Source organism: Antennarius striatus, chromosome 18 (assembly GCF_040054535.1).
Source record: "Antennarius striatus isolate MH-2024 chromosome 18, ASM4005453v1, whole genome shotgun sequence".
NCBI classification, from domain to species: Eukaryota; Metazoa; Chordata; class Actinopteri; order Lophiiformes; family Antennariidae; genus Antennarius; species Antennarius striatus.
In genome coordinates this window covers 17,598,693-18,175,408 of record NC_090793.1, presented here as the reverse complement: position 1 = coordinate 18,175,408, position 576,716 = coordinate 17,598,693, and the positions used below count along the sequence as shown (strand labels likewise).

The 576,716-nt window shown below is 40.2% G+C and overlaps 31 protein-coding genes, 3 long non-coding RNA genes and 2 other non-coding genes across 73 annotated transcripts in view; 21 read left to right on the top strand and 15 right to left on the bottom strand.

Annotated features, from left to right (window-relative positions):
- The window catches only part of ctnnd2b (catenin (cadherin-associated protein), delta 2b), a 119,744-nt gene extending 22,317 nt beyond the window's left edge, over positions 1-97,427 (bottom strand). For 2 of the 10 annotated variants that reach the window (XM_068341162.1, XM_068341164.1), the window contains exons 1-14: positions 97,236-97,427; positions 72,339-72,475; positions 54,893-55,005; positions 36,414-36,448; positions 34,505-34,621; positions 27,312-27,463; positions 26,784-26,957; positions 25,527-25,672; positions 24,401-24,648; positions 23,797-23,928; positions 21,405-21,717; positions 19,018-19,074; positions 10,836-10,968; positions 8,737-8,950 (exon numbers count right to left, since the gene is read on the bottom strand). In XM_068341162.1, the coding sequence (XP_068197263.1) occupies positions 8,737-8,950; positions 10,836-10,968; positions 19,018-19,074; positions 21,405-21,717; positions 23,797-23,928; positions 24,401-24,648; positions 25,527-25,672; positions 26,784-26,957; positions 27,312-27,463; positions 34,505-34,621; positions 36,414-36,448; positions 54,893-55,005; positions 72,339-72,470 (1,966 nt within the window). In that variant the 5' untranslated portion in view covers positions 72,471-72,475; positions 97,236-97,427. Of the gene's footprint in view, positions 1-8,736; positions 8,951-10,835; positions 10,969-19,017; positions 19,075-21,404; positions 21,718-23,796; positions 23,929-24,400; positions 24,649-25,526; positions 25,673-26,783; positions 26,958-27,311; positions 27,464-34,504; positions 34,622-36,413; positions 36,449-54,892; positions 55,006-58,885; positions 59,018-72,338; positions 72,476-97,235 lie in introns of those variants that run through there. The other 8 variants (XM_068341169.1, XM_068341171.1, XM_068341166.1 and 5 more) reach the window with 6 other exon arrangements.
- A 7,069-nt stretch (positions 97,428-104,496) lies between these two features.
- pkia (cAMP-dependent protein kinase inhibitor alpha) lies at positions 104,497-107,909 on the top strand. The gene is made up of 3 exons (XM_068341231.1): positions 104,497-104,752; positions 105,129-105,319; positions 106,168-107,909. Exons 2-3 carry the CDS (start codon positions 105,157-105,159, stop codon positions 106,242-106,244), a joined length of 240 nt encoding a protein of 79 aa, XP_068197332.1. The 5' UTR covers positions 104,497-104,752; positions 105,129-105,156; the 3' UTR covers positions 106,245-107,909.
- Positions 107,910-108,403: 494 nt separating this feature from the next.
- lyn (LYN proto-oncogene, Src family tyrosine kinase) lies at positions 108,404-117,334 on the top strand. Of its 3 annotated transcripts, none has more exons than XM_068340048.1 (13): positions 108,404-108,542; positions 110,407-110,483; positions 111,140-111,182; positions 111,432-111,537; positions 111,770-111,868; positions 112,061-112,164; positions 112,274-112,423; positions 113,621-113,773; positions 114,094-114,276; positions 114,445-114,521; positions 115,243-115,396; positions 115,550-115,681; positions 116,451-117,334. In XM_068340048.1, the coding sequence occupies exons 2-13, from the start codon at positions 110,412-110,414 to the stop codon at positions 116,651-116,653; spliced, it is 1,476 nt and encodes a 491-aa protein (XP_068196149.1). In that variant the 5' UTR covers positions 108,404-108,542; positions 110,407-110,411; the 3' UTR covers positions 116,654-117,334. The 3 variants fall into 3 exon arrangements, with proteins under 3 accessions (XP_068196149.1, XP_068196148.1, XP_068196151.1); XM_068340047.1 differs by having other exon boundaries at positions 110,407-110,543; XM_068340050.1 differs by lacking the exons at positions 108,404-108,542; positions 110,407-110,483 and having other exon boundaries at positions 111,140-111,191.
- On the bottom strand, positions 113,642-118,293 carry LOC137611897 (uncharacterized). 2 transcript variants are annotated; one of them, XR_011038800.1, is made up of 3 exons: positions 118,227-118,293; positions 115,883-116,176; positions 113,642-113,765 (listed from the first exon to the last, which is right to left on the bottom strand). It is a non-coding gene; the product is annotated as an uncharacterized lncRNA (long non-coding RNA). The 2 variants fall into 2 exon arrangements; XR_011038801.1 differs by lacking the exon at positions 118,227-118,293 and adding an exon at positions 116,424-116,556.
- On the top strand, positions 117,543-123,266 carry urod (uroporphyrinogen decarboxylase). Its single transcript, XM_068340051.1, has 10 exons — positions 117,543-117,700; positions 118,656-118,768; positions 118,887-118,966; positions 119,226-119,288; positions 119,579-119,776; positions 119,869-120,030; positions 121,190-121,324; positions 121,761-121,861; positions 122,181-122,247; positions 122,875-123,266. The coding sequence occupies exons 1-10, from the start codon at positions 117,678-117,680 to the stop codon at positions 123,037-123,039; spliced, it is 1,107 nt and encodes a 368-aa protein (XP_068196152.1). The 5' UTR covers positions 117,543-117,677; the 3' UTR covers positions 123,040-123,266.
- A 5,966-nt stretch (positions 123,267-129,232) lies between these two features.
- zswim5 (zinc finger, SWIM-type containing 5) lies at positions 129,233-183,473 on the bottom strand. The gene is made up of 16 exons (XM_068340954.1): positions 182,650-183,473; positions 146,734-146,921; positions 145,943-146,111; positions 144,472-144,620; positions 143,418-143,568; positions 142,171-142,347; positions 141,873-142,049; positions 140,720-140,866; positions 140,504-140,641; positions 137,585-137,736; positions 136,657-136,759; positions 136,345-136,480; positions 135,590-135,747; positions 135,338-135,501; positions 134,671-134,752; positions 129,233-133,785 (listed from the first exon to the last, which is right to left on the bottom strand). Exons 1-16 carry the CDS (start codon positions 183,173-183,175, stop codon positions 132,923-132,925), a joined length of 3,480 nt encoding a protein of 1,159 aa, XP_068197055.1. The 5' UTR covers positions 183,176-183,473; the 3' UTR covers positions 129,233-132,922.
- Positions 183,474-204,789: 21,316 nt separating this feature from the next.
- Positions 204,790-206,442, bottom strand: fabp6 (fatty acid binding protein 6, ileal (gastrotropin)). The gene is made up of 4 exons (XM_068341417.1): positions 206,358-206,442; positions 206,075-206,250; positions 205,880-205,969; positions 204,790-204,911 (listed from the first exon to the last, which is right to left on the bottom strand). The coding sequence occupies exons 1-4, from the start codon at positions 206,422-206,424 to the stop codon at positions 204,861-204,863; spliced, it is 384 nt and encodes a 127-aa protein (XP_068197518.1). The 5' UTR covers positions 206,425-206,442; the 3' UTR covers positions 204,790-204,860.
- A 6,517-nt stretch (positions 206,443-212,959) lies between these two features.
- elovl8a (ELOVL fatty acid elongase 8a) lies at positions 212,960-221,218 on the bottom strand. The gene is made up of 9 exons (XM_068340521.1): positions 221,114-221,218; positions 219,170-219,236; positions 218,877-219,064; positions 218,188-218,268; positions 218,000-218,056; positions 217,805-217,919; positions 217,598-217,725; positions 216,322-216,519; positions 212,960-213,306 (listed from the first exon to the last, which is right to left on the bottom strand). The coding sequence occupies exons 1-8, from the start codon at positions 221,117-221,119 to the stop codon at positions 216,349-216,351; spliced, it is 813 nt and encodes a 270-aa protein (XP_068196622.1). The 5' UTR covers positions 221,120-221,218; the 3' UTR covers positions 212,960-213,306; positions 216,322-216,348.
- A 3,070-nt stretch (positions 221,219-224,288) lies between these two features.
- On the bottom strand, positions 224,289-239,505 carry dennd6aa (DENN/MADD domain containing 6Aa). The gene is made up of 19 exons (XM_068341646.1): positions 239,121-239,505; positions 237,986-238,024; positions 237,736-237,778; positions 236,588-236,700; positions 236,385-236,465; positions 235,598-235,703; positions 233,308-233,387; positions 232,379-232,438; positions 232,211-232,266; positions 231,888-232,010; positions 231,662-231,757; positions 230,404-230,498; positions 230,212-230,277; positions 230,042-230,106; positions 229,468-229,557; positions 229,140-229,303; positions 228,944-229,046; positions 228,771-228,845; positions 224,289-228,333 (listed from the first exon to the last, which is right to left on the bottom strand). Exons 1-19 carry the CDS (start codon positions 239,349-239,351, stop codon positions 228,202-228,204), a joined length of 1,818 nt encoding a protein of 605 aa, XP_068197747.1. The 5' UTR covers positions 239,352-239,505; the 3' UTR covers positions 224,289-228,201.
- slmapa (sarcolemma associated protein a) lies at positions 239,298-277,710 on the top strand. Of its 8 annotated transcripts, XM_068341640.1 has the most exons (27): positions 239,300-239,408; positions 242,387-244,167; positions 254,644-254,791; positions 256,286-256,358; positions 257,687-257,723; positions 259,019-259,081; positions 259,538-259,633; positions 260,158-260,229; positions 260,313-260,453; positions 260,549-260,686; positions 260,920-261,088; positions 261,222-261,272; positions 262,609-262,725; positions 264,491-264,553; positions 266,597-266,656; positions 266,903-266,974; positions 267,898-267,978; positions 268,154-268,213; positions 268,430-268,555; positions 269,160-269,234; positions 269,317-269,417; positions 269,641-269,839; positions 270,240-270,357; positions 270,457-270,628; positions 271,132-271,266; positions 272,175-272,262; positions 275,806-277,710. In XM_068341640.1, exons 2-26 carry the CDS (start codon positions 243,970-243,972, stop codon positions 272,256-272,258), a joined length of 2,649 nt encoding a protein of 882 aa, XP_068197741.1. In that variant the 5' UTR covers positions 239,300-239,408; positions 242,387-243,969; the 3' UTR covers positions 272,259-272,262; positions 275,806-277,710. The 8 variants fall into 8 exon arrangements, with proteins under 8 accessions (XP_068197740.1, XP_068197739.1, XP_068197742.1 ...); XM_068341639.1 differs by lacking the exon at positions 272,175-272,262 and having other exon boundaries at positions 239,298-239,408; positions 262,612-262,725; XM_068341638.1 differs by lacking the exon at positions 272,175-272,262 and having other exon boundaries at positions 239,299-239,408.
- Positions 277,711-278,787: 1,077 nt separating this feature from the next.
- pck1 (phosphoenolpyruvate carboxykinase 1 (soluble)) lies at positions 278,788-283,109 on the bottom strand. Its single transcript, XM_068340672.1, has 10 exons — positions 283,051-283,109; positions 282,533-282,814; positions 281,925-282,109; positions 281,368-281,571; positions 281,058-281,245; positions 280,692-280,854; positions 280,385-280,609; positions 279,991-280,122; positions 279,770-279,865; positions 278,788-279,657 (listed from the first exon to the last, which is right to left on the bottom strand). The coding sequence occupies exons 2-10, from the start codon at positions 282,754-282,756 to the stop codon at positions 279,200-279,202; spliced, it is 1,875 nt and encodes a 624-aa protein (XP_068196773.1). The 5' UTR covers positions 282,757-282,814; positions 283,051-283,109; the 3' UTR covers positions 278,788-279,199.
- Positions 283,110-287,163: 4,054 nt separating this feature from the next.
- Positions 287,164-293,209, top strand: c18h5orf22 (chromosome 18 C5orf22 homolog). 2 transcript variants are annotated; one of them, XM_068341340.1, is made up of 10 exons: positions 287,164-287,369; positions 287,777-287,922; positions 288,587-288,736; positions 288,884-289,017; positions 289,516-289,799; positions 290,441-290,503; positions 290,988-291,109; positions 291,304-291,370; positions 291,829-291,968; positions 292,109-293,209. In XM_068341340.1, the coding sequence occupies exons 1-10, from the start codon at positions 287,301-287,303 to the stop codon at positions 292,263-292,265; spliced, it is 1,332 nt and encodes a 443-aa protein (XP_068197441.1). In that variant the 5' UTR covers positions 287,164-287,300; the 3' UTR covers positions 292,266-293,209. The 2 variants fall into 2 exon arrangements, with proteins under 2 accessions (XP_068197441.1, XP_068197442.1); XM_068341341.1 differs by lacking the exon at positions 288,884-289,017 and having other exon boundaries at positions 288,587-288,687.
- A 134-nt stretch (positions 293,210-293,343) lies between these two features.
- LOC137612688 (uncharacterized) lies at positions 293,344-296,899 on the top strand. The gene is made up of 7 exons (XM_068341342.1): positions 293,344-293,517; positions 294,060-294,204; positions 294,373-294,468; positions 295,373-295,517; positions 295,613-295,758; positions 296,095-296,234; positions 296,389-296,899. The coding sequence occupies exons 1-7, from the start codon at positions 293,418-293,420 to the stop codon at positions 296,535-296,537; spliced, it is 921 nt and encodes a 306-aa protein (XP_068197443.1). The 5' UTR covers positions 293,344-293,417; the 3' UTR covers positions 296,538-296,899.
- A 146-nt stretch (positions 296,900-297,045) lies between these two features.
- On the bottom strand, positions 297,046-300,893 carry LOC137612689 (putative ferric-chelate reductase 1). The gene is made up of 5 exons (XM_068341344.1): positions 300,795-300,893; positions 299,586-299,812; positions 299,225-299,367; positions 298,540-298,634; positions 297,046-297,954 (listed from the first exon to the last, which is right to left on the bottom strand). The coding sequence occupies exons 2-5, from the start codon at positions 299,788-299,790 to the stop codon at positions 297,840-297,842; spliced, it is 558 nt and encodes a 185-aa protein (XP_068197445.1). The 5' UTR covers positions 299,791-299,812; positions 300,795-300,893; the 3' UTR covers positions 297,046-297,839.
- An 8,790-nt stretch (positions 300,894-309,683) lies between these two features.
- LOC137612740 (uncharacterized) lies at positions 309,684-311,362 on the top strand. The gene is made up of 3 exons (XR_011038868.1): positions 309,684-309,831; positions 310,343-310,494; positions 310,843-311,362. It is a non-coding gene; the product is annotated as an uncharacterized lncRNA (long non-coding RNA).
- LOC137612741 (uncharacterized) lies at positions 311,031-313,011 on the bottom strand. Its single transcript, XR_011038869.1, has 3 exons — positions 312,740-313,011; positions 311,699-311,804; positions 311,031-311,165 (listed from the first exon to the last, which is right to left on the bottom strand). It is a non-coding gene; the product is annotated as an uncharacterized lncRNA (long non-coding RNA).
- A 1,015-nt stretch (positions 313,012-314,026) lies between these two features.
- Positions 314,027-324,671, bottom strand: rnf2 (ring finger protein 2). Its single transcript, XM_068340401.1, has 9 exons — positions 324,613-324,671; positions 322,518-322,614; positions 321,234-321,394; positions 320,311-320,393; positions 320,096-320,228; positions 319,901-320,000; positions 319,135-319,307; positions 318,560-318,749; positions 314,027-317,083 (listed from the first exon to the last, which is right to left on the bottom strand). Exons 2-9 carry the CDS (start codon positions 322,602-322,604, stop codon positions 316,982-316,984), a joined length of 1,029 nt encoding a protein of 342 aa, XP_068196502.1. The 5' UTR covers positions 322,605-322,614; positions 324,613-324,671; the 3' UTR covers positions 314,027-316,981.
- A 3,198-nt stretch (positions 324,672-327,869) lies between these two features.
- Positions 327,870-340,583, top strand: si:ch211-267e7.3 (ADAMTS-like protein 2). 7 transcript variants are annotated; one of them, XM_068341587.1, is made up of 21 exons: positions 327,870-328,009; positions 330,703-330,789; positions 331,009-331,112; positions 333,188-333,263; positions 333,413-333,515; positions 333,672-333,817; positions 333,950-334,073; positions 334,662-334,742; positions 334,956-335,131; positions 335,250-335,384; positions 335,463-335,652; positions 336,458-336,526; positions 336,958-337,309; positions 337,800-337,900; positions 338,020-338,146; positions 338,438-338,651; positions 338,740-338,895; positions 338,973-339,143; positions 339,288-339,464; positions 339,614-339,767; positions 339,880-340,583. In XM_068341587.1, the coding sequence occupies exons 1-21, from the start codon at positions 327,917-327,919 to the stop codon at positions 340,026-340,028; spliced, it is 2,985 nt and encodes a 994-aa protein (XP_068197688.1). In that variant the 5' UTR covers positions 327,870-327,916; the 3' UTR covers positions 340,029-340,583. The 7 variants fall into 7 exon arrangements, 6 of the variants coding, with proteins under 6 accessions (XP_068197688.1, XP_068197686.1, XP_068197687.1 ...); XM_068341585.1 differs by having other exon boundaries at positions 331,012-331,112; positions 335,250-335,652; XM_068341586.1 differs by having other exon boundaries at positions 335,250-335,652; positions 339,883-340,583.
- Positions 340,584-340,720: 137 nt separating this feature from the next.
- LOC137612851 (putative ferric-chelate reductase 1) lies at positions 340,721-346,745 on the top strand. Its single transcript, XM_068341591.1, has 8 exons — positions 340,721-342,995; positions 343,082-343,108; positions 344,064-344,268; positions 344,814-344,891; positions 345,083-345,159; positions 346,080-346,177; positions 346,432-346,522; positions 346,605-346,745. The coding sequence occupies exons 1-8, from the start codon at positions 342,933-342,935 to the stop codon at positions 346,656-346,658; spliced, it is 693 nt and encodes a 230-aa protein (XP_068197692.1). The 5' UTR covers positions 340,721-342,932; the 3' UTR covers positions 346,659-346,745.
- Positions 346,746-346,950: 205 nt separating this feature from the next.
- On the bottom strand, positions 346,951-368,318 carry agla (amylo-alpha-1, 6-glucosidase, 4-alpha-glucanotransferase a). 3 transcript variants are annotated; one of them, XM_068340626.1, is made up of 37 exons: positions 368,206-368,318; positions 367,682-367,814; positions 365,941-366,037; positions 364,484-364,611; positions 363,812-364,022; positions 363,140-363,309; positions 362,770-362,973; positions 362,281-362,462; positions 361,619-361,730; positions 361,004-361,130; positions 360,678-360,780; positions 359,599-359,696; positions 359,249-359,388; positions 358,721-358,908; positions 357,344-357,467; positions 356,975-357,138; positions 356,775-356,876; positions 356,514-356,669; positions 356,058-356,208; positions 355,797-355,921; positions 355,590-355,702; positions 355,301-355,435; positions 354,898-355,028; positions 354,464-354,600; positions 353,771-353,904; positions 353,508-353,683; positions 353,318-353,420; positions 353,090-353,213; positions 352,129-352,230; positions 351,633-351,744; positions 351,339-351,474; positions 350,550-350,662; positions 350,247-350,458; positions 350,032-350,129; positions 349,842-349,929; positions 348,996-349,129; positions 346,951-348,608 (listed from the first exon to the last, which is right to left on the bottom strand). In XM_068340626.1, exons 4-37 carry the CDS (start codon positions 364,569-364,571, stop codon positions 348,491-348,493), a joined length of 4,611 nt encoding a protein of 1,536 aa, XP_068196727.1. In that variant the 5' UTR covers positions 364,572-364,611; positions 365,941-366,037; positions 367,682-367,814; positions 368,206-368,318; the 3' UTR covers positions 346,951-348,490. The 3 variants fall into 3 exon arrangements, with proteins under 3 accessions (XP_068196727.1, XP_068196728.1, XP_068196726.1); XM_068340627.1 differs by lacking the exons at positions 357,344-357,467; positions 365,941-366,037 and adding an exon at positions 357,686-357,809; XM_068340625.1 differs by lacking the exon at positions 365,941-366,037 and having other exon boundaries at positions 368,206-368,317.
- A 533-nt stretch (positions 368,319-368,851) lies between these two features.
- Positions 368,852-368,924, bottom strand: trnav-uac (transfer RNA valine (anticodon UAC)). The gene has a single exon. It is a non-coding gene; the product is annotated as a tRNA-Val (tRNA).
- A 6,180-nt stretch (positions 368,925-375,104) lies between these two features.
- LOC137612233 (xenotropic and polytropic retrovirus receptor 1 homolog) lies at positions 375,105-402,414 on the top strand. Of its 2 annotated transcripts, none has more exons than XM_068340659.1 (16): positions 375,105-376,202; positions 387,169-387,220; positions 391,307-391,408; positions 391,553-391,776; positions 391,979-392,128; positions 392,282-392,365; positions 393,187-393,268; positions 393,930-394,019; positions 394,264-394,361; positions 394,461-394,640; positions 395,370-395,535; positions 395,655-395,849; positions 396,181-396,344; positions 396,443-396,582; positions 397,252-397,473; positions 397,795-402,414. In XM_068340659.1, exons 1-16 carry the CDS (start codon positions 376,134-376,136, stop codon positions 397,847-397,849), a joined length of 2,073 nt encoding a protein of 690 aa, XP_068196760.1. In that variant the 5' UTR covers positions 375,105-376,133; the 3' UTR covers positions 397,850-402,414. The 2 variants fall into 2 exon arrangements, with proteins under 2 accessions (XP_068196760.1, XP_068196759.1); XM_068340658.1 differs by having other exon boundaries at positions 396,178-396,344.
- Positions 402,415-404,335: 1,921 nt separating this feature from the next.
- ttpa (tocopherol (alpha) transfer protein) lies at positions 404,336-409,957 on the top strand. Its single transcript, XM_068340553.1, has 5 exons — positions 404,336-404,654; positions 406,140-406,293; positions 406,380-406,573; positions 407,368-407,478; positions 407,619-409,957. The coding sequence occupies exons 1-5, from the start codon at positions 404,475-404,477 to the stop codon at positions 407,829-407,831; spliced, it is 852 nt and encodes a 283-aa protein (XP_068196654.1). The 5' UTR covers positions 404,336-404,474; the 3' UTR covers positions 407,832-409,957.
- Positions 409,958-414,149: 4,192 nt separating this feature from the next.
- Positions 414,150-434,975, top strand: asph (aspartate beta-hydroxylase). 4 transcript variants are annotated; one of them, XM_068340163.1, is made up of 10 exons: positions 418,469-418,840; positions 418,939-419,027; positions 420,209-420,367; positions 420,944-420,988; positions 422,067-422,135; positions 429,022-429,105; positions 429,994-430,190; positions 430,429-430,491; positions 430,722-431,547; positions 432,926-434,975. In XM_068340163.1, the coding sequence occupies exons 2-10, from the start codon at positions 418,949-418,951 to the stop codon at positions 432,931-432,933; spliced, it is 1,530 nt and encodes a 509-aa protein (XP_068196264.1). In that variant the 5' UTR covers positions 418,469-418,840; positions 418,939-418,948; the 3' UTR covers positions 432,934-434,975. The 4 variants fall into 4 exon arrangements, with proteins under 4 accessions (XP_068196265.1, XP_068196267.1, XP_068196264.1 ...); XM_068340164.1 differs by lacking the exons at positions 418,469-418,840; positions 418,939-419,027 and adding an exon at positions 414,150-414,289; XM_068340166.1 differs by lacking the exons at positions 418,469-418,840; positions 418,939-419,027 and adding an exon at positions 417,642-417,898.
- Positions 434,976-447,210: 12,235 nt separating this feature from the next.
- Positions 447,211-462,102, bottom strand: plppr4a (phospholipid phosphatase related 4a). The gene is made up of 11 exons (XM_068341278.1): positions 462,019-462,102; positions 457,561-457,746; positions 456,760-456,889; positions 456,379-456,574; positions 454,643-454,700; positions 453,923-454,096; positions 453,413-453,548; positions 452,602-452,830; positions 450,436-451,051; positions 448,872-449,028; positions 447,211-448,094 (listed from the first exon to the last, which is right to left on the bottom strand). Exons 1-11 carry the CDS (start codon positions 462,100-462,102, stop codon positions 447,211-447,213), a joined length of 2,850 nt encoding a protein of 949 aa, XP_068197379.1.
- Positions 462,103-463,127: 1,025 nt separating this feature from the next.
- On the top strand, positions 463,128-465,909 carry tyw3 (tRNA-yW synthesizing protein 3 homolog (S. cerevisiae)). Its single transcript, XM_068341019.1, has 6 exons — positions 463,128-463,419; positions 463,835-463,915; positions 463,991-464,089; positions 464,233-464,304; positions 464,465-464,598; positions 464,704-465,909. The coding sequence occupies exons 1-6, from the start codon at positions 463,252-463,254 to the stop codon at positions 464,930-464,932; spliced, it is 783 nt and encodes a 260-aa protein (XP_068197120.1). The 5' UTR covers positions 463,128-463,251; the 3' UTR covers positions 464,933-465,909.
- Positions 465,910-466,682: 773 nt separating this feature from the next.
- LOC137612347 (phospholipid phosphatase-related protein type 5-like) lies at positions 466,683-471,479 on the top strand. The gene is made up of 6 exons (XM_068340841.1): positions 466,683-467,266; positions 467,776-467,908; positions 468,560-468,810; positions 468,881-469,057; positions 469,340-469,477; positions 469,763-471,479. The coding sequence occupies exons 1-6, from the start codon at positions 467,063-467,065 to the stop codon at positions 469,790-469,792; spliced, it is 933 nt and encodes a 310-aa protein (XP_068196942.1). The 5' UTR covers positions 466,683-467,062; the 3' UTR covers positions 469,793-471,479.
- Positions 471,480-471,990: 511 nt separating this feature from the next.
- palmda (palmdelphin a) lies at positions 471,991-479,338 on the top strand. 5 transcript variants are annotated; one of them, XM_068340946.1, is made up of 9 exons: positions 471,991-472,010; positions 473,832-473,880; positions 474,078-474,158; positions 474,432-474,559; positions 474,693-474,807; positions 474,942-474,966; positions 475,037-475,153; positions 475,457-475,563; positions 476,891-479,338. In XM_068340946.1, the coding sequence occupies exons 2-9, from the start codon at positions 473,836-473,838 to the stop codon at positions 477,887-477,889; spliced, it is 1,617 nt and encodes a 538-aa protein (XP_068197047.1). In that variant the 5' UTR covers positions 471,991-472,010; positions 473,832-473,835; the 3' UTR covers positions 477,890-479,338. The 5 variants fall into 5 exon arrangements, with proteins under 5 accessions (XP_068197047.1, XP_068197045.1, XP_068197046.1 ...); XM_068340944.1 differs by having other exon boundaries at positions 475,034-475,153; XM_068340945.1 differs by having other exon boundaries at positions 471,997-472,010; positions 473,835-473,880; positions 475,034-475,153.
- A 1,352-nt stretch (positions 479,339-480,690) lies between these two features.
- si:ch211-153l6.6 (midasin) lies at positions 480,691-490,506 on the bottom strand. The gene is made up of 7 exons (XM_068339869.1): positions 490,375-490,506; positions 486,246-487,316; positions 484,793-485,007; positions 484,245-484,454; positions 483,112-483,674; positions 482,842-482,933; positions 480,691-482,254 (listed from the first exon to the last, which is right to left on the bottom strand). Exons 1-7 carry the CDS (start codon positions 490,504-490,506, stop codon positions 482,162-482,164), a joined length of 2,376 nt encoding a protein of 791 aa, XP_068195970.1. The 3' UTR covers positions 480,691-482,161.
- Positions 490,507-501,154: 10,648 nt separating this feature from the next.
- LOC137612321 (protein-glutamine gamma-glutamyltransferase E-like) lies at positions 501,155-517,830 on the top strand. The gene is made up of 15 exons (XM_068340795.1): positions 501,155-501,256; positions 505,527-505,694; positions 506,335-506,589; positions 507,351-507,469; positions 507,678-507,806; positions 509,768-509,945; positions 510,544-510,679; positions 510,972-511,081; positions 511,522-511,637; positions 511,817-511,943; positions 512,034-512,212; positions 513,466-513,640; positions 513,798-513,961; positions 515,300-515,433; positions 516,878-517,830. Exons 1-15 carry the CDS (start codon positions 501,229-501,231, stop codon positions 517,023-517,025), a joined length of 2,166 nt encoding a protein of 721 aa, XP_068196896.1. The 5' UTR covers positions 501,155-501,228; the 3' UTR covers positions 517,026-517,830.
- Positions 517,831-524,848: 7,018 nt separating this feature from the next.
- ahcy (adenosylhomocysteinase) lies at positions 524,849-532,070 on the top strand. The gene is made up of 11 exons (XM_068340348.1): positions 524,849-524,989; positions 526,186-526,376; positions 527,599-527,674; positions 528,622-528,774; positions 529,244-529,356; positions 529,478-529,685; positions 530,161-530,248; positions 530,390-530,507; positions 530,591-530,713; positions 530,808-530,879; positions 531,220-532,070. The coding sequence occupies exons 1-11, from the start codon at positions 524,962-524,964 to the stop codon at positions 531,349-531,351; spliced, it is 1,302 nt and encodes a 433-aa protein (XP_068196449.1). The 5' UTR covers positions 524,849-524,961; the 3' UTR covers positions 531,352-532,070.
- On the top strand, positions 528,988-529,120 carry LOC137612904 (small nucleolar RNA SNORA17). Its single transcript, XR_011038886.1, has one exon. It is a non-coding gene; the product is annotated as a small nucleolar RNA SNORA17 (small nucleolar RNA).
- Positions 532,071-534,080: 2,010 nt separating the features above from the next.
- cyc1 (cytochrome c-1) lies at positions 534,081-540,721 on the top strand. Its single transcript, XM_068340729.1, has 7 exons — positions 534,081-534,194; positions 535,867-536,057; positions 536,644-536,770; positions 537,429-537,586; positions 537,677-537,837; positions 538,759-538,859; positions 540,095-540,721. The coding sequence occupies exons 1-7, from the start codon at positions 534,114-534,116 to the stop codon at positions 540,197-540,199; spliced, it is 924 nt and encodes a 307-aa protein (XP_068196830.1). The 5' UTR covers positions 534,081-534,113; the 3' UTR covers positions 540,200-540,721.
- Positions 540,722-542,818: 2,097 nt separating this feature from the next.
- Positions 542,819-553,765, top strand: ergic3 (ERGIC and golgi 3). 2 transcript variants are annotated; one of them, XM_068340415.1, is made up of 14 exons: positions 542,819-542,970; positions 544,423-544,493; positions 545,164-545,251; positions 545,336-545,455; positions 546,144-546,240; positions 546,332-546,497; positions 546,863-546,920; positions 549,209-549,223; positions 549,948-549,979; positions 550,208-550,304; positions 552,265-552,329; positions 552,518-552,654; positions 552,999-553,054; positions 553,146-553,765. In XM_068340415.1, exons 1-14 carry the CDS (start codon positions 542,883-542,885, stop codon positions 553,223-553,225), a joined length of 1,170 nt encoding a protein of 389 aa, XP_068196516.1. In that variant the 5' UTR covers positions 542,819-542,882; the 3' UTR covers positions 553,226-553,765. The 2 variants fall into 2 exon arrangements, with proteins under 2 accessions (XP_068196516.1, XP_068196517.1); XM_068340416.1 differs by lacking the exon at positions 549,209-549,223.
- romo1 (reactive oxygen species modulator 1) lies at positions 550,481-552,046 on the bottom strand. The gene is made up of 3 exons (XM_068340417.1): positions 551,888-552,046; positions 551,229-551,359; positions 550,481-550,894 (listed from the first exon to the last, which is right to left on the bottom strand). Exons 2-3 carry the CDS (start codon positions 551,357-551,359, stop codon positions 550,786-550,788), a joined length of 240 nt encoding a protein of 79 aa, XP_068196518.1. The 5' UTR covers positions 551,888-552,046; the 3' UTR covers positions 550,481-550,785.
- Positions 553,766-571,539: 17,774 nt separating the features above from the next.
- Positions 571,540-575,442, top strand: mych (myelocytomatosis oncogene homolog). The gene is made up of 3 exons (XM_068340370.1): positions 571,540-571,914; positions 572,692-573,240; positions 573,619-575,442. Exons 2-3 carry the CDS (start codon positions 572,703-572,705, stop codon positions 574,167-574,169), a joined length of 1,089 nt encoding a protein of 362 aa, XP_068196471.1. The 5' UTR covers positions 571,540-571,914; positions 572,692-572,702; the 3' UTR covers positions 574,170-575,442.
- The last annotated feature ends 1,274 nt before the right edge of the window (positions 575,443-576,716 follow it).

The window sequence follows — 576,716 nt, the reverse complement described above, 5'->3', positions numbered from 1 at the left end:
ACAACTAATAACTGCTTGTCTGTGGGGATACTGTGAGTCATACTGGATGCTGCATCGGTTGATATCTGTCATTAATATGCTTGGCCTCTATTCTTATTCCTATGGGTCTGGTTATTACAGAGTTGGCATTTAGTTTGAAGCAAACATCACCATAGAGCATTGTGCTTATTACATATTGATGCTCCCAGACTGCAAAAAAAAGTGAGTGTTCAACAGTGAAAACTGGTTGAACAACTGTGCATAACCAAAGATTATTCATAAAAATGGAGAGGGATAATAAATCTGGTAAATAATAATATTATTTTTATTCCATATTTTGTGTAGGCAAAGGGCATTAATCAGGTAACCCCAATTTAAATAGTCCTAATCATGTGCAGCAAAACGTCAAACATTTTAATGCAGACGTTTACCAAATACTGAAGAAAATCTGACTTACAAATTTTAACAAACCCGTAAAAGTTGACGATCCATTTCTTGTGTTAGTCTATTTTATAAAACCTAGTCTTGTAATATCTATAACTGTAACATTTCATTTATTGTCACCACGGTGTTGCTGTAATTAATAAAGAGCAACTTCAGAAAGTACTGAAGACAGTAAATTATTTCCACAAAATTCAACTGCTGCCTTGTCCCGCTCTTAATCCTCACCTGAATTCAGTGATCAACCAACCAAGAAAGTGAAAGCGTTTTCTCTTGCCTACCAATTACTGTTCACTGTTTTTGTCAGTCGTCACACACACACACACACACACACACACACACACACACACACACACACACACACACACACACACACACACACACACACACACACACACACACACACACACACACACACACACACAAGTACAGACTGAGTGGCCATTCAACAGACAAAAGCTCTCCTCTCCAGAGACTCACTCTACCAATCACACACACATACACACACACACACACACACACACGCACACACACGTACAGCCTTTCAAGAAAAGGACAGAGAGGTCAAGAGGCAAATCATGCCGTTTTGCTGCAAAACACTTTGATTTGCTGAGTGGTCCGCCCACACAAACACACACCTTGGGACGTGCACATCATAATTCTGACTGATTGTTTTTTTTGTTGTTTTTTTTAAAGTAACTATGTCCTAATCAATGTGCTCATATAATCATAGTTGGATCCCCTCTTCATATCTGCTTTTATCCTTTATGGCTGTAATTATAGCTGTAATAGTAATACAACATGCTATCCTCAGATCTGCCTGAATGTGTTTGGATGAAGCCATCATCTCTTTAGCATGGTGTTGTTCACTCAGCCGAACAGTGTGACTGTAATTATGGTTTCTGTTATCTCTCTTTGTGCATTTGCGTCGACACGCCCTTGACAACACACGCTCAACAAATCAGCGTGAACTCCATCGGCCTTGTGGACCTTTCACGTTTATGCGGAGAGTTAATGCACCGGTGACCGAGGTTAGACGAAACGTCGGCAAGATGGGCATCTATCTTCTTGATTTTAATAAGCTGTGACTCACACATTAGCAAAGATGTGTTCTCTATGTCATCTTAGGAAAGGTCAGTTTTACCGCTCTTTGTTTCCTCCTCAGAAGATTTAGCTTAAATAGTAGCAGAGTGTTTAGATAACATGTATTAATATAATGATAATGAACTATATTGATAATATACTTTCTAATAACTCTAAAAACATCAATATATATTTACCATTATTATGAACGGGCAGGCAATCTGTTATGTTCACAGTTACAAAAGTAAAGAGAATTGGTGAGCGTAGCCTCTCAGATAACTTGTTGGCCATTTGATAGTTCTTATCTATAAGGTAATAGCTGCAAATATAAAACACCTTGTTTTATATTTATAAGAGCTCCTGTCTAGCGTTCTGTAAAAGGAAACGGATAGTTCAAAGTATTTTAAAGGACCTCCATCTTGTAATCTTACAATACTACACTAAGGTGTAGTTGAATCTATATAAATACAAATACAGATGCAAAATCTTCTAAAACCTCTAAAAAGCAATATTTACATGCAAGACCTATAATGCTGCAAATTCATGATTCACTATAATTATTTTCTGTCCCAAACTAATGCTACATACACAAAATACATCATGAAAGCGTTATGATTTGTGGCATTAGTCATAAATATAATATGGGTTTTCCTTCTATAGATTAGTCATTACAAAATGTTTTGGTTTGGTTAGATGCTAAGAAGAATCCATGTAAAATAAAATAGAATGAAATAAAAAAAATCAGATGTCAAAACCCATTATTAACAATATGCCAGGTCAATTCCCTATTTCTATTTCCGCACAGTAACACATCAACACAGTAGAACTGAATTAATTTTTCTGTCATAGAATACATTATCCATTATGTTTTGTAACTAACTGGCAATTTAAATACTGTAATTGGAAAACATATGGCTATCCTGTCCTTAGGAAAAATATTAAAGAACAATAACTTCAAGAATAGCTCCCATCGCAGAGAATATGAGGATTTCCTGTTTTCTAATTTTCTAGGTTTCTAAAATGTGGCAAATTATTTTTAATAAAATTTTCATATATTCCGAAATGAAACGACACATGATGTCATACTGCAGCTGCAAGAAAAAAAAAAGGTGAGTAAAATGGTGAGTAAAGTCAGCTGTTTGCCAGTATCACTTCCTGCTGTGCAGGGAATGACATCATCTCCCTGAGGTGAAAGGCAGCGGGATTTTTATCTTTGATCTGTGCACGTGCGCACACACACACAGACACACACACACACACACAGTGTATGACAGATGAAAGACGTTAATTGCCTCAGTCTTACATCATGAGTGGCAGCAGGAGGTTATGAATGTGATGCTATATAGAGTGTGGGGAAATGAATATGTTGACTATCTCTCTTTATGTCTGAAGCCATTTCCCATCTCTCATTTGCATTTTTATTCCCCTGTCATATTTTTTTTTCTCTTTTGCAACATTGCCACAAATATCTTTGTTCACCGCTGCATTTCACCTCCCTCATGCTTTCCAATTTCATCTGATGTATTGATGACTTTTTTTTTCTTTTCAAAATCCAATCATTATGTGGCACAATATGTGTGTTGAGTGAGATATTTTTATATTTTATTTTACTGTTGAATTTCATCCCTCCAATTATATGGGGTTAAATTATCATAAGTATCATAAGGGTTGACATTTAATAACATAAATGTGAGTAGGGCGAGGCTCAGGGTTAGCTCTACCATGTTTGTGTGCACAGAATTAACAAGTAAAAATGATCAATTCTAGTCCAATCTGATCAACAAGTGATGAGTGACGTCAGGAAATTCAGGAGCAGCTCACACTTAACTAGCTAAAAGTGTTTGACCTTGATTACAGCGTTGTGCCCTTGCCGTAAGAGAAGAACCCTTTTCCAATCATCGCTGTGTGCACCAGGAGCCAGTTTTATAGGTCTGCAGAAGGCTGATGAGTCCTTTCAAAAATGCATTGGATGAGTCTGAATTTTATTGCTGTAATCCTTTTTGCATCCTCAAGATCATCCTCAAAACTGTCTCTATTTCATAGCACCGACATGAAATTTTATTACTTTAGTAAGAAACAACAGGGACTTTATTTTAAATACCCCCCATTCGACATTTTTCCGTGGTTTAAGGATAGAATTTATGCCTCCTGATTTCGTCTAGCAGATTTTTTGTTTCTTTCAATAAAAATCTGCTAGATTAAATCTATTTTTTTCATAATAGGACCCCTTTAATCACATCACGGGGGCAGCAGCAGCTCAGTCCACTGGGGCTGGGGGACCGGAAGGTGGTGGGTTCCAGACCCTGTGGACAAAACAGATTGGAGTGTAAACTGGCAATGGGAGGTGCCAGTTCACACTCAAATATGTGTGTGATGTAACTAGAGTATTATTTGATGATTATTATTATCATGTATTTTGGTAGCCATCACATTTATAGTTAACTATCCACTAACCAGAATTCTCAGTGTGAGTGCTACTCCTTATTTTCATCATGAGTCATACATTGTTCATCACATTTCATCACTATATCTTTGTGTTAATGAGCCTTGACCATAGTGTGAAATCATGTTTACTTATTCTGGTTCCATTAGTGCCTCATTAAAAACTGGAACAGTTGTAACTCGGCTCATGATCGTGTCAAGGTCGACCCCGGTGTCTTTGTGAAAACAAGGAATCTGTGAACTGCTCCTTCATCGATGTGATATTCAGTAATAGATGACCAGGTATGTATTTCTAACGCAATGACTTTCAGTCTTGTGTTAAAACATTTATTTAGCAGCAACAGTGAAGCAGCTTGAGCCAGAAAAGCTGCATTAAAATCTTGTTAAAATGGACTGAAAATAAGTTAATGAGCGCAGCATAACCACAGGGAACACAGCTGCTGTTTGTTTTTGTAATTAAGTTTGCTTATGTGGCTTCTCAGTTTTGTATGTTCATTTTTTTAAGGTGCAATCCGTTGGTTTTTTGTTTGTTTATATGTTGGCTTCCTCAATTTCAACTTCTTAAAGTATAGTATTTTTTAAAAATTATATATGTATAATTAATTATATTTTTATATATAATACACACACACACACACACACACACACACACACACACACACACAGGGTGTGATTTGTTTCGGATGGGAGTGGACGGGGTCATCTGGAATTTAGGCTCATAGAATCTAACATTAACCTAAAGAAGAACTAGACCTATTGATCGCCCCCCTCTCCCCCCTATTTTTTGACAAATCCCACCCTTTGTATAAATGTGCTTTAATTTGACTATAATCAACTACATGTATGCACTTCCCTCTTTAAATATAACTCGTCAGTCTCCATATCTTCACTCTGCCTGTACTGGATGAGTGCTGCGATTGCACCCCATACTGTGGAGAGCCCCCCCCTTTCAGTATGAGCCTGACAACATTCATATCTGCTGCTGAAGAGCGACAGCAAAGTGAGCAATCCAGACCTGTCACTTGTACTGATGCATGCTGTTGTAACTGCATGAAAAAGTTGCTTTGTAATGACAAGTGGAACCATATCATCTGACAGCACACTGATTTTAAAAGGGAGCAAAAGACATACAAGAAAAAGTATGGTACGAGTCAGGAGGGGTGCTTATGTGTCTCTATGGCTCATTTAACCTCTTCATCTAGAATGGATTGGATTCACGTGTCAATTCATCAGGACAAAATGTATGGCCTCGTCACAAAACTTAAAGATCCCCAGCAAAATTAGTCTGTATTTTTAGTTTCTAAGGAAAGAATTACACATCAATATTTTCAGTTTCCTAATGGAATAAACAAATGAAAATATATTTACCTCACCAGGATCAACATAATCAAAAACTGTTTGACACACAGCGTCACAGTCCCCTTCAAATAGAGAAGCAGATGCAGCCTGACCTTCATGCGTGTCGATCTTTTCCTTCCTCTTGATTCTATTACAGAAATGTACTTTTTCACGTCTCTCAGAAAACACTTTGAACAGCAGTAAAATCATTTGCAATAGTGCAGCACAAACTAAAGCTGAATTGATGGCAGCCAGCGTGCCAAAACACTTCGGCACATTTTGATTCAGATCCCAACATGCATTTTGTACTTCTGTCAACTTGACCAATGACAGTCAACAGAAGACTGACCACAGATATGCATGAAGATATCGATAGAACTCTGCCATTTGGCGCCTCTCATCTGCAGAGTCAAAGTTAATATCTTCTCATTCAAACCAGCTTTATTAGCTCTGATAATATTCAGTTCAAAGCATGAAAGAGAAAAATCGCTCGAGGAGCAGAGACCTGTTTGTGACTTTGCACCATCAAGTAAACTGTACGTGTTACCGAGAGAACGTTAGCAGCAAACAAGCCTGTGTGTGTGTGTGTGTGTGTGTGTGTGTGTGTGTGTGTGTGTGTGTGTGTGTGTGTGTGTGTGTGTGTGTGTGTGTGTGTGTGTGTGTGTGTGTGTGTGTGTTGCTGATTCTGAGTCTAGCAATGCAGACGGCTTGACTTCCCACTGTGATCCTGATTCAAAATGCTTACCAGAGAGAGAAAAAAAAGCTGAGAATATGTTCAATGTGGAGAAAGAATGAAAAACAGCGAGGCAAAGACGATGGGGAGGGATGGGAAAAGAGGAAAGAGATGAAGCAAGACGGGATGAGAAACCTATTTCCACTGGGTATTTAAGCAAGAGAGGAGAGCATGGTCTGTCTGCGTCCGGTCGGTCGTTCAGCTGATTAATTTGTGACAGGAGGGATTTCTGTGCTGCGTGCCTTGAATTACTGCTCTAATTTATATGGTAATCTTCTTTAAGACTCTAGCAGGATACAAAAAAAACCCTTTTATTTCTATCTAAGCTAAGCTTAAACCCTTTTCTATACTCACTAAATACATATAGATATACATAACTGAGTCGGTAACATGTGGGCCGTACTCTTCACATAATTGTATTCTATGGAGAAATGCGAGGATACCTCTCAGTTTCACTGTCCTGATATAAGGCTGTCCTGTCCTGGAAAAACATTCAGCTTGCATTAGTATTCATGGCTGTCTCTTCTTACCATAAATGATGCTTAAAATGTTTATCCCATACGAGAATCTCCTGTTGGCCCGACATCTACTGTTGTATGTATTTAAGAGATTAGAGGGTCAAGGGAAGCCTTTGTGGGGGACGAGAATATTTTGGTTTTAGAATACTTTGAAAGGTAAATAAGTTTGGGTGGGGCCCTCGATGACATGTGGGATGAAGACAGGATGATTTTCATGTCACATTTAAAATGTTATAATGGTGAGAATTGAACATACTGCTTTTTTTTTTTTTACGTCAAAAACCAACCTTATTACTCAGGAACGTTGAGATTAGATGCAGAACAGGTTCAATTACCATCCGAATGTCATGTTTACATTCTAGCTATCTTCAAGATTTGAATAAAGTTGAATTAAAATGTGATTAGCGTGTTTATGGCACATAAAGAGTAAAATAGGTAAAATATCTTGTTATGGTGAAGAAAAAACACGAATGTTAAAATGTCTACTGAGACAAAAACGATCATTAAAACTCCAACCTTCAGCTTTCTAACATTCACAATGCAAGATGTGAATGTTAGAAAGTTCTTTCTAAATCTGAAGTTGCATCTGTTGGCATACAGAAACACGTAACTATAGTAACTCCTACCAGAAATGAACGTGGGTTTTATCCTGTAAATCAGGGTCACAACTCTAATTCATTATTAACCTTCAAAAACTCTTCAGACAGAGAGTTTTTGTACAACCGAGTTTGTCTTGTCGCCGTCTTGACAGTTATAGATCGGGAACAACGCACTGGGTGTCGGGCTGCGACAAGTTGGCTACGATTAAAGTCTGTTTAATGCTAGTTAATTTGTTCATCAAACAGATCCTTGAGTTGAATTAAGTGACATTCTTAGTAGATTAATTAAAATTTCTTTCATCCCATTTTCATGAATCTTGGGACTTCCCGTCCGTGGATGAGAAGTAGCACAGCTCCTAGTTATGGATCCATCTCAGTATTCTCCATCTGCTGATGAGATACAAGCCCTCTAGAGCATGAACTTTCATTCTTAAATATTGAAATGATTAAACACATTAGTCTGGATGATTTTATCTACTGACTATCAGCACCAAATGGCCCAGAATGAAACATTACTTGGTCTATCTTGATCTGATCACTTCCTGTCCCAAATAATCATCAAAACTGTCCCTACACCTGAAGTCTAGACAGTTGAAGCTCCGTGCATCGCTCCACCTTAACATCAAATTATAACGACTTAACTATTCTGACATTAATGAGGAACAGCTCTGATTGTGACATGTCAAATTATGAAATATCATGCTCCTTACAGGCACGGAGTAGAGATGCCTTTATTAGCAAAGATTGGCAGCAGGTGAAATCAATTTTTGCATGGCCTCAGGTTTGGAATAACCCCAGGAAGACTTAAATAGGTAAAAAATTGAGTAACGTTCCTCTCTTAGCGCTGTCACCTCTCATCCTGTCCTGAGGCAGAAGTCATTTTCCTGCTGCCGCCGTGCAGCTGGCAATTAGACAGGGACTGTCGGATATTTGAGGTAAATGCTTTTGCAGCAAGATGCTGGTGGGGAAGGATTCCTTATTAATCAATCGATGTACAGTACCTATGTGGAAACTAAAAATATAAACCTGATGAGGTTAGAAGTTTGAAATCAACAGGTGTTTCCAGTATTTGTCAGCATCATTTTTACGCAGCAGATAGCACTTTTGCCTCACAGCAAGAAAGTCCTGGTGTTGTTTCCATCTGAGGCCTTTCTATGTGGAGTTTTTATTGTCCCCTTGTCAGCGTTGGAGCTCATCAGGTTCTCCGACTTCCTCCCACCTCCAAAAACATGCAGCTGAGGTGAATTGGAAATGGCAAAAATTACCTTGTGTTGAGAATTTGAGCGCGAATGTTTGTATGCAGGCAGCTGGGATACGTTCCAGCGTAATCCGTGAACCACATTTTGGATAAGCGTCTCAAGACGAGACGATTGTGATTGTCGGTGAGTGAAATGAATGACTGTGCCAAAGGTTGCACATGGATAGTAAATTATCATCATTGCAGCATACATTCTACTTGCTAAAGCTCATTTTACACAGCAAAAACACAGTAAAATCTGCCCCCAAAACCATTTTATCTGCAGACTGCCCACTACATCTTCTGAACCCCCAAACCACCAGAAAAAAAGGAAACGACTGCTAAGATTGAGATGATTCTTTTTACCAGTGAGCAACTCTCGGATCTCCACGTCTGTGGTCTTCCGGAGCAGCCGGACCAAAGCTGGTATGCCTCCACAGTTCTTCAAGGCGATCTTGTTGTCATCATTAGCTTTGCCGTACACCAGGTTCCTCAGGGCTCCACAGGCACTGCGGTGGACGTCGGTCATCCGGTGGTCCAGTAAATCCACCAGCAGCTGGATGCCACCCTGTCGTCGAATCTGAAAACACAAATGCAAAAAAACCTCACAAATAAGAGTGTAAAATAACAATGCATCCATCTGTTTGCACCACATTCCCTCTAAGAATGTTGTTGCTGGTGTGTGTGTACACAGTAAATAACATTATTCTAGTGTGTTTTTGCTTCAGTTAGGAAAAAAAGAAAATTTCTACCACAGTTGAGGAAATCTGTCAATTTTTATTTTAATTTTTTTTGACACAATAAACTTCAGCTGCTCATTCCCTGATGCAAGACTTATTCACATGCCAGCAACAGTCTTTTCTGTCCCACCACCCCTGTGTGTCTACAGCCCTCCCAGCTTCACTCCGTCTAGACAAAGAGAAAGTAGGGCAGTCTGCCTGCTCTCTCGTAAAAGACAAAAGAGATGTTTTAGCGAGGGAGATCGCACAGAAACAGGCCAGCTACCAGATAACGTGTGAAGATAATAATGATTTAGATTTAGTAGCTGATTCATTTTAGGTAGCAATGTCTAACTGGGAAGTGTTTAGTAGAGGTAGGAATAAGATATTGGGCTGAGTCATAGACCCCACAAAAAGAGGTATATCCCCATTTCTTTAATTGAATCAAAACACCAGCATACATTGGATCCATTCAAACTACAGTAATAACCTGAGATATGATCTGTTCAACAATCAAGTTTTTTGAGATACAAGCCGTCGCTCTGTCCATTTTTTTGTTAGTCATATGAGTGAAAATCTGAGATACGAGCCACGCTTTGGTGCATTAAAAAAACATTTTTTTTTTTTTTTTATAATTTAGGGGGTTAGGGGATTTTTTTACAAGGCTGAAATGGATTAAAATGGTTTTAGTTCATTAAATTGGGAAAATTTGTTTGAGTGTCAATTGCCTGTTTTTTTTTCCAAAAAAGCACAGCTCCAATGGTGTCAGCAAAAAATAGGAACTTGTTTTAGTAGTAATTGAGGATAAGTTTCAAGTTGATGATCAATGTTGTTATCAGTTCATTTATTTTTCAGTGTTGTCCAATATTACAGAGAAGCAGAGACATAACAACAAACCGTTCAGAGAAGTATACGATAGCACAGTGCATCAGCGATATAGACACGGATTCAGATGCTGAAGGAAATGTTTCATTTCATCCTTCAAGCATCTCATTCAAGGGCGACGACAATTCGGATTTTGGGTCACCTCTATTTCTCTCTCTCTCAGACAGCAGCACAAGTTTCCAATCAATAGAAAAGTTGTGTCATTAAATTCATGCAATGTAGTCCACTATCAGCAAAGTCTTCATATGTTGCAGTTCAACGTTCCTTGAAGGTTGAACTGTTAAAATATGTTCTCGGTTGGTGTGAAAATCCCTTTTCTTCTCCCAACATTTAATCAACAACTTAATCAACCTGCACCAAACACATTACGTTTTCACCTGCGTCCATCTGTTTGTTAGTTGGTTTCTCAGGAAACATCCACTTAGTGGAAAAAAGGGCACTAGAAACTGATTAAAATTTGCTACCATTCAGGATTTTTTAATGAATTGTTTTCTTTAACATTTTTAACAGAGGACATTTTATTTCCTGAAATAATTTACAAAAAAAAAATTTTGTGAAGTGGCAGAGATTGATTCAATCAAGGAAAAGATACTGTATATTTCAAATCTGCAATATTTTATTTTCATCTACCTAGCTTTCCATGGTGTAAACTTGTACATTTGATTTCTGTTATACATTTTCTGGGCGATGCTAGATCTAGATTATTAAATAAAAGACTTAAATTATGAATGATTTGAAGGCAGTGATTCACTCATTGGTGTTTAAGACATACATGCCCTCTTTGCTTTATTCAAAAACACAGCAGTAAAAGTTAAAATCCCTTGCAGATTAGTCAGATTTGTTGACTTGAATCATCAATACCTCAGATTTGATCTTGTTGTCTCCGAAGCAGAGATGCTGGAGGTATGCAGCAGCGTTGGACTGGACTGAAGGGAACTGATGCTGCAACATCTGGATCACCTCTGGCAGTTCTGGATCCCTCCACCCAAACTCCCTAGACAGACACAGAAAAAACATAAAACAAGTCTTTGGCTGTGCAGAGATTGGGTGAATAGAAGTTTGTGAATATAAGTGACAGAAATAAAGGCTGGAGCTGATGCCAAAGTAAAACATAATATACTTCTTTTTTTTTTTCCAGCTCAAATATTGTTCATTTGAATTGACTAAATTAAGAACTCGCATGAAAAAATAGTAATTTTAGAATTATCACCTGCCAGTATGAGGAGGTTTAATAATGACAATGCATTAAAGAAACTGCGGTGGATTTGTTTGCCCTCACGTTTGACCCGTACTGCTTTGCATACGACAACAATGAACAGAAACAGGTAATGAGTCGATCTCAAACATCAATTAATGACACGGGACAGAAAATATTGCACCTTTGTGGCAACAGATTGTGTTCATTTGGTACAAAAGCCAAACAACTCGTCCTGAAAGGGGGCCTGAGTTCGACTCCATACAGCATCACTGGGGTGAGCTGGAGTGCAGACTCTGATCCAGATAACCAAACATGACTGCGTGACTTGGATTCCTACTGAGAGTCTATAATCTCATAAAAAACAACTTCCTTAGAAAAAAAATGAGCAGCAATTGCATCATTTCCTGGCTAATTTGTGACTATGCTGTTCAGAAGAAGTAAATATTTAACATATAAAAGTGTTTCCTCATGGTCAGTGGCCTGCATGTTATGAAAATCATGGGAAAAAGAAAACAAAAATTGCCCCAAGTTTTTTGTAGACTTAAATATTAGCTCATGAGCTAATAAACCACTGCAGCCAAGGCTTATCGTGATCAAACTAGAGTGACAACATTCTGTTATCATTATCAATTCGTTCGGCAGCATGCAGAACAAACTGAGTAACTATAACTGTAAAAGAGTGACAGCCAGAAACACTGTAAAGAGACTTTAGCCTGACTCAGGGGACATTGCTTCTGTCTGGCCGAAGCATTTCTAATCGCTCCCCCCAACACCAAACACCACACAAAGGCCACACTAAACTCTTCCTGCCTTTCATCACAGGAAGAGGCTGAACAGCTGTAACCATCTTGGATCCTTCCTCCTGGCTGCTTCGCTTTTAGGAAGTTACCAGGGTTATCCAAAACCTTTGCCCGCAGGCATGCTTTGGGCACAGACACACACACACACACACTTGCTTCATTGACCCTTTTGAGGTGTGGTAGGCTGCGTGTGATGGAGGGAACACAGATGATTAACAAGAGGAAGATGTGACGTGAGAGAATGCAGTGAATCGGTGAGGAAGGGGGGGATGGAGGAGAAGTTTATTGATGCAGACTTCTTTTTTTATTTTTTGCTAAAGGCAAACTTTTATTCCCACATGTAATTTAGCGTCATCTTAATCCTCTGGGGTGTCACAAAAATGGAAATGATCATTCCTAGATATTAATTGATGCTATTGTTCCCTTGATACGTTCTGAGCTCTACTTTTCTGATGGTTGTGAGAGTTTGGGGTTGAATACAGAATCCTTTCTGTCTCCTTTCTTCTGTGATGTATCCTATTTTTGATGCAGTAACATCACGACTATCCTGTGGAGATAATTTCCAGTTCAGTCTAATCAAACCTAAACACATGCACACACACAAACACATGCAGGTTAGCCGAGCTGCAGGAACATATTCAGGGCAATGAGGGCGGCAGGATAACTCAGTGTGCAGCAACAGCTAATGTCAGTCACGCACACACACAAGGACACACACTCCAGTACACTATAAAAGCTGAGAAACACACACATATATTGACTCAGTGACTTAAACACTTGCACATCAATGGAAGCACGGAGGAGCCGGGATTAGCAAGCTTTTGTTACTAAGTTTCATAATGTACAAACAGAATGAAGCCACTGTTTGAAAAATGAGGCAATTGCAAAGAAAATGTTTCCAGAGGTTATTTTCCTCTCTCTTTGATATGCCGCAATTTTTTTATATTTCCCATTTTTTCAACGTCTCCCACTGTTCTTTACCCCCCATCTTGCTCCAGGCTGTTTTTTTTTTGTTTTGTAACATAAACACACACACACACACACACACGCACACACACACACACACACACACACACACACACACACACACACACACACACACGCACACACACACACACACACACACACACACACTCAACATTATCATACCTAATGTAATAATGAACCCACAGTAGTGTGTGCTTTGATAAATATGATCAGAGATGACACAACCTTTGCAGAGGTCACCTTGTGGGTTAATTAGTGGATAAGACGTCTCAAGTAATGGTTGAACAAGCTGTCAGGTGTGTGTGTGTGTGTGTGTGTGTGTGTGTGTGTGTGTGTGTGTGTGTGTGTGTGTGTGTGTGTGTGTGCGTGCAAATATGTTTTTTATACTGTAATGAGAAAATAGGACAACATCAGTAAGAATGCCTGAAGCTTCATTATAACATAAACACACACACACACACACACACGCACACACACACACACACACACACACACACATATACTGCATATTAAACTTGTATGATAGGAGTTTAAGGCATTCTATGATCTCGTAACTCAAACATGCTTTCCTCATTAAAAATAACTAAAATCATTTTAATCCGTTCCAAATGTGTAAAAAAGCCCCAACCCCCCTACATCTAGTATGTATACGTAATTAAAAAATACATTTTTATCAATCGGTATAGATGCCTATTTTACCTGTGCATAATTAATTATGTGAAAGTTGTGTTAACAACTTTAAAATACAAAAAGAAATGGACAAGTCATGAGAACACACGAGCTACGTCTTTACTCTGCAAACTAGAATTAGATCCGGTCTAAGCTGAAGTTATATCCATTCGCCAACTAGCAGTGAGGCGTGACTGGTAACTTGATTTTTTTTTTGTATGTTGAACAAACATAGAATCTCAAAAAACTTTGAGATTTTTTTCAAAAACTTTGACATGTTTGTCAAATACACAGAAGTTATTCTGCATAATAAGAGTGTCTGATGATATTTGTAACTGATCATCCATCCATCCATCTATCCACCCAGATAAGATGCCATTGCTGATAATACTTTGAGTAATTAGGTCTGTGATCATATCTAAAGAAAAGTGTGTGGCACACATCTAATAATTTAGCATTATTAAAGTGCAAATTGGCTGCATGTTCTGAGTCCTAACTCTCAGGTAAAGACAGGAAAAAGAGTCAAAGAGAAAAGGTTAGCAGGTTATTACTGTTGGATCGCAGTCAGACACTTTAATGGGCATGAACTCAAAATGTACATGGTAGATAGACATAAGCACCACAGTGCAAACGACTGTGGACCCATTAATCAGGGAATGCATTTGTGTTACCACGGTTACAGAATGGTTCTCTGAAATATTTACAGACTATAGATGTATGCAGTACATGGAAAGTTGAATAGTCTAAAGAGAAAATATAACTATCCAATTAAATTGTGTTGGATATTTCCAGGCTTCAACTGAGGATCAGGAGGGGTCAGGAGGGGATCGCTTCACCCAGGAGAGACAGAACAGGATGCACAGCAATTAAAATAGTTGTTGAGCACACTATGTTTGAATTATGAAATACTCAAAACTAGAATTGCATTCAATGGTGCGTATGCATCTGCCAAGGTTGCACAAATCTACATATCTGATGAGCTGATGTGACCCGTGTTCCCCTGAATGTTTGATAGAAGCAAACTTTTGCAAATCTCACTTTTTTTTAAAGAAATGAACACAAATCTGAATTTGTTCTTGCTCAAGATCATCCCTTTCAACAAGTTCCATGATTATTATTTTATTATTATTTTGAGTAGCAAGAAACATGCCTTGACCTTATGCATTAAAGAAAAGGAAGGTTTTTGTAAATGCTTAACAGCAGAGGAATATCTGTCTGACATGATCTATGTGGCTTAACTCCCAGGAAACATTGTGTAGTGAACAAACAATCCATGACACTGACGCACTTTGTGATTGTTAGTTTTAGATACAAGGAGGCTTCTTTGTGAAGTCAGACCAAACTGTTGAAACCTTCATGTCCCCAGCCAAAGAGGCCAAACTGATGCTCCACGATAATTATAAGAACAGTACACTGCTTCGGGTGTTCAGTCTTGTCTGAGTTAAACACATGAAACACACGCAGGATACACAAACATCTCTGTCAATTGGTATTAATGAGGACAGGAGCCACAAATAGGTGAGAAACAACACAAACTTGCTAAAAAAGAAGACACACACACACACACACACCACGTTGACAGGATCATGGACAGGAATAGCTGTAACCCTGGAGACAAAGTGGTGCATCACAGGAGATCAAACTCATTCTGAGGCCGCAGGCTGTGAAGCTTCACAGACAATACACCCCACACACAAACACACAAACAAAACATATATATTAAACATAGATTTGCTGTAAAACTTCAGCTGTAGATGTATCTAGATATGACCAATGTATGAACATTTTGTGCCATGGGTTGTGTGGGTCAGTGGTAGAGTTGTCATCTACTTGTTCGATGGATGGTTGTTCAGTCCCCCACCCTGCAACCCAAATGTCAAAGTATCCTTAGGCCTGAAACTGAACCCCAAATTTCTGGTGTGAAACTGAACCCCATATTGATGGTTGAAAGGCTAGTATTGTTAAGTGCTTACTAGAAAAGTGTTACACATATAGAAACAGTCTATTTAGCATTTAGATGTTGCAGCAGGCTAATGGCTGTTAAAGAATGAACCTCCTATACAGTGAAGCGAAACAAAATGACGTGTTTGTCTTTCGTTCCCCTCCCCACCCCCCTTGAGTGTGTCCTGCCCCAGCTGTACTATAATGGTTCATTCATTCAGTAACTCTAGCCCGGAGCTATACACTCAACATCTCGCTCCCTCTCTGCTGCTGTGTGTGTTCCGTCAGTTCCAGAGTGATGAGAACGCAGGAGGATATGGTGCTCCAAGTCAAAAACATTGTGTGACAACATCACAGCAGGATGAGCAAATACTACTGAGCCATCTGTGAACTTTAGGCATGAGTGTCACCTCAGGGAGTGTTTGCTCTGTTTCAGTGTTGGAGCTCGGAAAAGAATATCCAAGGACTATAGCGTTGCTGCCGTGCAAAATACAAATTCATGTGTATTTATATTTTATTATTATCCTGTTTATTTAATAAAGATTAATAGAAGTGTTTTTATGTGTGAGGATCCCCTGAGAGAGCCGAATATTTCATTGTGTGCCAGTACAGAGTGTGGATCCAAACTACATGTATGATTGGTGTGTGTGTGTGTGTGTGTGTGTGTGTGTGTGTGTGTGTGTGTGTGTGTGTGTGTGTGTGTGTGTGTGTGTGTGTGTGTGTGTGTGTGTGTGTGTGTGTGTGTGTGTGTGTGTGTGTGTGTGTGTGTGTGTGTGTGTAATAGAAACTGATGACTCACCCTGAGAGACAGACAAAAATAGAGTCAACCTACTGGTTAATCCCACGAGGCTGATTAACATTGCTATATACAGTATTAACAGACAAGTGGATATACATGTATTGTTTACTATCACAAGAGAATCTGGTCTCAGACCAGCAGAAACAGACACCAGGGGAACTGTCAACAGTACGTGGAGTTGATGGATCCAGTAATTAGTATGGTAACTGACTAATTATGGACAGCACTGCTTAAACTCAACAGTCCATGTAATTGTCCTTGCAGAGACGTCGCAGCGTTATCCACAAGTGTCAAACAGTACGATGGCATCAGTCACTCCACAGGTATGTCTGTTCTAATTGTGTGAGAACTGATATTAAATAGCAATACATCGAGGAAGATATTGTTTAAAAAGAAAAGTGTACAAAAGAGTAAAACCAATATAAAAGCAAATGCCTCATGTAGAAAGGGTTTTTTTTCTCCATCAAGAATGTTAAGATGAGAAAAAGAAGAAACCAAAACTATGAATGTGCAGCAAAATAAGTCAGTTATTATGAGCAAACAGGAATGGATTTCATTTTTTATCTCAGTCTTTTATCATTTTTCAGAGTTAAGTCCCGCTATCATCTATAATAGTTCACCCCGACCGCACTGCTTCTGTACAGTAAAGATCGTATTCTTATTCTTTTCTCTGTAATTCCTCTTAAACAGTGCAAGTATGGGGTGTGTATTGATGTGAAGAGACCTTTCCCTCTGCTTGTGTTGACCACATCTGCTGTGTTTGTGTTATTCTGCCTGCCAGTCTCTGCAGTGGGTGCATTTCTCCCAGGCGACAATTGTTCACTAGGCTACAGACGACGCATCGGATTGAGGCAGACAGAATGAAATCAACATAATAATTCAAACTATATAATAATTTATTTTTTTTTCAAAAGCAACCAGATTGCACCAGAAAAGCACCATTCATGGACTGGCAGCGAGGGTTACACATGTCACTGCTGCAATGTGTTGTTGATGGAAATATTAGTGAAATGTATGACTGTGTAGTCAGTTTTAACATGAAAGAAGACTACAAATTTCAACATCATCAAAATTAACATGTAAAACAAGTCATTTTTTAATTTTGCAAATAATAAAGTGTGTTGACTTGATTAGCTGAAAAGTAATGAACAAATGGGAAGAAAGAGAAACGAATCACAAAAAATGAGACCAAGGTAAAAAAAACAAAAACACGTTGTTTGTGTTACCTCAACAATGTGTGTGTGTGTGTGTGTGTGTTTGCGTGTGTGTGTGTGTGTGTGTGTGTGTGTGCGTGTTGAAAGGTGTGATGGAATGGCTGACTGACCAACTGAAGCTGCAAGAGATGAACGAAAGGTCAGGAGATGTCATGCAGAGCTGAGAAAACACACACACACACACACACACACACACACACACACACACACACACACACACACACACACACACACACACACACACACACACACACACCCCACAGAGGCTGTCTCAGCCCCGTGACTCAGTATGGTTCAGGGATTCTCAGTGCATGAAATAAAATGACGCACTTTCATGATCAGATCAGATCCTGTCTAGCACAAATCTTTGTTCTTGTACGCAAGATTGTTTCCATGAATTACCAGGAGTCTGGGGGACAAAAAAAAGCGTTGAAGTACATAAGCGGTTGTTTCCACAGTAACCAGCATTCATTTTCCAGACTGTTTTAGTGCATGAAAAATCAGCTAAAGGGTGTTTGTTTGAGGCTTGAATAGATAAAAGCACAATTAAGGAGTCAACTACAAATAGTGGAAATGACCTCTTCACTTGTCATGTATTTTTTGTGTATAATACATTTGCTTTAATTTGTTTTGTTCTATACACATTTCCCTTCCTCAACAGCTTTTAGGTGTGACTCTAGGTCGCATTTACTTTATGAGAAAAGCCAAATGTTACTTCTGAACACAAAGGCAGATGAATTAAAGAACTGTAAAGCAGGTTAATTATTCAAAAATGTTCAAGCACCCCAGGAAATCACACATTACAGCTTGTGACAAGTGAAATATTTACCCTGAATTTTTTTCTCATAAAATAATTTGGCCTTTTCTGCCAGGAAGCAGCACCTAATATTTCCAAGTTTTGTTTTGGCTTTAAGTTTACATATTAGCAGATTTTCTTGTTTGCTTTCTGACAGATTTAAGATCAAGATATTAATACCATGAACAACAGAAATCATAATCTGATGCCAAAAGAAGACTGGGAAAGCCACAGATTTGAACCATCACAAAGCATTTTCAGAAAAACGCCAGGACAGACTGACAATGGAGACGGATGACAACAGATAGATAAATGGTTGGAGGGATGGGTGGATAGGTGTAAACCCAAAAGAGAATGATCAATATTTATACTCCAAATAACATAATCTTTCGTAATCCATATTGCCTGAAACACAATATGACCTCGTCTCAAATTTAGAATCTATATGCCTAAAATGAAGCGGTTTTGATAAAGCACTAAATGGGTGACAATACATATGTGAAATGCCATGCTTCCATTAACATTAACATCTGTGTCTGGTACTGGGTCGCATATAAAAGATGGAAAAATTCAGTGAATGAGACAAAGGTAAGATAGACAGAATGAAAATATGTATAAATAAATAAATAACTGGATTACTTTGTCAATCTTTGCTCGGCTTGATTTTGATTCCACACAAGGAATTCGGGGTCGTACCTATCGAGGGGGGACAGGCAGAGAGAAAGAAGAGAGAGGAGTTTGTTGGCTGACATTATTCAATAACCGTGTTATTAATGATTAGTGAATAGAAATCAATACGTAGCCACTAGACTCATCTTTTTCTCTCAACATTTAGTTATCAGGCAATGGTGGAGGAAGTGGGCAGGGTGAAGGGCATGCACTGAGAGCAGTGGGTGGAGAAATGGCGGATGAGCTGGGTAAAGAGAGGGTCTGAGGATAAACTGGGTGTTTAGTTCAGGGTTGATAGAGTTGAATATTTTATAAGCAGTCAGGTTTATATTTTGGAGTATTTTATAGCAGTGAATGGATAAACAGCAAAGGCTTTTTCCGTTGGCTTCAGCTGACAAGTGTTCAAGGTTTTCTGTCGTCACAAACCTTAAAGGCTTACTGAATGGGATGATTTTGTAAAGCTGTGGGATACAAACTACAGATTGATGTGTAGAGTTCACTGTTCTCTCATCTGTGTCATTCTGATTCAACCGGATTGGTCTGCTAGTCAATTCAGAATTCGAAATACCTAGAATTAAAACGATTGATGTGAAATTTAGATTAATTTGATGTGATTTATCTCAGAGGAGCAGGACTTGTACAAGCAAAGCTAAATGATGAGCAAATGACAAGTTAATCTGCTAATCCTGTTATGTGTAAGTTAATTTTAAACAGGATTAAAAATATCTATATATACATTACTATCGGCTGATTTTTTTTCGTGCATAGACTGGTGGCGGTAAATGGGTTAATGATGCGTGATTGGGCTAAGGTTGTTTTTAAAAAAGCTAAAGAGCGTCTTGAACACGTATTTTTAAAATCTAACTTTTTAAAGTTATTTCAAGTTTCCAAAACATGCTGTTAATTATCAGTATTTTATGTTGATTTATTACCCATTGTTAAAGTTTAAGGTATGTTGGAGTAACCTGATACAGTGATTGTTCACATTATAGGTACATAATTACATTGACCAATTTGCCGATATCAGAAATATTGTGTGTGATGGTTCACAGAATAAATTTTTTGTTCACCTATGTTTCAAAAATGCACATAAACAGCAGAAACCAGTGCATCAGAGGGAAGAGTTGATTTAATTCAGTAGATATAATTGGTTTTGGCCTTTTCATGTGACTAGTTGACAGCAATGAGATAATATACAATTAAATGCCTTTACAAACAGACGAGTTTTGCAAACTTGAACCGTCAGATTAGAATAATAATCTCAGGTGACCCTCCCTTTAATGTAATGTGGAAAACAAATCGCTGGAATAGCATTTTGTCAGAATCTTATTCTGACAGCGCTATCACTGACCTTGGATGTGTATGATGTGAACATAAAGCAAAATGTCATGCATCACAAGTCAGTTGTGTAGCAGAGCAGATGTGTGGATGCTGGAAACGTCTCAACAATCATTTGCAAACAGAAATAAACACTTGGACGATGAGTTGAAGAAAGAGCATTGCAACGACAACAGAAGTCACCTAGCAGCACATACAGATATGTGTGTACATATTTATACATATATACAGTGTATATACTGTATATATACAGTATATACCCACATAATTTGTTATCAAAAGAGACACGCCAGCTTAAATTAACTAGACTGCTTCTGTCTGTGACGTATGCCTGTGCAGTCATTAGTCGAAATGCAGAGGCAAAGAAAGAAAAAAAAATATCCAGACATAATTAGAATGATAATTCAAACTTGATGGTAATTGAGACAATAGAATGATAAACCAGTTAATTTGATCTATCTGCAAGTGCGTCTCGCTCTTCCTCTCTCATTTATCATTTCCTTTTCTGTCCATCTGTGTCTCAATTTTCCACCATTCTCACAATCCCCCATGGAGGTACACAAAGCTCCCTTCGTCTAAAAGTGTTCTTATCAGAAATGAGTGGCATCTACCCTCTGCAGAAAATGCAGGAGACTACCACTCCTATTAGTGATTGAACTCTATTAAATTGGAGCCAGAAGTGTGTGCAGGCATTTATAAACCGGTGTGAACATGCCCAAGAAAAGACAAGAACAGTGCCTCATATTGAAGCCCAGATTCAGCGTGGTTTTTTTTTTGTTTTTAGTTTTTTTCTGGACTCCACCGTCTGTCAGGATGACAGACTGTGTTCAGTTTGTGACACTTCTGGATCATAATGACACTTTTTTTTTTTTAAAATCTTTAAAGCTCAACGTACACACACAATTTTTTCATCAATCAACTTGCTGAATCTGGCCCTCAGTAAGTGGAAAAGGACAAAAAAAGCAGTTTTCATCAACACCCACAGCTGATTTTGAAGTAAAGTTTTATTTCTTTCTCACCTTGGATCCTTCTGGATACTGTCTACTGATGGAGAGCGGCCCAGGGCAGCCTCAGGGGGGAGGGCTGGCCCTGATTTGCTGTAAGGCGACTCAGTGGATGGACAGAACTGCAGAGTGCGGTAAGGGTTGGCAAAGTCCGCCGCGCTGCCTCCTGTGGCAAAGCTGCCTCTCTGAAAGGTGCCTGTGGTGTTCTGGCTTCCTGTTCGCTGCAGGGGGATTGGGTCGACACCAGGGGAGGACGGGGCTACGGCAGGAAGAGGAGTGTAGGGACAGAGGAGATAGTTGAGGACCTCTTGGTACAATTGGTTCACCACTAGGTTTGATGCAGCCAATGAAGGGCAAGGAGTTACAACAAAGCACAAAAGTACCAACACAACAATAACAGAATGGAAGACAAAAACAGAAAGGGAAGAAGGGAAAATTTAAATAAAAAAAAAAGAGTTGAGAAACAAAACAATCATGCTTGAATTAATATGGCAGACAGCAGAACACTCAACAGCGAGGCTAACTCCAGTTAAACTCACCAATTTAACCATAAGAAAAAAATATATAGTAAAAACAAAAAAAGAACAGATGGACAGATGAGAGTTGTCAAATTAAACAGACATGCAAAAAATTAAAAACTAAGTAGAAAAATAATACCCGCAAAATCATTTTTAGAAACAATTCTATTGCTTAATACATGACTGGACTGATTCACTCCCACTGACCTTCACCAAATCTCAACTATTTCTCCATCTACACCAAAAATCTCCTACAACCAGCTTAACTAGTCTACATAAGGACATTTTACTGTTAGGACTGCTCCATTAGATTCGATTAATCCATTGCTATTGGCATTCTATGTAGTATTGCTATGCAGATGACTTCAAATTATAAATCCTCAATGAAACCAGATTAAACAAATCAGTGAAACACTTAAACATCATAAACATGCTATCTAATGATGCACATCATGTCTCTAAGCACAATGTCAAGGATTCTGGGGTATATTTCTCACCAAAAATTGCTTAACATGTAGAATACTGTACATCAAACCAGCAATTTTACATAAATTTCTATATAATCTGTACTAACACCATGAAAAAGAAAGAATGCATTTGAATTTAATATCTTGTGACTTTTCCACATAGCACACATTGACATAATGCACCTTGTTTATAGTACACACATATGACATTTAATTATGAGCTTAGTTTTAATGATGACTATAATAATTTAGAATATAATAATATAATAATAATATAATAACTTAATATATATAATATAATAATTTAATATAATAATTACTAATAATTTAGAATTTAGAACTATATAATTTAGAAAAATTATGAAACCATAGAAGAGTTTGCAGAAACTTCATATTTCACATGCAGAAATAAGTGATATCATTGTCCTCATCTCACTCTCAGCTCACGGCCGGGGATTTGTGCCTACTTGTAAATCCAGTCTTGCTGAAAAGGCGTCGAGACATCCTAACACCCTCACTGCAGCCCAGCAAACCACCTATGTCAAGCTCAAACAGGGAGAGGAGTGCTGCTGTTGGGAAGCAGTTCAGAACCTATGTGGCCATGGTGGTCAAGACGGTTATTCTGGCTCTCCGAGGGAGGGAACTGGTCAGTGGGTATCTGTCGGCTGGAGGTGATGATTGCAGTATTTTGATTCATCAGAGTGACCTATCTGTGTCGACTTGAGATCTTTATTTGTTAGAACAAATCTCTTTTTGGGAACAAAACCTTTTGCATAATGCATGAAATGCTATTCATGTCTGTATTTCTCTGTGCATCAGTATTCAGTGCTTAGACAGCCAAACTGCTGACACAGCTTCAACAACATTTTAGGACACGCTGATTTGCTTTTATTTCATTGCAACCAAGCTCATGCCCAAGGGATTAATTGAGATTAATTTTCAGCCTTGGAGCTAATTAGTTAACTGACTGTGACTGAGAGACAAATTGCCATTGAGACCCCAATTGGATTTGCCTACCTGATATGGTAAATAGCCCTACACGATCAGATGGGACGAAGAAATCTCTTATGTCCAAAAGCCTCTAATATAACAAGTCCTCTAAATTCAACTGCTTCTTAGTCTTTTCTGCTTCTCCGTATGCTGCACACTTCTTTGTTCCATGAATTTATTCAAGGGATATTCTCTTGTTCTCAAAGCCAAACCCTCTCTTCTTTTTCAGTTTGCTCCCAAAGCATTCTATTAAATATATGTTAGATCCCAAACCGTATAAAGAGCCCAGTGCCTATCAAATAGCTGCTGCCTTAAATGCCCCTTCTTGCTTTCTGTGGGTAACAAGTTGTCGACCTTTAAACCTTAAATAAATAACCATCCATCTTTATGTCTTGATTTTATTCTGCAGCAAAATCTTTGCCTGGGTTTTACCTTGTCCTCTCAGGTTGGATTTGGTGTAAACTCTGTCTTCATAGATGGGATCAATTTGGTGTTCCGGAGACTGCAGAGGTCGGAGCTCAGAGCCTAGGTGACTGTGTTGGCTGCTGTAGGAACCTCTGGATCCTGAAGAAACAAGGAATATGGATATTAGTTTTAAGTGTTAGGACGACTAGATAATTGGATGGATGAGATAGTAATCTGAGATATCATGATGTTCACAGAGTCAGAGATGAAAACTTTTCACAACGAGAGAATATTTAGATGGGAAACTTATGCTAAAAAATGTAGGATTGATATTTTAGCAAGGAAATAAATACATGATTATTTTAAATGCGATTTATATCATGAGCAAATTTTTGGCATTCTTAGGTAAAAATATTTGGGCCATGTTATATCTGTTTAAATAATGCCACAAAACATGCCATTTCTAATAACATCTATTTATTATTCATTATGTCCAGACTGTTTAATTTAAACCTAATGACTACAAACTAGATACAGCCAAATCCAATGGAGAATCCCCATGCACAGATACACGGCACAGTGACAATTCACACATCCACACATAAAAAAGTAATAATAAATTTGTCTTGACCTCTACCTGCCAGGCTCCCCGGCCTTTTCAGGGTTGCGTTGGCATAGAGCTCGTGGGAAATCTTGTAGCCCTCCGCTCCGATGTGATGCAGCATACGCTTGGTGGGCGACAAGGTAGCGTAGCTGCCCACCACTGAGCTCAGCTGGTGGATGGGCGACGAGGTGTGGTTTCCCCCCGGAGAGGCCGCCATGGGGAGGGGGGAGGAAGAGCCACCGCCCGATGCTACCATGTTGATGGGTGATGAGGTGCTGCAGGGGGAGGAACACATTTTTCCTGATAGTTTCCTTAATTGCATAAAATAACTGGACATTGCTTCAAAACTTTGTGGAGGGGTGGGGTCAAGGGGCATGCAAGCTGCGCCTGTGAAGTATTGGTCAACTTTTAGCTCTGAATTTGACACCAGCAACAAATTTGCACAAAATACTGGGAAGAAACATTTACAAGTTAAAATGGTTTATAAAATCATGGTATCAGTATCAAGAATGTATATTAAAAGAGCATCCTCAAGCATTTACTGGCGAGCATGAAGTGAGGTTGCTGTTTATTAATGCTCTATGTAGTCTCTTAATGTATTTGGAACCGAGGTTGTAGATATATCACTTTGCACACATAACCACCCAAAGATGCAGATGATTAAAGAAGGTTTGACATCCTAGTAATCTTAATTTTGCAATTTTGTTAAGAAACATGAAATAAACAACACTTTTCTCCATAGCATGAACTGACCCAGGAGAAACCCGCTGCTCGTTTCTGATTTGACGCTTTAAGTTGTTTTTAATCTAAAAACTACTCTAGGAGCTTCATCAAAGAGTTATTGCTCATGAGTTTTTTTCCATCCAACATTAAACCAGAGAATAAAAATGCTGATTTTAAAAATTACAACATTAAGCAGCAATGCTTAATGTAGCACTCATTTTTCATATCAAGCTAAGTGCAAAAGACCACTGGAGTTTAGCTTGATTAATACATGAGAGGTTTTTTGGAAGATGCTAAAATTTAAGCACAGTCTCAACCACATGCAGTTGATTCTTAGGTGTTATAAGACAAACAAAGTCCTTAGGATTTTATCGTGCACCTAACACTGAGCCCTAAATAAATCCACTATTCAGACTCTAGATGAACTAACCTGTAGGACTTGGCAAGTCGGCTTGGCGACTGTTTTGGCGAAGACACCCTCTGTAGTGTGGCGTAGCTTGGCATGTCAGAGGAAGCTGATCCCAGGCGCTGCAGCTTCGTAGGCGAGCTAACCGCCTGCAGAGGGGAGCTCACGCGCTGTAATAGAGGAGATATACTTCATTAAGGAAGGATGTCACTCACTTTGAATATTCATCGCCTCTTCTTATTCATATCATTACTTTCAGAGAGATGAACAACTCCCCTCTGAGCACAGACTCTAATCTCTGATAACATCCTGATGAAGATCTTTGCGTTATTAGACCAGGCATGATGGGGTGACTCTGAACTTGTATAAATGAATAAACTTGAAATACAACTGTGAGCAACAGGACAACAAATTAATTTCCCACAGTCTGAGGATGCTGCCCATTACTGTGACCACTCAACAACGCTGTAAAACTGTTACAACATGATCAGTGTTTTTAAATTATGTGTAAATGATCACCTTCAGTTCAGTAATTTACTGCTTTGATGCTGTGCTGATGACTGACTCTGTAAGGAGAATTAATGTTGTTTCACAACTTTCACCAAACAATGATTTTTCTCTATCAGCAGAAACAACATCCACGTGTCCTTCAAAAAGAGCTTATGCTAAAGATGACATGTGGAGGAAATTTTCTAGGGTAGCTAGTGAACTATTAAAGAGTGCAAGCCAACAATAAACATACGAGGATACCAAGGACATTCAAACAGTAGAAAGTCACAACTGTCATCTCTTAGCTGGTATTTAGATTTGTTTCAGAGTTACTGAATGAGATCTGCTTTTCCTTTACCAACCCACTGATTACTGTAATGTCATTGACATTATTTGCATTGATTCATCTGAAATGTGTCAAAATCTATCAATTTCAAGCAGATTATTTCATATGTTGCCCTGAATTTCATTTGGAAGTGATGTGTTTGGTGGCAAACCAGCATGCAGAGCAAGTCTCTTATGCTCATTCTGCACAAAATGGGTTGTTTGGACTCTATTCTATCTTTGGTTAATTCACTCTGCTGTAAGCTTTTGCAGTGGAGCAAAGTACAAACTTCAGAGAACCACCTTTTGAGCCTCAGAGTAGATCTTCAACTGAGATTTCCCACAATGTATAAGAAATGACACGATCAATAAAACAAGGCTTTGGTACTTCTGAGAGTTAATATCAGGGTTAGAGCAGTGACGAGGATTCCAGTGAAGCACTACAAAAACCTCTTTAGGGATTTGTACCTGCGCAGGCAAAGTAGCACAAGAGTAATACATGGGTGTTCCAGCAGGTGCAGGTCCACCATCAGCGGGCATGTGGAAAGCACTGCCGTGGGCCTGCTGGGCAAATGAGTCTCTCTGGGACTGAGAGGAAGAGTCTGTTCCTGTTAACTGGGCAGCTGCACGGCAGGATGTCACCTAGACGGGGGCAAAGCATGAAGAAAGATGAAAGAGGGAAACATGAATAGGTAGGCGGAAGTCAGGAAGAGAGAAAGACGATACGTGGAAACTCAAACGATAGGGGGACAAGGAGAGAGGAAAGGGCAGAGGAAGAAAAGGAGGGGACAAAAAAAAAATTAGAAAGAAATAGGGGTGACAATGTGTGAGTAGATGAAGAGAACGCAAAAAGATGGCCGGGGAAAGTACGGAGAGGTGGAAGGGTGAGAACATGGGATGTAGAGTGGAGGAGGAAGATGGAAATGAGGGGAAGAAATACGTGAAAAATAATGAATAAATGAGAAAATGATCCCTCTGAGTTTAGAATCCGTGTACCTGGTTGTAGATGTGAACGGCTCCTCCAACCTGCCCACCACGGCCTGTGACCGATTCCCCAAGAGCCAGTCCTTGGTTACTATGGTAACCAGCTGCTGCATAGGCTTCCTGATTATTGAGCTGCAAAGCACTTTGGGACAGAAGTCCTTGTCCTGAAGGAGAAATGAAAAAAGAGGAGATTTAAGTTTTAAAGGTCAATGAAAAACATCAAACCCTCTGCAGAAATAAAACAGGCTTTGGCGTAAAGCAAAGGCTGATTCAATCAGCTCTGAGGTGACATTTGCTGTTGCTTGTTTTCAGAAGACTTAAAAGTGTTGCAGTCCATCTTTTTGTAAAGACCGACTCTGTCTCTTGCCTCAGAGGCATTTTGAAACCCACACCCATCCCACACGTTATATAACGTTTTAACATAAAGGTGAATGCAGCTCTTCTGTTTGCAGCGGCTCTTGAAATGACAAACGTGGAGCGGAGCCAAAAATGGAATAAAACTGAATTCCTGTACTCCCTTTGGAGACATCCATTTGCTTTTTAGCCACTTTGTTATTCTGGCCTCTCGCCGCTTTTTTCCTGTTGTGCTCTGTGACCCTTAGATCTCACTTTCACCTGACCGCCATTTAATGTGGAGGTCATGTGCAAATTATTTATTGTGTCTTCCTGCCTTGCTCTCTCAGTCTCTATCAATTCCTTTATTTCTCTCTCTCCTACCTTTCACATTCTCTCCTCCCTATTTCCCTGTATAATTCAGCTGGAGGACCAGGACTAACTCACTCAGAGGAGGAAGTACAATAACTGGAATTTGCAAGATTCTCAGAAGACATCAAGGAAAAACTTGGAAGGAATGACAAACTGACTGCAAGATAACTATACCTTAATGAATATTGACTATTTGTAGGTAACCAGTAGTTGTTAAATGATAATTATTTTTAGTAGATAATGGTTAATGACTGGAAAATCAGGAAACAAATGAGGGACAGAGGAATGTCTTGATAACTGCTCGATTGTCAATAAGGATCCTACTAATTACTCACTAGTTACTGTTAAGTAATTGAATGAGTGACCACTGAGGGATTCTTCAGTCATTCACCCGAGATAGTAAAAATAGAGCAGGTGTCTTCCTACTTGCAACTATACAACTCAACTGACAATTATGATGAAATTGTTAATACACTAATCAGTCAAATTTGTAGAGTGAGGGTAAAAAGATTCCTATCGCACTTGTGTGATAGATATGAGTCCACTGTCAGCAGAAAATTAAAATTATATCTTTTAAGTCATTAATTACCATGATTAATTTGAGTTTGTGGACAAAAAGAAATGTAAAAATGACACGTCGTGTTTCAAGTGTTTCAAACAACAGAAAAACAGTTAAGTGTCTTATCAAGACTGGAGTGGAGGCGGAGACCGACGCGACACGAGCAGTTTTCAGCTCTGTCTGGTCAAATGCACCGTGTAATCTAAAATAGACCATAATAGAGGCACGCTGAAGAAAACCTAAGAAGAGCAACGTGAGCTACAGTGAAGCTACGCACAGAGAGATCAGTCAATGTCTGTGTGTGTGTGTGCCAGCGACAGCTCTGGCTGCAGTCTCTTTAGGGAGGGGCGGGCACTGTGTGTGACTGGCCAATCACAGAGCGTGAAGACAGTCCGTTATAATGAGGATTTTCCTTCAGCAAGAGCACGAGTATTGACGAGTTTTACTCATATCATGCTGGTACTCGTCAAAAAGGATTTATCCATACCCAAATAAATTTATCTGCACCCTAATAAATATATATAAATATTATACATTTTCAAAATTTTTGAAATATTAGGATTTCATATTGGGAACTTGTTAATGTTATTCTTAAATGTGTCTTACACAAAGCTAGAAAGTGTAACTAATAACTAGCTTATGCTATTTGCTAGTTAATAAGCTAACATTAATGATGGTTTAGACCAACATGTGGTCCAGGTGTTAGACGCTTCAAGGACTCACCGAGAAGAAATGCTTTCTGTTAGAAAATTGCACTCAATTTGTTTTTATGCATGATACATTTGAAACATCTGTTCTACCTCGACATCTAACTGTCATTTAAACTAACTGATTTATCTCTCCATAGTTACACACAATTTACACAATGTTATTATTTATATTATAATGTACAATTTCACACCTCTCTTTATATGACATAGTGAAAAGGAAAATTAAAATATTGGGCACTTTATTGTCAGTATTGTAAAAGTTTGAGAATGTTAATCTCATCCATCAACATAGAGTTAAACTTTAAATCATGAAGCAGGTGTTCATCTCAATTTAAGTAAGTGAGAAATAAAGAGAGAGCCTGCAAAAACCCAACTTCTCCTTCACAGATAGATACATCTATCATTTTCTCTCATTTTGTGAAACATTACCAAAGACTCAGCTTAGTCCCTGGCTCATTACACATCTTATACACTTTGTAATGCCATCTGTCAACTGTAGTAAAAATTCAAATGTGAGAATCATTCATACACCGCTGTGTAATACCCTCCAGTGGAGCTGCTTTTATTGCAAGTTTTACTTTTTCTCTTCCAGATTCAGGCTTCCATCCAAAATATTTCAAAGGTCAGCCACAAGACTCCAGCTGGCCAAATTTACAGTGAGCTCATACGGCACCAGCAGCTGGTCAGCCATCAAATCAGTCAGTTAGCCAATGCTACCTGGGGCCGTATAACCCAAAATGAACTCAAATGTCTGATGAGGTGAAAACTTGTTGAAGCGCATGTAATATTTTTTGTGAATACACAATCTCAGTTTATCATACAACAACCGGAAGCAAATGTTAATGCGCGAACCAATCAGTAAAACCGTTCACGAATGACGCTGAAAGTATTTGGCTTTGAGGACACACACATATGCTGCCAAATCATAATGAAAGGAAATGTCTCATTGCTAATTTCACACATAGTGTCATTCATGTTTCTGCAGCATTTTGTAGTCTTATGATTTGCACATGGATCATTTAATTTCTAGCATTGCCAAGCATATAATCATGAAACAATCGTGACACGCAACACAGACAGGGCATGTGCAAATAAGAGCACACATGCATGTAACATTATGACAACAGCGTTAATAGGATGAGTTTATACATCATAAACTTTGATTTGCTGGATGATCCATAAACATTCGAGTAAACCTAAATTAAACCAGTTGCTGAGGACACAAGGTACTTGTGCAAGAGCCAAAATCTTCCCATTCTATTTGTCTGTATCTATGTGCATGTTAACAAAGAACACACTGAAATGAAAAAAATAACTTCAATGCATTAGATCAGCTGTGAGTAGACCAACAATTCAAAGCATTCAGTATTTATCCTCTTGAAGGAGTCATCATCCATTAGCTCTGCCTGTAGATGACACTTTCCTGCCAGTAGTGAAAGAAATAAACCAGTAATAGTATGAGACAGATAAAAACTTGTGCTTGTTGAGATTATTCAGTAAGAGAGACTGAAAACTCATTTTTATCCAGAGGTCAACAGTGGCTGCTTTGGGACAAACTTAAACAGACAGTCTGGATAAAAATGTTGGAAAATAAAGCTGAACCAACGCAAAAATTCACTTAAAAGTACAAAACATCTCTTGTAAAGCTGCTGATGGTGAATTATTTAAGATGTGATATTAAGCTAACTTTACTGGTTATATTTACTCAGCCAAGCCCTCCGTGCCCAATATGGGTTCATCCTAGATGTGTTAACATGAACACAAACACACAGAAACACGGTGATGGAAAAATCTCTAGTGTGGGTCTGCTTCAAATGGATTTATGCCCTCATGCACTCAAGCACCCAGATGTGTGTGCACAAAGCTGGAGGATGTTTTCCACAGTTTCTTTTTGCCACTTAAGGTGTGTTTCATATGGGCAGTAAAGCCTTTAGGGTAGCAAGGGGTCTCATAAATACATTATCACTCAGATGGCAAACAAAGAAGGCTTCACTGAATCCATCTGAGGTGAAAGAATGAGTGTGTGAAGAAAGGGGCAGGACAGTAATGGGGTCTCACACATAGAAACACACACACACACACACACACACACACACACACACACACACACACACACACACACACACACACACACACACGTCACTCTTACTGCTCCAGTATCCTCTGTATTAACACACATCCACCTACCTGCACATACCCCTATAGTAGTGGATGGCCTGACCCCCACTGGCCTGATCTGGCTCACTAATCCCTTCCTCTGTCATGCAGCCACTCTCTCTCTCTCACACACACATGCATACACACACACACACACACACACACACACACACACACACACACACACACACACACACACACACATGCACACACACCCACACACTTAAAGTGGAGTGGCTTTTCTTCCGCATCATGATCAGCATTTCCCATTGACACATTTTAATATTTCATGAGTTGTGTATTTTTAGACATCCATTGGAGGCATGTGCACTCTACTACACACACACAAACATAGCACAGCTGCATACACAATTCTCATTTATTTGTGTGTAACATATGCAAACACACAGATTAACATTCACTGTGATGAGCATCACCGGTGTGAAACATGAAGACGTTCTGTGTTGCATAAATCTGCACAACTGCTTGAGAAGAAGTTGCTTTTTCCGTATGTGTGTGTGTGTGTGTGTGCGTGTGTGTGTGTAGGTGGTTTCTCCATAGTAAAAATCATGTTACTTACTCAAGCTTGTGCACATTTGGCTGCGTATCCATAAGCAGGTGTGCCAAATATTTGGAAATATGAACAAACATCTGACTATCATCCTGCAGTTCCCGTTTCTGCCACAACCGCTGCCGAGCAGCACCGCTGCGTTCCCACAGCTCAAACACTCTGTTGTTGTCTGTGTCAGGCTTCGTCCCTTGGATACTATACTGTTTATCATGAATGATGAAGTAAAGGCTAGTGAAGGTAGTGGTAGTGGTGACCATCTCTCTGATGACAACTCTGACTCTAACCCACAATAACTCCCCCCTCCTCTCCCTCTTCCTTCACTGTAAAGGTAAGCTACATGCTACAGTATGTACAGAGAGGACTGTCACCATCAACAGCTGACTCTGGCTGTTCACATTTCTTTACATTCACCAGACACACATCTTTAGGACTAATGCCTACATCATTTTGATTATTTTGATGTGTCTCTTACAAATGTTTCTTCCTTACAAGTGTTCCTCTCTTTCTGTCTCTCGTTTCTCTCATAAGTTCTCCTTTTAGTTTTCTTTTTCGGACTAATATGGCCAGTTACATAACTGTAATTTAAAAATCAAAAAACATCAAACAAAGTTATCTTTATGCATGTTGCTTACATGTGTATATCAGTGATGCTTAGCATGTGTGCATAAACAGATTACGAAAGAAGTCTCGTACACTTTCGGTGCTTGTGCTATATTTTTTCTTGTGTGTGTGCTGTGTGTGTGTGTGTGTGTGTGTGTGTGTGTGTGTGTGTGTGTGTGTGTGTGTGTGTGTGTGTGTGTGTGTGTGTGTGTGTGTGTGTGTGTGTGAGTGCGTGTTTGTGCACGCGCTCTCCTCCTCTCTCTGCTCTGTGAACAGCAGGCCAGCTGACACCTCAGTGAGGATGGATTAGCATATCAAACTACTGGCATGTCTCCTGACAGCTTCCTCTCTCCCATGGGGACGGCTGTGCAGCAGACATGGGTATCATCCCTGGGACCAAATTTAAAAAGATGAGTGCAGATTAGAGAGGCACAGGAAGTTGTTCAGGTTCGCGCTGAGAATTCTTGCAAACAACTGCTTTGCATTAGAATTAACACAATACAAGTCTCTCTCTACCTCTTCATTTAGGCTTGTTATTAGACCACTCCTAATCTAACCCTGAATCCTAACCCTAGTATGGAAGCTGTAGCTACTACACAGTATACTATACAGTATGACCCCAAATAAATGCTAATGTTGCTTCAAATGAATTTCATTTATTCATTCATTCTTCCGCTTTTGTGGGTCATGGCAGGTTGCTGGAGCCTATTCCAGTTGACGGTAAGAAGCTGGGGACACTCCGAGTGCAACGCCGGTTCACGGCAAAGCCACACGAATGACAAACAACCACTGACACTACACAAACACAAACACACACATAGAGGCAAGAGATGGTGGTATGTCCTCTCTGTGTTCACAGTTTTGCTGTCAAGTGACTAATAGCAGTCAACAAGATGCCGGTTCTAAAATAACCTGGTGAAGCAAGCAGCTCAATTTGGGTTAGAGTAAAGGAGAAATATGCGGTTTCCATTAAAACTGTACAGCAAGTTATATTCCAATTATACTAACATAAAGGACTGTTATTTAACAGCATATAGAGGCATATAGGTGTATGCATGCTTGCCAGTTGTCTAACTAAAATCAAAAACTATGTCAAATGGGTGATATAGTTCTTGTGACCACATTATATAGTGCTTGTACTTCAAATTGCTTTATTCTTGTCAAGCAGAGCCTGAAAATGTAATAAAATCCAATTAAAGGTGGTTTCTTGTTCAGCCTTCAACTAGAACATGCTGATCAGAGCAAGTACTTAAGAGAAGGAGATCGTGTTGGCTTCATTATATTTAAGAGTCATTTGAGAATGACATAACCCCAGCAACTGTCTCGAAAAATATGCAGCAAATTCATCAGTATGTGAGGATAAAGTTGGTGGATCAATGGAGAGATCATGAAATATTCATTGCAGAATATTGAGAGAGCCCAAATCATCATGTGATCAGACCAGTAAAAACAATACAAGCCGCAACTAATCATACTGGTTAATATATACATAAAGGTTTGTACATATAAGGAAGTATGGTGCCAAAAAAGCAATGCAATGATTTTTTTTTGCAAAAGAATCTACATTTTCACATCTTTTTTTTTGCAAAATTCCAATTTCACATCTTTTCAGTCTATTAGAGGGTTGTTTGCTACAGATTTGCTTCAGATGACACAATTTTAAATGTAATGATTTCAGGGAAACCAAACCAAAACTAATAATGTCAGGATATTAAAAAGTACAACCATATAATGTGGCTGAAATAAAGGTGTGTAGCAGCTAGATTGTTTCCCTACAGATTCCAACAGTGCACACTGATTTCATCTCATCTTTCATCCGTCTAATTAAATCATTAACCAGGACACGTTTTCTTTTCCTCCTCCTGTGACACAAAAGCCCTCAGAATCACAGCTTGGGCCTTACTGTCTCCTGTAGAAGTGTCCTGCGAGTCCAAAATCCCAGATTCTTGGAGTGATCGGATGCAGGAGTCCACCAGCTCCAAGCCTGTTGTCAGCTCCTCCTCGATGTCCTTTTGTCCATCTATATTTAAACAAGCCAGACAGAAAGACATGATTTTGAATAAAAACACTGTTTTCTGACCTATGGACCCCCACTAATCTGCACCATCTACTATATGATGGCATATTATGGCATATATGTCTTTTTTTTCCACCATTTGTTTTCATATTTTGAATTTCAATGTGTTGGACACGCAATTTTGTGTTTGGTCATAAAAATTTCTGGCAAAGGCCCCAGGAAAACCAGTGGTTTTTGAGTTGGTAGTTAATGGAGATGGAAAAAAAAACAATACCACAATTATCCTGGTAAAGTTTATGGTATGTGGAATTCATTTCTTTAGGACTACAGTAATCCCTCGTGCATTAACAAGTGCGGCCTCACCTCATTGCGTGTTTTTAGTAGGTAGTCACGTGATACCGTACGCTCGTTCTATTGGCTGACGGCATCCGGAAGTGGGCTGCGTTCCGGAAGTCTCGGAACGCAGCGCACTTCCGTGAGACAGAGAAGTGCTTCAAACAGTCTATCAGAGTGTGGGAAAATGTAGTACAGATAGAAGGTGGTTTAATATCAGTATCTGGAGGGTTCATAAATGTTTAAATTACCGTAAATAATAAATGGTTTGTCGATATATCGCGGAATTTTGTGTTTGCGGGTCGTTCCTGGAACGCATTTACCACAAGTAACGAGGGATCACTGTATGTACCTTGTGAATGCTTTATTAAATGGAATATAGTGAACAAAATCTTTTAAATGTGATAAGTTCTCATTCTTACTAATGTCTCTCTTTCTAATTTTACTGATTCACACACACGCTTGCTTTTATTTGTCCACTTTTAAATTTTTTTACTGATATTCCAGAGACAGACTTTATGAAAGCCAAGTCTGGGGCATCGCCTCGCTCTGTGACACCAGCCCAGTGTCTGTCAGAATGAGGCTGACAGCATGGCCTGCGAGTCAAAGAGGCTGCCAACTGGATGAAAACTCACAAATGAGACTTCGCAGCAACATTAATCTCTGATCAAAAAGACGGAGAGATGTTAACAGTAGGAGTCTCAGTGAGCGAGTTCAGAATAGTCATTTTATTGACTTCAGCTCATGCATCTGAATGACGATGTTGATCCCATGATACATTTCTGTTGCTATCCGAGGCGTCATGCTAAATTTATTCTCACCCTCGCCAGTCAAGAGTAATTTTAAATCCACTTGATCCAGAAGTGATGAGCTTTTAATGGTTATAAATGATGATGGCGTTATCAAAAGGTCCGATCGGTGTGTGGGGGAAAAGAGAGTTTCCTTTCAGACAACAATTTTAAAGTCTTTCTGGGGAGTCGTCAGGCTTCAGTGCAACAGACGGATGATGATGGCAGACACTTAGAGCCTTCACTGTAACCTATTTGTGCCTCTTCGTTAGCAGGGGTCATCGCCACTGCTCTCGCACAATCAATCTACCCCAACATGCCACACTTTTGAAGGAGGGAGAGAGGAAGACCTGAGTGGCGGGGGGGGGGTGTCTTCAGCTAAATGAGGTGGTGAACCCAGAGAGCTGTCGTCTTTTGACTTTCAAATCATAGAGAGGCCTTCTAATTGATTCTTGTCCTTCTCTCCAAATTAAACTAAGTTATAACAATTAACTCGAAGCACAGTTTGACCTTTACTTCTCCGAACAAGTGAAGACAGAGTTATTTCTTTTAGTTTTTAGTGTAAATAGTGATAAGGGTTGATCATTTTAAACATGTCACCAATGGGATTACATCCAAATATCGTGGATGCTGGATAACAGACTGTACTGACAGCATTTGAAAAGAAACATTACCTTGGTGGTTCCAGCGGAATTTCTCCTCTGCAGAACTGCAAAAGAAAAATAACCAAAAGAAAACAGGATTAAAAACAAGAACATAAATGAATTTTGTTATTTTTTTTGTTTGTGTGCTGGAGGGACATTTTCATAAATAGCAGCTTAAAATTCCGTGAATTATTTTATCCTGTTCAAAAAGCACAATAACACAGGAATACCATGGGAAATGCTGGGTTTTATATCGTCTGATGAAAGTCTCTCATCTACATTTCAACTTTTCCATGTTTATCTTTCTTCAGGGAATGGTAACATGGCCCTGGGGTTTTCTAAAATTATTTATTTGAAAGAAGAGACGCTTAACAAAATCAATAAGAATCCATATTTCAAAATATACTGATGTCAAGGCAAAACAGGATCATTTTTCTGAAATATCTCTTTGAGAGAAATAGAAATTAATTTTTTTCCTCTCATAGGAAAAATATCAGTTAAAACAAAGGCCTTTGGAATTAAATAGATCTGAAAGAGTTGTAAGAAGTTGGACATCATTTGAAAGTATATACTCTGCTAAAACTGCTGTGACACGCTGTAGTGACAATAGGAAATGCAGAGTATATTACTCCTTAATCTCAACCATGAGGACAAGATGAATCTTTCTTTTTTTTTTTTCGATTTCAGAGACAGTTCTGTAACGAGTTGTACTGACAAACAGGAAACACTTGGCTCATTCACTAATAACACAATACGGAGAAAAAATTTATTAGGTAGATTAATACAGTCTGCTTTCGCATGCAAATACAACTAATTTAATATTTCAGCAGAACTCATGACTGAATTGTGGCACGAAGCAATCACAGCTCAAAATATCTCCTTTTATCCAGAAAGTCACTTACAGCAATTATTAAACCTAATGAACTGAATCTTCATTTATAAAGCCTTATAAACAGCTCATCAAATTTACTGTTCAACTATGTATTTGAATCATCATGGTTTGCTGCACTTTCTGGGCTTTAATACACTATTTACTGCAATACTAGGTACAGAGGATAATAAAAGAAATCCCCACATCCAACCCGTAGAGACGTTTAAAAAAAGCAGGATCTGGTAAAGAATAATATGAGAATAAAGGCTGCAGTAGCCAATATTTTCAGATGTTGATACAAACTACATGTGTAGTGCTAGTCAGGGTGTTTCCTGCTGTTGGAGCACCTCTGACATATGTTCAATAATGTTTACTGCAATAGAAGCACATGTGTGATTTTTTTTCCCCCTCTGCTGCAGGTTTTCCTACCTGTTTGCAACAGGACATGTAATTAATACGTCTCTAAGACCATTTCTCAGATGATCACGCAGCTGATTGGGCATGCCATGAGCCCCAATCTCTACTTTTCATTTAAAATGTTACTGGGGGTGAAAACTTGACTAGATAAGGCTGGTTAGGGCTGGTCACTAGATGATCTCTGCAGCTTAGATGTCTGTTTTTAACCATGGTAACCAGCACAGTATCTTGTTTAGCCCAACAGGTGAACATTCTGCCAGGATACTACAGAACACTATAAATAATCCAACATGAACCACCCCACTACCGCCAATGAGGCCATGACAGGTAATAATAATTGCAATCATAGTAGATTAGTGCAGTTTATTCTAATAATGAAGTAATCACGCTCTCTGGTTGGTTCGGTCATTTGTCTGATTGATTGATAGCTTAACTTTTATCAATTAATTACAATTAATGTTTTTGTAGAACTGAATTTCACAAAAAGGGATATTATATTGTTCCAACTATTATAACTACACATTAAATTGCAAGGTGGATCTGCTCTTTTTTTGTCTCTAACTTCAGTTAAACCAAGATAGATTATTCTTCCCAACTAATCTGCTGTTCGTAGTTTTCAATGTGAGTATTGCTAATCAGTTTCAAATACTTGCTGATGAATATTGGGTGGAGATTTTTTTTTTTCCAGTATTAGTGTATGATTCAAAATTGTATGATATTCTCCATCTCTGTAATCCCAATCCTCCGTCGCTAACAGCAATGAGTTTTCACTCTGTGAACACAGAACAGATGCTAATAAATCATTCCATTGATTACCTCCATTCTATTAAGTGTGTGTGGGGGGGGGGGGGCACGGTAAATATTAATCGAACTCTCTCTTAGGGAAAGCACACTCCTCATTTATCAAGCATTATTATAACAAACAATACACCCCCACACATGTGTATACACACACACACACACACACATAACAGCAAACCACATTTGCACACACACACAAATACATTTTACTGAGCAGCATTTTCATATCAGGCGTACACCTGAAGCAGGATGATGGGAGAGTCAATACTTTGTAAAAGGGTCTGCCCTTTTACAAAGACCCAACAATGAATTATTTTCCTAGCGTCAAAAATGTAATCGTATTCTTTTCAAATTGCTTGGGATGAAGATAAATGTAAGATTAGAAGCCTTGTTGGAAACTAAAAGAGACCAGATGATGCTGTCAACAAGCAGTTGTATTGACAGGGAGTGGAGCTGGAATATAAAATAGAGCAGAGGTCCGGCAGAGGTCCGACTGAAATAAAGGAACGTGTTCATAAAGTCAGGGGAGATCAGAACAGAGGAGGAAAGACCGGATGAGACTGAAGGAAGGCAGGACTGGGCAGATCGACAAATTTAATGTGTCAATGTTTGCAGGTACAACATCAACTTCAGCAAAGTTATGACAAAGTACAACTGAGGAAAATGTAACGAAAACAGAAATATATTAAAAGTTGGAAAAGTCTAGCAGTCTAGTTTGGATTAGAAAAGTCAGGGCAATCACCAACTCTTTAAAATTTTCATCTTGATAAAAATACCGGTGGATATATCTGACAATCTGTCCAATCAGTTGAATAGTTGTTGAGTTGTTTCATTAAAGAAATTTCAACCTCCTGGTGTGGCAATAAGGAAAGCGTCTTCACCTGACCTTTATCTGATGGAGTTCATGAACCTCTCCCATCTATACCTCCTCCCCTTCACCCCCCCGCCCCCACACACACACACACACACACACACACACACACACACACACACACACACACACACACACACACACACACACACACACACACACACACACACACACACACACACACACACCAGCAGCATCGCTCGTCCTGGTGAATCTAATCAGGCTTCAACTAAAACAGCTTATTGACCTCATGGCTCAGGAAACACCATTAATGTTTTTAATGTTTTCTTTTTCTCCATTCAATCTCTATAGTAGGGTGTAATTAGTGAACGGAGGGAGGGCTAACTGATGGCATGATCAACTCGCCCGCTGCAGGTCGAGCTCTGGCATGGCACTTCATCACTGCTAATGATATAATGCAGTGTGCCTGTAGCTGCAGGTGTGTGTGTGTGTTTTGTTTTTTTCAAATTCATGATGATTTTAAAATGCCACCGGCTTAAAACTGAAGCATGGAAAGTTACGGAAATTATTATTAAGCCTTTATTTCAGTAAAAGTAGACATAAAATCACTTTTCTTCTGTCATATGTAGTAATAAACTAGTTATTGATAAAGTTATTGATCCAGTCTGATCAATCATTACTAAGTTGATATTCAGAGATCCAGCTCGTGCTGAATATCGTCTTTGTTTGTCTTTGGTGTTCAAGTGAAAGTACATGGCAAGATAATGGTGAGCTATATCTGCAGTAAAAAGAAAGTTTGGTAAAAAGCCCTTAATTGTAATACTTGAGCCCAGTTGTGTCATTTTGGGTTAAAAGCATCATTTGGTAAATGTGTTATTTTCAGCTTGATAAAAGGCCAGATGGGAAGTGTAGTGCTCTGCAATTTTAAATGATGAAACCCTGTTGAACATTTTGATCTGCTATCATCAGCTGCATTCTGTGTGCGTTTTGGTAATTTGGTGTTATTCCGAAAGAAAATCAGCCAATATCACGAATCAAACCACTGCTGACCGACAACCTTTCCTGACCTACCCACCACAAGGTTGGAGTGAGAGACAGAAAATGATACACAAACTGAGAGAAGAGATATTAGAAGAGTAGAAAATTATACAAGAGAGGGATAAAATGAGAAGAAAGAAAAGACGAGTCAGATTATGAGAGGGAGAGAAAGAGATGTCTGCTAAATCCATTGATGGAGACTTAAAATAATGAATGCCAAAGATAGCAGTTGAAATACTGATATTTTACCCACTCAATAAACACAATTTGAACCCAGTCCAAAAAATACATCTATTGTCATGCCCTGCAATTTTGTGTCTAGCCCTCTTGTAGATAAGAGCTTTCAGATAATGAAGCCACCTATGATGGAAGAAAAGTACAAAGGTAAAAGAAGGTCCTTCACCTCTTTGGAAACATTTGGAAACAGTTGCTAATTTAAATACTTTACATTAGAAGTGTGTTAATATAATACAGATCTCATTTCATGCACATTGTATTCATAGTGACTTTTATCTGCTACAGTTTTATCCAGTGCAATCTCATATTCGGATTTCAACTGAAGCGCATTTTTGTAAATCTCGTATCTATCAAAATTTTTAAAAAGCAGGATTAAAGCAGCAACATAAAATTGAATAGATGAAGATAGGAATATAGGAAGGCTTTAAAAGCTTGATTAAAAAAGGTGTGTCTTTAATCTTCTTTGAAAAATAGCAACAGTCTCTGCAGTCCCGAGGCCCTCCAGTAGGTTGTTCCACAGGTGGGTTCCACCATGGGTTTTTGTTCTAGGTTTTGGTCAGAGGATCTCAGGATCCACCAGGGTTGATACGATAGAAGTAGATCAAATAAAGAGGGTGCAAGGCCGTTAAGACATTTAAAAATCAGTAAAAGAATCTAAGAAATGATCCTAAATCTATACATCTGTAATATAAGCGACGGGAGATTTAAAAAAAACATGCTTTAGCACCACCAGGCACAACTCCGGTATGTTCTTTAGATGATAAATAAAACTACCTTTGTTATATTTTTAATATGTAGACTAAAATTTAACTGAGTCAAAAATCACAGCTAAATTTCTTTCTGACTGTGTTGGTTTAAGATCCCGTAAGTTTCTGTCTCTGACCTTCGGGACCTATAACTAAAACCTCAGTTTTTATTTTCTTTATTTTTTCTCTTTTTGTTCTGGATATACCTGATAGATTAGATAGATAGATAGATTAGTTATTTAATTTTGACAAGTAGTTGTGCTTTTCTGTCGTCTAACACCAAGACATTTAACTAGCTATGGGTTGTTTGGCTGAGTTCTCGTACATCTAATTGTTTCTCATTAAAACTACATAAATCCCTGTAGACATAGAGATGATTGCAGGGTGTCTGACTGACTTGAGTGCATCTTTCATTTAAGCAATATTTAATTTACCGGTAGTTAAATTTTTAATGTATATTTTTCTCCAAGTCACTATATAGGAATGTAGGCACACCTGCTCTAAACAGATGTCGTTCATTTTCATAATCTTATTACAACCTATAGTACTAAACATTGAACCTCCTAATTTCTATTTCCCCAGATGGGTCAGTAATGGGCTACATGTTCTATTTACAATAGACATTGTTATTAGTGTCTCCTTTTACATGTTGCTTGCCTCTGATGTCCAAATGTTGGTAAAAAATACATAAATCCAAAAAAGATTCATGGAACTATCTGAAAACTTGAGATAGGAGAAGAGTCCCTTCCTGAAGCGAGTTTAAGTCTTAATCACAGGTGAGGCAAGATGGAATGTGAAATCAATAGTCGAATCGGTGTGGCATCCATAGTGATGCAGTCGCACTACCGGTCTGTGGTGAGCCACAAGGCAAAACTCTACATTTACCACTCTGTCAAGACAAGACAAGCAGCATCAAGACTCCCATCATTCACTGGTTGATCACAGGAGGAACGTTTGTAGTCACATGGACAACAAGCCATGCAGACGTTCAGCTACCTTTAATGCCTCAGACAATGAAACTTTTGGGAATCACAAATACCCCTGATCCTGGATTTCAGTCTAGCATACTGCATGTTGTCAAGGGGTACTGGCTAGGCATCAAGCAAATTACCTCTCCTATCATCTGTAACTATCCGTCACAAAAATAGATCTAGTTGGTCCCTTTGTGCCTCTCTAGAGTGTGCATTGAAATAGAAGCTACATCTTTTCCCAATGCACAACAAAGAGAAAGAGATTTGTTGAAAAAAAAAGAAGTCTTTCTTCCCTGAAACACATCACACACTCTGGGTAATGGCACCAATATCAATGTAAGAAAATGAAGACATGCCGAATGGAACTCACCCCAGGCTGAATTTGCTGCTATGCCAGCGGCAGCAACACTATCAGTCAGGGGGGAAAGAACAGACTCATCCCAGAATATCTCTTGTGGACCTTTAATTATGTCCTGAGTTGGTGCTCTGCAACTGTACGCTTTATCTTACCTGGTCACATGAGTTTTACCTAATTGCATATTTTTTTGGAACAATGGATAACTGTTGCTGCTTTGTCCAGGTACTATCTGACTCGGCTCTATCTCATATCTCAAGAGAGGACTGAATTCAATGGCCTGAAAATGTCAGCAGCCTCAGATACATGCTGAAAACTACCTCGAACAGTAGGGCCATGTAGAGCATAGTCTAACGAGAGAGAAAAAAGACAAACCCACAGTTTGTAGTCAACCAGAATGCAGTGCAGGATGGGGAAAAAAAAGGTCTAAAATCAATTTTAGGGCAAACGATGAACATGATAGACACATGCTTTTATTTATTTATCCATTTATTTCCCCTCAGGAATTGCTACAGGCCAAGACTGAGCTAAAAGAGACTATCTAAGTACCTGACTGATTTATATTTTGGCAGTTTTGGTAATAATGAATACAAAATAAAGGAAAACAGACGCTGGAGGCAAAAACTGATTTAAAAAAAAATCAAAACAAATTTCCTTTTTGTTTCAACCAGATAAAATCTTGGAGAGTAGAAGTGAGATCTACAGTATGTATTTGCTGTTTGCACGTTATTAACAGTGTGACCGAGTCAGACATGTTGAAAAGGACTGCCTTCCCATGTAGAACACCTATACATATTCAGTGAGGTAAAAGTGGCGAAGGAAAGCAATCAAAATTTAAGCTTTGTTTAGCTGTGCAAATTAAGCCCTGCTTGTTGCCTACAGCACTACAGGAGATAGCAATCACCCAAAGAAACTCCGCTAAATGAATGCAGTGCTGTGTCTGGCTGAGACAGATAATATTTTTCTTTAAATTCTGTTCTTCTTGAACAAAAAGCTCAACGCAAGTTGCCAACTGGAGCTAGCTCAGTAAATAATAAAATGTACCAGTCTCATCTGGTCTGATGCACAAGAATTCAGGTGAGGTTGGGTCGAGCTTCATTTTCCTCCCATCTGCCTTGTAGACGTAGAGAATCACAAGACCCTTTGAAGCAAGTGATTAAAGCACAGCAGGACCATTATGGTTACGCTATCCACATGCCCCAAACAAAAGGACAGAAAGAGAGGCAGAAGCAGAGGTCTCATGTGACCCAGAAAATTGGTCAGATTGACTCCCTGCTCTGCCAGTGTAGGAAGCAGCCATTTTGACTTGAGGCCAGAAGTTAAATGAGAAGCGAGTGGGAAGACATGTTGGTTCTCTGTGTGAGACCAGCCGGTCTTTCCAGAAAGCCCCACAGACAGTGTCTACACACATCAACCATACCTTTGTTTCTTAGCAGAGAAATGAACCGGGTGTCGGGTTTTTTCTGGCCTCATCAATCGGTGTGGAAGTCTCAAAGAGATGTGGGTGGAAATATTTCTTGACAAAAACATGATCAGGCTTTGAAACCTGAGAGCGGCACCCTGCTTTCAACAGGAGTTTATGATTTGTCTTATAATGAAAGGAGTACTTCAATTCTGTCAGTCACCATGGACACATGCTGACATCCTGGCATCTGGTCTTGATGTAACAAATAACACTAAATCACAGGAGGAAAATAAACCCCCACATTGGTGCAGTAGTACCTTAAGATATGAGCCGTGCTCCAGGACACCATTTCTAGTTGGCGGATGGATACAAAATGAGCTAAGACCGGATCTCCTTCTTTACCACATGTTGGTGGATGGATACATCAATGAGACCGGATCTCGTTGTCATTGGTGGAGTAAAGACAAAGCACGTGTGTTTTTGTGACTTTTGCGTTTCTTTTCATATTTTATCATTGTTTACGGAACTTATATATAATTATGTTCTGGTAATGTATTCATGGGGAAATATGTGGGGGGGGGGTTTCACAATTTAGGGGGTTTGGGGATTTTTTGCAAGACTGAAATGGATTAAAATGATTTGTTATTTTAAATGGGGAACTGTTGGACTTGACGAGTTGTTTGACTTACAAGCTCAATCACAGAATGGTTTAAACTCATATCTCAAGGTACTACTGTACAATTAGGGTCAGTTTCTGCAGGAAATGTATTTACTCAAAGCTTCTATCTAACTTAAACCTCCATAAAAGCAACATACAACAGCCCTGGTGACCAGACACTGTGTTCAGCCAGGCTATTTTGGTAGCCATTGTGCTAGTAAGGGACGCTGTGTGTGTTTCCTCCCTCCAAATTGACATGCTGTGACTACACTCCCTCGCTAGATGTCAAATCAATTTTGTGGGGTTGAACTTGGCCTGTTGCACACCCCTACTGTACACACATACTACCAGAAGCTGAGTGCCAGGCCTCCTTATCGGCATTGATCAGATGGAGCCAAGCCGCTGCACCGGATGGCAGACGTCCAGGACTGAATTAAGGAAAACATCAGTTTGTAGCCAAAAGGTGCAGATGATCATTTCTCGTTGTGCTGCTACAGCCGACTCCCAGGTGTGCTATTTGAAACGGTGAGGACAGCATCGAAGGAATTAATTAAGGTTTGCAGTTCATCTCATGGCGACTGTTTTACTTTGATTCTACTGTCTCTGTAGCTTCCCGAGGTTGTGTGTGTTCGATTAGACAAATCTTACAATCATCAATATGACATCGACTAAAGGTGTCAGTCGAATCAAACTTATTTTACAGCTTTAGATTTCAATGACATCAAAGTTACATTTCTCTGCAGCTCAAACAAAAAATAATCAGATTTATTATAATGCAGTAAACATACTAAGATGCTGAATGGACGACAGTTTGTACAGTTTGCGTCATGGAGTTTGTCACTTTGAGGAATGAATCTGAATCTTTGGTAACAATGGTGGCCGTGTGGGTATTTGTGACACTGTTCTTGTGCATGTTCACTATATAGTGCATCATATGTTAGTTTTTGACACAGAGTTAAGCCACATGGATACAATTTCATGTGGAGCCGTGAGGTTACTTGTATCATCCATGCAATCTCTTTGATTATAGTATTTTGATTATTGGTGCATCACTTTAGTGCTCTAATCAACACCTCTGACACTCTATGAGACCACGCCAAAATAAAAACAAGAAGTTTTCCTAGCATAAACGATTTATATTTGAAAACCTGATGTTTTTTTGTCCAAAACATTCCATTAGCAGCTTTGCATTACAATTCTCCCATAGCTTGAGTACTTCACAAACATTTTTCAAGACAGCGTGAATATTTATCAGTGTGTTAAGCACATGTTTACGTGTCTGCATGCAAAATCTGTGTGTGTGTGTGTGTGTGTGTGTGTGTGTGTGTGTGTGTGTGTGTGTGTGTGTGCACGAATGTTTGTGACTGTGTAGTAAGAAGGCTTTCACTGTGACAGATCTGCCTCCGTTCTACTGGCAGTTCAATAATATAGTTGCAGATGACACTGACAGCACACACACACACACACACACACACACACACACACACACACGCACACACACACACACATATCCATGGCCCAGTGTGACAGCCAACGCCTGTCTGTGATGGTGGAGGATATTAGGCTTATCGAGAGAGTCTGGTTCTCTGACTGACTCATCCTAACTGAGAGTGTGTTTGCGCGTATTTGCAGGATAGCGGGTTAAAGGGGCTTAACGTGAGAATACATCTCATGGCCCCCAAGTCCCACCCCTTCCTTTCCCCGTTGGCTCATCTTGTTATTCCCTCAGTCAGCTTCCCTTCCAGCGCTGCATCCACGCTATCTCTGTCCTCTTCCAACCCTCTGTCTTTTCTCTGCTTCCCTCCCACTGATTTCTGTCTCGTTTTCTCTTTAATTCTGTCCCAAATGATAGACGTCATTATTGTGACAGGTTTGGAATGACTTTAGAGAAACATGCCCAACAAGAATTTGAGGCAAACTCTGTTGTGTTGACTGGTGTGTGAATTGATTATTGAGTGTGGTTTACTTGAAGACAGTCTTTTATAGTTAGAATTTGCAATCACTCATTTTTACCAAGTTTTCATTGTTACATTAAAATTTTTTAATGTATTTCAGTTGCTGCATTATATGCTGTGTATACAGTATATACTGTATATATACAGTATAATGCAGCAACTGAAATATATATATATATATACTGTATATATATATACTGTATATATATATATACTGTATGTATATATGTATGTGTGTGTATGTATATATATATATATATATATATATATATATATATATATATATATATATATATATATATATACTGTATATATACGGTATATATATATATATACCGTATATATATGCAGTAAATCAATTACACCTACTACAATCTCCCTAATGGTCCCTGGGCTGTTTGGTAATCCAGCCTTGCCTGTCCTAAAGTAAACTAACAATAAGTACAAGAAAGAACATTCACTCCTCTACAGAAAAATAAATAAATAAGAATAATAATTTTCTCCTTTCAGTCTTGCGGCTGAAATCAGATTGTGTGAAATTGTAATGAGTGAACAGATAAATAAAACCTGGCATCAAATCATTGTACACAAGTGTGAAACAAAGAGGCATCACTGTGCAGCACCAGGATTTTTGAAAACTTAGATTGATGAAGCAGATTAATTTTAACAGAGCTGTTTCCATGTTTCCTGTCTCAGCCCCCCACCCCTCTACCCCGTCCACCTGGTCATCAGTGAGAGCAGTGACCTTCTCTATATTCATCTCCACTGCTCTGCATTCCCTTCTGATGACTGTTGTGTAGAGTTTGGTATGCATCACATCTGATGAAGTTATTAAAGGTGTAAATCTTTTCCTCCTCTTCCTCCCTTGTATTTTCTTTCTCAAATCAGCAGAGTGCAATAAAATAATCATGATGAAGGCAGTCTCCTCCGGATCGTCTCTGGAGATTTCAAAAATTACCATCCTTAGCTTCATGATCAAACAAGTCACTTTCATTATCATTTTCATTGTATTTCGATCATTATGTGCTAAGACGTAAATATAGTTTACAATCATTGATTATTGCTTTAATTATAATGGAATTCAACAGCCCTGTAATGTAAGAAAAAAAAATAAAACAGTAAATATCACAGATGCACGATGTTCCACTGGAGTGTGCATGACTACTATGAAGACATTTGCTCCTTTCAGAGCACTGGCATTGATAGGATGTGTAATGTGGTACCAGATGATGGGCATGATAGAAAAGAAGTAAAAATAGTCCCAAAAAAATGGATTTGAATGTGCTGAAACTGAAACAGCAACATGGATAAATGTAGACTTTTTAGAAATCACCAGGTGAGTAATTAAATTTAAAGTACGCTACTGTATGGAACACATACCTCCGTCTAAACAGTCCTAAAAATGTGTTTAGCTTGTCTGACCCATGCCTTATGATAATTATTCAAAACCAAATGTTGAAAATACCCTGTATAGAAATGTTTAAGTGGTCTTAATATTCTTATATTATATTATAATATAATCTTATATTATATTAATATTCTTAATATATCCGGGGGGTTTTTTTTGCTTTTTTCAAATTAACACCAAAAGTTAACTGGTTCTCCTCTATAACAAATCAAATAAATAGACAATCGATCAATATAACCAACCAACCAAACATCCAACAACTCCCCTACGTAATTAACCACCAATGGCAGAACTAAAAAATTAAAAGAATCAAATTAAATTGAGAAGATTAATGACACACTTAGTTGTTAAAGAATCCTCCATTCACAACAAAACAGAACATTAACAAAAGAAGACTAATAAACATAGATATTACGTTTATGGCCATAGCAAACATTTTGTGTTATTATTCATATGAAATCCCTTATAATAAACCTATTTCATAATTGCTGTCCATTCTGACAGTAAAGCGAGCTGTCTAAACTTCTCACATGTTAATGTTATTAATTTTCCCAGATTGTGCCGTAATCCATGGAAATGAGAGTCTCTCTCTCTATAAAACAAATTCTGTGTATAATTGCAGTAAAACATAAAACTGTCCTTGGAACAGTTTTCAGTCATGACAAAGCTGTTGCACAAATTCAATCAAAGTCACCAGAGCTGCTCCTCTAAACACATCCCTCTGCTTGTCTCTCTGATCCTCTGTTCTCATCTCGTCCAATGCTCCAAGTCCACTATCACATCTACAGAGAATTCAATTGTAGCTTAATGCCTGCAGATTTATGTCACCATAAAAATGATGTCAACTTAGATAGCAGCTAGAAAATACATCCTAAATGACTCAGAGGGCAGGCTCATCTGACTGATTGATTTTGCACAACCTGCAAAATCAAGTCAAGATGGTAAAACTGGATATTATGACATGTTATGAACAACACCGAATGATACCTACAGTATATGTCATATGTGGTATACACATGGTGCACCAGGTGTTTAAAGCTGAAGTCTATATTATTTGTTGCAGCGCTCTGGTTCAACATTTCAAATGTATAAATCAGACTAGGTGCTAAACCAATGGCAGGTGAGTTAGTTTCAAGTAACGCTGCTTCTACAAACACTTGAACAACTAATAAATCAAAGTATTACACAAATCATTATGCATTTTTATTGCTTCTCCAAAATAGGATTGTTTTTCCCCTGTGTCTGTGTCTGAATTTCATCAATGGTTTTATTTCTTATTAGCTTTATGCAAAAATGTCTGGATGGAAAAAATAGGCTCAGAAAAAATTCTGAAAACTTTGGTGTGCATCTGCATAACGAGAGTTTTGAATGCTTTCTCTTCAAACTTTTGGTGTTTCTCTGGAAATGATCTGTAGATTTTGATGAAGGAAGCCTGACTCACAAGAAGTAAGCACTGTGATCTACAAGATTTAAATAATTGTTCCTATAATGTCTTCTTCTGCTAAGAATATTTATAGCTACAGAAATACTGTAGTCAACAATGGCCCTATTTGACATATCGTTGAATGATTTAGAAATTCCTCCTAATGGATGTGGCAGATTATGATGCTCTTACAAAAGGAAATTATTTTTGGCCCCGGCAGAGGTATGAGATGGTGTTAAAAACAAAAAATGAATGCTCTCATAGGACGGGTAGACAGGACCCAGGTGCAGAATAGGGGCAGGTGTGTAGAAACCAACTGAAGCATAGCAGACAGGGTAGCAGACTCTTGTAGTTCCCCTTACATCTACCTGAACATGCAGTGATCCCTGACTCTGACCAGGTATCTCTGCAACCTCTCTGCATAACCTTAACTGAAATTTAACATGAACGGAAAGCGTCAGAAAATTTAGCAGACAATGTAAAGTCTGAAAGCAGTATAGGGTAGAAGGTTTGATTTAGGATTAAGTTCTCATGTCTGTCAGTTCTTAAAAATACATTAAATGGGAAATGAAAAGATTTCCCTGGAAACCTGATACACATTTAACATAGATCTATAATGTTTTTTTTAGATTGACTGTAATCTTTTTCTTTCAAATAACTATTTAGAATCTCTTGAAATATGTCTATATTTAATAAGAACATGTAATAACATGTAATAGTTCTCGGTAAACTGACACCCATCTGCAAACATTTCCGTTGTTGGATGTGTGCTGCTCAGAAGCAGGGTCTCAGCTGGCAGCTGACAGCCTGACAGCTTCTGGGTGATGGTTTCTTGCTGGATCTCTTGATGGTTCGCATGTTCCCACCAGACGAAAAGCAGTGGGTTTTCACCGAGTGTTGCATTTATAGCCACAGCTTACTCACACACACACACACACACACACACACACACACACACACACACACACACACACACACACACACACACACACACACACACACACACACACACACACACACACACACACACATACACATATGCACTGTTCAGTGGCCAGACATCACGGAGCGTCACAACTGTTTATTGGACAAATGTCCAAAATATTCAGAGCCAAGAGAGGCAGTCATTGGAGGTGGCCATTCTTCTTCCACCAAAGCTCAGATATCTTTGTCCACTGATTTCCATGTCAGAGATCATCAACCCAGAATCCACTGATCACTTCAGGATTGGTTTGAAAATAAATCCAAAATAACAATTTTAATATACCCTCTCACAAAATCAATGACAACACTTCAATGTACCGCTCGTGTTCATAAACTTGGAATCCGAAGTAAAACAAAAGAATAATCAAAGACATGTTACAAAAATATTTAAAAAGTAAAAGAAATTTAAAATAACAACAGTCTATAGAATTTGGTGATGGTGAAGTCAAGGAGGAGAGGAGGCAGGAATTAAGATAAGAGAAAAGCATCTGCTGCCTCCACTCAGCGATAGCTGACTGCTCAGAAATAATACGTCTCATCTATTCAGTTTTATCTTTGTACACCAGTGAAACAAAATGTTACAAACATTACATGCATTGAGCTATAGATTTCACTGACCATGACTTAAACTGACATAGCCACCAAAGAGACTTAGAGAGAGTGATAAATGTCACCTAGTATTTATTCTGTGGCAAATATTGACACATGCAAACACAGTAGTAAACCAGGTAATTCACCATTTTTTTTTTTTTTCTACTTCTTATAAAATCTAAGTCAGGATAAATTCCAATGTCCTTTGTAACATTTGAAGTGGAAGGATCCTTTAACAACAAAGCAGCATATGCCATCCTCTTCTCTGAGAAGACAGAAACATTGTCTCGGTTTGACTGATGGAGCCAAACACACTCACACGCACACACATGCACACACACGCGCGCGCGTGCGCACACACACACACACACACACACGGTGGATTTGAGCTTTTTGAAGTGCCAAAGCTGCAACATATGCTGTGGCAGACACGGTGACCTGTGGTGACTGATTAAAACTGGAAACAAAGCAGAGCTGAAGAGCTCATTAGCACCTCTGAAACTCTTTATCTTGCATAAAACAAAACGAGCCAGATTCCTGAGCTGCAACGTAAAAAAAAGAGCAAAAAAACAAAAAAACAAAAAAGCTTCAAGCAGAGAAGTTTGTCCTTTGGGTTTTGAAAAAGTTGTGCATTAAAACATTCCTCACACATACAGATCCATAAAAAGGATGGAAAACACTGTAGTATCCATGCCAGTGCATTAGCTAATCAACTCCACAGTCATGAGCAAATCTACATTGGGGTAAACCTAACAGAATCTGTCCAAAGTGCTCTTGCATGTGCACGCAAGGCAGGAATTGTAATAGATGTAATAAATACACTAAGTTGGGTTGTGACATTTCGCCTTCACTGTGCCTTTTTCAAATATCTACACACTGGAGCCCATTTCCAAATGCTTGCTTTTCTCAAACCTTGGAGGGAAACATTATTCTCATGTAAATGAATTCTGAAACACAACAAAACGTTATTGTGTTTTGGTGAAACGTTAGACGTGCAAATGGCTCCTTAGCAATAATTCATAACTTTTCTGTGGTTTCACCTGCCTGTCTGATGACAGATTTTCTCATCCCCTATTGTTTTCTTAGACTTTCCTATCTAGTGCAGGCATCACCTAGAATGTATTAAAAGCCCACACAGCCAATGTATTGTCCCTGATCATAACAGCATATTATAGCTGCCTCAGTCTGTGCATCTTTGGTCTTTCTGAGAAAACAAAGTAGTTCGTTCATTGGGAAAGCTGGTATGTAGTGGAGTTTTCATTCATTCATTCATTTTCTTGAAGAAATGATCAATAATCTTCAAGCATTTCACCTTTTTGTGCGTTTAATTTGAGTTATTTTGGACTTGGCCTGCTCCCTATATTTCTAGTTTGCTTTAATCTCCTTTAATATGTTTTAAAAAGAAATCTAACTGTAACATCATTTTTAGTGTCTCCATCTGGAGAATAAAAATCCCTATTTCTCTATAAACTGTTGAGTTAAAGCTATAAATATAGTTCATTTATCTCTGAGGCAAATGAACAGTAAATTACGTCCTTTAGTCACTGCAAGCATCCAAACTATTGCCTTAGTGGACTTGTGTAATCCTTCCAAGACATTTGTCCATTTGGTAATTGCCTCCAAATCAAACAAAGTGGAGGCTATAAAGGGCAAGGGAGGACAGTGTAATCTACACGAGCCTCTGCTACTCCCTAAACAATAAAATCATGTCACTGAGTAAAAAAAATGGCTGTCTTCAGTCCATCAGAGCGTAGCTGGAAAACAAAATAGAAGACTAGTTTGTTTTTCCTTGTTGCTGTTTGGACTCCACACCTCTTCCATCTCCCAAGTCACAGTTGTAAATGGGAGTATGCGTGCATCATTTCATTAGTCCAGTGAATGAATCGGTTTTAGACCTTCGCTCTGCTTGTTGTTTGTCCACCTCTCAAACTGAAATGAGAAATTCAATGCCGCACAATGACTAATTAGTTGGCGATGGACGGATCCCCCCCCGCTCGCTTAACGGAATCAAAGAGGAGGAAAGATGATGGATTGAGTGAGTGCTGTTGTTTTAGCAGAAACAGAGACCAGAGTGGAGACTTCAATGGCGTGACATTGGCCTGAGACAGGCTACATGACTCGTGAGTCCTGTGTTCACTTTTCACACTGGGAATGATGCTGGGTCCAATCGCAGTGTGAACCAGAATGACTCTGTCATTCCGCTCCAGTTCATTTTCTATCCCCTCATCACAGAAAGAAGTCCCCCCCGAAGCGGATGCTTCTGACGGCTGCAAATTGCTTCATTCTTTGCAGAGCAAGATTGCTATTTTTAATGGATAATGTTTGCATCATTAAACATTTAAATTACTTAAATGATAAAAATCAGATACTTTCTTCAAAAGTGGATTTTTGTTCTGAAAGGGCGAAAGACATTTACTAAGACTTGTAGATTTTTAATCATTATACTTGAGCTCAAAGTCGAACGAAGTGTCCATTATTTAGAAGACAAACGACTGATCATAAAGCAGGAATACATTCACATGAAATTCAGATGACCTCTAATAGAATTCAATGTGTCCAGGTCCCCACAGAGCTTCGGTCTTTAAACCTTTACAAAGCCCTAACCAGGCCAGAAATCTGGGGGTAATGATGGACTCAGACCTGAATTTTGAGAAACACAGTAAATCGATCACTATTATCACCTGAAGAACATCTCACAGATAAAAAATCTGATGTTTCAGCAAGATCTGGACAAACTAGTCAATGCATTCATCTTCAGTCGGGTTGATTATTGTAACACATCTTTACTGATCTACCTGAAAAATCAGTTAGACTCCTGCAGCTCATTCAGAACTCTGCTGCTCGAGTTCTCACAAAGACCAGAAAAATGGACCGCATCAGTCCGGTTCTGACTGGCTGCCTGCCTGTCAAAGGATAGAATTTTTAGTTCTGTTGCTAGACTATAAAGCTATGAATGGTTTAGGACCAAAATACATCAGTGAGTTCCTGACCCAGTATGAACCCACCAAACTCCTCAGGTCATGTGGATCTGGTCTTTTATAGTTCCTGGAGTCGGAGCCAGACATAGAGAAGCTTCTATGATCCACATGTCTGGAAAAAAAAACGCTTTTTAAGCCGGCTTCCTCATGGTGTGCTGTACCAGAATACTTATTTTGCGATGTGCATCAAGTGATCTCCTGTTTTCTGTGCCTCTGTTCATTGTTTCTCCAGTTTTGAGTACGCTACTGAATATTTGTTACTTTGTAAGTAATTCCCTTTTGAGGTGATTTAGTGTTAATTTGTTACTTTGACCCTCATGGTGGTTTTATGTTATTACTTTATGTACCAGTATTTTTCCTGGAAGGTTATTTTCTGTTTGAACTTTGTTAATAAATATACGTTTATCTTTAATTCTACATCTGAGTCTCTCTGCATCTCTCCCTAAGAGAGTCAGGCTGAAAGGACTTCATTCCCAACAGTACAAACAGAGTGAAAACACTAGCAAGTTGCTGACTAACACTAACATTAGTGCACATTTCAGTAGTATCTACAAGAAAAAGTACAACAACAAAAAAACTGCTGGTCACTGGGAGATCAGAATAAAATCTCTCTTTCAACGAACGGTTGTGAAGATTAAAGGTAATTTTGGATAGAGATCAAGCGACACAATGCGACCAGCTGTAAGGCTGGTCACCACCAAGAGCACACCTGAAACACACACACACGTTGAGTAAACAGGAGGATCTGACAGGTGTGAGACGCACACACACACACACACACACACACACACACACACACACACACACACACACACACACACACACACACACACACACACCTGATGCTAGTCATGCTTCCAGTCTCAGAGCCGAGCTTGCATCTCTCCAGCTGACTGGCAACAATCTGCCGTTCGGCTTCCAACTCCCTGGTCAGACGTTCAAACTGCAGCTCCTGGAGAGAGGGGGAGACAGAGAGAGAGTCAGAACAGTCTGTCTGGTTATTGACTTCCTCATTTACTGCTATCCTGAGCATTATCTTGGCTCTTTTCTCTATCACATTGGCGACAGCTGCGAGTCTGTGGTGGAGGAAACCAGATATCTGCCAGTTTCACAGCGCTCAATGAACAGAACTTGATAGTTCATGAACCCATGATGCCAAAACATTGCCAACACAAATTTGTTATTCTGGAAACTAATTAAATAAACCAAAATTTGTCATTTCATGACAAAGTTGTAGTTTAATTCTTGCCTGACAAATCCTGTCTTTACTCTGACCGTATGGACCTGGTTCCGATTGATGCTGATGGATAATATAACAGGAGGATCAGAGGAGGTTTTCAGTCATATCCCAATGTAACCTCAAATCATAATGAATTCTTTACACTGTCACACAAGTGATAGAGAAAGCTGACTCAGAAAACATTATTATTGATGCATGTGGCATATAGTATTCATCTTTATTATCACTTCATTCCGCCACACTGTTCTGATGCCTTCATCTCTTTGGTGGACATTTGTTCTTGAAGTTTCATAAAACATGACACAATAAAATAGTCACGTTTCATGCAGTTCATCTTATCCAAGTTACATTATTTTACTGTTTATTTCTGGATTGCTTCCACACATTTATGTTCATGGACACATTGGAAATACACAATGGCCTGATAATCCACTGAATTACATTTCAATTCATGATGCATGCTAACTTGCTCATACAATTGATCTCAGCCTGATTAATCAAAACCTTTTAATTGACCAAACTGTCGTAAATGTCTTGTTTCGACTCATTGATTCCAGTTGGTCTGGATTAAAATTCTGGTCACGAGTCTGGATTCTGTTGCTGAGTTATGGTTTTGAATAAAATGTCAGCACTTCATTACCATTTGTGCACTAAGTTTTCACAATTAGGACAAACATTGTTGAATTATAAATGAAGGTCTGATCTTTTTCTTTGTCCACAAAATTTGCATTCAGGTTTTTCTGTTGTTCAAGTGGGAAACTTTGTCAAGTCTAGAAAAATTTATAGAGTAGATTCTGATTTTTTTTTAAAAAGGTTGAGATGCAGTAGACCATACATATTTTCTATGTAAATGGTAATTTACATAAAGAGGGTCTTGCATAAGACTTTTTGTGGGTAAATACCTACATTTGTGGTAGTTGCACTGAATTCATTTGATCTTCTTTTGCTTCTTGGTTTAAAAAAGCATAAACTGTGAGTCAAATTGTCAGATGGTCTAATGGACTGATTGTTACATCACGTTATAACCCAGATGGTTGCAGCAGATAACTGGATTTGAAATTATTGTTCCCACCCTTTGTCTGGTCGGGTCGGCTTCTTTCTTTTTGGGTGAAGATTTAAGCCTCTTTCAGACAGGCTTTGCACATCAGCGCCAAAACAAATCCCCTTCTCTGTGACCCCTTCGGTTTGTTCTAGATCAACCCCAAGTGTGGAAACTTGGGTGTGTGCATTCACAGTGTATGCCAACATTTTTGCAACGTTAAAAAAGGTGAGCACAAATCGAACATATTTCACTGTCTCCAGTGTTTATTGGTCACCTTCTATGATTGTTCAATGAATAAGAGAATTGTTTCTGCATTTTGAGGTCCCACCATCTTGAATAAGTCAAATCTTGAAGACAAAATCATTATTTTTTATAATATTAAAAAGAATTCATTCTTTTTAATATTATGAAATTCCAAGAATTCTTATTCTTCAAAAACTGAAAGGCGAACTATACATACAAGAAAGATTTCAGATCAGTCATACTTTAAAATGAACCAACAACTGACTATTTGTAGCTACAGGTGCAATTAACAAAGTGTGCACAAATATAGATATATAGATGGATAGATAGATGGATGGGTTCTCTAGCTTCCTCCCACCTCCAGACACGTGTAGCCTGGCTGAATTGATCACATCAAATTGTCAATAAGTGTGTGTGTGGTGAGCGTGAGCGGTTGTTTGTCTTTCATGTGACCCTCGTCGACAAGAAAATGGATGGAAATAATCAGACGGAACTGTCAAATGTTTCAAATGAGTGTTTACACACCAGAGCGCCGGTGCTAAAATTTGAACCTCATGAAAAGTCTGTGGCAGCATGTGGTGTTCTGGGAAAAATAAATGGAATTATAATAAATCATGTCATGGTAGGTTATAGAGTCCATCACTGTGCTGTCACTCTGTTAACGGGAATAAGACATAGGATATAGTATATGTGAATGACAAATGGTTAACAGCTACTCTTAACAGCTACCTGGTTTCCGTCCAAATGAAGCTTCAAACATTCAGAAAGCAACACCATTAAAAGTCAGACTGCAGTATTTGGAAGATCCGCGCCAGACAAACACCTTAACTGCAGATTCAACGTCGAAAATTGACCTTGGAGTCAGACATTTCCTCATTTGCAGAGCATGCACAATGTGTGTTTAATGTTTTCCATTGCTGATGAACAGTAGAACGCTGGTCCACGGGAACTTTAACACTGGTGACACCTGAGGCGACTACAGGCATTCCACAATCACGAAACAATTTGATCATAGTGAATCAATAACGTTCCAAACTTCACTAATCAAATTGATAATTTCTCTGTAATCGTGTATCCTATTCCTGTGGTAAATGGATGCACACACAAGGGCACATGCATGTATAGAACTGTGTCTTCCATACTAATGAGCACATGCACCATGCATTTGTATGGATTGTGCAAGCTGTGAGCACCGGCTTGTGTATATTGATCTGACGGAGTTGCCGCACAGCGTATAGATTCTGTTGTGAAATGCTCCATATGAGATCTGCTGCAAAGTGGAAAACGTTGTGAATGCAGACCAGTCTGTTGATGTTAACATGCTGTACTGTGCACACACACACACACACACACACACACACACACACACACACACACACACACACACACACACACACACACATCAACACACCAAAACACTGCTGTGAAATCTCTCAAGTGTGAACAAAAGAAAAAAACAGCAACATGCAGACTCTTTCCTGTATCAACTTGATGATACATGCATGTGTTTACTCTTCCTCTGCAGGAGAAAATATGGTTGCTTGACAGAAATAGAGGTAAAAAAAAATAAAACACCTGGATGCATCCGTTGGTTGGAAATACTGAGCTGATGAAAAATCGGTTTTAAAATGGTCACAAATTAATAAAACTGGGTTTTTTTAGCCACCTACGAGATGATGCATCCATGATCTCATCGTTCAAGATACTCCTAGAAAGCTGCAAGGAATTCCATTGAAGAGAGTTTAAGAAGCTCTTTATCAAACTGTATCTCAAGCACCGCTACATGCAGGAAAAAATTAATATTTTCCTCCCACACGATCAAACCTTTCAGAGTCAAATCAATACAAAGACCTTCATCAGCTGATATGAAGAAACCGAGGGGAGAAAAAAAAACAACCTACTTCAAAGAAACATTTCCTGAACAGATGAGGGGGAGAAAAAGATGAAACACGTCTGTCTTTTCTTTGTGTGCTTGTTTGGCAGTCCTACCGCTGAAAGCGCAGAAAGCCTGAGCCAGATAACTAACTAGCTCGATGGCGAGCCGTGAGAATTTTAGATAGAAGGCTTCTTGAAAACACCCAAACAAAAGCAAGTGCCTCCCCCCACCACCACCACCACCACCACCACTACCACCACTACCCCTCCTGCCCCTCACATCTCTGCTCCCTCCAATTCAGGGCTGACAAGCAGACACCTGTTACTGCAGAGGAAGAGAGAAGCCGTGATGGAATGTATTTCTGAAAAAGAGACGACTGAAAAGATGGAAAAGAAGCACAAAAAAAAAAGTTAAAGCAGGAGCTCAAATACCTTCACGTGGACCATACTTCACAGAAAAACTATAAGACACAGTATCCTGCTTTTTCTCTGACCCCGTCTGGACAAAAAGCAACAGCGGTGCTCCATGTCCCTCCTCCAAACACTCCACAGAGTAAAACATACCGAGGGATAGAGAGACAGGCAGAGAAAGGAGAGAGAGAGAGTCACTTGAGCACCCAGTCTCTCTCTCTCTCTCTCCTCAGGGGCATTGAAACACAGACACACACACACAGTGTTCATTGAGGCACAAAGGTCCCCATGGCAACAGAGCATTTAGAAGCCCCGTGGCATTATTTATGCAACGTTGCATCACAATAGACCCTCCCACCGACTGACCCTGCCAAAAAAAAAAAAGCCGGCCTCTCGCCACTCACTCCATCTCCCTCACTATGTCTCTCCATCGCGCTCTCTCTCTCTTTCTGACCAGACCATCTGCAAACACATACATGCACATACATACACACGCATTCACACACCTACACACCCTTTTTTCATAAAATTCTAGAGAAAGAAATAGGACCCAGTGAGTATGTGGGGGGGGAAAAAGCAAATTACTGGAATAAATTCAAGCAGACGCATGAACATACACTTTGTCTATACACACAAGTCTTTTTTGTTTTGTTCATAGTGTGTTCTTTCCACAAATTCTTGGCCTGAAACCACGTCACAGTTTTAAAATTCCACTACAGTCTCTACATACAAGAGCCTATTTGACCCCGTGCCATAAGGGTCAGAGAAGCATTTATAGTGGTTCAGAATGAAATCAGTTCAGCTCATTGGAATTCACCTGTGGATGAAGTGCTCTGTGTGGAGTTCAGGCTTCGGTAACAGTGACACACAAATTTAAAACGCTGACCAGAGCAAAATGTCAAAATATGGGAAATCAAGTTTGTTCTTTTGCTGTGTCACTTTCACATTTAGTGTGATCGAGTAAATTCTGCAGATTAGGATCTGTTCTGTTAACGAAGAGTGAATCTTACTGGTAAAATGAAAAAAAGATAACACAAGTTGCCAGGATGTCACCTAGGCTGTCAAGCTATGGTGGCTTACTAATGAGTACCTCAAGAGCTCCTTTGAAATATTTAAAATTAAACATGCAAATGATCATCTCTTACCCAGATGCAATCTGACTCCAAAATTGAACCCATGGCTCCAGAAAAGGCCACAGTCACATCCAAGTAGTCCAGAAACGTCTGCAGCTCTTGATGCAGTCGCCTTTTCCTTGTTTTTAATCTGTTCTAAACTCCACAATCTCAACCAATCGTGACAACAACATCATACAAGCTGTACATGCAAAGTGCCAGCCTTCGGTCATTTCTTTATTCAAATTCAGATCGGCTCAGTTTACATGAGTGTTTGTCTGCAGGTTGACAAAACCGGTTTAATCACAAAGACATAAAGGACATACTGTAGATCCCATGTTCAGATAAAAGTGTGAGGATTAGATTGAATAGTTTAGCTAATCTGTACATTTCGTATTTATTAAAGCGATGCAGGCTTTGCACAAAAAAGTCAGTTCCTCTGTTAATAACTATGGTTGTAAAATGATTTGTGGGCATTTCCCAGAAAGTGTCATCCCAAATGATTATAATATTCAAACTTTTAAAAATTTGTATTAAACATGTGCAAAACCATAGCCCAAGTGTCCAAAATGCAATTTATTGTGTATTAAATGCTCATCTGCAGTTCTCTGTTGTCAAATACTATTTTTAAAATAAGGATAGACTTTTGTAGTAATAATGTGTTTATTACATGAAATGATCTGTGCAAATTAGTAAGTCAGGAAGTCTTTGGTGTCAAATGATCATGATGTTTAGACTATTCAGGAGATTAAAAGGCTGATTAGCAGCTTAATGTCCACTCTAGTGTTAGATAAGATTCAAATTTATACACAGAATTATTAGACAGTTGGCCCGATGCCTATCAACATTACTGCCCATTGTTTTTGTGGCTTACGCTCTACTGGGAAGGCTTTTGCCTTCCAGACTGACCTTTTTACTATAGAACTACATTATATTGTCAGAAACCACGACCAGCAGGCCAGTCCATACCCGAATGTCAATAATCAGGATTTTATGTTTGATTTTGAAATCAATAAGTGTTTTATTTTAAAGTCTTCTTATTTCAGGTGCTCACTTCCTTCTCTTGTGGATTTCATGTCAGAGTGGTTGTCTGCCCCGCCCTGCTTGCTTCCACCTGTTCCCCTTCACGTTGTGTCTATAAAACCTACATCTCCCTTTGTCCTGTGCACTGCTTCCAAGCCAAGTCAGATTTGAAAAATCAGTCGTACGGACAAAAAGGCAAAAAAACCAACCTGAAAATCACTCTGAAGAGGAAAAAAAACAAAAGACTTGGAGAACTAGAGAGAACATAGATGCAAACGAACATAAAACATAAAACCGTTGAACCTTCAAAGCAAACCAGCGATGAAACACAAAGCCTGACTTGGCGTTGGTAGTCTGACACGTGGGCCAGGACAAAGCAGCACAGGACAAAGCGAGATGCAGACTATATAGACACAAGAAGAAAGAAATCCACTTTAATACATAAAGCAAGAGGGAACAGCTGGAAACATTCAGGTGGAAGCACACAAAAGAAGCAAACAAGTCACATTTTTGTTATTGCCGCCCTTGCCTGTCCTCTATCCATGAAGTTAGTGCGTACTTGCACAATTGAGCACAGAATGATTATCAGCAGTTTCTCTGCACATCGGTAGGACAGCTACAAAACAACAACACCAGTGGTCCAACAACAGCATGTTCTGTGTTTATGAGAGAGAGAAAAAAGTGATGAAAACTCATTTCAACCATAATTTTAATTTACAAAAAGATGTGCCAACTGCTGTGAAGATGAAAAGTTCATAGAATATTCTGAAGGCGTGAACCAAACTCCTCCAAACAAGACCTCCTTTATGCACTTATTAACAACTGGGACCATGAATTCTGACATGATGTCCTCCAACAAAAATGAAAATCACTGAACTCACAGGGCAATATCAGATTAAAGTTTGTGCAGGCAAATTTTTAAGTCATCATAAGTCATTGAACAATTGAGAAGGACAACAATGAACAATGAATAAGGATTCAGGGTTTTTCTGAGTCTATTAGTGGAGGCAGAGGAAAGACAGATACAGAGTTATTGTATAGCCGCTACCATTCAGGAACGAAAATCCCATTAAAATAATTAGTTACAAAAAAAAAAAAGTTAAATAAATGGCTGCAGGACAGTGGTGGACTGCATGGGGAGCGAAGCCGCATTCTGTGTGTGTTTGTGCTGAACCTGGAGCCAAACAGCCCTTTTTCTCCAGCAAAAAGTAGCCTAATTGTGCCCCATGGTGACTGCCTGGCATTAAGTTTTTATAGAAGGAGGTCCGTTCAATGAGAAAATGTCACAGTAGCTCCACGGCTGAGACCACTGTGGTCTGGAGCTATTGTTTAAGGCTGGAAAATTACACTGTACATCCAGTGGGTACCAAAGTTGTCCCAGAGGCAAAGGGAAACAACAAGAAACAACAAGGTGATATAAAAATGTTTACCTGGGGAGAAGAGCGAGAGAAGTGAAATGAGATAAAGGAGAAGATTTCAGCTGAGCTAGGGGAGAGACGGATTCAGGAAGATTGTAGCGCTCACTGCGTGGCAAAACTGCTTAAACGTTCATCCGAAACTTGTTTTCGGATAACTGGGGCTGTAGGTGCGAGATTCGATTCATCTCCTCACCGCGGTTTCTAACCGACTGTGCAGAGGCAGGTTTAAAATACAGAGTTGGGGATGTGATTTCGAAACGGTTAAATATTCAGCTTGTTGAGCTGCAAAACTGATCACCCAATATTGAGTTAGTTGGAAGCACAGAGAGAAAGAAAACCTCAGCGATGTTAGAAGTCAATACATGAGGTAAACATCTAAAGGGTAAGAGCTCTCTGGTGGGTTCTTGACATTGGTGCTTTAAGCGCATTGAAACACCTTGTGACCCTGATATTTTTGTCTCTGTTTATTGCCTGCTGCTGGGAGGATTGCTGATCGACGTTCTACCCTTTATAAAAAAAAGATGTCTGCAGGTACTGATTGAGTTTTCTGTGCAATAAAACTTGCTTCTCTCATTAGACTGATTGAATAAGAAGTTCAAGTAAAAAGAAGTCAAAAGGACCACAAATTTCCCTTTTCACGCTGCCAAAGGCCATTCCGATTCAAGAGTCCAAAAGTATTGATTCATCTGATTCAAAGAAGAAGAGAAATTGGCCAAAATTGGTTCACAACTTGAGGACACGCATGGGATCTCTGGCAACACTTCTGAGGACAAGATCAAAAACCATCTGAAAGGGAAGGAAGTGATCTTGTTGGGTTATTTTTACATGTTTAAAAAAACAATCACAGACTTAGATGTGGTTCGGTTACAGCCACGCCTTCATCATGTCTGTGGAATACCGGCATGCTGTTGAGATATGCAGACATTTGTCCATCCATCCATCCATTCTCTTCCGCTTATCCGGGGTCGGGTCGCGGGGGCAGCAGCTTAAGCAGGGAAGCCCAGACTTCCCTCTCCCTAGCCACTTCATCCAGCTCCTCCGGGAGAATCCCAAGGCGTTCCCTGGCCAGCCGGGAGACATAGTCTCTCCAGCGTGTCCTGGGTCGTCCCCGGGGCCTCCTCCCGGTAGGACGTGCCCGGAACACCTCACCAGGGAGGCGTCCAGGAGGCATCCTAACCAGATGCCCGAGCCACCTCATCTGGCTCCTCTCGATGCGGAGGAGCAGCGGCTCGACTCTGAGTCCCTCCCGGATGGCCGAACTCCTCACCCTATCTCTAAGGGAGAGTCCGGACACCCTACGGAGGAAACTCATTTCGGCCGCTTGTATCCGGGATCTCGTTCTTTCGGTCACGACCCATAGCTCGTGACCATAGGTGAGGGTAGGAACGTAGATCGACCGGTAAATCGAGAGCTTTGCCTTTCGGCTCAGCTCCTTCTTCACCACGACAGACCGATACAGAGTCCGCATCACTGCAGACGCTGCACCGATCCGCCTGTCGATCTCCCGTTCCATTGTACCCTCACTCGTGAACGAGACCCCAAGATACTTGAACTCCTCCACTTGGGGCAGGATCTCATCCCCAACCTGGAGAGGGCACTCCACCCTTTTCCGACTGAGGACCATGGTCTCAGATTTGGAGGTGCTGATTCTCATCCCAACCGCTTCACACTCGGCTGCGAACCGTTCCAGTGAGAGTTGGAGATCACGGCTTGATGAAGCCAACAGCACCACGTCGTCTGCAAAAAGCAGAGACGCGATACTGAGGCCACCAAACCGAACACCCTCAACGCCTTGGCTGCGCCTAGAAATTCTGTCCATAAAAGTTATGAACAGAATCGGTGACAAAGGGCAGCCTTGGCGGAGTCCAACCCTCACTGGAAACGAATCCGACTTACTGCCGGCAACGCGGACCAAACTCTGACATTGGTCGTACAGGGACCGAACAGCCCTTATCAAGGGGTCCGGTACCCCATACTCCCGAAGCACCCCCCACAGAACCCCCCGAGGAACACGGTCGAACGCCTTCTCCAAGTCCACAAAACACATGTAGACTGGTTGGGCGAACTCCCATGCCCCCTCAAGGACCCTGCGGAGGGTGTAGAGCTGGTCCACTGTTCCACGGCCAGGACGAAAACCACACTGCTCCTCCTGAATCCGAGATTCGACTTCCCGACGGACCCTCCTCTCCAGAACCCCTGAATAGACCTTACCAGGGAGGCTGAGGAGTGTGATGCCCCTGTAGTTGGAGCACACCCTCCTGTCCCCCTTCTTAAAAAGGGGGACCACCACCCCAGTCTGCCAATCCAGAGGCACTGTCCCCGAAGTCCACGCGATGTTGCAGAGGCGTGTCAACCAGGACAGCCGCACAACATCCAGAGCCTTTAGGAACTCCGGGCGGATCTCATCCACCCCCGGGGCCCTGCCGCCGAGGAGCTTTTTAACTACCTCGGCGACCTCAACCCCAGAGATAGGAGAGCCCGCCTCAGAGAACCCAGACTCTGCTTCCTCATGGGAAGGCGTGTCTGCGGGATTGAGGAGGTCTTCGAAGTATTCTCCCCACCGAGTCACAACGTCCCGAGTTGAGGTCAGCAGCTCCCCATCCCCACTATATACAGTGTGGATGCTGCACTGCTTCCCCCTCCCGAGACGCCTGATGGTGGACCAGAATCTCTTCGAAGCCGTCTTGAAGTCGTCCTCCAAGGCCTCACCGAACTCCTCCCACGCCCGGGTTTTTGCCTCAGCAACCACCAAAGCCGCATTCCGCTTGGCCTGCCGGTACCTATCAGCTGCTTCAGGAGTCCCACAGGCCAAAAAGGCCCGATAGGACTCCTTCTTCAGCTTGACGGCATCCCTTACCGCTGATGTCCACCAACGGGTTCTGGGGTTGCCGCCACGACAGGCACCGACCACCTTACGGCCGCAGCTGCGGTCGGCCGCCTCGACAATGGAGGCGCGGAACATGGTCCACTCAGACTCAATGTCCCCCGCCTCCCCCGGAACGTGAGTGAAGTTCTGCCGGAGGTGGGAGTTGAAACTCCTTCTGACAGGGGATTCCGCCAGGCGTTCCCAGCAGACCCTCACAATACGTTTGGGTCTGCCAGGTCGGACCGGCATCTTCCCCCACCATCGGAGCCAACACACCACCAGGTGGTGATCGGTTGACAGCTCCGCCCCTCTCTTCACCCGAGTGTCCAAGACATGCGGCCGCAAGTCCGATGACACGACCACAAAGTCGATCATCGAACTGCGGCCTAGGGTGTCCTGGTGCCAAGTGCACATATGGACACCCTTATGTCTGAACATGGTGTTCGTTATGGACAGTCCGTGACAAGCACAGAAGTCCAACAACTGAACACCGCTCGGGTTCTGATCGGGGGGGCCGTTCCTCCCAATCACACCCTTCCAGGTCTCACTGTCATTGCCCACGTGAGCATTGAAGTCCCCCAGCAGAACGATGGAGTCCCCAGTGGGAGCGCTCTCCAGCACCCCCTCCAAGGACTCCAAAAAGGGTGGATACTCTGAACTGCTGTTTGGTGCATACGCACAAACAACAGTCAGGACCCGGCCCCCCACCCGAAGGCGGAGGGAGGCTACCCTCTCGTCCACCGGGGTGAACCCCAACGTATAGGCACCAAGCCGGGGGGCTATAAGTATACCCACACCTGCTCGGCGTCTCTCACCATGGGCAACTCCAGAGTGGAAGAGAGTCCAACCCCTCTGGAGAGGACTGGTACCAGAGCCCAAACTGTGTGTGGAGGTGAGCCCGACTATATCTAGTCGGAACTTCTCAACCTCACACACCAGCTCAGGCTCCTTCCCTGCCAGAGAGGTGACATTCCACGTCCCAAGAGCCAGCTTCTGTAGCCGGGGATCGGATCGCCAAGGTCCCTGCCTTCGGCCACCGCCCAGCTCACAATGCACCCGACCCCTATGGCCCCTCCCACAGGTGGTGAGCCCATGGGAAGAGGGACCCACGTTGTCCTTTCGGGCTGCGCCCGACCGGGCCCCATGGGTGCAGGCCCGGCCACCAGGCGCTCGCCTTCGAGCCCCACCTCCAGGCCTGGCTCCAGAGGGGGGCCCCGGTGACCCGCATCCGGGCAAGGGAAAACGTGTGTCAGTGTTTTTTGTCATCATATGGGGTCTTTGAGCAGTACTTTGTCTGGTCCCTCACCTAGGACCTGTTTGCCATGGGTGACCCTACCAGGGGCAGAAAGCCCCAGACAACTTAGCTCCTAGGATCATTGGGACACACAAACCCCTCCACCACGATAAGGTGACCACTCAAGGAAGGGTGCAGACTTACAAATGCAGACATTTGTAAAAGTCAATATTTGTGCTTGTTAGAAGTGAATTAACTGTGGAACTAAAGGCAGTAGTAGCAGCACAAACATGACAGATAATTAACTTCATTAAATTAGGTGCATCCAATCAAATGAGATGCGTGTCCCCAGGCTCAGTGCTACACGAAAAAGACCAAGGTTCAACGTGGTTGCTTGGTTTTTAAATAACAAAACTGTAGCTGTGGCTCATTAATGCTGCTCACAAAAAAGGAAATTAACTAAAGCGTTCAGATGATGGAATCAGGAATAAGCTGCTCTGCGGTCAGCAGATACTTCTGACAGTAGACCAACTTGGGAAGTTATAAAATCTTCCAGAAACAGTTGTAAAAACATTTCACAAATCAACATCCTCACCTACAAATGAGAAGCTGGTTTTAGTCGACTGTTCTGTTTCCAATCTGGTTAGAATTTCAGCACATATGATTTAAGCTGTGTGTATCATCAGAATCTAAAGTTAAGGAGAACGATTTTATTGAGTATTTGTCTACCCGCATATAAGGAAAAGCAAAACACACTTTTAAACATGTCTTTTACGAGGATATTTCCCAGCTGATATAACTAAAAATCATAATCAGAGCTGAAATAAGACACGGATTCCTGTTTCCACTCTGGTGCTCTGTCCTCAAATCTTCCAGTGGTTTAAAATAAAAACTTTCTCAAAAGCCAACATGACCTGATAGAGTCGACGGGAATGAGGAAATAACAAAGAATAAACAAAAGACAACTCGTCCAAAACTCCCCCATCCCTTCTAATGCCTTAATATTCTACTTTCTTTCCTCCGACATTCTCATATACATGAGAAGGACAACAAAATAAATATTTGATGCACTTTATAAACATTATGAGGAATAGCTAATTCTGTTTTAAATTTAAGAGAACTATATTTGGTCATTTAATATGGTTGTGGATGCCAAGTAAATCTTAATTAATACTTAATTTAACAAAAGAAGAGAGTAGCGGTGAAGGGAGCCGAAAGGCTGATTGCACAAGTTATTAAAGTGCTGCTCCTAAAACACACAATTAAAGAACCAAAGGAACCATCCAACAATTACAGTCTTCGTATTTATTTTTTATCTTATTTTCAAAGAGCTATTAATTCTGTATTTTACTCCTGTAAGGCATAATGGGCTGTGATATGAGGAAGTGGTGCTTCGAGGCGATTACTTTGATAATAACTGACCAGCTTCCATATAAACCAGTAAAATGTGATCAATTTTGTGTTTGTAGGTGGAGAGAAGAAGTGGAGTTTAATTGGGCTAACAGGTCAGGTTTTCATCTGCTGTGAGCCTTATTAAAACTTACTATGAACAGCTTTCTGTTTGGACTCACACATTTTTAGCTCTGAACCCAACACATCACTTCCTACTACCTCCACCAATTAGAGTGAGACGTTCCACTGAGAACTATAATTCACATTAATTACTATGTGGTTCCACATCCTGTCCAAAAAACTGATTTAACATTTAGAGGATTATTTTTTTATATTTTATTTTTCCATGGTTGTCTAATCTCCGGGTTTTTTGGGTTTTTTTATGTAGTTTTCCCTTGCTCTCTCACCTCTGAATGTATTTTTCATCGAATGCTGCGCCATCTCTTTTCTACCTGATGTGCCGTGTTGCATCATCATTGTGGCTTGTTAAAACATGACAGCAGGACATGAAGGAAGTGAAGGTTGAAGCAGTAACAGAGGGGTTCTCCAGTCATGGAATGAACAAAACAAGAACATGCATTTCTAACTAAGGGAACACAATAAGCTTCTCTGCTGGTTTATCTCTACAACCTCAGGCCTGATTGATGGCACTCATTTCTAAACTACTGAGGGTGATGAGCAGAGGCGTGCTCAGACATTTTGTTTGTACACTGGGGGTACTTACATACGCATTGGTGACATGAGGTACGTGTGTGTGTGTGTGTGTGTGTGTGTGTGTGTGTGTGTGTGTGTGTGTGTGTGTGTGTGTGTGTGTGTGTGTGTGTGTGTGTGTGTGTGTGTGTGTGTGTGTGTGTGTGGTCCCTCACTTCAGAAAAGCATTGCATATTCCTCTTGTGCTTAATTTAGTAATTTTCTAACATTGTGTCTTAGTTACTTTCACTTTATTGCATTTTATTGTATGTGATAAGGAAGAGTCCATGAGTTACACTTGTTATATTTTTGATCACTTTTTGAATTGTAACACTAATAATTAAATCCAACGACCGTTTTCCTGTAAACGTTTTTGAGATAGGAGATAACACTGAACCTTTGGGAGCGATTTCAATTCAGAAAACATTTTAATTAAACCAGAGGGCCACTCCAGGAAAGAGGAAAGTTTCCAGATGCTTTGTCTTGTGTGATATGTGGGACTGAGCAGAAAGCTCCTGGAGAATCATAACCTACACTCTTTATTACAATCAATTTATCATATTGTCATCAAAAGTTGCAGAAAGACCAAAGCAAATCAATTGTTCTTTTGGTTCTCAGCATCACTGACAATGCACACATTAACATTAATCTGGTCCATATCCAGAGTCATGTGTCTATGAGGCTGCACACATAAACACACAAATTACATACATATTTGCATGTATAGTAAGTATTATACAGTATCATAATGCCAGCATACAGATGATTATTGGTGTAATATTAACAGGTATAAATGCTCGGCATTCAATGAGGTATTAGACAAGATGAATGTTTGAGATGGAAATGAGTAAAACCAAAGAAAAAGAGCGAAGTAGACTAAACTCAAGAGAATCTGAATATTTGTGTCAAATTATATGGCAATCATCTCAATCAACAAACATATTTCATGAGTCGTGATGAAAGAGTTGTATTCATCAGAGTTCCTCGAGTCTTTTTTTTTTTTTTTTTTTTTTTAAACAAATGATTTGGTTCTGAACCAGCCTGGACTTTTTTTAAACACACATTCAACATTTCAGCTCTGGATTGTCTGATGGTATTTGGCTGCAAACAAAACAACTCCTAATCAATACTATGCAGCACCAGTTTAATGCCAATGTTAAATGGGCACATCTCACATAGGAATGAAAGTCTTGCAGTGCGGGGCATTTCACACCGGGCTGCCCCGATAGGAGATGTGACAACAGAGATGATGAATGAGACGAAGACAAAAGCTGACAGATGTGATAAATACAGCATTGAGTGGCTAATCAATCTCATGCGGATAGGAGGAAACAAAGGAGCCGGGATCTCCTGATGTGATTCAGCAAAAGCAAAAAAATATGAAGGGCAGGGTGTGTAGAAGTGAGAGTCCACAGACAAGCGTGTATCCAAGAGTCTGACCTTGTCTTCATGAACCAAAATGAGGAGTGTGTGTGTGTGCGTGCATGTGTCCGTGTATATTAGTGTTCGTGTCACTTAAAAGACATCCTTGCTTCGTCTTTGCATTTTTATTGACAAAAACTGACAAAAGTCGAAATATTTTAAAAAACAAACCCTGTCATCATCCACAACTCAAGCAGGTGGTTTAGCAAATCTACATTTAATCAAATCTACAATAATGATTTTCGTGATATAGTGATTAACTATCTCATTATTTACAGTAAAGTTAATGTATTCATAAATAAAATACAGTACACTACTAGGAATGGTTATCTTCGGTTTAGCCTGAAGACAAATTAATTTCGACTTCGGTCTTTTTTTGACTCACAGAAGCCCCGAGGTAAACCATCATTTAAAAAACAACCGTAATATCTTCACCAACATGCAAGGTCAATGATCTTTTTACTTTGAGCATCCCGCTAACAAAAGAACATAACCATGCCCTAGATCATCTGAGTGTGTGCGTGTGTGTTTATCTCCTAGTAAACATGACCTACTTGGACCAGGTATGGACCTTCTAGAACACGAAGCAGCTCACAGTGAAGTTTCAGTATAAACATGCCGGGGCTGTTATTCTTCCTTTGCCACCAGCGTTTTTGTGGGTTACCTTTAGCAGTTACATGTCAGAGTACATTCCCTACAATCCTGTAGCACTCAAGGACACACACAGGGTCTATGTGCCCAAAAATTGCACAGACAGACACTTATCTCCTCAAACCAGTTCTGAGTTAACATACAAAGATATATTATCTAGCAGGAAAACACTTATGTAGACTACATGTTTCCCCTTTGCAAAGTTTTGTAGAAATTGGTTCAGTAGTTTGCATAATTATGCATATTTTGAAAAATGTATCGCGTCACGTCTCATTTTAACCCCAACCTTCACCCCCAAACCAAGCCTGGGTTAGACATGGAAGCACCACTGAAAATTAAACTTCTGTGAAATCCACAGTTTTTGTCACACTACCACAGATAAGCTTGATTCTAATCTCTGGAGTCACTGGTTGGAAATTTTCCTTGTAGCATCAGCTGTTTGGCAAAAAACATCTTTTAAAGACCCACGGGGCTTCCAGTAGTTTAATTCCTCACGTTTATCCAACTTGTCAAGTCGAGGTTCATTAGAGCGTGCAGGGAAACAATGACCATATTTTACCCTGCTCTTATTAATGTAACACTTCTCCCAAAAGCACAAATTCCATCCATCCATCCATGCGTCACCAGTGCATCCCAGAGCCACATGAAAGACAAAAAAACTATACTGCATACACTCATACCTATGAACAATTGCATGTTTTTGGAGTTTGGAGGAAGACGGAGAATCCACAGGGAACTCACAGGCACATGGAGAACATATAAACTCTACACACAAAAGCATCAAACCTGAAACTTCTTGCTGTGAGGTGACAGCGCTACTTACTGCAGCACTGTGCCTCCCAAGCAACAATTCTATTATTCATTATTCACCCCCAAGACAATAGAAAGTCAGCCAAAGTTTCTTAGTCCACAAAACATTTCTTGAGTTTCGCAGTAAAACAGTTGAAGCATTCTCCCAAATAAAAAATGGACTTATATTAGAATGTAAAAAAAAAAACTGAATGTAAACATAAAGGACTATACGGTTTGTGTGGTTAGTCGTGATGTGACAAGATGCATACATAAAACCTTTTGTCCAATTATTTAATTATTTTTTCAATTGTCAAGGAGAAGGTAAATCCAAGCACTGTCAACATTGTGTAAAACACTATATAAATCTTACTTTGAAAAGGGGCTTCCTACAGTTTAGAGCTTTTAGCATTAGAATTATTAGTATTAAAATAAATAAATAATTGAAAAGTATCAGTACTGGCCTGATAAAGCATAATAAATGTGAAAAAGTGTAGTTAATTTTGCTGAATGACCAAATCAAGGCGTTGCCTGTTTTGTCCCTTTCTTCCTGAGTCATACAAAGGATGTCCACAAAATCCACTCAGGCTGCTCCAAAGTGAAGCAAAGAGATGCATGTCACCACATTAGAGCACTTCCTAAATTGCACTGAGATGCTTTAGCCCAAGGCCTTCCACAAACAGATCAGAATGAGGCGACATATTTGTCACGCATCCGCTTAAATCCATCATTTCTGTTTGCTGTTTACTGTCTTCTTGTTTCACTCTGAAATGACTGGAGGAATTATCCTCACTGCTTCTCAGTGATCATATTACATTAATTCTGACATCCCTCTATATAAGTTGCACACACATCAACCTATACAAACAATTCTAACCTGTTCTTTGACAGAGGCGAGGATGGCGGAGGTGGTTTCCGACTCGGATCCATCGCCATTGGAGGCATTGAGGACGGGGCTCAACATGGTGGCAGCGCTGGCAGTATCAGACGCCACCTCAGGCACTGGCATACCTCCTGAAAAACAAGAGAACATCCAACACTTTTAAAGACACTTTGACAAGCCGTAATTTAGGCTGAGTGCTTGTCACACCTACACTTGTACTAAGCAATAACCGTACACACAAATATAGACCGAAGGCAGAGGTGAAGAGTCATTCCCAAGCCCACGATCGATTCTGGCATAATGGATTCTCCAAAAATCATGAGATCACTGATAAACCGGCCTACTGTTGGATGAAAAGGCCTGCAAATTTATGCCACGGTTCATGTAATCAGCTATGACTTGTTCATGTTCAGTATCGTGTAAAGCTGGAGAATATCCCAGCATGCATTTAGTAAAAGGGCAATGATGGATCCTGGAGCATCTTTGAAACAAGATATCTAGGCCAAGAGCGGGACAATAAGTCAGACATAGACACAAAAAAATTCATTAGTTTGATCACTGTTTGTTTTTGTCGATAAGAAACTACAAAAACTCGCCATCTCTTTCATTTAAATATGGTCTTGTTTGTTGCATGTACTTGTGATTTTAGCTCTCATTTCTCTTAGTTCAGCTCGCTGTGGAGCTAATTGTGCTGTGGCTAACTGGATTGCTCCTCTACCATGACTTTGTATCACAGCGAAAGTCACAGGAATGCTCTCAGAACCTCTCAGAAAGAACAGTTTGATGCAGAATCAGAGAGGACACAGTCTCAGAAACCAGCAGAGAGATAATGAATGGAGCTGATTCACAGCAGCTGTGATGAGGTTGAACCTGGTAGCTAAGAAAGCTTCCAGTAGGGACAAGGAGAGAGACGAGAAGCGGCAAATGTTTTCACATCTAATCATGTGGATAGAGGACTTATTCAGATCAAAAAGCAGATTAAAGTGACAAAAATCATGAAGCATGGGCAGGGCTGGCTGGTTAATCTGCCAACTTTACTAGATATCAGATATCTATTCAGACATAAAACTTCCATGAAACAAATCAGGATTTTAAAAAGGTAATCCTGGTAGAATGTGAGGTCTTGATAGTAATACTATACATAGTACTGGTAGTAATAGTAGTATTATTAGTACAGTAGCTTGTCAAAATCACATATGCCTTTCAAAGGTCAACGCTTTAAGGACCAGAATACCAAACACACACTTCCCTGATGTCATGTGTCACCCTGTATTAGACGAAAGGCTGGAGGCACAGGTTTCACATGTGTCATGTAATCCTAATGCAGCACAGAGCTGGTGTAACAGCTGCACCAACCGCCTTTACACACCGATGAAAGGCTTGTCATGAAGAATCTACCATATGCACCGACACACACACACACACACATTGGCGTGCACACACAAACAGAAAAACCTGTCTGTCGGCATGGAGCAGCAACAGCCTTGAAGGTTTTTATGTGAATATAAAGAGAGACGAACAGGTGAAGAGTGTGAAAAGAGAGAAAGAGTAAGTACACGAGGAGAAGGAAGTAGATGAGGAGACATGCATGAAGAACTATCCATGCATGCTGCTAGGCAACAATTGTCGGTGATTGAAGGCCGCTACGACTGACCAGGCTGTTGCGTCTCTCCTCTTCTTCTTTATCTTTCACTCATCAACTTAAATATTTCATTACAGCGACCTTTTTTTTCTGACACTCCTTCTTGTTATGCTTCTTAACTTTCCTACCCTCCTTCTTTCCTTTCCTCCTTGTCCACAGTGTTTCCTCATATGTTTAACCGATTTCTGCTTGATTGGGCAGCACGCAGTGGAGAGTACCAGGAGGTGAACCCAAAGGGTCACAAGTTGGATGTGAACCTGTGATGCCACCTGAATGGAATCAGAAATATCTGTCGCACTGCAACAGGTGACTGAATTCTGTATTTGATGCCCTCATCATAAAATAGCCGTCACACAAAAAAGCTCAAATCCAGTCATGCTTGTGAAAATTTAAGATGTCATGATAAATCTTAAGAAATGAAACAACGGGAATAAAACAAGACAAATTAATTGTTAGAACAAAAGTGACTGACATTCATTAGCAATTTTCTGGCTGGCTAGTGACTGTAGCTCACCAACTAGTCCCTACTGTATGCCAACAAGCGTCTAGCACTTGACATTCTAATTAATTTTGCTGCTTCTTGTGTCCACAGGCATTTAGAACTTAGCAGAAAAACTTCAGCGATGATCTTTTCGGTGACGTTTCTTTTTAATTAAACTTTTATATTTGCCAGACAGAAGTTACACAGCCCAAATATCTTCTAAGTTCCTACATAAATAATATTGTTTTAAAAACTGTCAAAGTTTCCTAAAAAGCATGACTGCAGAATACTAAAGAAAATATTAATGAAAAATTCAAAAGTGCCCATCAATTCCTGCCCTGGTCATTCAGCACAGTTTGAGCAATTTACTTTTACTTCCAAGCTCAATCAGTGTCACCCTTGTTACAATATCCTAACAATTCTGGAAGAAATCGTTCTCATATATTCATATGTGCTCGATGAACCAACTCACTGAAGAGCCATTTTCCATATCTGGGTCATGTGGGATTCACAGCTGCCCTACCCAGCAAGCAGCTCCAGAGTTCATTCATCCCAACGGGTGAAGAAAAGGTGAGCACAGATTAAGACAGACTACGATTATAATTCCTTCACTGTCGAGTCAAGTCACATATTATTTAAAAAGTCTGATAGTCCAAATGTTTAGGTCGATGAATCAAGGGAAATCGCTCTCTTGTAGTACATTTGTTATTGAAAATGTTTGGCCTTGTTACAGATCCACAGGGATGCTAACAGCTGTAGACCTTTTTTTTATTTTTTTTTTATTTTAGTATTTTCTAACACTGACCAATGGGGGCAACACTGCTGTGCTACTTTTGCCAATTCCACAATGAAGGCAATTGAAAGGTCTGATTGTGTAGTACACATGCATGCTCTACATGATCTGAGATTACATATCCATGAAACAATACCCAGGATATTACATTCGAGAACTGGTTCAACGTGAATCAAGTGCCTGGCGGCTGAAATTCCTTACAGAACCAAAGAGGAGAGACGTTCTGGTTTTGATGGTGCAGACAGGGCAGGCAGCCAAATATAGGTCAGCTCGACAGACGTGCCCGAGCCCTCATCCCACAACTGACCGATACAAAGCAGCTTTCCCCAATAACAGCAGTCGAACTAGGTTATAGAGGCCCACAACCCAGCTAAACACAAGACTTTGAATATGGATTAGGCCTAAAGGCTTTATTTCACTCCAAGTATAATCTTGGATTTTTAGGTCTATATTTCAGTGGCGTTCTGCAGGGGTATTTAGCTCTGCATTTCAAAGCGGTAATCTCTCATATTGCTGTAACAACAACGTAAAATGCATCCCAACATGCCATGATGGACACGACTGAGATGGGGGAATATAGAGCTCGGTCTTTTGACCCTTTAAGCTCATCAGTCAGGTCTGAGACAGGCATGTATTGGTGAAGACAAGAGTTCATCACAGATCAGTGGCAAAACAGCGAAACGTCCGTGAGGAAATGTTCTGTCTCTGTGCACGCATGCCTACCCGTATTCATATATTTGAGGACACACAGCGAAAAGTTTGCTTGTGTGTGTGTGTGTGTGTGTGTGTGTGTGTGTGTGTGTGTGTGTGTGTGTGTGTGTGTGTGTGTGTGTGTGTGTGTGTGTGTGTGTGTGTGTGTGTGTGTGTGTGTGTGTGTGTGTGTGTTCTAGGATGTGAGTGTTGATTATGTGTTTTACAGGCAGTCCCCTGTCACCTCATTAAAACTTGCTGCAGTGTTTTGTTTTGGCTTCGCCAGTCATCTGTCCTTTTGTCTAGACTCTCTGCGCACAACTCTGCTTTCAAATTTACACCACTTTAACAATGTAATTAGCTCTGCCTGTGTCTCATTGTGTATTTATTACAACCCCGACTCCACAAAAGAGTGTCTTTCATTTCTTCTGTGATGATGCATTCGTGGCGATCTTTCAACTCTGCTCTCTAAAGCAACACAGTGAATCAACTCAATTAAAACAGAGGTTGCTGGGGATTGAAGTTTGCATGTTAATGCTCTGATCTGTGTTCTGCTGCAGCACAACTCTCAGAGAACTGAGAACATTTTAGATGTAAGTTACATTGAGAAGATTTTCTACATATATGATATATAAAAATAAGGTCACATCTGTGATATTCCATCATACATAGATAGCAACCCTGTTTTGCTTTGTTTTTTGCTAAATTTCCTCATTACTTCTAATTTGCTTTGAAAGTTCAGTGTGGAAAAGCCATCTATAATGTATGATGTGAGTTCACAAAAATGTTAGCATTATTCTAAGAAATACGATCCATCCATTTACATCCTGTAGAGTTCACTATGTTTTCTTTTGGTTTGTCAGCAACATTCAACAATGACTGAACAGCCACCAAACTGGGTGTGCGTGTGGGTCAAAGTCAAGAGAGACTCCATTCAATTTTGCATTAATATGGATAAAGAAGTTTTTTTGGAAAAATTTGATGTTTCTCAATAATAATTTTTTTCAAGGAACAATTAAACATTAAGAGGTTTTTATCCCAAAAAAATCTGAATACATATTGTTTTGTGGGAGGCGGTCTGATTTATGATAAGGCTTGATTGAATTAGAAAGTACTATTGGCTTTTGGCAGAGGAAATTACTAAATCTAAACATGGTCTTCTGTGATGAGCAAATTGAAATGGTTTAAAGGTAAATCTAGAAAGTTGATGCTTGTCCAAAAAAAAAGGAACCAATGACCTGTGATATAAATCAAGAAGATGTGAATCTAAATATGGGCTTAAATAAAAATTAAGATGTGTTCACATCTATACCTGCACTAAATTTTATTCTTCGTAGTAATGTGAAACTGATCAATGCACCTAAATTCAATATTTTTGGAGGTAGGAAGAAACAGGAGAACCTGGAGAGAACTCACGCCGACAAGGGGAGAACATAGAAACTCCACACGGAAAGGAGTGGAACCTGGAACCTTCTGTGTGATACGACAGTGCTACCCACCGAACAACCTGCACCTGCACTATATCACAGGAAAACAGGTCAGCATCGATTCTTTCTTGCCAGAACCTTCAGATGACATTTGCATCCAGAATTACAACAACTATCTGGGATATTTGGTTAACATCACCTTAAGAGCAATAGATAATCATGGTGTTAAATAGCAGAAAAGGGTTACTAGTCAAATCAGATCTGACAAAGATTTTTACCAGACATTTCTTCAAGGCCATTTGACATATGGAATACTGTATATAATACATGGCTCAGCATTTCACTTACTGCCTACAGACCTCAGTTTGAAGGTGGGAGGTGCTGAAATTGGAATTGCACAGAGTTCTTAGAATTTCTTTCTTTTTTCTTTTTTTTACCCATGCACCCCAGAGAACAACAAAGTGAAGGAGATATCAGTCAAATACACCCTGTAGAGCCAAAACGTGGTGACACCTATGGACACCATGTGTGACTTTTGGATTAATGGACTTGTCTGTAGAACAGTGGCAGATGGCCTGACAAGCATCAATGAGGGTTAATCACCCATTAACCAAATCTGTCCATGATGGCAGTCCAGATGTTAATGAACATTCATGTAGAGATACACTGACACACAAATGCACAGCTACTGTGCTAATGCGATAGAGCATTATGCCACATAAGGACAGCAGCAGCAAGAGAAGACTGGACCATTTAAATGTAATGTAAAAATAATAGTAATAGTGTTTTCTGATCTTCAATCATCTTCAGATTATCACCGCTATATCCGCCACAGCGGGTCACGGGGAGCCGGAGCCTATCTCGGCGGCATAGGGCGTGAGGCGGGGGACACTCTCGGCACGACGCCAGTGCACCGCGGAGCCACACACAAAGACATTAATATAATAAAAATGCTGCAAATTTCTTCTGGCTTATTATAAGGAAATTGTCAGTATTCGAAAAATAGCCAGCTTGGTCAATTGGTCTTGCCTTGGCAGCCACATTTAAAGGAGTATTATTATTTTTACAGCTTAAGTATTTATGGGGCTTTGTGGTATTTCAAAGAAGTAAATTTAACAACCTTTCTATTTACTTTCTATTTACTCTATTTGCTTGTCAAACAGGTAGAAAAAGAGTGGCACCAAACAGAAATGACATATCTAACAACTTAATCATACATTACCATATACCTTATGTGATTTTATAGCTCACAGAAACAGGGTGGACCAGAACAGAAAAAGAACAAACAGATTTTTTGTGATTTCACTGGCTTTCAACTGACTGATCTGGGACTAGACAGTACCAAAAAAAGAATAATATTCTTTAATGTAGAAGCTCCATTCACTGCATTTCCACTGTTTTTATAACAAACTGTCTATTCTAACATGTCCTCAAATACAAACGACAAACAAAAAAAATAGCATAATGATAACTTAATCAACTCTAGATCAATGTTTGTCCTAAAAAAAATAAAGGAAAGACGTACGTATTTCACCCACTCATAAATCATAGCAGGTTTGCACTAATTGCAGGAAATTTTCACCTTTTTTTATGATATCACAATTATGTAGACAAAGGCTTTGGTTTATTTGTCATAAATTTTGACTTTACACAGGCTAAAATAAAACACCCAGTAGACTTACTTTGTCGAACTTGTGCAATCAATGTCTGCTTTTTGAATGAGTGATAAAGGTGCTTTGACAGGTTCTCTATTTAAAAATAGGGTGCAAAGGATAATGGAGTTCATTCATACCACCAAAATGCTCTTATTTTCAATAGCAAACCATTTATTGAACATTCATTTACACAAACCAGAAATTCTAGATGCGTTTGCACTAGAACTCAAAATAAATGTCTGAGGTGCATAGAGCCAAGGCTTCACTTTGAAACTGCCATTACAGGATTTGATAAGTGTCCTTAATGCATACAGGGAATCATGAAAAGATGCTGCAAAATTTCCAAAAAATGTCCACAGCAACAGTTCTTTCCATCCAAAGCGAATCATCACACTGATGTAAAGTCACATGTAAATGATGATGGAAATGTGATCATTGAGCCCAATAATCAGTCACATTTAATAACCATAAATGCACAATATCTATATGTCCCGTAAAAAGAAATAAAAAGCCATTTTTAAAAATTTGAATTAAGTTTTTCAATTGGAAATGACCACAAGTAAGAAAATTTTTTTCAAATGTAAAAATATGTTGACCTTTCATAGAGTAATTCAGGTGACACTGTTCTCCACAAGCCTGACCTCCATTATGATGACATCACAAAGAAACTGATTCATTCACTTCACCTTAAGATCGCATAAAAGTTGTGTCGTGACCTTCAGATAAACAAAACGATTGGTTTGGCGTCTCCACAGGGCTGTGACATGAAATATAAATATTACATCATGATTGCACAATGGGTTGTTTTAGCTTCCGCCTTTTACCAGTCAAGATTACATAATGTTAAACAAGCATAAACACATAATGTTAAACAAGCATAAACACGGCAAATGAACACATCTAGAAAAGTGCACACATGCACTCAAGATCACGCAAGCACACACACACATATTAACACACACACACATTCACCATACGTTGCTCTTCTATAGTAAGTTTTTTTTTGCTGCTGCCAGTGCAGCTCCAGGATCATTGTCGTTCTGGGGGCGCTCGTAGCGATGAACCTACAGATAATTATTTCCAGCTCTGCAGTTCCACTCCACTCTATTTTTACCATCTATTGGCTCAACACATTGACTGATTTTCTTTCACTCTCACCGCCGTCATCAGGCTCATTACCAGCTGCAGCTGGCAGCTGTTTCTAGTAAGAAAAGCTCTGAAGTCATTGTTCACTACCTGTTCATCACTGATCAACAGACTGACACGCAGTTAGTGGTGAGCAGCTAAACACACTGGAGCGTTCTGCTGCTGAACAGACTGAAAATTCCTTTAAAAGCTACAGGAGAGAAACATGAAGCCGTTACAAAAGGGGATTTTGAACTTTCCTGCACCGCATGATCAGAAATAAAACAAATTTCTATTCATGCTGCTAATATTTGCTTTAAAAAGAGCCATTTTTCAGTTTTATGTGTTGTGATTTGGTATATGTGGATCACAGCTGTGTCTCAGGGGGCCTTCAAGGGACGTCATGCATTACAGTGTCAGGGTCAGTGCCCCTCAACCTCCAGTATGCTCAGTAAGCAATTTTCCAACATTAATTACAGTCATTAAATAATAAATATGATACATCAGCATTCCACCCAGTATTATTTTAGGAATCTTGCCCTCAAAAAATGTTACATTCCAGGCAAAATGCATTCTAGTGAATCTATGAAATAATGGTTTTTCTGAAATATGGAGGACAGAGGAGAAAGAGCTGCAGAAAAACTTTCAGGAATATCTGGAACTTTGGCAATTAACTACTTCTACCAACCGTGAAACTATTTGAAAAGTGAATGAAACAGAACAAGAAGCTGTTCAAACGCAGTGGAATAAAACAGGATCATTTAGTGAGAGCTCTCAAAAGCTAGACACATGCTTTAATAAGAATGATGCTCTTAAACCGAGAAAAGGGAAACTAATAGGGGACACCGTGTCAAACCTCCGAGGTCCAAAACAATTGGTGCCACTGCTAGTGGCCGACTGGTGAAATGTACAGTAATAAGCTTCCATTTGGTGGCAGTCTGGAAAGCCAACATGATGAGCAGGGTATGTCTGCAGAGAACGCAAAACTTAATGCTATGTCCATAACTTTTCCTGAAGATTTCAAAAATAAACAAAACTTACAACATAAAATAACTGACCACCAGCTGGAAGCATTTCATGAGATCAAAAAATTAAACATCTTATTGCAGGTCGAAGGACTTGTTCTAGTTCTTATTCTTACTCTTATTCTTTTTCGACATGCAGTGACAGATTTTCTGCTTCTTTTTTCAAAATTCATCTTGAAAATGTTATTCTCATCTCTAATCAGAGCTCTTCATCATGTGTCTGTGCTCCCCCATCACCCTACATTACACAAGAAAATGTGACGTGACATGGACATGAAAAATACATGTTACAATTTTGCTCAAAGGAAAGACTGATGCTGTGAGCAGAGGGTTAGTGTGCACATCTTCCTATTACTAAATAATAATTGTCTGAAAGCCTATTGAACCCTGTCCATATTCTACAATAATAATAATTATTATTATTGTGTTTATTATTGTATAACTCTTTGCCATCTGTCCTGGTCAGGACTTGTGACTTAATCAGGCTTTTCCTGGTTAAATAAAGGTTAAATAAAGTTATCAACTGATGTGGTCATTAGATTCTAAAATTTTATTTTGGTCAGCCAAATATAAATTACTGAATACACAAAGGGTTTATTGTGCACATTTTCTTATTTTTACACACAGGTTACACACTTCTGCACACTGTTGTGAATTTTCAATGGTGCAACGGTAGCATCAGATGGCCTCAGTGTGTAATTTAAATAACATGCTGATGTTCTGTTCAGATAATGATGTATGACATTGCAAAATACCAAAATATGACAAGGTATGACTGGAAAAACCACATTTAAACCTCTGGCTCCAAATTTGGTAATAAGCAGAATCCCAACTTTCCTTTGGAATGATGATGATGCTGATGAAGAGTGTATCCCGGACGCTCTATCAGAACCAGCTAAGACATGATCGGGCTACTGCTGTTTCAGTATAACAACAGTTAAAGGGTATTATGTAGAAATAGATCCATCATTTAACAAAGAGTCACTGCTGCTCAATGTAAAGTCATTAGTTATTAATTATTTTTACTGTGTGAGAAGTTTCTGCTTTATCTTCTTGTTTTTACTTCTGTGGTTTCATGTGAAGACAGATGTCACAAGTCCCTTGAAATTATTTCCTTCACCACCTTAACAATTTTATTTGTTTACTCATTTTCCGCAAGCTGCAATAAAACAGAAATAAACCTCAGATTTGCTCTCTCTGCATTTCCATCAATTCCATCCCTTTCTCTTTCACTCAAAGGCACACAAGCCTCCACTTTTTGGTTTTTGTTTTTTTTTTATAAAACTTGTATTCTTTGGGAGAGATTGAATTAATGAGACTGATAATCACTTTGATGGGGTTAATACCATCATTCGCTTGAAAAGTCTGCGAGATTAATACATGAAACTGATGGGAAATCACGATCACACAGTCGTGATCTCTTTGAGTGACGTAATCCTGAGGAAAGCATTCTGATGACGGCTCTTATTTCTATGCAAATCTCTGTTGCAGGTTCATCCCCAGGCTGTGTGGTGATCCTGGGAGGCGTGCCGTGAATGTGATTGTGAGAATTCAGGAAAGTTCTTTTGAGGTCATTCCCTTCAAAACAAATGTCTGGCCGCTCGTTCCAAAGAGGGGAAATGTCAAAGCTGTGCTGCAGCATATCGCAAGACCACATGAAAGACAAACAACCACACTCACCACATAATGTTCATTGTGAGCATAGAGATTCGCCTTTATTATAAAGCAGCCCCTTCTTTAACATCTCCGAACAGAAAGCCTGAGCAGCTCAAAATTTAAAAAAAAAAATATCACGCATTAAAAACATTGTGCACAGAATCTCTGGGTGAGCTTTGTTCACCAGCTACTTCACCACATGGTATAATGGCAGAAGTTATGCAGGAGATAAACAGTGCAGGCAAATTATCCAGTGCTGGGCTCCTCTTCTCGTGGAGGAATTCAAAGTGCCTGATGAGACATTGGTAAGTCTCATCACGACGAAGCTGCTTGTGAGCAAGGAACACAAGTTACACACTGAGACGCTTCAGAAACGCCTGTGTTGGACAAACTGCGGTATCTCATGGAACAGAAAGCTGCCAGAGAATTTCTTAAAACTAAACTCTTGAGGGCTTATCATCAGAGAAATGGCACAGAGTTTGGATTTGAAAAAAAGAAAAAAAAGTCCTTTTATAATGATTTTAAAGAAAGATATATCCAGGACTCATCCCAAAAATAAAACACACTGAGTTTTTACTGCAGAAATGATTTATCAAACTGGTGAGCGTGTGCCAGCTCACACGTCATGTTATTAATATACACACGTACAACATCATATATCCATGTGTTTGATTTGATGTATAACAACTAAATGTCTCCTTGAAATGTCAGGCACAAATGTCACAGCCAGTCTGAAACAATTCAAGTAACTTTAGAAATGTTCACAGAAACCAGAACCCATACAGATCCAGTGTTTTCCAACCCTTTAAACGGGTGTTTACTCTTCGTCTTGCTTAGAGTGTAATGAAATGTCCAACTAGTGTTGTTTTTCATTCTGCCTCCTTTTCCAAATTTCTTTTCCCTTGTCTGTATCCTCATTTCAATAGTTTTCTCTCTTTCCTGTGCCTATAAATTCCCTGTTTCATGCTCTTTGTTCCTGCATAATGCCCATGTCTTTAAGGCTTCCTGTACATATTCCTGCCATTATAACAGCCTGTGGCACCTTTGTATTTAAGCTGTTCAGCTACTTGTCTGTGTAAGACTTGCTTGGTCGAATTTTAATCAACTGGGACTCTGCCTGCTTTCCTTGGATTTTGTCTCTGCCTTTGGTTTTATTTTATTTGATAGTTTTTGATAACCTGCATACCAAACCTGCTACCTAGTTTTATTTACCTCTGTTTCTTCCATCTCCTTGTGAGTTTTGTTTGCCTGGTCTGAGCTGCTCTCTGGTTTTGACCTTTGCTTGTAAATGTAATATTTGACATTAAATCTTTGATCTGTTCCTTCTCTGCTCTTGTGTTTGGAGTTGGAACGAGCAGAAAATATTCAGCAGTCCAGTTATGATAGCGGTATGAAAAGCTGAGCACAGCTGCTGCAGATGATGACGTCTTTTGATTTTCATCACAACCTTTTTGCAAAAAGTCACCCAGAACTGAAGTTAAACTGTTTTTTAGTCCAAACCTGCCCACTAGTAGCCCAAACAGAGCAGGACTGAAGGTCTACAATGGAAGTAATTTATCTGAGACGCGTTAACGGTTCACCCTCTGGGGATGATTGATTCAAGAGTCTCAAGTACACATTAATTTAGTCGATAGCTGATATTAAGTGGCAATGGCAAATTAAATTCATCTAGATGTCTGAACATTAAGCTAAAGTATAGAAATAGCTCATATATACCCCTTAGTGGCATAGCTGTTAGCATTTTAGCCACGATAACAGCCCTACAAGAAAATAATTTTGTGTAATAGTTTGTGTAATATTTAAATGGAAAACAATTGAAATTCGATGATATGTTTGTGAGATACAAAAATGACAAAAAGAAAATACTAGCACAGTGAAGAGGCGGTTGCCTCACAGCAAGAAGGTCATGGGTTCAAATCCAGCCAAGGACTTTTGCATGCTCTGCCCTTGTTCGTGTTCCCATTGGCTTCCCACGACCATCAAACAGTTGCTCTATTGATGAACAGGTCAGTAAATTGACTGTAGGCATGAATGTGAATGTAATTGGTTGTCATTTCATATGTCCCTTATAATAGACTGATGACATATCCAGGGTGTGTAAAGTCAAATAGGTTAAGCTCCAGCACCAGCCCCCAGCTGCACGCAGCAGTAATGTTGGAATGGCCACTCTGAAAAAAGAAGTTTTAGGAATTTAACAGAGATAAAATTTAGAATTTATTAAAATTTTCAGACCAGGCAATGATACAAGCATTGCTCCCTGATAAATCTCTGCCGTGTCTGTACAATAATAACATAGCACTCATACATAACATTAATAGATAATGGTTCTACATAGGGGAACCCATCCTGCAGTACAAAGGCTTCCCATTTCTATTCTCAGCATTGCAAACATCACCATTACCACTCCAGAGTACTACCAGTACACTGGCGAGCTACAATGCATAATACATCATTTCAACTTTAAGGGGCTTTTCTCCAAAGTAATGACGCTGCTGAAGACCGCATCAAAGATGCGTAAGAGCACCCGGCGTCTGCCCAAAACTGCGTCTGCGACATCAGACAGAAAACGGCTGTGGCCCAAGTTAAGACTTGAATGTAAATGTCAAGTGGTAAAGAGCACATAAACATTCAGCTTCTTCAAAATATTTCAAAGTTAAAGTGCTAATTTTTTGGATTTTTATGGATGTTCTAAATTACTTCATTTTACAGATGCGGCCCAAGGAATTTGTTTTTGTCAAATTCATCCAATTTTTCGTCATCCTTGTCTGATGCTTTCGCTTCCATACCTCTTATAACAACTTTGGATCACATCAATGTAATTCATCTGGCAATAGGAATGATGTCTAATGATGACTGTCCACGAAATGCCATCTTATCCCAGCCATTGTTGCCTGAATTGCTGTGTTTACCTATTTCTCGAACTTTCTGCCGGTGTAAGAGAACCCAACAATGACTGTTTTGATTCTGTCTCACAGGTCAAAGCTTCATCTAAACATTACATAACTGAAATGGGTCCTTGAGCCGTGTACCCACTTTGACTTGGCTTCTTTTCATCATTATTTCCAGCAGAACAGAACACGCTGTACCCAGCGAGCGCTAAGTTTGTGGAAATCATTCGAATCGTCACAAAGCGCTAACATAATGCATCGACCCCCAGCATTGGTTTAGTAAGAAAACAAAATTGATGGTCCGGAGCTTTGTTGGCTTCTTGGTGCAGAAGGGTCCCTTGTCATGATTATTCTCAAAAATTGGGTGCAATTCCTCCTTCTCAAAAGCAAAAAATTATGCCTCCTCTGCCCTGGAGTGAATGTGCTGTGGCTGCCTTCACTCTCTTTCTCTTTCTCTCTTACAGTGCTATAAATAGTGGAGAGTGCTGTTGTCTCTCATATTTCATGTGTCACTGGCTCCCACAGTCACTGGTGAGAAATTTTCACTGCATACATGCATAGAGCTGCTGCTGCCTGCCTCCTCCACTCAGTTCCACAACCTCTGTGTTCACTGCTGTCTAAAAATCCCTCCCCACCTCCTCTAAGCTCTGCATGCTTTATCCTCAGAAGCCAGGCCTAAACCTGGTGTTTCAAGTGTCAGAAGAACTGGACGGTCATTAATTGTGAAAAACGAAAAATTTCTCCTAATTTACAGGTCTTTTTAAAAATAAAAAAAAAAAAAAAGACAGTAGCTTTAGATACTTCTTAATTTGGAAAAATATATTTTTTTGCAGTCCAGCAAATAACTTTTTGTCGTCTGCTGAACAGTCACTACAACAATGTGTGACAATGCACTTGCAATGTAAATGTGTGCTAGGTATTAAAATATCAGGTAAAAAAAAAAAAAGGAAGGAAATGAGATAAACTGACTCAAAAGCAGGAGAAAATGAGAAAAGCTCTTGTATATTATTCAAACAAATTTATCCAAGCTTCAAGGAATTTTTTTTAAGACAAACACAAATTGTGTCTTCAATTTTCTTTGCATATTAGCCGGAAAAAAGTTTTCCTCAAACATCACCATGATGTTTTGTTTTGGATTTTTTCAAAATTTCACTAACATTATTGGATATTGTCATCAAATGTCATTGAAATGATTTTACTTACACCACCAATGTGTTAAGTGCAAACTCTCAGCGTGCTAAAATGCTGATGTAGTCTGCCAATCATGGAAAACTTGATATTTTTAGCTATATTAAGCCTACATAAAGCCTAGCAGTGCTGATTATGCTGCTTATTAATAAAAGTGTGTCACTTCATATATAAAAACCCTGATAGCTGAGTGATCTGCAGTAATACTGTTAAGTGTTTATATGCCTGTCAGTGATTCTAACATGAATCACTGTAAACAATAAGCCTATTTGCAATCAAACGTGATGAATATTAACGCAGAAGTTACGCAGAGGAAAGTAGGTGTAATGCACATACATCTAGCTTATTATTTGTAAATGTCTTCTAATTAACTCAACTAAAAAGCACACATTCATTTTATTTCCCGGTAACCAATCAGGCGGATTCATTAATTCTTCCTGTAGTGACGTCGACGTTAGTTTACAACAAAAGCCAAGCGGAGCGCAAATAAGGAATTCCCAACCGGCATATTTCAGCACATGGCATGCCGCATGTTAGCCAGATGACCAAAAATCTCTGTGGGATTTGACCCTTAGCCAATGCAGCAAAGTGTCTTTATTGCTCAGTGGGACTCGATGCTGAGTCATCAGAACGACACTCAGCCGAATGTGTCAAATCCTCATTAGTCAACGTTTAGAAGTATGAGAGAAAATATTCCCTTTGAGCTATATTCAGAAGCTCATTCTGTGTGTGTGTGCGTGTGTGTGTGTGTGTGTGTGTGTGTGTGTGTGTGTGTGTGTGTGTGTGTGTGTGTGTGTGTGTGTGTGTGTGTGTATGTGTCATTCAACAGCTGCCAAAGGCTGGCGCAGAATTCATCTGACTCGGTTTGGATATAAAATAACCCAAAAGTCCCCCACACTGCTGACAGAGAGTCCAACGCCGAGTCCAACCGTTTCTAAACATCTAAGAAACTTTGATCTCGTTGTTTTACGTTTCCTTCAATTTCCCAAGTGTAAATGTTCTATTTTCTTTCTGGCATCAAAGCCGATTAAAATACCTCAATCTTTTTTGTGTTCCATGAACTGAGAAAAGCAACATGAATCTGCATTAATATGAGAATCCCAATATACAAAGACTCAAGTTTGAATTTACAAAAAACCACTGATGTTAAACTAATTATTTATTTTTTAGGCTGTAGAGTGACATCAATGCCCTCGAACTAATCTTAAATCCTGAGCAGAGCAGCACACATACCCTTATACGATTATTATCTGCCCTCGTCTTTTTGTGTCTAAATATCTAAAAACCTTTCTAGCTAATGAATTCTGTTCATCATTTTATGAAATGACTTTCCACGAATGGACATATTGCAATTGCAATTCAAAACATGTTCAAGCATCATTAATGATAATCAATTTTTAATAATAATTTTTAAAAATCTTCTTTTTAATTATAGTGAATATGGTACAAAATCAATGCGTCTGTAGCTGCACCATCTCAACGTCTGTTTGCTTATGCTGCCAGTGAAGCTGTCATTCACCTTCAAACGTGGGGAGAGGTTCAGCGCTTCAGAGGGTCTGTGTGGGCCAATGGTTCAACAGCAAAACATTTGACAGCATTCAAACTGAGGCTTTCACCTTGATTGATTATCGTAGCTCAACATCAGGTGAATCAGGGCTGAGACAGACTCTCTGGTGTCTCCTGGTGTGTTTGTGTGTCTGCGGGTGTTTGTGAAGAAGATCCTGCCATTAAAGTTCACAACCTCAAGGTACCTTGTTCTGTTTCTACAATTTCAGAATTTTTCAGTCATTTTTTTCGAATAAATAAATAGATTTTTTTAGTATTTTTCATTTTTATATTATATCCAGACCTGTTTTGTGTAAATTAAATGTTAAATTATTTATGATGAATGGAATGTTCATCTTTCATGAAAAAAAAAATAGACAAAAGTTTTTCCAAGCAGTTCTTCTTTTCTCCATTGTCCACACACACACACACACACACACACACACACACACACACACACACACACGCTCTCTCTCGCGCTCTCTCTCTCAGCTGTGATTGTTCAGGCTGTCGATTAGCCCATCAGCTACATTCGACTAGCTGTCCACTTCCATCCAATAGATGAAGGATACACTCCAACTGGTCGCCATGACGCTTCTCATTTGAAACTGTTCCTCTCTCTGCCTGCTTCCTAACTCCACCTCTACCTGCCCCCCCCCCACCACCACCACCACCACCACCACCACCACCACCACCACCATTTCACAGATTCTTGAAGATCATCAGCCTCTCCATCTCCAATGTGGAGGAGCCTCCCGCCATGACTACTTTCAGGACTCGGGTGGGGGGGTTATCTATCCTGCTGCCACTCAGATCAAACACTACATTTCCCAAACACCCAGCTGAGTCTGAGCACTGAAAACTTCTGCCACTTCTTCATCTCCTCTGATTTATTCCAGAAAAAGTTCTCTTTGATATTCAACAGTTTCTCCTGATTCAACGTAAAAAAAAAAAAAACTTCCAGTAAACAGAAACATGCCACCATCCTAATCAGAATAAATGAATAATTGTCGATAAAAGTCAGGAAGGTTTATCAATTTGAATGTGGAATATCTCTGTAATGTTTTTCTTGGCATTTCACTTAATTTTTCGAACTGAGGCTGCGGTTTAACACTCAACTATTGTGCTGAACGGCTGCCTGGATCTTCAGTTTGCAATCGGCCTGAATGGGACGACAAAGTGCTGAGCAAACCTTTAATATAAAGAGGAGATTAGCTGCTGTCAGTCGGCAGGCTGGATGTGAGTACAGCCAATGAAGAGGCATTAAAGCCAGACAAAGCTGGTTCTACTAGTCTGATGCCCCTTCCTCTGCTGCACGTGTACACACACTCACACACACACACACACACACACACACACACACACACACACACACACACACACACACACACACACACACACACACACACACACACACACACACACACAAACCTGAAAGCAAGCCAATGCTTACACAGGGTGAGCAATGAATGAGTGCCTGGGGTGCAGATATGCCCTTATAATTTAAAAAAAAAACGCTAATGAAGGAGAAAGCTCTTGCATTCCTTAAGACGTCATTTTGTGATAATATATTTTTTACAGTGTGCTGTTTCTTACAGTGGTTTAAAAAAATGAAACACGGTCAGAAATCAATCAAGGGCACATCCCGAAAGAGGACAATGAAAGCTCCCACACAAACCTTTTGAGGGACATTTGTAGACAAAGAAGAGAAAATAATAGGAACAAATTTGCAACACTTAAAAAAAAAGAAAAAAAAAGTAACACCTATTTGAAAATTAAAATTAAACCGTTATGAATTCATACGCTGTCATATTTAAACAATGGAGCCAAATAAAAGCTAAGAGTTGTTATCATCAAGGTGATAAGTGGTCAACGAGTGTTTGACAATCACAGTTTTACCATTTAATGTTTAATTTCATCCAGTTCAATTAAATTTAAGGGTTTTTTTTGGAAGGGACAATGTGCAGTTTTGATGCGCTGGACCACATTATGGCTTGAAGCTAATCTGCATTTGTAATCCCTTGGCAGGTCACATTAAAAATACAACGCAGCAACAAAACAAGAAGAACAATCAGAGCATAACAGCCACAACAGCGACACGCATGTTCATCATAGACCTCTCTCTGTAGTTCTACAGAGACTAAACTCACTTGTAATTATTCAGGACCCACTTCAACGCCATAGGGTAGTTCACAAATTCTAAATTTGTGTCGAACAAAGAGTTGACTGTGAGTCTGCAGCTAGTCCTCCAACGCCTACACCTTCAACAGCACACTCAGAATACACAATCAAAAAGATGAGAGTACGCAGAGTCACCGTTTGAAAGTCATTCGTTAAAGCACGGAAAACAGAAGAACAAGTAGCTTTTTTTCAGTGGAGGAGCAGAAAGTCCTTGAAGCGCTGGTGCCGTGTATGTTTGTCCTGTTCAGCCGGATGAAATCATGAAGGGTAAATAAAGGGCGGGAAACAAGCAGACGAGGCCTAAAATGCCCCCAAGCAAATGCAACAACAAGAGGTGGAACCGTTTGGTTTTCATCCTGTGTTCAGGTTTGAGTTGAGGTTAATGTTGCGCTAGCTGACGCTAGGACCAAATCACAATCTGACAGAGTAATGTAAAAGAAATCTGATAATGGCTGAGGTATATTAAAATATATTAAAATCATTGTGTGTTTTCTAATTTATTCAAATGTCAAAAGGAGGTTTAATTACTGCAACGCTTTACAGCAATGTGATGACTATTTACTGGGATTTGAACATTTTTAGAGCCATTTAGAGGTTTAGATGTGCATCAAAGACAAATAAGTTTAATATTGTGGCCTTTGCTTTATTTTTCACATGACATACAGACGTTTGATTATATTTAAGCATTAAGGCATCAAACCTGCTTTCTTCCAATTTTGACACAAAGAGGGAATAATTTTTTTATCCGGGTTATCTTCAGCAGCTTTATCATTGGAAAAGGTTGGTTTTAGTTTTAAATTAACAGGATTGTCTAAACTAATATAAAATAATCCCAAATTGAAATTTGCTATTCAACGTATTCAGATTTTAATGTATTTTCATTATTTGTTCCACATGTTGTACAAATGCACATTCCTCTCCACAAACAGGAACAAACCAAGAAAGAGAATATTTCCCCTCCATCTCCTACACCTCCCACCCCCACCCCCCACCCCCACCTCACCCCTGCTGACCTCCCTTGAAAAACAGAGACTCATCATCATCATCATGTCAGCAGAATCTTGCTCATTATCCCCAACAAGGGTCAACCTTGTTAGAGCCCCAATGTCCAGGAACCAACCTGGCAGCAAACCCGAGTCCCTATTGTCATAGCAACCACAACATGACAACCGCAACCAGGCAACGCCCCCATCTGTGGGGATTGATTGCGTGAGCGACACGCTGCGAGGTAGATGAGGAGTAGTGTTGTGTTGTTGTGACTTTGTTGTGTGAACTTTTCCAGATGCTGGGAGGGAAGTGGACTCTTTTTTTTTTCTTTTCTTTTTTTGTGGACTGGTTTTTATGGCTGGTTCTGCAGAGGCTTTCCCCGTGTGTTTTGATTTCTAATTTGAACATAATTTTATTGTTCAACAGAGTCACCCTGTACGCTAAATATTCAAGCAGGTGTAACGCAATTTTTTTGCTAGACGACGTTTCTGTCTGCGAAGTGAACACTCCACCACGGCGTGAAATGAGCAAAACTCAAGCGATGTGTCCGACAAACAGCCATTAGCCACTTCATATCTCAGCTCTGCTCTCTCCTTCTCTTAGTGCAAAGGGGAAGAGGAAAACCACTCAGTGGCTGAGACACAGGCGCAGAGTGCAGCTGTTATTTGTCATCATCCATTAGTAAACCAGCCAGGGAATGGAGAGGGGAAATGGTTCGAGGTCATCTTGTCGCCTGATTTTTCTACCTGATCTGAGCTGTGGTTATATTATACTGTTATTAGAATGAGGGTCAACACTAGAGTTACAACCTCATCAGTGGCTTCAGTCACATGCAACAAGTCTTTATTTCCTCAAATGATTATTCAGGTAAAGTTTTATATTCATTATGTACTTAATTATCTTCATTTATATCTTCAAACCCTATTTTTATCAGACCTGGTAGGGGCTACTTCATCAATTTTCTTGTTAAATATGTAATTTAACGTCTTTTTTTTTTCTCCACCATCATTTATATTTCTTACACTAAGAAGTACTTGATGAATTTTCATGACAATTAGGTGAGGTCTGTCATCAGAATTTAAATTAAGGACTAACGGAATTAAAAAGTGTTGCGTGGGAGTATCGGTGTATCTTACAATGACAATTAAAATGTCTTTATTGTAATTGATAACGATGAACCTATACCCAGAATGTGATTTGTCAAAAACAAATGGATGGGGGGGGGGTTGGTTAGTTTTCTTTTGTTGTTTTTAAATCATGAAAAAATAATGAAGATAAATCGAGTTAACTAAGAAACTTAATGAAATAAAACAGGAATTAAACTTAAAGGGGTGCGTCAGACTTTTGATGACCAGGAAGTGCATCAGCACATCATTCATGTAAGTGATGATCCCCCACCACCCCCACCCAAACAAATTCCACCCTGCTTATACCGCATGAATCTATACACTGGAACACAACAGTTACCATTTTATAGATGATAACATGCATGGACAGACAGACAGACAGACAGACAGACAGACAGACAGACACCTCCAGTGCACAAACACAGAGAATGGACTTTGTAGAGAAGTAAAAACTACGATGTGTAAAAGATTTAAACCTTTTATATGATATGACACATTCATACATTATTCACAATTTAAAATGAATGAGGGCCATTCTATGGACACTAATCAGGTAAGTAGAACTTTTTTTCTGCATAAAAAATTATCAGAAGGTATAAAAATGTTTTGTTTTAATGCATACGGTGTAGTGATGGTAACTTTGATGAAATCATTATTTACTACTTACTGATTTTCTTTTTCATAAATACAAAGTGGTATTGATTATTATTATAATCGTTGTAGTTGATTCTGTTATTATTGTTATTATTGTTGTTGTTGTTCTTATTGTGGCTGACATTTGTTCAGCTGTTTGCATCTCCTGCTGTGTTTCTCCTCTGATGGGCTGAGGGGAATAAGGATGTCGACCAGGCAACCAATCTCTCCTATTTCTGACTGAGGGAGGGGGGCAGGTGCACCAGCTGTGATATGAGTAAGACGCTGCCGTGATTGGAATCGAATGGCCAAGCAACACATCGTCTACCATGTGCCTCTCTGTCTGAACAAGGTTATCAGCAGAGATTATCAAGCCAGGACAATAGATGGTGATTCACACATGCAGCCGATGTTGTGACCCAAATTGCAGCACATAAAGGACTGCTGCTGTGTGACATCACTGAAAACAAGGATGTGAGAAACTTGACAATAATCATGATTGGTAATATTATTAATCATTTGCAGTTACTAGCAGTATTACCAGTTCCCCTTTGAGGATTGTTCTGTTGAATACAGATACCACTATTCTGTAATCTCACAGTAACTCTGCAGGGGTTAGATGAAACAACTTTGAAGTCACAAAAGCACATTCTTGCTGCTACAGAAGTGGGTCATATAACACGACATGCTAATTAAATATTTGTCAACCCTCTATATATTGAAGCGTAGGGTCCCTGATGTGTTGTCTCAACTCCAGGAGCCTCTTCTTCTTTCTTTCTGCGGTTTTGTTCTTGATTTTGAACACTGTCCTCTCTTAGGTAATGAATTATTCAGTGGTTTTTGGACTGATGTGTGTCTGCAGAAGATCTATCTGCTTTTTTTGTTCATTCGTTGTTGTATCGCACATCGAACACCAACACTCGCGACTCTCACACTATTTTATCTGTTATGCACTTCTAGTACTCATTCTGGATGATGATTAATGGATTATAGCTGAATTATGATTCCAGTAATTCCAATTATTTGACTCATGTTTGGAAGAGTTTTCTAGCTTCATCTCAGCTGTTATGTGTTCACCCATTTCCATTGGTTGGTTGGTTTGTTTGTTTGTTTTTATTTGTTGGAAGGATTTTAACATAATTACAGATTTCTACAACACTTGCTGACTGGATGGAGTGTATTCAAGAATTCATTAAAAGGAAGAAAGGAACAGACGCAGGAAGGTGTTTTTTTTTTTAGATCAACCATTTTTCACATTCATGCAAAAAAAACACAGAAATACTTCCAGTTGGAACAACTTCTCTCTCTCTTTTTTTTCCCATCATTTCCACTGGTAATTAGAGAACCGTAGTCACAAGTTAATTGCTTTGATTATAGTTCGACTGAGACTTCACCTCACTGTGTGTTTTTGTGTACAATAATTAAAAACAACATTTAGCTGCACTTAGTTTCAGTTTTACATCCTCATAAACCTTCTCAGAACCTTTTCTCTCTGCTTTGTTTTTTTTGTCACATAATTCAATTCCACAGGGACGATCTTCTGCGTTCTCAAATCATAGTCTTCATTCCTAGTTTTAAATTCATAACCAATTGAAACAGTGGCTAAAACTACAAACCTGAGACCCAAGTTTTAATAAACCTGAAATATCAATACATCCTCAGTACATCACTGTAAGATGAATTACACGTTGACAACTTAATTAAACTGGTGATCAACAGATGCTGCATATTTTGTGTTGGTGTTGTGCTGAAGTTGTAATTCACATCTCAGGTTTTTGGAAGAGTGCATCCACATCACATGTATCATCCCCTTAATATAAAAACTTAATGAAGCTTGTAGGGGCTGCAGAGGCAGAGGCCAGTCTTTGGAGAAGGATGACTACATGCTCTTAACTCTCCTCTGAACCGTGCTAGAATGCATCACTTTCCAGACTTCTCACCAGCTACAGGATACAACAACATGAATCTTTAGTAATTAGGTACAGAAAGTGAGAGAAGCACTCTATGTGTTTCTGATTCCTTCATGAACAATAATGAAAAATAAATAAATTACCGGAAGGTTTTTGATGACAACCTTGCACAAAAATTTGCTTTACAATGTTGTGAATTGATTCACTTTACTTGACGTTAAACTGTGACACTTGCCAGGCTGTAATTGTGTAGCCAGAAAACAAACCACATATTCAATTGCAATGATTGATCTTTAGAGATGCTAAAAGTCACATGTCCATGCTAACTGTTTCCCCTCTACTTTCAGTCTTTATGCTAGATTAAGCAAACTGGCTGCTGGAGGCCTCATCTTCAGTGTCATTGGTCCTCTTACCTACTCTTAGAAAGAAGGAAAGAATAATGGTGCTGAAAATATATATCTATTTCTTTTAGAGGAATGAGCTGCCACATGGTTTCAGTCCAGTACAACCAGTAGAACCGGTGCCTTCAACACTAATTATACCAAGAACACATTGCAGCCATTTTCACAGTTGATCCATCATCATCTGTCATAATCTGATGAGATGTTGGACCCTTCACTGATCCAGAGGATAGTTAAATATTCTTAAAAAGATCCAGATGACGATAGATCGGTTAAAAAAATAATTTAATAATTTATTTATGATTAAACCCAAAAAATGTAAACATATCACCATCAAACTCACTGCTTTATCCTGATCTTTGTCATGTTTTTTCCTCTCAGATCCAACGAAAATCTGCTCCAACATTCTGGACGCACAAATGTGACGACCAATCTGAGATTAACAGTCTGCTTAATCAATTTAATAAAACATTTCACCATCAGACACCATGTTCTCCGCTGGCCTCATCAGAAGCTGCTTCCCCCAGCCCCCCCACCCCACCTCAACCTCCCAATGTCCATTAAAGTTCTTATTAGGGCTGGGTATAGCTCCTCCATCTTGGGAGTGATCTGTGATCTACAGCATAACGGCCCATAAGAGCAAACAGAAATTAACTTTAAATGAGCCGCCGTAAACAAACACGGAACCATCGTGGCTGTGAGGCTATATGAAGTCTAATCCATCACATGAGTTGTATCAGTTCTGTCAGGTCACAGAGCAGAAATACACAACATGAGTCAACATCATGATGCTGTGGTGGAGACAAATCCTGGCACCGTGAGGCAGGAGATTAATTACTCTACAGTATTGGGAATAAAACAGGCAGGAGCTGATCACTAACACACTAGAGTGTTAATGGAGATCAACATGGAGACACTGAAGCGGGTCAGGCCGGAAACTGGCACCCAGGCAGGCAGCAAGGTGCTCTTCATCCAGACCGCATGCCTGCTGACGCGCATGAGGGGGAAACACTCTGACCGGCGCTGCGTCGCCGCGTAAAGGCGACACACACTCACACACACACACACACACACACAAAAAGAGAAAACGCGCATCGGGTCACGGGGAGCTGCTGTCATCCCTGATAACCGAGTGAATCTCTCTCAGAATGGTGTCAGTCTGAAAAGGAGGACCGTTTTCGCATCATCTAACCTCCCCTAAACGTGCGCGCACAGACGCGCGCACACACGCTGCTGGCCTCGGATGGATGGCGAGTAAAATGGGGGGTTTCCATTTTCAGCCCGACCAGTGCAAGCGCACCACAGCCTTTTAGCTGCATTAAAATAAACAGCATAACCCCATCGGAATTTTTTAAAAAAAAAAAAATGACATTTGATAACAGAAACAACAACAACACACTCCAAAAACACACAGCAGACAAACATTATCCCCCGCCTGGCTTATTTTTTTAAAAATAGCGTTTTGCAAGCAGATGCTCAAATCGGAGGTGTGAGACGAGTGGAATGAGGAAACTGGAATGACATTGCGCTTGCTTACTGTAAAATAAATTCCCTCGGGGGATGGAGAGCCTCCTTTTCCCGCTGGACTCCCCCTCCTTTCCGACGTGCGAATTTCCCGAAATTCAGACCATGCAAAACAGGTTATCAGTCATTCCGCCCTCTGAAGTGTTTGGCCCAGCAGTGTGTGAGAAAGAAGAGAGAAGGCAAGCCCAGCATCCGAGAAGAGAGCGCCAGCTGTGGGGAGGGAATGAGAAAGGAAGGAGCGGCCGGGGCAGGAGCGCTGCGCACAGGAGAGGCGGCAGGAGAGCGACAGAGGTTCTCTCTCTCTCCCTCTCTCTCTCTCTCTCTCCCTCTCTCTTTCTCTCTCTCTCTCTCTCTCTCTCTCTCTCTCTCTCTCTCTCTCCCTCCCTCTCTCCCTCCCTCCCCCTCCCTCTCTCTCCCTCTCCCTCTATACAACATCCCCCAATCCCTGCCAGACATACTGACAGACTACTTGGGTACCAGTATCATCAGCAGCATTGACAGCAGCGACACCCACCGGTGATGAGAGGAAGTACGATCAACGCCTCAGCAGAGGCTAAAGGAGGAAAGATCTGCGGTTAAAAATTATAAATATATATTGTACATATACATAAATATATAAAAAGAGAATTTAAACGTTATATTTCAATTTTATTATTTAAATGTTGTGACAGTGGCAACGAAAGACTGGATAATATGAGAAATGCTCATAAACATATGATTAAAGTGTCTCACTGCCACGGCCCATGATGGACAGGTATGTAAAGCCACATTCTGTGCATCTTTCAATGCTGTTGCTTCAGAATGGGAATAAATATTGGTTGTTGTTTTTTTTTAGTTTTGTTTGAAAGATTGATGATATGCCTTCACACTCCTACCAGTGTGAAACCCCAACCATTCCCCTTTGTTACTCTCATACAGCTGAATACAATGTCTGCACCGACTAGACACCGATGCCAAATCAGGACAATGCCCTTACTACAGGGAGTTAGAACACAAATGGAAAGTGGAAAAAGTTTCTCACCCAATTGAGCACTGTATATCCTCTTACCCTTTGATATTTTTTTTTACTCTTTTCTATCCATATTTGTCTCTCTTTCTTCCTCCCTCTCTTTCTTTTGCTTCCTCTTTGTTGAGCAGTTCTTTGTTCAGTCAACTGTAAGCCATTTCAAAATGCCACAGTCAGTCAGTGGCATCGGTGGCAAATTAAATCTTGCACACATTGTTCTTGCATGCACTGTTTGCTTCATTGCACAAGAAACGGCAGCGGATGTTCAGATTATCTGCACACATTGTTGCTAAAATGTCATATTTTAATGAAGGGAAAACTCAGCAGTTGAAATATGACTGCACTTATGCACAAACCTACGGTGTAACAAATACAAAAGACCCCATATATTGGAATATATTGGAATAATCCAATTATTGTTACGCTGTGAATCTGTGAGTGTATGATTTATTTCTGTATCAAGATTGAAATAATCAATAAGCTATTTTTGGCATACCTTTGTGCTATTCTTATCTGAAGCCTATCCTCTGCTGCCTTAACGACCTGACATCTCCACAGGGATCATTAAAGTTTCATCTAAACTTATCGCAAAATTGAAGTCCCCTCAAGCAACGCGCTTGTCTGCTCCCCACCAAGCTGCTCAGAGTCCATCAGCAGGAAATGTTGTTCTGAGAAGATGCATGCAGCTGTTGCCACGTGCTTTTATTTCTGCAGGGAGGAAGGGATGAGGTGATTGTGGAACACTGAAGAAAGGTATATCTGCCTTTTGCAACTAGCAATATTTGAATGTGATCCTTACCTGTGTTTAATTCAGTGCTCTGTCAACAATTATGTGACTGTGAACATCATTCTACCTGTAAAATGTACAGCTATTTGTAGCTCCAATGAAAACCAGCCCTACCAAGACAAGCTGGACTTGTTTTGTGACTGCTGGCACGAGGGGATCTGACATTTTCAAACATCTTCTGCAGCTTCACTGGCGTCCCACTCGTCCCATTCTGTTTCAAGAGACTTGTAAGGAAATGCATCCCTCAGAAGGTTAATGTTGAGTTAAATATCAAAAACACAGGAAGAGGGCGGAGGTGGAGAAAGTCTTCTGAGTGAAATTGAAATGTCTATATGTAACGCTGTTTTATTTTTAATTTTATTTCTAATTTTTTTATGTTTAATTCTCATGAACCATGCAACCATACAGTATATCACATAAACCAAGCGAATTGGTCACAATAAATTGTCTATAGGTGTGAGGTTTGAGTGTACATGTACAGATCTGCTACATATCCTGTACATGAACCCATCTGAAGCATTAGTAATAGTACATTGCTCTACAGGAGACAAAACACGACACAAGAAGTCTTTACACGATTAGCACGGCTGCTTTAATGTTGAATACAGAAAAAACTTGTATGCTGTTTGAAGCTCTGTTAAGAGAGCAGCATAAAACCGTCGAACCTAATACGACATGAACAGAACATAGAGACAGTAAAGGAGAGGAAGAAGAGGAGGAGGAAGATGGAGATTCATCTCTATGCAATAACAGGTCCTGGTGGAATTCTTCATAATTCATGTATGTCTCATCTATGACAAGGAGCTTATTACGATTCTATAAAATTGAGCAATTTATGAAAAATATAAAGCCTTAGAGTTGCACCTTAGGGTCCATCACATATGTGTGGTGATGAAACGGAATAATAAAACCTAACTGAGTTGATGTGAGTTTAAACAAAATGATTTTTTTAATGAGCTCTCCTCTTAAGTGGGTAGCACTGCAGAATGTATTACAGCTCCTTAAAAAGGAGTGTTGGAAACAGTAGGGGTGCTTAAAAAATGTATTTCAAAAACTGATAAGGCTTTTTTTCATTAATTACAACATGTCTTATATTTTATGTGTTGCTAATAGCTCTTAATTTGGTAATTATGCAGGTCTTAGTAAGAGGTGTTAATGGCTTTTCTGATTTAGCTGAGCAGCCAAAACACCAGTTAAAAAGTTCGTATGGAGGGTTTTTACGTGTAGTAACTGACTTAAAGTAAATGATGCACTGCAAATTTTAAAGGTGTTCCCACTTACAAAGCATCTAGAGATCTGTTATTTTAATAATAATATAATATTTATAAAATGTATGTACTAATATAATTTATTTGTAATTTATAAAAATACAAAAATCCTGAAATTCAAATTGTGTGATTTTTAAGAACTAATTTGCAAGAATTAATTTAAGATTAATTTGCATTTTATTGCATGACATAAGTGTTTAATATCATCATGAAATGAAATTTTTGGTTGTTTTTTTTATACAGAAACCTTTGTTTGCCATTACAGAGATCAGATCCTTCCTGTAGTTCTTGACCCAGTTTGCACCACAGCAGGGATTCTTTCCCACCCCCTCCATTCAGATCTTTTCCAGATCCTACAGGTTTCAGGCAATCACTGGGCAGGACAGACTTTCAGTTCCCTCCAAAGATTTTCTGTTGGGTTCAGGTCTGGAGACTTGGGCCACTCCAGAGCCTGGAGATGTTTCTTACAGAGCTATTTCTTGTTTACCCTGTCTGTGTGTTCTGAGTCGTTGTCATATTCTGGAAGACCCTCAAGCGTTACTAGTAAGTAAGTGATGAAATACTTATATCATGCCATAAAATGCTAGTTAAAATTTTTGTTTTCATTTCATCTCTCACAGTTGAGGCATACCTACTATAAAAATTACAAACCTCTACATGCTTTGTAAGTGGGAAAACCTGCAGCATCAGCAGTGTGTCATATGCTTGTTCTCCCCACTGTATACAGAATGTTGTAGTTGTTGAAATGGTGCAAATGGGAATAAAGGAAGATTACAAAGGGATATAACACAGCAGCCAGAGAGGGGAGGTGTCGTTGTGTTCTGCCACCAGCGTAGATCTGAGGGTAAAGTAACACATGTTTTCTGAAGCTGATGGCAGAGAGCACATCTCATCTCTAATAGCACATTCTGAGATGTTCACACCGAGACCAGTAAGAGCTGGAGACATTAACGTTTAAAGATCAGCACAGAAATCAGTTCTTTACTCATACACCTGTTAATTTTGTATGAAATTTTTTTTTTGTCTGACTGAGGCTTTTATTTCTATTGGTATAATTTGTTTTCCACAACACTGGTAAGATATTCCGAAAAAGAGCCCTATCATTAACATCCATCAACAAGTTTTGGAAATACTTGGGGACCAACAGACAGTTAAACATGGATTATCACATAGCTCATTGGAAATCGATAACTATCTAGAAAAACGTTAGCTTTATTGTGTTACCTTCAAAATTCAGTCAAGCTGATGAGACATGAGGTCTATGTAGGCTGCATTACTTTAAAATGACCACAGCGCCATCCAGTGGTATGAATCTTACATGACGACCTCCTGATGGCGCCCCGTTTGCAATCTAATTTAATGTGTGAGCACCATGCTCTGCTGGTTGGAGTTGAGAATGGATGAATCCGTTGTGTTTGTTCCTGAGAAAAATCAACCACATACAAGAATAAACTGAGTGTTGGTCGGGACACAGGCTCCAACAACACCACAGCATGCCAGCTTCTCTCTGCTGCAGGTTACTCACAGTGATCGAATAGCGGTTTATGTTTAATTACAATAACATTATACACACACAATAATCACATTCAACATCCACATTCAGTCACATGTATGAATAACCTAACTCCATACTGTGGTGCTCTGCTGCCACCCTCTGGCGGCTATGGAACATAGCAGGCACTCTCGAGCAGAATCCGAACACAATGACTAACGTTCTAGGACATATTCTACATTCAACGTGAGCTGAAATACTATATGAAATATAAAATCATGAAATCAACCTGAAATATCAAGTTGATGTGTTTTGACATGGGGTGGAGGGGTGTGCAAACACGTCGATTCCGTCGATTAAAATTATTTTGATAGTCACAACCGGAAGCTCTTGACAATGTGACAACGTCTAACTTTATGTCAATGTTTCTGTAGTTACCCACTATGTCCACAAGAGGGCATCACGATAACAGATCCTTCAAAAACGTAGAATAACATTGATACGTCCTCCGAAATAACTTTATTGTGTGGTTTTCAACGTAATAGTTTGACACATATAAAGCTAGGAAATTCAACGTTACTATTATGTTTGTCTTAAGGCTTGTAGTGATGTTGTACTTAAATCATATCAGTGCTTGTGTTACTTTATTTGGGGCGCACCAAGAAGAATATAAATATAAAAAATAATATAAAATTATATATAAAATTAAAAATAATAATAATAATGATAATTGCGTATACTGTAGCTATGTATTGTTGCTGCTGTAGTCAGTATGGCCACAGGAGGGTATGAAATGTATTTACTGAGCAGGAAGTGGTTTGAGTACATTTACCCGAGGTCAGGGCATGCGTGTCTTATTTTGCTTGTATTTTCTTTCTTTTGAATGTTTTCGTGTCTTTTTGTCTTTGGTTTTAGAGTTCACCGCAGGAGCGACATCCAATTGTTGGCTTAACCTATCCAACAATCAAGAATGTTGCACTTTGAAATGATAATTCTCCATTTACATCGGACCAAACGCGTCCCATGTTCTCCAACTTTGAAGAAATTATTTTAATTTGTTTCGTTCATCTTAAAAAAAGATTGGCTTCTATCAAAACAAAAAACAAAAAAAACATAGTGATATTTGAGTTGTTAGGCATTGGCATCGTGCTACATCTGCGATTAAATGAAACTGAAGCCTTTGTAGTTCCTCAGTTTGGCCACAAGAGGGTATCAAATGTACCTACAATCAAGAGTCGTCTGAATACTAGTATTTGATCAGGATTTTAATCTAACAGTTCTTAGTACCTTAAAATGTATTTAAACTTGAAACTTCTCGAAATGCTAACTAGCAGTAGCCCCCTCTCCCTTTTCTTTCCAAAAGGTAAAATAGATGATTGTTCGTCTGTGTTCGGACACGAAGACTTGAGTAAAGCCAAAATGTGTAATACAGCCATTGGCCACAGGAGGGCAGTGTCACCAATGTGTGTTCATGTCCGGTGGTCTCTCAAAATAAAAGCATCAAATCGACAGGAAATATATTTGATTCAATTTCATGAGAAAGGTGCGACCAAAAACTGGTGACGAGTTTTTAATGTTTTTACATCGTTTTTGAACGATTGTTTCCGTCCAAATAAAGACGTGTAGGGAGTTTTAAGTCAGTAGATTCATAAAGGGTAAAAATCTGTTACATTCTTGTATAAAAGTCTTAAAGTTGTGGGTTAAATCTACTGGTGAAAGACAAGAAGAAAGTACAAACATTTTCAAATAAAACAGAAGTTAGTATGGTCGAATAGTGCGGCTCGGTGCGGTGATGCTGTCGCCTCGCAGTGAGGAGGGTTTCTGGGTTTCAAATCCCACTGAGGAGCTTTTATGTTCTCCACGTGTCTGTCTTCCTCGGGGCTCTGAACCCCTTAAATACAAGTTCCAAACCAAATCATAGCAGCGGAAGGTTCAGCTCAGAGAGGTGAGAGGAGGAACTCAGAGAGCTGAGGTAACAGGATCGAATCCCCACTCTTCCGTTTACAAGTTTTCCAGAGTGTTGTGAATAATAAATATAACATCCAACCAGACTTGCTGGAGGTCTTGAATAGCTCAGTAGGATCGTCTTTGTCACAGGACGTAGGATCAAATCACAGCAGTAAGTATTTTCTTTAAGTTCTTTGGTCACATAAAAATGTGAAATGCTCAAACACACACTTTCGGCGTGTGGCGTCAGGTAGCTCCCCCTGTTCAGGTGCTGGGCAGGTGTTCAGACATTATAGGTTCAAATCTCACTCCTCCCACTGTGAACAGCGCTCATCCACTGTAAGAATAAACCCACAGAAATTAATTTCTTCTTTTCTTTCGATCTGTACCGATAGGGGGCGACACATCTTCTTCATCATCCTCTCTAACACCAACCGCCCTCATATCTTCCTGATTCCATCCTCCTCCTTCTCTTTGGTCTTCTTAAAATCTAAAAATCCGCGGAAATAAAATTCAAATTTAAAAAAAAAAACAACGCTTTAATATTTCTATTCAAACTCTAGTATTTCGCTTATCACTCACTGAACTTTAATATTTTCATAGATAAATGGATTCCATCTTTTTCCAATATTAACGAGGTGTCCGCGAACGCCTCACGCGCCATGGCGCTTCTCTCCTCGCATCCTTTTGTGCACCTCGTCCAATCAGCGCTCAGCTGAGGAATACTGGCTGCTGATTGGTCGGAGAAGAGGAAGATGCGACGGTCATGGAAGAACAGACTTGGGACTTTACAAACCATCCTACTGTGATTTACATAATAACGTCATTTCTGCGCGTTAATTGATCTTTGAATGTAACGAAACCCGGTTGAGTTGCTCCCCGCGGGTCGTCGGTCGGTTCTGAGCCGGTTCCGGTGGGTTTTATTCGGGTCTGCGGATCGTTACATGTCGCGTCGGGCCCTGCTTTGTAGGTGAAGTCATTCCCTAGGAATGTAGCCTCGGTGGCATCGCCAGTAGAGCCATTATTGACGGTAAGGAGACGCAGAAACGGGACTTTTACGCAATAAAAAAAAACGTTGTTAGACTCTGTTAACCATCCATGACTTGTATTTCGGCTTTTCTGGCTGACAGTTTACTTGTGGGCCGAACTCTGGATGAAGGCCCGGGTTAGCAGGAAGGATGCTGCACAGCAGAACCGTTGTGACTTTTGACATTAGTGTTAAATAAAAGGTTAAAATAATTCAAATTAAGATTTTCTCAGAGTTACATGAATAATAATCAATAGACTTTGTATCTCCTCTGTCTGACGTGCTCTGTGTATTATTAGGATTAAAAGTGAAATGGTTTTAGCACTAGTACCCAGGATTGTGTGTTCAGATGTGTGTGTTAACTTCCTTTTTCTTCCAGGTATAGTTGTGTGGACGATGCACGAGCGATGTCTGATGTTGAGGCCACGTATGCAGACTTCATCGCTTCAGGCAGGACTGGACGTAGGAACGCCATGCATGACATCCTGCAGAGTCCCAGTGACCCGGAGGGGCGAGAGCTGCCCCTCACCCTGTCCCTGTCCCAGCTGCACATCAACGCAGGAGGAGGAGGTCATTCCACCAGTAGATCCTCCATCGCGTCTGTGTTTTCACCCGTGTCTGTTAGCTGGTTTATATCATCAGAATTACACTATAAACCGGCCATTTTTCATTTTTATTGAATCATAAAAAACAAGAACTCAATCAAAGGATTAACAATGGCGGCTATCTTGAGTTGCAGGATTATTCACCCTGTTTTCTAGTTTCCAACAAGATTCTTATCGTTCTTCACAAATATCTTAAATTGCTTTGTATGAAAATGAAAAATTTATCGTAATGGTTCTTGAAATTTGAGGTTTTTGCATCATAGTTTTAATCATAAATGTAGCAAGAGCCACAACTGGAATTAATCTGATTATTCTCATTGTACTGCAATCTACAGATTGACAAATTAATCTTGCTATCTTCTCTTTATTTTACTTTTTTCCACACTCTTTTTCTTCTTAATTCTAGCAGGGATGTTGGCAAGGTTGTTAAATATTGTGGAGGGAAAAAAAATCCTTTATTTGTCACTTTATACTTTATACAACATGTGATTTGTCTCAAAACCTGTCCATTTCATGGAAATATTTTTTTCTGAATCATTCAGACAAACCAGACATGAGTGAAAACATGAAAGTAATAATCAGAATGCTCTCTTACTAAAAGAGTCCACAAATACAACCAGATGAGCTCTCAGTAGCAGCATGGTGGACGATGATCCTCTGCTAATAAGAAACGTTATCTCTAATGTGATGTTGTTCTGCAATAGAGATCCTTTGAGCCACGATCCTAGGAAAGATAACTGGGAACAGCCTCAACTCCACAAAAAACAAACACGATATTTAACCACAACCCTGTTTGTGTCCCACTTGCTGCAGATGGTGACGATACTGAGGACAGCCAGAGCTCCTCGTCCTCCTCAGCCCACAGGGATACTGAGCAGAGGAACAGTTAATCTGCCCCACACTCCCGCTGGTGGACCGAGGTGGTTTCCACTCACTGTGATGAAGCCGTTTCTCCAAATGGGACTTGCAGGCAGAGTGTAGCCCCGCAGCTTTTGGGATGCCTCTACGCAGGGCAATAACCACCCCCCAAACCCACTGTAAAGGCACCAGAATGTGACGTTGTCACCCGGTGCTGCTGTGCACTAGAGGACTAGACTGATGGCAGGTGTTAGAGGTGTGAAAGGCAGAGAGACACATTTTAGCTCCTGTACAGCTGATTATATTTTCAGTCGTAGTTACTAATCACACCGGCTGGATAATGTGAATTAACAGAGAAGGAGAACCTTTGTGAGTTTTATGTAAAGTTTATAAAATCACAGAGACATGCTATGTAAGAGGTCACAAGAGGAGTAGCATGTTTGTAATGATGCTGATTGAGATTACGTTGCCGGGTAATGACTAGTGCTTCCTTTAAAATGACAATGCTGATAATGGAACTGGATCACAAGACTGAAGAAGAGAAACTTTTTTTTAATCTGTTGGAAGGTGTGTTTGTGAAACTGGCCCCATATTGTAAAAATCAGCCGACAGTAGCAGAACACAGAGAGTTTTGTGACCGACAGTAGGTAATACATTTACAGTGGATGACATGTGTTTACAATTCAGTGGTTAACATAAACATTATGATGTGTAAGCTTTTAAAAAAAATATTTTTTTTTAAACTTTTTTAATGATACCATTGTAATCACAAGGAATTGTTTGGGAAATGTCTTTATTTTTACCAAGAGTCTCATGAGAGGAGGATACCTGTGTGTCAAACGTGTAGCCGGTGAGGAACAGGATGATACGGTAAAAAAGTGAAAATGGAGAAACTCATACAACCCAATAATTATAATTATCTGTATTTATTCTGATTTATTTTGTTCGAAAATGGATGTGTGAAAAATACACATGGGACGTTTTTACACTTTAGTTTTAGCTTTAGAGGTGCTAGTACTCAGATATTGTTCTTTTTTGTGACACTGCAGGATTTCATATAAAGTTAGTAGAAGTGATTGACTTCAGGCTAAGGAGCAAAACTTTTATTTTCTTTATTAAAAAAAGTAGTTGTTGATTTTATTTATTTTTTTTACCAATTGTAGATAGTTACTTTGTGGTATCAATCTTATTTAACTCTCAGCAGAAATGTAACCGTTATTCCCCAAATGTCAAACTGGTCCTTAAATGTAGATATGCAACACTCAGTGGAGCTTCCAGTAAATTGTAAAATATGTTTGAGTTTGTATCATTCTAACATCGAGGCTGAACTACATTCCTGCTTCTTTGTGTGAGAATTACACCCCATAATAATCATACACAGAGACCATCATGCATGCACTGTAAAAACTGTGTATTTTCTCCACAGTATAACCTTACTGTAGTAATGCAAGTGGACTGTGTATTAATCTTATCCATGCAAATAATATCACAAATACAACTTTATTGTAATAAATACTCACTTTGGTTTTCAAGTCTGAACTTCCCATGTGACTGTGTGGTTACACATGCTTCAACGGCTTATACTGTTCATCATTCGGCATGTAGAAACGGCAGTGCATGATTGTGCAAAATGTGTAGAGGGTTTGTCTATTGTGACCATATTTTCTACACTATGTCAAAAACAAAATAAAGAACTAACTGGTAAATAAAATGTAAAAAAGCGTTTTCTTGTACTTCCGCTATGTGGCCTGCAGATGGCGGTGTGGGACAATTTATAAAAAAATTACTGTATAGGTCATGTTTAAGTGTAGGTCATTTTAACACAAAGGTCACTTTGAACACGTTAACAATGAAGCATAGTAACATTCGGTGGATGATTTAAAAAATTTAATATTAAAATGTAATTGTTTTAGAAGTTTTGTAAAACTTAATGTGATACTGTATTAAATATAGTTTTTCTATGACATCTGTATAGTATGGTGCAGCTTGTGTGTGTGTGTGTGTGTGTGTGTGTGTGTGTGTGTGTGTGTGTGTGTGTGTGTGTGTGTGTGTGTGTGTGTGTGTGTGTGTGTGTGTGTGTGTGTGTGTGTGCGTGCTTGTCTTGGTGGTGGGTGATTGTGTGGTTGATTATGCAAATAATCATTGGACAAAAAGACAAGGAAGTTTCAGTAAGAAAAACACAACTGGTTCCTCATTCTGCTGGTGGAGAGCAGCGCCTCTGACTCACCCGCCTGTCGAGCCTCATACCAGCAGTTATCCAGACCATCTGATGAGAACCAGAGGGCATATCTGAGGAATAAACATTTCTTCACAGAGATAAAAACTGGGAGGTGAGCACAGAAGCAGGTGGAGTGTGAATGTCATGAGAGCAACATGAGTGAAAAACAGTATTGTGTTCATGTATACAGGCACAGTAGAAGAGTTAAAATGACCTGTGTTTGATATGAATTTGTAGAGAATGGTCAATTCTGATTGATTAAAATGGAAAACTTTAATGTATCAATCAGGTTTAAAGATCAATTACATTTAATTGTTGATTTTCTTTCTTTCTACTCAATTATTGAATCCAGTGTTCCTCTTGAGTAAATGTGAGTATATGTGAAAAAACGAACTTAGTTTGATTAAATAATTTATAATTTTAAAATTTCTCATAACAGCATTTTAAATTGTTTTTTGTAATAAATTATACAAATGTAAGTTGGCTCAACACTGTAGAAAGATTGCATCAAATGTGGTTCTTTACAGTGACTTTATTAAATATTAATGGAATGTTTATGTCTAAAATCTGCTAATATTCAGTGTTTTAGGCCCTCCTTATGATTTGTTATTGAATGGTTATAGTTGAGTATGGTTTTCAATAGCACTTTGAATTAAAATAATGTTTTATAAACTGTAATTAATAACATGTTCAACTTTATTTGAGGTCACCTCTAGCAACATATTCATCAAATTCTGAAGCTAACCCAAGCTCTTTTTTTATCAAATTTTTGGCTCAATTATTAGCCAAAGGAAGGAGTTTGAATGTGAGTTGGGGTGACACACACGCAGAGTGTGTCGGCTCCTAATCTGTTCAGACCGTTGGTTTCCTCTTATTTTTATCAAGTTAAAAATATAACAGGCACTAAACCAATGAAATGTACCCAAAGAAACACAGTCAATCCAGCTCTTACCACAGTTTTCATTTTCCATCACAAACATCTCCTCAGATGCATCTAGAATAAATTAAACACTAAGACTCTTTGTCCGCTTCATCCTTTCAACAGTTTTATTTTTAACCTGTATAAATATGAATCACCGCTCTATAGATCATATGACATGACCTTCCAGATCATAATGATCATTACTGATGCGTGTAATGTCTGCTTTTTCGCTTTTTGCACACAAATCATCACATGACCAGCATCAACGTCATTGTGTGTCGCTGTTTGTGGGCTTCATGCTGTTTAGAAGAAAGCCACAGAACAAACCACAATATAAGAAAGCTGATATGAAAGCTGTATTACTGAAGCGTAGTTTCACTTTATGAAATAAGCTTATCTGTTGATCAGCTACACATTTAAAGATGTGTTTAAAAATTATTTATCGAATAGGAATCCAGTTCTTACAGTATTTAACTTTATTAAAGACCAACCATGAACCTCTTGATGGATAATGAGTATTTCCAAATTGGCAGCTAATACTTGTATTCAAAATATGTATACCACTTTTGATTTTTAAGGAGTATTAAAAATCTTCGAACAATGCCCTAATGCCCTCTTAAAGTTCATAACTATGGACAAATAAAAAAAACAAGCTCGATTTATGAAGTGTAAATTCTATTTTACTGCTAATCATGCCTCATATTTTCTTAAATTTGGATCATGTGATTAGGTCTGCCTCACAAACGGGAGTCTGATTTTTCCAGCATCAGCAATTTAATCTGTGACACACAATGTTAAACAGAGAATATCATTCATATGTTGTCCTGGAGGCTGCATTGCAGCTGCTAGTTGTTTCTAATTGTGTACACACATTTCCTCTGTGACCTTTATAAACAGTAAAACATGAACATGTAACTGTTGCTTTTACATGAACGATATGAGAAGTGACAGGTTTCTGGAACCAAATATCTGAAGAGTTTCCTTTACACCAGCTGTAAATGGTAAATGTGTAACCGTCCAGAACAGTCTTCCTTTTTCTGACTTCCTCATGCAGACAGAATGGGCTGCATGAAGTCCACGCTGAGCCAAGGTCTGAACAGAGGAGTGGAGGGGAAGAGCAGCCCGCAGACTGTACGTACCGAGCAAACGCACTATGTCAGAGACCCCACCTCCAATACAAAACACAACATAGTAAGTAGTCACGGTGCACAGATTAGTACATGATAATATGGCACTCGTTTCTAAGTGCTGTGGTGCTGATGGAAACCCGGAGAGAAAGTAAAAGTAGTCGGAAAATCATTCATTTTTAGGATAACTGTTCCTGGGCGAGTTCAAATTCACCAATAGAATCATTGAAGGGCCTTGGTTCACTCCGGGTTCTTCGGTTTTTTCCCACGTCCAAAAGTATGCAATTTAGTTGAATTGGTCACACCAAATTATCCATAGGTGTGAGTGGTTGTGTGGCTTCATGATGTGCTGGCGACACATCTAAGGGTGTACCCCACCTTTTGTTCATAGACAGCTGGGATTGGCTCCAGCAGACCCGTGAGCCACAATGTGGATGAGCGGCTATGTCGGCTCATCTATGAATGATGGATGGATGGATGGATGGATGGATGGATGGATGGATGGATGGACGCAATCAGTTAAATGAAAAAAAAATATTAGCAAAAAAAATTTTCACTTCTCTTCTCTTATCTTTTAATTTCTGACATGTTTCCTCGATGTTAGTTACTTTAGATACATTCTGCGCTATCATAACTAACTCGGTATTGTTTTTTTTGCAGGATAACTCACTGTTACCTGGTCAGGTGTTCCAAAAGATGGAAGGTTTGAAATGTACTATATTTATTTCAGTGCTAAATTCTATTTCACTGTGATCGAATTTAGTATTTAGTTTGACTACTAAAAAAAAAGCAATATTTAAGCCAGGTAGCTTGTTTCAGTAGATATTTTACTGTCTTAGCATTTTCATCTCTGTATCTTGTGTCTGGAGTTTCTGTTTAAAAGCTTGCATGTGACAGGCCTTTTGTTTTTTGTTGAACAGCACTTAATTTGTGTTTTATTTTTCTGTCTTAGAGCAAAAAATTGTGGGAAAAATAATGGTTGGTCTTTTCCATTATGACGCTGTCCATCCTGATGACTTGGGATTCAAGAAAGGAGAGAAGATGACAATCCTGGAGGAGTAAGTGTCTGATTTTCTTCATTTTAAGATTCATTCAACAATTTAAAAAAAAAAATCCTGCTTCATCTCAGACTAACTTCCACACTATTACAGTGAATTGTTGGAATAAGCTGGTGATGCATTTTCTTAGTCTGGTGATGAAGGAAAGCTCTAGATGTGAGAGAAAATAACATGTCATCACTTACAATCAAAGACAATAATTGTGCTAAAAATAAAATGATATTTCCTGCAGACATGGAGAGTGGTGGAAAGCGAGGTCTTTGACAACAGACAAAGAAGGATTCATTCCATCTAATTATGTTGGCCAGGCTGACACCATGGAAACAGAAGAGTGAGTAGCTGTATCTGAACAAAAGACATGTTGCTGCTCCCAAAACACGTTTTATCTTCGTTTTCTGGGGGATAAAAATTGTTTTTCTTTGTTTTGATTTTGTTTCATGCTGATAATTTACAATTGAATTCCACAGTGACTTCTATTAGGGCATCATTGTGTGAATATTGAATGGATCCCTGTTCACTGCAGGTGGTTTTTCAAGGACATCACAAGAAAGGATGCAGAGAGGCAGCTGCTGGCGCCAGCAAACAATCCAGGCTCTTATCTTATCAGGGAAAGTGAAACAGCGAAAGGTATGGAAATCACTGCAGCCCTGAGAGATGGAGATAGATTCATTAACATGACCTACTTTCAGTTTACGAATTGTTGTTCGCTCTCTTTAACTTGGCTGTTTTCACGCAGGAAGCTTCTCGCTGTCCATCAGAGATGTGGGTGAAAAGGGGACGGACGTGGTCAAACATTATAAGATCAGGATGATGGATAACGGCGGCTACTACATCTCTCCTAAGATCACCTTCCGTGACATCTACACCATGATCAAACACTACCACAGTGAGTGCAGCTCTGGAATGAGAATAATAATAATAATATTTGTTGTCTTTTCTTTACTTTTTCATTGAAGAATGCATCAATCTTGGTATTTCTTTGTGTTTCAAATTTGGCACATACAGGTAAAATGCACATCTACTGGACTTAACTGTTTGGCTGTGGTAGCTATTGTGATCGTAAATGATGGTTCTAGGATTATGAGTTTAATTTGGGATTAATTGGATTAAGGGGGACTGCTGGTGTTTGTCAGAGATACAGTATGTGCTTTCGAGAATTCCATCCTAGTTTGGTATTTCAGAAACTTTTCTGAACAACTACAGCCTATATCACATGTGTCAAAATCATGGCCCCGGGGCCAAATTTGGCCCGCCACATCATTTTACGTGGCCCCCAAGAGCACAAAAAAGTGCCTAAAAAATGTGTCAAAAGTGTGTTTTGATCAAAACTACATTTCCCACGATGCAGTAATGAAGGCCATTTTAACATTGACAAAATCATTTTGAACAAAGTTAATGTCCCAACTTGAGTTTGATGTTATTTTCCTTTATTTACTTGGATAGTTTGATTCTTGATTGATGGAGTTCTGTTGGTTTAATAACCTGACAAATCAAAAGGATTTATGTTATAACAGAGAAACAAGTAAACATATTTTTTCTGTGTAACTGTAATGTTTGTAACTTAAATAAGTAATGAATTCAGCGTTATTTAACATTAAGGAGTAGTTACTTTTATTTTACATTTATCTTACATTACTGACGTGGCCCTCGGTGAAAATGAGTTTGACACCCCTGCTTTAGAGCTATGAGAAATATTATTAATGGTTGTTTTTTTGGGTATCATGGCAGCCTTATCCCAACGTATCACATCTATGGGACTTTTGCCTATAATACTATAATAATCTACAGAAAATGAAATCGAAATTAAAACAGTCAGTGTGCTACTTATGGGGAAATGTCAACAAGTTTAACAACCACAGATCTGAAGAACTTGTCCTCTCTGAGATAAATAAATAGAAAATTGTAGTTGTGTTTTATTCAATAAAAATTACTTGAAGTGTTCTGTCATATCTTACATTACTACTGAAAAGTAAAGCAAAGAGTCCTTACTCTCAGTGTGTGTGTGTGTGTGTGTGTGTGTGTGTGTGTGTGTGTGTGTGTGTGTGTGTGCGTGCGTGCGTGTGTGTGTGTGCGCACCTTCCAGACAAAGCAGATGGCCTGTGTCGTAAGCTGGACCGTCCGTGTATGAAACCGAAAGCTCAGAAGCCGTGGGAAAAGGATGCCTGGGAGATTTCCAAAGACTCGATTACGATGGTGAATAAACTTGGAGCTGGTCAGTTTGGGGAAGTCTGGATGGGTAAGGAGAGAGAAAATAACATAACACAGCAAACTGAACCATCAGGTTAATACAGATATGGATACATGTGTCATTGTCGTTGCCCCCACAACCAACCTTTAGGGTTTGGCTGCTGTGAAGCCCAATACCATGAGTGATTCATTACCTATCTCTCACCCAATTTCCTAACCAGAATAGCAATATGTTCGATTAAACATGGTGGCACAACAGACCCTGAACCCTGTCCTGTCCAACAAATAATTTAATACTTTTGATACTTCAGAGTAGGAATCACCTCTATGCTCACTGTTCCCCTCTTCCTACGTTTTCTGTTCCTTCAGCGTACTACAACAACCAAACTAAAGTGGCGGTGAAGACGCTGAAGCCAGGCACCATGACGGTGGAAGCCTTTATGGAAGAAGCCAACATCATGAAGACCCTGCAGCATGACAGGCTGGTGCGGCTCTACGCAGTCGTCACCAAGACAGAACCCATCTATATCATCACTGAATTCATGGCAAATGGTAAGTAGTTCTTATTTTTAACAGTTGTAGCTGTATGCTAAATGGCTTTTGGATCAAAATCACTGTCAATGTGGATGCACAAGTAGGCATGAGGCCCTCCAGCGGGTGCAGATGGACACAAGAGCCCACCAGACACTGACATTGTTTCCTGTCCTGTTTTGTCCTTAGGGAGCCTTCTAGACTTCTTAAAGACTGGAATAGGATGCAAACTGCAACTTCCAAAACTCATCGATTTCTCAGCACAGGTGATTTTTACTGCTGACTGTATATTCCGACTCCAGCTTGTACTTTTTCGTGGTTGTGAAACCGACTAGTGTCAGTGTTTCCATTCGTTCTTCTTCCTGAAAGAGGAAGAAGAACCAAAACTACAAATCTGTCATTAATTCCAACCCATGCTGGATGTGTGGTAACATCACATCGGTTTAGTTGTTATGTCCACTCCCAGTCAAACCCTATGAAGACTGGTGAAACTACTGAGCAGATATAAAAAAGTAAAGGTTCCCATAATGAACAAATAGCATGAATATTAAGAAAATTAATGAATGCAAACATAAAACATACAGGAAATGCTAGTAAAAACTTCCTCTCTTGTCCGTTCATAGGGGTCGCCACTCATATTTGTTTAGCAAAGTTTTTTATGCTGGATGCCCTTCCTGCCATAACCCTCTGCGTTTATCCGGGCTTGGAACCTGCCTACTGTTGACACTGGGGTGTGCAGAATGGACAGCAATTGGTTGATTTGGGTTTTAAATGCTGGAATCATGACATCACAGCTTCCTGGAGGGACAGTCCTATTGTGTCAAAGTTGTAGGGACACACAGTTATATTTTGAGGCTTGTTTTTCTTATTGCTCTGAGCTGGGGAGAAGCTAATACTTTGGTCTCTGGTTGTTTCTTCTCGTCTGTTTAAATGATGATTTAATCTTCATAAATGTCAAACAGGTCATTTTCTCCGTTGGTGTTGCAGATAGCAGAGGGAATGGCCTACCTAGAGAAGAGGAACTACATTCACAGAGACCTGAGAGCAGCTAATGTCCTGGTGTCGGAGAGTCTGCTCTGTAAAATAGCAGATTTTGGACTAGCGAGAGTTATAGAGGACGACGAGTATTCCGCCAGAGAGGGTAAACTGTGTGCTTGTGTGTGTGTTTATTTTGTGCAACATCTTTATTTTCCATCACAAATAAGCTGATGTGAAACATCCCCTTTTGACAGTCTATTTGGAAACTACAAACTTTTATTTATAATCAGTGGTTGCTACCATTTGTCCTCCACAGGAGCCAAATTCCCAATTAAATGGACAGCTCCAGAGGCCATAAACTACGGCTCCTTCACTATCAAGTCAGACATGTGGTCCTTTGGAGTTCTGCTGTATGAGATTATAACCTATGGGAAGATCCCTTACCCAGGTAACATTCACCATGATATGAAAATGTCACTTTTTTATTTTCATTATAAACTATTCATTTTTATAGCATTGCTTTTTTTCCAAAAGAAGTTTGTTTTCATCCAATACATTTTGCACAATTATGCAAAATATATTAGATGTTTTCCAAAAAGGTGTGTAAAAGAAAGGTGCGCGTGTGTGGAAGCTGTAATTTTAGACCCACCTGCAGACATCGATAGAACTAAACCAGCTGATTCATCATTTCCAGGCCTCCTCTTCAGTTTGTGACCTGAGGATGTGGAGATTAGATGACCTCAGTGAAGGTCTCCCTTCATTTGATGCTGGGTTGTAGTAGATCCCCGATCAAATCAACTCAATCCATTTAAACCTGAGAATTTTAAGGGCTGCTGGGATTTTGTGGAATGGATTCCCATTTGTCTTCCGGGTTCAAATAGCCAGGATGCTGTTGTGGCGTTTGGTGGCACTTTTTTCTGCCCTCTGCTGGTGGTTTTGCTTCCTGAAATGTAGAAGACTATTTGGTGTGACATGTCCATGTGTCATGCTAAAAAGACAGTGTTATTATAATTATGGCTTTCTCCAGGATTATACACTCAACAAAACCAAATATTCAACACTTTTAATTTAAGAAAAAAAAAGGATGTACAGTATATCTCTCCTACACAACATAGATTAGCTTATATCAATGAAGATATTCTTTCGTCAGGTTAAGTCTGACTGTGTTTGGGTGTTGTCTGTATTCACACCTCCATGTCTGCCTGTGTTGTCCCCAGGTATGACTAAAGGAGAAGTGATGTCCTCATTGCAGCGTGGCTATCGCATGCCACGACCTGACAACTGTCCCACCGAACTCTATGAGATGATGATGTCCTGCTGGAGGAACATGCCTGAAGACAGGCCCACCTTTGATTACATTCAGAGTTTCCTGGATGATTTCTACACGGCCACAGAGGGGCAGTATCAGAGGCAACCATAGAGAATGAATAAAGACATTTACTGCAGATTTAGTCTGAAGCCACTTTAAAAATTGATTTATTTTGTGCACTTCAGTTTGACCTGTAATAATCACAGAAGAGGTACTTTTGTATAAAATTGAGAAAAAACATACCAGCATATATAATTTACTTTTATTTTTTGTAATAAGCATTTTGTGCCTCGGCATTTGAATATTTGTATGAAAAAAGAACATTTTTTAAATTTCAACTATGTTTTGCATAAGGATGTTAGCAGATGTTAGACAAAGTTTGTTAACATGGGCGAGAATGTTGGAAGGTTAAAGTTTTGATTCCAGTGTGAAAAATGTAGTAAAACATGAAAGGCCTTTATTACATGTAGAATCAGCTGTTAAAAGGCTGCAGGCGAAGTGATGACCTTCTGTAAAGTTTATTTTATCATAAAAAAATGTAGAAATCATCACTGCCTGCAGACTTGGTTCACTCGTTCGTATACTGATTAAACAATGTTTACTCATTATACAAACGCATATTTTAAACTTTTGAAATTCACTTCATATTGAAGTGCTGTAGCTCTTCTTTATTTTGTCTGTTCGAGGAACCTTTTTTTTATTAGTATTTCACCATTTCAAAGTTTTGTATAACAGATGTGTAATGTGGATTTGTCGATTCATTTGTTTTAATATAAAGGAGCAGAAAAACTTTGAATTTAAAGTTGTGATTTTTTTCGTTTGACATGTGGTGATCATCGCTCCTATTCGAAATGAAAAATCTGATTTTTATAAATCAGCTCATGAAAGAAAGATTTTTTGATGAACAAGCAACCAAAAACAGAAAATAAGACATAATAGGACCCCTTTAAGCATTTTATTGTGAAGTCAGAGCTCATTTCCGGGCCGGGTCACATGACCTTTCAAGATGGCCGCGGCCTGTTGGCTCTGGAGACATTGTGTAAGCATATTCAAATGACATCTGATGAACTGACAGCTCAACAGAGACACAGAGAAGCGTTTTGAGAAGGTGTCTCATCTCTGCAGCTTGGCCGACATGAGTAAAGACGCTTTAATCCTGTGAGTACTTCCGGTGTTAGCTTAAACACATCGTATTTACGTTGAGGTTAGCAACAGCGTGTTTGCTGGCTGTCAAATCAGTCAGATTATGAAATGAGCGTCTGTCAGCCTCACGTAAAGAGGCCTCTATACAATAAGTATTGAGCCATTAATCATCGCGTTTAATGTAAATTATTTTTTTTTGCACAAATAAGAAACTTTTCCGGACATTAATGTGACTTAGGCACAGGTCTGTTTCGCTGAAAACTCCTATATTCTCTCATATTCTGTTCCTCCCATGAAAATGTGCTTTGTTTAAATCTGCCATTAATTAAGGAAATACATCTTGTGTGAGTATTCGTATTGTTAATTTTGTTGACAAAATTTATCACAGTCCAACTCCCAATTATTTTAATTTGAATGAAAAATTTATGGAAAATATGAAATATTAGTAAAAGTGCAGGGCAGGTAACTATTTGATTCACGTGGAGGTATCGGTGGTCTGTGCAGGTCAGGGGAAGAAGTTTTAGTGATCAGTTTTATTTACCTGAAAGTTTGAATTCCAGCTAAATAGCGAAGCATCACATCCTAGTCAGGCATTCATTCAACCGTTTCTCTACTGCTGGCTGATGATAAGAGAGCAGAGGACTGTTATCACCCAAAAATCACTCATCAGCTGGATGTCTAATAAGATTGCTGAAGAGTGGGTGGGACACGCCTGTATATAAGATAACAGAACCTTTCTCTGTGTTGAAGTGAAACTGACATTTTTCATGCCTTTTTGTTCTGTAATGACGATTGTACAACCCCTAAAACATCCTATATCCTGAGTCTATCTACATGTCTGAGCCATGATCACTTTATACCACAATTTTAGAAAAATTTCCAATAAAGATTAGTAAACTAGTCCTCGTCTGTTGCTTTACCTCGACCATGAACTCCACTGCTTTTGTGTTGGTTGACTTTTTCAATGCAGACCCAAAGATTTCCCTCAGCTCCTCAACGATACGTTCCTGCGAGCAGCAAGAGGAGAAGAAACTGAACATGTTCCTGTCTGGTGTATGAGACAGGCAGGAAGATACCTGCCAGGTACTGTCATCTGTCCAGTCTTCTCTTCCCCACCTAAAATCAACTTTTTCCTTACAGTAACTCTTTAAATATTTTAGTTGACTTTTTAGCAATTTATGTTTTTTAATGTTATTTTCAGAGTTCCGTGAGACCAGATCAGGAAAAGACTTCTTTGAGACATGTCGCTCACCGGAGGCCTGTTGTGAGCTCACTCTGCAGGTACATCAGCTCTTCTTCAGAAGACATCCATGTTAGCATAACACAGATTTTATATGTCAATACTGGTGTTCAATGGAATAAGAGGCTTTTAATTACTAATGCACCGATTTAACAATATGCAGCAAAAAGAAACCGTTTCTGTAAATATCCAATCATGACCCCGTCTTTTGTAATAAACTATGACATGTTTGATTATTATGTTGAACCACACGTCCATGGTTATTCCTTATCTTTAATTCTTCTTTTTATCCTCCTTCAGCCTCTGAGACGTTTCCCCTTCGACGCTGCCATCATCTTCTCTGACATCCTGGTTATCCCACAGGTTAGCTTACTGGTTGTGTCTCTGTCCAGTTGTTCTGCTCACTTTGTGGCCTCCAAATGATCAGTGCACCTTTATGTAGGTGAGGTTATACTGTCAGTCAGCCTACCAGCTAATTTAAGACCAAGTGAATTGAATTTTCACATTTTCCAAGTTTATTTTGCTCAAATATTAGCTTTCAGTGGAACTCATCAGGACTCACTGGTTCTAAAGATTGATGCTAAATGTTTTTCCATTCGGATCAAGTTTTCAGTGCTTTTTAATCAAACTTTCCATCATCTTTCTCTGCGCAGGCCATGGGTATGGATGTGCAGATGGTGGCTGGAAAGGGTCCCACATTCCCAGACCCCCTGAAGGAGCCAGAAGACCTGCAGCGCCTGCAGGCCAAAGTCGACGTGGGCAAAGAGCTGGGCTACGTATTCAAAGCCCTCACCCTGACCAGACACAAGATCCAGGGCAAAGTGCCACTCATTGGATTCACCGGAGCTCCAGTGAGAGATGACAGGGGACACAGCTGGACGGCAATGCTAGAATGAGCTCCAAGTCTCACTATTCTCTTTCCTTTGACTCCCTGCCCCTACAGTGGACACTAATGTCCTACATGATCGAAGGCGGAGGCTCCAACACCCACTCGAAGGCAAAGCGATGGCTGTACCGACACCCTGAGGCCAGCCATATGCTGCTGAAGATGCTGACGGATGTGATTGTACAGTATCTGCTGGGGCAGGTGGCAGCTGGAGCTCAGGTCAGAACTCGTGACTTCACATCTCCAGACACACCTTTGACACACATAAATTCAGCTTTAAGAAGGCAACAGATGACTGGATGTGAAACGGTTTTTGTTCCTCCAGTCAAAAGAAAGCCTGCAGGTGTTTCTGTGTGTAGATGATGCCTGATGAAAAGAAACATAAACCAGAGACTCTGTATGAGGTGGACTGTGTCGCCCTGCACATGCTAATAGAAATAATCCACTCAAGTGATTGTTTTCTTCTTGACAAATACACCTTTTAGAGCTTCTCTAAAGTATCTCCTAATGAAGGATACATTGGATTTTCTTTAGTTTGGGCTAAATGTAAGTGAATGATGATATTGATTGTATATTATCTGTGATTAATGACAACTAGCTCTGTTAATTTTGTGCATGCCGGACCGGTACGATTTCAGGGCTTCCGAGAAATTGTTTCCTCTTCCTACCACAGGCATGTTTTCCTTCGAACTACCCCAATAACTTCGCTATCAGCAGTGTAAACTACAGTATATGCGCAAAAATGTGCTCATTTGTGTCGATTGGTTAGATTGCTGGATTGTTCAAATATTGCAAACCTGTTATTACATTTTATGGAGGGGACAAATCCATTCAAATCAGCATCAGTTTCTAAACTGATGCACATTCAATACCAGACCAAAGTCTGCCCCGTTTTTTGTAGGGGTGGATTGTGGGCCAGGGAAGCCAAAGAGCAAGAACTCGTATTATTCATAGAGAACAAAGAGTTGAAGGTAAAAGTATAGCTCTGCCTGCAGCAACTTTAATCTGAATCGCTGAAGACTTTATAGGAGCAGCTTTGGTGGCATCATCAGTAACTATGGTGATCTTGTCAGAGTAAAAGAGCATCACATTTTTGATACTGTAGAGTCTAGATTTATTCTTAGCACACCTGCTGTTCTGGTCTAAACCTCAGTTCTGCCATAGAGAAATACTTCACAGGCTTTGTTTAGGTCTTTTTAAAACTGCTGTAACCACTATTGTTTTATAACAATGGTTCAAATGATGGGATGTCTTGGTGTCATGAGCTCACAGCCCTCAGGTCTGTACTGCTGTCTTTCTGTCAGCGTTCTAGAGGCATAAAACTACTTTTTTCATAGGTTCTTATGACCAAGCGGTCACTATTATGCGTGTTGTTCAGGCTCTTCAAGTGTTTGAGTCCCACGCCGGCATCCTGGGACCAGATGAGTTCAAAGAGTTCTCGCTGCCTTACCTCCGAGACATTGCTCGTCGCGTTAAAGAACACCTCAAGAAAGAAGGACAAGACATTCCCATGGTGAGAGACAGCCGCCCGCGTCAGCAGCATACATGCTCCACATGTAAATCTGCCCACGTATATGACACACACACAGTCATTAAGAACTCCATGAGGCATTTCTTCACTATATTTTTTATTCTTCTTGATGGCGTCAGTAGCTAATGATGTACATACTTCCGTCTAAACTTCCAAATGTATTTCTTTCCTGTATTTTTCTGCATGTTCTCTTGTTCTAATTACTATGTTAGTTTCAATAGACGGTTCTATTCTTATCACGCTGTTGCTTCCATAACACTGTTTCCCATGAGGTATCATTAGGGATCCATCTGGTCTAATGGAGATGAGGGGATTGTTTTCTTGCCACAGGAGGGCAGCATTTCTCAGGAAATGCTTGATGGTGATTTGAACAGAAGTTGCTTTGAAAACTGGTTCTTGTGTGTTTTGGGTTTTTCAGATCGTATTTGCAAAGGATGCTCACTACGCAGTGGAGGATCTGTCCCGGTCTCATTATGAGGTGGTGGGACTGGACTGGACCATTGACCCAAGATCAGCACGGTAACACACACACACACACACACACAGCCATATGCAGCTGTTGTGTTATGTGTTTTCTCTAATCTGTTATGTAAAAAAAATAAAGCTGCAGCATTCAAATCTAAATCTGAGCTGTGGCTTCCCCCTCTAGAGCGTGGGGGGGGGAGTAAGTTAACCATTAGTGACCTCTCTATCATCACTAGTTTCCTACTGGGGGCAGGACTTGAGTCAACAAACGTCTGTTTCCTGCTCTGCTCATCACATGCTTCACCTGTTGGTTAAATAATTACGTGTGTGTGTGTGTGTGTGTGTGTGCGCGTGTGTGTGTGCGCGCTCACAGGGAGCGCTCAGGCGGGAAGGTCAGTCTGCAGGGAAACATGGACCCCTGTGCTCTCTACGCTCCAAAGGTAACCTTGCTCCTCTTCCTCTACTTTTTAGCTTAGCTTACATTTTTTACAGATTAGAGGAAGTCAGACGTCTCTTAAAGAAACAGTTAATGCAACCGTTGAATTTCTAAACACATCATTCAACACTATTCATGTCCCAAAAGTGGAAAAGTTTGTATTTACACCCCATTGTGAGCTCAGACCTTAAATGCAGCAGTGCACAACCTCGAAACACCTCTAGATAAAATAGTCCAGAGTTCATTATCTCCACATGCTTTGTCTGTTTGTCAAAGACTGAAGGTACTGAAGAGGAGGAAGTTGCCATACAAAAAAGGCATCTTTAAACAGTAACAGGTTTGACAGCATATGTTGAGTTTCTTCTTAATTTCTTGAAAATTTATGAAGTAGGACTTTATTCTCCGGCTAACCACCTAAAACAAGAAAAAATAAGTGTTAAAAATATTTAAAGGTTCCTTCGATATGTGTTTGAAGTGTTTGCCAAGTTTCATGAAAAATATGGAATCTTTAGGTATTGCTTTATGCCCTGTACAAAAAAAACCCTACCTGTGACATCTGTATCCTCCTTTTTATGATGGTAGGAGAAATAACTGTTAACTCGTAATACTCTGTCCTTCTTATCTCCCTCAGGGACGTATTTCAGACATTGTGAAGAAGATGCTGGAGGGTTTCGGCACGAGGGGTTACATAGCCAACCTGGGTCACGGCTTGTACCCCGACATGGACCCAGAGAATGTGGGCGCCTTCGTCGAGGCGGTGCACCAGCACTCTAAACAGATGATCAAACAGCTGTGAAAGTGGAAGAAGCTGTTTGAGGGAATGTGGAAGCCAAAGAACGTCTGGCTTTAGTTTCTAGCTTTTTTTTTTTTATTGGAAAGGATGGATATTTGATAATATACAGCTTCATGTCTGATGAGAACATTGTATGTGCATCAAACACATTATTAGTTGTATCAGCTCTATATTAATTTTGGATCTTTTAACAGCTTTGAATTGTAGAATAAAAATAGTTCTTAAACCTTCACGACCTCTGTTGAGTTCAGTCGGCGATCGTGTCATCTGAATTTAAAAGTTGGTCATTTAGACAAAAGGTTTTGTCTGGAGACAACTACAGTTGATAAATCAGTCAGTGAGAATGTCTTGCCTGCAGCCGTTGATCATTTCACCACCTAACTTCAAATTATTGCCTGCAGGAAGAGGTTTATTTTTGTTCCCTATGAAGTGCTTATTGTGAAAGAAGATGCCTTGTACTGTTTGTCTCGACTTTCCACTGTTTTTATATAATTATTTTGTTGAAATTATGTCTCATGAAGTCTATTGCAGTTTTTTCTGGTTATGGAATTCACTTGTCTTTGTAATTTTGGTCCAACTAAATAACCGATTTTTTGAGATACAGTACAGTGAATTTTATGAAATATCATGCTTGTTTTTTTAACTGGATGGTATTGCTTTTGTCAGCCCCAAATACAAATTTAAAGAAAAGAAAAACAAGTGCCATGAGTTACAATTACTAACCACTTATTCAATAAAGTGGTTGTAAAACACTTTTTAACAACAATGGTCAAGACAACCTTTCCAGGTTTGGATTTTCAGGTTCCCCTGTAGCCATTAAATACAGACATCTGCCCCCTACAGGTATGGGGGGGGTTACTCCCTCTACCAGCTGGTGACCATCAGACGTTACTCCTATAATTCCAGTTTAGCATGTCTGGGGCTTTATGCAAATAGCAGTTAACATCTGCATATAGTTCACCACCAAATAGCAGTTAAAAAAGCATGTCTTTGTGGTAGATTAAATACAAGCCATAGATAAATACACTGAAGAATTCATCTTAACCAATCAGGAGGCTTTACGAAAGCTACACGGGCCCTAACATCCAATCACAGAACTCAACGTCTAGTTAGTTATTACATTTGAGGTAAACACAAAGCTTTCAAACAGAGCACAGCTTAAAATTAAATTGCATGCATTATTACTGTAATCATAATCGAAGCTCTTGACATGACAAATAGTGAAAAGAGGGATGAAATTATCCCTTGTTTTGTTTCTCTGAGGCAGCTCAGAACATCAGATAAGCAGATTCTACTAAATCCGGTTGTTGTTGTTGTTCCCACTGATGATGTGATGGATTCCAGCAAAAATCATAACATCATGTGACCAAACTGGGGGAGGGATTTGAACTCCAGGGCTTCCCTCCTCACTTGACACAATTACTTTGTTATTTACAGAATTTAAACCACGTTGTCACGGGTAGGTTAGACCGGTTTGCAGGTGTTATTACTTTCTTGGGTTCACTGATTTTGAAATTAAAAATCTTAATTTCAAACTGCTTTTCCTATGGAAAAAGTCAGTAGTAACAGTAACAGTAGTTTTGGATTTTTTTGTTACTTTGACAAATGTTGACCAACTGTTCCAAAGGACACCCTGAGTGGCCACCAAAGGTAAACCCTGACTTTATTAAATGAGAGGAAGAGAATAAGTGCAAAGTGATTGAGGAACATCAAACGGCTCTAAAAAATGGAGCTCTGTTGCACAGAAGAACAGCACAGTATTTGGCCTGAACAACACACATGATCACGTCTTATTGTTTCCAGGGTGTTTGTCATCAGAGGATTTTGAAATATTGCCAGGATGCTCAAATCTGGCTGTACCAAGTTGGAGTAAAATAACCTCTATGACTTTGGCTACTGAAGTTTCAGAAAAAAGATTAAATACTGAAATGCACCCCTTCAGATATTTAAAACAAAATATTAATAAAAGGAAAAACAGCATTTATAGTGTCTCCTGTGTAGATAGAAGCAACAAATGAATAAAACTCACCCCCAATTTTTGACAGGTAAGACTAAAGAGGCTGGAACTGTGTGTCAGCAGGCCATCTGGGAATACAGTGATTGGATCTGTGTGTATGCAAAAGAAAGATAGATGGATGATTGAGAGAGAGACAGAGAGAAAGAAAGAGGAAGAAGTACAACAATGAATCTGTGCTCTTTAGACATTGAGATCAATTTCCACACGGTTACCTTTAAAGCCTTTGTTTACATTTGTGTGCTTTCTGTACATTTCAAGGCATATGCATATGAGTCATTTAAGGGTGTGTGTGTGTGTGTGTGTGTGTGTGTGTGTGTGTGTTCGAGTTTGTTTGAGGAGGTCCAGGCTCCATCTCTCAGCAAATCAGCAGGCCTGAAAATCCAATCTGCCTGGAGAGACAGCAGGCTGTACATCATCTTCCATGGATGGACATTATCAGCGTTTTATCAGTGACCGCTCCCCCAAAATACACACACACACACACACACACACACACACACACACACACACACACACACACACACACACACTACATGTTTCATTGACCACATGCATGAATGAACACACATCCACAAGCAGCCCACAGTGACAGAGACTGATAGGCATCATTAACGTAGTTCTTGTGGAGGGAGGCAGAGGAAGAAACTGGAGACCTTGAGCTGCTTCATTCAAATGCAGATGCTGACAGCTGTGACTCTCCCTCTATGCTGACGACAACGTCCTGTTCAGAAATGTTCGGAACAGTTCCCCTGAGTTATGGTCACCCTGACTGTGACTCCCATGTCTGAAAAAGGTAGAATCCTCACCTAAATATCCACAAATGTAGACAAATATTGGATTGAATAAAAATATCCATGTAGTCTTTCGAGGTTGCTTATAAGCGTTCTGCAAATGTAACAATGCTTTGTTATTTCACTTCATTAAATGTAGGGAATAGTGTGCTCAAAAAGGAAAATTCAATGAACAATTATTTTACAACCAGGTAAGCCAGTTCAAGAGATATTTTAGTTGTTTGAGGGAACAAATAAAATTTTGGTACAAAATCACACTTGAAAATGAAGTTTCAAACTACAAACTATCAACACATCAAAATACTCTAAAACACAACAAATCCAGCTCAGTTATTGCATCATTTACACTTAAAGACTCATGAACATGCCTTGTCTGAAATAAATGAATAACTAACTAACTAACTAACTAACTAACTAACATGTCACATTCAAAGGGAATGGAGCACATTAATGTATCATCAAACTAGCGTTATGGCAGCAACAACTACAGGGTTTCATCTGTGATGTCTTCAGGCACAAGATCGATTGTAGGTTCTTCTACACACTACATGTAGCACTGAGGGACCAACACATACTACACTTATAATGAAAGAATACAGACTTAGAGATTGAATAAGGCTTGTGCAGACAGCTGGGTTATTGAAGAAAGAGAGGCAGAAGTATGTGGGTTAGCAGCGCAAAATGAAGGAGAAAAAGATTAAGCATGTAGCAATCACTCCTCCATCTACAGTATCTGTCTGGATAATTAATATAAATCGGCTCATTTACCATCAGCCAATCGATCTAGATTTACACACACACAAACACACACAAACACACACACACACACACACACACACACACACACAGACATACACACACACACTGTCACAAGCACACTTAGCACTTCTTGATGGCCTGATTGCCTGCTCATATGGCTCAGCAGGAATCTAAAATGAATTGTGGGGGGTAGAAGAAAAATGTTCTGATAGCAGACAAATGAGGGCAAGATTGATGTAAAGAGATCAGTGTGCACGTGCTTCATTTATCACTGATGCTGCTGGGGGGGGGGGGGGGGGTAAAATGCTAAACTGAACTGGAGACACTGGGATGCTGGGATTCAAAAAGCTCCAACTACTGTATATGAATAAACCATCAGTACCCTTAGAACAATTAAAAACAAGATGATGACAGGTGTGGGCAGGTTTACCGTTTGTGCCATCATAGTAGAGTCATTTCTGTCGTAGTAGCCAGGGTTTTTGAGGGAGGGCAGGGCTCTGTCTACCCACTGAAGGCAGCTCTATGGCTTCAGTGACGTCGTCTCTGCGTCTGTATCCAACAAATCCATAGCGGTTAGGATCAGGAAGGAAAGTGTTAGTGTTTGACACCTGGAGGAAAACAATCAGATCCTTCCATAAAGATGAGATTAATAAATTTATTGATTCATTTGATAAACTTTTTATTTATTCTTTCCTCATCAAAGTGTATAACTTCTCCCATTTACAATATAATTCATTGACAGAGATTCACTGTTTCTGACCTCGAATGTCATGAATTTAACCACATCAAACAAACGGGCCACCTTATCCTCTGGTGTGAATGAGTTATTTCTCATTTGATGTTTTACTCAGACTGATTAAATTTTAGGAAAAGCAAGATTTTTTTAATGCTCATCATGCATGTAAAGCTTATAATAACAATACATAATTATGTAGGACAACTGGAAGATTTAATACGAAAGCTATGCTTACAACCAAGTGACAGCTAAAAGCTACAGGCGCTAGCTTCAGCATCACTCAGGAACACTTACGGGATGGATCTCTGAAGGGCTCAACAAGCCTCGTAACCTGTTTAACTAACTAGTTTAAACAACTGGTGAGTCATCTCAGTTATTTACCAGTAGTGAAACAACTACTAACCTGTTTAACCAAACAGTTTGAACACCTTCTAACCTGTTCCCGACGTCAGCATTAAGTTAAAACGCTGTCAGGACGCGACTAGCAGGTTTAGCTAGTCCTAGTGTGAAGACATTTCCCAGAAGCCCACGCTGCGTAGGTCAGGGCGCCAGCCACCTATCTCGCCTGTGATTGGCTGATTCTTTGGTGCGTGAGATTGGCTGGATTTATGTACGTGTTGTTAAAATACAGTGGTACCTCTTACTTACGAATTGAATTGGTTCCGGAAGAAATTACGTAAATAGAAAATTACGTAAATAGAGACGTATTTTCCATGCAAATGCCCTAATCTGTTCCAAACCCACAAAAATTCCGACATAAACGTTTTATAAAGCATAAAAATGCATCAAAACATGTAACAAATACATGTTACGATTAGATTATTACACAATAAATGAGTTGTGCATAACTTAAAAAAAAACAAAAATAGAGTGAAGAATATTATTGACGATCATTTACCTTTTAATAGCTGTCCCCATTGTTTTTTGCCCTCTTTGGTTCATGTGCTCCTATCTCACGATGCCGAAGTGAATTCCAGTCCTACGTTTTGAACTTCTCCAACCATCCATGCCATGCCTTAAACTCCTTAAACTTCCTTTTGTTTAAATAACGTATCGATTGCAGATTTTTGGCCATATTCTTTGGCGAGATCAACCAAACATCCCTTTCTCATTCTTTTCGATGATCTCTTGCTTTGTTTGAATGGACAAAAAAAACTCTTTTCTTCGTCTTTTCCTCTTTTCCCCGTCACTTTTTTGGGGTCCATAGCGAATACGTACTGACAAAGTTATTATATTTGCGCAAAACTATCAGACTACCTCACGGGTCGAGTGCCGAATGCCGAGACTCTCCATAAGCGCCGTTCTAGCTCCACACAGAGGTGGAGTGGCATCCCTCTTAGCCAATGGGATGCCAGGAAGAAACGTACTAGGTAATAGCCAATGGCAGAGCAGCTACAACAATGTTGCGTTCAGGAACCTGTGGGAGATTCAAGGATCAGCCGATACTGTGTTTTTATTCGAGTATCAGCCGATACTGTGTTTTTACATTACATAAGTCGAAATTTCTTTCCTAAGTAGAGGTAATATTTTCCTGCTGAGAAATTTCGTAAGTAGAAAATTTCGTAAGTAGAGACATTCGTAAGTAGAGGTATCACTGTATGAATATGGCAGTTTACAAATAGACGTGATAAACGAAGCGACTGCTAGCACCAGATGTTTTTCTATTACTTCTTGAGCTCTAGTCCACAAATATGAAAATTTTAAAAATGCTGGAAATATATTTTACAGGTAATGAATCTAAAATATAGTTACAACTTTTTGAAAGTGGTTTAAAAAGAATTTGTCACAGAAAATATTTATAAAAGTTAAAGTGATGAACATTTAAACTGAATATAGTACTTCAGTCCTTCATATCTACTCCTCACTAATTCAAGGTAAGAGACAACACAAAACTCCTTGTAATGTGTTTCACACTTTATTCATAGAAAAGCACTGAGATTCCAACACAAATCAATATAAAATGGTAGTAGCGTTACATAAATAGTAATAAATTCTCGCTTTATAGACAGTAGCTCAAGAAGTTGCACAAAAAAATTACAAATTAAAAAACAAGTGTTGATGATAAGCTATCATACTTCTGTGGCAACAAATACTGGAAATACCTTTTCATAATCAGTAGCACAAAGAGGCAACAAACACTTTCAATTTTCCCTTAAAGTTAGAGAGAATCCAAAAGAACAAAAAACTGGGTAACAGTAGGTGAACTAGATCTCTACCAGCAAATAGTACTTTCCTACTAAAGAAAGAGTGGGGGGAGAAAAAAAAAATCCAGAAAAGGCTTTTATAGTTAACGCAGCCTGAAATAATAGCTCCACTTGGAGCGGAGTGTCTTCCATTGTTAATGTGTCACATAATGGCGGCCGGCAGGAGCTTCCAATATAAGCAAGTAAGAAAATAATCCTATCCTTAACATAGCAACTGAGAAATTAACCCAGTTGATCCCATTTCTTTCATTACGCCAACAAGGGAAAATCACATTTATATGTAATTTTGTGCAGATGAGGATGCTGGGATGCACTGATGTTTCTTGTGCTTAAAAGGTAAGATATTAGGAAGCTGCTGCGCTGGGATGGTCTCCGGCGCATCACTGCATTGCTTTCAACCAAAAATTATTTCCTGTTGTAAAAGGGAGTGAGGCAACAAACAACGCAAGATTACAGAAAGAAGGAATCTGTGGAGATAAGAGAGGTGAGCTCAGCTTTGCTGAGAGGAACTGAAAAGAAAAAAAAAAGCAACAAAAGAAAAACAAACAACGTGGAATGAGCGAAGTCATCCACAGGCTGCCTCTCCTGTTCAGTTTGTTTCAGGCTGGCTGACATTTCTGCATCATTACGTCTCTGAAGTGCTGCCACACGACTTGACACCTCTGAGAAGACACTAAAAGGCTTTGAGTCCCCATTAAATAAAACAAATTTAAAAAGTAAAGCAAAAATAAACTTTGTACATTGATCGGTCAGAAAGGCATTTCCCACCTTTTTCAACTTTTTTTTCCCTTCCAAGTGTTGCAGCGTTTTTTGCAGAATGGCTACTGGACATTGTCCAGATACGAGGACGCAGGGTCTCATCTTTGTTTCTCACCCACCCCCCCCAGCCTCTCTGCTAGTGGTTCAGCCCACTGGGACACTTTTTACGGGGCCATCTCTGATAGGTAACAAGACCGCTGAAGTGGTTCTGCATAGTCGGGTTTAGTACAGATCTGTTTACAAATGAATGCCGTTCTCATTCTCTGAATTACATGCTTCCTTTGGGAAAACAGATCTTTTTCTTGAAAGAAAAAAACAACACAAAATAATAACATACAAATAGTCATAGCAAAAACAAAGACAAAGAAATGTACACAGGAGCACCTGAGAAATGCTTTGAAATCTTTACTCTTACAAAAAATGCTGTCAAATTTCCTGTCCAAAACAGTTCAAGTACACCCCCAATAACAATCAGAAAAATTATAATAAAAAGGGAAAAAACACATACTCATCATAAATAATTATAACTTTACAATTTTATGAATTGACACTTTAGTATTTACAATATCATAAATGCTAAATGCTACTACTTTTTGTTTTTGTTTCTTAAGTGGTGTCCCTGAGAACTGAGTTTAGCCTCTTTTTTCTTTCTTTTGCTAAGTTTTTTTTCCTTTTTCATTCCTCTATCTGCATTTCTTCAGATCAAAAAAGGCCCAGAGTTGTGACTGGAATGTAAAAAAAAAAAAAAAAGACAAGAAAATGTTCCTCGACTGAAAAGATTTTTGTAACTCGCCGTGTACTATGGGTGTCTTAGATCCTGACTCAGTCATCCAAAGTTATCAGACAATCAATAAATAAATGCTTGAAGCAGGCAGGAACGTATTGAAGAGGTATTTGTGTGAAGTGCTTGTACGATGACGTTTAGTCTATCTGGAGAAGATTCAAGCTCTTGCTGAACCGTACATGGCCACTGACACTTTGCCACCGAGTGAGAAAAGCTAGCGTCCCTCAAAGAAAAAATGACTTGCAGCGCCAAGGCTTGGCCTCATAGCTGAGATTAAGTCAATTCATTAAACAGTTTTTATTTGTTTGCAGTGTGCATCTGCGGAGAAAAACCCCTCTTCACAGTTCAGAACAATCACTATTAGGAGCATTCACAGAGACCCATTTCCATCGTAAGGAGCTGTAGGAATTTTAAAAAACCATGTGAGACATGTTCACTTTTCTTTCTGAAATAATGGAATTCGTTGCAATGCTGTGATTTTGATAGTTTTTCAACCGTATCCTTTAGCTTTGATAGGAACTGTGGAGAATGAAATACCTTGAACCTTGTGTTTTTTGTTCCTCTTCGAATTTTTTCCTGTCAGAAGGAATAATAAGGCAACTGCACTTCCACAAACAAAATCAACAATTTGCTTGTTCGGTTCCAAAAGAGTTCAAAAAGTATTACAATTTTATTCCTACAGCGGCAGATACAATAAAAAGGAGGGGCCTTAAAACTCTCAAAAAAAAAAAAAAAAGAGTAACTGAGTTCCCGATCAGATGGAAAAAAGTTTTTGCTCCAACACAAATGTCACTTGAATCAAATCTGAGTCTTTTCCTAAGAAGGTGAAATTAACGCTGCTAGATAAGAAAAAAAGGAAGTGCAGACTCAGCGTGTATTGCTTTTTGACCAAATCTTGATCTCGTGAATGAAAGCTGGCCACTGGAGTCTCATTGATTTAAATAGTTCTGTCCACACAGAGCTGTACAGCAGTGCAGTTGTGTTTCTGGAGATGTGACTGCTCTATTCATCCCAGTTGTATATTACTAATCGGTGGACATATTAGATATACTGTATATATATTAGCACATGGAGCCTCAGCTACTCTACCTCGAATAGAACAGCCTGTATAATGTCCCTGCCAGGCTTCTGTAGTTCAGAACATGCACTCTGTAAAGCAACACGGCGCTAGCCAGCGGGTGCAGAGGACTGGAGATAGTCAGGTTTATCGGCCTGGTGGTACTACATGTACAGAGTTCTGTCCTCTAAGATGCTCTGAATAAATCAAGAGGCCATTTCTGAGAGAGAAGTTAAAGCTGACAAATAATGGAGTCATGTCATGACAGTAACACAACACTTCGGTCTCAGCGGGTTTTTTATTTCCTTTCGGAATGACGTGTCCCTTCCACTCTGAACACCACTTCCTTTCCTTCTTGTTAACTCCAGCTAAGTGTGTTCTGGCTCCAAGTAAATAACCCCATCCAAAAAAAGAGCTTTTGTTTTTAAAAATCATGTGCCACTGACAAATCAGTCCTTTTGTTATTTTTCTATCTCAATCTTTTTACTTTTTCACTCTATATTCAGTTGGAGGAGAAAAATGCTTTGTTTTTGCTGTCGTTTCTTTGAAGTTTCAAGCTATCGCACCCTTTTTGGGGTCTTAGTAGAGCAATGCACTGTGAACACTTCCTGGTTCACATGTAAAGAAACACAACAACAAGAACCTGACAAAAAAAAAAAAAAAGATTAAGAATTAGTCAAGAAATGGCTCAACATAGAAATAAAAACACAAGGAAACCAAATCCTTAAATAGAAACAAATCAGTGGAACTATTTTTCAAGAGCTGAGGGAGGGGTGATGTCAGCCAAAGCGCTCTCTGACCAACATCATCAGTTTCTTCTTGCCCTTGTAGATTTGTTTCAGGTTGTCTATGAACTGGGCGAACTGAATGTGGCCGTCCTGTGCCAGCAGGAAAGTCTCACGCGCTTTGCTCAAGAACTCTATGAACTCCCCGTAGTGCCGCGGACTGATGTGTGTCAGTCGGGAGTGTGTGGTGTTGATGTACGCCGAGATCGTAGCGTCCAAGAGCTGCCGCAGCGGCGCCTTGTCTGTCGACATCAGTTTCCCAGAGTTCCTTCGCCCGGGAATGCCGGCGAGACCTGGCGCGGTCATGGTGCACCGCCGCAAGATGTCAGACAACACCGTGGCGCAGTGCACGCTTTTCACCACCAGGGGAATAATGGCCGCGAGCTCGTTCTTACCCAACGAGTGGCTGAGCGCGCAGGCCCACAGCACGTCGTTGATGGCTGGGTGCGTGTCCTGGTTGTAGGCCAGGTTGAGGTGGGTCATGGCGAGAGAAGCCAGCTTGAACGACCTCAGCGGGTATCCTCTGTGTTCCATGTACCTGGCGATGGTGAACAGCTGCGAGTAAGTCATACCCGTGGACGCAGCGTCGATCACAATTTGGTAGGCCGTCTCGAACGCGATGTGGTCCTTTTCGCAGAGCGTTAGCGCCGACAGCGCGCAGTTCTGGGGGTCCTTCATGGCGCACTGCAGGGCCAGTGTCCTGGCGCAGCTGGCCAGCTCCTCTCGCTGGGGGTAGTCAAGGCTGAGGCGCAGGATGGTGTTGTGGGACATGACGGTGGCCGCCACGATGCTGGTGGCCTCCGTCGGCGTGAAGAGTGTGTACCAGCTTTGTAAGATGCTCACTAATGCCCGCATACCTGAAGAGGGAGATGGAACATTTATTTATCGTGATCAGAAGTTAGATCACCATACTGGGTGGATTGGTGTTCCTGTTTCATCCATTCAGGGAAATCTACAAAAACTTTGACCATATGAACATTTAATTAATCATTACATTATTGTATCCTCTCATAAACAGCACCATCCAAACGGCGTTCACAATGACACCCACCAGGCCTCATCCTTTCCCACCTGTTGGCGGATGAATACAACATCAGCTGAGACCGGATCTCATTCTCATTGGTGGAGTAAAGATGGAACCTGGTGTTTTTGCGACATTTGTGTTTCTTTTCATACTTCATCATTGTTTACGTAACTTATAAATAATTAATTATGCACAGGTAAAGTCTGTATGTTCATTGGTTAATAAAAAATGTAGCATTTCTTTGCAATTTAGGCGATTATGTCTTTTTTTACAAGGCTGGAATGGATTAAAATGATTTGTTATTTTGAATGGCTAAAATCTTTTTGACTTAGGAGCTCAGTCACAGAACGAATTCAACTCATATCTTGAGGTTCTATATTATCTAACAAATAAATTGTTAAATTGACTTTGTTGTATGCATTTCCCTTTTTGTCATGACCATGCAGCTCGGATAGTGATATTCTGTTACCTAACGTTTATCCCTCCTCGTGACGAGGAGCAGGGCTGGATTTTGGTGGTCCAACGATGTATTTTGGTTTTGTTTAATTCCTAACCATTTCTAATTTAAAGTTAACCTTCCAGCTGAGTTAAAATGCATCACAGGAGACCAAAGAACTGAGCTGACGACATTAAACAGGATATAATTAGACCATGAATCCTGTTTTACTAGTATGTATGTGTGTGTGTGTGTGTGTGTCTGTATAAAGACCACACATACCGACTTCTGTGGCACAGGTCACCAGCCAGCGGACCATCTCTCTTCTTCTCCAGTTCAGAGTGGACAGAGTCATCCTCATCACCTGTAAAACACAGTTTGTGATTCCACACCTTAGAACCGCAGGAATAAAGACAACCGATGTTTATTATTATGTGTTCTTGACAGAATTCTGATTCAAACATTCCAACTTTTGAAAGCATGACGTGTGGTGCGCATAACATCACGCCATCTGTCTCCATGAATACAGATTAATCCACAGTGTGCTCGTAATTATACCAGACAAATAAGCAAATTCTATTTTGAGCAGTTATTCAGTAGATACGCTAAATACCAAAAAAGGGCTGTTTCGATGCTTTAGCTTCAATCATCTGAAGAGGTTTTTCTGTTTATAGTGGAGCCCAAAAGCTTTAATTATGTGGTTTCTTGTTATCAACAATGGCGAAACGCTGTGTGATGTTTTCACTGCTAATTTGTAGTGAGGCCGTGGTGGCATGCAGAAATTACAAGTTCGAGGGAACTCTTGCATGTTTTGACTGGTGATACTGCGCTTTTTTTGTGGTGAAAGGCTTGATGGTAATGTCTGACCCACCCTCATGCTCTCCCCTGCCCTCCTCCCTCTCTGTCTCAAACACACATACACACAGACACACACACTCTCCCCCAATACCTGCAGTCCTAGCTCCAGTGCCACGTTGAGCAAAGTTATATCAGGCGGGTTGTCTGCTGGTGTGGCAATCTTAAAGGCATCCTGGGCCAATTTAAAGATTAATGAAGAGGAGTGGATGTTTTTCTGGATGGCCTCCAGCACAGTCCGCAACCTTAACATGTCACCTGCGAGAAAAAACAAAAACAAAATAAACCTCATGAACGTCTGCGCTTTCACAAGAGGAACATCTGAAGGGACATCTGTGGCTGGTACCTTTAGCAGCAGTGAGCATGGTGGACGCCAGCTCACACTGTTGTGACTCCAGGTGTCCCAGAGTGAACCAGCGTGGGTATCGGCTCGGAACTATAGAGATGCCGTGATGAGGGTGTCCCACGTCCCCCGAGCCGGCTGAGGACTCTAGCACCGGCAGCCTGACAGAAAGACCGACTGATTCATTCCGCAAGTCTTGTAATAATAATGTTAAATAAATAATCTGTCCTATTATTGTTAGAATGAAAATTTACTAAATCAAATTCATTCCTAAATCTCATCCACGTAAACACAGTAAACACTGATATTTAATCCATCCATCTATCCATTTCACCGGCAGAAAACAGATATGTTTATTGTTTATGAAACATGGAGGAAATGTGTGACGTAGCAGGGCGTTTCCAAATTGAGGAATTTTGTTTAAGGCATTTCCTTTTCAGAAGTTCCCTGAACAGGAAGTACAGAAATCTGTTTACATGCACGGAGAAAAGGAATTCAGCTTAAGTGTAGTTATAATTAAATGTGGGGTGGGATATGCGTCCGGACTAAACACAGCATCGATGCTAGCAAGTTTGTAGGTGTGATTTCTTTCTAATCAACATCCCGTATTAGTAGTGGAGTAGTTTATAAGAAACTCCTACCAATAAAATCCAACCGCACTAATAACAAAAAATAACAGCCTGTTGTCACAAGACTTTTATAGTTATGTGAACGTTGGGAAGTGACCAGTTATTATTTAACAGGATGGAGGAACTGACCTCATGGCTCGGAGCGCCACCTTATATGCCAGGTCGGCATCGTGTAGCAGCAGTGCAGAGAAGAGGTACTTGGTGAAGGTGTGCATGGGAACGCTCTCCCTGTGGATGACTTCACCCAGACCGCTGAACGGACCAGCTGGACGGGACAAACACACAGATCACATATGAGACATGAAGCACCTGGTACAGTTCCCACAGCCAGGATGTAACACGTGTAAAAGGAGGGTGTAATGTTGATTGATTGATTGATATGTTATCTCAAAGTAAAAGGCCTCCGTAGTGATTCGGTGCGAACTGAGAGCATCGTCGTACCCTCTAGCAGCTGGATGGCCTGTTTCCGTAGGGTCTGAACCAGCAGATCGTCCAGCTCCAGTTCCTGAAGTTTAGCAACAATCTGCTCCTCATTACGACACACCTGGAACACCAGTCACATGTAACACGGCACATGTTATTCGATGCGACCACACAATGCGTGTTCAGAAAATTAGATCAAAATGTGCAGAAACTAGCGTTTCATAAAATATGATGAGAGCCAGGATTTTAAACTTTTAAGAAAACAATTAAGCTTTTTTTGTGGCTAAAAAGTCTTTTTAAAGTAGGGATCTGAAGCTTAAAACCAGCAACAGGGTGATTTTAATACCTCACACCTCACATCTTTCTGTATCCACAATCACAGCACACAGTGATTTTATTTTACTACAAAGATGTCAGTTCGGAAGTTTGTTTTTTTTAATAAAAGCCTTAGCTTAAGATTCTTTTAAAACCTTTGTGTGTTCATGTGCATCTTTTTATATTGCTTTTGTATATCACCTTTTATTTCCAACCCATATTGTCTCAAAGCTTTTATGTGTCGAGCCCGTTAACTTTAAAAAGCGTGACACAAATAAACTTGCCTAAAACATCAACATCTTAACAGATTCTCATCACATTAAGAGAATAAAGAAGGAAAAACACTGAGTTTACTGATAACTCAAATTGAAACTAAGAACAGGGACTTTCTGTTTACACAAAATATTCTAATCTTTCCTCTTTTGATGTAACTACCTCACTGATATTTCATTAGTGATTTTCTATCAAGGCAGGATTGTCTACATCTGACTTTTTTATTGTCTATAGTTTAGTTACCAGCTGAAAACCACATGGCATTACTGTAACCTCCATCCTCCACTTGCATTATATTATAAGGTACATAATATAGAACTCAACATGCATCATGTTATGTATGACAGGGCTGCTATACCTTATCCTGAGCATATAGACCCTCGGGCATGATGCGCTGCTGACCCATCCCCATCAGAGCCACCTCTAAGGCCAGAGTCAGGTACGACTCTCCTCCGTCAGGACTGCCCCACACCGGTGCATGGTGGTACACGGGAGGCCTGGGGTCGCCTTCTGAAAAGAAAAGACAATGAATGTTATTTTCCTGTGGAGGATGAGTTTTGCCTCGGATGCTCCATTTCTTATCCTTCCCAGTTTTAAGTGTGAAATAGAGTAGAAACAAATGTACAAATACACACACTTCCTCCTGTCTCAACTGCCCAGGAGTCACTGGTATTTCACTTGTTAAGACAAAATACTGGGGAAAATATGTCAATTATTTGCTGTGATGCATACACATGTGGAAAAAAAACAGAGGAAAAGTCACCAGATCCACAGTTAAATAGGATCTTTTATGTCAAACGGTTTTAAAATGTATGTCTAGTATAGATGGCAAATGAGAATTTTCTTACGACTGGAGAATTTCCATGTATTATTAAGCCTCATAAAAGCTGCAGAGCAAAGTGTTGGTGTTAGATTGCCTTATTTGACACTGCACGTTCTTCACGGGCACACAGAGATATCCATGCTGAAACAGTAGATACTGTGCAGACAGATCACCCGTCCAAAACGTCTTTGATCAACCCAAATGAACTCAACAGGAACCCCGTTGAATGCGTAAAGTGCCCAATCTGGAGCAAAAGGGAGGCTTCTGTTTGAGTCATATTAAATCTAGTAGGTAATTTTTATCCAAGGAGTCAAAGTACATCCAGCTACCAGAACGTATCCTCCTACCACAGCTCAGCAAAATAACACCGTTCCTACAAACCCTAAGAGGGGATTATATCTATAAAAACATGAAGGACATCAAGATAAATTATTTGTTTTTGCTGAGGCATCATATTAGCTAACAAGGAGTGTGTTTTGTCCTCCTCCTAATATGGTAATGGTCACAACGTGCATACAAGCAAGGACGCCATGCGCTACTTCAGACCTTGAACGGTACGTCAGAGCGAGATCTGTTGAGTGTGTGAAACATTACATCTGTGTGACATGATACCAATAATCCCATTTATGATAGACGGCAATCGGGAATCAAAGATGGCAACCAGCCTTCCACCAACTGCTGCACAGATATAACCGAGAACGGACACCATGAAAGTCTCAGCTGTTGATTGGTGTCGGCTTGTTTTCCTTTACCCCCCCATCCCAGCGTTCTGCCTCAACCCCCTCCCAGCAACAGAGCTCAGTCCTATTTATTCCATGTCTGTGCACACAGACGTCTTCAGAAGAATGGGAGCCGAAGCTTAAACCCCAACGCCAACTCAATGTTATCAATAGAGCGTTGAGTGATTGGTTGATTTGAAATGATCGGTGAGACCATCAGCATTTTGATTGGTTGACACATAGTCTGGACCCGCCCCTGTTTGACAGATGTTCTCAGCTGTCTTCAAGTGACAAATAAAGCCTGGTGACCTCACTGTGCACAAACGTGCTAAACAGTCAAACTACTCTTTTCAAACTGCCGTAACACACACACACACACACACACACACACACACACACACACACACACACACACACACACACACACACACACACACACACACACCACCGAATGTGCCAGTGATCAGCATTGTTAGGATTGACAATAGGTCCCTTTAGCCTGGTGACAATAGGAAAATCTAACCCCTATTTTACTCAGCTGCAACACCCACTTGTGAAAAAAAGCCATTGCCAGTGTAAGATATGCAAATGGTGATGGATTCTATACACACACACACACACACACACACACACACACACACACACACACACAAAGCGTGTGGTCCAACTGAGCCGGGTGTTAGAGCCTCATCCATTCACACACTCGCTACGTTCGGTCAGATTTGTGACCTCTGGCGTTCCCGGAACACATCCACTCAGGAAAACATTCCAATCAGCTGGTGGAGCGTGGGAGGAGTTGGATCCGTGTTTTGACCAATGGGATCCTCGACTAAAGCAGCTCGAGAGAAGCCTTTTAGGAGGTTTGTGGATTAGTATGTGTATTGATGAAGTGGATGCTTTAGGTTATTGTTTTAGGTTTGGAAGACAGATTAGCAGACTCAGTGGACACAGAGACGTCCACACCTGCATTTCTCTCTCTCCCTATTTCTCTCTATAGATATTTATACAGAGACAGAAGAGCCAGTGAGCTGGTACCAGGGGTGACCAAAAACTATTAAAGCATTGTGTGCAAACACTGTGCGCCGTCGTTACTCGCGGTTAATGCGTTTCAGGAACCACACGTGAATAACGAATTCCACGATAGAGCGACAAACTATTCATTTTATTATTTAATGGTAATTTAAACATTTATGACCCTCCCCATACTGATATTAAACCACCTTATATCTGTATTACCTTTTCACCCACACTCTCATCGACTGTTTAAAGCACTTTTGTTTCTCACGTAAGTCCGAGAGTCACAGAATGTAGTGCAATTCCGAATGCCTTCAGCCAATCGAACACTCTTACGGTATCACGTGACTGCCTGCCAAAAATCCGTGATGAGGTGAAGTTGTGAGTGTTGATGTGCAAATACTCGAGGGCGCAACTGTATTAAATTTGTCTGCTCAATTGACGTTTGTGAGAAGTGACAATCATGAATTTTCAGAGGGTTTTTTTGCCGGATAATCAAGTTTGATATAAAACACATCACAGCGCATCACAGCAAGTTAATTGTATTTTATTCATATTTTTTCCCTGTAAATGTCTCTTTACAGTGTCCTTTCGTGTTTTGAAAAGCACCTTTAAACAAAATGCGTCATCAATCTGATAAATTCTAACCTATTTGTGTCAAAACATTAGTTATTAGAATTTCGTTAGAATTTATTCTTTAAATGTAGAAAATGAAAACTACCTCCAGTGTCCATGCTGTTGTCATCATCCACACGGCAGGTTTCAGTCAGGGTAATGAACAGACAACCAATCGGGTCCAAGGGATGTCCCACCCAGCCCTCCAGGTTGGTGGTGGAGGTCACGCCCCTCTGAAGCAGGTCTGAAACGGAGACGATGAAATGATTGGCTCGGAACAAACAAACAGGACGTTAGAAGTTTCTGAGCGAGCCTAGCTCACCCTTCTTTTGGTGTTTGTAAATGTCCATCTGTCTCTGCTGCTGAAGGCGAAGAGTATTGATGATGGCGACAGCCAATCGCAGGGCTTCTCTGGAGTAACCGTGGGACCGCAGGGCATCTACACGAGCACATGCTGTTGGTACATGGTCTGTGTGAATGATGAAGACAGCAAGAAGATGAAGTCAGGACCTCTATTCTCACAGTCACTCACTCACATACACAGTCACACACACATACACAGTCACACACACACACACACACACACACACACACACACACACACACACACACACACACACACACACACACACACACACACACAGTTTGCAGTCTCAGCAGAGCACCGCGTGTGTCTGATAGCTGGCTTAAGTTGCAGAATCTGACAGATCTTAGCTGGAAGCTGCTTACAGCAGATACTGGCCTCAATATCAGCAGAATTACTGTGTGTGTGTGTGTGTGTGTGTGTGTGTGTGTGTGTGTGTGTATGCCTACGCATTTCGAACCACAGAAAGAACTTTGCTCTTGAAATGACTTTATCCCCTCTACTACAGAAGTCTGTTTGTGTCGCGTGCTGCACAGAAACGTAGTTGTAGAAGACCAAGTAGTAAACACACAATTAAACATCGTACAATATCATGGAATTTGTTCTCTGCACTGGACCCTAAGGAGACTTGGGCTTGGAACAACGCCTGGGGTTCAGGATCTTGCTCACTGGCATGTAGACTTGGAGAACTGGGGCTCAAACCACCAGCCATCCAATAAGTAGAAATTGCTCTGATCCCCCAAGCCACTTAACCACAGTACTAGGAATTGGTATTGTAATTGATCAATCAATCATATTGCAACATATTACATAGTGCACCATCTATATCCTTAGTGGACTGCATTAAAATAAGAAGCAGCCACAAACTCAGCAAAGTCCAGTAAAATCCTTTGCCGACACTTTCATGCACTAATTCCTGACTTCCGGTTCAAATTCTCTGAAGTTACTGACTATTCATGAAACCTAATCAATAGGTATTGACTGTTTTGCACTGATTTATACTGATAAACTTTAACAGTGTATGTTGGTTTTACAAAGCACAACTAATATTTAGTCAAAAGGAAGTCAAATCATTGAGTCCCACTCTGATTTGGTGTGTGTTTGAACTCACCTAGCCAGAGCGGCAGACCCTGGGGGTTGAACAGCAAACTCTCCCCTTCCCTCTGGTAACACGGAGACATGTAGTGGTCGCTGCTGATGATCCTCTGGAGATGGCTGTCCTGCCAGTGGAGGTCACAGGCCTCCACCGCCCGGCTGAACACCGTCCTCCTGGGCCTGGACAGAGAGTCTGAGGAAGCAAAAACAATCAGGAACAGCTTCAGTTAGTCTCATCCTAACTGTCAGTGAGTCACACGTGTGTGTGTTTGTGTTTGTGTTGTGTTGTGTTGTGTACGCGTGTTTCCTCTTACCCTGTGCCACGTTGCTCTGCGGCAGAGCGTTGGTGATGTTCGGAAGCTCGCTGCCGTAGTTGCCGTCCTCCAGTGGGCAGACGTCCAGGTCGCCCCATTTCTTCAGCTGCTTCAGCCAGCTGCTCTTCTCTTCACTCTTACAGTGGGGGTTTAACACCACGCACACCCACAATGCACCTGCACAAAGACGGACAAAGGTCAGAGGCTCTTGTCGGGATGATAAGAACTGGTTGAAGCCCAAGAAATTCACTATGAATCTTTCCGATGAAAGGAAAATATATCTACTCTACAGTGGATATATTACTTCAGCAATGAGATGCAGGTTTATTATTTGGTCAGATCTCTTTATTACATGTGTGTTAAGAGTTATCAAAAAATCTACATATTATTATATCTATTATTCAGTAAAGGCAAATGAGGCTAAGTCAGAAACCGTACATATACAATACTACTATTATAGCAATGCTAAACATATATGATGGAGTTTTGAAGGTGTTTTTTTGTTTCTAAGACCTCATTGAAAATCTTTATTTCTATTACTGTGTTCCATTCAACAGAATCCTCTGAATGGTTTCCTGAAATAAAATAAATTAAATTCTTCACAGTCTTGATGATAAAACATTTTCTAAACGCAAATGTGTCCCCACGAAGAGTAATTGTCACAGATGAAATATTATCATAAACATTTGTATGTCATATTTGGAAAAGACCGGACCTGATTTACTCTATTACTCTGAACGATGTTGGTAATAACAGCAACCGGTCTGAAGGCCATCTGCACCAACCTCAGCTGTTCTGTATACATGAACCTTGAGCTGAATCCCTTGTTAGGAGACCATATCTAGAAGAAAAATGATCAGGCAGCAAACTGTCTGGCTGTTATTTGTGTCTCCTCTGTGTCATGATCTCCCTCACTCAGGAAGTGTTCTCATTGACCTCCTAAATGCCGAGATTGATCGCAGAGAAGCTGAGCAGCCGTATTGATCAGAAGCCTTTGTCATTTACCCTGCATAGGGGGAGAGAGAGATGCTGCCGGCTGGATGACCTAATAGCTTACTGACTGGATGAACGTTCACCCGACAAGGTGAATGCTGATTTGTCTCAGTTATTGACAGACGGGACACTTTCGTCAGCTCAGCTATCTGACCTCCGGTGAGCGATAGAACAACTCGCACGCTGATTGGCCAAGATGAAGTCATTTAAATAACGCTTTTCACTTTGTCTGACGTTTCTCTGATTCATCTTACCTAGCTCGTCCCACAGTTGCCGACACTTGTCCGTCATGCCTGTGCCTTGTTGTCTCCATAGCGACAGCCGGGGGTCTGCCATAAACTGCTCCGTTATGAGCGTCAGCATTCGGGCGCCATTGGAGTCTCGCATCCGCAGCATCTCCCTCACCTGGAAAGACAAAGTGAGCCCAGTTTTAATCACTTTAAACACACTTTCCAGCTACGCTAACCATGTCTGATGTCAGATTCACCACAATAGTTTGGTTCATTCTAATCTTATGTTAGCATGAAATGTGACAATGTGCCTTTCTTAATATGTGCGACATTTCCTTTTGTGGATAGATGATGCGTGTGTCTAAAATCCACTTGTAACGCATGATTGAAATCAGGATGAATGGAGACCATGTGATCTCACATGCCATCTATTAAAGCTGAGGTTCAAAAGTTGATTTAAGATGTTACGAAACAAATCGGAATGAGAAAGTGAAATGGGCTCATCAGAATGGAAGAAACTGTTTAAAGAAAACTGCATTTGTTGATCCTCTAGTCTGACATTAAAGGTCACACAGAAAGTATATCTAACATCATCCAGGACCTGCTACTGACTCGACATAGAAAAGCAGGTTTATTACTTCTTTGTCTGATCCATATAAACATGAAACAGTGTTTCCAGCGCTTAATAGTACAGGGATGAGGAATAAACTGAATTAGTCAGACAAAATTCTTACATATTTGAAATGAAAGGGGCAATTCATGAATTTTTACATCTGCCAAAAAGGTTATGTTGTCAACATTGTTCAAATTTTGGAGATGTGGGTCAAATTTTGGAGTTTTCTTCTGAACAGAGGAGTGCGGAGTTTGAATTTCAGGCTGGAATGAGTGTTTCTGAAACTTTGTCCTTATAAGGGACACAAAGAATATCTGAATGCTATCAAGATCTCTTTGGCATCTCCTCTTAATGGAACAAAAAAACAGCTTAGCTCCTAATTGGTCACTGCTGTGTTTCTGATCGAGACATTAAACAGGAGAGACAAATAAATCCTCCTCAGGAACAGGAAGTGATGATTAATACCTTAGCAAACATGGAGTTGAGTTGCTTCCCGGAGCCGTAATATCCTCCCTGTGACAGAAACTGTTTGACCTGTTCTCTGACTTGATCCTCGTCCAGGTGCCAGCAGTTGTCATCATCGATGCTGGCGCCTGCAGTCGGGTCTGGGGCACCTGGGAACACAAACATACACAAAACACACTAAATAGCAGGCACACGTGCATAGCTGAAAGACAAGAAACATCTGGAGAGAAAAAAAAAGACAACAAACAAAAAATGATCCTAAAAGAACAATTTTAACCTCAGGAAACTGAAGTAAATACGGCAAAAGTCTGTCTTTTCTTTATCTTTCCACTCCATCCTGTTTATAATTAGCACTTGGGCAAAAAAATAAATAGCAACCATGGGAAATGGAGTTGGCTTTTAAACAGAATGCTCTTAAAAACAGTTTCTTTAGCTCAATTTCATGCTGCAGATCAGCTCAGACTTTCATGAGACTCAGTTTATTCTTACCAAAATAAGAATTAAATTCTGTATTAGCCTCTAATGATTAGTTAGCCTGATGTCCTCGTGGACCGTATTTTGGAATTAATTTATAGTGCACCTATGTGAAGCATAACTGCTTCAGTTAGGCAAATCATGCAGCCAATTTAATTTATCTTCTCTTCAGTGCTGGTTGAGTGTAAATGGAGATGGGTGAAAAGCAGCTTTGATGAAGCAGGAAGTGAGCAAAGGAAGGCCAGGAGAAGTGTTTTCAAATGGATGGGAGTTTTTGCAACAGCAAACAAACATTCCTCCATCAAAGATGGCATCGCTCCTGGCTCGACTGAACTTCAACCCCCATGATCCCTCTTGTCAAACATACACAGGAAATGCATTGCAGGGCTTCCTGGACAGAAGACCTTAGAGAATGTCAACATTTCCTGGGGAGGATGGAATAGAGAAACAACGGCGTTTGGTCTGACGAAGGGATGTGTGTGTGGTTTGTTGTTTCTCTCCTGCGCGTTTGTTGAATCCAAATGCTTGTTTGGCTTGTTTCTTCTTCCTTTTTCTTCCCGTCTCATCTCTCTGATTTCCCTCGTCTCTTCCTCTCAGTGTCTTTTTCGATTCCACGTATGTCTTTACTTACTTACTTAAACTTCCTTTTCCCCATACAAGCCTTTTTTCTTACTTCTTCAACATACTCCTGTACTCCTGCTACTGGAAGGAGGTAGCCACTGGAGAACTAAGGAATCAAATGAGCCATTTGAAGACTGCCTTACCGCTTCGCCAGAGTAATCAAGGCTATGATGTGTGACAGGCTGTAGCTAGCATGCAGCATGTTTCAAGTCTGGAAGCTTTTAAGTCTGGCTGTCGCTGTGTAGATATCACTGCAAAGAGGAGTCTGCAGCTGAATTTCTTTGCAACAGTGACTTACTGACTGCCACGCATCAAAAACGTCTGTTTTCTCTTTGAATCAATCGAATCTGATCTGAAAGTCGACTGATCCCCTCACCGTGGACCTGGTTGATCTCGGAATTGGAGGAGAGGATCTCGTCGGCCAGTTTTTGGGCGGTGGGCAGCACCTCGGTGTGGTGGGCTGTGATCAGGTACTGGACCAGCTTCTGCAGCTGATCTCTGTTCATCTGGAACAACGTCTCTGAGATGGGTAACCGTAGCTTCACCTGTATCAGACACACACACGGACAGATCGGAGTGTGACATCATGACTTTTATTATCATCGGCTGGTCGGAGACATTTTAGATTTAATGCAGGGTTGTTTTCTTAAAAAGATCTCAGGTGGAAATCTTACTAATCACTGTGAAACATTTTTTATAATGTACCATTCGCTTGAATAAGTACGCTCTAAAGTGAAAATTCCATCTTTTTCTACTCATGGTAAGAGTCAAGTGACATTTTCCATAAAAATGGAATAACTTCAACAAGGCCCTTTGTTTGACCGTTACATTATGATGTTTTACACATAGCTCTGTCTATTGTATACATGATGCAACTTCTAGTAGATGTTAAACCCTGAGGTATGCAGAAATTGTAAACTGTCTTTGAATGCCTTTATCTAAGAAGCTAAAGTGAAGATTTCAGTTTAAAATAGAGTTAAAAAAATGATTTAATAATTTATTTGTAATGCAGGTATGGATTACACAGTTTGAGCTGTAAGGAGAGATCTACTGTTGCATTCATTTTTGAAACCTTAGAATTGCGGTGAATAATGGATCTTTATTTTTTTAATCTAGTATATGACATCCGAGCGTTTTCTTACATGGGTCTGTTCAGCGCGTTATTACCTGTTCGGGCTTGCGGATTCGATAAAGCGAGAGGGCCACCACGTGAGCGCAGTAGAAGATGTCTCTGTTGCCACAGCCACAGGTGACGGAGGTGATTTTGCATCGGTCGAAGCTGATGGCGACTTTGTGGGTGACTTCTGGCTCCGATGACGTGGCGGGTTCGGTTACCGTGCCGCTGAGGTGAAACCCTACAAAGACACAATGAGGGAAGAGGAATGAGCATCGTGAGTCACCATGGTAACAAGCCCACATCTAAACATCCAAACTAACACATTCGAGGTCTGTCGTTCGGTTAACCTTCATCTTTAGTGTGGAGAACCAAAAAAATGAAAGAAGCAAAAGGATGTAGAGAAACTACAGAGTAATGCGAGCCTCTCCAAACCTTGAGAGTGAAACCTCAGCGCAAAACACACACACACACACACACACCTTAAAGAGACATCTCCAATAGAGAACCGTGCCATCTGATATCCTCTTTACCTGCATGTCTCATTATGTCTGTGCATTTGTGTAGTGAAAAGAGGGTTACTAGAGTGTGACCATTTCCTGGACACACACACACACACACACACACACACACACACACACAAACACACCCTCCAGGGTAGAAAAGGGTGGGTTCCCATCGAGATGAACCCTACAGTCCACCTTTGGTGCTCTCGTACACTCAACAGAGCATTATCACCCATCCATTAAGGGTCAAATGCAAAACCAACAACTGTTCTTGGATTTCAAACACTCACGTGTACACACACTGCTTGTGCCTGGTCCAAAAATATACTGTGGCCAATTTTAGGGTCAAACACTTCAAGATCGATGATCAAATATTTTTTGTTTTTTGAAAATAATTTGAAAAAAATACTGAAACAAAGCCTTCAGTGGTACGATGTCCTGTTCAGCAGTCTGAAGTCTAACAAACCAAACACAGGATATCTGATAAGCATGATTTTATGATCTTTGGGTGTTTGATGAAGTCTTTTACAGCCCAGTGTCATCCTGTGTGTTCCAGGTACTCAGAGACACAACACGACAAGAAAAGGACTGAAAGGTAAGGACAGAACCAAAAGCTCAGCAAAAGAATATCAGATGAGGAAACAGAGGGTAGATGGGGAGGAGACTGGAGGAGAAATGTGAGAGAACAGAGACCAGGGGAGGGGGGTGTATCAGCTCTGTCCTGTCGTCTCACTGTGACGGGTCAATTATTTATGAAGTGTGTGTCTGTGCATGTACAAACCAGATTACTGTATCACACCAAAACTTAGCAACCCCCGTGCTGCTTTCACGACGCGAAAGGATGAAGAGAAGGAAGGAGGAAGAGAGGGAGGGGGGCAGAGAAAGAGGAACAATGGGGTGTAAACTAACTGGAAGCACTGGTGTGGCTATTTCAGGCACTCATGGTAACACACTCTGGGGTAAGGCCCAGTGTGTGTTAATCCATCTCCCCTGGTAAAATCCAGCGATAATCTAGTTCAACCCAAACTTGTGCGCTCAAACACCAACACACACACTTGGATCTAATCAACTCACACAAACATCTCCGACTGAGATTGGACCACAAACAACAGAGCATGACAAAAAAACTCGGGCTCACAATGGTGTGAGTTTAAAAGTATACAAAAAATAACCAAGACGCTCCAATTACAGGACTGATATTATATCAGTCATCTCTGTTCAACCAGTCTGGAGATTAGTGGCCTCACTGTAAGCCACGTTGTGCCAAACTCAAGGCCCGTGGGCCAAATGTGGCCCTCCACATCATTTTATGCCCCCGAGACCATAAAAGGTCAGAGTGTCTAAAAATAAATAGGTCAAAAGTGTGCTTTGACCAAAACTCACAAAGTTAATGTCCTAACATGTGTTTGATGTTGTGTTGTTTTCTTTATTTACTTGGACAGTTTGATCCTTGATTGATGGGAGTTCTGTAGGTTTAATAACCTGACAAATTATAAGGATTTGTGTCATAACAGAATAACGAACATATTTGTTGTGTGCAACTGTAATGTTTGTAACTTGAATAAGTAATAAATTCAGTTATCTAACATTAAGCAGTAGTGTTTATTTTACATTTATGTTACATTACATTGGGTTACATTTAGTTACATTTATAAGTTACATGCCCATAATACTTACGTCATTCCAGGTGAAATAAATTTTACAATCGAGCACCATTGGACTTGTTACGAGGTGATTATTGCTTCTGTACAGTCATGACACTAAGCTTTTCTGACAGAAGCTTCTGATGTTACAAACGCATTGATCGTAGGAATGGATGATCAGATCATTTTAGACCCTGATCAAACTTGAAAGCCATCAAAAAGTACTTTGAGAGGATTGGACGAGGCATTATCTTGTCTTGTATCAGATTCCCATTAACACACCGACTAGCCAATGGGCAACATGGGAACAAACCCAATGACTGACGCTGTTGAGCCAACCAGACCGCTTGACCATGACAGGAAGGATGAGACTCTCAGCTTAGGGAGACTGACGTATCGGCCAACGACGACACAAAGAGCCATCAAAATTTGTTGAAATCCTTCCCTCCCACAGAGTCAATCTGTCAAACCAATCTCTTACAGCGCACAATAATATCACTAATGCCAGAAAAAAAGCCCTACATTCCTTTCTTTGTCTATATAATGGATATACAGTACCTGCAGTCAATTTGCACTAACAGCAGCTCTGGCAAAGGGATTTTAAATTTGATCTCCTGGTGCTGTAATCATCACAGTGATGGGGAGGAGATCGGACAAATAAAAATCCGAGGAGTACATTTCTTAAAAGCATCAGGGGAACATTTGAGAGTCATCCTCTCTCCGAACTGTCTAAATAATGTCCTGTCAGTCATAAGTCATCACTACAGTCGTCTCCAGTAATTCGGTTTCGCGTTGCTGATGAGTGAAGAAGTTTCGATGGCAGGTGAAATGACACAGAGACGTTCCGACAGCTGGGTGTGCTGCTCCCCCCTTTCAGTGATGGCTTCAGCGCGACGCCCCCTCGTCTCTCTCTGTCTAGGTCTACTGGGCTAAAGCCTATTGTTGCTCAGGCCACAGAGATGAATGTGAGGGTGACACTGCTGCTCTTTTCAGTTTCAATCAAGTTTAAAGTGGCTCTGACAACATCTCACAGTCTCTCTGTCTGGAATCCCTCCCCTCTACTTTTTTGTTCTTCAGTTTTACACATTAAATCCACATTGTATCTAGTTTAAATGAGCTATTTTAGGCAGATACACCAATATCAAGTATGTTCTCACACTATTTGACCATTCTTAACAGATTAGGCAACTATCATGTCAGACTATTTTTGGTTTATATGAGGAGACATTTCAGGATATTAAGGATAATACAATCTTCTGTTTTTCTTGTGATTGTCAATCGATTGAAAGATCAAGGAAGATTTCGATATTTGAGACGACGTAAATTTTGCCTAACTATGCCTGAGATGAAAATATTGGCACCTGTTTGTTTGGGGGGGGGGGGGGGGGTTAAGCAAATAGTTAGGTTTTTACAAAATGGAAATCAACCCCTTCACAAAACAAAATTTGCTAAATGTTACCACAAATATCACAATGAATGCCACTGACACATAAGGAATGATTCTGTGTGTGTGTGTGTGTGTGTGTGTGTGTGTGTGTGTGTGTGTGTGTGTGTGTGTGTGTGTGTGTGTGTGTGTGTGTGTGTGTGTGTGTGTGTGTCTTCAGCAGATGGAGATACAATGACACTTGATAAAAATATGCAGAATCAGACAGTCTAGAATCACAGGTACACACATACACACGTACGTGGACGGACACACACACACACACACACACACACACACACACACACACACACACACACACACAAACACAGTGAACAAAACAACCTTTCCAGAGACTGTCTGCTTTTGTTCTTAATGTCAGTGATATTCACAGCAGATAACAATAATCGCTCTTTTTGTCACACACACACACACACACACACACACACACACACACACACACACACACACACACACACACACAACACTGGAGCTGTTCTATCACACAGGACTGGGGAGGTTCTGCAAAACCGATGAATTTATAACAAAGGTTGATAAGGATTTTAATATGGAGTAAAATTGGAGCGTTGCCAGATTCAATGATCTGGCTTAATCCGTGTGCGTGTGTGTGTGTGTGGGGGGGGGGTCTCCCAGGTCTGTGTGCAAATCATGTGTGTTTTGATGCAGGTATACACGCTTGCTTTGAAAACCTTCGTCCACACAGACACACACACTGCAGCTGACGTCTTACTGAAAGTGTGTGTGGGTGTTTCACATCATTTAGAGCCACACATAGAGTTGTGTGTATTCAAACCGAGGCTTTAATCCTCATTCTGATTCTGACAAAAGACCAAAAAAAAAAAAAAAGGAATTTAGTGTCTTCCACAATTACCTTCTCAAAAATGTATTATTATTTTAATTTCAGTTTAAATGCAGGACTTGAAATTGTTTTGTATATTTTTACAGGTGTGTGTGAAGCCACGCAAAATCCTGCGTCACAGCAGACTAGAAGAAAAACTAGAAAAACGAAATACCAATGAAAAGACAATTACAGCCCCCACCGTTACACATTTCAGACATCCCCCCATACTCCAGTGTGTACGTATACACACACACACACACACACACACACACACATACTCTGGTCCTGCCTCAATCCCTCCCTCCCCGTTGTACACCATCTGTCACTCGAAGGCAACTCCGCCCACACAGAAGCCAGTCTGCCAATGAGGCGGCAGATAGCTCCTCGTGCTCATAGGCCATTAACCCATCATCAGCTGGGGGAGACGGATCCAGTCAATGAGCCGGGGGGTTATTGTCTTATTGGACCAAAACCTCACCAGAGGCCCAATAGGCAGACACAAAACTAAACCCTCGCCGTTCCTGGAGGATTGTAAAGGTGAGGAAGAGATCTTTGATTTTACTTCCATACTGGACCAACAGAGCCAAGTCATAGTTTGCCAAAACATAAATCTTCTTTCTTCTTTTTATGAGCATCATGAATACATATCTTAAAAGGGATGAACCAGAACAACACATGGCAGTCATTTAATGATTGAAGCTGCTGGTGTCAATAACTAAACGCACAATGTCCTTATTAACTTCTTTGGTCCGTCCTTCCGGACCACTCACGAACTGAACGCTTCTCTTGCTTCATCTCGTCAATGGGACATTATGCTTGCTTTTGAAGGTTAAAAACTGCACCCTCAGCAGAAATACATCCAATAATAAAAAAAAAATCCTTCCACCTTCTTTTCCCAATCTAATCTCATTACCCGCTCCGAAAGTAGATCCATCCTCCTTCAGCAGCCAACACATCCCTTGCAGCCTGCAGCCCTTCCTATCTCCCATCTGTTCTGACAGCTCCAAGGTTTACAAAGCAGCCCCCCCACACACTCACACACCCGCCCCTGCCATTCACACACAGACACCCACATGGCCCTGTATACAATCAGCCATCTATCTCAGCAAAACAGACGTGCATATGCATGCACACATATCGAGAATGTTGAATCTTCTGCTCCACTCTGCCAATCCATCCATCTACCCGTCGATCCATCCCTCCTGTGGCGATAACAGCTGATTGATTCATCTGTGATTTCCCAGCAGCCCTGTCTCTTACACACACACACACACACACACACACACACACACACACACACACACACACACACACACACAGACATACAAAAATCCTCGCTAACCTCCGGGACACATTTGTCATGATTACGTTCAATTGATTCCTTGATTTGCTTCATTTTGTTGCGAAAGGAAACGGGGAGACAGAAGAGAGGGGGGGGGGGTGAAGGGAAGAGAAAGATGGGTGAGAAAGGTTTAATCAAGTCCCTTTCAGCTGATGTGTGTCGCTGTGAAAACAACAGAAGGGGGGGGGGGACTGCACATCTGACACAAATGACAAGGGTGAAAATCAGCAAAAAAGGCTGACGCGTCAACCACCGACTTCCCAACGCGGATGAGCAAATAGAGGAAGTGGAAGAAAGACGTTTTAAGGGAAGGGAAGCCTTGACATGAAGACTTCATAACTGAGAAGACGAAGATTGTGTCAAACAAAAATTCTCATCTAAAACAGATAAGAGATGGACGAAGCCATCGGAGGCTAGGAAGAACATTGTGGGTTTAACGCACAACCATCTAGGCTGAGATTTTTAAAAAAAATCTAAACCTCTGAAAAGTGGTGAGTGGTGATTGGAGTGGGGGGGTGTCATCTTTTGCTTGATGAAATTCAATCAAGACCTTCATCTGTATAATCTGAAAGCATTCTATACAACCTGAAACCCAACATGGGCCGATCCACGAGACGCATACATGCTGCTGTTAATGGAGAGTACCTCGGTTGATTCACGCCATTGTGAGCATGTGTGACACTAGAATGAAGGTTACTTGATGCGGAGGTAAGCAATGAGTGTTGAATGAATATCGGACCGCGAACCTGAAAGCGCAGGCGGAGCGGAGATGCTTGAACGCATAGAGGAGAAACACATTAAATGGAACACAAAGCTGAAGCTGGGATCAAATGGAGCCAAGGTAGGCCTTGGCTGCGCCTGTGTCACATTCAGACGCTACCCTCTATCCACCATGTGCAACCCTGTTCACCCAAGGCTAACGCGCCCACAAGAAGGCCGTGTTTTTTGTTCCGGTCTATTGTTTGTAGTGTAGAAGCATCGCTTGTATTGCAGCTTTGTCTGGCCTCACATCGCCGATTAATCCAGACTCAGATTCACACTTGTGTCAATCCATTTCAGATGGTAAAGCCCAAGTTGATTGTTTGCAAAACAACTTGACTTTTCTTTGTGTTATCTGTGTACTAAATGTGATCCTAAACCCAAATCAAGATACTCTTACATTAAATGTAAGAATGCAAACACAGAAAGACGGGTCAGGAGTATCGAAGTCAAAGCATTGAGCGATGACAAGGAGGTGATTCAAGTTGAACTTGTCTTAACACATCTTCTGGGAAATTGCAGCACTTTCCAATAAAAAGTAGGTGTATATCAATGTCCAATAAATAACAGCTGTACACCCAAATACAATGAACAAGGAAACAAGCCCAGATACACCTGAAAGCAGCAAAATCAGAGGAGCAGCGAACACGACGCCAATAGGGTGAACTTCCTTCATTCAATAAAACTAAGCTGGAATCAGCCGTAACCATAAATTGCATTGGAGTAACTGTTAGTCAGCTAAGACCGTTTTTATACCTTTGGATGACAGTGTGTGAAATGTCCCACAGACTAGCTTTTATTAGCATTACTTGTTTTAACATTTTAAACAAGACTTTAACTCTTAACTTGACACACAAAACTTCACAAAACACTGAATGGATGGAATTATGCCAAAGAGAAATCCTGAAAAAAAAAAACTACTATGACTAACTTTTAACATTTACTCTGATCATATGGGAGGAAATCTTGTGGAAAAACTAGTGAAACATAAGATCGTTCTGCCTTGAAGCTCATTCGTCATCGGATTCTGTGACATCACACAACCAGCCATGTGTCTATGGTGCAGAGTGTAATGTCCTTTGTTGTATTAACCTAATTTATTAAATTAAAGGTCTCCAACCTTTCTCTCATACACCAACATGTAAGGAGCTGGCAGCTGGAAAAGGTCACCACACTAGGTTTAACCTCCAATTACTGACATGTTCTCCTACCACAGACATACACACACATTTACACACGCAGCAAAACATTCTGTTCAGTTAGCGTGAGCACATTTGCACACAAACACACAAGATGCACAACGCACTCTGTAGCAAACTATTTCTCTGGATTGCATCTCGTTCATTTTTGCATTACTTTAACCGCGTGCATGTCTGTGTGTGTTCATGTGCATTTGTGTGAGCAACGGTGATGTGATTTCCTGCATGCATTGCATCTTCATCTCTCCCTCTGCTCTCTTTTGTCTCCTCTTTCTCTCTCTCTCTCTCGCACTTTGCCCTTTTCCTAAACCAGCCGTGGCCTTAGCCGTAGTTTTTGTTTAATATGGTGGCATGCAAAGCAAAGGAACAACCATCTGGCGCATGCAGCAGCCGTCGTCTCAGAACAACAAGGGCTGGCATCACAATGCCTCTTTAGATTGTGCATGTGTGTGTGTGTGTGTGTGTGTGTGTGTGTGTGTGTGTGTGTGTAGGCATATGTGTTTGTTCTTCAAGCGCAGTCTGCAGGGCAAGATAAGTATGCATTTAAGAGGCTTATATTTCATTTCAGGAACTGAAGGAGACAAAATGGCTCCATTCTGAGTTGGCGGATTCAACACAAGGAACAGTGAGGCGGCAACAAAAACATAAAAGAAAGACACCGTCTGTGTACTCGCACAGAGGAAGGCAGTACAAAGAGGAGCATTTGTAGTTTGGGCACAAACACAATTGAGCACAAAGCACAACATTTGAAATACAAATCCAGCTTTATTAATCAGCGCCTTTTGTTTACTGTACGGCTAAAAGTGAAAATCTAATGAAAGCGGCCAAATCGATGTCTGGAGACTGAACAAAAGTAATGTCAGGGACATTTTGGAATAAGAGAGTATTGACCTTGGCTTGTCAAGCAGATGGCACACTTTCCCTAAGCCTTTGAAGACTGGGCAAGCACACAAAAATAGCAAAGATATGAAGTATGAATAATTAGGCAGCTTCTTGATGTTTTGCGGTGCCTGAAAGTGGCCTTTATGTTGAGGGTGTCAATAATATATTAAATGCATTGGATGATGTGCATCAGATGCATTTCTGACAGAAAACTGCAAATACATCCAGATTTAAACTCTCATTTAAACTGACCATCAGTTACTGAAGGAACAAAACTGAAAAAATATATAAAATCTGGTCATTCCAGTTCTAACGGAGAATCAGATGTCTTCACAGAAAATCAGCTCTACAAGATTCTTCTAAACAAAGAAGACAAAGTTTTGTGGGTTTTTTATCAGTTAGAAAAAAAGTCCCCATATTGTTCAGTTGTTAAGGCAAATGGTGTGAAGAGATTTTACTGTGAAGCGTGAGACAACTTCTTTTCACCTGACTTCCCGTTGATGTGAGGTTAAGTAGACGATGAGTGGATTTAAATTGTTCCTTTAAGGGTGAATCACCATTTATACCCCATGAAATTCAAATAAAAGCTGACAGCATTCGTGTGTACGTGACTGTTCTTTTGTTATAACGCCAGCTATTCCCTCATGGATTCATTTTAAACGAATGAATCATAAAATTTTAAACATGAACTTCAAAATATACTTCCTTCATTCTTTCTGGGAAATATCTTGTCTATCGGAAAGGTCGCGCCCCTCCTGGTTTTGTTCCGTCACCTGTATGTCTGAGTTGAGAAACCCTTCGGACCCCCTGATTAGCCTTCACCCCCACAGTGCTGATCAGTGCTCTCCTTGCACAATCATGCATGAAACATGAATAATAAATATAATGAAAACAGCATGCAAGCCAATATACAAGCTGTAACGATCTACACATGCTCTCCTGCACATAGACACAATGCTCTGCGAGGGTGAAACTCATTTATCCATTGGCTCAAAAGCAATCACAGATATGCACACACACATACACACGCACACATACGCACACGCACACACACACACACACACACACACACACGCACAAACCAACATGCACACACACAGAGAGGGGGTGGGAGGGCTTGACTTCATCAAGCTCTCATCAAGCCAAGCCACCATATGGGGATGGGGCCCAAAACAGAGGGAGATTGGTTCGTATGTGCATGTGTGTGTATTACAGCCTCCCCAATCCAACCCCCCCGCCCCCTACCTCATGCAACACCGACACAAAGGAAACATGCATCACCAAATCAGCTTTGTCTTGCATGTATTATGACACTGCTGCTGCACCGTGATGAACATCCCCCAACACACACACACACACACACACACACACACACACACACACACACACACACACACACACACACACACACACACTGAGGTGTGCTGAGCCGAAGCAAAGCAGTGACGGTCATATTCTCTGATTTTGACCACCCCCTTACACCAGACACACAGGCTGCTCGTCTCCACCCACAGCGTATCTCTATCTTCCATCGTTCCTAACTTCATCCTCCTCCTCTTCCTCTCTCCTCATGCTGACTGGTGATCCAAGAAGGCACCCTGACCCCACACACACACACACACACACACACACACACACACACACCACGGCCAGCCTGCTGACACAGGCAGACAGACATTGAATTTTAATCTGGACATGACCTGCTTTTTTTCTTTCCCCCCACCTCAGTTTCCCACCCCTACTGGCTGCCCCCAAATGATTCTACACCCCCCTCCTCCCCTCCACAAGCACCGCCCACACTAGACCCCCCCCCCCTCTTAAGACCCAGGCTGTGGGCCTGGAAGCTGGGGCCTCGCCTGCCATTGTTAGCCCACAATGGGTATGAGGCTGGCAGGCAGGCAGCGACCAGGAGGTCTGGTGGAGGAAGCCATGGGAACCAAGAGGGCAGGTACGGAAGTGGAGGATGGATGGGTGTATAGACGGGTGGACAGACAGATGGACGAGATGAACTTATTATTGCAAACATGATGCAGAAACAGCCCCCCAAAAAACAGCGAAGCGATGTTCTCCGCTCTCATAAGGGAGGCTGGTAGCTTTACTGGAGGCCGGAGGCTATTCTGCATCGAATGCAAAGCCGGGATCAAGCTTAACAAAGTGAGCTCTATTCTCCAAAAGGAAGCCCGAATATTTATTTCCAATGAAAGCATCTGTCACCGCAGCCCCCACAAGCTTGACTTACCATAAGGCTGCATTCAACGCAGCAATTCAGGGCTGCAAAACTCAGCAAGACGTTCCGCCGAAACGCGCCAGATTGGAGGAACATTAGAGATGAACTACTTCCTGTGAAGGAGCTCAATAACAATCTGGACTTCTGGTTACCTGTAGCAACAAGCTCACTCTATACATGTCAGTTGTTTTTTTGTTTTTTTTAGAAATCCAGTGCTGTCATCTGTGAAAACCTCCAGTTTTATATGATGGTGGTGAATCCGCTACACAATTTGTCCCCTGAGAAAATGTCAAATCTGTAACTGAATGCATCATTTTGTTTCAACATTTTCGGCCTATGATGCTTGGGAGTTTCTTTCGTGATGCAAATAGTTTTATATAAATAAAAATGAGTTTGTAAGCATTTCCATGCAGTTGGACATGGAGTACAGAACAACAAGTGGAAGAAGAAAAGACACAAAGAAGGTTTTGGGCCGATCTCACTGAGGTAGCATCCTGTTGTCAATCCACAAGCTGCATTTGAATGGAAAATGATCAAGTGGACACACACACACACGGGCAAAATATCATGCAATAATGTCAGCTGACACAAACATGCGTGAAGCTGCACACACACACACACAACAGTGCAGATCTAATAATGTCAGCTGTCATATAGAGAACCACACACCAGCACACAGATGAGTCGTGGGAGCAATCATCTGATAATGTCAACTGTCACAGAAGGGCACAAACAACGTCTGTGTGTGTGTGCGCGCGCACACACACACACGCATATGCACACACATACACACAGGCGGAACTAAGGAGGGCATGCTGGTAAACAATGCTCCACAATGCTCTCCGGCAGAGACTTGAAATTACAAAAGAAAAGGTTTCCAATCACTAGACATTCATTCTCTCTCTGTCTTTCTCTCTCACACACACACACACACACACATACACACACACACACACACACAGGCAGAGACCTTTACAACATGCACTAGGGGTCACACAATACCAGGCAGACCTTTCTCTCTCCCGTTCTATTCAGTCGTTCAATCGCTCCATTCTCTCCCTTCTCCATCTCACTGCTCATCTCCATCACACTCTAGAAATGATTTTCTCTTCATGATTATGAGGGTCTTGTTATTTATCACCCACCTGGTAATATGTACAGGACATATTACACAGACACACACACACACACACACACACACAGACACACAAACTCACACACACACACACACACACACACACACACACAGTTTCTCATCACAATAGCCTGGATTCACAGCGCTGACTTGAGATTGAACTAACAGTGATGCAAGGGATTCCAATCAGCCCGAGGCTATAGTTGAATGTGTGTGTGTGTGTGTGTGTGTGTGTGTGTGTGTGTGTGTGTGTGTGTGTGTGTGTGTGTGTGTGTGTGTGTGTGTGTGTGTGTGTGTTACTCACGTGCTTTTTATGAGCTGATTATTTGACTTGTTTACTTTTATACATTTCATACTTGGATCATTAAAGCAATGAATGTTTTTATATTAACAGTGGATTAATAAGTGGAATTATAAAATCAATCGTCACGGTTACAAATCAGAGAATTTGACAACTTATGTTTTTGCAGCGCCTTATATTCAGTGTTTTGCGTCGCAAGGTGAAACAATCTACTGTCCAGAAATAGTTGTCTGTTCATACACTCCTCAGCCTTTTTGGTTTTCGGGTGAATGAAGTGCTAGTTTTTTGTCAGTCACTCCTTGCACTTCCTGGTATTTTACCCTCCGGCACTGAAAACTGCTATTGTGAAAGCGCACTTTAAGAAAAGCAACCTAGACCTGCATTCTTTTATGCTTCAGTGAGCTCTTTCAGCAAAAACGGCTGAGAAACGAGTCTTGACACAACAAAGCCTGAGCTTGAGTTTACTTGAGCTTTGCAGAAATGAAACTTATGCCTTGGAGTCAACAACAAGAAGGTCCTGGTTAAGGCAGCACTGAACATTAATGATGTGAAAGCTCAAAGGTGATTGATTAGTCTGTGAAATAGTATAAGATCATGGTGATCCTGATCATGTACCTTCAAGTCTGTGGCCTGATTGAAGCTCAGAGCGATTATGGTGTGTCTCTTTCCTTGGTCTGAAGAGTTTATCACTCAACAAGGTTTACTGGGGTGTGGTGGCAACACTGGGGAGGGGGCAGCTTCAGACTACTACCCTACCTCTACCCACGAGCATTGCTATCAGATTCTACAAAGAAGAATTCCTTACAATCCATGAATGGGCCTTGGTTTTTAAAAGCACACGGAAATACGAATCCTGCCTTAGGCTTCAGTGCATTCAGTAAATATAAAGGCCTCATAGGGCATTGTTCAAAACACAAATGTGAGTGAGAATTACTTTAATTGCATGGATGTAAATTAAATGGATTATGATCTGTACTTAACTTCTTGAACCCACAAAACATTCACAATGGAAAGCCTGATTAACAAGTGACTTAGTTACTGGTGTGTTTCTTGTTTCTGGAGAGCGTCAAAGCAGCGGAGGCCGTTTGAAAGGCTCTTCACTCTGAATTATGTAGATTTAAAAGCAGCTTCGGACGCATTAGGTAGCAGAAGGTGAGAGGTGAAAGGAGTCAATTTATGAATATGCATAAATGGACAGTTAAAATATATCCTCCCTTGGGTCACCAAAAGAGGGAATTAGCCAATCAACTTCTTTTGAGACTCTGCTAGTCTGGTCTGGCAGAGAGTCTCAAAAGCATTTCACTGGCAGGAATCGCTGAAGGAGTGCTGCTTAAAAGTTCAGACTCAGTTGAATGAAAAGAAATCCAAAATATGACTGTTGCATAACTGTGACGTTCTGCCTGTCTGTCAGCTGTCACACACTAAAGTTAACAAAGGATAAGCTTGTTTCACTTCTGGCATCTATGGCAACGACAAAACGACGACTGGCAGTTTAAGGGCCTGTCTTCACCACCAGATAGAAACCACGACTGGTTTGTCAGTTGTTAACATACCAGTTCTCCAACTTGACCTGAAAAGAGTCAGTATGTCATCAGCAGTGATGGGGAGCAAGATCTAGAAAAGTAAAGGTTCAAGATCGGACTGGCAGAACGATTGACATCAGGCGCCAAACTCGTCTTGTTGGGTCAACAAATGGGAGTTTTGTCAAACCGCAATGCATCAGAACAACTGAGAAAAATTAAGTTTGAATTTCTCACTTTAAAAATCAACATTACTATTTCATCTTTTCAAGTTTCTCATCAAAAAAAGATGGTGGCACCGAGTTTTCTCCGCAAGAAGCTCCTACATTTTCACAGTGCCTATGTGCCTGGGTACCTTCTCCATCCAGTTAGTATAGAGTTAACCCAGTTTAAGCTCGAACATCGGCCCAGACCAGACTTACAAGGAAACCTACTTCAGAGTTCATATCAGATATACGTTGTTGTTGTTTTTAGCCCAACATATGAATCTAAAACCTTGCTCTTCCAATGATCTGTTCCAGAAACATTGCATAACCAGCCGGATGTAGACCTCTCAGTTCTAACATTGGATAATTACAGTTCCAATTTATGTTGAAACACACAAAGCAAAAAGAATTGAATATGATTTAAAACAGTTATGATCTTATTACTTTGAACAGCATCAAATTCTTTAGAGTCGAAACAGAACCCTACAAACTAGAAATCTACAGTATCTGTCAACTGGTCCTTATTTGATTAGAACACGTTCAGCTCCTTTCTATTCAATGGAGAGTCCTATATGTCAGTTTCACACTCCCCAGCTGAATGGTGTTCAACTCTTTTGTCTAACGACAAACAAGAAACTGGGTTATCGTCGATTCAAAGTCAGACATCAGTGGATATTACGTATGCAATTACACAACGCGGCGTTTCATTTCTAATCATCTCTATTGCTCTGCGTCGGCCTGCTCGTGTTTCTGGATCTCTCTTCACAACAAGGTCACCGTCATCCAACACACAGACAAACAAAAGGGCATGACGGGGAGAGGACGATGTAAAAGCTCTTCATGACAATGTGTGTGTCGTAGGCTGAATACAGAGCGCAACACAAAACAACAGCGTGAATGACAGCCGGCTGGCCTGGCACCACTTGGCATGGGACGGAACGGCTTGTCATTGGTACGACAATGGAACGTGGACGTGGACGTGCAATCGTAAAGACACATGCAGAGGCACACAATCTCTCCCTCTTTTCTCAAGTTTTAAGAAGATTGACACCATATATAGGGGCTCAATGCTTAAAACAAGTTGTGTTCATCAGATTCCAGGAAAATGAGGCGCTGCACTTCAAACACAACAGGGTCCTCTTTTCAAACTGGGAACAAGAGTAGGGAAAAGAAACGCACAGGAACTTGGATGAGACTCGTTTGGCAGCTGAGGAGGGAGCTGCGTGAATAATTTGGGACTGGATAGTTCCCCAAGTGAAGCCTTTTGTTTTAATGCATTCAAAAAAATTGATTTAAAAACATGAGTCAAGGCCTGACAAAATTTTTAGCTTCGGGAGGAATAAATACCACTCATTAATGCAAATATTTCTCCTTATTTCTGTCCACATGGTGTCCCACAGTTTCCTATGAGAACGGCTTGACTAATGAGTGTGTAACTATGCAGACATGTCATTTCTAAACTATTACCATTTCTTAATCTTGCAGACTTAATGCACCAGCATTAGACGCTACGCTTAGAGTTAGCGTCTTCACCACAGCAATAGGCATGTTCTGGACAAAGCTAGAGCACATTGGAGAGTCCCTCAGAGGATAACTGAAGCGAACCCTATATATATACTGACAGATAGCAGAAATGGCTAGATGAGACATAACTGCAGCAATTTATCCATTATACCTTCACGGTTGCACATTTCCTGTAGTGCAACTCCAAACTGCCGCCCATTGCTGAGAGCATCACAATGGGTGGCAATTTCAAAGATATGGTAAATATATGATATAAACAAAAAATACTCTATTATCTGAAGAAGACAGTAACAGTTACTGCAAATGACTCTCAGCAGTGTTACTATTTCAGCTTTATATTCATGGCTTTATGAATAATAAAAAAAATTTGAATCCGACAGGAACAAGTTTAAATTTCTTTTCATTCATTTCTATAATTGTGACCTCTAAAGATCTGAAGAGCGTCACCCTGGACCAACAGATCCACAGAGACTAGCTGCATCCATCACATCCAATTATCATTTTTATTTTTCGTTTCCACAAAAGAAATCAAAAACTTCAAAAAGAAAATCTGAACACAATGAAATATTGTACACTATATAGATTTTTCTAGATTATTTCTTCTTCATCCCGCTTTATTGCACATGCCATTGATGTCTTGGGAGTCTGGGGTATGTTCTTTATTCAAATTAACCATTAAAATTCTTCTCCCACAAGCAATAAAAAAATACTTGATGAATTAAGCTAAAAACCTTTCTTAATCATCTTTCTTCAGTGAAATCACCCATAGTAAGAGGACCTGAGAATGTTTTGCTGATTGGAAAATATATTCCAGAGGTGATCAGAAATCAGACCTTCAGATGCTAAACAGTTCACGGACTGAAAAGGGAAGGGTGAATATTGCTCAAATGCAAAGCACCTTGGCTCAGGTAGAATAAAGGGACGAGACTATTTGCAAAAGTTGGTTTTGTTGGCATCACAACAGAAAATCACATAAAAGCATGGAGTACTAAGCAAATAAAGTCATTAAAATATGAGGTTACTGGAGGCCAAAAAATACAAATCAGCCAAAGACATATTCTGCCTCCAGTCCCATACCCTTGGTAAAAAAGGTACTATGCGCGTGCGTGTGTGTGTGTGCGTGTATGTGTCCATATTCCTCATTCCAGGAATAGCTTCTGAAAGTAAAGCTGTAATCATCTCAGACAGGACAGAACACCCTGCTGGCCTCATTTTTTTTGCTTTTTTAACCTGGTCCTAAATACTGTCATTATCTATATGGCTTTTGGAACAGTAGTCATTGTATGGTTTACAGTAAGCAAACAGCTTAACACTGACTCAGGCATCATTCAATTCACCTGTCTGTTAATCGACAGCCAGCGTTGGTGTGGATGTTGCTGAACAGCGGTCAAAGCGGTGCCACGGTAACCAGACAGTTGCTAAATCTACATTTCAGAAACCACGATATGTTCAGGCTTCATCCTCGTTCATGTCGAGCGTCTTGTTTCCACAGCTGCTGACATGTGTAATGAATGTTAGTCACTGCGAGTGGGATTGTTCCAGCCTGTCCATACACTGTGTGCCATTGTGAAACTGTCTATACCTGAAGGCTAAATGTATCTGACTGAATCCCCCAAGCCTCCGCCTTTAATTCTTAGCTGATGAGACATCACTGCCAGCAGGAGAATAGAGACATGACGAATGGCCCGCGTTAAAACTCCACATCCAGTTACAACGTGTTAATTCGAAACTACGCCGAGTGGTAGAGGGGTGCTGCAGCGTTGCTGACAGAAAGACAAATAAATAATTTTTTTTTTTTAAAAAAAAGGTCTTTGGATGATGTGATATCAGGAGGCATGGCGTGTTGGGAAAACGAAGGAACGATGGAGTGGCCGTGAAATTTGTATCTGCTGCAGGCTGGTAAATAAGTGGGAAGAAATGAGATGACGTAAAAGGAACAGAGAAGGGGAGAGATTTTTAAAATCACCATTTATTCATAAAAGTCGAAATACAAGATGACACAAAATCCAAAAGAGATCACGCAAACAGGAACTCAGAGAGAGAGATAATGGGGTATAATGTACGAACTGGAAGTGGGGGAAAAGAGAGAGAGCATGAAGGGCCTCCTTACTCAGCAGGAGCTGTCTGCTAAGGCAGGAGTCAGGCAAGGTGTGTGTGTGTGTGTGTGTGTGTGTGTGTGTGTGTGTGTGTGTGTATGTGTGTGTGTGTGTGTGTGTGTGTGTGTGTGTGTGTGTGTGTGTGTGTGTAGCATAGGAGAGACAGTGGCCACGTGCCAAATACAATGACCTGCAAAGCTGGCAGGGCAGCGGGTGGTTGTGTGTGTGTGTGTGTGTGTGTGTGTGTGTGTATGTGTGTGTGTGTGTGTGTGTGTGTGTACTTGCATTCCTGGGATGCATACTGTTGGTTGCTCCAGCGTGGCAGAGAGTCGCTAACAGACGGGAGCCTTTCTAACACAGCGATCTCACAACAGCACTGCACCGAAGACTCATCCCTGCGATGCCTTTGTATAAAAAGAATAATGGTAACACAACTCACTCCAGAGTGTGATTCCAAACAGCGGGCCAGATTTACTCCTTCTTCTTTGTGTTGACTCTGAGCTGTTTTTTGGGGTTTTTTTTTTTTTAATCTTCAGTTTGTCAGCCATGCAGATAGCATGCAGGCAAAATACCAGACCCATCCTTCAGCATCTCTGGAGGAATTTTGATAAGGAGGTCTGAGGGCCTGAGTCCACCCCCCATAGGATGCATTCACAAGCAGCCGCAGTAGTTCTATTTATACTACATTATGGCGTCAGCTTGGAGGACAAGTTCCACACGTACACAGATGCAGTCCATAGCTTGTTGTGGTATCGTGGGCGTGCATTTGATAGGAACCATGTGGACCCCCATTTTCATCACTTCTGTTTGAATGAGAAGGGATGAAGAGCAAAAGGACGTGAGACAGATTGAAGATTTCATAATTAACGAGATGACAGGGGGGCTTCAAAGGAGGAAACACGATGGGAGGTGTTGCTGATCAGTCTCCATCTGTGTCCTTAGACAACCTCAAAGTGTGTGTTGTATTTGTGTGTATGGAATGAACTTACAAAGTAAACATTTAGACTTATGATGAGTCGGACCAATAAAGTTAGTCCAGGGATAAACGTGTGCTTTCATTTACTGTACATTTCCTTTTCAATTGTCTTTTGAGGGCAGCCATTGTTGTTTCCTATCAGAATGCACCAAGGCAGAAGTCCTGACTTCAGAGTTTCATGTCAGACACCTGGTAGTCCAGGTGGTTGGGGGAACCCTCTGCCAGAAGCTGCAGATATTTAACTTTAACATTAATGTCATAATTTGAGTTGTTAGAATAAGTTGTCTGAGCTACCTCAATGTTCAAGAAGAGAGAAACTTTATCAGAGTATCAACAGGCTACTTCCTGGTTATCAGTAATCAATAATAATCAATAGCAGCAGTGGACGACTGGGACGGGGGCTGGAGAATGCGGTGTGTGTTTCCTTGGAAGACAGACTTGTCCCATCTGGCAAGGACAGAAATGCACACAATCACAAAATCTCACACACACACACACACACACACACACACACACACACACACACACACACACACACACACACACAGTCATTGTCTGAAAAAAGGGAGGGGTTAAAGGGTCCCCCTCCCTCCCTACTGACTCCTAGATGCTTGGAGCTCTAATCCTGTTATCTCCGTCCCAGTAAGAAATGAATTAATCAATGGAGCTTGTGGAAACACAGCCCTGCATGGAGACCAGTCAGCTTATGGGGACGGCCCGCTCTGCCTTTAATTAGCAGAGAACAGACATGTATTTAATATGTAGTCTCCTGTCTTCACTTGAAAAAGAAGAGCGTGCAGAAGCTGCAAAACGCTACGCCTTAACTGACGGTGACAAACTTTCGCCCAGTCTGGTCAAAAGCTGCAGCAACACTGAATAAAATTAAATGTACAGTGATGCTCAGGGTAAAGCTAAATTCTGGAAAGCATGTAGAGTTGAGCATGCGGAACAATGAGGGCAGTGACAGTCCTCCACATGCAAAATGAAATATTTAATGATGGGGTTATTGTTATTTGCATATCTTGTACAGCCAACAAAGATGATGCGCACACGTATGCCAAAACACACACACACACACACACACACACACACACACACAAGGTCAATAACCAGACTTCAGGTGTGTTTGCACATAGCTCCGATCGCCACACCTGCAAACTGAAAATGCCCCTGCTTTGACACAAAAAAAAAGACTATCGTCTGGTTTTAAACCCACAGGGAACAAACGTATGCGTGTGATTGCGTGTGTGTGTGTGTGTGTGTGTGTGTGTGTGTGTGTGTGTGTGTGTGTGTGTGTGTGTGTGTGTGTGTGTGTGTGTGTGTAAACCTAGCCATGTCTCTGAATCTCAAATATCCCCTGTTGTATTTCTGTAGAGAGGCACATCGCTTCTGTTTCTCTGATAGGAAGTTGCAGCGATCGTTAGCGAGGAATGAAATGCGACAGGGCAGCAGGACCGACGACAGATAGCAGCTCTAAGCTTTCCAGCTGGGGGGGTGAGACAGGTTCATGTGGTGTGAGACAAGACAAAGCTCTTACAGTTGCTTTCAGTGTAGGAGTAGGAGTAGGAGTTGCTTTCACACACACACACACACACACACACACACACACACACACACACACACACACAAGGGTTTCCTATGACAAAAGAAGAGGTCCTTTTAGTGTCAGGACCTCAGGGAGACGAGCCAGACGAACAGGGGAACTCCCCAGAAGTTAGCAGACGGCCATGACTAAGTGCTGGAGAGATGCGACTACAAAGACCAGAGTTTCACTCAAGAAATCACTGGTTAAGCTTGAACCTAAGCTTCCACTCACGACTGGGCCACGCTTAGCCAACTGGTGATACTGGAGAGTCTCGTTTAAATTTAATTTATCAATGAATCCTGGGACATCTCATATCTAAATTTAATATCACCTCCACCCTTGATGATTGGAATCACTCTATAGAGCGTGACAATCCATGAAATAGTTTCCCCAGTCCACTGAAATATAATGTGAAACATATGGTTAAGGGTTGTAGCCATTTTATTTTACGCAGCCCACTGCAATAAAAAAAAATTCCTCTGGAAGTAAATCGAACATCCCGCCTGCTTGAGAATAGCAAATGAAGCAGAGTCCAAAGCAGACAGGAACACCTCCTCCCGCTGCAGCTTAAGCTCCAGGAAATGATGTCACTGGTGAAAAGACACCAAACAGGTGCAGAAAAACTCCGAGCACAGCTACTTACTCCCAGAAAAGAAGTCGACTGAATGGTCAGAACAAACCTTATATTTGTCGGAAAAAACAAGAAGATCAAAAAAGCTAAACTTGCACAAGGGATAACTGTAATCAAAATAATAAACGATGGCGTAAACTTTTACTCTTCAGAACGGATTTCTTAAGATGCCACACTATCAGACTTAACTCTGTATCTTGCTGCTATAATGGATGACGACGTAACTTCTCACTCTACATGGGCTGGCCCACCCTGACCCTGAGTAAACATCAATTCTCTCCTCATGCCTAAAGCTAACCAATTCAACTAACGCAGGAAGTGAGTCCCAGCCAATCAGAGGCTGAGTGGAGCAGATCATTCCATCACTGAGAAAAGAAAATTGGTGCATTGTCAGAATGTGGAATGTAGCTCCCTGTGAAATTAAACCAACAGGATCTCGAGCAAAGCTTTTCAGAACTTGTCCCAGCGAGCTCTGCGTGACCTTTCCAACGTTTTGGAAAAATGACTCTGTGCTTTGTGGTATTCAATATCAAAAGCATTCTTCAGGCAATCTGCTCAGCAGCCATCTACTGTTGCGCTGCTATCTATTGAACTACCTCCTTCAGTCACCTGGCAACACTCTTTATAGCTAGTGCCCAGTTTCACCTCAGAAATTCAACAGAGTCAAACTGCCAAAGGTTCTGTGAATGGAATGCATATCAACTCCACGGCGACACAGTGGGCTGCTTTTAGTGCTGATTCACATTATTCTTTACAAAGAGTAGAACCTCGGCTTTGAGGAAGACGAGTTGGGCGTGACACCCGACAAAGCAACAAGGTGTGTGTGTGTGTGTGTGTGTGTGTGTGTGTGTGTGTGTGTGTGTGTGTGTGTGTGTGTGTGTGTGTGTGTGACTGGACAGTCGAGGAGGCACTGATCATAGCCTTCTGCTTTTTTCCCACCATGAGACACGGACAGTGGCCTCAGGCCTCGGTAACCACTGGCTTCCAAGTGAAATGCTCTTTGTAAGTTAAAAGGTGTGTCTCGCTCAGCTATAGACTACTGCAACAAAAGTAGTGGTTAAATAGCATCGGAACCCCCCCTAGGGATGGGGGCCGGAGTCACTCAGCTGAAGAGTTTGAATAGTTGAGAGTGTATGGGAACAGCATTGAGACTAAACATTAAAACAAGACAGGCATCATCAGCTACTTTCTGTCTCACGAACCAACCAGCGAGGGAATGGCTGATGGGTGGACTGTATTTATGAAGGATGAACCAACACCATTGTGATAAATTAACTTTACGTTTATATAAAGAATTAAGGTGAATAGAAAAAGACTTTAAATGCCTCTTATTGTCAGCTGTCTTTCAATCAACCTGAGAAAACAAAAGCAGGAGCCTAGCAACTGTTGGCATGCTAAAGCAAAGGGCTAACGCCTGGTGGAACTTAAACGCAGCATTTATGTGTGTGAAGTATTTATTTATCATAACTCCATTACAGCATGCAACACAGATACATGTTGGAAGGATGGAGACCAATTTAACATTTAATTCATCATGCATTTACTTGTTATATAAATCACAGCTTCACAAGCAGAAGTTCTGATGGCATTCAGATAATAATCACTGTTTATTCAAAAAATAAAGAGATACGTTCAGAAACCATTCCCAAATCACTTGAAGGAAAAAGTCACATTCAACACTGACACTCTTGGAAGGCCAACATAGAAAACACCAGGAGAAACCAAGACTTTTATCACATTACATAGAAGTTAGAGCGGCAGAACACATGTTTCACTCACATGACACCATGGCTATAGGACATTCGAAAGACTCAACCAATTACATAACAGGCTGATTTGGCCATCCACCAATCAGCAACTTCTACAAGGCACCTGCAGACACCTCCAGGGAGGAGGAAGAGGAGAAACTTGGAAATATGAAAGGACTTTTTGGTGGTAGCAGGAGATGAGATAAGATATCACTTAATTGCTTCTTTCATAAGCACAGCTTTAATCCCATTGTTACGGACGTGGTGTTTCATCCCCATGATAACGTGCAACACTTTGAACACTGATTTTCACACACACACACACACACACACACACACACACACACACACACACACACACACACACACACACTATGTACTCACAAAGATTGTCTTTGTGCTGCCGTGGCAGAAAAAGTGCTTAGTTTGCCACATTCTCCCCCTTTTTTAAGCAAAATTTTAACTAGGTGAAAATTAGACTTTAAAATCAAAATAGAAGGGAACGTACAGATCGGTGTGGGTGTGTGTGTGCTATGTGTCTGTGTGTGCAGAGGAACAAAGATGAGTTAAGGAGGGCAGAGAGGAGTAGAATTTAAGATGGGATGGCTTTTTACTGACTTCAAAATCTCTCAAGGTCAAAACTGAAAAGTAAAACCAATCCAAAAAAAATGAATAAAGGGAAACATGACATGGAAACACGACTTCAAACACACAGCTGATCACATCCTAGATAAACAAACACACATGCACACACACACACACACACACAAACTACAATATAGTCTTGTGTTGCAAGCACCTAATCCCATTAGAGCGTGACATCGACTAGAAGTCCTGGATTCACTGATTTATGCCTGCACTTGGAATCACATAGACAAATGCATACACAACACACACACACACACACACACACACACACACACACACACACACACACACACATACAGTGAAGTTCGGAGCGAAGGAATAGGAAATAACTGGCGGCCTCAGAGTGGACGTTAAGTAGCCTATTATGTGCTTCCAGTGATGGACAGTTTGCCGGCGTCATCTGAGCTGACAGTTTAAACGCGTTGGGAGGCCATCGTATAAACGTAATGTTTTCAGCAGCTGCATTAAGCAGGTGGGGGGTAGGTTGGGAGGGGGTCCATGAGTTCACTCTGAAGGAATTAATTTACAGCTGGAGGACGACTCACCGTCTGCTGGTGTGTCTCTAGAATACCGCACAAAATGATGACACACAAACGCATCATCGTACAAAATCCTGTTCTGTCAAGTCCGAGAATCGTAACATTTTACACTCCAAAGTCTTTTCACAAAAACACATCGGGTTTTGTGAATGAAGCTGAATATTTTTGTGAACTTGAATGAAGTATCTGCTCAACATGACAGAAACAACAATATTCATATTCTCATGAATGGTGTTTCAAACAGAAAATGTGCACAATGACAAAAAAAAAAACAGTGAAGGAAACCTTTCTATCCTGCAGAATAACAAATGTTGATTGGTTTACCATTGAATTAGAATTGATAGTTTTTTAATCAGTATGATTTTTCAGTTCAGCTTGTGCTATGAAAATGTTTTTAGGTTCTTATCTCTGACAGTAAAACATCTCTAGTCTTTGGAAGACATTTGAGGACATATAACATGTACACATTACCATCTCTGGTGAATAATTGTTTGATTTTTGTGTCTCTTATTGTGAAAGGACACATATTTATTGCCCCATCTGCTCTGTATTCATGTGGAGAGAATAACAATAAGTTCTACCATGAACTTATAATATTTAACAAATACTGTTTATTCTATCCCTAACAGTGTATATCCACTGAACTCTTCTTCACCTAAACTCCACATGAGTCATGATTCTTCTCGAGTGACCAGTGTTGTGTTTATGAAACTGATCGATCAGAACCTGATTCGTTGTTCAGACGTCATGTGTGGGTCTGGATTCCAGTGTCGAAGCAGTTTTGTTTGGGTGAAAGGAGTAAAGTGTGTGTGTGTGTGTGTGTGTGTGTGTGTGTGTGTGTGTGTGTGTGTGTGTGTGTGTGTGTGTGTGTGTGTGTGTGTGTGTGTGTGTGTGTGTCTGCACTTGACTGCTCCTATCAATTCCATTGCATTCCTCTCCCCCTCTCCTCTCAGGGAATCCCCCTCCTCCAACATGGAGCTCAGTAGCTTCTCACCCTTTCCCTCTGTGTGATGGACTGCTGAGAACATAATGAGGTCCCTCCCTCCCCTTTAGCTTTTTGTGATGGCAGTGTGTGTGTGTCTGTGTGTGTCTGTGGGTCTGTGTGTGTGTGTATGCGCGTCTGTGGGTCTGTGTGTGTGTGTGTGTGTGAGAGAGAGCCAGAGGTGACAGGTTGGTTACCTACTCTACATTTGTCTATCAGCTCTCGCCTTCTTCCCTCCTACCATCACATCCTGTCCACCCACTCCTCCGTCTCCATCCCTCTCCCTGGCCTTCATCCCGTTTCCCGCCCATCCCATCATTGCCACAACCCTTTTTCATCCTCACCTCCTGTCCTCCTCCTCCTCCTCCCATCCCTGCAGCTTCTCCTAGCATCTGTTTGATGGTGAGACTCGGGTCTAATGGGCCGTAGCAGGCTTTAACCAGAACGGCCCACACAGAGCGCCGCCATCAGCAGGCAGGGAGTTCAAGTGGAGACAGGAGGGTGGAAGGAAATACAAGACTGATATAGGGAAAAAAGAGAAAAGGTATATGTGCTGGATGAATATTAGTCAGCTTTGTTAGCATGTACTTCCTAGAAGATCAGGTTATCAATAGACACGAAAACAATGTGGGAAAGGATTTGGTTCTTCTTTAACTTTGAGTAGCAGCTACGCTCATCGAACTGAACTTTACATGGATCAGAGCTCAACATTAGTGGACGCAGTATGTCAGACACAAACGCTGGACTCATTGCATTCAAACAGAGCATCAGGGAGGAATAATCCCGACCCAGATTAAAAATGTTCCCTGTTCTTCTTCTCCTTTCAGCTTTTCCCTTCAGGGGTTGCCACAGTGAATCAGTGTCCTCCATCTAACCCTGTGTTTTGCATCCTCTTCTCTAACACCAACTACCTTCATGTCCTCTTTCACTACATCCATAAACCTCCTCCTTGGTCTTCCTCTAGGCCTCCTGCCTGGCAGTTCAAAACTCAGCATCCTTCTGTCAATATATTCACTATCTCTCCTCTGGACATGTCCAAACCATCTCAGTCTGGCCTCTCTGACTTTATCTCCAAAACCTCTAACATGTGCTGTCCCTCTGATGTACTCATTCCTGATCCTATCCTTCATGGTCACTCCCAGAGAGAACCTCAGCATCTTCATCTCTGCTACCTCCAGCTCTGTCTCCAGTCTTTTCCTCAGTGACACTGTCTCTAGACCAAACAACATCGCTGGTCTCACCACAGTTTTGTACACCTTTCCTTTTAGCTGAAACTCTTCTATCACACATCACAAATGCTCTCTGAATGGGGCTTATTCACCACCAAGCAAACAAATATGCAGCCAGCTAGTGCATTTATCAGCTAGCTAACCTGTTGTATGTTTGTCTGGACTCCCCAGAGTGTAAAGAAATAACCCATTCAGGCCATTATTGCACTGGTTTGTTGTCCATGTAGCCACAGCCAGAGAGACTGATACGGCTGGACTTACTATCAGCACAAAGGAAAATGGGAGTGGTGAAGATTCCTGGGGCCTTGGTGGGGTTGGGGAGTGACGCCATAGTCACATTTCACACTCACGCAGCAAACGACTTGGAATAATTCAGAACACACAGGAGGGCCCTGGCGCATTTTGTAATGCACAGACAGTCTGAATTACCATAATAGCAGACTGGGGTCACTGAGTGATATAATTACTCCTAGTTTTATCACTAAGTGCTACCTTTAAAAAACAAAACGCACACCTTTTGGGGAGAGAAAGGGAGCCAGGAAATGCAACAAAATGACCAAGAGGGAGACAAAGCTTTGCCATCAGGAAAGATCAAACCACTTAAAGACGTTACTGCTTATGAATTGCATATTAACTGAAAGACAAAAATTGCTTTCATCTGAAAAGAGCATCTCAGAACCATGAAGAGAAGCAGCACATCTGACCGTAATAAGCTGCACACATGCAGGAAAGAAAAAGAACATGCGGCTGCGTTGTTGACTCCCATTTCCTCAGATCAAAGGCAACCAAATGTATGGAAATAGTTTCTAATCCAACTATAATGGATGTCTCTCACACAATGGACTCCTACAGGCCTCTCGTCAGTCTTGTTGGCAGTAATAGCGCTGTTGTTGAAAGTGGCTTTGAGTGGTGCCGAGATTGGAAAAGCACATATGATGCTGGCACTGGCTGCGATACACATCTGTGCATGCAGTCGTGAGAGGAGCGATGACTATCACTGCCTGATATCTGTGATTTACAACTGCCCACTTCAAGTGGAGATGGCTAACACAATAAAGCGTGGTTGCTGCATTCAAAGGGAAGATGGAAAGCATCAGTGCTGACACTAAAATAGTCAGAACTGGCTAACACAAAGCAGGACGTTATGGAAGGTGTTGGAGCGCCGTGTGCAAAACGCAACAGATGTGCAACAAGAAGACGACGATCGATTTACCTTCAAGGTCTGGATGGCATGTTCTGTATTCATGTTGTGTGCATAGATAATATGCACAGGCCTGTAACATTCAAATGCACCCCCCCCCCAAAAAAAATAGAACAAAACGAGAAGCCCACAGACATTTACGTGCAGGGGGAAAGGTCAAACTTTGATGGTTCAAAGAAATACAGAGCAAAACTGTATTAGATAGAGCACATGTGTCAAACTCAAGTCCCGGGGGCCAAATGTGGCCCGCTACATCCTTCTATGTGGCTTGCAAGAGCATAAAAGGTCAGAGTGCCTAAAAATAAATAAGTCAAAAGTGTGCTTTGACCAAAAACCACATTTCCCACAATGCAGTACTTAATCCCATTTTAACATTAAGGGTTTTGTCATTACCTGACAAATTAAAAGGATTTATGTTATAACAGAGCAACAAGCCAACATATTTTTTCTGTGCAACTGTAATATTTGTAACTTTGAATAAGAAATAAATTCAGAGTTATTTAACATTAAGACAGTTCCATTTATTTTTTGTTGTATTGACTTACATTTAGTTACATTTATAAGTTACATCTGGCTCCTTGAGGACAGCCATTATTCTGATGTGGTCCTCGGTGAAAATGAGTTTGACACCCCTGATATACAGTATATGCTGCATATATAATGTATGTAAAAGTTTAAAAAGAAGAAGGGGAAGAAGATAAGTGTTCTATTTAAATGAGTTTACCCCAACCATCAAGTAACCAAATGAAATAAAGGAAGTGAATAAGATTTTTTTTTAAAGTTGTGTTTAAAGTTTTTGTCTGGGGTGACACCACTGTTGGGGCTGTTGATATTTTTGTGACTACTGACAGGAAGAGGAGGAGGAATCACAACCCCTACAAATAGGTCTACTCCCATGAGGTTTACCTTTTTTGTGTCTTGAACAATACTACCTGTCATCGCTTTCCTCCCCCCACACACTTAAATCACGCTGGATTTCCCCTCCCGCCATGTTTCACGCCACAGGTATCGCCTTCTGTTTAAACAAATGTCTCACTTGATCTCCTGTGAAATGAGAACTTGGTTATGAATAATCATGGGATGCTGAGACGTACATGGAGACAGGAGAGGATTGATTCGAGTCCACTACGTGTTTCAAAAGCCAGCTTTTTTTTGTCCGTCTGTCCAACGCCATCACTCCCCAACATTTGTGAGGCAATTACAAACAAATGAGGATACAATAAGTCCAGCCTTCATGTCTCAGCTTCTCTTTCAAATCCAGCCTCTCTGTGAGTCATCAGCTGGAGCCAAATGTGCTGGGCTATAGTTGACACTCTCAGACAAACACCAGAGGCCAATAAAAGGCAGGTGGGGAACAAAAGAGAATAAAGCAAGACGTCAGTTTTGAAAGCGAAAAGGATGAGGTTAATCGTAACTCATAATTTCATAATTGCCACACAACGTAGAAGAATTACAAGTTGCCAAATGCATATGATGGTGAGGTATTAAAATAGGACGAGGCCTTAAAAATGTGTTTGCTGTGAGTCATCTCATCACATGGACACATATTGTTCTGTTGCACAGTTGTAAAAATTAAAAAAAGTAAATTTAACGGGGGCTGGTGTCGAGAGATTGAGCTGAGTAAACAGAACCAAAGGCAAAGAACGATGCTTTTGCTGATGACACTCTAGAAATCACATCCGAGATGTGTCTGAAACACCTGAGGCCAGGTGTTAACATGAAGCACACAAGTGGAAAACACACGGAAAAATCAAGAAACAGTGTTGGAAGCATTGAGGGATGCAGCAGGAGGAGCAGTGTGACTCACTTTCAGCAGGTGGGTGGTGTGAAGCCAACGCGCACAATACAGTAAGAACTGACTTGAAAATCATGATCAAGTAGTAGTACTTTCAAAAACTGTGTAATTCTGCAAAATGCATGTTTCAGTAGATCTCTGTGCTGGATCTAGTTTACTGGACTTGTGGGAAAAGATTTAAGACGTTTTGCCCTTTATTCAACACAGAGACTTAGTATTGGTGTATTTTGTACTAGTTGTGTCACCCAAATCCTTCCAAAAACTCCACAACAGAGTAAAGCCAGATCAGACCCACAGATAATTCTTCTCAAAATATCAATAAAATGTTCACCTATAATGAAATATTTCACTTTTTTTATATTTGTTGGTCTTTATCCCCCAAAGAACACGTTCACCATTAGTGTATTCGCCCTCCTGCTTGTTGCACACAAATCCAAGAATGTATGCATAACAACAAGGCGTTTCAGTGGCCATCCACCAGAGTCCAACATGACCGTCACCACATATTAGGCTTCCTGCTAAATTTCCCGTCGGGCAGCAGAGGAGAAACAGTTGAGGAACAATGCACAAGAAATTCGAGATAGTCTTGACAAGATGCGACCGGTGGATACTGGCCAACTGGTATCTGCTAATCCTGATGTACAGTTTGGGATTTCTAACGATCACACCCAAGTTATAGGAAGTACAGTCGACTAAGAACTAAAAAGAAACAAAGATCGAGCCATTTCCAGCAAGCTTTTCTTCATGGCAATCCTAGTGTAACATTTGGCTACGAACACATAATCAAGTTGGTAATGTGAGACAAGCCTGATAGAGGTCCCAAACCTGTTTTCCTTCAAATTCTCCTCTGTTCCAACCGCTAACAGACACCAGTAGGCCTTTGCTGTTTGTTCAGGGTGGCAGGGAGGAATAAAAGCACAGATCCAAAGCCAGAGCATCAGAACAGACTGCTTTGAGGCTAATTTCAGGGAGTCCAACGACCATGCTTCCCATCTTAGCATGATTGCGAACATCCCCCAAATCTACGCTTGAATAATTTTTGAATCCATTGCGGTTTGTGGCCAGACTGCAACGCACTACTATTTGTTGACAAGTGGCTTGATGGTCTGAGGATCGCTGAAGATCACAGCGCTGGATTCACTGTTTAGCCTAAGTGTAGAGCACTTAACAAGACCAAAGGAAAATCAATGGATCGGCCCTTTCCCGTTCTTCTCCCATCAGGCCTTTTGTTTCTCAAATGCACCAGAAGGACGGTGGCCTCGCCGTCCGTCTCAGGAAAGACTCAACGTCATCTGATTGATGATTTGATATAATCAGCCTGTATGTGCACACGCACACACACACACGCGTGTGTGTGTACAGGTGCCCCCTTTCCTTTGATGAATACAACAACAGAGAATCTTGCTAATGGCCTCATCTTTCACGAGCCTCTCCGAGAGCTAATAAGAGCGCAGGGATGATTTGTTTTACCGATTTTCTCTTTTCGAGTGTGGAGGGCATGGAATTAATTACACTGATTAAATATTGTCTGTCTGTGTTGTGCACCAGGGATGGGCTGAAGACAGACTCTGTGTGTGTGTGTGTGTGTGTGTGTGTGTGTGTGTGTGTGTGTGTGTGTGTGTGTGTGTGTGTGTGTGTGTGTGTGTGTGTGTGTGTCTAAAGTTGTGGCTCAGAATGGACTCCGCTGTGAATATAAATGGATGAATAGATATAAATATGTAGAAGAAATGCACTTAAAAGGAAAAAAAAGGACAAATTAACTTTGGAGCATGTGGCTACAATTCCAGCGATGGTTAAAGCCTGGGTTTAAAAATGTATGATTTATCTGTGTTAAAGTGATGATGAGCATTTGAATAATAACAGCATTTTATAAAGCCCTGCTCAAAGCAAAGTTAAAAAGAGCTTCTGAATAACACGACAAACAATTTCAATTATACGGATAGAATGAAACATAAGATGTAAAAAACAAAGTCCTCCTATAAATTGCTTAAAGTATGCAGAATAAACCATATAACAGAACTGCAATGGGCGATGAGCCCTCCTACTTTACACACATCATCAAACACGCCCGACTTAGAACATGACTCAAATCCCCTCCAGAGTGGAAAAGACTCCAGACATACACACACACACACCCAGAGTGTGTGTGTGTGTGTCTCACTGAAGTCATGACCGACTCTTTCCAGGTCCCCCCCCCCCCGCCACAACCACTAACACTTCCTCCACCACCAGCAGCAGCCCCACAGTGGAGGAGACACAGGAGGGGGGTGAGAAAAATTCAAGACAGACAGCAGAGAAGACATGAAGCAAAGAGGAAATACAGACATTGGCCGATTCAAAAAGAAAAAAAAAAGACACAGGAAGTTAAAGGCAAAGGCGATAGTAGAAGACTGAAACTGTGTCTGTGGACTCTGTCCTGAGAGTCAAGCGAGGAAGAAAGATGGAGGATGAAGCGAGCGAGGATGAACCCCATGAACTCCTTTTGTCTTTTATAACAACCAAAGAGCTGATTTACACCAGAGGCTCACGTGCTCGTCCGAAAAAAGTAGACCCCATCGCTTCTCTGCCAAGAAATGAAATCTGAAAACACTGGCAACACCCTCAACTCCCTCTACACACACACACACACGATATTTCAGCAAACTGACGAACAGGCATGAACTGACACTGGATAAATACAGCGATAGAGTCACAGCTCCACTGGCACAAAACAAATCTGTGCAGGAAGGGAATAAAAATTTTTTTTAAAACTTCCCCTTTTAAATATTCAGTTGTATCACAGAGGACAGGGACTTCCTAAATTACCAGAAAATACCAGCGACTGTACACCCGCATGAGCAAACTGCAAATGAATATGAATTAACTCTAACCATGCTGCATTTCTTACGAAACAAGAAAACTGAAGGAAGCGATTGTGAAATGCAAACATTCAGGATCGCAACGAAGACTGTGTGAAAAGTTCTGTCCAGCAGAACGTTTTGAGACCCAGATGTAAGAACATGTAATTATGTGCACGTGTATGGATGGAAGCCTGAATGTACCATTTTATCAATGTATTAAAACTTCTAGACTTAGCTAACCTTGGCATAAAATTCAAAAAAGTGTCTTATCTGGGAATAAAGTGAGAATGAAACTCACCAAATGTTTGATACCAGGTTCTGGACATGAAGTTAACCAACTGTCAGACAGTTTAATCCAGGAGCGTCAAACGCATCAGGAACCATCACAGCTCCATGTGGGGATGGTGACACACACACACGTCCACCTTCACACCCACACCCCCACCTTCTGTGAACATGGGCTTTTTCTACAGCTGGGTAACAAAGCATGACCCAATAATCCCAAAGCTTGACTCGAAGCTTAAGAACCCCAACCCCCTGCCTGCCACCCCCCTATCCTGTAATATCCCTTCCTCCAACTCTCTGAGGACTTTATAAGGCTGTGGCACAGGGCTTCTGGGTGCACAGGTGCATTTGTATGTGGTGTGTGTGTGTGTGTGTGTGTGTGTGTGTGTGTGTGTGTGTGTGTGTGTGTGTGTGTGTGTGTGTGTGTGTGTGTGTGTGTGTGTGTGAGGGGGGGGTTCAAACACAAATACGCTTAGCTTTGATTATTGTAATTATGGAATTATGGCTTGGGGCGAGGAGTGGATTACCACGAGCACATGGTCCAATGATTTTAAGACGAGCTCAGGCCTCCACACACACTGCGCTGCAGTTAAAAAGAAGGCCACAAACACCTTCAGTGGAGGACGTCCGATCCAAGCGTCTGTCAAGTCGTTTTAATAACCCACATCAGATCATGAACACCCACTTCACTCCAGGACTCTCCAGTGGGCAGGAGTTGTGTATGTAGAACTTTAAGATGGCACTGACCACACCCCACAGGGTTAATAAGATGGGACAAGGCCAGCCACCACAGGAACTGAATAAACCTCTTGGATGAGAGGCGAATCATCTTCAAGAAACTTTCCACGACTCAGACACTGTATTTGTGAAAATGTACACACAGAAGACAAGCACTTTAACCCACCCTGGTCCCGATAGTAATTGGAAATTTAAAAAAAAACAAAAAAAACACACACACACGTGTAACTGTAGATGTGGCTCTAGGCCCACCGAAGATAAGAAACAGAAAAACAAGTCTGAAGACCAAGCATGAGTTTCTTTGGAACCGGGACGCCGGCTGAGCTTGTGATAGCTGTAAGGAAAAGCAAAAAAATATATACATCTCATGACAGCCTGGCGTGTCGACCACCGCTTTGACGTTCAGGCTTGTTTGCTCCATCCTGATTGTGTCTTGGATATTTCAGCGAATTAAACATGAAAGAAATTACTACGATAAACACCGCTTGACCAGAATAAGTGGTTGGATGATCCATAATGCTTTAAAAAGATGTTTCAGTGGCTCTAACGTCCCATTTCTCTACCTAAACTATCAAAAAGAAGTTGGCATTGACGAAAAATTTCAGCTTTCAGCCACATGGAAAATCAGGTGGATCAAAAGTTTAATATTTAAAGTCCCTATTACGCAAACACATTCCAGATGTAGAATAAGACCATTCCTCAATCTCCTGGAAAAAAAAGGGGTTACTGTGATTCCCAGAGATGCGATGTGTTAAAACATCAACAGCCTGCAGCCTCGTCTCATTCCTCATCACTGCACGGCAACTTCCTGGTAAAAAACCACTTCAGGCAAGTTTACTCCCCAATCCTAAAAAACAAGTACTGCCACAATTTTAGGTGATAATTATCAGGACAATGCAATCTGAAGATCGTCACACACATGCCTTACTTAAAGCATTGTGTGTGTGTGTGTGTGTGTGTGTGTGTGTGTGTGTGTGTGTGTGTGTGTGTGTGTGTGTGTGTGTGTGTGTGTGTGTGTGTGTGTGTGTGTGTGTGTGTGTGTGTGTGTGTGTGTGTGTGTGTGTGTGTGTGTGTGTGTGAGAGAGAGTATACAGTCGCCAAACCTAAGGAAATCCAGCAATGAAACTACAAACGAGTGTTCTCCTGTTAAGTCAATAAATGTTCCAAAGTGTCGGGTTCCCATGGCCTGCAAAGTGAGGGACAAGCCAAATCTTATCTTGATGTCACGCATTTATTTAGCCCAGTGCGCATTTGTGTTGTTGACAGAAAGGCTAAACTGTTCGGACTGACCTTGAGGGGAGAAAGGAAACGATTCAGGTAAGACGGGAAGTGTTTGCTCACAGGTGAGTGTTTTGTTTTGACCACTTAAATTTCAACGGAACTTTAGAACCCTCTGGGATTTCTTTGGTCACAAAATATTTAACTTCAGAACTCCGTCTGGAGACACATGGCTTCACCTCTGCCTGAGTTGTCTGTAATGACAGGAAGCGCTTCAAGTAGGTCGTCGTTTCTAACTTGTTCAAACATCCTTCACTCAAATTGAAGTTTTACAAAGAGCTTTTACAAATGAGACATCCAGCCTTGAGGAAATCGACTCCACCACATCTAGAACAAACGTAACTTCAATAACGTCACCGATGGCATGAAAACACTTTTAATATATCGACTTTGACACATTTAAACTTCCAAGTTATGCAGTTAGGAATCTCCCCGAGAGCAACCATCACTTTCATATTCATAAGTCTCAAATTTCATTTAGTTATGGACGCAATCGATTTAAAAGATGCCATTAGATACAGCAGTCACAGTTTGTAGCTTCTCCCCCCCCCCATAGACACCTAAAGCAACATGAAACCCCAGACAAGCTCCAGTGGCTCTCACACCATATGGCCTAAGAAAAAAAATCCTCCTGGAAACCATAAAAGGGCTTTTTTTTTTCTGACTATCCATCGGTTTCATCTCATCAAACTCCCTCATGCCTGAGCTCATTTTAGTGGCTGTGGAGAGCCGGGGGGATGAAGCTAATGAGGACGTGAGTGGGGATGGAGCTTTGCGGAATGGCCCTTTGTTTGGATCCAGCCTCTCTGCAGCGCTGGAAATGCGAGACGCTTATCGATCATTTCAACTGGAAGCCTTTTGTGTAAAGAGGCTGCGGACGAAACGCACTAGTTAAACGCAGTTTGGCATTTTATTCAGACATTTAAGGGTTGGTTTTAATAAGAAATGATGAGAAAGAATTTTAAAAAAAACACTCTCTGTGTTCAGTTTCCACGTCGCTTGCGATTGCGCCTCTTTGTCCGGTCCGACCTGCCACAGCAAATAAACACCAAACTGTGGGGGGATTTTTTTTTTTCCGGGATTAACGTTGGATTACTAGTAATAAGAGACCAAATAACCGCTTTTTTTTTGTTCCTACGCCTTTGAAAGGATTTCACAACCGATGCCGAGTTGAGAAAAAAAAAAAAACGACTTTGAAAACGGGAGAGACGCACAAACATAATTAAAAAGCCCCGACGCTACAACGCGGAGTCCTTTTGTATCTGCGTCTGTCAGCCGCCCTCCTCCTCCTCCTCCTCCTCCCGCTCCTCCCTTCCTCTCAACCGGGGCTCGAATCGAAGAGGGGCCGCTGAGAGGAGGAGGAGAAGCGGTGGTACATATAAATATATTTATTTATATATACATATAAATACATTTATTTATTTATATATATACATAAAGTGGCCAAAAACATGTGAAAGCCCCCCTACACGCAGCTTGGCGTGGATGTAAGACGGGGCAAAGACGCATCCACAGCAGGAAAGCTTCAGCGAATAAAAAGCCGCGATGGGAAGCCCTTTAATTTCTACCAGCAGCTGCTCGGCTAAGCTAGCTGGTTTTTTCTGTTGTCAGAAAGGGCAAAAAAAGCTCAAATAATTCGAAAACAAGCGTTTTCCTGTACTCATTTTGAAGTGAAAACACACAAACACGGGAGTCTGGCGCTACATGCGAGGAAAAGACGCGCTTTGCATACTTTCCACGTAGCAGGGGAAACTTCCATCAATCATTCCCAGTAAAGCTCCAGCAGCGGCGCATATTTGGAACCGGTCCATGACGTTTGAGCCAAAATAGTTCCCTGCTCGCTCGGTTGAAGGGAAATATTCCACTTACCGACTTGTAAAACGTTTTCCACACAGCCGGTCTCTAGAAGTCGGATACCGCGGCGAAAAGGCAGTCCGTCTCCGGTTCCCACTGCTCCGGCTGACCCCACGGTAGCCGCCGTACCGGCGGTAGATCCGCCGCCTCCGACGGCGGTTGTAGCTCCGGACCCGGCACCCCCAGCCCCCCCGGTCGGCGCCGACGGACCCTCGTCGCCGGCGACTCGGCACTGAAACGAAGAGTACATGCATATCTCCTTCTCGTTCCGGGGGAAGGACCAGTAAACGATGCGGCGCTGGACGGGCTCCGGGATCCGCTCGAAGCGCTCCTCCACTCTCTCAAAGGCCCACTTTTCCGCTACTGCCTTCGCGGCGCAGTCCAGGAGAGACTCCGGAGAACGAAACCGTGAACTTGGGAAGCCACTGCCGTGTCCCGGCCCCGGTCCCGGACCTCGGGGAGCGGGGCGCAGACAGGGTCGCTTGCTGGCTGGTGGCACGGAGAGGAGAGGATGCTGCTGCTCTCTACGTCCTTCCGCCATGGCGAGCCGATCAACACTGACGAGACGGACCTCGTTCTGACACCGAGCAGCAGCACGAAGCTTGTCCACAGACACGCACAGGCACGCGCGCGTGCACGAGCGCTCAGGAAATCACAGAAGCAGCTCAGACAAGACTTCCGATATCTGCTTTCAAAATAAAAGTCTGCTTATACAAACGAAGAAACGACGCTCTGGGTTTGATGCAACTTAGTTGCATTAGGTTACCACTTATAGTGTGATTAAAATATGACTTTGGAAGAATTATAGGTCACAGGTCACCTAGATATTACAATTTCTGTCTAAAAATAGTCCGGAAAAAAAATGAATGTGGGAACATGTGGTCATATCATTGAATTTTAATAAAAATAACTGGAATATTACAATGTCTATGCCTTATTGTAACACAGTCTGCTCACACTGTGGCTATTTTGCACAGCTTCTCAGGTATTTTCGCATTTTTTGAGTGTAAACATCACCCTATCCAATTACTAAGTTTTTAAATGTTATTTATTTTCCAAATATTTTCAAGAATTGGAAGCTTTAATGCTGTGCAATTTCCGCTAAAGGTGGAACTCAGGTGTGTTTTAAAAATTTTCATCTTCAGTGGATACTTCTATGCTGACAGCTGCTACAAGGATTCCAATGTCTGCTCTGATGCAGTTATTTCATCCCTTAGCTATCGAAATGATGACAACGCTGCCATCTTCCATGTATCTTAAATTATGGGGTGGCAGTAGTTCTATCCACTGGGTCTTGGGCTGGGGACCGCAGGGTGGCCGGCTCGAGAACCGCCCGTGGTCCAAAAATTTTGAGTGTGAACTGGCAGTGGAGAGGTGCCAGTTCACCTCCTGCATTTCTACGCATGTAAAAAATATATATTTTTAAAAAGAGTGGAAAATAATTTCCCTACAGGGATTAACAAAGTATAATTCTTCTTCTTCTTTTTCGTATTGCTGGATTGCCTTTTTTTTACTGTTAAAGATCTGTAAAAAAGCAAAAACATCACTTTAAATCCTGTATGGCTGGATTGTTTCTTTGTTTATGTTTATGGGTAAAGACAAGTACAGTAATTGCCTCATTTATCACTATATGGATACATATACAGTATATGCATATACATACATTATGTGTGTATGTGTGTGTATATATACAGTACATACATACATACATACATACATACATACATACATACATACATACATACATACATACATACATACATACATACATACATACATACATACATACATACATACATACATACATTTTACACAGACGTACAGACATAATTGCTGTAGCAACTTTATGCAATTAGTTGATTGGTTTTTTTGAGGGAAAAGTCTTTTATTTTAAAGGTCACACTTCTTCATTTCCTGTCTCTTACGCTTCCTCCCTTGGTGATTGATGCAGGACGGAAAGAGAGAGAGAGACAGAGAGACATGGAGAGAGAATGGGGAAATGTTTGCCCACTTCAACCAACCACAGTTAGCAAAATGATCAATGAACGATCAAGTCACAATAAGTACAGTGGAATATACTATATAAACACATAGAGTTTGAGCTACTAGTTTTTGTTAGTTTTTGTTAAATCTGCATTGTTTTATTACAATACATTAATCTTGAATAGCATTAAGCAAAGCCTATTGATATGCTTTCACCAAGTCTTCATTCCTCTTCTGATGTGACAGTTAGGTTACTGCCTTGAAGGCAATTTACACTGAAGCAGATAAAGATCTAAACTTGTCCTCATGAATAACAACGTTAGTGTTTTGCTAATTGAATTACCCTATACATATCAATTACCTCATGTCAGCTAATACACATTCATTTAAGTGGGTCCAGTCTGTTGTTGCGTGAGTTTCCCTCAGCATGACACAGAAAGCTTGTAGCCAGCCATCTAAATACTTTAATTCACAAACAAAAAGGGCCTGTTTTATTGACTGTACATGTAATATGTAGAGTAATGAGATCATATTGAAGGACAAATCCAAATGGGAAGTACTCATAGAGGAGAATGCAATGTCACTGACTTCCTTCCACAAAGCTACCATTGATGCATTATGAGCAATAACCATTTTAAAAATGTGTCTTTACAGTCTTCTTTGCTAAAGTACAGTGTCAGTAAAAGCTATATCTGAATCCATAGAGTATCATGTACCCAAAACAACTTTACCTTTAAATTTAAAACTGTACACCATTTTGTAAAACTGATCAACTTTTTAAAAAGTGGCAGAAACAGATCCAAGCAGGCTGGAATGGGAGGAAAGTGTCAGGAGTCTGATGTCTCTGTTAGAATGAAGGGCAAAGTTCATAAAACAGTGGTGAGACCAGCCATGTTGGACGGATTAGAGACAGCGGTGAGGACAGCCATGATGGATGGATTAGAGACAGTGGTGAGGACAGCCATGATGGATGGATTAGAGACAGTGGTGCTGAAACGAAGACAGGAAGCCGAGCTGGAGGTAGAGGAAATGAAGATGTTGAGGTTCTCTATGAGTGACCAGGTTGGATCGGATCAGAAATCTGGAAGATGATTAAAGTCTGAGCTATTAAAATATATATTTGTACGGGTCATCATGTATTTGTTCCCAGTACCATTATAGCAGAGGCATGAAACTGCTGCTAATACTACTATATCTGATACTACCAGTATTTTCACAGCAGCAAACAGAGACACATCAATAGAGATCTTCATATCCACAGGACTATAACTGGAAGGCTTTGCTTTGCAGTTTTTGATTATATTTGTTCACTAATGTTTTGGAGCATCTGCATGACAACTTATTTTATTATTCTAAAGATTTTCATTAAAATTGTTTTTTCGGTGCTTGTGGGAAATAAGAGGGACCAAAAGCATTCAATCTCGGTCTAAATAATTTAGACCACATAAATAAAAGCACCTCATTGCATCTCCAGAAGACTCCTAGTCATTTCTGTGTGACCCAATGTCCCATCTATGTTTTATAATAACTGATAACAGCAGAGACACAGACAATTGTTCATGTGCCAGGAAGATAGACGGATGGATGGATTAAAAACAATCTACATATGACGACTGCTGAAATGTCTGATGAATGGATTTCATAGTTGAAATGAAACATCGCCCCTAAAGTCTCTTTTTGAGCTCTTTGGAGATGTTGGAGAGACTTTAATCGCCCGGCACAGGGACAATACAAAGATTGTGGCTGCCAGCGTTTCCCCTTTCCCTCTTCTAAAGACAGCTTTTTGTGGTACAATTATATTGAACAATAAGCCATAGCCGATGGAGGATGCAATCCGTTACCATGGAAATGATTATGATGGATTTGTGGATAGACAGAGCAGGTAATTGGAAAAAGATTGATGGGTGACAGGGTGAAGGAGAGAGGTAGAGAAAGTGGTTGAGAGAGGGATAAATTCCCCAAGCAGCAGTGGGAGGAGGGACGGCCCTATTACACCCTATCTTTCAGGGATTCACAATTATATAATGATGCATCCTCTCTCATCAAGTCAATAGGCAATCACTCTTTCTAGCTCTTGCAGTCACCCCTTCTTCTATTCCTCTTTCCTCTGCATTAACCCTTCTTTTTCCATATCCAGTTTTCTCTCTAGCTCCTCCTTCTCACGGTTTCTTTCTCTTCTTCTTTTTTTTTTTTTCTAAAGAGAAACGTGGAGGAGCTGGTTAATATTGACAAGTTGACCACAGAGGATCCACAGAACAGATGACGAGTGTTATTCCTCCAATGCTCCCATCAACCCGCCCTCGAGCAACACAATGAGCTCCCAGGCGCTGAAGTGACTCAGAGACCCAGGAGGACTAGTTCAATATATCTGAGTGCTTCTGTAAATGTTAATTTTATATGAGGTCATAAGTAAGAAAAGTTTTCTTGGTAATAGTGTGTTAATGTAGTAAACGCCTCTGGCCTCCTAAGCTTTACTGATGGAACCGAAAAGAAAAAACAGAATTAATGACTCAGTCCTTCTCACTTGTATGTTTTATTTGATCAGAAATGGAGAAGAGTTGTTAAAGTTACTCTGATACACATTATAGACACAAGTCATTTACCATCTAAATACTGATAACTGCACAAGCTTGTAGTAGAATCTAATATCATCTAGTTCAATTATACAATTGTCTTAGGGTTAGGGTTATTCCGTTTTTAATCCTCTTTTTGAACTTTGATCTCTTTTATTTGCATAAATTTCTTATGCTTTATAAACTAGAACATGTATGTACACAATATCTAAGCATTCCGTGTGCCATTCATGCAATATATACATTGGATCATAGAAGTAAATAAGTTTGTATAATCTCTGTTTCCAAGCAGAATTTAATGGGCGTCTGTTGTAATACTGTAAAGCTTACCAGGAGTCCACTCTCTCTCTCCCTCTCACACACACACACATACATGCACACACGCACACGCACACACACACACACTTTGGGGATAGGATTCATGTCCTGCAGAGAAAAAAATGAAATTTATGCATAACTGGTTAGAATAGGGGGGCCCCACTGCGTCACCAGAGTGTAAAGACATTCAACTTACAGACAGCGTGTGTGTGCGTGTGTGTATGGTCTTGACAAACAACCACATGAACACACACACACACACACACACACATGCACTCCCAGCGTCATTCGAACCACAGCATCGACAACCATAGAACATCTCTTTCCTTCTTTCTTTCTTTCTTTCTTTCTTTTCATCCCTGTTGAGCAAAACTCTCCACCTTCCTTTCCCTCTGTCCGTCTGTCCCTCTTTTCTTCCTCTCTCTGCGCTGATGACTGGAATAATTTCAAATTATTTTCTACCACAGTTTTGCCCTTTGGCGCTCCACTGCTTCATTGTCTGGTGCTACATCCTGCAGATTAAGAAATTGGAGGAAGAACAGATCCGTGTCTGCATGTTAGTCTTGTAAAATACTGGCCTGGTTTTAATTGAAAGCTCCATTAGTGGCCGACCACACAGTCATTGACTGGTTGTGGATTTCCATCAAAACAAATCATAGATATTATTACAGTCTGAAATGATCTCTCGCTAAAATAGAGAAAATCAACATTCAAATGACTGATAACACGTCATGCTTTTTAATGATTCTTCTATTGATAATGAAGTCTTTGGAAACTTGTTTTACTTCAGCCTCTAATCCAGGAGTCACCAATAAGTGAACTGCAGGCCTAATCCAGACCCCGAGAGGCTTCAATACAGATTCCGTTGCTTTTTTATATTATGGGGAAAAATAAAAACCTGCTATTCTGAGTTGACTGCACATCAAATTATTGTTTTATTCTTGATTCTGCAAAACGCTCTGTTGTCAAAAGTGGAAATATGAAATGCCATTACAGAGCTAGACAGGGACACGACTAGAAAACGCACCCACAGAAGTTCAATGTTGGGAAATAGAAAATCCATGAGCTCAAAGCCCATGTGAGTTCTCACTGATGGGCGAGCGGGTTTTCATAAAAACATAAAATGACCTTGATCAATGGGGAATCAGTTAAGAAGTGTAAGGATGCTCTTTTTGTTGAAACACTTTTAGATGGAAGCGATGCAAACTGAGCTATTTCAGCAGTAGCATGCAAAGCCGGAGCTAAAGTTACCCAGAATGCTCAGTTCTCTCCAGGTTCCCCACTTTCTCCTACAATCTAGATGCTGTATAGGTTAAATGGTGATTTATGATTGGGTGTATGAATGTGAGTGTGAGTGTTACCCCTCTGTCTGTCCTTCCAGACAACAATAAAACCCTATTATGCACAAACAAATGAAACTTCAGACCCTTCTCCTCACTGTGGTTAGTTGACAGAAACCATTTCAAGGCTTTGCACAGAAATTTAATGCAGAAGCTCAAATTAATAAATGATTAGCATATTTTCAATTTGATTATGCAAATCATTTATTTGTGAAGAGGAATCACCTTGGATACCTGCCAGGTTCTATATATTGTGACACAGGTGTGACATACATTTATGGATAATTTTTGGTTGTATTTTTTTGATCAGAAATCAATTTCTATTAATAAGGCATTTCTTAATCCTTTTGGCTAGTAAAGAAAAAACGATTCAAACATTTGAGAAATTAGTTTATGTTGTGTCGTCCACCACTACAGTTTACTACCAAAACACTGAGAATAATCAGATTTCCTTAGCGCATAAAAATCCATAGTGAGAGTCAGAGTAGAACATTTTGTCAGCACAGTGCAGATACAATGATTTAGACTGGGATGTCAACAGGCCACTGATTGGTCAGAGAGCGCATGTGTGTGTGTGTGCGTGTGTGTGTGTGTGTGTGTGTGTGTGTGTGTGTGTGTGTGTGTGTGTGTGTGTGTGTGTGCGTGTGTGTGTGTGTGGGAGGGTCAAGGGTGAGGGTTACTGTGCAACCGTCTAGCCTATGGCCAACTCAGGAGAGCGCCGTTTGTGCTTGAAGTCAGTTCCTCTCCAAACAGCATGCTGATAGGCACACACACACACACACATACACACACACACACACACACACACACATTCATCTGATGAGATGCTCGGTGAAGGGCTCCTCCTCCACATCGATGGCACAAGCCTTTTAGCAGCTACTTATGGCCCTCCATGCCCTGTATTACTCATTCACACTCAGGCGGCTGGTAACCAACTCTCTCTCTCCCCTCCCCTCTTTATTCAAAGCTTCATTTCTTTTCATCAAGTCTTCCTCTGTCCCTTTTCTCAACTCCACCTTTCTACTCTGCTGGATGCTCTTGTTTGTGTCAAATCCAATTCCTCCTTCCCTCATGGCGTCTATCTCCCTTTCTGCTCCTCCTTTCATCTTTGTCTTCTCGTATTATCTTCTCCCCTGCCTCCTTTCTCCTCTTGTTCTATGTGTCACTGCTGACTATCTCTTCTATTTGCCTCCTCTTCTCAATATCCTCCTTCCTTGCTCTTTCTCTGTCCTCTATTCTCTACCCTCTTTGCAGCTCTCTTCTACGCTTGCTCTGTCCTTCTTCTCTTCTCCACAGCGACCTCTCACCCTCTGCTTTTCTTTACCCCTCCCTTACTCTTTTCGCAGCTCTTTTCTCTTTCTCTCTGGGTGTCAGGGGCTTTGTGGAGGCTCACAGCCCCCTGTAGGACCTCTAGTCAGGGAGAGAGAGAGAACTGAAATGCGAGCTATGGGACTGATGATGGGGAAGAGAAGAAGGGATGAGAGAAATGAAGAGAGAATGGAGGTAAGGAGAGAAAGGATGGGGATAGGTGACAAATAGATGTGGTGTCAACAAACAGGTTTCTGATGGATCCATGTCTTACATCCATAGAGATTTATTTCAGAGACAATTTTGAATAACTTCATTTATTGAATATTCCTGCCCTATATCATCAACTACTATCAATAAATCAACAATCAAGAATCATTTTAATTGTCATTGTTAAATCCAACAACGAAATCGGACGCTCTCCTTTGGTGCAGATACAGTAAAAAAGAACAGATATGAGGCAGATAAGAAGGAAATAGTTTTTAAAAAAATAGACAAAACAGGAAGGAAAGAGAGCAAAAGGGCAGGATGACGACTAACAAACGTTCTAAAACCTGTTTGCAGTATGAGATTTTACACAGTATCGATAATAAATGTTAAATTGCACATAGAGGATCATCACTGTAATTTATGTGTGCGCACACTTAATTCAACTTCAATCTGGAAGTTGTTTTTTTTAATTGAAAATTTCACTCCAAGACGACAGGGAATGTCTTTAACAGTAATCATATCACCCGTGTTTCTCACAGGTTTCAGAAGTAAGCCGTTTCAAACTTGGTACTTTCACTAATTTGTGAAGGTTAAGACATTTTAATCACATGCTTGAACTCATTAATGTTGACGCCCCTCTTCAAATGTGTGCTTTCAAAATGATGGGTTGGCCTACTATTACAATCAGCCAAGCAAAAGCCCTACATTGTGGTCGTATTTTTACATTAAAAAAAAAAAATTATGAATAATTTAAATTTTATACTGGGTGGGAATAAAGAGAACAAGTATTATTTCATTCCTAATCTTTGTCCATGTGCAAACGCTATGAAACTTGGACCCTGTTGGAAGTCCAAAATATTTTTAATTCATGCACCTCGCATAGAGATGAGTCTCATTTGTGGCTGAACTCGTCTCTAAATGAATTGCAGCTACACAGTGAACTCTCACTCAGCTCCCTGCTCAGACCTGCACAGGAGGCCCATTTCTACAGTTCCATTCCTTTCAAAAACCAAATGCATGAAATCATGGATAGAAGCGACTAAATGAGCAGCTGAGATCACATAAAAGGAACTGTAATCAAGTGTCATGTTAAGTCAATTGACTGGAGACAATACAGGAAAGCCAAAAAGGACTGAATCTAACCGTTAAAAAAAAAACAACATCACAGAAAATGTCCCTGTCGAAGGTTTTATGCCTCTGATGTCGGCCTGTAAAAAGGCTCCTTTCACTCCAAAAAGTAGAATCTCGTCAATTTTGAGTTATATTTGAAATTGCAGGCATCACTTCAAAGCTCCAGAATTCAAACAGTCTTCTATTCCGTCTTTCACCCATCCCCCAAATTCTCTTTTCTGCCCATTTCTGTCTCTGTATGGGCTCATTGGGCCCTGATTGGAGTGTGTGTGATGTCTCTAATGGTGATAGCAGGTGATTTGAAGGGTGTGTGTGTGTGTGTGTGTGTGTGTGTGTGTGTGTGTGTGTGTGTGTGTGTGTGTGTGTGTGTGTGTGTGTGTGTGTGTGTGTGTGTGTGTGTGTGTGTTGGGACGTTATTTCACACCCAACAGCCTTATGGTCTCATCAGCCAACACATCGGCCAAATGGTTTTTCTAAGTTGTTTGGTCTGCATGCATGTGTGTGTGTGTGTGTGTACGTGTGTGTGTGTGTGTGTGTTGTTCCTCTCACCTTCATTTGCATGTTCAAACAGGATTAAGTGTATTGAGAGAATCTGCAATAAACAGTTCTTTGACGGCAGACAAATAGAGATGATTAGCATTGCAGATCAGATTACATCAAGGAGGAAAGCTCAACCTCAACCTGTTAATACCAGTGTCGTGTGTGTGTGTGTGTGTGTGTGTGTGTGTGTGTGTGTGTGTGTGTGTGTGTACGCGCATATCTGTCTTATTTATTTCATTGTTATCAACATATGGAGGCGTCTTAGTTTCAGGGAGGATATGCATCATTACAAAATTAAGTTAACACTCGTGATGGTTCTACTTCAGCTTCGAGAGGCTTCTCTTATGTTCCTGTTGACATGGCCGTGATCTCATCCTCTGTGAGAATAGGAGATGAGCTTCCAAACGTTATGCTGGTGTTGTTTCCACTGCATTCATTCATTCATTCATTCATTCATTCATTCATTCATTCATTCATTCATTCATTCATCTTTTTGTAGAAGAAATTATTGTAATCGTCTTCACTTGTTTATCCGATTCCTGGTCACGGGTTACGCGGAAGTCTATCCCAGCTAGCTGTGGGCGAGAGGTGGGGTACACCCTGGACAAGTCGCCAGCTTGTTGCAGGGCCACACAGAATGACAGATACTGACTCACACTTTTATTTATAGACAATTTATAGTGACCAGTTCAGTTATGCTGCATGTCTTTGGAGATGGGACGAACCTGGAGAACCCGACGCGAACAAGAATACTTTATGTGTAAAATCAGTGTGTACTTTCAGTCGCACAAAGGTGAAACTGGCAGTCAGTCTGTAAAACACTACGAACAGAGGATAATGTGGGGCATTCAAAGACACACATGAACACATACAAACAAAGAGTAATTAACCAATCAGAGCTGTGAAATTAATTTTCTTTGTTTGGTCATCTGGTAAATGAAATCTGACAAGCAGTAAAATTGTGTGTGTGTGTGTGTGTGTGTGTGTGTGTGTGTGTGTGTGTGTGTGTGTGTGTGTGTGTGTGTGTGTGTGTGTGTGTGTGTGTGTGTGTGTGTGTGTGTGTGTGTGTGTGTGTGTGTGTGTGTGCCTACGCATTTGGAACCACAGAGGACACCCACATGCACACTCACAAAAAAGTGAAAAAAGGTGGTGTTTTACTGAGTGGTGATTGCACTCATTCTACCTTATTTATTTAAAGAACAAGATCTGGTTTGCAAACAGCTTCTACTCCCATCATGGTTTTCAGAAAATAAATGTAATACTTTGTAGTTGACAGTTAAAATTCATATAAAATGAGATTTGATTGTAACTTTAATGAAATAACTTGGACATGATAAACATGCACGATGATGAGAAGATTTGAAAGTCATCTAAACTCAAATTGGAGGAAAACAGTTATAATTAAAGGGTGTGCTGGTAATCATGCCTCCTTTTAGTAACAACGTGAACAAGTGACCTTTATTATCTAATCCAGGTCAAATGCAAACTGAGTTTTATTGGTAAAGAGCCATGAAAGACTGTTCAAACACATTCAAAATCTGGGATAGCAACAGGCTGCTGCTCTTTGTGAACAGGACCTGTTTTTGTGCCCCCTGGCTCCCGGTGCCCCCCGATGCCCCCCCCCCCCCAAAAAAGACACCCAGTTTAAACAATCCATTATTTTACTTTTCGCCCACTACAGCTGAAAACCAGCTGAGTTATTCTACCCATCTTTGGGTTTCAATGATATTGATCGGTGTAGGGTGACAAACCCCTCATGGGTAGAATGTCCTGCTCTGATTGCTGTTTGCTCCATAAAGTAGTAACGTTTTCCAATCTCAATTCTGTCTTCCCTTTTCACGTGTGAAGGTCAGGATGTTGAGCCTGGAAGAACCCCGACATCAACACAAAAGCCCAGATTGTACTAAAAGATAAAATTTTATTTCTCCTTTCAGTTTTCTCACTTTTAGGGTGTTTTCAATTAGTTGCCACTAGACATAGGGAGCATAAGATGATTTTATTAGGCAGGACGCTGCTGATGTTTCAGAGGTTATTGAGCGTATCGTAACGGAGAAATTCCATCTTTAAATTCTCTTATTGCCTCACTACACTCCACTCATCGCCCTGAGCCGCCATTCCACCTCCAGTCTCCATCACCTCCCTGCTCCATCTCTCCATCGTCCTCCTACCTGCCCCCCCAACACACACACACACACACACACACACACACACACACACACACACACACACACACACACACACACACACACACACACACACACACACACACACACACACACACACACACACTCCCCCTCCACCAGCCTCTTTAAACACCTAACATCATACACTCCAAAAAGGATCTTGACTTATGCTCCTTTGTGTGTGTGTGTGTGTGTGTGTGTGTGTGTGTGTGTGTGTGTGTGTGTGTGTGTGTGTGTGTGCGTGCGTGTGTGTGTGTGTGTGTGTGTGTGTGTGTGGGAGGAGGGGTTCTTGTGTTCCAGACCACTGCATGCGGTGATGGCCACACACTTTATGCCCCCCTTACTAAAAACACACACACACACACACACACACACACACACACACACACACACACACACACACACACACACACACACACACACACACACACACACACACACACACACACACACACACACACACACACACACACACTCCATGTGAGCTCATGGTGTGGTGAACGTAGCACCAGATGGCTAGCACTCGATCTGAGGAGGTATCACCATGACCCTAAAACACCCAAGTGGGAGATTTTCTTTTTGCATGTGTGTGTGTGTGTGTGTGTGTGTGTGTGTGTGTGTGTGTGTGTTAACATACAAAAGAATAAAGCGCAGTGTGCAGGACAGTTTAAATGTGTGTGTTCAGTACCCATTAGCACCAATCCATTTGTAATCACTTCTTTATCCACTTACTGCATGCTATTCTATTCAATTCAATTCAATTCAATTCAATTCAATTCTATTCTATTCTATTCTATTCTATTCTATTCTATTCTATTCTATTCTATTCTATTCTATTCTATTCTATTCTATTCTATTCTATTCTGTTCTGTTCTGTTCTGTTCTAATCTATTCTATTCTATTCTATTCTATTCTATTCTATTCTATTCTATTCTATTCTATTCTATTCTATTTTGGTTTATTTTTGCAGGGTCAGGGGTGGAGCCTATCCCAGCTGACTCTGGTCAGGGTACACCCTGGACGGGTCACCAGTTTGTCAGTGGGTTGACACATAGAAAGACAAAAACCTCTCACATTTAGAGTGTTTATTTAAGTAATGACAGATTTTATTTAATGTTTTTGGACAATGTTATTGTGAGAGCATGCAACCTCTATATACGTAAGGTTCAAACCCAGAACTTTCCTGCAAGGAGGTGACTGAGTACACAACACAAAAACCTAAAACACTGCAAAACAACTGTTAGCTGGTTTTTATCCACAACCATTTACATCATGATCGCCAGACTGGTGGAACCCAAACGCTAAGCCTTGTTGTTTTTTTGTCAAAATACCTTATTGATGGCTAAGAAGATTAAAATGTCAAGTATTTTATTCAGTTAAGAGATGATTGAATTGATGGGGATGATGATGAGGATGACAAAACCAACATGAATTCAGTCCAAAGCAAAAACAATTTGCAACAAAATAAAAGATTTTCTTTCCCCAATTTTAGAACCTTTATATTTAATATCTAAATTATACACTAAGACATATTCCCATTAACACTGTGAAGACAGTATCCATGATATTACATTAGAGGAGCTGACGGTCTGCTGCATGAGGCCTGAGAATGAGGGGATGTTCTTCAGCTGTAGGTTCTGTCGATGTGTTTGTGACTTCTCTCTCTCTCTATCTCTCTCTCTCTCACACACACACACACACACACACACACACACACACACACACACACACACACACACACACACACACACACACACACACACACACACACACACACACACAACACTACACTTGACTTTCTGCTCAGCAGCGCGTTGACATCCGAGCGATCCGTCTCACCAGACTCATAAACCAACTATATCCATTGAGGCCCAGCTGTGAAATTACATTCAAGTGTTTCCCATTCCCTGTCCACAATTGATGAATGAATGAAATGAGACAAGGAGAGCTGCATTTCTTGTGTGTAGGGGGGGGGGGTTACAATGCTCATGGTACTCTCCACTCTCCCTAATGACTGATAACATGAAAAGTGCAAGGTGTCAGTTCTAGTTGCTCAATGCAATTATAGGATTGGTTCACTAAACATTCATAGTGACACATGCGGAGATGCACGAAAGCAAAGTATTGACTCATGAACGCATCATTTTATGTCCACACATCTAGCGATTGGAGCGATTGATTTGTGCCAGTGACTGTGTGCGCGTCCTTATATTTTCTTTTATGTTTAGATAATGATGTCATGTCTGCAGGCCATGTATTCTGGCCTGTCACAAACAATCAGCTTTGTGTGTGAATGTCCTGTAATAGGAGACAAATTGGCATTTTGTATTGTAAAAGCATTTTTATTTTATTATCCACTGACCCAATGGCAAATATTTATCATTTGTGGAGCGTAAGGGTTCATATCCCTGCCACAATATTTTAAGAGCTGTTAGCAAAAAATAATCAAAGCAAGAACAACGTGAAGCTCAGGGCGGCAGTCGAAATTATTCAGGCCTGTATCGTACCCTCCTTCACAGGAAGCCTAAGTTGTAAAGAAGGTCTGATATTAGCTGCAACGTTAAAAAGATCTAAATCTACATCAGGGCTCCATTTACAAACTAATATGTTTACAGCTGCCGATTCAAAAGCTAAAGAAAAGTGTCTCCAGGAGTTCAGAGCTGTTGATGCTATTGATGCTATTCTGTGATATACAGAATAACAACAATAATAACAAAATATATTTGATGTATATAAATTCCCCACGCATGTATTTAATTAAATATTTTGTACATCAATGGAAATATACAAAATATGAATAAAAAAAATATGCAGGATGCCTGGAAAATTTCTTACACACATTCCTGTCTTTTGACCACAGATTTGTAAATCTTTTTGTAATCTGTTCAACGCAAATTCTTCGTATTGTGAGAAAACTCACCAAAACGTGCATAACTTTGATTGGAAGATTAAAGAAATATTATTTTGTTGTATCACTTTTTGAAAATCTCCTCAATAATGATGTGAAGGAATCACCTCTACTGTGCTGATATAGTGTAGATGATATTCTTTTGTCTCCATAAATCCATATTTTGAGAGCAGTGGGATTCAGTTTAATCCAGAATAGATGGAGGTAAAGTAATGTTCAGGTTCTAACCTGATCTTGGAGACTTTGTGGGGTGTTTGTGTGTATTTTCTGTGCATCCCCACATGGATTTTCAAGACTTTTTTTTTTTCACCACAATCACGCATCCTGTTTTTTTGATAGCTGACAATTTTTAAATGTGAAATATGATGGAGAAAAAGTTCCAGTGATCATTAGGGACAAAAAAAGCACAAACCCAATGATAAGGGGAAGAGGAGTGGAGGGATGAGCCCCCCCACATGTCATCTATCAATGTCAGATAGGAAATGGTTGATATCACAGAGCCTCACCATCGCTGGAGAACGCTTCCGATTCCAGACTGACATATATCTGGTGGTTAACCAACCAGACACGGTGGTGGTTGGCAAAACTTTATGCAGATAGTGATAGATCTGGTAATAATATCAGGAAGACGGAGCACGAAAAGAATGAGTTAATAAGGATTTTTTTTAAAAACAGCTGGAATAAGTGTGGCAGAGCAAAACCCAGGTTGTCTCAATGGTAGTAAGAACACTGGAGGTTATCACTATCAGACTGGGAGAGAAGCTCCAGCAGATTCCAGGAAAATGACCCACACACAAAATCAATTTATTCAGGCAAATAACCACTGGACAATTTGTGGTGACTAATAAGTTTTTGGAGGTGGGAGGAAGCTGGAGAACCCAGAGAAAACCCATGCAGACACGAGGAGAACATACAAACTACACAGAAAAGAATTGAACCCAGGAAATTCTTGTGATGATACTAAATAATTTTATAGACAGTGTCAGTGTTGATGTCTAAGTATAGAGCAGAGATCATTTTTGTTCCCTGTGACATTCCATTAATTGTAGGTAATGATAAGTTTAATATTTATATCACACAGAACCTTTGATTTTAAAGAATGAGATCCCACATGCCTCCTATCCAAAAATATCTTCACATAAAGACAGATGAACCTGGGAACCTGATCAAGCTTCTGGCTTTTAACCGTATTTATTTCTTTTTCTCTATTCTGTCGCTCTTCTTCTTAATCCCTTGACATTGTGAAGCGTGTCGGAGACAAATACGAGCATGGATGCTTGTTTCTACATGTCATTAATAGGTTTATGTTTGTATACTGTATGTTCCCATCGTGTTTGGAATATATTAAGAATATATCTGTTTTTATTCACATCTAACTGAGTATATTTCTGTGCTTTAAGGTGTTTGAATGAAATGGAGTGTGAAATAAGCTTTTCTGTCTTTGGAGTGTAGCTGATGAGGTCCTTCTCTGCATCCTCATCCATCTATTCCTCTGTCTATCTATATCCCCTCCCACGCTGGACAGGAGGCCCAAAGCTGCATGAATGCAAAGTCTTTGCCCCCCCCCCCCCAAAAAAAAGAGGTTGTTGCACTTCATGATGGCCTCATGTAGGATATAAGCAGCTTAATTGAATTATAAACACCAAATCTTATTTTTCTTGTAAAAACAACTTGAAACAAATAGTGTGGATACTGTACCTGAGTTTTCTCTCTTCACCTGGTAGAAAGGCTGCATTTATTCAAGAAACCACTAGTTGTTATGGCATTGTAAATTGTATTATTGTTTCCTGTATAGGTGGAAAACAGTGTTTGTGTAGTATTTCTATAGCTTAAGAAAGAATAGAAATGTGCAGAAAGGAGTTTTGAATGCTTTTATATTCATCACAATGAGCCAGTTTCTCGTTTTTTGTTTTCTATACATGAACGGTGTAAGGAAATATACAATACAATGTTCTGTATTTGTTTCTGGTTAGTCTTAGGGAACAAAATATTTTAAATGACCTCAAATCATGATCTTGGATTGAAATGTAATAAATAACGACTTATGAACAATTCAACTTAAAGGGAGGGTACATCAGCACCACATTTTTATATAGAGAAATGTACCTATTTTTTGGATATGGTGGCTGACTTTGGTCACACATCTTCAAAAACAGTGTAATAAAAAAAAAAGCTGCACTACTAAGAAGAGCGCTTCATGTGTTTCCATTTGATTTAAAGCTGCAATAATCAATATTTCTACATGGATAATTGGACAAATAAAAAAAATGTAATGAGAAAAGGGTCAGTTGTCAGTGTAAACTGTAAACAGATCATTAAAATCTATCTCTGTAGTTCTTCATGGAGTGTTTAAGCATCTCTCAGTTCATGGTTTTTATTTTTTGGCTCACAACTTTACTGTTTCGGTTCAGTCTCATTACACTCTACTGCCTCATTTCCAGAATTTAGTCGTAAAAGAGCAGAAACTCAGGCCAACTAGAGCCCAGATTGCAATTTTCAGCCTCTATGTGTTATGCTTGCAGTGGATTACATTTTTAATCCTCAATGTGTCCCTGAGGGCCTGTCCTCCAACCCAACACTGGATCTCCATTAGTTGAAACCTCCAGAGGAACATCACGGCCTCACCTTGCCCCAAGGCTCTGCTCCAGTTTTCATTTATTAGTCGAGGACAAAGACACTTGTCAGCATTCACAGAAATATTCAAAACACACATGCACACACACACTGGCTGGCAAGTGGGTGGAAAGTACAGTATGTTTCTTAAAATCCAGAAGAAAACTAAGGTGTTTGGGTTTTTTAAAAATAATTTGAATATCTATGATGCTGCAGGGATATTTTACCTGCCAACAAGCCCATTTTTCCGCTCAGGCAACTGAAACACAACCCTAATCTGAATTTGGATGCATGCAAATGAACGGAGTGTGGAGATTGGAGTTGACAGGAATGCTAATTATTAATTTCCATTCTTGTGCACAATATCTAAAAGGAAGTATGTCGCTGATAAATCACTCAAAATCACACACCACAAATTTAAAACCGACCCACACCTTTTCCTGTGCCTTTGTTTCCCCTGCTCTATTGGAGAACCCCCCCCCCCAACCACCACCTCCACCACCTCTCCTCCTCCTCCTCCTCATCTTCTCCAGCTGTTAAACCAATTAAATGCTCACAGAGGGTAGACTGCCCACTCTCCTGTTGAGAAAAATACATGCAATAAAAGCCTTCTCTGCACAGAGCTATTGTGTGACGGCAATGCCGCCATTTTTAATTATGGCCTACGCCCCCACCCATCTCCTTACTGAATAGAAGTGGGCTGTAGGTACAGATTCTTGTGATTTATGTTGAGTGAGAAGCTAAAGAGGGAGAGAGCTGGTGGTTGGTGCTGAGATTGCTCTATGGAATGGTTTGAATAGTTGATCGCAGGTGTAAAACTTTATAATGTTAATAATCAGAGAAGAAAGGAAGCAAGAGATGTCATCAAAATGTATACATGTATGTATAATTTTAGTACTACAACGGAATCAAAAAGAGCATTTCAGAGACGGATGATACATTCATCTATCCATCCATCCACCCATCCATCCATCCATCCATCCATCCATCAATCTACAAAAAATGGAAGTGAGAGATTGAGACATTAGAGACAACGTTGTGTTTATCAGCTTGGTAAAAATTAAAGGTCATCAGTAAAAAAAGGAGTAAAGAGCGTTGAGGAAAAGAGTGTTTTCCTGAGGAAAAGTAGGTGCTGATGTGCTGATGGGGTGTTGGTATTGTGGGGGGGTGCTCTAAAAGAGAGCTAACATCAGAAAGAGAAAGGACGACGGGGGCGTAGGGAGGCCCGTGCTCCTCCTAGTGCCCTGTGCCTTGGGGGGGGGGGGACCCAGGGCACGTCTGGGGAATGTGAGGCATGAAGTGGCGGAACAAAGCAGACTATTGTCCCCTGGGGAGAGGCCTTGTTTTGGTCCACGGGGGTACAAGAAGTCAGCCACTCACATGTATGAATAGATGGATGGATGGCTGACCGGCTGTCTGGGTGGACGCTGCTTCCACGTCTCACAATCCGGCTGGCCTGCTTGCCCACGGAGCAGGCATGTAAGGGAACCGTGGCAGGTCTGGGGAATGCAAGGCATGATGGGGGAACAAAGCCAGCCACTGTCCCCCAGGGAGAGGTCCTCACTCGGGCTATGGGACACAAGGAGTCTGCCTCTCTGGAAGGGAAGAAGGTGGGATGAATAGATGACTGGTTAACTTTTTGGCTACAATTTGCAAGTCTTACAGGAACATTCATTCATTCATTCATTCATTCATTCATTCATTCATTCATTCATTCATTCATTCATTCATTCATTCTTGGTCAGGAGGGTTGGAGCCCCTATACAAAAAACAATCGCTTCAATGATACAATGATTTTGAATTGCATGTTTGGAAATATATGCTGTATAAAACACAAAAGGAACAGCCATAGAAACAGATTCTATGTCTTCTGATCTCCTGTAAATCTTACAGTTTTAATCTAAATTTCAATAGATTTTTATGTTTTCCTAATCAAATAGAAAAAAAATAAATTTTCCAATAAAATGTTTGGTTCTTTTACACAAGTTTGGTTTTGATGAAAGCAAACGTCCTTAGTGTGGTTCATTTGAAAAAATGTGAACTCTGCCACTTCATTATTGCTGCAAGCAGGCAGAGCCCAGATATGTGAACGCAGCACAGACAAAAGGTTAAAAACCACTGTTACCTTCTTGTATAATAGTTTAATTTGTGTGGAGCTGAAGAAATCTTGGTGACTTTTATTTTTATTTCTATGAGATCTGTGGGATTTCTCAGAGTGTAAAAATACCACCACAAACACACAAAGCCATTGAGTGCATTTGGACCAGCACACTGCATTACTTTGGAAGGTTCCATTGTACAAAACTGTGATAAATACATCAGAATAGCTGCTAAGAGCTGGAAACTATTAGAGATTAACTCCACATGTTTTTTGAAAATACATGGTCACAACAGGAAGAAAGAAAAAATAACAATGATTTGGTTGTCTAGATGGACACCAATCAGAAACAAGCAGAATGGCCAATCAGCAGCACTCACCTTGGAAATAGCCAATTAGGTCTGTTTGTCTATGAGTACAAAGGAAGTGATATTGCAGAGTGATTGCACCAGCGCGGCGCTATACAAACACGCTCAAATAACACCTTACTTGTTTCCTTCCAACCCTAATTTTCCAAGAGTGAAAGTCTTGATTGCGTCTGTGTCTGTAAGAGAGGATGTCTCATTATTACACCAAAACAATCACCACCTCACAGGCAAAAGAGGGAGATTTTGTTGTCATCAGGGAGCTATTGAGTCACTAGTTGTAAGTCAAGGCTACCACACAAACACACACACACACACTGAGGGTCTTGTCTGGCAATTTTATTCAAAAGATTTGTACCTTACTCCAGTTCACTTAATGAAGCTGTAAATTTAGAGAGATGAGAGCCTTTACAGTGCTCCGCTGAGAGCTGCTACAATGATCCTGGGACTGAGCTGGTTAATTAACTGATTATTTGCTTGGCTGGAAGCCACAGAGAAATAGGGTCGATGTGGAAAGAGACAAGAAGGAAGAAAAAGGGAACGGACAGAGAAGAATGGGACTGAAAAAAAACCCCAAAATTTTAAAAAACATTTGTCAGGAACCGGCGCCAGACAAATGTAAAATATAAAAAATGTGAGAAACGGGAGTGGAAAAATTGAGATCATTGTGGGAATGTGGAGCGTGGGCAAGGAAAGACAATATTACATTTTAAGATCTGGCATTTTTCCCCCCACATTTTTAGCTAAACAGATAAAAACTATTTTAAATATTTTACCAAAATATTTAATGCTTCAACTACAGATTCAATTTTGCTGATGTTTTTGGAGGGGCACACTCAAAAATTTCTCTACAGAATTCCATTTTTGTAGGTATTTTGTAATGCATTGTCAACATCTTTGAGTTGTTTCGTCAAACATCTGAATGGTACTTCTTTCATACTCCATTGTGGCTCCAAGTGAGCTGAGCAGGTACTAAAAGGTCTCTTGATGCATTACAGACCCCTGATTGTGCAGTGCAATGTGTGTGTGTGTGTGTGTGTGTGTGTGTATGTGCGTGCGTGCATGCGTGCGTGTGTGTAGCAGTCACATTGGACAACTGTCAAGTCAATTCTTCTCCACGGTTGTGAGATTTTTTTTGGTGTGCAACCTAAATCTTCACTCAAAACTGATATGAAAATTTCAAATATATTAAGAAGTCTTTTCTATTTCTTTGGCCAGTAGGCTGTAGTTATAAAAATGTTTGAAGCTCTTGGATTTGTATGTAAAAAGACTAGATAAAACATGCTTTTCACTTTCTGAAATGAATAAAAGTTAAATGTATAAAAAATAATATTTAACTTTTTTTGAGCCAAATCACATATTTCTCATCCTTGTTTCATTGATCATTTAGATTCAAGATTTAAGCGTTTAATTGTCATATGCACAGCAAACAGTCAGCTGTACTACACAATGACATTCTGTTTCTGTTCATTCTCCCTAAAAAAGACTGTATCAAAAATTAAAAACAACAGGATGATAAATAGTAACAATAAAGAAAACAACTATAAAGGGTTAACAGCAGCAATAAAAAGTACAGTGTTATAAATATGTGCGTGTGTGTGTGTGTGGGTATATGTGTGTGTGTGTGTGTTGTGTGCGGCGTGTGCGACTGGACTTTAAACTCTTGTAGCGTCTGCCTGATGGTAGGAGTGTGAAGACTGTGTGTTGTGTCTCTGATGAGGCTGTGTGTTCTACGTAGGACTCTGGTTCTGTAAGTGTCCTGCAGTGAGGGGAAGGCTATAAGGACCCTCGATAGTGTGTCCGAGGGTTTAAGCTGACATGCCAGACTTCCTGTCGCCTCAGAAAGTCCAGACTCTGCTGGGACTTGATGATCTGTTGTATTTCGTGAAACCAGGTGGGGTCCTCACTGATATGGTTGCCAAGAAACACACCTTTTTACGACTGCTATTAAATGTTTCTCATTTGTCTTGAGAATACATTGTTTAATTTATTGCATATTTCAAACGAAGCGACCATTGGCATTTCTGGGCTGTGACAGTGATGTGCGGTGAGGTTCACGGCGGTGAGGCACCGATGTTAAAGTCAGTTCTACAAGCCAGACAGAGTGGAGAATTTGCCATTAAATTAGAAGCCTGACATTAAAAACTGGTTGAATTCATTACGAACAGGTCGAATTATTTCCTGATCTGAAGTTCCAAGCAGGTTAAGATCTGACATTTTTTCTTCTTTTATTAATTAACTCTTGTTTTGATCGATTGGTAGTCTAACCTGAGGTGAAGCTCAGCTGCTCGCGGCTACGCTGTGTGTCCTACATGATTTTTAACCATTTATAACGGCGGTGAGGCACCGACTTTAACATGGGTGCCTTGTTTAGTTAAGCCATTTAATCTAAGTATATTTCTAAGAGTAAAAAATATTTTTTGTTACTGCTTTTGCTTCAAACCCTGTAAAGCCACACTCACTAACTCCCTTGATCTCTTCATGTCAAACAGATCACACATTTTTCTTTAAACTATAAAACAACAGCAGGACGTATGCAAACACTCAAGCTAGAAACCAACAAATACACGTTTGTATGAATATCTCTTTTATTTATTGATCGTAGTAGCCATGGTCTGGGGTCTCGCACTGTTGGAGACTGAAGGTCAGTCATTATTTACAGCTTCCTGCTGGTTCTCTTCAGCACCACTGAACCGGCTTTGGAGGTCTGGAGAGAGATCAAAAGGCTGCTAGTTATTACCACGTTAGTTATTACCATTAATCTTGTCTGTCTATCTATCTATCTATCTATCTATCTATCTATCTATCTATCTATCTATCTATCTATCTATCTATCTATCTATCTATCTATCTATCTATCTATCTATCTATCTATCTATCTATCTATCTATCTATCTATCTATCTATCTATCTATCTATCCATCTATCTATCTATATCTATCTATCCATCTATCTATCTATATCTATCCATCCATCCATCCATCCATCCATCCATCCTTCCATCCATCCATCCATCCATCCATCTATCTATCTAACAGCGTAAGAAAAATATAAATGACTGATTGTTTAGTTCCTGAAACAATTAATAAACATACGTTTGTGTGACTCACAGAATACATCAACTGAATGTAATATGTAGATATTTATAGAGAATCTAATAGAGCATCACCTATGCCTGCATCTGTACTTCTCAAAAAACTAATTGACATTTTATCAATCAAAATAATTGGTAAATTATTGACAGCCACCCTGATGGCTGTAGAGAATTTAATAATGAGAGCAATACAGACACAGATAGCATTGCACTCATTTGTTTTACTCTATCACAGATAGTGTACCTTTTTTATGTATAATATAGTTACAATTTGTAAGATTTTCAATCCAAATTAACACATTAACATCAGTTGAATGCTTCTCTTTTGTTGTGAAATTTTCAAGAAGGTTTATCCTTCATAAAAGCAAACAAAGGTTTGAAACATTTAGAGAATGCTCTCTCACATCCACACAGAGGAATTTCCTGCTGCTCTTTATTTATGTATATTTGACACAATTCTTCTCCCCAGTTGAAGAACTAGAACATTAATGACTTCAATAATCTCTGTGGACTACTAAATTTAATCACTGCTGTCATCACTTTTGCTTCTCAGCACTCATAACCTTGGTGAATGTGTTTACCTCAATGAGTTTGCCGCCGCTGATCTCAGAGGTGTGGTGGTAGTTGGGGAAGGACGCACTCAGCTTGCCTCCTTCCATGTGCACAGTGGCCTGAAACACAGGCTCCAGTCAGATGGAAACGTGCTTATAGACACCCTCAGGTGTTAAGATTCCTGTGCAGGTGCAACTGTCAACTCTGGAATCTTTGATTCCTACCTTGAACGTCTTTCCTCCGATGGTCTCCATGTCACACTCCTTGCCGATGGTGAACTTGTTGGTGACCTTAGCGTCTGCGGGGTAGAATTGGGTCCATGAGAAGTCATCGGCGTCCTGGGTGACCTCCGTGATCATCTTGTAGTCACGGCCCTTCTCAATGATATCGTCAGGGATCTCTTAAAGAAGAAGAAGAAGACAAGCAGTGTGAACGCCTACACGTCTGGAAAAATCAGCCAGAAGAGCCATGATGCAAATGAAGCATTTTCAATTGGGTGTTTCTCACTGAGCAGCTTGCAGAACTCGTCGTATCCCTCCTGGGACTCGGTTTCCCATCGTCCAGCGAAGGCCATTCTGGTGGTGTTTGGTGAGTGGAGTTGTGAGAAAGGAAATGCTGAGGCAAGCTGAGGGAGAGCAAGGTCGCGAATCAGACTCCTCCGTGTTTATATAATGCACACTTCTACCAACCTCCTTCATCTGCATATGATAACAGAAGACAATTGAAGCAGGAACTGATGAGTACAATAGTCAATGAGAAAGAGGGTCGTAAATAGACTGATGCTTTTTTAGTTATGGAGTTTCCCCACAGCGAGTAAAATGTTGGCTGCTCAGGGCGAGGTGGTTGCTCACCTGCAGGTCAGTGAACCCTCCTGAGATGGCTTTATGATCAACCGCCTCCACTTTTACTGCCAATGAGTCAAAAAGCAAATAAAAAATGTTTTAAAATACTATCGTCTATGTGGTTTGTTATCTTAAAGTGTGAATGGTCTGATCTGTAAAAGGATCATCCGTCATTTGCTCATAGTCTCAACTTATTGCTGAATGTCATTGACAATGATGATGAGAGAAGTACTAGATTGATCATTTCATACATTCACAAAGCGGGAATTTTCATTCTTTTTAATAGGATTTTCTGAAAAGTGTCGAGAATCTCACTAAAAATGTTTTCATTTGGCTTCACACTGCGCTGGCGATGCATCTGGAGTGTACCCCGTCTCTTCCTCAGGGTATTCTCCAGCTGCAACGGCTCACGACGGAAAGGTTGCGTCTGTCTCGTCTTCAAGAAAATGGATGGATGGATGTTTTTATTTAAAAAGAAAAGAAATACATTGGAGTGTGTGTGCAGGAGAGGATATGTGTGTGTAAGCAATTCATGCTTGGAATACACACTTTTTCAATTATTTTTTGAGTATCGTCCTTGAATTGACTTTGTTGAACAAATCCTTACAATACTGTTCATGGTGGTGGATGTGAAATCGTCTGTTGAGATGTCTCCGTGAATGGAGACTCTCAGGATGTCAATCAACTGTGCGTTGATCGCCCACAATGCATCTGTTTCCTGAGAACACCAATGGTGCTCTTAGCCATGAAAAGTCAGCACGGCCTTGGAGCTCTTTATAGATACATAAAACATGATATTGACCAACATCCTATAAAAGACACCCACAATCTCTACCTCTCTTGTCTCTCTCTCTCCACACAGACACACACACACACACCCACACACACACACATACATACATATACAGTTAGTTTATAAAACTACATTTACAAATGCGTTAAACAAAAATATTTTCCTGCAGATTGAACATAATGAGAGTCAGCTGAATGTGTTCTACAGTATGACAGGTTAGCGTATGATGCTATTCACTCATTTATAATTATATTTTACATGCGTTATGCATTATAAGCTCAACAGGTTACATCAAATGAATCAGAGGAAGATTAGAGGAAAGACACCTACTGTTATATAAGACATGAAATTAGTCATTTTACCTCACTGATGTATACAAATTAATGCATAAAACAAAAATAGAATCTTATATAAAGTGGTCGTTCTGCATAATGAACATTAAAATCCACTGGAAGTACTTGTGTGTATGGTTGTGTTTTACCCCATGGAGATGAACTTAGTTCCTCCACTCGGTGAAAATGAGAGTGAGCGAATCAGAAAGAACTTTTGTATAATTAGTGAGACTAAAGAAATCACTCATAGTGATTGAATGTTTTCACCTTTAAAATGATGGAGATTCATTTGAAACCTCTGGAGTCTTTGACTATGTTGGACAGGCTAAATAATTTTATTTTAAAATGACTTTAAACCCTGCAGAAATATTTTCCTTCAGAACTCTACAAAGAAAAATCCGCATACGTCTGACGGCTTATGTAAGACTGTTGCACTGGTTGCATTAACAGCAGCTCATTAATTATCACAGCAGTAACTGTGTCTCATCTCAGAGGTGTTGTCCCTCAGCATTGAAATTTTCTTATAGGAGTTCATTATAGGTCAATCATCCATCCATCCATTTTTTACTTTTTTTGTTGTTGCTGGAGCCTATCCCAGCTGACTACAGGCGAGAGGCGGGGTACACCCCGGACGTGCCGCCAGTGCTTCGCAGACAGATCAATCAGCTAAATCAGATTAAGTTTAGTAGGTGATACAAATTAATGGTGAAATGTGAGTGTAACCAAAAAAAGACATTATCACCTTGGTACCAGTCTCCTTATATGTACACCCAGCATCACCACCTTATTTAGAATACTGTAGACAGCGAAAGGCACTTTTCCAATCAAATAAACCACATGAATTAAACTTATGTTTAGGCTAAACAGCGACCAGATTTATTGAGATGTCAAATATCCTTCTGTCTAAATCGTGATGTGAGGCACTCCTCCAGGATTAGATTCTATACATCATTTTCTAGGCTGAGAAATTAGCTTTCCTGAGGTTATTCTGCTTCATTGGTCTTGAGGTAAAACCTGGTGAATAGTGACCAAAGTGCAGTCTTTATTTTTATTGTTGAGGCTGTAACTTTGCGGTTGTACTCTGAACGCTGTGATTCAAACTTTTGCTGAAACATTCTTTTTCTGATCTTAGTACCTCTAGTATGTCAATGAATAACCGGGATTACAACTGTAATTATATCTCAATGAAGTCATGGTACTTTTGCCCCTTCTTCCATTATGATTGCACTTCAATACCTGTGAAGAAGGAAAGAAATAAAGACCGAGCAGGTTTGATAATGACTGTGGTAAACTAGAACAGAATTGCACAAACGAACAAGGAGTTAACAAAGAACAAGAGATGGAAAGGAGGAGGAAGAAAAGATTCTAGAAAGATACATATAGATAGATTCCTTTTATCTACAGCTATAAAGAGGGGATTTATGGTGGAGGAATTAAAGGATGGGAGGCCTTGATATGCAAATGAAGCTGCTGCTAATCAAAGCAATAAGATTAGCCTTCCAAATTGAGATGAAGAAAGGCTCCATTATCTGGGCCGAGTGTCATGTTTAATAACGTGGAACGGCATGGTAATTCACTAGTGATGCAACTGTAGACCATGTGGGTGTGTGTGAGTGTGTGTGTGTCCGAGAGATATGTGTGGAAGAGTGTGTGAGTAAGAAAGAAAGAGAGAAAGTGAAAAAGAGTACACATGTACACACACACACACACACACACATGTGCATATATATGCACAATGGTGAAATCAAGAATGTGTGAATGAGTGTGTGGTGAAAGAGATAGTAAAAATTGGTGCCCATAAAAGAAATGTATGTGTGTGTGTGTGTGTGTGTGTGTGTGTGTGTGTGTGTGTGTGTGTGTGTGTGTGTGTGTGTGTGTGTGTGTGTGTGTGTGTGTGTGTGTGTGTGTGTGTGTGTGTGTCTGTGTGTGTGTTTGTTTAAGGTGTGTGCACACTTGGCTTCGATGTCAACAATATTTCAAGCTGTCAAGGGGTGAAAACAGGTGGTTGATTTAGATTTATCAGAATTTATAAGTTACCATAAGTTAACTAGCTTTCCTGTTTCAGACCACTTCAGTTCTGAAGAAATAGCCCCTTAATGGAGAGAAACTTTTATTTCTCATTTTCCAAAGGAAAACAAAAACTAAACAAGAATATGACAATTTTTTCAGATCTCATCCACCTTGACTAAACTAACAAAGACAGGATTACTGTACATTGAAATTCTACATATGATTGGAGAAGTTACAATCTCATGAGGACTTGGTGAATAATTCTAACATTTTATAAAAAAAACAACAACAACAGCTGGAATCAAACTAAAGGGATGCCTTTCCCTCCCATTTGCTGTCCATTGGGGATGCAGACAGGGATGTGCTACTTCTCTGTTTCTGTGTGCCGCATTTATCAAGTCTGGATTTCAACCATTAGAGAGGAGCAAAACCTGGCATTACTCAGCAATGACATTTTGACATGTTGAAACTAGAACAATCCACAAAATCTTTACCTTTATTGATGTCCTGTCTGGAGGAATATGGTTTAATGTCTGCCTATTAACTCAGTGTGTCAAACACACAAGTTCTGGCTTTCAATCTCAAACCAGCTCAGGAAATTATTAAAATTTGTCAGATAAACTGGAATGGAAATTCAATCCAATATTTAACAAGACCCAGGACACACATTGGTGAAGTCATAATCCATCCATCAAATTGGGTTCTAGAGGTGAATCAATTCTAGTGAGCAACCTGTCCCGTTCTACAACATGACAGTCTGTGGAAAGGGACATTTTTATTTCCAGATATATTTGAAATGGCAGAAAACCAAGAATCATAGATAGAACTTCACAGCTTCAGAATGACGATGATGGAATGGGACTTCCATGCCTGTTGGAGTTTTATTATGTAGCCCAGCGGAGGTCTTTCACATGCTGTGCCAACTCTGGATATTTGGAAATGTTATGTCTCACAGGATTCCATCTGTTCTCGAAGACCAGACGACCCTAATCGTCTAGTCTTCCATCTTTTTCACTCTGTAGGTCCACTATGATCTCAACTGACTGCCTTCTTGCTGTAAGACAAAACACAATCCGTCACCATAGGTGTCCACTCCAAAAATTATTTCAGATGATATCAATAGGCTGTAGACTTTTGTCCTTCCAGCTTGTCACACCATTAACAAACAAATACAACAGTTGGACCGCTCACCCTTGCTGCAGATTTGCAGCACATTTCGTTCCTGATAGAATTCAGATTAGATTCCAGCTACACAGGCTGCTCTTCCTCAGGCTACACGTTGAATGCTATCAAATCTGTTGCTGCTTAATGGCTAGTGACAAATTTGATCTAATTTGCATGACAAAACAAAAGAACAAGCAAAAATATCAAAAACTGCATGCAAAAAAAAAGAAGAAGTTTATTGCTGAAAACTCAATGAAAACGGTATGTTTAAAAACATGTAAAACAGCCTTTTTTCTCCAAAAGTCTGTTACAGTCCAGTTGCTTATTCATTTATATTTACACTAATTATATCCACACTAAACATTTTTTAGGTTGTCTTGCAAAGAGATATATATATATAGATATATAGATATACATATACACACACACACACACACACACACACATACATATACATATATATACACAGTATATGTATGTATGTATATGTATATATATATGATATATACATATATTTATTTTATTTTTTTGTGCACTTTTTTATCGAAAACAACCCTCGTCTACTTAGGCTGTCTCTGTTCCCAAAGTTTTCTGAGACATTTGTTATGCCTCAAGGATTTTGGAGGGCTATCTGGACGGCTTGACGACCACTACGCCTCGATTTCCAAAAGAAAGAAGCAGGGTCCTTGGGAGTGGGCCCCACTCAGCCCTGTATTCCATTTCTCTTGAGACTATAATCCCACAATAAAGACCCTAGCCTACACTTTTGTTTGGTCACACTGGAAAAAAAGAACAGCGACACATGGGTGCTCTGGTCTGTGAATGTGTGTCAAAAACAATGAAAAAACGTGTCTAAAAAAAACTTCCCATTACACTGTGGTCGGTCTTGATCCCCTGTCCAATTGGGGTGTAATTGGGAGATTCCAATTTGAAGACATTTTCATTTACTTTCTCTGATTCATTCTCTGTGGTAAATTGACTAAATATTTCACTTTATCAATAAATGTAAAGTTTGCAAACACTCCCTACAAGTTTTTTTAAGCATTGTATGATGGTGAACTTGTTCAAGGTGAGTTTTTTGGCAGTTTGAATATTTAAAAAAAAAATGAAGCAGAGGAAGTGGATTCAACAAGAAGATACACCTCATTTACAGAAACATGGTTTATAGCAAATAAAATAGAGGACCAGAAAAACCTAAAAGTGTGAAATTTGAGCTTCCAATTGTTTATGGTGATTGTACCAGTCTATCAAAACCAATTTGAGCATGACTGGTGAAGGTTTAAAATACAGCACATAACACCTTCAACTTTAAAAAGCCTGACAGGAAGCGCTGCCTCAATAACTCAGGCAATGAGCCAATATAACCATTAAACACCAAGACAGAAATAGGCCACAGTAACAGCCAACATTAAGCATTCTGCTGTTGTTATCTTTACTGTTTTTCAATCCATTCTGACAGTCTTACCATCCTTTGGGGAAGGAAACGGCAGTCGCTGGTGATTATAAAGCCCCCACCACCCCCACATCCACCCCTCATCCAGGGAGCCAAATTATGCCTGCATTAATATTTCATATTACATGGGAGTTGCAGAGAAACCACATGTGTACTCGGGCCTTTGTCTTCATGTCAAATGAAATGTGCTCTGCAGTCGTCAGATGGTGAACCGAGGAGGGGCAGAGAAGACAGGAAGGGCTAGACGGAGTCGAGAGGAAAAGATGGGAAGAAGGAAGGAGGAGGACAAGAAGTTAAGCTAGGCAGAGAAGGAAGAAGAGGAGAGACCAGGTGGGAGGAACAAAAGGGGGGGACGGAAGAGAGGATATACAGGTGAGATAAGAGATGAGGCAAGAGGCAGATATGAAAGTAAGAAAAGGGGAGATGAGTGGAGCAGATGAAAGGTAAGCAAAGCCAAGAAAAAAGTAACAGGAAGAGGAGAAGAAAGGAGGTGTCAGGAAATATCTTTGTGCTTTAATAATGTAAGGAAGTGAAGGCTGAGCAGAGGACAAAGGGTTTGAATACATTTTCGAGCGAGAACAGAGGTTGAGATATATTTAGTGTGGCTCTGACTCTCAGCTGATCTACGTATTATACATTCAAGATTTGAGTATAACTGCAGGATCGAATCGAACAGCCTCTTTTAATAACATTCATCTTGGTGCATCCAGGCCTGATCCTGATGTGTTGAAGGCTGTATTTGCAGACAATCTGATAAAGGAGCCAATCAGAGAGCTGCTTCTTCTGGGTGTGTCCTTTTTCTTTTGGTGCCACCCTTAAACACATGGGCGGGGCCACCTCCTATTTACTCAAATCACAACACCTGAGAGAGAAAGCACAAGAGGATGGAAAAACATGCAAAAGCAAGTTTTTGGGAAGTTATTCGACAGAATTCTGTGACAGTCTGAGACTTTCTGAGCTGTATTTCACTGGATTAAGGTGACGAACCCACTAAAGCACTTGTATCTACATGACAGCTGTACCAGAAATTTAACAGATCCAACAGGACATTAGAATCAGGTTCAGGCAGACACAAATGAAATCACCCAGAGGGCCTGAGCCCCTTTTAAACAAATCTCTTTTTGTCCTAGATTGTCTGCCCCCCAACAAACAATAAAAGCCATAAATCAAGCTCAATGCCTGTCAGGATAAATGGCAAATTTCCTATATAACTTTGATGAGACAGATACAGGTGGCATTGGGTTCATCCCATTGTCCATAAATGGGGACAATGCAGCTGACAGATGGGGCCTCTCCAGATGAAAACAAAGAAACACATGCACACACACCGAAATGATGACAATGAATGGTAGATATTTGTAACAGACGTGATGTGTAGAGGAGACTTACCCTAGAGTCGGTTCTGGTGACCAACTTTTACACTTATATGCACACAGACATTAAGTGGACTATTTGTTTGGCTGATTAAAGTGGGTTCTGTCTATGACAGGACTTTGCTGTCATCACAGTGAGATGGTTCAGCCTCTTGTTAACCCTCATTGTACGAAACAACCCAGTGGCTCACCTTCAAGCACACTTATCCACCTCTTCTTCTCAAACCTCTTTCACCATCAACAATTACGTGTGTGTGTGTGTGTGTGTGTGTGTGTGTGTGTGTGTGTCCTTGTGTGTGAGTGTGCATCACTGTCCCTCTCACTAGCTAGGAAGTTAGCATCCTCAGCTTCAAGAGCACTTGAATGCTCTCTCTCTCACTCTCTCCCTTTCTCTCACTAACCTGATTATTAATTATAGCTTGTCTCTTGCTGACCGCAGCCTAAACTCTTTCAATCTCTGTTGCCAAGGAGACCAATACAAGTCACTCACGTATAAATTCAGGAAATCCAGATTTAAGCAGCTTCTTTTTTTATTCATGCCTGCATCAACCGTGGTATTCAAAGTGTTTTAATTAACACAAGAGTGTTATTCAGTTTTGAATCAAATAGAAGTGAATTTGTTAGTACTCAAGGGAACATCCCTAACTAGCTTGGCGTCATCTATAAAGTATTTTATCTCTAAAGATTTAGATGAAACCCATTGTGCGGTTACAAAATTGTAAATTGACCAAAGTGACTTTGTGGCTGAAAGTCAGTCGTACTTGAACAGCCCAGCACTTAGCAGTAATCAACCTGGAGCTGTGCCTGCAATGAGGCTGAGCAACATCACTCCGTCAGTGGTCGTCTGGCAATCAAGCATGTGTGTGCGTGTGTGTGTGTGTCTGTGAAATGAAGAGCAGATTAAATACTCGAGAGCAGCAAAATGTGTCTTATAATGATACACAAGTGTACTCTGTGTTTTTATACCCGCCATATGGTGCTGTATTACATGCACATGCACACATCCTGCAACAGGCGTACAGTCTGGTGTCAGACATCACTCAGCCTTCAGAAGTTTTTATCTACCAATAAGGAAAGGTTTCTGATGAAAATGAGGAGAGTGCGTCCTGAAGGTTCGACAAACATGCTGAACTCACTTCTTTCCTCTTCTGCTCAAGTCGTACCAAAAAACCCAACATCAGTCGGAGCACGAATGCACAAGCATGTCTGTAATCATGTGCATGAAAAACTATGACAACCTGTGCGCTATAGCACTGCTAAAAGGTTTCTACTGTGGTCATCTTGCAGAATGTTGTCATCATTTCGGAATAATTTGTGCTATTTTCTTACCGGAATTACGACGTGAGAAGAAAAGTAGAAAGCTAAAGTCTGTTACAAGTGAATCTGTGCAGTCAGAACACTAGCTTTGATCTTTGACCTATGCAAGTAGGTCAGGTAAGATTTTGGATTATACTGAGTGCTGTGATTAAAATTGGGATTAAATTCTGTTATAAGTTTTTACCATTATCACAAACTTCTAATTTTGCTTTCATTGCTTAAACTCAAGCAACATTTTCACTTTGTCAGTTTAAAAACTTTTACATGTGGTGTTCCTTTCTTGCTTTGTCCTCGATGAGCAGAAACCAACATGCTGCTGGGTGTAAAAACAGTATAGAAATATATGAGACGTGAAGGGAAGAATTCCGTCCACTAGAGGGAGTCGATGGGCTCATCTGAATTAGATAATTACGCATACGAATCGTGACAGATGGAACTGTGAGGTTTTGTTGGGTGGGCTGGGGATTCCTTGTAGGTACCAGGGAACAAACTGGGGAGGGGAACAAAGAGGGGGCATAAATAAAGCGTGCAGGATATGGCGCTAACGGCAGCCGACAGTTGATTGGCTGTGCCTGCCAGCCAATGAGAATAGGAGAAGAATAAAGCGACTCAGATGGTGATAAGAGCGTGTTGTATATTAGCAGGTGGGGGAGGGGAGCGATGAAACAAGGGTTAATGGGTGTGGAGTGGGGGGGGGCTTTGTACCACATGAATGAACGGAGGGAATGAATGAATGTGGTAAACGATACTCATAAACATCCCTGTGTGTGTGTGTGTGTGTGTGTGTGTGTGTGTGTGTGTGTGTGTGTGTGTGTGTGTGTGTGTGTGTGTGTGTGTGTGTGTGTGTGTGTGCGTGTGTGTGTGTGCGTGTGTGCGTATTGGTGTGTGTGTGTTCAAGGCACCAAAACAATATAATACGCAAGAAATAATGGAAAATAGTTGAAATAGCAATTCTAAAAATGTTGGACTTCCAAATATTCAACTCTAATTCTATATAAAGTATTTTGTGCTGATAATGAAATCAGGCAGTAATTATCATAGCATAATTAATACAACTATTTAACATAACAAACGAGTTGGAAAAGCTTTTCATTTATCCCTCTGTCATCTTTCCTTTATTCTTTTTATTCTTCCTGTTTATGGAATCCTTTCATATCAGCTTTTTTCTCTTTTTCTTTGTGATGCACCTGTTTCTTTCTCCTCTCTCTCTCTCTCTATGTCTTCTTAGCCTTCTTATTGACGACGTAGCTTTGGTAATAGAAGTTAGAGAAGAGAGTGATGAGGCTGAGCGAGTAGGCCAACACCACCACGTTCATGGAGTCGGGGTAGTCACAGTCAGCAAACAGGTTGTAGGCAGTGTGGACGGTTACCGCCAAGAACTGGAGCTGTGAGACAGACAGACAGACAGACAGACAGGGAGACAGACAAGAGATACAAGACAGGGAGATTAAGTGGCATCCTGGTTCTCTGCAAGGTTTCCTCCTACACTTCAGGCTGTTTAATCCATCCATCTATCCATCCATCCATCCATCCATCCATCCATCCATCCATCCAGTTCATGCCAACAGAGTCAAAGCATCTGACTCAAGTCAGTTACTGAAAGACAATCACAAGCACAACATGTAAGCAAGGTCTGAAACGCTGATGAAGTTTCTGATGATATATATCATTATATAATGTCAAAAAAAAAAAGGAAGAAAATGTTCTTTATCTTTCTCATATACATTTTTGGCTTCATATGTCGACTTTTCTACAATTAAATTGTTTTTTTTTTAAATGCTCTTTTGTGGCCCATTCCCCATGCGTTCAACAGTTTATTATCTTTTCACTTTATTTTTGGTCAAAACATGCAGCTCACTATTTGACTTACTAAATGTCCTTATGTGTCATGATGGCATTGATTTCATGTATGAGTTAAAATAATGAGGCATTCACCTGCTGATACACACAGCTCTTCTTTCAATGTCTCATACACAAACACACACACACACACACACACACACACACACACACACACACACACACACACACACACACACACACACACACACACACACATCCTACCATCAGTTCACCAAACTGTGAAGTCAACTTTTAAAGCTTGGAGGTGACCTCTAAGGTCGCTTCAGATATTGTTACGTATTGATCGGTCACCACACTGATTAAATCACAGACACATTGTTTTAAAATCTGGACTGCAGCCATGTTTTCACCCCTGCACATATTGTCATGGAGACCATTTTAGTGGTTTTTACATAAATCGAGAACGGTTAAAAAATATCCCAATGTTTGCAGAAGTCGACATTCAAAATTAGTGTTCTTTCCTGGCCTGCACAAAGTTACCATCATGACGTAAGAAGAGGAAAAGAAATGTAAAATGGAGCGGAAATAAATGTAAAAATGTATTTCTCTAAGGTGTACACACTTAACCTCACTGACACACACAAATAAGTGAATACTGACCAACTGCAAGGAGGTAAGGTAACGTTTCCACCAGAGGTATCTGGACATGCCGGGTCCTAAAGCTGCCAGACCGTAGTACAGATACATCACCACATGGACCAGGGAGTTGATCAAACCAATCAGGAACGCTGTGGGCGGAGTTAGGGTCAGTCACAATCACATGTGTCTCAGCAGATGTGTCAGGGCCGGTTCCTGATGTACACTCACACTGGCCCCCAGCCACGTATTTCACCCCAGCCCACCAGTTGAAGATCATAGTGGCGTGGTGGTAGACGTGGAGGAAGGTCAGCTGATTCTTCTTCTTCTTCAGGATAAAAAATATCTGAATGACGCACAAAAAAAGAGTCTTAGATGAGCGTGTTCAATCTATTTGTTATTGCTCCTCTACTTGTTGTTACTCACTGTGTCGCTGAGCTCTATCACTTTAGAGAAATAAAACCACCAGCACACTCTGGCCATCTGTCAAACAAAACCATTCATATTGGTCAATTTTTTTTTAACTTTTAGAAGGGATTGCTTGTGAAATTCACATTTTTTCAAGGGGTAAAGACTGAAACCAGTGTGAATGGACAGACTGTGAACAGATTTACCCTCATGGCCAGCGGGCTGCTACTGTAGTCCACAGGCTGGCACAGTAGGCTGTATCTGGCCAACCAGGAAGAGGCTGCGAACTGGAGAGACAAAAGCAGCTTTCACCTCTTCCTCCCAGTCAGCGCTGGGACCATTCATCCCATTCTGTCAGACTCAAACTGCTCTGAATGAACGAAATAACTTCCTGTTTATGCTGAAGGACACATGAACACTGCACTACACTTTGAAAAATCATGGACACTTTTTGTTCTACTACACAAAAAAAAGAGTTTGTAGTTTTGTGTCTTGTCTTTCTGAGTCAGCATCACAACATTTCCTCAATTTATTGGCCATAATCTCATCTCATCAGACTATAATATAAATCATCTATTATCAAGCCTATAACTGATTGGTTTGATATACAGCACATCTTGTATCTCTACTATTGCCCAACTGGCAAATTCTAGAATTCACTCTCTATAATTAAAGCAAAGTCATCACTAAGCAGTTTGGTGTGTTCACTACCTTTGTTGTGCTGCACAGGTTTCATTCAGTGGGTTTTCAGAGATTTTGAATAAAGGCTTGTAATTTGGGGGTATAGGAAATAAAACCACATGGTGAAAGATGATGGAAGGTTCTGTAGAGCTGATGTAAACTCCCATAACAGACACATCTATTGCACAAATTCTCACACAAAGAAAGGCTGTACCTCATAGAACATGTATGCAGACAGGCAGACCATGGCGAAGTTATAAATGATCAGGATTGGTTTAAGATTGACTGGCGTCCTTTTCTCCATTATCTTTGGCCCTGCCCAGATAATGAGCAGGTAGCACAGGAAGATGCAGCTGATTGGCACAGGAGAGTAGACCAGAGGCCAATTATTTGTCCTCTTGTCTAGACAGTAAAAAAAAAAGAACAGTTCAAGCAAATAATGTCCTAATGTGCAACTTAAATGTTCAAGATTCTATCCTTAAATAAGTGAGTAAAATCATTATTTACCTCCATTTTCCAGAATCCATCTGTAGAATAATTGTATTTTCTGCCAAAGTGTGACAGCCTGAAAATCCTAGTAAATATAAAAAGTGAAACAACTTTTGGAATAATTACTTCATCAGACACAGTCAATCGAAATTTCATTTACGAAGAAAATTTTTCACAAGAGGTATTTCACTCCCAGTGCCAATGAAACCATATTTTTTTTATTTTGTCATATTATTTTTATTTTTATTTTCATGAATTTTTTATTACACGTACCTTATGAATTGATTATTCAACCAATGAGGTCATGTTTGTTCATTGTTTGGTAGTTTAAGGGAAAAATAACAATCTGTTCATCTGTAAATTGGTCTAAAACAGTAAACTGGGAAATATGATGCGTAAAACATCACAAAGAAATTTAACCTTTTATAAAGGGATGCAAACAATGCTGTTCTGTATTTAATATTAACAGGAAAATAACTCACAGAACAACAGCCAGAACTGTGTATCCTGCTGTAAATGTTAATCAGATGTAACCTCCTCTGAAACAATCTGATGTAAAGAGCAATCCACTCCAAATGCGACTAAGAAGATAATATGGATTATAATTCAGGGATTATGTTCACTGAACCAAACACAATGTTTGATGCTGGATAATAACTAATTAGCCTTTGAATAAATGACTGCTGTGTAGAACTAAGCTTCCCAGTGTGATTAATGTATATCAGTGCTGCCATCTAGTGTTTAGAAATGGAAGCTCACACGCTTAATCCCACTTCTTACGCGACAAGAAATAGTTCCACCTTTACCCGTCAGACATTCTTTTCACCATTGACTCCCTTTAGCGTCATTATTAGATGATTATTCGATTATCCTAATATTTCCACCAGATTACTTCAATCTAAACTGTTGATTTGAAATAAATGTTTCTTTCAATTATCCATCATGTGACATATTTTTCCACTGTGGGACAATAAAGGATTATTATTATAATTATTATAATTATTATTATTGTTGTTGTTGTTGTTGTTGTTCTTATTATTATATGGTTCAGGGCAGACAGCAGTGGGCTGGAGAGATGATGGTGAGGAGCTGTTGGGTTGCTGAGGGCCTCTATTGGGTTGCTAATCCTGGCTGGAGTCTACTGATTCCAGGATGAAGTGACATAGAGCCTCTGTGCTGAGGGCACAGGGCAGTTGGTATTTCATGCCCCGATGTCCCAGAAGAGATTTCAGCAGATTAGCATGGTCACGTGATCAGACCAGTTGGGCAACAAAGAGACCAGAAGACCCCGGTGGGCAAAAACAGGATCTGAAGGTGGAGCAAGTTTTCATGCAAAGTACACCTGAAAATGATCAGCAGTTCCTCTGACTGAAGTTGAAAGTATGTCTAAGCATAAACAAAAGTATGTTTATTATTTTTACAGAATTTTTTTTTTTGAATGAAAAAGTACAGTATAATTACCTCCTCCTTTATGGAAAAAATCTTGAATATGTGAATTCCTTGTCACTGTGATGAGTTTGACTGCTGGAAACAAGTCGTGTTCTTAGGCTGGCCTCTCATAATCAGATTTTCAATGAGTCCAGAAAAAGCTGACAATTTCCAAATTGAATGTGATTTATTTCGCACGGGGATCACTCAATGAACTGCGAGAGAATTTTGATTTTGGACTTAAATGTTTACCTCAAACCTTTAAAATTAATCTATGTTTGCAGTATCAAATGTCCCCAGGGAGCTATTAGATAGTAAAATCATTCATGTATTGCCATTTGACCTTCTTAAGCAGTTTAGCTGCTCAGGACATAACCCTAACCGGGACTAACAGAACAAAATCCCCAACAGGGTCAGGCTGTTACAACCCGCTGAGGTCTATCAAGCAGATTTAACCCACAGCTCAGCTAAACTGAATTTTAAAAAGTGTGCAGTAATCAATAACCATGTCACAAGCATATCAATACACCTTACCGTCATCGTGATCAAGTCTGTTTTTTTCTGTTTCTCCTCAGCTCTCCTCAGGTAATACACCCTGCATCTCAGCCATATGTTGATCAGCACTGAGGTAATCTGGCTGTCCTGTCTGTCCTGTTTGTTTGTGTGCGTGTGTGTGTGTGTGTGTGTGTGTATGTGTGTGTGTGTGTGTGTGTGTGTGTGTGTGTGTGTGTGTGTGTGTGTGTGTGTGTGTGTGTGTGTGTGTGTGTGTGTGTGTGTGCAGCATGACATTTGGCAGTGTGTTTGCTTCATTGTAGAGCAACAGGTCAAGTACCTGCAGCTAAACCCCAGTTTTAATCAGAGCGTGCGTAACTGAAATCACAGAACATGATTCATACATGATTTGTATAAACAAAGTATAATCATTTGTACGGAAATGTGAACATGATCTTCACTAGGGCTGCACAAAATTGAGAAAAAAAAAGATATTAAAAGACAATATTTTTAATCTATATACCATATAAATGTACATGTTTCAGGTTCTGCATAACCCAAAATCTTGTGTGCATTTGTTTCGGGGCAGTACAATCTGCACATGAGATGTCTTCTGTCCTTTGACCCTCAATTCAGGTGAGGGATTACTCCAAAAAACATTGTATTATGTTATATATTAAGGACATTATTATATATCATTAGAATTAATTTTAGTCCTTTATTTTTTAGTTCTTATTATTTCCTTACTTCTTACTCACTATTTCATTCACAAAACATTTTGCAAGACAACGACCTGACCACAGCTGGACTCAAACTGTCCCTCATATTCTGATACCTGAAACATTCAAAAACAGGACGACCCAGGAGAAAACACACAACGATGTCGACACACTAGGTGGCAGGAGCGTGTCATAGTGTTTCTGTAACTGCCTCAAGTTCATTAATGTTGTTTTAACATTGAATATTTCCAATGTTAGATTTTCATTTTATGATAATTAATATGATAACATTTACTTTACTTTTAATGCATACTCACATGCACATTTAAGAAAAACCCAGACAGTTTTGTAGAAACGAGGAAAAACTGCTTTTGGCTTATAAGTACAGTATATTAATGTACTATATTAATGTGTAAGTTCGTCTTATACAGAATCAAAAGTCACAGGTTGTGTCGACACTTTTGACTTGTCCTTTAAAATATCCTTTCTCCTTTTTTTTGGCCTTGGAATTGACTCGTTCACGTGACTGGATGGGAAACTTTAAAAGAACGCATGACTAACTTGGTCTCTAATCACCACGTATAACAGGCTCTTCTGGTCTCACTCATACATAGTAAATAGCGTTCTCTCTGATGAGAAACTTGACTCTCATGACTCTCCTGTGAAGAAGTAGCAAAGTTTTAAAATAAATCGTATGAAGTAGAGAAGTAATATACATTTATAAATTTACAATTTTGCAATTCATGATTTACAAATTTCCACTGGTTATACCGATTTACACAACCATAATTCATAATACCACCATTATTCTTTTGTGCATATGTGGGGCGCGTAGCGGTTGCATAATAATACTTATTAACATAGCAATTTACAGTATAATGTGGCAATTAGTCAAATGATTTCGTGTTACAACAGTGTTTTATGTAAAAATTCCACCCATGAAGCAAAAGGAATAAAATAAAATAAAGCTTCAAATGCTTGTTATTCATATTTTCTTTGGGATTGTTGTTGGTGTACTAACTGTTTTATACATGACAGTGTGCTTAGTGAACTTAATGATTGTGTAACTCAGGTGTTTTTATTGAGGAACAACATTTTTTGCACAAAAGAAGTGCTCCGTTGATTTCTTTTTTTGATTTTTTTTTTTGTAAAAAACTTCACCCGCCTTAGAAAACACTCTTTCACAAGGAAAGCGGTTCGAACGTAATCAGTGACGTTAGCTGAAGCAAGCTCCAACCCACTGCATCACTATAAGTGTCCAAGGTGTTAGAGGAAGCATTACTACTCACAGTGACAGAGGAGTGGGATCGGACAGGTACTGTAAACCAACACTGATGAAAACGAAATAAACACGTCTTCTGTTGCAGGCCTGTGACATCCTGTGATCATTTTGGAGATGTGATGTTTTCTCTCACACTTGGTAGAAACCTTTGGTTCACCCCAGCAGGGTGCAATGCCTCTGAAATGGAGTATTTCTGTTCTTCTACTTTGAGCATCTGAACATGTAGGAGTGGAATTTGTTTCCACTGCAAATGAGAAAAAAGGGAACCCTGGTCTCCCCTGGGTTCCTCTGAGATCAGTCCAGTTTCCCATTGATTCCAGTCTATTTGCTAAGTTATGATCAAGACAGAACCCGAATTAAATGCAGAACTGACAGTTTGTTTGTTTGCAGCCTGCAGGGATGGAGCTGATCATGTTATTGGGAGGGATTCTAGCCATTCCTGTGCTTGTTTTTATCACCTCCTTCCTGTTCTGGCCTGGGGCATTGCTGAAAGCCTACAACTGGTAAGTGTGTGTTAGTCAGAGATAGACAGTTTACCCAACAATTACCTTAACAAATAACTCACATTAATCTTGGTTCAGACTAGTGAGGAAGATGAACAGACAGCATTCAGGCCTCTGAGCCAGAGCAGCAGGATCTGAAGATGCTTCCTTTGATTTAGGGAAGAAAGACACGGGTTAAAGTTCGTCAGTATTCACAGCGGTTTGGAATGCTGCTATTCTGTTTTGTTTGCAACATGCAGCGGAACTCATCTGAATAGAGAAGAGTTAAAAGAAAAAGGTGGGATGACTTCTCTTTTTACTTAGTTTTTACTTATTGATGTGGGATTGAACTCACTTGATCACTGTGTACCAGTCTGATTGTGTACTCTTTTTGTGATGACCCCTGACCTCCCAATGTAAGATGATGATGTAAACATTACTACGCTATTTAATATTTTTGCCGTTTTTACAGTACATGCCTTATTTGCTGGACTCTGTATTCTGTTTTAAATATTAAAGAAATGGTTGACAGAAAGTCAACGCGACATATTTTTGTCCACTTAACATTTATGGGGCTTCACAGCAGTTTCTTCCTCCTGATGACCTACAGGATTTATTAGACTGTCAAAAACCACGACTACCAAAATAATCTGAAAATAAAGATGATTGTGAAGTCTTACGCTATGGCATGAAAGGCTGAAACAACCAGATGTGGATCTACTTGGCTGTTTGGGTGAGTTTGCCTGCAGCTTTATTGGTAACATAGCACACAGCTAACTGCTAACTGTGTGTGACTTTGTCATTATAATTCAGTTTCAAGTCACAACAATCATGTTTATCAGAACTCTGATAAACAGTTAAATCTAAGGCATCACATGAAAACAAGATAGGATTCATTTCATCCCTCGTAGGACGCTGTTGGTACTTTATTACCCTGTAGTCCATCAGAGATTTTGTCTAGTGGTTTTAATGAAGAACAAAAACACAAACTGTCTGACTAAGACATAGCATATGCTGACATTCGAGGTTCAAAATTTGTAGAATGTCTTCTTCTTTTTTTTCCAAACATAATGTTATTTTGACAGTTTAACAGAAAAATAAATTGAAGCAGTAAATGAACTGGTAAACTATGAATGCTCCTGTAAGATGATGGATAATTTTTACGCTCGCTGACACACTGGATATAAAAACTAAAGCTGGCAAAATGGTTTTGAGCGGGTGTTTGCAGACACTGGTGAGTTGGTAACTGGAGCATTTGTTCCTGACAGCCACCACTGTCGCCACCGCTGCCCTTCTAAGGTCTCTAGTAGCTAGCTGGAGCATAACTAGTGTTATACTTCATAATATAATTATTAATATAATGTACATGAGTATATAAATTTACTTGCTACTTCATAGGTTTTTCTATTTTTATACAATTCAAATTTTTAAGTTTAATCACAGTATTTTGCTTTACTGTGGCTTTGTTTTTGAAATGGGCTATATTCACATGCAGTACTTTAGTTTTACTAATACCTTTCGATGTTTAATGTTAACAATTCCCTTTACTTCATCACATTTTTTTTTTGTTGGTAGTTACTTTGCAAACAAGGTTATAACATAATGAACAAATACATGATGGTGTACTACAGCGGGTGATGACATACCGAGTGACTATTTAAAGTAGTAATAGTTGAAGTCATGCTGCAGCATTTGAATGTGAATGTTTCAGTTTACACTGCAATCTGGAGTACTTTTCGTACTCCAGTATACAGTATTTCTTTCATCTTCTTTTTTTCTTTAAGAAACTGTTTTTAAGAGCAGAAAAAATAGGTGTCACTTTTTTATTTTAACTTAAAAGTTTTTGTGCCTTCTTGTAAATATTAGTGTTTTCTGACAATACAGCCTGTAACTTACTAGATATTTTGAATTTAAGGGAATGTAAGTATATTCATTAAAATCAGTCATATATACTGTAAACAGAAATGCGTTTCTCCAGTGTCTGCAAACAAACTATAAATACGAAATGTTGAGCTGTCTGAAGGACACTGTGATTCAAGTACATGAACATTATATACAACATTTCTGTATAGTCAAACATCTGCTGTAATAAAATAACTATAGTACATCATATTTAGGACATTGTTTTACTTTAAACCATTATATACAAAAATCTTTCTCTCCTGAGTGGAATCAGAGAATAGGCCCCCATAAAAAAAAAAGTTATAATAAAAGTCATTTTACAAATATAAAACTTAGATGGCTGCCCAACCGTAGGATGTCAAAGGTTTTTCCAACCAGCATATTTTTGCTATTTCTCTTTTAACTTCACATACAGGCAAACAATTTCGTGTTAAACAGAAAAGCAACAAAAACAGAAATCCATCATTTTAACTCTAGACCCCTCTGACATTAGTGGCTGAGCAGTCATGTGTGAACCAATCACAAACTGATCATGGTTAATCGTCATAGTTAAGAGAAACACTGAAAATAGTAACAAACATATTGCAACTGAACATGTCATTGCTGTTATTATATGCAGTTTGTTCATTTTTTTATGTGGTTAGTTGTAGAGGAATGTTCTACCATTCGAAGATCAACATTTAACAGTTTCAGCCCCAGAAACCTCTTGAAATCACATTCCTCTTTTTCCAAAGCTTAACTTTTGTTCGTCTTGTTAAGGCATTTAACACTACAGCTTGACCTGAGCCACTGATATGATCTGAACCAGGAAAAGGAGAAAACATAAATGAATGAGCTAAAAACAACGGACTTGTGGTACTTCAGTTCATCTGAGAATCGGTTTGGACTCATTTTCAGGTGTCTGCTGCTGGCTTGGTTGCAAGTTTTATGCTGGTTGTCTCACTTAGGGAAAACAGAACTTAGTCATACATTTGCCTGCAGACAGAGGATTCCTGAGGAGGAAGTTTCTCAGAGTTGCTTCATGTCAGGAGAGGAAATTCAGCAGCATTAAGAGAGTTGGGCAACTGTTTTAGTGTTCCGTTTCAAGTCAACATGGAGAGAATGATAAAGTTAGATTCAAGGATCATGGCTATTTCAGTCCAATTTATAAAATGAGCCAAAACTCCTTTAGCTTTTAGTCTTCCTAACACACAGCTCAGTCTGAATGACTTACACAACATGTTACAAAACTCATACCATTGCAGATATTTCCTCTCTAATCCACAATCAATCTTTCTTCATCTTTCTTCCATTCTTAAAATTGATATGAGAATCTTTTTTTTTTTTTTAAATTCCATAAATCACTGATTCTCAAATCACGCGTGTGACCCCGGGGGAACGTGCATGGCGAAACTATACGTTTGCGTTTCCATTGCTTTGCTAGAATAAATGTCATTGCACATCCCAGACAGTAGGTGACAGCAGCGCTTTCACGTCAGCATGTAGTGTACCATTAATAACTCACATTATTAGAACTTGGTGTAAGGAGTATTAGCTCCCCTGCTGTGGTGTGTGTGTGTGTGTGGGGGGGGGGGTTTGCACAAAAGTGCACAGACACACACACACTTGTGTGTGTGTGTGTGTGTATGTGTGTGGCAAAGGGTGAAAAATGCTTTCTACATTCTTAGGAGGGCTTAACAGAAAACAACTGAGAGGCACGGCTATAAAATCTATTTCCATCAAAATAATAATTCATAAATAATAAAAAGGGAAAAGATATTGACACAAAGTCAATAAAAATGATTTAATAAAATATTTTCATGATCATTTAATGGTAAGTTATTCATTTTGTAACTTGTATCATAAGAAACGACAAATATTATTTTACAGAACTAATCAGTTCATATTTGAACGCTTCTAACTCTTCAGCTTCCGGCCCAGAGAGACTCTCAACCTTCAGAGGAGCTCAGTCATTCGGAGAATAAAAACTGTAACAAGATTTGGATTCAGTCATCAGAAAATACGTCACCATTATGACAACACTCGCAAACACTTTCCAACATTTCAAGGATGCTGAAATACGACTTCAGACTCGGATACAGAGTCTGAGCAGCTTGAGGGCCCCCTGACAAACCAGAGATGAGCAGCTACCTGTGCTTTCGATTAGTAACATCAGTGGTGTTTATGTATTTTAGCATGTCAGTATTAACCTAGTTTGAAAGCACTGCTTGTTCAGTTAGTTTGCATAACAGTGTGTGCGTATGAGTGTGTGAAGGGCACGCTGGTAGGTCATCGATGAAGTGCACTTCTTTAAAAAAAAAAGGACAAAATCCTGCCCGTCTGCAGCTAACCATCGTTAAGATAAATAAAGTAAAAAATGTGTAACAGGTGGTAAAAATGCAGAGGATCAGGGGTCAGCTGGGCTCATCTTCCCTCAGACACACCGCGACGTGTCCTCCTGGTCCAGCCGATCGGTTGAATACCACATCACCACTGACGGACACATGATTGAAATCCATTGACGCCCCACCAGCACTGGTTTGGAGATTCTAAAAAAGAGGAGGAATTTGAACCAAGGTTGGATTTTGGGGGGGGGGAGTCAAATTGGAATAATTTGGAGCTGAGTTGGTATTGATGTGCTTCCATGTCCAACCAGAGGAGGTCCTCAAACAGGGGTCCAATCTGGACGAACCGTCGAACGAGTCGACCCACAGAGTTGCAGACGAGCTCAGAGCGGGTTAGAACTGCATGCCGAAGGGTTAAAAATCAGGGTGCAGAGGGTTTGTGGAGGATGGCCTGCAAGTCCTCTGGTAGGGACAGGATGACCGCCTCGATGTGGGCCCTCAGCTTGGCCGTGGTCCCTGGACGGACAGGCAGCTGCTCCTTCTCTGCTTGGCTCTGTAGCAGGAAGCAGCAGAAAGTGTCCATCAGATAGACGAATGGCTGAACCCATGGAGACAACATTCAAGGGGGTGTAACTGGTGGGAGAACTCTGCTTTAGTAGCTGCTGTTAAAGGAAGAGACTTGAGCTACAGCTACACCCTCAGACGTTTAGCAGTCAATTGATGGTTAAACCAAATTCCACTCTCAAATAGAATTCTGATTCTCACCCAAAAAGAATACGTTCTCTTCTCTGGGGCCAGTGTGGATTTGTCTCTTTAAAGCTACTGTAGAAACATGCTTGTGCATGTTTATATGGAGGAATCACCCAAGGGTGGATGCAGTATGATACCATCACACAGACAAGCTACACACAGTCCAATGTGTATCTCTTCACAGCAGGATAATGCTGTCGTCATGCCAACTGCCACCCCCCAGGATGAGTTCATACTGACCAGTTTATCTTTTAGCTTCAAAACCAGATCGACAGTCTCCACCTCAGAGTGCTTCTGGACCCTTTGGTGCAGATCCTGCAGACATACAATCAAATAGAAGGATGCTAATGTAGAATCAGAGATTTCCAGGTCAATCAAATCCTAAGCAGAATTTGTGTAGTCTTCCTCCTTACCTCCTCACACAGCGCCTCCAGGTGCAGAGCCTCCAGTTTATGCATCATCTCCTTCCTCCTGCTGCGGAACCAGCCGTCAAAGTTGGGAGATTTGAGGAAATGTCTTCAGACACAGAAGGAAAACACCCGTGATGCCAGAGATACAGAGCACTTTCACAACACAGCGTGACACGTGGTGATCTAGCTCTGAGCAGACCTGTAGAGTCCGAGCCAGTCCCCTTTCAGTCTGGAGGTGAGCTGAGGTCCAGCTTTTTCCAGCGTCTTCATGAATTCCTGCTGGATGAAAGGTCTGAGTTGGGGAGGACTCTTCCAGGGACTGATGGACTTCTGCAGAGGCATCAGACTGGCCACGTACCGCTCCTGCGTCACACAAACCAAAGCTTCATTACTGTTTTAAATCAAGTAACTGCTATTTGTATGTAAGCCGGAGATTTACATCTGAACAACACACAAGAAAGACTGCTCTACACAACACCAGGAGCCCATCTAGAGCTACAGAGAATTGATCACAATAAAGATTTCACCAGAGGAATGATGAAGCTCTGTGTTAGCTCTAGGAAGTAGCGGCGAAGAATTGCATTCTGGGCCGCAGAGGGTCTCTTCTGTTGAATACCCTGTGACACAAAAAAAAGAGAAACATCCCAGTAGAATATCAAACACCTACCTGAAAGCCTGCTGTGTACAAAAATCAATACAAAATGCTAATAAACACATTCAGCAGACGTAAAACATGACAGACTTGGCTTAAAATTATTCTGCAAAGTAACTTGTTAAATAAAACTAAAGAAAATAAATAATGTTAAGTTGGAATTACTAACTATCTTGTATTTACATGCAGACGTGAAAAATGTTGCTAATGGGGATGGACCATCGGTCCAATCACAGGTGTGTGAATGTCAGCAAACATGAACATAAAAAGAAGACAGAAACTAAAAATCAAGAAACTCTCATCTCTATGAGATTTGCACCTTCAAGTATCCTACAAAACCAAAGGTTAAATCTCAATGAATTCTGCCCAGTGAAGGTTATTAATCCTGTTGACATGGAAACGTCTGGAGGATGAGGATCAGTGGACCAATTAGAAGAGACCAATTTTACCTTCTGGAGCTGTTTGATGATCTCTTCATCTTTGTTTAGGTATGGTTTGTAAGCAGTGTATACACCTGCAAAACACACACACACGAAAAGATGAACTGAACGCATGAACAGCGCCCCCTGTTGGAGAGCCTAATGACAACATGGATGTGTGATCTGGGTTTTGTATCTACCAGGTTTAGAGTCCAGAGTTTTGAGGTTTTTCAGTTTCTTGACTTTCATCTGCTTGGCCACCTCTCCTGGGATATGGAAAGCAGAGAGGATTATTATTTGTAATAAACACACATAAATAGTAAAGGGCTGGTCTGACTGGTACCAGTTCATCTCCCAGTAACACTGGAATGACTGCTACCCATCTTATGCACCTGCTTGCTTCATGTCTCCGATGCGGACGATGTGCGGCCAGTGCTGCAGGGTTTTAGCAAAGAAGGGGTTGGTCACTCCCAGAACAACGGATGGTCTGCGGGACAGATATGGACCACACACAACTTTAGCACCAACACAGCTTACCCAGCTGTATCACAGGAACAACAAGCCGGATTCACACAGCCGTCGTCCAGAGAACAGAGCAACAAGGAAAGAGAGGAACTACAGCTCCAGTCTCGTTCTTTCTGGAGGTAAAAGTTTCATTTCTGATCAAGACAACACAAACCTCTCATGACTAAATAACCAATAATTACTTTGAAAAAATCCATTGTTATTTCACCCGTGTTTGCCTGCTGCCATGTGCAACAAGCATAAATAAAAGTTATAAATTTCCTGCAGACAAGTGAGATGCTTGTGGATGGTTTGCATCACATCTCCAGCCTCTCAATCTGTCTATCAGATATGAATACGGAAAAAATTCTCGGTTAAATGCAGATTCTTTGGTGTTGATGGACAAGTGGCTCCTCCACAGATTCAATGTACAAACAATCGATAACTGGGCAAAGCACAATATGTCCCTAGTGGTGGTTTCAAGTAGAAATGGTTCCCCTTAAACCATCTATAGGCAGCGAGGAGTTAGGTCCAGCTAAATGCAAAATGTTTTAACATTCAGATGCTAAAACTCATGAAAATAAATGATTCAGATTCACAAAGATCATAGTTTAAAGGTTTCAAGTTCAAAATTTTATTTTATTACAGGGTTCACTGTTCATGCTCCTGTTTTTACAAAACCACCGCTGCTGTTTTTGTCGTTACCTTTGGTAAAATATCAGCTGACCTTTGAACAAACATCAACTGACTACATAACCACAGGTCGTGATCTCATCTATCAGCAAACATACAGGATGTTTAGGTGAGAGGTCACAGTGAAGGTTTTGGGCAGGTGTAAAAAACAGCAGAACCTCTGGTGGTTCTTCATGTCTAGGATGACAAAACCTACATAAATCACATCCCAGAACCCCACTGGTAACAGCTGGTCTACTCTGCCTCTCACAACTCACTAGTACTGCCGTATGCATCATCAAGTGCATGCTATGTATGTGTCACACCTACGCAACCTCAAATCTCTCAGGAACAGGTATTTTCCATGAGGTCATTGGTTCAAATCTCAGGATTTAGTAGCTAAAGCCATCAAAACCCATCAATGGATTAACATTCAGCAGGAGCAGCAGGGAATGCTGGGTCATGGTTACTCACGGAGCCTGCGTTCTGGTGGTGTACTCCTTGAACTCGCTGTCGTGGATGGTGAAGTACGGTCGGAAGTCGCTGCAGTAACGCAGAGGAGAGATGCAACTGCAGGGACAGAGCAGAGAATCCTGGGTAATGAGCAGAGAACAGCAGCAGAACCAACAGAACCAACACCTCCATCGTTACTACCACTGATAGAAACTATCCGGTCGACACCCAATCCCGACCAACTAACCTAACCAACGCCAACACAGTATCGGACGACTCTGCTGGTGACGGCGCCATGACAACGAGTGCTTCTCCCAGCAGCACCAACTCCCACAGCATCTGGATGTGGAAGAAGACCGGGTAGAAACACCTGGACAAACAGAGAACACGTCCATAGAGAATGTTGTTGGGTTTCAAAACATACTACAGATAAATCAATGATTGACAGAAAGGTGGCAGAAGTCAAACAGTCCTCAACACAACTGGCTGCGATATTTAAAAAAAACCTCTCTCTTTTCTTTCTTCTCAAGAGCATTTGTGATCAATATGATAACCAAATGCATTACTCACCTGAAGAGATCGACTTCATGGATGGTTGGAAGCACTATGGACACCTGACTGTCACTCTGAAAATCAGACACATGGGTTCAGTTCAAGAATCCCGTGTCCAGATTAAGAAACACATGCAAATACTGGACGAGTCAGATCTTCAATTCAGAACGCTGCTCCTGTGTTCACCTGTGAGGACTGGACCAGCTGCAAGGTTCCTGGTTTGTCGTAACAAGTTGGGATTCGAACCTGCAGCAAGACATACAGTAAACACCCAGAAAAACTAAACACAAGATTAAAATGTACTATTATTGCAATAAATGCTCCAATTAGAATTCTAATTCTTCAGTTTTCAAATTACAGAGACATTGCCCCACCTCTTTTTTCACCTTATAATACAACAGTAATAGTGAAGTAAGTAGAGATCACACATTTGGTGAGTGGAATAGCTTATATCAATAATGATCCACCCTCCAAATGACTTGATCATGTGGTCCAATTCAGAGACCTGCACCAGTATGCATATTCCATCTCACTGCCAGCAGCAGATACTACAGGTTTGCTTCTACTTCAGAAGATATAGAAGGAAGATGCAAGGATGAACTACTCAGTCAAGTGTTTGGGCATCGTGTTACTTGTTTGAACAATAATGTGAACAAACAGTGCGATTTACTCTAATTTTCAGTATTGGAGTGGGTTCAACGGTCAACTGTCAGATAAAACACTTAACAGATGACGAAATCCATTGAAGCTGCTCCTGTGAGTGACGTGTGTGTGCTGATCTCCATCCATTCATTCACTGTGTGTGTACAAACATTAGTCACAATGTGGTGACACATATTTGTTCACATAATCACATGCGAGGAAGGACAGAAAAGCACTTTGTCAACCATTTCTTTTGAGGGTGAATAGTTTAGTGAAGGACAAAAGGTTTGTGTTAGTAATAGTTAGGGCTATGAAATAAATTCATGTACTATATGTTCATGTAATGACAACAAGAGTGAAACATGGTGTGTGTGTGTGTGTGTGTGTGTGTGTGTGTGTGTGTGTGTGTGTGTGTGTGTGTGTGTGTGTGTGTGTGTGTGTGTGTGTGTGCGTGCGTGCGTGTGTGTGTGTACCTTAATGACCACACCCATTATGGGTAGTGTGAGAATTCTTCCAGGATGGGGCGTTGGCCAGCGGTCTATGTCGTTACAAGCTGTTGACAGAATCCAAAAAACAGCAGTGATCTGAATCAGAATTCCAAATTCATCAGCTCTTCACTTGCTTTCTCTCTCTCTCTGTCTGTCTCTCTTTTTCTCACTCTCTATTAAAAAAATTGATTGAAGATGAGAAAACATATAAAGAGGTGCAGAAAATGCTACTCTGATAAAATGATCTGAAATGTTCAAAAATGGCTAACGAACACCAGGAAAACGTGGAAGAAAATCGATCAAAGAAGAGTCATTGGGAAAAAATTTCCCCGGTTGGGAACAAGTCACACTTTATCTCTCATCTTGACAAAGTGACAAAGACTCCAATGATCACCTCCAAGAAAGAAGGAAGAAAGTATCTGTGGGTAGTGTAACAGTGAGAATTTACGTATATGAACTGAAACTATCGGCAAGAAACTCCCACAAAGCACCACTGCACTAAAAACCACCTGCTGAAGAGTTTACAGTTTGACAAAGACCACGTTTAATGTCCCAAAGAAAGATGGCACAACGTTTTGTTTTTTGTGGACTGACGAAAGCATGATTGTTCCTTTGGGATCAAACATCCACACACAGTACAGCACATGACCCCCCCCCACCCCTGAATTCAAGACAGAGTCCACTGTGATGGGATTGAAGCATGGCAGTGGCCCGTCCATAATGGATCTGACTCTAATGGAATATTTGTGGGGTGACATTAAAAAAGTCATTTCTGATGCAAAATCAAATCATATGCGAATTGTCCTGGGCTAGAGTACCACTTCACAACTTTCCTGGAGTTCATTAAATGCATTTAACACAAATATGAAGCAGTTCTTAGAAACAATGATGATAGAACTAAATATTAGTTCAGTAAATCACAGGAAAGCAAACGTTCAAGCACGTCTCACTTTATACAGTAAGCGTTTTGAGTTTGCAGATGTTTCTAGTCTAATATTTCTATTCACCGTCTATTCTATTCAAGTCATGGAGGTATTAATTTGATGAATTTTCTTTTTGTGATTTGGAATAGAATGAATAGTATCGTAAAAAGAAATGGCATCGGCAAATAGTTAGACATGGTACAGGTTCGTTAAAGGGGTCCTTCATAATTAGGACTACAGCATTTTCTGTACTATAAGGAGCACCTGAAAGCCTTTAATTTTCTCAAAAACCGACAGCGCACCTTATAATCCAGTGCACCTTATATATGATAAAATATTTAAAATAGACCATTCATTGACGCTTATTCTTATAGTGTGGAAAATACTGTATTCTGCTCTTTCTTAGCCGTTCTTGGCGAGTCATCTGTGCTGCCAGTTGATCATGGAGCGCTGTTAACTCTTCAGCAGTATGTGTGGAACATACTGGGGCCTGCTGTTACCCAGCTCTTCATCGCTGGATGTCTGCCATTCAGATGGTGACTGATTCCTGTTCTGAGAAGCTGCTGCCTTCTCTTCTCTGGTTCACGAGCCTTTTATGTATCGGCGTTGTGTGAGGCTTCTTTCCATATACCCCTCCAGTAATTTTCCAATGTCTTGGTGGATCTACTGTGATCTCCAAGTACACAACCCTAAAAACTATACTGTCTAGTTGCTACCTCCAGATGTGAGTTTAATCCATTCCCTGACTTAACTGGTAAGTCAAATAAATGTTCCCCATTTGAAATAGTGAATATCATTTTTAATCCATTCAAGCCTGGTAAAAAAGCCCCAAATCCCCTAAATTATGAAAAAAAAAACTTTTTTATCAACCAACAGACATTTTGACTTTATCTGTAATTAATTATATATACAGTAAGTTACGTAAACAATGATTAAGTATGAAAAGAAATGCAAAAGTCGTGAGGACACACAAGTTTTGACTTTACTCCACCAACGAGAGCGAGATCCGGTCTCAGTTGATGCATCCATCCACCAACTGCGTCTGTTCACTCTGTCTGGTCTGTCTGTCCCTCTTCCTCCTGCTCTCTCATTGTCTGTCGCTTTCTTTCTCTCTCTCTGTGTCTGTCTTCCTCTCTGTTAGTCTTTCTCTTTCACGTTACAAGAGAATCAGGATTTGTTGAAATTCTTACAGAAGAATTTTCCTAAACGGTTGAGTCTCTCTTTCCAGATTCAGATTCATTTGTCTGTAATGTTCACAGTATTAAAAAAGAAAAACCTGGGGCAACAATTTCATTCTACAACGCAGCATGAATGTTGTTCAGCTACGCAAACAGGAGTGTAATCAGACTGACCAGCCTCTAGACAGGGTTCCTGCTTCTCGAAGTATTCTGGAGCCATGATCTTCAGCAGGGAGTGGAAAAAGGTCACGTAGGGCAGACTGCTGATTAGGACCAGGGACTGGAACAGAGACACCCACACAATGTATTTGAACACAATATTAATACTTTCATTTAAGATGTCATCATTTAGACCTCTAACTGCTGAGCTGTTGATCATCTGTTTGAAAGATATAGAAAGACAAGAAATTGTAGTTCAGACAGCAATGTGAGAAATCCGTCTGTGTGTGTGTGAGATCAATCATGTGGGGCCAACAGACACGTATAAAACCAACAAAGAAGAAAACAGTGAATTGAGTGTCACTACTTGGAAAAAATGTACAGTACAGTAGAACTAAGCTGCTAGGATTGCAAACATGAAGAAAGTATTAACATAAGATATATTAAACGTTTAAGACTCATTGGCTGAGCTGCAGTCAGTATTTATCATACATTATTAATTATTCTCTTAATTCTTTCTTTAAGGTACATAAAATGTCTTGTTTGGTAGCAGCTTAACTCCTGCAAATGTTCAATGATTAAAAAAAAGGAAAATATAGCAAAACCTCTCAATAAAGAAGCTAAAACAAGACAATATCAGCTAAATAAAGATGTTATCTGACATGTTAAGGATGTTTGTGTGTTGCTGTTCTGCATCCTGTTAACAAGTAGATATATTAATGAATGTCATCTTTTCTGGAGTTTGATTCTTTGTGCATGAATGTTGCAGTGTAGTGAAGCAGAAACACAGCCTGGCACTGACCTTCTGAAAGTATCCTCTCTTCAGGGATTTGTCTCGCACCTGACGGAAGTACACGTAACCATAGTAATGGCTCTGTTCCCTCTGCACAACGAACACACACACACGGGTTGGTTCAAAACTGCACAACCACATACATCACATGTGGAGGATACATCATGAGTGTGTGTGTCCATGTGTGTGTTGTGTGTGTGTGTATGTCCAACCTTCAAACAGGGTGGTGCATCTCTGTCACTGGTTTCCAGGAAGGAGCCCAGTGACAACTTCCTGCTGGAACCCTGACGGAAGCGGAAACAGAACTGCGTGTCACCAAGGCAACCTGGAAACACAGCAGTGACGTTGTGGTTACCATGGGAGCATAATGGCTGTCACCATTTACATCCTTTGCACATACTTTCATGTAACTTTAACTTTCAGTAAAAACAGAACATTTTAATATTCATTGATTCTGTTCAGGCACTGGCCACCTCTGAGAATTTGGGCTTTTTACTTTCATTGTCTTTCATCCAATCTGACATTTATGAGTCTGAGATGAGAATACATACAAAGGCGCCAGGGATACACAACATATCCTTTTGGCACTGACATCGCAATATGCAATTGTGTGACATTCAATTATCACTATCTCACCTCCGTTTGTCAGAATTGCAAGTAACACATCATCAGTGACTCTTTCTGCATCTTTACATCGCAATAAAGTAACTGTGGTACTCGATGTGAAAATAAAACACAACTTTTATTTTTTAGTCTGAAATGATGGCCCTGCTGCTGCCTCACAGAAGATAGACAAATATCTGGTGCCGTGCTTCCAAACAACAGAGCAGCTCCACTCCTCAACTCCACATCTGACACGCTGAGCTCTTTGATGGTCGATAATTCATGGGTTCATAAAGCTGGTGCAACACAGGGAGCTTGAAGTTGAGATCTGTTGTACAATCCTTTAGTATAGCTACACTGACAATTTGCTTCTAATCCTGAATATAGCATAAAAAACAGTAATTGTAAAACAAAAGTAACAAATAGCAAAATTGCAAAACCATGTCTCAAAATAAAACAAAAACACCAAATTAACCACTAAGAGACAAAATAATCTAAATTGTGCCTGAACGTGGAATAAAAAGTTCTTCAAACTTTTAGTGGCCAGATGAAGCCTCTAACAGATTGTTGATGAGACCATAAATAACTTATAGATGTCACTTTGAGCTCTAAGGAAGATAACTGTTCACACTTTTTTTTCATACCCTATAAAGTAAAGAACTCATATAACAATTACTCATAGTAGCCAAAGACAACATTTACGAAACAATGACTGTTTCTCAGAAGTGACAAGAAGGTGCACCATTAATCAGCTCACCTGAGTTGGAATCAGGGAAGGAAAGGTAGCAGATGTTCATTTTCTGAAAGAAACATAGATGCCATTGATTTTCCTCCTCTGCAGCTTGATTTAGAAAACCAATGCAAATGACACACAAACTTTAAGGACCTTTAAGAGTTAGTGGGCAGTGTTTATCAGCACACAATGTATTTACCAAAAAAACAAACACTGCATATGTTAAAGTAATTGTTCTACAGTCAGAATCCTAATCCATTCTTTTTCAACTCACCTCTTTCTCCGACAGTTTGGAATGTTGAGGATAAATGACCTGCAGAAGAGATGAACCGTTACACAGCAGCTCGTCAGAGGCTGAAACTGTTTTCCATCACAGACAAGACTCTTTTTTACCAATTCTTGTAATTAGGTCTTCTTCTGTTTTTTACTGTGGTCAGTCACCTTGTTGCACTTCTTTTAGTTAGCAGCTTTATGCACAAAATACGTCATTTCATTAGTTAGGTTATGGAGCTGTGCGTCATTACTTTCATTACAATTAATTAATTGATAACACAATAATAATAGTAGTAGTATAGTAGTAGTAGTAGTAGTAGTAGAAGTAATAATAGATCAACTCAAGATTTTGACTAATCTTTGATATAGTCATGACTGATTTAAAAAAAATTGTAATCAGCCATTCATAATTAACTACATGGGGGAAAAAAAACAGTTTTACAACAACAATCAAATAATTTGTTTGGTAGTTTTGACTAGAGCTGAAGTTGTTTCATAAATGTATGCAGAAAAAATGTTAATAGTAAAAGTTTAAGTTTAAGTAGTTTTCTGAAGTGGACATTTTTGTCCTTAATATCTCAAGAAGGTTGTAAATAAAATGGTTAACATGACAGTCCAAATAATTATTGATGATAGATTATAATTTTAAAAAAATAAATAAACTGAAAGTGGAAATAAAGAAAGTGTAAAGTCTTACAGAAGTGTAAATAGATTGTAAAGAACTTCATCAACACATGCAGAGTTCATCTGAAATGTTTTATAAACAAGTTTAAACCTAAAACTGAGTTCAGTGGTTTCAGTGATGCTTTTGGATCAGACTAACTTCCAGAAAACAAACACACTTTGTTCATCTGATCTACCACAGACACCAACCTGCAGTTGAATAACTGGTTATTCTACAAAAAAAAAATTTTTTTAGCTTCTTCTTATAATGAGTGTATTGTTTACGTATGATTTCACCGTGACACACAAATGAACCGGAGGCAGAAACCAACACACTGTTAATGGACAGGTTTGTGTACTTCGCTCCAGGAAATAGTCCGATCCTTTTATAACTGCTCACTCAAGTATTTTCTGCCACAGGGTAAAGAAGTTGTTAACGGCATGGCTGTCCCCGGCTCCTCGGTTTCTCTCACCTCCACCGCTTGTCCCAGCTCCAGGTCGAACCCCACCACACAGAGGCAATGCAGCCAGGTGGAGAAGCGGTCCCACGGCAGCAGCACCGCCTGCACCGCCTCCTCGTCACCTCCGGACACCAGGGGAAGAGTTATCTCCTCGGCCGGGGAGATGCTACTAGCGTCCTGGTCGTCCAGGTCCTCCGGCTCATCGACCTGCTCCCCCAGCTCTTCCGGGCCTTGCAGCGCCATGGCCCCGGCCCGACACGGATCCTCAGACGCTCTCGAAGCACGATTTCGGCTTTCTCGGTAAGTTTCCGGTGATTTGCGTGTGTTTTTCCCCTCAGTATAATAGCACAGCAGCGAGAAAACAACGGTACGCTACAGTAGCAAAACCTAGCACGGACGGAGGCGGGAGCGTGCTGACGTCACGAAAAGTTCATATAGACGTCATCACGTAATATTGGGCCGTATTCGATCACTATAAAAATCTCCTTTCGAAGGGAAAAGACAACAGAAAGTTTAGCTATTGAAAATAATAATAAAATAATAAAGAAATATTATATATATATCATTATACTGTAAATACTGTATTATTACACTGTATTACATTATACTGTAAATTTCATTCAAGAGTAAGGCTGTAATATAAATACTATATAAATATAAATATACATATTTATGCATGTTTATGCAATTTATGCATCACATAACATATGACAACAATGTTGTGAATGCTACAAGAATATTTTAAATATTCTCAAACTAAAAAAAGATTGTTAATGAAACATATGACATAAAAAAATGTTTTACCTAAATTTGTAGTTTAATCATAAATAAAAGTATTTCTTCCAAAAATATGCAAGAAAACAAAAGTGCACATCATATATTTACGCCAATAATCATCAAATTAGGTTGTTAATCAAATCTTTTTTCCAGCCAGCCAACAAAAGAAATCTATAATGTTCCCAATAATGACGCAAAAGCAACCATTTTAAATGATAGTTCAGATGATTCTGAACAAAAACGCAAACATATTGATACAATTTATACTTATAAACATTTAATTACGTATGATTTTGTTATATTTCCTATCAGAATGTGACCAAATGAAACAAGAATGAGGACTAGTCAGAAATTGTGGTTTGATTATTTTGTACTCGACTGCTCCACTGAGTCATTCAGAACTGACTTGGTTTCAGCTGTCGGTTCAACAGAACACAGTAGCGACATTTGTGGAGCCATAAGCGGAATTCGATCTCCCCCAGGTCATCCAACGCCAACTGCTCCTCCAGTCTTAAATCAAATCACCTGGACAGTATTGTGAATGAAGTAGAAACTTGAATCTTATCAAATTTATGTCATCGTACTCCTGATATTTAACATTAACAATGGTAATATCAAAAATATTGTGTGGAAAGAAATTCAACAGATACTGAAAAAATAGGAGCACAGTAGTTCATGAACTCAGTGTTCTTGAGGCAACAAACATGAACATTTACATTTTTTTATCTTTATAATCCTAATAACAGAAAAGTATCTGTATCCATTCTTGACAGCAGGAATATTATAGCATCAATAAACACGTTTAAAAAGTGCAAATTTTCACTGGTTGAGACAAATTTACTTTCCAGATCACTCAGTACATACATTATGGATTTGCAGTGAGAGGAATAAGTATGTCAACCTTTTGGAATTTCATGGTTTCCACATTACTGTTTAATAATTGTGACCTGATCTTCATCTAAGTCAAGGGGATTGATAAACATGTGCCTAAAAAACACAAGCAATTCATGTTTCATTTCTGGATTAAGAAGAACAATAAAAAATATCATAGTACAAGTGGAAAAAACTCATGAACCCTTGAGTTAATGACCTAAAAAAAACTTTTTAAAAAAACAGCATGGGGTTTTGTTAAGAAAGAGTTTCAATGTGTGGACTAAGAGCTACATAGCCTGATAAAAACCATTCATAATGCTTTCAGTTTGCTCCACATGTGATTATGTGAGTTATGCTTCACCATAAAGAGCTTTCAAAGTGTCTACAACCAAAAATTGTCCATATACAAAAAGATGGAAAGGGTCACAAAGTGATTCCAAAGAATTAAGACATTCACCAGTATACAGTCTGGCAAATAATCTATAAATGGAGACTCTTATGGACTGTGGCTACTACTGTGGCTCTGCTGAGAAGAAGGGGCCTGGTAAGAAATAACCCAAAGACTCACCATTGAAGAAGAAAAAAAAAGAATCATCAGTAAACATGTATGTTCATGGGTCTACAGTACGTAAAACGTTGAACAATCAGGTAAACATAGCAGGATACCACAAAGGAAGCCACTGTTTGCTAAAGAGAACATTGCTACAAGCTTGATACCTTATGTGAAAGAGTATGTTGACACTCCTCGCACTAGAAAAATATTTTGTGAACTGATGGAGCTGAAATTAAACTACATGGAAAGAACACAATGCAGCATCTGGTGTAAAAAGGGCACTGCATACCATAATGAAAACATCATCCCAACTGTCTTATCGTGATTTTGGTCCTGCTTTGCTACATCAGGGCTTGGCCAGCATGCAGTCAATGAGGGGAGGATGAAATCTCAAGCGTATAAAAAAAAATTCTTCACATTATGAGAATGTCTTTATGTCAGCAGAAATCCTGTTGAGGTTGGGTGATGCAGCAGCATCATGTGCCAGAACACCAGATCGAGTCCACAACAGAAGTGCTTCAGGAAAAGAAAATACACCTTTTGGAGTGTTCAAGCCAGAACAAAGATCTCAACCAATAGATGTGCTATGAAATAACCGGATGGGAGCCGTACACAAATTATATGATAGCAGCAGCTACAGCAGCTCTACCAGGAAGAATGGTCAAAAATTCCCTTTGAACAATATGCAGGTTTGGTTCACAGCCACAGGAAGACCTGCTTGATGTTATTGTAGTTGAATGAGCCCAATACAGACATGAAAGATCAGAATTCTATATTCTATATCCTGCTATATATAGTATTTTCAATATACTGTATAATATTTATCAATACCATTCACTGAGATGAAGATCACACATCAAATGAATGCATAAAACCATGAAATTCCAAAAATTTCATATACTTTTCACAGCTATGATGTTTACACCTCTGTGAAATAATTTACACCGGGACATTTTAAAAAATTACATACTTCATACCTCGTCTGATTTTTGACTCGATATCTAAAAATCAAGATTTAGTACGTAAAGTCAATTTTTTTTCTTATGCCTATCTTTTCTTTTCTTTTTTTTTACAGATATCGATGGTCTTCCGAAGGATGTAAAAGTCTTCCTGAGATATAAATCAGAACTAGTTTTTATTCTGAGTCGTCTCAGCGGTGTTGCGATTGCGGAGCGGGCCCTGAACGCACCCCGCCTACCTGCTCTCTAGTTACAGTATGGCGGCCCGGACATGCAGAGAAGGACTTCTTCTAGATTCCTCCCAGAAAACTGTAAGAAGGCGACGGCTGTAACTCAAAACCGTCACCTCAAGTACGACCTGGGATGAGATACACGACGACAGAGCAACTTCCGGCGGTGTTTCCCTTAGTATTTTCCTGGAAGCTAAACGGGCTGGTGTGATACGTAAGGACCCGCAGTCAAGAAACTCCCTTGATTTTTCCGCGTCGGTCTCTGCCCTGACTGTCAGTTAGCCGGAAAGCTGCTTTGGTCGCGTCCTTCAACCACTAGCCTACCATCTACATGCTAACATCCACTTTCGGGGCTTTGTTGTAGCAGAAGACGGGGGTTAGCTTTCTGCGATATTTCATACAGGAGATAGAAATGGCATGTCGCCTCTGCTAGCTAAGCCAACTGGTGGGTATAAAACATTGGGGCTTCTTGATAAGTTTGTTAGCCTAGCCTAGCCTAGCTAGTTGGTACAGCGCCAGAAAACACTGGCAGCGACAGAGTCCATTAGCTAGCTAGCCAATTAGCATCTTAGTGACACAAGAAGACATGATAATACCTCTTTCATCCCTGCTTGAGTGTTTCAAATCCTCCAGAGGACTTTATTTTACCGAAGATGAGAGGCTAAAATGATTTACTCAGCGAACCTGAAGTGGCTATGAGGCTAAGGTGTTTTCTCGTCCAGTGTTAGGTGTCGTTAGCGGACTTTAAGGATTACTCTTGTCGGATTAATAACATTAGTTAGCCAGCTAAGTTTCTCTGTGTCCTTTGCATCGTGACATGTCATGTATTCCTAATAACGATGACGCATAAGTAAACGCTAATCGCGTGTAAATTACTGTGCTGGCGTGTGTAGCACATTGTGTTCAACTATCATTAGCTTCCTGCAAGACACGAATTAAAACAGCCAAAAAACTTCGTTTTTTTTTATTTCAATATGCATTAATTTCGATTACTGATCACTTATCTGACGAGTAGTCGTGACCTGTAGCTATCGAGGGGGTCTAAAATTCAAGTGTGATTGACTGGATTCCATTGACTGCTTCATTGCCATAGAGTTTGATGGACGTGGAGGGCTGTTTGCCAGCCTTTCAGCGTTCAGCTCAGTTATGCATATCTTGATACATGGCACCTAGGTCTATGCATAACGCCTGCTGTCAGATTTAAAGTTTCGTTATGTAGCTTTGGTCAGGGGACGTAATGTCGTGTCTATTTTGCACCCACTGGTTTATTTTTCATTTGGATTTTTGGACACAGTGGACAATGTTTATTCATTTGTGCCTAAAAGCTTAGAGGACAAACAGTTCTGCTTGCAGACAAGCCAAAGATATTCCGGATTATTCTTGGAGGATTGTAACAGTAGGCTGTCATTCTGGATCAAGAAAGCATATCCCTTGTGTCTGGTTGGAGTAATACTCTCAAGCCAAAATCAATGCCTTCAGCACTGGCTGTATTTGCCTGCCGACCCAACTCACACCCATTCCAGGAGAGGCATGTATACCTGGATGAGCCAGTCAAGATCGGCAGGTCCGTGGCTCGTTGCCGGCCAGCACAGAACAATGCCACATTTGACTGCAAGGTGCTGTCCAGGAATCATGCCCTCGTCTGGTTTGACCACAAGACCAGTAAGGTAAGTTAAGACATTGATTATAACAAGTTTATTTAATCACTGCATTTCCCCCTCAACATAAATTACCAATACCGCAGCTGAAACTGAGTATAAAATCTTCTACATAACCCCAGGAATGAGACGTGAGTGAATTCTGTTCATACTCAGTTGCTCATACGCAGATTCAGTTTAAGAGTGCATTCCACATTGCAAGTTTTGTGACAGATTTAATAGTCTATAGTGTTCCCTTCCTCAGGAAAGGTAGCGTTCGATCCCCGTCATGCACAGGTAATGTCCCCCTATTGAGAAGGACAATTTATATTGCCATTATGAGCTGTGTGACTTGCTTGTTGTTTATTTGTGTGTGACAGCATGTGGGGTGATTTCTTCAATTTTAGATTGTGAAACACCCAGGAATCATCCTCGTCACCTTACAGGGATTCTTGGAAGAAAATAAAGAAAGACATACAACACTGACTTAACTCCTTATTGACATAACTCATAAAAAGGTTGTGTCATCTCCACTGGTTAATTTAAATCTTTTTTCTCCACAAAACTTTCTATTATCCTTGTCTCTGGCTGACAGGTCCTGTCATATTTTGGTTTATCATGTGATGTGTTGGCAGTGGAAGTGGAGGTTGACAGTAGCAAAATCTGTGGTTGTGGTTGTCAACTGAATGCTGTTAGCAATCTAATCACTATGCAAAAAGTTGGTGTGTATTACATAGCTAATGTTGCTAATGAATCAAAATAAGTTACCGACTTCAGCTAAACCATACAATTGACAATCATGAATAACTGTCATCTACCAGTAGTTTAAACTTGAATAAAGTTATCAAACATACTGTACAATACAGCTGCCATTCAAACTGTTCTGCTTTACAGCACATGCCAAAATCACAGCCCAGGCAAATAACACATTTATTTTATGAAGGAAAAAATTGTAATAATTTTAATCTAATTTGCAATGATATGTAATGCAGTTGAATGATGATTCATCAGAAAAATGAAACTTCTGACACTTTTCCACTGTACATCCTTCCTGTAACCTATGGGCCTCTGCAAATACATGATTTTTTTTGTTGTCGTCTGTTTGATGCTGGCTTGTGAGCGCTAATTGGGCCATTGAGATAACTGTATGAGAGAATTCAACAAGTTTTTCGTGGTTTCTGGTGACCAGTTCTCGTTTAGCTGTGCTGCTGTTGAAAAAAGGCTTCTCAAACCAGCCAAACAATGTTCCTATGGACTTTCCCTGACTTGGGCATGTTATAAATATCACCAGTTCTTCAAATCTTTTTCTTATCCTCTTCGCTGAAAGTTTCAATTCATAGATGTCTGTCATTTCAGCAGCAGACTTGGTCTTCAAGCTCTTGATGATCAGCTCTTTGGTCTGTGGTCGACTCTTTGGCATGTTGTCAGAGGTCAGGTTGCACTTCACATGAAGGTCTATGTGTATTTATAATCTACTCGGCAACAGTTTCTTTCCCACTTTTCAGCAAATCACTGAATGTCTGCACATTTGGCTTTCTGTGGAACTGTGATGTTCAACGCTTCTAAATTTGCCTTGTGAACCTAATTAAATGAAGCATTTCGCTTGTTTCTTTTTAATCATGTCAAATTAAACAAACATTCATCCGTTCAGCTTAGAATCATTGTCAGGTATAATCGTTATTGTTTCCACTCGAAATATAGGCTCAAACATGGTTTTATTTTGGCGTGAGCCCCACTTCGTGACACTTTTTCTTCATCTCCATCCTTTTACATCGCTTGAAACCTGAAAGCAAGCTCATCATTCTAGGGAACACTAAAGACACACTCTTGAGATTTCTATGAGTAAAACATGATTAACATTTGTCAGCATCTGTAACTGCAGTTTCAGTGACTGCACCTTCATCGTAGAACAGGTTGAACAAGCTGAGACAGCTGCATGGTTACCCAACTGCATGGCATGCAGTTGAAATACGGTTTCACTTTTTTTTTCTCATCAGTAATTCACCATCATTAAACAAAAGGATGCGCATATACTGTATATCCTTTATCATGGAAAAATTAATTCAATTTATTTAACTTAAGTTAATCATTCGTCCATTCATTCATTCATCTTCCAAACCGCTTTATCTGTCGTAGCGGCTCACAGGAAGTCGGAGCCTATCCCATCTGACTTAGGGCGTGAGGCGGGGCAAACTCTGGGCGCGACACCACACAAAGACAGACTACCACGCATGCTCACACTCACACACTACTGGCAATTGGGAACGGCCAATTAACCTGAAGCGCATGATTTTGTGGGAGGTGGGAGGAAGCTGGAGAAAACCCACGCAGACACGAGGAGAACATGCAAACTCAAATCAGTTGATTTTAATTCAAGTTGAATTGAGGCAACAGTAGCTCAGTCTAGGTCTTGGTTTGGGGACCAGAGGTGACTGATTCAACCACAAAAAAAAAAGTTACCATACTACCAAAACATATGAAGTGTGGACTGGCAGTTGGAGAGGTGCCAGTTCTACTCCTGAACACTGCTGAGGTGCTCCTAGGCAAGGAACTGACCTCCACAAGCCTGGCACCAATTTGTTCATCTGATCATCAAAAAGTATGATTAATGACATTTGCAAATTATTTAACAATTTCATGCAAATTCTATATAATAAAGTGTTGACATTTTCTATCCTAATAGTCAAACGTAACTGAATTCTGAATTCTTCACAAACTATTTTGTGGTCCTTTTTTACATCATACATACTTATCACCTGTTCTTTCCACACCGATCTCTGCTGTTGTCAGTCTGAAATGTAGATGGTGTGGCTGAGGGACTAATTGCACTAAAAGAAGAAAGAATGCTTTCGTTTTTGTATGAAAACTGAGAGGTACGGTTATAGAACAGAACTGTATTTTAAGTGATTCTCTGTATGATTGTAAAATGGGAAAAAGGGCTAAAACTACTCTGTGACAATATCATGTAAGGCCAAGTCCACTGCCTGTTTGGTGTGGTCTCCAGCATCATTGTGGTGGGTGGAGTGAAGCATCTTGACAATTAGTATGGGGGCTCAACCAAACTCAACCTATGAACACAATCAGTACTGAAGGGTTGTTATTATTTTGTTATTTATTATTAGGTTGTAGTTTTCTGAGAAGTCGTCGTTCATTAAAATTCAATTTATAACCACCATTTGAGATCATTTAAATGTCATTACAAGTCTTATTATGAAAGTGTTTCCTGCGACTTAGCAGAAACTATCACAGGACATAAAAACAACAGAAAATAAAGGTACACGTCATTTTGAGTTAGATCGTTCTCCATTATAAGTCTGTTTTTAAAAAAAACACAAAAAATAACCAAGTTTAAGTCATTTTACAACTCGACTTTACATCTGTCCGATACAAATATTGGAATTGTAAAATCACTAAAAACTGTTCAAAGCACATATGTTACTGTAAAATAAGAATTTGAACATAATATCTTAAAATACATACGTGTAGATCCAAAATCTACTCAGCAGTGATTCCTGCGATTGTTTTGAACTCAGATTGGTTTACTAAGCGCTTGCTTAAATAAAATTAAAATAAAAAATTGGTCAACACCATTGCCTCAGGAGCACAATGTATAAAACTGCTGCTTGGTACATAATGTGGAATCACGGAGGTGGTGGCATAGTCAGTAGTTTTCACAAATTCTTGCAGGTTCTTAAGCAACTCAATATTTTCTTCAAGTCTCCTGCCCCACAGTGCAAACTTTTGAGTGAAAGAGTCGATCTTGTCTGTGACTTGAGGGACGTGTTCCTAATTCCTTTGAAGTTGTAGGTGTAGTTAATTTGGCTTTCCAGATGTGTCACTTAGGGAGGAAGGTTCCATCAGGAAGTTTTCTTCTTCAAATTTTTCTGCAACTTCATACTTTTGCTCCTGCTGCAAAAACTTTCTTATCTCCAGTCTGAGCACAAAAACCTGCTACAAGACTTTCCCTTGTGACAACCGCCTTGCTCCAGTGTGAACAGCACAGCTTTATATTCAGAGCCCAACTCCTCAAACGCAACGGAGAAAACGTAGGTGGTCTGGCCTTCATAAAATTAACTACATTCGCAATGTCAGTCATAACCTCACTTAATTCTGTCCACTCAGCATTACATGAGGCTTTCTCGTCCCTGCCATGGTCTGTGTACAATCACTGCATTTGTTGTAGCGTTTATCTACTAGATGAAGATTGTTATTAATGTAATTTTTACATCTGGGGACAGAGGGCTAGTTTTTATTTTTGTGGCACTTGCGTCATCCAGAATGCTGAAGACCACGGCTAATGCTGCAGGCCATATTAGCCCCTTTGTTATGATGTAGGGGTTTTTGCACTGAGCAATTTAGTACACCACTTTATGTGATGATATCATTGCCTTGCTGCTCGTCAAGACAGTTGTATGGAAGCAATTCAGAACAATGTCAATGACTGCGTGGACACTGATGTGACTGTCAGGGATGCATAGTCCAGACGGTGGCTGCTGACAGCCAGCCACAGACACACTTCTTCATAGGTATTTTTTTCATTGTTTGAATTGAAGTGTGGTCAGAATCTGTGCATGTTATAAGTAAACACAGGATCAGATCAAATAGCAGTATTCAAACAGAAAGCATACCAGACTGTTCGTGTTAAAGTTTTGTTTTAGGGAATAGCTCAATCTACCTTTTTGGTTACTTGCACAAACATGCACACACACATGCTTGCACATGCAAGGGAGACATGACTTGCTTAACTAATACAGAACTAGTTTCCTCTGTGTGCTTCAAGAATATATGTTACAATATGAGTCTGCAGTTTAGTTCTATGTGAAACACTCTGGACACTCTTGAGAAGGTTTTCATCCAGGATATCCCTGCACTTGGCCATATTCATTTTTTCTGCTATTGCAACCAGTCATCCTGTCCCTGCAGCTGAAAAACCCTCCCACAGCAGGATGCTGCCACCACCATGGTTCACTGTTAGACTGTAATGGACAGGTGATGAACAGTACCGGGTTTTCTGCACACATTCCACTTACAATTAGGGCAAAAAAGTTCTATCTTGGTCTCATCAGACCAGAGAATCTTATTTCTCACCATCTTGGAGTCCTTCAGATGTTTGTTGGCAAACCCTGTGCAGGCTTTTATGTGTCCTACACTGGGACTCTCTGTCGTAAAGCTCTGATTGGTGGAGGGCTGCAGTGATGGTTGACTTCCTAGAACCTACCCCCATCTCCCAACTGCATCTCTGGAGCTCAGCCACACTGATCTTTAAAGTTCTGCTTTACCTTTCTCACCAAGGCTCTTCTGTCCCGATTGCTCAGTTTGGCTGGACGGCTAGATCTAGGAAGGGTTCTGGTCATCTGAAACTTATTCTATTTAAGATTTATGGAGGCCACTGTGCTCTTAAGAACCTTAACTGCAGCAGAAATGTTTTAGTAACCTTGACCGGATCTGCATTGCCACAATTCTGTTTCTGAGCTCTTCAGGCAGTTCCTTTGACCACATGATTCTCATTTGCTCTGACCTGTACTTTGACCTGTAATGATTTAAACAGGTGTCAGAAATGCAAAGGGACTGGCAGGAATTCTGAGCAAATTGGCATTTCCAACATTCATTTATTCTCCCTTTTTTTTTTGGTTGGTCAAATTTATTCCAAACTTAAGGGTAGGGAGTTAAAGTCCTGTTGCTTTGCCTGTTCACTGTGTTCAACACAGACATCATTTGATGGTGATACCTCCCCCATTACCAGTTTGGAAAATGGGACAAAAACAACCCCATTATACCCTTTTAACCTTCATACAGAACCATCAAAGTGTGCAACAGTGTTCAAATGTGTTGAAGAGGTTGTTGGTACTCATTTTAACACAAGGGGGAGGCAGGAGCCACAGAACACTGCTCAGCTCAGGGAAAGAAAGGTTGTGTAGACTGAGAAACCTGGAAGGAGGTATTAGAACAGTTTGTTTAGTTATTGTAGGGTTGTGGCAGAACAAATTAGACAGTGACATGATTCCACACACAAAATAGAAGCCTTTAGTATCCTAAAGTAACAAGACTACTTAGACGAAGCATCGTACAGCTAAATTACAGAACACGATCAATGGATGAGGAGACATAACTTCATTAGATAAGCAGCAGATGATACCATGTGTTGCAAAATCTCAGAAACTTAGTCAATACGTTTTTTATCAAATCATACTTTATTTATATAGCACTTTTCAAACATAAAAATGCAACTCAAAGTGCTTCACAAGATAAAAGGTGATAAAATAATGAAACATACAACAATAAAAAGTGACACATATAGCCCCCCCGCCCCCATTCACACACACACACACACACACACACAAACATAAACATCTGAACACACGCCCACAGTCACACATACAGTAAGCAGACTGTGAACATGGCTTGGCACTGAGGATCCAGGTGAGGAGAAGCCACCCATGGGGACCATCCACACCGAGAGCCACCACAGTCCGCAGCCACAGGAAGCACCACCACAGAGACCCCCCCCCCCAACCCCGACAGACCAGGGCAGACACCACACCAACTGTAGAGTCGCCCCAGTCCCCCGGGCCCGAGGGATCCCCAAGTAGACGCCCCTATGGGCAGACCAGCCACAACTCCCGGTGTGGAGGGCCCCCAAGAGGAAACAGTGGAGCTAAAAACTAAAAGATTAAGACAGTGGAATAAAAACAGACAATAATGATGAAATGTATAAAAATGTTGGGGTTTAGAAAATTTTAAAGTAATAAAATGTACAAGGCTTAAAATAAAATTAATTAAAAATAGAAATAAAATGAGAATGATTAAAGAGATATAAGTAGTAAGGGAAATAAGAGAGTAAAAGAAATCAGTTAAAAGCCAAATTTAAAAAGATGAGTTATGAGCTTCCTTTTGAAAATATCAACAGTATCTGAGGCACTGAGGTTCTCTGGGAGGCTGTTCCACAGATAAGGGCCATAATGGCTGAATGCAGCCTCACCGTGGGTTTTTGTTATTACTCATGATATGGTTAAAAGGCCGGTGCCAGAGGACCTCAGGGTCCGCGAGGGTTGATATGATAAAAGCAGGCCAGATAGATAAGACTGTCCAGCTGATGTGTTCATGCAAATGTGTCGTTTTTTTATTTTTTTGAATTGAACCATTCTTTAAAACCCATTGAGACCCTGGCTACGAAATAGTAACACAACAACAAAAAAGATATTAAATAGAAGTAGTAGCAATGAAACAATTACAGTTAATAAAAGATAAAAACAAGTAACATAAAGCAATTATCATGTAGTGACAGTGTACACGTCTGTGATACTCAGTGCCGAGTCTGAAGGCAGCCACAAGCCTGGAAGAGATGAAATTAGAGTCCCTGAGAATCACCGCATTAAACGTGGTCCTCCAGAATCTGTTAAACATGTCACAGATCATACCAGGATAACATCACATCTTCTGACATCACGTCAGCAGGAACTCTTTAAACTTGCTTGATATGCTTGATTTTGACATGTTGTTTAGGCAAAGCAAATTAATTCAGTAACGCCAACAAAAAGTTGCTAAACAGTGTAAACTGGTGTGTTTGAAGGCGCTGATGGTGTGTGCTTGTGTTATTTATGCTTTAAAAACCTCTTTAAATGTTGTAAAGGCAGAACAGCAATGTGTGTGTCTGTGAAAAAACCAGTGAGTCACTTGGTTGTACTTGGTTTGTACTGAACAACACAAGGAGTGAAATATAAATGATTTCAAGCCAAAGTTGAAGGTATCTTAAGCTAAATGTAAAGTAATACATTTTTGTGCTCTGCCAGCAGGTGAGCATACTGCTGCATCAGTGCTGCGGTTACAGTATATGTGTGATGCAAAGGTGGAGCTAAATTTGTCTTCTGGCCTGCTTATTTCCTGCTGTTAGCATCCAGTACTTGTCCCATATAAAAACTCATGTCCATGTATCTGCAGCACTGCTCTCCACTTGTATTGGGCTGCGCACAAGAATGTCACTGTTGCCTGGTAAAAGTGAATGATAATTTCATGCTTTTTCATTTATGAAATCTATTTAAAGATTTATGGCTTGTTATAATATGCTTTACTTACAGTTAAATGTCATCTAAAATTCAACTTAAATGCAGTGTAATGAATGCTTGAATGAAAGAAGCTGAGTATTAGTCAAAGTTTAGGAATCATCACATAGATTGAATTGATGTGAAAACATAATTCGCAGTTTTAAACAAGAAGCGGGATTGTATCAAAAATAAAGAATAAGAGCTCCTAAGACTGGAGGAACAACTCTGCTCGATTTAACATGATTCTAGCAACTGTTGCTACTATTACTTAACTTGAAGCTGGCACATTTTGAGCTATAAAGCTACTGTTTTAACCATGAAGTCATCAGGAGCTGTACGTTAGGCTAAAAAAATTACTCATTTTGAGGTAAGTCACAGTATGCTGCAACTAATTTCTGCTTTATATAATGAAAAATCTGGTTTTTAGTGACTCACCTACAGGATGAGTCCTCAATCCAAGATCATTTATGCTATATTGGTGTATTTAGTTACTAGAGCAGAGATGCACCAATGATATTCTGGCGTAGGACTGCATGTGAAGTGAGTGAGCGAGTAAATATAAGCTTGGTCCCTTCAGGTTTTCAGGGAGAGGAATAGTCCGAGGGCTTTTTATGTTCTGCTGCAGTTGCTGTTTTTGTTGGGATCTCGAGTCGAACCAGAGCAGATGTTTGAGGGATTTCTCTTCCTGGACTAGAAGTGGCTTTGAGTGATAAAACCAACTGAGGGAACTGTTAGAAGAGATGTCACCTACGTGCTGGTATCACTTTGCTTTTTTAGTGTAATACACATACTGTATACTGTAAAACACAATTACATTTTGATGTCTTTTTTTTAACTATTGTTATTTTGTGATTATTTTATGGATATATCGATTAATTTGACTGGACTGAGCTATTTTCATTTAAGAACAGGAGATATCTCTTTCTAGGAGATGCTCCTTTTGCAGACGGATAATTTTTAATGTTTTGTTGGATTGAAATGTGTCCTATTAAACCATCGCCTGTGCTTATAATAACCAACTTTCAACAAAATGTTTTTTTACATAATGTTGTGCTGTTGATTTTTTTTTAAATTGTTTCGTTTGAAAGCATGTAACAGATTGACGTAAACATTTTCAATTAAATTAAAGCTTTAAAGAAAATTAATTTATATTTTGATATTTTTACAGTTATGCCACCTGAGAAAAATTGGTTTGTACGAAATATTTCAAACAGGAAATCATAGTATTGTTACTTTGAATTAACGACCAATAAACTACAATTTTTAGTGGTTTTCTTCTGTTCATTTGCTTGGACCTGTTGTAACATTTGGGATAAGGGGGAGCCAGATGCAAGAAAGGTGCTTTGGAAATGGAGACAGACTAAAATGTGTCATAAAGTCGACATATGATTAAATTATTTTGAAGAAATAATATTAAAAAATATACATGTTCTTCACTTTGACACATAGTGTAAATGCCTCCTCTATAAGGATGAAAAGGCTCTATCTAGGTGTAGTCCATTTGTCATGTAAAATAATAAACAGGTATACTAGGGTGTTTGCACCAGTTTTATTGTACAATAACCATTTTGTTGAAAGTTGGTTATTGTAAGCACAGGTGATGGGTTAATATGACACACATTCCCTCCAAATGTGTGCTTGAGGTGGTCTCACAATTTTGCTCTACAGCCATGAAAGACAAACAAGATTTAGATATCATGTGTTTAGTACAACATGGAATGCGGTTTTCAGTAAATCAGTAATGAGTACAAGTTTAGGCAGGCATGACATCTAGTGAGTAGCAGGATGATGGCTGACGGTGACAAAGGAAAGGACCTGAAGCGTGAAGGTGGAGCACCAGACCCAGACAAACTAAGGCAGCTCCACCCTCAGGTGTAGGACTGACTCACTGGGTTCAGTTATTCATAAATTTATGTTGACAAGCATTCTTATTATTAAGTTATTATTAATCCAATGCAGCCTTTCTCATGGTGGTGAGCCCCTCCTCATCATTCCTGCCTCTTTGTACCTGTTTCCAGATAACGTCATTCATTTGGAGTCATTCAGTTGGTTGTTATTTTTTTAGTATGAAACAAACTTTCCAGTTGTTTTTTGCTGCTGTTCAACTCACAGAAACATTTTGCTGACATGAAATTCTAAATGGACAAATAATTTCCAAATCATCATATTACGTTGGATTATGCTAATTAATTTATCCATTTTTAAAGCATGAAAAGTCTATTTTCAAAGATTTTTACATGGAATTAAGGAGATTTTTTTGACATTTATCTCAGCTGCTTTTTGCTACAATCTGGTTTTTATAATTTAGGGGTGACAGTTCAAATCATGACTTGGACGTGAGACAATTCAGACAATTCTATGGGCTGTAGCTGAATGTCTTTGAAAATTAATACTTTATTATACTTTATAGAATTAATTTTAATCGGTGTATTGACATTGTTTTCGCTTTCTGTTTGGGTTTCAGTTCTACCTGCAGGACACCAAAAGCAGCAATGGGACATTCATCAACAGCCAGAGGCTGAGCCGGGGTTCAGAGGAAAGCCCGCCTTGCGAAGTTCTCTCCGGTGACATCATTCAGTTTGGTGTTGATGTCACAGAGAACACACGGAAAGGTACATGAAAAATATTTCCAGAATATTGTATTAGAAAACACTGGAAGCCACACAGGATAATGGAGACTTTTTCTGTATTTGTGGGATAAAGTTTGATTAAAAAGAGGTCAAACATGTGACTCTCTAAATGTTCAAGAAAGTGGAAATATTTTCAAAAATATTGTTTATCACGGGAACTATGTATTACATCATTTACATGTGTTATTTTGTCAAATTTGTGAAATCTTCCAGGGGGGAATGTCACTCTGTTAACAAGGAAGCAAAATGTGTTATCGTGCATGTTAAAGAAGTCGTGACATTTTCTGAGGGAATGACCATATTAAGGATGTTTGTGTTTTGAACTTAGAGTTATAATAATTGAATAGATCGGAACAAATGTGCAAGAGAGGCAGGTAGGATCCACCCCAGGTACTGATTTACAAGCTTTCACTTGTCATTCCTTAATTTATACATAGTCTTATCAAGCTCAAATTAATGCTGTACACTTCTGAACTTTTGTAATGTAATATGATAATAAAAAAACATGGTTTGTTGGGAGCAATATAATTTTTTAATAAACATTCCATTGTGATCATCAGTATTGATTTGGTAATGATAGATTTTTCTGAAATGTATTTCCCTTAATGTCAGCATAATCTCATGTGACACCTCACTCCCAGCCACAGACGGCCGACACCCTCTGCTTCTCATAGTCCGTGTATGGTAGTCTGATGTCCTGGTCCTGACTCAAGATCATTGTTTATTGGAACATACCAGAGATGGAGACAGAAAAAATTCTTTCCAGATTAATTATTAACATTGAACCAATGGTTCTGAGAGCCTTTGATTTAATAACCGATTTAGATAACTATAAAAATAAGGTACCTTATGGTCACAAACTTGTTCCAGTTTTGTGATTTTTCCTCCTTGAATGTGTGATTTGTGCTGTCTTCTTTGTTGGTGTTGTGTTTTTGTTTTTCTAGTCTCCACTAAGATACCGCCACACACTTTTTCAAAACATTAATGATTTTAAGCAATGATTTTTCTTCTCTGGAGGTTGTTGAGAGCCAAACGTATCAGGTTCAGAGCCAATCAGATAAAGAGAAGGAAAGAGAGGGCAGCTATCGCTTGGTGCTGATCTGCTGCTGCTGCCGGTGGTGGGTGGGTGTGTGTGTGTGTGTGTGCGCGCGTGCATGCACAAGTCTGCCTAAGGAATACAAGTTTCCTCAGTTTTATGTTCAACTGTTGGAAAAGTTTATTCATCAGTGTGGGAGATAACCTCAGTGATTTAATTTCCAAACAGAGGTTTTACCTGCCATTTGATCTTGGCTGGGTTTTGGTTTCAGTCTAGTAGCATTTATAAACTTGGTGTACCTGTGTTTGAAGAAAAGCATTTGCCAAATGAATGTAACAACATGTGGAAACAGGTTTTAGCAGAGACATAGTAACCTTGTAGTACTGTAGTCATGGCAGAGTTATAAATTAACGTGCTGACTGTGTGTCTGTTTTTTCCAGTCACTCATGGCTGCATCGTGTCAACAATCAAACTCTTCCTACCTGATGGGATGGAGGCTTGCCGGCGAAGCGAGTAAGCCTTCTGATTGCTTTTCTGTACAGTCAGTTCATTGTGAATGATTCAGTTTGGGATCAGTAAACTGACACAACACACCACATGTTAGGTTATTTATTTCTCTGTGCAACATTAAAAATGAAATGATGACAAAGAAGACGACTCACCAAACTGCATTTATTTCAGTCTCCAACGCTTCACTTGAAGATGTTGCCGCAAATAAATGACTGTGAAATCAAACACTGATCACATTATTAAAACTGTTAATGACGAATCGACCGCCTGGATCTTCCTCAGCTTGGGAGGAAAGAAGCCACCGTCATGATGTCTGGATATATTCTCACATGAGCCCGTGTTAATCCAGTTTCTGTGCAACTTTTTCTGAGGCCAGAACTTTGTATTTGTCTTTGTTCAGTAAAGTCTAACATTTAAAGGTTTGTGTTGTTTAAAACAAACTTTTTCCTGGTGAAATGTGGTTCGTAGTTCAAAGGAACGGTGATATCTCTTTATTTCTTTGTCTATATAATCCTCTTTTGCTCATACACTCTCCCCATCTTGGTTATCTACCTCCCCACCTGTATGTTGGTTTGTCTGGAGTAGACTATAGTTTACCTGTAAGAAAACTGTCACAGCCTGCTTGTTAGTTCATATTCTTTTAACTTGATGGGGTTGTCCCCCTGTGAGAACTAAATAATGTACGAACCAATGTTGGTCGAGTTAGGTTTCTGCCAGGAAGCGTTGACTGACGCCAACGCTGAACTCTGAATGTTTTGGTGTTTTGTGTTAGCTATTGGTTGAGTGAACTAGAAAAAAAGTAATAGAAGTAAAAGTAGTCAAGAAGAAAGTGGCTTGTTGGACTTTTGATGACCAAGACATATGAACAATTCAGCTTCGTAGGTTGAGGACGTCCTGTAGGTACATAGAAGCTGTTGTATTCCCACCTCTTTTACCAGTTAAGTCACTTATTAACAGCTTTGGTTTCTCCAGTATCACGTTTGTCTGAATGTCTCCACCCTTGCGGGACACAAACCAAACTCCAGTTCAGACTCTTAGTGATTCGTGCTATTGGTCATGTTCTGTGTAACTAATGGATTCTTATGTCCTTGAAAGTCAAATAAGGATTTTTTTTTTAAACAAACCATAAAGAAAGTCAGTATTTCATTTTTCACATCGATGAGTTTGAAGTGCTGAGCTGTAATTTCTGTTTTACATAAAGGTAAAAAATGTGTTAAACATTTTATTCCCTTGCTGTTACCATGGTTTCTCAATGTGTGTTCCCTCTCCAGTTTTCCCTCCTTGCTGTTTCCATGGTGACAAAGTGTTTTCTCCTCTCTTTCCTCTTTCAGTGTCATCCCAACTCCATTACCACTACCTGTAGACAAGGTAAGAACCATTGTGTGCTGTTGCCCTGTGCATTGTAGAAGGGGTATTTGTTGACATTCTGTTGAGTGATGGAGTTGTGTTGTTAAGTAGTCTTTGGACATACACAGGGTGGAGTATTCAGTTGATAGAGGAATGCATGGATTACTGCCAGTTTCTGCTGCTACCTCTAAAGTCTCTCTAGTGCAGGGAGGGTGCCAGTACTTTTCTATAAATTGCAGAGATACTGCTGCAGTTTTCTCTTTTTGTCAGGGTAAATGCTGAAAAAAAAAGTAACACAAATGTATAATTTTTCTTACTGTTTGACTGCAATATTTTATTGAGATAAAGTACTTCGATAAGATTTACGGCTGCTGTGTTGCGCTTTAGTCTCTCCATTCTGGCACTGAGACACAAAGCTGTGATTGGTTCCCTGCTGATTAAATGATATCTTTGTAGGTTGACTTGAACCTTTTTAAGGTGCTGTGCAGTCATGAGAAATGTGACATGCGCTCCATAATTTCAACTATATTGCACAAAAGACAAAGATGACTGGATTTGTTTGTTTTAATCAGTTTGTCTGCAGAAAAGCCTGTAGCGATCACAGTAGGTCTTGCAGGGAGAATGGTGCTTTAGTAGAGAGACTGACATTCTGGTGTTATTTAATACTGTCACAGTACCAGGTCAGTTGTTCATTTAAGTCCATTTTTGCACTGGACTTTGCACTGTTCATTGCTGCATCATCCTCTGCTGTTTGACTCAAGTACTGAGAACAGCAGAGCTTCAGTTTGACATGAGGAATTTGGGCTACAGCTGTGATTATATTCGCACTACTTCAACAGAATTAAATATCCAAAGACAATCATTGAACTTTCCATGACACGGTCATGTTTTTAGGGAATTAAGAGGAGAACTGCTGGAATTTTAAAGTGGAATGTTTTTCATTCTTTCTTGATGGAAGATTTCGGCTGCGGCAGAGTTTGGAGTCTCATTTGTCATATTTTGTTTTGTAAGGCTCTAAACGTAGTTAAGAAGTGACGAGCCTGGACTGCAGATTGTGTGCAGCTTACCCATTTACACTGATGTCTCCTCCACCATCATGGATAGTAGCTTTGAGCAGTGTGCTCATAACCAGCCTGATAGAGATGCTCACTACAGAATTCTGTTTGAGTCCTGTTTTAATGCTATGACTGATTGAATTTTATAATCACACTTGTCTTCATGATGTGGTTATGGCCTCTGTTTTTCTTCAATCAACACAACCTAAATAAACTGAAGACAGCATTGAATATGTTACTTCTTGCTATATGTTTGTTTAGGTTGCAGCCAACACACCCAGCATGTATTCTCAGGAACTGTTCCAGCTCTCCCAGTATCTACAGGTAACACACTGACATCTACTGGTTTTACCAAAGAACTACACTAAACACGTGGAGTTATTAAGAGAATCAGAGTCTTTATTTGTCATGCTGACACACGTTTACATATGACAGTACGAAATATGTCATTTATAAACATATACTAGTTTGATTTTTATCATAAATGTTTTTAACAGGTTTCTTGAGAATCATGCAACAAGTGTTTGGTTCATGATTTATTTTGAAACCAATGTGAATAGACAGATTTTGTCTAGTTACATCCCATAGCGCACTTATCAGTCATTGTACATCACTTGAACTGAAGGAGTCAATTCTGTGTTGACAACTAAAATTAACACCATCTGGAATTCTGGTTTGTCTGGTATACTTTTCTTACCTCCTAGTCGACTGTTCATTTTGTTTTACCTGTAAGTTAATTTTTGTGATTTGACTTATTATCCCCCCCCCCTTGCTCCCCAGGAGGCCTTACACAGAGAGCAGATGTTGGAGCAGAAGCTAGCCACTCTGCAGCGTCTGCTAGCCAACACTCAGGAGGCCTCGGAGAGCAGCTGGCAGGTTGGAAATATAGGAACCCTGTTCTGTGTCAGACATTCAGACATTACCACATCACATCCAGCTGGTTTCACACTGTTAATTCAGTTATACCCACTATACAAACATTTGTATTAACCTCTGATTTAATGTAGGATATAATGGAATTCAGTCTGCATAGCACTTTTAGGGCTGATATCTTGTCAAGCCTAACCTAAATCTCTCAGGAGATTTCACCGTCACAGTCACAGTTCCACTTTTGAAATATAGTAATTTAGTTTTGAAAGAGCTGCAGCACACTCTCATCATCTCAGCTCAAAAACGTGTGTGTGTGACAAGATGGAATCTTTTAGTGTCAGGTTTATTTTTAAATGTTACCCAGCATTTTAATGTTATTACAATGATTTTAACACACGTGAACTCAGTACATGCTACATGCTTTTTATCTACTAATATATCTATTAGTATATTTGTGTAGTGTATGATTATCACATGTCAGCAACTTCATTTGTTGAAGGTATCGTAAACTTTCGATTGTATCCCATTAGGCTCTGATCGATGAAGACCGTTTGCTGTCCCGACTTGAGGTCATGGGTAGTCAGCTACAGGTTTATTCTAAGGTACTCAAAAGTGTCTCGTAATCAGTGCATCGCAATGAAATCAAAAGTTTGTGAATGATTAAACCTCTCCTGTTCTCTATCAGTCACAAACAGAAGAGGGGATCCGGAAGGAGCTGTTGGCTCTCCAAGAGGACAAACACAACTACGAGACAACAGCGAAAGAGTCTTTGAGGAGAGTCCTGCAGGAGAAGATCGAGGTGGTCAGGAAGCTGTCGGAGGTTGAGGTAGGACATACGCACATGGTGCATGCACAGCCTGTGATGATGAGTTGTCAAGTTGAAGCATGGGGTTGTTGTTGGGTGTTCCTGCTTTCTCGCAGCGCTCGCTCAGTAACACTGAGGATGAGTGCACTCACCTGAGGGAGATGTCTGAGCGGGGCCAGGTGGAGCTGAAGGAGCTCGCCAACAAGTACAACGCCGCCGTCAACGAGATCAAAGAGCTCTCCGACAAAATTAAGGTGTGACCACAGAGACGCTGATGTTTACTCTGCATGAGCCCTACTGTTTCTAATACTGCTGACTCAGCTGGAATACATTCTGAGCTGGCTTTTGTTTTTCGCGTTTTCATTTTTCCTCTTCAACCACCCGTCCCGTCAATCTTCCTGCTCCTCCTCTTTTACCTCTTTTCTGTACATTCCCTTCACTGGATTGGTCTGCTTCACCTTCGCCTCCACGTCTCTCTCTCCTCTAGGTGGCAGAAGGCAGGCAAGAAGAGCTTACCCAGCAGGGGGCGATGGAGAGGAGGGAACTGGAGTTAAAGATTGAAGAGATGGAAGAAAAGGAGCAGGTCCTCCAGGCTCGCCTTGAAGCTCTGCAGGCCGACAATGACTTCACGAATGAGAGACTGTCTGCTCTGCAGGGTATATGCGCGCGCACACACACACACACACACACACACACACACACACACACACACACACCCACACACACGCAGAGCTGGGGGATAGCTGGGACCTCCTGTCAGTCACCCCTTTTTTCTCCTGCTGTTTATAGTGCGGTTAGAACAGCTACAAGATAAAAGCCTTAAAGAGAACAACAGTCTGGGTGAGTCCTGTTTCCTCTGGTCTGCTCTGGGACGCTCATCCTCTGTCCAGCTCTGTCTCTTCTGCATTCACTTCACAACCATCACTTCCTAATTCTGCACTAATGATGCATGACCAGCTCCTGCATGAACTCACAACGTGTCAAATTGCTTCGTTGCTTTCTTGGAGTTTTTCTGTTCATCTGTCAAAATGGAAGTCTGGTTTTTGTTTCTGTAACCGCGATGACCGGCACTGAGGTGTCCTCAGGTTGTTTAAGGAGAAACTTGTCAAAAGTGAGTCGTCCTATCGTGTGGCAGTTGGAGCCCACAAAAATCAGTGCGTTTGTGTCAATGTTGTAAATCATTCAGAGGGAACAAACAGTTGTGGTTTCCTGACTGGCACCCAGAAATGTCATTGAACAGACTAACATCCAACTGCAGTCCGCCGGCAAAGAAAACCACAGCCAAAAACTGCTTCACAGTAAAAAAAGAAAAATTATTTACTTGCATTTATTTGCTAAAACTAGTTAACAACATTTAACATTAACTATAGGATAAAAAAATATCTGTATAAACATGGTCAAAATCATCATCCGCAAAGATATATTCCTTTGGTTTTGACATACAAAAGTCAGTCAAAGGAAGGCTTTATTTCATTTTCTTCACAGTGCAACATCCTAGAAGCATAGAAGAATTAGTGCAATGAAATAGCTGAAACTCAGGGAAGGTTCAGTACAGTTATTTAGTCCAACTGTTGTAATGAACATGAGTGTACCTCTGTTCATTCTGTTGATAATAAAGTACAGCCTTGATTGGCTTTTTTTTTAGTGTATAATGCTCTTTTGGCTGAATTGCATGTTGAGTTGACAGATTTTTTTAAATCTTAATTTATTGGACCTATCATCTTATTGTTATTACAGACAGAGAAGTGATTGTAATCTGAACGGTTTTTGGGGAATTTGTGCCTCATTTTTATCTGTCACTGAGTCGACTATCTGGATCAGGGCATCGGTGAGGGTTCCACCCTGGGTGAAATCTTGTGTTGGCCGTTTGAGAGAAAATTGGTTGTCAGAAATCTGGTCGCAATTTTTTTTCCTGGTCTAATCCGGCTTTGTTGGGGTTTCTGCAGCTATCCACTATTCACTGCTTTATTTTTCTTCTCCTGGAAAAAAGAGCTTTCGGTTGCTGATGATTTGAATCCTGGAGGGGGACTATCTCACTGCTCATTTTGCCACTTTAGCAACTCTGAAGGACACTTTCTCTAATCTGACCATGTTTTTGGCTGGTAAAGTTTAGACCAAAGCCTATATGTCTGATCTGGCCACATGACAGATTTTGACGTTGTCTCCCATATACCAGTAGAGGAGCCTGTCGAGGACAAAGAGAGCCTGCAGACACCTGACAACCAGAAGGAAGAAGAGGAAGATGAGGAAACAGACACTGATGATGGTGCAGTTGAAGATGAAGATATTCATGGTAGTCTAATTATGATAATAGACAGTAATGTCTGTAATCACTGTTCCATGGCACGTTTTACAAAATGCCCCACCGTAAATATGTTATTGTGATGCTAATGACTCACAAGAAGGTGGGGCAGGTAAGAACAAAAACACCAACGAGCCCCAAACTAGAGTCAAAGTGACTTAACAAGTGCCTGAAAGGAGAAAAGAAGCTTCCACCAGTCATAACAGTTGGAAACTCTATTAGAACCTTGAATAAATATGGACTTTTTGTTGACTTGGTTACGTGTGAATGACTCTAAAACAGCAATGCTGAAAATTGACATTGAAGATTAATTTCTTTATGTAAATAAACGCGATTGCATTCTATATGCAGACATGTGATCATTTTGTTTTCCTCAACGTTAGCTCAAGTCATAGCTGGCATGAGCTAACTGTTAGACCACCATCATATCAGTCACGATTTAACACCATAGTTTTACTCTGAAGTCATCATGGAAAAGGAAGCTGTGACCTAAAAAAAACAAAAACCATTGAACTAATACAGACATAGAAATACTTGAGGCAGTGACATGTGAATTGTTTTTCAAGTTTTTCCAGACATTATCTGGCCTGTATTGCGCAAGAGCTGAAGACAAAATGTGGGACAGTGAAAGGAGGAAAATGTGTGGCATCATCCTCACTACAAGCACCAGCCGCTTGGTTTATCTAAATGCACCCGAATTCAGTTGGTTTTCACTCAGTTTAAATGCTTTAAAGCTGTATACCACAATTATAAAGTAGAATAAAAACCCCAACCAATTGTAACACAAAGGCAAAAAAAAAACCTTCTATATGCAAAATATGGAAAAGTTAATTGTTTCTGTTTTGAATTACAAATTTAGTAATGCAGAGATTAACTTTCATTGAAATCTTGTGTTTTTCACTTTTCTGATTTAATTCTCACAAACGGTTAGCTGACATCAATTGAAGAAAATTAAGCCAAAATCTTCATCTCATTTAAAGTTATTTTAAGTAGGCTTTAAGGTTAATACAGTTTCATGTACACTATTAAGCCATAGTGGTATGAATGGTATGTTGTGATAAAGCAGTTAAGCCTTGGTTCCCTCTCTGGATCTGCACACTTTAGCTTAGGAGACTCAGAGATGAAGCATCTCAGTGGGTTTAGATTTTATTCTGTCATTGATGAAACCTGAACCTTTTCTCCTTGGCTCTGTTGGTTAATACCCTGATGCAGAAACTCCTACTTTGATTTGATGCCGATGGCTGTTTATAATTGAGTTGTACTGTTGTTGAGTTGAAGCTTTTGGATTGCTTGATTACATATTATTGATCAAACGTTAGAAGACAAAGATTTCTGACTCGGCTGCCTGCCTGTCTTTATCTTGTCTGATGTTTTAGTGCTAAACCACAAAGTGGGGCTTTGACTTCTGTCCTTTCCATCTGTTTCTGGAATGTCTGTTCATAACTCCTGATGTGTTTGTACCTGTATTTCCACTCTATTCCATGATTTTTATGTCCTGCACGTTTATAATTCCCTAATATAGCATATAAGGGTTGTGAGTATCACAGGGAAAAGAAGTCGTAACAGAAGTTTGTTTAAGATGACTAGTATTAAACATTCACTGTAGTCATGTTTTATAATTATATAATGACCAGAGGAAAGGTTTTGAACAGTGTGATCCATTCATTTGCGATGTTAATGAGCACAATCAGTGAAATGACATTGATTCCTCCTTGCTAGTGACCATAGTAACATCAGTACTCTGTTTTTCTGACAGACAACTGTCATGTTAACAGTGGAGGAGACTCGACTAGAATCCAACAATTGATAGAGTGTCCGCGTGAGTACAAACCTTTATTCCTGCTGTATGCTAGCACACATACCTTTCGCAGTTACACAAGCATCACTATTATTGGCCGAACTCCTGTCCGCGCAGCCTGCCCTCACAGTTCGATGGTCGTGGTGTGGTCCTGGGTGTTGGTTGACCTGCTTGTGGGAGTGTTTTTTGGATGTTCACCATCGAACATGCATGACGTTAATTCTGTGCTCATTCCATATCTCTGGATATGGTGTCTGTACCATGGTTGCTACTCTGACATATTTATGCAGAGAACAAGTCTGACAACACAGGAGGACTGAGTCTGACTGTGATGAATTTGGCTCTTTACGCACACGGTGTCACACATGAACCAATAACCCTGTCAGGAGTTCACCTTCTGTCCTGCAGCATTGGAGACGCCCTGACCCGGTTTTTCAAATACCGTATTGTGTTTTGGCTATTTTCTAAGACTGACAGATCCTTGAGCTAATTTTTTTTTCTGCTTCCAATACATTAACTTCACGGACAAAATGTACCCTTGTTGCCTTAGAAATCTCGCCCACTGACAGGTGTTATGGTGAAGAGATAATCAATGATAATTCCTCTCCTGTCAGTGGTGATAATGTTAGGACCAATCAATGTACTTCTGAAAAGTCCAAATGGAGCAATTACTTTTCCAACCCCCAAAATTGAACATATTTCAGCACTATATTGTTGCACATATCAAAGCAGCAAAAGTTGTATTTGAACAATATTATTTTGAACCATAAAAGAATAAAAACCTGTTGTTGAATTAATTTTATTAAATGATGATAAAATCTCTTTGTAGATTCTGAGTCGTCCAGGTTGAGCTGATCTGAATTATTTCAACGATGGTTTTTATGATGAACTTTAAAAGGAAATCCTTTTCCCCTTCTCATCGTGATGAAATAACATAAGCGTAACCCATGTGCTGACAGGTCTGAGTGTCTGACATGAAAAGAATCCTACAGAGATGGCATTTCTTCTGCTGTGTTTGTGTGTGTGTGTGTCTGTGTGTGTGTGTCTGTCTGTGTGTGTGTGTGTGTGTGTCTGTGTCAGTGGCCCCGGCTGACAAGGAGTCATAGAGGTTTTCCATTAATGTCCGGTAACAAACAAATGTTCATGTATGACCATGAACGTTTACCGTGATATGATGAAATGAGTTAAGCTGCATTTGTTCCTTATATAAACCAGAAGAGCTGATGTTGAATCTTCACTGGTTTTCTTTTCTTTTTTTTGGTTGTTTTTTCTACTTGATTTTTGTTTTGGTTTTTTTTTCTATTTATTGATGTGCTATTTATTGATATGTTTATGTTGTTGGGCCTTTTTAAGTGGTAATTATAAATAATTAATTGACAAATTTGCTTCACTTAACACAATACTTACATCCCTGACACACACAGTTGTGGTCTTTAGATGTGTTTCAGGTGATTTCATATCCATTAATCTGAATAAATAGACTGGAGAAGTTAGCAGTTATGTGTTGTTGTTTTTTAAAAACTTCTATAATTTAATATTTTAATAAAACTTACTCGACAAAAAAAAGATACCAACACGTTATCGAAAGTAGTAGGTTAGCAAAGTGTAACTATCACGATTTTATATGCTAATGATTTTGTGACAGAGTATCTTCTGTAGGTTCAGGCCCTTTGTTTAAACACATGTTCCAAAGGCAAATACCTCTGTATACAGTGTTGTCCAGAGTCAATATTCATTTTAACACGGCACTAACAACAACTGAAACTGGTCCTTGTGTGAACCTGTTACGGTTTCCCTCCCCTTCAAAATGCTGGCTGTACAGAAAGTGCAAGCAGCTGTAGAACTTGATTTTGAAATCAGTTATGTTCAAATGTTTACCCACTTTGCATTCTCTCCATAAACTTTGCAACTTTTCCAGTTTAAGCTAATAAATTTCCTTCTAATGAATTTATTTCTAGTGTAGCCACCAGATTGTCTTGTTTGTATGTAAGGCATTTGTTCTTAGAAAGACAGAGGCAGATTGGAATAAGTTCAATTTAAAATTCTGTGTTTTTCACCTTACAGCGGTCAAACAGCTAAAGGAGACGGTGAGCTCTACAATCCACAAGCTGGCCAACTTTGATGGTAAGACCTCAACTTAGCTCCAAATTCAGTTTGTAGATTTGTGCGAGTTTAGGAGTCTTTTGTCCATAAACGAACGCTATGAATCAGAACTCAATCTGATGAGGCTAAAGGAAACCATTTGAATTGACATCGGATGCTATGAAGCTCCGAGATGCAGACGTACAATTGCATTTAATAAACATGTTCTGTCATTATTAAAATTGTATGAACCTTAGAATTAACCATGTATTTAAATTGTTTTTGTAGAAGTAATGGATGCCCACCTACAGAACAACCAAACAGCAGAGGACATCCTGGCCAGAGCTGATCGCAACAAAGGTAATGTGAGCACACGCCCAGCCTCGGTTTACATCCAGAGTATTAACACAAGTCCAGCCATTAATATCTGCTGTGCTGCTTTCATTTGGTTATCATTTAATTAATTATTCACACTGATTAATCACAAGTGAGGAAACACTCAAGAGGAGACTTTCAATTTGGTCTGTGACCTTTTATGTTTTTTGGTCTTTTGTCATTCTTTGAATTCTCTGTGATAGTTCAGTACATGAAATCAAGTTTAAGACTCAACCGTCCTTTAAACAGTTTGGATGCAGAAGATCAATTGGTCCAATCCACAGTTAAACTTTACGTGTTAAATATTTGTCCCGCCCCCCAGGATGTCTTATAGCAATTTCAAAATTTGGTTGACGTCATACTGCACACACCACAATGATCTCAAAGGTAGTGAGTAAAGCTATAAGGCTTTGATAAAGCTCTGTTGTGAACAATGTGATTTTTCTACACTGTCGACTTACAAGCAGTCACTTTTCAGCATCAAACAGGTATTTGGTTTTGAGAAGCTCAGATACTCACCAAAGTTAAGTCATCAAAGGTTGTAGTTCTCACAATCTGTACTCACAATCCTGTATTCGCACAATCTTTTGTGTGGGTTCAGGATTTGTTGTGATGAAAATACGTCTGGCAATGCGTACAGCTATGAAATTTAGTAACACGTGTATCACATGAAGATTTCCAAAATAAAGGAAAAAAGCATGAACCCATGATGTAAGCACAACAGGAAGTTCAACTTTTTGAATATGCCTTATTTTTTCTGTGATTTGCAGGTGTTATGAACTTAACTGGCTGCTTGTAGGGATTTTGTTTGATCAACTTACGATTTTTGTCACCAGTGTCTTGAATTTTGTGTGTGTGTGTGTGTGTGTGTGTGTGTGTGTGTGTGTGTGTGTGTGTTTCAAAATCAGGCAATCAGATGGATGCCAAAGAGTCAGATATGTCAGACACTCTGAGTCCCTGCAAAGACCGCAGCAGCGACGACACGTCAGGTCAGTTGAACAGCAGAATGTCACTTGTTTATCGAGGTCTGTTCACTATTTTGACAAGACTATTTAACTACGGAGAACCAATTGATATTTTGTTTTATGTATCCTGATCATTTATTGCAAACGTTGTAAGCTTTTGGGTCTCTATAAATGTTCTTATGAAAAATGTTTGCTTTAGACGGTAACATGGATGACCAGGAGCTGAATGAACCACAGAACAGACTGGCTCTGCTCAGAGGTAAAAGGCTGCTCATCTCTGTACAGACATGTTACCCACTGATTGATTCAGTTAAATGTCCACTAGGGGAGCCGTTCACTGTGTTGGTTACACATTTTTTATGCCACCACCAAAGGGCTCAGAGTGTTAAACTTGTCCATACTTAACAGAATTCAGAGACCTTTCACATATGCTTTGTGTTTACCTCCTAATGGAATGATTTGTGTTTGTGTTTAGCTGAGTTGCATCGGGCCGATCTAGAGCCTGGAGACACAGAACAGGTCATTCACCATCTTTTCAGAGAGCTCCTGGAGGCCCAGGAATTAGCTAACACTGGCAAACAGCGGTGTCTGGAGCTACAAGGTAACCAGCCTTTTAAAATAATCCCACTTCATTTAGCAGAGCTGTACTACAGCTGAGATTAAATCTAGTGAGGTACGATTCAAAACTCAATTTAACGCCTTGATATGATAAACAGATGTGAGTTTAATTTAAATGGATACATTTTTATTAAAATGTCACTTGCCCATCACATGACATTACAGTAGTCCCTCGTTACTCGCGGTTAATGTGTTCCAGGACCACCCGCAAAAAAAAATAATTCTGCGATATAGCGACAAACTAGTTTTTTTTATTTACGGTAATTTAGACCTTTATCAACCCCCCCAATACTGATACTAAACCACCTTCTATCTGTATTACCTTTTCCCGCACTCTTATAGATTGTTTAAAATGTTTTTAAGTATTTCTTTAATACACAGAAGTGCGCTGCGTTCCGTGAGTTTCGGAACGCAGCGCACTTCCAGATGCTGTCAGCCAATAGCATGTGCGTACAGTGTCACGTGACTACCTACTAAAAATCCGCGATGTAGTGAAGCTGAGCAACTTGAAGCACGAATAAGGGATTACTGTATACCAGACTAAGATGGTGATCATATTGTATAATGGTGTGTGTGTGTGTGTGTAGCTCTGCTGGAGGACGAGAAGAGGAGTAACACCCAGCAGACTGAAGAGTCGACCAAACAGATCCAGTACCTTCAGAGTGAGTACGCAGACAGTGAGATACCACACACCGCTGTGTCTCGTGACCGTCGTCAGCTTGTTTTCTTCTCACACACGTTTAGCTCATCTCAGCAAGCTGCAGTCTGACATGCAGGTGCTGAGGGAGCAGAGGGAGAGCACCATCTGCACCACCAGAGAGGAGCTCTATTCCGCCCAGGAGGAGGTACTCTTGATTCCTACAGTGAATACTCACAACTTTTTTAGTCCCATTTACAAATGCTGTTGGTGATCGGACTGTGTTGTTGTTCTGCCTCAGTTATTAACAAGTGGTACAGAACTGGTTGAATAATTTTTCCGTGTGCGTGTTTAGATCTCAACATGGATATTTTAACAGCAAGAAACCAACAAACACCTTTTTTTTCTCCTTATTTTGCATCTCTGCTCAGATTCTTGTACTCCGACATGCCATGGAGGCAGCCGCAGCAGAGAAGGAGCGTGAGATCAGTGCCCTGCAGGCCGATCTCAGCAACGTGCGATCTGAGCTGGAGCACTGGAGGACGGTGGCCGCCAAATACGAGGAGGAGGTTAGCCAGCTGCAGGCGGCCTTCACACAGCAGCAGGAGCATAGCGCCATCCAGCTGCAGGGTGAGCAGCGTTCAATCCCCTAAAAACACATTTAGAAATTTAGCTCTATTAACTGTGATTGCTTGACAGATTTCAAGAGGCTCATCGAAACTTAACAACAGCGAATCTTTTCAATGCTCAACTGTTCGGTTGATTTAGCTGTTTTTGTATTCAAAATTGTTATTGCAGCTGATCTTAACTGTATTGAGTCGGGATGAAATTCATCAAATATTACTGAGTGATTGCCAAATTCTGCATGTTGTGCATTTGGGATATTGTTGTCGTTCACAGTGAGTTTCACATAAGAAAATAAATTTAATGCATTTTCATTAAATAATTGAATGCAGCTAGGCTGAGACCATGAGTTGGCATAAAGACGTGTTTACAGGGACTGGTTGTTAACTAATTTCTTGTCTCTCAGACGAGTGTGTGGCGCTGCAGCAGCGGTGCGTGACTTTGCAGCAGGACTGTGACGGCCTGAGAGCTGAACGGACCACTCTGTCAGACAAACTGCGCTGCCTGGAAGCTGAGCTGAGCAGGTAGAACACAAGCATTAAAAGACCTGCTAGCTAGCTGGCAGGACTGAAAATTGCTGTTATCAATAGAAACAGTTAACGTGTGTAAATGCATGCATGCAGCTCCAGGGAGAAGAGTCAAGTTCTCAGCAACAGTCTGGAGTCTCTGGAGAAGAGGGAGGAGCTTCTGCAGGACAAACTGGGTTCTCTGGAGAACCAACACCTGCAGGATGCGAGCAGGCTGAAGACCCAGCTGGACCAGGCCCAGGCCCACACACACACACTGCGGAAAGAGGTACACATTTAAGTAAATAAAGCTACACAAGCATTCAAAATTCAAAATTTTACCCTGACCTACTTGCATAGGTCAAAGATCAAAGCTAGTGCTCTGACCTACTTTCATAGATCAAAACAGTAGCTTTGATCTATGGTCTTACTCACACTGGCCTCCACCCCTCATCTTTCTTTCTATCTTACCCGGTTCCTGAGTGTACAAAAGTTTAAATTTGACCTAGTTTTCTCAAGGTCAAGGTGATCATCTCATTTTCGTCCCCTTTGCTGCCTGAGTAATGTGCTTTTTGTTTCATCTTTCTATCTGCAACGGTTGTGAAGATATTTGGTGGATAAACGAACAGACGAACACTGACAATTACAGTACATCACCGCTTTGAAGCAAGATGTAATAAAATGTGTGTGTGTGTGTGTGTGTGTGTGTGTGTGTGTGTGTGTGTGTGTGTGTGTGTGTGTGTGTGTGTGTGTGTGTGTGTGTGTGTGTGTGTGTGTGTGTGTAACATGTAGTGTGAATACACACATTCCCAACTGTTGGACCTCCGTCAGCGCTATGAGAGAACAGAGAAAGAGAAGTTGAACATCCACCACGATCTAGAGCAGTGCCGGAGCAGCCTGAAGCTTCTGCAGGACAAAACCAGCTCTGTGAGTGCAAACACACACACACACACACAGCTCACACAGACACACACACCCACTCTGACATTAATAAGACCGGAGTTCACGTGTTTTTGTGTCGTTAAGACGTTTTCTCACCTGCCTTTCCACCCTGACTTGAAATATAACTGCTTCTGTCTGTTGTTTTGTGATAACTGATATTTGTCTCATAATAATTTTAGTTTCATGTCAGGTTTTTGTCCATTTCCTACAGTTGACTCCATTCAGTCATAAACCGAAGATGTAGGAAGCATGACGGTTGTATTGATTAACTAAGCATGGCTGATGTAACTACTGATGGATGAAATAATGTTCTCAAGTTTAACTTGTGATAAAATTGTTCCTGTTCCACCTTCACTCTCTGCTTCTACTTACCTCAACATAAAACCAAACCCACTGCCAGCTTCACAGATACGATTATCCTCCATATAATGTTCTCCAACAACCTGAGACCTTAAAATGTTATTCAAATATTATTATACTATTATCACAGACATTTGGAATCATTCATCAGCTAATGCTGGTTAATTTAAATACAAAGTGTCATTCATAAACAGCACTACTTCCTGTCTGGTCACATGTCCTACTTGTAGGCAGTGGACAGTGTTGCTGCTGTCAGACATTCCAACATGACAATGTTTCCAAGTCATGTGTGCTTAACCTGTTGTACATTTAAGCGTTTCATTGTAAAACTGCTAACTACACCTTTGAATATCTCTCTCTCTCTCTCTCTCTCTCTCTCTCTCTCTCTCTCTCTCTCTCTCTCTCTCTCTCTCTCTCTCTCTCTCTCTCTCTCCATCTCTACCACTTCATTGCAGTTGCTCCATTTCTCCATGTTGGTTTTTGTGGATTTTTGCGGGCTGATTTCTTCTTCTCCCTCCTTCCCTCCCTTCTAGCCATCTGTATTGCAGCCTGTCCAAGCCATATTCATTGGCCTTATCCTGGCTCTGTGCTACTGGTGTTTGGACCAGTTGTGGTAGAAAGGTAGACATTCACATGACATCAGTCTCTGCCTCTCTCTCTGCCTCTTTGACATCAAACTGTCCATCATCTGGAAGGAAAAACATAGAAGTGAAACATGGTCCTGAACTGTGATGACTGCTGTCTCACTTCCTGCTTTTATCTTCATCCTATCATCAACACCATCACTTGTCTGTCTTTGTTTTAACACATGAACATTTCACTGGGCCGCATTTACTTACAAAAAGAGCAAAGCAACTGGATATAGCCCCACCACTGTCTGTTCAGAGGCAGAGCTATATCCACTGTCTATAAACCACAGCAAGTTGCAATGGAAGCACTGCGGTCTCACCCTGAGGGCTGCGTAACAAGGGTTTGCTCCTCCTGGTGGTAAAAACTCTAACTGCATGCTGTCTGCCTGTTCCACTGTGGTAAACTCTTCCAGAGATGATTGAATCCTGCTGATGTTTGGACTTCATCTTCAGACACGTTTTTCGTCAGGCTTCCCCCTGGAGGAGCTTTCTGCCATTGTTAGCATGATGCAGTAGAGTTAATGCTTAGATGTCAGCTGATCGCTGTACTGGACTCTACGTATGTTTGAACACAATCTATATCTGAACTCAAAATGCTTTAAAAAGCTTTGTCCATTTTGAGGTGATCTTCCTCTTGATTATTTTAAGTGGTGACTCTTTGTCTAACTGCTGGTCATATTTAATGAGGAATCACATGAATGATGTGGCTCAGATTAATATCTAATGTGAAAGAAATTCTCCATTCTCCAGTGAAAGATAAATTTTAAAGTACAGTGAACAATTTTTCATGTAATACGAACATTTTACTTGTCTGCAAACAAACTTATTCTCAAACTGCCTCCAGTTGATTATATTTGCGTTGATCTTTGCTCTCATTAGCCTTACGTAAAGCCTTTTACATTTTTTTTGAGGATGCAGCGCCTGTGTTTAAATAAGTTCATATTTTTTCAACCGCAATTTAGGTCCCCCTTCATCTAACATGTGCAGCAATATGCAAAAAAAATTTAAAAAAGGAAATGGTGGTACGTAACTAAGAAAGGAAGATTTGATGACAGAAGTTATAAAAACTTTGCAGGGAAAATTAATTAAATCCTGATTTTGATGATTGGAAATTGGTGTAAAATCAGCTATAGCCAACTAAACTAATGAGAACCAAGATGTTAATAATGTGACGGTGAGTGGGTGTAGACCAGGTTTGTATCTCCACGGTGTAGCGTGGGGATAAAGTCGTCTCACAGAATCAGGCTTATCTTCCGTTACTAACCCTCCTCCTCTTCCTTCATTTCTTCATTCTTTCTTCACAGCTCGCTGTCATGGCCTGAAGTGTTGATTCTCTCATCACTCATTTTTCTCATGACAAGGTTTATTGTTTTTCTTTCCATTTCATCCTGCATCCAGTCTGCAGCATCATTTTCATTTGATTCTCTGTTTTCCTGCTGACAGTTTGTTTTATTTCTGTCTGCTCTTCATTTTTAAAAACCTCCCTCTTTTTTATCACACCCCTCCTCTGCTTTGCTGGTTGTTTGCCAAATGTGTAATTTTGAAAATCTTTGTTACTGGGTTTTGAGTTTTTGCTGCCTCAAGCTGTATTTTTGAGTTCACCTCTCTTTCTGATTTCCTCCCAAAGTCCTAAAAGATTATATTTTTTTAATCCTTAACTTTTTTTGTTATTATTGAACACTTGTGTTATTGAACACCTGTGTTCAATAATTACATAATAATAACATAATAATCACTTACCCTCAATAACAAATACAGGATTACTTGATTTTAGGCCTTGTTGATAGCTTAACGACTACTAGGGTTATTAATGATCTTATTGTGTAACATGTTGTGGCACAAGTCAAAAAAACAATTCAAAATGATGTAGGTTCAGAACCCACATTGTGTTTTAGGCTCAATGGTTGGTCAATGTTTGCAATAACTACAGTCAAATCCACTATTTCTGACCCTTATACTGTCTGAAGTGGAATCCATCCACTCTGTCATTGTTATTATCACTACCAAGATAATTTTCAAGACAGGTCTTCACCTCTCTGTGTGATTCAGATCCACCCGTAATATTACATATTCAGAATGAAGTTTGGTTTTTATCGCAGCCATCTTTCCTTAGGAATGAATACAGATATCAAAATTATTCTTGTGCTGACTTACTGGTCATGACCATCTCTCCATAATATTTAATGATGGATTATGTTGATTAACTTTTGACAAAATCTTGTCTGGCACAGAGTTATTGAAATTCTAACAGTGATTGTTAGTAAACCAGTTATTGAGACACTAATCAGTTATTATGTCAGTAATCCAGTTACTACAGCAGTAATCCATTTTGTCATTGTCAGTGATCCAGTTTCACTACCAATTAAGTTTGGACACACCTCCTTCAGTGTTTCTTTAATTTCTTTTATTACTTTATACATTATAGATACAAACTTAAGACATCAAAACTATGAGGTCGTCACCTGAAATGGTTTCTGCTCCACAGGAGTGCCGTGTCAAGGTTCATTATTGGATTTTCAGTCCAGAACGTTGCAAAAACATTGAATGTTTCCCAAAGTGCAGTTGCAAAAAATGCGCTGACATAACTTGCTCACATGAATACTGCCTTAAGAACTGAAGACCAAAGGTCACCTCTGCTGCTGAGGATCAGCTCATCTGAGGTACCAGCCTCAGAAATCAATGAGAATTTATGAGGTTAAGAGTCATGAAAATAAAGAAAACCACTAAATGAGAGAGTGTGTCCAAACTTTAGACTGGTGTGCGTCAGTTATCCAGTTATGAGTGAGTGACAACAGTAATTCACTTGTTATAAACTAATTCGTTCATTACAACAGTACTCAATTATAGTTATCCAGTTTGAGAGTAATCTAGTTATGTCAGTAATTCGTTATTTCAGAAATAATTAACTGTAGACTAATTCTGGTATTTTGGAGTTGTTGTTTTTTCCACAAATTTCCCCACTGTGGGACAATAAAGGTTTATTATTATTATTATTATTATTATTATTTTGTTCAGTGATTCAGTTGTAATTGTTCAGAGTAATCCAGGTTATCATCCTACATGTGTGTGATTCCCCTACCTTCAGAAATACAGTGCTGCTGGCAGCTGTGACGTCATTCACATTCTGATACAGAAAACTTCTTCCATCTGCTTTATGTGAGAGCAGCAAACGTCCTGAATACCAACCTAAATGAGGAATTATTGTATTTGTAATGTTATGAGTGTGTCCGTCCTGCTCTACTCGTCACGGTCGTGTATGAAGATAAAATGTTGTCTCAAATACTGAGTTTGACGTGATTATTTAAACGCTGACTTGAATTTGAACAGTGTGGTCTAATCTCGCACTGATGTTTACTCTGGAGGAAGAATGTAATCTTTGGGACTTTGGGTTTTTGAATTACTGTGTCTTCACTCTTCCACTTTGCTCCTGACATTGATCTTTTTCCTGCTTTCAGCCTTTGAACGTCAGGCGACCGTTGCACTGATTGACTGGATTGTCTTTTCTTTCTGTGTGTGTGATTTTGTGTCGGGACAGAGCGGTTGGAGCCCCTGGATGCCGGTCGTCGCAGTGATGGTCGCCATGACAGCAGCTGTCCTCTACCCGAACCTCTCCAAGAGCAGCTCCACCTAGAGGCCAGCCAGAGTTCTGAGGAGAGCGTCGTCGCTTTGTATAAAGTATAATTGTACATAAATGTAGAGGGAGTGTAAGGGTTGTGGTTTCTACAGAAGATTCAGAGGTCTTGTTGGGGGGGGTTTATTGTGTGTGTGTGTGTGTGTGTCTGTGTTCTTTTTCCTTTTTTTTTTCTTTCTGCCGTTCTTTGGCAGAGTTTTCTCTGCAATGTGGTGGGGGCTTTTTGGTTCTAGCCTGTGATCATTTCGGGGACAAAGATGAAAAACATTTTGCAACAGATTTTCATGACACAAAAGCCCGTCGTCTCACGATGGTGGAGACGCAGACACTTCCCAGCAGCCTCTATCTAAGGACGGGAGCGCGATTCCCATCTATCAGCTAAAAACCTGCAGATTTCCATTTGCCAAAAGAAGCATGTTGACCTCTAACGATAGATGGTGTCACCTGGGATCTGCAGGCAGGCTGTGTTTACCTGTAGTTATGACAGAACCGCTGTGCCACCATCTTTAATGTGTCCGCTGGCTTCTGACATCTGCATCCATCACACCACGCCATCTTGTTATATTATTATTATGGTCTGTGACACTACCAAAGGCTTGAGAAAGACAACAAAACTAAATGATGTTTCCCTCTGAGGTGGGCGGGACCTTAATCACTCTTACTGCTAATGTGACTAAATAAAATTTCACCTGGCTGTTTTTTTTCCCCCACAGTTTGTCAGTCACCTTGATTTTGTGGTTAAATTAGTGAACATTAATTGATTTGATAATTTACACGATGAATTCAGATACTTCACCAATGGTAACTAAAGAATGTTTTTTTCTGATGTTGTAAAAAGGGGCCTGGTGGATCTTAACCGGTGTGCGTTTGATGAAATTAACATAAACAGACTCACAAAAAGTTGTGCGGTCATCTATATTCAAAAAGATGAAAAATAATCGATTGATCCTGTCAAATGCAGAGCAGAGCTTAATCCACCCCACCCCCCCACCCACTCCTCTTCGATCGCACAAATATTTGTAGACTTTCTAACAAATGTGTGAATATTTCAGTTGTTAGGGGCTTCAGAGGAACTGATCCTGTGTCAGTTTGCTGTCAGTGACTGATTGGCTCCTGGTTTCCTCTGTATTGAACTGTTAACTGATGGAAAGTGTTCATATGACTGGTTTCCACACCCGTCGCCTGTTTTTTATGTTGAGATACGAATCTGTGTGCTTTTTTTTGGGGCGTCAGAGTGACTCTGATGTGACACCACAGTTTGGTTATGTGTGCAAGCAGACACACACACTCGGCTTATTGTTTCCCTCGACTGTAGAGGTCTGAAGTGAGTGTGAGTAGCCCAACGTTCTCCAGACGACTCTTCAACTAAAGAACTCGTGGTTTTTAATCAGTTATTTGTTGTTTGATGCGCTTTAGTCTGATCTCACTCAGATTTTACCATCTGACCTCCTAATTTTGGAGCAGTAACCATCTTTGGGACAAACCTTTGGTTTTCCATCTTGTTGATGAACCAACTTCATACCTCCTCAGATATTTGGAGGTGTGTGTGTGTGTGCGTCGTTGAGCAGGAGTGTGTTGCCTCAAACTACTGAGCAGCGCTTGTATTTGTTTGTGTTCTTTGTCTCGTCTTCATGTTTAAATAGATAAATGAACAAATAATTCTGATGTTTAAAAAGAGCACTACAGTACAGAGACAATTGTAAATTAAAATGATGTGCTACTAGACTTATTTTGTGTAGAGATATAAGAGATTACGGAATGTAATGAATATGCAGAGCGATATTTGGATTAAAGTTGTAGCGAGCTGACCCACCAGTCCGGCCTCCTTTGCTTTCATTCACAATTCACCTCCGAATAATCCAGACTGATGTCATTGGGATTAAATGGGCCTGTCAACTCAGATTGGTCCATCAGGTGAGGAAGGCTGCTGCAAGAAAGAATATCGCAAGAGGTGCAGGAACATTAAACTAAAGGAGAACGATTCTGTTTCTGGATATTTATCATCTCTGAACCAAAGAACATCTGAAGGCTGGTGCAGGAAGAACAACCCCCACATCAACATGAAGATCAACATTATCTGAAGCTGGGGAGCTTCAGATAACTGGGGGGTAAAGGACCTCACATGGAGCAACCACACTTCTGTCCAAACGAGAACAAGATTTAGTTTTTGCTTGATTTAAACTTGATTTAAGAAAAAGCAGACTTCAGATTTCCTTGAGACCTGACTTTTGCTGACTTTGGCTGCAAATGATCGTCTCAGCCCTCATCTGGTGACCTGAAGGCGTGGAGTTTGATCACCGTTTCACTCCCAACCAGATGGATCTGATCCAGGTATTGAGTAAATTCCAATGACTTGACAGATATACACTGAATTTACCACATCAGCTATCACCTTTAAAGTAAAAGTGGTTCATAAACGTCTTTATCTCTCTGGATTATTTACTGAAGGCTGTCTTTCATCACACCTGGCAGTCGCACTGCATAAAATATTGTGTAAGTTACTTTATGACCCACTTAGAGTAAGAATGGGGAAGGCATGAACGAGGTACAGGTTCATTACTCATTCATTGTTTTACAAACCTTTATATTTCAATTAAACTTCTAAAACAGGTTGAGTTTTTTAACCTTGAAGCTCATTTTGTGTTTAACTACACATCCATTTTCCAATGTAAATCATTTCTATTACTGTGTTGCTACAGATGCAGCCTTTGATGGTGATGTGCATGACATTGCGCTTAGGCCGTGGCTGGAATAAGATGTTTTATTGTCACTCCAAATACCAAGAAAAGAACAGAGTATAAAAATAAATTAAGGCTCAAAAAACAAATTGGAAAACAAACATTAACAATCTTGTAAGGTCAAAAAAACAGAGAAACTTGTGTCTTTGGGAGCCATACACATTTGTATAGCAATAACCATACGATATACAACCATAATAAATTATTAAATTATAGCTTTTAAGCATACATTAGGACAAAAACATTGAAATAAACTGTTAATACATGGATATTTGGGAGGTTTTTTAGAAAAAAATTTAAAAATGGAATTGGAATTAAAAATCTGACAGTAGAAGTAAATCTGATTGGAGCATTTGTTAGTCTAATATGGCTTTATAGAATGTGTTATATAATTATTAAAAGCCTATTCAGTGTGACAATCAGATATTCTTAAATTACTAGAATGTGGTTTCAAAATTTATATATTTCACATTCACATTTTCTATGTGTATTTTGAGAATCAGCATTCATTACTAAGGGGCTCCACTTGAATTCCATAACTTCCCACACAGCCTTTCTCTTCACATCTGTTTCACCCTCTGATCCAGGAGGTCCAGCTGCCGGGTCACCTCAGTGGGCAGGTCTTTGTTCACCTGTGTGGTGAAGTATTTTCTCACCTCCTCCACCTCCTTCTGCCAGAACTCTTTATTCAGGGAGAACAGCTCATTGAGGTCCACGTCCCCTTGCAGGCCCTGGAGGTTAAGAGAGCCATGGAACGGTAGGTAGCCCACTGCAGAGGGTATGGCCCCAGCGTCGCCATTCACCCGCCTGAAAATCCAGTCCAGCACACGTATGTTATCTCCAAAACCAGGCCAGAGGAATCCAGCGGTGGGACTCTTGCGGAACCAGTTCACATGGAAGATCTTTGGCAGTTTGGCATTGGGGCGATCGGCCATGCTCAGCCAATGAGAAAGGTACAGTCCAAAGTTGTAGCCAAAGAAGGGACGCATGGCAAAGGGGTCATGCATGATAACCTTGGCTGTGGAAAAGCAGGATGAAGCAGAGAACACTAAGAACCTTAGTAGCTACTTCTTAGCGCACATATCCATCATCTGGTATCTCACCATGAAGAAAATCGTGAAGATACTGACCTTTGTGTTCAGCTGCACTTGTGGCCTCTGACCTCATTGCCGCCCCAACAAACACTCCGTGCTGCCAGCTGAAGGCTTCATATACCAGAGGGACACCTGGGAGAAGGTGTGTCACGGTTAGATTTACATTGATGATAGTCTTTCTGTATTCATCCATTTCTTTCTGTCTCCTCCACTCGTCCAGTTTAGGTCTTCATGTTTTCCACCCAAGTCTTACTCACCTTCTGGTCTGCGCCCTCCAAAGATTATGGCCTCAATGGGGACCCCCTCTGGTGATTCCCACTGTGGGTCAATGATGGGACACTGACTAGCTGGAGCGCAGAAACGTGAGTTGGGGTGGGCACAGGGTTCACCTAGGAAGTTAAGGGAAATGGGAAGGTTAACTTAATTACACTAAAAATCAAAACCTCTCTGCTAACTTGAGAAGGTTGTAATCTAATAGGTGTTTCAAGATGTCGGTTCATTAGCTGACTAATCCCACATCTATTTCCACCAAACAGATTTTTTTTTTCACGTTTATTGCAGTAGAAGTCTAAGTTTTGGGTTTAGGAAAATCAAATACTATTTTTTGGAAATACTGATACACTGAATCATGGACTGAAAGGACCGTTGTACCATCTTTGGAGCTCCAGGGCTTGTTCTTCCAGGAAGTGATGGTGATTTCTTCAGGCAGTGATTGGTCCATTCCTTCCCAGTACACTCCTCCATCACTTGTCTCAGCGACGTTGGTGAAAACTGTATTTTTCATGATGGTTTCCATGGCGTTGGGATTGGATTTGGCGGAAGTGCCAGGTGCAACTCCAAAAAATCCATTCTCAGGGTTAATGGCTCGTAGGTTGCCTAGCAACATGGAACAAAGAGGTATAGCTCATAACTAAAAATACAAATGAATGAACAGAGTCTTAAACTTCAGGTCACTCACCTTGGTTGTCAAACTTCATCCAGGCGATGTCGTCTCCCACACACTCCACCTTCCAGCCAGGTAGAGTCGGGAAGAGCATGGCCAAGTTTGTCTTCCCACAGGCGCTGGGGAACGCTGCTGCCATGTACTTCTTCTCCCCAGCAGGGTTGGTGATTCCTAGAATCTGAGAAGGAAAAGCATTCCTCAGGAAAAGCAGACTGGTTTGGGGGAATAAGTGTGCTCATCTCTGCCAAGGTTTTGTTTCGTGTCTGTTTTCTGTGTGCTTGTTCAACAATAAAAAAATATGTTAGGATGGTCCAAACATATTTGGGAAAGGATCAAGATAAATGTATGGACTTCTGATGACTTCCTGTTGCTTTTCCTTACCAGCATATGCTCTGCCAGCCACCCCTCATCCTTGGCGATACGTGAAGCAATGCGCAGAGCAAAACACTTCTTCCCCAGCAGGGAGTTTCCTCCATAGCCGCTCCCAAATGAAACAATAAGCCTGCGGTCCGGGATGTGAGCTATCAACGTCTGCTCGGGGTTACAGGGCCAGTTGTTCACCAGTGGCTCTGGAAGAGAAGTCAGAACATGTGAATCAGTGGACAGGCATCCTGTTCTTATCACAGCTGACACTTTGCCGATTGATATGGATTAGCATTGATTATAGGGGAAGTAGATGTTGCTGATGTACTTTTTACTGGCAGAGGACAGCCGACGGAGTGCAGACAGCGGACAAACTCTCCTGTCCCCAAAGCATTCAGCACGGCCGTCCCCATCCGGGTCATCACCCTCATACTGGCCACCACATAGGGGGAGTCAGTCAGCTCCACTCCGATCTTGGAGAGGGGGGAGCCAACTGGACCCATGCTGAAAGGGATGACATACATGGTGCGACCTGTGGAGAGAGAGAGTTCACATCTTACTTTGGTTTTAATGTGTACCATACAAACTTTAAATGTTGTCTGTATGAACATCTCTTTCAGTGTAGTAAGTTAACATTTCACCTGAGTTTTATTCATATCCTAAATATTTTTGTTATGTAATCTTGTGCTTTTCACTTCTTTGATATCCTTCTAAAATTATTGGGGTGTTCCATCAACAGTACAAGAATAAATAGCACTGTAATATCATCATCTGTTTCCCCAAAAATACCTATCATATTCCGCAGGGTTATATAGCAAATTGCTGCATAATTCTTTACAATATTCTCCTTAGTGAAATATAGAGGTTAAATGGAGTCAAAGATACCTTTCATGCAGCCAGGGAACCGCAGTGCGACAGCTTTGTTGAACTCTTCTGGGGACATCCATTGTCCAATCTGGCTAGCTTCACCATTCAGAGGTGTTGGTACCGTGTCCCTCTGTTCCTGGGTCACAATCACAGTCCGACTCTCCACACGAGCCACGTCTCTGGGGTCCGTCCTGGCCAACCAGCTGGAGAGAGAAGACAAGAAGGGACTTAGAGGATGACATTTAATACTAATCTCAGAGGATTGTTTGTTTGTTTGTTTGTTTTTTTGTTTGTTTGTATTGCCAAAAGCAGAGAGAGAGGTCGTCAATGGAAGATAACTTCCTGCCAAAGTGGTGATTACATAATGCACAATCAAGCTGAACTTCCTGATTTGTGAGCATGCAGATCATTTGTAATCCAGTTTTGCTTTATGCACCAACAACTGATGCATTATTTTAACAATAGCATGGCTTTTATCTGTGTGTAACCACATTATTAACAGCAAAAATAACCAGGACTACGACAACTACAAACACTTTAAAGACTGGTTGTTTTAGATTAAATACCACAAAATAGATTTAATACTGTCTTTCACATGGAATCCCGTCAACTCCCAGTCAACGTACCAGTTCTCATATTTACTGAGCTTCTTGACAATCCCCTGTTCCTCCATATGCTTCATAATTACACGGTTCTCCTCGTCTGACCCATCACAGATGTGGAGGAAGTCGGGCTGACACAGAGTAATGTTGGTCTCTACAAACTCCTTGACATGAGGGCTGAGGGCGCAGAGATCACCCTGCAGGATCCTGGGACACGTCTGTTTCTGGGCCTGAAGCTGAGGAGGCATGGTGGAGGAGTATGGAGTGACAGCAAGCTAATAGACTGAAGAAAGGACAACAGGATGCCTGGGGTCAAGAGACAAGGGGTCAAGAGACAAGTTAACACAAAATGTAAAACAACGTGTGAAAATATTAAATTACTTTCAAGGTTTCCTGACTGGCCCGTTTGGTGATTATTTGAACAAGAAATGCGTTTCAAGAAGCAGCAGGTCAGGAAAACCCTGTGCGATGCTACAGCATCCCCCTCTATCTCTGAAGGCCACCCAACATTAATTAAACCAAACAGAGGAGAGTCGTGTTACCTTCAGGAGTTCACTTGGAGCAGAGTCTTCAGCTTCACCTCATTGGTCGCAGTTCTCAGGAGATCTGAGAGATCTTCTTTCTTGGTGAGTTGTCTTGTTCTTTTTATACTCTGGGGTGTTTCAACAGAGGGAGGAGGTGTAGGGGAGGTATGTCCTTTATCTTATTTGCATAAACCTGTTGTTGCTATAGATGAAAAACAGTGTTGAAGCCTGCCGGTGAATGATTAAACAGCACCAGGATTGTCATCCACAAACAGGTTTCCCTGCATGGGATGAAGTTTGATTGCTGATATTTGACTCCAATCCCAGAAAGACATTGGTCTGTCTGTGAAGCACTCATATCTGAAGGAGAAAACTGTATTTGTTTGATGTTATTTCATTTAAATCATGTCTTTTATTCTTTTCCTTTCCTTCCCTTTCCGTTTCTTTCATCTCCTTTCATTTCCTTTCATCTCCTTTCATCTCCTTTCATTTCCTTTCCTCAAACAGACATAGAAGCAAATACCAATAAGTTACAGTTGCATTGGTGTATGTTGATGTAATCAAAAACAGAAAAATAAAGGGGAGACCTCTGAGAGAACCAAAGATGAGGGATCCCTCTCCTGAGGATGTGTAGACATGCAGTAGATGTCACAAGTACAAAGCATGACAACAGTGATCAAAGTCCGTGGGTGTTGAAACATGTGAGCTGAGTCGAGAAGCAGGTATTAAAAACGTAGGTGCAGCCTATTGATCCCAAAAAAGGTGCAATCCAGGACCTAATTGGTAATCCATGTTGTTTCTCTGCCTGCTGTTTGATTGGATGGGTGAAGTTCATCATGATCCCAGGTACATGATCTTGTCACCACAGGATAACATGTCCCTTGCAGAGACATAATGGCAACAACTTCAGGACATTTTTTATTAGTAGATGAAAAGGCAGAGGAACCCCAGAAAGAAAACCACCAAGTTGACGTGATTGACATGAAATCTTGGTCATGCCAAAGTATGAATGAAAGAGTAGGAAAGGTAGGGAGAGAATGAGGTAGAGGGGTCTTGGAGCTCACCCAGCATGTAGGTTGGGCCAATTATACTACCTACTACCAGTAGGCCTGTATTTTGGGAGTTCTTCATTCCAGCTGAGTGAAGTGTTTCATCTGTAAAGTTGCTATGCTGTATGGTGTTTGGTTGGTGAGCAGGAGAACTGATCAGTATTACTAGCTGCTGCGCCATCCAGTAATTTATTTGAGTTATTTAAGGCCAAGGACAAGAATGTAACTTTTGTCAACATTAGGCATCATAAAGTTACATCATCCACATTTTATTGACTTAAAAACAGGCCTGAAGTTTTTTGGTTGGTATGTTGGTGTCATTTGGCTTGAAGGATAAATATATCGAGGTATCATCTGCATAGCAGTGAAAATTTGTATAATATTTTCTAATAATGTTAGAAAAAACATTTAAAAAATTAAAGAATTGGGCCCAGTACTGATCCTTGTGGAACTCGGTAGCTGAGTTTGGTGTAGGAGTCCTTGTTAATGTGTATAAATGTAATTCTGTATGATAAATTAGACTACAGTCAGCGTAATGTCATTCCTTTGATCCCAAAACTGTCCAATCTATCGATTAACATCTCGGTGCCGAAACAAACAGGAATAGCTCATCTGATGTAATTATAGGAAAGTCAGAAAAGAACTTTGCCACCACTTTCTCAAGGATTTTAGATAGAAGGGGGGGGGGGGTTACGGTCTGTGCTTTGCCAGGACCTCATGGTTAAATATTGACTTTTTTTTAGAAGCAGTTGTTTTCAGCTACTTTGAAGGACTAGAATTACCACTGACTATTATCAGTAAAGAACTGAACATAAGTAAGAGGAAAAGGCTGATTAGGGTTACAGAGTCTAGTATGAATTTGGTCTAGGGGACATGTAGATGTTCTGGCAGAAATAATCGGTGAGGATAGTTGCTCAATAGGTGTGAAACTATTTAGATAAGCATCTGATCCCATAGGTAATTCCAAGATCTCTGTGTTCAGAACAAAGTCTGAGTCAGTTGAGGGCATCTATTTCCACATTTTTTTCTATAAGTGAGATTTTATTATTTAAAGACTGATATTATTATATTATATTATATTATATTATATTATATTATATTATATTATATTATATTATATTATATTATATTATATTATATTATATTATATTCTTTTTTTAAATCACTGTTAGTTAAGCTTATGGTAATATACTGTATATAGTTGAAAAAACATCTGAGTGTGCCACCCTCACCAGAGAGCTGAAGAAAAGTTGTTCTTATTATTGATTATACAATGTTGAGTGCTGTGACAGCGTGAGGAGCCTTCTTGTATATTTTGAGCATATCCTTACACAATTAAAATGATTCATCTTATTTGATTCAGCGCCATTTCCTCTTGGCTGCAGACTTCATTAAGTTTGCCAATCTGAAAACTGTACATGGTGATAAATTACTATGCTTCTCTCAGTGTAGCATTGAGTGAGTAAGGGTAAGCAACAATTCTGAGACGGGGTTTAATTAAAGAATCCACAAATATAGTAGTACAAGGCATTAAATCCACAGTTGATGGAATTAATTCTATAATTACTTACAGTATCATCTTGAGTAAAGCCACTGAAGAGGCTGTAAGGATATACACAAAATTTCAGTACATAAACAATAGTTTGTAGAGCTTTGGCAATTCCTTTCCACAATAGTGCCATTTTCTGGATCTGCAATTGCAGACTTTTGAAAATGCAATCATCAGTTTAATATTTTGAAGATGTCATGCAAGTAAAAATGAAAGACTCCCACTCCCACACCACACTGTCAAAGTTAATTTTCTTTCTTCAGTGTTTGTGTTTATTTTCCTCTATTTCCTTTGTATGTTCAAGAAGAAGGGAGAAAAAACCCATGCATTTAAGTCTTGTTCTATTTCTTGCAAAAAATCATTGAAAATTGACCAAAATATGTTTTTAAAATAATTTCTTGTTTATTTTTATTAAAATCTTAATCACCACCTCAAACAAGGATCCTGTTTTTTTTCTTCTTTTTTAAAGACAACCCTTTGTTCTCTTGGTGTGGAAACCATGTGATCTTGCAGCAGCTGCTATAGAACTTTGAAATGCTATGATGTAAGCTCAAGGTTCATCATCATCATCAGTTGAGTCACTGTATGACGTAAGCACCATCTTGGCTAGCCTCCATCTCATTGGTTGGCTGATGTGGGCTCGCCTCATGCAGTCAAAGGTCATCGGGGAAAGTGTGTGCAGCAGTTCAAAGCATTCTCTGAAGCTGTAATATGTTTGCAGACGTAAAAGCAATGATTGCTGCCATTGGGAAAGTGTTAGTTTTACTAAGAAAGGTGATTTCAGTATCACTTGCTCTACCGATTACTGTAATTTCCAGACTACTGAACGCACCTGAATATAAGCTGTACCAATAAATCTTAATAGAAAAAACAATGTACCGTACATACATAGGCCGCACCTGTCTATAAGCTACAGGTCTCTGTGTGTTGGAACATGAGATACTTTGATTTAGTCCGTTTGAAATAATCAAGCTACACAGCGCTGACTAGTGCAGAACACATGCAGTGATGATATGGCTTCATTACAACCCCCGTCCAGAATTTCTCCTTCTACTCCAGTTCCTACCTGTGTTTCATAACCACTAATTATATTATACATAACTCACTCAATTTCACGTTTCACCCTTATCTGAAACACATTTCACCTCAAAGACACTCTTAACTAACTCATCTTTTAAAATGACCCCTACTCTATTTCTCTGACCTTCAACACCATAGTAAATTACTGTCTTTCCACCTGCTCTCCTGCGCTCAGTAAATCTATCTTCCTCCAGACCATCTCTACTTTATTCAAGCTGGGCTCTCTGACATCATAACAATGTGTTTTATTTGACCTGCACATTCTACTAGTATTAAACCAAAAAGTTTATGTTGAAGTGATTCACAAACTGTCACGTTTGATGAAAGAAACGCTCATTCGATTTAAAACTACTTAAAAACAAAACGGAACCTTTGTACGCGGACTGTTGTTGCTTCCCGTCCACTAATATGTGTAATGTCCGTGTCCGTGTCATTTCTATTTCCGGCATTGAAATGACAGCCAGCTGATGCGCTTTTTTGTGTATTTATTATTGTCAAAACAAACAAAGTGTTCAATAAGGACAACGTGACACATTTAAAACGCAGTTATTGTAACACGGAGCGGCTGTTCTCCGTTATTTATCCCTGTAATGAGTTGTGTTCCCCCGAAGAGGAGCTTCCAGCAGCTACCGGTGTGGATCGTGGAGGACCACCATGACGTAAGCCGGCGTGTAAAAATAACCACAGGCATGTTAGAGAGACCATATCCTAAAACAAGCTGAGTGAGATTTTTAAACTGCAGCTCAAACGTCATTTTCCCCACGAAGCCAATGTGGGATGTGTTGCCATAGCAACGAGTTCTCTAGTACTCAGCCCGTTACTAGCTGGTCAGAAACCAGCTAACTAGACAACACAGCTCAGATTGGAGTAAATCAGAAAACATCCTTCAATCCCACCTTTCCTGAGTCCTTTTATCTTATCCTAAATTTTTTTGCTGTACCTTAAATTATTCAGTGACACAAAGGAATCAACAAGATGTAAATAATGTGTATTTACTCCCATTATTGTTGTTGTTCTGGTGTTTAATGTGATGCACACCTTAAATGTCATTCTCCTTCTTTGTCAGGTGGTGTGTCATATTTATCGTACCATTGCGTCGCGGCATCTCCCAGTGAAGGACATAAAGATGGTTCATTTGGACTCCCATCCCGACCTGCTGATTCCTGTCAATATGTCTGCAGACACTGTCTTTGACAAGGACAAACTTTTCAGGTGGGTTTTATTTCTACCATGCTAAAATTCTGTATGGAGTCTGAGTGACTTCTCTCTGGGTTCTGAGACAATTACGATGGGCTCATCTTCAGGAAGATGGATGGGTGGTAGATAGGTAGGCAGGTACCGTAGGTGTATACGTACACTGTTAAGTATGTACAGTACGTACATATGAATATACGTATATCGCAAATTACTTAAATTTAAGTGGGGGGTGTTTTCAGCCTGGTTCAGATAGATGCGACAGTGTAATCATGAGTCTATGTGTTGTAATTTGATTTATCAGATGTTTATGACATTATTATAGATATTTGTCTAAATCTCACCAAAAAGTGAACATTAATAGTTGAAGAATCAGTAAATAGGAAAAACTTTGTCATGGAATAATACCACTGTGACACTAAGTAATGCACCTGTACCTCTTTTTACAAGACCAGGTTTCAGTACCTATATATTACAGTTTCGTCAGTGTTACTATAAAATAGATAAATCGGTTAAATTCATGCATTTTGCTGTTTGCCCACTTTGCTTTAGCTAGAAGTTTGTCCACTTCGCGTCATTTCAAGACCCTGAATTTGGGAGTTTCAGACTTGATTTTCGGTCACTAAAAAGAATCAGCCATATTCTGTGCGTCATAGTGAATTATTTGTATTGTCTGTTGCAGTGAATTGAGTATCGAGAACTGGATCATGCCCATGGTTTATGCTGGCCACGTGTCTGATGTTGCATGGTTGCATCCCTACTGGGCCCAGCAGATCAGAGAGGGTGAGCACAGGATGACCGTAGGCAGAGATGTGTCCACCACCACCATCAGGTAGAACTTATCAGTTCTTTCAGAAAACAGCCATTGCCTTATTAATTATATAAATGTACACTTGATGAACAGCTCCGGCCCGAATAGGTTTGGGCATGCAGAAGATATGAGAACATCCCTGAGTTCTTTTCTGTTTCCTCTCTGCAGGGTGACAAGCACAGATGACTACTTCCTAAGTGATGGTCTGTATGTCCCTGAGGAGCAGCTGGAGAACTGTAAACATCTCAGACTCAATGTAGTCAGAGTCAGTCCAGTCAAAGCGAGTCACAGTTCACCTTCAGGTGTGTGCACTCAGCCCTAAATGGTCGTGAAAGGCATTCATGGAGCTGATGTCCAGTAGAGGTACTGGTATTAGTGGTGGGATTGTAGGGTGTCTTCAGTTCTGTGGACTTTTTAGGAAACACTCAGGACAGAATCCTGCTGTTATCGTTCACAGCTCTAAAAGCAACTGTAGCCTGTAAATCACGTACAGACTGATTTAAACAAGCCCCAAAACCACAACCAGTACCCCAAATCGGTGTCTGTCCAACCATTCCAAAGTCATGAACAAAAGCTTTTTACACAGAAATCGGGTATGTTATCCCAAAAGTCAGACTGATTTACAATACAGGGTCCTGTTTCTGTCAATCTCTTCTGATCGACCAACAGTCACAGTTCTGATGAAGTTGAGTGTTTGATAAGGTGTGAGTTGAAGTTTTTTTGTCTTTTATTATGTGGTGCTTTGATTATATTACATGTATTCCAGTTTTTAATGTCCACCACTGTATGTGACATTTCAGAAAAGAAGACAGAGGAGGACAGAGTGAGGTGGTTAGCCAAGAGAAGCCGTCTAGAAGGAGACGACGCAGCTGAAGCGAGTGGATCTGAGCGCGATCAGAGATGTGTGGACGCTCTGCAGCCAGCAGAGAGCAGCAACGAGCCAAACCTGGGAAACGACGACGGATCGACTTGTTACGTTGTCGAGAGATTGTCTGCGTTTCTCAGCGACACAGAATCTTACATCTTGGACATCGATTTGGATTTCTTCTCATGTAAGAATCCATTCAAGGAGATGTACACACAGGTAAGTCACTCTGACGCTGTTTGAACGAGTTTGATCACTACGTTATCATCTTCAGTGTACTGATGATTTTACAGGTAATTAATTACCAGTTGTCAGGAGTTTGCAGTGATCTGTTGTTGGTTTCAACAGGAAATGCATCATATCCATCACATAGATTCCATCGGGCTGTGAAACAAACAAAAAGCTTAAGGCTCACTTTCACAGGAAGAGCTTCAAAGACAGGACAGGACCTAGAGCAGATGCATCCTTATTTTTATTGCTTGGCTGGTTCTACTTAGTGGGGTCGGGTTGTCACTGGTTAGAGATCTTTAATGGAAGTACAGACACAGAATTCACTTTAAAACTGTGAACATTTCTGTTGTCTTAATATTGAGAAAGTGGTGGAACACAACGGTGTACACTAATGTAGAGTAACTGAGGTATATTGTGTGTTTTAGTAGAAACTACAAATGCAGGTGAATGAAGAATAAAACTACAGTATAAAGTTTCTTTAAGACATATTAAGCTAAAAAAAAAAAGTGCAACTATAACCTGAATTGCAGAGAAGAACCCATTTTACTGTTTTCCTTTATGTTCCTGTGTGTTTAAATGTAACCATGTTGTATGGAACTGACCTCAGCTCAGCGTTGTGTCTGTGACAGGAAGAGTACGCCATCCTGAAGGAGCTCTACCGCTTCAGAGAACCCGGCCCCGACCCGGATCAGGTCAGATCTCATGTAATCAACTAACCTCCATTTATAAAGAGTAGGACTACAGTGGAGGCCTGCTGGGTGTTTAAACATGTACAGACAGGAGCATGTGTGTACACACACATACACACACGCTGAAGAAGTAAACACTGGTGTGTAGTAAACACTGGTCTTCTCTGCAGGTTGGAACATTTTCAGCCTTAAACATCTTAAATCTTAACAAATCTATAAGGCATCTCAGGCTTCTGTTGACTTGGATTCCACTCTATAGCCTTCATGAAGTCATTTTATGTTGTTTTTTATTGTTATTTTTGACATTTCAAAGTTAGTACATGTTTTATTAGACTATTGCCCGACTTTTGCATTTAAAAGGTCGAAAAACATTCAGCCCACTCTCTGCTGCCATAGTGGTCATTTGAAATTTTGGGGGATATTAGGTGCCCCACATTTAAACATAAGTATGTGTGTGTGTGTGCGTGTGTGTGTGTTCTTGATCCAGGAGGAGCTACAAGAGTGTGTGGATCGCCGTGTGCATCAGTTGGAGGACCTGGAAGCAGCTTTTGCTGACCTGCTGGAGGATGATGGGGAGGAAACAGTTAACCGCTGGGCTGCTCAACCTGGGTAAAGTTCAGAGACCCAAAATGATGCTAGCTAAAGAGAGAAGCAGTGACTTACTCTACTGTCTACAGTATAGTAGATAGTTGGATAGATAGTTGGATGGATGTGACCATCAGGAAGTATGTACCACTGTTGATCAGTTTTTAAAGCATAGCAGAGTTTCTGTTCTTCCTCTTCTCTTCTTCACATGTTTTCAGCATGGCTTCGTTAGCCCAGCTGGTTTCCAGTTTGAAGCTGAGAAACCTGAGCCCAGACTATGAAATGGTAAGGAACGTAACGCACTAAATGTAGTGCGCTCAGTTGCTACGACTCAGCGTTAAAGGAAACCTGACTACTCTAATGCCGCCCTCCAGAGACATGTAGAAGCTAAGCTATGCTAACACCGCCAAACTAGTCTCCTGAATGAGTTACACATGTCGACAAAACTGTTGTCTTCCCTCCCTTAATGAATGAAGAACCCACAATAGTCACTGAAATAACTTGAAACTGAAAAAATAACAATTAATAAAAATTTACTGAAAATTAACCAATGAAAATCAGACATAAATTTTGTTTCATCAGAATCTTTTCTTTTTTAAGTCCATCTTATGACTGTTTTCTGATTGTCGATTCTCTCCTCTTCTATGTTTTCTCTTTGCCATCTCCCTTTGACTGACTCTTATTTGTTTTTCTGTTTTTCTTCACCTTCATCATCCTCCTCCTCCTCCTCGTCTCTTTCTCAGGTGCATCAGGCCGGGTTAACGTGTGACTCTGTGGAACTTCCTCACCACATCAGCACTGATGAAGAAATAGACAGACTGGTCTCAGCTGTGCATCTGTTTCTGAAGGCTCTGCCTAAACCTACCCTGGTTACCATGTCCAGGTAATCCAAACTATCTACGTACAAATGAAGACCTACACCTGGAAACCAAATAAATGTGTTAAACGTGTGTGTGTGTGTGTGTGTGTGTGTGTGTGTGTGTGTGTGTGCGTGTGTGCGTGTGTGCGTGTGTGCGTGTGCAGGTCCAGTCTAGACGAGTATTGCCCTGTGGAGCAGGTGGACTCGGTCCAGACCAAAGTCCTTGCTGTACTGGAGAGCATGTATGGGCCGCTGGATTTACACAAAGACTATGAAAACAGCACCACAGAACCTCAGGACTGTCAGCCTCAGGCCTCTTAAACGCACACACACACACACACACACACACACACACACACACACACACACACACACATCCACATGAGAAATTACTCACCAGATGCCGTTATGACGGGTGGAGTTGAGATTGTCTGTGTGACAGCTGGAACGTGTTGTCAGGCTGTTTGTCTTGGTGTTATTTATTATTTTGAGGAGCCGTTGTTATCTTGGATGTGGATCAGCAGGAGACCATGAAGTTCTTGACAGTAAGAAAAGAAACTCCAGTTTCTTCAGCCAGTTCAGACGAGCAGTGGTTGAGCTCTGTTAGAATGTGAAACTCAATTAAAGGACTTTAACAAAACACTCCACCAGAAATGTGGCTGTAAAATTCCTTTCATACAGAAAAAAAATCTAGTCATTATTTTCTGCTTAGGCTGATGGATGCCATGTACATCTTTTTACATTAAAACAGCGTTGCTGCATTCAAGAAGAACAACTGGAAACAATAAAATGTAAAAACACGAATGACTCCATGCAGGAGCTAAATTAGTGAGGTCATTCATTCTGTGAAAAAACACGAGTCAATCAGGTGGTCTTATTTAAAGATGGAGCCAGCACACATTAAACATGTATTTCTGTTAAAACCTGAGAAAAGTGGGTCGTTCCAAACTTTGCTCAGAAGAAAAAGCTACTTTGATTAAAATTTTGTTTGAGGAGGAAACGGATAAAGAAGTGCAGAAAATAAAAGGCTGCTTGGCTAAAATGTTCTCCAATGATTTAAAATGGAAATTAAAACCTGAGAGATGTGGAATAAATCAGAGCAGGATCATTCAGTCAATGGAAAAACAGCCAGAAAGACATATTTGACATATTTGTGTTTGTAAAGAAGAAGAAAAAAAGCTTATTTTTTATTTATTTTTCTTCATTTTCTATAATTAGAGAATTGAAGTCTTCCTGTTCTGATTAATAGAATATGATGAACAGCATTCCTAACGTATTGAAATAAAATCTTTTATAAGGAATTTGACCTTTGACACTTCTGTCTGTGACGAGGTTTACGTAGTTAAAAACACGCCCCCCCCCCGCTGATCACGTGGCGTTGCTTACAGCACGTGTTCCCGCCTGTCGGTGCTCGTGAGTCCCGACAGTCGAACGGAACCAGTCACTGAAGCGGACGCGCCGTCAACCGGTAGAATGAAGGAAAACATTTTAGCCAGAATATGTGTTATAATCCTATCCGCGGTGGTTTATGTGGCCGTCATGATCGTTAACGCGCTGGCGGGAGCGGGAAGAGGTGAGTTCCAAAATCCCAGTTTTATTAAGTAACGTGATTCTTTCATAAGCAACTTGTAAACAAAGGGGAACACCCCGCGGAGGAATGTTGGGACTCGCTGCTCGACCCGTCTCTAAATAATAAAGAATTCTTGTTATTGTGTTAAAGTTGATATGCAATTGATGTTAAAATACAGTTTTAGTTGCAATCACTTCCAGAAATGGAAGCAGTGTTTTATTCCTGGTAGTGGATTGGTAGCTGGTGACGTCACTGGAACGAATCACAGCAACCAAAAGAAATCAAGACTTCAAGTGTTCTAAAGAAAACTTTTTTTATGAAGCACGTCAAATTAAATAGAATCATGTTCGAACCCTGAGAACGGGGTTCACATCAGTATTCTGAGGGTTAAATGTCCAGGTGGGGTGGAGCATAAAGTTCAGATTTCCTCTGATCTGTGTTTAAAACCGAGTTTAAAAAATGAGTTTCCAGTTTGGATTTGGATTTTCTCCCACCGACCAACAGGAATCTCACCCGGACTCCTGAACACTTCTGTTGTTCCTCAGGTCCGTTTCATTCCACCACTGGCAACGTGTCGTCCCGCTATGAGACCGACATCACCCCCGCTGGATGGACCTTCTCCATCTGGGGCGTCATCTACACCTGGCTCACCCTCATGGTCATCTACCTGACCTCATACGTATTCAGAGGGTAAGCTGACAGCGTAAGAAGTTACATCGGATATATTTATCCATGCAGATGGGATTGTTTGTTTGTTACTTTGTTTGACACCACGTTCAGATGTAAATGGCCCAAACCTGATCTCTCTAACCTGATCTCTCTAACCAGATCTCTCTAACCTGATCTCTTTGTGAACAGATCCTGGGCTCAGTGTCTGCTTCCATACGGGTTCTATATTTCCTGGCTGTTCAACTTGATCCTGAATGCGGTCTGGCTGCTACTGTGGGACAGAGAGTATGTCCTCTATCTCTATTATTTACTTTAATATATCTATTTATAAAGTATATATTAATATGTAATATCTCTATGAATGTTCTTACGACAAAATGTATTTATTATTCTTACTTCAACCACAAAAAGACATCAAAACTATTATATTCTTCCAGGTACAACAATTACAATATTTGAGATGTAATACATGCTTTTTATAGCATTACAATAACATTATAACAATTCTGTTTACCTCCATCTACAGACATTGATCTTGGACAGAAAAATTCTAATTAAAAGTTCAGTATCTTTTTAACAATATATTTTGTATGTATATATAATTTTATGCATAGTATATACACACAGACATCTGCAAACGAATGCGAGAGAAATATCCAGTACTGTATTCTATTGTCAGTTGTGGGGTTTATATACGCTGATGATCTATTTTGATATGACTAATATACTGTATGATAGGCCACTGGTAAGCTTTAACCCTTTAAAGCTCAAACCAGAAAATAATTGAGGGAAAAATCTAATTTTTTGGAAAATGCAGTCTAATGGAACCTCCTGACAAATTTTGAAAAAATTACAAAAAATTGTGTGTATATATATATATGGGTTTTAAATTGTATAGTTATGCCTAAATCCAGAATTTATTTCAACTGGAAAATGCAGATGCATGTGTCTGATTGTATATGTCAGGTTTTTCAGAAAAAAAATGTAAAATTTACGAAATAGAAGCATAAAAATCCTGAAAGGCTGAGCAAAGCAAATGTGATATGTTTGGTTTTTAAGTGTTAAATAATCCCAGCATGAACGGTTGATAATCCCAGACTGACTCAGTGGAGTCCAACACCTGGTAGGACAGCAGCTGACGCTCATTCTGCACATGTGCACTGATGCTCAGTCTCTCTCTATGTTACAGGCTGATGCTGGGGGCTCTGGTCGTATTAATCATGGTGGTCATTTCCAACCACCACATGCTGTTTTTCTGTTGCTATGCAACAGATAATTATGGGCTGTGGTTACGGACCTATCACCGCAGGGACCTGCTCTGTCTCAGAGTGCTGGTATGGCGAGGCCTTTATTCGGTGCTTGACTGGGAGAAACATCAGAACGCTCAGCTCCTCATCCGTGATGTCATCTTCTTTCTCCACATGTTCAGGTCCAGAACGGCCTGGCTCTCTACACCACCTGGACCTCCATCGCCTCTCTGATCAACTTCTCACTGGTTCTCCAGCTGTGGGGTGTGGACAGGAGCACAGCAGCAACGGCTTCTCTGTGTATCCTGCTTGGAGAGGTGATGGCATGGTAAGATCCGATTGTTCTGAATAGACGAGCATTTATTATAAATTATTATTATAACTTTTAAAAAATACAAGAGCAAGAGTCTGAACTTCTGTTACTCGCAGATCATTTTGGCCTTTTTGCTACTAGTATCTCCTAAATATCCCTATGTTTTCCTGAAGATAAGATGATTGTAATTCTTACAAAATGTTGGAAAACAAATGCTGGAAGTGGATCATGTCAGAACGATTTTCAGGCTCTTGTTCTGAATTCTGTACTTGAGGTCAAAGTTCAGTGTTTGCTGTAGATCCATTGCTGTGCTCCAGTACATGTGACTTTAAGTTGATGTTGTGTTTGCAGGTTCATCCTTGAGAACTGGGTGCTGGACCGCTGGGTGCGGAACATTTTGATGGTGTATCCTGTGCTGATCTTTGCATTGATTGGAAACATCGCGAGACATTTTAATCCTGCTGATCCCTCTATCAATGCTATATTTATGGGTAAGTTTAGCACCGATAACAGCACTATCATTTTAAAGAAATGATGAAAAAAGCAACAAACACATCAATGCATGCTGCACTTCTGTACATGTTGAAAGAGCTTCTTGATTCTGATGCCTTCTGCTGCATTTCTTCCTCTTTCGTGTTCCAACAGTCGTTCTTCTGGTGTTGGCATTCGTCCTGCTGTTCTTCAGAGTCTCTACCGTCATCTGGAAAAACTGCCGGCAGCCTCTGGACTCCCCTGGTTCAGCCCGGCTGATGGTGTCGCCTCTGGACCCCAGGAAATTCAAGATATTTATTTGAGCAAAACGAGCCTTTAGTTACACTGCAGCCTTTACCCACAAACCACTGCAACGCTCATGGTCACATTACCAGTTAAGTGAAGGCCTTATACTTATGGAGCTGTGTATCGTGAATTTAGATAAGCAACATGAAAAGGTTTTTTGTTTCAGTTTGAAGTTTCTTACCAATGTCACTCAAACAAATCTTTTGCTTTTGGAAACACTGTTACTATCTGTTACTGTTTACCATTAATATTGTTTATATTTCATATCCAAACATGCATGAGCTAAAACGATTGTAATTGCACTTTATAACCTTTGTATTGTGTATTCATATAACGTTACATTTTCTAAAATAAAAGTGAAACATTTTTTAACCTTTAATCTGATATGTCCAATTTTTAAAAGCGTCTTCTTAAGGATATATACATGCACTAAAAATTTTTACTTGAAGACTGTAGGGGAATGAGGGTGACAATAACATCTCTACGGTAACCGTAACTACACAACAAAGTTACACAGCAACCTTACAAGACCTCTGAACTTTTCCTGTGATCTCAACTCAACGGTAACAACCCATGTTTCCATTATTGAAATGGAAACAGGCATGCATGTAAATAGTCGTAGAATAAACAAGTATCAAACTCCCATTAACTTTATTGACTTATATTAAGTGTCCCTTGACACTTAATTTTGAGACAGGTCAAAAATCTGTTTTTGCTTTTGGTGAAACTGAGTCAAATAAGTCAATAAAATATAAACCAGAGGTCTCTGAATAAAAGGACACACACTCTGTATTTACTGAGTATTTAGGAGTCAATCCATTGTGACCAAATCTGTTATCGAAGGGTGACCACAAATTAAGTACAGAAAGAGATGTGATTCAGACAAGAAAAGTGCTGTTTACCACTTTTAATTGTATCATGGTAGCACTTTTTATTAAGTACAGGATGCGTTCTGTACAACAGAGTAAACACGCTGTAAATATGCAGTCCTTTACTGCACTGTGTTGTAAATTTACAACAATACAATAAAGAACCTTATATTTCTATATTTACAGTACTGTGCAGATGAAGTATCTGCTACATATTTGCAGTGTTATTGAAATTGAGTATTAAAAATGAAAAGTTTAAGAAGACAGTTTGTCCTTCACTTTTTAACAAAGTTTAACTGAAGCCAAAACAGAAAGGAACTGTATTTTACACATAAAATGTTTTTATTTTGTGCTGTAACATAGTCCAGAAGATGATGTGGAGACTATGAGGAGGATGCAATCATTTTTAAATGTTTAATCTTTGTATAACTGAATGAATTTACTCTCCCTTCATGCTGAAGGAAGAGTAGATTCTGACTGAGGGTGTGGGGAAGAACCATGCTGAGAGATGATTGGTCCAGGAAGCTTCACCCAGAACACACTGTAGTTGGTTACTACAGTCACGCTGGAAAATATACCAAAAACAGAGAGAACACACATTTAAAACAGAGACAAATTTACAAAGTTCGACAGCTTTGATTGGTCTCAGATCAGATCATCTCTGATCAGCATTTCCTAGTTTTATACAAATATCAAATTTATCATATATCTAAAAGACTAAAGAGCTCTGGGTTCAGTTTGTTTATAGTTCTGTGTACTGCAGATTGTGTGACGGATCCTCTGTTATGTCATACGTTGTTTTTGTGGACTATCTGTTTGTGAGCAAGACAGACATGATCTGAAGCATAATTTACTTTCATTATTATGCTAACTGGGAACATAATTTGCTAAATAAACACGTTGATGTATTGAAGACAACTTTAAACCAGTGATTGCTAATTATGAAGAAAAGAAAAAAAACCCAGCCCTCAATAAATCTGATTTGTGTCAAAATAACACAAAAATCTTAACTGAGTCACCAGCTCTTTTATTTATTTTTTTAATTTTTGATGGGGTTGTCCTCCCACGGATAGAAATAATTCAGCAGAGGTATATATGTAAATACCAGCAAAGCACACCCTAATTACTATGAATAAAGAAATATACTCACAAAAACTGAATTTGTTGAGGAGCATCTGCAGGAGGATTCCAGATGACGACAACCTCTGTCTTTTTGTCGTCACTTGTGTGGCTCACTGCAGAATCCTGACAGTTCATTATTTTTAATGTTATTTCATGTGCCTGTTAGCACTGACACGTATAACAAATTAACCAGCAGAATAAAACAGCACTGCTGAGGTACCCTTGAGCAAAGATACTGTCCCCTTTATAGTGTTAGCCACCGTCCCCAGCTGGTGTTAGCTAATGAGTTCATCTGTTTAATTGTACACGTGTTTTACTTCTTGTTGGCCTATGGGGATTTCTGCAATAGTCATTGTAGGGACAGTGGTTTGAATAGAGGCCAAACTTTCTCTACTTAACCCCAAACAATTGGTGCATTGTAGGATCATTAAATTTAACACGAATCATAAATTATTTTATAATTATTTTCAATAATCAGAAATCATATTTTAATAACAGATTGCCTACAATAGACCAAACATTAGGATTAAGGTTATGTTTTTTGAATATCTGACACAGTTAAGTTAATTTAAAACAATAACATGGCATTGAGTAAAGAGATTTTCTTTATTTTTTCCTTCCTTGATGCACAACATCAAGCATTTCATTTTTCCCACAACACTTTTTTATGACTATTAACAGGTTTCTATGTGAACCTATGTGTGGATATTCACCTGCTGCTCATGGCAGGTAAGCAGCTGAGTCTGGAGCGGATCGGTCAGGGTGAACGTTCCAACAGCAAATCCTGAGTTCTCAACGGCTGTATCCCGAGCTTGAAGAAAGAAGCCCTGAAAATCTGTTGTCCCAAATAGGGTGACTGGAAAAGAATATTTATTTGGGGAAAAAAGATAATGCATGTAAACACTATTCAAATTATTAAACCAAATACAATTGAAATTTAAAATGATTGTCAGTATAGTGTTAGTTGAGGAGGTGGCCATGCATTAAACATATAGGAAAGCTCAGATATGTTGCATTTTACATTATTGGGTGTGTTTTAAAACATCTTATTGACTTATCGACTTTAATAGTTACCTTTTATCCGATCTGTGGGACCGAACATGGTGGCGTTGGTTTTTAGGTGGTAGGGGGCAGGAGTGGTCTGACTAGGAAATCCATGGTAGGGCACCATATCGTCACAGACTACATCAACCTTCCCATTGGAATAGCAATCTCCTGGTGCCCAGTAGTCCACCGAGGCGGTGATTAGAAGAAGATAACACGGGCCAAAGGGAGACATCGCCAACCTGAAAAACCTGAATCTGAAAAAGATGAGGTCAACTTTTAAGGTGGACTTGTTCTGGCAGGTTTTCGCTGACTGTGAAGTCAGAACCCATTATAGAGATGATGCTGTTCTATCAAGTGTCACTGACATCTGTCTTGTAGATTTTGCATAATCCTGTTGATAATCAAAAACTACCACATCAAACAAACAGGGCTAATAAAGCAACCTCTTTTGTGGAAATAATTAATCACATGTCTGGACCTCAAAAGTCCTGCACAGCTCTAGACAGAGATGAGAAAGTAGTATGACGAGTCGAAATAACAGATTTAAGTACTATACTTAATTCTGTTAATTATTTTTTATTCTTTTTTTATTCAAAAAAAAAACTGCTGCTGTGTTTTTTCAGTATTTGCTCATCCAAACATGGCACATAAGAAAAAAAATAACAGAAAGGCAAACTCTGGTCACCCGTTACCCATGTTTCTATCCTATCTGCAACTCCCCATCAACTGTTCAGGACTGAAGCCTCTTGGATGAGAGGCAAAATGTCTTTAAGCTTTTCTTAAAAGTCAAATTGACTTCATTAAATACAGAAGTCTGGTTTTTTAATAACCATGATCACACACCTTAAACGAGAGCTGATATGGCCTGACAGAATCGTGTAGTTTCAACCTGACCTGACCTCTTCCCCAACACATTTATGTTTTGTGTCTCAAACCTGCTTCTAATACAGTCAGCCGCGATTCATCCCTCAACCACAAAGCACATTTTTTCTAGCAAGTTGTCCTGAATCCTCCAAAGTTCACCATCACTGGTAAAAAGTTACACGCTGCCTTTGTGGCATTGAATTATTTATCAAACTGCTTGAATATGAGATTACACATAAAAATTAAGACTTTAAATAGCAGCAATCATTTAGTCCTTGTGTGTTAAAGACCTCCAGCACAGTTTTTTTCTGTTAAAACGTCCTAAGGAGTGACGTGAACATCAGTAATGAAATTAAGAAAAGACTTTCTTACCCTTTGAATTGGTGGCTGCTGCTAGTATTCAGAAGCTATCTATTCATTCAGCAAGTATCCTCTGAGAAACATCTCTTATTTATTGAAGCTATGACGAAACAAAACTGTAGAATTGTCTAATTGGAGTTTCTGGTTCCACAGAACATAATAGACGAATAGGTGTGGGCGGGGCTAAGATAATTCTCTGAGGAGAATGAAAGAAGTGTGAATCGCCTGGTAGCTAAAAAGTGTTGTGTGTGTCTGAGGTTGTTTACGTATGTTAAATATGTACCTGTTTCAAAGCAAATAGGAAGACTTTTCAAAGTTAAACTACGATTGTCATGAAAATAGGCAAACTGTCCAACTTAAGGTTCATTATACAGTACGTGTCCATTTAGGACACATTCATCCAAGTGTTCAGAGTCAAATTGTGGATAATCTGTTTGCACAGTGAGGTACAACATGCAAAGTGATAGCATGTAGCTTCTTCATCATCCAGAATTTGATATTTCTTATAGATTTTTTATTTTTTTATTTCTTTGCATCAGTCATTTTATCAGTGTCATTGCCTTATCAGTGTCCCACCTTTATTCGTCCCACAAAGGTGGGACACATGAATGACTAATGAGTATTAAAACATTAGGACAGATAAGATAAGATAAGAAAAGATAAGTTAAGATGAGATAAGATAAGATAAGATAAGATAAGATAAGATAAGATAAGATAAGATAAGATAAGATAAGATAAGATAAGATAAGATAAGATAAGATAAGATAAGATTTATGTAAGTGTTACTCAAGCTCGACTCTTGTTCGTTAATGTTTAATTAATCTCTCTCAGTACTGAGATACTCTTGGCAGACTCCAAATAATTTATGACCAAGAATGCAAGGCGAGTCATTGCTTCTGCTCATAAGAATAATATTTGTGGGGTCCAAACTATTCTGTAGAATGGGCCAGCTAAGTTCAGTCTCCAGTCAACATTTAAAGTGATATAAACAGGAAGACACATGAAGCATAGATGAGCATTGTGCATTCATTATGATTCTCTTAAAGTCATTAAAGGGGGTGAGTGTTTATTTGAAGATTATAAAGTACTTTAAGCCTTTTTTATCAACTGTGTTACTAATGTTACATCATTTCAAAATGTTGGTAAAAAACAAATGGTTTGACAGAAACTTCAGTAAAGTATCTCCATTCACACATGTAATACTCGACCGGGCCACATTTTGCATGAATTACTGCATGAATGCAAGACAACATGAATCCATCAGCCTGTGGCGCTGCTGAAAAGATCACGTGAAAACAAACTTAACTGGAGACTGAACTAAGCTGACCCGCTCTACAGAATAGTTTGGACACCCACAACTATTATTCTCATGAGCTGAAGCAATGATCCACCCTGCATTCTTGGCTATAAATTAGTTGAAGTCTGCCAAATGTAACTCAGTACTGAGAATTTTTTAGAGCTCTAAGAAATGAGAGTTGAACTTCAATGACACTTACATAAAGCTTACAATGAAGGTCAGCTTAGGTAAGCCCACAGTTATGTTTAAACTGCTTTCCTATGATACACAGAGCTCCTCTCTACTCCTTAACATTAACCATAAATACGGGGCGTCACCCTGGAAACAGAGAATAAATAAACAACTGCAGTCAGTCATCAGTGAAGCTGAACCTTGCACGCTGACCCTTTATAACAGCACATCCAGCCTTTGTTACAGTGATCATGAACAATAGTACAAACAACTACTTAAAAATATAACATTTATTTAACAGTAGTATCACTTGGCATTTAATATATATTTAATAAATTTCATTACATCACTGCTAGAAACATTTAAATACAAATCCAACAAATAGCAGTGTGTGTGTGTGTGTGTGTGTGTGTGTGTGTGTGTGCGTGCGTGCGTGCGTGCGTGCGTGCGTGTGTGTGTGTTTGAGACAGTGAGTGGAGAGAAAAGAAGGAGAAATAAATAATAAGGGTGAAGAAAAAAAAGTGGATTCTAACAATTGTGCAATGGCCAGTGTGTTTATAACACTGCTTATTCCCAGTAATGAAGCTAAATAGGTCATCCATCAATCCAACAGTGACATCACTGATCCACTCTGCCCAGTCAGCTTGTTTCGATCATCTCCCGACTACCAGGAAGAGACGGGACCCCTGTGGAATTGAGTGACTCTTACCCAATGAGATCAAATAGTTTTGGTAAAGGAATTTACAAACCAGGTGTAATGTTGCCCCCTGGGAAATGAAGTCTCCCTTATACTCAAGCTGTAGACCATGTGAGGCCCAACAGACGTTCATTCATTCATTCATCTTCCAAGAACCGAGCCTTGACAAACTCCATAACTAACTGTAGTGGACTGGGAGGAGTCATTAATGTTAACAAACTGGGAACAGTCGTTACATAGGCCACTGTGGAGGCTGTGGTGGAGAGGAAGACTCTTGACAAACTTTTATCCATCATGGGTAACCCCGCTCACCCTCTCCACCACACACTGGACAGACATCGGAGCTCATTCTCCAATAGACTACTACAGCTCCGCTGTCCAACAGCTCTGAAATATCAGACAGTGTCCCACCACCAGGCTGATGTTTAGATATGGCTTCACTAGGTCCTGTGTATGGCCACAGAGTTATTTATGATTAAACACATACCATGCTTGGGTACTGTTGCAATTATTATTATTATTATTATTATTATTATTATTATTATTATTATTATTATTATTATTATTATTATTATTATTATTATTATTATAAGGGTTAATATTGTTAATATTTATCAATGTTATTATTAATATTATTACTATCTTTCCCTGTATTATTTTTCCTCAATGTATATTTTCTGTAATAATTCTGTCCTGCTACTGTAACGTCTATTTATCCCAAACGTCAGTTTAGTATAAATAAAGTCTGTCTGTCTGTACCACATCATTGCTGATCCCTTAATACCAATCGTTCTGTCCAGTCGTTTCAAGAGAATATTGTTAACCTTGACCAGTGCCATTTCCGTTCCCTAAAATCTGAGTGGAAATTCTCAAATAAAGTGTTGGATTTTAACGAAGTCACTTAACGAATTAGCAACTTTTTTTTCCCCTGGTAAAATGGGGGGGGGTGTGGGGATTCCCCATTTTTATCAGTGTGAAACAGTGGAATTCTGAATTCGTACCATCAGCCATAGCGGAATTAAAAATCTGGACGATTTCCTCGTCGGAGGGTTTTAGGGGGGACAACAAGCGGGAGTCAAGCGATAGCTTGGAGGTTCCTGGAGCGGTGTGGAAGTCGGTTTTTGGTGTAGTTTTGTGGTATTTATTCCACTTAAAAAATGTCTTCTTTTGACTCTTTGGGAAATTTAGTTATGAGGCGACGACCAGCTGCTGAAAAGGAAGTTTTTGGAGATTTAGAAAAAACTACCGTCAAGAACGAAGAAGAGAGAAATCATCAACGCCGCCTGCTAGAGCTGTGCCTGAAAGCCGAACTGAAGTTACACAGGATAGGTACACAAAACCTCGTTATAATGGACGAATGTGAAGTAAATCTCCCTCACAAACTTCACATCTCTGACAGAGGGGAGAGGTGTGATGATTTTAGGAGATTTGTCCAATTGTCCTCATCATACTTACAATTAAGATCTGACTCCCATTTGCTTTTTATATATCGATTTTATGAGAAGCTGAAAGGTTATTGTTGAGTACATGAAGGAATCTTTGAATGTCTGTATACCTTTATTAACGCACTGTGTGATGATTTAAGGAGATTTGTCCAGTTCTGTCTGCTATCTTGCGGTAGGCATTTTAATATTCATCCATATTTTAAAAAGCGTAACTGAGTTCCTTCATGTCTGCGTTTGTGTCAAAGTATTAGTTTGTAGTCATGGTAACGTGATTCTCTTGTTCCTCCAGACGGCCCACAGCACAGTGTCTTTAAGGAGGAGGATGTGGAGGTTCCTGTTTACCAGCAACATTGGAACCAGGAGATGAAGTCCAGTGTGGACCAAGAGGAACCGGAGGTTCTCCACCTGAAAGAGGAACCAGAGGAGAAAAGTGGGTCGAAGATCGGCCAGGTTAACTGGCAGCTGAGGAGAAGTTATGATGCAAACTTCAAGATGAAGGTCATTAATGAGGCAGAGTCTTCAAACAATTGCCAAGCGGCTGTGAAATACGGTGTCACAGAGTGTAATGTACGGAGATGGAGAGCTCAAAAAGATCGCCTAAAAAATGCTCACAGTCAGAGAAAAGCTTTCCGTGGTCCTCAGAGAGGCCGCTTCCAAGAGCTCGACAGGAGGGTGTTCGCGTACGTGGATGAGAAACGAAAGGACGGGATGCCCATCAGCAGAGCTGTCATTCAGCTCAAGGCCGTGGAAATAGCCAAGGAGCTAAACATACCCACCGCTGACTTCAAAGCAAGCCTCGGCTGGTGTAGAAGAATGATGCGGCGTAACGGACTAACACTGCGACGCAGAACAAGTCTAGCCCAGTGCCTGCCCTCTGACTTTGGAGAGAACCTGTTGTCTTTTCAGCGCTATGTGATCAACTTAAGGAAAAAGCACTCTTACCCACTGGATCAGATTGGCAATGCTTATCAGACACCTGTGTTTTTTGACATGCCTACAACTGTCACTGTACACAAGAAAGGTGAGAAATCTGTTGTTATAAAACCTACTGGAAATGAGAAGAGCCGCGTTACCGTCATGTTAGCCTGCCTCGCAGACGGAACCAAACTCCCTCCGTATGTGGTTTTAAAACGTAAGACAGTACCTAAGGAGGCGATGCCAGCTGGCATTATTGTACGTGCCCAGGAAAAGGGCTGGATGGAGACCGAGCTTGTAGTGGACTGGCTCAAGGTTGTGTGGGGCAGATGGCGTGGGGGACTCAGAAAAAAGAGGAACATGCTTATTTTGGATGCATTTTGTGGACACTTGTCTGATCCAGTCAAAAAACAAGTGAAGGCGATGAACGTTGACTTAGTGATCAGTCCGGGGGGAATGACAAGTCAGCTGAAGGTGTTGGATGTTGTGGTCAACAAACCATTCAAAAACGAACTGCGAAAGAAATACACGGAGTGGCTCCTGTCTGGTGATCACGCACTCACACCGACAGGAAAGATTCAGAAGCCTCCGGTACGTTTGCTCTGTGAGTGGATCCTACAGGCATGGGATGCAGTTTCTCCAAAGAGCATCATCCACGGGTTTAAAAAATGTTGCATATCAAATGCCCTGGATGGCAATGAGGATGACGTGCTATGGGAGGAGCCAGCGGAGCCAGATGGGAGTGAGGACAGTGACACAGAGCACAGCGAGGCAGAGGATGTTGGTGAGGAGTAATGTTCTGACATGACAGATCTCAGCTACTCTCAAGTTTAAACCAGTTTGCATTATTTTATTGTAATGTTTTTCCTGATTCAGATTTCTTTCAAGACTACAGTTAGTTAGACTTCACTTTCATGGTTAATGCGGTTATTGCAATTTTGTTGTTTTATCACAGTAGATTGGTTTATTTACATTTCAAAAACCAGAAGCCATTCATTTACAAATGTGATTGCATTTAAGTTTACATATTTAAGTGTTCAGATATTAAGATGTGACAGTTTTTGCATGATTTGAATGAGGCAAAATAACATGCTTTTTCTCGCAAATATATTGTTATAGTCATTTGTTTCAGATGTAGTGTAATTATTTTCTGTATAAAAATTACGTTTGGTGTTCAAAAAGTCTTTTTTCAAACTTGAGTCTTGAAAAATAGGGGGTCGTCTTATAATCAGGGTCGTCTTATATTTAGGCTAATACGGTACTGTCCGTGATGATTTAAGGAGATTTGTCCAGTTGTCATCATCATACTTACAATTAAGAATACTGAATACAATTACTGAATAATTGTTGTTCTAGTGGAGATTCTGGTGAAAATCTGTGTTGCTATTGTGCACCAGTGTCTGATTTGAAATTATTTGAGTAGTTTGTTGTTTGGAAGGCTGAAGTTTCTAGTAAGTTCTTGAAAGGTGGAAAAATGACTTTCTATTTAAAAATCTTTGAATGTCTGTATACCTTTATTAACCCACTGTGTTTAAGTTCTGTCTGCTATCTCGTGGTTGGTATTTTAATATTCATCCATATTTTAAAAAGCATAACTGAGTTTCTTCATGTCTGTGTGTCATAGTATTAGTTTGTAGTCATGGTAACGTGATTCTCCTGTTCCTCCAGATGGCCCACAGCACTATGTCTTTAAGGAGGAGGAGGTGGAGGTTCCTGTTTACCAGCAGCTCTGGAACCAGGAGATGAAGTCCAGTGTGGACCAAGAGGAACGAGAGGTTCTCCACCTGAAAGAGGAACCAGAGGAACTCCACCTGAAAGAGGAACCAGAGGAACTCCACAGCAGCCAGGAGGGAGAGCAGCTGGTCCTGAAGCAGGAGACTGAAGTCGTTGTGTTTACTCTTACTCATGAGGAATATGACCAGAGTGAAGATCAGACTCTGTTCATTAAAGCTCAAGATGGTGCAGCACAAACAGTCAGTTGTCAACCTGCCAGTTATCAGCTCTGTGCTGGGAGCAGCAAATATTGACCTGCTGATGTCTAGCTGCTCTCATGAATCAGTCAGCCATGATGAAAGAAGAGAAACAGAAAAGATGTTGAGACTGTCAGTTTCAGTACCAGGGAACAAGTAACTCCAGTAAGAAGCCATTTGTTTGTAAGTGGGGGAAAGATTTTAGAAACAAAAGTGACTTGATTCGCCACATGAGAATCCACAGAGTGAGAACCCTTAAGGTTTTAGGTGTGTGGGGAAGTTTTCAGGTATGTTTATGGCACAAGTTAAACATGTCTACCCTGTAGCACTGTTCTGGAATTTATAGGTGAAGATTCTGTTCTTTCTGTATCGTTCACAAATATGTCACTGTCTCAGAACCGTCATGTTTGAATCGAAAGGATATTTTCTTTCCTAAAGCTTCGTCTGCAATTTAATCCTAAAATACAACATAGATAAGTCTGTTGGAGTAGATCTGCTCTTAAAATTAACTAAAATGTAAAGGAATTCTGTCCCCCAATTTTTTGTCATGCTGTGGTGGAATAAATGGAAATGGATTCTCCTTTTCTATTAATTTGAAACAATCACATTTTGGATCCGTACCGTTAGTTCCTGTGACAAAAAAAATAAACCTTGAATCATTTCCTAGTTGGAAGTTTTTCTGGGTTAAAACAAGCAGAAGTCACCAAATTGCTTGAAATTTGTTGTGGCTGGTTAGGTATTTTATGTTCATTGTCATTAAATACACTCTCACCTTTCAATATTCAAATGGAGAACAAATTAAATGTCACGTTGAGTGTTTGGTGTCATGTTAAGTGGAACTGGGAAGTTTTAAACGAGGGATCGAGAATTTACAGCCTTAGAAATTGATGAAAGTGTTATAAAATCATTTTGAACAAGCTCGGAGTAGAGCCGCTGCTCCTCCTTCTCAACCCCCCCTCCCAGACAGTGATCACCCACTGTCTGGTGGGGTGAAGCAGCTTTTGGGCTTCGTCAGCTATTACCACATTTATGTTAAGGATTTCTCAGGCGTTGCAAAACCAATGTATGAGCTCCTTAAAGCCGGGTGTGACACCGGTATTACCCCTCCAGGGGAAAACCAAGGGACCTCAGCTGTCTTCAAAGACACCAGTAGAGGGGACTAGTGAGCACCAGGAAGCCTTGGATCACCTAATAGCCTCACAAATCCTCCAGTTCTGGCTTGTCCAGACTTTAATTTACCATTTCAGCTCCACACTGATGCTTCGGAACTGGGCCTTGGCGCCGTACTCTTATCAGCACCAGGATGGTAAACTGAGAATTGTAGGGTATGGTTCCAGAACACTAACACCAGCAAAGAGACACCTGCATAGTGGAAGATTGGAGTTTTTGGCCCTTAAATGGGCAGCGTGCGAAAAATTTAGAGATTATCTATATTATGCAACCACACTTCACCATTCATACAGACAATAATCCTCTAACGTATGTCATGAGCACTGTAAAGCTCAACGCTGTTGGACACCACTGGGTCCAAGAGTTGTCCAATTTCAGATTTGACATAAAATACAGACCAGGAAAGGCAAACACAGATGCCAATATTTTTGTGTATCTGCAATAAGCTGGACACTCATCCAGTGTGCACCCCACCTCTCACTCATAGTCAGTTGGGGTAGGTTCCAGCATAACCCCTGGCCTGCTTGAGCTGATGAGATGATTACGAAACACCAGTCTGTTGGAGGGGGGGGGGGGGCTGGATGTTGTAATTCCGGTCATCATGATGAGAACAGCAGATATCCTTCATAATTCACCCTTGACACAGAGCTCCTCTGGGTGACCTTACGCTGCGTTAGGGGTGAAGTTCACCCCACATGTTCACCACAGTCTCCAGCCACTCCTCTTCTGAACTTCGTTTTTCAACTATTAACTTTTTTTGCGCTGAAATCTAACCAAATGAAGATCAGAAAACTGAAGGTGATTATCAGTTTAAAATTAGTTTATTTCAGGACTTGTTTCCATAGAACTTCTCAAAACTATAACAATATGGCATTAGGCTCTAACTTCTTGAGTGGCTATTGTGGCATTTATATACCATGTAACCAAAAGTCATCAATGATGAAGATAAAAAATAAATTTAAAAAACTTTTATAACTTTGCTCTCCTTCACTGCCTTAAAGGTCCCATATTATGCATTTTAACTTAATGTCATTCAGCTGCCAGATGTCCAACTAGACTGTATTCCAAATATTTTGACCTAAAGTGATCTGTGGTCCTAAATATCAGCTTTTCAAAATCGCTCATCTGAGCTACTCACAAAACGCTTCGTTTCAGGCCTCCGGCTGCAGTATGTTAATGAGCTCCGCTGGTCCACGCCCCCTCACCTGGGCCACGCCCCTCTGACGTAGAGCGTTAGGCTAACGGGACACTGACCGGCAGTACGTTTGTTATCATTATGGCGTTTGGATGACCCATCGTGTCGGCGTACATTTATGACGGACCCAGAAGCGGGGGCTCCTAAAGAAACACCGACTGTGCGGCTGCAGCAGGACGTTTCTGATTGGTTAGTACGTGTGAACGTTACTTAGTTGGTTCTGTGTTGTGTTGTTGTGTAACCTACGTCATCACAGGACGTTAGCATCGTCCGGTAGCTACTTTAGCTTCTACTCCCGCCTCTCATCACAGTAATAATGTCACATGTCTTATTATTTATTTAGTATGTGTACAGATGTGTTGACTGCTAAAAAGTTGCGTTATTTCTATAAGTGACATTAAAGTCTGGTGGTGGTTCTGATAGTTATTACCATGTGGCTAATGCTAGCTTCTGCTCACGGCTAAGTTACTTTTTTTGAGGCAGTCCTCTGTGACAAGACATCTGCTCTATTTTGAGGTGTCTTCACCTGTTGTACAGGTGTCCCTGTGGACACTGAATGTATGCCAACAGAAGCAGAAAACATCTGCTGTTTGGAGACACACAAGTAGCAAGCTCACAGCTAAACCACAATGTCTCTACGGTATCCGGCTACTTTTACAACTGTAAATTTAAATGACCTTTACCATGTTTTCCACTGTAGGTTAGGAGCCGTCTGCAGGAGGTTGTTGAGGTTCTGTGCATGACTCAACATCCTGGGTTCCAGCCTGTGTGCCTAAACGTGTACACCCTACAAAGGGCCGGTCACGTACTGAGGGCCGATTATGGCCCTTCACATCTGAGACCAATACATCGGTGAGTTGTTCTTTGAAAAAATGTCGGAATAAAAACTAGTTATGTCTTATTTTTCTTCATTAGGCATTCCTTCATTAATGCAGTAACATGACATATATAGGTACAACAAAGTCTAATATATTGTATTTGCGACACCTTGATTTTTATCTTATTAATAGTCATGCTGAACATTTTTTAGTATTCACAATCCATTTCTGTTGACATATACAAGCATTTATTTACATAAAACAATACATCCAATAATAATAATGAGAACACAGAGCCATCCTGTCAGGAAATCAACAACAGTTGTAATACTCGGGATTGAAAACGTTGTGAAATAAATAATTTTGTGTCCTTTTTCTGTAGATGGTGCAGACATCTGGCCTATCGCACCTTTGTTGGCTGGTGCTGGGGCTACTTAGGACGCAGAATCCGGGTTGTCACCCCAGCATGTGTGGTCCTTCACATACGCCAGGAGTTTCCTGAAGACAAAGGCCACTACGCTGGATTTAGACCCGAGTCTTGGTTGAACCTGGTCATGTAGCTGGCAATGACCTCCTCCTTGTCAGGACGCTCATACTAGGCAGACAGATTCTCGGGGAGAGGAATGGACAACATCTCATTTGTGTATGGCATGGGGTCCACCAAGACTTTGTCACATATGAGGTCCAACGTGTCAGCTACAAAACCTGTTCAATAAAACACAAAGATAGATATTTACTGTTATTGATATTGTTTGATTCATTTCTCTGTTTAGAAAAATTGCGTTCAAAATACATCCTGGTACTTGCTACTAATTTATTTATTTGTATGGTTACTTTTTACTGTGTTTTGGTGCGAACAATTACCAACAGAATTTCAAAACATGTTTGAAATATTAAAATATTGCAACACTAACAGAATGTTGGCTCTGTCTTGTGAGGTTTGACTGCATTGTCCCTTCAAAAGCCTTTGGAAAGTGGATCTTGTGGAGGGGTACACCAAACGTAACAAAATAAGGAGCCAAAACAATATATGACATACATGAAAATGTCTCAAAATTTTTTTTATACTTAAGTCTTCACTTACTGTCTTGCTGGAAAATTCTAATACACAACACTCTTTTACTGAACTACTATCAACACATGTGCATTCACTAACACCTATAGACAACTATATTTAGAAAATTAGTGTACTTAACCAATTTTATTAGCACATTGTATGGAATATGACTTGTACATACCTTTACTTCAATAGTGGGAATGAAGAGTCCTGCAGGACAGCTGCGTACCAACAGTATGAGTGTCCACTGGGTCAGTTTGGCCCCCCACGTCCCTTGAAGCTGTAGGCTGAAAGGATGCACAAGGAAGAGGGACACTAATTTTAGGACACCAATGTTCTGATATTGGATAAGGAGGACAGACCTGTGTGTGTTGTCGCTATGACAACCAACAAACAATCGACTCTAACACGTGCGCGCGCACACACAATACGAAACAAAGCACTACTCCCTACTTAGCCTAGCATAAGTTGACTTCATTTATGCTGACAGATAATATAAAAGAAAATATGAGACCAACTTACGTGTGTTTTAGTTTTATACTGTAGTTCCAGCACGCACACACGCGTGGGAGTGCACGTACACACACGCAATTCGAAAACGTGAAACGAAGGAGACCTCCCTACATAGCCTAGCATAGCATGACTTCATTCATGCTAACCGACAAAAAAGAAAAAAAAAAAGATACAATGTGAGCCCAACTCTGGTGCGTTGTACCTACAGTAGGTACTGTAGGTTTACCACACACACGTTGTACCTACAGTAGGTACTGTAGGTTTAGCACACACACGTTGTACCTACAGTAGATACTGTAGGTTTAGCACACACACGTTGTACCTACAGTAGGTACTGTAGGTTTAGCACACACACGTTGTACCTACAGTAGATACTGTAGGTTTAGCACACACACGTTGTACCTACAGTAGATACTGTAGGTTTAGCACACACACGTTGTACCTACAGTAGATACTGTAGGTTTAGCACACACACGTTGTGCCTACAGTAGATACTGTAGGTTTAGCACACACAGGTTGTACCTACAGTAGGTACTGTAGGTTTAGCACACACACGTTGTACCTACAGTAGGTACTGTAGGTTTAGCACACACACGTTGGAGCGCACACGCAAACACAAAACAAAGCAGCACCACCTAATTAGCCAAATAGCACTCGATCACTTATGCTAACAGACAATTGCAAAAAAGATAAATGTGGTGAGACTTACCTGTAACCGGGGTGCAGGTCCTTGGTCCCGTATGGTTGGGAGTGATCCTTGAATGAGGATCAGTCTCAGGCAAAGCCCCGTCTGGACTGACCCTCATTGCTAAAACAGGCTGGAGTGAAGTGGTTCACACACAAACAGACGAGCAGGAGATGTAGCTGCACAGAGCCATTAAAATTAAATGCAACCACGCTCTCTTCTGTTCTTTATTGGATGGGATGAAAAATAAACACTGGTGTTGATTTGTACAATCAACAACTGAACAACTACCTTGTCTCCTTCTCATAGACGCCATGTCAACAGCCTGCCGCCTCACGTCAGACACAAAGAGCTCCGTCTCGGGGATGGCCACGCCCTTGGGCGTGTCAATCAATCCATATCGTCAACGCCCCTGAGCATGTCCACCAATCCATATCGTCCAAAACTCTGTCCAATAGCACAGAGTGCAAAGTCTGACGTCAAGAATGCCTATTCTAGCGCTTTATGGTGGAATCGAGTGGTTCAGAGCCATGACTTCCTAAAAGTCCAAATATCTATTCATGCAGGAAGTGTTTATTTACCAGCTTCTAGGAGTTGGTCGGGTTAGGGAGGACCACTACGTATATGTAAAGACCTGAAAAAGTGTGGTTTTCATAATAGGGCCCCTTTAACTTTTTTAAACTGCAGGTTATGGTGGAAATTTACCGCCATCTGCTGGTCACTGAAAAAGTGTAAAATCGTGAAAACCGTTGTACAGTGCCTCTAGTGGTCAAAACTCGACAGTTTAACACTGACCTATCCTCTACTTTTACAAACATTTGTCAAAGAATGGGACATTAGCAGGAACTGAGGAAGGAAAACACCACAAACAACTGTGAGTAGGACTAAAACCAAGTAGGAAACTCAGCCACAAGATGAGTCAGTGGATTCTGAGGCGAGTATTAGAGAGGCAAGCAACTCTCTTCAGTCAATAACGGCAGACCTCTAACCTTCATGTCATCTTCTGATTAGCTCAAGAACAACGCATCACTTAAACATCAGCATGCCAAGAAATTTTGGACAATTTCATGAACCCAATTTTGTGTGAAGTTTGGAGATGACTCCTTCATGTGCACAAAGCAAGATCCTTAAAGACTTGAAGGAGCCAGTTTGTTGGTCTGAGTTGCACATAATTTGTTATAAATTTCAGTGAGGAGAAAAGGAATATAATACAGATTTAAGTTATTTTAGACTAAAAAGTGGAGGAAAAAATCCCTCGGCCCACAAAGGTGCTGGAAAACATAACTAAATGAAAACACGGTGAGAAACATGTGAACACATTTCAAGTTTATTTATAAAGATGCAGAACACAGTTTACGCACACGCACATACATGGATCCAAACAGACTGGAGTGAAGTTTATTTGGGACTTGACCAGTTGGTGTGGACCAGTGTGGCTAAACAAGTCAGTTTGGTCACCAACAAGCAGAACAGGTGAATTAATTTGTGAACAATTGTTTTAGAACCAACAGTTTAATCGTCAAAATACCTCAAGAATTTCAGGGGCTTCATCTCCGTGAAATCCGTAAAATGTGCTGTATTCTTTTGTTACAGGGAAAATTTTTAATCAGGAATGTGACAAAACTGTGCTCTAATTATCAGATCACCACGCTAAATGTTATACGTGTGAACCTGTTTTACATTTTTATTCACCACTGTAAACATTATAACTGCTACCAAGAGAAGAAACCGTTTCCATTTTTTGATCATACTTCCATTTGTCTCAATAACATCAGACTACTGTAAATTGAGCCTTGGGAGATCAAACTGAAGGATTCCAACTGAACACTTACTATGGAAGGAGAGGAGGGCCAAATGTGACATTTGTGTTTGCATCGCAACCAGCTCGAATTTCTAATTCATTAGTCTAAAGTCAGATTTCTGAGTTAAAATGTGCTCCAGGTAAACGTCCTGTCCTGTAATCACGTTCCAAGACTTCTCTCCTCATTCTGACTCTCCTGAAAGTTAAGACCACAGGTGAGCAAATCAAACACAAAAAACCTCTCACTTTGACAAGTAGGGATGATATAAATTTACAATTCAGCATTTAGAACAAGAATCAAGTCATCTGATGCAAAATCCTAAATTTAAAGTTTTCTCTAATCTTGTGGGTTGTTTTTTTAAAAAAATTACCCTTATACATCTGTAGTGTTTCACCATTGGTGCGTCCGTCACCTCGGAGTATCAGCCATGACAATACCCGCAAACTGTGAAAATAAAAAAACCTGCTTTCCCATTAAAAAGGGGCTCGTCTCCGCACAAACTGGACCAATCAAATACTGGTTAATTAATTCTATGACATGTTTTGAAGGTTTATACATTAAAAAAATGTCCATTCTTGCACAACTCAAGTAACTCAACAGTTGTAATGCAAGTCGGCTTCCTTCCTCATTCTCTGACTTCCATGTCTAAAATCAACATCATATAAATCAAATCAACATGTCATCAGTTTTTCATCATGTGGATCGTATCAATAAATCTCTCAAACTGGGGAAAACTAGAGAAAGAAAATTCAAGTTTCTTTAATGTATATACCACATATTTTCCTCAGCTGAGAACTTGTATCCTTTATGTAAAAATATTATCAGAACAAGGTGAACGGACAAGGCTGTTTTAATCATTTTAATATTAAAGAGATTTGTTACCATGGTGATCCATCCAGATTAAAACAGATCCACCTTTGTGACCTTGAATCCATCAAGATCTAGTTATGGGGTTAAATATTATACAAATACATTTGTTACTTTGCAGTTCTGCCCCAGTGGGGTGAAACAGGTATTGATGTTATGATTGTTTGTCCAATCAGAGTTCACGTGGGCGAGTCCATTCTCCAAAACAGATATAAAATACAGTACAATAAGTCGGTCGAATAACAAAAGATTTATGGCACATACATGTTGCACTTCACATTCACTCGGCTCTTGCTGTCGCCCCTTTACATCGTCACATTTGTTCCGTCGTGGAAAATTTACACTCCTCAGTCAGCTCCACTTTCAAAATTCAGTGTTTCACCCCACCAAGCTCACTGGACCCCAGTGTGTTCTGCGATGGTGTGAACGAGCTACGAGTGTCCCATCCGTTACAAATCAGACAATCAGAGTTTGTTTGTGGAGATGTTGAACACTTTAATGATCTGGACATCACCAAGCAGCAAAAAACGGAGCCTTAAAACACACACTCACGCGCATACATACACATACACACCTTCTCCATGTTACAAAAGACATTTATAAAATGACAAGCTATAGAGAGCAGCCACAGATATTAACAGTTTGTTCCTACAGGCAACAGATCAAGACAGACGCAGCTCAGGGTTCCACCACCAGTCCTCTGCTGTACATAGAACCACAAACCAGGACTGATGTTCACATAGGCAGTCTGGAGCTTAGAGGGCCCAGAGGTCCATTCACTGGGTGCCCCACATGGTTCCTGCTTAGAATGATTCAGCCTGACAGATTGCGTCAGTTCAAAAGTTTGTCGACCTGTAGTTTTATTTGAAAAACTAAGATTTCAGAGAACATTCACCACATTATTATGGGAAAAAAAAAGGGAATTCCCCTGCTTCAAACTTTTACATAAAGGCTGGTCAAAAGTCCATTTCCTCAGGTTAATGCCTTGGTAAAATGCATGAATAATTATTTTGTAATTTGTTTCTGACAGGTACCTAAGTAAGATTTTATTTTAGAAACCTTCTTTGTCAAAGTGTGACATGTGAATTTTCCCCTCATTCAGTTGCTTGTCACAAACATTTCGTGATACACATATTTAGACTGAAGCATCCCATAAACAGACGGCTGAGGATTTCACGATGTCTCCTCTCAACATTCGCCGATGTACAAACTAAATAGCAGCCTTTGCTAAAACAAAATCGAGTGTAAGAAAAACTGTTTACTCTGGAAAACAGCACATTGTGAGTTCACATTGTGCAGGGGGGTGGGGGTGGGGTGTTTTGCTTCGACCGCCCTGCTGGTTGCTGCACTGATCTGCTACCTTCTACAGAGATGAAGATTTGGAAGAGACACAAAAAAAGATAGAGAGAATATAAAACAAGTTTCGTCTTTTTACAAGAGTCCTTTCAGGGTTTTGCTGAACCCTCTCATCTCCTTCCGACACACACATCCCCCTCCTCTTGTTTCTGTGTGCATGGGTGTAGCCAAGTCCATGTGTTTGCTTCATACTGGTGAGTGTAATTGTGTTGTTGTTTTTTGTGTATGTGTGTGTGTGTGACTACTTGTGTTCTTTAGTAGGAGCAAAGTAGAGCTCCATGGGTTTGTTGACCTTCCAGTACTTTTCGCTGACCAGCTCCAAGGAGAAGGAACCGTTCAGAACCTGTGAACACATTTAAAGAAATTGTGAGCTCTTCTATACATTTTTTTAACACGATCGAGCAAATTCAGGCTAAAACACAGCGGAATTAACAGCCACCAATGACTTTTAGATTCAATAATTCACTAACTTCCTAGGAGTATTTTAAAATCTTTTTCAACTTTCTTAAAAGTTGGTGTGTTTCAGTAAACGCTGTGCTAGTTTCCAACCCCAGAAGGTGATGTATGGAGGATTGTCGACTCTAAAAATCAGATTTTTCATAGAACAATTTCTCTTGAAAAAGGGACAAGAATAAAGAGGGGAGACGACCTGGATCACCATCTCACTGTAAACGCACGCACACACACAAACAATCCATCTGGCCTCGAAATTTCGTTGTACCATCTATGTGTGTGTATGACAATAAATAAAGTATAAAGTTTGACTTGACTTTCACACACACACACACACACACACACACGCACACACACACACACACGCACACACACACTGTGGAGGCTGTGATGGACTCAAACTGTTACCCATCATCAGGGTGTTTTCTAGCTCCTCCAGCTTATGCTAGACACGACTGATCAGCAGATGTTTGGTGCCTCAGTCCATTTATCATTTCCTTTAGGTCTTTTCTAACAAAACTTAAATATTCACAGCAATATAATGTATTAAAACAACAAGACCACTGCTTCCTTACTTTAGGGGCGAGTTACAAAAAAAAAGAAAAAGGATCAGTTTTGATTGAGATTTCTATTAAAAAAATACATAAGAAAGTTGTCAGGTGGAGACAGAATACAGAGGGTTCATTAGTTCATCATAAAGAAAAACAAAACAAAACAAATAAAAATTTAAAAAAAGAGTTAATGATAAAAACATGATTCATCTGCCAAAACAGGTCAGCATTAAAAAATAACGATGCCAGTGGCGACCGAAGGCGCTTCTGCAGTGACCTGTTCTTTGAGATGTGCTTCAATCCAAAGTCCTTTCATATAAACACATATCAGCTCGTGCTGATAGATACGGTTTGTTGCCTTATTGATAATAGGCATTGTCTTTATCATCTTTAGTAAAGTTTCCTGAAGTACGTCCATTGCTCCGCCCTAAAGGTACTGCTAATCCACAATGACATCACAGCCTCATCGTCACGCAAAGACACAGCCAGACAGAGGCGGAGCTGGATTTCTAGGACAATTTCTTCTCTAGCAGCTCAAACAATGAGTGTGTGTGTTCTGTTGTGAAAGTTGGAAACTGCAGACTGACTGGCTTTTGTCTGTTCTATACAAGAGTCCCAGAAGCAGCAGCTTTACTTCATTATCACCACTGGCGCCGTTACTCAGAAATGACAGATCGTCTGAATATGCATGACTGGAATATTTATGTGCAGCAGTAAAAGTCACATAAGGTACTTGGCTTTGTGTGTGTGTGTGTGTGTGTGTGTGTGTGTGTGTGTGTGTGTGTGTGTGTGTGTGTGTGTGTTAGTGTACTCACAGTAAACTGGTTTCCAGCAGTAGGGATGTAAATGGTGTACTGTTTCTCTGAAGCTGCCTCCACGTTAACCGGACTGGCCTCCGAGTTTCTCCTCAGCTCCTCCAGAGCCAGTCTGACCGCCAGATATTTGGACAGGTGGTCCACAGTGGCGTTACCGGAGGTCTTGATGTAGCGTGGAACAAACTCAATACTGCGCACACACATACACACACACACACATCAACGGGCAGTTTGGAATTGTTGAGCACATGTTCAGAAAAGATGATCACACATTAGCCTCTATGTTACGTATCTGTTCAGCATTCATTGTGGAAATGTATTTTAACTCCAGTAAAAGAAGTGTTTACCTGATCTACGCGCTGTATGTTTTCTACCTAAAAGCACTATATTTCATTTTGGGTACAATGTTTTCAATCTTCTTATGTTTTATCAAATCTAAAAGTTTACTCAGCAATTTGTTTTAAAAGAATCTTTTTTTTCCACAGATATTGGAAACATAGAAACATTAAAACTCCAGTTTATGATGATCAGACAGATTTACTAGAAGCAGTCGTGTGTAAAAAAGTATGCGCTACCTATTCTGTCCATCATCCTTTTCCATCAGAGTGGGATGTGGCCTGAACACCAGTTCTATTTCGCTGGCGCCGCCATCAATCACCGAGTCCCCACCGCCATTCTCAGTGGCGTTGTCCATGTCTAACCCGCTGTCGTCGCTGGTCTTGGTGCGCTTGATGCTCGGACCCGCTTCCTGGGGGAATAACGTGGAAACATTTGGTATTATTACCACGATGAACACAGAAACGTAAGTAAAAGAGTTGAACTAAATTGAACTAAACTTTCTAAACACCTTCTTTTTATCAGATCCCAATGAAAGATTGGTTAAGGCAGGTTTAGTCAAATATTATTCATAAATATGATTAATTTAATGTGCTTCTGGATGATTATCCAGACAACAGCTTATCTGGAACTTTTAACAGTTTATTATTTGTTGCAGCAACAACAATGAAAATAGAAAACAGAAGCGCAAAACAATGAAGGGTTAATAATATTTAGTGGGGTTTTTTATCTGTTGAATTGTTCTTCATGCGGCTGCTTAGTAATTTAGTGGATTCTCAACCTGTTTTCAATGTTAATTATTCTATTTGATTTCAATGTTTAACATTATTCAACAGTCAAACACAATGTCTTTGAAGGAGGGTTGTGGTGTCATTGTTTTCTAGATACAGCTTCTTGTTGCATTTATATTAGCCTCCTTCTAAGTACAAATATACTTTAATATCACATATAGTAAGTGGGTTATCAAATGGCGGTTATGTGTGAACTTCATCTATGACATCATACCTGGTTGCTGTGGACGGACGCGTTGCTACAGTGGGAGGAGTCTCCATTATCCTCTGCTCCGCTCCCGTTCTCTACCGGGTGTCTCTTCACGCGCTGCTGTCTGACATAAACGCAAACTCGTTTTATTAAGCAGGATGTTCGTCTTAAGGAGGAAGACGATCTGCGCGACGCGTGTTCTGAGACTGCGGTGTCTACCTGGTCATTGCCTGAATCTTCAGTCCCTCCTCTATACTGTGGGACAGGGCTTGCTGGTTGTTATGTTTGCTAATCCGGGCCAAGACTCTCTCCTGATGGGCTTCGTACTCGTCACGACTGGGATAAATCTTACCTGCAATAGGAAAAAAAATTCATATAGCATAGTTCGCTCGCCGTTTGGTCACAAATTAACCACTACTTGTTTAGCTACTTACTAATTAGAGCATCAAAGTTCGGGTCTGGACGCAATGACCTCTTAGACACCAACTTCTTACGACAGGTGGGACACTCTTTATTACTGCAACGACAGTGAGGACAGACGCTAACACCAACGCAATAATCAACCCCATTATTAATGCCACACATTTCAAATGTAGGATTTCTCTCTGGGAAGGATAAATAATGAACACAATGAAAAATGTAACTGGGTATGTGATTTCTGGGCTGGGTCGGGTTCCGATTTCTGGTTGTTTTTTTTAAATTTCCTGGATAGATCTGGCTGCAAAGAGCTCTGTCGCAGCAGCTCAGCGATAGCTTCACTCCTCATGGAGGGTGCTTGTTGAGGTCGCTCTGACATATGAGAATTTTGTCGCGTCGTAAGCTGCCGCAACTTCTAGATCTTCCTCAGTCATGGTGCTAAATTGCAAGATTAGAAGTTTGATTTTCACTGACAGGCTCCACAAGACTGTAGTTTGGGGACCACTGCATTAAAAAATCTTGTATTAACACCTTAAAATATAACTCCTGCCATTATTCCTCTTGCTGCACTTTGCTGAGGTCTTTTATAATTATGCTGATGCAAATCTTTTAGAGTAAGATACTTTTTTTTTCTAATTTAAAGCAGTACTCAGATAGTAAAAACATGTCACAGCGGTGACACGACTCAGTGGTGTGGTAACACATCCATCCATTTAAGACAGTTTGATGAATCTAACACCTCGTGCTAAAATTCAGAACACTGGTCTGGTCCAGAGCTTGACTTCATGTAAAAACACTAAGAACTTCTACAGAAGCCCGTCCTTATGTTTATAACACATTCACCAACACATTCTCTATACTTCTGACATTCATGTTACAGAATTAGCTCTCGTTTCCAACAAACGAGCTCATCCGAACCCTGTGTGTTATGATAACTCACCCAGATCTCAAAGCTGTGATGATACAATCGGCACAGAAGCGGTGCAGACATTCTTTGGTCGTCATTGTGTTCTTCAGCATATCCAGACAAATGGGACACATGAGCTCACTATGCAAGGACCTGGGTGATACAGCGATCTCCAGTCCATCTGTTATAGCCTCCTGTGGCATTATAAAAAACAATTTTGATAAAGATTAGTACACACCCTAAAACAACTTGTACAATTCAATGTCATGATATCACATGATTCTCATACATCTCATTGTTCCCTTTTCAACAGCAAGGGAAGGGAAATGTGTTTCTGTTAACCATGAGCAGATATAACTGTGGTTATCGCATCTGTTCACCAGAAGCATCACCATGTGTGATTAGGGAAGAGTATGTTTTTCATCTTTACTGACACTTAAAATGTTTATCAAACTGTCTCTCCATTACTGGGTGCAAAAAAACATGACATTAATACATGTGCACCCTGATTTTTTTTAAATTTTACTGTAGAGAAATGAAAAACAATCAGCAGGGCAAACTTGACGATCATTTTGTTCAAAGATCACATTCAATCTTCTACAGAAATAACTTCTCTGGCTGCTTTATTCCAAGGGAAGAATTGACCAATGAGATCTCAGAGATCTACCATGACCAAGATGACTGAGAGTGTCCAACGACAGTTCGCCAATGGGTATCTCTCCAAAATTAATGTCTGTATATATTATAGTCTGGATGTGGTGAGTCATCTTCTTGCAATAAATAACTACACAAATGGTCAGAAAACAGTCTCTGCAAGGTTTTTGACATTAACACACAGGGGTGTAATTTTGTGGATATGGATTCTATCATCTTTTACTCTAACAACACTCATGATCCTGCCTGTGGTGGAACAATTAGCAGTTAGAAAACCTATGTTAACAACTTACAGCGCTATTTCACAAAGAAACCACTGATTTAGCGTGCATGTGTGTGTGCGTGTGTGACCCAAATTTGAGGTAGTTGACAATGATGCATAATATATGAATACTTTTTTTAATAAAAAATAAAATCAGTCAACCAATCAGATGCTTGGCAATTTAGAGGAAGGCTGTCATTATGGAGCAGACTAACATTTAGTCTCCCACCTATTCATTATAGCAGCAACCACATAAGAATTAACTGACATTGCATACATCCCACTAATGTCTACATAGGAACCAGAAGTTATTTATTGCTGGTTTTCTGAACCCATGTCTGTGATCGAAACAAATTAACTGATAATGAAGTGGTGAATGAACTGATGGTTTGATCAGTCACCTGTGGCGTTCTCTGTAGTTCATACAGACTCAGCTCCCAAGTCTTACTGAGGGGCTGAACTCCATTGGTCTGAACTGTCTGAGTCATCGCTGCAACACTGAAACACAAGCACAAGAAATAAGTGTGAGATGACCTGGTGATGCATATGTGGAAGAAGGTTTGGTCCAACGATGCATAAAACCAAAAATACATGCAATCCTTCAAGCACCAGGACTGAATGTTCTTATGTTACTGTAGCATGTTTGCATATTCAAAATAAATATATTGGAATAACTCCGACATACTTTTGAATTCAACAAGTACATGTCAAAAAAATTATTTTTGTTTTTACAATATGGATGTAAATATGTAAATATACACACATAAATACAATGGTGTGAAAAAGTGTTTGCCCCCTTCATGATTTTTATTATTATGCATGTTTGTCACACTTATATGTTTCAGATCAAAAAAATTTAAATATTAATCTAAGACAACACAAATGAATATAAAATGCAGATTTAAATGAAGCTTTTTATTATTAAGGGAAAAAAAGAATTCCAAACCTACACAGTCCTGTTTGGAAAAAATGTATTGTCCTCCTGTTAAAACGTAACTTAATTTTGGTTTGTGGTTATCTCTGGAACTCCAGTGAACCATAATCAGAGCATAATCCAAAAATGACAAAAACATGGAATAGTGGTGAACTTTAGTAGTGAAAACCACTGCAGAACAAAATGAACATGAAGGCTCATCTTGATTATGCCAGAAAACATCTTGATGATCTCCAAGTCCTACCGGAAAATACTCTGATCTGATGGGACAAAAGTGGAACTTTTTGGAAGGTGTGTGTCCCATTTCATCTGGTATAAAAGTTATCGCCACATTTCAGAAAAAAGAAAACCAATCATATCAACAGTAGAATATGATGGTGGTAGTGTAATTATCTGGAGCTGTTTTGCTGCTGCAGGACCTGGAACCATCAGTGTACCAACAACAATTCTAAAAATATGAGTGGGCCAAAATTCTTCCACATTAGGATTTTTCTCACCCTTAATAATGAAAACAGCATTTTTTGTTCACATGTGTTGTGTTTGACTAATATTTAATATACACAGTGGTCCTTATCAGTGTATGGATCATACCACTGTATGGTCCATACATTGATATGGTAAATAAAGGGTCCAAAATGAACTTTTTGACTCACCAATCAAGTATTTGTGACAACAAGTTTTGAATTTCCTAAGAATCACTCACCTACAACTGAAATCCCTGAAATGACCAGTTTTTACTGATCAGAAATAAAATAATAATAATAATACCTCAGGTCTCTTGCTTCGCTCAGCTATATGTCGTGGGGGGGGGGGGGGGGCGGGGGCACACACAAACACACAAGACCGCTGAAGGCTAATCCTTCGTGTTTGCTTCATTATAATGACGGGGGGGGGGGAATGAGAATAAATAGGGATCATTCTCAGCAGTGCAATCACCAGGTCACATTAACCTACACTCAGCGTGCTTCGGTTGTAACTGAGAGAAAACGTTTCTCGGGATCTCCAGTTCGATGTCGCGTTGGTTTTATTTCAGATAGCGCAAGCTGGTGAACATAATAAACATTAACATCGGTCTCAACTTATTCTATTGATACTTAAAGTTCCGATCATCTGGTTTTAGATAAAACCAGATGATCAGTTAAATTCACGCAACGTTCAACTGTGGGCTTCGGCTAACGCTAATTAGCTACAAAAAGATGCTAGCTATTTTTCGTACCGGATTCAAAGCCTAAAATGCCAAATGTATTGCATTTATATGACCATCATACGACAAAGAATATTTACCTTGTCGACTTTTTTGCTACATAAAACGACCAAAACAGCCAATACATGTAATTTTGAAGGGGGTCGTGGATGCAATTTGTCGCTGTGACAAGAGGGGAAAAACAACAACAGAGAAAGAGACGACGTGCTAACCTCCTGAAGCAAACCGGACGCTTTCAGGGTCGGTTTGCTAATATTTTATCAGCTTCACAATCGCACTCTAAGAGTCATAATGCACACGAATAAAACAGCAATCTTATTATTAATCTATTCTCTTAAACGAGCGTTTATCTACTTACATTTTCAGTTGTCGTAAAGAGTCGATCTAGCCAGCACGCTCTGGCGAAGGCAATATGGCTGCTTCATAAGAAGCAATGCATTTTGGGAAATTGAGTATCCATACCAGTGGCGAAGATCTGCAGACAGAGGAGCGGATATGTCTAAAATGTCTGGAAGAGTAAAGGAAGCATTTGTGAAACATTGAACAACTGGAACCAATTGTTTCGAAAATGGATTTATTACTCGAAGCTTCGGTTACAGTGACCTCTCCTGGAAAAATACAGAGCTTCAATTTAAAGAATATGCTTAGGAAATCCTTTGATGTGCACACCTTAACTGAATATCATGTCCTATTTACAAAAAAAAAAAAATAGAACCAAGGCAGTCACAGACTGCAACATGCCGCGACACCCCTGAATTCAAAATTTTACCCTGACCTGCTTGCATAGGTCAAAGATCAAAACTAGTGCTCTGACCTACTTTCATAGATCAAAGCACTAGCTTTGATCTATGGTCTTACTCACACTACCCTTCGTCCTGTCAGTCTTATCTGGTACCTGAGTGTACAAAAGTTGGAATTTGACCTTGACCTGGTTTTCTCAAAGTCAACGTCATGTCATTTTCATCCCATTTGCAGTCCGAGTAATGTGCTTTTTGTTTCATCTTCCTATCTGCAATGGTTGCAAAGATATTCGGTGGACAAACTAATGAAGGACGAACGGACGGACAAACACGCTAACGCTGACAATTACAATAACATCATAAATGTAAAGATAAATGTGTGTATTGTATTATTAAGGAAAGAGTGCAGGAACAATATGGTATGGTTGGTTGTGCTTGTGGAATTACGGCAAGGGGTGATTTTGTGGGATGGGGAACACTCAAATAATTTTTTTGAGGTGTATTATTTTTCAGCAACAGTTTTTGGATTGAGTCAGTTCCTTTTTTTGCTCACAACTTCTCCACATTTGGAAAATACTGACTCACAAGGAACAGATAATGCTGATATTCTTAAAAATTGTTGCACTACTTTGAACAGATGATGGTATACATTCTGATAGTTCAGCCAGTGAGTCTTCCGAACTTCTACTGTTGGATCAATCATGCACCACTGCATCTCCACTGTCGCACCCACTGTGGCATCCTTTTCCTGCTTGCTTCAGATGTATATGTGCCCTGAGTTTCCCAAAAGTTAAAGAAAAACATGATAATAATCATCAATACTGAGTTTCACTTTGCATTCTCTTTTATTTTTGCTAAGTTTGTCCTTCATTTAATTGTTTACAACATTACCTGCGGATAATGGATTTTCAGTATTTGCTGGTGCTGGTTGAGCTCATGCAGAGGACTGTTCCTCTTTAAGTGTGTCACTTGCTGTGTATCCTATCAATTTTGAGTGTTGTACTGTCTGTTCTTTTAATGATGCTTGTGACTGTACTTGATTGTACAATCCAATGACTTTGAATCTAGGGTTGACCAGTGTTGAAAGAGTCCCCCAGGATTTGTCCTGTTACGTGCGCGTTTCCCTAGTTAACAGCAGCTCCATGCATGGCAGTGAAGTACATAATCATGAAGGAAGTATTCTCATGGATACCTCTGTTCAGTTGAACATACCGAGCAGCAGACCTGTAGAGGAAGCAATTTGTGAATAAAAATGCAATTTGAGTGTATATCAGTATAACCCAATCACCACACTAACTACATAGATGGAGAGAGACCAAAGATTCCCTATGTTTTACCCTGATTTTGAAGCTATTTTATTTTGCTTTTTGGTTATTTACTTTCTCTATTATTTACAAAAAAATTGTGATTTGAAGAATACCCTACATGCATTCTTAATTACCCTTCGGGGATTATAACAGTATATAAAATTTAAAAAAAAAGAAGAGGTGTATTTAGTTGGACCAAAAGTATTATTTAAATTAATCTGAATTTAAACCCGTGATGACTGAAAACTCACTTACACATGCAAATCCTATCAAAACAAACATCTCTAAACAGTATAAAGGCACCACTTTCTTTTTGAATGAAGTACATACAAAATTTCATGAAAATAGATAGTTATGGTCTGGAAACAAAACATGATGAACAAACTGATGGCTGGGGCCCATTCACTTTCTCACAGTTTGTGGCAGGCGCCGAATTGTAAGTGATTTGTAAATGGCACCAGCCCCACCCTCCATGACATCTGGGGAAGTCAGACCACCAACAGAGGAACAGAGGAAAAAACCTAACCTCAAATCCAATGGGGTCCATGGTCTTAGTCCTATCAGTTTAGGGTTGGTCAAGACTGACTAACACGTTTTATTCAGCGTAGTGAAGGCAGTACTGTACTTCAAAAGTAAGCGACGATACGCCGTTGGAACGTTTTTCCCAATCATGTCCTCTGTGAAATGTGTTTCTTGCAACTGCAGCTATCGAACCCTCTTCTGCACATTACATTCTTACACTCTTGTTGGCTCGTTGTAAATATACTTATATAATTGCTTTCTTTCTTGTACCTGTGCTCTGCTTTTTATACTTGTTGTGTTTTGCACCAGAGTTTTGTGGCAAGAGTTGTCTTTGAAATTTTGTTGTACAATATGATGACAGTAAAGGCATTCTATTCTATTCTATTCTATTCTATTCTATTCTATTCTATTCTATTCTATTCTATTCTATTCTGTTCTGTTCTATTCTATTCTATTCTATTCTATTCTATTCTATTCTATTCTATTCCATTCTATTCTATTATTCTGCTATTTATTCTGCTCTGTAGACACTTTTATAGTGTCTACAGTCTGTGTTTATACATTTATTATCTCATGTACATACCTATTTACACTGTACATATCTGCTCATTGTATATTTTAGTGTTAGTATTGGATTTCTGCATTTGAGTCTTGATTTTTCTCTTTTTGTACTCTGCATTTTCAGAGTGCCTTCAACTGCTCCATGGGGACAAATAAGGTTTTTTGAATTGAATTTTGTCCAATCGCGTCACAACTTGGACAACTTATCCAAAAATAAATTTCTGAAACAATTTTACTTAAAAAAAACAACAACAACAAAACAAAACATCCAAACAGAAAAGCCAGAGCAGAGAAGAAGAAGTCGTTCGTCTTGGTTGGATGTGGGGACTGACACCTCGGTGGGGGGGAATGTCCATTTTTGATGTCCGTGCGGACGCGCGTGCGTACGAGCGCGAGCTTCTTCCAGGAGGGCGTGGCCGCATCAAAGGGGGGTCGAAAAAGAGGGGAGGAGGGAGAGCAGAAGGGGAGGAGTGAGGAGGGGAACGGAGGTAATGGGAGGGGAAGTGCTGTCGGTCCGTGACATGAATGAACCATGTTCGGTAACGGAGGCTTAGCTCTCCCGGTCTGCTGCTTTCTCCTGCTACACCTCCCGGTTCGGCCGCTAACCCACAGCCGGCCCGCTAAGGTAAGTAGCTAGCGGAACGGTTTGCGCCTTTTACGCACTTCCACAATAGTTCCAAGTTATGACTGGGGGGCTGCGTGTGTGTATAGTGGGCTCATATTGTCTATCACTTTATTCTGCCTCTCCTGTCGTCACGGACTCTCTCTTAGTTTTTGCCCTTCATTAATTATTGGGGCATTATTGTTGTTAATTTCGCTTGGATATAAAGTATAGCTACTTAAAGTGAATTAAATCTCGTAAATCCGTGTTGTAGCTCGTGTTTTTAAAACCTTTTTCCCATAGTGTAATTGTGTTGGTGAAGGTTAGCTAACTGTTACCAAATGCGGGAATGTCACTGTTCTTTCTAGAAAAGTTTACGCGTCGTGGAGTCAGCGCCAGTGGGATGCTGCGCGTCCAGAACCGAATCCGAACCGAACCAGCGCTAAAACAGCTGTCAAACTGTTTATGCCGGACGGTAAACAATTGTTAGATGTTGTCAAGAGTAAATGTGTTTTGTCGGAGCCAGTGTCCTCCTGCTGTTCTCTCAAACTGATCGCATCCACGCAACTCGACCCGTCCTGATGTCCAGCTTTTGGTTCCGGGTGGTCCACGTTTCTGCTCCACCATGTTCAACTAGTTTGTTTGTGTTTGTGTGGGGAAAGTAAATAACAACAAAGAGTCAATGTTTGCTGTTGTAATTAAAAAATTTTTTTCCAGACATAATAATAATCAGTCCTTTATTAATCCCTATTAGCTGTTTCCACTCTGTATTTATTCTAACATAATTTCCACACCATGGTTGCACTTATCCCAAATATTAGTCATTTGTTTTGTGCATATGTTACTCATATGTGGTTTTTATAGGACAGTATGGGCACAATAAACGATGTATAATCTGATATTTTCTATTCTGATTTGTCCCAGTTTCATATGTGCTTTTAAATCAGACACATATTTGATTCCTGTTGGTGTGCCAACATTGTGAACGATCAGATCAGGCTGTAGGTTGTTTTTCTCCTATTGAATATTTGTCGGCGATGGAGGATGACGCCAACAACTGAGAGAAATGAGATTTCAAATTACATACCTTTTTGTTTTTTGCATCAAGTCTAAAAGCTAAACATTTCAAGCAATCAATATATAAAATTAATGTGTGAATTGCTGTTTTATAAATTTTGATAATAAAACAGCAATTGTGCTTGTAAATGTGGACATATGGTTCTGATTTCTTCGCATTGATTTCAAACATTAGTCACAAACTCAGATTAATGTTGACAGTCATGATGAAAAGATCACATTTGAAGAAGAAGCCAGACTTGCGTCTCAGACACAGTGTGAACACATTCCATGTTGTGTATTTCTCGGCTAACTCATCAATCACTGCTGCATGAGGTTAATGTGAGTGTATGAACACACACAGACTGAGAAATTCACATCTGCATTTATTGTCTTTGAACATTTAAAAACCAGGAACACTTCAGTCAAAGCGATGTCTTCAATTGTCATTTATCAGTGAGGTTCCGTTGTAAATGTAGACATGCATGGTATACCACCCAACAATTTCCCTGTAAGTCATTTTGGGAAATTATATCAGCATTAGACAAGTAATCTGTTATTTATTCACCAATACGTGAAAATTCTGTAGCATGTCTGTGATGAACCAGAAATATCACTAAACTGAAATTTGTCTTAAAGGAAATTATCTCCTTGTCATGCAATCAAAATTTGTATTGGTAGATCAATGTTTGGCATAGCTGTCAATTTGAGAGTTTATGCTCAAAGTAATATCAGTTTATAACAGATATTACTTACTGCTGGTCTTTCAAAGGGGGGAAGCTCATTGCTGGGCTACTTTATAAAATTTGTCAGTTTATTTAGACATAAACTGTCCTCTAATTCTTTTCAAGAAAATGGTCTGTGATCCTTTCGTACCAATTGGGCATTTTCTGCAGGTACTTGACCGTTCTCTTCTGTTAAAGGCTGCTTAAAGAGCCTTTGCCCTTTGCGTTGTGGATGTAACACTTCAGCCTTTATAAACAGAAGAAGCTTCTTTCTTCACCCACAGATTTAGCTCCAGTTGTTGCAGCTGAAGATCAGAGTTTGTGTAGCTGCGGAATTGCACTGTCCAAAAACATCCCACTCCTATCCCCAGTCCAAGTGGACTGAGCTACTGCCACCCCTGAATGAACTTACAATTAACAAAAAATAATAAATGAAATTGATTACCAATACCTCAGGAGTACAACACTTTAACCGACAAAAAAATGAATGAAACAGATTCTAAATTTCCCTTTGGGGATTACTAAAGTATACAAATTTTTTTTAAAATTGCTATAATGTTTGTAGTACTTTATATTTACTTCATATTTCCTGTTTGTGTGTGTTTGTGTGTGTGTGTCTGCTTGGTACAGAAAACCCCACACCATAGCAGAGGAGGTAATACTCCATGCTCACTCTCTAATAATTAGAGTCAATGGTACACTACTTGGCGATTTGAAAGCGCCACTGTCACCTACAGCAGTGGAGGTGCAATTACACTTGAGTCTAGTCATCTGGAGGATGATTTCAGACGGTTAGGCGTTAGATCATTTCAGCTAAAATTCACTTTTACTTCTTTGTTTTCAGTAAATCCATCCCAGAGTTTGGCTGTCACACATTTAACGGTTTCCATGTTCATGTGTGTGTATGTGTCTTCATGCATGGCCTGTGTTTGCCAGGACAGAAGTGAAGGAATGGTGGAGCAGCATCACATCCATCTGCGATCACCTGGCAGAAGTCAGAATGTCAAACTGATGAGCAATAAGGTATCGTCACACACCACCTGCTCATTACTACAACTTGTGCTCTGTGTCACTCTGGTGACACAGAGTCCAACTTTAGAGCATTCTTTATTTAACCTATACACATTATTATTGAGCATCATATTGATAACAATTTTAACTCCAAAACAAAACTAAATAACGCCTTTTCCTGGTGGAAATTACATGCTTAATGGACTTGTTTTTTCTAACTGTTGTTCCCAGAAGGATGTGTTTCAGTGGTGGGGCGAATGGTCCAGCTGGTCCTCTTGTTCCAGGAGCTGTGGAGGAGGAGTGAGGAGTCAGGAGCGACATTGTCTTATACAGAGGTAGAAGTGTTGTGTCTAAGATTTGTTCTTACTTTTAACACAGCAGGGGGGCCTGGATGACAGCAACACCTTATTTTATACTTTCAAAACCTCTGCCCAGGCACATTTGATCAGTAAAGGTATAAATTGGTTGAATTCTGCATGTCATTTTCTCCCCGCCTTTTCAGACTGCTTGTAGTTTTTTAATCCCAACACATTTTCCATGAATGTATAGTTACAAACTTTGATTGGAAAGTAGTAGTTTTTATTTTATGAACAACTTTTCCCAATGCACAATCACAAGTATTTAGAGTACAGTATTTCACCATCTATGGTCAGTACTATAACAGTCAAAGAACAACCAGTAGAGCTTCTGCATCATCACATGCACTGACCAGGTTTTCATAAAGAGCTAGTTTTCTCAGTTTTTTGGTCAAAAACTGGTGTTTTTTTGAAAAGACACTATTAGTATGCGGCACTATTGGTAAATGTCATATTGCCGATTACTCTAGGATTGAAAAGGGTACAATCAGCCATTTTTCTTGATAAAAGAAGAGAGTCTTTGCTTTGTTTTGGTAGTTTGATGTTTATAGTGATTAAATACAATATTCTGCAGGTTTTTATAAGTCAAAAGGTCAAAATACGTACTCTAAAACCACTGGCAGCTGGGGCTCTCTCATCCAAAAATACCTGGAAATTAATGAGTTTAAAAAACTATCAATCATTGAATTCTGTTTTTATTGACTTTATGCACAATGTCCCAACTTTTTTTGCACTGGGGCTTCACAAAGAAAACATCTGCAAATGTATGTACACAGCAGTAACACCCCATGGAGGAGTGAGGGGAAACATGGCCATATAGAGAGGGAGTTGAGGTAGAGCTTAACACGATATGTGTGTTTGTAGTCATCTTATAACCTTTGACCCCCCCTGTCAGACTTGCGGAAGTTTCTGTCAACCAAGATTAACACCGCTCTGCCCTAACGGTTGGCCCTTTCTCCCTGCCCTCCTCCCCCCTCCTCCCCGTTTGCCTCCCCCTTCCATTTGTCTGCCCCCTTTTACTTGTTTTCTCTCCTTTTTTTTCACACATTTGTCTTGCCTTTCTTCTCTACCCTGTTTTTCTCATTTCTCTTCTACTTTATTCTCTTTCCTTTCCCCTTTCCCTTTACCTGTTCTTCTATTTTAGCGTCATCACTTCCTGTTAATTACACGTGACTCTCACACAGTGACCTCCCGCTCACCTCTCCCTCCTGTCTCTCCAGTGTCTCCACAGTGTTGCACTATAAGATGAAGAAAGAGAGAGAGAGATGGTCAAAGAAGGTGTTTGTGTGTGTGTGTGTGTGCGTGTGTGCGTGTGTGTGTAGGGGGTGCAGTTAGCACGGTAATGGAAGACAGATGCATTAACTCCATATTGGCTTCCTGTAGGCACTTCCCAACAAACACACACACACACACACACACACACACACACACACACACACACACACACACACACCACAATAACTATATCCTACAGCTGTTGCTTTTGAAAAACATGTTTAAATTGTTAGTTCGTTCAAGCTAATGTTGATCACATGTTGTTTCCTTTTGAAGAATTTATACACTTTTTAATATGGTCTCACAACCAAGATGGAATACTGAAGCTGCGCTAATGACATAAATGAAATGCTGTGGTGGCATCAGAGGGGAAACGTTTCTGTATGAAGCTGTAAAGAGGGGCTGATTCATAACGATGATGAGAGAACCTACAGGTAGGAGGTCCTGAACCTCCAGCCTGGAGTGTTTCCAATCCTGTTTACTGATTGGACGATGATGTTTTAGACATTTCCACTTACATGAGTGTACAATATTCAGTTTTCACTTTCTGAAATAACTGACAAAAAGTTTTGTTTTTTTTAAATTGAGCTTTTCTACAACATTGTGATTTTTAGATGTATATTTAAAATGTAAAAATTAAATTAATGAACTTTTTCAATGTGTGTCAATCAGTATTTATTCAAGACACCATGTTCTTGTGCATGGATTGAAATTATTATTGATGCACTTCTTTGTTTTAGTTGTGTTTGAACTATATCTCCATCCTGTCTCTGTCTCAGGCTGTCCACCACACAGAATGTTAACAGCTCCTACTGCATTGGCTCTCCTAAACAGTACCAACTGTGTCCAAATCAGGTATAAAACTAATTTTAATTTCATTCTGTAGTGATTCATTCCCTGAATCACTGACTTTAGTGAACAGTGTTTGACAATTTAGTAGAACATTTACATTTAAATTCAAAGTTTAAGCTCCAAGGATTATTTTCTATGTGTTTATTTTTAAGCCCTGTCCCAATCCGAGTGTTAGTTTCAAGCAGCATCAGTGTTCCCAGTTCAACTCTAAATCCTTTGGGAGGATGTACTACCAGTGGATCCCTCTTTACCCAGGTACAATATCAAATAGTCTTTCTGTCCATTGATCGCTTGGAAACTGTAAACTGTATGTTTGCATTCTTAATTTCATACTGAAGTTGGCAAAATTTTTATGAAAATGTCAGTGATGTGATGAGATTAATATTTTTGTAAATGTCGTTTCCCCTGCAGCTGATTACATCAGCATTTCCAATAAGCCATGTGACCTGCAGTGTACAACCATTAGTGGGGAGAGGCAACTGCTTGTTCCCGCCCACGACGGAACGTTCTGCCAGGATACCAAATTCCATGGAGTGTGTATAGCGGGAATATGTCAGGTGATTATACAGTTTTCTCTAAGAATCACTATTTGGAATGAGATGATTTTTGTACCTGCAAAATGTATTTTGGTTTTTCACTAGTGAAACTTACCCTAGTTATAATAATGATGTGATTTCCCCCTCTCGTAGCCTGTGGGCTGTGACGGGGAGCTCTACAGCAGCACCACTGTTGACAGATGTGGAGTTTGTGGAGGCAACGGGACGTCGTGTCGGCGCATTTCTGGATCATACAGGAAGGCACTCACACAGTTAGGTAACACACACACAAACACACATGTAGACAGATGTGTTCATGTCAATATATGACCACTCTTGCAAATATCACTGTGTCCATCAGTTTTTTGATAAATTAGTATGAATCTAAATGAAGTGAATAAAAATTGTGGAAATTGTCAGGCGCCCAAATGTTTTCACACCACTGTTAACTAATGAATAAAACTCAACAATTTGTATTTTAATGGAACTTCAGAAAACTATTCAGAATCACTTAATATATATATTTTTTATTGTTAGAGTTTATAGATTTAAGGTTTGATTTCATAGTAAAACGTTTTTGTGTTAACAGTGTTTTTGTCATCGACTTCTTTATTGAAGCAATCAACAGAATGCTGATTCACAAAGTACATGTTTTTCAAAAAATGGGGTCTTCTCTTTGGGAATATTTTGGATTTCTTTTTCAAGATTTTGACTTCTGCCTCAATATCGCTGAACTGAGTTTCATTTTTCAAAAGCTGAAATTTAAAAATTTTGAAACTTGTCCAAGTAAAAGTTTTTTTTGCTCCCTGATGACAAGTCACAACAGACTCATTCCAGTGTTTAAAGTCGATGTTTTTGTCATCAGGCTATGTGTTCATCACCAACATCCCAGCTGGAGCTTCAGACATTCAAATCATAGAGAGACATAAGACTGAGAACATCCTGGGTGAGAACCTGCAAGTTCTTTAAGGTCAATAAACTGCGTGTGACAACAGATTAGAACACCAGAATGAGATGATTGCTTTCTTATCTACTTATTTATGCATTTCTTCTTGTTATAAAGCACAATCTTTATTCTTACCTCTGTTTTGTTTTTTGTGCTTCCGTGTTGAATATCAGTGTCTTACTCCCTCCACCTCATGTTTCCCCTCCCCTTCAGCCCTGTCCGATGAAGCTGGTCATTTCTTCTTCAATGGGAACACCGTGTTTGACAATCCTCAAAACTTCCGTGTGGCAGGAACAGTGTTTAAATATAGACGTCCGAGCAACGTGTTCTCTGACGGTTTGGAGTACATCATCGCCCAGGGACCAACACTTCAGGGCCTCAATGTTATGGTAGTGTACACAAACGTGAGACACAAACATGTCTCATGAGTTCATATTTAACTAAGTAACCTGTGATTGGGTAGATTTTTATTTATTTCTATATTTATTCTTTTGGGGAACCACAAAGTACTACAACCTTAACGGGAAGCTCCCCCACATCACGTACGAGTATACGCTTCCCTTCACATCTCCTGACGTCACAGCATCAGGAGGCATCTCCAAAGGCTCCGCCCACTCCCACCTGAATCACACCTACATTAAGGTAAATAAGGGCTTTAGAGGAGATAGGCCTGGTTTGACCAATCACAGCGTGATATCTGTGCGTCACTACAACACCCAGCTGGGATCTGATGACCAATCAGATGTCCAGCTGCAGGAGGAGGAGGCGGAGGAAGTTGTGTGGGAGACGAGGACCTCCAGCCCTTCGCCACCAGCTGCCATGTTGGTCTACAGACCAGTTGATGCCAAAAGTCATATATTCAGTCATAATGACATTGAGGTTCGGGGTCCTCCGGTGCCGTCAGGCTACAGTAAGTCTGACTTTCATCCGTGTTCTTGGAAAATTGTTCCTCTTTCATGAAAGGAAAACCCTCAGTGGTAACTGAAAAAACTTAAATTTGACAAATGTAATAAATAAAAAATTACTGTAAATTAACCAATGACAAGCAAACATTTCTTTTGAATTGTATTTAAACAGAGTCACATCATGAGAGACGTGTTTCATTAATTTTTTCTAAATGATTCTGCGGAAACAAAAAGCAATGTCTGATTTTAACTGGTTAATTTTCAGTAAATTTTTATTACTTTTGTCAGAATTATTTCAGTGACCATTGTGGGTTTGTCTTTTATTAACAGAGGGGTATCAACAATACACATTACCAGTCAACTATGTTTTTTGTCCTGTTAGACCAGCCAAAAACTGTGGCTTTTGTTTTAAGCTAAAACAAAAGCCACAGAACTCGTTCTCTTTTTTTCTTCGTACATAAGCACCAATTTCAAGAAACTATTTGGACCTACTCCTGGTTTTCCTGTGTATCAAATGACTTTTCAAACATTCATTTTTAGAATACATTGGCGTTTGCGTCAGCAAAATGTTTGTCTTATTTTTTGTTTATTTATTTATATTTTATATTTATTCATAATTATATTATATAATTTATTTCTGTTATTTATTTATATTTATATAATTTTTATTTATATTTTGTGGATTATTATATTATTTATGTTTATGTATTATTATTGTTATCATTGTTCACGCATCACAGATTTTAACACACCACAGATATTAACATATCTGTCTGTCTCATTGCCTCGTATGTTTTTCTGTTCAATCAGGAAGTTCCTCCAACTTAATTGATGAAACGTCCGTGACTGAAGACAAAGCTCTTCTCCTCTCTTTCCCTGGTAGGAAAACAAATTAAAATTAGTTTTTGTATGAAAATTGTATTTAGTCCTAAAACACTTCTGTTTGTTGTGCTCGTGGTCTATTTAAGGCAGATTGGTTATACAATTATGATTAATAAATTAAATAAGATTGTTCTGCAAAGCACCAAGTTTAGACTAAAGTAGGTTCAGTATGAACGGAATAATTAAATTTGAATAGACATAATTTATCGTAATTAACCATTATATATAAAAATGTTTTCTAAACAGAAAAAACAAACACACCTTTAACTTTTAGAACATTTAAAAATCTTTTCAATTTTTAAAATGTGACAGACCTTTTTGATATGGACATATTCATCGTACTCTATGTAATAACTCCTATTGTTTCATAATAATCTCTTCATTGATTACTTATGTCTGAACTGTTCGTTTCTTTATGTAACACACAGGTAGTCAGAGCGTTCAGCCAGAAGACGACTCCTATCTACTACTGGAGGATTTCCGTTACAACCAGACACACTCCCACACTCATTCACTCACTCAGTCGAACACACACACTCTCAGACAGACTCTCACCGATCCTCATTCACCCGCAGAGTCACACGTGGACAAGTTGTCGGCCACAGACAAAGACGTAGACACAGGCCTCCAGTTAGAAATACATTCAGATGTTCTCACGGTCGCCGACACACACTCGGTCGTTCACACAAACACAGAAAGCAGCACACACTCCAGCCCACGCACTGCTATCTCAGTCCAGCTGCAGCAGGTGTCTGCAGTTCAGGCAGCCAACGCAGAGAGGTAGGTCCAAGGTCGCTGTCAGGAAGTCATTCAGTCATATCAAACGGTTTTATGGTTTAAACTTTCCATTCTTTATACAGTAGAATATCAGTATGTCACATTAAAAGTTCTAGAAATATAGCCTGGGATTTTGTCCTTGAGGACTACTGAAATGTGGACATTTTTTGTTGTGGTAGACCAACTACTGAGGATTTTTTTACTATTACTATTACTGAAGTGCCCTACTTTCATAATATAAAATGATTTAAAAGTTCACGGTAGTTTGACTTTTTTATGTTTTCCATAAATTTCACTCGAAAGCCAAATATAAGCCTGACCTTTTCTGAGTAGTGTATGAGTGAGACTGTACTTTACCAGAGATTATACTTAATTTAATTAAGGCAAGTTTCTGCAGTAAACATCTTAGCAGATTTACAGTATGTTCTTTTGTATATTGACTTTGAAATATGAGGTTTGCAAACTGGACGTTTCCCTTTCTGTGTCCTTACAGCAATGACTTTAACGTGGGTCTGGACCCGGACATCAGCCTGGCTGATATGTATCGCTGGAAGATTTCTGCTTACGCTCCCTGCAGCGCCACCTGCACAACAGGTAAACCTACAGACGTCATGCAGCATCCAATCACACAAGCTGTCCTATCTTTCAAAAAACATTTGTACTTCTGGTGTGTAGATGTGTGTGCACCTTTTCCTCTGTGTGTGTGTTACCAGGTATCACAACTAGTTATGCCCTCTGTGTCCGGTATGACGGTACCGAGGTGGACGACACTTACTGTGACTCTCTGTCGAGACCTGAACCCACACATGAGTTCTGCACTGGAAAGGAATGTCCTCCAAGGTACAGCCTTGACCTAGACTTAAACACTAAAACAAAGTGACCCCCCCCCCCCAAGATCTCTCAATTTAAAGTAGCTAAAGAAAGAGTTGAGTGAAACGTGATGCTGTTTGGCCTGAAAAAGTTGAGGTCCAAGTGTTAAAAATAATTAAACCCCAAGAAGTTTACACTGTTCTCCACTGTTTTATGTCATTTTTTTATTTAATAACAATATTCTTATAATAATATTCTCATAATATGTCTTCCTGAGTTTATTATGACATAATTATTATGACATCACCACTTTCTCCTCAGATGGGAGACGAGCGGCTGGAGTGAGTGCTCTCGCACCTGCGGAGAAGGCTTTCAGTATCGAACGGTGCGATGCTGGAAGATGCTTTCTCCCGGCCTCGACTCGTCCGTCTACGACTCCCTTTGTCTGTCACATGACCTCCACAAACCAGCCAATAGAAAGGTCTGCCTGGGCCAGAGCTGCGGACCTCAGTGGGAGGTGTCAGAGTGGTCAGAGGTAATCCAACAAGAACAGTGGATTATTAGTGATAGTGCATCGGTATTGAAGACTTGAGACGTAATCTCTTTCTATGTGTGTGTGTTAGTGTTCAGCACGCTGCGGCTCTCGGGGGGTCCACACCCGGGAGGTGCGTTGCTCCATGGACCTGAAGCTGTGTAACAAGTCCTCACAGCCGGTGGAGAGTCAGGAGTGTGAAGGGCCCCCCTGTGACAGGAGGTGGACGGTGTCGGACTGGGGGCCTGTGAGTTTTAAACAACACACCAGACTGGGAATCATATTTCAGCTTTACATTTTAATTAAAGTGTGTGTTTGTGTCAGTGCTCAGGAGTGTGTGGAGAGGGGAGGATGGTGCGGGCGGTGATGTGTCGATCCGCAGGTGGGGTTGTTATTTCCGAGGAGCAGTGCGACCAATCACTGCGCCCGCTGGCCGTCTACCCCTGTGGTGACAGAGACTGCGCCCCCCACTGGGTCGAACAGGAATGGCAACAAGTAAACATCTAAAGAAACTCTCCTTAACTTTAAATCTTTATGATTGGTGTGATTTGAATTCTTGATTTTATTATTTTGTTTACTCAACTTAATTTGTTGTTTGTTTATTCTTTTTGGTCTGTGTTTGTGGCGTGTGTGTGTCAGTGTAACGCAACCTGTGGTCGTGGTGTGCGGCAGCGGCAGGTGGTGTGTGCCGGGCTGGACGGCGGCGTTTTCAAAGAGTTTCCAGAGAGCAGCTGCAACCAAAGCCACAAACCGGAGAGCAGCTCGTCCTGCTTCCAGAGGCCGTGTTCCAAATGGTTCACCACGTCCTGGTCTCAGGTACCGCTCTGGACAACCACACAGATTTCTGAACATTCAGTCTCTTTACAATCTGTTCTCCTCGTAGGTTCAGCTTTAATCCAGTTTAGTTCTAAAGGTGTGATCATCAATAGAAAGCAGAGTGAAACGAAAGATTTCTTCCCCCTCAGTGCAGTAAGACCTGTGGGAGTGGCATCCAGGTGCGAGAAGTCAAGTGTTACCAGGGGGAGGAGCTTGTAACCAGGGGCCACAGCTGCGACTCGTCCCTCAAGCCAGACACCAGACAGGGCTGTGAAATCCAGGATTGTCCCACAGAGGCGCCAGGTAGAAACAAGTTAACACACACGTTCAGCTCCGGATAAATCGAGTCTAGATTAGTCAAACCAGAACGAGCTTATCTGAAATCCGCTGATTTGTGACATTTGTGCTTACTCAGCAGTGGCCCCGGCAGCATCGGGGGCCGCAGATGACTCCTGTAGAGACAAACCGACAGCCAACTGTGCTCTGGTGCTGAAGGTGAAGCTGTGCTCCCACTGGTACTACAGGAAGGCCTGCTGCCAGTCCTGTAAGGCGCCGCGACCCTGAACGCATCACCGTCACCTCTGAACACAAAACCACTGGTACCAAAGGTCAAAGGTCACGTTACAGTTAGAATGGTGCTACATGAATGCCTGCTGCTAGCAATGTTAGGCCCTACAATATTAATTTTTACCTTTTGTAACTCTTCAGTGTCTGATGTCAAACGTCAAGCTGTGGTTTTCAAATTAGTTTAATATTGTTTCCTCACACTTAAACTTCTTCTCCATGTAAATATCTTTTGTATGTAGTATCTTCACTACTAAAGTTGATAACTTAGAAAAGTTAGTCCGATTGCTTCCTTGGAGTCAACAGTAAAATAGGTTTGAAAGTAAAGTACAGTTCTTGTTTTGTAGTAGTACTTTGTGTTTTATTTTGAAAAGTTTAAAACTCCACATAACCCGATCCTCCTGTCAGAGACCCCGACCGCTGATCCATTGGGTGACCGAATCCATTCTCTCACCACCTCCTCCCTGGAAATGTGAACACAAGCTGGCTTTAGGATATACTGTCTGTGGTTTATGTAACAAACCGGTCCTCCTATAAACGTCCGTTTTTATTAGAGTCTAGTTTTTATTAATTTCTTTATTTTTACCATCACGTTTAAAGTGTAAAAAAAAAAAAAAAAAGCCCCATTCATTTATGAATCCATCCTTCCATCTGGTGCTTTGTTCAATTAAAGACTGTGTTCAAAACCCTGTTGAAGCTCAGAAGACAGCAGGTTGAGCCGCCAGTCCTGGAATAGTCCTTGAACACATGGGTTGGCAGCCCTGTAGCAGCTGGGTCAGGTTTTTACTACATATATCATGCTTACTTACATAGGAAAAACATGTCTTACTATTTTTCATCCCTAGTCTTAGTGCCGTGTCTGCAATACCTCCATCTTTCTGACATTCCTGTTCAATGTTTTTTTTTTCTTCTTCTCATTACACTCATTTAAATGAAACCTTTGTTTGGAACAGCTTACAATAAGTGACCTTATAAATCTTAAGAGAGTAACTGTAGCAGGATTGAGTGGAATATGCTAACATAAGATAAAGAGTCAATATTTTAAGACCTCAAAAAGAGACTCTTCTACCAAATGTAGGCAGCGTGGTTCAAACTAAGACACTACTAGAGAACCAGGAACAGCTTCTTCATGACTCGACCTACATTAACCACAATGTAAATCCTCTCCTTGACAACTGCCACACCTTACTTAGTCCACTGCTACCATTAAACAGACCCATTTCATGGACTTGTTGGGAATGTGCTAGTCTTTATGTTGCAGACTAATGAATGGGGTGTATCGTGAAGAATGGGTGACGTATAGCCATGAGCTGGTCTGAGAAACCTGAAACTCCAGTCAGGGATAATGAGTGTGATAGAGTGTTATTAGCTTCCCCTTTCGGTCGGGCTTTCGGTCCTGTTTCAGTCATTCCTGCTTCAGTCATGTTGTTACACAGGAATGACTTGAGTACAAAAAATATCTCAGCAAAGACTCACGTTGTTGCTGCAAAGTGATTAGGAGGAGATGCATTCATTATTAAATTGTGTTGTTGGCATTTACTACTAAACCACATGTTTAAGGAAGCGTATTCATGTTTAATGCTGTCCCATCGTGGAGAAAATGTTGAAGTCACTGTTTTGTTGGCTAAATTAAAGTGAAATCTATAGACATCCACTAGACTAATGGTTCTATTAGTGTTCTTTTAGCTGCATTGTAAAACACACTGAAGGCAAAAAACAGCATCAAGAACTAAAACATCCAGAATGGTTCTGTAAGTGTGCATAAAAACCTATTTCCTGTACCGAAAATCTAAATGAGATCCATCACAGAATCAATAAAACAGGTTAATGTGTGTGTGTGTGTGTGTGTGTGTGTGTGTGTGTGTGTGTGTGTGTGTGTGTGTGTGTGTGTGTGTGTGTGTGTGTGTGTGTGTGTGTGTGTGTGTGTGTGTGTGTGTGTATCCTAGAGCTAATTCTTGACCAACAGCTGCTGAGTGACTCTTTCATTGTGAGGTGTGTAACAGGAAACTCAGAGATGCCTTTCTGATTAACTTAAGGCAGCAATTGATCAGTTTTAATATTGATTTATTGCTGGAGACAATCTGAATTCTCTGAGGGATCCAATAATTAATGGATTAATTAATTAATCCATTAATTTTTGTGCCCAGCTCTGGTTGAAAGGTCAGTCACCTCTGCTGCTGTCTTAGTGTTGATTTATCTTTTACGTGGACACACAAATATCACATTGTCTTCTCCAGATGTCTTTCTAAAGATGTTATGACACCCAAAAGTGATCCAGGAACCGTCGAAGGGGTTTTCATCATTGGGGGGGGACTTTAACGTTGGAACTGTTTAAATAGATGCAGGTACTGTGAAAAGCAGCAGGTGCATCATGTCCTCCTTTTCACCATCGACCTCACGGGGTCGACCTGATCCTGCCCACCCAGCTGCTGTTGTTTGTGCTCACTGTATCTTACCTGAAAATAAAAGATCATGCTTTTGACACGTGTCGGATTTGTTTACTGTTGTGACTGGTTTAACCCTTTAATGTGGTGTTTGATGCTCAACTGGACCACATGCAGTGAGTGAAGATTTAAAAGTCTGGCTGGAGACGATTAAACCAAAAGGAACTAAGAAATGGTCCAATGTGGAACCTTTCAGTGGTGACCAGCTTCTTCTGTGCGTTAACTGAAGCTGGATGGTATACAGAGCAAATAATGGAGACGCACAATGAAGGGCTGTGAGCACTAATTACAGTAGAAACACGACCTGCTCTCTGGGTGTTTGTGTGTCGTAACTGACCATTGTGTGCCTTAAAATGCGGACCCCTCTTAATACACACAATTTGCGTTGTCATGAGTATAAACAGTGGGATTGAAAACTCCTTTGTGAAACTGAAGTTTTTGTTGTGTGCCCACCCACTATATGTACCTGAGCTGGGATGCACTGAACACTTTGGAACTTTTGACGACAGAGGCGGACGTCCAGGTGGTTTAATCTCATTTAACAATGCTGATGATATTCATGAACATGTTTCATACATGATGCTGATTAACCCGTGTGTTTGGCTGCAGGAAGAAATGAACGGCTCCAGAGACGAGGTAAACGCTTCCACCTCCACTCACGATCAGCTGCAGATTTAGATGATCTATATTACACACATTTGTAGTTGTCATCACTTAAAATTTAATCATTTGTAATGAGGAACTGTGTAAAGTAGGGGTGTGATAATTCACACACTTCTGTGTCATTTATCCTGCATCTAATCTGGTTTGGGGGTGGGGGTCACAAACAATTGATACCTACTGTCCTTTTTATATAAACAAAATTTAAGTGTTTCTAAATTCTTATTTTTTTAATTATTTGAAAATATAATTATTGCTTAAATACTATGATTTATCCTTAACACTTTTACGCTAAATATAATGATATTTATTAGAAGCTTTAGTCGTGCTTTGTTCTAGAATGTATATCTGATGAATACATTAATGAAATGTAGAAAAAATTAATAAAAATACACCGGGTTTATCTAATTGTGGTATAAAGTAACGTATTTTTTGTCACAAATTTCCCCACTGTGGGACAATAAAGGTTTATTATTATTATTATTAAATTTAGAGGATAGAAATTCCTGTCAAGGAACACATTCTATCACTCAGCTGGGATTCACCTTTAATTATTTCCAGCATTGTTTGAATCTTTCTTCCTTTGAATCTTACTTTATTTTCAAAGGAAGAACCAAACTGGGAATTCTGTGTAATTTAAATTATTGTCCCTGCGGGAAAACAGCTTCACATTCTCAGTAAAACCCAGATGAGGCTCGTCTCTCTCGGGGGAAATTCTTACATTATAGTTTACAGCAACAGTCGACATTTAGGGTCACAAAGGTTCTTATTTGACCCATTTAATCCTCATTCTTCCTTCAAGTGTCACACTGATAAAGAAAAGTTCAGGAGGAGCAGCCACATGTTCCAAATCTGGTTCCAGCGTGTGTTCTGCTACCAGAAGGTGTTTGGTGTGATTAAAGTGGTGGAATCCTCTGCTGCTGTGTTCCAGATGTCCCTTAAAGGACTCATGTTGCTCTTAGGAGTGGTGTGTGTGTGCTGTGTGGAGGAGTGTGTGTGTTTTCCCAACGGCTCAGTGGCGTACTCCTGTGGCAGCATGATGCCAGGACACCCTCCCTACATGCCCTCCACCAGCAGCCCCCCATTCACCCTGTCTACATCTGGCTCCACCTACAGACCTGGTGGGGTCGTTTCTGGTACGTGTGTGTGTGTCCAGTTCCAGCTCTGAAACAGATTTAATGTGTTTAAGTTTACGTATTTAATAAATAATTTTTGATTCTCGGCCTGCTGCAGATGGGGTGAGGTCAGATTTTTAACACATGAAGCATCTTAGAAAGTTACATTTTGTATTTTCCCAACAAAAATGTCTGTTCCAATGTGGACGTCATACTAGTCTTTGCATATTCGCAAAACTACATGAGCTCAGTGTTTCGCTCAAAATATTTTTTGATATTGTGAAGGTAAAAGAATGCAGTATTTTCCTATCCGCCTGACTTAAATTTATTTTTGGTCCTCAATCCCTTGGATTAATTATGCAATGTGGGTTCTGAACCTGGAAATGTGGAACTTGTTCTTCTTGATCCAGCTTTTCATCCTATAAGATTAATATTGATTATCTGTCTATTTATACTCTGATCTAGTTTCTTTCTAGTTTAAATGACCTGTAGGGACTCCCATCCTCCTCATCCTCTCCCTTCCTCACTGTGCTAACCCTCCACTCACTTTTATTCTCTTCTCACAGTGATGGTGGAGGTGGAACAGGGTAGCCCCACAGAGTTCCGGGGGTTTATGTTGCAGGCCAGGAGCAGGAAGCCTCACGGTAAAACAAAACCTTTAATATTTAGTGGCTGGAAGCCGGGTTTGGGTGTTTTGGTCACCAAATATGATGCTATTTGTGTTCTAAGGACATTATTCAACAGGTTACAGTAGAACATGAGGTTCTGCATTGAACTTGTTATCAGTGGGGTCTGTTGATGGGGGTACAGAGTCTTCTTTGTCGTGTGTTTCCAGATCTGTCGTGGTCAATAGGAACGTTCATCAACGTGGACACCAGCCTGTTCACTTTACTGCACTGCAACAACATGAAGGTGCAGTATGTTTGAGTTTGTTCTATACAAAAGTGTCGTGTTCCGTCATAAAGTCCATAACTTTTTTAAATAGATCTAGTGTTGAATGAATGAAAATAACCACAAACATCTTTGACTGATAAAACGTCCAAATTTGAGAGAGACACGTTATCAAGCTTAATGCTTATTGAAGTCTAAAAGACACTTTTGGTTTTGGTGTTACCACTAGTGTAAGCAAAAATAAATAGAAATAAAATATTTATACATCTTTAATATTTAGGTTACAATCAAAGTGATAAACGATGAAACCAAAGAAAGGCGTCTGTGGATATTCAGAACTTTGACGAAATTTCTCATGTTTCAGCATGGGATGTATTTTTTTCAACTCATATTGGTTTTAGTCAAGCAAACAAAATTTGTTTTTAAAATAAAATGTTTTGATATAAATTAAATATTGATTCCATCATCAATTTCAAGGGTAGACAGCAGAGCACAGACCTCCACAACAGATGCTCTGAATTAAATTTAAATTTTATCAATATGACATGATAAATGCGCCGTTAACATGGCTGTTCTATGGCAGAAAGTTCTTGAAGAAAATATATTGCAGTCTTGCAATCTATTAATATATCACTAATGGAGAATATTATAGTGAAAACATAAGATCATTTTTGTTGGGACTGGAACCTGCTCTACTGGCCAAGAGGTGTTTCATGGTTTCAGTGGTGAAATCAACTCGTCTGAAGCGGAAGAAAACTAGAGTCACATTTCCAGTCACGCAAAACGTTTCCTGACGAAGAGCAGAGATGAGATCAGCTTGAGAGTCAGAGGCTGCGTTGAGGGCTGAAGACGGCTCGTATTTCTATAATTTTTAAAACCAAGGCTTGTCTGTACGTGTGTGTGTGTGTGTGTGTGTGTGTGTGTGTGTTGTTGTTGTGCAGAACTCAACTGTCAGTCAGGCTTCAGGAGAAAAGAGGAAGAAAGTCCAGCTGAGCTGGAAGGCACCTAGCAACAGTAACTATGGAGACATCTATTTCAGGTAGACACACACACATACTGTATATATACTGTATATATACTGTATATATACTGTATATATATATATATATATATACACACACACACACACACACACACACACACACGTAGCATAAAACAGTAAAAAACAGTTTTTAGAGATATTTTTGTGTGACATATGAGCATAAATCTGTGACACGAGTCGTGGAGATGCATCCAGATCCGACTGCAGGACTTATGACCTCCTGTCCTCTGGTCCTGTTCTGGACCTGCTAGTGCCAGTCTGGTCCAGGACTACACCACATTCTGGGTTCGAATGAACAGCAGCACTCTGAAACTGGAAACCAGTGGAGCGGCTTCAGCTGGAGTGAGTCTTGCTGACTGTTGCAGCAGCAGTCGACTGAATGTCTGTTCCTGATGTTTAATGGGATGTTTCTGCCTCTCCTCAGATGTTTTCTTCCTCAACTCTGCTCATCATCACCCTGCTGTCTGCCTACTGGTGACTCACGGAATCATTACAATGAACCTCAGTCTTTTAGTTTTCATCTCAAAACCAGTCTTGGTTGATTCTTATGATGAATAAAAAAGGTTCCATCGTCAAGTTGAAGTTGTAATTTGATTGTAAAGAAGTGATCACATGACTGCTGCTGTTTGCAGTCTGTTCAGACAACAGGTCAAACCCTTCCTCAAATCTTTTCCTCTTGTATTCAAATATCGTCGCTTCTATGTAGGTTTTCAGCTCATAGAAGAAAATATAATCGTTAAAAAAGAAAAGAATCACAAGTGAACAAGGAGGCTTGTGAACGGAACTCAAGCGTTCTGCATTTATTTCTAACATGACACATCCTTCTCCAAAGCAGCAGACCTACACACGGATGCAGTTTTACACGAGTCAAAGTAAAACCTGACATTTTGCATTCACACAGATCAGCGTCACATCGAGGAAAAATAAAAATAATGGTGGAGGCAGCTTGTTGGTGTGAAACTGATCCGACAGCAGTGAGTTGTGACCTTCTGTTAACGTTATTCACTGTTAACAGAGACGCATCATAATTCAGCAGGTTGAAGACATAGAACACAGTTACACACTAGAGGAAACAGTCATGCACTAGTTTTATCTGACACTAAACACTCGACTATTTCACTGCATGATGGGATTGATTGAGGACACGTTGTGCTGGAAGCCCGTCTGGTGTCTGTTGAACACTTAATGTATGCAGCTGCAGCGTGTGATTGGCCACTTGCACAGGAAACATATAGGTTAGATCACCATAAAATGTTTCAAAATAAAAGCACCTTTAATTCTAAGTGACTGTAAAGTTACTGTTAAAGGCTCACATTCATTGATTTAATGTGTCCATCAAAGTTCATCAGTTTGTGTAACTGATACAGATTTAGTAGCTTTAAGTACCTCAGTAATAAAAATTAAATACATAATTCTCATAGATGTTAAATCTATGTTAAAAATGGATAACCATATATGGTTTGTGCAAGATTTGACTAATTTAATAATTATACTTATTTACTATAGTAAACACAACGTTTGCAACCCTCCGTAATTACTTTTTCAGTTACACATGTAATTAAAATACGTAGTTCAAGTCAATGTTTTTTATAGTAATTGAGTCAAAATGCTTCATGTGAAACTTATTATTTAGATTAGAAAACCTTAACAAAGGTTCAGGATCAATCGCTTGTGATCCAATCATTAATCATGATTTCAATTAATTTGTCAGGAAAATAACTACAGGATCTTTTACTGATATTGCATGTGAGGTTAGCGTTAGCATGGGCTGTAACTTCCCAAACAACCCAAACTAATAAAAGTCACAGAAGAAACGTCTAAAGTTATATTCACGTCCCAAATGTTTGAGATTAAATTTAATCCATGTTTCCTTCTCAATACTTTCAATCCCTGGTAATGACTTAATTCTCAGGTGATTTTTGTTCTGCCTGTGAACATGTTTATGAATGAACTACTTGACTGATTTGGATGAAACGTGGTGGAAGAGTGGAGCCAGATTGATCACGTGATCCACTGCAGTCCCAGTTCACAATAAGCAGCAGCATCTGTGGTTCCAGGAAGAGGAACTTTGAACCCGCAGATAATCGGACTTTGTCAGCTGTGACGTTTGTTGACCAAGTTAAATTTGAACAGATTAGACTTTGAATGCAGCTCCTTGTATGAACTTCTTTTCCTCCTCCTCCTCTTCTTCCACCCCTAAAGAGGCTGTATGAACAGGATGTGATGTTGCACCAGAGTTTGTTGAAATTTGAACATGAATGTCATTTGAATCCGCCACAGGACCGTCTGTTTCTTCTCATTGGGAGGCAGTTAGAGGTCGTAGAGGACCTCCAGCACACAGGCCATAGACCACGCCTGGGTCTCGCAGCTGAACGGGCAGAACTGGCCGTTCTCATTGGTCAGCTCTGGAAGACCCTTCCATGGAGACCTGAGAAGAGACGGGATTGGTCAGAGCTAACAAAAACTGGAAAAACTGTTTCAACTATTTCAGGACCAAAACAAAGAAACAGAGAAAATCAGCACTTAAGGCATCTAATCAAATATGAATATAGATAACCGCAATTAATTTTTATTAATACCAAACAATAGAAGGCAGCAGCATGCCTGTGTTTGAATCTGTAACTATTACAAAATGAATTGAATCTTCCTTTGCTGCATTTGGAAATGTTAAAAAATCTTGATCAATCTTGTCTTAAACGTGTTGCTAGAGTCACATGACTGGATCGATGGAACATTATTGATCATTAGCCGAAGCCTACCAGCTAAAACTTAGTCAAAATAAAGACGTTTTTTAAATCTCTCTAAACAGGTATACCTCTCTAGGTGGGTGTAATGTCGGGACAGGACATTTTTCACCAGGGTGACTGTTTTGTCGTAGGTTTCCTCATCTAGCTTCTTGGCAAAATAGAGTTTTGCGCGCAGGAAGAAACCCACCGGCCAAAGCCACTCCTACACACAAACACACACACACACACACTGATTGATATGAGAGTTCTTCTTACCATCAGTACATTTCTGAATTCATCAATACACTTGCAATACGATGTGTTACTTTCAACAGACTGACATACGAGTAAAGGTTCAGGGCCTGAGGCTATGGGCTCTTGATCCCCACTACCGAAGTCATTAAAAACGTTCCTTTATTTTAAAAAAAGAAAAATTATCAGCATTGAAACTGATTTGTCTACATATTGTCTGATTGAATGTATTTTCATATTAAAAGTTGGAGGTTTAAAATGTAATATTTCAATAATTAAATATGTTATCACACGCCCATAATAGTACTTCATAAAAATAACTGAGGACGTGCTGAAGGCATTTCAAATTGAGTGATTCCTGGAATAGTCTAAAACTACTGAGAAAATTATTTTTGAAGGGGCGGTTAAGTACCTTATTTGTATTGTTTTTGTTGATGATTATTATTGTGTCAACTCCATCTCATAACTTAAATATTAACTTTAGTGTATTTGTGAACAGACTGGCGAATGGGTGAAATTTTCATGGTGTTGGCCTATTTAAAGTCGATGTATATTGTTCTTCTAATCACTTTTAATCAGTTAGAAATGACTGAAAATTCTCAGCTTCAGGAGGGTCACGCCCTGACTCCCGTTCATGGGTTGATAGTTCAGCTTCAGTTCAGTGCAGGTTGAGTTCCACTCACTGGTCCCTGGTGGTAGTTGAAGCCTCTTGCCCGGTGGTAGTTGTCATTGTCGAGTGCGTTGTCATAGACACCACAGTACACCATGTCACTAACAACAAACACAACAAGGTCAGTTTTAGTCTCGCAGAAACAAATGTTCATATTTTAGTTTGTGCGTTTTTTTTAAATAAACTATTAAGGCCTCTTTTACTCTGGGTCCAGCGTCTTCATCCCCAGTGGTCCCAGTAGTTTCTCTTCAGTCACCTCCAGAGCCCTCCAGGCTCTCTGTCCCGTAAACAGCTCTGGAGCCTGTAGAACACACAACCAGTCACAGGTCTAGCCCTTCACACGCCACAGAAATATTAACCAATGAAGAGACAGAAACCTGCAGCTGCTTCACATATCTAAAGCGTTCAGCCGACTCACCACCACCATGGCAATGGGGAAGTTTGGCCTCAGCTGGTAGTCGCACCAAGGGCTGGAAGCCCCGTAGCTGTCCTTATAGATGCCCTTTTTATGCACCAGATCGGGGTGCTTCTCATTGGGATCCTGAGGGGTCCCAGACACCCAGAAACAAGCTTCAAAGGTTTGCTGGATCTGCTGGTTCCACTGGGCGTAAGAGATGAACACGTCTTTACCTGGAACACAGTAAAGACGTTTAGAAGACAATATGTGCGTGATTTTGTGTGTGCCTGTGTGTATGTGTGTGTGTGTGTGTGTGTGTGAGACCATCTCTGTTGACTTTAGCTCCATCGTAGGGGAACAGTCCTTTGGCGTGGAGCTCCACCAGCCAGCGGATGGCTGACTTACTGAGACCTACAATCTCCACTGCTGCTCCATCCCTGCAGACACACCAGAAAACAACAGGCAGCTATTATTATTATTATTATTATTCATTATTGATCAGTGTCTCAAATAAGTTTTCAATTATTAGAGAGGACCATCACCACGTCACAACAATGTGTACAAAATTGGGTGAGGAAATGTATCAGCACAGAATCTAGAGAACTTGGAACAAAATCATGCATTTAGAATTTTACACAATTCTGAGAAGTGGAGAATATTGATCTGATATGGAATTCAGGAGCAAAATGATTCGAAATTCCAACGGAGTTGTCCCAATAAAATATTTGATCACAAAATGCAAAATTTAGTATGAATGAGAGGCCTTTGTGGTTCTGGATGTACTTCTGTACTTCACTGAAAACACCTGAGAAAACATTACTAGCACGACAATGAAAAACCAGCAAACATTTTTTCCTTGACTTTTCATGTAGAGGCTTTGTGAATTTTTGCATCCTCCCAATTCAAGAGGAAGTTGCATGTCAAACATCCTCAATCATCATTTTTGAAAAGAGGCCAATTATGCAGTTATTTTATTATAATAAAATAGAGAAAATGGCCAAGTCAAAAAGTGGCTTTTCAAATGTTTAGTTTAGTTCGACCATCAGTCCACACGTCACACGTCTGTGACTACATTTATGTCAAAGTGAATCCAGTTACGTCTGGGTGTGTTACCTCGGCGTAGCCGGCATCCCTTTGTTCCTTGCTCTCTCGCTCTCTCCCATTTTGTCCATCCAAGTGCCGCAGTTGAAGCGATTTCCTCCGCTCACAAAGCCCGTGGCTGGATCCACTTTGGCCGCCACGCTGAACCCTGACAGGAAGTGGAAAAATTCACCAAGGCTGTAGCCGGAGTCAAGGACTAGTTTAGATATGATCAATCTGAGGTTTCTTCTATGGCAGGGCGATGTTCCCGTTACATCATCATGAGTTTATATTATTCAGAAATTAATCATTTAAACACACACACACCTTCGTCCCTCATATTCATGTCTATCTTAGGGCCAGCGTTTCTTTCTCTGAAGGAAATTCCCTCTAGGTGGCGCTGGAGGGCTTCCTGTATCACGTCATACAGGGGCTGCTCCTGAACACACACAGAAACACACACAAAAACACACACATGTAAAGTTCCACACGAGAAGTTCAGGGTTTGATTGACATTATTTTGTTGGATTTCATCTTTTTAACCTTAGGTGACTCCTACTGACAGCATCAAGAGCTGAAGAGTGACAGCCAGAAACAGGCTACTAAAGCTACGCTAACACGTGTTTTTTTTTTTTTTTGCTGCTGTTGTTTATTGGCTCAGTGATTTTTCACTTAATCACCCGTTTGCATTGACTTTGGAATGTGAGAGCCATTAATCATATTTTTGCATTTTCATTTTGTTTGTATTTGTAACTTACATATGGTTTGTCATGGGTGGCAGTATGTTAACTTGTGTATGCAGTAGTGCACCGGCTGTACGTACCACCTCTCCTGGTGTGAGGGGTTCGCAGTCATCAGTGGGGTACATGCGTGTGACGGAGCAGCGAAGGATTTCATGGCCGTCAGGAACTTGGACAACATAGTCCTGAAAAAACAAAACGCATTTTTCACTTGTAGTTTTCTGCTTTACATCTAAAGCTTCCTGATTGTTTTAATGTGCTAGTAAGTAGAGGTTGAAGGCTCTGATACAGGATTGTATTACTCTCTCACAGTCTAAATAAGGCTGAACTGGATGCTATTTCTTGTAGTCAGACTGAATCAACTTGTAATTAATATACCATTAGTATAACCCTAATAGTATATTGATTCTAAATTACATAATGTACCAAACCACAGCTAAATGACAGGAAATAGAGATGAATTCCCTTTAAAAGTTAAAAACTCCACATGTCTGCTCAGAGCCAACACTTGAAAAGTCAGTCATAATCTACTCACTACAAACATGTTGCCCATTTCCTAAAAAAAAATCACACATGGGAGTTAAATTTTTCAAAATCGTTGCTGAAAACAAGAACGATAAAGATAAAATGAGTTTGTACATTATTGAGACCCCAGGTGGATTTTCTAAACTTGTAAAATGTTTGTTACATCTGTTTTTCAAAATCAATCTTTTCTGATTATTCAATGTACACACCAGCCTTAACCTGCTGCCTAGAAATTCACATTGTGAGTTTTTATTGATCTTATCTGGGGGTGTATAAACACACATTCAAGCCTTCCTTACATGGGTGAACACAAACACCTTAAGCTTATAGGATACAGAGGAGCAAATGGATGTATATAGTCAAATCAATTACATTGAGTTTCCTGAAGTCATTTTTTTTTTTTGGTTTATAGTCCACATCAGTTTTTTAAGGGAATGATGTAATGCCAATCACTAATCACTGACTCTACATTTTAAATGAATTGTCTACCTTCCTCTCAACATCACTGCAGGACCTCACCTGAATGCACTGCAGCCACCACCACACTGCATCTCTGCAGTTGTATCTGGCACAGCGACCCTCACCCAGCAGGTTGGGAATCAAACCGTGTCGCAGAGTCCCGGCAAAGGCCAAGATGATGTTACTATGGAAACCATGACACAAGGCGATTCACTTAGAGTTTAGATACTGTTATAATGTTAATAAGAATACCGGACGACTCAAAGAGCGACACTCATGCTAATGTACCGAGCTTCAATGTGTCTGCCAGTGAGCAGCATCAATCCTCTCAGAGCGATGAAAGTGTCTCGTCCCCAGCATCGGAAAATCCCAGAGGAGAAGTGAGGAAGACCTAAACAGCATCAGTTAGTACGACTATTTAACCTCTTCTCATACCTCCAATGATTTAATTCTATGAAGCATAGCATTACTCATCTACCTGCAGCCATTGAGACGCAGCACTGCTCCTTCTGGCCTGTGATTGGACTGATGCGGTAAGGCACATCCTCTAGTTTCATAGAAAGCTGGGGGAGAGCAGGGAAACGCCCGACACCAGACATCTGAACCGAACCCAGCGCCAGGTGACAAACAAAGGTGGAGCCGTTCTGGACAAAACTACTCAGACAGGGAGAAAAAAAAAATCTCAAGTCCTTACATTTGAAATTGGCGTGTGATCAATACGACCCGTAGATGTTCTCCTACCTGGACATCAGTTTGTACGCAGCATCCAGTGCTGTGGTGTAGGTTGACACCAGAATGCCATCAAAGTAGCAGGGGATGAGATACCGCGGGATGTGCTTCAAGTACGTGAACATGGCTGCCAACCACTGACCCACCTGCAGACGCAAAACGTTTAATGTCATCTGTTCCAGGAGCAGTTTAATGACAGCGGAGAAAAGAAGTCACCCACTTTATCCTTCACTGACAAAATATATTTTCACATGTCTTAAACTCTACGTGGCTGCACAAAAAGTTTTCCCAGAGCAAAGACAAAGGACAGAAGACAAACAAAAACAAATCTGGATGTAGTAAACATGAATGGCTTTAAAAAAATCGAATACTAGGTTGTGCGATTTACGATGAAGTGACACTGCAACATCATGAGTTTTGGTTATTTGTAAGACCTAACCATCAAAATTGAAAGAAATAAAGGCTTGAAATGATTTACTGTATGTGAAATTAATCTATATAACAAATGGATTTCATTTTCTGAAATGAGCGACAAAAAATGTAACTTCTTTATAATATTTGAATGTTTTAAGATGCATCTGTAAATGTGGATCTGAATGATTCAGATTTTTCCCCCAAAATTTTTAGCACAAATACACCTTAATTCAACTGACATCAATCCACTGTCATTGGGTAAAGTGTCCATTAAGTCTGTGAACTCCTCACCTGCTCCAGCGGTCCTTCTCTGTGTATCAGTCTGTTGCTGACAAAGTCTATGAGCCAGTCTCCTTGTCTGAGGTTAGCACAGACCGGATGGCCCAGGTCGTTGTTGGGGCGGATATTAGCCAGCACTGACATCAGACCTGCACATACACAACAGTGACCTTTGCATTCTAGTCAAGGGTTAAAAATCAGCGTGAAGACAAAACCAACGCTAGGGTCTCATTCTTTTTTGAAGAGAGTTTGATCAATGTAGAACACTTAGTGAAAATGTAAAGACTTTAATATCACATGTTCAATACTTTGCATTTCAATGCTCTGTTTTAACATGAGCCAGCCCGCTATCTTTAGTATAGGCCATTATTTTATTGGACAACATTGTATCTATGTCATTACACTGGGTATACTTAATGAGCTATACACAACTGTTTTCCAACTACCTTGTAGTCCAGCATATTTAAGGGCCTCCCAGCCAGGGATGCTGTAACATCCTCCACCATCTTCTTGTTCTTCTGCATCACAGCGATACAGCAGAGTGTTCAGATCTGCTAATGTCAGCTTAGACATCAGTCTGTGAAAGAAAAGTTTGAAACAAACATTTCATATTTAACATACCGTTTACTGACTACCCATTTTTATGATCACCCAGTGCTTCGAGCTATGCTTAATGATATTATACACCAGCATCATAAATGTTATTTTCTGCGATTTTCTGTTTGTAAATTGATGTATAAAGATGAGAAAAAAGAACAAGACAGATGTTCTGAGATCAGGATGGATGCTCAAATTTCTGTGGCAAGTCAAACAAATTCATAATTGTGATATATGTGCTGGTGTGCTCACTGGGCCAGTGGTTTACGCAGTGCTTCTGGGGGGTTTTCTTCCGCCACACTGCCTCTCCTGTACTTTGGACTGAACTGGGACAGGTAGTACCTCAGCACTCCAACCATCTTCTGGGCTTTGGGATCCAAATTCACTCTGTGAAGAAGGCAGGCAACAAAAAGACCAAGCACTGATTAAAATTTAAAACTGGTTTAAAAATAAGAACTAATGTGTGCTCAAAGAGACCGGACACACTGATGTCATGTGTACACCGTTCATGTGAGTCTGGATGCGTGTGTGCGTGGACTACCTGAAGGCAATGACGCTGCCAGGCGTCAGCTTCTGGAAGGTGATTTCCTGCACAAACTCTGATCGACCTTTAGATGTCACTCCGGCTTGCTTCACCACTGTAGACTCTTCTAACTGCACATAGATAGAAATCATTTGATTGATACGCTCATTTGTTTAAAACATACAATGAAATATAATCCTGAAATAATAACAAAGCAGTATTTACAGGAATATGCTCTTTAATTTCCACAGTGTATTCGGGCATGCCATTGATGTAGTCGTCATCCTTCTTATAACTCTGACTCTGCTTTTCAACTGTCCTCGCCTCCAGTACTACTTCCTCGATCTTCCCTTGAGACGCAGGAGAGATAGATTCTCAGCATTTGAAAGTCATGTCGAGCTAGTGTGCAAAAACCACATCTATAACACAAAGATGACTCAAATTTCATGTGTTATTTCTAAGAAAAGCAATAATATTATGTCATACCTGGTATGAACATGGGTGGGATGTTGGTCTCGTACTGGTGGCTTTTGGGGTCCCAGAAGGCTGTTCTACACACTGCTACCACAGACTGGTGTGTGCTTGGACAGTGACGAGTAATGGCAACAATATCTGCATCCACCTGGTCTACATACACCTGGAGCAGGAGGTCACACACGTAAAATAAGCCTCTACTCATAAGGAGAACTGAGTTTACAGTTCATGCTAAAAGTCATCAGCTATTGTCTTCTAGGAATGCTCCTTTTTTATGTCTCTTTTTCTGCTGTGTTACTGGTTTTCACCAATTTAAAAATACATTTGGAATAAACATTGTTTTTATGCATGTATGTATTTTATTTATTTATTTAACAGAGACAATGCAGCCGTATGTTGCGACAAGCTTGCGGCTAACGTGATGCACACAGAGTTTATAGCTAGCGCTACTACTCCAGTCCCCGGTACCTGTATGAATCCTTGGGCAGCCAGTTCCTGGTGGAGCGTATTGAGGGCCAGTTTCCCAGCTATGATGCCAGTCTGGAGTCCAACCTCCCCAGCAGAGGTGGGAGCAGCTGAAGGGTTCCACTTGGGGTACAAACGCTCCTCCTTCACCACAGAGATCTGAACACACAAAGCACTGTAAGACTGAATGTTATGTTTAACTACAGTCACACAATGTTGGTCCAGGTGATATTAGGAGAAATAGATTGAGTGTGTGTTTCTAACCTGGTGTGGTACTAATTCATCATATCCTCTGGTGGATCCAGTAGCACAGCAGGCCATAGAGACCATGGCAGAGCTGGGGAGGGCGTCCAGAGCTGAACGCAGCTGTTTAACACAGGCAATACATTAAAATTTTTTAGGTTGAACTTTAAACCATGTTCAATCATTCATCCCTTCGTTCTTTAACCTCGACAGAGTCTCACCTGTATGGGGCACTCGTTGTCATGGGTTACATCAAGGAACATGGCGTGGGCGATGGACGGCATCAGTGGACGGAGGCTGGGCTGAACTAAAGCTCCGACTGGTTCGCCTCCGTACCGATAAACCAGCCGGCCTTCTTCATGGCTGTCACCAGCTGACATGGCCTCTGAGGAAGAGGAAGAGTCATTACAGGATCCATAGCACTGCAGCACAACGGGCGGCAACACGTATGAAAGCTGGTCAATGTTTAAATCAGGCTATCAAACATTCCTGTGTTCTGTATGCAACCACACTTTATATGCATAAGCAATGCAAATAGTCTGTGTGTGTGTGTGTAGTGGGGGGCACTCTGAGCATTTAAATGACTGTACCTCTGATTAGTGACGTGATCCCTAGTTTGGTTACGAAGACATTATCCAGCTCCTCGCTGCCAGTGAACAGCTCAGCCACCACATAAAGGTTAGGACAAACCGTTCGGGCCGCATCCAGCATGAACTGCTCGACCACAGCAAGGCAGGGTAACAAAGCCAGGCAGAGAGGAAGAGGTCAGGATGGGGGTAAGGGGAGAGAGTAGTAGGAGAGTTCATTTGGGGTGCAACCGGTTAGTGATAATGAACCTCAGAATAACACAACATGCCACCATCCAGTGAGTGAAAACAGAGCAAAGGGAGAAGGAGACAGAAACAACGTTAGTTCATCCGTGAGAGTTGTACCTCGTACAAGGCTGCTAATTCCCAGCCGGTTAACAAACACATTGTCAATGTGTTCGCTGCCTGTAAACAACTCAGCTATCACATACAGGTTGGGTCTGACACCCCTGGCTGCGTCTAACATGGCCTGGACGAGACGACACACACACACACATACACGCATTACACACACAGAGAGAAAAGAGGGGTCTGCTGTTAACATGACTGGACCTAAACAGAAAAAACAGTCTGCAATGAACTGAAACATGCAAGCTCATTTAGATGATTTAAGATTTTTATCATGTATAGTCATATAGTAGTACTTTGAGATATGAGTTTAAGTCATTCCATCACTGCAAGTCAAACAACTCGTAAGTCAAATGAATTTTCCCCATTTAAAATAACTAAAATTATTTTAATTCCTTCCAGCCTTATAAAAAAACAAAACTAAAACACCCTAAATTTTAAAACAAAATTTTTTAAATTTACTGACCTACTTACCTATCTAAGTGAACAATGATAAAGAATGAAAAGAAACCCAAAACCAATGAGCAAGCAAGAGCTACATCTTGGCTCTGATGACAACATGTGGGAAAGAACAAGATGCAACAACATCAGCTGATGTTGCATCCATCCGCTAACTAGTGGTGATATCCTGAAGCACGACTCGTTACTCTGATTTTCACTCGTACGTCGAAAAATAAAATGGACTGAGAGACGGCTCATATCTCAAAAAACTTGCATGTCAAGATACTACTGTGCTTAAAATATGTAACAAATGGAATTTACTAATGAAATATGTCTCTCTGTGTTTCATCTTTCTTTTAGTTAGTGAAGTTCAATATTCACATGTTATTACAGTGGTGGAGAAAATAAGTACTACGACTAATGGAAATTAGTGGGACGAATAAAGGTTTATCTTAACTAAATTAGTCTGCAATCTACTCTAGTAAGATTGGATTGCTAACACACGAGTCTGTGCACCATTTGACTCAATTTATTGAGGGACATCTATAATTATAGCTAATATATGTGCTAATATCTGGCAATGCTACACACCTCAGCTACATGTAGAGGTGTAGAGTGGCAGTTGTCTAGTCTGACTCCATGGAAGTAGTTGGCTGTGATTTCAGTGTATTTCTTCATGTGGTCCCACAGGTATGGGCAGTCTTCAGGCCCCCTCCCATAGCGGAGTTTCACACTGTCCCCCCAACATATCAGCTCTCTACGCAGGTACACGTTGGATCCTTTGGGGGTGGGGGGGCACCAACACAGACAGAGAACCACAGGTACATCAGCAGTTCAACCTCTAACTTGCAAACACGGATGAAGTATTAAAACACATCAATATCAATATTTGTAATGAAGGAAATTCACCATTGGACACCAGACAGAAGTTTAATAATTAAAGGAAAATATTCAGTGCATGGCTTTCTAAAAAATACTGTTCTAAATATACTAATATCTGATCAATCAAGAGCAATTTATTGCTCAGAAACTCAACTTCTGGTTAGATAGACCAAGTTGGAGATCACTGAGCTGGTTACAGTTCCAGATCCCTACTACTTGTAAGCTTAACATTCTTACCTGGCTCAGCAAAGTTTCGCAGTGGATCGTCGCCCATCACCCAACCGTTGTGAGCCAGGAAGTGACATGTCTTCTCTGGCTGGTCGAGCAGCTGCATCTCCTGCTCCAGTGTCATGTCCTGATATGGGAAGGTGAAATACCTGAGACAGACAGACAGGTGAGAATACTAAAGTCCCACCATCGTAGTTTAGAAAATACATGACACAAACGGTTGAGGATATTCGGCTTTTGGTTAGTATTTCAGGATGAACCTAAAACGGATCATCCTGAAATTAGACAATAGAAGCACTTTTCATATGTATATTTAAACTGACACAAAAAAATACCAGAGCCTGTTTACACTTTGATACCTGGTAACCAGAGGGTTTTTCTTGGTCACAGGTCCCAGTCTGGGGCCATGTTCTGCCAGACGCTCATACATTACATTTCCCACCACGCAGTTGGCAGCCTACAAAGAAAAACAAGAAGAGGATAATGAGGTTAAAGTGACATAAAGGACCTATTCTGAGAACCCTCAGTGTGCCTTCATTTGCTCACACTGTGCTAATGCTGTACAGAATGCATTATGTTCACATGTCCTCAGAGAACTATTTTAGTAGAGAGCTTAATGACTGATGACATTTAGACATTTCCAGCAAGGACATCAGTCTCTGACCCCTGACCAGTCATTATCAGTTATCATACTCTGCTGCTGTACACCAACATAATCCATAGAATCTGTGGAGTTGATATCAGTTTAAAAGATTTTGAATGTTCTCCAGAGGTCTGTCGTAAGTTATGACATTTCCATCTTAAAAAACAAAATCCTCAATTTCGGAATCATATTATACGATAAAATAAAAAGAGAATCTGAAACCAAGTAAATACATCAACATTAACCGGCTGTATTAATGTATTTTCACGCATAGGTTTACGCATTTAACATGATAACCATGATAACAAAAAGGATTGACCTCAGGAAAAATCTTATTTTCTTTCCCCTTGAAGCAGATTTTTTGGTTGCATAAAAAAATAACATGTGCATGGAGACAGCTTCTGTAATTTAAAAAAAGTGCACTTTACCATATAGTAAAAGTAATAATGAAGTTGTATGGACAACAAACATAAAAATTTTGGAAACTCCCAAGACCTTTATTTTTTTTTTGTCAAATGTCATGGATGGACAAATAAACATACAAATTCTGTATAAACTTGAAGTAAACATGAAGTTATAATAGTTGTAATTATTCTTCATCATACCTGACATAGTTACATCAAACAGAAAGGAGATAAAAACATTGCAGTAGTAAACTTTGTGCAAACCCATACTTGTGTAATTATAAAACTTTTCATCATCATTGCTCTTTATTTATTTATTTATTTTCCGTTGTCCTAAAGGAGGTTCTGTCACCTGAGACCAAACCAGCTACTCGGTTCCTGTTAATCTCACCTGCTCCTGATGCTGGTGTACGATGTGGACCTGCTCGTCGTTCAGGTCATTTAGTTTCTGTCTCAGCCAACCACAACACTCCTCGATGTGCTCGGGGGAGGAGCTAAAGAAAGAGAGAAGGAACGTAAAACAAAAAACACCACAGCTGTGCAGTCTATAAAGTATACAGTTATAGTTTCAGTGTCTGAAAATTCGTCAAAATACATAAAAAAATTAATGTACTTATGCTTCATTCATTTTGGGTTTTAATGTATTATGGAATTAGTTTAGCATAAATTACAAAAGTTTGAATGATACAAGTTCTTGCTTGAAGTTTTGACTCTAACCTGTGAGGTACAAATGTCTCCAGCGCCGAGTCCATGTCCACTGTGTTGCCATAACGACGATAATTTGGGTCCTGGATTATCTTCAGACCTTTCTTTCCTCCAGTCTTAATGTGATCTGGCTTGGTGCCTAAAAACATCAAAATTACATTAAAAAAGATATTTACAGGAGAAGTTCACACAAACATCTAAATTCTGAGGTTTATAACTCAACACATGCTGACGAAACTTTTAGAGAAGTGCCACCAAACTGTGGAGTCCTTTAAGTTAGTTTTATAACCCAACTTTTTCATTTTTAGTTCAATGACATAGATTTTCCTCATCAATAAACAGACTATTGTACAATACTACTAGCCTACAATAGAATCAGTGAATTCTAATGGTCGTGGTTTATTTCTAAAGTTGAGATGAGTTGAATTAATTTTTTCTACCAAATGTATGTGTTTGGATGAAAAGATTTTTTTTTTCCATTTCCAAGCATTGATTCTTCATTGAACACAGGAAAGTCTGTCATCATCGCTTCCTGTGCTGCTGCTGAAATGTCTGTGCTGCAACCAAGAAAATGTTTTCCTTGCTTTGCAGCACTACTTCTAGTATGGACAGATCTACAGTACAAACCATTTTGTAGTTGGGTTCTAAACTGCTCCACAGCGCTTTCCACTTTGACCTGGTAGAACTCCCATAGCTTGATCTGAGGAAACACATCCTGCCACAACACACCATGGATGGCCTATGACACAAATCAACAAACAGGAGAGGAGGAAGCAAACAAAGAGGTCAATACTATGACTCTGGCATGACCTGCAGAAATAGTGTTGTTTATACAGACATTTAATGATTTCATTTTATTCCTATATTAACTTTCACTTTATTCATTGACTTTTTACCACTACTGTTTCTGATGATTGATCTGATATAAGTTCTCAGTGTTAGATATTTGTCACCTTTTTAGGATGCAGCTGGACATTTGGATCGGACAGGTTTCGGGTTTGTCTGGTCCAAAGTAAATTCTCAGATTTGTCCAAATGGATTTTGGTCATTCTGGGGACCTTATTGCCTTCAGTACTCTAATAACGAGCAGCTAGTGGTAACTAGTGTTAGATTTGATAATTTTGGTTCAGGTCCATTTGTTTGATTGTAGCTTGGTTTCCAAAAGCGACATCACATTAGTCAGTCAGATGATGAATGCCAAAGGCTAAATTTAGAGCTATGCTCATGTCATAAGACCAATCCCACTGCACAGGTGTGAAGCGGCTGTGATGAAAATCGTCCTGACTCACATTCAGATGGCTCTCACTGGTGATGTCAGCTGGAAGACCTTTAGCTTTGTAGCGACCTTCTGCTACTCTGGTGGTTAAATGCCAGAGGGCTCTGTCTAAGATCCAGGCTGGTCGCAGGTGGGGAGAATTCACCAGGTTGTAGCCACACTCTGGATGCTCCTTGAGCCACAGGCTATTAGCAGCTGTGGAGAAAAGAGAAACACAAAAAACAAAATCAATGTTTAACTCGTATTTAAGGATTTCATTAGGGTTGAGCTACACTTCTGGTGGAACTGGATGATGACATGTCTCAGGATGTTTATGATGTCTGCATCTTATCCACCATGTGGGCGTCAAGCTCACTGTACATTTTTGATCTTTTATATATTTTTTTGTCTTTTAGGGATTGTATTGGTATTTGTTTAGTTGTGCATTTAAATGTTTCCTTGTTGTGCATTTGTGCCTTTGTGTGACTTGTGTATATATCTCGTCTCTTTAGCAAACCCTCACCTGTATGATTATACACTACGTCTGTAATGCACAGTATGTTCCATTCTGTCTTCAGCTTCTCCACCAACGCCCCCAACTCTGTCCAGCTGTAGCTCCGGCCTTCCGGACTGAACTCGGGGTTAAAGGCCAGCTGGTCTGCCAGAGAGTAACAGGATCTGGACTCTCCTAGAGTCTGGAGGGGTGTAAAGTGGATCATGTTGTATCCTGTAACAAAAAAACACAAAACACACACAGACACTTAGACTATGGTAACGATAAACGGTGTGGAAGATGAAGATGATTAAGATGACCTAATTAAGCTTCAGGACCACAGATAGAGGATGGCCATCACTCACATCTACAGAAAACGATGCAAAAGACACGAACGCACCTGACTCTTTAGCGACGCGGAGTCGATCCAGCCAGCCGTCAAAGCGCCCCAGACATTTGGACAGGTACGTCTGGATGGTGACGCAATCTAACGGAAGGACGTGATCGTCTTCTCCGACACGAAGAACTGGATCAACAACTATGTACCCTCTTCCTGACTTATCTGTGTCTCTGTGGAAACAAAACAACAAACATTCTGGTAAACAATGATTTAGGGAAATGATGGATGCTGTGGAGGTGGACGAGTAGTTATGACTGGAATCAGGGTCTGATAAGCAAAAGAAAATCCATCCAATCCTATGTTGTCCTATCCTACCTATCCTTTGATCCAAAGTCAGATGATCACAATATGGTTGTCTCTTGTAAGTGCACCTTGAGTCAAGAATGATTTGTAAGACATGTCCATTGTTAGAATGCATGCTGTCATCATTGTCATTTAACCCCATGATAATTTAACAGTCAGAGGTGACATTTTCAGTTCAATCAGTCCAGAAACATACAGGATGTTTATTTATTTCAGAAGCTGCTTTTTGTAGTGGTGCTCATTTAAATGAATTTATGGAATCAGAGATCTTCCTTCCTCAGCTTGCATGATATCATTATCATTATATTGTTAATCAATCATTTCAAAATATGGTCCGTAACCTGTTGTCCATTATCAGGGAAGTCTTACCCATATCCAAAGTAGTATTCATAGGATCCGGCTCTCTTGAGATCCAGAAAACAGAACTTGTCAGAGTCATCCTCTTTTCCTGATGGGTAGTTCCATGCCAAAACATGGAATTTATTTCGTTCAAATGGCTGTCCCTCCAGTGGATAGTTGGTGTGGACCATCACCTGTTTCCCTTGAAGACTGGGACCCAACCTGAACTGGAGCTCAAAACCTGAGGAAACAGAGAGATTTTAACTACTATTTCAAAAGACCGGCCTATAAGAAACCACAGAAACAAATGGCTCTGGATGAAAAAGATCAGTGCTTCTTTTTGGTATTTGGCAGACCAGTTACTGTAACGGTGCACTGCTGCCCTCCTCTGTTCGTTAGAATTATAGCTCCTACAAAGTGGGAAATTTTCACCTTTGCAGTAACGCTGCTGTTTATTCATTTAGTAACTTCTTAGTGACTGAATTTACATTTTTGTTACTGCAGAGACTAAAACATTAGTAGAAACTTACCTAATATTTCCTTTTTAAAAAGGACTGACTACATAAATATAAATATAATCATGAACTATCATTAACCAGAATCCCATCATTTGAGTCATTTACTGTCATACTAAACTGTGCATAAAGCAAATGTTTTCAAACAATTAGTAGTTACGAAAACTGTATTTAGAAGAAGCGTTACCTTGTTCCAGTCTGAACAGGGTCCTCTCTAAATTCTCCATGTCATTCAGCATGAGGACTCGGATTTGTTTCAGGTGTTGGGGCAACATATTAAGGTGGTCTCCTTAAAATAAGTTAATCTCTGGCCTCCTGTAATAAAAAAAATATAGCTCAAAATAGTTACAATCATTTATTTATCACAAAACACCTTTCATACTAGAGAGCAGTTGAAAAGAGTAAACCTCAACCAAAGTTAATAAGACAAAAGAGTCAAAATAAAAATCCAGGAACCACACCTTCCTTCAGATGAACGTCATGATTTAATCACTTTTTCTTTTCTCAAAAGCCCACTTTCACACAAAGCTTTAATGACGTACACTTAAAACCAGTTATTCTGCTTCCTGGTTATCCAAGGGCATTTTGGGAAAATACTCTGGTCTGACGAGACAAAAGTTGACCTTTGTGGAAGGTATGTGTCCTAATACGTGAAACATAACAGTAACGGCACATTCCACGTTGGGTTCTACAGTAGGTTTATGACAAAACACACCAGAAATCACACTTCTGAATGGCTGAAGACAAAACAAAGAACACTTAGGAGTGGCCTAGTCCTGACCTGAATCCCACTGAGATGCTGTGGAATGACCTTAAAAAGGTGGTTCATGCTCAGAAACCCTCCAATGTGACTGAATTACAACAGTCCTGCAAAGAGGAGTGGGACAAAATTCCTCCACAGCACTGTGACTCTTTGCAAGTGTTTGCAAATGCTTGATTACAGTTGTTGCTGCTAGTGTGGCCCAACACGTTACCAGGTTTAGCAGGTAATCTTCTTTTCAGACAGGGCTGGTAGATTTGGATTTAGATTACATTAGATGGAACTTTATTAATCCCACAGTGGGGAAATTCAGGTGTTTTGTACATGTATATATGAAGATATTATACACACAAACATTTATACACACTATATATTTATTTATACACACACACACACACATATGTACAGTATATGCACATATATACATATATGAGTACACACATATATAGTTCATACATAGGATATTACCAAACATATTTGCTCAACTATCCAAATCACTGAATTCATGCAGTGTCAGATGCAGTGTTGTGAAGCATTCAACCACTGGACTCCAGCACGCTGCTGCGGAGGTGTTCTCTGGAGTGACAAATCACACTTCTTTGTCTGGAAATTTGATGGTTGAGTTTGGGTTTAGCAGTTTCCAGGAGAACGATACTCGTCTAACTGCACTGTGTGAGTTGTTTTGTGTGTGTGTGTGTGGGGGGGGGGGCTGGGGTAGGCAACTTATTTCCAGTGAAAGGAACTCTTAATGCTTCTCCACACCAAGAAATTTCAGACAATTTCATGCTCCCACCTTTTTGGAGATCTCCCTTGCTTGTGCACCAGTTCACAAAGCAAAGTCCGTAAGACATTGAGTGAGTTTGGTATTGAAGAACTGGACTTGCCTGCACAGAGTCAACCTGATTGAACACCTTTGGGATGAATTACAGAGGATCCAGGTCTTCTCGTCCAACATCACTGTCTGAACTCACAAATTCCCTTCTGGAAGAATGGTCAAAAATTCCAATAAACACTTCCAATAAACATTGTGGAAATCTTTCCTAGATGAGGTTAAGCTGTTACTGCTTTATGGGATGGACCGACATGTCATATCCTATGGGATGTCACTCAGGTTCTGAAGCATATGAAGGCAGGCAAGTGAACACGTTTGGTAATATAGTTTATATGGTATGATGAGAGGGTTAAATGTTTAACAACAGCTTTTAGGCAACCGTTTTTTGACACATGCATTGTGTAAACCTGCCGTAACAGTATGAGGAAGTACCACATATGTTGGTTCACCTCAGCGCAATCTGACAATAGCAGCCAGATCTGGTTTTGGACAATAACATTCCTTATTGTCCACTGGTGATTTAACCTCTGCAGCAGGTGCAAAGTGGCTGGAACAATTTATCCTTTCAAATTATTTAATTGACATCTTTTATTGAACAGTAATTGGGATTGCATTTTTAAGATAATTCAGATATATTTTCAGATTAATGCAAAAAAGTTCTTCAATGTGCCATAAGAATTAATACGTAAATGTAAAAATGGCCTGGAATTTCTTCATATCATACATTCTGAAATCATTCATAAGGATCAGATTCCAGTTTAATCAGAATCCAAATCAACATTAAGAAGCCCTTACTGCCATTGTATGATGTGTTTATCAGGGGTACTCCTTTTCTTTCATGCATAAAAACACTGCACACAGGAAAAATGACAGTACCTGAAACAAATACATTCATATAATATAATTTTTAAGAAACCCCCTAGAAAGGTTTTCATAAAGAAACTGTATGCAATGCATGGTTTTTATTGCATTACCAATGAGTTCCTTCTACAGGTGGATAGATGACTTACACACACACACACACACACACACACACACACACACACACACACACACACACACACACACACACACACACACACACACACACACAGTCGTGGGATCAGGTTGTGTTCAGTTCTGTGATAACTGTGAGGAGGATCGTGCATTTTGAGTCAATGAACCCTCTTCCACCTCCTCTGAGTCTGCGCAGGGCTCCTGTCCGACCAGAACAAGGTCAAGAATCCACCCGTTAATGTCAGGCTCTCTATTTTTAAAGCGGTCCCCTTTCACTGAGCCAAACAGACAAGTACAATCACACAGGACGACAGACGAGTCACCAAGGTGATCCAAGAACCCCCAAAAGCACATGCGCTCCAAACCCAAACCCTGTTCCAAATATGTGTATTTTAATGTTGACTCCCTTACAAGCACCCCATTAATCCGGTTAAACATATTACAAATATCTGATTTTGTTTTTGATTATCCATAAAAAAGTTCGGCATACTTATAATACATTGCACACAAACAGAATACTTATATAGAGGAAGATATTTATTTGTTTATTTGACGGTCCTTCAAATACTCTGCAATGGGTGGTGACGTCATAAAGTCACGAACAGATTTCAATCCACAAAGGGAGTCCAGGTTTAGTTTGGAGGCTATAACGGTTGTCTTTAGTCGTGTCAGCTAGCTAACCAAGCTGGTGATGTATTATCTCGACCTGTTAGCCATTATCTGACATAAAACACACAAGAGCTCGTTAATGCTACACAACAGCGAACCACAACACTAATGTGTCTGGGCTCACTCACCTGTCAAATGTTTTCGACCGGTCCCGGTAACAGGAGGACAGTAAGTTCCCAGTTCGACCCCACGGACCAGCGATTTTCCTGGATGGAAATGTTGAACTGAGGAGGCGGGGCCCAAAAAAGTTCCTGACCGGAACTAACAAAATAAAAGCATCCAAATATTAAGGAGAAGTTCCTGAACGGAAATAACCAAATAAAAGGATCCAAATATTAAGGAGCAGAATTTCTCTTTTCATTCAAAGCGGTCTTTATTTTAAAAAAAAAAAAAGAGAAGAAAAACGGCTTACGGAAGCTATTTGTTTTGAGCCAGGTTTGTGCAGTAGCTACCTGTTTTCTAGAAGTAGGAATTTAGGGCTTTACTCATGAGAATATCGTGAACTTGACAACTTGTACTTGTTAGGCCTATATTGGGACATGAACCCAGCTGTTGTCTGGTTGATGGTACTTGAAGCTTTATCCCAGGAATGGATATCATATTATAATTTAATGAAGTTCAGCATGCCTAACACTTATAATTATTATTTCACCTTCTGGCTTGTCCCGTTAGGAGTCGCCACAGCATGTCATCCTTTTCCATGCCATCCTATCTTCTTCATCCTCCTCTCTCACAGCAACTGCTCTCAGGTCTCCCTCATTACATCCGTCCACCTTGTCTTTGAGCCGGTATGGAATTCTTTAGATGAACACTCGTACCTCAACCCTCTGCATTTCTCCAGGCTTGGGACCGGCCTACCATTGACACTGGCTTGTGCCCCCGTAGGGCTGAATTATATGCTGACTAACGCTAACTTGCACAATTTGCATTGCACAGTAGCTAAATTCATCAGAGTCACGCACACACACACACACACACACACACACACACACACAGTACCTCAAACAGGGGCGAGTTACGTAACCCATCACTGAAGCTCTGTGTTTGGACAGAGCAGCACGATGGGCCAGTTTGTTGTCGCACTCGATAGTAATAGAATATCATCTGGAGATGACACAATGTGCAGGATAACCAGACAATAATGCATCTATCCCTTTCCTGAGCCAAGCTTAATACTTTGTTTAGGCTACTTGCAATAGAAATTATACAAGCCTTTACCGCCACTTTAAAATCAATCTGTAGTTTTGCATATTGAGGGTGGCACAAGAACACAGGACTCAAATGCATCAAAGAGATCATGGTTCCACTGGGCCTCGAACCCAGGACCTTCTGCGTGTAAAGCAGACGTGATAACCGCTACACTATGGAACCAGTTAACAAGCTAACTAATTATATATGATTTTGGAATCATCTATGTAAACTTTGGCCACTGATTTTGTAGACTTATGAGTGCCAGTCCATGCCTGACTTAGAACCAATGGCAAATATCCCCACTCTGTCTGAGTGTGTGACGAAGTCATGACTTTCCAGTGATTAACTAAACTGTTCTCCAGCTGAATGGAGAGAGAAGAAGATGACGACAGTCATGAGGATGATTATACAAGCATTGCTATGGGAAGGAAAGTGAAATGTGTCGATGACTACTGCTGATCTGATGAATGTGTTCAGTCAGAGTGATGGTGCATTCAAGTGACGAATGTCCATGCAAGAAGCATGACTTCAAACACCTTGACAAGAAGCTTGACCTCAATTAACCTGCCTCAGTTGGGAAAAGTGAAAGGATGCTTGTCATGTTTAAATGATTTTTCATTTTTTTCATTGAGGACACAAGAAGCTCTTCCATCATCTCACTGCTGGACTGATTCCCAACTCCTGCAGCAGCTCACTCATTTTATGAAGTGACACATTTCCTTTTAATCCATTTCATTCAGGAGACCTGGCAACACTCCATCCAGAGAAGGACAAGAGCATGTCCAACAAGCAGAAGCAACTGAGAGAAATACCTCTTGGGCTGAAAAGGACAGGTTACTTTCTGACCTGATGTTTGAAGCAGATACAGTAAATAAGATCATGCCTTGGTCTTTCTTTATTAATTAATTTTGATTCTTTTTAATATATTTTAAGTTTGGATGTTATAATTTTTCATTTGCATGAAGATTTTTTAGAATAAACGGACTGCAGCTGCCTACATGCTTTAGAAATTGCAGCATGACGCACCTGTGTGCACTCGTGCGCCCCCCTTCGGTGAGGTGAAGTACTGTCAGATTGTTGTCTGCCATGGATTGCCCTGTTTTTTACATGCGGTTTTATACGAACACTAGCTTGAAAAGTGCCTGAAAAATCATGGAAATAATTGGATTAAAAAATAAATTTCTATAAAGTACAAACTCTATGTGTTTATTATGTTGTGGTTTTGGGGTTGTTGTTTTTTATTAATGACCACACATCCCTGCCACTGCTACCACACTATGATCCCTCAATGATGTCCTTCAAATTTAGATTATAATCTCCCTGATCTGGATTATAATTTCAAGATATTAACTGTTGTGCTTTCAGTGATTGTTTCGATGTAAACAGGTTCTGTATTCCAGAAATGAGACTAGTTACTGTATTTTTTATTTACTTTTACATATTTTGACCTCACTATTTTTAATGGATTTTCTATAATCCCACGAAACGTGTCATAAATGTGTAAACCACAACTTTGCTGTGGTTTAACGTGAATAATTATGGAACAGCATTTTGATGAACCTAATTGTCAGCACCAGCTGTATGAGGCCGATCTGATCTCAAGGGCAAAGAGGGGGGGATGGTTGATGTTAGTGGAGGTGGTGGTGGTGGTGGTGGGGGGGGGTGGTGATGAGAGGGAGCATCTGTCTGCATGGTGACGTCACCCCGCCCCAGCCGCTCCAAGCCTTCTCTTGTGCATAATCCAGCGTCCGCCCGTCCGGGAAGATGAATCCAAACACTTTGATTCCGTATCGTGTATGAATAATAAATCTACACACCGTTGTGCGCCATCCGGGGGTCAGAGAGAGGACGGTGGAGAAAAAAAGAGATGAAATCCGTTTTTTGTTTTTTTTTGCAGCAGAAATTGTATTTTTGAGAGGAGAGGAGAGGAGAGGAGAGGAGAGGAGAGGAGAGGAGAGGAGGACTTTGGGATGGACCCTGGAGGAGATAATGCGTCAAGGAGGAGAGCATCTCCGTTTGCTGCAGATGTCAACACTCTTCATCTCTCGGCGGTTTGATTTATTGAGCGCGTTCACCGAAGCCTTTGTGTGTCAGACAGGCGGACGCGGGTTTTCTTCTTCTTCTTCTTCATGTCCTCGCTTGTTTCTCTTTAAATGCTCATTGTGTTCTCTTATTGTCTAGCAGAATGTCGCTCAAGCTGCGCTGGAACACACAGGCTCATGCTGCATGGTCCGGCCTACACACTGTAATAATGTCTCCAGTTTGACAAGAGCATCCTTCAGTCAGATGTAAGACTCCTGTGTGTGTGTGTGTGTGTGTGTGTGTGTGTGTGTGTGTGTGTGTGTGTGTGTGTGTGTGTGTGTGTGTGTGTGTGTGTGTGTGTGTGTGTGTGTGTGTGTGTTAATCATGAGGTACAATGTGTGCAGATCTCAGTGGTGTGTTTACAGTGTAGGAGGAGGATGTTTTCATCATGCTATTCATTCGTTTAGATTAGAATAACATTTTAATATTGTCATAGTGACATTTCATCTCAATGTGGCTCCTGAAACAAGAGGTCCAGAAGCTCCCATTTGAATGTGTTTACATTCATGAAGGAGTCCATCAAATCCGGTCTTAGCCTCATTTACAGTCCTGCAGTCTGGGCTCTACTCTGTAATGGCTGCGTTTTTGATGTGTCCTTGACATGACATGAAAAACAGAGAAGCAATAGCATTTGTGTTAGTGCAGGGTTTTAATAGTGAAATCTGTCAGCTGGTACGCGCTTCACGGCTCTGGCAAATTATAGAGTTGGAGGAAGATGATTATTGGATGTTTGTGTTGGCTTTTTTCCCATCAAGAAAATTTTTTCCACATATATCTTGAGTGAATTTGTTATTTATAAGTATTTCATTTAAAGATGAAGCAGTTATGATCATTTACAGGAAGACATTTCTGTCATATGTTCAAGCAAGAAAAATTGGACAGGTGGAGCAGTACAACTTTGTGATTTATGATTTTATTTTTAATACAAAACAATTTCGTAAACAAGTTTAACCTAAGCATTATGTCATTATCTTCCTCTGTGAATCTGGGCTTCCTCTTTCAGTGTTCACAGTGGACCTTGATTTAAAATCTGTCAATTAAGGCACGCGGTGAATGCCAAGAGAGGAGCTCGCTGCTCCAGTGTAGTTGTACACTGTTGTGTCATTTGTGTGCTTTCTGTCAGAGGTTAGCATTTTGTTTCCTATTTGTCCTGCTTTTCATCCTCATTGTTTGTGGTCTCATACATCTCACTTCTTTACGTATAACACGAATAATATCTGTTTTCTGTTGGGGTTGTTTTTTTTTGCCTCTGGCCTTATTAAAATCCACTACATGTGTGAAATGACTGATGTGTAAATTCTTCCATCAGCCTCAAAGTGGACATTTGATGACACAGAAATTAGCATTTTCTAATAATGCATAATCACCATATTTCATGTTTTATGTGTTAAATCTGCAGTGGTGGGTGACTCATTCAGCAATGTATATGATTAAGATAGTGTTAAGCTGCAAGCAGTAAACTGATGATTGTTGCAGTTGACAGCTGTGCTGACGGCTAGTTTTATTATTATATATTACATATGTTTTTACTATATATGCAAATGATTTGCTTCTTTTATTAATTCTTTTAATTCTTTTGTCTGTCATACATTTTATTGTATCGTTTTATTGAGTAAACCAATGGGTTAGTTCACTTAAATATTGTAATGTAGAAGTAGAATGAAGCAGAAAATGTAGTACCACCATTGTATTGTATTTTCCCATATATTAATTTATCTAGTCAAAAAAGATAGACAGAAATGTACATTATGTTTGGGTCAGGTAGAAGTCCGTGATTCACTCAATCGTGTTTCCCAGCTGGTGGAAACCAGAACTGGATCTTTGATAAAGGGGCAGAGGTTGGATGGTTTTCTACATTTTAAAACATTCTTGGCAATTATAGAAAAGCTTTTTGATAGTTTATGAAGAAAGTGGATTGGTAGGAAATAAAAAACAACAACACCACTATTGCATTTCTAGAATAAATATTAAACCAATAGTGATCTAGATGTGATCCAGTTTCTGAGGGGACATTGTCATGGTGAAGTCACACTTGACCGTCACACGTGAGTCACACTATTATGGGAATTTACAACCTGATTTACGTTGACGGAGGTTTCCTGTCTCTAAGAGTTGTTTCATTACATTGGCTAATAATTAGTCTTTGAATTTACATCAAAATCATATTAATTTATTCCTTGAAACTGTACACACTAATTTATGAGCATTCATTTATCTCTATTTGAACTTGTATTTTTGGGCCATATTAAACATTTTGCACCTCAAAGTGGGTGTGTATTATTATTATTATTATTATTTTAGTAGTAGTAGTTGTATTGTTTTATTAATTAGACATTTATTGCTGTTTGATACATTCTAAGGGTGACAGGTGGTTTAAAAAGTGCAATATCGTATGAATTAAGAAGAATCAATGAATGACCTCGACCTGGACGACCAAGAAATACTGTATCACATGACGTAAAATTTGGTTTTCAATTGGTTGTTGTTACAGTACATGTAAACAAACTTGCTAGAAAAGGTGAACCAGTCTAATCTGAACTCAAATGGCTGTTAGCTGTCAGTATGGATTGCTCTACATTTAGTCTGCACCAGCACATGCTTCAGGATGTGTTAAAAATCCTGTCTTACTGCAAGTCTACAGTGTGAACAACTCCATCCATGCACACCCACAACACACACACACACACACACACACACACACACACACACACACACACACACACACACACACACACACGGATGACATAAGCAAGATTGTCCTCTGTCTAGTGATCCAATCCAATGCCAAAATATCTGTCTGCAGTATTAATCCTTCTGAATCAGGCAGGAAACATTTTGAATTGCACACTTTATAAGAAAATATGGTGGAACCTGGAGCACAGGACTTTTTTTTAAGGTTTGAAATGTGATTGTGGCCTCGCGATGAACTGGCAACTTGTCCAGGGACTTGTACAGGTTGTACTTGGCGACTTGTACAGGTCGTGATCATTATGGTTTCTGGATGTAGCACCTGAACAGGCTGAAGAGACATCAGAGGACACAGTGGAATTGCTAGGACATGTTCTGTTCTATTTAAAATCTACACACTAAACTGTGTTCAACCCATTAACTAATATGTGTTTTGTTTTTAAGGAACAATTCATAAAAACAAAGTTCTGTCAACATTAACTCACATTTCAGCTGACAGTCAAGAGAACAGTTCTCGACCTGTACAGAACAATACTAAGCACATCAGCGAGTACACTTCTGCTTTTTTGCTATATTTACTGGGTAATGGTTGGGTATATTTACTCCAGCCATTGTCATAGCATTTTTCTACATACAGTATATGACCACAATATTTGTCAATACAACCATTGTCATAGTATTTGTCAGTGTTGAAACTGTTAATAGTTCACCGCTCTCCTGTATAACAGATAGAGGTAAGTCTATGATGGAATTAAAAACCATATCTGTGGAGACGGTTAAAAATTAAACTAAAAAAGTTAAACTTGAATTAAAAAAATAATTAAAATAACTTTTGGAATAAACAAAATCTATATGCCTAAAACATAAAAGCTAAAATATATTATGGTCTAATTTAATGTAATTTTCTCATCTCATTCTGTGTTATGATGAGCTTATAACAAAATATATTCAAATTATTGAAAATGAATTTAGATTTTTTTAACACAATAATTTGAAAATAAAGTCAATTATTATGCTGGAGTGTAACAAAGAAACCTTTTTCTCCTTTCGGTCTTTAAAACATTTAAAATTCAAATTTTCACTTAACTGGGACTTTTTCCAATGCAGTCTTGTGTTGCAAAAAATATATCTCTTCTATTATAAACTCGCATCTGCATATTTTGGTGACATTCCATATTAGTGAAACTGCATGAAACGGAGTTTGGATCTGTAAAGTGAGGCTGTTTTGTCAAGATTGACCAGTAGGTGGAGCCATAAGCTTACATAGAGACTCAACCGAATGGAAAACAATAATTTCAGATGAAAAGATACCGGATGTTTTAATTATTTCTCTCTGTTATTATTCCATACTTCCAACAAACGTCAATCGCTGGAAACTTTAAGTATTTACTCTCCTGTTTACTGTAGATCAGTACATATATTTAGAATATTTGTTCTATTTACGTTTTATTATATTATGCATTATGTTTTAATATTGTGATTGCATTCTCAACGCAAGCAGGAGTACAAAGAAAACAGTGAGGAACGTTTGCACCAGAATCAGCCATTCCGTAAATCAAATAAAGTAAGAAAAAAAAACCCCCCAAAAAATTCGCGTCATCCTCCCTAAAGGGGACTGGTGACGTCGTAAAAGTGGCATTCGGGATCATCGGACTACCTAACAAATATGAATTTGGTCGCTGAAATACAAGCTATAAACACGTCTGCGCATTATGAGCTCAAATTTACGAAATTGTCACACACACACACACACACACACACACACACACACACACACACACACACACACACACACACACACACACACACACACACACACACACATACGTAAATGCATATTTTCAACAGCGAATTGGCGTAAAAGATCATCAAAGCATCTTCTGAAATATAACACGCAGTCAGAATGGATGAAAGTAGAAAACGTGTTACATTGAAGAAGCTGCAGTTTTTGGCTTTGTTCTTTCTGACTTTGTATAGGTTTAAAACATCAGGTACACAATTATCTTTCACAAATTAGGGGAAACCCCCCCCCAAAAAAAACAAAACAGCAAAACAGAGTGAATCAGATTAACAATAACCAATGTGCCTGTCCTGTTTTGAAGACGTGTTCTAACACCTAACAAAACGTGCGTCCATGACAGGTTTAACAAATGTCCGACGGTACCTGAACGCAGCAAGACGGGGATCGATTGAGGCTGAGAGAGGAAGAGAGGGAGCGAGAGAGAGAGGTGGACAGATAGAGAGAGAGGGAGGGAGGGAGAGAGGTAGGGAGAGAGAGACCCATTTATCCAAAGCTCTTTGAGCCTGTTTACTAGAAACTAAGCGCTATGTTGCGACATTGGCGCACCAGTTTAACGCAAATTTAAACAATTCATCCACAGTAAAGATTTGAACCCCCGTCGAATTTGGTCGAGCGAGCGTCGAACGACGGGAATGTGTGCCGGTAGCTAGCTAGGTTAACGGAAACACCAAAGGGGCATCTTTCTGCCTTTGAGCCAGTCGCCCGTTGGAAACCTTCGGATGAGAGTTGTGTGTCAGCGTCTGTGGACCATCACGGCCGTGGGGGTTTAAAGCCGAGCCACCGAGTCCTGGCTGCTGTGAAGCCACCCGACTGTCAAGATGAAATTCACGGAGCATCTCTCGGCTCACATCACCCCGGAGTGGAGAAAACAGTACATCCAGTATGAGGTGAGCTGCGTTTGAAACCTGCTAGCCCAGGGAAGCTAGCACGGCTAGCCATGGTGTCGCTGGAGCGGGGCTGCTTATCGGTTAGTTGTTTTCACAGCCATCGTGTAATGAATTTCTTCTCCCTGTGTTCACTTGTTATGCAACAGGAAGAATGTACGTGTTGTAATTGTTACGCCCGCAGATCAAGCAGCAGCTGTCCGCCAAGCTAACTAGCAAACCAGCCAAACCAGGTTCGTGTCATTGCTGTGCAGGTTCCCACCTTGGGCACGTCACGCTGTGCTGAGCTGCTCTGTACACAGTGTGTCCTCAAAGCTGCGTGGAATGCGGTTAGGAGACAAAAGGCTTCTGCGTGACGCGTCAGTCGTTCGTGTCGTTGTGTGTTTCTGCTGTCTGGATCCATCGCAGCTGGGATGACAGGGTCACACGGTGTGGGTGCTGAACCGACAACCTTTGAGCGAATAAAGCTATTGTTTCCACCGTCATCTCATGTGTATGTATGTTGCCTGTAATAATAGCTCTGTATTAGTGTATAAAAGTACCTTTAGTGGTTTTGTTTTTAAAGCACCACTTTACCCTGAACCACAGCTGATTAATTTCATTATCAAATTATTGCAGCTGCTATTGTGTGAAATCTTCATAGAATAAAAAACTCACATTTCAGGTCTACTTCATGCCTATAATTCCTGCATGTCATAAGAAGAAGAAATATGATTTATTGATCCCTCGTGGGAAACTGATTTTCCATATATGCTTTTCAATACATATTTTTTTGTCACGCATATATACAGTATGTAAGCATAGTATGCATATAGTATGAATGCATGCATTTACAGGTACCTGAAAAACACACACAAGGGGCCTGTTGGCATGCGTCATAAACAGCGAGAGGTAGAGTGGCAGGCAGCACTGTCCTAGCTCTGGAATGAGCATCTTCTATGAATACTAACTTATCTGAATATCCACCACTTAAATATGGAAGCTCAAACCTCTTAATCAGATGATATGACCATTCATTTTCCCTCGTTCCAAAATTAATTGAGTGGAAAAAAATCTGTTACCATTTCTAATGAGAAAGGGATTTAGAATAAAGAGATGAAGATGTCAAAATGGGAAGAAGTTTAGTCATTTTCAATGCGACAGGAAACATACAGTATTCTATTTTTGGAAAATAAGTTCAGATCTCATGACTTTGATAATGTACAACTTCCTCTGGAAAGACTTGATGCTGCTACCAAATAGTCATAGTCAGAGTCAACTTCCACACACATTTGATTTGTCAAGTTGAAAATCAATCATGTGTGATATTCATGTCAAGCAAGGTGACTTTATAATCCATGCATGTTGCATGCTTGACTGCAGTCCATGTACAAAAGAATGATACTAAGTAATCTAACGCAAATTATACTTTCTAGGTCTAAAATGCTGCAAGGCTCCATTTGTGTTTCTTTTGTCATGGATTATTTCAATCCACCTCAAACTTTATGATACAGACTGACAAACATGCCATGATATCAGTTCATGCACCCGTCTAGTATCTCATAGTGTAGTATTAGTTTTACAATTTTTAATTAGGTCTGGACAGTAGTTTGTAGAAAGAGAGTCTTTTTAGTGTGTGGGCATGATACAACTTGAACACCAATAAACTGGCATAATCTGCCTTTTCCCTTAGTGTTCATTCTATATATTATTTTCATATTCGTAAAGCATATCTATAACATTTTGTAAAGATGGTGAAAAATTAGTAAAACCTGAAATACTGATGTGTGCACAGTCCCTCTCAACTCAGGGACTGCGCACACGTCACATCCCCTATGAGATTGTATAGAGATGTTAACCATTCCTTGTGTTTCATCTTATACTTCGTGCTGTACTGAATGATGTACTGTCTGTGTTGTACTGCTTGTTGCACTGCCTGTGTTGTCCTGCCTGTGTTGTCCTGCCTGTGTTGTCCCGTATTAACTACCTGTGTTGTCCTGCCTGTGTTGTCCTGCCTGTGTTGTCCCGTATTAACTACCTGTGTTGTCCTGCCTGTGTTGTACTGCCTGTTTTACTGTCTACCGTGGGTCAGAGAGGACTGCAATTTCACCAGTGCTGTATGTCGTGCATATATGGTACATTTGACAATAAAGCTGACTTTGACTTTTGACTTTGATCTACTCATTAAACCCAGAGGAAAAAGAAATGAGACAATGAAACGAGCACCAATTGACAAATCTTTTCAACTCAATGGAAAAGGAATGCAACATGATAAGTAAATATCTTTTTTATTCTAATACATATCGAGATTGAAGAGCGTTCCCTATTTGAGTCGTAAGCTTAGTTTACTGTTTAAGACCGTTAGATATGCATTTAGATCTAAAATCATGACCTTTATATTTTTTTATGGATTCATTGCTGTTACTGCATGAATGCAATTCACCTCTGCAAGCCTGTTTTAATTTCCTCCTCAGCACGGAATGCTGCAACATTAGTGTCTAGTGTCTACTTGTGCAAATGTAATGCTGGATAGAATCCAATGAAATTTAAATTTTACATGCTTTGTAGGGACCCATTAGTTTTACATCTTATAATTGGTTTCTTCAGTTTTCTTATGAAATATTTTAGCTATGTTTTAATTACTGGAGTTTTCATGTTTGTCTGTTCACATTCAGGGTTCTATTTTCTTGTTACGGGGTATCTGTAACCTTGGACAATAATTTTCTAAATGGTCCTTCAGTTTATGTATAATGATTAGTGCAGATAGTGGATTAGGTCTTTTGGTGTTGATTCGACTTCCTGAGGCTAATATACTGTAATTAGAGCACACATATACTGGCCACCATCTGAGCCCATGACTCGTCCCAATCAGTTCAATACTATTCCTTTGTCAGCCGGGTGCAGAATAAACTTTTTGACTCACTTTCCACGTGGACTGGTAGATAAAAAAAAATCTACCTGCCAAGCATATTTTTTACCGGACAAAATGATAAACTGCCTTTTTATTATTTTGTGTGTTTTGATACATTTCATTGAGATATATATACAGTAATATTAGGTTGAGTATAAACTTAAAGAAGAGTTCAGAGCAAAGTTGAAGCAGAATAATTTTTAATATATTGATGAATGACTGGAGTAAGTCAAGACAGTGCAATCCAGGAATTCAACTGGAATTCAACTCAGCAGGAGATAAATAAAATTAAAAAAAATTTTGGTGGGTTTTGGACCCAGGCCTCAGGGTTTTCGCCTCTGTATACATGTGATATGCATTGTCATATAATTCAGTATGATAGCAGCAAATTCTTTCACTGTTTCCCCTAGCATACCATAACCTGACATGCTAGGGCAGTAAGAGTATCTGGTATGTGCATGACTAGGTAATTTCTTTTGTGATACCATATATGTATGTATTTTTCACTCGTTGGTTCATTGGTGCTTTTGCCTTTGGTTTAGTCAGTATGAAACAGGGCTATTCTCAGAGCACAAAGTCAACAGCAGCCAGACATCTGCCACGAGATGCTCTGCAGACACTCCTGACAGATTGTTTTAGTTCCATGTTCCCTTTTCAAAGCAGACAACGTTAGCTTCTTACAGTCGGATACGGTATGTCCAGCAGGCCTGTTTAGTTTAAAATGTAGAAGTTCAAACGTGAACATCTGGACCTCTGGGGAATAAGAAAGAGCAGCAGCGATGTCTAAATGGGTCAAATCTGGCCCAGATCCACTTTTGTCATCACATGGTTTGAAAGACTGAACATAATTGGGTGGAGAGTATACACATGTTGAACACAGAATAAAATATCTTTTATCAACTATGGTATGAAATCAATTGATCAGGCAAAATGGTTTATCAGTCAGCTCACAACCAGATGACCCAAATCAGTGTTTGGTGTTTTGTTTTTTGTTTTTTTTCTACTTTTGAATTACATTTGGCTTTTCGATATTGATTTATCAGAGTGACGATGAATATTGATGTTGAAAATGTTGAACTGAAAAAGGGGCATTGGTATTTAAATATTTGTATTTTCTAAAGTTGTGTTGGGAAAATATAGCTATTATAGCTGGCACTGGCCAATATTAGGCATGTGACAATAGCTGAAATTAGCCAATGTTATCTATCTATGTTGTGAGATTTGGATGAACTTGTAGAAGCTGTGTGCCGTCTAGTAGTGCTTAAAGAGTTGTCATTGTTTCATATTCCCTTAAACACCTCCAACCTAGAAGTAAGACAGAGTTAAAACTGTAGACTTTTGTAAATACTGAAAACATTTTAAAAAATTGAAAAGATGAGGAAAGGTTCTTTCGTTGTTTGAAATGACATTGGTCTTTGTCACAATGACATGTAGCGAACGGAGAAAAGATGATTGTTATGTAAATGTAAAAGCTGTTCAGAAACACATTGAATGGAACTCTTGTGTATTTATTAAGTAATTCCTGAGTTCCTTTTGGCTAAAATAAATATATTTAAGTGAATAGGTCAGCAACAGTCATTCTTGTGATTTTAGCAGTTAATGAGTGTAAACAGGAAAGTGTCATTCACAAAAATGCTGAGCTGGAACTGTAACACACACACACCCTGCTGGCCTCAGACATCCCAGTTTATCTTTATGGGGAGCTACATGTTTCTGTGTTTGTTTGTCTTCCCCTGTGTCTACTGTGTATCTAACAAGTGACAAGTTTTATCAGATCCTCTATTTGATCTCCCTAAACCCATGTTGCACTCAAATTTCCATCACTGCCATGTTATGCAGCCTGAGAATGTGAAGCTAACTGACTTTGACAAATACGTTCTGGATCAGTGTTGCAGGTCATACTCAGCCCATGTTTTAGTAGATGTGGAAGGGATGACAGTTCTTGAACACATTTCACTTCCACATTGACTGTGCTTCCCTCCTGCATTGCCCGTGTCAGTTGTACACCAGCTGAAGCTTGTTGTTCCACCCAGCTGTATGTCTGGCCTTGGGCCTAGTTAGTTTTAGTCCAGTGGGGATCCCGGACTCAGGCCTGTGAGAGCCATGCTGATTTGGGTCATTACATGCATGCCGTATTTTCTGGTAACAGCTGAGTTTAGGTCAGACACTTGGCAAGACAGGGAGATAAACAGAGGTGTGAGTTGTTATGATAGGATGTGTGTTCAACTGTAGACTGACAGCTGTTTGTGTTAAAGGACTTACAGGCAATAATACTGTATGACTGCAGCAGCTTTATTTGACTTGGACAGACTCCTCTTTAAAAAAAAAAAAAGTTGCCAAACAAAGAGGAGCATGATGTATAGACAGGTAGGCAAGAGTGATTCATCTATAACCTTACCTTGAGAATCATTCATTTGATGTTTTTTCAAACCAGGTCTGTCAGTTGTTGGGGGGCTCAACATGTTTTTTATTGAAATCTATGTCATTATGGTTCTTATTTTTAGAGTATTGAATATGAAGTCTAATAATAAGCTACCTTTTACATTTAAGCCTTGAAAAGAGCTTGATTAGTAAAACAATAGGAATAATAGTTGTTGTCAGCAATATGCATATTCTGCTCCCTGTGCCTTTTTTAGTCTACAGTATGAAATTGCACCTTGTCTACTGGCAGAGGGAAACAAATAAAATACAATTATAATGTCCACTCGTAAGAGATGCACAATATATTTGATGCTGGAACAGTATGTAGCCACTAAGCTTTGGACAGCAGCACCTTGTCTCTGACATGTCTGCAAGTGTTTGTTTGGTTTTTTTTACTACAGAAAAGCTCCCATTTTTGGTTTAGTGGACATAATGCTGTTCAGCTGTGGTGGAAATCCTGCCTCAGTTCATGGGAAGTTATTTTGCTGATGGCAGCTTGTTTCAGTGGCGTGAGCTGGGAAGATCTGTCAGAAAAATAAGGGCAAGCCAACAAGTCGGTTGTTACTCAGAGTTGACAGATATTTAGAAACAGTCCTAACAACAATTCAGCAGAAATAGGAAGAGTCAGTAATCAGATTTTGTCATAAAGACAGGTGTATTATCTGGGTTATTAAGTTACCAGTATTACTGTATAAAATACAATTTCTTGAATGTTTTGTATGATGTCTGATTACTGGTTTTTAAACTAACTTCATATATCATATACTCGTGTCATATAGATTTTTATGATGGAACGTTACTTCTAAATGTGTATGCAGCAGCGGGCTACATTCACAAATCTGGACTGCAGGCGATACAGTGCAGGGGAGTTTTGCAAATAAATTGAACCAGAACCTGATTCTTGCTGTGCCATGATGCTATCGGGCAAGTTTCTGCAAGACTTACAAGATTAGTGAAACTCACTGTTATTATATGACTATAATGTGTCTGCAGAACAATAACTGTATTTTCTGCAGTTCATACTTCATTGTTAAGTTTTAAGATAAGCGGCTACCTTTGGTAGTTGTGTGTTGTACAGATATGTGGAGCAAACAGGTGACGTGCAGTGAAGTTAAGGTTACTTGAACTTAAATGTTGCAGTAATGTAACTGCAGTCAAACTTGTGAGTGTATTGTGTTTATGACCCAAGATGAATCGATGTCAGCTGAGGGAAAACACGACGTACAAAATCAATCTTCCATCTTTGAAAACAAAAAGTTATATTGATCCAGTTGTAGGAAACCTTGTGCAATTTCACTTCTTTACTCACTTCTTGAGAGTATACACAAATGTTTTTACCCCAAAATAATGAACATTTGTTGGGTTTGTTGCTCATTTGCACAAGAATGCCACTTGCCAGATGGCAAACCTTTGAAAACAGGCTCCAGAGTGTAGTCTCCCATAATTTCTACTGTACATTTGCTGTTGTGAGGTTATCGCATATCAAATCAACTAAATTTCATCAAAACGGTAGTAAAATCTGAAGAAAAATAGACTTTTATATGCAAATTTTTGTCTTGTTTGTTAGATAGCCTGTTCCTACCTCATGTACGTGGCTTACATACTAGTCATACTAGTATGAAAATGCTGTCGTAACTTGAGCATTTTCAGCCATTTTTGCATATTTATGTGTACTGAGGTTGATTGCAGAACATTTTAAAATGCAAAAGAAATATGTTGCAGTTTTCAGCTGTGTAAACAAGGGAAACTTAAAGTCCGTGTAACCCAATTTACTTTCAGACCAGAGGTCTGTGTCACGAGGGGTCTTACTAGTTAGCATGTGCTTTATGTGGCGGAATCACATACTCGTCATAGGAAGCACACACAGATTTCAGGATGAAAACTTTAAGAAAGGAGATGGAATTCTTGGTTTTGAAGTGTGTAACCTGTAACAGTCTCAGTTTCATATATTTCTGTCTAAATGAGAAAGTATTTTTAGTTGTGTTTTTTACACAGTTAAATCCTCCTGCATTTTACAGAATTGCTAAATAAGATGGCACTGCATGCATCATTTATGCGTCACAAGGCGCAACATCACTGCTCTACAACAAACAGATCTTCAAACACTTCAGTCAGTAGAAATTGGGGGCATGCTTGACTTTCTGTGGTAACAAATTTGTGTAGTTGACATTTACAAACACTGGTATCTACAGTTCTTCTCAACATCGATTTCAAATCGAGTTTGATTCTGCTATGATACTTAAAATCTTGTTTGGTGTTAACTGTGCTTGTCTTCTCATTGCAGCAAGTTAGAGAAAAGATTGAGTGTGTTGTGTGTGTGTGTGTTTGTGTGTGTGTGTGTGTGTGTGTGTGTGTGTGTGTGTGTGTGTGTGTGCGCGCGCGTGTGCGTGTGTGGACACAAGACAAATAAAGGGTTAGGAGAGGAGAATGTGTGAGGGGTAGAGAGAGAATGTGTGAGGGGTAAGACAGAAGTAGGGTAATCTGTGAGGATAAGCACTGCTGCCCTCCTTCCTGAGCCACATGTCTTTTGTTTTGGAAACTTTTGCTGTACCTGCTGTGTCATGAACACACACCCTGCTGGCCTCAGACATGAACACACACACCCTTCTGGCCTCAGACATCCCAGTTTATCTGTATGGGGAACTAAGAGGCTCCACAGATATGTTTCAGCTATATGTTTCTGGTTCAGGGTTATAAGTTATTCTGAACAAGAATAAAGTTTGTCTCATCCAAATCCTGAATACTCTAATAGGAAAAAAGTATGTTCAAATAAATACTATTTTAATGTGTTTGACAAGCTCAAATAAATAAAGCTACCAAATAAGCAGGGATTAAATGTTCATCTGCTTTTTTGTTTTGTGTTTGTTTGTCTTCCCCTGCCTCTGTCTCCTCCACAAATGATCATCTGATATACATTTTCTGTCTCTAATGAAGCTCTCAACTTACTATACAATATTTATTTTACCAAACCACATATATAGTGACATGAATGGAATTTCATGGATTCAGTAGAGAATTAATAGTTGCTTTGATTCCTTCTCTGTGTGACCAGTTGTCTATTTCCCACGCAGCATGTCAGGAAAAGCCCTGATCAGAAATTGTGTATTGAAGTAACACAGGTCCTGTTATGACATTTTGTGTTTTTACTTGGATCATGATTATTTGCATTTCTGTGCAAAGAGGCTATCCTTCTTGGAAAAATATCACGAGGGTTGAGGACCCGATGGCGATGTGGGCGGAGCCCTCAGGTAACAGCCCTGAAGCTGGTGAAATGTGTTTTTTGTGTCCTCCACCTGTGTGTGTGTCCTCCACCTGTGTATGTCCTCCACCTGCTGAGCGCTCGGTTTCTCAGATTACGCTGACTAAGCTCTTCTCATCGACCCTGAATTCTCTTCTCGTACTCAGTCACTGAAAACACAATGATTTGTTTTCCCTTCATGATCATGTTTTACTGAATGTGTGAGAATCAGGAAGTTTTTATTTTTGTTGATTTAAATAAAAAAAGGATGACATCATAATAGAACATCAGACAGGTACAGATACGGTCCGTCACTCCTTTTATCGTGAATGTGTACTTGATCGTACATATTTATGATTGATGATTTTATATGAGTTGACAATTCCTGTAGATTGTGGGAGTCGTCTTACCATCTTCTTGTTATTGTTGTGCATCTTTTCTCTGTTGCAGTCGATGTTGTTTGTTGTAGATGCTGCTGGTTAAACAGGCTGCGGGGGCCGCGCCTTGGCCTCGATTTGCTCTGCTGTGAGCTGCAAATGTCAGCCCTGCTGCTCTTTGACTGATTTGCACTTCTCGGGCGTGCTGGCGTACAGTGAAGCCATTGTGGCGTTGTGGTCCACTGACATTCTGATAAACTGACAGAGTGACCGCTAGCAAGCAAATGAAAGAGGATGACTGTCCTGCAGTACTGCTGGTACTCACTGAGACTGAATGTCGTCGAGTGGAAATCTCTACAGCAGACGGGCTGCAGCTTTACTGCAGATGTACAAACTGGAGAAGAGCGGCTGCATCATCACTACTGTCTGATTACATAGATGGCAAGTTTCCGCTGATCAGATTTCTGCCAATTTTAATTCCAATTGATCAATTCAATTAATTGGGGGGTTAGGTACCTTTTTTTTTTTTTTGATAAAATCACGTGTACAGTAGTGTGTATTGTTGAAATCAAAAATGATCTTGTGACAATTTAATTTTGCAATGAATTTTCTGTGGACAAAAAGAAAATCAAATACCTTTAAAAGTGTTTGTAAACCCATTTGTGATTGAAAGAAATATGAAATGATTTAGACCAATGAGAATGCCTGTAGTATGCTTGTTGCATTATTAAGAGAGACCAAAGGACGCTGTATGGTACAGGTACCTCAGTACATTTATGTGTCGCCAAATGTTTTGTTGTGAAATTGTCATCAACTACATTGTTATTTGTGGTCCACTGTTTTAGCCCTGTGGTCCTGTAAAGGTTCTTCTTTATGAATTATGCATTTATATTAGAAGATTTGCGGTGCAGTGTGCTAAATACCTTCATCCCACTAGCAAGTGGAAAGCAAGGACCCTTAGACTACCCCAAAGCAAGTAAATCTAATAAATTGTTTGCATGTGAGAATGTTAGTTTGGAAGAATTGTCCTTTTTCAAGATGATAACTCAAATCAGCGTCTCAGTGTCTCTGTCCACTGAATGAATAATTGAAATTCAAAAATGCCGTAAAGCAGTCTTCAGTACTGATTTACAAGTGTCCACAAGAGTTCTTTAAATGGAAATATATTGCAAGACAAATGTCAGACGAATTGACGTGGTCTCATTTACATCTAGCATGGACGCTAATGATTGTGTCTGATTATTCCAGAAGCAACAGTTGTGAGTTCCTATTTATCAGACCTCATGGTATTAGAAAAATAAGATGAACTAATGTGAGCACAGCTTTAAGAGAATTCTGGCTAGAGGTAAGATGTTAAGGCAGAGCCCGACTCCAAGCCCGACCCCACCTGAAATTCGGACCGGGTTGGGCTCAAAAAGTCAGTAATTACATTCGGGTCGGGTTGGGCTAGATTTTTTTTGGTCTCGGGCTTGGGCTTAAAGATCTTATGATCCAAGCCCGACCCAGCCCAAACTTTTTAAATAAATATATATTATGTATCTCAAACAATCTATGGATATTAAACTAAGGAATACCCTTCTAAAATATATAATTTGGGTAAAACAGAGAAGGAGCTGTATGAGAAACATCCATCTACAATATCCTCGGGCTCTGGTCGGGTCGGACTGGATTTTTTAGGCCTGATCTTACCTCTAATTCTGACGCCTGTGTCTGTTGAAGAGAAGCTGAAGCGTCACTGATGTTTTAAACCCTCGCCTGTGGAAAACCAGTTAAATCAGTTGCATTTGTCTGGTCATGCAAAAAGTGAATGATGTTTATTGTTACCTGAAATAACTGTTGGAGCCTCTTCAGCAGAGCTGCAAACCACCATCATTATAATGCACTAAAAATGTGACATTAGTTCAACTGGGATTTCTAGACATTTTGAAAAAAATCCTTGTTTCTAATGTAATGTTTTTCTACATAAAAAAGTTAATATTTTAACCTCAGATGTTTCATATATAATCAAATGACCTTCATTCTCATCATTTTTCTCTTGTATAGGCTTTCAAAGAGATGCTATATGCTGCTCAGGACCAGGCCCCCTCTATCGAAGGTAACACACACACACACACACACACACACACACACACACACACACACACACACACACACACACACACACACACACACACACACACACACACACACACACACACACACACACACACACACACACACACACACACACACACACGCGCCACACACACACAGGCCTGTTCCTCAGCTGTCTGAAGCCTACCTATTTTAAGGTGTCAGGAGCTGTTTTGGTGTTGGAAAGAGGAAGCTGTAATAGCAGAACAGCCGGAGTATCTGTGTGTGTGAACCAAATTTAGGTTTGCTTTCTTGTATTCTTCTAAATTAGACTTTCAAAACCCTGAAGCTGCTCATCAAAAAACAGTTTTTTAATCCTAAAATGTCATGAATTAAAATCATAGATGGATCCATCAGGTTTTCTTCATGGTGAATGCCATGTAGAATGGCATTGTTGAGCTGTTGTGTATTCTGGTGACACAACAGCTCAACAAACAGGACAGTCTGAAGGCAGCAGCTTTACCAGTTAGCATCAGGAATACATCACTTTTTAACTGAAGATAAAGCCATACATTCACATCATCCACTCCGGATGTGAATCTGACCAATCAGATTTATATATGGGGACGGGCTTCAGTCCAGGGAAGCAGGTCAGCATGGAACTACATTTGTATAAATCTTTAATTTACCAGATGATTAAATATTATTAAGAGTAAAATCCTAAATAATATGAGTCAAAAATGTAGAGGTGTGTTTTGACAGGTAGGGTGTACAATATGAACGTCTCCACATTTCTGTGGAACATTTCTGTTTGTCAAAATTTAATACATCATAATATCACCTCTATAGCATTCTGTCAACAATTAACAAATTACTTTTTGATGTTATTGTGGAAGGTTAGTGTGTCTTTTGGTTGTTTGATTTTCCTTTCAGTGTCATGATCAATGGGGAAAAAAGGCAAGTAGGACACTGATTTGTTTTGTAAAAAACTAAGTTTGAAACTTGTAAATAGATTATTTCTGCTCTATCACATAAACCACTGGTAAACAATGGTTACCAGTTTCATAGTGTACCTGAATATGATATTTGATAGTTATTATGCCATGAATATTTACTCATTACCGGTGTCATTAAAAGTAAATAAGAATAATATTCACATGAACATTGACGATAAATACTTTAGCACAATATACAGTATACCTTCTGCTGCTTAATTGTTTTGTATGTGGAGTGACTTCATTCTGCAGTGTCACCTAATTATGTGTCTTTACAAAAATATCCTGAAAACAGCCGCAGTATGACCCAAATTTAAGGCCCCATTGTGTGTCTTAAAATGTTTTAAACCAATCAAAGGCTGTACTTGTCATCATGTAATGACATGCCTCTTTTTGCCCTTGCACTGCTTCCTGTAGAAACAATCTAAAACAGTGAGACGATCACAATATTTCTTTTTCTGGCATCTTTCCTCTCATCATATTTCTATAAAATTAATTTAGTTTTATCCATATAGCTTTTACATGCTGATGGTAACTGTATGTAGTCATGGAAACAGTCCGACGTGTCCAACACTGTAAGTGTACGAGATAGGGTCCTGTGTTTTATGGACAAGTCTGTTGTTACTCAAAGTGATATGACCCCACACCATGTGACTTATGAATGAATTCATGCTGACTGTCTTCTACTATTAATATTTATTTAGACTTCTCATACAATCAAAGGAAACACAGAAAAAAGACATTAATATGATAACTAATATAATTATTCTAATTATTATAACTGACTTCATGTAACTGATTCAAAGATTTACAAACAAATTTGAACCTTACATCATTTCTAACCCCAGAAACAAATATACAAAACAAAAATGTTAACAGAAGAGGGTTGAATTTGAATATTTTCAATTTTAATTTGAATATGAATTTTAATCCCTATATGTATTGTTTCACCATTTACCATGGATTTCATTACTGTCTCACTATGTCCATGCTTGTCTCCCCTTGTCCATGTTATCAGCTGCTCTGTTAGACGGAATCATTTAGCGTCAGCTCTTAACTACAGTATCAGTAAGCGCTCATGAGACGGTGGGACACAGATGACCAGTATTTGTTGTGATAATACTCTGGGAAAAGCTGAGAGGACATTTTTGGACAAAACTCCTTGGTAATGACCGTTTAATACTGACAGTGTTTTTGACTTCCAGCTGCCCACAATTAGAGATATGATGTCTGAAAAGCATGTCATTTAATTTCCTCCATCTGACTTCTGTTTAAGCAGAAGCTGACGTGACCACATGTGAATTTGTGCAAATGTGACAGTAAAGCGCGGTGTTGGTGGAAAATTAGAGGAAAAAACATCAATTGTGAAATAAAAAGTATAGCCTATTACAGGGAGACAGACATGTCATAATGATAATAAGGATAATAATCATGATGACATGAGCCGAGACACAGGGAAAAGAGCCGAATAAGGCCAAAAAGGGATCAGGAGATTACTGTCGTCTGACTGTGATGCCTGTTTGTGTGTTTGTGCAGCGATGAGAGACAGAGGGGGAGGGAGTGGGTGGGACACTCCAATTTAGTTAATTTGGTGTCTTGTCTAAAAGCAGTCAGTCTGAAATAAGTTGAGATTGCAGAGTCTGACTTTAAAAACACCTGTCAGTCTGTTGTTGTTGACGTGATAGAGGGTACAGGTTAGCGGTCGGACACGGAGCGTCTCTACATCCACTGCGTGAGATCTTAAAGAGCCGCCATCAGAAATTATAGAAATTACAACACTTGTGTTATGGTAAAACTGTAAATAAGCATTTGACTCAACTGTAACTGTAAATAAGGTAAGTATGACATTGATGGCAGCATCAGGCTTCAAAACAACTTGTGTCTCATCATATGTTGTGGACATTTAAGAAGGAAGAGAAGTAGATTCTTTCCAGTCATCTTCTGAAATTAATTTGTAATTAAATTCTTTAGACTTTAGATTTTGCTGTTAACACAACAGCAAAAGCTGCTATTGAATGACCTTTATCTAGAAGGACTAGAACAGGACTTTTATTTATTTATTTAACCATTTCATGCCACCTTTTAAGTGGCACAGAAATATTGTCAGGTCGTTTTTGCTACTGGACTGCATGACATTAGCAAATAACACCTGAAGCCTTTTTTTTCTTTTTGCAGCAGGAAAAATATAGTTATTATTACCTTAGAGACGGTTTAATTGAATTTCCTGTGCATGATGCAGTTTCGGAAGAAACACCGTTTCTGAAGAAGAAGATTCCCTTTACCTGTGGGATTTCTCAGGATTTTATCTGAATGATGTCTTGTGTCAAAAGTCATACAAAAGGGTATCATGTGGTGATAGGCTAATCTGACTAGACAAAAACTCTGACTAGACAAAAACATTGACATCTTGTGATCTCAGCGTTACAGGTCATTGCGTACAAGGATTGACAGCTAGCCACAGTGATATGAACAGTCGTCATGTCATATAGCCCACATAAACACTCCCTCCTCATTTCAGTTTGTTAAGGAATGTTCAGGTTCCACCAATTATTAATGAGTGAGGGACAGAAGCAGCTTCACGTTTCTGTAAAGATCTGATCAATGTGTTGGACTGGAGCAGTGATAAGATCATTGATCACAGCCCTCTTCTGTCTGACTGTGCACTTCTTCATTTTTTATGCTTTGTCTTTTTTTGTGTAAGTCAACTCATGTAGCTTATTAGCCTTTATTTGCCCCATCTTGGCTCAACAATAACATGTTTGAATGAATTGCTTTTGTCAAGTACTTCCTTCCACTACAGGTATACCTGTAGTAGATTTCATGGCATTTATTTAAAAAATATCTAACATTTCAGTGTACTTAATGTTAGTTAGGTGACAAAATCTAATCAAATGTGGTTTAATTTGTGACACTTCATGGGTCTGTGACGTTATACTTTTGAGAAACATGGGTTTAAGATCAACCTGTGAAGGTTTATGTTCTCCTGGTGAATGCCACCACTGAAGGAATGTCTGTGCGAATAGGTGAATGTTGGCTTTTGTTGAGCTTTGATTGGCCAGTCATAAATACCAGGTATAAATACAATCCATTGACCATTTCTACCTTCTTTACAGTCACAGATGAAGATACAGTCAAGAGGTACTATGCCAAGTTCGAGGAGAAGTTTTTCCAGACATGTGAAAAAGAACTGGCCAAGATCAACACCTTCTACTCTGGTATTGAGTGCAACTCAAAAAGCACACACTGAGACATCAGCATATTGTTTAATATTATATGAATAATGAAAAATCACTCTTTTTGTGTTTATTATTCAAGACTGTGTTCCCTATATCATGTTTACCTCTTTCCTTCTCCTTCAGAGAAGCTAGCTGAGGCTCAGCGGCGATTTGCCACGCTGCAGAATGAGCTGCAGTCGTCTTTGGATGCCCAGAGGGAGAGCTCGGCTAACGGGAGTGGGCTGAGGAGGAGGAAGACGGTGTTTGCCCTGTCACAGCAGGAGCGATGCAAACACAGAAACATCAAGGACCTGCAGCTGGCCTTCTCCGAGTTCTACCTCAGCCTCATCCTGCTGCAGAACTACCAGGTGCACATTAACATCTACTGACTTCAGCCTCCCCAAATATTCAGTGATTTTTTTCAGCTATTGGACAAAAAAACCTTCAAAAAAACAATATAAATTGAATCCATTATTATTATTATTGTTTAGTGGAAACTGCCACAAATTTTTGAATGTATAATATTATATTGTATTATATCAGTTGGTGTTTATCTCTCTGTCACTGTAGAACCTGAACTTCACAGGTTTCAGGAAGATCCTGAAGAAGCATGACAAGATTTTGGAGACGCCGCGGGGGGCCGACTGGAGGGTGGCCCACGTTGAAGTGGCTCCCTTTTACACCTGCAAGAAAATCACACAGCTCATCTCTGAGACTGAGGTACATACGTACATGTCAATGTGCTCCTCTTCACAAATGAGTTCCAAAGCATGAGCTATACAGGGTTCATATAATCAATACTATAAATCACAAGCCACTATGAGCATTTATCAATATTATCAGACAGAGACATCAGAATTCTCTGTGTTTCAGACCCTGGTCACCACTGAGCTGGAAGGAGGAGACAGACAGAAGGCCATGAAGAGGCTGAGGGTACCTCCCCTGGGAGCTGCACAGGTCTCTCTCTCTCTCTCGCTCTCTCGCTCTTGCTCTCACACACAGACACACACACAAGACGCTGACTATTCTTTATGCTGCTTTTGTTTGTTAAAACATAATAATTAAGGATTAATAACTCTGGCACAGTGAGTGATTTCAGGTAACATGCAGGTGTTATTAAGAAGAACCAAAAAGAATCAACAGGACTTGCTTCAGGTTTGTTAAAGACGTTTCATCTCTCATCCAAGAGGTTTCTTCAGTTCTAACTGACCGGTTGAGAGTCCAGATACTCCTGTTGGAGCGGAAAACAAGACCATATCTAAAGCAAGTCCAGTTGATTCTTTTTGGTTCTTGATTTACCTCGGCCTGGATAACTGAGAACCTGCACAGATGTTTCCGTGAACGGGTTTTTAAAATGTTAACATTCATGCAAACAGCTTCTACATCTTTTATGCCGGTAATTATTTCCAAGCAATCAAATCACATGAGAACAACAATCTCTAATGGACCCTGTTTTACAGTAGTTGATCTTATTCTCTACTTTTAGGGGATATACACACTTGTGTTTGTGTGTGCACTTATTTAAAGGCCTGCACACATATATATACACACATATAAAATATAGACAGCGAGTAGACAAATAATTTCCCCAAGGGGAATATTAAAGCACATTTCTTCTTCTTCTTCTGATTAAAATAGCTGTAGGTAGTTACATTGAGGTATTTTTGGGGCGATCGTAGCCCATGAGCCGTGACACAAACACTAACTGATATGAGCTTCAGCTGCTTTGATATTTGACTCTGCGCTGAGGTTCTGGATGTTTCTCTGTCCGCCTGCAGCCTGCTCCTGCTTGGACCACCTTCAGAGTCGGGCTCTACTGTGGAGTGTTCCTCGTCTTGATAGTCACTGTGGTTATTACAGGTAACACACTCAGACAGCATCCTGACTCATATCATGTCTCAGTTTACTTCCTGTCTTATGACAAGTCCGTTTGTCCGTAGCAGAGATACTTTTTCAAGATTACAGTCGATGTTGGTCACAGCACACAACACTCTTCCTCAGTTTCAGGAAGTCACCAAGTCTCCTCATTTAGAGTCACTACTTAAAATCAGAACTAACCTTTTTATCTTCATGAAACAATTTGTTTTAGAGAGTTTCAGTATTGTTGAATAATTGTTCAATATTGTTTAAGAATTCAAGAATAGGCTGTTTTGGCTTTTTTAACTTTAAGTATCAAATTTATTTAAGTAGCATTTTATTCGGTTATTGTTAATTTAAAAAAAATCTATCAATTTAAAGTCATCATTCAAAGTCATTCCTTGACAACAAATAATGACAGTTCATCCAAGATACTTGGTGTAATATACACACAAGTATTAGATTAACAGTGTAAAACCTGTTGGTTTGTTTGAAAGCATTTCATTATACGACAAAAGAAAATGTCAGCATCCAAAAGTCTTAATTCTACTCAATCAGTGCTCATTTCATGTGTCAGTGGTACAATAAATGTCTATGCTGAATGTTTTGGTGTTTTTCTTTTCTTTACCCCCCCACCCATACATTGCTCATTCCATTTCTGTAGGAGCTGTGGTGATCCGTGGTGATGATGTTTGGCCCATGGTCAGGATCTACAGAGGAGGCTTCCTGTTGATAGAGTTCCTCTTCCTCTTAGGTATGAATACACACACACACACACACACACACACACACACACACACACACACACCATTATGAGTGTCAGCTGTCAGCTGCTCCCTCAAGATGCTTGATTTCCTTCCGACCAAACCTTGAAATGCCGCCTTTCAAACTACGGGTATCCGAAAAAAGACCTCTTCCTCAAGCCCAGCTGTCTGAGAACAGAACCCACCAGTAGCCGTCTGCGTGACTGCCTGTTCATTATTGTGTTTGTGTTCCAGGCATAAACACGTATGGTTGGAGGCAGGCGGGAGTTAACCATGTGCTCATATTTGAACTCAACCCCAGAAACAACCTGTCTCATCAGCATCTGTTCGAGGTTTGAACACACAAACACGTAAACACGTCATATAATAAACAATCAGGTGCATTTTATAAGAGCTGATATGCTGGATGTGTGTGTGTGTGTGTGTTACAGATTGCAGGTCTGTTAGGTGTGCTGTGGTGCGTCAGCCTGCTGTCGTGTCTCTTCAGTGACAGCATCCTGGTACCAATGCAGGCCAACCCTCTGGCTCTTTATGGCCTCTTCTTTCTCTTCCTCATCAACCCGTTGAAGATGTTTTACTACAAGTCACGCTTCTGGCTGCTCAAACTCCTGGTACGTTCCTTCAGTTTGTGTCGTCATGTGGCTGTACTGGCAGCTCTGGTCTCCGTAGTGAACAACATTGGCTTGGAAAAAGATCCATTTTTTAGTATTGCAAGGAAGGAGAACTTTCTCCGGCTTGTGTCTGCATTGGTCCATTTCGTTGAGCAGCAGGAAACCCAATACAAGTGATGATTCCTATTGGTTAATCAGAAAGTTCTGTGTCTTGTATGTTTGATAAAATAAAACCAGTACCTTAAATTTTCTGTTTCTTTTAAAATACATTTTAAAAAAATGTGCTTGCATGTGTGTGGTGACACAGATCAACCAAGATACGATAAAACGACAATGAAGTACCAAGAAAAAAAAAACGCTATGCATTTATTCACAAAATGTGGAAATTTATGTCATATGCAATCAGAGACATGTATATCCAGCTACTTTTGACATGGATTATGATGTCAGCTGTCTATTTACTAACCTGTACTGTGAGGTAATCGAATAAAGAAAACATTGTAAAATATTCTAAGCGATCAGAGTGTCTTTATAACATCTCAGCTTTATTTGGTTGTGAAAGATGTCAAATAAAACAGACTAAAGCAGCATAGTCTGTATTTTTGTGAAGTTGAAACATAACTGTTTTGTATTTTTCATCATCTATGATCAAATCTAACGCCTCTTGTAAATAACTGGTGATACTTAGGTGTTGATCAGACTGTCTTCTGTCTGACCCTGGTTTCACAGTTTCGCGTGGTGACTGCTCCGTTTCATCACGTGGGCTTTGCAGACTTCTGGCTGGCCGACCAGCTGAACTCTCTGGTTGTGGTCCTCATGGATCTGGAGTACATGATCTGCTTCTACAGCTTTGAACTGGACTGGAAAGCTCATGACGGACTCATCACCAGCCCAGGTAAGACGCTGCAGTTTAGTGTCGCTTCAGATGACAGTGACACCGATCCAGTGATGATATGCCCACGTTATCATGACCTGACAGTGTGTGTGTGTCTGTGTGTGTGTTGTTCTCTCCAGGTAAAGATGTGTGTAATTCTTACTCCTACGGCGTCCGAGCCGTGATCCAGTGTCTCCCTGCTTGGTTCCGATTTGTCCAATGTCTGCGCCGTTACCGTGACACCAAACGAGCGTTCCCTCACCTGGTGAATGCTGGGAAATACTCCACATCCTTTTTTGTTGTCATCTTTGCTGCCCTATACAGCACACATAAAGGTATATTTGCCATTATTATGATAATCATTTAGGCTTCATTTCTAAAATGCCGAGTTTATTGTCGTCACTTGTAAATACATTCTGGTTATTGTGTTTCATTAATCCAATGTACAATTATGCACCAACCACCTTCATATCCTCTTTCACTACATCCATAAACCTCCTCTTAGGTCTTCCTCTAGGCCTCCTGCCTGGCACTTCAAAACTCACCATCCTACTACCAATATATTCAATATGTCATATAAATATCATATCATATATCACATATCATAACACATAAAATCAGACGCTCTACCTGCTGTCTAATCTCATCCCATTTCCTCTTCAGCAGAATCCCACGCCGACGCTCAGATCTTCTTCTACTTGTACATCAGCTGCTTACTGGTGAGCTCCTGTTACACACTGGTCTGGGATCTGAAGATGGACTGGGGCCTGTTCGACCGAAACGCCGGAGAGAACACCTTCCTGAGAGAGGAAATTGTTTATCCACAGAAGGTAGCCGTCCATGCAGGAAGGCGCCTCCATATGGAGGAGACACCGTTTCAACCCTGGGATGATGGTGATGATTTTTTTTTCCTGTTCTCTCCTTCCAGGCGTATTATTACAGTGCCATCGTGGAGGACGTGCTGCTGCGCTTCTCATGGACGTTAACCGTCTCCCTCAGCACAGTCACTGGGATCAACAGCATCTCTGACATACTGGCTACGATACTGGCCCCTCTGGAGGTCTTCAGGTACGTCATGACTGTAGTCGATTATCATTAATTTTTATCTTCCGTGTGTGTACTCTGCTCCTGCTCAAAGGTGGAAACACTCTAGATATTGATCTGCAGAATTTTTAGAGTTGTGACCTTTTTAGATTTCAATGCCAGCCTCAACTATGCAGTTATTGGAAACATTCATTCATTCATAAAAATGAAAATTCAGATATTGTTTTCAAAAATCAATGTCAAAACAATCTGTCAAATGGTTTTAAGAAATCTCTCATTTGGCTGTCTATATAGTAAATATCAGGAGCTGATTCCTGGAGGCCAAGCTGGCATCACTTTTGTGTCTGATTCACCACGAAAACCTTCAAAATGGCAATTTTTTCATTTTAAGTTAACAAATTGGGAGTTGAGTTAAACAAAAGTTAAATAAACATGTAATAAACATGGGTTATCAGATTTGTTGATGGTGATTTTTGGTCTCAAACAGATCAGTCTTACTGTTGTTCCACCGCTCTGAATTAAATGATACAAATGTCAATGAATTTAAAGCCGTATGCCACATTATTTTGACATTGATTTTTGAAAACAAAATCTGAATTTTCATTCAGATCTGTTAGCTAATGAGCTAACATACATGTAGTATAGCCTGTGACGTAAAATGGACCTGTGACAATCAGCATTTCTTCCTCCCAGACGTTTTGTGTGGAACTTCTTCCGACTGGAGAACGAACACCTGAACAACTGTGGTGAGTTCAGGGCCGTCAGAGACATCAGCGTCGCTCCGCTGAATGCTGATGACCAGACGCTACTGGAACAGATGATGGACCAGGAGGACGGAGTCAGAAACCGGCAGGGCAAGAAAAGCTGGAAGAGAAGCTACAGCATGAGTCTACGCAGGCCACGGCTGGCCTCACAGTGAGTCCTACCTCCAAAAGAACAATAACACAAGTACTGTAAACACAATCACAGGATGTTATTAGGGATCTGTGTCAGTGGGAATGACAAACCACTTGTTCAATGAATTATGAAATGGATGTGGATCACCAATTCCCTGAAGAAATTGTCATTTTTTTGGTCATTAAAGTACCAAAATTGTACTAACGACATGTAGCATCATCTGTAGATGAAGTTACAAACTTGCGTAAAGATGATTTTGTTTTCAATAGGAGACAAAATTATCTCGGCTAACAAAATGCATTTGCCTTAAATTCTTTATTCTTTTACCCCTCACTTCAGGTCCAAGACCCGTGACACCAAGGTTTTGATAGAGGACACCGACGACGACTCCTGACATCAGGCCACGCCCCTCGCCTGGGTCCAGAATTTATTCAAAGGAGGAAACTCCTCCTAACCAAGAAATTACCCAGCGAGTTGGGCGTTGAACTCTCAACCAAGGATTTTTAAACTCTGATGCCTACGTGACTGTGTCTCCGTTGTCTCTAGTTGGGTTCTGAGGTATTTCAAAAGAGGAACTTTGACCTCGTGAACAAACAACGCAGAAACATGGCCATCGAACTCCTAATTATACTTTAAAAAGTAAGCAGGGAAATTCATCACGTAGTCTGTGGGTGGAAAACTTCCCACAGCTGCCCAGAGATGGACTGTTGAACTCCTCAGCCATCAGTCGGGCTCTCCTCAGAGCCTCAGCCTAGCATGAACAACGCAGCTAAAGGAACCTTGTTGATCACCTACAGGAAGTGTCCCTGCTTCGTCTCGACTCTGTTACACTCATCCGCCAGGAGAGGACGACAACTTCAAGTCTACATCTCCTGAGGACCTGTATTTAGCTTTGTTTCCATTTAAACTCCCAGCATTCAGTAACTCCTTCAATACATTTTTTAAAATGTCAACTCAATCCGTAGTTTGAACCACTGAATAAACCAAACCCCCCCCTTTTTTAAATAAGAATAAAAAAGTTAGAGTCCTCCTCTACATCTTATTTAGTGACCTTTAGGCCTTCTTGACCTTCTGCCTGATCTCAAGTTGACCTCATCTGTCAACAGACTATGATGACAAATATTTGTGGACAAGATTCCGTCCCTTCCTGTTTAGCTTCCCCCTTTGAATCATCACAGAGCTGCCTACCTGCACTGTACACGCTTCAGAAACACGCAATTTATAGAAAAAGAGACTTAGAATGGAACGCCTGGATTCACACACACACACACACACACACACACACACACACACACACACACACGGACTCATGGTTAGTCATAACTGTGGTTGTAAATACGAGACGGACCAAAGTAGACTTGATGTGAAAATATTCCAAAATGTCTCCTCGTCCGTAAATAAAGTAATAGTTGGAACAGCAGCTGGAATGACTGTTCAGCTGCGGAGCTGAGAAGGACATTTTTTTTCTTTCCTGGAAAAAGATGACGATGATTTGAATCACCCTAATCGTAACTCCCAGGCCTCCTATGTGGAAGAGACTTACTTTTTTATATATGTCAACATATTTACTGTATGTATGTTTGAGTGGAAGAGATGCTTAAAGTCCATCTGTCAACCCAAGTCTATGTGAATGTGAAGATTCCTCCCCACAGATATTTTTTTTTGCTCCCTGAAATCCTGTTCCATTCACCTTAGTCTTCATTCAGCGTGACACTGATGAATAAGTGGAAGTTCACCTGTCTGCCACAAGCGTGTCCAAACTACCCCGACACAGGAAGCTGACTGAATCTGATGGTGTGCCACGGTTACGTCCTCCAGTCAGTGTGATGTATGTTTTAACTTCTCTTAAAAGAATTTCTAAACTGTACAAACTATCTGTCCTTGGAGTTGGGAAGCAATTCTTTAAGGCAACAGACTGATCAATAATAGATGTTGACTCCAAATCACAAAATATTCACAGGAACTATTCTGATGCCTAATGGTTTAAAAAGAAATACTTGTTATAATTCAACCTGGAACCAGAAAATCTACATCTTAGAACATTGCAGTCCCAAATGAATAGTAACAGAATAATCACAGTGTATGATTGTTTTGTTGACAGATCGATTACAGATTACTCTCCACACCTCTGCCGTTGTCTGAAAGTTTGTGGTAACGTTCTGTTGATGGTAGTTTTAATGGCGTATCTGCAGTCAACATGTCAGAGACATGTTGTAACCACTCTACTCAGACTTGTGATGCATTATTGGAGCTCCAAAATGAAACCATCTTCTGTTGTCTGAAGATGGTAGCCTTTGGGTCAAATGTTAAAATGTTGTTCAGATTCCTGGTCCAGATGCAGAGTCCCAGCTCTGTCTTAAAGGAGTTGCTTTGTGTTAGAAATTTAACACAAAATCTTTGTGAATTAACAGCTTGCAAAAATAATGACTGGTTGTGTTACCACTCAGCAATAAGATTTATGTGCACTTTAATGTCTCATTTCAGAATTTGGGATTCCATGTCAATAGGAGTTAATACCAAACAGAACTCTAAATTTAACCTTGTTTTTGCTTCAAGTCCAAAAATGTAACACAACTACTTGAGAACCAGGACGGTTTGGAATCTGTTAGGACTGGATCTGAGAACGTAAGAGGAAGATTTATTTAACTGTTAGTTAAAACGTACGTCTAGATTAAAGGAATAACCAAACAGTTTTGAGTTTATTCACTGAAATTTATGTCGGTCTTTTCTTAAAGTATTTTATTTTGAGCTTTTAGATCTAAGTGAAAACAACCAGTTTTTAGGTAGTTTCTACCTGCATGCTAACATTCCCATGTGGTTAGTTTATTAGTCATTTTTACTCTTCAGGACAGCAGAGACAAACATGTTCTGCATCGTTGGCCACAGGTTATAATAATAAAAATAAAAATACACATTTCTCAGTTGAAAATAACAAAAAGCAATATTTGTTTTTATGTTTTGCAGATGTTACTTTTGATGGAGAACAAACACAATACAGGGAACATTATTGATGGTTTGATATCTTAGTTTTGTGGTAACTGATGTGGGGGGAGCTGTGATTCATACGATGTGACATGTTGAGTCACATCATCTGTGCTGGCAGCGGATGTTGAAGTTCAACACAACACAGTCAGTTGTTGTTTTGTTTGTTTTTTCCATCTACTATATGTGTTGTTACAATTTTTTGGTGCTTTACTTTTTTTTTTATTCCTGATGTCAACATCACCAGAAGCCCAAAGATCCCAGAAAGGGTTTAAAATGTTATTTATAACTGTTCATAAGCTAAAATCCTCACTGTAGCCTCTAAGCTGAACGTGTTGGTGTGCATTTTGAAGGCACCGGGTGCTCCAACAGATGTGCATGTGCTACTACCCACAATCCTTTACTTCACCTTAGCATAGCTCTGTTTTGTGTGTGTGACACAACACTGAGACATGTTCAGATATCAGGTTTCCTCTGATCTGTAACTGGACTGAGAAACGTCACCATTAAGTTCTTGTTTTTTGATAGTGACAGAATTGTCATATTTCTTTAATTGAAGATCTTTTTCATATTGTAGTGAAACAATCAGACTCAAAGTGGTTGTAGGTTTATCACCAGGATGTAGGTGTGAACTGAAATACGCTTCTTCTAGAACCTTTTTACCCATTTGGCAAAACTCATGTCCTCTGTGTGTTTGTGGACAGCTAGTGAAACGTCCTTTGGATTGTGTGTTACTTCTTGGTGCAGCTGTTTCTCAGTCCAAACACTGACTTCTTTAATTATCCTTAACCGGTAAGAACATATTTTTAAACACTGAGTAGGACACTGAATAAATAAGATTTTAGAGGTATTCTGGGAAGGATTCTATAATCCTGTATGAGCTTTGAAATGAGGGTGTTTGTCTTCCTCCTACAATCGTTCCATCCAAAGAGAGGAGTTTATTTTGTGATTTAAATATTGTTGACTTTTATTATTTTATTCATGTCTGGGTCTTCCTGTTACTTTAGGAGTCAGGATCATTTTGTTAAACATTCCTGTTAAGCATCGTTTTCCACAGGAATGAGAGAATAGAAGGTAAGATGTGCTGTGAGTTTAACTCCAGAGATAGAGAACAGTTTGCAGCTAGAAGTTTGTGCCTTTATGTCACTTTCCCCTTCTTTCCCCATTGGTTATTTTATGAATGTACAGATTAAAACTTCACAATATGAATATGTTTTAATTTTCTCAATCAGTTCAATCAGGATGAGGCTGTATTAATTCAGAAATCAGGCGGGTTAGCTTTAGGGTTCGGGATCTCATTTGTTTCTACATTCCAGAGTTAGTGACCGTCACCCACAGACACCCACCCATTCGTTCTGTGTGCAGATGGTTCAGACTGTGACAGACAGGTGAATTTTCTCTTTCAAAATCCACTTTAAAAGTCTCGGTTGGGTATTGATTGTCACCATGTGTTATGTATCACTTGAAATGTAACCTTAAAGTATAAAAAAAAAAGCAAATCAAGTGTTGTGTTCTTCACTGGTTCATTTGGTTTCATTGTCGGATAAACAAGGTTTTTCAACAGACGAATATTATTTACTCATGAAATTACCAAAAAAACATCTTGCATTGTCTCAGCACTAATGAAACATTTCAAATGACACCAAGACATAGTCAACATATTATATACAAGCTGATTTTCCACCATCATCATCTGATTCACAACAAAATGACTCAACCAGTCATCTCTCACTTGGATTAATGTAATGTTTCTACTCCTCCAAAGAGGATTTCCAAAATGACAAATGTTTGGGGAGCAGGTCCAGTTTGGCACCAGTTCATTTAAAGCAGGTCCAGCCTTCTGTTTCTGTTTGAATGGTTCATTATCTCTCCCCAGATTAAGGTACAAGAAAGAGGAAACATATCTAGCACCTGACACATTCAGAACTTTGGGTATGATATGGATCAAATGATGATTAAATGTATTAGTATTTACCCAAGTAGGGCGCTGTGGTTCATAATAGCAGTCATCTACCCAACTGAAGGTTGGTTAAATCCACACCGATGTGTTGCTAATTCACTTTTTTTTTTCTTTTAAACAGATCAAGTATTATAAGAATTTAGGAAAAATACAGTATGTGTGATATTATTACAGTTAAAACCTTGTCACATAGGTTTCATCTGTGGATGGGGCAAGTGTATATAAAAAGTCTACACACCCCTGTTCAAACGCCAGGTTTTCGTGATGTAAATAAAATATCAGCAAGGCAAACTTTTTCTACCTTTTAATGTGACTTATAACATGTACAATGAAAAACTTAAAATAACCCTGTTCCATGAACATGCACATCCTTTTATAAGGGTGTAGCTCTATTCAGATTTAACCAATTACATTGAATTTGAGTCAACATACACCTGTCACCAAATAAAGTTCAGCTGTTCTAGGAGGCTTTTCCTAACATTTCTGTAGCTCCATCTTCCCACACAAGCCATAATAGATGAGTAGTTGGAATATGCAAGAATAAATAGGGAAGTTGTCACATGGAGCACCAGAGAAGAACCACAAGATGTTCCTTGACGTTCCTTGAGTGGTTGGAAAAGGCTCTTGTTGCCCCGTGCATTGATTGAATGGAGCGCCTGCACAGGTGAGGAATAGATCTTCTAAGGTCATTCTCACATTCAAACATACTGTCCTACATGTGCTAAAGAGAGCTGATGTTAAAAACTGTTCACTAAGTCTCAGTGTTATGAGAAGTATTTTTTTAATTTTTTTAATTCCTAAAAAAATAACAACAAAAAAGTTCCATATTGTTGAGTGTCTTTTTCTCTTTCAGTATAATTGATTCAGAAATCATTACTACATATTATATAATAGGAATAATGAACATTTACTGTGGAAAAGAAAATGTTCCGAGAGTTGGCTCGTGGTAAGGTGTAATAAAAAAGTGTAATAATATTCACTATTCACTGTTTTTCTACTTTTTGTATTATATACTATATATATATATATATATATATATATATATATATATATATATATATATATATATATATATAAACAAAAAATACAAGATAAAACTGACTTGTTCCATTGTGCAAAATATATTTGGAATATAAAATGCAGTTCTTACATCCCGCAAAGCAGAGATATCCACATGGTGGGCCTCCTGCTATTTTGTAAGGCATCTGCAGCACAGGCTGATATCCCATCTACTCATGCTGACCTCGCCACCTCCCCCCCGCTCCTCCTGAGAGAGTCATTGTACCCCCTGATGGCACGGGGCACGAAGAAGGACCTCAGCCTCTCTGTGGAGGCGCTGTGTGACAGCAGTCTGCCGCTGAAGGTGCTTCTCTGCTGGGAGAAGGTGGTGTGTAGGGGGTGGCTGGTGGCTGGTGATGTATTGTAATTGTCAGTGTTTGTGTGTTCGTCCGTTTGTCCACCAAATATCTTCACAACTGTTGCAGATAGAAAGATGAAACAAAAATGAGAAATGAAAATGAAAATGAGATGAAAATGAGATCTTGACCTTGAGAAAACTCGAAGGTCACATTTCAACTTTTGTACACTCAGGAAACGGATAAGACAGAAAGGCGAGGGAGAAGGCCAGTGTGAGTAAGACCAATGATCAAAGCTAGTGCTTTAGATCAAAGCTAGTGCTCTAGTGCTTTGAAAGTAGGTCAGGGTAAAATTTTGAATTCAGGGGTGTCGCGGGATGTTGCAGTCTGTGACCGCCTTGGTTCTAGTTTTGCTTAATTTTGGGGCTGAGGTCGGGCCGTGGGCCTTGCGCCTGCAGTAGCAAGTAACGACCAGCAGAGGGAGACGGTGCAGTTTAAACACAGCAATTGCAGTAGTAGATGACGACCAGCAGAGGGAGATGGTGCAGTTTAAGTGCAGCAACTTCATGCAGAACCGACAAAAGTTCCACACATCAGTGGAGTTTTGCAGTTGTGCACCGATTCAGACTGTCAGTCCGTCACAAACACCCTTTCTTCCCGTCTCCTCTTCCTCTCTGGCAGGTAGCGGCCGCTGGTGAAATGTACCCGAACTCCGGGCCGAAATGAACGGGCCTCAGCTCAACGAGCTGCCGGACGACTCCGAGCAGCTCCGGCCGTTTGTGAACTCCCTGAGGCAGAGAGCGCTGGATTCCAGGGACCTGTCCGGCGTGGAGGACTTCTCCCACGGCTTCCTGCTCAAGTTTCTGCGAGCCAGAGACTTCGACCTGGATCTGTCGCTGAAGGTACACTCCGTTAAATCTAACGGGAAAAAAGTTGTTGCATTTAAAAAAAGGAACTTGTTGAATTAATTCACATTCACTTTCACTGTTTATTTCACTTTCGGTTTTTATTCTATTTTATACTGTTTATATATGTGCAAAATCCTCCTAGATTAATAAATTATCTATCTATCTATCTATCTATCTATCTATTTAATTTTAATTTTTAATCTCATTTTTGGAAAAATAAAAATTTAATGGAATTTTCTGAGAAACTTGGCAAAAAAAAATTTTTTTTTACATGAATCTGTATATGTGAGCTTTAATTTGTATAATCATGGCCATACCCAGAATTCTTTTCACATGGAAAATGCAGGTATGGGTGTCTTGATTGTATACATCAGATTTTGTGGGAGGAATAAAAAGTCAAATTTGTGCTGAAGAAGCATCAACAACATGAAAGATGAATCAAATATGATCTGTTTGGCTTTAAAGGGTTTTTATTATAGCAAAGCTTCACTGTTAGCTTGAGGACTCACAGGCTGCAGGGAAGTTGTCTCAACATTCCAGACACATTAACTACATTTACTCTAGTTTGGATCAGACAGGGTCAAAGTACAACTTTAACTACAACCAAGAAAGTCAGAGACTGCAGCATCCCATGACACACCTGAATTCAAAATTTTACTCTGACGTAGTTGTATAGGTCAAAGATCAAAGCTAGTGCTCTGACATACTGTCATTGATCAGAGCACTAGCTTCTATATACCTGTATGGTCTTACTGGCCTTCTTCCTCATCTTTCCATCGTATCCGGTTCCTGAGTGTAAAAAAGTTTAAATTTGACCGTGACCTACTTTTGTCAAGGTCAGGCTCATCATCTCACTTTGATCCCCTTTGCTGCCCAAGTTAATGTGATTTTTATTTCATCTTTCATTATGAACGAACACATGAACACTGACAATCACAATACATCACTGCTTTGAAGCAGGATGTGATCATTTAATCACAGACCTGTCAACAAAATGAATAAACAGCTTTAATGTACATTTAATGACATTCGGACACATGAGTGAAAATAATAAAGGCTGGATTCCATTTAGCTGCCCCATCGACAGGCCTGCAGCCTTGAGCACACAAATTAGAACTGATGATTAGATTTATTAGTTGTTCCTGTTCTAGTGACACACCGTCATCATCTGTCATACAAACTATACTGCATTAGATTTCAGCCTCCTGGTACCTGTTCCATTTTACTGTTTGTATCAAAGACTGACATGTTGATCTAATGAATTTATCTTATAGATTTAGTATTTATTTCTCAACTGCTTTTTCTCCCTTTTTTTTCTACTAAAGATAAAAGTGTAAACGTGATAAAGCCCTGCAAATTGAAGGATAAACTGTTTGTGTCAGTTCCTAGAAGCACCTTCCTTAGTCTGCTAGTGTTCCAACCAAAGCCCCCCAGGGTTAACCTCTGAATTCCTGATGTCCTTGAATCTGTCCTGTCCAGCTGTTTCTGAACTACCAGCGTTGGCGGCTGGAGAGCCCTGAAATCAGCACCCGCATGCGTCCCTCGTCAGTGCTGGGACTCCTCAACAACTCCTACCACGCCATCCTCCCCCAGCGGGACCACGCCGGCAGCAGGGTGCTCATCTACAGGGTCGGTCAGTAAACACGCAGGATGGCTGGTTCATGTCACTCCAAAGATGGATTATCATTCGTGAACATTCACCACTGTGTCTGGCTGCAGGTCAGTGGAACCCGAAAGACTGGTCGGCCATCCAAGTGTTCAAGGTCAGCCTGATGACATCAGAGGTCATCTCCAGGGAGACAGAAACCCAGAGACGAGGTCTGAAGGTCATATTTGACCTGCAGGGCTGGACTCTAGCCCACGCTCTACAGATCAACCCCTCCCTCGCCAGGAAGATCTCGTCTGTGCTTTCGGTAGGCCTTCATCGCATCACTGATGGCACTGATGTGTCAGAACTCGCCTTAAAGCTTTTCTTCTTATCTGCCGTGAAGCCATTCTTCTTCAGCTCTTACAACACACTTCTGGCTAAACCGATGACACCGCCCTTCAACGGGTTCTAGTAAATATTGAGAAGTTCTTTCTTCATCACATTATGACATTGTTTTATACCCTTTTGCAGGAAATGTGTCATGAGTTATCGCAGCATGTTTCCAGCCACAAACAACATGTCCAGATGCTTCATTTAAGAATTTTATATAATTTTAATTTTAAGAATTTTAATTTGTATCATTATGGCTAAATCCAGATTCTTTTTGCATGGAAAGTACAGGTGCATTTGTCTGATTTTATACATCAGGTTTTTCGGGGGAAAAATGTCAAATTTAGGATGTAGAAATATCAAAATCCTGAAAGGCCAAGTGATTAAATATATGTTTGGCTTTAAAGGGTTAAGCAGTGGTTCTGTGTTCATAAACCTTCGATGGTTTTGGTGTTTTGATGATGGTGAAAAGTGTGTGTCCTGTGTTTGTTTTTTTAGTGTATGATCCAAGCTGTATTATAACAGTTCTTCAATCCCCACACTTTAATCCCATTTCATAGTAAAAAAAATAATGTAGAAAGTTTTAATTGAAAGATCTGTTCTAGAACAAAACATGAACATCGATTTAACTTTAATTGGTGTTGTGTAACGTTTTCTATTGTTCTGTATACCTAACTTGTTGACCAAATTGTCTCATAGTTTATTTTTTGGTATTTTTTGTCTTTCCAGGACTCTTTTCCCCTGAAGGTCAGAGGAATCCATCTGGTCAATGAACCGATGTTTTTTCGCCCAGTCTTTGCCATGATTCGTCCCTTCCTACCGGATAAGATCAAACAGAGGGTGAGCATCCTGTTTGCCTCACACATGAATCACGCCACGTTGCAAAAATGCAATCTGTGTTATCCAAACCTGTTTTACGTAAAAATAGAAATTCCTTCAATCAAACATTTTCAATGACGTCCCCTGGCCCTCCTCTGTAGATTCACATGCATGGCAGCGACTTCCAGGAAACCTTGAGCGACTTTTTCTCACCACATGTGTTGCCTCCAGAATATGGAGGGGAGGGTCCTGGCATAGAGGAGGTGTGTCATGATTGGACCAATCAGCTACTTCAGTCAGAGACTCTCCTGCAGCAGATCTCCGCCCACCCAACAGGTGACATCGCTGTCACTTCTGGGGGCACCATGCTCTGAGAAGAAGTCCAGAGACGTTTGGAAAGTCGACGTCCTGATTTTTGCTGCAGATTAAAATAACGATGCAATTTCTTAAGTCTCGAGTCACAACTGTGAAAGTCGCTGTTTGCATCAAGAATGCTACCTATTGTCCTTTAAGGCGCTGGACTGTGTGGCAGTTTTGCTATTGGCCATTTAAATGTGACCTAAGTTCTCCCAGTGGAGACGTTTACACATTTTCTATCCAGCCGATTTCTCAGATAATCAAGAAAAAGCTACTTGGCTCTTCAAGTTCAACAACAAAATAGCAATAACTAGTTTTTCAATGAACTGCAAAGATCTTTTAAGTTTTTTTTTGTTTAATGTATGATTTTTTGTAAACAGGATATATGTTGGAAATTTTGATAAAGTTAGAGTTCATACCTCAGCAAAGGCCCGATAATCTTGCTCATATCTTACATAAAAAAAATCTGGGAGTGTGTGTGTTTAAAAAAAGCTTTTCTTGGAATTTTTATTTTAAAGTTAAAAATTTAGAAAATTCCTGTATCCGGATTTGTGCACAAATTCCACATGTTTATGTTAAATTTCATGGAAATTTGTGGTGAATACATGATTTACCTATCAGAAGTAATAATGTTAATGCTTTAGCATTCATGGATGGTTTTTCTTCATAAAAGAACCAGGCTGTTTGTCTTTTTCTGCCTAACCTCGCCGCAGTTACAGCTTCAACAACAGACATGAAGTCTCAGTTTAAGCTTGTATCTCAATAGGGGCGAAATAATAATGAAAAAAAATGTTTAAAAATGTTATTAAAAATAATTTAGTCAAAATAAAATATATTTAAATATTTAAATTTCTGCAAAGCATACTTACATTGAAACCATATTATTCTGTTTCAGTTGAGGTATCATTTTGGTGTGTTTAAGGTCTAGTTAGGTGTGGGAATAAGAAACATCTGGTTAGGGTTCGATCATGTCTTGGTTTGTCAGGTGAAAGAGGAACTGACCTGCAGTCAGATTACAAACACATTGGAAAACCTTCATCTGAAATGTATAATGTTTTGCGGATTGAGGCGATACAGTAGAGGGACGATGATATGGAGGACTTGTGGACAGAATTAATATGAGTGGTGTTATAACAGGATTGCCTACACAACACTTAATGAAATTTACAATACCAACATTTAAGTGTGACTGGATCTGTTTTAAAGATAGTACCTCATTTTTGATTTATGTCTTTTTTGTGTGTTGCTTTCTGCCTCTAGTTATTCAGATGAAGAGGTTTGACTCTGTCCCCTAAACATGTTATAACTGTGTGGAAGTCACAGTTTGTCATGGATTTTTTACAGATCACCATCTGACTGTGATTGTGTGTAAAGATACCTGGAATCAGTGTGATTATGTCACCCCGGACACAAACTGTCGCTCCATTCAACGATAGATATTGATCTCACCAGCTGGAACGGTTCTCTTTGCTCATGATTTGATTTTGTACTGTGGATTTTTGTACTGTGGTCTCAACTTTTTCCATTTACAGTAACTGTTGACTGTTTACATCAATGCTATGCACATATTTCATGCACTTGAGATTCGTAAATATAAAACTTGTCGACATAATTCCTGTTTCCTCTTATTTGTTGTCAAACCTATAGGACAAACTTGTCAGAGCTCCCTGTGCCATTTTTATTTGAAGTGTGCAGCCAGACTGTGTGTGGGTGTGTGTGGGTGTGCTACTGGATATGCAGCGAAAACAGAAACCACCTCTGAACAATTAGAAACTGCAAAAGTGTGATAATCTCTACAATCGTTCTGTTAACAGAGGAACCTGTGTGTCGACCAGCTGCCAAGCGGCTGAAGGTTGTCTGTAAATACATCTTCCAACATCCCTACACCACAAACTTCCCTTTAGGGTTGTTTTGCATCAGTGCTTGGTTGACATTACGCCACTATCCACACACGCAAAACTCCCTTAAACAGGTAAAAGTGTAACTTCTCTGTTTGGATATGTTGTGACGACACTGAAGCTTTTGATGTCAACAGACAACATGCTGGACTTTGGTCCATTCTGACCTGAGAAAACACTAGAATAAATCATTACTGTATTTACAGGGCAATAGATTACAATAGAGACACTTGCTAGAGGAAGTTTAAGTTGAATGTTCGTATAAAAAAGATAAAGGTATAACTAATAAAGGTTTTACGGTATCAGTTTTTGATTATTGATTTCCCTTCACTCTACTTTCCCCAGCTTTTTATGGTACTGAATGATGTCACACTGAAGCATCACGGTCAAAATGATCTAATCTTTTCAAAATTAAATATTTAACATGTATAAAAAGCCCACATTTAAAAAAAACAGTGATGTTAAAGCAGATGACAGTCATGTCGGCCTCTATTCATTTGCAGATGGCATCAGTCTCTTTCTTATGATATAGCTCATGTTACTAAGCTATAACGAATAAAGTGTAATGGTAAATAAAGTGGAAAAGTGATCCAGAATCTGCAGCCATGGCTAGATCCAACTTGAAATTTCATGAATGGCCCACATCCATCCACAATCAAAATGCTATCAACACTCACGTGTGTGACGCCACTCCTTACCTGCAGTCTCTTGCAGGAGAGCCAGCAGAAAAGGGAGTGGCTCAAACAATGCAAGATTTATGGGTAATCACTGACCTTCAGATTTATCAGAACTCAAGTATTAAAAGTAAATGTTGGACTAGACATACTGCAGTATATATTAAGTATATTTATCTTTTCTGTCACTTAGAGTGATAAAGAAATCATGTTTATTGTTCTTTTTTACATTTTAGAACATCTGCGGCGGATATAGAGGCGGTAATCTGAAGATGAAGATGAATAATTTTCCTTTGGGATTATTAAAGCATTCATTCAGTGCAATTTCCTCCGGGATCATGTATATATCTAGCATTCATTTTTATGACTACAGTATTTCTTGTGTTTTTTTAAAAAATATTGTGTATTTTTTAACATATTATAATCAAAATACAGCTATGTGAGTATTTCATGATTTATATTGAAAAGGAATTACAAACGTTAGAGTCCTGACCTTAAGATATCTACATGAATCCATTCAGAAATAGTCAATGTATCACCTGTAGCTGCAGGAAGTGTCATATTTTATTCATTTACAACTTAAGATTTTTGACCTCAGACTTTAAAGCTTCACGCTAATGAATATTATGGATTTACACCAAATGAAGGTGGAGTAAATGTTTCACCATAGAAAAGTAAATTGATGTTTAAAGGCCGGTGCTGCTCAAACACTGATCCAAACCTGACAAACTCTTCAGAGCTGGAAAATGTTCTGATATGATAGAGAACAGGACGAGATCTGATGAAATTACACCAAAGTGCCCCCTAGATAATCTCAGATGAAACAGCTCCTGTCAGAGTTTACATTTTCTATATACTGTATGTGGACGATATCAAGATTTACAGAAAAAGTCTTCTTGACCAATGATGTAAACCAAACAGGAAGTTGATTGTAAGTCCAGTTAAAGATTGATCATGTCAGTATGTGAATACAGTGATCACGCCACCTGCTGGCTACAGAAAGTAATCCTGCAACAAACATTTGGTTTGCATGGAAATTGAATAATTAACCCTTTATCACAGTAGCTGTTAGTGGTTGGGACATATTTAGCATCACATGAACATTTTGTTGCCTTGTGTTAGAAACAGGAAAAATGGGCAAAGGTAGGATTTGACCGAGATTGACAAAGGGGCAACGAGGATTAACATGAGATGATGACCTTGACCTTCAGAAAAAATAGGTCAAGTTCAAATTTAAACTTTTGTACACTCAGGAACCGGATAAGATGTGAGTAAGATCATAGATCAAAGCTAGTGCTTTGATCTACCTATGCACTAGCTTTGATCTATGGTCAAAGCTAGTCTTCTAGATAATGGGTCACCATGGCCATCTTTTTTCATTATTGCCCCTCCTCAAGGGATTTGTCAGGATCTGTCATCTAACTGTTCCAAACGTTGCTGTTTTTACTTCCTGTAAAAACCTTGTTCAGATAAAAACATAAAACTGGACTTTGGTTTGACCACAGCCGGTACAACCCTCATCTGCAATAATAAAATCTGACATAACAGCCCCTTATCAGCACCAGCACACCAACAGTTTCCTTCATTTCATAATAGAGTGTATAAGACTACAAACACTTCAATATCCCAATTATATATATTTTTTCATTCCCCAATTCGCTCATTTTTATGGTGGAAACATTTCACTGTTTTCTCACCATTTTCCCCGGAGACTCTTCACACACTCACTTTCCAGCAGCAAGCAGATAATAGTCTGAGCTGAAGGGTCACAGAGCTAGAGAAAGGCCTCCCATCTGACAGCATGTGAGTGATTTCAGACTGATGAGTGTGCATATTCTCTGTATTAACTGTATTACAACACATTTATCCTTGTAAGGTCAGGTTTGGCTGCTGTCCTCTCAAGGAGACAACAATGTAAATTAATTCATTTCCAAACCAGTCAATTACATTAGTAATGGAGGAAAACAATATCAGAGTAATCCATACTGGAAACAATTTTTTGTTGTAAAAATACAAGCCCAATTCCAAAAAAAGTCAAGACATAATTTCAAAAATTCAGTAACTATACTGATTTACATATCGATTTAAAATAAATTAAACTGGATCCGGTACAAAGATATTATATTTCATAATTTTATAAACATATAATGACTCTGAATTTAATGTCTAACATGCTTTGACAAAACTAAAGCAGGATCTTGTTTACACCGTGTTACATCATCTTTGCTTTAAACAGCATTCCAATAGTAATAGTAATTGTTAACATTTTAAAGTAAATTCCATGTCATTCATTGATATTCAACTTCATTTGCTCAACAGTGATTTCACATTTGGTGATTCATGATGAGTTATAGTACTGTATACTGTATATTTCCAATGGTGGACAGGCCTGGACTGCATATAGACCAGTCTGGACTCTGAAGCCGTGTTCTGATAAACTCTGAGAATGCAGCTTTGTCCAGTTTAATAAACGTGGATAAACGTCATCTTGATAACAGCATATGCTCTATTAGACGTCTATGCACCATTAAGGATGAATGGAGTCTTCACTGATTTATCACTCCTCGTCTGAGCTACTCCATTTATTGATTGGGGCTTTTTCAGGCTCCTCATAATCAGTCAGACATGTTTACACTATGGGAGAACAGCTGGCCTCACAGAGCAGGCCCATGTGAGCACACCATGTAGTGCATACCCAGATAACCGGATTGTCAGTGCTGTGCAAAATGTATGTGTGTAGTTGTGAATGGTGCAAAAGTGCAAGTGCTCTCCTCACACTCTAGTGTATACTGTTTGTTTAAATGTCCTCCTGTTTGTATGTTTCTCTATTTGTCTGTTTTGTTAGAGATATGGATCAGTTTGTAGATCTAGAGATTGTCCCTCACTCTTTGGAAATGTGAAATTGATCATTTTTCAATACCAATAATAATGCAAAAACAAACAAACCAACAAAAAACACAATTGATTCATGTAAGATTTTTTTATTAAAAATGTGAAACACTAGTATCTGTATGTACACTCTTTTTATCACATAATGTCATTTTCATTCCTCTATTGTGTCTTGATTTTTAAGACACTTTATGATTCTGTTCTTGATTTGTCCATATATGAATTGGCATGTAATAAATCAATGCAATCTAAATTCTTGGTTTTCTTTTGCCTTATTATATGATAAGGATTATAGTTAGGGTTAGGCACACTAAAAAATGCAGATATACAGTACAGTACAATGCAAACAGAAGTAGATTTTTTGGACAATTTAGGCCCTTTTGTGTTAGTTGGACACGACACAGCATTTGAACTATTTAATTCCCAAAGTACTTTTACAATAGGCAAAGCATAGATCTCCAAATAATTTAGTTTAAATAGAGATAACGCAGTATGCACTTCAATTTATAAATAAGTAAATATCTGTACATGTTTATATATGTGTGTGTGGTGCCTCCGTTCTTAAACATATTGATTTTCAAATCTGTCGAACAATTACTAAACATGCTCCCGTACGATTGTACGAAGATATTTTTAAAAAATGGCGTGGGGAATGTTTTCATCACTAGGTGAGTATCAACCATCTTGCCACGTTCTAGGCTCGCAACGTGGAGGGCGGGGCAAAGTTAAAACTATCCACACGGTTGAATAAACTGAACGCCTCTCGCATTCCATTGGTCAGAAAATTAACCCACCCCGCCCACTCCGGTGAGGTCTGTTTCTGATTGGTTATGAAAGATATCAGTCTTAAAGTGGGCGGGATCTTTGTGGTTGTGAATTTTATGAGGCAAGAGAAGCACATTTGATTTTCTCTTTACTTCAGCCGCTCCAGTAACTCCGCCACTCTTCCTCAGGAAGTCTATCAGGGAATCGCTATGGCTTCTAAGAAAAACGCTAAAATCGTAAAAAACAAAGGTAGGTGACATTTTCATGCTTTTTTAAATTTAGTGTAGCTTGTTGTGGCGCGATGTGCGTTGCAAGCATTTAGGTTGCAGTCGCAGGCATTTCAAAGTTAATCGGGTGTCAAGCTGCTAATTCATTCCCGGCCCTGGTCCTGGTTTGCTATCTTAGATTATTTATCATGTGTTCGCTGCCCTTTGCAGATTATCTGGTTTTAGCAGGTTTAAATCTGGGTGAAGCGAACCTGAACGCTTCATAGAAATAATATTTGCACAGGTCTTTGAACGTAACCACAAAAACCACCTCCGCCCACATGGAAACACAAATGTTTCTGTGACGCATTAGTGGAAACATTACACGAGATTTTGAATCGTGTTATTCCGTTAGCATCGCCGTTTTGTGATTCAGCAGCTGTTGATCCGGTAACTAGGCTGGTTGACGACAGCGGCTCGTCCCCCCCCACCCCACCCCACCCCACCCCACCCCCCAAACCCTCCGGGATTACAGCGGGACTCACACGCGACAGGGACCGTTAGCATTTAGCTAAAGGCCCAGAACCGAGCCGCGGACTGTGGGAATGTGTCGCAGCTCCCAATAGTTATGGAAGCACTGTCCCGACCAGCCGGGTTGATGTGTCCACACGTCGAAGCGAGAGTCACCCCGCCCCCCCCAGCTTCAGTGGAGCCTCTTATGTTCACGTGTCATTTAGAGAAGCCGTGGGTGGGTTTAGACGTGGCTAGTGGGGGCCTCCTTCGAACCCGTACCCCGAAGTAGGAAGAGGCTGGCTCTTAAGTAAAACCTTATATCTATATATTTATAAAAAATGCGTGTTATTCTTTTCTTAAATCATGAATGATAAAATGATACAGTGATTTTAAAATACTGAGGCAGTAGCCACCTCATGCTAACACGTAGCCTTACGTAAATAAGTGGGTCTATTTTGTGCGTGTTGACGCAAACTTCACTGTGTTGCCAGTTTGGGCCTCCGCCAACCCCCTTAATGGTTGATGGACGCTCCTTTTGTTTGTGCGCAACGCCGTTTCCAAATGAATGAAAGTGATGACTCACAGATATAATTCGGCTGCAGAAAAGTTTGGACACACAACGTGTTCTTAGCGTGATGTGCAAACTTTTGTCTCATATTGGAGATCATCAAGTTTATAGTTGTAAAAGTCAGAGAACAAAATGTTCATTTTTTCCCTATGTGTTAAAAGCCCCGCCCCCTGGAGTCCTGCAGCGTTTACATATTTCTGAACGTACTGTTCGAGTCAAGTCATAGTGAGGTAAAGGTGGTTGATTTGAAATGTTTGGAGTCATAATTAAAAAATAATACTGTTGTATGTACAAGGAAAAAATTGTTAAATACATATGTGATCAACTGTATCATAAGTATATTAGTTCATTAAAAAAAAAAACCCTGACAGATGCAGATAAAATAGTGTGTGAATGTTTGGTGTCATTCATGGTTTCATCACCCTCCAACAATTAATCTAAATATAATTTTTAATTTGTTACATTCCTGCACATATGTTCTGAAGGAAGTTTAGATTATTGGTTTAGAGGAAATAATAATGCGATTTGAATGACCCACAAATGAAAAGGTAAACAAAGCTTTGTATCATTAAACACCAAGTCTTGATTATCAAATATTGAATTTTTGCACTCTTGCAAGTCTAAAACAAGACAGTAAATAGTGAGTTGCATAAAATGTGCCACTGATCAATATGAAAGGTGTGGTAATTATTTGTGCAATTAAATAATGGATCTTTGATACAGTATTTCACAACACGTAACATTTACACTATATATAAATACACAGTATGTTATGTATTCACACTACAATAAATGTCTTTACACTACACTTCGATTCAGATTTCACTCGTTTTACCTTTTTTAATCATTTCTTTATTTGTCCTGTATTCTCTTTACATATTCACTTTTGCCACTTCCACAGCTCTTCTCAGCAGCAAGTATACTGAGCTGAATGTGTGTGAATGCTGTGATGTGTTTTTGCATTGAGTTTTTCTCTCAAATTTACTGTAATCCTCGACTCAGAAACATGTTCATGTAACCTTGCATGCAAGTGCAGTGCTGTGTGTATTTATATCAGAGATGGTTATAATTGTTATGTTTTCATTTTTCTCACTGTAACATAATTTCTATTGCAATATAGTAAATATTTTACTTTCATTTTACTATGATGTATGTGCAACCATACTTGAACAGTGTCCTCTTTCCAAACATCCATACAAATGAAATATATTACAGGAGAATCACTTGAGATCATTATAAAAGGTGTTCACCCTATCAGAGTTCAGTCCTTATTTTTTATATCCTGTCCCATCAAAACAGTTGTGGTGAACATAGTTGTGGCATATCCGTGCAGGTGGTCCTGTGTTCACTCTGATTGATGGCTTTGGTGCCCCACAGTGTTGCTTGTTGCTGCACTGTGGAGCTGTGGTTGGAGACGTTTCATTATCTGTTACTGTGAGGAGGCCTCTCCTGATTTGTAGATACTTTCCAGTGATTTGTGGGACTCCTTTGAATGCAAATACTTATTTCAACTCTTAGGAAGGTATTTAAATCCTCAGTGGATTACAGACAGGTCAACTTTAAGAATGATTCCCACCTCAACTATTTTTAAAAAATTCCTCAGAGGACTATGTAGAGAATTAAATCAAATTTCACATATACTCTGTAAAGACATTGAAGGTGTGCATTTCATAATGTATTTCCTCCATCTTTTTTATTTTTACATGTTTACATTCATTTGAATTAAGGTGATTTTCATGTTGGTTTATTCATGTGAATGTATTACAGAGGTTATGGTCTGTCTGCATTAGAACATACTGTTCTTTTTTTAAAAAATGTTTGTTATTGCACAAACTTAAGAGTTTGATTTTCAAATGATCCAGGCTGGTGTTAGAATATATTGCTTATGCAATATGAGGTGTCATTATTAGAAGATGCATTATTTTTTTAAAAGTATATTCATGATAAAACCAAAGCTTAAGAAACAAAAATCTGGTCTGTCTTTTGGAACAATTTTAAAAATTAAAAGAATTCTGAACTGCCTTACTGTGTTTGAATGCTTTTGCTGTGAGCCAGTGATAATTTCTCATTAGTGTGGGACTAGCTCAACAACTACACCCCCAGTTAATACAACTTTCTGGGGATTTCTTACGACAAAGCACAGGATGGGATTTGTTTCTAGGCCCTTTAGTATGCATAGCCTCAATCGTTGTGCAACATCATAGGTTCCAGCACTAGGAAATAGATTTAATCCGTTCCGAAAGGAGTGGAGATCCTGTCTTTAATTTGTTCAGCTATTGCTCTACCTGACATGTGTCAGGAGAAGATGTCAAAAACTCAGAGTGTGAGTGGAATGGCCTCTGGTCTGCAAACCTGCACATGTGTGTACAAGCATGAGCATGCAGTTGCCTTACAGCCAGATGGAGGCGGTGCACAGCCGCCCTTACATAAGACTTTGGAGCAGAGAGCTCAGGCTGAACAATGTGTACCGAGCCTCACAGCGGAGACCCAACCGAGCTCCTTGTGTGTGGATGATCTGTGTGTAAATACACTGCTGTGGTCGCAGGAGAATGGAGCATGTAGAACAGTGTGGTATGTTTTTGCATGCAATTTTTTTTTGTCATCTCTAGGGGTGTGTGAGTGTGTATTTATTTCTGCATCTGTGTGAAGATGTTGGATAACTTTTTCTCTGTGCTTTTGGGAGTTGTGTCCACATTAGGTTGTGTGGTTTGCTGGAATATTCCTGCAGGCTATTTCTATATTATCTTGTTTTAATGTGTGTATTGTTGGCGTGTCTTATGTTTGCATGGATGCTAAACCAATTGGGAGGGGAAGAACAAGGCCTCTGCTTAAACCTGTTCACACTCTGTTCACTTTTGGGTGTTTTAAATGACAGTGAACTGAATGGGTGATCCTCCTTTTAGTAACAGCAGCTGCTCTAAATGGAATAACAGCAGAACAACACCCCTATAACAAACATCTCTCACCTGATCTTTCAAGAAAGAATTGCTATGCAAACAGTTGGAGTGTCCAGCTCCTCCCTGTTCTTGCTAGTCTGCACATTTTCTGCATGCTTCAATATTATATATACATTGATTTCTGCCCAAGCCAGAATTTTTGTATAGGTTTATTGCTTGACTTGATTCTGTATGTATTTTTATATAAAACTTCAAGAGTCTGTTTAGAATAGTTTGACGTCAGTGCTGTTGAAGCCAAGAGTTGGGAGAAAATGATAAATTGTGGTTGAATCTCTGTTTGTGTCATTTCATCTGTTGACTCAGAAGGAAGTGCGTTGGATAGTCTATGAAACCCATCAGAGGAGTGGGGGCCAATCCTTTTAAAGCTGTCAAGTGCCTGTCAGCCTATTCTTCTGCGTATGTCAGGAGCAGCTGGTCTAATGGCGACTATAAATAGCTGTGTTTGACCCTCAGAGCCATGTCAGTGTCAGAAAAAAAAAGAGAAAGGATTCCTGACAAATGAATAAGAGTTTGGAGGAAGGAGGGAAGGGGAGGGACTGAAAGACGCCACGAGGAGGTGAGACCAAGAAGAAGAACTACTCCTGTCGCCCGAAGACTGCATGTAGCTGCTTTTTTTTTTTTTTTTTGCCAGTTGATTCCGATTTACTTACCCAGGTTGGCAGGTATGGGGGATCCAGCCGCTCTGGTTGAACCCTCCACCGCTCCGGTCATCACAGCGATCCCCACGTTGGTCGCTGGTGAAGGTGAGGAATGCTCAAGGTCCACTGGGCTGAAAAGGACGAAGGAGTGTGGAGGTCATTGTTTGGGCCTTGTTTGCTTTGAAGGGTTGACAGAGGATTAACAAAAAGGGTTTTTCAGTTCTGAAATTTGATCTAACCCCGTAAGCTCTAGTTTTGTGGTTTTGGAACCAAGATCTCAAATGCTGGATGTATCTTGGTATTTAGCGGATGTCTTGTTTGCTTTGTGAGTCTTTAGTCAGTTTCACACAAATACAATCTAAACCAAAGTGAGGAATTTAAGTAATCTTAACCAATTTAACTTCCTAAGTGACCAAATGTGCTTTTTCAAGAGTAGTTCTGATAAGACATATCTTTATCGGAAATAAAATTGGTATTTTTCAGCTGCCTGCAGATAAGATAACGAGACACGCCAAAAATATTGGAGATTTAAACGCATCTCAAGTGGCTTACAGATTTTATGGATTAAAAGGAAATAGTCTGTTGTTCAATGCATGATCACTGTATTGCTGTCAATGGCTGCCGTATCAATGGGTTTCATTATAAATTAGATTTAATAATACGTTTGTCTGAGCAGGTTGGTCTCGACAAGGAAAATTTCGATATGTAGTTGGAATAGTGCTGTGTGTGTGTGTGTGTGTGTTTGTGTGTGTGTGTCAACATCATGCGCTATGACACCTGTTCATTCTCTCTGCCACTATTTTCTCCCATCATGCATTGTGAGATGTTATTGACACCTCCCCGGAATGGCTTTTTGAATGTGGCCAGAGGGGTTCATGCACTTAAGTACAGTACATGCTCGTATGTAAATACTACATCTCCCATGTTCCTTAGTTTATGTCAGATCTGTTAGGTCAATAAAATCAGTCGCAGAGAATGTTCACCACATGCAGCGGGTAGGTCTTGCAGGTTTTCTCACTTACAGAGCGTGAAGAGGTTGTGCTCTTCAACTGTGAGAGACGGAATATAAAGCAAAAATCTAGAAAATCATAATTTTTAAGGAATTAATTTGCATTTTATTGTCTGACATAAGCATTTTATACATCAGAAAAACAGAACTTAAAAATTTTCTCCCAGCTGTAAAAAACAGCTGAAGAAACTTTATGGAATTTCTCTGACAAATGTTATAGGTTCATATAGAAGTCTCCAAGGAAATGTGGACCTAACTTAATGTGCTGTCTTTGCAGATGGTACTAAAACGCAATCAGCCAGTAAGAATGGGAGGAAGGCCGACTCCGGGTCCAGCAGCAGCTTCTTCACCTGGTTCATCGTACTGGCTCTGCTGGGCGTCTGGACGTCTGTAGCTGTGGTTTACTTCGACCTGGTCGACTATCAGGGAGTTCTGGGTGAGTACCGCTGTGCAGCACATACATCAGAAGTGCTAACTGTCTTCACTACTTCACTAGACCCTCACTGGGAAGGCGTTACAGCTACTGTGGCTCATATATTCAGTCACATTTACATCATCTGTCCACAAATGCAATTCTGCTCTGTCGACACGTGTTTTAAAAGATTTGGAGGCATAAAAAGTTTCCAAAATGACTGCAAACAAAAGTCAGTTGCAGTAAAGCAGGATGTCAATATAGAACAGTTGTTGATTTAGTGTCAACGCGGTGTTGCTGAGTCTCCAGATAATGTAGTCGGATCTGTCACTGAATCTAATCAGCTGAGCTTGTAAAACATCAGATGATTCGCTCTTGATTGAATATTAATGTGTTGACTAAATGATAGCAGATTACCGTTTCATGAATAACCTTAACTGATCAATGACCCCTCATCAATCGGTCTGCTTCCCTGATATTGATTGTTGTACGTCAGAGTCTCTGATCACATAATGCTGTGTTAACTATGAATTATGTATGTTCTGATTTCTTGATCCTGCTAATATTCCAATATTGTGTGTGTTTTGTGTTTGCATGCAGACAAGGCAAAGGGCTTACAAATTAACCTGTCTGAGGCTTTGCAAGGTAAAAAACAATAAAGAAATAAAGAAAAACAAAAGGTGTATTTCTGTTGCACCCTGAATTACATTCGAGATTGTTGTCTTGTGTTGAAACCACACACAATAACACATTCCTCTTTGCTTTACATTCTCTAAGTACATGTTCTAGGGAGGGTTTAGGTTTTCAGTTTGTCCTGTCTGTTGTTTGAAAGTGAGTCAATTTCAAGCAAAACAAACCCATCAGGTGTTTGTTGGGGTTCACTGAGAGTGCAAACAGCACAGGGCTGACTAGCTGGTAACTGATTAGCTTAGCAACATGTGGTGATGCTTCCACAGTGCTGCAAATAATAGTGTGATCTCCACAATGTGTTATCATTAAGAATTCGGTGCAGCTGATTCTGTCCAACACTTGCATGCCCATTTGTTTTATTCTGTTCTTATAAATCAATTCTTCCTGTATCTGTTTCAAATTAAAAGCTCAATCATGTTTTAGTGGTCAGAAGCCTTTCATTTCAAACACAAACATACTTGAAATCCAGCTAATTTGATATGTTTTAATCTACACATTTGATCTATTATTTGATATTAAATGTTTGAAGGAGATAACTTTAATGTTTTTCATTAATGGCTTTTTGAATGTACGTAGTTTTAATTTGCAGCAGAAACAGTATGTAGGATTGTTTAGCTGTTTAGGTATATGCTCTGGTGCTACTTTACATTTGAAATTAAATAGTTTGTAAGAGCGGTCAAATATGTTGTGTTCCATGTTCCCTAGGTACATTGGAAGATTTCTGTTGCATCAAAACTTCTTTAACCCATTTATATTCAGAGAGTCCATTGTTGTTAAGTAGACATTCTTGAATGAAAGTCTTTATTTTTGTCATTTCATGTTTTATCTCATTGTGTCTTGTTGTTTCTTTTAAAGAACCCACCAAGCTTTTAGCTCATTTGAACCTTCTTATAAGTCCAACACAGATGGAAGTTAACTTAAACCATATCTAGAGTTGAGATGTTTTCATCCAAGCTTGGTGAATTCCTTGTACTTGATTAATGCATATATGTAAATGGAAAGTCATGGGTCTGCATGTTTGTTGCTCCTGTAGGTAAACTGGTGGCGTACGACACAGATGGCGATGGAGATTTTGACGTGGAGGACGCCAAAATTCTTCTAGGCAAGTTGATTCTTCTGACAGTACAACTCATGCTAGTGATGCGATCAATGTCCTGCAGAGAGAACGCAAAGCAAATCATTTGTTGAGCATCATCTGAAAAAGTTCATCAGTGACATTAATACTCTGCAGTTCTACAGGACACTGATGAAGTGTGTTTGGTAATAACAGCGAATGGCAGTTTGGTTTTCTTTTGCATGACTGAAAAATCTGATGAGTAAAAAAATATCCCATAATAGCCGTTCGTCGTTCATCTGGTTATTTCAGATTGTGATTGTTCTCATACGCATCTTTATTCTAAGAGGTCACAGATCTGTGCTATGTGTGTGTACTAACAGAGTGAGTGAGTCAACCATTGCTGTGATAGTTGGAGGAATTTCTGTAACTGTTTTTAAAGCTTTAATTGTTCACATAGGGAAAGTTACCAGCTGTTTCTCACCTGGCATTACAGACATTCAAAATGGACTAAAGATTTAACATTAGATCATGACCCACACCCATCCCCTAATGCTCGTACTGTGATTGTTCTTTGTGGTTCAGCCCATCCTGACTCTAATCTACAGGGTGTCCCAAAAAGATGTACATATAGACACCCTTGGGCAGCAGGTAACTAAATCATTAGTGGGGTTTTTTTTTTTCAGATTTAAATGTATTGAAGTCAATTATAGCAGCCAGACTAAAGTAAATGCTAGTGGAAGGATGAAAATACAAAGTAGTAGAAGTGCAAAGACAATTTGAGGAAAGAGAGTGAGTCCTGGAACGTTTCAGCTAAATCCAAGACAGTCCGCGTGTCAAGCTTCTCCTGAGGACGGGACTCCCTTCTAAATTGTCTTTGCACTTCAACTGTATTTTCATACCTTCCTTTTTCTGAGTCTGGCTGCCATCATTGATTTCAATGCATTTCATCTGCAAAAAACCCAGAAACAATTAATTTATCAGTCTACACTTTTTAGCACACTTGAGTTACTGCAGGTACTTCCATGTTTTTCATCGCATAAGACCCTGTCAACACGGGCAGGGTTCTCAGCTCATCGTCGTGGCGACACCACACATCCGTTTTCTTTCCCAGCCATTGCAAAGTGAGCTTGTCCATCGGTTTTGAGAATCTCTAGCCTCCTGCTTCCTGTTAACCTACACTAGACCTCTGAAACAAAAGTTTGACTAACACTTTCGCTCTTCAACGTCACGTTCTGCTGCGTATTCTCATTGAAACACACGTTGACTGCACACACACCGTTCAAAGGAGTTGTGCAGCATATTGAAGTACTGGTGTTAATCACATCTATGTGCTATAATGTGCTTCCACAGTACACTGTGGCTGCCTTTTTTTAAAAGTATCTTGGCCAGGCGAATAATACCGGTTGCTTTGTTTTGCCAGTTATCTATGCAAATTCCAAGTTAATATTTCTAAATATCAGGACAAAATAATGTGTGTGTCAGTAATAGATGGTGATCATTAATGTTGTTTTCTGTTGAGGTGAATGTCCTATTTCATTCCAAACATGCGTTGTTGATTTTTATACTAAATCAGCAAAACGCCACATTGACAGGCGGTCGGAATAGCCTGATGCAAACATATCCATCAGTTGCACTAATTAATTATTTAGTAATCAATTAATCTATTCTGATAAGTCTTAGTATTGAATGCTCGGAAATACTAAGAGAAATATGAAAGAGAAAATAAAAAATGTGACAACTCCCTTTTTTTGAAAAACTTGTTTTTTTAAAATATGATATTAATTAAAACTTTAAAACTGATTTATTAAAACTGATCATTACCTAAATGCACTAAACTCATTAAGTCCATTTATTTGCAACATTGTTGTATAGAAAACTAAAATTCCTGCTGCAGGAAATAGACTGATAGACGTTCTTCACCAGTCAGTCATCTTTGCCTTAATTCACTTGCCTTTTCTCTTTACTAGTCTTAATCTTAACTAGGAAGCACTAGTTCATGTGAAATGCTACTGCTAACGAGGTCCAGTCTACTCTCTGGGTTGTATTTGTCGGCTAGTGAATGCTTTAGTTTAAGCTGCTGCACAGATGAACGACTCCACTGATGCTGATCCTCTATGACAGCACAGAAGCCACACTTGTTTTTCCTCTTTGACTCACACTGCAGTTCTCTCCTCGCGCTCATGACCTCACAGTTACAGAGAAAGTGAGCATGCTGCACCACAGGAACAACAATCTGGATGAAATCAAGTGAGCTGTGCAGCCGTCAGGGTTTAAACCAAGTCCTTGAGGCAAATAATTCAATGAGCATTCAAGGTACTGGAATGATTGAAGCCTTAATGACAAACGTGAGTGAGTTTTGGTGTACAGTCGACCTCCATGGTGACGCCTGAGTAGGTCCCTCATTTCCTAACCTATGCTTCAAACTTCTTACCTTCTCCTCTTGTTTCCCTCCCTCCCTCCTTCCTACTTTCTTTCATCGCATTTATTTTCCTCAATTCGATCCCACCTTTATTATTTCTGTCTGCAATCGTTTTTCCGCTTTCTCCATCCCATCATCTCTACCTACCTTGCTCCCATTATTTTACCACCCCCCCTCCTTCCCCTGTTTGCGTAGGCCTGACCAGTGAGAGCGATGGTCAGGGTGAATCCGAGGTTCTCGATTGGTTAGAAGAAGTGGAGGAGGGACGATCCGATTCGTTTAACGGGTTCTTCACTTTCCTCTACGGCCTGATTAACCCCTTGGAGACCTCGGAGGAGGAAGACGAGGAGCACGGTGCCTCGGTAGGAACTGTGGGGGCAGAGGAGGAAGATGAAGAGGACGATGAAGCGTTCGGAAGACGAGGCTCAAAAGGTGACAGAAGTCAGGGGCAGAAGATCGTCATTGTCGGCCTCCACAACCAGTGACGTCAGACCAACGGCAGCAATTCAAATAACACATTCGTCTGAGATTCTGGACGACCAGCGGCTCAAGTTAAAGTGTCTGGAGGGGGAAGTAGTTTGTCAACTTCCTGTGGCAACTTGCTGCTGCACACTGGATGCTGCTCCCATCCCAACTCTCACCTCCTGCATCCTCAGTGACTCCACAAACAAGCTGCGTTTTTATATCAGCGAGACCCAGACAGTAAAGCTCTTTTCAAAACGTCTTTAATGATGTCGATTCTGGTGCTGTGATGCACTTTTGGGTCACTATGATACTCAGGAACACTTTTAGAAGCCCCCACCCCTCAAGAAAGCTTTTAGGACTGGATTAAATCTTTTTCGACAGCAGTCAGCAATACTAATGAACTCAACATGCAGATGATTTGCACTTGAACTGCTGCTCTGTTGTCCCTTTCATTATTTTTCTAGATCCACATGACGTAGATCCTGATCCTGAACGTATTTATTCTAAACTCCCGGACTGTAATTTGCAAACCTCCATAAAGCTCAAGGATGCTGGTTTGTTTTCATGGTTGTGTATAAAGATGTGTTTTAAGATACGACCTGTTCATAGAGACAAAAAAACATGTAAATACACCCTGAATATATTTTGATTGGAGGTGGTCGACACGCTGACATGTCAAGCTTGGAACTCTCCCCTTATTGATGATCGTACGCTTGTTATACGCAGTAGGTGCTTAGGTTCATTAGAAAACGCCTTTAGGTGTCAAACTGACGTTGCTCGCCCTGCAGCCCTTTTGACAGTCCTCTGCATCAGCTCTGTATTTGATGAGAGGTTTCACACCTGTTGTAGGTGTGAAACCTACAGCAAGCAGTCAAGATCCACATTCTTTCCAAAAGACACTGAAGGTTTGTTTTTTTTAATTGTTGTACATAGTCTGAAACTATCACCCTCCAAACGCCAGTGATGGGTAACTTTCTGTAAATTGTGGAGGTTCTCCACCACACTGGTGGTTGAACATTTCTACCTGTGGTACATAAAACTACATCTTGCGACGCACCACCTTCTTCTCTTCCTCTGATTGGCTCTGACCCTGACACGTTTTACTTGCATTAACCATCACTGATAATGAAATGATGATAAGGAAGACTGAGGAGGAGACGCATTTAAGGAGGAAGTTTTGCGAGTCATTTGGTGATAAAGGAGTCCCAGAGACTGTATTTCCTTCTCACCAAGGACAAGAGAAGCCATCGACACAACTTGTTTACCATTGGAAAATAGGAGCGAAGACATTCTCAACTTCTGTTTGTCGGTCTTCTGGACTCTGTCAGACTCTTCAGAGATCAGGGAGATGATCCAACAAAAGTCTCGGTGTTGTCACCGGAGTTTAGTCAGGATCAGGACACGACTATTGGACTGTGAGAAGACAGTGATGACCGTCTGTGGTTGAGAGTGAGGAGTCAGGTGAGGGGATGTAGATTAAATAATGAAGCACATTTATGTAGAGACTCGTTTCTATTGTGATCATAGATCGTCTTGCCTCGTCTCTTGTCAAGTTGAAATCCTGGATCCTGTCTTGAATTATTCAGTCATTCAATATATTAAAAATGGTTCTGGTTCCACTTTGTTCTGGCTTCTTTAACTTTGTGTTCAATATTATATTCATTTTCCAAGCTGCTGGGTCACGGGGGTTGCTGGCGTCTATCCCAGCTGACTTTCGGTCGAGAGGCTCCAGCAGAACCTGGTGCTCATGTGATGAAGGTGTTGGCTTTGTTCAGTCTGAGTCAACTCATCATGGATATTCAAATCTTAAACGGCAGGTGTTTTGTCAGTGTGTCTTTAAGCTGTTTGTACAAACGGAGCTGCATGACCAACATGTGATATAAAGACTGGTTCTTCCTGCTCAGGAGACGAATGGAGGCAGTTTCTTTTGGAAGAGGTATCCTGTTGTTAATGCACTGAACTGGAAGGTGTAAGAAATTCGTCGCATATTCAACAAGATGAAGCAAATAGTGTTAAAAATGATTATAAAATAGTCTTACACAATCTGAGTCATGTAAAATCAGAAGTAACTGGGCTTCCATTTACGGTTTGGAAAAGAAGCTTCTGACTAACATCAGTTAGAACCGGCAAATGTGAGGTCGAACATCTTCCAACATAAAACGTCATCCGTGCATGTCTACCACAGTAATCATTACGGTTTGCCGAACCGTTACGTTAATGGTGTGTGATGACGTGTTCTGTGTTGTAATGCTGGTTTTATTTGTCTGGCTTCAGACGAAACACCCGGAGGAGCATCAAGGGGAGCTCACAAAGGTATCGCCATGCAGCCGCCTGCATGACTCTTTGCCGTGTTGCATTGTGGGCTGAATGTTCAGATTACTCACAACTCACCATGATATTAAATCCAGTTGTGTTTGACAACCACATTAAAACCCTTCAGGCGTCTCTTTGAGTGAATCAATAACTCGTTTGAAAGAGTTGATTTGCCGTCATTGAGTTCTAAGGTTGTGATGAAACTCGTGTTGATCCAACTGCACGCACCTTCTTGCTGTGTGGTGTGAATTTGAGCATGGTCTTCATCATTATGAGGGCTGAAATGCCAAACAGTGTTCTCACTCGTCCACCCTAGAAACCACTTCAGCCAAAGATGTGGGCAGGACGCTCCGAGAGGCTCTAAAGAAACAGTTGACCATCATCCACGAACGCGTGGAGGCCAAGAAGCTTGCCAAGCTGGCTCTGGCGGAGGTTCGGGCGCTGCTGGCCAAAGAGGAGGAGGAGAAGGAGCTGGAGCTGGGGAGGAGAGAAATAAAAGCTCGAGTGAAGGAAAGAGTGGCCACCAGGCTAAAAGAGGAGGAAGAGAATATGGAGAAGGAAGAGATGAAGAAAGCTTTGGAGAATCTAGCAAAGGAAAAATCTCAACAGGAAGATGAGAAGAAGGTTGAGCACAAGGATGAGAAAGAAGAGAGAACATCAAAAGGTGGGGAGGAAGACGAGAAGTTGGAAAAGCAGGAGGGGAAAAGAGCAGAAGACAAAGGGAGAGGAAAAGAGAAAAGGAAGAGATCCGACAGAGGAGGCAGGAAATGAGCGCCGAGCTGAGAGCTGTACAGGATTGTCTTCGATCACGTGCTGGACGGTTTAAGTTGTGTTCAACACCACGACGAGTCCAAGTTGAGTTTGGTGCTGGGCAGGATGTGTCCTTCACATCAAAGATCTAAAGACGAGTAGAATCACAACCTTTAATTTAAAGTCCCGATTCAAATCCAAATTATGCCGATTTGGCCTCTTTTATAAAACCCCCTTTGGGTGAACGTTGTCTCGAATCCGTTTGATAACAGAACCCTCTTTTTTGGGGGGGGGGGGGGTTGCACCTCGTAACTTGTATCTGATATTTTTGTTGTTGTTTTTCTTTTACTGTTTTAGGCACACGTGAATTTTGGTGGATTTTTATTTGTGATGTTCTGATGTTCACCTTCTGACAGTGATGTTCTATCAGTGTCGGTTCAGGTGGTCGGCTGACAAAACTTGTTTAAAATTTATCTTCATATTTATCTTCATTGTTATATACCTCTGTATTTCTCAGTCTTTGTGGAGAATGAACTGGCAATGGTTGTGAAGTGTTTTTCTCACCTTATAGAATTTGTGCCCCACTGACTTGAATGTGTTCCCGTTTATCAATAAACTTCCTTTTTCCATTCAAGCTGTAGTTTGTTAAAATCAAATAACTCTTGTCTGATTCCTCCAGAGAGAGAGAGTGTGTGTGTGTGCGTGAGTGTGTGTAAGATCAACGTACATGTCAGACATACACAAAAATCAACAAATAATAAGGAAATAATTGTGTTTGAGAAACGTTTCAGTCAGCAAAAGAAAACCTGTGCCTGTGTGTTTGTTCGTGTACAGAATGAGCTGCATTTGTTCATTTCTGTGCATTCTAGTGTTATTTTTATGTAGGAATTACTAAACAGGCTGACACACACACACACGCACGCCCTGTGCCTCTACTACACACACATTTCCCATCACCAACCTGTGCGTGATGATCTCATGTAGGCCTGAAAGAGAAGACTGTCGTCTCTTCCCAACAAGAAGCTGCTGCCCAGGTGGAGACCCCCGAACCTGAAGCAATAGTAGAAGGTAACACACACACACACAGCTAGCAGTAGGTTGATAGCAGTTCCTAAATAAAGGAAAGACACATCGACAGATTTCCATTTTACCAGCTGCCCCATCGGTAACTAGCATTTGTTCATCCATGAATACATAATCCTGTTTTATCTGAATTTATTTTTATAACTACCGGTACATGATAAAAACTCAGTTTTAAATTTTTAAGAAGGTGCTGGGTCTCAGTGGTTTCTCCAGATTTCCAGAACATACTATCTGTATAACCTTTGTCCAAATTTTCTGCCAAGCTGAGTTAAAATCAATAGTTTTTATTCAATACTGTTGAAAACTACTGCAGATTTGGAAGGAAACAGCCTCTTTAAGTAACAAAACAAAATATTTATGCTGATACTTGATAAACTAACAGTTTAGAGCAAAATTATTTGACCCTTGTCGTTTGTGAAGTTTGTTGGCACCTGTAACTGAACTAATGTTGAGTTATTTTTTATGGGCACTGTGCCATTTTTCCTGAAACTAGTGGATCTATACTTCAATTAATAGCATCTAAAAACTATACTTCAATTAATTTGCATCTAAAAATGTAAGTAAAACAATCAGACTTCTGTGATGCTCAAATGTGTTTGTATAGACAGCAAGGATGCCTCAGTCACATAAAGGTTCTTGTTCTTTGCTGTTTTTAGTTAACATCATTAATAAATTAATGTTTTCAAGCATCCAATAATCTGGTGATCCAGCTTGTCTCCATTCAGAGATAACAGTGATAATCCAGGCTGAATTGAAATTATAGTGTAGCTCAAAGTGGGTTCATTCAGTTGGACATCAAGTGTTACTGATCTAAATACTGACTAAACCCCCATCAGTTAAATCTTGTTTTTCCACAACTCTTTGTCTCGCCAGAACCCGTTGTGGTCGCCTCAGAGTCTGAACCGGTGCTTGAGGCTGAACCTGAATTAGAACCTGAGGCTGAAGCAGAGCCTGAAGCTGAACCTGAGGCTGAGGCTGAAGCAGAGCCTGAGGCTGAAGCAGAGCCTGAGGCTGAACCAGAACCTGAACCTGAGCCTGAAGCTGAACCAGAACCCGTGGAGACTTCTGAGGTGAAGACCAAAACCAAAAATGGCTTTATTCAATTCTTTCAAACTTCGCTGCTCAAACTAGAAACTACAGTACTAAATGTACACAAAGAGCCGAATAATTATCAAGAACTTTACATCGTCTAGTCGTTATACCGTGTTGAACATTGAATATTTAAGGATATATTGATAAATTGAATATGTAAAGGGCTGGTTATGGTTAACTCTTACTAACTGATGGATGATGTTCATTCTTTTTCAGATAATTGAGGAGGATCCAGAGGTGATTGAAGATGAGGCTGTTGCAGAGGAAGAAGAGGAGGAGGTGTGTATTTGATAACTGCGCTGCTTTGTTAACCTTTAACCTTGTGTTTGTACGTGAGTGTATTGATAATTTTCCACTTGGAGCACAACGGACAGATTGAGCCTCCAACCCTCTGATGGGTGCTCCATGTTCCTATTATTATTATTACTATTGTGTGGTCCAACTTTTATTTGCTTGAAGCTGAAGTTGATTCTGCATCACCTAACATTTAACTATATTTCATGTTTAAGGCTCCTCCAGCTGAGGAAGAGCCGCCTGCGGAGGAGATGATGGCTGACCAGCTTGCAGAGGAGCTGGAGGACCTGGCAGCAGAGCAGGAGGTGGTCTCAGATGTTCAGGAGCAAGAAGAAGAGGAGGCTGCTCCTCTGGAGGAACTGGCCCAGGAGTCTGTTGAAGAGGAGGCACCTCCAGCTGAAGAAGCCATCGAGGAGGAGGTAGAAGAGGAAGCGGTTTATTCGGAGGAGCCCCCTGAAGAAGAGGCGGCTCATTTGGAGGAGCCTGCTGAAGAAGAGGAGGCTCAATTGGAGGAGCCTGCTGAAGAGGAGGAGGCTCAATTGGAGGAGCCTGCTGAAGAGGAGGCGGCTTATGTGGAGGAGCCTGTTGAAGAGGAGGCAGGACTCTCAGAGGAAGCTCCTCAGGAGGAAGTAGAAGAGGAAGAGACAGCTGCTCCTTACGAGCCAGTTGTAGAGGATGAGCCTGCTGAGGAGGAAGGGACTGAAACTCAAGAACCTGCTGGGGATGTAGCAGAAGAAGAGACAGCAGAGGAAGAGGAGACGTCAGAAGATGCAGCTGCTGAAGAGCCCGCTGAAGACGAGGCCGAAACAGAAACGGAGGAAGCTGCTGATGAGGTAACAGATGAAGAGGAGGCGGCAGCAGGGTCAGACGAGCCAGATGTAGAAAACGAGACTCCTGAAGAGGAGGAGCCCGTCACAGAAGAAGCTTTGGAGGATACAGGAGCAGATGAAGAGGAGTATGCTGTAGAAGAGGAGGAAGCAGCTCCTTCAGAAGAGATGGCCGACACGGAAGAAACTGTAGAAGAAGTGGAGGAGCCATCAGGTAAAGTGGACAGAAGTATAAAACACACAAAACACTTAGACCAGTGAGGTTTAGTGTCAACAAAACAAATTAAACATCCAGAGGAACACAAACACGATCTCGGCTCACGAGTTAGTGACAAGCATCAGCTCCTGCCCAATTCTACAGGTCTCCTGAGAGCTACCAGGAGAAAATAGAATCTCCAACCCTCCTTTGGACCTGTTTGGGTCCAATGAGACCAGGTAGTCCTCAACCTACGAACACCATTAGTACTATTCCCTAAAAGTTACCAGAAACAATTACAGGACATAAAACAACATAAATGAAATAAAGTACTGTAGTACCATAATGTAACTCATCTTTAGATCAAAGGAGGAGGAGGGAGAGTTGTTGTCGATGAGGATCTACGGTAGTCGGACCCGGCGGCACACCCCTGTTCATATCTACAAATGTTCATATCTTGAGGACTACCTGCACATTTTTCTTCCATGATTAATACAGTCATTTAGGATTTTAGTCTAAAAAGTAATAGTTTTTTAACGGACATCGTTTTTAGAAATTTTCAAAAAAAGAGTCGGAATAATAATATAAAGTGAAAAAATAATTTTGTGGTTGCCCAGGAAAGAACATAGAGAATAAAAGTGTTTTGCATTCGAACGTTCAGTCAGGAGTCGAGCAGCTTTTAGCACACAGGATACTAGAATCGTCAGCTGTCACTAACCCAAAAGAAAACTAATAAAGTTTTACTAATCAGGTTCTAACAAGAATTCTCGCAAGGGTCTGGTGTTCCGGATGATGTCTGTGAGCAGTACTGTCCTGACCCCTTGCTTGTTGCCTAGGCAACAGATCAGAGCCAAAAATCTGTGTCAGCACAACCTTCCTGAAATGGCAGAATTTATTTTTTTGAGTCATTCTTTTTTTTTTTTTCATATTAAAAAGGAACTTGGTGAATTAATTGCAAGAATAGTCAAATTTTTGGAAAATAAGATGTCAAAAAGTGATTACTGTACATACATTTATATATGTGAGCTTTAATTTGTATTTTTTGCTAAATCTAAAATTATTTGCATTTAAAATATAGATGCATGCACCTGATTGTGCACTAAAATGAAACGAGTTCTTTCCTGACTGGTCACTGCTCCTCTGGTTTGTATAGAGATTAATTCAGCAGTTTGATTTTAACCAACCAAATCTAGAAGAATATTTGGAAAGCTCATGATTTAGCCTTCATCATTCAGTGTGCCTTGTCAGACAAAAAAATGTCCTAGTTTAAGTTGGACATCATTAAATTGGACCTCAGGGGCCACCACTTCAGTTTAGACTTAAGGCAGGGATTGAATTGCAGAAATGTATACACATTTCACATTTGAAGATGAAATCCTGTTTGTGTTTCCCGTAGAAACGTAGAGACAGCCGCCGTTGTCACGTGCTGACGGAGCAGGAACCCACTGATGCTGCATCAGCACCATCTGAGCACGCTCAGAGCAATGATGCAACTCTCCATCTCCGGAGAAACAAGTTTCCACGACAACACTCGCCTCCTCTTCCTCCTCCTCCTCCTCCTCCCCCTCCCCTCTGGTTTTAATCCTCCCTTTCAGTTTTCATTTCGGTTTAATTGTGTGTGATAATGAATTGTTTACTAATCTGGTGTGTGTTTTTTTTTTTTTTGAGTCTTTTCTGTAAGTAGAGCATCTGATTTTGTTCAGAGCGATTTAGCTCTATGAGACTGTGACCAGATGTGAAGTCTATATGCTCTACTCTGACAGTCTTCTACCTCTGAGACCTGTGACACTGATCCAGCCTGAAAATTTACTTTGAAGTTTACTTCGTCTTCCTGGAGCTTAAATCAGTTGTCCAGGAAAATGTAGTTGAAATTCAGACCTGATCAAACGATCTCTGAGATAGAAGACTCTCTACTTTTTGCAGTGAGGTCTGGTCACCTGTCCAGACCCGTCTCTTATGAGCTATGTCACATCCTGGTCACGGTGTCGTAGATCCTATGCAGGTTTGGCGGGACGTGTGTGCGCCCCCCTACCTAGATCATGTACCACTTCAGGATGAGCCATATGCTAGCACCTGAATTCAGAGAAAAGGTTTGTGTGTGTGTGAGTGTGTTGACAATCTGCTTGATTGATCCCCTGTGATCAGTAGACGTCGTGTTTTCCTCCACTTATCACTCGACTTCTGTGTGTTTGTGTTCTGTTGATTCCCTTGTTGCGTTATTTTTTTCCAGCTTTGATTATAAAACCAATCGAATAGATGATTAAATGAGTCTGAGCTGAAGTTGTGAATTTTAAGGTCAGCTCTTTAAAGCTAATTGTGATGTCATTTTGACACTATGGGTAGTTTGAAGCTGGTTTAGTCGAGCCTCTTGTCAACCCGGTTACTCATTTCTTGATGTGATCCAGATTTGTCTTATTTCTGGCTGACTTTGGGTGAAACCGATCAGGTTATTATATTTCTGTGGAGGTTAACCACAACTGCTGCCAAGTTAAACTAGATAACATGTTTCACTCGAGCGGCGACGGATCACTGTCCCATTCTCTAGTTGTGTTCTCCTAACGAGAAAGTCTTGACAGCTTATTCTTTTGGTCACTCTTTGCTTTTCTCCATTTGAGTCTTTGATCAATGATGGCAGAAAACAAAAGCCTATCTCACCTGCTCCCGTCACACAACTACTACTTTTGGAATCAAGCAGACCAAATGTTTTTTTTTTTATTTTGAAGGTGATTTGACACATTCAACTTCCCTCTTTGTGTTGAGTCATCACAAACTAAAACTATCAGATTGTTGTTTTGTGTTTTATGGACGTAACACATTCCAAGTGGTGTAGTGTCTTTTTCTGAAACACTTATCTGGTCTTTTCTATTTAACACTTTGTAAATCAATGTGAACTGTAGTTTTAACATAAAAAAAAAATTCACAATCTAACTATACAGAGAATCTACATTTTTTAAAAGGAACATTTTAAAAAAAAAAAAAAGTACTCTGAGACTAAAGCTTTTTTTTTTTCCTGAACATGCTTTAAAAGCTTTTTACAAAGCCATAGGATGATGAGAGGCAGAGTGGACAAATGAGAAGACAAGCAATAAAATGAGAACCGCAGAGTGAACACTTCCTAACATGACTAATCTTTATTCAGAAGTGGCGTACAAGCTGGAGCAGGCTGTGAAGACATGGACGGCTGTGCTCCTAGATGAAGGAGTTGGCAGTCAAATTCCAGTGTCTGCAGGAGTCTGGGCTGTGCAGTATTACAGGGAAATAAAGTTGCTGGTTTCAAATCGCCCGTGTGTCGGCTTCCATGTTTTTTGCAGATTGAATCCGGATCCGTAGATGCTGACAGGGGTCGTTAACTTATTGTGAAGAAGTGATCGATTGTGTAGAAAACATTCCCAGTGTCAGTTTTCTGTAAATGAGCTGTTGCTGCAATAAAAGTTTTGGGACAACGAAACAACACACGACTGTTTGTATTTATGTTTGCATGATGCATCAACATGGAAACACATGGAAATAAATATGTATATATAATACATAATTTTATATATTTACAAATATGTGTATATGTAATTATGATTGTGTATACGTAAATATACACACTTATGATGCCTATGCACACATATGCATGTATTATACAGTATATACATATACACATGTATGATGTATTATATACATCTCCACAAACAACTGGAATAAGAATTGAAATTTTAAAAACAACCTGCTTGTAAAGGATTGCATTCAGGAAGATTTAACCCTTTAATATCTGATTCACAGTGAATGTATACAGTAGACCAATCTGATGTTATGTTAAATAATTTAAAGAATAACTGGTAATTGCTGTCGAACACTAGGTGGTTGAGAAAAGTGTTCTTGCTGTAGGGATGTAAAAATGTTTGTAAGGGTTAAAAGAACTTAAATCCAATTAAAGTAATGCCTCGCTGCAATGTAATTATGACATACTTGTGTTTTATTAAATAAAGTAACTTAATATTTGGCTTTGTTGACAAATATACTGTATGTATGAACACTCCAAGTCTTGTATTACTTCTTTTGGCCACAGGGTGTCACTATATCTCCATTAAACACTACACACGTTGGTCTTGTCCAGCAGAGTACACACACACACACACACACACACACACACACACACACACACACACACACCTGGTGCTCCATCTCCAAAGAGGTGTGTGCTAACATTTGTAGCTTAGAAGCTACAGTAAAGATTTCACCTTAAATCGAGTTCAAATCACATCCGTCCTAATCATTATGGACTTCTGGATACTCGGATTACATGATTTAGGCTGTAAGGACACATTTAATTTTTAAAACTAGTCCATAGTGTCTCCATTTGTTCAGCAGAATATCACAGCATTGTTTTATTGAACCCAAAAACTTTCAGTGACTGACTTTTATTTTGTCGGTGAATAATTCTAATGAGGTCCATAAACCTTCACAGATGTGCAGGTTACTCATGTCATGTTCACCAGCCTTTTTAAATGAACTGTTAACCATCCTTTTTCATCACAGGTACTAGCTTAGCGCCTTATGCTGGTGACAATTGCTAATTGTTGTATGATTCCTAACTTTTGAAATGTTAAATATGAAGATATGGCAAACTGAAGCTGGAGACCGAGCAGCTAAAGCTTTTCTGAATTTAGAGCTAATCTCACCACCAATGTGCAAATCACTGTTAAAAACAATCCTGATTAAAAAGAAAGGCTATTAAACACAATCACATGTCTCTTGCACTTTAAAACAATTTTTGTTTTTCAATTACTAATTTCTTTTCCTTTATTACTTTCTTTTGCTCAGTTGTTTTTAATTATTGTAAAGACCATTTCCTGTTCCTCTGGAATGCTTTTCCAGAGAAGTTTACAAAATTAAACTTCTTTTAAATCCCAGTTGAATCCGTTCTTTTGTTTTATTTTGCTTTTAGGTTAATAATTATTTTTAACATTTTTAATTACACTACTTTGTTTTTTAGACTGCACTGAAGTCTTTCCGGCCCCATAAAGAGCTGGCGTCTTATCCGGGGTATACCCCACCTTGTGCCCATAGACAGCTGGGATAGGCTCCAGGAGACCCGGGGGCCCCAAGTCGTGGATGTCTGATAGAGCATTCAACCATTATACCAATGTCATCACTTATAATACATCGTAGGGTGCACGTAACATGATATGTCTGGATAGACTTGAATTTTCACATTTCTTGTTATCTTCTGATTGATAAATAGGTTTCCATGACAACTTCCTAACTCATGTCATTAACCATTATGCAGTCCATCAGTTTCCTATAATACTACAAAATTACAGACCAGGCAGAAAAGTCTGTTTTACAGACAGAGCTCTGAAGCACAACAGAAGTCCTATCAAGATAAATCACCTCTAAAGTGTTCTATGGGCTCACTGGAAGGTTTTCACGATGCTTCTACTTATAAATTTGTGATAAATTATCAATACGTTTTGAATGTTACTGGAATCTGTCCACCCTTGTCCTCTGCTCCCTTACTCACAAATCTTCAGCCTCTGTTTGGGGGAGGGGGGGTGGGGGGGGTGATGGGTCTTCAACCACAAAGCTGGACGCACTAAAGCCCATAAACTGGATCTCATGGACAGTTTGTTATGTAAGAAGGAAGACAATGTTTTTTTGCCTTGTCAGCGTCTGTGTGTGAAACTGTCACACACACACACACACACACACACACACACACACACACACACACACACACACACACACACACACACACACACACACACACACACACACACACACACACACACACACTCGTCTGCAGTCAGGTCAGAACACCGATTGGTCGGCCTGCTGTCCTAAATACTGACTGCAATACACACTTCATCTCCACTGTGTGTGTGTGTGTGTGTGTGTGTGTGTGTGTGTGTGTGTGTGTGTGTGTGTGTGTGTGTGTGTGTGTGTGTTTGTGCTCCAGTGTGCAGAAATCCTACTGAGCTCCCTGGCATTGTTGCCATGGTGAATTTCTGACTGGCCAATCAAAGCTTTGTCTGCAGAGTGTGTGAAAACACCTACACAACACACAGAGTAGCACAAACTGCGTGACACACACATACATGCGACACACACACACACATGTGACACACACGCGTGACACAGGTAGCATTCATGCTCTGACATGTAAAATCACGCCTGTCTCCGTCTCCACCCGCCCTCCACCCACCCGCAGTCTCTCTGCTCTCTCTCTCCATCTTATTGCCATGGAAACTCTAGATTGCAGGGCTGCAGTGGGTGGGGGGGGTGGTGGTGGTGGTGGAAGGGGGGTGTAGTTAGAAGCAGTGGGTGAGTGAGCTCAAAATGGCAGAAGAGGCAAACTGGGGTAGAAAATATGAAATTATAAATGGATGTAATATCTTTTTAAAAATAAATCAGTGCTTTATTATCATTTTTATAATGTCCCTGTTTTCTCTTTCTTCTCCCGTCTCTCCCTTCAATTGATCAGGTATCTGACCGTCTAAATGTGTGTCTGTGTCCACTTCCATTCACTGCTCCTTCTTCCCCACCAGAGACCATCATATCACTGACCTGATGACATCATCATCAGGTCTGATCCAGTCTAATGAGCTGATCAATACATCCATTCTGACACGTCAACTTTACAGTGACTTTAAAGCTTCATCACACGAGATGAACCAATGGCCCCAAAAAACAAAACTGCAGCTTTACTTATTTGCGGTGTGGTTCATGAGCAGCGATGCCGGATGTTGGGACCAACCAGAATCCAGGTGTGAATAAGAACCAGAAGGATGAAGCTGAAAAGCTGAGTTGTCATCCTTTTAAACTTATAACAACTAACTACCTACCAACTTATAAATATTGTATTCACACTATGAATCCATCGATTAGCTTTTAATATTGAAATTTGGAAATCCATAGCGCTTGAAGACCTTTTACAAGATTTAGACGCTTCCATGTGGGCTGAGATGTGTCTAATGTTTGTTAGAACTTGAGCCCAAAACTGTTTACTACTTTGCTTACTACTTTATACTACTGTGTTTACTACAATGTTTACTACTGTGTTTACTACTGTGTTTACTACTGTGTTCACTACTGTGTTTATTACTGTTTACTACTGTGTTTATTACCATGTTTACTACTATGTTTACTACTGTTAATTACTATGTTTACTTCTGCCCTACTTCTGTACTACTGTTTGCTTCTGTGCTTACTGCTGTCTTTACTACTGTTTACTACTGTGTTACTACCATGTTTACTCCTGTGTATACTACTGTGTTTACTACCGTGTTTACTACTGTTTACTCCTGTGTTTACTACTGTGTTTACTACTGTTTACTACTGTGTTCACTACTCACTGTGTTGAGCTCATGTCTATTAAAGGTCTTGACCCCTACCAGCTCCTAGAATGAGGAGGTCCTGCATCGACCCTGCAGCCCACCCACTGGTGAAACGGAGCTCAAACACTGATCAGACTCAGCTCCTGCCGTGACGTAATAGTAGGAGTGATTGACAGGAGTGACAGACATGAACCTGGTCTCGTCAACGCATGAACACTCCCCATTCCACGGATAAGGGTGCATTCATCCCCGAGGTGAAGATCGCTGTGTCCAGCAGAGAGGTAGCAAAGTCAGACACCCAAGTTGTTCAGTGGTTGGTTTACAAATCAACATCAGTGCTTCTATTCTGTCCTAGATAAAGGAGAACAGAAGAAACTGTGGTTCCGTTATATTCTTTATGACATTGCAAAGTGGTACGGGTGAACTGTGGTGATTCTGGGACTCTTATGTTGAAAAGACGAGATTAGCCACGTGGCAGATATACAAAAAGACTGGCAGAGGAAACCAAACGGACACAGTTGATATCAAACTTTATTTTGGAACAGAGACACCACTGGAAAACTGAAACTTGTGGACGCCTGCCATGATCTTTACAGTCACTCAGTGTGTGTGTGTTCACAGAGTCAGTCCGAATCCAGCCATACAGGTCACACACACACACACACAACGGGTAGACCTCAACATTCTCTGACACGTACAATTTCTGTTGTCAACACATCGTTTGTTGGCGTTAGGGTTACAGAATGAGTAAATCCCAGCAGCCGTCTTTACATGTACATTTTATTTAGAAGCAGTAACGTGACCCACTGAGGGGACTTGACTTGTCCTGTTGAAACAAAGTGCAAACCTTAATAATAACTTACATGGTAATCAGAGTTAGCACGCTAACATGAATGAACTGAGAAAAGGAACACTTGGAGCAAGACCAGCGATATTATATGAGCGTGGAATGTTTTTAAAATGTAGTAAAAAGGCAAAACTTTATTCAGAAAAACTCTTGTCATGTAAGTGGTTCCCAAACCTGAGATGGACGGAATAATTAGATATATTTTTCCAATAGTTGGGTCAGTTATATCTTCGGGTGGGTCGTCTGTTTCTCATAATGCGACTGACAAGCTGTTACTCCACAGATTTGACGAATAGATCTGCAGAATCAGTCCTGGTAATATTTTAAAACTGCTTATATTTACATATAATGTTTACATTTCGATGACATGTTTAACTGTCTAATATGATAGGTTGTGTGTATAGGTCAGCCAGCCATGCAGTAAATTGAATGTATAATGAAATAATATGTACAGAATAATTCATATATGTAAATAAAACCACTGAGTGACGACACAAACCTCCACAAACCGTCACTGGTACAGGTTGAGACAGTGGATTTAGGTGTCAGGCTGATGCCTGTAGGAAACCTTAAAGCAACATGTTCGTTTAATAATAATGTTTCCAAAATCAGCATGATCCATAAGTCTGACATGTGTATGGTATGTATTCCTTGTATGCATAACCCAAAGTGAAAACCTCATATTTCCAGGACTGACATATTGACTGTCAACAAAAAAAAACAAAAAAACATAACAGGCATTATCTACACACTCCTATGCTCCAATGAACTACTAAAACATACTTAAAATGATATCAGATTGTAAAGTTTAAGCCCAGAGATCCCAAATAATTTTAAATTCCAAATTTTACAGAATTTCTTTTGATTTTTACGGTAGATTATGAGCTAAAGGTGCACACTCAGTGTGAAGGATTTTTTTGTGTGTAAATGTACCACCAGGGTGTCAGAAATGTGTTTCCAAATCAAGTTGGGATCTCAAGGCTTCCGTATATATAATTACACCAAATCTCCAGTAGGAACATTTCACCTAAGCGGAGTTACAACATCATTCACACGAGAAAACCTCAAAACCGCTTTCTGTTTGGTCTTTTTTTTAACTGTTGGTGATGTAGTAGAATGTCACATCAAAAATGTCTTGAGGCAATGCTAAACATTAGCATTGCCCTCTGAGCTAACAGCTTTATACGCATCAGTATAAAGATACAAATGTCTATTTTACAGTCATAGGAACAGCAACTGTGTAAAACTTGATTTTTATAAACAAAGAAAAGCACATGTCAAATATTTACTGTAGAAATTTCATAGAAAACAACAACAACAAATCTAAACCTACAACAACAATCCAATAAGACGGTTCTTTATAATATGTAGCAGATTAATTACTGGATCCTGTTATATGATATAATGTGTTAACACTTCAGTAATATGGTCACAGTCATAAAGTGAGCCGCCACTGTGGACGTCTAACTGCTCATCCCAAAAATCAGCTGCTTATCTTACAGTATGAGCCCTCTGAATAAAGTATTTTGTGAGTATTTTTTCTTTGCGTTTTTTTTTACAATTTATATTTTTCAGAACTTAAATTTTTATATTATAAATAAATTGTATTTTGTTCGATACTATAATTTTTCTTACATGTACACATGTAAGTTGCTTGAGATACAGGTGCCAGCTAAATTAATGGAATGTAAAATAAAGGAACACAGAAGCGTACAAAACTATAAAAATTTGAATGAAAGTAGACATGAAAAAAAGTAAAGCTATTCTGATTAGTTTGTATGTAAACTGGTAATACTGTTGTTCCTTTTTAATTTACTAACTCATCACATTTTCGTCCAATTTTAGTCAACAAAAATTGTACATTTAATTCTTAGGGTAGTAAAACAAAAAGCCATCAGTCCTTCCGTGTTGTTTTAATGAGAAGTGTTGACATTATAGTAATTTCTGTTATCAGGTTCCATGTTGACCTTCCTGATGTCCAAGCCTTCAGTGACAACCATGTTGTCAGCTTCAGAGGAATTTAGATGGACGTTTCCTCAAAAGGTAGTCATTTTTTTACTATTTCTGTCTCTTCTTCTCAAATAGAAAGCAACGTTAAACTTATACTCTGTTTTACATGAAACTGTCTGTTTTCCACACATAGCAGGACAGTAGCAGCCTCCTAAAAACCATCTTGTGTGGCCCTGAGCTCCGCACTGCTTTCAGTTCAATCAGTAGAGACCTACAATAATGCTGATCTGGTAGGTCTGCTGTTAGGCAACAGTGGTGAGTCACAGAAAATAATGTGGATTCTGTCTGTTTAGCTGGATGACAGGCAGTAGAAACACAGTCAGGTGTGTTTCACTGTCTTCAGGCTCCTCCAGTGGGAACTACAGGAAGGTGGTTGCCTCAAGAGGACAGGATATTCAATTTCAAATGTTATTTAACACAAATAAATACCTATAAATCGATCTATACATCATATTAATAGAGATTCAATAAAAAACAGACAGAACAGATCATAAGAACTATGCCAATATTACAGTATCAACTAGTTATTTATAGATTTAGTCTACATCATAGTCTCAAGGGTAGTTATTTAGCTTCAAGCAGAAACAGCAACCAATATATCCATTAATGTATGTCAGCTAAATTCACAGTATATTTAATTATTATCCGTTTCATTTATTCCCACTCAGACATGAAGCTGCTTCTACCAATAGACTTATTGTACAGTAATGATTAAATTTAACATAGATGGACTTTGTGAGAACTATGAACATTGTGTTTAGAAATAAAAAGATATGAAAATAAAGATGCTGTGAGGTTTGTGCACCTTTAAGTTATAAAGATTTCAAACATAAATCATGTTTAGGCCACGTCTAACAAAACTCATTAAGCCTAATCATTAAATCAAATATTTTCATATGTTTCTCAAAGCACAAAATCTAAATTCAAAATCAAGAGAAATATTGACTTTAATATTTACACTGATATTTATATTTGGCTTAGTAATTGAAATGATAGTCTGTTGATATGTCTTTATCATCAGATGAAATCAGCTTTACACATATATATATATATATATATATGTATATATATATATATATATATATATGTATATATATATATATATATATATATATATATATATATATATATATATATATATATATATATATATATATATATATATATATATATAAATATATATAAATAAGTTGATCAAAACGTGGGAGAGGAATTTTTATTCTCTTGGACATCTGTAAACTGGCTCGGGACAGACATTTTTTTGTGTAAAATACAGAAATTTATATATATGTATTTTGAGACCTTTTAAACAGTCTTGCGGAAATTCCTAAATTGAGTTGATATGATGGTAGAAATTAAAAATGAATAGGCCCCACTTAAAATGTGCAGTAATATACACGGATTTGTGTGTAAAAATATTGAGCTCTTAGGGCAGTAATATATTCATTACATTCCTCCAGGTTGTGGTAGCCATAGTAACATAATAATTCAACATGACATCATGACAAAATTGAAAAAGCACATTTAGTTCATGGATGGATTATGTAGACAACATTCCACTCTCCATTTGGAAAATCATACAGAAACAATTCTTCCGAAAGTCTGCAGAAAGACGCCACATTCTTGAGAAAGGAAACACCAATTTCTGTGTCGGTTAGTGTCAACTTCAGTGCTGCTGTAGTGAACTAAAGTTCTTCTACTCATCTGGTGGGAAGAGGCTGAAGTTTAACACACTAAGGAAATACGGAACTCAATATTACAAGATTATAGGATTATGACTGCTGGTAACGACATAATCAGACTATATGATGTCTCAACTGAGGACGGATTTCAGATAAATAATAAAATTGACATATTTTACAAATACAGTACATAATAAAGGAGAGTCTAATACGTTATCATCTATAAGGATAGTTATGCTGACTTCCTTAAAAACACTCATAATTGACCACTGCTAGATTATATATCTTGAATTCATAGCTGGATAAATAAGGCTGGAAATTACAGGAAGCCCTGCAATGCGCTGGCAAAGAATTACCCCGCCCCTTGCCCCTAAGCCAGCTGGGATAGGTTCCAGCAACACCCATGACCCACGAGGCGGAAAATCGCCTGCAGGTGAAACGATTATGGTCTCATCTTCACGAGGATGATGGATGGATAGCTGTATGGATGTTACTGGCTGGTGTGAACAGCCTCCACTGATGCTGTTAACTAATGTGACTGTTGGCTCTACAGGCTAACATCACCAGTTGCCTACAGCTGTAAGTCCACACAGTCCTACCTCCAGCTGTCAGGAGGATGGGACAGAGACGCTCCTCGATTGGTCGTTTAACAGGAGGTTGTCCTCAGAAAACAGTTCAAAAACTAAGAGAATATTCACCATAAAACACTCAAGACTCATCATCACAGCTCCTAAAATATGTTGATTTAATATGTGGCCCTTGGTCGTCTAAATGTGAACAGTTTGGTCCTTAAATAAGTGATTATTTAGAGCTTTAACACACAATCACTAGCATCTATATAGTATCTATTATTATGGTGGGAAACAATCAAGAAATAACATAAGTTATCTAAAAATACTGTAAAAATACTATATTCTCTCTATTATTTGTCTATTTCTTGCTCTTATCGTGGTTACTGTGCGTCAAAGTCATCAGACTTCTGCTAGTGTGAACAAAGGCCCTCTTTTGTCGTTAAAACCATTAACAGTTGAAACTTTTGTCTTCACGATTAATTTAATCAAGGATAATCAAGCTACATCTGTTCAATCAAATTTTTATAATGCTGCTTTACAAAAATACAGCCTTTATTTTCGTGTTAAATTGTGGCACAAAACTTCTACTACTTTCATATTACTCCTAATGTTCACGTCTGATCTTGAATTTGAAAGACAACATCACAAATAAAAAACATAGAAACAAACACACTAAACTCGACCCACTGACACAGAAAACATCATCTCTCGTTTTCACTGTGTCCGTTATGTTTTAGTCAGCGAGAAAAACGCAAGGACACACGCAGGTGATAAGAAGCGTCTGTCACATTCAACCATTCACTGTTAATATCGTATCGCACTAAATGTGTAACAAATGCTAAATGATTAGCTCCTATTGTCTAAGATATTGTGCATTCATTAAAAAATACATCGACACATGAATGAGTAGCTCATTATTACAGCACCACTGGCAGCAGCAGCATCATCCAGCATCACAGAAATCTTCATCATGGCCTCCTTGCTCTAAGCAAAGATATGTCACCAGAAATTATATAAATAAGATATAGATATTGTATGTACAAAGCTAGAAATCTTCAGTCATCAAATTGCAGTAGTTGTGCTTTCTCAGATTTGGCACAATCCAAATGTGAAGATCATCAAACTGCGAAGAGAGAATAGCAGCGTGTGACCAGCCCACAGCCACATGACGTTCCTTCTGATGGCACTTTGGGCAAAACTAAATATAAAAACAGGGCAAACGTGTGTGATCAATAGTCCAAATGCTTTGTGTCTGGTAACTGCTGCATAACATTTGATTTTCAAACATTTTTTACAATACTCATGAGGTGAAAATGTTTTACTTGATACAAATACTCAGGGGAGAATTATTTCAGTGTATTAGACAATACACTGAGTTTCAGAGTGAAATACCATATATTGTCTCCTAAAAGGAGATTACATGACTGCTTACATGCATTGTTTTCATTCACGTGCTAATTTTACTTAGTTCGTGGAAAATATTTTCTCCTGCATTTGTTTGTATTGATGTTTGGCTGATGTTTCATGAAAGGCGTTGCACATCCTTTAGCTGTGGTCAAACTGATTTATTAGCTGATGTTAGCAGAGGCTTGTGCTCCTCTGATCAGATGATTCAATGAAGTTAAACTTTTATTATAAAGTAATCACAGAATTGTGAAATTAAAGGTGTTGTTGATGACTGATAGCAACTGGATACTAAAACCACCTCTACTAAACTAGAGGAATGAACTCAGGCAATTAAACATGGGCTAATATTTTTAAATATGCTGTACAACACATTTCATTCTAAAATATAAAAAAAAATTCTCTAATTTTTCTTATATAATTTTTTATATTTTGTGCATGTTTGTACAAGATGGAAAAATTGTAAAAACTGTAAAATTAGGACTGATTTGTAATACTTTGGTGTAAACATTCTAAACTTTATATTATATTTATCCTCATCCTGTTTACAGCGGGACGGCACATTCATAATTTGTCATTTTAATGTTGGTCTCTCCTAAAAATATTAAAATGATTATTTCAGTAGTTTTTTGTCTCAAACTTTCATTGTATATTAAATATTGCACCTCATTAATTAAATTTTTTTATAATAAAGTTTCACTTTTCAGAATATTGCATCTTTAAAACTTAATGATTTTATTCTTGAAATATTAGATTTTGTGACGCTTCCATCACACTTGGTTAGAATCCAGCCCACTCCAGGAGAGCTGATGACTTCATAAATGTTCCAAATAAAAAACACAGTCTTTGGATTTACATGTTTTTTCACATTAGTCACGTGTTTTGTGTCAGTATAGAATATTAGTCCATTTTTATTTATATATTTTAACTGCAGATCATTAAAACTCTGCATGTAAAAATAGAGCGGTCGTCGTCCAATGTCTAACGCAGTTTATGTGCTATGATATGGTTCTAATCCAACACAAACACATTATAACCATGAACAGTTATTGCCCACAGGGGACTCATTGTAGCCCAGACACATGTAAGACGGTGGGTTCAATTTCCACTGTGGCCACCCACAATCATATCTACAAGCACTGCACAGTTATTGGATTTAAACGCAAATTTACATCGAGTGCGGTTGCATTGTTGGATGTTTATATTTCCAACCTGTGTTTGAGAACAAGTAGAAAGCTGAGAGTTTGCTTTATGAATAAATACTGTGGGATATTAGGCTACTACACCCATGACTGCTGACTGACGGAGGCTTGTCTATCTCTTTATGACTCAAAAGTTCACTGGTGTACATAGCCCAACGTTATTGTGCCCATCAGACAAGTGCATGGTTTATTAAAAAATACCAGCAATCACTTAATTTTTCCAAAAAAAAAAAAAAACCCAGACAAGTAGATATGTTGGATCACACTCACCCTTCATATGTTGACGACAGTCTTTCGTTCTTGTCAAATTAGAGACTGTAGGAAAGGCTAATAGTGTTTGTCCTCTGCTATCAGATTCCTGTTAGCCTACAGTACGTCTCCTGGTAGAGGGACGTCATTTTCGGTTGCTGAACCAGATTGGATGCTTGGGGAACACGGTTAGCCATGTATAGTGCTTGGTTGATCAAGCGAAAGGTTGTGGGTGGGACTAACACGTTTTTGGACCTATTGAAAGACCCTCACTGTTGCGCTGATATAATCAAAAAGCTTTTCTGTCCCAATCTGTTTGGCTCCACCAGGTTCTCCATTGAGAGCAGAGCACGCTATCACAGATGTAGATGGATGAACTTAAGCCCACCCGTGTCATTCTTTGTAGGCCAACCCCAGAGTAGGAGGCGGAGTGTGAGTCAGGATGGGGCGGGGTAAGGTAGGGGGAGGGGTTGGACTTGGACGGCCGAACACGCCCTGCAGCTGCCTGTTGGGGTGCATGGGGTGGATGGGATTCTCTTGAAAACTGCGAAGGTTTTCTTGGAAACGGATGCTGCTATCCTTGTCGATGCGGTTGGCGTCGTGGTTGTTATCCGGGTCCGGAGTGGGTCCCCGTTCGGGGCCGTGGGCCATGTTGGAGCCGCCCTTCCTCTTCAGGGTCGACTCGCGACTAGAAGAGGCGACCGACTGGCAGTCCGAGCCGCCGTCGCTGCTGGCAGCCGTCCCTTCCACCGGGGTGACCCGGATGGTGGTGATGGCCTGAGGGTGAGGGTGGAAGGGAGGAGCGAAGGTGACGGTGGGTGCAAACGGCATGTTGGAGTTTGTAGAGTTGATGTTGAGGTTAATGTGGGCGTTACTAAAATTTTGATTGCTGGGGTTGCTTTGATTCATGTTTGGATGCTGGAAGTTGTTATGGGGAAATAAGGGATGTAAAGGATGCACAATATACGGATAGTTGGGATGTACACCTCCTCCTCCTCCCCCTCCATCTCCACATCCTTCACTTTCCATTTCGGTCCCTGTCACACTCCTCCGCCCGTCCACCGACCCTCCATCCCTCAGGGAATCGCAGCTGTCTGTGTGTCTGTTCAGGTCGTTGTGGGTGAAAGTCGACTGTCTCAGAGAAGCTCGTTGTTCAGGTGGTTTCCACCTCCAGGATCCGCTTCCGTCGGTGCTCGGAGGCTTCACCACAGGCTTCTGTGATCTAGACTCTGGGTGGGCTTCAACACGGACTATACTGCCAGACCGTTCCAAACCTCCTGCAAGACCAAGACAAACAAATGAATCAATAAAGACCTTCTTTGACTTGTGCTAATGATGCTGTCAGGAAATTATTCAGTCTCTGATTGGAAGGAAAGTGCACTATTGTCAGCTAATGTCAGGCGATCATAGAGGTTAAAAGGGTAAAGGTTAAAAGCTTCAAGAGGAGAGGCGTAACACGGCATCGTTTCCGTGTCATTTCCAAAAGATGTCGCTGAATTTTGAGACTGAAAGTAACGAATTAGAGTCTGAGGAATTTAAAGAAATAATCATAGAATAAGAGCTTCCCCCATAAACCAAAGAATCAGTGTTTGCTAATGAGCCCCTGGTTGTATTTGTGCATCGTAGACTCCAATTAGCCAAATATGTCAGTATCTTCAATGATAAACAGATTCAATGAAAGCTGCCTCATGCATTCATGTATTTAAACTAGTTTTAATTGAAAAATTACACCAATCAGTGCTTCAGTGCAACTACTGATTTGGGGTAAAATAATATATGGGGAAAATATTCAGTTTTGAAAATACCCAGCTACGTGTTAGACATACCATCAAGTCATTTTCTTTGCAGTGGACGTGTCTCCTTCAGATCACATTCTGAATACATAAGGGTGTGTAAGAGTGCTGGAAACCAGGAATGGTGATATATTCTGTACTATTCTCCCACTGGCATTTTGACATGGTGGGCTAGACGCAGTGGGTAGCACTGTTCCCTCACAGCCAGAAGGTTCTGGGTTCGATTCCTTTCTGTGCGGAGTTTGTAAATGGAGTACAGACCTCCTCCTAACACGACTCCCGTGGTGGAGGCTGGTGGCGACGGGTCCTGGTCCGTTAAGGCTCGATACCGAATGGATCCAGTGCAGCTCAATGTGCTGCCACCGTCTTCAGACCGAGGAGAGTGAAGCAGACCCTGCTGCTTTGATAAGGCTATTACCTGGAACAGGAGAATTACCGCGAGTTATTACAAGAGCTCCTGTGGGATAATTCATGTCCTCATTATCAACAAACCTTTTACCCAGGTTAGTTTGTCTAGACTCTATTAAAATTCTTTCAGATTAGTTTGATTTTTCTAAAGTGTTGTGTGTCATTTAAATTTTCAATTTAAATGATTGAGAAATATTTAGATGTGCACATGTTTGATATATTGACTTTTCTTCTTCCTGTGCGACTGCATCTTTTGTGAATCTTTTTGTGTTTTTTCTTTGTCTTATTTTCCTTAAATTTATGTTTAACAGTATATTTGTCATGCTCCCAGTTCGTTTTCCGTCCTGTCTTCTGTATCCTGGGTTCGCTCCCACTCAATCCACTCATTCCTGTCAGCTGTGTTGCTGCAGCACCTGTTTCCATCTCTAATCATTCTCCACCTACTTAAACTCAGCTCGGACTCCAGTTCACTGCTGGGTTGTCACCAAGACACCAACCCTTCCTCCTCTTCAGATTTCTTGGACTGAGATTTTGTTTTTCTCTGTTTTATTCATTCATTCCTCGTCTTGAGGATGAGACCATTGTAATCTTCTCATCACGTAACCAAAACACAGGTCCCGGGCTATGCTGGAGTGTATCCCAGCTGACAGTTAGTGAGTTTCTGGACAAGTTTCCAGTTTGCTGGGCCACACAGAAAGACAAACACCCACTCATGCTCACACTTATACCTATAGACAATTTTAGTGTGACTGTTTCACCAAAGCTGCATGTTTCTGGTGAAGGGAGGGAGCTGGAGAACCCACACACACCTCGAGAAGAACACTCTGTCTATACACAGAATGTGGAAGCAAAGCAGAATCAACACTACCTACTGAAACAAGTCTTTTTTTTGTTTATTTTAAGTAAACGTCTCCTTATCTAATGATCTCAAATGGCTTCTTATTCAGTCACAACAGCAAATGCAATGATTAATTTAAAACAATCTGAAGACATGTCTCCAAGAGCCCAATACCACAAGAAGTTGACCAACTCTCACAGTTTTTGTTTGTACCATGCAGCAGGTAACTACTGGAAGTTTGCAGATGATGACCAAAAATCTATCAGATATTTTACGCTACAGAGGAATGAGGGCGGACTATACAGCTATATTAATTCATTGTTATGACACAACAAAAACTGTATTACCTCTGTCCAATAAAGATGCCCTTTGCGAGAGGAAATTGTTCTCTTCCACCTGCCTAGCAAATCTATTAGCAAATGTCAAGGCATTTCCTACAGTTTAAACTGATCCAGCTTCTCTGAGCCCTGTCGTAAAATGACAGTTAACATATTTGAACTCCAGGTCTCTGAGTGTGGAGGAAACAAGAGGAGAGAAATGACCCCACTGCAACCAAAGCAACAAAAGTAGATGATTAACCTGCATAAGGCGAGGCTGTCCTCCAGCGCTGAGTGGCCTGCAAGGCAAGGTGGTCTTCTCAGCTACTCTCAGCCACTTTTCCCTCACTGACCCACCGCCATCCATGATGCTGTCCTCTGATTCGCTCTCCTGATCCCTGCTGGTCAGGTTTTCCTCCTCAGGAATGTGAACAAGCTGAGAAGATCCGGGCCGAGGTTGAATAGAAACTCTTGTCCCGCCAGACAATCCGGAGCTACCGTTATGAGGCAAGTGGTTATGATTGCTCATGGGAACAGAGCTTGCGGCTAGTTTCATGTACTGAGCTGGGATATGGGCCCCAGCACGAAGCTCTGCTTCCTGGCTGCCGACTGCTGGCAGGTGTGTTCCTCCACGGAAATCCACCTCCAGGCCCATGGCAGAAGGTTCAGAGGAGCAGCGCAGCTCCATGTTTCTCTGAGGAGATGAGGAGGAGGCTGGTCTTATTCCGTCCATCACCTGCAGGGACAGTTTCCTATTATCGTTCTTATTCTTCCACTGGCTGAGCAGCTGTTTGGATCGGGTCGAGTCCATTGAGGCGTGGATGGAAGCGTGGCGGCGAGGAATGCGACCCTCCTCTAAAGAGGAGCCTCCATGGGACCTGGATGAAGAGGCAGAGATGGTTTAAGTTCGTAAAAAGATTTAGAACGAGTCAATGTTTCACTGATATTATCTAATGCTGAGTCAAATATATATATTCACTGTATATGCAGATAGTCCTCAACATACAAACACTTGATTTCCGAACATACAAATAAATACGCTCCGCCATATCTGACTATTATCCTGCAGTTCCATTTTCTGCCACAACCACCACCAAGCAGTACCGCTGCATTCGCGCACCTCCAACAATCAACTGTCGTTGTTGTCTCTGTGAGCACCTCAGAGCCTCAGGCTTCCTACCTTGGATGCTTTACTGTTGATAACGCAAAGGCTTTAAGTGACAATATATACGAGATGTTACGTACAACATTACGTACAAAAAGAAGCGCAAAAGTCGCGAGCAAACATGAGCTACGTCTTAACTCCAGGACCAAAAATGAAATCCGGTCTCAGCTGATGTTGTATCCGACTCATAACTCAGATTTTCGCTCGTATATTGAACAAAAATAGGGGACAGAACAATGGCTCGTATCTATATAAACTTGTATCTTGAGGTACTACTGTGTATCTCTCTCTCTCTCTCTCTCTCTCTCTCTCTCTCTCTCTCTCTGTGTGTGTACAATGCGATATTCAGGCCACTGGCAAGCATAATACAGTTGAAAATAAAGTGATATCTGTGTTGAGCCATGGCAAATCTTGCTTTCCAACATGTTGCACTGGAGAAAATGATGCAGCATGAGAGCAATTTCATGTGATTCTATCTTGTCTAAAAATTAGCTTGGGGAGTAGATAAGGTGCTCGATTACAATTTTATTCTGGACCATTTAAATTATATTGGAAACATAACTGGATGTCTGGCCAAACAGGACCGCAGGGACAGTTTGAGTTATCATGAAGCCGCTTCCATGTCTCCGCTGATAATATCTGACAGATGTTGAGAATTACTCTACCTCAAAAATCATATTTTGTGATTCTTAAAATGACAGTCAGCTCCCTGGTGGGTCAGTCATATACCTTTGTTATCCAGGTGTATGCCAGAAATTCCTCCTTCTATATTAACGCTTTAGTAGAATTGCCAACTAATTTTCCTCACACTAATTTCCACTCTGTCCCTTTCTCTGATGAACTGTTAATTCAATCGTATCACAGATAACTTTATTAAGAGACAAACGTGACCTAAACCTTCGATTTAGTTTTAATACAGATGAACTGAGGAGGTTGGGCCTGCCCACACTGATGCACAAGACTTTGTTTCCCACCTCCTTTATCAGGAAGTCAGGCACAACACTACAGTACATCATAAAACTAATTTAAAAAGTAATTACAAAAGATGTTCTAGCGTTACTGTTACTGTTTTACAACACAATCCACCATTCACACACACGTGTGCTGACAGAGGCTGTGATGAAAGTTGCCACCATTAGCAAATTAGTAAACAGATAGAGCAGCATTTTAGATTTAAATGTAATGCATTATGGGTAAAATCCTAGCACCTTATTGTCTTCCCCAAACCAAACCTGTGATCTAAAGCTTCATTAAACCCTTTACCTCGGGAGTGTGCTGCTGCTGAAAGTCGTCATGTTATCATGGCTCCCCAGGGGGCTTGAAGGAGTTATCACCTCCACCTCAGCGCTCGCTCTCTTCATATTGGACAGGGAGGGCTCTCGGTACGAGGAGCTTCGCATCAGGATGGGTTCTGGTCGGTTGGGAGACAGAGTGTGGGAAGAGGTTCTGGTGATGATTGGCTCCGGTTGGCTGGGAGCCAGAGTGTGGTGACCTATAATTGGGCAGGGAGACAGGGAGATATCAAAATGAACATCCATCCGAAGAAGAAGAAGAGCTTATCTAGTAAACCTCAAAGGGAGGAAACTTGATCAGACCTGATTCCCAAACTATCATTGGACTTTGAGGTGCAGTGAGTCTTCTTCCTCTCTCTAAGGTTGAAACCAGTCAAAGCAAACTCTTTCCAGCCACTTTTATCTGTGATCTAATTCATTCCAACACTTTCGGTGATGCATAGAGCATCAATTCCGGCTCAGCTCTCAGCTACAAGCAACATGAACAGCATCAAGTGACACCAGTTACTGTGAATACCTGTGCTATATTTTTACCCGCTTTCCTGCCATGACAGATTTTTCAGGGCACTCAGAGTTAATGTTTTAGATTAAACATTGATATATAACATGGCCTAAAAGCACTACTGTAAGTGGGTACACGTGGTTAGCAGAGTGGAGCATGGAAGTCCAACAGAGTGGATGCTTTTCTAGCATTGACTTGTATGTCTATACACACGTGTACCGGTGATGTCCAAATGTAAATGAGTAATCCTGAGAGACCTTTAGCAGAGACCTTCTTTTACCTTGGTGGCTGTTGCTAATTGTTGACTGGCTGACATTTGGCAGTGAAGAGAGGGGGGGCTCTCTTAGGATGGGGGGCAGAGGTCGACGTCTTGACCAGTCTTCACTAGGCTGGAAATTTCCCACTGCATACACGCCCTGTATTCAAACACACAATCAAACACAGATGGCAAAGGCATGACCATAAAAAAAGATATTAAAATCCAGTTTCAAGGATATTTTTAAGTACATTTTTTAGGGTATCTGTACATTACTTAAATATTTTCACTTGATATCACAATAATACTTACATATAAATGAAATCATGTTAGATCAGAACGTGACTATCCAACATGACCTATGACACTTGCTATGAACATTGTCTTCTTCTTTTCCAGTTAGAGGTCATATTCATAGAGTGGGTATTTGTTGTGTAAAGAAACAACACATCCCACTCTATTCTGAAGACTTTGAGGAGTAACTACAATTACCTGTAGTTAAACAGTAAAAGTTTAAGGTGAAAGCGGTTTTACCAGATAAACAGCGATGGCTGCTCCCAGTAACCATCCACAGTAGACGTCAACAGGATGGTTTCTGAACTGGATGATCCTGGTTAACCCAGCAAGGATGGCCAACATGACGAAAGAGAACACCACCAGGGGCTTCAGCAGCTTGGCCGAGTCGGTCAAAACTGTGTTGAAGTACATCTGAAACGAACACATTAGCCAATCATCATCTAGTAAAGTCGATAAAATTACAGGTACTCCAAAACCTGTAACGGTCAGTTGAGATAATGTCAGATGATAAGAATCAGAGACTGATTTAACTCTGATTTGTCCTTCCTGACAATGGGTAAAACCATCTGCTTGTGTTCTCATTATGAAACATTACAATCCCACCTCAGTCAGCAATTTATTTATTTCTGCTTCACAATGAGATCATAAGGGAGAGATTAGGTGTTGTGGTTCATCTTCATGAATACGCTTTTAACGTTGTTTTCAAATCTTCTTGTTTAACTCAAGGGAGAAGCTAATATGCAAAGGTAAGATTTTGAAACTATCGCTGTCTGAGCTCTAAATCGTGACTCTGGGCTCAGAAAACAAGCACAAATAAATAAACAAATAAATAAATAAATAACCACTTGACCTTGACCAACAAAGGAAACAACAAACATGTGCAAACAAGTTTATTCTGATGCTAGAATCTAAAATCCTCCAACAAATATAAAGACACATTCCAAACTAACCACTTACTGAGATGTAGACAGCAGCAAAGGCAGCCAGAGTTGCATGCTGGGACGGGAACGATTTTCTGGATTTAAAAAAACCAAAAGAAACAAACAAGCTTTTTCAGTCCTATGCAACATCAGAAATAAAGAACATATCTATCTATCTATCTATCTATCTATCTATCTATCTATCTATCTATCTATCTATCTATCTATCTATCTATCTATCTATCTATCTATCTATCTATCTATCTATCTATCTATCTATCTATCTATCTATCTATCTATCTATCTATAGCGTTTTGATATTTGCTCAGACGACATCATCTGATTCTTTGTGCTCCAGATAATTTCTCTGTACAAACTGTGTGGATCTTTCTGTCCCTGCTATTCACAGGGTTGAACTGAAGGTCACCCACACTGTTTGTCTTCCACACAAGTGTTTGAACATTTTGATGATGTACAATATTTCATTTATGACTATTCTTTATTTATGAGGTTTTGAGGTCTCTCGTTCGTCTGACATCTAAAGCTGAAATTTTTTTGTGTGTATAAGAAATCACTTTATAGATGGTAATACAAGCAAAAAAAAACCATCTGGTTTGTGAGAATTCAGTAAAGATTCATAAAAATTTTAAATGTCATTTTTAATTGGTAGTGCGACAATCAGCTGGTTTTCTTGGATGCACCATTCACGCACCGTAATCCATCCTATCTTGGATTATTAGAACATGTTATAATTTCTCTTTGGCCAAACTTCAGTATTCTTTAATTAAATCTGGATCAATGGATAGAAGATTGATATTTACTGTACTTGTATGTTGGACCTAGACAACCTTCTCTTCTGAACGTATTTACTACACAGTAATAAAACACAATGCCATTTGAGCGCTTAAGCTTCAGGCAAAAGGATCACAAGCATGTCTTATCTATTATTGATTAGAAAATCTGTGTGGATTTCCTCCATATGTTATGATTTGTTTCCCACAGTCCAAGTAAGTGGAGTTTTTGTCGGGGTGTACCCAGCTTGTTACCATGTTTTTGCTAGAAGAGGAGACCCTGCAAAGGAAAAAGGGCACAGAATAATAAAGTGATAGAGGTTCATCAACCTGATGATGTTCTAAGCTATGATCAGGTCTCAGGTATCACTAACATTTAATTTAGACCCAACCTTACGCAGATAGAGGACATTAAAACCAGTTTTTAAAAAAATTCGAGCACAGGTCAGCCAAATTTAAAAAAGCTAAATGGACTTTCTTTTTTAAAAAAAAAAGTAATAAATAACAGTTGACCCTTCTCATTCATCTGAGACACATCCCTGTCATGGAATCAACTGAATCATCCTGTAACCATGGAAACAGAAATAATACAAATGACTGAAGTAGATCCAGAAGAGAACGAAAGGCATCACCTCAGTATTTTCTTTTTCAGACATGTCCTAGAAATAAGACGTGACAGATGGTCCAGACAGAATCCGTTCATATCGTTCTTCTGTGACGACAGCAAGTCAGACTGAATCTTATTTCTGTTGCTGACTGGAGCAACGATTGATTCTAATGACACAGTGATAAAATCTGAGGGAGTCAGAGAGTTTCAAGCAGGCTGTAACTCAAGCTCTTTGTGCAAATTGCATGCGTGAATGTGTGCGCGTCTGAAACAAATATTCAAACGGGCTCCATAAACTCCCACACACATCCTCTGACACACCAGTTCGCTCCCACTCTCTCCCACACCGACTGGTCCAGCTAAACCCAACCTTACCTCCCAGCATTGATCAGCTCTAAATCTTGTCCAGAACAGATATCCTCCAGAATGAAAGCTTCATCACAGGTGGACACGTTGATGTGGGTCAGGTTGGGTTTACACACGTCCAACCAGTAAGGGGTGTGTTGACCAGTGGACAGCTGGAGGATGTCGGTTATCAGCGCCGTCACACACAGGCCAAACACATGGACGCCTGAAAAACAGCACATTTGACCAGATTAGATGTGATCTACAAATTTTAAAACTGTATATATTTTTTTCCAAATCATATCCATCAATGTTCTGACATTTTCACCCTTACTTTGCAGCTGCTGCTTATTTTTATTTTGGTCACTGAAAAAAAAAATGCTTGTGAGTACAATATGTGTGTCCTCCCACCTATGAAGCGCACAGCCCTGCGAATGTAGGAGTTGAAATTACATCCTGCAGCATTGATGTTCGCCTCAGTCTGTGTGGCTGATGACCTTCTGGATAGATAGCAGTACAGAATGGCCTCTCCTATCAAAATCTACACACAAACACAATGATATTACATAATATTACCACAGATCTACTATTAATCTACCATCATTGGAGCATCGCTTGCGACTAATATCCCATCATCACGTCTGAGTCATTACAGCTGGATGTCTGATGATTCTGTCGCTCTTCAGCTTTAAAATCAACAAAATCTTAATAAAAGCTTTGACTTGGTGGAAAAGAAATGAAAGTAAATTGCTTCATACGTAAGTAATTCTTGTGATAATATTGTTTTTTACAATCCGTAACCACATTTGAAATAAAGTCAATAGTAACATGTAGGGTGATGATGAAAATGTGTTTTCGTTTTAGAAAATGTCACAAAAATTTTCTAAAATATTGAGGGAAAAATGTACAAAAAATTGTAACTAGAATTTAAAATCATTTATAATTTTATTCATACTTCACAACTTAGTGTCACTTCATAAAATTCAAATAAAACTTATGTTTGTGGTCATGACGAGGTAATGTGGAAGAGGTATGAAAGAATTTGCAAGCCAACGTATTTTCTAAAATATATACCAGTTACATCACACTTGAAGATTAATTAAAGAATGTAAATGGAAATTGTCAGGTAATTAATCTCTATTAACGAATCAATAGTCAATAGTCTCACAATCGCCAAAGAAGTGGATGCTGAGGAGGTGGGGGTTTACTTACTGTGGCGGTGGGCGTAGCAAAAGCCAAGCTGAAGAGCAGAGGCAGTGGACAGACTTCTTGTCTCGGTAGGATGTAGGGGAGAGACAGGGTGCGGTCGTTGCAACTGTACCCAGAATGCACCGGCTGGAAAATATCTGTCAGCTCCAAGAAGTAAAGACTGATGACAGAAGAGGCCAGGATTGGGAGCTACGAGAACGACGTACACAAAGAACAAGGAGAATGTTTGATCAGAAGTAGTAGAACCAGAAAGTTATAAAGAGAGGCGATGCTTTCATTAACACACTAAATATTTGTTACTTTGCTCCTGGAAATGATTGATTTATTGGTTATTAGTTTAGCACTTCAGAATTTAAGGAACTCAGTAGAGTTCATACCTCCAGACCTAGATGTTGTTACCACTGACAGGAGCCTGAGACTTATCTCTGATCAGGAACTGTTCTTCAATTCCCACATGAAACAAATTTCATGAACTACATTCCTTCACCTTTACCATCTTGATAAAATCAGGGACATATTAACCCAACAGAATGCAGATAAGGTGGTCGCTGCCTTTGTCACTTCCAGGCTAGGTTACTGTCAGGTCGGCCTTACAAGTCTGTTAAACATTTTCAGAATGAAGCAGCAGCTTGCATTTGAACTGGAATCAGAATATGAGATCTTGTTTCAGGAGTGCAAACATCTGTGCAGCGATTACAAATAGCATACAAAATCCTACCTCTCACTTTGAAAGCCTTTATCTTGTACATATCTTGTAAAGCTCATTGTGACATACCGTATTAAGTGGAACATGAGAGCACAACATCAATAAACACGTCAATTTTCATACATAAGGTGCACAGCGATATGAGATGGTTGGTAAAACATACACTACAGTATATAAAGACAAGCAAAACAGTCACTTAAGTTGAACTTTATTCAACTCAGTCACAATAACTGAGAATATTGTTTAGTTGTAACAAATACAGAAAGACACACTCACATTTTAAATCATTCTTCTTCTACACATCCATCAAATTCCTCATTTTCAGTGAGACTATTGACAGTTGGGCAATTCCATCATCTAGTATGCCGTTTTCCCTCTCAGTATTATCTGATTATTATTATTATCTTGTCGCTGTTATTTGTTAGCGGCACGGTGGCGCAGTGGTTAGCGCTGCTGCCTCACAACACGGTGGACCCGGGTTCGAGTCCCGCTCTGTGCGGAGTTCGCATGCTCTCCCCGTGTCTGCGTGGGTTCTCTCCGGGTTCTCCGGCTTCCTCCCACCTCCAAAAGCATGCGCTTCAGGTTGATTGGCCAGTCCCAAATTGACCATAGGAGTGAGTGTGTGTGTGAATGATTGTTTGTTTCTGTGTGGCTCCACGGTACACTGGCGTCGTGCCCGGAGTGTCCCCCGCCTCACGCCCTGAGACTGCCAGGTTAGGCACTGGCTACCCCGCGACCTGCGTTAGCGGATTAAGCGGGTTGGAAAATGAATGAATGAATGAATGTTATTTGTTAGTGATGTTTCCAGGATTCATGACAGCTCGGACAAACACCTTAGCCCAGACATCCACTATCCATCGGCCGACTGTAGGGTAACTCACCCGGTGCTGTCTTAGTAAAGGTGTGTTTGCATTCTGTCATCAAATGCTTCCACACTGCTTGCAATTTACATCATCAAACTATTCTGAAGCATGTCTGTTAAACCAAATGAATGTGTGTGAATGAGACAAACAAGGTCAGTCTGCCACGAGCTGTGATTAAGGTGTGACGTCACTGTTTGAGTTATTCCTGATTAATAGATGTGTAAGAATGCAAGACTAAACTGAAGTGATGCTGATATCCATCGTTATAAATGATGAATATAATCATGAATGTCCTCGGTATCAGTCCTCTGGGTGTTCTATAGCAACAGTATCTGATCACATGAATTACATCATATAAAAATTGAAAAGGATGTCCAGTAAACACTCGGTGGCTTTGCTGGATATGCACACGCAGAAAATAAGGCTGCAGTAAGGATGCTTTTCTCCTCTTGCCTTGAACGCTCAGATTTAAAAATACACCCCATTCAGAGGGCCATGTTGCCTAGCAGCCAGTTAGTGGGTAGGATGGTGTGACAGAATGTGAAACAGAAAATGTAGGAGACAGAGAGTAGCTTTGTCAGAAGAGACACAGGACATGAACAGTAAAAATGATAGATGTGTATAGTGTTAATAATAATAATAATAATAATAATAATAATAATAATAAAAATGATAATAACTTGTTTTAAAATATACTTTGATCCAAACAATGAATGATTCTGGAAAAGGAAGCCAGGCTGTCACCATTAAAATCAGTAAAAACTACATTCCAAAAGGCTTTTCTCTCATAGTCAGTCATCCATAAATGAAAGTGCAAACTTCTTCATGTACAGCAGTGCCTACAGTGTTATGGATTATGGATGGATCATACAGTGTCCAAATATAAAAATAAGAAACTTGCATACACCAAATGCACAACAGAGAGCTTTTCTCACCAATACTTCAGACTAACGCTGTAACGATGAAGATATATAAATATATATAACATGACAGCTGACTTGAACTTGGGGTAAACGCTAGTGAGGAGCAGAAGCATCGCTGCACATTGTGTATACAGATGTAGCTCACTGTGATCGTTTGGTTTGGTTGTGCCGCCGATGGATGAGCTCCTGGTGATACTACCAAAAAAAAAACGTGACTCTGTATTTGATAGACTCAAAATTTAAAACCAACGTCTGTGATAATATCTCATTTCCAATCTGAAATTCCTGTTCCACTGAAAAACTTGATTTTAGATGGCTGTTGTGTTGCTAGTACCGGCACAGTTCTGTCGCAACTGTTGCTTCAGATGAGAAGAAAAACTAAATTAACAAGAATAAATTGTCCATTTCTCTGGGTTTGATTTTGTAGAAACATTAGGGATGATGTAAATGCACAATTCATCAAAATAAATAGCAGAGATCTTGCTGTGCTTAGACAGTTTCATATGGAAATATCAGAAATAGTATACTTAACTTATTACCGCTACAATGGAGGCTGTGTTTTCATCTGCATCCATTTTTTTTAATGGATTTTAGTGAGATTGCACAAAAACAAATGGATTCATTTCCATGAAACATGGTGGGTGGAGGGGCTTTAGCTGGAGATACAGAATAGAACTGATTACACAAAATTAAATGAAGTGTAGGTGATAAAAATTCCTATTTTGTGCAGCTATTTTGCCTGAAATTACACACTTCATTTCCATTTAAGAAGTTGACAAGTCGGGAACTGCACATCCATCAGCGACTATCTGAGCCATGCACCACAGATATTGGTAGTTTAAACATGTCCTTTAGGTTTATAGAATTCCCATCGGAAGGCATTTCTGCAAATGACAGAGCTAACAATTTTAAATGATAAAAATCTGCCCATTGTTTTGGCTCTCCCATATGACCTGAACGCAGCATCACTGTTTTCGTTGATTGCTCTGGGAGTCAGTGGACCATGATGATCTCACAGCGACAGACTAAACTGAGGCCAGTTGTCTGTAATACTCCAGATTTAATGGATATTGCATCTAAATTATGTTGGATGCATAAAATTGAACTTCGAGCTTATATTTGGACGGCAGTCCTCATTCCGGCATCAGTAAAAGCTTTTCTTATCTATTGACAATACATGAATGAGCCACTTGAGATAATTGCCCACATTGGACAATCAGAATATTGTTGCACCGAGCCTCAGGAAGCCGCTGTAAACACAAGTGAAGCTCATTTCTTGGAGAGACTGCGGCGTCATCGGCTGCAGAAACAGCAAACAGGGATGAGGTGAATACAGATCGTCATTCACTGCAATCAACCTGCACAGAATCCTCATCCCAAAACCGGTCTGGTGGCTCAATCGTTTGATCCATCTCATCGTTCTGATCAGTCTCGACCGTCTGGAGCGCCTCACTGACTGGTTTGGGTATCTCTAACGTCATATTTATTTGCACTGCTGCTGAAACTGAATGAGGTCTTCGTTGTGGTGGCTCACATCAGACTGCAGACCACAAAGAGTCTAGAAAGAGTCTAGAAAGAGTCTACGCCACGCTCGTCGTCCCTCTGTGGTCGATTCCCTCAAACCATCAACCATCTGCAGCCTGACGCACCAGCTGACAGGACATTTAGACAGTCCAACGTACGGATGGAGGAATGATGAATGGACAGGTGGATGGATGGAGGGATGATAGACAGAAAGACATAGATGGCTGGATGGCTGGATGGATGGATGGATGGATGGATGGATGGATGGATGGATGGATGGATGGATGGATGGATGGATGGATGGATGGATGGATGGATAGATAGATAGATAGATAGATAGATAGATAGATAGATAGATAGATAGATAGATAGATAGATAGATAGATAGATAGATAGATAGATAGATAGATAGATAGATAGATAGATAGATAGATAGATAATTCACCTCTACAAAATAAAAGCACGGCAGCAGCGTGACGCTGTCCTTGGTGTCACTCCCGCCTTTCAGCCGCTCCTTGGCGCGGGACATCACGAGAGGCCGGTGGTCGCTCCCGTTCCCGGGAGACAGGGAGCTGTACTTGATTCCCGTCGTAATTTTGGCGAAAATTTACCCCCCTCCCAAGCACTTAATGGCCGACCTCCATCTCCCGGCGAGGTGAGCTGGGGGTGTCGATGTGTGATTTGGTGGTCACCACCTCAAATGCGGTTTTCGAGCTGAGCCAGCGTGGGCGTGACAGGCGGGTCTCCCGTCCACTGACAGGGGGGTAAATAACGGTCCCGGAGGCGCTCAGGGTGAGGATCGCTCCCGTCACCCCTCACTGATGCTCATCCGCTCACTCTCCTCCTCGCCGCTCCGCCGCAGCAGGTGACCGCCGTGAAGGTACAGAAATAAGCCCGTACACTTCCTGTGTAGATTTTCAAAATAAACACATTAAAATGATCGGAAAATATATTGACGTCTCCCTTTGCGCTGTTACACGTCAACAGTGAAATAACCAATACTTTCAAACAATAATTTCAAATTATTATTTGAACTAATAATGATTATTGCTATTATGTTTTACTATAAATATTATTATTTGTTATTGCTAATATTGAAAATATAATCAATTACTATTATGAATACTATAATAATAATTTTCCTACAGGTATCATTAAAGTTGGATTTGATTTGATTTCTTTTCAAAATAAAGTTGTGTGTTGTGTGTCTGTAATTAATGCGGAGGAGTGGCATTACTTTTGTGTCTGGATTGTTTTTTCCACTAAATATTAATATTGAAAAACTTACTGTGTAACTATTTTTGGTTAGCATTTAAAATTTTAATGTATATTATTTTCTATTTAACGAGGTCTACTATATATGCTGACAATTATGATTTTATCTGAAAAATACTCAATAATATTACAATATTTATTGTATGTCATTATTTATCTATATTACTGTTCTTGAAATGTTTTGTTCCATCTCCAGGCCACCAGGGGGCAGTAAGGGCTGTAAGCTCGTTATCTCGGCTGCCAATTTTAACCACAGAAGTGAAAAAGAAGTAGTCAGGAAGTAGGAAACGTCTTCAAAGTAGGAGAGGGAGTAGAGATGTTGTCTACATTCACACCACGCGTGTTTCTGCGAACCTAAACCGTGACGCGCCGTGACGTCACGTAACAGCTGACGTAACGAGACATGGAGAAAACGTTCCGTCACTGGAAGAAGCAAAGTCTGACCAAGCTGGACCAGAGCAAGAAGGGCAGCGTGGACGTGGAAATCCGACACGTCGTGTCGCTGCTGAACGGCTGTGAGGAGTTCTTCACCACCAGCTCCTGCGCCGGGAGGGTCATCCTGATCGAGGGGGTGAGATGGGAAGAAGGGCCGCCCCAAAAATACCTGGGGGGGGGGGGGGGGTCCTGTGACGGAACTGATGTTAGTTTACTGGTGGAATGTGGTTTCAGGACAGAGATGTTTGTCTCTGCTGTTTGATTTAATGATTCTTAGGATGATTTGTTTGTTTTTTTCCTTCCATTTAGATCAATATTCTGTTATTCCATCAGGTTCTTTGTTGTAAACCAGTTCTTCAGGTGTAGTAAGGTGTTTAAAGTCCAACGAGGTTCTCCAGGTGGCTTCCTCCCACCTCCAAAAATCTTAGATAAATTGGTTGTTCGTAGGTGTGAGTTCGTATCTGCTTCTTATCTGCGGAGAAGCAGATAAGAGGATGGATGGATGGACAGACATTAACAATCCTTTTTTGTGTTCCACCTTGTTTTTTCAGGCCCCAGAAAAAGGTGACGTCCAGAAACAGAATTGTGTTTGGCTCTTTGTCTCACATCAGAAATGCAGATCAGACGACTTGGTGAGATACGATGGACCTCAGTACAACTTTATTTAATCATGAGCATGAATTATTAACACATTTTGGGTTCTACAGATATCTGGACTGACCGGTTCCAGTGGATCTGCAGTGTTGAAGTTCGAGCCCCTGGTGGTCCACGTTCAGTGTAGACAGCTGGACGATGCAAAGCTGCTGGTAAGCCGCGCGTCATATATACAGTATTTCATGTGCATAATAATTTAAACAGTTTGCCCAATTCATTTTTTTAAACTGCAGATTCTCACTGATTTAAAAGCAAAATATGAGACATTTTAACATGTTGAAAATGCCTCTTCTAGCACTCGGTGGCTGTAAACTCCGGTTTCAGGAACTCTGGTATCACCTTCGGAAAGACGGGGAAAATCATGATGGTAAACTTTATAATGTTAAAGACAATTCCCAGAGTTTGGAAATAACAATGAATGAGTAAATTTAACAGTCCTCTGTGTAGAAATATTCCTTTACTTTGTGTTGTTTGTGTATATGAGGTGAAGGTTTTAAATGCGTCCTTTTTGTATTTTGACCTTCCAGGCAGTCCGTAGTACCCATGGCCTGGAGGTTCCTCTAAGTTTTGAAGGAAAGCTGCTGGTTGATCAAGAATATATACGTTTCCTAGCTCAGGTAGCCAATCAGAAGATGGAGGAGAATCATAAGAGGATTGACAGGTTAGTGTGGTGTTTGTATAAATAATTACTGCCACACAAAGAGTTCAAACACGTGAAATAAAATCCAACAGCTGGCAGCTCAAATCTGTATTTAATCATCTTCAGGTTCTACCACAATCTCCAGTCAGCATTATCTACAAGAAAGCTGCAAAAACTACAAATCCCAGATTCACAGGATGACCCTCCTGGGCTGGAGACAGTGACAGGGATAAAACCGGAGGACAAAATGAAAAGAAGTAGGCGTAAAAAAGAACAAGTGTATCAGACGGACTGCTGTAACAACGATTCAGGCGTTGTTCCAGAGCTACACGAGTGTCTGGATCTGTTCACGTGACGCAGTGGCTCCACTACTGTGAATGTTTGAGTGTTAATGGTGTTCAGGAGGGGTTGAACCCGCATCACAGACGTCACGGTGAGCCAAACTTCGACTCAGATACAGGTTTAAAATGAGGAAACATACACCTGCTTAACAGAACAACAGATCCGTCACCTCTCCAGGGTCCCAACGTTGACGGGATCATTGAATTCACAATAAAACAATCGGTTAGTCACTGTTTAGTCGTTTTACTTTGTTTTTTATCAGCAGTAAGTAACACTGAACTCAGCAGGTCCAACATTATTTGGCCAATGCTAGTACAGCTAATTGTAGTTCAGAATCTTTAGAGAATATTAAGGTGTAACTGAGTTATAAATGAAGTCCAATAAAGCACGTTTGTTTGGAATCTGTGCTTTAGAGCCCCTGGTGGACATTGTGGGTACTTCATATCTGCATTTTGTTTCAGAAATTCTGTTAGACCTGATTTTAGAAGCCTAATGGTTCACATTGGATGCTCCACCATGTCCTTCAATGCCTGATGGCTTGATTTTGTTTTTCAGTTTTATGGAATAAATGCCAGTAAATTCTATAACTTCACCTCATTCTTGACTGCCATACAAAAGTTTTCATGGGCTCCTGGACCCTTTGGTCCTAAACAGGATAAGTGGATAAGAAACTAAATGAATGAAGCGATGATTGATATAAATATAGATTTACCTGGAACTCTGGCTTGGGAGGAATTTAATGCAAAGGTGTAAAAGTGGAGTTAAAACTTGTCATAGCTCAGCAAACTGATGTGTGGACGTCTAGAATGAGACCTCAGATGAGACCCCCATAAACCTCAGCAAAAATGAAATGGTCCCTATGTGGTAAACAGTATATCCAGCCGCAAACTCATTTTACACTGAGGGCCACATCAGCATAAAGGCTATAATCAAAGGGCCAGATGTGACTTATAAATGTAACTAATGTAACTCAATGTAATGTAAAATAAATGTAACTGCTCTTTAATGATAAATAACTCTGAATTTATTACTTATTCAAGTTACAGTCACACAGAAAAAACATGTTTTTTCTGTTATAAAATAAATCCTCTTAATTTGTCAGGTTATGAAACCCACAGAACTCCATCAATCAATGATCAAACTATCCAAGTGAATAAAGAAAACATCAAACACAAGTTAAGACTTTGGGAAATGTAGGTTTACTCAAAGCACACTTCTGACCTATTTAAACACTGACCTTTTATGCTGTCGTGGGCCACATGAAATGATGTGGCGAGCCACATTTGGCCATCACATTTGGGCCTTGAGTTTGACACATGTGCTCAATATACTATACATGTAGAGGACATCTTAAAAATGTTGGTTCACTAAAACCACCATTTGATTGGTGACCCTAAAGGAAAATCCAGGGAATATTTGTAGATTTTATCATGAAATTCCTCGAGTAGAATTTGACGCAAATGCATCATAATAGATAAAAGTTCACTTCAATTCTCATGCTGATTTAGTCACAGGTTTTTATGATGTCACTGTGTTCTCATCATCTTCTCATCTTAGTCATGGAAAAACTATTTTATCATAGTTTCTGTAACGACGAGAACTCTAGTTGTTTGACAGCCAAAGCAGAACTAAAAAGTCTTCAGGTGTCTCCGTTTATTTACTCCTCTAAATCTACATGTCCAAATGTTCACGTTTAACAACCTGATCTAAGTAGCTCAATCAGTCTCGGAGCTTCATCCGTCTGTCCTTTCTTTATCTTTGTTGTGATGTGAGGAAGATGCGATGTGACTTTGTGTTCAGTTGACTGCGAGTGGCTTTTTAGAGGTTGCTCAGTGAGACAGAATAAATTCCTCAATTCGCTGCGGTCAGATGATTCAGGAAAGTCACAGGAGCGGAAGGATGAGATTTCCCTCCCATTCCATCTCCGAAGGAGCGACCGTCATCATCAGCATCCTCAGCATCAGCATCATTGTCTTTACAGTCAACAACATCCTTAATTTTATTTGAATTTCCACATCATACTTGTTTGGAATACACAGCGCTGTGGGGGACACTCTTAACTAGCGCCAGATGTGAGACAGCAGCTATTTTTGGACTTGTCATTGCTGAAGGAACAGAGTCCATCACGCTGCTGGAGCCCAACATGCTCTACTTCCAGGTGGTGATTCTGGCTGCCGCGGTGATGCTGGTGTACTATTGTGAGTTCACCGATACTTTCCGTCCAGCACAGCAGGGATTCATTTGTAGAGACCCAACTTTAGCAAAACCAGATCCCGGTCCGGAGCAGGAGAGCCTCATTCAACCCGTGATCCTGTACTCTGTGGTGGGGGGACTTCCTGTTGTACTGGTGAGTCTTTAAACTCAAGGTAATGTCTGTTTCATTTGAATGATGCTGTTAGAAGGAGAGCTACAGAGAGGCCTCCAGATGCTTTGAGTATTTTGTAATTTCACTTGGAGCTCTGTGAAATTATTACCAGAGTCTGACTGACCCAAATGTCATTTTAAGCTCATGTCACCCATTGTTTAGGTAGCAGATATAGTTCCATCTCTTCATGTACCCATTGGTGTATTAGTGTGATAATGACGTTTGGTCAAACGCATTATTTTTAGCCTTCAGACCGATTCCACCATTTACCAAGAAAAAAATAAATCTAAAAATAATTAATAGCTGTTACTGTTATTTAAAGGTGCATCATTTGATTTCCTGGTCAAGTTTTCAGCAGAATATTTGTACCCCTTATGACATGAATCTTTCTTAACACTGGCAAAACCAAAAATAATCTTTTAAATACTTTAGCAAATTCTTTTCATTAATTCCTTAGTAGTCTTTCCTGAAATGTTTTATTCTGTTTGGAGATTTCAGGTGTTGAACTATTAATCTTCATCCTCCACCACAACTCAAACAACCTGTATGACCAAGAGAAGGTTTTCATCTTGGGCGACTGTTGCTATGTGAACCCCATGGTGCGTCGGACTGTCCGCTTCCTCGGTGAGTTAAATAAAAAAATACTGTATTACATTAAATAAACCTAGATTCACATTTTGCTGTTTTTTAAATTCATTATTTCATGTCTTTTGTAATTACTTAATGTCAAGTCCCAATGAGATTAAATCTCTTTTCAGCTCTGCTCAAAGACAGGAAGTAGTAGTTATAGGGTTACAAATAGAAAAATAGAGCAAGGTGGAGCCAGCAGTTCCTTGTAATTGAATCAAATTTGGATCAAAAATCTCTAAAACATAATTGTCAAAGCCAAAAGACAAGGAAAATAAAAACAGCCGTTAGAATCATACATCTGGAAATAAATTTAAGATTCTTGGTCGTTTTTATTCCATTCATAAATTAATTTTTAGGAGTTGTACCATCTTTTTTTCCAAGTGGGTCTTTGACATTAAAATTACAAAAAGGCTTATTAAATGTAAATGCTGAAGAAATAAACCATTAAAATGAAGAGCACACTGTTTGAAATGAAGCATGGCTCAGACGCAGCTAAAAACAGTATTTAATGATAAATGTGGGATAATATCATGTGCTTTTACTTTCATGCTGTTGTGGATGTATTAAAATTTAACATGGTATAGCAACCTGCCTTTTCAAACGTAGCACAAACGTCAATGATGTGATCTGTGTGTTGTTCTGCAGGCGTCTATCTCTTTGGTCTGTTTGCAACAGATATCTTTGTCAATGCCGGTCAGCTGATCACAGGAACTCTGGCTCCTCACTTCCTGTCTGTGTGTCAGCCTAATTACACCGCCCTTGGATGCCAGGACACACCACAGTTTGTCAGCCAATCAGATGCTTGCACCGGTGATCCTGATGACATCATGAGAGCTAGAAAGACTTTCCCATCTAAAGAGGCTGCGCTGAGTCTGTACACAGCCGTGTACCTGGCAGTGAGTGTCTCTGTTCAATGCAGCACCAATGAGTTTACTCTGGTATGAATGAAAATCATCTCCTTTTCAGATGTACGTCATGTCCTGCATCCGTTCCAGTGGGGGCCGTCTGACTGGCCCCCTCCTCAGCCTCTCCATGGTCAGCCTGGCTGTCCTTACCGGCATCAACAGAGTGGCAGAGTACCGAAACCACTGGAGCGATGTCATGGTGGGACAAACCATAGGAGGAGCTATCGCCGTCTTTTTGGTAGTACTATTATTATTATTATTATTATTATTATTATTATTATTATTATTGTTGTTGTTTTCATTATTATTATTATTAATAATAATAATGTTAATACTACTACTGTCATTACAGGTATTATTACACATGCAGGTTAAATTATCTGCTCTATACATGTTGTTGTTTGCTATTTAGTTTGCCTGCCATCAAGATTAGGTGATAGGTGATAACAGAAAACCACTGTTTTTTTTTTAGATGTTTCATGATGGGGATGTGCTTTTTAAAAGTCTTTCTTCTGTGCAGGTGGTGTTTGTGCTTCACTATTTTAGAACAAACTCTACGATGTCTCAGAACCCCTCAGATGCATCAGCTCACACTGATGAGGCTCCAACCCAAATGAATTACATGATAGAAACAAGGAATAAACCCTTTGTTGCACAGGTAAAGCATGCATGTACATTAAAATGCATGTAGGGTTTATAATACCTTCATTTTCAAGTAGCAGACTATACAAGCAGAGTCAATATGCGATATGGCTAAGGACAGCTTTTCTGTCCATTATTCTCACATTGCATAAATTATGACTGGTATACATACTTAAAAATACATGAATACTTCAAAACAAGCCTTTTAGGAAAGTGAGTTTTAATCTCAAAAGATTTAATTTAGTAAAAAAAAAAAGATCAAAGATAATTTCTAATTTAAACTTATTTCCTATTCTTCTAGAGCCCGGGATCCTGTACGGAAGTCACATGACTGTGACCCCCACTCCCACTGAAACGGGATGGTGCCTCATCTTCTTCATTACATCATTTTTCCAAAACACAACAGTCCTACGATTGTCTGACCACCATAAAATGAGTTTTTGATCGCTGGTTCTGATATTGACAATATCATTGGTATCATAATTAGTTTAATAGATATCAAAAATAATTCCCTGATGTGACTTTTACTTATTTATTTATTTATTCAGTTCCAGACATGTTATTGCAACATATTTCACTTTCATCAGTGTTGAAACATCATCAACAACATCTGAAAAGAAAAGAAAAAGGGTTAACGGGTAGAAGCCATTGGCTTGTAAGATTCCCGTCCCCTAAATCATAAACAAAACATCTCTGTCATTAGAATATGTAATTAACAAACTCAGACATTAAAAGTCTTCAACCAGTTCATACATTCAATTTTGACAGACGTTCATACCCTTATCCACTTCCAGAAATTAGCCTTTTACCCTAGAGTATAACCATGTTTACATTCTTCCTAGGAACACAAGGTTTGTTAACATCATGGATAGTCAAAACTACAAGTTGAACTTGCCAGTGTTCTCCATAAGAATATAATGATCATATTAACCTTTCTTAAGGTTGTCTGATTATTTATTTCACTGTGCATGCCTGCCCTCTCCACTTGCTGTCATGTTAACTTGTCAAATAATTTATGTTTTATTCATTGAAATAGACCAAAGAACCCGAACTTACAAAGACGATGAAGTTTAGGCCCCAGGCCTTCACTTGGATCCATACAAATTTTCACTTTCTTCTCTGCCTCAAACCCAGTCTTTTTTTTTTAACCTAGATTTATGTCCAAATCATCCAGCAACTTTATTTTAATGCTAACAAACAAACAAAAATATATCCTTGTTTTCATGTCTACATGAAGTGTGGTGTTTGGCTCCATTCCTTCATAAAGACAAGACAACCGTAATTGTCTCATCTTCAGCTGCTGCTTTGTGGAGCCTATCCCAGCTGGCTACAGGCTAAATTTGGGGTACATCCTGGACGCATCACCAGCCCATGGGTGGGGCCACACGAAAGAAATACAAGCACTCATAGAATAATCATTTAACCTAAAATGTGTTGCTGTAGATGGAAGGAAGCCTGAAAACCCACAAAGACAGGTATTAAAAGGGATGGAACCCATAACCTTCTTGCGGTGGGGCGACAGCCACTGTGCTGCCTGTTTTTGGCTCCGTATGATATAATTTTTATTGTTTAGTTGCATGTCTGTGAAAATGTAGCACAGTTATGACCAAAGGGATTTTACTTTGTACGTGTTGCCTTTAAATATTGCATGATGTGGTTTTTTTTAACATCTAATTTGTAACTGTTGATGAAGCCATTTGTTTAGTGTCGTTAAAAAGTAGGATCTTCATTCATGCTGCATGTAGCTGTCATAGCGGGTCAAACTGAATGTTTGTGTAATGAATATTTTGGATTGATATATGCAAACATGACGAAAAATCTTTCAGTATTTAATGTAGCTGAGAAAATATTTGAAAATACTGCAATGAAATGTGTGTTTCTGTTCTCTGTTGAGCAGGGAATAGGGAAATGTCATATTAAAAATGTTAAATAATAGATTAATAAAATTTTGATTAAATTTTTCTGTTCTGTACATTTATAATGTAGAACTATAGTGACAACAAGGTAATATTCACTGAAACACGTGGTGACGTAGTCTGCTATTTTTTTGTGTGTCTTTGAAAACCTTAGAGCACACTGATGGTCAGAATTTGTCATTTAAAAAAGTTTAAATGATTGATTAGTAATTACTTTTGCTAATTTTGATCAATTTTAACATCCAGTCTGAGACAAAAAGTTATTTTTCTAACATGTTTAAAGGTTTGACAATAAAATTCAGTAACTTCTATTGTAGCATTAATGTTCAAACAGTATTAAATTAATACTACTGAACAGAATCAACGGTACCGAGTGTTACAGGAACTGGAACTTCTGTCAGATGTTTTATTATTCAGTCATCTGACAGCAGAAGATGGATTTTGTCTGGAGTATAAAGACTTTTCGGGGCCACACATCTCTGACTGTCATTGGCTGGCAGAGGGACAGCGACCTGTCAATCAGCTGTGAACGATTTGCACCCAGTAAGCCCCGCCCAGCTGCACCTGCAGCTTGGCGGGCACGCGCTCCTCCTCCTCACGGTCAGTCGCAAGACGTAGAAGTGCTGCTCTGAGGTAGGACCGGTGCGCGTCACTGTTTGTGGTCATTGTAATATATTAAGGTGTAAAATAATAAGTTGTGTAGACAGAAATAGACATAAACGAAAAGAATGTTGTTGTTGTTGTTTTTTTTAAATATCTGAGGCAAATAGCAGAGAAAAACCAACTGAAGAGAGAATGTAGAATGTTGTGTTGGCTTTTAAAATGCTGTCACATAGACCTGTTTAAAGTGATGACGTTCATCTGTTGAGATAAAGAAAGACAGAGAGAGGTGAAGATCATTCCCTCATTCTGCTTAAGCATAAATTTCTCCTCTCAGCAGGGGGGCTGGTGCACTGAATTAGACAGTTTTATCTGGTCTTTATATGCTGGTGAACTCACACTCATTAGCACATAGTTTTCATTTTCTTTACTCGATACTGGACTGTACTCTGAGAACAAATGTAGTTACTGAATATTTCATATATTTCTCGTTAGATAATTTTTCCATCCTAAAATTATTTAAGTATTTATTGTCCAAAGGCCTAAACTTTGTTCTGAAATTTATTTTGTTTCTCAACAGATGGGATCTTAAGGCAAATGTTAATTTTGAAATAGCTACACATCATCAAATTACTAATGTTTTGCATCCAAAACAGAAAATTGCAAATCATCTTTAAGTGTTTAGAAGATGCTAAAATATTACTACAGTAAACATAGCGTAAATATTTAACAGAAATACATTATATTTGAACAATAGAGAATAAAGTGGATGGTATGTAGCTGCATGGCAAATAGAGAAATGTCTCTACTATGTAGATGTCAGTAAAATGTCATTGTGCCTCCGCTGTATCTGGCCAGCAGATGGTTTACACAGATTAACATGAGCAGATTAGCCCAACGTACCCTCTGCTTTACTGACTGACAGGTTGTAAACTCCAGTCTGTGGTGTTGTTGGGTTTTTTTTGTAGAAACAGTGAAAAATCAGTCTGATTACTCCCATCCTCGTGTGTTAATATGTTTTCCTTCATCTGAGATATGACTGGAGAAATAAATCAGACAAAACACTGCCTCAGGCTGACAGAGGCCTTGTTCCAGAGTGATGGCCGAGTAACATACATGTCACCCCTCTCCTTTGTTGAAAGGACTTAGAGCAAAATAAATCTGAAAACCTTTTCTCCTGGAAGACCTGAGGAAATGGGTCAAAGATATAATGAGACTGATTGTGTTTAGCTATGGGATAGACTGACCAAACATGCAATAAAAAGGGCTTAGGGGGTAAAATAGCTGCCGATTGACACATTGATATAAAATCTGGTCACAAACGCCACAGTTTTAACGAAGAAGTGCCTCACACCAGCTGCCTGTGTTTTCACTTTGATAAACGGTGGTGTTGAAATAGAAGCATTACTGTGTGAAGTTGTTTCTAAGAATATCCTCCACCCTGTATGTGTGTCTGAACCCTGAACCCAGATTTACATTAAACACACAACCATGATCTTTGAATTTATTGATATAGTGTTGTTGTTATTTTGTCTAAGTACTGTATAGGATTCCTGGGAGAGTGTTTTTTTAAAGGGGATTCTTCCAATTAGATTTAAAATTGTTTTTAACTAACGGTGGTGTCCCGATTCATGGCTTGGATTTTTTTCTCATCTGTCAAACAAAATATGGTCAGAGCGACGGCTTGTTTCCAAATAAACCTGTATGTCGAGCAGCTTGTTTCTCAAGGTACTACTGTATTGTGTGCAATCCTAATGTCTCATATAATTAACTATATGTTCTTTCTTGTCCACCTCACCTTTTCTTCTTCTGTAAATCTTGCTCTCTTTCTCTCTCTTATTGTCTGGATTGAAGCAGGATGGAGGAGTTCGACCTGCTGAAGGAGAGATTACAGGCCATAATTGTAATGTTTTTTTTCTTTAATATAATAACACATATATATAACACATTTACATACAAATCAGATATAGCCCTGAAACTACCCTATGCATTCATTTTATGAATGTATAATACTAACCTATAATAATAATATAGTGTAATCAAGCTAACTGCTTTGTAAATTCACTCATATAACATAATATATCTGTGTGTCTGTAACAGGACAAGCGCCACATTCAGGAAGAAATCAGACAGAAGAAACTGGAACTGGACCAAGAGAAACTCAGGCTGCAGCATCTTAAGGTGCAACTCATGCATTAAAACTTACCCGAATGACACATTCGACAAAAGAACTAGATATGTAACTGATGGATGCATAGTACCTGGTTTTTTTAAATTTATTTAAGCAGTATTTCATTTTGTATTTTGTTCTTGTAACTTTGACAGTTATTGGCACCACTAGCTATTAACAATTAGAGGAAGTCACACCTGTTTTCTGCTGTAGGTGAAATATTCAATAAGGTTTAATCTTACTTCAACAGTATTGAGGTTTGTGTCATCTTATTTTGGAATCAGAAAAAATCTTTGAGAGAGCAGTGGCTCCTGCAGGATTCAGCTTCCCACAATGCAACAGACTCTCTAAGGCAACAGAACTTCCAATGGGAGCAGCAACAGACCAAAAATCTGCAGTTCAGCATTCACAGGTGTACACACACACACACACACACACACACACACACACACACACACACACACACACACACACACACACACACACACACACACACACACACACACAGAGAATTACGTGTTTCTCATCTGCTCTTTGTCCCTCAGAATAGAGATGGAGGTTCAGTCTCTGGAGAGACAGGAGTCCATTATTTCGACCAATGAAAGTCTAATCCTCAACAGATTGAAGGCTGTGGAGAAAAGCTCAGAAGACATTATCAAGGTGTAGACACACACACACACACACACACACACACACACACACACACACACACACACACACACACACACACTTGTCAAAGTTGTACTTCTATGTTTTTATTGTGCTGCTTTTATTCATGTTTTTTTTCCGTATAGGAGGTTCAGGACAGCTTTATTCCTGGTGAGTTAAAATTAAATATTCACCAACATCAAACATATTCATGTTAACAATTCTTTTTTCCTCCCAGCAGAACCATTGGAGGTTCCCACAGGGATCCGTAATGTCCTGGAATGTTTTTCTCCACCAACCAACAATCACTCTGAACCAAACAGACCAAGAAAGAGCGAGACAATTTCGTCCACATTTTGTAAAGACACTTGAAACACTCTGTTCTTTTTCGTTTATGAGTCTTCATGTGTTCAGGATTTATTTCTTGTGGTCTAGTTATGGCTAATGGCTAATATGTCAGATAATTGGCCCCAAAATATGGAAGCACAGGACAGTGCAAAATAATATTCCCGATACTATGCACATGCACTAAATGCTTTCACTACAGAGGGAACTTTTGACACTTAGCTTTATAATTCACCTTGTTAAAAATAAATTACAAAATTTCAGTTTGGCTGTAAATCGATCTTCACAAAGACGTTGTTCTGTATCTGTGTTTCAGCTCTGTTTGCCAAGGAGATCGATTTGAGAAGAAACCTGTCGACTGGGGTCAGCAAAGTACTTTCAAAACTTCCTCCTGAAGAGGCGAACCGACACCCTGGGCTCAAGGTGTGTGACGACACCAGGAAGTGTTTTTCATTTTTCATTCAAGTGTTGCAGGCATTTTCAAAAGTCATTTAAATATTTTTTTCTCATTAAGGTACACACAGCATGTACACCCCACATTGACAGAAAAACACAGAATTGTTCACAGTTTTGCAGATTTATTAAAAAAGAAAAACAAACATCACACATCCATCAGTATTCAGACTCTTTTCATGGTCCCAGTTAAAAAAATGTCCACCTGTCTTCTGTATCCTGAATTAATTCCCATTAAATCCACTCATTCCGGTCACCTGTGTTGCTGCAGCCACCTGCTTCCCATCTCCAATCAGACTCCACCTACTTAAACTCTGATCAGACCTCAGTTTGATGACAGACAATCATCAACTCATCTTCAGGTTTCTTGGACTCCATAGTGATTTTGCTTGTTTGAAATGCTCAGTTGGGTTTAAGTCGGGGCTCTGGCTGAGCCATTCAAGAAAAGTCACTGAGTTGTTGTGAGGACACTCCTCTGTTATTTTAGCTGTGTGTTTACGCTCATTGTCTTGTTGGGAGGTAAACCCTTGGCCCAGTCTGAGGTTCTGAACACTCCTTCAATTGTAACCAGTCCTCCTGACCCTGCAGCTAAAAAATACCCCCTCAGAATGATTCTGCCACCACCATGGTTCGCTGTTAGACTATAATGGACAGGTGATGAGCCGTGCCTGGTTTTCTCCTCAAGTACCACTTAGAATTAAGACCACAAAGTCACAAACGTATTCCATTTGACATTTATGGAGGCCACTGTGCTCTTAGGAAGCTTAAGTGCAGCAGAAATGTCTTAGTAACCTTGACCAGATTTATTCCTTGCCACAATTGTGTCTCCGAGCTATTCAGGCAGTTCCTTCGACCTCATGATTCTCTGGTTCTCTAATTGTGCAACCTGCACTGTGAGCTGTAAGTGTGTGGATTTCCTGATCAGGTTCAATCAGTAGAATCCAGCAGAGCTGGACTCCAATGAAGGTGTTGAACCATCTCAAGAATGAGCAGAAGAAATGGACAGAACAGCATTCAATATATGAGCATCACAGCAGATGGTCTGAGTACTTATGGCCATGTGACATTTCAATTTTTCTTACTCTTGGGTCTTTATAAGTTGTGAACCAGTTTTAAAGTTACGTATATATATGAAATCATTGGTTTTCTCATTCAGATCATACATCTGTACATCCAATAACACAATGAATAAATCAACTATTCCTACCCTAACCCTACTCTTCCACAGTCAGCACCAAGACAATCTTGTTTTCCTGTTAGTATTTCTCTAGTGACCCACATTTATTTCCACTTACAGGAGTCACTTGACCTGAGACATGTGTCTGAGCTCTCAGCCAATGAGGTGAAACAGTTGCTGCAAAGTGCCTCGATGCATTACCACACAAAGCATCATAACGCAAACCACCAACCGCACTGCAGAAGCAAGGAGAGCTGGTCTTACAGCGACTGTGGTGAAGGAGACAGAGCGTGTGGGTGTGATCTCAGGCAGCAGACAACATGCCACAGTTCACATCTTTTCAGAAACAACGTCTTGGAGAAACACTTGACTTGTAGCGACCAGTGGTTGGGAAAACCAGGCGTAGAACATCTGGGTAGTCACCAGGAAAGCCGATACAGTTGGCAGGAAGTAAGAAATAACAGAAGCAATTTGACAAACTATAACAAGTTGGGACATAACGACCAGAAAGACAGAAGCTACAGCTCTTGCCTGGTGGACAACTGTCATCAGGAGGATTCACATTCTGTCCACCAAACCAATGGCAACTGTAGAAGCAACAGTTTGGTAAATGGAGGCCAAGTCAATGGAAGTCGTCTGCCCAGACTACATGATCAGAAAGTAGCCAACGACTATCAGCCTCAGCTCTACTACACTCCAGCCAGCTATATCCCACTCAGGGATTACATCAGTGTGGACGAAGACAAACTTTATTGTGTCAATCCATCATCTTATGCGAGAGTACCCTCCCCTCTTTATGCAGATGACACCCCATATACAATCCTCAATACCCTGGATTCAACTGAGCCAATCACAGCCGTCTTCATGGGTTTCCAAAAGGCACAGGATGACAGCAGGCAGGGTCAGGAGTTTGACGGTTCTCTGAAGGCAGAGCTGGTTGTTATTGAGGACAATGATGCCGGCGGTGATGACAACAGCATGAAGGAGAAGAACTACAGTCATCCAAAAGTATCTAGAGCCAATGAAAGTGTAGGACATGAGGGGGGAGCTGGAAACAGATGGACAGAGAGTATCAAAAAGACTAAAAACAGACACAAAGCTTGCTGTGCTATCTCCTAACTGGACTTACTTATGCATGTCTTTATTTCGTGAAAAGTAATTGACTGAATGAATTTGTGTGGACCTATAGCGGCATGTGGTTAGACACTTGAGGCACATCTCTGCACAATTAAATACACATTACCATTTACCCTTTTATAATAACTGCCCCAAGTGATTATAGAACATAAAATTAGAAAAAATAAACAGTATGTAAATTTGTCAAAAAGAAAGACACGTTTATGACTCCAGTTAACGTTTCCTTTGGCTCCCTCTGCTGGTGGAAACGTCCTGCCTTCAGAAACATCAATGCAGACTTGAAAATATTTTTACTACAGTTAAAGCTAGAGAGAACTTTTATAATGACATTGACAGTTTTTCAATATGACCTTTTAAAGTTTTATATGGTGTTTTGTATTATTATAGATTGGATCCAGTGTAGGTTTCAAAGTTCGTGATGGTTGAATAATCCATTTCAGTTAACGGTTAAACCAATAAGAGCGTGAAAACTTGTGACAGCTTTCACTGGCCGGACAACAGCAACTTCAAAAAATTTCTGCTAAATTATCGATATATGAACTTCACAGACAACTGACATAAAATACAAAGCTCACTTCTCTACATCGATATCTTACTGTGTCATAATGATATTAAAATATTTTCTGAGAAACTTCAGAAAACATGTTTGTGCTATTTTTTTTGTCCAACTGCTGCACTTTTTTAAAAATTCTTAATAAATGTGTTCATGTTTCTCTGCAATAGTTGAGAAGTTTTGTGTGTCAGGATATATCTTGTAGTTAATAGCATCAGGTCAAGTTAGATTAATGGCAGTGCTGGTATCATTGGCGCTGACAGACAATCAGCCTGAATTTGTCACTGGATACAGCGGAGCTATTGTTGAGATGATGAGGGGTATAATCAGTTTAGTACCCACGTTAGGAAACACATCCCCCAACATCTCCACCTCCACACGCCTCTGACAGGAACACAAACACAACTTGATGTTCATTTATTTCCTCTGTCATCTTCAGCTTTCAAAGCAATGACATGGTCTCCATCAGAACATAAGTGTGTTTTCTCCAAATTAATTAACTCAGGATAAAGTTTGTATTAACACTGACAAGACAAATTAGCAAAATGTTGATAAAGCTCCTCTGACACAGTTAAAAACATTAGAAAAAGTGAAGTTTTAATGTTTCATTCTTGTAAATGTGAAATATTTTTCCTCAAATTTCAAATGTACTGCCCACTGCACACGTAACGCTGTCCTCTCACCCTGTCTCCTTATGTAACTGCCTTTACTAGAGATAAAGGTGGTTTACATCTCAGCAATAATGTTACATCATATTTCAGATTAGAGCATCACCTATATGGATATAGAACATTTCATATAAGGCAAATTAGTGTGTTTTACAACAAAATACAATTCAGCAAAAGTGAAACATAAAATAAGCTACAGCAGTTTAAAACAAATTATGATAAAAATTCTGGTTAATTTTCAATATTTTCAATATTAACTCCTTGGAATGTAATATTTAAAGTGAGGAGCGCAGAAAACACTGAGTATCCCCTAAAAATGTATCTTGATGAAGTGTGTACTTTTTCTTTGAAGTCATAGGTTCTTCTTCTGTCTCCTACTGGTTCTTTTACTCTGCACAAAGAAACTTTCCAGGGACTCTTCTTTTTTGTTCATTTGTCTCTTGTGGGAGTTTCAATTTAGTGTGCGGCCCGGTATCAACTGACCCACGGACCGGTACTGTTCAGCGACCTGGGGGTTGGGGTCTACTGGTCTACATTTGAAACTGATTATAAATATTTATTTTTGTGTTGTTAGAATCTAAGGAATGGTTTTGGTCTGTATTACCTGAAAAAGTCTTGCTTCAGTGTAACTGTATGGTTCAGTTCAAGTGAGGGGAAAATAAGTTAATGACATTGACGGTATTTTTTCATCCCTGCTGGGGTGAAGTTTGAAAAAAACAATATTTTTTTAAATGAACAAGGTCCATTTTCCAACGTTTTATGCAGTAGCTTGATCACATTCTAGCCAGGATGAAGAAAATAGAAACTATAGTGGGGTACCATTCACTTTTAAAGCAATAACATTATGGGTACAGTGCCTAAAATTTTGGCATTTTGGTTTTGCTGTGAGAAAAATATCATTTAATTTGTAAAAGTAATGTTATCAATTTTGTTGTGACTCTATCGTTGCTTTCTACTTTAAAGTAGAGAGATGTTCAAGGTGTTGGTGGAGCGGCTGCTTTGAAGCATCCAGTGTATTTATAAGAATAATTATGTTAAAATTAATACATTTTTACTATTTTAAAAACAAATGGTGCTGAATTCTTTTGTCTATGCTATATATGAATGCTATGGGCTTCATAAGTTTGTTTGATGTTCAAAGATTAACTTCTCCGTGTTGCACAAAATAATGTGTTGTTAATTACTGTCTATTGAGTACTGTATTTGCTAATGTGCATAAATTTGTCCAAGAACTAAAATTACTCCCCAGTGCACTTTCGGTTAATCTCTCTTAAGCTTTCAGGTAAGTAAATTTGACACTGATTGGTGTAACATGAATTTTGATCTTTAAAAGTACGGAACCCAATCCCCAAAGCTGCAGAAATTTATTTCACTTTGCATGGAAAGTATGGGGAGCATGTTGGTGCAGTGGGTAGTGCTGTCATGTCCCAGCTAGAAGGTTCTAGGTTTGAGTCCATTCTGTGCGGCGTTTGTACCCCCCCACTTCCAGCCCGTAGTTCACTGGCTGCAAAAATCATCAGTTTCCACGTTGACTTCATCGTTTTTGTGCATTCAGGTTGACTTTATTTGGGGACCAGGCGAGTTGACTTGACTGAAGCTACAGAAACCTGACTGGATATGGATGATAATAAAACACATGCACACTGCAAATAATCATTCTAACACAAGATATTAAAAACTACTTACAAAGAAAAGCTTTGAGAATTTCTTGAGCATTTCTCATAAATATAAGCAGCAAAAATATATCCAATATATCTTTTGTAAAGAATCAAGACAGGACCAAAAACAGAATAAAGAACAGAATAATAAACTTTACAGACTTTAGGATAAGAATATCACGTACTTTCAGGAGTAGGTAAAGCGAGACCATATTGTATGAAGAACAAACATCTGTATTTAACTGTGCCATGCTGAAACATTATGCCTCTAAATCCATAGTAATAACATCCATAAATCCACTGTGGTGATGGGACCATTTCATCTCAGGTGTGTTCAGGCTGAATTTAAATTTTTTCCTCCAGATGTTCACTTAACTTTGAAAGCTAGAGTTTCACTTTGGTCTCTCTTTGGACTTTCAAAGAGCTGCAGCTAAGTCAGGTCAGTTTAATTGAATCAAATAACCAAATTTCTTGTTAAGATTTCTGTGAAACTTGGAGTACAGCTAGATGATAAACCAGCAGAGACGGTTGTGTTGAACATCAACAGCACACCTTCATTACATTCTCACAGAAAAAATAGCAGAGCTTTCAACCTTCAGATTAAGAAATCTTTACAAGAGGGCGTCCACAGTAACCCACAGAACTGTACAATTAAACGTCTAAGTTGCAGCCCACTATCTCCACAGTCGGTATATTTAGAATAACTTGTAAACAATATGCTTAATTATCTTTTGCATACATTTTCTTAAATGTTTGTAGGTTTTAAGATTAAAACTGTTTATGCTTGCCATATTAAAATAAATTATTGACATGTGGCTACCCAGAAAATGTCACATTGTGATCAGTCAAAAAAATAATAATAAACAATCAAAAATCATAACAAACAAAAACATATCAAACATATCAATAAGCACTTGGACTAATAAAGTAATTCATAAAATCTATAAATCAAAGTGCATGAAACCAGAACAGAGAACAGTGCTAACTTGAACATGTGGTGATAAAGATAGCTTCATAAATTAATCTAAGTGCTATTTACGCACAGCTCCTGGGAATGGTACCTTAATCATTATAAGTTATTATGGATAGGGAAATTATCTCAACTGTGACATGACAGACAGTTCATAATGTTGCAAAACACATTCATAAGACCAGGACATCTCAACTATTTCTGCCATCCAATTGAAAACAAACTGGTGGCCCATGAGTTCCAACCTGCAGCTCTATTTCTAACCTGTAGCTCTGGTTCTAACCTGTGGTTCTGACATCACAAAAGAAGACTGCAAGACTGAGTTTTCTGGAGAGAAAATGAAAGAATAGAAGCTGCAACTTAGTAGAGGTTCTTAAATGAGAAATAGATGGGCATGGTCCATGTTCATTCCTTCTTCTGACTGGTTAGCAGGGACGCCTCCCATCGCTGTGCCATGGTGTTCTGTCGTCGGGGCATGGAGGAGAGAGATGGGGGGAACTGGAGGAAGGAGGGAAGAATCAGCTGAACCAGTGGACCTGCTGTATGGTCATTAGATGAGGCAAACAAGAGAGGATGGGATAGTTGGGGGAATTGTTGGACAAATGAGTAGAAGAGTGAAGATCAGATGAAAAAAAAAAAGAATCACAAGCAAAGATAATGAATAATGAACATGGGGATATGCAAAATTGTGAAATAACTGATCAAAAATGTCTGGTTTTCCATGAACCAATCAGGTCACATTGAATATAAATGAATGAGAGCGAATGAGGAAACCAACTGACCACATGGAATTAATTACAATGGGAGAAATATGGATTTGATTTTCAGTGTAGTGACACACAAACCAACACAAATCAAGTGCAAAGTGACTTTTTAAAGTTGTGTTTACTAAACGTTTCCATGTTTCCATCAGGAAGTAAATATTGACAAATACTGCAATGGAAAATTACTTTATTATAAAGTTAGAGGCCTTTTGTGGTTCTACTATAAATAAAGCTGCTTCTAAAGGACCAATATTGATTGATACTGTTTACCATGCATGTGTGTTTGTGCATGTGCATGTGTATATGTGTGTGTTCACAAACCTTGTGGTCACATGACAAACTGGATCGTTCCATTTTGCGTGTCCTGGAGGGGGATGATGGCGAGGAGACGCATCTGTCTGGAACCACCGGTGCTGGATTGAACCAAAGGCCATTTAAAATTGTTTGATCACACTGGGAAAACTGGTCAAATGGTCAACAGGTCAAAAATATATTTTTCATTAATTTACTTCTAATCTCAGACTGTATCCAGTATTAAATTAATACAGTTCTGCCCTTTGCTTCATCTTCAGATTGTTATATGGTACTTACCACTGTAAGTGATGTTATCGTTCAGGCCTGGAGACACCAGCACTGTGTCGTACCGCTCCCTCTCTTTCCTCCACTCTTCCTCCCTCCTTTTTTTCCACATGTCCTCCCTCTGCCTCTTCCACTCCTCCTCTCGCTGCCTCACCATACGAATCTCTTGCTCAACCAGCGACTGGCTGCTGAGCGACCTAAGCTTGTAAAACGGATTGGATGAGAACGTGGTTTCCTGGGTTTCCATGGACACAGGGGCAGAGCTTAGGCAGAACTCAGAAGCGCTGCGAATGATCAGATTAGAGGTTTCCACAACAATGACATTGGTGGAAGGCATCATGTCCAGGCTTGCTGGACCATCGGAGAGGCCTCCAATTGCGGTGGAGAGTAGGTGGTTCCTGGAGGTGGAGCTGGAGCATTCGGGTTCCAAGATGATGACGTTATTGGCTGTCATTTCGTGGTAGATGGATCGAGGAAGTGAAGAGGAACAGGGAGGGGATGGGGAGATGGATAAGGTAGGGGTGCGGCAGGCTGGAGGTCTGGGTGGAGATCGTCCTGTTTGCAGGGTAGAAGATCTAAAAACACAAGAGCAGAAAATTAACATTTTAATTTAATTGTTCTTTATCTTGGAGATGTTCAGCTGGAGTTCATCATCGTACAAAATTTGTCACCACTGCCCTGTATCCTTCTCACCCTCCCTACATACCACAATTGCGGTGTCATCAGAAAACTTCTGTATGTGGAATGTGTCTGAGTTGAACTGGAAGTCTTTGGTGTAGAGACTGAAGAGAAGGGGAGAGAGCACAGGGCCCTGTAGACCCTCTGTGCTGCTGGTCACCACTGATGACAAGCCGTCCTGCCATATGTCCCCCATACAGACATACTCTGGTCTATCTGTCAGGTAGTTGGTGATCCAGCCCACGAGGTGAGGTAAAATGTACATCCCAGGTATGACATAATGGCATTCCCCTTCTGATCCTGCTCCAACCCAACAACACTCCAATTGTACTCCTCCTCTTCTGTACCACAAACATTGCTGTTTTAGACTCTACTAATGTTACACACCTTTCAAATGTGGCTATAAAAAAGTTGATTGGTTTGAAGTGCAGCAGAGTGAAAACATGACCATGGTTGTTTGGCGTTACCTGGGTAAAGTGAGGCTGTGGGCAATCTTCCCCCTCTCCCTACGGTGTTGTTCCTCTCTCTCTAGAGTCAGTCGGATCTCTCTCTCCACCGCACTCTCTGGCTCCTCGAGGGAGCAACGGTACGTGGAGTCATCGAGGCCTGAGTCTTCAGAACTGGGGGATAGGGTAGAGGACAAGGGGGGCTCCTGCGGTACTGGCCGAGGGATCTCTCTTTGAGAGGACATACGGAAAACCAGATTAGAATAACTACAACTAAAAGTATCAGCTCTGACATCATTGCAATCCTCATACAACAATAGTACCTATTTTTCCATTTAATTTTACGCATTTTAGGGGAAGCCTAAATTCAAGGCTTCATTTTTTTAGAAGGTTCCAGGTTTGTTCCTTTCTGAGCAGTTTGAATGGGTTCTTTCCAGTTTCTCCAGCTTCCTCCCACCCCCAAAAACATGAAGCTCAGGTCTTGGAACCTTCTTGCTGTGAGAGGACACTGTGATGGCATGAATAGAGTCCCTGAAAACTTGGAGGCATTAACTTCCAGTTTTACTTACTTATGCTTGAGGCGGGGACTGCGAGTGGGGGGGTAGAGTGAAGTGTGGGTGCCCTGGAAGCTCCCTGGAGTTCTGAGACCTGGTTTGGGGATCGGCTGACCTTTGACCTCCTCCTCCATCTTCTTCCACTGCTGGCGGGCCAACAGAAAGTCCACATGCTCAGTGGAGACATGTTCGCTAAGGGTGTCTTGGTGGACACAAAAATCTACAGGAACCTATAGGTGAATCAGAACCAGAAGTTCAGGAGAATAAATAGAGACATATTTTATTTGCATGGTCCCACAAAGTAAACAACTTTAGATACATGTAAACAAATAAAACGTTTTGCACATAGAAATAAAGTAAGTAACATACTGCAGTTTTCATTGGATACACCCTGCATCACCCTGCACCTGCTTCTCTGCCACTCTGGACTTCCTCTTTCAATAACGCATCTTTTTTCTTTGCATCTAGTCATAAAACCGTAAAACCACAGACACACAATGCAACTCTTTCCATAGGCATTCTCAGTACCAGCATGGAAAACATATTGCTGCACATAACTCAGCACCACAGATATCCACCACTTTTCAAAGCTGAGCTTCCCCTACTTTTCCCCCTAGCTTCATAGTTCTGAATTGTTGTGAACAGTGACCACCAAAAAAAAGACACTTTATTTGACTATTCAACTGACTAGTCAACTCTGACATAGTATTGATGAATTGATGAAAGAATGCTTTATTTCGAACATGTGCAGAATAACAACAATAATCAAGACAATAATAATAATAATGATACACAAAACATGTCCGAAAAGGAGTAGGAAGAAGCATAAGCTTATTTAATCCTACCCCTTTTGTAAGTGACTGTCAACTTTAAAAAGGACAATTGATGTGTGTTGGCGCGTATCTCAGCTCAGTTTGAGTGGATGGCAGGATACCCTTTGGGCAAATCATCAGCTCATCACAAGGTCACATCGAAGGACACAAACATTCACAATTACATTTAGGCCTACATCCATGCAAATGCTTGCACATTCTGCATTTCCACCATGCTAAAAATGTCTGTCACTTCTTCTTGGATTGGTGCTAAACACTAATGTGGCCTGAAGGACCATGGATGTTTAGTTTCAAACATGCAATCAAACAAATGTGGGATTACAAGACTGTGGAGTTGGGTACTGTTCACTTTCAATTACGCAATGCAATTGTGTATAAGTACCTCACTGTATATTTAATCTCAAATCATGTTATCATGAGTGTCCACTGGTTGGGTAATTGGTATATTCAAGGATCCAGCACTACTGAACACTGCTGTAACCTATAGAATCCTTCAACTTGAATGGAATTCTTGCGATGATTGGATTAACCATAAAACACAAGTGATAATATGAATTCATAACATCAAGTCATCAAATTTCCAATGGAGCACAATTAGTTGGGAATGTATGTGCGGTAGGTTTGTGATGTCTTACCCGCCTGTCGGGGTCTGTGGAGCTGGCAGTTGAGCTGTCAGGAGACCCCAGAAGAGGTTTTCTCTTTATCAGCTGTTCATCATCATCATCATCATCATCATCATCATCATCATCAACCTTGCCTCCCCTCGTCTTTTCCTGCTCCCCCTCCACATCCGACTCTCTCTGCTGTATTGTCTCCACAATATCCTCTTCCTCGTTGTCTCGTCCTTTCTCCCCTTCCTTGAATTCTCCATCACATATGCTTTGATGAATTTGTCCACCTACATCTGTCCGGCTGATGATGCCACAGGTCTCAAAGGATGCCAGTTGATCCTCGCCAGCATCACTGTCCGAGTTCGCAAAAGCCAGTTCAGCTTGGAGGCAGTCGCTGAGGTGATCCTCGCTAACATTACCTCTGTTGCAGGGGTCATGGCCCCAAGAGTCCAGAGACACATGAAGATGAGCAGCATAATTCAGAGGCTCTGATGATGAAGAACACATCTCATCAAAGATGAGAGGATCCTCTACTGTCTTTCCTGCTCTCTGTTCCTCTTCTGTTGTCTCTCCTCTTTCTATGATTCCTTCATTCTCAACTTCTAATGTTACTTCCTCTTCTTTTTCAATTTCTGTTCTCCCCCATTCTTCACTTACTATCTCTCCATTCTTTTCATTTTCCTTGATTTCTCCTCTTGCTCCATCTTCCACTTCTTCTCCTTCTCCTTTAACTTCCCCTATTTCCACTTCTATTTCTTTACTAGTATCAAACACACGATGGCCACAAGTATCCCCAGATATGTTTCCATCTCCTTCAGCAGCTTCTTCCTCCTTTCTCCTTTCACTGATTGCCTGCTGCAAGTGATGGCTGTCTGGGTAAGGGAGTTCCTCTGCTTTCTGGCTGCACCAGCTACCCAAGTTGTCTTGTTCTAGGTCTGTGATGGGTGATGATGAGCTGATTTCCATCCTGTCTGGATCGGTTGACTGCAGTGGATTTGAAGGGTTGCTGACAGGGTCTACGTTGTCAGGACTATCAGTGCTGTGGCTGCTGTCCATAAGCTCAGCTGTTGTCCTTCTTAGTCCAGTCGTGGCTCTCTGCAGACACAAAGATCTGGTTATAATGGATGTGTGGAAATTCATCACAGCCATAAAAATTATGAGACAAAAAAATATATAATTGACAGCCCTATCTTCCATGACTGGGACAAGACGAGAGCGAGGTCATGCAATTCTAACTGTGACAAAATCAAAATTAAATAGTGTTGATATGATCTATCAAATTGTAAAACAAATTTCTCTCTAAATTTTTTTTCCTAATTCATACTACAAATATTCTTTTTGTTTGTGCATCTACAACCTTAATTTTCTTTGCTGCATGCCAATTGTCTATCTCCTCTGCATCCTATCAAAATAGAACCATCACCATGGAACATGTTCTGTGTCAGTTCTAGCATAACTCCTCTAGCAATTCATGTTCAAGTCTTCAAGCTTATGCACTGACTAAAGCAAAAATTGTTCCCCTTAGTCTTTTTTTTTTTTTTTCTTTGGTGGAGTGCTAAACTCAGTTGTACTATGCAGCTCCAGAAATGGCTTGTGGACTGAAAAAACCTCAAATAAACAGAAATATAAATGTAATTTACTCAAACTGTCTCAAAATGTCCTTTCCACATGTTGATATATGATTGTGATTCAACCTGAAATATTGGTATAACATTTGATGGCACATTTGATCAACAAACAAATATGGACACATTACAAAAAGATTACTTGAAACGTGAAAGGAAATAGCGATGACCACTTCAGAACAATTCTGTGGTCACAGAAACAAAAAAATTTAATTAGAGTAGAGAGTAAAGTAGGACTTTATTCATTCCTTCAGGAGGTTCCATCAGAGAAATTAGTTAACACACACACCAGCGATGTTGTTTGGTCTAGAGACAGTGTCACTGAGGAAAAGACAGGAGACAGAGCTGGAGGTAGCAGAGATGAAGATGCTGAGGTTCTCTCTGGGAGTGACCAGGAAGGATAGGATCAGAAATGAGTACATCAGAGGGACAGCACATGTTAGAGGTTTTGGAGATAAAGTCAGAGAGGCCAGACTGAGATGGTTTGGACATGTCCAGAGGAGAGGTAGTGAATATATTGGTAGAAGGATGCTGAGTTTTGAACTGCCAGGCAGGAGGCCTAGAGGAAGACCAAAGAGGAGGTTTATGGATGTAGTCAAAGAGGACATGAAGGTAGTTGGTGTGAGAGAAGAGGATGCAGAAGACAGGGTTAGATGGATTCACTGTGGCTACCCCTGAAGGGAAAAGCCAAAAGGAGAAGGAGGAGAAGAAGACTCATCATACACATCGAAATCCTGTACTGTATATACCCAGTAAACGTTTAATAGAATTAACTCGTGCCTTGATAGTGTTACCATGGCGGCAACACATCAGCTGTGAGTGGGTTAATAAGATATTGTGGTCTGATGTTCCAGGCATGTGGTGGTGACAGAAGGAGGTGTTGTTATGGTAACACTAAATATAGATGCAGAGCCAGGACAGCCTCTTAAGTCATTTTTTCTGTCAGTTCAATCGTAGAGTCATTGGACTAAAACCAAGTTATCACATATTATACAGCAAAAGTTTCATGTTACATAACTGCTCTAAGATGCATTTAAATCCCCATACATTGTAGAGATCTTTGACCACTATAACATGAAGACTGCCAAAAGGAAAGAGAAGTGCCCCATCTTTGTAATTGCATGACAGAAGTAATAGTTACACTTTGTTTATTCCTGTTCCGTTATACAAAATTTAGTTGCACGTATTTAATTCCGAGTTCTGAAATGCTCAATAATCTGTGATGGAATGGCTCAACCCAATATTTTGCACAACCACTGACTGACAGTTCTGTTCATCCCAAAAACGGACAATCACTGGGATGTCTGAAGGAAGTTAGAGTATACTGATCAGCGACCAGATATTCTGAGTTAAGGGGGTCATATGGTCTCTAAATATATACATATAGTGGTCCTCTCTAACCCTACCAGCTAGTAAAATGAGGACAACAAATGGGTCCTGCATCGACTCATGAAACGGTGCTCACACAGCATCAGCTCCTTTCGTGACGTAACAAAAGAAGTGATTTGTATGTGTGTGTGACAACACTCCCCTCTCCCTGGGTGTGTTCTCCCCTGAAGTGATACATCCACCGTTAACTTTAGCCACATCTGCGTCAGGTACAGTAGGTGTTGACAGATGGAGCTCATTAGCATTTAATGGAGCAGGCCTAAAACAGTCTGTTCTCAGTAGAACTCATTTAAGAGACTTTTAGGCAGTTGAAATTCAGGATCAGTTTGGGGCAATAGATTCTGAGTACAGTACAGCACACTGTACACTGAGTTCAGCGTACGGAGTTGGATAACTGAGAAGACTGTTAAACCATTAACACTTTCATTTTAAAGAATATGCAGTATATATAATTTAAGGACAAGGATGCTTGTGTGCTCATTCAGTCATTTGTCGTCAGTATAAAATCAATCCTTCAGATAAATCACACATCAGGTTTATTTATAGAGTGACCCCAACACTAACCCACAATTCTGATCACTGCCTGCCTCCTTATGAAATAACAACCCTCTGAATTAGACAGAGCGTCAACTTCAGATGTAAACTGTTCCTATGCTGAAATAGACCAGCGCTAAAATGACTTCAGGCTGGTGTCAACCCTGATTAATCCCATCCAGCATGCAGATGCTGCCTCACATTATCGTGTGTGTGTGTGTGTGTGTGTGTGTGTGTGTGTGTGTGTGTGTGTGTGTGTGTGTGTGTGTCTGATTTTACACAGTCATATTCTACAGTATTTATAATAACCTGTATTATTGTATTTAAAATATAATTATGACATTATGATCTGACTTTTCTGCTGGCACAGATATGTTACATAAGCCCGGTTCTAAAAACAGACAAAGCACCAAAATCGTGACAGATATGCGCTCAAACACAAGCCAAACAAACCGGGGTGACGCCAGAGCCTCGTTGACTCCTGCGGGGGCCGATCCGGTCGCCAAAGCCCTTGTCAGATCTTTACCGGCCGAGGAGCGCGCCACCGCCGCTGATAAATGGGTTCCCTTCATTAGAGACGCGGCGGACATCGCTGGTGTACCTACCAACAGCTTCCAGCACAGCAGCCAGAAAGAGATCATCTCCAGGCGGCCGCGGCGCGCGCATTCCTCCCCTCCTCTCCCCGACGGCAGAGCGAGCAGCCAGGCGGCCACCCGGTGGCACTGGGGGGGACGCATGCGAACGGAGTGTGTGTGTGTGTGTGTGTGTGTGTGTGTGTGTGTGTGTGTGTGTGTGTGTGTGTGTGTGTGTGTGTGTGTGTGTGTGACAGAGAGAGAGACAGGGAGAGGATATAGACCTGGACTATTTTGTAGCCGGTGAATTAGAGCAGAAGAGATAAATAGATCAGTATCGATTTGGTATTGGGTTGCGCTCCCCCGCCATCCGCCTCTCTGCACGCGCGCACATCATCCGACCCCCCCCCCCCCCCGCAGGGTCTTAATATTCACCGAGTCCAGCGTTCCAGTGTGGAGAACGGTCAGAACCGTCGCTATTTCATTGGTTAAGTACTGCTGGAAAATGTTTTGTTCATTTTCATTTATAGGGCTGTCCAAATGGGTCACACCGAAAAACAAATATAGAAACATATGTTGAGGAAAGTTGTTGTAATGTTAAGAGAAGGGCGCAAACTAATTACATCAGTTTCTAAACTATGAGTGTGGATTATTCAGCACACACTGGTATATCAACAGTGCATTATTGTTGTGTAGGACTCTTGTTCCTTTCATTTAAAATATTTCCTTTCCTTTCCTTTCCTTTCCTTTCCTTTCCTTTCCTTTCCTTTCCTTTCCTTTCCTTTCCTTTCCTTTCCTTTCCTTCTTTCCTGTTCTGCCCTATCCAGTAAGATGGGAGCGACACATCACATACGTGCTTCTACTGGAAATTATATTATATTATATTATATTATATTATATTATATTATATTATATTATATTATATTATATTATATTATATTACTGCATATTATGTTCAAAATATATTTAGCAAAACCTGTAAAACTGGTATATAAATTGTATTTTATGTTGTTAAATTATGATTGGTGCAATAAAAAACCCCAAAACAGAGAGTATAACTATATACATACTGTAAAATATTATTTCTTTAGGGTGGTGATCATTGTTCTTTTTTTTTTTTTCAGGTGGGAACAGATGAAATAAAAAGAAAAAAAAATTCCTTGAAAGTTAACAATTACTGTAAATTAATTTTATATAAAAGCAATGATACTATAATTTGTTATTTGCAAGTTGGTGAAGCTGTACTAGGATCAGCGCCAACTATATCCACAATCCATAAGGATTGTTTTTTGTGTGTTTCTATAGACTCCTGTTATGTGAATATTAATAGTAAAAGTGTTGGATCCAAGTGTGTGTGTGTCATTTAACTTCCATATACCAGTCAATGTCATTTACACATTAAGTACCTGACATATTACCATGAAATTAGTTCACACACGGCACCATCATTTTAAAGTAGACCTCCATAGGGGGCAGATCTATTCTGCCCCTGAGCCGTCCCACATAGGCCTAAAAATTTAATACTAGTTTTGCCTTTTTTTCATTGTGAGAATATTCTATATTTTTCAGAACAATTGATCAATAAGTGCTTCAATTTCAATTTGAAGCACTTATCAGCACTGTTTCTTGTTATCCACAATTATGGGTTAAAATAAGGCAATTAGTTAAATATTTTTCATCAGGACACAGATACATGCTATTACAACACAAAGCTGATGACAAATAATTTTTTTTCATGCGGTTCATCTATTTTTACGAGATAAAGTTGTGGATGTCATGGATAAAGGTTATTTAAAGTGGTAAATCAATCAATTTGGGAAATATTATCAAAAATTAAAATTTCAAAATTGAAGTCAACTATACTCAATTTTCCCTCACTGTCCTGTGTCACACTTCATCTCTGTTTCTCTCTCAATACATGAAACATAAATTAACATAAATCCCTGCAATCTTATCTGCATGGGGGAGGGGGGTTAAGCACCTGAGCCCAGAGGGTAAATGACACTGGCAATACAGACTCACTTGTCCTTCCTGCTGCTGGGGGACGATGTATTATTTTGTTTATGAATTGTCTGAATTGCCTTTATCCTATCAGCTATTAACCAGAATTATATTTTTACAGCATTTGCTAATATGCTGTGAAATGTTGTTATAGATCGGACAAATGTCTACTACATGGAGATCAGCTGCATTTTTGGCCCTTAGAGAAGATGAGTGTGTTTTACTTTGCAGCCTGAATAACATTGAACTCAAAAGTTGAACTTGCCTCAAATGAATCAACACATTGAGCTCTACAGATTGTTAGAATAGGGTCCATAAGCTTGAGATGTACCAAAGGAGGACTGCCAAAAGCAATGAATCAATAATCAGTTTGTTGGAGGAGCATCTAGTGTGAAGCAGAGCTGGCAATAAATTTGTGCTCGTGTAGAGGCTTTCAAACTATTACTTGACACAACAAAAGACATGAAAATAACTTCTATTGAGTGTAAATACAGAGAAAATACAATGCATGCATTATGTTGTCCATAAGTCGCTATAGAAAAATTCTCCAAAGTTCTATCTACACTTACCCACTATCGGCACACATATTGGCAACCGCAATATTTTTTATATACATTGACCATCATATTGTTTTTTTGTTCTCAAAGACTTACAGTACTTTAATATTTGAGTATCACAACATTGCTTCATCACATCACAACATCACAACATCATCACAGCATTCCAACATTCCAACATCATCCCAACACATCCACATCACAACCTTGTTTTTAGGAGTTTAAACCACAACAGAAACGTAAGCACACAGCAATGTCCTGTTTAAACAACAGACACTTTCAACTGTGACTAATGTATACTCTTGCATATATTTCATAGCCTTCAAGCAACATTGTAAGGAAAGACAATTTACCTGCTATTGTGTTGATGTCAACTGGTTACACTGGTATGAAGGGTAATGATAGCTCTATTTCTGTGCTGAACCAATGTGGTTCTCTTCTCCACTGTGTTCTTGTTCCCTTTATATCCCCTCATCTCTCTCTCTCTCTCTCTCTCTCTCTCTCTCTCTCTCTCTCTCTCTCACACACACACACACACACACACACACACACACACACACACACACACACACACACACACACACACACACACACACACACACACACACACACATACACACACTGTCTTTCACACATATCTCAGTGTCAGTGGGGTGTATATTAGTGCGTGTGCAGACAGCAGCCAATCAGAAAACAGCAGGTTTTGTGTCATTTATTGCACATGCATGTTCACCCTCACACTGACGCTTTTATTAAACAAACCACAGGCATTTACATCTCCCTCTGTCTCTCTCTCTGTCTCTCTCTCTCACACACACACGCACACACACACACACACATGCACGATGCACATCTGTCATCTCATCCAGCTTTTCAGAGGATTAGTGTGTTTTATTTTTTTTGATGAGATCATGTACAAAACTCTATTGCATCATTGTGACTGGATGTTGATGCACTTTAACTACCCTATATTTCTTATGAGGCCTTGTGTAGGAGCCAAATGATGTATTGGGTCTCATGGGGACAACTGGTTTCCATAGGAACTAATTGTTGGCAAGGTTAGGTTTTCTTCTCAAAAGCATCAACAATATTTGACCATTGAGTTTTGAACGTTCATCATTGAACACCACATTTTGTAATGTTTGAAGTTAACCGTAGATGGAGTTAACATAGAAACGTATTGGAAATAAAACAGAATAATCAAGCATAAATTAGTGTCGGACTCTTGATTACAAGGAAGCGCATCAGCGCATCATCCACATAAGTGTGGTGGATTACTTCAGTGGCTTAAAGCTTGGCTTAGCCTTTACACATGGAGAAAATGCAACTTGTGATTTAACACTACTTTACATGTATTGCATGGCGATAAGAATCTTGCCCCCTCAGTCCGATCATCTCTAAAGCGTGGATACGGATGTGATTCCGAAGAGGGGCAACAATCAACCACATGTTGTACATGTGGCTTGATTGACATCAAGCTGTACGCCAGGAATGAACAAGAAATCGACTCACTGATCCACACCACCAGATTCTACGGCAACAACATTGTGATCTCATTTGGATTGGATAAATATGGATGGTGTCAAGAAAAAAAAACCTGCAGCTCTTTATCATGCTTCAAGCAGGAAGCATGATAAAGAGTTCAAAGACAGCATTTGTGTTAGTTGTGCAAAATGGTACAGTATGTGCAGGAAGTTGGAGATTCTGAGTTTGCACGCCATTTTAACTCAGTTGAGTAAACTACCCTGCAGACAAATGGGATAAGATATATCAGTCATATATGCATAACAGTGATTCTTAAATCGCAGGGCAGGGAGAAATGCCGGGGGGCACGTGTTTGCGTTGTCATTACCGTACATTACTGGAATAAAGTTAAATTGCATACCCGCTACAGTAGGTGGCAGCAGCGCTTTCACCTCTACATGTACTGTAGTGTTCCATTAACTCTAATTATTAGAGCGTGCAGGGAACATTTACTCCTTTGCTATGTTGTGGGAGTTTTTGTACCTAGTACACGCACACACACACACACACACACACACACACACACACACACACACACATACACACACACACAATGCTAAATGTTCTCTGCTTTGGGGTGGTGGGGGACTTTACAGCAAACAAATATAGAGTAGGTCATATAAATCCCTCAATATATACGATCAGTTTAAGTGGGGAAAAAAATAGAGTAATCACATTAGAATCCTTTCTGTTTCTGACTCTTATGGAGTCAGATGGAAATCAGTTAAATCAATATTTGTGATCAATAGTTGTGTGTCAGTTGTGAGGGAGTCAACACTTAGTAGTAGTTTGTAGAACAACTTTATTATTCGACCAAAACAGGCAATTCAGATTCCATCTGTTTTTCTCCACTTCCTTCATCCCCTACAGGTCCATTCATGTTTGTGAGGCAACACAGCTGATCTGGGTTCAGTTCTGATCTGGGTTCAGTAGGGCGAGGTGCCAGCAAGCCAAGCCTAACCCTCACCTCATCAGCCACGCCAGCTATTGTGTCAATTTTGTCATTACAGTGTGTGTCAAACATGAACGATGCAGGGTGAGTGTTTCTCATGTCTTAACAAACTACTTTCTTCATTTGTAGCCAAAACTCACAAATGACAAATTGCCTCTGAGGGCACAACTGTATTTTTTGCTGCATACACATGCCTTCCGCCCCACAAAAAGTCCTATCTGCTCCGAGCACTGAGCTGATTTATCATGAGATTTGAAACTTTTAGTTCCAGAAGTTATATGAGTTAGTTGTGTGTACTGTGTGCTATGTAGAGACAAGATCTCATAAAAAAGATTTCAATGCATATGATAAAATACTGTACTTAGAGCTGCACATCAGGAATTATGCAAGATCTTGGCAGTGCAGAGGATTGCAGTGTTAACAAAGTCATCTGAGGACACAAAACACACCCATACCCACATCCACACCTTCCACTCCTCAAGTGATACAAAAGCACATAAAACCACAGGATGAAAGGCTCTTTGGCTTTTTGCTGGTTGTGTTACACAACTCCTAAAAAAACCTCTAAGGTGTCCTTCCATCAGTAATTAGATAAATGTTGAAGCAGACATAATTTGCATTGCCTTACATCAGGAGAAGATGTTTAGACCATCATTAGATGTGCACTGACAACTACTGAACTGAAATATATATACAGGCCCTCTCACCCTTGTGGGGTGGTATCTGTGTGTCATCCTCAAGCTCGGGTCCTCTACCAGAGGCCTGGGAGTCTGAGGTTTCTGCACAGTATCTTAGCTGTTCCTACGACTGCGCTCTTCTGGACTAAGGCTTCAGATGTTGTTCCAGGAATCTGCTGGAGCCACTCTTCCAGTTTGGGGGTCACTGCCCCGAGTGCTCCTACTACCACGGGGACCACATTAACCTTGATCTTCCACATATGTTCCAGCTTTTCTTTCAACCCTTGATTCTTCTCAATCTCTTCATGTTCCTTCTTCCTGATGTTGGCGTCAGCTGGAATTGCCACATCTGTCACCACTGCTCTCTTCTGCTCTTTGTCCACCACCACTATGTCCGGTTTGTTAGCTAGCAGCTGTTTGTCAGTCTGGAAGCTGAAGTCCCACAGGATCTTAGCCTTGTCGTTCTCAATCACCTTTGGGGGTATGTCCCATTGGGATTTGGGTACCTCTAGTCCATACTGGGTACAGATGTTCCTGTACACTATCACAGCTACTTGGTTGTGCCTTTCTCTACCTCAACTCTTGGTGGGTCTGACCGGATGCTATTTCTCTGCCATTGAGAGTACACCTTTGCTGGTTGAGTGGAGAAGGTCTTGTTCATTCTCTTGGCCCCTATCTCCTTGGTGTATCTCTTCAGTTGGGTAGCCAGAGCCGTTAGGCAGTTTCGAGTGCTTCAGGTATGGAGAGCTTGCTGTATTTCCTGGGTACCCCTTTATTCCCCATGTTCCCCTTCTGCCGCTGGCTGACTTCTCTCCGTGTCTCCTTTATCTTGGCCTTTAACCATCTCTTCCATGGAGGGTATTGTTTGTTGTGCCCTGTGTTGATCTTATATCCCAGCATCTCGAGGATTACTGTTGCTGTACTGTGGATCAGCTTGTTGGTCTCAGTTATGTTCCCTGTGGGGATGGTTCTTATTGCAGCATTCACATCTTCTAGCAGATCTTCTGAAGGTACTTGACAACTTAACTCCGGTATTTGTCGGAGGCTCCAGGTTTCCATTTGGGTCACGATCTTCCTTCGCAGGTCAGCAGCTCTTGTATTGAGGCTGTCTATGTCTCTTGGGGCTTGGTACCCAATCTCGGATTGTGGGGGGGATGGTGAAATCCCCCCGCTGACCCTTTGCCATAGCATTGTTGCAGTATTTCATCGATCTCTAGTTGTGATAGCAGTTTTCGGTTACAGATGTTGGAACACTGGACTAACAGCTGTTTCTTTGTTAGCCTTGATTGTGGGTTTCGAAGCATCAATTGGTCCCACATCCGCCCCATACTGTATATCCCCTCTCTCTGGGATTACTCGTGTAGTAGCATTCCAACAACTCCGTATTCTCCGCCCTTGTCCATGTGTGTCTTGTTCAAGTAACCCATTTCTCATCAGATTGCCCTGGTTCCCTAGCAACTGACGCGGACCTTGTTAACCCGGGTGCCGTCCAAACCGGTATGACTCTGTCTTTATTGTGATCGCTCATGACTGAGGTAGGCTGGTATAGCATTGAGGGTCTTGCCTAAGGACCCTCACTGGATAGTGTCCGCCATGTCTGGGGTTCAAAACCACGCCCTCCTGCATTCCAGACCATATATACTGTATGTATATATATACATACATATATATACAGTATATATATATGTATGTATATACTGTCTATATATGTATGTATATGTGTGTGTATATATATATATATTTCACTGTTCACTATACAGTATATATTAGTATATATGTAGCATGCGCGTGTGTGTGCGTGTGTGTGTTTGCGTGTGTGTGTTTGTGTGTGTGTGTGTGTGTGTGTGTGTGTGTGTGTGTGTGTGTGTGTGTGTTTACTTGTGTGTGTTGAGCGTGTGTGCTGAGTGTGTGTGTTGTTGTTTTCTTGAGAAAAACAAGTGGCAAAAAGCCAAAGAGTTTTTGATCCTGTGATTTTATGTGCTTACATATCCATTGAAGCGTAGAAAGTGTGGGTGTGGGTGTGTTCCGTGTCCTCAAATGGTTTCACTACTTACCGCTGCAATCCTCTGTCAGAAATTTAATCTGAATCAACAATCTTACACAAATCAGCTGATTTTCATTGTTTCTCATTCGAATTGACTTTTTCTGTGGATATGATAGCCAAGGACAACATATGAGGGAAAGCCAGAGGCCTGTAAACTACTGGTAGTTTAATTACATATATTACGTTACATTACATACTTCCTACAGTCTGACACTAAATTAGATGACCCTCCAGAAAGGCTCACTAACTGTCTTCTGAATATTTCCCAAAATTCACAGTTCACATGTGGTCTCGTCATTCTCTGATACTTCTTCAGAATCATCTCTTGCCCTTTGCTAGTTCTTTAGTTCATTCAGACTTAAGCTGAATCAACACAATATACTCATAGTTGTTCAAACTTCCTTTTTTTCCTTTATACATATCACAAAGAAATTTGAATTATGGATTAAGACGTTTTGATCATACATCAATCAAAATCAATCAGAACCATCCCCATTATTCCTGTTATAGGAATCAAAAGATCAAAACAGATATCCAGTCATTACTTCATTGTAATAATGTGTCATGGACGAGCTTTCCAAACAAACCAAGCAATCCCGAAAAAACTGAAGGCATCAAAACTATGAATTAACACATGTGGAAATATGTACTTAACAAAAAAGTGTAAAACAACTGAAAATAAGCCTTATATTCTACTTTCCTCTAAATAGCCACTTTTTGCTCTGATTACTGCTTTGCATACATTCTGCATTCTCTTGATGAGCTTCAAGAGGTAGTCACCTGAAATTGTTTCCACTTCACAGGTGTGCCCTGTCAGGTGTAATAAGTGGGATTTCTTGCCTTATAAATGGGGTTGGGACCATCAGTTGTGTTGTGCAGAAGTCAGGTGGATACACAGCTGATAGTCCTACTGAATAGACGGTTAGAATTCGTATTATGGCAAGAAAAAATCAGCTAAGTAAAGAAAAACGAGTGGCCATCATTACTTTAAGAAATGAAGGTCAGTCAGTCCGAAAAATTTGGAAAACTTTGAAAATGTCCCCAAGTGCAGTCGCAAAAACCATCAGGTGCTACAAAGAAAGTGGCTCACATGAGGACCGCCCCAGGAAAGGAAGACCAAGAGTCAACACTGCTGCAGAGGATAAGTTCATCCGAGTCACCAGCCTCAGAAATCACAGGTTAACAGCAGCTCAGATTAGAGACCAGGTCAATGCCACAGAGTTCTAGCAGCAGACACATCTCTAGAACAACTGTTTAGAGGAGACGGTGTGAATCGGGCCTTCATGGTAGAATAGCTGCTAGGAAACCACTGCTAAGGACAGGCAACAAGCAGAAGACACTTGTTTGGGCTAAAGAACACAAGGAATGGACATTAGACCAGTGGAAATCTGGTTTGGTCTGATGAGTCCAAATTTGAGATCTTTGGTTCCAACCACCGTGTCTTTGTGCGACACAGAAAAGGTGAACGGATGGACTCTACATGCCTGGTTCCCACCGTGAAGCATGGAGGAGGAGGTGTGGTGGTGTGGGAGTGCTTTGCTGGTGACACTGTCACCAGCTCTTTTGAGGGATTAGTGCTCACTGTATCAATAATAAATACAGATTCAACTTTATTTATATAGCGCTTAATCACAACTGAAGACATTTCAAAGCGTTTACAGAGAGAAAGCCAACAATGCCCTTATGACATAATGATGGCTGTGGAGTTTTTGGCCAAGTTGTTAAACAGAATTCTACCAGGTCAAAATATGCCGTGGGAATGAAGGAAGAGTGTGCTCATGCCAATGATGGACAGATTAGACAGTGGTGAGGAGAACCATGATAGACGGATCAGAGACAGTGGTGAACCCACTAGAGAGGAATGGCGGTGACGGTTATTTATATTTGTGTATTCACAAAAGTGACTGCATTTGAACCTGATGTCCTTACGTACCTGCAGCTCACAGAGGAACAGTAACAATTCCATGGGTGTCTTGCAGTCCTCCCTCTTTTCTTTTTTTTTTTGGTTCCTGTTATTTTTCCTCTCTGCAGAACTGGTTTCTGAACCATTGATTGTCTTTCTTTCAGAACTTGTTTAACACGCTGGTGTTACCTATTTAATTACACTGTTTGTGACATTTGTTTGTCACTTTAATCTAAGAAATGTAATTGTGAGTATGGACAGATGGATGAATGGATAGATGGATGGGTAGATGATAGATATATCGATAGACAGACAGACAGACAGACAGACAGATAGATAGATACAGTCATGCTTAATTTACGCTTAATTGAATCTCATTTGAAACTGACAATAGGGTTCAGTTCAGGTCTTCACTTTGACCTAAATCCCTCTAAAAACCCAGATAGGACACTCCTTAAACATGCAGCTGACAGACAAACACTTCAGGCTGCATGAGATCAGATGTCATCCAAAAAATGTCATGCAGTTTAAACTTGTTGCAACCTTGTTTTAGACAGGAAGCAAGAGTCCAGTCAAGTCAGGTGAGTGAAGCCACAACCCTGGGAGAGGCGCCCACTTGTCCAGACAAACGAGGAGACGACAGCTTTTAAACCTTGACAAGACCGAAAAATACCAGGAAGACTAGAATGACAAGACTTCTCTTAATGTTTTGCTTGGTTATGTTTTAACTGCTTGATGGATTTTCACAAAATTATGCACACTGTATAATGCAATGCAGTAACACACTTTATCCTGTAAACCATCCATTTAATTTTATCTTTTATAACTTTCCATTCAGTATTTTTATTGTCAGTTGAATAAATTATTACTGCCAATGCACATGCATCACACAATGATCTGCAACCTGAAACATGCAGGATTTTGAGTAGCATACAATGCTACAGTCCAAATGTTTAGTCTAAGTCACCTTTAATCCAAAAAATAGTGAGTTGTGTGTATTTCTCTGCTTATCTGCTATCTATTAATTCATCTATTTTTTGCCCTTCAGCCTGATTGTAGCAGAAGTTTTAAGCTCCTAGGAAACAGTTAAAAATCCAGGTCGCAGGACCTACTTTAAGGTGGAGTTATCCCTGATAGATGTCTTAAATACCAGCATCATTTTGGTACAGTGCTCTTGATTGACGGCTTTCACTGTCTCTTCAGCTACAGTAACAACAAGTTCCGCAAAGATGGCAGCAGCAACAGGAACAAATAAGGGTGAGTACTGCAACATTTTTATAGAACCCGTCAATATAAAGTTGTTGTCATGTCTTGTCTGACATGGATTTCTGCAGCGCGAAACTTATGAAGCTGACAAACCTGAACAGTGGTACGTGTGGATGTAATGTAACTGAGGACTGTTTGAGTCTGTTTGGTTGCATATGAATTAACGCTGACAGAGAAAAAAAAAACATTTTGTTTGGCCACCAAACATCGACCTTTTTTAAAAATGTTTTTTCATGGCAGTTCCCAAGAGAGACAAATGTACAGTATGTCACAACGAAAGCACGTGCAAATAGAACAAACTCAGGTGTGGTTCTTCACATCACCCTACAGGCAAACACTGTCTACCAGGGTGGTAAGGTGTGTGTGTGTATGTGTGTGTGTGTGTGTGTGTGTGTGTGTGTGTGTGTGTGTGTGTGTGTGCATGTATATATGTACATATATGGTTCTGGAAGACTGGTAGCACAAATTTGGAAAGTTTGATTTATTGTTAGACAACGACACGCAAGAACGTCTCAAGCCTCACAGACAACATTCCACCCATCAACAAGCGTGAGACCATCCCTCTGGCTGCTACCCACAAGTCTCTGCTAAACAGAGCATGAGACACGCCCCCTCAGACTCGTTCTACACCCCACTCAGTTCCCTCTTTCTAATCTCCCTACCAAGAGAGAACCAGAAATAGATGACAAATTTGCAGTGTCTTTCAATATACACTTGAAAAAAAGAGTATTTTGCTGATTGAATTTTGTGATCGACTATTTTTATATGAAGGCAAAAAATACATTGGAAAATGTATAAACTTTGGCAAGTTACTTTTGCTAATTATTAAATTTATAACTTTTTCTGCAGCCAGATCGACTCAGGGCACATGTGGGAAATCATGTGAAGGGCAGTGGCCCCAGATGGCTGTCAGGGAGGAAAGGGTTAAACACTTTCCTCCCTGAGGAAAGGGAGGAAAGTACATAACATGCGGATGTTATTAACGTAGTTAATAACATCCGCATGTTATGAACACAAGTACAATATGGTTCTGTGCTGCAAGTAGCAGCACAGAACCATAAGTAATTGTGGTCAGAGGTATTGGAGATTTTTGGAACCAGCTGAAAGTGACTGAACCAAATGCCAAAAACCGTAACTAACCTGTTTACACAACAGCTTTGCTGAAAGTAAATGCTGCACTATTAATTTTACTTATTCATTTTACGAACTGCACAGAAAGCTGGAACCCGGAACCTTCTTGCTGTGAGGCGACAGTGGTACCCATTGCGCCACCATTCCACCCCTATTTATTTTAGTCTAAGATTTTGTTTAACAATGATCGAAATGCTTTTAGGACCGTGCCAACAACGCTCCTGACCACACCTTATTTTAAGACTAAAACGTCTCCAGATTTTCATTTTGACACCTGTCATGAAAACACTAATTGCAGTTTTTAGAAATAAGTTAAGACACATATGTGCTGTTCTGTGTACCGCTTTGTGTTGTAACCAAAAGGGTTCTATAATCACAACCTTCACATGCAACCCTACAACACACGTGTGTGTGTTTGTGTGTGTGTGTTTGTGTGTGTGTGTGTGTGTGTGTGTGTGTGTGTGTGTGTGTGTGTGTGTGTGTGTGTGTGTGTGTGTGTGTGTGTGTGTGTGTGTGTGTGTGTGTTTCTAACTTGTTTTGAGATAAAATAGGACTACAAGTACTTTGGGGTCCACATTGACAATAGACTGGACTGGGGGAAGCACATGCATGTCCTCTACCAAGAAGGACTAAGTCCGTCTCTTTCCTAAGGAGGTTGAGGTCCTTTAACATCTTCAACACTATGCTGTGGATGTTCCACCAGTGTAGTGGACAGTCTCCTCTACGCTGGGGCAGTGGTCAGAGGGTGGCAGTCGCCAACACACTAGACAGACTGGTTCTCGGGGCAGGTGACATTGTTGGGGTAAAGTTGGATTCTTTGATGATGGTGTTGGAGAGTAGGACATTGTCCAAGTTAAAGGTGATCTTAGACTATGAGTACCACCTGCTGTACAGTGATTGGACACAGGAGGTCATTCAGTTGTAGGATGACCCTTTCTAAATGGACTACTGAACGTCACAGGAAATTAATCTTTCTCTTGTACTTTCAGGAGCAGAGCAACTGTCCAAAAAGCAATTTCCTGTTTGGGGATCTATAAACTATTCTGATTCTGATATTTGCAAATAAAAGAACTTCAGAGATATTTCATGTTTTACATGAGCGTCAAGTATAGCTTAAATTGAACTCGGGCAATGCCTTTCAAATACATTGGGACAGTGTATTTGCAGTAAATGAATAATCAGTTTGTGCTACAACCTGTTTGTCAGAAACTAGTAAAGGGTGGACCCATAAATTGTGCCAATGTCAGCACTAAGCCAGTAAAAATTTGTTTTCTTTGTTTCAAAACCGCAAAAAAAGATTCTCATGATACTGAAAAGAACAAGTCCAGACCTTAATACCCATTACAAAGAAATTTGCGATGATGGTGAGGAAATGTAACCTTTAAACAGACAAAAAGAGTGAATTACTGAAACCAATATTAAATGCTATTGGGCAACAACCGAGAACCAGCAACAGATCCATCTGCAATCCATAACAACCTGAGAGACCCCAGGGAAGATTTCATGTGACATGCACTAATGCAGCGACCCCCAACCTTTTTTGTGCCACGGACCGGTTTCACCTACGACAATATTTTCACGGACCATTCTTCATTTGCTCGAAAATCGTTCATGACGCCAGGACAGCTGTAAACTAATAAATCATACGCAGTGGTTTTATGTAAAATGCAGACATCAACAGTAAACAACAATAAAAAACCTTTATTTCCTATATTGATAATTAACATCTCTGTCAATGAAATAATTGTAAGAAATAATTATATTAAAAACTCGATTGAAGTGCCTGCACTGATGAGGTTTATTTTGAAATATAGCGACTTACAATCAGTGCATTCAACGTAGGAGAAATACTGATCATTTCCAATAAAAGGGTGAACAAGTCAATCAAATAATAATAATAATTACAATAATGACGATTAGTGTTTGGGGGCCGCTGATCTCGGGGTAACTGGAGACAATGACACCTGAAGTATGTTCCGGACTTCCGGTCCACTCCGCAATTTGGTTTTCTTTACAGTCACTGCAGAAAATCCCGCTTCACGAAGAGAGGAGGTTGGAAATGGAAGCAGGGACAGGAAGCAATACTTTTTGGGCGATCTCAGAATAATCTGCCTTGACTCTAATCCAGAACACTGGCGCAGTTGTGGGCGCTTAATTTAGGGGTAGCGGCTGGTAACCTTTCACGTGACGCATGTATTCATCTGTGCGTCATTCCGCACAAACACCACTTTTCAAATAAAACATTTATTATTTATTATTCCAAAATAAATAAAACGGAATTGCAAAGAGGACACGTGTGCTCAGTGCATCAAAAATTGTCGCCCTGCAGGCTACGAACATAGATAGCACGCTTAAACCAGCTTTCATCATCAATTTTAGCAAAGTTGTTAATTACGACTTACTACTTAATGGGAAGTCAGTAAACAGAAACTACCCTAACAGGACAAGTAGAGAGACAATCATTCTTTCTTAAACCTGGCAAATCGTTTTGAAGACCTCAAATAGTGTCTATTTCAGAATAAGATAGGTAGGTAGTAAGTAGGTAGGTAGGTAGGTAGGTAAGGAGTGAGGTATTTGCATTTATTTTCATTAGCAGTGCTATTTTTCATATTTGTATTATTGTTTATGGTTGTAAATACTTCCAAACACAGAATTCATTTTGGCTTGTATGACTTTTTTCTTAACCAGACAGATTTGTGTGCTCACCTGGCCATTGAGTTCGATTCTCCCATATCCTGCTTTTTGATCTGCCCATTGAAAATGTTTATGTACCCCACCCCTCACCCAATGCCAGCTGGGTTAAGCCCCTGTCCCCTTCTGACCCTGCGCAGGGTAAATTATAACAGGATTTGGATGGAGGGACTTTGCTGTGATTGAGCCCTGCTGAGTCTGGATTAAAGTAATAGTCTGGATGTGGTGACCCAGAACCTATACATTCATATATAACACATGATAACAAAATACGTCTAAATTGTTCTTCTTCATTTCTTTGTGAACATTTCATGCAACAATCAGAAGGCATGCACAATATTTAGAAAGGTAGTCATTGAAATGTATAAATTATATTTGATGAATGAAATAAGAGATTGCATTAACTTATTCACGTTTCTGCGTCTGTAATGTCTTTCAGTGTTCAACACAGTCTCACTCAGTGTTCCACAAAACAACTCTGCTCACCACACCAGCGTGATCTCAGTCAAGGATCTGATTGTGAGAAGAGGCCAATACTTCAAGCTGTCGCTTGTGCTGAGTCAGCCGGTACTCACTGGCCAATCCGTTGTGTTCACCGCAAAAACAGGTATATTATTCAATTTAAATAGTTTGCTGACCTCAATAAAGATCTCTGCTGTCCCAAATGCCTTTTTATCATGTCTAATGATATTTGCAGTCTTCAAAATATGTTTAAACAATCCTGTACAGTTCAGTGTACACACTCAATGTTGTTAACAGGATATTAACTATCAATGGAAATAACATGTTTAATATAATTTATTTATAAGAAAAACTGCTGTGAGAAACAAAATAATTTGTAATTAAATGTTTAAGCATTCAGTATTTTCAATTCAATGATGTTCTTTCAAATTCTACTACAAATGTTTGTACGGATACTTGTTTTGCTTGTATTTGGTTCAGTTCTTTTGCATTGTTTGTAAAAGCGGGTAAGTTATAAATGTTATTTGTGATACATACTGTATGTGATCTCTTTGATCGTTTAAAAAATATTTTGATGTAGATTTGTCAGAAAAACGTTTTCCAAACCGATGATAACGCGACACAAAAGAGTTTTGTGTGCTCTGCGTTCTATCTAGTCACTTTTTATCATCCTTATTGTTTTCACACACAAAGGATCAAAGGATTTGCTGTAAAATAAAGGAATGTAGTGAATATTGTTGCCATAGAAAATACAAGTCTGACTCTTTCATTGGCTGTTCTTTAAGGAAAGCATCCATCGGAGGACCTGGGGACACAGTCTGTCTTTGGCATCGGCCCTAATGCGAAGCCTTCCCCTACCGCAAAGGCAGTTTGGAAGATGGATCTTTCATCAACTTCCAATCTCCAACAAGGGAACTTAATCATGACTATGACTCCTCCGGCCAACGCACCCGTAGGGCAGTATGACTTGTTTGTGAAACACAGGGATCAAGAAGCACTTCTGACATCCTTGGTGGTACTCTTCAACCCTTGGAATCTGGGTATGTAGAACATCACTTTAGATAATTTAGATTTACAGTATCAGAGTCATTGATTTTATTCACGAACGAACGAACCTGAAAGAAACAATACCACCACAACTGTTTTGTTTTTCCAGTGTTCCAAGAATCAAATACAATTTAGAAAAGTTTGCTTATTGAATTTTCTTTGAAATTTGGGAAATATGTTGGCGATTAGCAGAAGGGATGTCAACCTCAGAAGCAGCAGGAGACAACTGAGACAGAATATTTTAATATGTAAATTTAATGGTTAATTCACAAAAAAGGTGTTAGAATGAAATAATAGAAAAAATAGAAAGACAGCATAGATTCAGACGGAATAGTGAGCTAACATACATATAATATCAAATTGACCAGGCTTGTGTTTCAAGTGCATCATCTGTGGCATGCATGCAAAACTGCTACAGATTGCCTCTAATTTGGCAAACATTTATTTATGAATACACAGCATGAGCTGATTGGTGTCTGCAGCCTGATGGTGGCCAAAAAAAGTGCATGCTGTTGGAATATGTAGCAGCCAGTTTGTTAGTTTGTGATGTTTTTTTCTTTTCGGTAGCACAAACAGGCTAGATTGCTGCAGGTTTTTTCCTCATACTAAAATTTTCTGCAAATCTGTCACTTGACATTTACTCACCAAAACGTAAGATGGTAGCAAATGTAGATGTGAAATGTGAATGTAGTTGAATACATGTAAACATTCTACTCTAACTTCCTGTCATCTTCCTGTATGCATATCCCTGCAGAGGACAGTGTGTATCTTGCTAATGACGATGAGAAAGAGGAGTATGTATTGGCTGAAGAAGGAAAAATCTATTACGGAAGTTCAAACTATATAAATGGAATGGAATGGGACTATGGACAGGTACGCACATAGACATCTGTGTGTGTGTGTGTGTGTGTGTGTGTGTGTGTGTGTGTGTGTGTGTGTGTGTGTGTGTGTGTGTGTGTGTGTGTGTGTGTGTGTGTGTGTGTGTGTGTGTGTGTGTGTGTGTGTGTGTGTGTGTTTGACATAATATATTTTGGGCACTTGAAGTATTACACTTGGATGTCTATTTTTGTTTTATTCTCAGTTTGAGGAGAAAATGGTCGACATTTGTTTGGCAATTTTAGACCACAACACCAAAAACGAAGAAGACCCGTCTGCGGATGTTGCTGCTCGCTGTGACCCCATCTACGTCGGCCGTGTGATCAGCGCAATGGTGGGACATAACCACATTTTCCCTCCAAAATTAGCAATGATTTGATGTAGATTAATATTTCATTTGACTGAGTAAAAGTTTGATTGTGAAGAGTAGGTAAGATAAATGAGGACAGTGTGATATGTCATTCAGCTGGTGTCTTATTTGGGGTGAATCCCACCTCTGGTCAGACTTTTCAGTGTTTTCTGACCAACGTAAGATCACTTCAGCTTTTATACCAGTTCAGGCCCATACAAGTAACAGTTTTATAATTTACGACTTCTAGATGTTCCAACAATTAGTTTCCTCAGTGAGGTTACCAGTCATGCTGATCTTATGGAATTTCCTTTAAGGGTCTATGACCTGACCTTCACGTTAGGATGTAGTAAATATCTTTCCCTCAGTAACATTCATCAAGAGGATGACTGTTTTACTCCAATAAGGCTCATTTACTCAGGCATTTATTTTACAACACTCAGTTAGAGAGACCTCAAATCTCTGGATGTGCAGGGACTGTCTTGGTTGACACGTCTCTGTAACATTGCATGCCAGTCAGGGACAGTACCTCTCTCGGTAGTCCCTCTTTTCAAAAAGGGGGACCGGAGGATGTGTTCCAACTATAGTATAGTGGTATCAAACTCCTCAGCGTCCCAGGGAAAGTCTATTCCAGAGTACTAGAGAGGAGGATTAGACCGATAGTTGAACCGCGGATTCAGGAGGAACAACGCAGTTTTTGTCCAGGTCGTGTAACACTGGACCAGCTCTAAACTCTCCATCGAGTGCTCGGGGGTTCATGGGAGTTTGCCCAACCAATCCACATGTGTTTTGTGGATCTGGAGAAGCCATTCTATCGTGTCCCTCGTGGTATCTTGTGGGGAGTGCTTTGGGAGTATGGGGTCCGGGGCCCTTTGCTGAAGGCTGTCCGGTCCCTGTATAACCGAAGCCAGAGCTTGGTTCGCATTGCCGGCAGTAAGTCAGACCTGTTCCAGGTGCACGTTGGACTCCGGCAGGGCTGCCCTCTATCACCGGTTCTGTTCATCATCTTTATGGACAGAATTTCTAGGCGCAGCCAGGATCCCGAGGGAGTCCGGTTTGGGGACCAAATGATTTCATCTCTGCTTTTTGCAGACGATGTTGTCCTGTTGGCCTCATCAAACCTGGATCTTCAGTGTGCACTGGGATGGTTTGCAGCCGAGTGTGATGCGAGTGGGATGAGGATCAGCACCTGTAAATCCAAGGCTGTGGTTCTCGACCGGAAAAGGGTGGTGTGCCCTCTTCAGGTCGGTGGAGAGTCCTTGCCCCAAGTGGAGGAGTTTAAGTATCCTAGGGTCTTGTTCACGAGCGAGGGAAGGATGGAACTTAAGATTGACAGACGGATCGGTGCAGCTTCTGCAGTGATGCGTTTGCTGTATAGGTCTGTCGTGGTGAAGAAGGAGCTGAGGTGCATGACGAAGCTCTCGATTTACCGGTCAATCTACGTTCCTACTCTCACCTAGGGTCATGAGCTTTGGGTCATGACCGAAAGGACAAGATCTCGAATACAAGCAGCTGAGATGAGTTTCCGCCGTAGAGTGGTCGGGCACACCCTTAGAGGTAGGGTGAGGAGCTCAGTCACCAGGGACCACATAACAATGAAATCAGAACGCCACTGTTTACGTAGCAACTAGCTGCATTCACACCAGGCTTTAATGAGAATGAGACGTAACAGGAAACACACCTCTGAATAATTCAGTGAATTCACACAATTCTTTTGAATATTGTGAAAGCTACATGATGGAAGACACCCCCGAAATAATCTTGCATTGGGGAATTCAGAGTAAGCGGTCTGTGAGTTTTTCAGACTTTAAAATAGACTTGCAAACTGTTTCCTATGTGATGTATTTTCCAATGTTGGTAGAGGAGATTTGAGAATAAATCCAGATCTGATTGGATCAAGTTGTGGACACAGTGAGAATGAACATTGACTTGTTACTTTCTTCCAGATCAACTCTCAAGACGACAATGGTGTCTTGATTGGAAACTGGTCAGGAGATTTTTCTGATGGGACCTCACCCACTCATTGGACGCGTAGTTACAGTATCCTCCTGAAGTGGTTTGAAAACGGCTTCAAATCGGTCAAGTACGGGCAGTGCTGGGTGTTTGCTGCTGTGATGTGCACAGGTAACATCCTCTGACAAAGTTCCTAGACAGTTCTTGTTAGAATAGAAACTGGCTGAACTTTAATTTGATTGTGAATTACACCATTTCTACGCAAATAAAATGAGTGAACCATGTTATCTTACATATATTCTTTTTACTTTTAAATATTAATAATTGCCCTAACCCTAACATAAAAAACCAATAGAGCATTGCACCAGTGAAATATAGTACTGTATAATTTTCATAGCATTTGTTGAATAGATTCAGGATCTAAAGAACTCTTGTTGAAACCCAGTGGTGTTTATGGTTCAATGAAGAATGCAATTGGATTTGAATCAGTCTTAATGTACAGTGTGATTGTATGTGTGCTACAAGTGAAACACTCCACAGAATAGACTGAAATGTATTCAAACCTGCTTTTCTGCATTTGTCTCTGTTGCTATGGATTGCTAATCATTATGTTGGATCCAGCATAAGCTTAGCAAAGACCATAAGCAAATAACAATGACAGAAAGAGAGACAACGGATTTCAGTTTTTTGGAAATGAGTAGCTTGTGAGCATTAACAGCAAATATCATAGATATTTTAGTTACTTAAATGTTTGTATGTGTGATTCCAGTGATGCGCTGTCTTGGGATCCCCACAAGAGTGGTCACCAACTTCACCTCAGCCCATGATACCAATGCCAATCTGATCATTGATAAATATTGTGATGAAGACGGAGCTGAAATAAGAAGGGGCGGCGACAGCATTTGGTAAGAAGCTCTCATTGTTTGCATCTCTCTTTTGTTGTTTCATGGAAATTCCCAACATTGTATAGAGTTGATCAGTGGCGGTTGTAGCCGGGTGTTTCTTATCGTCCCAATCACAGAGAGAGAACAGAGCATTTATGTGAGCTACAAAGTAACAATAAAAGTATCCATAGTTAAACTGAACTGGATGCTTTGTTTTCTACTGGAAAGGCTTCACTGTATTGTGAAATTATCTAGTCCTTCTGAAGTGTCATTCTACATTGCTGCAGAATCTGATTCTGGTATTTTAATCCAGGAACTTCCATGTGTGGTGTGAGGGATGGATGAAGCGGCCAGACCTGTCGACATCTGGCGATCTTGATGGTTGGCAAGTTGTAGATCCAACCCCACAGGAGAGGAGCGACGGTACGGACTTTCCTTTTCTATCTCCACAAACTCAAACTGTGACAAAATTTGTTTTGCTCTGGTGGCCATGTTTCTTGTCCTCATACTGAACTCATATTGAAAATATATATATACATATAATATATACATAATATATATACACATAATACACAAATGTTTCATATATGTATGTATATATGAGCAAGATATGTATGTGTGTGTGTCTGTGTGTGTGTATATATATATATGTGTTTGTGTACAGTATATATATTTCTTACATTCCTAACGTAATACTTACATAATACATAAATATCTCATATATAACATATTTTTGTATCCACCTCAAGAATTAAGTCAGTAATTCTCTACATATTGAATATTTGCTGATCAAAATGTCAACAGTGACTTAACTTAAGTCAAAACTTGAACTTGTGACATTTCAATTGTGTCATCTACTGTAGGACTCTACCGCTGTGGTCCAGCATCAGTCAACGGTATCAAGGAAGGAAAAATTGGTGGCAACTATGATGCCCCATTTGTCTTTGCTGAGGTCAATGCTGACGTTATTACCTGGGAGGTAAGAGATGTCATCAGCATAATATTTCATGTTTAACCATTTAAAAGAGGGAAATCCAGAGGTAAATATATCTTTGATATGTTTGTGGGCTGCCACAAATTTTAAAAAGTAGTCCTTTAGGCTTTATGAAATGACCTGATTTTCTTTTCTGCTTCTTTTGTCCCTTTGTGTCCTGTCAGGTCAAATCTGATGGTTCAATGGCCAAGGCCAAGACTGACACAAAAATAGTTGGGAAATTCATCTATACCAAGGCTGTCAAAAAGGGTGCCAAAGCTTCTGTCCTCTCTAAATACAAATACCTCGAGGGTGGGTTCATCTGAAAAATAAATATCACACAAACCTAACCTGTTTTCATTCCACAATCCGTGGAAACTCACTTAATCATCATTCTTGAAGGTTCCCAAAAGGAGAGGATTGTATTTTATACTGCATCAAAGATAGACAACACCAATGATACGGATGAAGAGGAAGAGGAAGAGGAAGAGCCAGCGGGTGAAGACACAGGGGACGATTCCACTGGAGGTACCGAGGAACCCCAACCTGAGCAGCCACCGTTCACCATTGAATTTGTAGAGGTGAGTCGGATGGACCAAATGGACACACTGACTCACATCACCTGTGGCAGGACACAAATGAAGACTCCTGCCCACCAACTAGTGTGTATGATGTGTGTGTGTGTGTGTGTGTGTGTGTGTGTGTGTGTGTGTGTGTGTGTGTGTGTGTGTGGGTGTGTGTGTGTGTGTGTGTGTGTGTGGGTGGGTGTGTGTGTGTGTGTGTGTGTGTGTGTGTGTGTGTGTATATATGTATATATATGGTTCTGGAAGAAATTACGTAAGTAGAAAATTTCGTAAGTAGAGACGTGTTTTCCATGCAAATGCTCTAATCCATTCCAAGCCCCCAAAAATTCAGACATAAATGTTTCATGAAGCATGAAAATGCATCAAAACATGTAACAAATACATGTTACAATTAGATTATTACACAGTAAATGAGAGTTGTGCATAATGTAAAAAAAAAAAGAATAGAGTAAAGAATAAAAATGATAGTTATTTACCTTTTAACTGCTGTCTTCATTGTTTTTTCCCCTCTTTGGTTCATGCGTTCTTGCCTCACAATGGCGAACAACGGAATGCATTCCAGTCCTCCTTTTGAACCCACACGATGCCTTAAACTCCATAAACTTCCTTTTGTTTTAATAACATGGTGATTGTAGATGCATTACGGCCATATTCTTTGGTGAGATCAACCAAACGCCTCCCTTTTTCATGCTTTTCTATGATGTCTTGCTTTGTTTGTATGGACAAAAAAACTCTTTACTCTTTACAGCCCATACTGTATTTTTACCTTTCGTAAGTCTAAATTTCTTTCGTAACTAGAGGTAATATTTTCCTGCTGAGATGTTTCGTAGGTAGACAATTTCGTAAGTACAGACATTCGTAAGTAGAGGGTAGAGGTTTAAATTTGTTAGGTTTATTCGTGGGAAAGGTGTTCTTATATATGAGATTACAGTTTATCAAAAATGTTTAGTTATAATGGGAGCAATGGGACCAAATTAGAACTAATACATCACCTCCCTGGCAGAAGTAATTACAGTATTTAGATTGTTTTGAATTAACTGGATACATATCAACGTATTAAGGTCTTTGCACTAAAAAAATGTCAATTTAATCCTGTGATGTGTGTTTATAGATTAGGTAAATAAGATTCCAATTGTTGCTCTTGATTTGGAAATACATTATAATTGTAGTTTCAGAGTTATAAGCAGACTCTATAGATGACATAATATCTCACTCTGCATCAATCTTTTTCCATTGTGTGGTGCCTGTAGCTGGCCAGACCAAGGAATGGTGAAGATGTGAACCTTAAACTGGTGCTACACAGTAAGAGCACTGTCGCCATACCACTGTTAATCAAAATCAGCGTCCAAGCCATGAGGTACAATGACACCCCAGCTGCATTGATCCAGAAAAATAAGACGGACGAGACGCTGCTGCCTATGAAAGGTGAATATAATTGTTGGGAAGTTGCCTTCAAAAGTACATGAAATAAACCAGTCTGGATCTCCAGCTACCATCAAAGTTAAGTAGGGGACTGTATGTTTGTTGTGAATCTGACTTTAAATCTCTTTTTTTTCTTGTCTTTAAATCTTTTTCCCTGAAGATCTGGAGGTTCCAATTCTTGTTCGGTACCTTGACTACCATAAACACATGATCACATGTGAGAGCATGAAGGTGTCTGCACTGATCGAGGACAAACGACACGAGGATGACATCTACTTTGCTGAGGATAATGTTGTGCTCCTCGACCCTCCTATTGAGCTCACAGTGAGTAGAAAAGCGCTGCTTCTCACTCTCCACTAATACAGCTTTGTGTCACATCAGGCGCTGGTATCACTGTTCAAACTAAAATATTGAATATTTTAGCTAAAAAGCCAAACTTTAAAACACAAACACGAAATAGAATACCTCAGTATGCAGCATGGGCTTAATGCACACAAAACATTCATGAACAACAGAAATTGTGTTAATGGTACATTACCGTGCGTACATTACCGTGTGCTATGTCTACACAACATATGTATGTAGTATGTAGTATACATTAGGATTTAGTAGACATTAATATGCAATCTGTTAGCATGCAGTGATTTAATATGTAGTATAAACTATAAGAAGTACAGTGGTGCCTCTACTTACAAAATTCATTGGTTCTGGAAGAAATTTCGTGAGTAGAAAATTTCGTAAGTAGAGACATGTTTTCCATGCAAATGCCCCTAATCCATTCCAAGTCCCCCAAAAATTCAGACGTACACCTGTAAACGTTTTATAAAGCATAAAAATGCATCAAAACATGTAACAAATACATGTTACAATTAGATTATTACACAATAAATGAGAGTTGTGCATAATGTAAAAAACAAACAATAAAGAATAAAAATGACGGTCATTTACCTTTTAACTGCTGTCCTCATTGTTTTTTGCCCTCTTTGGTTCTTGCACTCTTGCCTCACCATGAACAACAGAGTGAATTCCAGTCCTCCTTTTGAACTTCTCCAACCACCCACGCAATCAATGCCTTAAACTCCTTAAACTTCCTTTTGTTTTAATTACGTGGCGACTGTACATGCATTACGGCCATATTCTTTGGTGAGATCAACCAAACGCATCCCTTTTTCATGCTTTGCTATTATCTCTTGCTTTGTTTGTATGGACAAAAAAACTCTTTACTTGACCCCCACCCCCATGTCTGGGTGGGTTATCCGGCTCCCTTCCACCTCCAAAAGCATACAGCTTAAGTGAATGGTTCACTGTAAATTAAACAATAAGTGTGAATTTGAGCGTGGCTAGGTATTTTTGTCTCGGCCCTGTGATAAACTGGCGACTTGTCCAGGGTGCATACAGCCTCCCAACCATCAGCTGGGATAGGCTCCAGCATATATGCATACGCAGATTTGAATAAGCAGCTGAAGATGAGAAAATTACAAATTGTCTGTTTTATTCATGCTTGGGTTTATGTGCATTTTACAAGGTGTCTATTAATTACATTTTCTGTATTGTAGATTACTATGTAAGGTACAATATTCTATGCCTGGTGTTAAATTTATTGTTACTAGGAGACTGGAAAGTTTTTTTTCCTGTAATAATCTACTCAAATGTGTGGTCCAGATGCCTTCAGCTGTCAGAATGTATCGGCCGTCACATGGAAAACTGCTGTTCAAGAACACACTCCAAGAAACGCTGACCAACGTGACTATTACTCTCTCTGGAAATGGCCTGTACCACACTGAGCAGACCGCCAGGTGAGATGGGTATATGTCTGTGTGTGCATCCAGTGGAAGATTTTTGTGGTGTAAATATTTATTTTTACAATTTATCAAACTATACTTTGAGTTTTTGGAAGTGGGTATTGGCCCTCTAGCTGCCATCAACATCCACCGATATGTTTTGAAGTAGTTACACATGTGCTTTTCATTTCTATTGTGTAAAGTCATGTGTAAAAATGTGCAGTCAAGAGCCTCTATACCACGAACATGAGATGGTACAGATTTTTCTCAAACACTTTCAATCAACTGGGTGTCATAAGAGTCATAAGTCATAAGACATACCCACCAACTTCAGACATATATGAACATAACTAAATACTAGATAAATAAACATACAAGAGAAAAACATTGACAACACAGGACATATACTACACAAGAAGCCTAAGGAAAGATTCGACTAAAAAAGTAAAAAGTACAAAAAGTAGAAAAGAACAGATAGCAGGAGGTTCACATGGTGGGCAAGGCACGTCATCGCCCCAAATGAATCACAAACACATCACAGATCGATCGTCTTAAACTTAACAGCTACACTATATGACCTTCTTTGCATATTTTCCATCCTAATGGGTGTACATGATGTGTGAAATGTCTGTTCAAAACACAGTCAAACTACAGTAGCATCTTTTTCCATGCGTTATCTCTTTCACCTTTCTATCTCATTCTTGTGATTCCTGATGGAGCGCATCCTAGAGAACGTTAGGCCGTAAAATCTATACATGCATCAATGAGAAAGCTGCAGGGTTCAAAGCCTGAGAAAAAGGTAGCGCGTTATAGTCTTATAGAATTTACATTATTTTATGTATCCTGAATGAAAGCCGGCGGCGCATTGGGTAGCGCTGTCGCCTCTCAAAACGGCGGACCCAGGTTCGAGTCCCGCTCTGTGCGGAGTTCGCATGCTCTCCCCGTGTCTGGGTTCTCTCCGGGTTCTCCGGCTTCCTCCCACCTCCAAACGCATGCACTTCAGGTTGATTGGCCGGTCCCAAATTGCCCATAGGAGTGAGTGTGTGGCTCCGTGGTGCACTGGCATCATGCCCGGAGTGTCCCCCGCCTCACGCCCTATGCCACTGGGTTATGCCACTGCTCCCCGTGACCCGCTGCGGCGGATACAGCGATGGTAATCTGAAGATGACTGACTGAATGAAAGTCCTTCTGTTCATGTACATATGTACATACATTCCATAAATCAGCACAACAATGAAGAAACTTATAAATACACTGCAGGAGGATATGTTTCCAATAAAGATGCATTAAAGCCCATTGATGAGACATTGAGGGATGTGCCAGGAGTCTGTATTTAATGCTACTGGAATGTGACTTGGCATGATGTGTTGTGTCACTGCATCATATACTGTATTTGTGAATCCTTTTGATGGGGGGGGACTGTCTAATGTACTAAACCTGGTCTTTCTGTTTTTCACAGACTTGAAGGATTAAAGCCAGGCGAAATGATAAACGCCATGTTTTACTTCATTCCCTTCAAGACAGGACAGAAACACCTTGTGGCCGTCATTGACAGCAACACACTCAGGGATGTAAAGGGCAAGTGCACCGTCAATGTTTTTCCATAGATTTTTTTTTTTTTTCTGCTGCCGAGTGAGTTACACACACTGCATTTACACAGTAACTCATGTTTGGGTTTATAATGCTTCATGGTTTTTCAGTTTCACAATTTCACAATATCTGACATAGTGTTTGGTGATTTAAGGCTAAATTTGCAAAACATCCTACATCTTTCTGAGATGTAGGATATTTTTGTGATTAATGGATTCATTAAATTCTTGGAATTATAGGGTCATCATTTTTGGATTTACATTTTGTGGTGCTTCTCTTTTATTGTGACTTCATGTGGTTTTCATACACATAATCCATTGGGGGTTTTTCTGAAGAAATAGTGTAAAATGTTGTTTTCCATGAAATGTGGGGTTTTAAAGACAGACAGCTGCACAAATAGAAGCCCAAGTCTGTCACAAAATAAAAAATGTTTTCTCTTTGCTTTGGATGACATCATACAAATGGAATATAGTCTTTTTAATCCATTACAATTTAAAATAAATCTCCATATTCTACTGTTGTTTACAATAATCCTGCAGCCATAAAAGTCCAGTGACACTTTGTCAATGAAGAAACAAAAGATATTTTTCTCTGGCATGGGAGCGATCAAAAACACTTTTATCGGAGTATGATGGATTAACAGGGTTTACCTTTGTCAAAGTGAAATAATCCTAAACATTTAGCATGGCGGGGATTAAAAGAAAGAATAACAAATGAATAAATTTGGTTTTAGGTTCCTATTGCTACAAAACAAATACCAAATCAGGCCATTATTTGTTGTAATATGTTTACAATGTACACCAATAAATTGCTTTTGGAGAACCTTGTGTCTTCTCTGTTTGATAATGATCGCAGACATTTTCCTTTGATTAGACTCTAATAAAACATTTTCCATTAAGATCCATAGCATTTTCTTCACAGAACATGTCTCAAAAGCCATCCTTTGATATTGATCAGGGTACAATGTCTGATCGCTGTCTTCAGAAACTTTTTGACACTCTCATTCTCCACGATGATGCTGATGATCACTGCATTGAAGTCCTCATTCATGGTTCTCATTCATTCAGTCCTCATTCATTCATGGCCATTCATGGTTAACGTAGTGGATGTCGAATAGGGCAAAACTACTGTTTGGTTGTTCATTACTGAACCAGAATAAAATGTAATTATACATTTGCTACAGTAGGTGGCAGTGGCGCTTTCATGTCTGGAGTGTGCCAGTAATTGTGAGAATTTTTACTCTGTTACGCACACACACACACACACACACACACACACACACACACACACACACACACACACACACACACACACACACACACACACACACACACACACACACACACACACACACAAACAGACACATAGAACAACAGTGTGCTGGCAAGGAGAGGGGAGCCGTAACATGTTTTCTTGTCTCTGGGGGGGGGGGGGGTTGGTGGCTGGGTATGTACTTTATTAATCCTAAAGGAAATCATACATTCACATATATCACAGGACAGCACAGCATTGAGGAAACAATAAATATAGTAAAACAACTACACTGCAGAGACAAATATGTAGCACAGATGCACAATTGAAAACCGATAACATATAAATACACGTGCAAAACATCCCGTAAACATGTAAGTACAGAGCAAGTAAGCCATAAATCCAATGACACCCAGGTTCCACCGCTGTGGAATCATGGCCTGTTTCAGCACTTTGCACCATGTGATTGATTTGTCCTTTGGAAAATGCACCAAGAAACTTATTCCTGGTGTGGGTCTTTTTTCTCACCTGGCTCGTGGACGCTGACGTGTATGCAATCTGAGAGCCTCAGCTTCCCAGGTTCATATTTTGGATTTTTAACATCAAGCTTGGGGGTAGACATGTGCCTCTTGAAAATGTGCTGAGACTCTTCCATGAACATATTGAAGTGAAGGTAAGCCAAGGCTTCTGTGTAACCTGTGTCCCTTGACAGCGGAGTCAAGGAAAAGATCAAACCTTCAAAGTGCTTGGTGTTCCAAATACACAGATTAAACCACACAGGTAGCAATGGTCAGATGGTGTCTGAGAAGACTATTAGAGGACTCTAGCCAGGTTCTCGGAATAGAGACAGTTCATCCCCAGGAGTGGTGGAGCACCCACCATGAAGAGCACTTCTGTGGGGGTCTTACACATAATCAGCTCCTGGTATTTCTTACTGCACACTGCACAACACTCTAGTCTCAGCTGCTTACATGAATGAACTCTGATCACCTCATTCTGCAAAGTCAGACTGGTGTTTAGAAATGAGACATGGCATTCTCATCACCCTGACCTTATGTAGCTGTACATTTGAAGACGGCAGAGAGGGAATCCTCAAACTAAACCAGTTGGTTTAGTTAGAGCATTCATGCCACTCCAGCTTCTCTAACACGCTACCCTTTCACCGGTTTATCATCTACCCTCATCTTAAACAGTTTCTCCAACCGGAGCGGCAGACTAGACGTGTTTGAAAAGGCAACAACAATCAAAGCATCTAAAAGGTAATTCCCCGCTAAGTATGTCAAACTGTGTCCTAAAATGCCTGGCCAAAGAGAAAGTACTGACAAACTATGTATAGAAGGGAAGCACGCAGGGAAGGGGGTCAAGGTCTCCTCTCCCACATAGATAGACAACCAATACGATATGGGGTCGAGTCTCACAGGTCTGTGCAGCTGGTTGACCTCACAGCAACCCCCACCCCACCCCACCCCTCGCTGTCCTTGACTCTCTCTTTCTCTTTCTCTCTCTCTCTCTCTTTAGAGCAGGTGTTCCCTGCTCTATCTGGAAAGTTTCACATGCTAAATTATTGCTATTTGTATAATTATGTATTTTACACTCATCCACAAACACACAGTCACACACACATACACACAAGACCTGAAGGCATGTAAATGCAAAGAACAAAGGAAGAGTGGCAGGCAACTACATTTTTGTTGCACTCAATGAGCAATCTGTGGGACATGGTGTTTTGCTCAAGGAGAGGAAGTCGCACCTCTCTTACTCTGGCTCGCACTCCTTAAATATTTGGTTCACATGGGTCTTGAACTTGCCACGCTCCGGTCCCCAGCCCAAGACAGTGGACAGAGCTACTCCGTGCTCCAACTCCCACATGGAGCAACCGATAATCATATTAATGTTGCTAATATTACTCATTACTCCTTTATATAAACACCCATTCCCCCTTGATTTAGAAGTGTGTCAAAAGGGGACAGCATGGCGGTCAGAGCAGTACACTCCACCATCATGGTGATAAAATCAGTCATGCAAGATTTATTTGTGCACTTTAGCATTGTAATTCAATCACAAGAGGAAGCATGTGCAATATCAACAGCACTCAGCGGCCTGTTAAATCTCTGGTCTAGGGAAACCTAGACATAAAGTATATAGAGATGTGTGGTGAGCCCCAACTCTCCCACTCTCAAGTACAGCCATACATACACTACTGAAACAGCTTTTTTTTTATTTTTAGCAACTTTAATACTTTCTCACAAACATCTCTTGATCATTGGAACTTTTGATTTGTCATCAGTGTCAACATAAGAGCCGTATGTAATGAATAGACTGTTTACACACACACATATTCATTCATAGAAGGAGCAATTGGCCCTGAGTTAAGCGAAGACATGGGTGTCTTTATCAGAAACACTTTCATGGTAAAATTCAATAAACACACCATCTCAGAAAAATATCTACAGGTGTATACAGCGACACTAACAGTCACACTTCATATCTCTTTTCTTTTCAGCTAAAAAGAAGATGGAAGAAGGGGAAGATGACTTGACGGATTTCACAGCATGGGTAAATAACTAAGCTCGTTTGACCTGCTAACTGGTCAGCTCCGCGCTTCCATCTGTCTCTTTACTGTCAGGCTGGTTCCAAGTGATTGGAACAAGGACACAGTCTTGGTTGATGATTGGCTATTGGTTTGCTGCTTTTTGTTAAACATCTAACTGTTTTGAGGCCCTTAAGTACGCAGTATCTGTACACAGATACGTTGATGTGATAGAATAAAACCCAGACTGTATTCTAGTTGGTGGTACAGACATAATCTTTAAGTGCAGCTGTGCACTTCTTTATTTCAAAAGGAATAATTACATGTTACACCATTACTGTGTGTGGTCACGTGTATATTCCTTTTTGAAGAAATGAGTAAATGAATGTACTCCCTACGATGAGTGTGTATTTAAATGCATATTTTCAGGGTAGAGAGCATGGACAAACAGGTCGAGGTTAATTGTAAGAACATCAAAGATACATTAAAATGTACATGTAGTTCTTTTGCTTTTAAAAAATACTTTTAAGCTACAAAATGTAGTCAAAAGACAGGTTGAGGAGTAATTTTGTAATGGCTGGATTGCCTTGTTTGATCTCTCATCAGCCATATCTCTTATATATGCAAAATAATGTACTGTATATGTGTTTGCAGCTGTTTGTACTTCATCATAATGAAGTCAGCATGTAAATGCTAGCGTTTGAAATGAAAATTTATATGACACTCCTTCTTCATTCTACTGAAGAAGCTGTTGCAGCTTGTCAAAACCAGTCAAGCCAGCCTATTATTTCTTCCATTTTTCCCCTGGGGGAGAACCCCAAAGATTCCCTAACCATTGGCTGGCTGGAGGGTGGCCATGTACTCAGCTGAGGTGAGGTACCATCTATATGTTAGCAACATGTTAGACCTACTTTGAAAAAGTAAGGTAAAATATTTGAAAATGCTTTGTGAACAGAGGAAGTTTAACTGAAATATGGATGTGGTATGATATGTGCATAACCATTTTTTTTTCTTTTAACGTTGTAGAAATGTCTGATTGACTTTGATGCAAATGAATATTTAATTGTATCATTGTAAAGCACACTTTAGAAAAAAATCCTGTTAATATGTTTTAACCAACTAATTTCATGCAGTTTGGGGTAATTCACATGTTTTTTCCATGCAGGTTGAGTTGTTTTTACCTATTCTTTCATTCTGTCCTGTAAATTAGGTCAGATTTGGTGCTAGTTGATAATGGAAGAAGCAACAGACTTGTATAGAATTGCAATGTTTCATGTTTTCAGTGAATGCCTGAGCAAAAGAGACATATTACCCAATACCCAGTAGATAAGAAATAGGCAGTCAAACTGTTGTTGGAATGAATGATCTAATATTATAAAGGTCGGTAATAATTATCTTAACCATAAAGCATCTACTGATGACCTTTTATGTCTTTTTTCCAAGATATGGAATTCAATGAGCAAAATATATAACATCTAAAGTTGTGTCTAAACCGGATACAGACTGAAACATGTAGGACTATGACTAAGTCATAGTTCACTGTACTCCTGAAAAAGACAACCTTAATCCAGCTGTTAGATAAGCTGTAGTGAAATGTTTTGCAAAGACTGACTCAAATCTCACTCTACACCACATAATGTGTGGTCTACAAGAGGTTGCAAAATATTTAAATTGCCAAAAACAGTTCAATGTCAAATTGGGGTCAGGGTTTGAATGCCGTTTGTTGCCAGAAAAGAAAAATAACACAAAATACACAAAGTCGAATAAAATTTTATGTATTTCCTATAGATATTACAATTATATTACAATGTACTAAATACGTTTGGCTGTAAATTGAAAATGAGATGTTTTTCCTCACTTACAGTGAAAAAATGTCCAGTAAGTCGGAAATATCAGAGCAAAGTAAAAGGCTGGATTCAAAAACCAGACTGGTTGACAACCAATACCACTTACACATAGATATAAATTGATTCTTTATCAAGATGTTATTCACTACAATACTGTCTATTGTTGTGTCCGTGTGTGAAATATAAATACTGGTTTATTTATGTCATCTTGTGATGTGGTCTTTAAGTGGTTCACATTGGTTTTTATAATGTTTAAACTCCATGCCTACAGAAATGTATCCCAGAGAGCACATGTTTATTCTCTCTGAGGTGCTGTACTGTAAAATCATCTCCATAATCGGGGGTGATCAAAAGATTTGCAAAAAAATGAGTAATTTATACTGTAACAATAACACTGAGTGAGGATAATACGCTATGTTCTTTTTCTACATTCAGCCATCTTTCCTGCACAGACTTCTTACCCATCCAACAAATTCAATGTTTGTCACAAAATAGTGGTATCTCATATCTGGTGGAGGCAGACTTCCAATATTCATTTCAATAGAAGACACTTTCTATTCCTAGGGAAATTCCAGTTAAAGACAAAATACAAAATACATTCTTAAATGTGCAGTTCATAAGGTACATTCTGCAAGAGTTATATCAACTGAGGGAGACAAATAATCTTCGTTTTCCAGAATTCCATTTGATCCTAAAAATGTAGCTGCAAAATTAGGTTAACGTTAAGATTTATTTTTATCTCAATTCAAAAATAATGGGCGACACAGTGTTGCAGTGGGTATATGTCACCTCACAGCAAGACGGTTCTGGGTTTGAGTCTTGTTCTGTGTGGAGTTTGTATGTTCTCCCCGTGTCTGCGGGGGTTCTCTCCAGGTTGTCTGGCTCCCTCCCACCTCCACAAACATGCAGTTTAGGTGGATTGATCATACCAAATTGTCCATAGGTGTGAGTCTGTGCATGAGTGATTTTTGGCCTTTTGTATGGGTGCGTGGTGCACCGACATAATGCCCAGAGTTTCGCCTGCCTCTCGACTATACGTCCAATAGGCTCCAGCAACCACCACGAGCTGCAAAAGTGACTGAAGTGGATAAGAATATGAATGAATGAATGAATGAACTCCAATATATGTAAATTTCTCTTGTAATTGAAATTTGAAAGAAATTTACATATGAATTTGTTTTTGGCCTTGTGGGTAAGTACATATATTGCTTCACCTTTTGTTCAATTTATATGATAGATTTAAACGAAGCTGAATATTTGAGTAACTTCCCGTATACTCATAGTCATTGTAGACATGAAAAACTATTTCTCTCGTTTGATCTGTCTTTGTGTGCTGCTATTAACATTTGCATAAGAGGCCGTAACTTGCTAACTAGTGAATAGCAAATAGTTGAGAGTTGAGGGGGGGGGGAATACAAATAAGCAAAGGGCACCAATCATATAACCTCCTCCAACAGCCATGTTCCCAGATGCCTCCACCTCCACTCTCATACTTGTCAAGTTTCAACTAAACCTTTGATAACTTTTTATCATTAACTGAAGCAAAAGTTGATAGTGTGTAAAATGTACTTTTTTTCCCCAAGTAAAAACATGAGAACAACCGATTTGCTCAGTAAAATGCTTGTTCTGTGTCTGAAATCAGCAGCCGCTACTGCTCCATCTGACTGAAACACTATTCATTTATAGTACAGTAATGTGTCATGTTGTTGCTTTTCTGTCTGAACCTGGGGTCAATCGACTAGTTGGAGAGTATCAGTGAGTATCATTGTTTAAAATATTAATGTTCCCGCTTCCCTTGATTATGGCTGGATATAATCATGTGTATGTCTTGTATATATGCCACTTGAGAAATTTAGGACAGAAAGAGCCACTGATAGCAGGGCTCTTCACCTTTGAACAGAATTTAACTGAAACTAGTTTAAAAGTTAAGCCTTATCTTGGTTATGAAACTCGTGCGTGCATACACCTTCACAAGAGTAAATGTACAATTTTTATTCTAATATTTAGACAAGTAATAATGTTTAAGCAGTTATAATATTTGAATGGGCACTGTCAATAAAATTCATCTACCGCTCAACCTGCTGTTCCAGATCCGACTTGATCCACAACAGTCATCAGCCAATCAAAACAGCCATGTCTGGGGCGAGACTTGATTTAGCCAATAGTAGCCCAGATTAGAGTCTTCTAACGACCTCCCCCCTGCGTGAGCCGGTTTGTCGATAAAAAGACCGCTAGCATGTTGGCGGCCCTCCTTCCCGGCCTGCCCTCGGCTCTCCTCACACGGATTCGTGATCCCTCTCCGGAAACAAACATCAAGAATTCACCATGTCAGAGAAACTTCCCTTCAAAGTCGGTCCGTGTCCAGCTTTATTATCGCTTTCGTGTGTGTTTGTGGCCTTTGAATGAGTGACGTTCTGCCAATTAGCTAGCTGTGAAGTTCAGGGTGACGGAATTAAACGTTCCTGTTTTTTGATCCTTCATGTAGCATTAGCATGCAACGAAATAAACGCGTTTACTGTGTTTTATGTAGTTGTTTTAATATTGGTCCCTATTCCGTTCCTTACTGCTGCTGCTGTTGTTAACCTGCCAGCATATGGAAAGTCGTTTGACGTGAGAGAAGTAATGGTGACGGTTGTGCACTCTGTTCTTAGCGCTTCTGACGTGCACATTTCTATTTTACATTAATTTTTGACATCTTGCGCTTTTGAACAAATCTGTGAACGAATAATCTTGCACCCAACGTGGTTGCAGAACTGTGGACAAAACTTCCGTCTACCACTTCTGGGTGTTGTAGTTTTGATGGAGCTTCGGACCGCACACTGAAGTTTAAGTTGATTTTGTTGAGAAACTACTGTTCCCGTGATGCTTGGCGCTTTGCCTCCCGTTTCTATATGATTGACAGGGGCAGGCGGTCTGCTCGCATGCGGGATTATTGGTGTGATCAATACGTTCGATATAAAGGTTCTTCTTGTGTTTATAAATGAAAGTTGATATTAATTTAAAAGTCAGGTAAATTTTTGAAGATATATAAATATTGGATATGGGTTCCAGTAATAAACCTTTGTCATTAATTGGTTATAAATTGTGCACTAACAAAAGTGTTGATTAGAGAAGAAAACATGACATAAGTCCAGTGGTTTGCTTCAGAAGTTTAATTGCAATTCTTGATTATTAAGCTATTTACTCTCCAGTCAAGACAAGGCTATATTGTATTAGAAAATATAGAAATTGACATGTGCCAGGGAAAACTTGTTTCATCAGCCAGCTGCCTTTAAGCTGCAGCTTCTCTGCAAAGATCACAGCTCTCTTGAATAAGTTGCAATCATACTTCTATGATTAGAGAAAATTTAGACACAATTCAATGTTTTGGTGAAATTGGCAGGTATGCAGCATTGACTGAGAAAAATTGGCAATGTTTTGCTGTCTGCAATTTGTTGACTGACTCGATTGTTCAGTGTTACATCTCAACTTCATGGATGTACAGCTAGAAATGACTTATGTACTGTCAAGTGAATGTTGAATGAAGAAACATCTTCCATTTTCTCCTAGCCGACATCAGCCTGGCCGACTGGGGGCGTAAGGCCATTGACATTGCAGAGAATGAGATGCCGGGTCTGATGAAGATGAGGGAGCTGTACGGCAAGACTAAGCCTCTGAAGGGTGCACGCATCGCAGGCTGCCTCCACATGACTGTGCAGACTGCCGTCCTCATTGAGACTCTCACTGCCCTGGGAGCTGAGGTAATTTATCAACTATCAATGCATATTTAGTCATCAAAGTACAGTTTTGTTTTTCAGAACCAAAATGTTCATTGTTTTTAAAAGTAAGTGATAGTTTGTTAAATGCAGCCACGGGTTTGTTTTGGTAGACCTTGGGCTGCAGAATAAAGATGGTTTTTCATGTAGGAGTGAATGTACCAGCATTTATTCTGCTCTACATATATTCATTCATTCATTCATCTTCCAACCCGCTTAATCCGCTACATATATCTCCATGTTTTGCCTTAAAGCCAGTGTACTCTGTTGTTATAGATCACATTGTGCTGGTGGACCAAGTCAAGTTTTGCCTGCATGTTTAGAAGCTGTACAATTTAAATAAGTTGTTTTTGATGATACTTGTCACTGCTCGGCAATAGTGATGCTGTCACCTGCAGTATGACAGAGAAACACTGAAATTAGTGTTATTTATTATAAGATGAGAGAAGCTGGGCTCGTACGCGCTACAACTGTATTTAGATGTAATGGTGTAATACCAGTGCCTGCAGTCATAAATGCTAGCTCTAACTCTTGATTATATTTTCCTTCGATATGATACCCCTTCATCTTGATGTTGATGGAGACCAAGACCAGACATAATGATCACTGATCCCGACCCTCTCAAATAAAGCAGAGCAAATTCACCTCAAGGCTAATTAAGGTCTGGTACAGGGTCAAGTACAGCGATAAGCTTCAAAGAAAAGATTAATAGCTAATACTAGAGCTAAATTGATCTCCAGTTTAGGTGTTGTACCGATGTCATAAGGTAGCAGTGAGAGATAGTGGTAGTATGCACTGAGACTCTCAAACACACCAAGGGCTCTGAGTGATTCTCTCTACTAACGGTTAAATTAAAGCTGTACCATGAGGTCGTAGTCTTGAGGTGCGAGTGACACCCATTCCTGACAACTAAGTGGAGCTCCAACTGGAATGGATTGACCTTTAGACCCTGTAATGTTGACATGACATGTAAGACCTTAATTCTGAGTTGGACTTTGAATAATATTATCTTGGATAGAAGATGCACTCTGACTAATGATCTATATGCAGCCTGTTGATGTGTAACGGCCTGTGTACACATGGCCAAGAGGCTGTTATTTATTAACAATTAAAACCAGGTTATCGCACACCATATGTCAGATTGCATTGAACGTGTTTTCAGGTGAGTGAGAGCGTGGATTATAATTTTACTGGTCTCCTTCCTCAGGTTCAGTGGTCAAGTTGCAACATCTTCTCCACTCAGGATCATGCTGCATCTGCCATCGCTAAGTCTGGTATTCCAGGTACATACTTAACAGAACGAAAGTCCAAATATTTAGAGGCATCTCACAACTTTAATCTGTCATGTGTTGTTTGTTTTTGTAAAAATGTTGGAAGTGCAAAATAGCAGAAAATGTAAGCATGTACATCTTAGCATTTTACTTGATTAAATTGAATTTATTTACGTTCCTTCAGTGATGATGAAAGTGTCGACACATTTCACCTTCATTCATTTTCTTGAAAGTGAGAGAGTCGTCGCCTTGTGATCAGCCTTATCCGAGCTGACTATGGGCGGAAGCTGAGTTCAACCTGGATTAGTCACCACTTTATTGCAATGCCACACAAATTTGACAGTAAAAATTAAAATGCTAGCAGACATTAAGTTGGACTATTGTGTGGTGAAATGATGTCTTTGTAAATGCTGGACCATCATACCCATGTTAGTCTATCATGTATGGCGATCTCTCACTTCTCTGAAGTTGAGTAAAAACCAGTTCCGTAGATGTTTACATAATTTCGTAACTGGTAAATGTAGAAATATTTCTTGGCTTTATCTTTTTTCACTGTGCCTCATTTTTTAAAATTTCATTCTAATCTCTCTCAATTTCTATGGAGTCATTCTAATACGCAAACACAGGTTAAACTGAACTCCTTGGGGATGGGAAGGTAATATTTATTGAAGAAATTATCAAATATTGTCTTACGTTTGGGGTTGGGGGGGCACATTAGTACGGTTGCTTCACAGCAAGAATGCTTTCTGTGTGGAGTTTGTACGTTCTCCCCGTGTCTGTGTGTGTTTTCTATGGTTTCCTTCTCCCTCCAGTAACACACAGTTTAGATGAATTGATTACTCCAAATTGACCAGCTGTCAGTGTTGCAGCTGTGTCTTTATGTAGCATAGAGAAGCTGTGGTAGTTCTGAGATCAGATGGAGGATTATTGGTGACTCAATGACTTTCTTCATTGTGCAGTTTACGCATGGAAAGGTGAGACGGATGAGGAGTACATATGGTGCATTGAACAGACCCTATATTTCAAAGATGGTCAGCCTCTCAACATGATCCTGGATGATGGAGGAGACCTCACCAACATGGTCCATCAAAAGTATCCCAAACTCCTGGCAGGTCTGTGTAGTTGTGTTTCGTTTCCTCGTTCCTCAGGTCAAGTTGTGTTTTGGATTCATTGTTTAAAAAAGAAAAAACAACGTGTTGCTGTTTGTATACTGAATGCTTAATGATGCATTGACCTAAACTTCTTGAAGACTTTCAATGATGAAATTTTTGTGACTGTACAGTCACTTAAATTGTTGTTAGCGCAATAGAGATGCTAAAATGTGAAATGCCCCTTGAGGCGTTGCAGTTCAGCTCTCAGTGCTGCAGCTGTGTCATAAGGTGGCACAGAGAGACGGTGGTAGTCTGCACTGAGACTCCAACACTCCGGGGAATCGGAGTGATTCTCACCACCAACAGATGAGCAATGAGAAAAACTACATACAGCTATTTGTGTGTGGGGGAGGGGTGGCAAAGCACAGTTTTATTACTGGGGTAATTTCCAAAACTGTCTATCAAAAAGTGAATCGCTTTGCTTGTTCAGGTATCCGTGGACTGTCAGAGGAGACGACTACAGGTGTCCACAACCTGTACAAGATGCTAAAGAGCGGTGAGCTCAAAGTACCCGCTATCAATGTGAATGACTCTGTTACAAAGGTAATGCATCTCAACCTTGAGCCACCTTCAGCTGCTGTCTTCAGTGGGACACCCCCTCTGGAACCATGCTTGTGTGAAAGGCTTGACCGCTGGGGTGAATAATAGCCTTTCCTTCCCACAGAGTAAGTTTGACAACCTGTACGGCTGCAGGGAGAGCCTGATCGACGGCATCAAGAGAGCCACCGATGTGATGATCGCCGGTAAAGTGGCTGTGGTGGCGGGCTACGGCGATGTGGGCAAAGGCTGCGTCCAGGCTCTGCGTGGGTTTGGAGCCCGCGTCATCGTCACGGAGATTGACCCCATCAATGCACTTCAGGCGTCAATGGAGGGTAGTTGAGAAATATTATATTTATATCACTAACAATAATTTTAAACATTGAGGAGTGAGAGCGTCATATGTTGTGAAAGGTCCTTGGAGCTGAATCCAAAATAATTTTCCTTAAATGTGCCACTAATTGATAATTGAACCATGATTCTGCATCCTGAACCCAAATGGATCGACTGAAACCTCCTATGTTCTGAGGAAGCCACTCGATGAGCTTAGCCTTGAACAATAACATTTACTTCATATTCAAAGTTGAAAAGCATGGAGAATCTACATTGGCTAACTGAACCTGTGTAGGAAAACTAGTTCAAATGAATGTGTTATGAGTTATGGAATTATAACCACAAAAATGACTCATCTAGTGCAAACATTTGTCAGGCATAAAGTTCATTGTCCATTTTCATGATATTTGAGTTTTAAAAGAGTTGATCAACGTATGGTGTACCACGTTGTAAAAGCCCTTCTTTATTCCTCTGCAGGCTATGAGGTCACCACTATGGACGAGGCTTGCCATGAAGGAAACATCTTCGTCACCACCACCGGCTGTGAAGACATCATCATGGGACAGTATGTTTGTTTAATGAGATAAATCTGTTGCAGAAATTAACCCAGATAATTGAGTTATTTTAGAAATGTCTGTTTTTCTTTTCTTTTTTCTTTTTTTGCACATCAACAAGTAGTGTTTTAACAGTAGTGTGTTGCCTTCAGTCACTTTGAGAACATGAAGGACGACGCTATCGTCTGTAATATCGGACACTTTGACTGTGAGATTGACATGAGCTGGCTCAACAAAAACGCTGCCAAAAAGATTAACGTCAAGCCTCAGGTGAGACATCGGGACTGTTACGTTCATGGAGTGTGACAGTTTAAACTGCTTCTACAATCTTTTCTGTTGTATTTCCTCCTCAGGTTGATCGCTATCTTTTGAAGAACGGTCGTCACATCATCGTTCTGGCCGAGGGCCGGCTGGTCAACCTGGGCTGTGCCATGGGACATCCATCCTTTGTTATGAGCAACTCCTTCTCCAATCAGGTACCGTGTTTCCGTGAGCCACATCTCAGCTTTTAAAAGGACATGGCAACATGACACGCTGCTTTATTACCTGTGGTCTCATCCTTTACCGTAGGTTCTTGCCCAGATCGAGTTGTGGACTAACACTGCTAAATACCCTGTGGGAGTCTACTTCTTGCCCAAGAAGGTCAGAAGCGGCATCATATTAGTGTTGCATTTGATTAAAACAGACATCAGCATGACTGGTTTTCTATGAAACAAAGTCCTTCATGTTTCAGATCAATCTAACGTGTGACTTTTGCACCTAACAGATTGTTTGCTCTGGTTCTCAATAAATGCTTCTAATAAATCAATGAAGGGTGACGTTTAGATACCAGTCTGTAATCTGAGGTCACAAGAATTTTCAAGTATAGTTCACCAGCGGAACCTCTCATTCAACATTATTTTATCATGTAATGTAAGACTTGCTTCCTGTAATGTTTTACAGTTTTAATTAAAGGGAACTTTTCTTTCTCATCTGTCACTAGTTGGATGAAGAGGTGGCCGCTGCCCACCTGGATAAACTGGGGGTGAAGCTGACCAAACTGACTGACAAGCAAGCTGATTATCTGGGTCTGCCCACCAACGGGCCTTTTAAACCAGACCACTATCGCTACTGAACCCCTGTCGTCTGGAGGGAAGGAGGGTGACCTGAAGTTGGAAGGGTGTTTGTGTTGTGAGAGGGGGCGTGAGGACTTTGGCGAGGCTGCACCTCGTATCCCTGCTTTAATTTCAGACTTCCTGTGAGTGGCCTCTGTTTGAAGCAGGAGAGCAAGTGGGAGCAAGCGGCCCTGAGTTTAAATGAAAAACCTCTGCCACACATCACCTTTCTTTAGTCCTCAGTATTTTCTCCTGTCTTTGGTAATAGGACGGTTCTTCTGTATTATGTTGTCATTTCCAAAATCCAGCCCTGATTTCCTTTCTCCGCTTTTTTCTCATGATTCGAGACTGAAGGTAACTGAAGAGGATTTTCTTGAAGCAAGCAGTTGATTTTATATTGTCAATGTTGCACATTGTTATTACTTCACAAATCCTGTATTCCAACTTAAAAACTAAAGACTGGAGGCTTTCTAGTTGCTTTGTGTTCCTGGATGTGTCATTATTCGTATCAACCTGTAAGGCCAAAGCAACTACAGAACACATTCTTTATAGCCTCAGTCTTTCTGTTGCCTAATTTTCCATTATTGTGATTCTGATAGTTATTATGGGGCAAAGATGTCACAGTTTAACTTCACTGTATCCAGTTAGGATGAAGCGCAATGGTTGTCAACAGCTACGGTTAATGAACGCTGAACCTCAAGTTTGACAAGGAGAAATAAAATCCCATGTTGACTCTGGACTGTTTCGTCATTGCTATTGTGTCTATTGGAGGCAGTTATTATATGGAGGTTATTAAACTAAGATTGATCATAAATTCACATTTAATTTTCAATAATCAGTATTTCGATATTCCAATTATTTGTGCTAATGTAGATTAAATTAATTTGCTATAAAAGATAATTGTGAAAAGTATTTGGCAATGTAGAATATTAACAGTAAATCCAGGCCACCACCCAGGAGATAATGGATTAAATAATCAACTGTAATCCGTCTCCAGTGAAGCTGAAGCTCCAGCGCTGGTCATCACACCCAGCCTTCATATGTCATTACAATGATATAAACCACTTATCATTAAAAGTATATCAATTGACAATAAACCTCAAACTTTATTACATTGTAGCTAACATTTACACACAACCAAACAGCTGCGTGTGTGTGTGTGTGTGCATGCGCATGGGTAAGGGAGTAGATGTATGTGAGGTCAGGAATATAGGCAGAGTAGAATTTCCTCCTCTCTGAAAGATGGATTCAGAAAGGACTGCAAGGTTAAAACCAGGAAAATGACATCGGTCCTCTCTGTGTGCGTCACACAACATGTGTGAGAAGGATCAGAAGGAGAGAAAGGCAACAGGGTAAAAAAAAAAAAAAATTCGGGAATGACTGGTGTTTTTATAACATTAAATAAAATATCAAAATCAGCTGCATTAATTTCTTATAGCTTGTTAAGATACGTACTCTGCCATAATTAATCTATATACATGGTTAAGACAATAATCAGCCTAGTCGAAGAATTGTGATAAATTAAATATGTGCCTGGTGAAACATGTAATTGTTGAATATACTGTACATTATAAGTATGCTAGAGAGGTTTATTCACTGTTAAGCCAGTATAATGGAGTCAGATCACCTATATACTCATATGTGATCAACTCTAATGCTCTGTTCAATGTCTGGGACTTGAGTGATAGAATGTAAATCTGGAACATCAGAGTGTTTGGACTAGATAGCAGAAACCATTCAATGGAAAGTCCAAACATGCCAGATGATTCTGAACTGTCTGTAGGAAGGGGACAGATTTCAGTGAAAGATCATGTTAGATTAGTGTCTACATCCAAAAATTACTATAATCACACCATAATTAATAACTACTATTCCCATATAGAGACATAAGACACTGACCCATTGTAGTATGTTCCCCTCCTGTGAGGGTGGGAGAAAGTTTCTGTCAAAACTATAGCACTGTCTTGGTTCTGAGGTAAAGGTTACAGCATTACTCTTAAAGTCCCTGTCAGAAGAAACCAGTGCTGACATCCTTTGTGAGAATGTCACAAATTATTAAATGTTAAAATATTAAATTAAATGTTCTAAGAGGATACTTATCTCACTGTGGTAATTCTTCATAACACAGTCACTACCATAAACTTTCCAGGAAATCAGAACATACCTCCAAATTCTTAGCATCGTTTAGAAACTATGTTCTTCGATGACTGGACTTCCTGTTGGTGAGATCTGAGGCCACTAAATGAACTGTCTAATGAGTTAATGAACATTTCATTCTTCTCTTCAATAAACGTTGTGATTTGCAAAAATCTGACATTTTTGTCTTGTACCATGTCTGGAATAAATCAACACACTGGCTGGGTGTCTGACGACCAGAGACTTCTGATCTGATGAACCCTGACAAGCTCCATCTGCTGGTTCTCCGCAGTAATTTCATGTGAAGATATTTTAACATGCACATTCATGTTATGATACATAAATAAGACGCAGTATTTGCTTTGAGGATGTTGATAGAGAAGTACAGAGAAGGCCAGAGGGAGCTGCATTGTGTGTTTGTAGATCTGGAGGACAGGGTGCCCAGAGAGGAAGTGTTGTATTGTATGAGGAAGTCTGGAGTCTGAATGAATGAATCTGAGTATGAGTGGATTTATTCTAACAAGATGAGACCAGAGGAGTTACCGGAAATGAAATTTATTTTGAAGGGTTGACCGGATGCCACTTTCTGTACGTCATTAGTCGTGGAGCTTAGCATTCTTACTACTATTGGGTAACTGCGGAGAAAATGGCGGCGCTGCGAGTGGTGGTGCTTTCGGCAAGGAGCAACGCTCTTCTTAGGACGCCGAAAACGACCAGGACCACCGTGGTAGGTCGACATGACAGTATTTTATTCTTAATATCATTTAGACGACAGTCTAATAGAGACGTGCTTCCGCAGGATTTGCACGACCCCAGCTAAGGTCGGAGCGGTGAGACAAGGTCACCGTGTGTTTAAAATATATCTAGCATGTAGATGTTGACTGTGACGTGTTTATTGTGTATTTTTGCATTCTACAAATCTATAGAATGAAAAGTTGGCAATTTGTATTCCATCATTCATATCAAAGCTTTAACAAAAGTAATGTTGTGTAATGCTAACAGGCTAGCCGGTTAGCTAACTAACGACAAAGCTAATGATGGGGTAGTTAGAACGTCTGCCTGACGGAAATATCCGATCTCATAACGGTCTAAACGCGATGGAGTGTGATTGGTTTCGTTTTTGCGAATAGGAGTCGCCGTTTTCTCGTAATCGTCATTTAAATGCGAAGGGTTACAGCAGTGGCAGCTAAAGTTGCTAACGAGACAACGTAGCTGGTTCCGTAAGGACTTCCTGTGGAGTCAGAGCTCTTCGATCGGTGATCGGAGCTTCAATTTTTTCGCTTGTCTTCGTTTGGACCAGTTGGTGGCGCTGTTGTCTCTTAGCCAGAAGGTTTCCGGTTCAAACCCCTTTGTTTTTGAATCCACCGGCTTTTTCCTGCCTCCAAAAACATGCAGTTTAGGTGCATCGATCACACCAGATTGTTCTTAGTTGTGTGTGTTCATCTGGTGTGTGGCCCCGCCATGAGCTGGCGTCTCATCCAGGGTGTACCCCGCCTCTCACTTGTAGCCAGCTGGGATAGGCTGCTGCAGACCTATGACGTAATAAAGCAGATAAGAGGCTGAAGAAGATGAATGAATAAATGAATGAGTGACTGGAAAATGTAGTCGTAGTCTTTATGCCACTATGAGCTGTATTGAGAGGGCGTTCTAATGTCGCATTACATTTTGGCATCCATTAGTTCTCCATATTTCTTGGGATGCATTAAATTTGTTGGGGATATGTTCAGTAAGTAGACCTAACCATCTACTGATGGATTTTAAGTTATTCACTGCTACAGAACCACAAAAGTGTTTGATGACTATGAAACTAAAACTACCATAGAAAGAATAGACTCTCTTCTTTCATCAGGAAAGTTTCTACCTTTTTCTGCTCTTTAGTTATCAGCCGTAGAATGTAGGTTGGTTACACCAAAAGCACCAGTTCTTGGCCAAAAACCTGAGAAAACAAGCTTTTAGTGAAAAGCTGAGTCAGTGGAACAGTGACTTTGCTGCTAATATCTTTTGCTTTAGTGATGCTTCAACCATCTCCAGTGGTTTCCTTCTATAAATCAACAAAAACAACACGGAGAAAGGACTGTTGGCGCTAAAATATCTATTTATGAATATAGAACTACATCCCTTGCGCATTAACACGCGAGACTTCACCTTATCAGAGATTTTTAGGTGGTCGCGTGATACCCTATGAGCATTCTATTGGCTGATGGCATCTGGAAGTGCGTTACGCGCCGTGAGTCTTGGAACGCAGCGTACGTTCGTGAGACACAAAAGTGCTTTAAACAGTCAATAAGAGTGTGCTAAAACGGTAATACAGATATTAATATCAAGATGGGGAGGGTTCATAAATGTTTAAATTTACATCTAATAAAAACTATTCTGACTGTCATATTGTTCCCTCGCAGGCCAACATGTCCTTTGCCACCCTGCCGAGGAACACAAAACTTGCACTGACAACACTGGGCGTGGTTACAGCTGGTGGGGCGGGGCTTGCTCTAATGCTGCACCAGTCGGTGAAAGCCTCTGACCTTGAGCTCCACCCTCCTAATTATCCTTGGACTCACGCTGGACCCCTGTCCGCGCTGGACCATTCCAGGTGAACTGTATTATAATTTAAATAATCTATCATCAAATACTAGCATGGAGGCTAGTATGACAGGTTGTGTTTTCGCAGTGGACAAGAGGGAATAATAAACCCACCTGCTCTGCAGATACCTCCTTTCATATAATGAAGGATAAGTTAGAATAATTCATGACTTCATTCTTTTTGAGTAATAAAACTGCAGATATTACAACTTTTGAGCTTCAAGAAGCACTCTGAAGAAAATACCTGTCTAATGTAGATGTGAGATTTAATGTGCGATACCTAAATAATTTTAAGAAGGACAGTATGAGGACAATCGCAGGGCAGAAGTTTGAAAGTCAATGCAGATGGAAGCCATGATGAATTTAACAAGCCTCTACTTGTCGAGTGTTTTATGAGGAAATAAAAACAACTGTCTACAGATTGGATTATTTGTGAGGGAAATCTACAGACCGTCTTTTAGATTAGTAATTAACTATAGGTTCTATTGGTGAGTCGTTTTTATTAATTTCTGTTTAAGTTCATTTACTGCCTCCTGTGTTTGGACACTGTTCTTCAGCCTTTCTGATGATGACCTTGTTTTTCTTTCACCCCACAGCGTTCGTCGTGGTTACCAGGTGTATAAGCAGGTGTGTTCAGCCTGCCACAGCATGGAGTACCTTGCCTTCAGAAATCTGGTGGGAGTGTCCCACACAGAGGAAGAGGCCAAGGCCATCGCAGAGGAGGTGAGATGATCAACAAAGGGAAATATCAATAAATACAATTTTACATCACTCAGTATTTTGCAGCGGTCAAAATCAGTGGTACCTCTACTTACGAAATTAATTGGTTCTGGAAGAAATTTCGCAAGTAGAGACGCGTTTTCCATGCAAATGCCCTAATCTGTTCCAAGCCCCCCAAAATTCAGACATAAATGTTTTGTTAAGCATTAAAAATGCATCAAAACATGTAACAAATACATGTTACGGCTAGATTATTACACAATAAATGAGAGCTGTGCATAATGTAAAAAAGAATAAAAATGATGGTTATTTACTTTTTAACTGCTGTTTTTTGCCCTCTTTGGTTCATGTGCTACATGCCTCACCATGCAGAACAACAGAGTGAATTCCAGTCCTCCTTTTGAACTTCTCCAACCACCAACGCAATGCCTTAAACTTCCATTTGTGGCGATTGTAGATGCATTACGGGCGTATTCTTTGGCGAGATCAACCAAATGCATCCCTTTTTCATGCTTTTCTATTATCTCTTGCTTTGTTTGTATGGACTAAAAAACTCTTTTCTCCGTCCTACATCTGTCATTTTTGTAATATTAGTGGAAAAACATTCAAGATGCATTCCTTCCGTTCATAACTCTAAAGTATTTTTTTGCGCTTTGTGCAGATAGAGGTTGTGGATGGTCCTGATGAAAAAGGGGAGATGTTCACCCGACCAGGAAAGCTTTCAGACTATTTTCCAAAGCCGTATGCCAATGCTGAAGCGGCCCGTAATGCCAACAACGGAGCCTTGCCCCCGGACCTTAGCTACATAGTCAATGCCAGGTATTTCCTGCAGCGAGGACCTGACCTGTAATGTCTGAAAGCCGTATAAGTGTCTGAACGCGGACTGACTGCTTCCCCTTGTCCCCTCAGACACGGAGGAGAGGACTATGTGTTCAGCCTTCTGACGGGTTACTGTGAGCCACCAGCAGGAGTAACATTGAGAGAGGGCCTGTACTACAACCCATACTTCGCTGGGCAGGCTATTGGCATGGCCCCGCCCATCTACAACGAGATCCTGGAGTATGATGACGGTAAGGGGATGATGTTAGGGGTCTACACAACATGGATTAGTCCATTTCCTTCCAGTCAAAGCTTTTGTTCGAAGCCACTGAAACATGACCATTCTTATGTGTCATCTAAATCAGTGTAGTATATTATCAATGCCTTATGCTCCTGTGTCTAATGGATTATTGCTGATTGAATTTTGTTGTATATTGTTTGCAGTTACAGATTCAGTCAGTGACACCCATAGTTAAACTAATCATGACAGGCTAGCCTAGACAAATAGCAGTTTAATCTTCTAAAGCTCTTAATTGAATCTTTTTCGAAATAAAATGCCCATCTATTAGTTTTGTGTTTGGATATGTTTGTAGTGAATGAAAGCAGGTTGCAAGAGATAAATCTTTATCAGTCCACAGTTAAACTAAGGAGACAATGGGCTTGTACTGCCAATCCAAATACCTGTGGCCAGAGCATCATTTTATTGACTTAATTTTGGGTCATTATTACTAACATTGAATATTTCCACAGTACTTCTCAGCACGCTTTTCCACCAAAATAAACTCAACCCCAAACCCCAACCCTCAATCCCAAACCTTCCTTAAAAAAATATTACCTAGTAAGGGAGCAAGAGTTTTCAGATTCCCTGTAACTCTTGGAGGGCAGGCTGGGTGCTAGACAACACAGATTGGTGGGGTTCTAATTTCTCAACACACCATATGTACAGTAATTAGAAAAACTGACTGATAAAAATGTCTGTTCTAAACGACGTCTGCCCACATCTGACCACACATTTTTATTTGAACTAATATTTGGGCTTTACATACCTGATGTTCTGTTAAGTATTACAATATTTTATGGTTTATGTTTTTTTAAATACACACTTTCTGTTTTTCTGTCAGTGCCGCGATTGAGAGTTTAAACAGACTTCATGGTTTTCTCTGTTGCTGTAGGAGTCCCTGCAACCATGAGTCAAGTTGCTAAAGACGTGTGTACTTTCCTGAGGTGGGCGGCTGAACCGGAGCATGACCAACGCAAACGCATGGGACTAAAGGTAACTCAATCAATCAATCAATCATACATCCCTGACATCTGCACTGGCTATCATTTCAAATGCACGCCTGGACAAAATTGTTGGTACTCTTAACAAAAGAAAAATCCACAATGGTCACTAAATAACTTGAAAGCAACAAAGTTAAAAAAATTTTTTTTAAAAAAATACTGAAAATTATCCAATGAAGCTAATATCCATTGATTTTAAATTGTGGCTCAACAGAATAAAAAAAACTCATTGACAGCTACAGATATCACTTAATCCCAATGATAGTCTCAAAAGGTTGTGCAATGAAATATTAAGTTATGGGTGCCATCATTTTTATCCAGGCCCGTTTAATTAACATCAAAGTTTGGTGTACGGTGTAGGAATAACAGTGCACCCTTGCGTGTCAACAATCGCGATATCACCTCATCACAGATCTTTGTTAGGTAGTCACGTGATACTGTACACGCATTCTACTGGCTGACGGCTTCCGGAAGCTACGTTCCATGAGTCTCGGAATGCAACGCACTTCCATGAGACACAAAAGTGCTTTAAACAGTGGATAAGAGTGTGGGAAAACGTAATACAGATAGAAGGTGGTTTAATATATCAGTATGGGGAGGGTTCATAAATGTTTAAATTACCGTAAATAGTAAGATAAGTACCTTGTCGCTCTATCGCGGTATTCAGAATTCGCTTCTGGTTCCTGAAACACATTAACCGCGAGTAACGAGGGCGCACTGTACATCAGTTTCAGATTAACTAGCACCGTTGGTCACCTTCCAAATCACCGTACCAGGGTGACGCTACCTGTTGCTCACATAGCGTGTTCCTTGAACCGAGGCAGTACCGAAGGAGCTGATGGTTGATATCACTGCCATGGGATGTTTGATAGTCTTGCCTTCAGCGTTTAACTCTTGATTTGATGTCATCGCTTCCAGTATTTAATTATTTTTAACTGTTTCACTAAATTGAGTTTGTTGAGAACATATTGTAATGAGAGAGATGTTCGTTGTGTCTGGGGGACGGGAATTTCACAAGCTTGGCTTTGACCCGTTAGCCTTTTTTTTTTCTTTCGGATGTTGTTGTCGATGTTGTAAATGTGATAAAGAAGTGAAGTCTGCTATATTAACATGTCCGAAAAAAATAAACTAAATAAATAGTGTATTTCACTTAGTGTGTGTTCAAGGTAAGACCATGCATTACCGTTAATAAAGAAACTAATTTGTCTGTTTCTCTGGTCTCTGCAGCTGCTGTTGGGCTCGGCGGTCCTCATCCCCCTCGTCTACTACATGAAGAGACACAAGTGGTCTGTGCTAAAGAGCAGGAAGATGGTCTACAGGCCCCCCAAGTAACCATACCCACATCACCACCAACAGGGCCTACAACGTACCTGGGAGGGCTGTGTTCAGAGACTTCATGATGCTCACAGCACAGAAATCACACAGAAATGGACCACATGACACACACTCGCCTTTCTGACATGGAGCAGAAAAATGACAATAAATACTGTTTGTTGCTGCTTCGGCACCAGTGTGGTATGTTTTCTGCACATGTGATATTGTGGTTTCACGTTTGTGATTGTTGTGGTGTTCTTGAATGCACCCTCAACAAGGTTTGAGTTGGTATCATCTGCATAAAGATATAACTGAGGTCTGTATTTTGATATCAGGAGAGAGTTTGTCATGATTGGCTGGTGATCTGATCGGTTGTTCATCTTTGTGAGATGAACAACCAATCACCATCACACACGTGCTGAAAAGTGTTTGCCCTCTGCGGCATCTTTCTGTTTGGATGCGTTCTGTCCATGAAACCACAAGTAGATCAAAGGTTGTCTCTTAAGCTGTTTTATTGTACAATATAAATTATCATCTATGTTTGAGTGTGATGAGTTTTCTTTAAAGCAACAGCATAACACACATTTAGATGCTATTAAAATGTTTCTGTCATATAGAAATGACATTCTGTTGTATAAATATGTAATGTGACAAAGAAGCTATAGATCTATTTATACAGGTGGGATGTTAGAAGGGCAAAAATAGAAATGACATCTGATTGAAAAGCATGCAGTTATGTTGGTTTAAAGCTCAGTGGATGTCTCACTGTTGCTTTTATTTGTTTGCTGGTTTCAATCAACTACAGGACAGAAAACGAGTCGGGAAGGAAAGAGTCCTGAGGTTTTGGATTGAATGATGGATTGGATTTCTTAATTACCTTTCAAAGCACCCAAAGCACTTCACATGAAACTGAAGTAATGCATCCTGAATTTTATTCCACTAATATTACCAAAATGACGGATGTAGGGATTTTAACTAACTACACAAATGAGTGAAATGATACCTGGTGTAGAGGGTGAATCAAAATGTGAAGGGTTTTTCTGTGTGGGTGGTTTGAGCTTTAACCCAGTCCTTTAAAATGGGCACGTTATTACTGAAAGATGGAAGGATTTTTTTTAATAGCCCAATGAACATTACATCATTTTCAAGTGTTTTTTCAAAGCCTAAAGGCCTGAAACATGAATGAAAACTCCACGATGGAGTTCAGCCTTATTCGTAAAGTTCAGGCCTAATGTAGACGTCACAGAAGAGCATCGCTCTTGTCTTGGTCCGGATGCTGAATGTCAGATTACTGAAGGGCCTGAACACAGACACAGCTATCGGTTCAGGTATGTGGATGACACCTGAATTCAAATCAAGACCACTTCGTCACTTTCTGCCACTGTTCACCCTTTTTTTCCAAAATAATTAAAAAAAAAATTTCAGTGGGCACCACTCTGCGTGGAGTTTGCATGTTCTCCCTGTGTCTACATGTGTTCTCTCCAGGCTCTCCGGCTTCCTCCCTCCTCCAAAAATGCCCTTGAGGTTGATTGGCTGGTTCCAAATTGCCTGTAGGTATGAGTGAGTGTGTGTTTGTCTGTGTCTCTGTGTGGCTCCGCGGTGCACCGGCATCGCACCCGAAGTTTCCCCCGCCTCACGCCCCAAACCAGCCGGGATAGGCTCCAGTTCCAGTGCTGGTCAGTACTGGCTTGTAACCACATGAGCAGGTTAAAGGTCGCATCTCATGAAGGAACAGTTATTACAAGATGGTTTGAGTTCTGGATACACTGAGGAAGTGACCAACACAGGGTTGAAGTTTGATGAACAAATGTGGACAAAAGGTACAGATGATGGCGGCAAGAGGTGGAGTGGCTTGGTAGCTGGGGAAGAGTCCAAGCAGGAGAAATATCTAGACACAGGAGAAGGACCTCTGGAGAGCAGAGGCACTGTTGACTGAAGCAGGCAGTGAGGCAAACACCAACAGGAGGACTCATCTGGCACAGGAGTGGAGTCAAGACCAGGTTACAGTATGCAGAAAGTTGATCAGTGGAGGTCTTCCCAATCACAGAGAGAGAAAACCAGCCATGCCTCTTGCTACACAATGCAGGGAGAGTAAACCAGAAAAAACAAGCAAAACTAAAACAAACCAAGAACACGACAGTCAAACACTGTGTGATGACAGTTCTGAGTTAGAAGCGCAAAGGCTCATGGGACTGTTCATTTTCAAGTTAAAATGTGTGTGTGTGGGGGGGGGTGTGCGCGTGTGTATAATTTTTATTTTGATTTGAATTTTATAATTTTTCGTTATAACATTTTGAAGCTAAAATGTGTGTGTGTGTGTATGTGTCTGTATTTTTTATTTTTTAATTACATTTTAAAATTTTATAACTTTTATACATAATATTTTGAAGTTAAAATGTGTTCATTTGTGAATATATGTATACAATGTATAAATATTTTTTTAAAAATATTTTAAAATATATATATGTATTCCTAAGTAATGTATACATAGTTTATATATATGTAATTTAGATATATATATTAAAAAAATTTCATGATCTAAAACGCGGCTAACGTTGATTGGTTTAACTGTGGCTCACGTTGATTGGTTCAACTGTGCCCCGCGCGTGTCCCGGAAGTGAATTCGGAAAAATTATGTGTGCCCGTAGTACATGAATTTGTCGGTTACGTTTGTTGCAGTTGCAGCATTCTAGTGTGGAATATGGACGCTTTCAACAAATTAAAACAGTTTGACGCTTATCCCAAAACTCTGGAGGATTTCCGAGTGAAGACTTGGGGGGGAGCGACCGGTGAGAGGCTTTAATTTATCAAAGCAGAAACCATTCAGTCTAACAGACTGTTAGCTGCTTGGCTAACAACAAAGCTAACACAGTTATGTCTTTATAATGTAAGATACATGAAAGACATTCAGTAACAGACTTAATGTATACATTAGGGTGTGAATTAAACCGGAACTGGTGCAGAACAACCTATTTTAATTGCTCCATGTCAATAAAGCAACATACCGGCATTGTTATTAATAGACAGTTGTTCGTGTGCATTGATCTCATATTTGACGTTATTTTCTAAAGCTCTTTGTTGACGTGCTGATCAGAGGCGCTGACGTGCGATAATCCATCAATACTTTTTGTCGATGCTACTAAGAAGAGATTCAGTAAAGTGGAATGTGTAAATCCGTCTATAGCTGAGTAAAAACTCACTATTTTGAAAACAGTGAAAGGGTCTTTCATGTTTCACACCCTGAACTTCATTGTTTTCGTCTTTATAAACCTGTTATAGATGTAATGTTTCAGCAAGAAGCTGTAAGATGTAAAACTCCAAAACACCTGCTTGAAATAGGAGAACAGAAGCACTGATGACAAAAGTTAGGATCATTTTGGACTGTGATTCCATGAGAATATTATGGGATGTGTTAGTACTACACCATGTACATATGTACTGTATGTATGTCTGTTTGTCTCTCTTTCTCTTTCAATCTTTCTCTTTCTTTGTGTGTACATGGATGGATGGATAGAGATGGATTGCATCCATCCATCATTCATTCAAACAAGAATGTAAACCTGTTCTCATTAAACGTCAGATATGTGAATGAGATCCTTTTCTTTATTAATAATTTTACTGTGTCGACAGTTGTGTCTGTTTAAGTCAGGTTTTATTCTGTTCAAATGTGTCAGAAATATTATATAATAATAAGTATAATCAACTACTAAATAAGAAAATAATTAGCACAGTAACTGATAATCAACATAAGTGTTGGTTTGAGACTCAGTCCGTTTGTCCAAATCTACCAAACAAAGCGGCTTATGAAATAATATGAAGCACTTCTAATCTTTCTAGTCTTCCAATCTGCTACAGCCTTTTTTTTATTTGTACAACTTAATGCATCATAATATTAAATAATGTAAAAGTAATTGTGATCATTCATAGCGTGTTTTTTAAAATTTTATTCAATTTTCATTCTATCACTGTGAATCACATACTATATTTGATTCAGAAGTATTTAATACTTCAGTGCTTTAATTAATTTGATTACAAACACCATTCTGCCCTGGTCTACTTTTGTTGTGGAGCATTTCCTTTTTTCTTACCTTTGAAGTACAGATAGCATTAAGCAAATATACCTTCTAGTAATAAAATATGATTTAATATGTAGAAGACCTTTCTTTGAACGTCTCACACTTTAATGCAAGATTTTACAGAAAGTCTTATTCCTAATGCACTCTTTGCTCTGTTCTCTGCAGTAACAATTATCAGCGGCTTTATCATGTTAGTCCTGTTCATCTCAGAGCTGCAGTACTATCTCACTAAAGAGGTGAGTTCCTCTTTATCCACTCACATCCTCTCTGTGAGGTTTCACAGAGGGATGAACAGCCATCTTTATTTGTGAAAGTTTAACACTTGAATTGTTGCCGCTTTTACAACAAATATGATACCATCACCTCTCACCAATGAACCAATCAGGCGACACAACTTCTCTTTTGTTGTCTCAACATATTTGAGAGGTGCTGTTTGCATCTAAATCAGGATAATAACGTATTTGACATGTTGATTATACTTCCTGTTCTCAGGTGATTGGGTTACACATCAGTAAATTATCAAGGGAAAATTTTAAAAGTTTTCTTTGTGTGAACTTAAAGCCATTCCAATCCTGACACACATCATGCCAGACCGCTCCGATTTCTTGGGCCAGTGAAACTGACTCTTCTGCTGGCAGCTCAGCTTCTTGTCATGGGTGTGTTAAATGATGTTAACCAGTCATATAACATAAGCTATTGCTGATGCTTTTGGACCAAAATGTCGGATTCATTATTAGAACAGTATTGTTTAACTCTTTTCTTGAAAAGGGATTGACGTAAAGAAAACCCAAAAATATGATTTAAAAATGTTCTTGTTTTGTCACGTCTGAAATTCATTCAGGTTTCATGTCAGTGCGTCAGTTTCAGGTGTGGTTTTGTTTAGACTAACTCTTCAAGCTTCTGTAGGTCCACCCTGAGCTCTACGTCGACACGTCACGAGGGGACAAACTGAAAATCAACATCAACGTCATTTTCCCTCACATGCCCTGTGCCTGTAAGTAGAGCTGTTCCATCAGAGAGGAGCCATACATGCTCATGGCCTCACAGCTCTGGACAATCTGTTCTGCTTTGGTTTCAGACCTCAGTATAGACGCCATGGATGTGGCTGGAGAGCAACAGCTGGACGTTGAACACAATCTGTTCAAACAGCGGCTGGACAAAGATTTCAAACCTGTCACCCTTGAGGCAGACAAACATGGTAAACATTGACTTTCTGTAATAAACGAGATCAGGCAATCCAGTTGCCTATCTAGGGTTAGGTGTGATTGGTACTCATGGGGGGGTCATGGTGTGAGTGATGTCACCCCTCCTCCTTTATGTTTAAATCAAAGATGACATTAACAATTATAAAAAACAAAACACCTTGTTCTGAAATGAAAACATACACTGTTAAATGATAACGCTTTTTGGAGTAAAAACATCAAATTGCGTTTATCTTTGAAAGTTAACTGTAATAATTGAATTGTGATTTATTGTTATTAAATTTAATAGTTCAACAAAACACAAATTGTTTGGCCTACTTTAGGTTACATTTGGTTGCAATCAAAAGAATAATAATTATTTAAAAACTTATTAACCGGCTGATCAGTTTATCATTATTACAAACTGTAACACTAAAAATGGCCTTTCTGTGTTTAAAGCTTGTGCCATGCAGTCCGACATCACCAAAGTGCAGACTGGAGACTTTATTTTTTTGACTTCTTATTTCCGATATTAAAATGAGTTTGCCCACATTCACTTATGACAGAGGTGTGTTCTGTCCTAACCAGCACAGACTGCATTTTTCTAGTAGAGGAGAGAATTCTAGAGAGAAGCTTTACTTCTTTTTTTGCTGGAGCAGCCAAACAAACTTTTACTGACTGTCATGTCGTGTGTTATTTGTGCAGAACTGGGTATAGCTGATGACGGTGAAGGGTTCGACCCGAGCACACTGGACCCAAACAGATGTGAGAGCTGCTACGGAGCAGAAACTGAAGACCTCAAGTAAGAAACCAACACACCCTCTGCTCGTTTCCTCTTGTCTAACTCACCAATAGCCCCAACCAATTCCTAATTGTACTGTGTGTTTTTGTAGATGCTGTAACACCTGTGATGATGTGCGTGAGGCATACCGGCGGCGAGGCTGGGCGTTCAAGAGCGCTGACACTATTGAGCAGTGTAAGAGAGAGGGCTTCACTCAGAAGATGCAGGAGCAGAAGAATGAAGGCTGCCAGGTTTATGGCTTCCTGGAAGTCAACAAGGTACCCATCGAGGATTCTTGGCATCCTTAGTCGTGTTTCTGTTCAGAGGACACCTGGCAGGTTTTGACCAATCAAAACAAGACTGCCTAGAGCACGTAGTTCTGCAGGCCAAACAGCACCACACATTTCCCCAACTGGAAAAGAAATATTGCATTCTCTGACCAAATTTAACTGTCATGTGAAAGTACAGCATCCTGAGGACCTGAACCAGCTCTGCTCTCTCTCTGTTGTCCAGAGAGGAGTTATCCTCACTGCCACAACATTTTTATCCATCCCCATTCTTTATTTTCCTGACATTGTCCTAAAGCTGTTGTGACTATTTTTTTTTTTTTTTTAATTTGACCCTCCTGTTCTTTGTTTCTTAGGTGGCAGGAAATTTCCATTTTGCTCCAGGAAAAAGTTTCCAGCAGTCCCATGTCCATGGTAAGACCTGATGTTGTTAATATTGTATGATTTTCCCAACAATTGCAAAACCCATCCAGAGTTTAAGACATTTCTATTTAAAAATGTTGCATTTCCAAAAGGTCCAAAGATTGTTAAACGTATTTGTGTTTTTTGGGCTGTGTTCATTCATCCACTTCTTTATTAAATCCGTACTTCCCCACCCATCACATCAGTTCATAAAGCATTTTTTGGCCACAATCGTGCATGGTGAAGTTTTCCGCCATTACCAGGGCTTGTAATTTATTTGAGTGTCTTTCAGGTAGAGCAGTAAATCCATATCCATATGATCCATATCACATGGCATTAGGCTATTATGATGTATTATTGGTGTGTGGGCAATAGAAAAATTATCAATTAAAGAAATATTGTTTCTTATTAAAGGCGAGTGTGTTAATAATTTGGGTCAGGTTTGTCTTTCCATTCAAAGAGATGGGCTCTTGTAACCATGTATAAAGACACACACACACATCAGGTTCATACACTTAAATGTCAGCAGGTGTCCTTATGATGACTGCTGACATTTGTGATTGTTTCCTGTCCTGTTAACAATATTTACTGCCATGACATCACCGCACATGGAAACATGCTAATTGTGTGCCCGTAGTGGACCCAGATCATCATCAGAATAATTTGTTCTTTCTGTTGCAGGGAGTAGTTTAGGATGTAAAGAATAGATTGAGGGCTGTGGGTCAAAGTTCAGCGGATGTTGACTGGGGGAAGAAAACAGGATATGTTCTGTGAAAATCACCATTCACACAGTCTTTTGCTTCTTTTTACCATCCCAACAAACTGTACATACTCAAAAATGGTGATCCTTGTCTCTGCCTCACATGTCCTGTCAAGGTTTGGTAAATCATTTGACAAACTGATGTTGAAATGTCAATGTAAACTGAAAGCTGTACAACCAGTTTTTAAATTAGCCAGGGATGAACCACCAGTCAGTCATACAAATGACAATGCATTGTAACGTCGGGCTTGACGGCTGTCGTATTTATCAGTCCTCCAAAGACCAGTTTGTCGATCGGCTGCACTTTTGGAGTTCATTTTTGAGAACGCAACGTTATAGTTGAAAGTTGATTGTTTGAGAAATGACATTTTTGTCAGTGGACTGGAGATCCACTGGTTTATCTCTTGTGTTCATTTGAAGTTTGGGTGGTAATTCTGCTGGTATGGGATGACAGATTTCATAGTAGTGTGTTCTCTCTGACTGGGCTCTGGCTGTTCAGGATCCGACTCCTTGAATAGTTAGTGTTTTGATGATACATCAGATTATATCCAGTAGTGATGCATACTTTTCTTCATCAGTTATTTTTTTTCATTTAAGCTACAACTTTCTGCATCAACTTTCCAACTCTTTTTTGAATGGTTGAATGATATTGAGAAGGACCTTATTCTGCCGGTGTTTTCCACAAACGACAACACTGCATGTGACGGTGTTAGGCAGCTCAACCTCCTCGCAAATATGAAGCCAAAAATATTGCTTTTACTCCCTAGTGACTTGCTGCAGTACAGGTTATATAATTCTGTTAACACTGACGAAAAAACCCCCAAAAACTAATATATTAGAAATAATATATTGAATAATAACTTAATACTTGGAATACAATTTGCATTTGCCTTCATCTTTCTTCCATTGGTTCTTCCTGACAGCTTATTCCAACTTGTCGGCTGCCAGTTTTCATCGCTTGTTCACAAGTTGACTTGATTTTTCTTTCATATTTACATTAAACCACAAAAGAAAAATAACATCAGTCACTGAAAGTTCAAATGAACCATTTTTTTCATCCACTGAAAACTGTTCTCATGTGAACTGAACAAACTTGCTACTAAAGGGAAGAGCTTGACTCCTAAGTGTCGTATGGGGACATGATGTTACTTTCCAACATCATCCTGTGGCTGTTTTGATACTTTCATCTGATGTGTGTTTCATCTGATTTATTTGACTGGTTACCTGCAGAAACAAGAGATAAGAATCACTGGTCCTGAACATTTTGACTGTGGAGCCGTAGTAGTAATAGTAGTTCTTTAATAGTTTTCCTTGGAATAGAATAACTTATCCTCCACAGTGAGATAGAATGCTGTTCATTTGTTTCTGTTGAGCTTCTAATACTTGGTTTTAAAAGCTGTAACTCATGCATCACACATCTTGATGAAAACCATTTGTTAGTGTTGTGCAGCTCCTACTGCCATCCTCCCACCAGTTGAAGTTCACACAGCTTGTTGTCTACGTGCATCATTGTAGTGACTCCTCTCTCTTCTTTCTGCAGTACACGCTGTGGAAAGTAAGTGCCTCTTTATTTGGAAAACCTCTAAACGTAGATGAAGAACAGGCTCCTTCTGGTTTACTAACCTCTTATTTGGCACATTGCAGGTATTTGCAGTGAAAATGAGTTCATTTAAAAATAGTTCAGTACAGGTTGACACCCAATTCAGACATGTTTGATCACTGTTAGTATTTTCAAACATGATCAATATAGTTCAGTACATTTTCTACATTAAACTAGTAAATTTATAGAAATGTGTCGCTGCTGAAGTAAGAGGATTCTTTCTAACGAGAACACGCTGAAGATGTGGCATGTCATTACAATCCAGACCTTCTGATGGTGAAGGTCATGTCAAAATGAAGTTAACGGCTTTAAAATGCCGACTAAACTGACACCAAAACTGTAATTTACAGCTTGTATTTGTATTTTGGTCATTATTTCACTCAAAATCTGCTTTTTAAAACTCAAAATCTTTTTTCTTGTACTTTTACAAAGATTTTTAATCCTCAAACCTCCTTATTCAGTGAATGTAGTTCTGCTCGGGTTTTTACAGTGGTAAGAAACAAATTCAGATTTGTTCCCGAGCCCAACAACATTCAGAGGAGGTCAAAGATGCCTCTGCTAACTCTGTGAGCTTCGTATTCTCTTCTATTAACTAACTGAACAAGATTAGTGACAAAAATTTCTGATACGTCTTTCCTAAATGTGTGTGAAGTAATAAAGTTTTTTTTTTTTCTTACAGTACATGACCTGCAGAGCTTTGGCTTAGACAATGTGAGTCCTTCATCTAATAATTTCTGAAAATGTATCACTCCAATCTTGACTGGAAAGAAATAACTGATTTTACAAATCTATTAACAATTCTGTTAAATGAATTCTAATTTCAGAGCAGCTCTTCATGGTCTCCCACATAAGTAAAAATGCTAACAAGAAATGTTGAAGAACAAGAGAAGAAAAATGCAGCTCTTTGTTCATTGAAGTCTTCTTTCTATCGTTCTACAGATAAACATGACCCATCTGATAAAACACTTGTCGTTTGGGAAAGACTACCCTGGCATTGTTAACCCTTTGGACAACACAAATGTCACAGCTTTGCAAGGTCAGTCAAGTCCTATGATGCTGGATGGAATAACGGGAGCAGTAAAAGACAAATTCCTCGTGTCCACGTTTGGTTCAAACTGACCATGTCTGTTGAAATTCCTGTCTCGGTTTTGATTGACATCGTTTACATGTAAAGTCTGCACAGATGCATGAGGGCTAAAAGAACACTAAGACTCAATTTAAAGATTTATTTACTCTATGTGCAAAGCAGATTTTGTTAAAAGTTTGAAAGAATTAGAATTAAACCACACAAGAGATGTGAACCACGGCTTCAAATGGAAAATGGTTCAAGTTGCTGTTGGTGGGATGCTTAGAACATCAGAAAGTGTAAAATCCACTCTGAAAACTGTTTGACAAATCTGACTTTTTATTGAGAAACATCCTTCTGGTTGGGGGGGGGGGGCTGTTACGTCACCAAAAAGCTCTTTGGGTGCAGTAAATGGAAAAGTCCCATTGCTGTGCAGTTGTGTTCCGCATCCTTAGCAGCGGATGCCCATACCGATGGCCATAAAGGTTCCAAAGGTGCCGCCACTCTGCATCATGGTCTTCCCAACACCTCCCATCAGCTCCCGGCCACGCATTCCGATCCTACAGGAGGAGGAAAGATTTAATCCAGCGTCAGCTGAAGATAGCAAACCAACACGTCAGGAAAAACAACCTTCAGTTTGTGGAAGGTCAATTCTAACAACAAGTCTAAAATAACATGAAGATTGTTTCCGCACATCCACAAATATTTCAAGTGAGAAGAGTTCTTAACATTGTTTCTGTCTTCTCACTGATTTACATGATCATTAAATTGATGTGACCAGCTGGATTTGGTCTACATTTTTAAGTTAATGCTGCTACAGAGTGCTGCTGCTCAGCTTCGATTTACGGTCGTGTTTTTCATTAGATTTGTGGATGAAGACCACGGTTCGGTTACCTGAGACAGGAGAATGTACCAAACATGGCACCAGCAGCCATTCCTACTGCAAAACCCATCATGAAGCCCATCTTGACCCGGTCAAAACAGCTGGGCTGGGTCTGGCCGTAAGGTCCCACAGCCACTGGCATCTGGAGCGGAAACAGGACAGAGTTCTCTGTGCAGTCTGATCCAATCACGGCTTCCTTTAGTATTGACACTGTAGCTCTGCATATTTTAACTAGTATAATCTATAATCCATACTGCTGTGGGTTTAGATAAGACAACCGATCCATTCGGGATGTGATGGTGATGATCTGCAATGAGAATCCCCTTCGTTGGGTTCTGCTCCTTTTCTCTGGACAAGGTTCACTTTCACAGGTGCTTCCAACTGTTTAGATCGACATCATCGACACTTCGGTGTCAGTACTGAAGCTAGCTGGCAGGAAATCAACGCTGATCCGTGCAGATTAGCTCGTCAGATAAACTAAATAAATGCCTGTAGACGAACTAATCATCTCATGTTTTGCTCAACATCTCGGTTGTTTACAAGTTAACTCCTCACTCCACCGGTGCGTTTATGTGCTAGCTTAGCATGCTAAGAGGCTAGCGCGTGGCCTTCCGGACGAACCGACTCGTTCCACCGACTCGGTACCGGAGCCGGTCGGTAGGGGACTCACCCTGGATTGAGTTTTAAAGATCAGGAGAGAATCTTGCTTCCTAACGGGGCAACTGTCGTGTAGTTGGTCGTTGAGGCGGTTCCTCAGAGCTCCATAGCCAGAAAGCGGAAGGACAAAAGGGCAGAGGAAGCTAATAGAGCCCAGATAACACGATGGAGAGAATCAAACAGCGACATCTAGTGGAGGACGTCAATAACAGCAATGTGTGGCGATAACTAATCAGTTTAGAAAAGAGAAAACATTTAATCGTGATCGCCATGACTTCTGCATAGTTTTCATTTAGTCCCATTTCCTCAGAGATTATTAACAACTATGTTGATGTCCTGTTTCACCTAATTCAGATTTATTTAACCTCTATTTCCTCTCCATATCCGCAGCATCAATGATGTACCAATATTTCGTTAAAATTGTTCCCACCATCTATGTGAAAACTGACGGAGAGGTGAGTCCAAAATAAGATTGTGCTGATTAGATGATGTTCATTTTATAATTCAAACCCAGCTAAGAAATAGATTACTGAACCTTTAGTGTTGTGTTTTTCTCTTGTCTGACTGAGTTTCCCTTAAATATCCTGTAGGAAGTATGTCCACCAGCCTAAAGCAGAGTTCTCTTGTCATTTCGGTTCTGCAGGTGGTAAAAACAAACCAGTTCTCAGTTACTAGACATGAAAAAGTAGCCAACGGGCTAATAGGGGACCAGGGGCTGCCAGGCGTGTTTGTTTTATATGAGCTGTCACCCATGATGGTTAAATTCACAGAGAAACACAGGTAGGAAACAACCAAGAATGTGACAAAATAACACTTCATTTTTTAAAACTGGACATTTGATGATGAATGTTGTGGTTAAGGACAAGAATCCAGTTGTTAGTGGTGTCAAAGGATATATGGTGGAACTTTTTCACTTACACTTGTTTCTTGATCATATCCCTGTTAGATTAGAAATTTTAAAAATTGATTAAAGAAACTGAAATCCCAGCTAAATTTAGTCTATTATTAAAACAAGTAAAATAATTTATCTGAAAAATGGGGCTTGCAAGTTTGACATTCACAGGAAGATGTTTATTTAAATGAAAAGATGGATATGTGTTCATATCTGCTCTCCTTTTGCTCAGATCGTTCACACACTTCCTAACAGGAGTCTGTGCCATCATTGGAGGAGTGTTTACAGGTGAGTCATGTGACCCCAAGTGTTACCTGATCATACAATGCAAACTATTTGAACAACATGAGCTGAGATCTGACTTGTGTTCAACATGCAGTGGCTGGGCTGATCGACTCCCTCATCTACCACTCGGCTCGGGTCATTCAGAAGAAGATAGAATTGGGTAAAGCGTCTTAACAGACCCCCTGCTGTTGTCCGAAGGCACAACAGGAACCGGGACAGACAGGAGAGGAAGGAAAACTCTTGTTGTCCTTTAGTCTGTCCGACTGAGTGAGAAATAAAGAGAGAGACAGCGGTTTGTAAATCCTCCTCTGTCTCTCTTTTTGTGGTGGACCGGTGCTGGAGAGGACGACTTTGGTCCACGCTGATTCTCACTCTTAACTGTTAAATGTGATGCCAACGGGACAGAATGAGACATTGATCAGAGACTTCCAACAGAGAAGAGGACGACACGTGGAGTCACACCCATCCTTTAGCAGAATCTTCATGGAAAGAAAGAACGTCCATCCTTTGCTTCAGTTTTTGTCCTGCTTCAACACTAAACTCACCATCGTGAGGTTTCCTGGGTCACGTCTGTTTGGAGGGGATGGTGAAGGGGTGGAGGGGTTTTCTAAATGAATCCATCAATGAAATACTCACACACACACACACACACACACACACACACACACACACACACACACACACACACACACACACACACACACACACACATATACACACAAAGACACAAATATATATAAGTTGGATATAAAAAGTCTACACATCCCCGTTCAAATGCCAGGTTTTCGTAATGTAAAAAAATGAAGCAAGACAAATAATTTCACAACTTCTTCCACCTTTAATGTGACCTTTCACCTGTACAATGCAATCGAAAACAATCTGAATCCTTTAAAGGGGAAAAAGCACCTTTTACTACAGCGCTCAGTCTTTTTGGGTAGGAGCCCATCAGCCTGGCAGGTCTTGATGTGGTAATATTTTCCCACTCTTCTTTGCAAAACCATCAAATCTGACAGATTGTGAAGGCTTTGAACATCCACACAAAGCCTCAGTTTTATACCAGTAAAGCCGTTGTTTTGGTGATTTAGATCTGCGCTTTGGGTCAATGTCATTCAATCGTTCTAACAGAAGGTCGAAGGTTTTGTGCCAACACTGACTGGTATTTGGAATTGTTCATTATTCCCTCCTCTCTGACTGAGGCTCCAGTTCCAGATGATGATCCTGCCCCCACCCTGCTACACCACAGGTGTGTTCTTTTGATGATTAGCAGTGTTTTTGTGCCAAATAGACCTTTTGGAATTATGTCCATAAAGTTCAGCCTTGGTTTCATCAGACAGTAACGCATGTTCTCACATACGTTTGGGAGACTTCGGGTGTCTTTATAAAAATAACCCCGGCTTGGATGTTTTTTTCTTTAAGATGAGGCTTGCCACCCCACCCTATAAAGATTGTTGTCACATGTACTACACACCCAGTATGAACCAGAAATTCCTGCAGCTCCTTCAGTGTTACTGTCCTGGAAGGACATCCTGTTCTTAGTATTGTCACAGTTGTGCCATATTTACTCCACTTGATGACGGTTTTCACTGTGTTCCATGATATATTTAATTCCTTGGATATTCTTATGTAGCATGACTTATATCTTGGGTTAAATCTGAACACAGCCACATCCCCAGTAATAAAAGGGTGTGCATATTTATGCTAACAGGTTATTTAAAGTTTGTTATTTTATATTGTTTCCCTTGTCGTACAGGTTATAGGTAACATTAATGGTGTAAAAAGTTGTGAAATTATTTGTCTTGCTGTCATTTTTTTACATCACGAAAACCTGACATTTGAACAGGGGTGTGTAGACTTTTTATATCCATTGTGTGTGTGTGTGTATATATATATAAAATTTTCTTTGTAGGTTTCCAAGGTATGTCTGACGTTTGACCAGTGAGGATTTTCTTCTGTCAGGAAACCTCAGCGTGCATCAGATGAATCACACTGGTCACCGGGTCACATGTTCATTTATCCCCATCAACACACACTTTTTACTGTCAAACCCACATACACCTCCTAATCTAATAATCTGCTGCTCCATGGAGTCGCCACACAAACAGGACGTTATTCTGGTTTTGTGTTTTCTGTACCCGAGTGTCTGTTTGAATCATATCATGTCTTTAAACATGGAGCATTTAGATTTACACTAAATTTCCTAAACACTGGTGAGGGTGTGATTCCGTCTGTGCTTCTGTTGGAGCCGTGTGGAGGCTCCTCCACCAGAACCACCCACTAATGTGATGATCTGACCTGAGACCAGTGAAAGGGAGGTGTTTTGGACGGTTTGTTTCAGTATCAACATTGATTTAAAGATCCAGGGGGGATGTAGTAACATCTACAAATCAACCCTCCTTGTTGTGTCTGCTTAGAATGACCCTTCTCTATGCCATGTCAGTTTACATCTGCGGATATTTGTTATGGAGTCATTTCAGGATTTCTGTTATTATTTAAACATAAGAATGGATCAACTCACAGGAAGTTGTGTATTCAGATGAAATGCTTGTTGTTTAGAGTCCAGAATGTCGTCTCCTAAGTCAAACTGTTCGTTTCACGCTAATGCTAGAGGACACTCTTCTTAAAGTGTGGGAATCATTGTGTTAACATCAGCTGACAAGTGGTTTGTTACTCATCGCTGGAGGTCAGAAGACCTTTTTCAAAAGTTCAGACCTGAGGCGATGGTTTCATCTTGTTTTACTGCTGCAGATCTCATAGCAGGAGTTGGAAACGAGAAGCGGCTTCACACCATGAAGAAGTTGTCCGGTAATTATTTGGAGCTTGCTCTTCCTCACACATGGTCTGATAGTTGGACATTTCAGTGTTTATCTGTTCATTTTCTAAAAGAATACCCTAAACAAGATTCCAAAAAGATGCTCTCACCCATGTATCCACATAATGTGGATCCACCCCAAATTCAACACCTCCACTGTGGCGCCAGCTTCCTGCCAGACTTTTTGCAAATTTGGTGGCATTTTGTTTTTGTTGACACACATTGAAGTCCACACAAATTCAGACAATGTGTTCTGTGTTCTGTACAAGTTGTGTTGATCATCTGCCACTCGCCTTTTTGGGATGTTTAGTTCCAATAAGAAATGTGTTTTTAAAATGTGCCACTGCTTAAAGCCCAAACTCAAGACAAGCCATGTGAGACCGTCAGACATTAGAATTGGACCAAATCTTTCCTAGACAACCTGAGATCATGTGACCTCTCCAGTTTCATGTCTGTAAACACTTTGTCGACTATCATCACTTCTGTTTAACCTCTGAGCTCTGGTGTGACTGATTTAGCGGCTGATTGTTGCACCTTTTAAAATCTAAATCAGGGGTGTGTGCATGTGAGGCCAGTTGCTGTGAGTGTGTCAGTGGATGTGTGGATATTTATATTTTGATTGTCTTTAAACGGTTTTTAAAATTACAGGAATAAATGTGACTACACCAGCCTCCACTCGGCTCCTTCCCATGACTTGAGTTTTAAAGTTGAAGAACTGAAGTACTGCCTGGTTACTGTGGGTCAGAGAGGACTGCAATTTCATCTGTGGTGTATTTCGTGCATACATGGTACACTTGACAATAAAGCTGACTTTGACTTTGAAACTGACCCCTTCAGAGGGAGAGACGTGAAAAGAAAGATTTCCTGATGACACCGAAGTTTGAAAATCCTTGAGAAGTACTTTCAAGAAGAAATCAACATAAAAACATGTATTTACTAAATGTTGTATCCCTGACTTTCTACAAATCATTCTTCACATTAATTTTTTTTAAATGTTCTTGAATGTGCTGCAGTTACATCTATCCGCCACTAGGGGGCGACCGAGTCCGTCCAAGGGCTTTTCCCCACAACAATGTTATTAGAGACGCCAGACACATGGAGAACATGCAAACTCCTCACAGGTAGGCCTTCAGTGGGATTTGAAACTGCGACTTCCTGGTTGTGAGTCCACAGCATTACCGCTACACCACCATGCTGCCCTGATGAAAGAACGAGGACAACTTCAAGAACAATTAACGCTTAACATCCTCTAAAATCCAAAAAACTTTTTTTTTACAGTCCGCACTATTTGACTGTACTAACTTCTGCTTTGAAAATGTTTGAGCCCTCTTCTTGGTTTCGACCAGTAGATTTACACACACAACTTTTAACACTTTTATACAAGAATGTAACAGATTTTGACACTTTATGAATTCCCTCACCTAAAACTCCCTACACGTATTTATTTGGACGGTAACAATCGTTCAAAAATGATGTAAAAACATTAAAAAGTCGTCACCAGTTTTTGGTCATACTTTTCTCGTGAAATTGAATAAAATATATTTCCTGTTAGTTTGATGCTTTTATTTTGAGCGACCACCGGACATGAACACAAATTAGTGACACTGCCCTCGTGTGGTCAATGACCGTATTACACATTTTCGATTATCAGTCTTTGTGTCCGAACCCAGACGGAACAATCATCTACTTTACCTTTACCAACAATTAAAGGATGTGACTCTGGAGGTGAACTCAAAAACCGAAAAGAACACAAAAACACAAAGACAAAACAACTCCAAAAGAAAGAAAATACAAGCAAAATAAGACATGCATGATTCATATCTATGAAACTATTCCGTGGAGAGCTACACAACAAAGTTTGGAAGACGTGTGAATAACGTCATTCTACGTTCTTGAAGGATCTGTAATCTTGGTGCCCTCTTGTGGACACATTGAGTTACTACAAAAACATTGAGATAAAGTTAGACGATGTTAGATTGTCAATAGCTTCCGGTTGGGACTATCAAAATAATGTTAATCGACGGAACTAATGCGTGTTCGCCCCCCGACAGAGGAAACAAATGTAGCTTTAGTCCTACCAAACTTCACCACATGCAATTCCTTCTGTCTGCAAAGCTTCTGTTAGAAACATTCGTTCAAACTGATGTAAAAAACATTATTTTCTCATAAAGTTCCATGAAATTTACTGTAATTCGTTATTTATTTTGAACGACTAACGAAAATGAACATATGCTGTACCATTGACTACATCCTCCTTTATCTATGTCGTGCCTACAGTGCCCTCCTGTGGTCAATGGCCGTATTACACATTTTAGCTTTACTCAGTTTTACCGTGACGTTGCAGTTCGTCCCCGAACCCAGGCCAACAATCATCAACTTTACCTTTACCTTCCTAAGATCAAAGAAAATAATTATAATAACAAAGTTACTTCAGAAGACATGTCAAAAACGTCATTCTACCTTCTTGAAGGATCTGTAATCGTGGTGCCCTCTTGTGGACACAATGAGTTACTACAAAAACATTGAGATAAAGTTAGACGATGTTAGATTGTCAATAGCTTCCGGTTGGGACTATCAAAATAATGTTAATCAACTGAACTAATGCGTGTTTGCCCCCCTGCTAATAGCGAGAAAAAATTTAGTCCTACCAAACTTCACCACATGCAATTCCTTCTGTCTGCAAAGCTTCTGTTAGAAAATATCGTTCAAACTGATGTAAAAACATTATTTTCTCATAAAGTTCCATGAAATATACTGTAATTCGTTATTTATTTTGAACGACTAACGAAAATGAACATATACTGTACCATTGACTACATCCGCCTTTATCTATGTCGTGCCTACAGTGCCCTCCTGTGGTCAATGGCCGTATTACACATTTTAGCTTTACTCAGTTTTACCGTGACATTGCAGTTCGTCCCCGAACCCAGGCGAACAGTCATCAACTTTACCTTTACCTTCCTAAGATCAACGAAAAGAATTATAATAACAAAGTTACTTCAGAAGACGTGTCAAAAACGTCATTCTACGTTCTTGAAGGATCTGTAATCGTGGTGCCCTCTTGTGGACATAATGGGTTACTACAAAAACATTGAGATAAAGTTAGACGATGTTACATTGTCAATAGCTTCCGGTTGGGACTATCAAAATAATGTTAATCGACGGAACTAATGCGTGTTTGGTACGTTTGATTCCCTCTTGTGGCCAAAGTGAGGAACTACAGATGCTTCGTTTTCATTTGATGTAACACGATGCCAATGCGTCTGGATGAAATATTCTAAATAAAACTTTGGAAAATCAGTTTAATGTTACTTTACTAGAGGGCAACGTTTCGTTGGCAACGTTGATCGATGTAAATGGAGGATTATCATTTCAATGTGCAATATATTTGATTTGTTGGATAGGTTAAACCAACAATTGAAGGATGTGACTCCTGAGGTGAGTTCAAAAAACAAGAACAACGCAAAAACACAAAAATAAAAAGACACAAAAACTTTTAAGAAAGAAAATACTAGCAAAATAAGACGTGCATGCTTAATTTATATTCAAGCCCTGACTTCGGGAAGATGTACTCAAACCACTTCCTGCTCAGTAACTAAATTTCCTACCCTCCTGTGGCCATACTGACTAACTACAACAGCAATAATACATAGGTATACGAAATTAAAGTGACACAAGTACTGATTTGCTTTAAGTACAACATCACCAAAAGCCTTAAAGACAAATATATTTTCCTAGCTTTATATCTGTTAAGCTATTCCGTGGAAAAACCACACAAAGTTATGTCGGAGGACCTTATCAACGTTATTCTACGTTCTTGAAGGATCTGTAATAGTGATGCCCTCTTGTGGACATAGTGGGTAAGTATGAAAACATTTAAATAAAGTTAGACGTTGTTAGGTTGTCAATAGCTTCCGGTTGTGACTATCAAAATAATTTTAATCGACGGCACTAATAATTTTAATTTACGTGTTGTTTCCCCTGTCAAAACTCATCATCTTGATATTTCATGATAGTTTCATGATTTTATATTTCATATGCTATTTCAGCTCACTGTCCTAGAACGTTAGTCATTGTGATTGGATTTGTAGTTAGTTCGTCATTTGTGTTAGATGGTGCCTGCTATGTTCTATAACCGCCAGACGGTGGCAGCAGAGCACCACATTATGGAGTTAGGTTGAGCTGGCTGTGATTTACTAACACTGTACATGTGACTGAATGTAATTATTGAATGTGACTATTGTGTGCGTATAATGTTTTTGTAATTAAACACAAACCACTATACGATCACTGTAGGTAACCTACAGTGTTGTTGGTGGAGCCTGTGTCCCGACACTCAGTTTATTCTTGTGTGTGGTTGATTGTTCTCAGGAATAAATACACTGAAAAAAAACTGATCCAACCACCTCGACTCCTGAGCCATTCCTTATCCAACCACCAGAGCATGGTGGTCACACTTGTATTATGGGAAATTGATTTATTATCCTTGATCTTTATAGGGCTCAATAAAGCAAGGAAAGATTACAAGTTCATGAATGTGTAATTAATATAAATACATACATATGTGTTTGTGTGCGTGAGATACACAGGAGGATCAGGAGCACTGGGGGGAAAAACAAGGTCTGAATTGTGAGATAAAAGTCAGAATTCCAACATTAATCTGAGAACTTATTTGCCATCATCATTTGTATGCGTATGATTATATTCTCAAACATTTGTTTTGTAAATCTTCATGTTTTCATGTTTTCACTTGGGTCAACTAGGGGTTCTTGTGCATTTTTATGCATATGAATAAAAACAACATAGTTTTCCCGCTGTCAAAGCTTTGAGCTGTTTCGTTTTCTTGGACACGATTTCCCCAGCTTTGGAGAACACCCCCTCACAGGGCACAGAGGACGCTGGTGTTGCCAGGTACTGGTTTGTGAGGTAGAATAAGTTGGGATAGGAGGAGAAAATGTAGTTAGTAAATGGATAAATACAAATAAACCTATTCAGTCAAATAATATTATTTGCCTACCTCGAGAAGATGCAGCAGGTTCTTGCTTTGCTTCAGTTGAATCCGGCGGCTCCACTTCTTGGGGTAGTTGCGCAAAAACGGTGCACATTCGGACTTCAAGCGAAGCACAGCTGACTCGGCATTTGCAGGAATCTGGAAACCGACAGTCTTAAACCTGAGATCAAGGAGTTGAGGCCAATGAAAAGATGCTCCTGGTCTTCATCCCACAGAACCTCTCATTGACAGCAAGGGCGTAGAAATGATCCGTAAATAGTTTGAGTAGAAATATGTCATAAATGAACTACACTGTAAAACATTCACAAAATGCCATGTGACCCTTTACTTTCTTTCTTCTTTCTTGAATGTACAGTATGTATGTCTATGTTTTATGATCGTAAGATGTGGGCAAACCATCCAGAAAAACACACTTCTCCCTCTTCCTCTTCAACAAAATGGTTTGAGGCTTTAATCAAAGCATAATGATGACGTCATTCCAGGGCTGTACGCTTACTTTATCAGGTAGCAGCACTGGTAGGAAGCTCAACATTGCAGAACCACATCGCATCGCAGGCTGTAACATTAAAGAAGCTTCAAATCTGGAATGCTGACATGGTGCAAGAATTTGACAGTTGTTTAACTTGAGCAAGTTGGTAATTTATGGACTATCGTGCAGGAAGGTGACATGTATGATGGTGACATTTACCTGGATGGAGGTTCACGTGTTCCAGCCCGTGAACCCCCGTCAGATCACACCACATTGGAGGTAGCAAGCTGAAGTCAACACATTCCTGCCTGAAATAGTGACATGTTGGATGAGACCAATAGGAACTGCTCAGCTGCATTAAGCAGCTCCGAGATAACATTTATTCCTACAGCAGACTATTTGGTCTGAGTGATAGATGTCACAGTAGTAAATGTGCAGGTAGGGTAAGCTGGTTTAACCAGCTGTGACATCATCCACATGCTGACACGTGCTGATATTTATATTCCATCAATCTTTGTTTATTGACACAAGAATATATTTCCTCAGAGAGAATCAGCTGGAGGTCACAGGAGGCTCAGAGTCCATCTGTGAACAGTTTGTTCCCAAAAAGAAAGAAAACATTTCCTCCCAGCCAGCTGTCCAGAAACACCATCATGGTTCATGATCGTCAGAAGATCAACCAATGAAATGAATGAGGAGAAGGAGGAGGAGGGACAAAACTGGATTTGAGGTTGTCAGGTTCTTCAGTTCAGTCAAGGAGAGCAAAAACGGCAATGGAATGTGTGTGCGTGTGTGTGTGAGAGAGAGAGAGAGAGAGAGAGAGAGAGAGAGAGAGAGAGAAAGTTGGTTTCTTCTGATCTCAAACTCGACTCAAACTGGAAGCTCTGACGGGAGGCAGAGATTCAGGCTCTCGGGGTTTTTTGTCTCATTCATGTTCCCACATCTGCAGCTGAATCTCACATCAAATCTGTGAACTGTCACAGTGGAGAGCTGTGAGTTCAGTTGTTCGTTCAGTTTCAGCCACTTATCCAGTCGTGGGAGCAGCAGTTTGAGAAGCCCAGACACTTGTTCCCCCATGAACCTCAGGGGGGATCCCAAGGTGCTCCCAGGCCAACCAAGAGATATAATCTCTCCAGTGAGTCTTGGGTCTACCTCTGGGTGTTCCAGCTGGACATGCTGAGAACACCTCCCTTGAAAGACGTCTAGAAGACATCCTGACCAGACACCCAAACCACCTCAGCTGGTTCCGCTCGATTCGGAGGAGCAGCGGCTCTCCTAGAACCTCGCCCTGCCTATAAGGCTGAGCCCAGCCACCCTCGTTTCAGTTGATCTTAGACCTGACCTTTTGGCCATTGCCCACAGATCCTGACCACAGGTGATGGTTGGAATGTCAGCAAACCTCTAAACAGACCTCTAAACAGACAACTTCACCTTGTGGCTCATTTTTCTCATTTTTCTCCATGGTCCAGGAGCGCAACCACATCCTTGCGGATGCCACACAAACCCACTTGTCTATTTCCTGCTTTATTTATTCCCTCATTCATGAATAAGAGCCTGTGATACATGAACTCCTCCACTTGGGGGAGGGACCCACCTCCTACTCATTCCCCCCTTGTTTGGCTGAAAACCATGATCCCAGATTTAGAGATGGTGATCCTCACCCTGGCTTCACATTCGGCTGCAAACGACTCTGGTGCGAGCTGGAGGTTACTACTCAACAACATGTCAGGGGAGGACCTGACACCCTCCCCTACTTTGCTATGCCGAGAGATTCTCTCCATAAAGTTTTGAACAGAATCGGTGATAAGGTGCAGCTCTGGCTGAGCCCAACTGCATCTGGAAACACATCTGATTTCCTGCTGGCTATGTGAACCAGACTCTGTTTCCTCACTGGAATGCGTGCCAGTGAGATTGAGGACATCCTTGAAGTGTTCCTTCCAACTGTCTGACTACTCCCTCAGTTTAGGCCAGCAGGTTCCCACTTGTCCCATAAAAGGTGTGGACTAAGGCTTCCCCTCCTGAGACGTCAAACGGTTTGCCAGAATGTCTTGAGGGCCAACTGAAATTTATCTTCCATGGTATCAACAAATCTTTTTCTTGATCGGATCTTTGTCTCCTTGATGGCTAAAGCTATGCTTTGCTTTGCATGCTGGTACTTGTCAGCTGCCTGAAGACTCTCACAGGCCAGCCATGACCTGTAGGAGTCCTCCTTGAGCCTGACAGCGTTCTTCATCTCTGGTGTACACCACCATCTTCGGGGATTACCACAGCTCCTCACAGCTACCTCGGCATCACACAACATGGACTGTCCAGATAACACGACCATCCCCACCCCCTGGGACGTGTTCAAGGTTTGGCAGAGGTGGGAGCTGTCGACCCACTTGACTGGGTTCTTAGCCAGACACTCTCAGCAGACCCTCGCTTTCTCCTTAGGTCTCCTAGGTCTGTCCAATATCCCCTCGACCACCTGATCCAACTCACCCCCAGGTGGTGATCAGTTGACGGCTAAGCTCCTCTCCTTACCTGAGTGTCCAGAACATGTGACCAATCATTGTCAATCATTGTTCTATGACCCGGGGTATCCTGGTACCAGGTGTACTAGTAGACACCCTTATGGTCAAACATGGTGTTAGTTATAGACAAACTGTGTCAAGCACAGACAGGCTTTTTGTGACAAGCTTTATTGCCCACATGACAATTGACATTCCCCAGTACAACTCACCCCCAGGTGGTGATCAGTTGACAGCTCAGCTCCTCCCCTTACCTGAGTGTCCAGAACATAAGACCATAGGTCAGCTAATACAATTACAAAGTCAGTCCCCTGTGGGGGTGGTGTCCAGCACCTGTCCCAATGACTCCAGAAAGGGTGGGCTCTCTGAACTAGAGTCTGGTGCATACGTACAGACAGTAGTCTGAACCCATACTCCCCGACCTGAAGGTACAGGGAACAACCCTTTCATCTACCAGGGACCTACGAGTAAACCCACACCAGGCTTCTGCCTCTCACGCGGTGCAACTGCAGCAAAATAAAGGGTCGAGCCCCCATTTTTGTTGACCCTTCACCTAGAACCTCTTTGCTACCAGAGACCCTACCAGGGGCAAGTTACAATTATAAATTGCCCCAGACAACATAGTTCCAAGGATCATTAGGGCACTCCAACCCCTCCACTTTGAAGGTGTGGCAGTTGATGGAGTTATAACCATCAAACTTATTATGGAGCTGATGTGTTAATGCTAAAGATAGCATTTATTACTAGGCTTTTGGTGTCACACACTGAACTTTGTACACTGGGATCCCCTTCCCTCTCCTTTCCTCTCCTTTTACTACAACCCCCCCCCCCACACACACACACACACACACAAACAGCTGGTATATGACCAGTGCCAAGCCCACCTCTCGCATGACGCAATCCCCCCTCTCGTGGCATTTCCCGCTCCTCCTCCAATTCTCCTCCCACTCCCACATCCACACACTCACATGCTCACAGATAGACCTACACACACTTCTTTGTTTTATGTGCATGTGACTGTAGTAATATAGATGTAACAGAATTTATTACTTGAGGTATTGTTGATATTGTAGATTAATACAGACGCTCCTCAACTTCCGTTTTAGTTACGTTCCGAACAGCCGAACATAATGTGAAAATGAACGTGAGTTGTTACTGTACCTTCCAGTAATGTGTAACTGTTCATGTTGTATGTACATCCATTATTCTATTATCGTATCTTATAAAACACCCCTAAATCATTAATTATAAACATAACATTGTAAAATTATTACATTAATTTCAAATAAATACGACGTCTTAACACAAGGGTAACACGCGATGAACTGGGAAGAGGCAAGGCACATTCAGTCTGTCATTTGCGCCATGTAAACAATTGACGCAGTGTCAAACGTAAGATCGTTTGAACGTCTCGTACTACGGAGAACACGCTAAACTCAAAAATTCACTCACAAAATTTTTTTTTTTTTTTACAAAATTATTTTACAGTCAGTTCAAACGTAAAATCTAAAAAACATAAAGCAAATGAAAGTAAGTAAAGGAGCGTCCGTATGCACAATTTTAATAACATTTCTTTCATGTGTAAGAATTTGTATTTTCCTGCATCATGACTGTTTTAAAGGTTCGTTGAGATCATCAGTGCTCAAGGTTTGACTTCACTGTTGATTAAGACTGATAGCATTCGGATATTTATTTCCGACTCATGCCTTGTGTTTATTCTGAACAACCAAATTGACCCTACATTAGCCCAAATAATTAAACACAATTATTCACCAGCTCATCATGGGGCCACACAAAAGACAAACAACCACTCATGTTCACTCCCACACCTATGGGGAGAACATACCAACTATGTACAGAACGGATTCAAACCCAGAACCGTCTTGCTGTTCAGCAACAGCGCTATCCAATGTACCACTGTGCATTCTAAACAAGAATCATACATTATTTAAATTTTAATGTCTATTTTCTGTAATGCTTAATCACATTTAATCACCAATTGCCTACAATAGACCCAACAGGGCCTAAAATAGTCTGTAAGAATATTAATTGGTAATATCACAAAATTTTATCCCTGTATTTCCTTTCCTCCCAAACTCTTCTTCTTCTTATAGTCCTAAAAATAAAGTCCTCTAGGAGCACCAATCCACCAGACTAACCTTGATCGCCCGCCCTGTTCCACTCCTCCTCCTCCCCCTCAGTTCGTTCCTAGAATCTTCCACAGTTCAAGTTCCTGAAATGTGTGGAACGCTGAGGAGCAGCCAGCTCCAGAAACTGGAGTTGGCTCTGACACTGTTCTTTTTCACATACAGTTCACATGTCTTGCTACCAGCATGTATTTCTGCCTGTCTGATTGGCTCACAGTGAGTCTACTGAGAATAAATAAGTCAGCTGCTACAGTGTGTGCACCTTGAGGCCCCGAGCTCTACATCCAGGTGTATAACCTGTTCACATCCAGCTACACCGGCGAGCCCATTTGAAGAAACTTGCTGGTGGAGGTTGAACAGATATAGAGAGATGGTCAAGAGCAAAACAGAGCAGCTAGTTTTACACTCATGTCTCGGTGGCCCCCTCTGTCCTGAGGCCCCCGTGTTGGTTACGTGGCTCACAATCTGGTGTCAAAGTAGGAGGCAAGACACAAAAGACTCATATGAACTGATCCGTGTATGTGTGTGTGTGTGTGTGTGTGTGTGTGTGTGTGTGTGTGTGTATGTGTGTGTGTGTGTGTGTGTGTGTGTGTGTGTGTGTGTGTGTGTGTGTGAGAGAGAGAGAGGTGTGTTTTCCCTAAACCATTCGGCCAAGTGATGCGTACCTAAACCAATCATAGCTGAGTTGTAATGTAGCAATTTGCATGGTGCGCAAATTTGCATAGCGTGCACGACTTAAATACAAGGTTATGATTACATTTAAATTAGGGTTAGGGTTAAATCAGGGTTAGGGTTATGGTTAAATTAGGATTAAGTCAGGGTTAGGCTTATGTTAGGGTTAGGGTTAAATTAGGATTAGGGTTAAATCAGGGTTAGGTTTAAATTAGGTTTAGGGTTAAGTCAGGGTTAGAGTTAAGTTAGGGTTAGGGTTAAATTAGGGCTATGGTTAGGTTTAAGGTTAGGGTTAAGTCCGGGTTAGGGTTAAGTTAGAGTTAAGTTAGTGTTAGGGTTAAGTTAGGGTACGTGTTAAGTTAGGGTTAGGTTTATCGAGAACGATGCACTTTTGACTCCATCCAACTGATATTTCTTCACAATGCTAGAGCACCGTAGACGCACAAATGATCTTAGGAAGCGCTATGCAAAATACTACGTCACAACTCAGCTATGATTGGTTAAGTTTTCCAAAACATTTGGGAAAACTAAATTCGCAACGAGGACCTTGTCGATTCAGATCCACCTGAGGAGTTTGTGTCTTCTTGTTTCTGTGTGGGTTCAACTTCTTCCCACCAACAAAACTACACAGCAGAGGTTAGCCGGTGACTCTAAGTTGTGTAAAGATGTAAATTTCTATATGTCTTTCTATGTCTGCCTTTGATCAGCTGGGGATTTCGCAAGGGTAAATCCTACTTTTTTGAAGTAGTATTCATTTACACATAATTTAGGTTCCAACATGCCTGCATCTTTAAAAATCCAGCTAAAATCTGTCTGACAAATTGAAAAAACCTGTGTGAGTGACCTGAAAAAGCCTTTGGTGGAATCTTTCCAACAGTCCAAAATACAACACACACACACACACACACACACACACACACACACACACACACACACACACACACACACACACACACACACACACACACACACACACACACACACACACACACACACACACACACACACACAGACAGAGGGAGAGGAGAAAGTCCAGCAGGGTGTTCATTTTATGTTCATAACAAAGCTGTGGTTACTCCCTTTGATGAATAAAACTGAGCCACACACTGACTAACATGAACACACACTGACTCACACTGACTCATACTGACTAACATTGACTCACCCTGACACAGAGACACTGACTCACACTAACTCACACTAACTCACACTGACTCACACTGACTCACACTTACTCAAATTTGACTCACGCTGACAGACGCTGACACAGACACTGACTTACACTGACTACTGACAGGGACTTACTATACACTGACTCACACTGACTACTGACACACTCAGTGACTCATACTGACTCACAAGGACTCACAGTGACTCACACCACATGAAGGGTCTTCCCAGAATTCTTTGTGGCAGCCTGCCTCTCCTCTCCCTTATCGAGCAGCTGACTGAGGTCAGAGACACATTTAAAAAAAAACCCACATAAAGGAAAACCTCCACGCCGACCCAAAGCCTTCAGAACAACTCTTACTGCTTTCCCGTCTCCGCCCTTTTTTTTTGTTCTTTTTGCATTCCAGTCCTTTTCTGTCTGCAGCAACACAAAATATTTCCCTGGATTCGGTTCTTCTGCCAACTTCTCTTGTGTTTTACGTCACATCCATCATCAGAGCTGATGCAGAACAACCAAACATGACTGACAATCCCTCTGCTTGTCTTTCTCTTCCTCCATTAGAATCTGTTCAGGAACCTTTTAAGGAAGTCAGCCAGTTTTGCAGACATCGAGATCATAGAGACTGTATCAATTCAGGATTAATGTCCTCCATTGGCAACAACGGTTGTCTTGTTATTTATACGATTAAAGCTTTTGCTCTGTTTACTTCAGCTTTTCTGAAATAACATTTGCATCTTTGTGGTGACAAACAGCCACCTATTGACAACCAGGACGACCTCTATGTCATTTATGGTTTACGCCTGTGCCTCAGAAAATATGACCCAATATGTTTGTGAAGGGTCTCTGTGGAGACCAGCTATAATGAGTGGGTACTTCGGTTATTGAGTAAACAAAACTGTGCTAACAAAAAATGGGATTGAAAAGTAAAAAACAGGTGTGTTGAAGCCAAAAAACAAATATAGCTAGTTCTACTACATCTACTGCTAGCCTAACTACTTTCTGTCTTATCACTTTTCAGATATCTCTGTCCATATCTTCTATCCCAGTTCAACCAGTTAACACGCTCTCGTTCATCTGGTTACTTGAGACCGCCTCAGCGTATGAGGTCGATTTTCTCAGGACAGATTTAAATACAGCTCTACATTTCTCTGCACGCCTGTCATTACACAGTCAGTGAGATCCTGTGGTGACGCTGTGAACCTTATAATTTCAGAGGGATGGGGGTAGCATGAGGATCAAACCTCTCCCTCCTCCTGTGACCTCAGTGACCAGCAGTGAAAATGTTCCCGTTTCCTCTTCCATTACTTCAGGGAAAGATGGTTCACGATGCATCAGGAAAGAAATGTTCCCTGTGACGGGCGGATTGGAGGAATAGTGAGCTGACATTACATGAGAAGGTCAAACGTCCTCATGCATAAGAACTGAACAGACTATCCACACTCCCGCACGAGTGTATGACATGTATGAATAATAATAGATAATAATAGTGTTCAGGAGGTGAAGTGGCACCTCTCAAATCCACCAGTTCACACTCCAAACTTTTTTAATGTCAGTTTATCCTGGGATCTGCCAGGATTAGCAAAGGTCGCTAATCCTGTTTTATATTTAAAAAGGTAGTCAAATATAAAACATTGTCTGCTAAAATTAGATTGGGATCAAAGTGATGTTATAATGGGACTCAATGGTGCAAAAGATGTCTCAAGGGTAAACGGTGGAACCTTTTCTAGCACACATTGTTCTATTAGCCTGTTGTTAGTTTTGCATTGTTTTAAATTGATACACAACTGAAAACCTTGAAAAAATTGTCCCACTAACATTAACACAAGTTAAAGTATTTTTGCTTGAAAAATGAAAAAAAAAAAAAAAAAAAGTACAGAGGGGCACACAAATACGGAAAATAATCAAAGCGTACAACCTGTGATGCGCCGGCATCTCATCCAGGGTGGACCCCACCTTCTGCCTGAGAGGCTCCACCAGACCTCCTGACCTGAAGGAGGAAAAACAGCCTTCAAGAAAACGGATGGATGAATAATCACTGACCGTCTGTCTGACTGTGACAAATCAAACACATAACATTAGAACATCAGGACTGTTAACTAAAATAATACTGTAATTGTTAACTATGATAATACTGTAACTGTTAACTGTGATAATACTGCGTTATATTTACTCAGTCAACCTCATGTTTGCCTGAGTAAACAGGACTGCATACATATAGTCACACCAGGATGAGGAATTAAACCCAGGTTTCTGGGTAGGTAGAGCAGTTTTCTTCCCACTTTGCTAACAGAGAGGACTCAGATGTAGAGGTAACATTTAAAAAAAAAAAAAAGTTTTAATGAGGTATTCCCTAATTTCATATCCTCCTGCCAGCACAGCCACACCTTCCTAAGCCGAGGTGTCTGCCATCACTTCAACTGCACTGTGGGTGGATGAGGATTTGACTCTGTGGGGGTTTGTTCTGCACAAAAAGCAGTTCTCTGCTTTGAAATGCATCCATGATAGGAGATGGCATTATGTCAGTCGGTCAGTCAGTCAATCAGTCAGTGAGTCAGTGAGCCGGTCAGTCCGTCTCTGGCCTGTAGGTGGCACCATAACCAAGATATTCAGCTCCAGCACAGTTCCCATGCTGTTCCCTTGTGATGTGTCCATCTGTCCACCACCTTGGATCATTAAGTTTTTATGACGGCATCCCGGAAGAGCTCTGCTAGAAGCTTCCGAAAGACTGAGGGAGAAGCAGGAAGCACACCGGAGGAGTTATGAACGGTTATGAACGCTCACACGTTTAAAGACACTCCAGCTGTTACTGACATTTATTCACTCCACCGGATCTTCTTCCGTGAAAACGTCACGCAGCCGCGGTCGGCTCACGTGAACGGGGGACAACTCGCACTCCAATTGGACGGTACTCCACACGTGACCCCGACGGTTTACGTAAGCAGTAGCGGTAGTGGAGAAGCGGTGGGCGGGGCCAGAGAGTTCATTCATCTGTCTTTCCGTCTTCAACTCAGTGGAGGATGAAATGAGGAAGAATTAAAAGAGGGACACACGGTAGAAGTACGGTAGTACAACAAATACACAAAATACACACACAATAACACCATTATAAAATAACATTTATAAATAAAATAAGTTGTTTTTGAGCTAAATGCTGACGTAAGGCGCGTAGAGTTGTAGCACAGGAGGCGGGCCCTTGGACAGATGGTGAAATAGTCGTGCAACAACCTGTCTGTCTGCCAACAACCTGTCTGTCTGCCAGCACATGTCCAGTAACTCCATAGAGAGAGAGAGACACCACCACCCTAACCAGTAAAAATAGCTAACGGGCTACTGTACCCACGACATTCCACACTACTGACGGGGAAAGTCCTCTTTGATGAGTCAGACGGTTAATGGGCTTCAATGTCCGTTAACTCGTGTTCTTCCGCTCGTTACACTTTAAACTACACAGTTCGGAGCGTTTGACTTCATTTCGATTCTTCGTGGCTTCTTCAGTTGATTCCACGGAGGTGGTGGTGGTGGAGTGGGGGGGGGACAGACAGGCTGGCGTTGAGACGTTCTCAGACACGTGTGTCCTGTCCTAACTTTTACCCGCCACCGATTTCCTGGAATCCCAGTGCGCATCGTATCACTCCGCGCGGAGAAAAACGTAGACCCGACTTCAAAGCGGAGTTTAATCAGAAGCGCCGCTGCTTTCATTTTTGCCGCCTGGTCTCAATCGAAACGCGATCCCACCAGGGTTTTCTAGATGATGGGTTCGATTGAGTAGAAGAAGCGGTTGTTGCGTTCGCTATTTTGGCGCGCTTTGGGTCGTGGCGGAAGGACATCGCTGCGTGGTATCGGTATAAACCGAGCGACCCCACGGGCCACACCTACTTTGTCTGCTAGTAGCGGAGGAGGGGAAGAGTCCACGACCGGAGCCCACTATGCTCCCCAGCTCGACTTTCACACGCAGAAACGACCCCGTCAGCAGGAGATAGGCTCGTCCGTGTCCGTGGATCACCTCGTGGCGTCCACACATCTCCACAGTTGTTCATCTTGAGTCCCCCCCCCCCCCAGTGAGGACATTCTGAGGTAGGAGCGACGATGACACATTTCTACTTCTGAAATTGTTTTTCCACGTCCGCGTGGAATCTGTGTGTGGGATGTATCTGGTGGCATTTTTTTTTTTTTGCGTGTCTGCGCCGTTTTTATTCGCGTTTCCTGCGACTTTTACAGTAAATCAAGGGGAAGGGTTGATCTATGATCTCATGTCGGGACTTGTCCTCATGTGACCCAGTCGCTCTTTAAATGGCCCCTACATTGAGACATGGGACCCTCACTGTAGGGACTCGTTTAGAAATACGTGGATGTTCGGAGCCGCAACCGGTCAGCTGCGTGATGCCCCCCCACACCACGCACCCCACCCCACCCCACGCGTGTTATTTGTCACCGGTTATTTATTGAGAGCATGGAAAATAGTTTCTGCTTATTGTTTGAGAAAACTTTTTTTTTTTTTTTGGGATCATTTATGTGCAACAGCAACAAACTAATTTAAACAGGTTTGTGGGGTTATTATGACCCCCCCACCACCACCCCACTCCACGCACACACACACACACACACACACCCCTTTTGTGTTCTTTCAAACTGACTGAAAGTGAAAATGTTAATTGTGGTTAGAGAGTGGAACGTTTCAGGTCCTGTCCCAGCTGTTTCTGTGACGTCATGCAGGGGAGGTGTTGGATGCCCCAGGGGCGAGTAGGAGGAGAGGTTGGGGGGGGGCATATTGTAGTAAACACAAATGAGAGGTGATATGTTGCTCATCCGGTTCCGGTCAGTGGATTTGAACGCGTCCTGTTTTCCTCCCAGAATCCTCCACCATGCTGCAGAGCTTCAGCCAATCGCAGGACTGGCTTTACTCCGAGCCGCTGCTGTTCGACGACGAGTTCTGCCAGAGTTTGATGAAAGACCTCCAGTCGCTGCCGACCCCCCCGCAGTCGCCTCCGATGAGGGCGGGTGTGGGCGACGGAGGGAAGCCCCTGTCCAAGGAGGACCAGCTGAGCTACGTTTCGGACGTCCTGCTGGAGGACCACGACATGCAGCTCAACTGGAACTGCAACTTCTTCCACTCCGCCGACGCCGAAAAGGATAGCGAACCCATCCAGCCATGCTCCTCCATGGAGGAGGGTGGGGCTGACTGCCTGTGGCGGTGCCTGGGGGGCGACCGGAGTATGGATGAGAAGCTGGTGTCCACCATTCTGGGCTCCAGCCCGCTGCTGTCGGATATTAACACCAGTATATTCGAGGAGATCGCCGGCTCCACATTGGACCTGATGGACATCCAAGAAGCCGGCGAGTCGGTGTCGGATGACGGATCCACCGGCGGGGAGCTGTCAAACTATTCATCCAGCGACTCCGGTGAGTTCACACCTCCAGTTTTTATTCCAGGACCTTTCGGTCTGGTCACATGTAAAAAGTTCTTCCTGATTGTTGGCGCTGCTTCGCCGTGAAATGCTGTTAATGTTCAGCAGAACTCCAGGAAAGAATTGTTCTTTGCACCCGGCTTATCTGAAAGTGTGTGTTTGTTTCTGTGTGTGTGTGTGTGTGAGTGAAAGAGATTAACTCATGCATCCGTTAATTCATGAGTCATCTCACCAACCCCAGAACAGGCGGATCAGTGATTGGATTTACTCCAAAATCAACTGTCTGGATGATGCGTTCAGGTTCTGGTTGTGTTTGTTATCACTGTCATCGCTTCTCCTTTGACCGGAATCCTGTTGTCCTTCTGTCCTGCAGAAGAAGAGATTGACGTCGTCACAGTGGTGCGTAGCTCCTCCCCCCTCCCCCCATTGGCCAACACGTCGGCCTACCGGCAGAAACAGGAAGCGGATCAGAGAGCCATCCAGCGCCATCACATGGAGATCCAGTTGCAGCACAACTACGCCGCGCCCTGTCCCGCCTCGCCGCCACCGCCGCCGACTTCATCCAGCAAACGCCAGCGAGGTCGCGACGGCTCGTCGCACTCCCACCACCGCTCGTCCCGCAGCTCGTCGTCGGCGTCGTCCCGAAACTCCACGGAGACGGAGGACGAAGAGGAGCGGCGCCGCACGCACAACGTGATGGAGCGGCAGCGGCGCAACGAGTTGAAGAACTGCTTCCTGCGGCTGCGCGACAACGTGCCGGAGCTGACGCACAACGACAAGGCGTCCAAAGTGGTGATCCTGAAGAAGGCGCGGGACTGCATCAACAGCCTGGAGAACCAGGCTGACAGGCTGCAGACCCGGAGGGACCGGCTGCGAGCCCGGCAGATGGAGCTGAAGGCCCGGCTGCAGCAGCTCCACAGCTAATGGACTGGGGGGGTTGTGTATAGAGACTAAGGGTGAGTGGGGAGGGGGTGTATCAGGGAGGAGATTGTACAAAGGAAGCTGGAGAGAGCGCACAAAGTTGGACGTTTCTGGTAACGACTCTGGATTTTCTCGACTTGACGATGATTCTCACGCCTCGGCTGCTGACTGTTGGAGAGAGGAGGACGTTTGTAAAGTTAAATGGCTGGACGCACATCGAGTAATGTTTTATTCTTGATTTTATTTTATTATTTTTTGTCTGTTTGAGGATAATGAACGGTCTAGAAGCACCTGTTGGGCTGGAATATTGGAAGCCCCTTCGGCTCAGTAGCTACATGAAACTTGAAGTGGGTGAACTTCCACTCTGATGGTGGCTGTGAAGATTTTTGGCACCCGGTTCGACTTAAATTCCAAATCTGATGCCATCCTTCCTCCTAGAAGTCAAGGTGTTTTATTTTGGCGGGAGAACTTTAGAGTATCCTCAGCCTTTTTTATCGGATTTGGTTCAATCCAGCAGTTCATTTATTCAGTTAACCATTGCTATAGTAACCGTTCAGCCCTCAAACCCATGATGGTTGGTGGATGCTGTCGGTTGACATGAGTTCAAATCCACCAGCTGGTCGTTTCCAGTTACTATCAGTCATTTGGTTGAATTTGGTTTTTGTTTTTTTTCTGTACATCTGATGCCATTTTACTCTGAATATCAATCCTTTGTTATTAAATGTTAAACATTAACTTGTTGTAATTAAATGTTCAAATGGGAAACATTTTACTTTTAAGTGTCTAGCGTCTTAAAATGCATCTTTTTTTTTAATTTTTAATAAACAGTAATTCCTCCGTCGGTCTGATCATACTTGAACAGTCAGTTAGGATGATAAGTGGAGGTGGGTTTTAGTGGTAAACACTTAGTGTTTCTGTCTGGTTCAAGCCTCGCCGAGTCCAACATGAAACCCGTTTATTTATCTTCTTTTTTTTTTTTCTCCAACACTTATAGTCTTCCTCCCATCAGCATCATCAGAACCTGAGGTTGTGGAGGTTTGAACCAGACAGCATCGGATTTCCTTGTTTTCACCAGGATATGAACTACCTCTCTGGCTAATGTCTTGTTTTTTTTGTTATATATTTCGTACAGGTGTTTAAGTTTTTTTTTTTTTAATGTAACTATTTTTGTTATTGTGTCATAAATTATTTTTTTTCTTGTCAATTTAGAGATTTAAAATGTTATTTTCAAAATGGCACTTTTAAAAAAATAGTGTAATTAAAGAATGAATAGAGATGGGAGGTCTGTTTTTATTGCGCATTGACACACAGAAGGAATTTTTTTTTTTTTAAATTTTATATACTGAGTCTTATCCCCGCAGGGAAATAAGTGGCACACTGGTTAGTTGAATATTATCATGCATATACAGTATATTTGTGTACAGGCCCTGAACACACTCGGGGTTCGCATGCAGGGGAGGTAGAGTGGCAGGCAGGCCTTTGTGGTGGGCCCATATGAGCACCTTGTAAGGGGGATGGGGACCTTGCTCAAGGACGCCTCGGCAGTGCTCTGGAGGTGAGCTGACGCCTCCCAGGGGACTGTGGTTCTGTTTCTACAGCAGTTGATTACCATCCTTCCTATTTAGAACCAGCACCGACCCCAAACCTGTAATGTTTGTCCAGTCGCTGACCTCTCACTGGTACAACAGCTTCCTCTCTCGGTGTTGGAAAATTCATGAGAATGCAGAAGGAATGGCAAAAGTACAATTTCCTCTTTTCAGGATCTACATTGTGTAAGTAGAGCCAAGGTTTCACTTCAGTCGAACTGATCCACCCAAGCATAATCCTCCAGAAAAAAGAAGCCACATCCTAGATACACGTGTTGATATTGCTGAACATTGGTGTGAAACGGTGGCGCAGTGTGTAGCGATGTCACCTCACAGCGAGAAGGTTCCAGTTTCGATCCCTGTCTGTGTGGAGTTTGTATGTTCTCCCCGTGTCTGCGTGGGTTCTCTCATGGTTCTCCGGCTTCCGTCCACTTCCAAAAAACATGCGCTTCAGGCAGATTGATCACACCAAATTGTCCCTAGGTGTGAGTGTTGTTTTCTGACTACTGGTCGCCCTGTGGTGACCTGGAGATGCATCTGGGGTCTTCCTGGATCCTTCAAGCAGTGAAGTGGTGACACAGCAGATATCAAGGTGGATTTAATTGTGTAGTAATTCAGGCTCAGTTCATTCTGTCACACAACGTCTTTAGTTGTGCAGCACTTTTCATGAAATCACACGTTAGAGCCAATCAGAAACATGACAGACCCAACAAAAATAGTCTCCACACAACGTTAGCATCTGGAAATGACAGACAACACTAGTGAATAGATCAACATCTGGAACACGTCTGTGACAGGGGTCACAGTCTCCAACATGATGTCAGCGCGTGCTTGGGGGCAGATGTTGGGGGGGAATTACCCCACCTGAGATGAAATGAGGCTATCTTGGTGATCATTTATTTGACACAGTGGCAAAATTGCTGTTGCATTATAAATTCATTGGGAACACTACAACATGGCAGAA

What these genes read in the sequence shown, in the direction of transcription:
- pkia (XM_068341231.1), top strand. Translation starts at nt 105,157, where the DNA reads ATGTCTGATGTTGAGGCCACGTATGCAGACTTCATCGCTTCAGGCAGG. An exon ending in CATCAACGCAGGAGGAGGAG is followed by an intron (nt 105,320 to 106,167) that starts GTCATTCCACCA and finishes CACTTGCTGCAG; the next exon opens with ATGGTGACGATACTGAGGAC.
- lyn (XM_068340047.1), top strand. Translation starts at nt 110,412, where the DNA reads ATGGGCTGCATGAAGTCCACGCTGAGCCAAGGTCTGAACAGAGGAGTG. An exon ending in CACTGAATTCATGGCAAATG is followed by an intron (nt 114,277 to 114,444) that starts GTAAGTAGTTCT and finishes TTTTGTCCTTAG; the next exon opens with GGAGCCTTCTAGACTTCTTA. An exon ending in TCATCGATTTCTCAGCACAG is followed by an intron (nt 114,522 to 115,242) that starts GTGATTTTTACT and finishes TTGGTGTTGCAG; the next exon opens with ATAGCAGAGGGAATGGCCTA.
- urod (XM_068340051.1), top strand. Translation starts at nt 117,678, where the DNA reads ATGAGTAAAGACGCTTTAATCCT. An exon ending in TTGGATTCACCGGAGCTCCA is followed by an intron (nt 119,777 to 119,868) that starts GTGAGAGATGAC and finishes CTGCCCCTACAG; the next exon opens with TGGACACTAATGTCCTACAT. An exon ending in ATTGACCCAAGATCAGCACG is followed by an intron (nt 121,862 to 122,180) that starts GTAACACACACA and finishes GCGCGCTCACAG; the next exon opens with GGAGCGCTCAGGCGGGAAGG.
- zswim5 (XM_068340954.1), bottom strand. Translation starts at nt 183,175, where the DNA reads ATGGCGGAAGGACGTAGAGAGCAGCAGCATCCTCTCCTCTCCGTGCCA. An exon ending in GAATCCGCAAGCCCGAACAG is followed by an intron (nt 146,112 to 146,733) that starts GTAATAACGCGC and finishes TGTCTGATACAG; the next exon opens with GTGAAGCTACGGTTACCCAT. An exon ending in TTACAAACACCAAAAGAAGG is followed by an intron (nt 140,642 to 140,719) that starts GTGAGCTAGGCT and finishes TCTCCGTTTCAG; the next exon opens with ACCTGCTTCAGAGGGGCGTG.
- fabp6 (XM_068341417.1), bottom strand. Translation starts at nt 206,424, where the DNA reads ATGGCCTTCGCTGGACGATGGGAAACCGAGTCCCAGGAGGGATACGAC. An exon ending in CGAGTTCTGCAAGCTGCTCA is followed by an intron (nt 206,251 to 206,357) that starts GTGAGAAACACC and finishes TTCTTCTTTAAG; the next exon opens with AGATCCCTGACGATATCATT. An exon ending in TCGGAGGAAAGACGTTCAAG is followed by an intron (nt 205,970 to 206,074) that starts GTAGGAATCAAA and finishes CCTGTGTTTCAG; the next exon opens with GCCACTGTGCACATGGAAGG.
- elovl8a (XM_068340521.1), bottom strand. An exon ending in CTGCATACATGTTCTATGAG is followed by an intron (nt 218,269 to 218,876) that starts GTACAGCCTTTC and finishes TTGTCTCTCCAG; the next exon opens with TTCGCAGCCTCTTCCTGGTT. An exon ending in ACCTTACCTCCTTGCAGTTG is followed by an intron (nt 216,520 to 217,597) that starts GTCAGTATTCAC and finishes TCTGTCTCACAG; the next exon opens with CTCCAGTTCTTGGCGGTAAC.
- dennd6aa (XM_068341646.1), bottom strand. Translation starts at nt 239,351, where the DNA reads ATGGCGCTGCAAGGCCCGGAAGAGCTGGGGGAGCAGGTCGATGAGCCG. An exon ending in CTTCCCTGATTCCAACTCAG is followed by an intron (nt 236,701 to 237,735) that starts GTGAGCTGATTA and finishes CTGTGTTTCCAG; the next exon opens with GTTGCCTTGGTGACACGCAG. An exon ending in AGAGAGGATACTTTCAGAAG is followed by an intron (nt 235,704 to 236,384) that starts GTCAGTGCCAGG and finishes TCTCTGTTCCAG; the next exon opens with TCCCTGGTCCTAATCAGCAG.
- slmapa (XM_068341638.1), top strand. Translation starts at nt 243,970, where the DNA reads ATGCCTTCAGCACTGGCTGTATTTGCCTGCCGACCCAACTCACACCCA. An exon ending in AGCTACAGGTTTATTCTAAG is followed by an intron (nt 260,230 to 260,312) that starts GTACTCAAAAGT and finishes GTTCTCTATCAG; the next exon opens with TCACAAACAGAAGAGGGGAT. An exon ending in CAGCAGCGACGACACGTCAG is followed by an intron (nt 267,979 to 268,153) that starts GTCAGTTGAACA and finishes TGTTTGCTTTAG; the next exon opens with ACGGTAACATGGATGACCAG.
- pck1 (XM_068340672.1), bottom strand. Translation starts at nt 282,756, where the DNA reads ATGCCTCCTCAGCTTCAGGCCCAGAAACAGACGTGTCCCAGGATCCTG. An exon ending in CTCAGTAAATATGAGAACTG is followed by an intron (nt 282,110 to 282,532) that starts GTACGTTGACTG and finishes TTCTCTCTCCAG; the next exon opens with CTGGTTGGCCAGGACGGACC. An exon ending in GATGAAGTTTGACAACCAAG is followed by an intron (nt 280,610 to 280,691) that starts GTGAGTGACCTG and finishes CCATGTTGCTAG; the next exon opens with GCAACCTACGAGCCATTAAC.
- c18h5orf22 (XM_068341340.1), top strand. Translation starts at nt 287,301, where the DNA reads ATGAGTTGTGTTCCCCCGAAGAGGAGCTTCCAGCAGCTACCGGTGTGG. An exon ending in GACAAGGACAAACTTTTCAG is followed by an intron (nt 287,923 to 288,586) that starts GTGGGTTTTATT and finishes TGTCTGTTGCAG; the next exon opens with TGAATTGAGTATCGAGAACT. An exon ending in ACCCTGGTTACCATGTCCAG is followed by an intron (nt 291,969 to 292,108) that starts GTAATCCAAACT and finishes GTGCGTGTGCAG; the next exon opens with GTCCAGTCTAGACGAGTATT.
- LOC137612688 (XM_068341342.1), top strand. Translation starts at nt 293,418, where the DNA reads ATGAAGGAAAACATTTTAGCCAGAATATGTGTTATAATCCTATCCGCG. An exon ending in GCTGGCGGGAGCGGGAAGAG is followed by an intron (nt 293,518 to 294,059) that starts GTGAGTTCCAAA and finishes GTTGTTCCTCAG; the next exon opens with GTCCGTTTCATTCCACCACT. An exon ending in CTTGGAGAGGTGATGGCATG is followed by an intron (nt 295,759 to 296,094) that starts GTAAGATCCGAT and finishes TTGTGTTTGCAG; the next exon opens with GTTCATCCTTGAGAACTGGG.
- LOC137612689 (XM_068341344.1), bottom strand. Translation starts at nt 299,790, where the DNA reads ATGTCTCCCTTTGGCCCGTGTTATCTTCTTCTAATCACCGCCTCGGTG. An exon ending in TTACCTGCCATGAGCAGCAG is followed by an intron (nt 298,635 to 299,224) that starts GTGAATATCCAC and finishes ATGAACTGTCAG; the next exon opens with GATTCTGCAGTGAGCCACAC. An exon ending in CCTCAACAAATTCAGTTTTT is followed by an intron (nt 297,955 to 298,539) that starts GTGAGTATATTT and finishes TATATTTTCCAG; the next exon opens with CGTGACTGTAGTAACCAACT.
- rnf2 (XM_068340401.1), bottom strand. Translation starts at nt 322,604, where the DNA reads ATGACTCAGACAGTTCAGACCAATGGAGTTCAGCCCCTCAGTAAGACT. An exon ending in AACTACAGAGAACGCCACAG is followed by an intron (nt 321,395 to 322,517) that starts GTGACTGATCAA and finishes ATAATGCCACAG; the next exon opens with GAGGCTATAACAGATGGACT. An exon ending in AAGGATGATGGACAGAATAG is followed by an intron (nt 318,750 to 319,134) that starts GTAGCGCATACT and finishes GTGTGTGCGCAG; the next exon opens with TATTGAGTTTGTTCCACGCT.
- si:ch211-267e7.3 (XM_068341584.1), top strand. Translation starts at nt 327,917, where the DNA reads ATGTTCGGTAACGGAGGCTTAGCTCTCCCGGTCTGCTGCTTTCTCCTG. An exon ending in TCACCACGTCCTGGTCTCAG is followed by an intron (nt 339,465 to 339,613) that starts GTACCGCTCTGG and finishes CTTCCCCCTCAG; the next exon opens with TGCAGTAAGACCTGTGGGAG. An exon ending in TTGTCCCACAGAGGCGCCAG is followed by an intron (nt 339,768 to 339,879) that starts GTAGAAACAAGT and finishes GTGCTTACTCAG; the next exon opens with CAGTGGCCCCGGCAGCATCG.
- LOC137612851 (XM_068341591.1), top strand. Translation starts at nt 342,933, where the DNA reads ATGTACCTGAGCTGGGATGCACTGAACACTTTGGAACTTTTGACGACA. An exon ending in CAGGAGCAGGAAGCCTCACG is followed by an intron (nt 344,892 to 345,082) that starts GTAAAACAAAAC and finishes GTGTGTTTCCAG; the next exon opens with ATCTGTCGTGGTCAATAGGA. An exon ending in TGCACTGCAACAACATGAAG is followed by an intron (nt 345,160 to 346,079) that starts GTGCAGTATGTT and finishes GTTGTTGTGCAG; the next exon opens with AACTCAACTGTCAGTCAGGC.
- agla (XM_068340626.1), bottom strand. Translation starts at nt 364,571, where the DNA reads ATGTTGCCCCAACACCTGAAACAAATCCGAGTCCTCATGCTGAATGAC. An exon ending in CCAGTGAGAGCCATCTGAAT is followed by an intron (nt 361,731 to 362,280) that starts GTGAGTCAGGAC and finishes TTTGTGTCATAG; the next exon opens with GCCATCCATGGTGTGTTGTG. An exon ending in TCAACTACCACCAGGGACCA is followed by an intron (nt 349,130 to 349,841) that starts GTGAGTGGAACT and finishes GTTTGTGTGTAG; the next exon opens with GAGTGGCTTTGGCCGGTGGG.
- LOC137612233 (XM_068340658.1), top strand. Translation starts at nt 376,134, where the DNA reads ATGAAATTCACGGAGCATCTCTCGGCTCACATCACCCCGGAGTGGAGA. An exon ending in CTCATCAGCATCTGTTCGAG is followed by an intron (nt 394,362 to 394,460) that starts GTTTGAACACAC and finishes TGTGTGTTACAG; the next exon opens with ATTGCAGGTCTGTTAGGTGT. An exon ending in AGGCCACGGCTGGCCTCACA is followed by an intron (nt 397,474 to 397,794) that starts GTGAGTCCTACC and finishes CCCTCACTTCAG; the next exon opens with GTCCAAGACCCGTGACACCA.
- ttpa (XM_068340553.1), top strand. Translation starts at nt 404,475, where the DNA reads ATGAACGGGCCTCAGCTCAACGAGCTGCCGGACGACTCCGAGCAGCTC. An exon ending in GGTGCTCATCTACAGGGTCG is followed by an intron (nt 406,294 to 406,379) that starts GTCAGTAAACAC and finishes GTCTGGCTGCAG; the next exon opens with GTCAGTGGAACCCGAAAGAC. An exon ending in CGGATAAGATCAAACAGAGG is followed by an intron (nt 407,479 to 407,618) that starts GTGAGCATCCTG and finishes CCTCCTCTGTAG; the next exon opens with ATTCACATGCATGGCAGCGA.
- asph (XM_068340163.1), top strand. Translation starts at nt 418,949, where the DNA reads ATGGGGGATCCAGCCGCTCTGGTTGAACCCTCCACCGCTCCGGTCATC. An exon ending in CGACTATCAGGGAGTTCTGG is followed by an intron (nt 420,368 to 420,943) that starts GTGAGTACCGCT and finishes GTTTGCATGCAG; the next exon opens with ACAAGGCAAAGGGCTTACAA. An exon ending in CAGAGGAAGAAGAGGAGGAG is followed by an intron (nt 430,492 to 430,721) that starts GTGTGTATTTGA and finishes TTCATGTTTAAG; the next exon opens with GCTCCTCCAGCTGAGGAAGA.
- plppr4a (XM_068341278.1), bottom strand. Translation starts at nt 462,102, where the DNA reads ATGTCCCGCGCCAAGGAGCGGCTGAAAGGCGGGAGTGACACCAAGGAC. An exon ending in CAGCCATCGCTGTTTATCTG is followed by an intron (nt 453,549 to 453,922) that starts GTAAAACCGCTT and finishes GTTTGAATACAG; the next exon opens with GGCGTGTATGCAGTGGGAAA. An exon ending in GACAGCCTCGCCTTATGCAG is followed by an intron (nt 449,029 to 450,435) that starts GTTAATCATCTA and finishes CTCCTGTTCCAG; the next exon opens with GTAATAGCCTTATCAAAGCA.
- tyw3 (XM_068341019.1), top strand. Translation starts at nt 463,252, where the DNA reads ATGGAGAAAACGTTCCGTCACTGGAAGAAGCAAAGTCTGACCAAGCTG. An exon ending in TGGACGATGCAAAGCTGCTG is followed by an intron (nt 464,090 to 464,232) that starts GTAAGCCGCGCG and finishes TGCCTCTTCTAG; the next exon opens with CACTCGGTGGCTGTAAACTC. An exon ending in AGACGGGGAAAATCATGATG is followed by an intron (nt 464,305 to 464,464) that starts GTAAACTTTATA and finishes TTGACCTTCCAG; the next exon opens with GCAGTCCGTAGTACCCATGG.
- LOC137612347 (XM_068340841.1), top strand. Translation starts at nt 467,063, where the DNA reads ATGCTCTACTTCCAGGTGGTGATTCTGGCTGCCGCGGTGATGCTGGTG. An exon ending in TCGGACTGTCCGCTTCCTCG is followed by an intron (nt 467,909 to 468,559) that starts GTGAGTTAAATA and finishes GTTGTTCTGCAG; the next exon opens with GCGTCTATCTCTTTGGTCTG. An exon ending in GAGCTATCGCCGTCTTTTTG is followed by an intron (nt 469,058 to 469,339) that starts GTAGTACTATTA and finishes TCTTCTGTGCAG; the next exon opens with GTGGTGTTTGTGCTTCACTA.
- palmda (XM_068340944.1), top strand. Translation starts at nt 473,836, where the DNA reads ATGGAGGAGTTCGACCTGCTGAAGGAGAGATTACAGGCCATAATT. An exon ending in TCAGGACAGCTTTATTCCTG is followed by an intron (nt 474,967 to 475,033) that starts GTGAGTTAAAAT and finishes TTTTCCTCCCAG; the next exon opens with CAGAACCATTGGAGGTTCCC. An exon ending in ACCGACACCCTGGGCTCAAG is followed by an intron (nt 475,564 to 476,890) that starts GTGTGTGACGAC and finishes TTCCACTTACAG; the next exon opens with GAGTCACTTGACCTGAGACA.
- si:ch211-153l6.6 (XM_068339869.1), bottom strand. Translation starts at nt 490,506, where the DNA reads ATGCGTCCCCCCCAGTGCCACCGGGTGGCCGCCTGGCTGCTCGCTCTG. An exon ending in TGCTGTGCTGGAAGCTGTTG is followed by an intron (nt 487,317 to 490,374) that starts GTAGGTACACCA and finishes TTGTGTCTGCAG; the next exon opens with AGAGCCACGACTGGACTAAG. An exon ending in AGTCCCCGCCTCAAGCATAA is followed by an intron (nt 484,455 to 484,792) that starts GTAAGTAAAACT and finishes GTCCTCTCAAAG; the next exon opens with AGAGATCCCTCGGCCAGTAC.
- LOC137612321 (XM_068340795.1), top strand. Translation starts at nt 501,229, where the DNA reads ATGGCAGCAGCAACAGGAACAAATAAGG. An exon ending in TGGAATGGGACTATGGACAG is followed by an intron (nt 507,470 to 507,677) that starts GTACGCACATAG and finishes TTTTATTCTCAG; the next exon opens with TTTGAGGAGAAAATGGTCGA. An exon ending in ACCCTCCTATTGAGCTCACA is followed by an intron (nt 513,962 to 515,299) that starts GTGAGTAGAAAA and finishes TGTGTGGTCCAG; the next exon opens with ATGCCTTCAGCTGTCAGAAT.
- ahcy (XM_068340348.1), top strand. Translation starts at nt 524,962, where the DNA reads ATGTCAGAGAAACTTCCCTTCAAAGTCG. An exon ending in GAAGACATCATCATGGGACA is followed by an intron (nt 530,249 to 530,389) that starts GTATGTTTGTTT and finishes TGTTGCCTTCAG; the next exon opens with TCACTTTGAGAACATGAAGG. An exon ending in GCAACTCCTTCTCCAATCAG is followed by an intron (nt 530,714 to 530,807) that starts GTACCGTGTTTC and finishes CCTTTACCGTAG; the next exon opens with GTTCTTGCCCAGATCGAGTT.
- cyc1 (XM_068340729.1), top strand. Translation starts at nt 534,114, where the DNA reads ATGGCGGCGCTGCGAGTGGTGGTGCTTTCGGCAAGGAGCAACGCTCTT. An exon ending in AGCTACATAGTCAATGCCAG is followed by an intron (nt 537,587 to 537,676) that starts GTATTTCCTGCA and finishes TTGTCCCCTCAG; the next exon opens with ACACGGAGGAGAGGACTATG. An exon ending in GCAAACGCATGGGACTAAAG is followed by an intron (nt 538,860 to 540,094) that starts GTAACTCAATCA and finishes TGGTCTCTGCAG; the next exon opens with CTGCTGTTGGGCTCGGCGGT.
- ergic3 (XM_068340415.1), top strand. Translation starts at nt 542,883, where the DNA reads ATGGACGCTTTCAACAAATTAAAACAGTTTGACGCTTATCCCAAAACT. An exon ending in AAATGTCACAGCTTTGCAAG is followed by an intron (nt 550,305 to 552,264) that starts GTCAGTCAAGTC and finishes CCATATCCGCAG; the next exon opens with CATCAATGATGTACCAATAT. An exon ending in CATTGGAGGAGTGTTTACAG is followed by an intron (nt 553,055 to 553,145) that starts GTGAGTCATGTG and finishes TTCAACATGCAG; the next exon opens with TGGCTGGGCTGATCGACTCC.
- romo1 (XM_068340417.1), bottom strand. Translation starts at nt 551,359, where the DNA reads ATGCCAGTGGCTGTGGGACCTTACGGCCAGACCCAGCCCAGCTGTTTT. An exon ending in GGTACATTCTCCTGTCTCAG is followed by an intron (nt 550,895 to 551,228) that starts GTAACCGAACCG and finishes CTCCTCCTGTAG; the next exon opens with GATCGGAATGCGTGGCCGGG.
- mych (XM_068340370.1), top strand. Translation starts at nt 572,703, where the DNA reads ATGCTGCAGAGCTTCAGCCAATCGCAGGACTGGCTTTACTCCGAGCCG. An exon ending in CTATTCATCCAGCGACTCCG is followed by an intron (nt 573,241 to 573,618) that starts GTGAGTTCACAC and finishes TCTGTCCTGCAG; the next exon opens with AAGAAGAGATTGACGTCGTC.